The sequence below is a fragment of the Castor canadensis genome, chromosome 1, assembly GCF_047511655.1.
Source record: "Castor canadensis chromosome 1, mCasCan1.hap1v2, whole genome shotgun sequence".
Classification (NCBI taxonomy): domain Eukaryota; kingdom Metazoa; phylum Chordata; class Mammalia; order Rodentia; family Castoridae; genus Castor; species Castor canadensis.
Genome location: NC_133386.1, coordinates 201,954,684 through 202,478,230, shown reverse-complemented (window position 1 = coordinate 202,478,230; position 523,547 = coordinate 201,954,684). Strand labels below are relative to the sequence as shown.

Below are 523,547 nucleotides of genomic sequence, written 5' to 3'. Positions count from 1 at the left end.
GTAGTGCAACCCACCGGACCTTGGCACCATGGTTACCTTTAAGATTACGCATCATGCCCACAAGGATCCAAGCTACTGGCTGCATCGAGGTGAGGGGTGATGGGGCTGTGCTAGGCCAAAGGCAGGGGGTAGCGATGTGGCAGAGAAGTCACTTGTGGGGAGACCTTGTTTTAACAGGCTTCTGGAAAAGCTAGGGAAAACTGGTTGCCCGCTTTCCCTCCCCTCAAGCAACACTTGAGATTTGGGCTTTTAAAAACTGCTATTAAAAGCTTTAAGTATTAGAATAAGCCCAGGGATACTCAAGTATTTTGGGATACTTCACTCCAGATTGAGTCCTCACTGCTAATAAAAATCAGGTTATGAGGCTGATTTTAATGACCTTATTATAATAGCGCTTTGGTGTCTCTTGCCACAGGAAGGCTCCAGTTGTCCTACTTAAGCCTTCAGTGCCTTTAGTGAGGTGAGGGGTACCTGAAAAATCTTAAAAAAAAGGCTTAGCACCCAACCTCACCCCTCCACCCCCCCAAGGCCAGCACAACTTGTTCACATGCTAGTTACTCCAGCATAAAGCTGAAGTCTATTCAAAATTCATTTATCCATAACTGATCTGACTTATGTAAATACAGAAAAAACTTAGTTCACCTGTTGTCCTCATTTTGTCCACTGATGAATTCAACTGGAAGCTCCTTCTATAGTCTGAAGAATACCATCTGAAAGAACTAGTGGCTCCCAATCCCCACATTTAAAATGGAATGTTTGGTTGACTTAAAAGTAAATAGGCTATTTTTTCCTTACTGGGTCTGGCTTCACTGGCCCTTCGCATATGTGTCTGCTGTTCAGTGTTCCTGCATGTAAGAATTAAGACCAAGGGTAGGGGAGAGAGAAACCCACACAAAGACAATGAACTAAAGACCACTGAACTGTTAGAACTTTCCACTTGCCAGTTAAACTCTTGAAGAAATGTTGCTTCTTTGTATTTATTTCTTGTCACTGATTTTAAGGTTGAATCTGGAAAAGACTAAATGCTTCAGTGCCCCCCCTTACCAGAAATTAACAAAAGCTTTTTACCTAAAGAAGCACAGCACAAGGTACTTGGTTTCAATCACAAACACGGATTACTTAAAGCTGCAGAAATTTCCTCAACACTCAGACTTGATATCACTCATGGATTTTTTTCAACAATCACTACTCCAAGCATTGGGGGAACACAACTTTTAATCATTCTCCAGTCGTTTCACAATGCATTCTAATAGCAGCAGATCGGAACAGTACTGCATTATTACTTGCCAAAGGAACAGACAGACCTGAAGTCAAGACAACTGCATTCTGTGTAGTCTGTAAAAAAAAAAGCTAAAACAAGTAAGCCCCATCCCCTCTCCTCCCTTTCCCTCAGAATTTCAGGAAGAAATGAGTATGCTGGTAAAACTCACTGAAAGGTCTCACACACTCACTAGAACAGAAGGTAGAGCCAAGCACTCATAATGCAAGCCAAAATTCTGAGCAGCTTCATGAAGGATGCAATGAAGCTTCTGCAAAGGAAAAAAATTTTAAAGCCCACACTCCCCCATGCTTAGCTCAACATTTGATGAGATGATTATAAGCATTTAAAGTTAACATGCAAACTTTGCAAGTGTGAAAAAAAATTTATCTTATCCTCATTTAGACAGTGTCAGTTTAGAGTCCTAACTTTCTGGAAACAAAATGTGTAGTTACCTTTTACTCTTATTTATCTCCCACCTGTCTAAGAGTATTTAGTGGGCCTCTATTACCATGTGGCTGGAATTATTAAACGCTCATCACTTTATGAAGAATAAAAATTGTTTTTCCTGCCTTAAGTTAAATTCGGTCTTCTGCTCAATTCCTGATCTTGTCCATTAAAGTGTTCGAAGATAAAGTTTCTGAAAGATTAGAGAAGAATCCCCCCCAAGATTGCCCCAACACTAACTACAGACAAAAAATACTTTATTTAAATAAGGAGACAGCTTTCTAAAAGTATACATTCTCTAGTGAATTATTTATTATTAATTTGTATGCTTTAATGGTTTATGCACAATATACAACACATTCAATTTTAGCAAAAGTAACATCTGACTAACAGAACACTATGCTATCCCTTTCATAGGGTCTTCAGATTCAATGATAAAAAAAATTTCCTTAGTTTTATAAGCAATAAGTTACTCAGTAGGCTTTCAAATAATTTATTAGGATGCAAATACCTCCAGGTGTATTTGCTGTCCCATCATGGCAGCCCATAGGCACAAGGCCTACAACTTTTTAATAGGCTGGATGGGAAAACTTCACAATCCTGAAATCCCCCATAAGGAAGGGGTCAGGAAAACTAGAATCAGTACCTCCACAAATCTTACAAGTAAGCAATTAATCCCTAACATGCAATACTGCAGATACAAGTTAAACTTATCTGTTAACAGCTGTCTGTTGTTTTCTGTTCCCAGATGAAATGAAGCAACTCTTCTGATTATGAAGAGAAACCTGTCTGAGGCAAATGAAAGATTGGCACACAGCACAGCCTCCTTTCTCTCAATCCACTTGATCCCACTCAATTATTTCAGCTTCTTTTAACTTCAACATTAATGTATTATCATGTTCATTTTTCACTTTATTCTGCATTTATAAAAGCACTATTGAGATGGACATTTGATCTTTGATCTTCATTATTTCTCAATTTATTTTTGTGGGTATAGCCTTTATAAGCCATTAACTTTCTCATCAATTTCATTTTCTTGTATAGCCTTGGTTAAGCCATAACTTTGTTTCATCAATTCATTTTTGTGGGTACAGCCTTGATAAGCCATAACTTTGTTTCATCAATTCATTTTTGTGGGTACAGCCTCGGTAAGCCATAGCTTTGTTTCATCAATTCATTTTTTTGTGGGTACAGCCTCGATAAGCCATAACTTTGTTTCATCAGTTCATTTTTTTGTGGGTATAGCCTCGATAAGCCATAACTTTGTTTCATCAATTCATTATTTTTGTGGGTACAGCCTTGACAAGCCATAACTTTTTATTTCATCAATTCATTTTTTTGTGGGTACAGCCTTAATAAGCCATAACTTTGTTTCTCGATTCATTTCATATATATAGCTTTTATAAGCCATTAACTTTAAATTGGTAGCTTTCATTTGCTTTTTTCCTTTTTTTTTTTAAAAACAGCAAGACACTCCAATTTTTTTTTTGGCATATGCAGACAACGTTTTCATCAGTAGGTAGGGTCAAGGTTATGCTTATTCCCCAATGAAGTATGACATTATGTTTTCTGCCTTTTACTTATCATTCACCAAGCAGCTGTTCCCTCTGCATTCTAGGCCATCATACTGCCAGGCTGGTTATGACTCAGAAGATGTTATCTGAAAAAAGTCTACAGAAAAAAAAAAGGTTTCCCCTCCCTCATCAACAAAAACCCTCCCTTCTAGAAGACATTCAAGCTGAACTATCAATTCTAAACCAGTTACAATTTACAAATTAATACAAACTTAACATATAATTTACAAAAAAAAGTTAAGCATACCTTTACATCTTGTTTTGCCAGTCATACAAAGGAAAAATATTTTTCCTACACTAGGAAAACACTTTGCTTTCACACAACTGAAAAGAGAATCTTACTTGAGAATATAAAAGCTACCATCAGAAGAAATCCCTTCAGGGTCAATAAGCCACTTCCTTTGTTTTGAAGTTCCTATAGTAGTATTAAGTTACATTAAATCACCTGAAAAAAATTCCAAAAAGAAAACCACACTACCATCTATATCCAAATTTCAGCTCTTTAAAAACTGTCATTCCAGTGGGCCAGACCAACCCCCAGTCCAACACTTTCCTTCCCCAACTCAAAAAAACTTGGGGGGAAAGAAAAAAAAAACTAGGATTGGTTGTTACTTGCCAACTTTGGAAGTTGAGGATTTCCTTAGTTTTTCCATCCTAAGTATTTAAATTCTGTGGCATGAATTATCTGAAATCATAAACTAAACAATTACCTAAACCCACCCACCCCCAATACCAAACAGGCCAGTACCAAGACTAAGTGCCAAAATCTGCCAAAATGAAGCATTTTAAAGTCATAGTATTTGAAAACTTAACTTCAACATTTGGCCTAGTCAAGCGCTTCTGAAGTTCTCCTGAGATGACTGAATATGAAACCAAAGCTGCACTGTGCTGTACTTTTTCAGCTTCAACTGGGAAAACTCTTCCAAGGTCAAAATGCAGCTCCTGAAGGTGCTCGTGCCAACAGCATAGCAGTACACGCTTTCTCTAACCCAGTTTGCCAACAGTACTATAGCCATCTGTGGAAAATCTTAGAAAAAAAACATTTTCTCCCCCACCCTCTCTTCCCTGTTAAGACATTCCCCAAATATTTCAAGTAAAAATACAGCACGTTTAAAAGATTAAACACTTCACAAGTCTGATAAAGGGGATGGGGGAAGAATAACTACCAGCCATTTCTCCAATGGACAGCTCCTCCACAGACTCAAAGTGAGAGCTACTGGTGCTCTAGTTTCTAGAACTGTAAACCTGTGGTGTTCTGATTATCCTGATACTGGATTTTCTTTTCCTGTTACCTTGAGTCATCTGCCTTTAGAGTTCTAGACAGACCTACGAGGAAAAAAACTCAAAACATATTTTGCCCCCATCCCCCCCACACAAAAATAATAACTCCCTCCACCCAGACTCCACATTTATAAAAATTCGTAATTCAAGATGAGGGAAGGAGAATAGGTCATCTAGTCACAAAGTTAAAAAATACTTTATTATCCCAACTAATAAAAACAAGCTGCTTACAAATTTGCTGCAACTGTTGGTCCTACAAACTCATGTTTTCCCTCAAATTGGTTAAAAAAAAACTTGCCATCTACCATTCCTCCGGGCCTTGGAAGGCTGCCCTCAAAAGCTTCGAACAAGATGAGAAACATCAAGCCTGAAAAAGAAAAACCTACAACACCCGGAAATCGGCCTACACCCCCGGTAAGGAACCCCTTCTCACAGACGTACATACGGTTCCCCGTTACCTTTAGAAAAGCGAAAGGGAAAGTTACCACACTAGAGTTACACAAACAGCGCCTCGCACACTGCCATGCTGGTCTAGGATCCGCTAGCTATTCTCCAGAACGCGCCTGCTCGCCACCGGGTTCGCCAAGCCAAGCAGCCTGCTAGCTTCATCACCACAGGGCTCCTCCTTCCTAGCTTCGCCACCAACTCGTTAGGCTCCTTCCTTCTTCCTACACCAAAGCGCACTGGCTCCTGGACTCCTTCCTATCTTCACCACCTGCCGCGCGCTCCTCAGTCCTAGCTTCACCACACTGGCTCCTGGGATCCTGTCTGCTGCTCCTGCTTCCTAGGATCACTGAATCCACTTCTGTGTAGACCTGGGTCAGCTGTCAGTGCTAGTCCTTCGGATTTTAAGAACCATCTTAGCTCATAGTCCAATGCAATAAATGTCGAGTTATTCTTTATCTTGACATTACTTGTTATCAGTCCGGTATTTTTTAAAATTAAAGCTACCGGGTTTAAGGCCTTTTAAATTCTTCTAACTCCTGTAAAAGCATTCTGCCTGGTTTGTTACTTCAGTCCTTTTAGTTGCTTTTTGACGCCTACCCGGTTGCCCTACTAGCTTCAACTTCTAAGTGGCTGTCTACAGTAGCTGCAACACCCTCGTCTTAAGACCTTTATATACTGCACCACCAGAAACTAATCGACGGGCCTTAAACTAGTAATCACGTCATTTTCGGTACTATTTTAGCCAACCTGAGCTTTTTCTGCCTGAAATGCTCTATTTTCAATCATTTTCTATCTTCTAGTGTTCTTCTACGTTCGTATACTCTGCCCTCAGTTGTCTTCCTAGGTTTCTTCTTCCTATCTTGCGGATTTAAACTGTCTTCTAAAGACGTATTGTCTTCTACGTTTCCTATGTTCTCTACGTCTTTTCTTCACCTTCCTGTACTTCTTCGAGTTTTCAACTTCAATTTTCTAATCTTCTCAGAATTGTTTTTATCCTCCCAATTAATCTTCCCTGTTTTCGTTTCAGTAAATGCCTTAAAATTAAGTAGGCTTCAAATGACGCACTTTCCTGCGTCATGAATAGAAGGTTCTTAACCACCTTCAATTTAATCTCTTTTTAACTTAATCTTTTTAACCTTCGCTTTCAAATTACCGACAGCTTTGCTTTTGAAATGATTAGGCCTTTTAATTCGTTTAAATTTTAACCTACAAGACTGACCTCCAACTAAAGGCTGCATTTAAGGCCTCCGTAGCCCTTCCTCTCAGTAACATTTTAAATAAATTTGCTCCGTGAAGAAGCTTCATCTTAACCTCCGTCATATACTAACATTTTTCTCCCAAACTACTCTTCACACAGGCCTTACTTTCTTATTGAAAGTTTTTTTCTTTTTAAGGCTATCAAAGTTACTTTAAGAACTTAACGCCAAACGATTTCTTAGTAAACTACATAAATTTCTCTTTTTAAGCAAGAACTTATCTGCCGCTTCCTCAAGCTGCGCCTCCCGCCTCACCAGCTCTCTGCGCTCGCTGCCTGAATGCCTGCCGCAGCGGCCGGGAGCGGCGTATTTATAGGCCAAGGTCGACTCACACCTCCGGAACGCGGTAACCCTCCGCCGCCTTTGTGAGGGAAGGAAAAATAGTTCCTTAGGAGAGCTAAAAATAGATGGCTTATAAAAATGCCTAGATTTTTCTTAAAAGTTTATGGAACTTGAATGAAAATTAATACCCAGAAGTACATAAGACGTTTAGTAAGTATATATGAGTTGAAAAGTTAGGCCAAAAAAAAAAAAAACCTCGGAGCTATTAAGAATTTTACAAATAACAATCTTAAGACCTTTCGTGCTTTCTTACACGGGTACTAGGTGTTAAGGGATGTGCGACAGCTTGAATTTCCACTTTGTAACTGGGCGTCAGCGTTCCAAATGCAGCTGGTTCAGAAGAAACAAAATGGAGTTTCTTCCCCAACTAATGGGACTCCTGAGAGCTGCCTGAGCCTTCATTTTTATGAGAAACCCGAGCAGCACTGGCGATCTGGGAAGTCGTCAAATGGAAGCATCCACTTTTAGAAAATGTCTCAGGTCGCCACACAAACCCCGCGACCCGAGCAGCTCATCAAACGCTTTGCCCTTCGCAAACGGGAGCTTTCCCTGAAAGTCGCCACGGAAACCGCGCTGCAGGGTCCTCCCGAAACGCCCAAAAAGCCGCCAGACACCCGTCAGGGAACTAACTGTCCTCCCGCGCCTAGAAACCATTGCTCTATAGTTTCTATTTTAGGTTGTTGTTCTAGCTCTCATCTTTAAAGTTTTTTCAGTTACAGCAGGAAGTTGAAAAGTTTTTTTTTTTGGTCATGTTGAGTGCTCTATGTGACGTTAAAAACAAAAACTAGGCGACAGACTAGAGCAGAGTTTTTCTCAGGAAACCGACCGCTTCCAAAAGCCTCTGGGTGCTAAACAGGGGAAGAGGAGAGGAGCGCCTGCAACCCCCGCGAGCGGCAGCCATTCCAGGTAGGGACGGGGACAAAGCCTGGGGGAGGGGCGAGGCACGCACCCACGCGCCGCGCAGGGATACCGGGGCTGTGAGACGCCACCTCTCTTTGTGAGGCACCGCCGGCGGAGCAGGCACCGCTGGTTCTAGCCGGTTCCAGCCGGTCCTGGCCGCCTTCCGGAAGCGGTGGCGGTTGACGCAGCGCTTCACTGCGCAGGCGCACCCCGCCCCCAGCGCCTGGGCCTGTCCGAAGGCGTGGCGTGGGGGCAGGGTGACAGCCGGGACCAGCTGGGGGCTTTCTGGTCGCCACGATTTGCCAATTTGCCACATTTGGGCCTGGTTTTGTTTTCGTGGAGCTGCCCTCCTTCGCTTTTCAGCCTGGTCTTCCTTTCCTTCCCCTCTTCTTGTCATCTGTCATTTTCCTTGTTGTCTCCAAGTCGTCCATTAGTTAAACATTAATACGTGATTCCCGTGTAATTATCAAATGCTGTACGTTTGTGGAGACATGCCACGATGCGTGTTCGTCACTGGATATTATTAGTCTAGCATTGTGGAAGGGAAGAGGATCCCAGGCTGACTTAGCAGCTGCCTTGTTTTTAAGAAAAGAAACAAGCAGTGACACAAAATGGAGCTCTCAGAGCAGGTGTAGCTTGGACCCTGTCCTCCTTTACCCCCAGGATGTTCATTCCAGAACCTGTAAATAAGGCAGGGATTTAGTAACTTCCAAGAGGGAAGATAGAGCTTAGTGACACTACTGGTTGAGATGGCAATCTAAAGATGACATAAGAATTATATGAAGACACTTTGTCGGGGGGAGGGGAGACTGGGATTTGAACTCAGAACTTCGTGCTTGCAAAGCAGACAGTTTACCTCTTGAGCCACACCTCTTGTCTATTTTGCTCTAGTTATTTTGGACTTGGGGTCTCAGGAACTGTTTGCCCAGGCTGGCCTCCCAAGTATAAGCCTCCAGATCGCAGCCTCCCTTGTGGCTAGGATTGCAGCTGTGAGCCATGGGTGCCCAGCTGATACTCTTTATTTTTAAAGCTGCTTTGGTTCCTGTGAATGACAGTGGGTTGTAAAGGGGTGAGGGTGCTGGTAGGGGTGGGGGGGCTCTAGCAAGTCAGGGTGCTGGCTCCTATGTTAGCCCCCAGTCCTCACTTCCCACCCCCAGTAAGACAGGGCCATTTTGCAGCTCTTCTCAGCTGACCTAGCAAAGCTGTTCTCCTATCCTCTTCGTTGTTTCTCAAAAGCCCTTAAGAGTGGAATATGACTGAGATGGAAATGGTTCCCTTCGGACAGTCTTGATACTTGCTCTGGGACTGGAAATTTTTTAAAACAGATTTTAGCTCTGGAAGGAGGAAAGCTGGGTACAGTCACCTCAATTTACAAATGGAGATTTGGGACCCTGGGGAATTTGTCATTTGCCTAAAACTGGGCAGAGTTATAGCAGAAGGTGTTCTCAATGTCACATTTGAGACCTCTGCTGTGTCCCTTCCTCCCAATGCTGGGTTTCCAGGGCTGGGGGAGGGGCCCCGGGAGCTGCTGCCCTGAGGAATGCTTTAGAAAGCTCCCTGCGTGCTGGGGCTTGAACCCAGCGCCTCAGAAATGCTGCCTCGCCCTCTACCATTGAGTCACACCCTCAGCCCCCAACCCCCAAAGTGCTTTAAATAATTGTCAGTGTCTTAAATTGGTCATTTCCATCCCTTTTATAGATGACAGGATTCCTCCTGTTACTGCTAGGATGACTGTGTTATTTGGTTGATTCCCTGGGTTGGGGAAAAGAGCTACAGGACTAAATGAAACCCTGTGCTCTTGTACGAAAGGAAGTGGTGAGACAAAGGCCAAAGAGAAATTCCAACACTCACCACCACCACCAGTCTTCCCTAAGTGAAAACTATCTGTAGAGAACTTTGTGCACATTAGCCCTGTTTTTACTGTTCAGGCCTGCACATTTACTGCCTTCGTCTCTCCTAGCTTTAGCTTCACAAAACAAACTCTGACTGTCTCAAATATTCTATATCTTGCCTTCTCTGTCTAGTGATTCTCTTCCAGAATATCTATGTATGTATTTGGCAGTATTGGAGCTCAAACCCAGCACCGTGAGCAGGCTGGGCATGCACTGTACCTTTAAGCCACACCCCAGCCCTTTTTTTAAATTTTATTTTGAGATAGGGTCACAATAAATTACCTTGGCTGGCCTCGAATTTGCAATCATCCTGCTTCAGCCTCCCAAATAGCTAGGATTATAGGTATAGGTCTGAGCCACCAAGTCCAGCTGGAAGATTCCTTTAAACAAGACAGCCTTGGGCTGGGAGCAAAGCGACTGTAGCTTGGAGCTTGGAGATGAAGCACTTGTGGGGTATGACAAGGCCCGGGGTCTGATCCCTCGCTCCGAGAGAGAGAGAGAGAGAGAGAGAGAGAGAGAGAGAGAGAGAGAGAGAGAGAGAGAGAGAGAGAGAAGTGCATAAAATGGCTGTGTGCTTTGGTGAGGAGACTAATAATACATTTGTTTATGTGCGTTCTCTCACCTCTTGGAACTAAGAACCATTGAAAGTAATGCTGAATTTTTTTTCCAGGCATCTTCTTTTTTTTTTTGGTAGGCTTTCATGTTCCCTTTAACTTAACCTTGTAATGTCCAATTGCAGTGCTCTCACCTCAGTCTCAAACTTAGCCTTCATTTGGGCCTAAGGACACCAGTGTCAGAGGACAAGTGCTTTTTAGCCAGTCATCCCATGCTCCCCTCTAAACAGCCCAGGCTAAAAATAGAAGAATCTCAGTTCTTGTTTCCACTGACAAACATCTGAGCGACGATGGCGTGAACCCAGTAACTTCTCAGTGGCCATTTCCTATGTGTAAAAAGAGAGGAAGGGATGAGCGAATTGATGATACTAAGTCTATAAGATACAGTAAGCAAAGGGAAAAGAATGTGAAGACTTTAGGCCTCCTGGCTGTGCTTCAAGCAGTGACACTTTACTACTCAGGACTCTAGGCCTGCTGTCAGCAAGGCCCTAGCTAAACTCACACAGAAACCTCCAGAGAATGCCAGAATCCATCCCACCCTTCCGGGTTAGGAAGGTAAGTCAAGGGCCCTAAACAAGAGAGAGGCCTCTGTGAGGTCTGTAATCCCAGCCCTAGGGAGGTGAGGCAGGAGGATCACAAGTACCAGGTCAACCTAAACTGCAACAGTGAGACCCTACCTCAATAAAAAGAGAGAGAGAGACATAGCTGGCAGAGTTGCCCAAGTGGTAAAGCACCTACCTAGCAAGTGTGTGACCCTGAGTTCAAATAACAGTATGGTAAAAAAAAAAAAAGAGAGAGACAAACTGAGAGAATTCTGAGACCATTTATAAACTCTAGGGTTCAGATGCTGCCTGAGTCACCTGCATTTTTTTTTTTGATGTGGTAACTTCAGATGCATTAAGAAAGGGCAAATTTTAGCATTTCCAAGACAAATGGCCTCTCACCCTGAAGCATGAAATTACATTTATAAAACCCAATAGAATAGAAAAAACATCCCGCAATGGCACACCCCGCCTCTGGTCAGGTGTCCCCACTATTCTGAATTTTTTCAGCTGCATCCAGGGCGTTGGCAGCTATGTGCAGGGCAACTGTCTCCCTCCATTCTGGTCGTGGGATGAGTCAAACAGCAAGAGCGAGCGAGGCTGCTCTGAGGAAGCCTGGTCAGCACTTGACCCAGCAGTTCTGGTAACTCAGCTGTACAACGTGCTCTGGTGCCAGTGTCCTCCCTGCCGCTCCCTCTTGGAGTTCCCCAGTCCCAGGCAGGTTGGCTGACCTGGATAAGGCAATTTCAGTAAAAGGTGATGAACAGGTGGTGAAGAAGAGACCAGAGTTTGGATCATGGCTTGCTTAATTTCAGTGAGTCTTAGTCTCCTCATCCAGAAAATGGGCACAATAATCCACACATATCTCACAGGATCTTCTTGAAGAGGAAAGAGAAAGAAGACCTTATCTTTATAAAGTGCAAAATTAAATGGATATCCAGCACTCAGGAGTCTGAGGCAGGAAGACTGAATGTTGAAGGCCAGCCTGGCTCACCTGAATTCTTTACAGGCCTCCTTTGATTGTATCCTGTGATTTTTATCTAAAAGGCAAGGTGAGTCCCAAAAAAACAACTTCCTTGTTTTCTCCACCCCCGCCCCCACCCAGTCCCTTCCTTGTTTTCTAAAGACTGAATTCGCAGTTCTCAGCACCTCCTTCCCCAGCTGCCCACCTTCCCAGAGCTGATTTCTGGAAGAATTTGTGGAACAAAAATGATCTTCTAAGGTGGAGGCACAAACATGAGCTCCTCCCACAACAGGAAAAAACCCACAGAGCTGATACAGCTCAGAGTTCTGTCCTCGTTCTCGGAAGAGAGAGCATTGTTTCCTAGGGGGACTTTGGACAGCTAAATGTACTCTGGAGAAAACATGAAGCCCAACCGTTGAAATCCATCAGACATATACACAACCCCACAGAGAGCCCAGGGCAATTCCAGCAAAACAAATTATAGAAAATAGAAATGGCTGTGTCATTGCTCTTCCCCAAAATGAGGTGGGGAAAAGGCAGCCCAGGCCTCTCTGTTACAGGCACTGACGACACCAGGCAGAAGAGCATGGGGTGACAGAGTCTTTTCCTGTCTTCCTAAGAGAAGGAACCACGGTCTTAAATTTACCTACTCTAACATTGTAGGAAAGATGAGAGAGTTGGGGGAGGGTGTCTGTGAGAGAAAGACTATAGCCAAAATACTTTGTATGCATGCATGAAAATATCATATTAGAACCCATTATTTTGCACAATTAATATACACTAATAAAAATAGAGGGAGGGGGTGGGGGCAGGGGGGAGAAATAAACCAAGCCTTGTATGCACATATGAATAATAAAAGAAAAATGAAAAAAAAAAAAAAATAAAAATAAAAATAGAAAAAAATTCTAGGAATGATTCCATGTTGAACAAAATCTCCTTTTCGGGAGGGAGGGGACAAAACATCTAAAAGATGTTTCCCCACTTCCCCGAGAACTCCAAGCTTCTAATTCACTTCTGTAGTTTATTGGCTGCATGATGTCCTTGGCTCTGGGCCTTACAGTCTGTTGTGGATCTTTCTGGAAGGCCTGGTTATGAAAGCTGTAGCATCAAGGGATATGAGAGGAAGACAGATGATAAAGGACAAGAGTTCTGTAGAGAACCTGCTGTGGCCCCATCACTCTGAGCAATGCAAGGCCCTCCAGTGGTTCCATCCCAGCACTTCTAGACTTTCCTTCCTCAGGGTCTTCCCTCCCTTTGGGCCAGCTTTTTTTTTTTTTTTTTGGAGTGCTCAAGTTTGAACTCTGGGCCTATACCTTGAGCCACTCCACCAGCCTTTTTTTGTGATGGGTTTTTTTCGAGATAGGGTCTTGAGAACTATTTACCCATACTGGCTTTGAACCGTGATCCTCCTGATCTCTGCCTTCTGAGTAGCTAGGATTACAGGCGTGAGCTACCAGTACCTGACTTGCTAGTCATGAATGGAGATGTTCTAACTGACCTCTCTCCCAGCTGAACAGTGGACCTGGTTTTCCTTGGTCCCTCTGCATGACCGAATTTCTCCATTGTGCAGCTTTCTGTCTATAATGCCTGTTGAGCCCTGTGCTGAGCACCATCAGTCCTCAGAACAGCCCTGTCAGGGAAATGCTGCTGTTATCCCCTTAGGCAGACCAGGAAACTGAGGCTCAGACGTCTCTGTTGGTGTCTCTAGTGCCTCGCACACAGTAAGAGCTCCATATGTGTCTGTGGAGGAACAACTAACCAAAGAATATGCTAGAACAGTCTCTCTCTGTGGGACTGGAGTTTGAACTTAGGGCTTTGTGCTTGCAAAGCAGGTGCTGTTGCTGCTTTAGCCAAACCTCCAGTCCATTTTGCTCTAGTTATTTTGGAGATGGGGGGGTCACATGAACTGTTTGCCTGGGCTGTTCTCAAACTGTTATGCTCCCAATCTCAACCTTCCAACTATCTAGGATTACAGAGGTGAGCCACTGGAGCCCTGCTCTTTTTTTTTTTTTGACAGCATTGAGGTTTGAACTCAGGGCCTTGCACTTGATAGACAGGCGCTCTACCACTTGAGCCACATCTCCAGCCCTAGTGTATTTTTTGAGATTTAAAGCACACAACCTGGGAGCCTTGGTGCATCCACCCTTAGTCTTAGTCACCTTACTGTGACTGAGGCAGGAAGATCACTTGAGCCTAGGAGTTTGAGACCAGCTTAGTCAACATGGTTAGTCTCTGCCTCAAAAAATAAATAGCCAGGCCAGGCACTGGTGGCTCACCCTGTAATCCTAGCTACTCAGGAGGCAGAGATCAGGAGGATTGTGATTCAAAGCCAACCCAGGCAACTAGTTCATGGGACCCTATCTCAAAAATCACTTCACAAAAATAGGGCTGATGGAGTGGCTCAGGGTGAAGGGCCTGAGTTCAAGCCCCAGTAAATATAAATAAATAAATAGCCAGGCACAGTGGCTCATGCCTGTAATCCTAGCTACTTGGGAGGCTGAGATTGGGAATATCATGGTTGTAGGCCACCAGGGGGACAAAAAGTTTGGGAGACCCTCATGTCAATCAAAAAAAAAAAAGAAAAAACCTGAATGTGGTGGCACATGCCTGTCTTCCCAACTATGCAGGAAGTGTAACTAGAAGGATTGAGGTGGGGTCAGGCGGGGCACAAACTTGAAACTCTATTCAAAAACCAAATTGATCAAGGCTGGAGGCATGGCTCAAGTGGTAGAGCACCTGTCTAGCAAGCACATGACCCTAAGTTCCAAACCCAATACTGCCAAGATAAATAAACACATAAATAAACATACCCAGACATTCCCCCAGAATAGTGAAAAGAGCCTGTGTCAGGAGGTGCCACATATGCCTGGTAAAGCCACATGGTGGGGGGCTGTAACAGAACAATGGGTTCCCTATCCTGAAGTGCCCCACCCAGAGACTCCATGAAAATTGAGTTCAATCATAGTCTGTACCCATGTTTTTGGCAGCTTGTTTTCAGCTGCCGAGTCCTCGGGTATTAGTGAGGAAGAACAAAGTCATGTACTTCCACAGGAACCAAACAACTTGAGATCTGGCACCCATCCAATGGGTGACAGGGCATAGGCTATGTAATAGGAAGGTGGCACTGTTTCACTCTTGGAACAGCTTCCTGGGCCATAGAGGCAGGCGGGCCTTTCCAAGGAGCTCCGCCGGGGAAAGAGAGCCATGCTCAGGCCCTGCTGCCATTCTGCCAGATAGGAGTCACCATGGGAGGCACATGTCCAGTCCTCACCTGTGTGGGGGCCTCTGGTCACTCACCCTCTAGGGCCTACTAAGTAGACCTTTTGAGATAGTGTGAGTGGGTGGCACCCACATTCTTGCATCCCTGATGTGTTCAGGTCTCTGGCGGATGTTTGTGTTGGCTCAGCATGACCAGCAAGACGCTTATTAAACAGTGCATGCCTCTGCATATACATGCACACGTGCACACGCTCACACACTCACAGGAGGCATGTTCATGCTTCCTCCACGTGACTGGCTCAGATCCTGTAGGAGCAGGCTATGGAACAAGGGTTCTAGGATCTTTGCCTGAGGCATGTTTCCCAACACAGCCAGGTGAAAGTAGCAGGGCAGCATGACGGGCCTTTTCCTGAACCTAGGGGAATAGCAGAGCAGAGTTTGAGATGGAGTGGGCCTTGAAGGTCATAGGCAAACTGTTACCACTCCCTCAGGGAAGGCCACAGGAGCCAGGTGACAGCTTCACAGAGTTTGAAGGTTCCCCTGCATGGAAAAGAAGTTGTACAAGAAAATTTGAGCTGGGCAAATAGCTCAAAGGGTAGGGCACCTGCCTAGCAAGTGTGAGGCCCTGAGTTCAAAACCCAGTGCCACCAAAAAAAAAGAAAATTCGACTCTTTTTTTCCTGAATCCTGAAATTATGTAATTCTCATTCACACCCCTATCTTTGGGTCTTTGAGTCAGATCTGTGACTCAAAGAATCACATTCGCATGGTTTTTTTTGGTGGACTGGGGTTTGAACTAGGGCTTCACGCTTACAAAGCAGGCACTCTAACTACCGCTTGAACCACATCTCCAGACCATTTTGCTCTGGTTATTTTGGAAATGGGGTCTTACGAACTACTTCCCCAGGCTGGCCTGGTACCTTGAACCTCTGGATCTCAGCCTCCCAAGTAGCTAAGATTACAGGCTTGTGTGTGTGTGTGTGTGTGTGTGTGTGTGTGTGTGTGTGTGTGTGTGTGTGTGTGTGTTTCTGGGGATTGCCATGCCCCCATACCCACACTGCTTCTCAGACAGATAGCTGACCTGTCCCCTGACAATTCCCTGAGTTAGCAGTAGGCAGGGTCAAAGCTCCCTGAACTTCATCCTGGAAGCTCATCTTACTGAATTCAGTCTAGCCATGAGGGAGACAGGAGATGAATACAGGAGATGCTCTGACAAGAACAACCTCTAGACAGAGACATTCTGGCTGGAAGATTCCAGAAGTGTTAATGATGGTCTTGATCTTCAAGGATGAGCAGGCTGTAGTGAGGGGGCCAGGTTAAGAAGTGTCCTGGACAGAACAGATAAGCAGAGGTCCTGCACCCCCCACAATTTGCAAGCTCTGTTCGGTGAGGAAGGAATAGACTGGTGTGGCTGAGTGTGGGATTGCAGGTATTCGAGGGAGAAGGGGAAGCAGGAAAGGGAGCCTGGAGTGAGGTTTGAGAGGGCTGAGGCTCTTGGACCAGGAGTATGAACACTGCTTCCTGGGTAAAGGAGGACTGCTGAGTGGGAGAGGCGGACTTTAGGAAGAATTGTGTGTAAGGTGGTAGTTGTTGTAAGGTGGTGGAGCTGAAAAACAGGCCAGAGGGGAGAGCACTAGAGTTCATTGTCACAGCCCAGGCTGTGTCATGGAGGCTTGAGCTGAGGAGGGTGGAAGGTTGCTGTGTTTCCACACTGGTCTCCTCTTTCTGTATCTTCAGCACCCCGGCCCCTCCCAACTCAGACTCAGCTTACTCTTGTGTGACCCATCTGCTTGGAACTTGTAGGTGGCAGACTCATTCCCATGTCCTCCCTGTGTCATTCCTCTGACCAGCATCTCCAGCCATCCCTTAGCACCACCCATAATCATGCCTTGTCCTAGCACAGCTATATTTTCCAGAATAACTATGTGTTTATCAATATGGCTCCCTAGGTTCCCTGAGGAACAGGGCTCCTTGATTTGCTGTCCCTTTGAGGGGTGGAAGGGATGTAGCTGTGGAGCCTGAAAGTGGAGATAAGGAAGCCTCAGGTTCACTGCTGAGTGCAGACATTGTAGACAGATGGGTCTGTGCCAATGACACTGAGGGAGAGCCCATTTTCACCTGTGGACAAAGGACGGGGACCCACAGGCGTGTCATTGACTCTGCTTGTGTGACCTGGCTGTATTGCCTTGTGGCCAGAGCTGATTTCAGCTCAGTTTTCTGGCTGCTGCTGCTGCTGGTCAGACAATTCCTAACAAGACCAAGTAGAGCTACCCTCTAGACCAGTGAGCACCTATTATGGCAGAAGCCACTCTGCCACTTGGAAGCTTCTAGATGTAGTCACACAAAATATTTCCCAAGAACACAGAGCACGGGGCAGGTGGAGTGGCTTAAGCGGTAAGAGCACCTGCCTAGTAAGCATGGGGCCCTGAGTTCAAACTCCAGTGATGCCCCCCGCCCCTAAAAAAAGAACACTGAGCACCAAGAAAATTTCTGGGACACACATGCTGTACACCAGAATTGAGGTGCCCCTGTGCTTATTCAGCTCCATAGTTCTGGGCCCTGGGGAGGCCCTGACACAGGGAGCTGGCGGAGGACCGGAGGCTACAGTCCATCGTTCCTCTTCCCCTCCCTGGGCCCCTTCAGCCTGTACCCTATGCTAGTGCTGAAAGAGATCTGGACCCAGCAGGGCTGGAAAGAAGGTGGAGCTGAGAACTGAGGGCTGGGAAGGGAACCAGGTGGAAATTTCCATGACCATTCTGCACAGGCAGAGCCTTTGGCTAAGGCCCCCAGACCTGGGCTAGGGACAGCCTAGATCACAAAGGGTCAGTCACCCTTCCTCCCTTTTCCTCATCTTCAGTGCCTATTGCCCCACCCTGAAGCAGGACCATCCCCCTCCCTCAGTCACCTCCTTCATGTTCCTCCACTCCAGATTTATTCTCTGCCAGAGCTCTGGGTACACTGAACATCCCTCTGCCTCTCCTCCAAGGTCACCCAGTGGGAAACCCCCCATGTTAGGGGCCAGGCCCAGACCCCCGTTCCTCCTCCAGGAAGCTTTTTTCTCCCTGGGTCAGTCCCCGTGGCCATGGCCATCCAGTGCCTTTGCTCCTGCTGGCGCCCTTCACACGGTGACTCATCTGTTATCTTGAGCTATGGCACATGGATTTTATTGTGGTTTGTCACCTTCACTTAACAGCCTTGAAAACAGAGTCCTGGTCTTATAGTCCTGCTTTAGTTTGATGACATAGCTCTAGACGTGACTTATGTGTAGTTTACACAGATGCTTCTGCGTCACCTTGGCTGACTCTGAGGACTCTCAATGGCTCCTAGCCCAAACCAGCCCCGTGGTCAGCAGCTCAAACAGAACTGTTTGCAGTTTTACCCTTTCTCCTGTTCCCAGCCAGGACCCCAGCAGGGCCAGTTCTGTAGGCTGAATGGTGAGGACTTGGCCCTGGCCCGAGCTAAGTCCCTGGAGCCTACCTGGCCACAGCCACCAGCCCCCTGCTCAGGCCTGGTAACTCAGCTGTCTTGGAATCAGTTCTCATTCTTCCAGTCAGCCTAAAAGTCACCCCTTCCACCCTTTGGCACTACCCATCCTGCCCATCCTGGGCATTCCAGAATGCTGCATAAGAGGCCCACACATGGTCCCAGTCTGGTTCCTCCACTTATTGTGGCTGCAGGCAGCAAGCCATGTTACTATTCTGGATAAGTTTATTCCTCACTGAAATGGGAATGGACTGTGTGAGGCTGTCAGAGCTTAGTGCAGACTTGGCTCAAGTGCTGTGCTCCAAAACTCTGGCTACTGTCCCTCCCACTTCTAGATCTAAGTAGTGTGTGCCCCTCAGCAAGAACCAGCAATAGGATATTGAATTGACTGTGACCATGGGGACCCCTCCTAGACCCCATAGCTGAATGGAGCCAGGCATCTGCAGAAGGGGTTAATCTTTCTAGAGGTGACTTCATTCCTGTCTGGGAGCAGGAGGAGGCAAAGAAGGCTTTATAAAAAAAAAAAAAAAAAAATGAAGCCAAAGGCTGGGTGGAATTTTCCAGAGCTCATAAAATAGGACCAGTTGGGGTTGCTAAGGGGAGGTCACCATGGAAACAATCACGTGCACCTGCCTTCTGATTATTCCAGCCTGACTCAGGGTCTATGACACAAGCTCCAGGTCTCTCCATTGGCTGCCACCTTCCTCTCACCACCGAGGTCTGGCAGTGGATTGGTCAAGTGCAGTTGCTGGGCTGGAAGCAGTTGTGAACCAAGGAAGATGTAGATAAGCTGCCAAAGCTGTTGCTATAGGAACTGCTTTTTTCTCTGACCTGCTTGGAAGCCTGCGGGTGAAGTACTTTTCCAAAGGCAGAAGAGGGTGTCGGCCATTTCCCACTGGCCTACTCTTCTTTTGAAGGTGAACTTTCTCATAGTCTAGAGTGGTAAAGGAATTTTGGAGCCCTGGCTTTGGTAACCAACCTGCTCCTGGGGCCTTGGTGTCTTTCTGCAAAATGAGATATTACTCCAGAACTTGGTACCTTCTAGGCTAGAATGAGGCTCTGGCTGGGCCAAGTTTGCAAATGCAAGTTTACAAGTTTGTAAACTATAAAGCTCTGTGCACTTGCTGTGTATCTTTAATTGATCAACATTGGCATTGGCCTAAGGCAGAAGGGGCCCTGTGAAGTGGGGGAGGGAGGCTGCTGACTTGTTCATCAAAATGCAGAACCCCAGGACCAGGGAGTCCTGTTCTGCTACCAACTGCCCTGAGGCCTTCAGGGACTCATTTTCTCCTGCAAAATGATCCTCTCTAGATATTTCAGGAGGCTTGTTCTGTCTCTGACATTCCATGATCCTAACTTAATAGATGTAAATTTTAGTTTTGCTTTTTTGTGTTGCTGGGAATGGAACCCAGGGCCTCATGCATGCTGAGCAAGCACTCTCCCACTGAGCTACATCCCCAGCCCATGAACCTAAGTTAAAGGCCTGCCTGCTTTCCATACTCAATCTGTGAGCTCTTCATTCCTCTGAGGCAAAACTACAGGCAAGCCCCATGCACTGAGTGCATGCCTGCATGCAGGCTCTTCTCATGTGTTAGCTCCATCTACACAGCAAACTTGGGAGAAGACTATTGTTCTAATACCTACCCATTTTATAGATGAGAAATGGAGGCCCAGAGAAGTTAAGTAAACTTGCCCACAGTTGCACAGCCTCCAATGGATAGTTAAATGCTGGGTGAACAAACCCTGAACTACCAACTAAAAGCCCTGGTTCTTGTCTAAACTGCCATAGAGTCTCACTGTGTAACCTCAGGTAGTCACCTGCCCTCTCTTGGCCTCAGTTTTCCCATGTGTAAAAGTGAGAGATGAACCCAGATCTCTGAGGCAGGTTACTGATGTCAGGTTTTACTTGGCATTGTCTTTGAAAAGTGAAGGATCTCAGAGGTTAAATACAATCCATCTTTAAGGAAAACAAACAAACAAAAAACCCAGCCTGCTTGAGCCACAGGGCAAATAGGCACAGCTTCAGGCCCACCAGCTTTGATAAGGACCTTTAAAAGAAGGGAGTTTAGGAAGGTTGTTTGAAGGTGGGGCCCCAGGACCAACACCAGCTATGGTAATAACTGCTGTGATCGTCCCCAAAAACGAAATCTTTATATCTTGTTAGAAACACTTCCCATCTTAAGACTGATTTTAATATCAAAGAAGCAGAAAGGGCTTTGAACAAAAGACAGGTTTTTTTTGAGACAGGGTCTGACTTTGTAGCCCAGGCTGTCTATGACCTGCAGTGTTTGAATTATAGATGTGTGCTACCATGCCCAACAAGTAGCACTTCTTTAATATTAATACACAGGTGGTCTCAATTTTGTTTACAGTTGGTTTGTTCCATCAAAATGTGACTGAATCTATTCATCTCTTTTGACTGATCGATATGTCTCTTAAGATGCTTGCTAAAGAGTCTGTCTGGGTTGTTTGTCCTTGGAATTTTCCACATTCCTTATGGTGTGGTATGACATTCTGTTCCTCTCTCTGTACTTTCTGTAAACAAGTGATTAGATCTGGATCCTTGATCCAATTCAAGTCCCCCACTTGTTTTTCTTTTTTTCCCCTTCATTTTTTTTTTTTTTAGCATTTGATATAAAATGTGTTTTAAAACAAGAATATTTTATAAGGCCAGGCATGGTGGCCTGTGCACAGTCTTAGCACTTGGAAGGCTTAGTTTGAGGCCAACCTTGGCCACTCAATGAGATCTTGTCCCAAGAAGAAAAAACAGTGTCTTATACATAGAGAGAACTATCCGGGTTAAAAATGCAATTAATGGGCTGGGGTGTGGCTCAGCCTTACAGCACTTGCTTAGCGTGTACGAGTCTAGGGGTTCCATACACAGCAACACAAAAATAGCAACACCAAACAATTACTCGCCATGTAATCCAGAAAGTTGGGGTCACACTCTACTGACAGGCCATCAGTGCATCCTCCCTCTTTGATTCTAGGCTTCATCCCTAGCCTAAGCCCCGGGAAAGTTCCTTCTCCTTTTGTAACCCTGCAGGGCCTTGGCGCTGAGTCATCACTGTGCGCCCCCTCTGCTGACTCAGCAAGCTCAGGACAAGGTGTTCTTTAGGAGAGCTGCTGTCAGCCGTGACGACGGCATCCCTGTTTTCTTTTTAACATGTATTTGAGAAGTTTCTTATATAAAACTGCCACCAAAAAGCTGACTTTCCCTGAGGAACTGGGATGCTTTCTCCTTAGAGGCAAGAAAACTCATGTGACTAGTTCTGTTTTCATAGTCTGGCTTGCAGGAAGCTCAAAGCCATAACCTTTAACACAACCTTGACTGTAACACAGGACTATGGCCTTTCTTTGGGTCTTAGTTTTTAAGCCTGCATGAATTTTCTCTCCCTGATTATTATCTGTCTGCTTCAGTCTCAGTGCATACTGATAAAATAACTCCAGTCCTTTGCAAAACAAGGTTTAAAGAAACAGAGAGCCAGCCGGCTCACGCCTATAATCCTAGCTACTCAGGAGGCAGAGATCAGGAGGATCGAAGTTTGAAGCCAGCCCAGGCAAATAGTTCCAGAAACCTGATCTTGAAAAACCCTTCACAAAAAAGGGCTGGTGGACTGGCTCAAGGTGAAGGCCCTGAGTTCAAACCCCAGTACAAACAAAACAAAACAGAAACAAAGAGAGCCAGGTGCACATCCATAATCCTAGCTACTCAGGAGGTAAACTATTCATGGTCCAGGGACTGGGTGAAATCATAAGACCCTATCTGAAAAACAAACTAAAGTGTAAGAAGAGTAAAATTGAAGAGTAGAGAGTGTTAACTTTGGTCTCTCCAGCATCAAGAAAGAGAGAGAGAGAAAGAGAAAGAGAGGGAATGTCAGTTTGAATAACAAGCAGAATGAACAGGCCAGCACACAAGCTGGCTACACCAAAATTTTTCCCTTTCGTAGTCCTGGTTACATTTTCCCCACTGCCAACCTGTTCCTTCCATTTCTATGGAAAAGGGACTTTAAATCACCTAACTGCTTCCTATTTTAGCTAATTCATGGGCCTGGGTAAGGAGTCAGTGCTCCTCAACAAAAGCAGCTTTTAAGCCTCCGTTACTATACAGGACAAGGAAGGTGACTTTGGAACAGAGGGCTGAAATGATAAGAATAAACCAGCTTGGAGAAGAGTGGAGGGAAGTCCAGACTGAGGGAGGAGCAAGGGCAGACAGTCAGGGTCAGGTCACTCCAGGTAGTGGAGTGGAGACATCCCTTTGGAAGGTCTCTAAGGCAAGGAGAAGAGAAGAATGATCCATGATTCCCACCCGCCCCCAACCTCGCCCCAGGAGCTATGGGTGGTGGCACATGCCTGTAATCCCAGCACTTGGGAGACTGAGGCAGAAGGATGGAGTGTTCTAGGTCAGTCTGGGCTACATAGAGAAATCCTGCCTCATAAAACAGGACTGGAGGTGTGGCTCAAGCCTTAGAGTGCCTGCTTTCCAAGCACAAAGCCCTAACTCCTAAATTCAAACCCAGTCTCACCAAAAAACAAAACAACAAACAAACAACAAAGCAACAAAAACAAATTAACCAGGAAGCTTGGGAGTTGGTTTTGTCAAAGGTAAGTCCTATTATATAAACCAGTTCCCAAGTCTCCTAGACATTCTTGGGGTGAATGGGTGAGTCAGGGTAAGGAGGTGTTGTTAATTTAAGACCTTTCTTAACAATGACAGATAATGAGTTCCCTGTCAGTGAGAGGAACCAAAGAGCTGGATTCCCATTTCAGGGCAGGTGAGGGCCTAGAAGAGCCTAAATCCCTTCTGTCCCAGGTCTCTGTAAGGCTAACCCCAGAACAACCAGGAGTAGGGGAATGGCGCCCAAATAAAGCAATCCACGTTCTCTGTGCTGAACTGCATTGTGCCCCAGGCCCCTCTGCTCTCGCGGGCGGCCGCTGGTTTCATCCGTGTGCGCCCCCAGGACCCCCAGGCCTCGCCCAGCTCAGGCTGGTTCACACTGGCACCGGGATGGTGGCCAGAGTGACCACCCGTAGCGTCCCGGCGCCCAAAGAGGCAGGACTGCAGCTGAGGAAGGCGACAGGGGGAAGGGGTCCGGGCTGGGCTGAGCCCCTTCCCTTCCTCCCGACTCCGGATCCTTCCCTTCCAGGCTGAGTGACCTGCGGGAAGACAAATCGTTCCCAGGCCTCCAAGCCGGTCAGCTGCCCTGCCCGTGCCAGCAGGGTCCACACACACACACACACACACACACACACACACACACACACACACACACACCCCACACACACCCCACACACACACCCCAGGGGTCCTACTCTTTGGAGGAGGGAAAGGAAATGGGTTCCAGAGTGGAGCTGGGCGCAGGAGCTGGGCACCGCGCAGGGAACGGCGCTGCTGAGATGCAGAGGCGTGCAGAAGGCGGCCAGGCTGGGAGAGTGCGCTGAGGGTAGAGGGAGACAGTCCAAGGAGGATCCAGGGGCCAGAGAGGGCCTTGGCAGGGCGAGGGAGCGGACTGAGTGCCAGGGAAGGGCCGCTGGGGGAGGGTTGGGACAACGTGGGTGAGTCTGGAGGCCCAGCCAAAACACACCGCAAGGGTATAGGGACCTTGTAGGAAGAGGACAGGGAGTGCAGCCAGTGCCCTCTCCACCTTGGGGTGTTTAATTCTAGGTCTTACCCCAGTGCTGCTCCCAAGCTGTACCCCCTCATTCTCCCCCCAAATCTTGGACATCTCTCTCCTTCCAGTTACTCCTAGCCATCCCCCCCACCATTTGTCCTGGACCCCAGTGAGGAGCCTTCTCTGAGCTTGTCATGTGTATGGTTGGGCCTGGTCTGGTGACCCTGTTACCTGAGATGTCAGCACAACCGAAGATTTCAGGCAAGACTCCAAGCAAAGTAGTAAAAAGTATAGTTTATCAAGAATAGTAAAGTTTAGCCAGGCACTGATGGCTCACACCTGTAATCCTAGCTACTCAGGAGGCAGAGATGAGGAAGATTGTGGTTCAAAGCCAGCCCTGGGCAAATAGTCCAGAAGACTTGGTGGTGGGCTCAAGGCATAGGCCCTGAGTTCAAGCTCCAATACTGCCCCCCCAAAAAGTGAAGTTTACTAGAATAGAAAGGCACCTGTGGCACTTCCAGAGGTGAAAGAGAAGTCTAAAGGGACCACTGCTCACACCTTGCCCGGGGTTTTGTTAAGGTTTAGGGGACTTGGAGTAGTCAAGTCTCTCCCTAAGATCAGCCCACAGGTTGTGTTGACAGGGAAGTTGTGACTAGGACACACTTAAGAGTCACTCTGAGTGAGATTCCCCATGAATACCTAAGATAAACCTGGAGGTGGGGGTAAGTATTTTACAGTGTAATGAGATTATAATGACATGATAATGGGCTGGGGCAAAGGAGCCCGCCTTACCCTGGTTAGACCAGGTGCAGGAGGGATGCAGGTGACTGACATTCTAGAGCAAAGTTAATCTTGAGGCTGACCAGTTTCAGGCCTTCTCGTCAGTTCACCCCAGGCCTCCTCCTATGGGTCATTTTTATAAGGTTTTGGAGCCAGAAGCCAAGAAAAGTTCTAGAACAGTTTAGCTTGCCATGAGAGAGCAGGCAGAAAGAGAGGAAAAAAGACAGGGCTTTCAGAATGTGCTCAGGGAACCAAGGATCCTCTATCTTTGGGTTCCCTTTGCATATCCCCATTGCTCCTGCCTGGGAACTGCTACTTATCAACCCCAGTGTTGCTCCTTCTAGACCCTGTTTCTGCCCTGTGGTCTCCTCTCCTGGGCCTGGAACTGGATTTTCTGATTTGTAAGGCAAGGGTGCTGGGAGGGAGAAGTGGAGCTGAGTGCCTCCCACCCCACCCTGCACTGAGACCAGCAGGACACTGAAACAGCAGGCACCCACCAGAATCCCATGTGATAATCCTCCCTACCCCACCCCATGACTGTTCTGTAGACACAGTGTGTGCGCGCGCGCGCGTGTGTGTGTGTGTGTGTGTGTGTGTGTGTGTGCTTGGGAAGGTCCTTGGCCTCTCCTACCCAGGAGGGCCAGGCAGCCTTTGGCTCTGGCCCCACCAGTGTCCTGAGTCTGGATGGCTTCCATCCAAGACTATTGTGGAGTTGGGATCGCAGGCCATGTTGACCTCAAGCTCTGAGACCCACTTTCCTACAGACCTGGCCCAGGTTGCTTTTTTAATAGCCCTGGTACCATAATGGGGTCCTGCTTCAAAGGCAAGGAAACCAGGTCAGGGATGGCAGGCTTGGGGTGGTGGGGAGGAGCCTGTGTCTGAAAAGGCCCTGTGGACAGAGTGCAGAGTCGAGACAGGCCCCTTTCCTGTCCTTCATCCCCAGCTCCTGCTGATTCTTCTGAGCAATCTCTCCTTGCACCTGCTACAGCACCTCCCCAGGCTGGGCCTCCACATTATCTATGGGCTGTCCCACTTACCTCCTTCACGGGCCCCCACATGGTCTGCCTTCAGGACACTTCTGGAAGGACCCTATCCCTTCCATCCTTCTAGAATAGACCCAGGAGTAGCCTGGAGTTGCCACATCAGGCCTTCAGGACTTGGCTGCCCCACCTTGTCCTCAGGATCCCAGCTCAGCCCCACAGCCTCCTCAGACATGAGCATGAGGCTCCTGCCATCCTCTCCCTGACCTCAGAGAGAGTGGCTTTGTTCTGCTCTTAAGCCCAGGTCTAAATGGGCCCTAGTGTACACCAGACCAAGGGTGTCTCCTCAGAGCTCAGAGTGCTACCACCAAGTGTGGCCAGCCCAGTATTGGTCTGGATCTGCCCAGTAACTCTGAAACCCTAAGGTTCCCAGGTTTCTGAGAGTCATCCCCTCCACCCACCCAGCATTGGGGTTTGAACTCACGCTTGCTCTACCGCTTGAGCCCCACCACCAGCCCTTTTTTGTGATGTTTTTTTTTTTCGAGATAGGGTCTCCCATACTATTTGCCCAGGTTGGCTTTGAACTGTAATCCTCCTGATCTCTGCCTCCTGAGCAGTTAGGATTACAGGCGTGAACCACCAGTGCCTAGCCAGAGAAGCTTCTAAGATTAAATGTTTCTCTACTAAGTAAAAAATATCCAAAATTTGAAAATAGGGCAAAAGGATGACTGACAGGCCCAATGTGGGTCCAAGGATGATCTCTGAGACCCTGGGAAGGCACCTCTCTGGCTTACCATTGATGGGGCTGGCTCCTGGTAAGTGGATTGATGGGATATAATTGGTTGTTAGGTAGGAAAGGTGACCCAAAGTGATGGGTCTGTCACTCTGTAGGACAGTAGCTACTTTTGTATGTATGTCAGCAATCTTTTTTTTTTTAATTTTTTTTTTTTATTATTCATCTGTGCATGCAATGCTTGGGTCATTTCTCCTCCCGGCCCCCACCCCCTCCCTTACCACCCACCCCGCCCCCTCTCTCACCCGCCCCCCATGTCAGCAATCTTATTCTAGCATTTTTTTTTTTTCAGTGCTTCTAAATATTTTTGTCTCTCTGCACTAGCTTTCCAACCATGCTGGTAACTCTAAAGTTTTTGGGAGTAGTGGGGGTTGAACTCAGGGCCTCACAATTGCTAGTCAGGTAGCTGCTCTACCACTTGAGCCACTCTACCAGCCTGTGAAGTCATTCTTGACACGTAGTCACTCTATGTTGAGGAGAGTCTTTTTTTTTTTTTTTTCTTTTCTTTTTGAGGAAGGGTCATACTACGTAGCCCAGGCTAGCCTTGAATTCCTTCTGCTCCTGTGTCAATCACGCCAGTGCTGGAATTACAGGTATACCTCATCATGCCTGGAGAGAGTCATGTTTTTAGCTTTGAACATTTCTATCCTGTGACACATTTGGAGACTGTCTCACCAAGATGTCAAATGGGACAGGTTGCCAGTGCCAGATAAACTTTGTTGCCTGAGACTCATGCTGCGTGGTCTCTCCCTCCTCAGGCTGTCCTGCTGTGTCCTGTGGCTTGTTTGTTGCCCTTATTTACTTAGAAATGCTAAGTTCAAATGCAGACGGTAAAGTTAAAGTCGCTGGACCATCACTTCCCATCCTAGGCCTGTCCAAAAGTTGGCTGCTGTTATCCTGATGCTTACTTTCCAGAATGATGTGTATGTTATATGTGTGTATCTTGAATATCAAGTTTTTGTATGTATATGTGTGTATATGTAATACAATTATCCATGCATTTATGTGTATATATATATATATATAAAAAACACTCAAATATCTGTATATATAATACCTATAAGAAAAATGTATTATCATTTTAGTGGTTGGAGTGTTTTCTTTCATAAAAGGTATTATCTATAATGGAGAAAATTGTTCTGTAAATTGCTTTTTTCCCCATTCAATAAAGGATGGGGAATCAACTTTGGTACATGAGATCTATTTTATTCTTTTTCTTTTCTTTTCTTTTTGTGGCACTGGGGATTGAACACAGGGCCTTGCTCTTGTGTCCTCTACTGAGCTATGTCCCCAGTCCCATACCTTATTCTTTTTTTTTTTTTTTTTTTTTGGTGGGACTGGCGTTTTGAACTCATGCTTACAAGGCAGGGGATCTACCACTTGAGCCACATCTCCAGACCATTTTGCTCTGGTTATTTTGGAGATAGGATCTTGAGAACTATTTGCCTGAGCTGGCCTCAAACCAGAATCCTCCCGATCTTAGTCTCCCAAGTAGCTAGAATTATAGGCATGAGCCACTGGCACCTGGCCTGTACCTTATTCTTTTTAGCCATTAGCATTGCAACACAAACTATAAAATACATAGGAATAAATTTAAGAAATATGTGAGACTTTATGTAGAAAGTTATTAAATCATTTTTTTTTTGAGGCAAGGTCTTAGTCTCTTTTGTTGAGATGGGGGTCTTGCTAACTTTTTGCTTGGACTGGGCTGGTCTTGAACCTAGATCCTCCTGATCTCTGCTTCCTAAATAGTTAGTATTATGGATTCGATTCACCTTGCCCAGTTTGGAATTTATTATTTTCTTTTCTTCTCTCTCTCTTTCTTTCTCTTTTTTTTTTTTTTTTTTTTTGGTGGGATTGGGGTTTGAACTTAGAGCCTCAAGCTTGCAAAGCAGGTGCTCTTACCACTTGGGCCATTTGGAATTTATTTTAAATATTCTTGTATTTACAACCTTGTGACATAGATAAATTTTTTAAACAATGAAATGTATGAAGCAGAAGATAAAACACACACACACACAGCATCAGCGCTGTGTTTTCCAGGCTCCTTTCCCCTATCACGCAGCATATTTCTGGAACCTGCTTTTGAGAGCTGAGTTAAGCTGCTTCCCTGCAGGGAGTCAAGCACATCTATAAATAGCTATGACGCATCAGGCAGCTTGAGCAGTGCTGTGGCTGAGGCGTGTCAAGAACTGCGTCAAGGAGAGTCACAAGCTGAGGGTGGCTTCCGAGGGCAAGTGGGACTTTAATTAGACCGGAAGGATGAGTGAATTGGTGGATGAGTTGGACAGGACATTCTGACTGGAGGTGGGACAATTCTTTGTAAATGGCAGGACCTTGACATGGGTGAGAGTGGGGCTCACAGGGAGGAGCCTGGGACTCAGTGGAGAGGCCCTCCAAGGCTAGGGTCCTGACGGTCTCATGGAGAGCCAGGCTATAAGCCAGGGCCATAACCAGTCCTGGGCTCAAGGTCCAGCCCCAGGAAACAGGAAGGATCCAGGCTGTGGATCTCTGGTGCTGCTGGGGCAGGGGACCATGGAGTGACTCCTCTTTACTGCATGAAGGGGAAGTCTGTACCCTGAAAAAGTCTCTCCCGAATGCTGCATGTGGGAGCACACATGTCCATCTAGGCCTGGGCATCCCATCACTGCCAGACCAGACATGGAGCCCAGAGCGCTGCAGGTGCCACAAGCCACCACAGTGGGAGCTGGTGGCCTCCTCTGCCTTTCTCCCATCTCATAAGCTGGCAAATGAATGTCCAGAGCTGGGATAGCTGGAGTTGCAGGTCCCAGTTCTGACCCTGCAATACCATCGGGTAGCACAGACTGCCACCTGTGGAGCCAGTGCGGTGGTGCAGCCAGAAAGGAGACACCTGCTCCAGCCTTAGGCAGGACCATCACCTCCTCTGCTGCTCCAGAGCCAGGCTGGCAGCATGGTGTTCTTGGAGGGGAACACAGAGGGAGAGCCAGGCCTGGCCCCTCAGTGAAGATGTAAAAGAAGCAGGTCTAGAATTCAGACTTCCTGCCCTTCGCAGTACACCCAGGTCCTTTTCTTTTCCCATCGAAAGACATGCAACAAGCCAAGCAGAGTGGTGTGTGCTAGGAGCACAGGCAGGGGAATCAGGAGTTTGAGGCCAGTTAGGGCTATGTAGTGAGTTCCACGCTAGACCAGGCCACATAGAAAGAAACCCTGTCTCAAAATCCTCCCCCCAAAAAGTCATTTCTTTATTTTCTTGCTCAAAGTCTTCAGAAATGTCAGCATTGTGCACTATGTGTAATACAGGTCTACCAAAGCTACTGTGGCTTCAGGTGAGACCCTGTCCCAGGCTGTAACCCAGACTGGTCTCAAACTCACAATCCTCCTATCTAAGCCTCCCTAGTGTTGGGATTAAACATGTGTGCTACCATGCCTAGCTAAAAAGGAGTATTTGTATCATTTAACTGGAAAACCTGAGATAGCCTTTGCCTGTAGGCACAGCTGGCCCAGGTGTTTTCCTGACTCCATTCTGAGGCTCTGAGACTCTCTGGCTTGGCATCCTTCTCAGACAGGTCTCTCACACCTCTTGGATAAAGTGCTTTGCAATCATAATGTAGTAAACAGGAAATGCTTGCTATCAAGTTCCTTGGAGATTTTTCAAAGTTATCCAAATGCTAGAGTCATCAGGCAAACATCACTAACCTAGAAGGGAGAGGCCAGAATCAGAGTCAAAGAAAAACAGCATTGGACCAGGCTGGAAGAAATATAAAGGCAAAAAATCAAAGAACTAGAGAGAAACCAGGCTCAGGAGGCTGGGTCACTATACACTCAGGAAAAAGATGATCTGCAGGCCAGAAGAGGGAGAGTGGCCAAGCAGGATCTCTGCCCAGCTCAGACCTTACTCAGAGGTGAGCATGGCCATGACCTTGACTCATTTCCTCTTCCTGTAACTGGAGGGCTCGATGAGCATCAGCCTGCAGTGTAGACCTTCCCCTTTTCTGCAGTTTGCCACATGTTTTCGTGGTGTTTCTGCTTCTGGCTCTTCTCTGTTTTCCTGGTAAGTCCTGCAGAGTCCTTCCCATGTCCCCAGATCCTTCTAGTCCCTGTATACTATTGGGAGACAGAGTCACCTATGTGCAGAAATGACCAGAGTTCGGGATGAACTCGGTTCCTTGTACACTTGGTAAGCACTCTGCCACTGAGCTGTACCACTAGCCCAGATGTTGACATTTCTTTCTTTTTTTTCTGATAGTTCTGGGGTTTGAACTCAGGGCCTTGTGCTCACTAGGCACATGCTCTACCACTTGAGCCATGGCCCCAGTCCTGTTTGCTTTTAGTTATTTTGTCAGCTAGGGTCTTGCATTTCTGCCCAGGGCTAGCTTTGGACTAATTCTCCTGCCTCACTTGTAGCTTGGATTACAGGTATGAGCCACCATGCCCAACTTAATATGGCCTCTGTCACTTCAGCTTTCCTATTTGTCCTTCAAGTTTCCCTCCTTCCTTGCACACTAAGATTTTCCAAGCTCATCTTGTCCTCAGAGTCTTTTGCTTCAGTTCTTGTGAAGACTTAAAAACTTTGAAATGTGACATGTTATTTTCCTTAAGCTCTGAATGCAGAGATTTACCATGAGAGAAAAAGGCCAACATCTTTGTTTTTTTTAAATCAACTTTATTGAGATACTGATTTAAATACAATAGAATATACCCATTTTATCTGCGTAGTTCAGTGAGGTTTTTTTATAGAACTGGGATTCAAACTCAGGACTTAACGCTTGTTAGGCAGGTACCCTACCACTTGAGCCATTCCACCAGCTCCTTTTTCTTGTCTGTTCCTCCCACCCCAGGCAGAAAGGGACAGGCCACCCAAGCACCAAGGGGCCTGAAGGCAAGAAGGTGCTGCCCTTCAGCCTCCCCATACCTTCACCTGCACAGATGCTTGCAACTGAAGCCCTGTGGGATGGAGGGTTGCAGTCAGGTTCAGGCTGACTGACCTCACTGACCTAAGGTCAAATCCCACTCTGGGTTGAAATCCCCCATCTTTGCATGATGGCAAAACAATTCAGTTAAAAAAAAAAAAAAAAAAGCCTAGATACTGATTTCCACTTACTAGGATGGCCACACCAATGATAGAGAATCACAGGTGCTGGCAAGTATGTGCAGAGACTGGAACTCTCATACACTGCTGGTGGAGATGCAAAATGGTGCAGCTGTTGTGTAAATTCCTTTAAAGTTAACCACAGGGCTGGGGGTGTAGCTCAGAATTACCATATGACCCAACACTTCCAACTCGTAGGTATTTACCTAAAAAAGAACTGAAAACAAGGATGTGAACAAAGGCTTGCACATGAATGTCTGAGTGTCCAAATGTGGAAACCCACCCAGCGTTCATCGCTGGTGAATGGGTGGACAAGCTATTCATGCATACAAGAGAATGTGCAGCTCGGATGAGTCTTGGGAAGTCATGCTAAGTTAGAGTAGCCAGGCCCAAAGGGATAATTACTGTGGATTCTACTTAAGTGAACTATCTAGAATAGGCGATTCATAGTGACGGATGGAAGATTGGAGGTAGAGGGGCCCTGGGGGGAGGGGGAGTGGCAGCAGTTAGAGCCCAGCCCAGCCCCAGGTAGACCAGGGTGCAGAGGGAGCAGGAGGCCTACCAGAGGCACTGGGCACCCACCAGCACCTCCCTCCTGGGGTAGGGAAGAAGGGCCTGGAGCTGGAGCTGGAAAGAGGCAAGGCTCTGCAGGGACTTGAACCCTGGCCCAGCAGTGTGGGCGTGCCACCACCAGCGCCTTTTGCTTTTTCTTGCTCACATTCTCACAGACGGAAAGGTGAAAAGCAAAACCTGATCGCGGCCATGAGCCGCGGTCAGTAAAAGAAACACCTGCGGCGGCTCCATGCCTCCTCCCCTCCCGGGCTCACTCCTGCCTGCACGGATACCCTTCCAATGATGTGACCAGGGGGACTTGTCCCCAAGCCTCATGGCCCATGTTCCCCGCCACACCAGATGCAGATCCCAGCTGAGAAGCTTGAAGTCAGACCAGCAAACTGAACTACTTGTCCTGGGATGGTGTCAGTTGTGACAAGTTTTTTTTTTTTTTTTCTTTTATGTGACAAGTTTTTGTACCTTTGTTAGGACTTGGATTTCTAACTATGAGGATCACTAATAATTAAAGGCATAAATCTTTTCATTAGAATAGGAAACCTAAGAACTAGAGGGAACTTCCAGTGCTCGGTCTTTCTCGACTGCAGGTGGTCCTCCAGATCTGCTGGGCCCTGGCCACCTGAGTCACACAAACATGCCCACCTGCCTTCCATCCTCTGAACTCTTGGCCATCATCAGTTGTGGAGTCCTTCCTGGAAACAGCCATCATTTGAAAACGATGCCAGAAGCACTGTCCCCATCAGCTCTCTCTGATGGACTCTGACCTGGAGTCTGAGTTCTGGGGAGGATGGGTCCAAATCACCAGGGCTCCAGAGTCAAGAGGTACGCGAGGCCAACCCTGGACCCTTGGTGACCCTGCCAGTCTGCTGCCCAAACACCCATTGCTGCAGCCTGGGTTCTGTCTCTCTTAGGCCCATGGCAAGTCCACATACCATCCAGTGAGTCTTATAGTCCTTGTCGTGGGTGGAGGTTCCCTAGGTCTCCTCCTATGAGTCCGGAAGAACTCCGAATCTTGTCCCCAGAACACACAAGATGAGCATTTGAAACCTTGAGGGCTGTAACCTGCCCAGGGGCATCCAGAAGGTCGGGCCAGGCTGAGAAGTGGCTTCTCTACTCATTCCCAGCACAGGAGTTCAGTCAGCCCCTTCATACACACACACACACACACACACACATGCACGCACGCACGCACGCACACACACGCACGCACGCACACACTCGTTACCTCCATCCTAGCCCTTGTCTGTTGCCCCTCCATCCTCACAGCCTCCCTTCAGCTTCACCCCTCACACCCCACAAAGAGTAGACACTTACTTACAGCAGCAGAGAGGAAATGGTACGGCCATCTAAGTCCCAACCTGACGACAAAGTCACAAAGCCCAGGCTTTACAAGCCCTCGGAAATGGGGGAGTCAAAACACACTCTGTAAGATGAGCAAAGGATTAATTCAACATGTTAAGTGACAGATCCTCAGGTATGCACTGCAGGAACCCCACGAGGGATCTACACAGGGCATCGCACTGGCTGGAAGGTGAGTGTTAAAAATGGCTTCCAGGAACCACCACACTTCAGTCTGTGAGCCAGGTCCGGCAGGAAACAACAGTCTTCACAACAGTCCCTTGGAGCCCTCCAGAGGGCATACGGCAGAGAGCAAGGGGACCCAACACATTCCCTTCCCTTTGGCCCTAGGGGTCACATCATGAATCCTCACAGTGGCCATGAGGCCCCCAGCCCTGCCTGCCCTGCCTTGCACTCTTCCGGCTTCAGCTCAGAGGCTGGGTTTAGGCCCTTCCTTCTCCATAAAATTGCTTTTCCTTCAGGTGAGAGCTTAAGGCATCTCTTTGTGCAGAGGGCTTTGTTCTCACTCACTGCACAGCACTCTTTTGTAGCTGTTAGGCAACTGCCAGCATTCATTCCTGTTTTGTGTCATCTGTGAAGCCTGGGCCCCTTGAGAACAGGGGGGAGAGATGGGGAGTCACCTTGTCTGCCTGCATCCTCTGGCAGGAGCTGTCTGGCTAGGGAGGACGTTGATGGAGTGACCATTCAAAGTTGAAACTGTGCACCGAGGCAGCAGACCTTTCTCTGTTTCCCTTTGCTGGATGTGCTACTTGTTTGTGAAGCCTTTGGGCAGCCTCACCCATTCCCACTGCTTAGTGGCTCCTGTCACATCCTCAGAGACACTTTGCCTGGGCCACAGAGCAGAGCAAGACCCCTGTGCCAGTCTCCACTACTGACCCTTGCTTCTCCATTGTGACAAGTGTGCAGGCCTGGATATGACAGATCAAATGTGCAGTGTAACAAAATGAAATCTAAGGAGAGCATGAGGGAAGAATGAATGAAACTGAAGCAGAACCAAGTTACTAACTGAAAACAGGGCTGCTTGTTTTATCTAAAGCTGCTTCTCTGAAAAGGCCAAGAACACAGATGTCTTGACTGTCTATTCAAGAAAAAGAACAACCAGAAATAAAAAAAAAAGAAAAGAAAAAGTGGGCACCAGTGGCTCACACCTGTAATCTTAGCAACTCAGGAGGCAGAGATCCGAAGAATCACGGTTCGAAGCCAGCTCAGGAAAATAGTTCTAGAGACCCTATCTCAAAAACATCCATCACAAAAAAAAAAGAAAAAAAAAGGCTGGTGGAGTGGCTCAAGGTGTAGGCCCCGAGTTCAAGCCCCAAGTACCGAAACAAAACTATTCTTAAGGACGATGTTAAAAAATAAAAGACAATCTACATTAATACACATGAAAAGTCAATTTTCTTGGAACATAAAACTTTGAAAAATTGACTTTTGATGGCATAGAAATACTGAAGCTGGGCATGACTGTGCACCCCTGTAATTCCAGCACTCAGGAAGCTGAGGCAGGAGGATTGAAAGTTCAAGGTCAGCCTGCGCTATACAGAGAGACCCTGTCTACATTGAGTATCACCATAACCCTGGGAGAACATGGAAAAGCTTTCAGAGAACCATAGCGCCTCCACAAAGGAGTGCCAGCCCTGGCTGGTGTCAGAGGACAATGCAGCTGTGCAGCCTGCAGAATACAGGAAGGCTGGGGACTTGATTAATACATTGCCTGTCACAAAGGGACAGAGGCAGCAGCTCTCCCTGCTCTCCCCTGCCACAGTGCCTGCACTGCACTCCTCTTTCCAGCTTCACACAGATGATACAATACCTTATAACACTGTTTCCACCCGCTTCATTATGGAGGAGACACTTCGAGAGATTAAAAAATGCAGATGGGCCCAGGCATGACCTACAGGCGAGATACTCGGAAGGCTGAGGCAGGAGGATCACTTGAGCCCAGGAGACCAGGCTGGGAAACATAGAAGAAGAAAGAAGAATTTAAGACATCTGGCCAAAGTTATGTGCTACTTAGTGACAAAAGGAGTAGAAACGAAGTCTCCAACTCAAAACTGTGCTCACACAGCCTCTCCTGACGTCCTGATCACAGACCTGTCTGACAGTGTCCTGAAGTCCAAGTGAACCTCTTGTCATTCCTGTGTCATGCCTGGAATCAGAAATCCCATGGCTTAATGTCCTGTTAGTATTAATGGAACCATTAATAGTTTTTTTTTTTGTTTGGTTTGTTTTGTTTTGTTTTTCTTTTTGTAAACTGGAGCAACTTTTTTTTGATGTTGTTTTTGGTAGTACTGGGGCTTGAACTCTGGGCCTCATGCTGTAGTTTTTAATAAAACTAAAATCAGATGATGAGAAGAGGAAAGCCTGAAGCTCATTTCAAAAGATGCAGAAAAGGCATTTGAATAAATCCATTATTTCCACAATTTTTAAAACCAAATCAGAAACTTCTGAGCCATCTAGGAAATGAATTGACAGCCTGGGCCAGGATCCAGCACGAATAAAGGCACCAGGGGCACTTCTCATCCATTCCTATTTAAGGACTGCCCCCTTTTCTCTGCCTCTGATACCTGTGGTGTCACTGGTGACACTCCACCAAGCCTTCACTACAACACCTTGAGATTGTTTTTCTCTTTTGGTTATATCTGAGTTATAACCAATCATTTTCTTTCTCTTTAATTAAATCAACTTTTTTTTTTTTTTGGCAGTGCTGGAGATTGAGCCCTAGGCAAGTATTCTACATGGAGCTACATCCCAATTCCTCAAGTTGCTTTTTATTTATTTATTGGCTGTACTGAGGTTTGAACTCAGGACCTCATGCTTGCTAGGCAGGCATTCTTACCACTTGAACCATTCTTCCAACCCCCTCAAGTTGCTTTTAAAACATAAATTGATGTCAAAGGACACTATCAAGAATGTAAAAACACACAATACTGCCAAAATACAACAAAGTGGGAGAGAGATACACACATGGCTAACAGTACATGATATCTGTCATCAGTGATCACAGGAATGCACATGAAAATACATGAGAAGCCACTTAACTGCCACTAGGATGATTATAACCAAAGTCACAGAATAGCTGGGGTTGGGGAAAACGTGGAGAAATTGGACCTCATATGTTACTGGCAGGAACATAAAACAGTGCAGTGGCCTTGGAAAATAGCTTAGCAGTTCCTCAAAAAAACCTAAATATTGAGTTCCTATATGACACATTAATTCTACTCCTGGGAATAGCAGAGAACTGAAAACATGTCCACGTGAAAACTTACACACAAATCTTCACAGCAGGATTGTTCATCATAGCCAAAAAGCAGAAACAGTCCAAGTACCCAACTGATGACTGTAGAAACAAAACATGGTAGAGTGGAATATTATTCAGCCACTAAAAGGAATGAGATATTGTTATAGGCATGGTAGGATGTGGATGAACCTTGAAAATATTATGCTACATGAAATAAGTCAGACACAGAATACAATTACAAGAAGTACCTACAGTAGTAAATTCATAGACAGAAAGGATAACAAAGGTTAGCAAGAACTAGGGGGAGGGAGATAGGAAGTTGTCATCTTATGAATGTATAGAGCTTCTGTTTAGGATAATGAAAAAGCCAGTGATTGCACAATGTAGTCAATATACCAAAAATCACAGAACTGTACACTTCAAGGCTAAGTAATCCCTGTACACAGAAAGCAGAGGCAGGACTGTCAAGAGTTGAGGCCACTGTGGGCTACAGTTAAGTTCCCGGCCAGAGTGAGCTACATAGTGAGACCTTATCTAAAAAAAACACAAAAAGAAAAAGCATTTTATACTTTAAAGACATGAATTTTATGGAATATATATGATTATTCTTTCTTCATGGGGGAAACTGAGGCAGAAAGATGGTCATGTGGTTAAGTAACAGGCAGCTCCAGGGTGAGCCGGTAGCTAACTGGAAAGACTTCACTCTTAGCCAAATGCTGTTTTGCCTCACATCTGGCCCTAGCGGGGAAGCCCAGCCTATTTATGTTCCGTACAAAGTACACGTGGAAAGCAGGTCTCACCAGGTGCTACCAGAAGCATTCTTTAGTGAACTCAGAGATGAGCCATGCCTGGAAGCCCATTTCAGACATTGTTAACTAAATAGAATAATATATGCAACCATAATACAAAACACTCAGCTTCAAGGAAGAATCTTCACAAATATGCATCATTTAGAGAAAAATGAGTCAGTGAACAATAGCCCAGTTTCTAAGTGGAAAGTGTCAATATGGTAATGTTTATAAATGTAATGAAATTATAATAAAAATCCAAAGTCTTAAAAGAAAGGCAGGGATCTGTATCACTACATATTAAAACAGTATCACGCAAAGAGTTAAAATATTGGGTTAGCACCAGGAAAGACAGCTATCGTGAAACAAACTAAAGTCCAGAAGCAGACTTAATTGCATAATTTAGCTAGTAATTAACAAGCGGCATTTCACATCAGCAGACAAAGTACAATTGTTTAGTAGTTGGTGCTGGGGAAATCAGTCGGCCATTTCGAAGCAACCAAATTAGGGTCTTACCTCATACTGGACAGAAAAGCAACTTCTAAGTGGGTCAAAAGTTTAATGTCAAAGAGGAAATAGAAGAAAATGTGGCATAACAGCCTAATAATGAAAATGGATGGATTTGATTACAAAGTTTAAAGCCATCAGCAAGATCTGGCACTTAAAATTAAACGGACACTTAAAATTCAAAGGCAAACTACAAACTTAAAAAACATCTTGTTACATATATGGGTAAATGTTCTAACTGTGAGGAGTTCTCACATTTCAATGAAAATTCAGGCAAAGCACAGGCTAACGGGCAGATCGGCTAAACACAAAAGTATTCACTCTGCTTCTCAGAATCCAAAAGTGCAAATTAAAACATTAAGACACATGGGAAAGGTCCTGGGTTCCATCCCCAGCACCACAAAACAAAACAAACCCGAAAACACTTAAGATGCTGGTTTTTTTGTCTTAAAACCAGGGAAAGTAAAACAGATGGGGCTTGCAAGTTTGCGGGAGTCACTTACTGGTCATTGGCTGGTTAGAGTGGCCAAACCCTGCCAGTAGGGTGCGCACTTGACAACCAGAGTCCACAGCCTTTCAACTGTTCAGAGCCTCTGGGCCAGAAATGTCACTGCTGGGAAAGAGAAATTCACCCTACCTTATCCCAACAGGATGTCAGGAAAAACAGTGTTTGACTGTTTTCATGTTTAATGAAAAAAAGGGAAAGCCCACCCACATCTTTCTGAAGCAGACACAGACCACTTCAGGGTGGAGAAGCAAGGTAAAAGGCTTATTATGGCACACAAACAGCCCAGTAGAAGGGACAACAGATCCCTAACCAGGACAGTAGTTAGGGAGGGGATCACCAAGGCCCACTTCAGCAGCCCACAAAAGGAACACTATGTGCTACACAGGACGAGTTTATAAGGGTGGCCTTGAGACACTGAAGAAATGGCAAATGCTAGCTTGTATAATCTCTGCGGGAAAGCATGCGAGACATTTTGTCCAAAGTTCTACCAGACTGTGGGCAGGAGAACAAGGTGAACCAAAGGTTGAGCATAGGTATCCAGTGCTGCTCACTAGAATAGAACTCACTTAGACATTCCAGTACACAGAACTTCCGGTGAGAGGAGCCAGCCCTGCAGAAGCAGAGGTTCAGAACCTCCCAGCTGCACTCTCCCTGAATGTGACCTTGGGTGCAGTTTGCTAAGTTTGTATAAATTTATCAGCATTTTTTGTAGGACAGCATGTTAGGAACATTTCAACCGCAAAGACCATAAATTGGATATTGTTGTTGACAGTATGACAACAACAAGCCACCATTAGGCAAAACCAAATATATAAAAGTGCTCTTGGTGGAGACAGTCATTTGTATGAGGAGGGGTCTGCCAGGAGGCAGGTTAAGAAGTCCAGATGTAGAGGCAGACAGACCAAGACCAGAACTGCTGACCACAGCCTTCCATGTAATACAAAGTTGGTTAAACCAATGGGAGAAACAGAAAGACAAACCTGATTTTTTGCATAGGGGAACAATCATGAAAGGGTAAAGTAATCATGCGAGAATAGCCAGGAAAATTCTGGAAAGGTAGAATACTGAGAGTGGGCCATCATTAGTGTACTGAAGCACAGACTGTAATATTTAAAACCACTGGAACTGGCACGTGAATAGACCCACAACTGTATCCATCAGTAAATGTGTAAAGAAAACGGGTTAAGTGTCCTAAAGTCACCCATTATGTCAAAGTCCAGTTCACTCAATAACATAAAAGTAAAACCTTAAAGGAACTAGGACAAAACATGAGATTTACCAAAAAATCTTGAGCTGGATTAGCCTCCCTGAACTACTACTAAAATCCAGAAGCCATTAAATAAAACATTGAACAGCAAAATAATACCATCCAACTCAAGGTCAGTGAGGAATGGGAAAGTATTTGCAGCACAAATGACAAATGGTAATTTCCTTCCTGTATAGAGTTCTTAAAAACGAGTAAGTACACAACCCCACTAAGAATACAAACACAAACCAAAACTACAATTAAATTATGTTTTTCACCTTTCATATTGACAGATCACCAAGTTTAAGGACATGCCATTGGGAAAGGCATGGGAGAATGTCAATTGAATTCCTGGAAGGGCAGCCGGTGGCATGCTGTGCCCGGAATTCCTCCTAAAGAAAACTTTTCTTCTGTAGATACAGTTGCTCACATATGTGAAGACACATGCAAACAGATACTGAATATTCTGTTTTTGTGTGATACTGGGGTTTGAACTCAGGGCTTCCTGCTTGCTAGGCAGGTATTCTACTGCTTGAGCCCTAGACAAATATTTAGAATAGCCTTATGTACATATACAGTCAGAATTTCTAGAAATAACCTACTTGCTCCCTAAAAGGGAAAAGCGTAGTTCAAACATGGCTACAGTTCACATAGATGTTGAAAAGACTAACGTGGCTGTAAGTTCAGATGTGCAGGCTCTTCCAACGTACTGTTAACTGAACCATCCTAAGCCCAAAACAGTGTGTGTGGTGTGCCCAGGCCCCCATGGCTTTGTCTATACCTAGAATTCTCTGGAAACAAAGCTGCCTCTGTGGGAAGGGAAGCTGTGCATTAGATAAAGACATCACTATGTCACATACAGTGTTTGAAGTTTTAACATGAATGTCACTTTGGATACTCTGTGTGCCAGGGAGAAGAGATGGAAGGAAATCAGTGAAGCTTTTGCTTTTGGGGTCAGCACAGAAGCAGAGGCTGTAGCAAAGCTTTGCTGGCACATAGTTGTCACATCATAGAAGAGCAAAGAGAAGGTGTACCGGTCAAGAGGCTGAGGATCTGTGGCACCTCAGCATTTCCTTCTAGAGGTAATAAGGTTGCCAGGCAGAGGCTGGTCTAATAGTACCCACTGGCCAATGTCCAGCTCCCTGTGACACTGCAAGGAGAGGAAGAAGCAGAGTGGGGCTCACACCTGCACTCCTGGCGTTTGGTGGCTTCTCAGAGGAGAGGAAGAGAGCATGTCTTAACTCAGAAAGCAGCCATGCTGTGCTAAGCGAGGGCAGGAGCTGCCCAAAAACAAACAAACCAGACACAATGGAATATCATTTTTACATTGCTGTAGCTGCTTTCTTAGAATAATTTGCTTTTTGTTTTTAACCTGACTAGGGACAGAGCACCAGGAAGCAGACTCCAAGACTGAAGGACCCATTATCGTCAGACACTATCTGACATCAAACTGATAGGGACAAGCAGTGTTAGCTCTTAACCAGCCTTAACTGAATTCCATGGCACATGAAGAAAAGACCAACATTATTCCATTTCTGCAGCTTTAACACCTCACAAAACCCAGACCCAGAAGGGCCAAAGGGGAGAACAGGTGTGAATGCCTGGCGCTGCCCATGGCCTCCTCTGGCACTGCCCTGGGATGGAATAAGAGGTACCTAAACCTGGGCACCCAAGGAATTCAGTGGTGCTTTCCTCAGAGGTCTGTGTGCAATGACTAATAGACCCTAGAAACAGCCTCAAAGCCATCAGATGGAAAAGGGTCAACATATCTGTGCCAACAAGAGTTTAAATAAATACTAGAGAGCCATAAAAATAATAGTATGCATTATAGGATATCATTTTAGAACCGATAATAATAAGATAAACTTTAGTACTTCACGGAGGGGAGATATCTGAAGGAACAGAATGAAGCCATTAGCACTTATCATGGGGTGGGCATTAGGTATCAGGTGTTGGGCTTTCTGTAATTCAAGACTAGAAATGTATAATTGTGCCATGAGCATACACTCCTCAGTCCCATCTATTACCACAGTAGTTGCCATAGAAACATTAGCCATGGACTTAAATCTGCAAGAGAGTCGCTTTGTCGCAAGGACAAGCAGAGAATGAGGCCAGTGTGACATGGATGCATAGCATTAGGGTGGGTGTCCCTGAAAGCCTCATGACATGAGAAATTTTAAAAATTATATGCTCTTATAAAATTACAGATTATTTAGGTTACCACCATTAAGTCCACAAATGTTAAATTCACACTCAGATGACAAGAATCTATTGCACCAATTAAAGTCTCCGTGGGTCACTGTGCATACAGGACAGACCACTGAAGGCAACCAGCAGAAATTTTAAAAGTGTACAAGAAGATATGAAAAAAACAGATACTCTCATACTCAAATATGCATATTTATATATTCATTCTGGAGGGCAACAGGGCGGAATATAGTAAAATGTCTGACCCATGTCTTGTGACCCAGCAAATCCACATTTTGGTACCTACCCCGAGAAACACTCATGATTGAGCACAAGGGGTTGTGTATGAAAATGATCACACAGCAGTGTTTACAAAACCAGAAGATTAGAAAGAGTGTAAATTTCCACCAGTGTACACTAAAGAAATCATGGTATGGTCAGGGTAAGGAATACTATGCAGTAAGCTTTTAAAAACTGAGAATGAATGCTCACATGACTCTTCCTATTCTTAAATGGAAAAAAGCAAGCCAACAGTGATAGGCAGTATGCAATACTGTCTCACCACTTGTAGAAAAGAAAAACAATTCAATACCTCTTGCAAGAAGGATATATGAACATATGAACAGAAAGAGGTCTGGCAGGAAACACAGCAAACAAGTAACACTGGTTACCTCTGGAGAGGGAGGGGACATGTAGTGTCAACCTCTTAGACACATTTTAATTCTGTATAATGGGAAAGCATCACGTATCACTTCTCTAATGACACTTCACAGAAGAGAAGCAACCCAGTCACCATCAGTGGGAGAATCAATTAATTCACTGCACACCAGGCAAGACAGATAAATCTCAACATTTCAGAAGATTGCATGCAATGACATTTTTCTATAAAGTTAAAAACAACCATATATATATTTTGAAAAGCACATTTAGTTAAGATATTTTTTAAAGCAAGTGAAAGATAAACCCAGAAACCAGGATGATGACATTAGTCTGGGAGGCAGGGCGGGGACATATATACCACATGGATTGAAGGAAGCTACTGTACTTGTTTTTATATTGATGAGTGATTCAGAAATGTCATGTTATTAAAAATAAACAAGGAAGCAAATAAAAGAGTCAAATAAATGGAAGCAAATAAATGAGACAAAGATTAAGATTAACCCAGTTCCTGTGTACTCAGCTCCAGCAGGGGAGGGAGAATATTCTTAGAGCGTATCATAGTTCATACTTATATTAAAACAGTTGACAATGACAGTCATTAAGATTTGTTGTATTATACTGAAAACAACAAAAACTATAGCCTGAAATTTCTACAAATAGATTCAGACACATAATTATGAAAGGCCAATATTGGCAAACCTGGAGCAAAGAGTATTTACTGTTATTCCACCAGCATAAATAATTAAGATAAACGAATAATATGTATTATAACTGAGCAAACACCATGTGCCTAGTTACTAAAGAAAAATTGAGAAGTACAAGAGACTTACTAGCTATTAGTAGACTTATTAGACTATCTTAAGTCCTTTAGAGTATATACTTTTCAGATCAACAATAAAAAAAAGGAAAAATAAGTTTAACACCCATAACTGGTCAAAGCTTACCTTCCCACATATACAAAGAATTTATGACCCTTGAGCAATGCCCTGGAGAAAATGGATAAAAACTTCAGACCATGTCACTTCTGAGGCTCAGCCTTTCTGAGACCCCTCCTGTACAAGGACTTTTCTTCCACTCTGCTTAATAAACCTCTGCTCTTTTGCTCAAAGAAAAAGAACTCATGACCCTTACAAAAGTCAATATGGAAATTTCAAGTTAGACGGTCAAAGAGGAAAAACATAGATGGTAGATCAAGTGATAAAACACTCAGACTAACCAATAATTGCAGATTAAAACAATTATAGTAACAACTTTATAATGTTGAATTTGGTGATAATTTCTTGGATATGTCACTGAAAGTACAGGCAACAAAAGAGAAAATAAGGTAAATTAGACTACATTAAAACTAAAAAGTGAACAAAGAAAAAGCAACTTTATGTAGAGAAAGAAAACAAATGACATATCTGATAAGTAGTTAATATCCAGAAATATAGAGAAATCCTATAAGTCAACAATAACAAAACCCTAAGTTTTAAAATAGGCAAAGCACTTGAATAAACATTTTTCAAGAAGATATAAATGTGTTCAGAAAACACATGGAAAAATGCTGATTAGGGCAATGCACCTCAAATCCACAATGAAACATCACCTCACCTCCATCAAGATGGACCTTATAGATCAAAAGAACTGAAACAGGGTGCTGAAAATATATTTGTACATCCATGTCCATAGCAACAACCTAAAAGTGGAAGAAGGACTGGGGTCAGGGGTAGCTCAAGTGAGTAAGGTTGAGGTCCTACGTTCAGTTCAGTCCTCAATACCGCAAAAAGGTGGAAGCAACCCAAGTGTGCATTAGTGGAGCAATGGATACATAAAATGTTACATACTTAAATTACTCAGTTCTTTTATAAAAGGGAAGACATTTCTGCATACACTACAACCTAGGTGTACCATGAGGACATTGTGCTAAGTGAAATAAGCTGGTCAAGACCCAAATCCTATATGACTGCACTTGTACGAGATCCTGGAGCAGTCAAACTCAAGAGACAAAGTAAAAAGAATGATGGTTGCCAGGGACTGGGGAGGGGAGAAACTGTCACGTGAGTTTAATGTTGTTTAAGGGTAAAGAGTCAATTTTAGCAAGACAAGAAAGCTCTGAAGAGTGATTGCACAAGAACATGAATACACTCACTGCTGCTAAACTGTACACTTAAAACGGTTGAGAGTAAATTTCATGCTGTGTATATTTGACCACGAGAATTCAAAGTAGCCATCAATAAGCAAAACTGAAATAACCTGATGAGTTATTTCATCCACTCCCAAGGGGACGGCAGGAGAGTTATAAAACTAGTGCACACACTGACCAGGGGATGCTGCTCTGGAGAACAGTCATGCACACCAGAGTTATGGGGATGCTCGTGCAGCACAATTCTTTTTTTTTTTGGTTCTGGGATCGAACCCATGGCCTCACCCATGCTAGGCAAGTGCTGTACCATGGAGATACATCCCAGCCCTCGTACAGCACAATTCCAAACAGCCAACACCCAGCAACATAAGAGACTGGCTAAATACACCACAGGACAGGCACAGTGGACAAAATGACACAAATGATATGATTGCTCATTTACGATGTTGCTTAGTCACGGACTTCTTTGACACACTGGGGCAAACTATGCCTCCCACAGAAAAATGTACACAGTCAGAGACTTCTAGAAGCCCATTCATAGCATTCTTGTGGAAATATTAACAAACCTGAGGGGGGGAAAACACTTCAAAGATGTTTATGGGTTCTGCTGATACACGGAATTATTCGTGGAAGCACAGTTAATGTAAAAAAACCAGAACAGATTCTCACACAATATTACGTCCAAAGCAGGTGCAAGACAGTGGGGAGAGGGAAGTAGGGGAAAATGGCTGACCCTGATATGCTTGGACTAAGACAGTAAGAGAGGGAAGCACACATGAACACATGTGAACACATGCATTCACTGCCCCCACTTCACACATGAGGCAAACAGGCAGAGTGACCTTAAGAAACTGACTCCAAATCATAAAGGTGCCAAGTGATGGGGTCAGGACTAGAACTTGGCTCTACTGCAACAGAATTAAGCCAGTTGAGGCACCAGCATCTCATTCAGGAGACCCCACCAGTCTTCTCCAATGAGCTGTCCCACTGTGAGAACAATTCTTGGCTCTCTGCTACTCCTCCTGGCCAATGACAGAGAAGACCCACCTCCGACATACACAACTTCCACAAAAAAGCTCCAGTTGGAGCCCAGGTTTAAATATAGAAAATGAAACCACTAAAAAAAAAAAAAATGGAACCATAGTGGGGATGGGTTTAATCAAAGCATGTATGGAAATATCCCAATGAAACCCCTTTGTACAATTAATATACACTAATAAAAAAGAGAAAATGTGAAACCATACAAGTGCCACAAGAAAATATTAACATTTGTATACTCAGGGCAGGAAAGATCTAACACCAAGTGCAGAAACCGTAGAGATTTAACTAAGAAAAATTTACATACAACTTTTGTATGTCCGAAACCCAAAAGCAGCAAAAAGCAGTCTATAAACTGGAAAAATACTTGCATCATATATAACAAAAGATTATTAATATCCTTAATATGTAGATAGCTTTTACAAAAGAACCAACAGAAAATAAAATACTAAGAAGCAGGGGAGTGTAAAGTTACACACTGCAAATGGTCAATCAACACGTATGACAGATGCTCAATTTTAACAGCAGGCAAAACAAGATTCACACCCACAGGGAAAGTGGGCTCCATGTAACCATCATGCTGAGGAAAGGGGAGGTCAACTTTCATTCATACTAAGAAGACAAATTTAGAAAATCCCTCCCTGGAGGGTAGCTTGACAATATGAACCTAAAGAAGTTTGACATAGTAATTTCCTTCTAGAAATGTATTTGCATTATCTCAAAAAAATAGCAACAGATGTGATACAGTTTGGGCTACAAGGAAGGTCATCAACATGTTATTTCCTAAGAGGAAAAGAAATGTTCACCTAAGTGAGATGGTTTAAGTTAATATAGTCATGTCAAAGCTCATTATGTAACCACTAAAAAAGATGCTCAAATGACACGCTTACTATATATTAAGGAAAAAGAACTGCAACACAGAATTTAAGTATAATCCCATTTTTGTGTAAAGATGCATATAGCCAATGCATAGGAAAAGAAAGAAAATTCCAGAAGCAAATAAGTCAATAACACTTGTTAATGGAAGATTACTGAGGACTTTTTTTCAACTTGCTGTTTTTTTTTTTGGAAACTTTACAGTAAACTCTTTGTATGATTCGATGACCAGTTATTTAAAAGTGAGGGAAAGGGTGTAGAGGAATGAGAGTAATGGAGGGGGTGAATTTGATCAAAACACACTATGTGCATTATGGACACATCACAACAGAACTCCTTTAAACAATATACATTAATACAAACAAAAAATAATGAGAAAGAAGGGACAGAGGATGGAGGGCAGAGGCTAGAGGCCTCCAGCAGGCACAGGAGGCAGCCATCCTAAGCAGAGGGTGATACCCCCTACTCAGAGGAAGATCAAGACCACACTCTTTGGGACACACACCTTCATACCTTTCTTACTTTTAGTCATTTGCTATCTTCCCCTTGTCATTCGCAGTCTGCAACCACATATTTGAAGGTTGAATATGAAATCTTAAAATGTACCACAAACATCTGTAAGCCCGTTTTAGCATTTCTTCCTTCAATACCAGCACAAAACCACAAGTATCATGCAAGGCCAGTGGTTAATGCTTCCTTCGAGAGACTTAGCTACACACAAAGAGGTTAGCCTGGCAGTGAAGGTCCTTGCAGTCCCCTGGGGGTCACCATCAGTAAGACTCACTGAAGGCAGCTGACAGGACAGGGGGGCAGTTTCTGTCAATCCCCTTCTTGTTACACAGGCCATATCCAAACTTCTTAGTTACTCCATCCCAGGCACACAGGAATCTCAACCAATACCTGCTCTCGGGTTTTCATTTTAAAAGAACTCCAAATTCAACTTCTGCTATTCTTACCCCCCATTACTTTTAATTTGCACAAGATCACCATAAGCCCATTCACTGGACTCCAGTAGACTGTCCACTGTCTTGGGGGTTCAGGGAAGACTGAATTCAGACCTATGCATGAGCATGCTGACTAGTGACCATCCTGCCATCAACCCCAGACCCATCCTGTTGGCCCGAGGATAACAGCGTTCCCTCAGGGAGGGCAGCTCAGACTTCAGCCACCAGCCTCATCTCTCTGCTCCCCTATTAGGAAGCCCCACTCCACAGCCACTTTCCAGTACCAAATACTTCAACCCCTATGGCAAATTCCTTTTCAGCTATGCAGTGGCTAGGAAACAAGGGTACCATTTACACAGAGGTGAGGGTTGGAAGCAAGGTTTTGTAATCATTGTATAACAAACGAGTTCTGAAAAGAGGACTAAGTAGATGGAGAGGTGTAGGAGAAAGAAGCCAAGAAGAGGGGTGATAGGAAAAGAGTCCCGGAAAGGAGTGACCTGCACACAGCAGGGTTTGCCCTTGGCAGTGCCAGAGCTGAGACAGAAGGCTTGCTGGACTGCGTGCTGTCTTTCTCTTCCCAGTGCATACCTCTATAGTTAGCAGATAGGTGAGGGATCACCAAGGGACAACCAGGGAAGCAAATAAGACACTCAGGATCTGGACAACAGTCAGTCCCACAGCTGTCAGATGTCAGCCCGCACTCTCTGCCCTTTGCTTTGGTCCCCAGTGTCTGTTCCAGTTTAGGATTCATCTCCCCTTGCCAGGCAAGCAGCAGAGCCACAAGCCTCCCTTCTCTGCTCCCTTTCAAACAAAGGTCTCCATTCTTATCAGAGGCCGGCAGTGCTTCTATTCTGAGCCCAGAATCTGTCTCAGGTGAAGCAACACCTTAGTCACTGGTGCCACAGCCATAGAGTCAAGTACAGATCAGCTCCCAGGATGAATCACTGCTGCTGCTTCCCCCGCCTCACCCCCAGGACTCAGATCAGTGATGCACTCTGGATTCCAAGTGCTCCCACCTACATCCTGACACAGCCTTCCCTTGCTTAATAGAGAATTTCCACAAGGAAGCCCAAACTCTTCAGTCACGTACAAAAGAAAAATGAAGCCTAACTCTTCAGTAAGATAAAAACTACTTGCTTATACCCAAATCCCAGGCCCATGGCATAATCCCAAAGACCGCAAATAAGAAAAACACCTCATGCGTCCATTCTGTTCTTGACTGTTTTCCCCAAATCATTTGGAAATAACCAGGTAATGTTCTAGAATATTATGGTCAAAGTACTCCCCCCACTACACTAGCCACTGGATTCAGTCTCACGTTCTACACTACCACCAACTCCCATCAGTGAGCAGTGCCACCCCACCCGCCATTGGCAAGCCAGTCAGGGGACACCAGTTCTATATGAATAAAGGTTCCCGGCTCTAACAACAGCCGTGATTGCTTAGTGAATTCTCTACAAAATAAAGATACATGCGACTTCATTATGAAGATACAACAGGAGTCCAGAAACATAACATAGCAAAACAACAGTTACAGAGCTTAGAACTCAAACCTTTATTTGTCCTGTAAAGGAGAAGAAAAATTAGTATTACGTACAAGATGCAGCAGGCCAGTTCTTGCCTTACAGAGCAACAAATGGGTACTCTGACCACCTGCCTTCAGCTTCGATTCTGCACCAGCACACCGCAAAGTATTTATTTTCCCATAAAAGCACAACTACACCTAAAGTACGCTTTAAGTTCCACTGGCAGTAATTGTATCATTCCCAAGTTACTGGGTAAGAATTAAGTACCACACCAACATACTTTGGCATTTAAAAGGAACCTAGAAGACAGAAAAATCCCAAGGATAAAGAGTACTGGGGGATTAATTTTTTTTACATGCAATTTAAAGGGAAGAGACATAATAAAAAGCCACTGGTATTACTTAACCAACCCAAGAGATGCAGCCCAGAAACCGGCAGGTTCAGACTCAGTATTTACAGAACACACAGTAATGGAGCCCCCCTCTCTCCAGTTTTGCTCTTATTTCCCAAACTGATTGAAGGACAGTTTTCCTCTAGTTATTTAAAAAGCACAACCATTCAAATTAAAAATACAATGGATTACTCAGTCTCAATTTAGCAAATGTACAAAGATTCTGTTTGCAATCAAATTTCACAATCACCACAAAAGGCTATTTGATTCTCTTTGTTACAATGACTGATTTGAAAGATTAGTATACCAGCCAAACTTCTGCAGTTATAATTACCAATCACAGAAAAGGCAGCTGCGTTTTATAAGGCAGGATTTACACAGGAAATTTCTTTAGAAATCATAGCATTGCCACTTTGCTCAGAATTTTCAACCACAAAATATCTCAGTGACAGAATATGAATCACAAACCCAGAAAAGTCCATCTAATCTCAAGTGCACACTTAAACACTGAAAGCCCATGATTTAGGCATTTAGAAGTCTTTCCCAGAGCTTACTGTTCTTGAAAAATCACACCTTCCTAAGCAAAGCAGCTAAGGACTCACATCAGTTGTTAAATCATGTGGATTCGAGTTTGACACCATCTTTCCAATGAGTAATATTTAGATTTTCAGTTTACAATCTTCTCACTTTACAACAAAGCAAAACAATTTTGCTTTTTCCCTTAAATTTAAGGTCCTAAGCATTTTTACAAAGTTTAGAAGCCACTTTCATCTCTTCCAGGCAACAATTTAACCAGAGTTAACAATTTTCTATTATTACTTCTATTATTTTCTTCATTCATGAGTTCTGCACTGTTTTTCCCCTCCAGTGCATTCCCTTTAACCCACATCCGTGGTACCCCCAAACCCTTTTGAGCTGCACCCCTCGCCCACCTTCTTTACCTCCATCCCTCCCAACAGCAGTGAGGAGCTGAGCCCTCCCCCGCCCACAACTCCCGTACTGAATGCCAAGAGCACTCTGACCCAGTAAAATTTAAGTTTAAAAAAAAAAAGGGAGGCATGAGGATCACATCTGAGGTCAGCTTGAGCTACATAGCAATACACTGTCCAGAAAAAAGAAAAGGGTAAAAAATGTGGGCTAGGCTCAGCAGAACACTTGCCTAGCATGCAAGAAGCCTGTGATCCATCCTCAGCACCACCAACAAAAACCCAGGTATGTCCACCCACCATTCCCTTTTTAGTCATCTATGATGTCACCGGAATGCCCAAGCTAGACCTGCCAGCTCCAACACACAGAACGTGAACATGATCTTGTACCCTCCCAGACCCAGAGCAATGTGTGATGCCCCCACCCATTCCCCCACACTCTAAATGCCTAAGGCATTTAAAAACTACACAGCTTTCCAACACCCCAAAGTTCTATCATCACACTAAGAACTCCTCCAGCCAGTGCACGGCAGGCAGCTTGGTGGGAAGGTGAGAGGCCACGAGGCTCCAATTGCAACACCATCTACAGGGTATCATTCTGCGTTGTGGCATCAACATTTAAGTGTTCTACAGCTTAAGAATCTTCATGAAGCACACACAGTTCATACTAGAATGAGCGCAGGCTGGACTTAGAAGATGCAGCATCTGAAAACCTCTACTCCCAGGAAAGGAAGGGTGCCTGGAGAATGTTGCTCCCGGAATAAACATTCACTCAAAGCTGATGGCCCCTCAAGCCGGATGCATCTGTTTTGGACTTTTGGATCACCCCCCAGAAGCTCATCAACACCTTAAGTGGTGGCCTCCTGAATACAGGGCTTCCTGAGCAAGGCCTGGGCAAGGGACTGGAGAACTTCCTCCTCCTCTTCCTAAGCCTCTGGAACTCAATCTGCTGGCATCAATTTAAGCAGGCTGTCTCCTTCAGGGTCTCCCCTCCTGTACTGCTACGACTCACACCTGCAGGGGCTCCATTTCTCCTGGTGCCATCTGCTCGGCCACGATGAACACTACAGTGACAAACCACGTCCATGAGGCATGCGGGCAGCTTTCAGCTGGAACCATGGCTGCGGGCCCACCCAAGGGTGCACATTCAATCCCCACCCTCTGCAAAAGCAACACCAACCCACCCCACCTGGAGTCAACTCAGCAGGGTGTTCGATTCCTCCTCCATCTTTACCAACAATACCGCCTGGACTCCAACAGTGACTCCAGGGACTACCCCAGGCTTACCAGATGACCAAAAGGGTTTTAAATGAAGGGATAACCTCAGAGTTAAGAGGGAGGAGGAGAGAGTAGAGTGAGCTCACAGGAGAAGTTAACACCAAACCTAGGCAAACTCCAGGGGGGCGACTGCCATCTGGAAAATAAAGTGTTGGTCAATGTTGCTCCCAAACACTGAGTCTTGCCTCAGCAGCCCCCGCCTGGCAGGCACATAAGATGCACACGAGTGACAGGCAAGGATGACCCGCTGCCTCCAGTCATTCTTTGGAAGGCCACCCCTCACCTCCGATCCAGGCCTCGCCTCACTCCCAGACCTGGGCTCCACCAGGCCGAGATCCAATTACATACCACCCTGGGCCGGAGCTGCCACCCTAGCGAAGCTAAGTCCAGCTTCCACAAGACCAGGCCTCATCCCCAGGCAGGTTCACAACCCCTTTTCTGGAAAAAAAAGGGGGCTGCTGGTATTGACAAGTTCAAAATCTGCCTCCCTGCCCACCTGCACCCACTGTCTGCATGCCACGTTCGCTTCCATGGCCCTGTTTCCATCTACATCCACCTCTCTTCCCGCTTCCGCCTGCCTTCCTCTGGTCACATATGCCAAGGACACCGGGCCCAGCGAGGCCCAGGTAAGGGCCATGCGGTCCTAAAGGTCAAGTACTCCCCGTCCAGCAGGCAGTGAGGACAGCCTGGAGTGCGCGCTGCTACTGTCCCTGTGAAGGCAGCCTTTCCCCTGACAATCCTCCCCAAACTGACAATCCTCCCCAAACCTAGCCTCCTCTCCAGCCCTCCTTCCGGCCGTCCCCCACCCCGATCTAACACCATTATCTCCCCCAGCTGTGCCCTGAACTAGCCACTTCCGCCCACCACTAGGCCCAGGCGCCAGCCCTCCCTGTCCCTAACTCCTGCGGGCCTGGCCACAACTTTTGCTTTTATAGCACCGGGTCACGTCACCAAGACATTGCTCAACGGCACGATTCCTCCACGGCCACGAGGAAAAAAGAAGTCCCTCGTGACTGCTCTAGCTGCAAACGAAGGGCGCTTCACCGTTTCCCTCGATGGCCACTCCCCCACATTCCCCGACCAGCTTTTTCCCCTTTCCTAAGCCTTCACAGAACTCAGGACAAATCTCAAGGTCACACTTGGGAGGTGGAGGACATGGGGGGACAAGTCCCCTTTTCTTCTGGTGGCGTGTATGTGGGGGTACGAGTCCACGACAGAGGCTGCGAGGGGGCGCGGCTGGGGCGCGCTCCTGTGAAGCGAGGGAGCTGCTGGGGTCTTCTTAGGTCACCGAGCCCCGCGGAGGCCCGAAAGAAGGGCCGGCAGAACGTCTGGAAAATTCCAGGCGGCGGCGGAGGGATCTCTGCGGAGGCGCATCACTCCCGGAGGCAGCCGGGTGGGGGTGGGGCGCGCGCGTGACTCCTCGGGCGGCGCCGCCTCGTGCTCGGCCGGTGACGTCCGTGCCGGGCCCGGAGTGGGTGGGGATGGGGTGATGGCGACTCTCTAGAGAGAAACGCAGTGTCCCTCAGCGCGGAGTGCGACCCTGGGGTGACAGGCTAAGAACCCCGCTTTGTTATTTAACAAATGGCTGGACCGACTGGGGGAGAATGTGAAGCTGGGCCAGGGCCGCCTGCCAGCTGGAGGCGGGGGTCCTGGAGCGTCCGGGTGTTTGCTAAGAGCGGAAAACCTTGCAGCTGGGGTGGAAATGAATTGGGAAAAGGTTTCTTGCGGAAAATAGGTGTAATTGCAGGGCCACAAGGCCAAGTGGGTTAGAGTCTCAACTCATCTTAGTTTTAGACGAGGAATGGTGCGAAAAGTGATTAAAAAGAAAACAAAATCCCCAAAACCTGCATTTGTCGGTGGCAGTTCCAGTTCGTGGCCTGTGATGGGCCTCAGAAAGTGGGCTTAATGACTGCTGGTGGCACCAGGCTGGCTGCCCGCCAGGGGAGGGTCCTGAAGCAACTTGCGGATTTCTTGTCCCCTCTGCCAAGGCTGAGCAGGGCCAAGGCGTTTAGTGAGGATTTTGAAAGGGGTACTTGGCACCCCCTGTGCCAGCGTGGGCTCAGGGTGAGGGGGAAGACAGCCTGAGACCCCATGAGGCGTCTGTCCGGCCTTGCCCCTCCCCCAAGGGAGAAGGTGAAGGACAGTCCAAGTGACCAGAATAGCAAAGGCATCTGGCAGAACTATTGCCTGGAAGTCACCCCCCCAGGGTCACCACCCACACCCCAAACAAAACTCCCTGTGACACCAGGCTCCCTTAGCAACCAGGAGGGAGAAGTATGTGGAAAGATTTGTCCCCGTCTCTTTAAGGTGGCATCTGCAGGCAGGGCTGCACCCAAGCCGCACCCTTCCTGTTTCTCAGAAAACTGGTGACTCGTTCTCATGTGACTGTCAACACAGAGGATGTGGCAAGCCTGGGCTTGTTCGCTGGCGTCTGCCACGTTGACGCCTGTGGCCCACCCTTCTCCAAGATCAGCTCCTGCCAACATTTCCAGGGTGGGGTGACTAGGCCTGAAAGAACAGTGAAAAAAGAGGCAACTCCTGTCAGAATGTTCCAGAAAGATGGAAGGGACAGTACAAAACCCCGCAAGTGCCACCTCCCTGCTGCCTCACAGTGTCAGGGTGTGGAGTCAGTCCTTTGACGGCACAGCTCTCCGGAGAGGTGTGTTGTCACTGCTGTTGCTTTGCCTCCAGAACCCGAAATCTTACTTTCTTTACCTCTGGTCTTAAAAATCTCTCTCATTCACACATTATCATTATCATTCCTGCATCCCAGAAACAGAATTTATTTTCAAGAGTAGGGACAATTGGCATCTCACAAAGCATAGGATTCTATAAGTCACAGGGATAAGGCTCCTTTGTACCATTGTGTCGGTACCAAAGGACAAAGTGGCACTTTCAGAGGCTCTGTGTTTGGAAGTTTGTCTCCAAGTTCCACACAGCTAGTTTTCCCTGGAAAAGGAATGTATTTGAGAAGAGGTAAGAGGAGGCTACAATCACATAGGGTATGCTCTTCTGCCTTGGGGGCCTGGGCTGTGCCCGCCATTCCCTGGATACATACTGGGTTCTGCTTTCTTCCTCTCACAAATAAGGCTAAAAATACCTCCACCCTGGTGGAGGAAGAGGGCAGGGCAGGAGTGCCTGCCTCAGCAAATATCTGTAGATCAAAACAAGCTGTTCCAGAAAACGCAGTAAACAAAACCTTGGGTCCCTGGGTGGGGCTCAGTGTGATGGGCTCACCCTCTGTGGACCTGGGCCACAGCTTCTTCCCAAGGAGCCAGTTCAGGGGCTCTGGGTTGGAGGGTAAAGGACAGGCTAGGGCTGCTTTGACATCAGATTCCAGGGTCAGGGACCTCTCTCCAAGCCCTTTTTCACAACCTCAGACAATCCAGATCACAGCCTTCCCTGTCTTACTCAGAAGTCAGCTCAGCCCTGTGGTTTCCAAACACAGCAGCCCAGGGAAGGACCCCAGGATTTCCCTTAAGAACCTCAGGAAGAGGGAGACAAAAGGGATGAGAAAGGGTGGTGCTCCAGGTTTACCCCCAGGGCAGGCCTGCTGCCATTTGAGAATGTGCCAGAACTCCAGCCCCCATCCTCCACGGGTCCAGTTTGGGAGCTGTGGCCTCCTGGGTCACCTTGGGCTCCTCATGATGCCAGAGACCGTCAGCCTGGGGTCTTTCCCTCAGTCCTGAAGCTCGTGACTCTGACTGGATCAGGAAACTGCACTGTCACCGTGTGCTGGCTTGGAGCCTCCCTGTCCCAGTTGCTTGGCCTCTCAGCTGCCTGAGCTGAAAAACAACCTGGCCCCCGCCCCTGCCCCAGGCTCATTAGCCTCTTACAGGCTCTGGCCTGCACTACCCCCACTTCTCAAGTGGCAAGGACAAGCTGTTGACCTCTCCCAGCTAGCTTTCCCCATTCTGTCCTCCCTCGCCCCCCCCACGCTAACATTTCATAATTTTGACGAATGTTTTTTGCAACACTCTTCACCCAGTGGCCACCTGACCCACTCCACCCTCAGCCCCTAAAAGCCCAAGCTGTGCCCCAAGTTCCCCTCTCAGTGAGCCCCCTGGCCCCAGCTCTTTTAGCACTCCCTCCGTTGAACTTGGTCCTCCTGCGGGGGGAGGGTTTCTGGGGTACTGTATCTCTGTACCCACAGAGTCCCTGGCACACAGTAGATCTCAGTAAGTATGTGTGCCTTCACTGTTCACATTTTATAAAGGTCACTCTGACCACTAGGACTCTTGGTAAATATTTGTGCACTGACTAAAGCAAGCAAGGAAGTGGCTCCCAGGTCTGCTGTGGCCCATAATTTTTATCACAAGCCCAGCTTTGTGCACCCTGGGCCCCATGTCAGGAGAGCCAGGAGCAGCAGCTGCTCCTACCCATGTGGGGCGGGCAGTAGGGACAAAGGGGGGGTGCCTTTGTCGACCAATGCTGGCACCTAGAAGGGGGCTTGGGACACTGTTCTTGTTTACAAAGCAGAATGGATGGAACAGCCCACTTGTCTTTCATGCGCTACATTTTCTTGGCCCATACAGGTCAGAAGGCAGGGAGGAGGAGAGGGGATCCTCAGATAGGAAAGGGGGACTTAGGCATTAGACTCTGTCTCCTCTTGAGATGTGGGGTCTATGTCTCCCCCATCCCTGCCCCTCAGATCTGCCTGGGGGCTTCCTCCTTCCTCAGGCCATGCCTTGTAGGAAGCAACTTTGATGTTGTCACACCCCAAATCTACATCTTGTGCCACTCTGTGTTCCCGGTACAGACCCCTCACTCCCCACACACATTCTTAAACACCTGGCCTTCTTCTGCCCCTTGTCCCAGGTACTTGAGTCCCAGTCCTGAACACACCCCTTCCTAAGCCTTGCCCAAGCTGCTTCCCCATGGAATGCCTTCCTGTCCTCTTTCTCCTAAGTCCTTCACTGGCTCACAGGGTCACCTCCATCTCCTGCAGCCTCAGGTCTGTCACAGCACTCACCAGACCCACCTGTTCCCCTGCTACCCCATGCTGAGTGGCTGTGTCCTCACTCCCCAGGTCCCAGCAGAAGGAAGGCCTATGGAAAGGGGAAACCATTCCTGGATGGGGGGCTACTTCCAGGAGCCCCCAACCTCCTCCACCTGTGCCCACTAAGCAAGTTCCAGCTTTCCTAGACCCCACACATTGTTTGTTGCCTCCCTTCCCAGCCTCCTCCCCAAGCCCACCCACCAGGAGTCCTGGGCAGCTCTTCTGGCCCCATGCTGAAATTCTGCCATCTCCCACTGTAGTTTTGCAGAGTTCCCAAAGAGGCCTTCTTACTTCTCTGCTTCCAGGCCTGTTTCCAACAGGAATGTCCTCAGCCCAGGACTTGCCTGCCCCTTCAGTGACCCCTTAGGAGTACTAGAATGTCCTTGAACCTGTTGGCAGGAGTCTTTTCTGCTTCACCTCCCTCCTCTCCAATTTGGTCTGACTGGGTTCCAACTGTGAGCAAATCCATCTTGGGGCCTGGGCGTTTACTGGGGGACAGAGTAGAAGCCCTCTGGAGGCTGCTGACCTTCATGTTGTGTGGGAGGCCTGTGCTCATTGGCGCAGGGTGTCATGGTCAATGCCACCTTCACCCAAAAATGCCAAGGTTGATGGCAGGGGACACAGAAGTTCTATGGAAGAGTTGGGACTATTATTCTCCCCGTTACAAATTATATTAATAGTCAAATAGTTTAAGATAGGAACTGGTGGTGTGGGTGAGTTATAGAGTGCTTGTCCAGCATCCTCAAGGCCCTGGGTTTGAGCCCCAGCACGAGAGAGAGAGAGAAAGAGAACTTTAAGACAGGTGGAGGGGGTTCCAGGTGTAGTGATATATGGCTGTAATTCCAGCACTCGGGAGGCAGAGGCAGCAGGCAGGGACCTGGGACGGGCAGCTCCTGTGGACACTGGAAGATGACAAGCCTCAGAGGATGCCCACCCCACCTCCAAATTTCTCCAAAGCCAGAGTTCTGGCTTTAAATAGTTTGACTAAGTTGTCATTTTACAGGAAAAAATGTTCCAAAGCAGAACTGGTTTCTAGGATACGTAAGCTGCTCATTGGAAAGCTCAAGTCCCATTGCCAAGCTGGGGAAACCCCCTAGCTGCTGCACTAGGAGTTCCAGAACTCTCATCACAGGCCTAAGTGGCAGGAGTTCCCCGCCTTCAGGAGCCAGAGCACCCACTGTGAGTGGGGGTGAGCAAGTGGGGATGGGCATGCAGCACCAGACTCAAGACCTCCCATTCTGTCTCGGGAGGTGACCATGGTTCCAGGCTGCCCGGACTCAGCCAGGTGGGCGGTGCCCAGTCATGGCGTCCATAGTCAAGCAGGAGGAAAGGGTGGGCTCCGCTGCCCCCTGCTGGTCACAGCTGGACCAGCACCTCCATGCAGGGACTGGCCGCACCCAACCCCCCACACTGAGCCTGATAGGGCAAGAAGAGGTCAGTCACTCCGCACTGGACTTGCTGCCTAAAACTGAAGCCCAGCCCTGCACCCCTGTCCTGGGTGAGAAAGGGTAACCTTCTCACCTTCTTTGAAATGTGGGATTAATTTGGACAGGGAGGAAGTAACAGGTAGCTCTGAGGTCTTCCTGGCCAAGAACTCAAAGGAGCTGTGAGGATCTGTCCAGAGGTCGGCACCATGCAGCGTCAGCGCTGCTCGTGCCCATCAGACTCAAGGTCACAGCCAGGCTTTCCTCATGGCCTCTCACTTTGCTGCATTTTCCTCTGCTCTGCTGAGCCTGGCAGACCCCTTTCCTCCAGGAGGCCTTTATAACACCACACCCCTTCTATCTGTTTCTCCTTGTCTCATGTCGGGTATGGCATCTTCTTCCTTCAGGGCTGCCATGTGTGTGCAGAGTGGCTGCTTTTCCTGGTCATTTGTGTTCTCAAACTCAGTGCCTTTGAAAAGTTGACTGGACGCAGAGGTGACACCCACTAGGACAACACGGTTGCTAATCCCATGACTTCCTATGCAGCTGTTACTGGAAAGCTAGTCCTCTGGGGGTTTTTTGTTTTGTTTTTGGGGGGAGGAGGGTGTTTTGGGGAGGGAGATGTACTAGGGTTTGAACTCAGGGCCTCAAGCTTGCTAGGCAGGCGTTCTACCACTTGAACCACAGAGCAGGGTTTATTATTTGTCAGATGAAGAGGAGGACAGGGAAAGTGAGCCTCTTAAAGCTCTGTCATCCCACTTCTGAGATGGAATGTCTGCTTTTTAAAGGGGAGCTCAGCCAGAACGTGACAGAACATGTGTCCCAAAACTTTGGCTCTATCTCCTGGCTTTCTGGCGCCACATCTCCAAAGCTGTATGTCTTTCTTGACAGAGGTTTACTCCTTGGTGGACAGAGAGAGAGAGAAGAGGGAGAAGATTATTTAGTTTAATTGAAGAGTAAAGATTGTCAACCATGAGCCCTTCATAGAGACAGAAAAACCAAAAATGAAAAATGTCAGTTTGAATAGCAAGCTGGCTACACCAAAAGTTTTTGCCTGTTTTAGTCTCGGTTATGCTTTCCCCACTGTCAACTTGTTCCTTCCATTTCTATGAAAAAGGGAAATTACAGTCATTTGACTGCTTCCTGCTTTTAGTTAATTCTTGGGCCCAAATAAGGAGTCAGTCTTCCTCAGCAAAAGCAGCTTTTAAGTACCAGTCCCACAAGGGGCAGCTGGAACTGCTAGCTGACTCATGTCCCTGGCATGGTCACCTCTGTCCTCTCTTTCCTGGTTTTCTCTGACTGTCCACTGAGCCTTCTTACCGCCACTCTCCCTGGGAGTGGGGTTTGAACTCAGGGCTTCGTGCTTGCAAAGCAGGCTCTCCTGCCACTTGAACCACACCTCTAGTCCATTTTGCTCTGATTATTTTGGAGATGGAATCTCAAGAACTATTTGCCCGAGCTGGCCTCAAACCAAGATCCTACTGATTTCAGCCTCTCATGTAGCTCACAGGTGTGAGCCACTGGCCCTTGGCTGTCTTCGTCTTTCCAGACTGAATGGAACAGCCTCCTGGGCTGCCCTGCCATAGCCTGTGAGAGCCCCTGTCCTCCTGTGGATCTCTCTGTGCCACTGTTGGGTGGTGGCACCATGAAGTCCTCACCAGTAGGTCTAAGCTGACCTCTTGCTGGGCTGAAGTTAGAAGCCACCCGGCCCAGCTAGCCCAGGGTGGGGAAGGGCCATGGGGATTTTCTGGAAGCTGCTGTCAGTGGAGAATGACACAGATCCACCCAAGCCTCAGAAGGGACAAATAGCATTGCCTGTGCTGCTGTTCCAGTCACCTCTGTTTCCAGAGTTCAGAAGTTAGGGGGCGGCAAAGACCTCAGTCTACTGCACTGACCCCCTAAGCAGTCTTGGTAGGTGGGTCCTCTCTTGGCCCCATGGGCCTCTGGGTCCAGGTTCTTAATGGCCCTGGAATATGTGAAGGCTGGCAGAGGGTAAATCACCCATGTGCTCCGTGCAACCCAAGGTAGTGAGTATTTGCAGTGGTCTTTGGTGAAGTAAAAAGTCCCAAACAAAGCTAAGACAGTCAGGCGCTGGTGGCTCTCACCTGTAAATCCTAGGTACTCAGGAGGCAGAGAGCAGATGGATCGTGGTTCAAAGCCAGCTGGGATAAACAGTTTGTGAGACCCTATCTTGAAAACACCCATCACAAAAAAGGGCTGGTGGAGTGGCTTAAGTGGTAGAGCACCTGCCTAGAAAGCACAAGGCCCTGAGTTCAAATGCCAGTACTTCCAAAAACAAACAAACAAAAAGATCCACTGAGACCCAGGCCTCATTCTGTTCCTGTCTTAGTTTGGGAGGCTACCATATGAAGTCCCATTAACTGAGTGGCTTAAAATGACACAGATCTGAACCAGGCACCTGTAATCCTAGCTAGTTCATTTTTCATGAACTATTGCCCAGGCTGGCTTTGAACCATGATCCTCGTAATCTCTGCCTCCCAAGTAACTCAGATTATAGGTATGAGCCACTGGAGCCCGGCTCAGTGGATCTTTGGGATGAGGGTTGGATGAACCACTGCACAAACATGCAGCCATCTTAGGCACATGTGTCATACAATGTCATCCTCAACCTTGAGAAGCAAGAGTGATTGTCCCCATTAGACAGATGAAGGAAACAGGGCTCAGAGAGCTGACCTGTGGCTCCACAATGCTATGACCGCCTCCCCTGCCTCTGGAAGGCCAGGTAGGTGCCTGCTTCTCATTTGCAGAGGGCTACACAGCATTGCTCCCTTGGGGATGAGAACATTTTCTGCCAAGCAGGTTCCATGGCATCCTATCCTATCTCCCCCACAGCCTGCAGTGGCCAGGAAGAGACTCAGAAAGGTGATGTAACTTGCCCGAGGCCACACGAGGGAGGAGGTGGAATAAAGACTAGGGTGCTGGCCCTGCAGGAAAGAAGTCTGGTGGGGGAGGACTGCAATTGACTGATAGCTGGGTGTGGGAGAGCGGGGAGGGACTGTGAGTAGGGGTGTGTTGGGAGCTGGAACAAAGGCCGAGGCAGGAGATGGCAGGTATATTCTAGAAATAATAGGAGCCAGCATGGCTGATGGACAGAGGCCAATCCAGGATTTATGGGGCCTAAAACATATCATTTTAGGGTCCCTCATTTTTTTTTTTTGGGGGGGTGGTGGCTCTGGGGTTTGAACTCAGGGCCTCATACTTGCCAAGCAGGTGCTCTACCACTTGAGCCACCCATCAGCCCAGAAAATACTTGTTTAAATCCTACCATTACAAATGTTCCATAGCCACCGATCATACTGCTAGGCCTTCAGGGCTTTGAAGGGGTCCTGGGAAGGCATCAGCCTTCATCATTCTAGGGGCAGGCAGGTATCTGTGGGGAGGGGGCCTATGAGGAGGGGATGACGGCTGGAGTTTATGTTTTAGTCCTTACTGCCTAGCCAGACATTGCTGACCACTTGCTCTGAGTCTGGGCCTGGACTCGTGTCACCTCATGAAGGTGAGGAAACCAAGGCTTGACCAAAGGGTGCCCACAGGGGAGGCAGTTGAAGCACAATCCTGATGTGTGCAACACGCACTGTGGAAAGTCGAGCAGGTGCTTCACGACCTGGAAGTGGACTCTTGAGAGAACTGGTCCTTCAGGGCCAGGATCTGGCTCCCAGCTGGGCTCCTCTCAGTCCTATTTGGCCATCTCAAGGTACCTGGCCTTGGGGTCTGGGCTCCAGGCCCTCAGAAGGTGAGAGGCTGCCTCTAGAAGCCAGCCTCTCCCGACTCCATCTGCTCGGTCCCCTTGTAGGGCTTGCTGGTTCCTTTATCCTTTTTGATTCTGGAGCACACTCAGTACACTCAGTTTGCAACTCAAAAGGCCGAGCTGGGTGCAGAACAGGGTGGGGGCAGTGCCCTTGCTCATGTCTCATCAGGTGGGCAGAGAGAGAGCACCAAGGTCCTTCTCTGGAGACCCACGGACCCCAGAACGTGTGGAAGACACATTCTGCTGTGACACGACTGGAGACCTGGGCAGCCCCCAGGCAGAGAGATCCAGAGAGCTGGGCTGGAGCTGAAGCACCTCCATGGTCCCGAGGGGCCCCACGTCAGCTGCCAGCCGGAGCCTGCGCTGGCAAGGTCAGGAAGCTGCTCCTCTCACCTGGCTACTGGACCCAGTGCCAGGTCAGCACAGCCCAGTTCAGGGAGTGCCACCAGGCCTGGTCAGATGGAGCAGTGAAGAGAATGAGCGTTGTCCTACAGCACTGTGCAGAGGGCAGAAGACGGAGGGCAGCGTGGTAGGCACAATAGCGACCTTCAGGGGATCTGTCCTAGAGCCTGGCGCTAATGGGCAAGGGCGTTAGCGCTTCTCATCAGCTGGCTCTGAAAGCAACATTGTCTTGGATTATTTAAGTCAGCACATGCGACTGGGTGCGGGAGATAGGAGGGTAGGTCAGAGTGTACAAAGTTCACTCTGTTTGCCTGAAGCTTCATTTTAAGATGAGGAGGGAGCCAGGAGCCAAGTGATGTGTGGCTCCAGAGCTGAGACAGTTAACAGACTGTCCCTAGAACTTCAGTCCAGCCCCGAGGCCATGTGCAGTTCTCAGTGACTTCGGTCCACTGAGACCATGTTGGATTCCCAATCTATAGAACTGCGAGATGCCAAAAATGCTGGTGTGAGCCAGTATTTGTGGCGATTTGTCACAGAAGCAACAGGAAACTTTGGTGGGGGGGCAGAGCGGGTCTGGGTAGGAGGGAGGGGCATCGGGACCCATGCCATCTGTAAGCCTGGGCCACTCATACGGCCTTACCCGCTTTCCTGCTCCTACTGGGAGGTGCTGAGAAGAGCTGCTACCTACTCTGTGCCTGGCCCGCACAGGTGCGGAAGTGGCTAACGACCTTTCAAGGGGCGCCTGCATCACTCCCATCTGAAAGGCTGAGAAATGGAGACCCAAGTCAGTGCCTCACAACAGTGCCCACGGCAGCACTGTGCTGCCCCAGCCAGCAGAAGACCACCCAGAGGACAAGGCACCACTCACTGTTACAGATACTTGTGTCCGTGTATCCCAGGACCACACTGCCATAGGGACATGGGGCTGACTGCTCCCTTCATCTCTGGAAACGTTCACTGTGAGTCCCAATCCCAACTTTTGACACGTCATTGTAATGCCACAGCTTCCTGTGGGGCTTACTGTATTCACAAGCGGACCTAGAGCTGTCCCTGTCCTCTAAACCAGTTTTACAACAGGATCTGTGAGTCCCTGACAAGTCACCAGGACTGGAGCACTTCACTGGGGCCAGAGGGGCAGCCCTGAGGGCTGCATATGTTGTCACAAATAAGCCACCTATAATCCAAGTTTTACGCTGGAATTAGCACACCTCATTGAAACACCCCAAAATTTGCTAGAAACTGATTTTATTAACAAGTCACATGATATAAAAGAAAGAGAACATTCAAAGGACATGTAGTGAAATATTGCTATGTCTCAAAGGGCAGCCAGAGAAGGATAAGGCACAATGGGTATTTAGAAAACACCAGTAGGAGCCTGAAGAGTGGAAGCTCGTCATCTGTGTACACACTCACACACACCCCACGTGCCTATGGCCCATCAGAGAAGAACGTACCAGGAGTCAGCAGTCAGGGATCTGAGATAACCAGTGGGCTGGCAGCTGATATCCCCTGCAGCTCGGACATTCCAAAAGGCTGGGGACACCTCTCAAGCCAATCCTTTCCACTTACTTATGACAACATGGTTCTGGCTGCAGGAGCTCACAAGTTATCAAGGTAAGTGAAGAGCTCTTACATTTGGAGTGTGAAAGGGTTGCACTTCCATGGCTTGCCACCGAGAAGGCCTGCCTTCCTAAGGCAAGTCCCAGGAAGCACCGTAAGAGCCATGTTCCCACCACAGAGAGCCCCAAGAGCCTGGAAAGCCCTCCTCTTGTGCCTGGCTCCTCTGGGGAAGGGCAAGGCCACGCACCCACAAACAAGCCTCCTTTTGAACATCCTTGGGAGATAGAGACAAGCTCAGACAACCTCACAGTGTTGTGCTCTGAGGTTAACAATGGTGTCTCCTTGAGTTGCCAGAGGTCACAGGCTCATCAAGCTAGGACAGTTGAAAAAAGACCAAAGCTAGGCCCCAGACCAAGCACATGGGACAAGGGCAGGTCGGGGTGTACCGGCTGAGGGGAGCCACTTGGGCCAAGAGAGAGAAGGGATTTCCAGGAGCTTTTACCAGTGTGGAGTACTAGGGGGCAGGGAGGGGGGGCTTGGGGGGTAGAGCGTCTGCTGGTCCACAGGACAAACACCTCCAGCACAGGGACATCACCAAAGGCTAACAAAAAGGCACTTTCCTTCTGCTCAGTGTCTCGGGTCTGCAGGAGATCTGGGCAAGGAGCCCTCGCCTGGCTTCCTCCAGTCTCAGTGCTGCCCAGGAGGGATGGTGCCTTTTCTGCATGGCTCAATCCAGGGAAACCCTCCCCACTTCAGAGTGACAGCCTGCCCCAGCAGTGTGGGTGGAATGCCAGCAGAAGGAATGAGATATGTGGTCACCAAAGTCCAGAAGATCAAAGGCTCATGTTGAACCTGCAGAGCCTGGGCTCTGGCCCTCAGCCTCTTGCCACTGGAACTGCTGCTAGCAGTCCCTGCAGAGCAGAGGACACCACTCACCTAGAGATGGGTACGAAGGTGTGTTTTTGGGAAGGAGGGAGCAGCTGGGTTCAGAGTCCAGGGAAGGGTGGTCAGGCTTGAAGACCAGCTCCACACAGTCCAGGCACTGTGTGGAAGTCACTTCTCTGTGGTCTGAAGGATCCACACACCCCACACAGCCAAGGAGGCCCTCTGCCCACAGCATCAAAGACTAATGCAGACTGGCCTGGCCTGGGAAAATGGTGCCCGGTGTGACCAGTCTCAGCCCTGCTCCAGGCTGTCGGTGGGCTGCACCACGGTGTAGCTACCCTGGCCCATGGAGAGCTGCCGGCTGAAGAAGGATGTGCTGCGCTTTGGCTTCACTCGCTTGATCCCCTTGCCTGAGAGGGAGAAAAGAGGAACACGCTGAGAAGAGGCGCTGCGTTGGTAGCCTAGGCCCCAGACGGCTGGGCTCTCACTCAGGTGGGATGGCTCCTTCTGGAGACCGAGTGCCCCCTTCATCTGCCCCCTTCTGAGCCTGTCCTCCACCCCTAACTCTACCACAGATTGCAGAGAGGGGGCCAGTGGCTGGTGCCTGACCAGCTGTGCTATCTGAGGAACTTTTGCCACAACTTGTTCAACTGAGCAAAAGAAACCAAGTACTGATGACACACACGACTAAGGGGAACCCCAGGCAGGTAGAAAGAACTCTCAAAGCTAAGACCATCAAGCAAGGTAGCTAGGGACAGGCCTGCAGTCACAGACCATGCACTGTGCACCTCTGACAAGGTGTGAGAGAACAGCACCTAACCTCTGCTGTCTGCCTCCCCTAAGCCCATAACCCAGCCTAGATGCACAAAAAAATCCAAGTCCACGCTAGGGATGGAGCTCAGTGGTGGGGTGTACAAGGTCCTGGGTTCAATCTGCAGCACCACAAAAAAAAAAAAAACCCTCTAAATTTTTTTTTTGTTAGCATATATAATTGTAAAAATGGCTTCACTACGATATTTCCATACATGCACATAATGTACTTTGATCAAATTCAGCCCCTCTATTACTCTTTCTTATTCCTTCTCCCCTAATTCTAGATTTATAGGGAGGGCCTAGATTTAATCGAGGGCACTGGGTGGTCCTTGTTTCTCAAGTTCTAGAAGATGCTGCAGGACACAACTGTCGAGGCAGCAGGGAGAAGGGAAAGGACCCTGACAACCCAGACCCTGGCTCTCCGTCTCTCAGCTGGACTCTGTGGGGAGAGAGCTGACCCCATCTGAATTGCCCTGGAGTTGGCATGGCACGTGGGTACCATTCGCAGGACAAGTGGCTCACCGTCTTCCACATAGTCGATGGTGGAGAGATGCTGGATCCGGCTGCACACCACGCTGCACTGCCTCCGCAGCTTGGGGCGCTGGGTGGGAGGCAGTGAGGAGTCATGGGCTGAATGGGCGCCAGGGGCTCTGTCCTGGGGGGCGGCGGGCTCTGCAGCCTGGCTCAGCTCAATGCAGTACTCGATGAGGCCGCTCATCAGCTCAGCCTGGGGAGGGACAGGGGCCAGATGAAACCACAGGGTGGCCTGAGCCTTCAATCACACACACAGACCTAAGGCCCGTGCCCTCTGGTAGGGGTGGGAGCAGATTTGGGAACAAACACCTTTTCCGAGGAAAGAAGGAAGAAGAGAGGAAGAGAGAGTCAGGTAATCTGGGGACTAGGGAGCAGGCTGGGTACAGTGGCTCACACCTATAATCCCACCTATTCAGGAACTAGAGATCTGGAGGATTGAGGTTTAAAGCCAGTCCCCGCAAAAGGTAGCAAGACCCCATCTCAACAAACAAGCTGGGTATAGCATTTGTGATCCTAGCTACTTGGGAAGCCTTTAAGTAGGAGGATTTAGACTTGAGGCTGGCCCTAGGCAAAAGCAAGACCCTACCTAAAAAATAACTACAGTGAAAAGGGCTGGGGATGTGGCTCAAGTGGGAGAGGACCTGCCTAGCAAGTGCCTTGAGGTCCTGAGTTCAAATTCCACTACCACCCCCCCACCTCCCCAAAAAAAGGCTGACTGCAGGCTAGAGCAAGTGGAGGAGCCTAGCTGGGCTTCCAGAAAACAGCTGCTGCAGAGAGGGAGGGGGTGGTCTGGCTGAAGAAAGGCGCCTGTGTGGTGGGAGAACCTGCAGGCCTGCGGAGGAGGGTGATGTCACTGGCGGGGTGGCTCCCTCTGAGCACATTCCTCTGACATGATGCCTTCTCCACAGACTGCTAACAGATGTGTTGACACAAAAGGCAACGTGCCAGACATCTGAGGGCACAGCTGGGTACCATGACCAGGGCCTAGGGCTCCAGAGGAGTCATAGAAGCTGCCCCAGGGTGCTGTCCCTTTGTCAGGAAACGTTATTTACTGGGCACCCTGCAGTGTCAGACCCCCGTGCTTCTGAGGGACCTGAGAACTGAATGGCAGAGCTAGGTCCAGTGTCTGGTGGTGGCCCCATGGGCACTGCTCCAGCCCTGTGCGTTTAATGTGGCTGGAGGCCTGGTACTGGCACAGTCCACCCTGGAGGGATGGGAGATTGGGCCGGCAGCCCTCCTGGCCCAGGAGGAAGAGCAGCCACCAAGGCCGAGGTCTCTACGGGTCCTGCCTTTGAGGGACAGTCCACATGGCCCCCTCTCCCACTAAGGGAGCACCATTAGGCAGAGGGGCAGTGAACTAGTGACAGGTGGCAGCTGAAACACACCAGGAAAACCCTCCAAGTACCAAAACCAAAAGCTCATGGCATAGCCCAGTGCTTCCTGGGAGTTGAAATGGCCACTTCCGTTCAAATACCCATTCCTGCAACAGCACTTGGGGGCTGGAAGGGAACTTTCTCAACCTGAGGCAGGACAGCCACCAAGACCCAGGGCAACACCTGACGTCTGTGGGAGGCCCGCGGTCCCTCAGGGAAGGGGCAGGTGGGGAAGGGTGCGCACACCTGCCTCGAGCCAGTGCACACTGTCAGGCAGGATGAGCGTCAGGGCGACAGGCACACAACTGTCACCAATCACAGACAACTTAACTGTCTACACAGAAAACTCCAAAAGCCTTCAGAAAAGCTACTAGAGCTGCAGGCCACAAGATACACAGGTAATAAAATCAATTGCCTTTCTTTCTCTTCTGTTTCTCTCTCTCTGGAACTTGCTATGTAGCCAGGTTGGCCTCGAATTCGTGATCTTCCTGCCTCTGCTCCCGAGTGCTGGGATTAAGCATGTGCACCATCACGCCCGACCTTCAATTGCATTTCTTGTGTGTGTGTGTGCTACTGTAGCTAAGATTACAGGTATGTACCACAGGTATCTCCCATCCTTCCCCTTCCCCTTTTTGAGACAGGGTTTCGCTACATTTCTCAGGCTGGCCTTGAACTCCTGTGCTCGAGGGACCCTCCTACCTCACCTTGGCCTAAGTAGTTAAGACTACAGGTATGCACCATCATGCTTGGCTCCCAAGCACTACAAATAAGGGCCATTCAACCTGTATAAAGCTTCAGTCATGGTTACAATGTGGTTATTAGTGAAAGACAATACACAAGGATCAGCTGAGAATCCAGAGACAGACGCACACACACATGGCCAACCGACTTTGACCAAGCATGCAAGGGCAAAGGCGGAGTACAAACCACATCCATAACTTCATCTTGCCTCACGCTTGCTAGGCACACGCTCTACCACTTGTGCCACTCCGCCAGCCCTGTTTTTTTTCACACTTCAATCCTCCTGTCTCTGCCTCCTGAGTAGCTAGGATTACAGGTGTGAGCCACCAGCCCATCTTTCATAAGCTCAAAAATGAAGCGCACTCACACACCCTCATGTAAAAACTAAGCCTAGAGAGCTACCCATGTATGGCAGTGATGTCACTGCAGTTTTAAGTTGCATTTTCCTAATGACTGATGATGGTATTGCTTACTAATTGCTATTTACAGATCTTTTGGGCAGTGTTGGGTCAAATCATTTGTCCATTGTTTTATTGGTTTTCTTAGGAATTGTGTGAGTTCTGTATGCATTCTACACACTAGTCCTTTAATATCTCTTCTGCAAATGTTTCCTTTCTGTCTACAATTGGACTTTTTGTTTTCTTTGGTGGTACTGGGGTTTAAACTCTGGGCCTTGTACTTGCTGGGTAGGCAGGTGCTCTACTGCTTAAGCCATACCCCCAGCCCTTTTTTTTGCTTTTTAGGGTTTTTTTTTTTTTCCTTTTTTTTCAATAAGATCTTGCATTTTTGCTCAGGCCAGCCTTAGCCTCAGACCGAAATGTAGCTGAGACAGGTGTGAACTAGCACATCCAGCTTATTTTGTTGAGATGGGGTCTTGCTAACTTTTTCTCTAGACTGGCTTTGAACTGCAATCCCCTAATCTCTGCCTTTTTTTTTTTTTTTTTTTTTGATGGCACTTAGGTTCGAACTCGGGGTTTCATGCTTGCTAGGCAGGCACTCTACCATTTGAGCCACTGCACCAGCCATCTCTGCCTCTTTGTAATTTCTGGGCATGAGCCACCAAGAGTTGGCCTCACCTTTTTTTTTTTTTTTTTTTTTGGTGGTACTGGAGTTTATACTCAGGATCTTGTTAGGCAGGCACTCTATCACTTAAGCCACACTTCCAGTCCCTGGGTTTTTACATAAGAAAAGGTCTATGACCATGTAAAAACCTATACACGAACATTTATTCATTTATTTATTTGTGATACTGGGGTTTGAACTCAGGGCCTACATCTTGAACCACTCCACCACCAGCCCTTTCTTTTTTTGTGAGGTTTTTTTTTTTTTTTTTTTTTTTTGGGATAGGGTCTTGCAAACTATTTGCTGGGCTGGTTTGGAACCACAATCCTCCTGATCTCTGCCTCCTGAGTAGCTAGGATTATAGGTGTGAACCACTGGCGCTCAGCTTACTTAAATGTTTAGAAAAGTCAAAACTGGCAACAGCCCCAATGCTCTTCAATGGGTGAACAGGTAAGGGCTGCAAGGCCCTGGGTTCCATCCCCTGAACCTCTCCCCGACCCTCCCCTCCGCCCCCTTCCAAAAATGGTGCCCAGATGAGCAATGGAATGGTGCGTCACCATAAAACGGGAGGAAGTGGGGCTGGAGTGTGGTACAGTGGTAGGGCACTGGCCTAGCACATGTGAGGCCCTGGGTACAATCCCCAAAATCCCCAAAACAGAAACCAAACAAAAAGAAAAAAAAGGGAATGAACTGCACTACCACACAATCTCAAAAGCACGCTGCTAGTGGAGGTACGCCTATCGCACATACTGAAGTTTATCTAGTCGCCAGATGATGCCCATCCCTGCTATTTCCAACTTTTTGGAAGAGCAGAGAGGACATGTGTTTTTAAGGATGGGAGTCCCTAAGACTTGTCTATGTGCCAAGAGAAGGGAGGAGTAACAACAGTCCCCAAAAGAGCTCACTGCAGGGAGGACAATGCTGTGACCAGAGGGAGAAGCAGAGGCAGGAGAGTGGGGAGTAGGTGGAATGAATGGATCCAGACATGGGTCTTGAGGGCCTTCACCCTTCCCCACCAGCTCATCTGAGGGTGCGAATCACCACAGCACCCATCTCTCAGTGGTTCGTGTGACAGGAGACAGCGCTGCTGCTCACGCAACCCTGGGCGGTACTCCAACCTCCTTCCCAGCCAGCCTGGAGCCTCCAAGAGTATGGGGCCTGCTGGGGACCAGCACAGCTTTTCCTCTCCCCAGGGGCAGGTGACGCCACAGCTACCTGCTTGGAGTAGACCCTGAGCAGCTTGTTGACAGGCACGCCCTCGCTGTCCCCATCGAACTCCAGCCACAGGACAGGCTCCTCTTCCTCGGGGGAGGTGTGGTCCCATGACAGCTCCTGGAAGCGCAAGCCCAGCAGGACATGCTGGCCAGCGGGAGAACAGAACAAGGCTTGGAACCCTGGCCAGGGACACCTGGTCAGGGCGCTTGCCTCTCCAGACTGAGTCTAAATTCCTCCACGCTTCTCTAAGGAGAGAGGGCCCAGCTCCCACGGGACCCTTGTGAGGGGCTTGGTCCAGGGAGGTGAGAACCCCTCTTTCTCCGTCCTTCCCTCCAGGGAGTTAAGCCCCTGGCAGCTGGGAGGTCACATGGGGAAAGAGGCAGGTGGGAGGGGGAGGTCTTTGCCATGAGAACAGCTGCTCTTAGCATGCCAGGCACAGCTGCCCAAGAATAGCTCAGTCCCTCTCTGGGGACCAACAGATGTCAGCCGAAACTCTCTTGCCAGCTTGTGAGGGGACTCCAATCAGGTGTGGGGAAACTGCCATACAGGGAGGGCTATTGATACTGCAGTCTATCCCAGCAGATGGAGGTGAGGCAGGGATGAGCATCTGGTGGCTCATCCACCAAATGGACAGCCCAGGAGGGCTCCCAGCTGTGAGGTCTTTCTGGAAAACCATCAATGTAGCAGCCAGATGCTGCCTGATTCCCTCTACTCCCAGGTGCAGCCTCCCACCCCTCCCTGCCTCGGTCACACCTTGCCCAGCAGCAGAGAAAAGCTGACCCAGAGCAGACCGAAGGAAGCCCCCAGGTCCTGCGAACAGGACCCAGGACATCAGAGGAAGGCAGGGCATTCCCAGATAGTCCACTCACACTGCCCTCAGGCCCCCACTCCCTTTTGCCCCACGAAGGGCACCTCAGGTCCCACCCTTTGGAAGCTGGAGGAGGTACCTTCTCCCTGCTGTCAATAACATGCACACCCTCCAGACTGATGGCCACGGTCACCGGCTTGCGCCCACCCCGGTGCAAAAAGCCCTGGGCTGGCTTGTCAATCTCGCCGTGGAAGAAGGCACACCTGGGGAAGGGACTAGCATGAGCCACTCCCTCCAGCACGTGACTCACTCTGGAGGCCTGCTCTGGGCCCCGAGAAGCCTAAGCTGTTTGGGTGGCTGAGGGCTAAACAGAAACCTGTCCCGGGGAGGGAGAAGCTGAAAGGGGGAGAAGCTGGTTTCAAGGGGTGGTGGAATCTGAGTGTTCATGCAGGTCAGGAGGGTTGAGCAGGCGGGAGGAGAAATGGATGGCACAGCACAGGGTGGGCTCTGTGGGCAAAGGGGAGAACACAAACCAGGCAGGGAGAGAGCAAGCTGCATTCAGGGCTGGCCAGGGGCCTCAGGTTAGGGAGTGAGGCTAAGGCTGATGGAGGTGGCCAGGCCATGAAGCCCCAATGCCCACTGTCCAGGCAAAGACCCTGCAGCAGCAGTGACCTGCTGGGACACACAAGAAGGCAAGGGCTGCCCAGGGGAGAACATGCCCTGGGCTCAAGACTCAGAAGACACCCACTTACTGCCTTCCCTCCTGCCAGCCACATTCTCTCCCGTCCTTATGGCTCACCCTCTACCCTTGCACTTGGCTAATCCAAGTCTGAGTTAAGTCACCCTGCAGCATGAGAGGACTAGAGGTGATCACAAACCCCTCTTCTGGAGAATTCTAAAATCCTCCCTTGACCCTACGCTCAGCTAAAGAAGAACTGAAGCAGCCAGCAAGAACATCCCCACCTTCCCCCATCAACGTCTCACTCTCCCTAGGTCACACACATGCGGGTGCTGTCACTTCACTCATCATAAAAATGAGTAAACTCTTTGACTACTCCATTGCTCTACATTTTACAACAAAGTTCCTTGAAAGCTGGGGACACTTACTGTCTCGATCCCCCCTCCACTCATTCCCACCTCCACGGGGCTGAGGCCAATCATGAGCCTCAACAATGAGGAGGAGCTGGACAGGACAAGCTGAACTTGACCTCGAAGCCCCAGCACTGCAGTGCATGGTACTTGGCCTAAAGACAACCTCCTGCCCTCTCAGCCCCGGGTCCTCTCTTGGCCTGGCCACTACTCACCACCCCACATTGGCCATCTCTTGGGGGTTCTTGGCCCCAAACTCCATCTACCTGCCAAGGACTCACTAACCACCCTCTGGGCTCAGACCTCTCTCCCCACTCAACTTGAAACCCAAATGCCCACATGGAGTTACCACTGAGGCATCTATCAGGTGTGTCTAAGTCAGCATGTCTAAAACCAAGTTCCTGGTCTTTCCCTGACCTGTTCCACTGCAGACTTCATCCCAGTTGACAACAACTTTCTCTATAGAGTCTAGTCTCCTCTCCTATTGGGCACCTACCTACCAGACCCTGTCGACTCCACCCTGAGAGGTCTCCAGAACCTTACCAGGCTCCCACTTTTGTCATTACCATCAGGTCTGAGCCATCCTTCTCTGCATTACTGTTACCCTCCTCTGCTCTCCTGGCTGCCACCTGTAGGTGATCCTCTACCTCTGCCTCCCTTCCCCCAATGCCAGCTTCACGAGACAAGGTCAAGGGTCCCTGGCTCACCAAGGGCCCTCCGGTGTGTATGGAGTGTCCAGCACACAGAAGGAATGTATGAGCAAAAGTTGGCTGAAGGACAGACTGCTGGCCAGTGACCAAGTGACCTGGCAGGTGGGATGGAGGAAGAAGTGGATTGGTGGCTAACTTGGGACTGGTGCTGACCCCAAGCTAGCTCTTCACAGAATGGACAGCATACTGGAGCAGAGGTGGGCTAACTGGCATCTCTATCAGTCACACCCAAGGACGGGCTATGGGGCTGGCAGAGGAGGGCAGAAGGGCACTGAACTGGGGTGGGGCACTTACCCATAGAAGGGCAACTCGTGGCACTTGAGGAGGTAGGCACGGTAATGGGAGCCCAGCGTGGCCTCATGCTCGCTGCTGTTACCAATTGTTTCCTTCACCTGGCGGTACGCGTTTAGCAGGCCCTGCTCACCCGTCCCAGCTTTGGCTCCGCGGCCCCGGAGGGCAGCAAAAAGGCCATGGCTCCGCTTGCAGAGGTGGGCTGGGAGGAAGGAGTTTAACTTCTCCCTGTGAAGGAAGGAAGGTGGGTGTTGGAGGCCTGGCCAGAGGTGCCGAGGTCTTCCTAGCATGGGGGCCACCCTCACAGAGGAAGGACAGGGCTCTGTAGGTGGCCTGGCTTAGGGATCCACATGGCATACAAATGTACCAGGGTCTTCCACTGTCCAGTGGAGGCACCAGGCAGTGTCCCCTGCCCTGACATAACTGCAGGGATCCCCACCATCTCCACCCCAGCAGTGGCCTACTCAGCCTGTTCACAGGCCAATCCTACCTGGAGTTTAGGGACTGCTATGTGGGGGCTGGGACATAAATTTCTTCCAATTTAGAGTTTAGGTAAAAGCCCTCGGGGGCAAAGGGGACTAGGGTACCAGACATAGGTAGGGTCAGAGCTCAGCTCTCCTGCTGCCAGTCTCCACTCTCCTGCCACACTTCCATAGGACAGGCTCTGGATTCAGACTGTCTGTCACAACCAGCTGTGTGACTGGCAAGAGGCACCTTCCCTGCTCTGTGCCCACTTCATCTGCAAAATGGGAATGGGATGGTGATGCCACCCCCACCCCCGCCCCCGGTGTTGCTACCTGAACCTAAAACATGACAAGCTCTTTAAGTGTAAGCCTAGGATCAGGGTAGGAGGTCCACAATGATGGTCTGGGCTCACTGTGTAACGCCACACTGTTGCCCAGCTGTCTTGATGGTCCAGATGCCGTACACTGGGCCCAGGAGCCTGGGGCCACCTTCCTGTCTTTTCTACCAGGCCAGCCAATGACCTAGTTCCCTTCAAATTGTGGTCCTCCTGATCTCTACCTCCTGAGTAGCTAGAATTACAGATGTGAGCCACCAGCGCCTGGCATGCTGGGTGCTATGGAATGTCCTTCAACCTGTCCTGCAAGACTGCAGGACTCTGTGACTCTCAAGCTTGAGAGATACCCAGGTTTACAGGAGAGGCCTGAAGGAAAGGCGGTTTGGCCAAGAAAGGAGCCAGAAGCACACCCAGCAGGGATCTGGACGGGTTGCAGGGTAGATCAGTGTGTGTCCTGAGGCAGGACACTTAGGTTTCCTGAGTTAGAGGAACTTTTACAACCAAAACCTGGTGTGAGTGGCCTGACACTCAATGTTCTGTTCTGCCAGACAAAGATGTCAAAACACCAACCCTGATCAACATCTGATCATGAAAAACAGAGCATCCTCCATCATACATGCACCCAGGACAGGAAAGGTTCTCATCATAAATGCAACTACTTTTTGGGCGTCAGTGGCTCACACCTGTAATCCTAGCTACTCAGGAGACAGAGATCAGGAGGATCGCAGTTCAAAGCCAGCCCGGGCAAATAGTTCATGAGACCCTACCTCAAAAAAAAACCTGTCACAAAAAAGGGCTGGTGGAATGGCTCAAGGTGTAGGACCTGAGTTCAAGCCCCAGTGCTGTAAATAAATAAATAAATAACATGTAACTACTGGCTGGGTGCCAGCGGCTCACTCCTGTAATCCTAGCTACCCAAGAGGCAGAGATCAGGTGGATCACGGTTTGAAGCCAGTCAGGGCCAACAGTTCTTGAGACCCTATCTCGAAAAATACCAGCCAAAAAAGGGCTATCAGAGTGGCTAAAGTGGTAGAGCACCTGAGGCCAAGTTCAAACCCCAGTACTGCCAGAAAAAAAAAAATGCAACTACTTTTCCATCTTAGGCCACCCTGGCATCCTACAGGCCGTGGTCAGCCATTCCAATAAGCTACAGCAGAAGATCTCTGTCTGAGGCCTCCAAGGCTCCATCTCCCTGTGTATAACAGGGACATGAATCCTACGCAATAGACAGGGAAAAAGGGTCAGGATGGGCCCAGCCCAAAGTTGGTGCAGGATAAATTCCACTGAGGACATCATTTCTCCAGAGAGGAGGGGTCCCCCTTGGGCTTCTAAAGTCCAAACATCCCAGGCCGTGGGGAGGGGACAGCGCTGCAATAGAAGGGTCAAGGTGAGGAAGGAACTTGGGTCGGCCTGAGAGGCTCAGGCAAAGGGAGGAGGGGATTTTGGGGGGCTGCCCAACTGTCTCAGCGCTGCTGTGCATATGTCATCATCTGTCCCCCAGTCTTCCTGCTCTCGGCTCACAGTGAGACCCATCACAAGACCTGGATGCAGCTACAGTGCTTCCTCTGGGTGAACCTGGGACCAAGCCCTGAGTGAGCACGAGGGCTCTGGTCATGTAAGAGGAAAGGCCCCTCCAACAAGCAGCTGCCTACTGCCACCTGGTCACAAGGCAAGAGCATGCCTGGGTTTGTGCTGGCCAAGAGGAGGAGGGCTGGGTGACATGAGGGAGTACAAGGCCTAGGTCCCAGCTGAAACCTCACACTGATCTCAGTGTGAAGCACCCTGACCATCCAGGCTGCATGGTACTGAAGCTCATGTCAAAATGAGCTTTTATTTTTATTTTTTTTGTCATGTGCCAGGTGAATAGACATGCTCATCGTAAGTGCTAGGACCCCACAGCACCCAGCCTTGAGCCAGCTCTGCTGGGAGCCGTCAGGTGAGTCAGTCCAGAGCCTGACAGGCTTCAGCATGGGGACCTGTCCCTGCCTGTCTCTCCCAACTTACCCACAAGATCAATTTGGGGAGGGGAGGAGCCCTGACTAGGAACAGCCTGCAAATTCATGGTCACAGGAATTACTTCAAAATTGAGAGGCACCCTCCAAGGAGATCAAGACTGGCCTGGTCTGCTGCCAGGGCAGACTAATCCTCACCAATCCCAAGGCCTGCTAATTCACACAGCAATGACAGGTCTCTTCAGAGAGGGGTGAGAAGCGGACAGCAGCTTGCTGAGTGTCTAGGGAGCAGGGCTCCATCCTCAGGGTTTGGAACTCAGCTGCCCTGTTACCGGTCACCAGAGAATCTAACTCCCTCCTGACTTCAGCCAGAGCCTGGGCTCCATCCTTATGCACATCTGGGGCCCCTCCAGGTGGGGACTCATCTCAGGTATCACTTCTGCCGAGTCTTCCAACACTCACAGCACAAGAGGAAAAGAAGGCTCCAAGAGGTGGAGCAACTGCCCAAGGCCACACAGGAAGTCTATGCGAGACCGAGGCCTCTAGACTCCAGGACTGTACCCCACCTTGTAGGTCCTAGGACTACTTGTAAGTAGGATCCCAGGGGCAGCCTCCCCAACCAGGTGCCACTGCCCTCACCTCAGGGTACAGGCCGCAGGCTGGCCAGGCTGGTAGGGCCCAAGCTGCACACGGCACACCAGAGCACCCAGCACCTCGCAGTCCTCCACGTCACATGGGTACCGAGCGGCCAGCACATTGGCCTTAGCCTCCTCATAGAGCAGCCGAAGGACCTCTTCCTCGTGGATCTGTGGGCCGGTGTGGCAGGCGAGGACCACTCAGCTAGGCTGGGACCAGGCATGAGTGTTTATGGGTCTAGGGGCAAGGGAGCTTGGACACAGGACATGAAGGACCTGGGTGGCACTTGCTGCCTTACCTGGAGCTCCTGCCGCCTTGGGAAGAACACGTTCCTTCGGAACTGTAGGGAAGGCTCATCTGGGGATAAACCTTGGGGTCACTGCCTGGCCATCTTCCTCCAATGACCTTGATCCCAGCTCCCAGCCCTCTCCACCCCAACGGCGAAGGCCTTTGTTCTAGAAATGGCTACCCAGAGAGGCACACCAGCAGCTCACCTCTTTCTGCCTCTCCCAGCCCACCCTTCTCTGGGACTCCCTGCAGTCACCCTGTGCTTCCGTGCCCCTCAGCTAGGGCACCTCCGTGAGCCTGCCACATCACTAACCCATGGCCACGTCGTCATCCGGGGCGTCAGTGAAGCGTAGCAGCAGCTCTGGCCACTGGCGGCCCAGCTTGTAGGGCTGGTGCTTGGGCTTCAGCTGCACCTCTGTGGGGAGAAGGGATGTGTCATGCAGTCTCCAAACAGACAATAATGCCCACCCTGCCAGCCCCAGCGAGGGCAGTCACAGCCAACAGTGGCTGAGGAGGACTAAGCATCCAGAGCCATTTCAAGTGGTTTACACACATTTACCCTGCAATATTCCACCCTCCATTTTACCACAGAGAAAATGAGGCTCAGAGAGGTTAGGCTGCTTGGCCAAAATCACAGCAAGTCAAAGGGTGTCTGGCTTTAGGCATAGCCAGGCTCTGTTCAGTACAGCCCCAGGACAAGTTGCAGCTGAGAGGGTGAGGTGGATAGAAGATGCTTGGGGATGTGGCTCAGAGGGACACAGCACTGCCACCAGAAAAAAGTACCTGAGGCTGGTGACTAGGACCCAAAGGCCTAAGGAGCTGCCCTTCCTTTCCCTTGACAAAGCCTGGTCCCACCCCCCTCCCACCAGTCTCCAGGTGACCCTCCATTGTGCAAGCTCTACACCTCCATGGTCCACAAGCACTCCATCATTTGCTTCTGCCCGGCCCTCCCACCTTACTGCCTTCTCTCTCCCTCCTGCCTTGCTCCTACTACACTGCCTTATTAAATGGCACGAGATCTAGAGTGTTTGTGCCTCAGAGTCTTGACACTTGTTTTCCTTCTGCTTCAGGGACCCATCTCACCCATCTTTACTTGCTGGCTGGCTCAGGTCTTAGTTCAAGGACACCTGTCCTGGCCCCCTAACTAAGGCAGCCCTTCCTCAAGACATTCTATCACAAAACTGCACCATTTTTTGCTCACCTTTATGGAGTTCTCCACCCCTGACATTCTTTTACCACCTCTGCCCACACTCAACTGTAAGTGCCACATGGGTAGGAGCCAGCTGAGTCTTGCCCATTGCTAAATCCATGGCACACAGGGGGCCCACACCATGGATTGGCACTCCACTCATAGCCCCTCAACCTCTAGGCTGCCAACACCTTGGGTCAGGAGTGACAGGGAAGTTGGGCTCCTGCACCAGCACCTGCCAGCCAGCTGACAGTGGCCACTGGGGCACTGGCCTTGAGATGTGTGAGGCCATTTCTAAGCTCACCCAGAGATACACTGAGATGTTTGCTGAGGAAGCCTGCCATGTACTCCTGCCCCACACTCCTCCCTCTGCCCTTCCCCCTTCTCTCCTCATGCCGAGCGCATTGTCCTGACAGCCTGATGCCAAGGGTCCTTGTTTCTGTTCTTTGGACTATCTGAACCTTCCTTCTGGAACCCTGATCTTGACCACAAACAGCAACCACAGCCTCCCTACCCCCAGCCTCTTCTGTCTAAGCCCTGCATTCAGCTTCCCTAGATATTTCTTTTTGTTCGGTAGTGAGGTTGAACTCAGAGCCTTCACCTTGAGCCACTCCACCAGCCCTTTTTGTGATGGGTTTTTTCAAGATAGGGTCTTGTGAACTATTTGCCCAGGCTGGCTTCAAACTGCGATCCTCCTGATCTCTGCCTCCTGAGCAGTGAGGATTATAGGTGTGAGCCACTGGTGCCCAACTCCTGGACATTTCTTGTCCCATCATTTCTGAGCCAGATTTCCTAGGGAGCTCAATGGCCAGCATTTTCCCCCTAGACCCCTGGACCCACTCATCTGTCACCCTTCCAGCCTTCCTCTCCCCTTCAGGAAGGGCTTCTTGACATCTTGCGCCCCCCAGCACCCATCATGCTCTAAAGAGCATTGAAGTCATCCACTACACAGATAGAACCTGAAGCCTGAGGGACGGGGACTGCCAGAGGTCAAGGGCAGTGGCTACAAAGAACCACAGCTTTGCTTCCCAAACCCCCTTCACCCCACTTGCGACTGGAAAGAACCCATTACCAATTCCCAGCTCTGTCCCTAGCATCTCTAGCATCCAGTGTGGGGAAAGGTCACTCTGGGAACAGGGAAGTCCTGTCTCCTACCTTTACTATAAGCCCCAGGAGCACAGAGGGTCCTGTCATCAGAACAGGACTAGGCTAACCTCACAGGCCCTGACTACTAGATGGGACCTTCCTGCCTAGTGGCCGTCACCAAAACCAGACTGAGAGTCCCCGAAGCCCTGTTCCATGCAGAATAACAGTGGCATTGAGGAGGCCAAGCACTACCAAAATATGCATCAAGCAGGACATTTCCTGCAGAGGGCACCTTGTCCCCGGCTCATCCTGCCTCTGTACTGCTTCACCCAGTCTGCAATGCGGGAAGGCCAGAGCTTCTGGAGGCCTCAGGAAAAACTGAAGTAGCCATTCAGTCGCCTACAGCAGCCTGGGAACAACGTGGGTGCAAACTGTTCTGTGGCCTGAGCTACCCTCTTCCTGGATGGGCCGTGCCACACAGGAGGCCCATTCAGCTCTTGCCCCAGGGAACAAGAATGTGAGGAGGGTGTGGGGGTGGAGGAAGTGGAAGGGTTGCAAGCTTCCCAGCAGCAGCACTGGGAGCCTCCTGAGGCAGGGTGGGGACCACCTACTAGGACCCACCACCCCAGCTTTCCAAAGACACAGCCAAGGGACTCATAGTCCTGACCAGCAGCTCAGAGGGCAAGGGAGGGGGGTTGCCTGGAGGTGCAGTACCCAGGAGAGCCAGGAGAGCCAGGAGAGCCGGGTCAGCAGGAAGAGGGTGGGTGAGAACCCTAGAGCAGCAGCTGCACAGGAAGCTGGGAGAGGATGGGAAGGGGGGTGCAGGGTGTTCCCTCTCTTCCACCAAGCAGACTTGAGCTCCTCCCTCCAGGGTAAAGACCCAAACCCCAGTGGCCTCAGGAAAGGAGGAAATCACTAGGAAACCCTGCAGCCTGACTCTGGCTGTCCTCCCACCCCTCTGCCCCCATTCTCTACAACAAAGGGAACACTGACGTTCAGAGAACATGCCTAGCTCCACCACCAATTTACTCCCCCAAATGATGACATGGAAAATCCTGTCCCATGGCCCTTTCCTGTCTACACCAGTGGGTTCAGGGACATCATTCACCCAGAGGGTCTGGAGAGCCACTGACCCTATTCCCACCTCCCCTTGGGGCTCCAGTCTGAAAGGGCAGGATGTAGGTGGACATAGAGCCAGAAGCTAGGCAGAGCTGAGGCCCCCATGCACAGAAATTGTGGCCCTCCTCTTCCTGCCCTCCCCACCCTCAACAAAGGCCTCACTTTAGGAGACTGCTTCCTGGGCTGTGTCTCAGCCTCCTCCCTACCCCCACAACAGGATGCAGTCCTGTTGAGTCCTTCTGGTTCTGTTTTGAACCTAACACTCATTGGTTTTATCCCTCCAGATCTCAGATTCTTCACTTCAGGACAGGCCTTGGGGACACAGTGAAGCCATACTCGCAAAGTGTAGCCCAGGTTGTAGCATGAGCTGGCATGCTCAGTGAATATGGGACCCTTTTGCCCTCCCCACATTCCTGTTCCTCCTGATGCCCCAGGCTCAAACACCACTAAGGTGTGTGTGTGTTGGGAGGAGGGAAGGGGAGTTCAGCCCTCCTCTGCCACAAGCACAAAGAAAATGACGAGGGCAGAGAAGCCATGACTCTTCTCAGGGCATCAGGATACACCATGTCACACCTTCCCTTGATGTTTAGTGGCCAGAGGTTCTGGAAGCTGCACCTCCATCCACACTGGTCAGTGCCCTTCCAACCCTCCTGCCTGGGCTTCTCACCGCCAAGCCTTACCCAGCAGAGGGGAGACCAGCCAGAGTGCGAAGGCCTCCAGGGCGATGTCTGGGAGCTGCAGGACCTCACAGATTGAGCGGTGCAGCTCATGGGCACTGAGCGTGGGCAGGTTCTCCACAGCCAGGGGCACTACTGTGTCATCAGCTAGGTATACTAGCACATCAGCTGCTGCAAGGGATGAGAGGGAGGCCAGGCAGGGTCAGTTAAGGCCCACTGCCAGGCTCAGCCAGGCTGACCAGGCCCCTTGGGGTATCCCAGGCTACACTGAAGCAGAACCCCTACATTCCCAAAAGATCATATGAAAAGTGCTGCCTAAGCTGGGCGCCGGTGGCTCACACCTGACATCCTAGCTACTCAGGAGGCAGAGATCAGGAGGATTGTGGTTTGAAACCATCCAGGGCAAATAGTTCTCGAGACCCTATCTTGAAAAAATCTTATCACAAAAAAGGGGGTTGGTGGAGTGGTTCAAGGTGTAGGCCCTGAGTTCAAACTCTAGGACTTCCAAAAAAAAAAAAAAAAAAGAGTGCTGCCTATTAGAATTTCTGTGAGACCCTCAAATCACACAGAAACCCGGTAACTGTGGCCCAGGCACCAGGCTCATTCCACAAGGTTCAAATGAGGGCTATGGCAAACCCCCAACTACTCAGTCCTAAGGAGTCAACTCTGCTGTGCTTCCACCCCAATGGAGAATATTCCACAGGTGGGGAACTAGGGCAGACAGGGAGACCCATCCTTAGGTAGCCTATCAGTAGCTTATCAGGCTGGGAGTGAGGAGAACTGGTGACCCACCATTATCTTTGGGTAACTCTCTCTCTGGCCCAGGCTAAGATGGGAATGAGGGTTCTTATAGCCACCCCAGATCACCTCAGCTTCCTTAGGACTCTTCAAGCCTCAGGAATCAATACTGTGGCCTTTCAGGGCAGCCTTAGCAGGGTAGGAAAATACAACCCAAATAGCCAAGAGTTCCCTGTGAAAAGCTGTAGGATTCCCATTTGGAGCCCAGAGCCAAAGACAGCTAGATTCCAATCTCCTCTCTAGAACCGCAGGCATGGGGAAGGCAGCTAAGCTTGGAGCCCACACACTTGGGCTCCAAAACTTCCTGTCTCCAGGCTCTTGGCTGACACCAGCAAGTTTGTTAGTTGCTTCATGTGTAAAAGTAGAGTTAATATCCCTGCCTCAAAAAGTAGCTGTGAACCAAATGAAGCCTGTGAAAGGCAGGGGACAGTCTAAGTTTATATTAACATAAGTGAAAGTACGTTTTGGCCCCTGCTAAAGTCTCTTCTGCTCCAGCAGTTACTGTGAGCGATCAAAACATCATCTCCAGGAGACTGAAGTTCAGACCAAGTTTATAGGCAGGGAAAATCGGCACTGAAGGCTGAAGTTCATGATTGCCTAGAGGGCCCAGCAGTAGAGCCCAATTTCCTCCCAATAAAACAAAGATAATAATGATCCCTGCTTGAGAGAAAGAAATGGAAAAAAGAAAGTGAAGGTATCACTTTCCATTCTTGTGCCCTCATTTGAATGCTCATTTTACTAAGGAAGAGAGGAGATTCAAGAATATTGACAAGGCCACTAAGCTAGTGACAGAGCCCAGGCCCTCTGACTTCTATGACTTTGCCACAGAATGCACCTCATATCTTAGTTGATACATAAGATTATCTATAGTGAAAAAGACGACGAGACAGTTGCAGGGCTGGGGTCCCAGCACGGTAGGGAGGGTATAAAAAGCCCACCTCGGGCTCCCACGGAGGACACGCTGCTTCGGTGGGACCGCTCAGCAGTGCTGGACTGCCCGGCATTACCTTCTGTCCCGTCCATCTGTAAAGGGAAAGAGCAACAGCAGTTACTGGGGGTCAGGGGTCGGGACGAGAGTCCCCCCAAGCTCTCAACGAGAAAAGGGATAGATCTACAAGGCTGAACAACCTGGAGGGAGGGACCAAGTGTGAGGACTGCAAGTGGGGCGTGTCCCTTGGCCGACTGAACATCGAGACTGAAGGGTCAGGGCCGTGACGGTCAGGAGCGGGCGTCAAAGCTTGCTGGCCAGGATGCCCAGGCAGGGCAGGGCGCACCCCTAGCGGGATCGGACAGGGAGTGACCGCGCTCTCACCTCGCAGGGTCGCAGAGCTCGTCGCCTCGGGTCAGGATCCTGCCCCGACTCCGGTCCCCAATTCGGGCCACGGCGCCGCGCCTGCCAACGCCGAGACTCGGGTTCCAGCTGGGAATCCGGCGGCTGGGGCTAAGCCGCGGAAGCTGCGGCGGGAGGAAGCGCGACTCGCTAAGCCCCGCCTCTCTGGCCTCGGAAGCCAATCGGAGCGCGGAGCCGCACGCGCCACGCCCCCGGGCATTGCGCATGCCCAGGCTCCCGGGGCGGGCCCCTAGGGTGTCTAGCCACGCCCCTGAAAAGGTAGCGTCAAGATTCCGCCTCGCCACCAACCCGGGAGACCGAGGGTCATTTGCGCCCCACACTGGCCCCTTACCTATAATTTATAATAGGATGTGGCGAAGATTTATGAAAAATGGGGATGGGGGCGCGAGACCTACGGCCCATTCTTTGTGTGACTTTGGACCTGTCCCCTGCCTGTGGAATGGAGATGCTTCCTGGGACAAGTCGGGGGTCCACACTGGGTGAAGGTGTTGCAGGCAGCGGCCTCTACTGCCTTGCTCCCCTGGCCTTGAAAGGAGATGGACTCTTGGTTGTGATCAGGAAACAGGGTCCTGGACAAAGCCTTTCCCTTCTTCAGTCTGTAATGTGAGGAGATTGGACTCATTGGTTCTCAAGGACCCTTCCCACCCTCAAATTATGTGTGTCTATGTAAGAAATGCAAGACAGGTGAGCTGGGCTCTCCCAGCACTGGGGAAGCTGAAACAGGTGGATGGAGAGTTGGAGGTCAACCTGAGCTCCATAGGAAAAAAAAAAAGTAAAAGAAAGGAAGAGAGGGAGAAGAGAAGGAAAAGAAAACAGAACGAAACGTAGGTCAGGGATACTTGTCCCACTTTTTCCAGACACAGCCTCCAAGACCTTGAAGTATCCCCAGGCTCAGGAGAGGCATTGGAGCCCCCAGGAGGCAGGTGTGAAACCACCTGTCCTCCAGGTCATGTCACCAACATGTTCTGGCAACACCAGCATGTGTGTGCTTGCAGAGAAAAACAAGTCCATGTGGAAGCCAGAGGACCCAGAGATTGGTCCCAATGACCATAAAGAAAGGACACGGGTTCGCCTTGGCCTAACTCTGGATGGAGAGAAACTCTAGGTTCCTGGCCTGTCCAAGTCTCTTCAGTATTTGAAGCAGGTCACGGCCCATCCTCCCAGGAGCACACTGTGCCCCATTTGAACCCATTGTACTGTCTTCCTCACTGGATGACTCAGGGACTCAACGGAAGCTACCACATAGGTGCACAGAAAGGCGCAGAGGGAGCAAGCATCTCCCTCCAGATTTTCAGCTCTGGGACCCTTACACCAGGACACAGTGGCTCCATGGCCTCCCTAAACAAGCTGGAGCTCAGTGGGGACACTGTTCAGTGTGTACTGGGTACAAGGCCTGTGATAGGCAATGGAGATCAGGTGAGACATCAGGAAGTGTCTGTTGTGGTTTAATTGAGTAGTGAGGAAGAGAGGAGAGAGAAGGAAGCCCAGGTGAATAGCATATTTAAGACTACAGAAGGTGACAGTATTGCCACAGAGCTACAAAATACTATAGGCAAGAAGAGGAAGGCCTTTAATTCCTGCTGGACATGGGGCTAAGCCCTTTTCCATGTGTCTTCTCAGGCCATCCCCACAGGCCCTGTCAGTGGAAATAAGAGTATTATCGCCAGGCATGGTGGCATACACCTGTAATCACAGCTACTCGGGAGGCAAAGGTAGGAAGATTGCAGTCTGAGGCAGGCCCTAAGCAATAGCACGAGACCCTGTCTGAAAAGTAAACTAAAGCAAAGAAGAGCTGGGGGTGTGGCTCAAGTAGTAGAGGACTTACCTAGCAAGTGTGAAGCCTTGAGTTCAGTCTTCAGTGTCATAGGGGAAAAAAGTATTAGCAACAAACATTTATGTGCCACTTTTTTTTTTTTTTCAGTGCTAGGGATCAAACCCAGGGCCTCACATATATAAGGCAAGTGCTCTACCACTGAGCTAAAACCCCAGCCCTGCCAGACACTTATCTAGGTGACTTAATTCTTGTCATACACTAAGCAGTTAGGAAGGAGGAAACGGGATGGGAAAGCGCCAATAAGGTGGCTGACATCCAGTGTGTTTGGTGGCCAGGAGACTGGTCTGGGTCTAACTAAGGAGGAGCATTGGAAGGGTCTGGAAGGCTGGGTGGCATGCTGGCTGACAGAGTAGGGTGGGGAGGGGAGAGGAAGGGAGCAGCATGAAATGACAGGCACACAGGAAAGCCTGGGTCTCTCAGAGCCAGCAAGAGAATCCACCACTGGCGGGGAACCTTGAGTCCTAAGGGGAGGGGAATGGGGGCAGGGGGCAGGCAGTGAGGACACTGTGAACAATGGGCCTGGTGGAATTTGCAGGAAGACCAGAGAAACAGCTCCAGGGTGGGCTTCTTTTGCAAGGCTCCAGGTCAGGAAGAAGAGGCTGTCTCTTGAATTCATCTGTGGGGTTGGAAAAGAGAGTGGGAACCCATCTTCTGAAGTGAACGAAGAGAACTGTGGGCTTGGAGGGTCGAGAGATACTTAAACACAAGCCATTGGGTGGGTTCATGTCCTACTTTGGTAAGCAATGAAGGACTCCAAAGCCCACAGAAGGGCTGCCCAGTGTCACTCGGAGGTAACAGACAGCAGAACTAGGATGGCAGCCCTACCTGCCATGAGAAGACAGTCCTCACAACGGTCTTTGGGGCAGTCCCAGGAGCCCCAGGCAGCTCCAGGGGGAGGAGGTCTGAGATGAGGCCACTGTAGCAGGGTGGGTGGGGTCTGCTCTGACCACAGCAAGAGGGCCAGTCCTTGGGCACCCTCTAGGGAACAAGAGCTACAGGGGGACCTGGAGTGGGAGGGTGGGGTATTGTTTGTTTTTTTGAGGTTGAACCCTGGGCCTTGTGCTAGGCAAGCACTCTACCAGTTGAGCAATGCCCCAGCCCAAACCTTTACATTCTTTTGGTGATAGGGTGAAAGAACCAGAGCCCCAGGTCTGGCTGCTGATTCTTCCATCCATTCAATGATTCACTTAATTGAGATTTCTCGCATACCTGCTCGTGTGCCATGCACTGTTTTGTGGTGAAAACAGTCAGAGATCCTAGTCTGCCCCGACAGACAACCAAGTAGTCAGCTACATTATGTGTGGTTGATAAGTGCAATTGTTAAAAAGGAAAGGAGTCACCTGGGAGGGGCCCCCACAGCTGGGTGGGAGGACAGATCACAAGGATACATGGAATGATTCCAGGAGGCTTCACTGAAGTGACACTTGAGCCCCAGCTTCAAGGAGGCTAGAGGAGAGTGTCCAGAAGAAGGGACACTTGGTGCAAAGGCCTGGAGGCGGGGACCTGTTTGTAGAAAAGTAGGAAGGCCAGGGTGGCAGGAACTGAGGTCAGAGGAGGATGGGCATTGAAAGGATTTAGTCCCCCTCTCTCTTTTAATTTATAAAGAAAAGAAATTTATTTCTTACAGTTTGGAGGCTGGGAAGTCCAACATCTAGGTGGTGACATCTGGTGAGGTCCTTCTTACTCTATCATTCCATAGCAGAAGGCCAGAGGGTAAGAGAAGGGAAGAGAAAACACAGGATTTTGGTTTTGACTGAGAGCAGCATGGAGCCATTGCACACAGACACGCAATCCTTCTCTTTCCCCAGGGGAAGAGGAGGCCAAGGGAGACTGCATTTCTGGCTCACTTGGCTGAGGCATAAACAACTCTGGGGAGAGCAGACAGACAGGCTTCAGGGCCTGGTGAGTTTACTTCTGGGGAGGGCTCCTTTCCTTTCCGGGTGGTTTTTACTGTCCTGTCTCTGGTGGCTGCTGCAGGCCACTGTGGACCGCGGCTGCACCCTGGTGGCCATGCCCTGACTCTACCTGGCCTGTCAGGGTGGGCAAGGCCCAGGGGATGAATGGAGTTTGAGTTGGGCTGGATAGGCAGGCAGGGCCTTGTCCCTTGCTGACTGAGGTAGCTCTCCCAGGATCATCCAGGCCGGGACCCAGTTGCCACCCCTAACCATGAGGCAAGGCTGTCACTGCAGGCCAGGGGCTCAGGCCAACTGGGTCTGTCACCCTGCTCCTTGAGGTTCTCTGCTGTGCACACCTCCTTCAGGCTCAGGGCCACTGAGGCTGCTAGTTGCTCCTAGTTGCCTGAGGTCTAGCACTGGGCCACTTTGTTTAACCTGTATCCATGGTTAAACATTAGTGGGAGGTTATCTGTCCGGAGCAGGGCGGGGAGGTTATACTTTCACCAGTCTCTTCTGTGGAGCCAGAGCCGCCAGTTCCCACCTAAGCTCAGACAATGCCAGTGGAGGAGTTTGTGGCTGGTTGGATCTCTGGTGAGTCATTTTTCTCTTCTTTCCATCACATTACCCCCAAGGGTGGGTCACTTCCCGGGAAAGGTGGGCAACAAGAAGAGCTAAGTCCATCACAGAGCCAGTTGTCCTCAGAGCTCCTGAGAATGGCCAGCAGTATGAAGAGGAGAGAAAGGCAACGGTAGGAGGGGCTACTTCTGCATCGCAAGGCCATTCTGCCTGACACTGCTGAAGGCCTGAGAGCCGAGGAGCACCCTGCAGCATGAGCCCTTCCTCCTCTCCTGGCCCACCCTGTCTCGGCCTTCTGTGAAGCCCAGAAGGAAGTTCACCTTTGAGCTTACCTGCTGTCCTGAGTTCCTCTTTAGGCTTCTGCCCTACCTGGCAATGGGGTGGCGTTCCGGGCCCTGAGGTCCTCTGTGGGTGTGTACCCAGCTCAGCTGCTGGTGATATTCCTCTTAGGAGAAAGAGGGGCATTGTGAGCCTCCCTCAAGGGAAGGAAGACCAGGAAGTGGGGTGCCTCCTCCCCTAGGGTCAGCAGGACTGGAGGAAGGGCCTCCAGCTCTGCACTGCTGACTAAGGGGAGGGCAGGGCAAGGCCTGCTCTGGATCAAGGCCACAACCCTCTGGGATGAAGGAAGGCAGGAATACAGCTGGTAAGGAGAGAACAGTGGAAACTCTTTTCTAAGTCCCACAGTCCATAATCAGGGTTAAGGACAAGGTGTTCATTCTTAGGAGGAGTCCAGGGTCTCACTCCCTTGTCCCAGCACCTTTCTGGCCCAATGCCTGGTGTAGCAGGGACAGCTGGAGTCTCTGGAGTCAGGCATGGAAGGTGGGTGGCAGGTTATGAGAAGGCTGGGCCTCCATCCTCCAGCTTGAATCCCTCTCTTCTCAAGCACAGACTGCCTCCTGCACCTGGTGCAACGCACTCACTCACAGCACCTTCTTGTCCACAGGAGCTCTGGGCCTGGTCCTGGGACACCCCTTTGACACTGTAAAGGTGAGTCTAGGAGAGGTACCAGAGGAACAATGGTCTGGCCTTAACCAAACATCAGGTTCCTAGAGCAAGAACAGGTAAACTCTTCGTGGGAGAACTGGCTGCCTGATGTAGAAGCAGCCCTGGCCTGCCTGCCTGCCCACTTGCCCTGTCCTTCCCATCCAGGTACGGCTGCAGACCCAGAGCACGTACCGGGGCATTATGGACTGCATAGTGAAGACGTACCGCCATGAGTCGGTGGGTGGCCTGCTTTGGGGTCAGGGGCATCTGGGTAGGAGGAGAAGCTTCCTTCTCCTTGCTAACAGTTTTCTGCCCCTGGAAGAGACAAGACCCAAGTCTGGGGCCCTTAGGGGCAGCAGGAGGTAGCTAAGTACTCCAAGCATGGAGCCGAGGCCTAGACAGCCTCACCTGCTCCATGTCTCTGAGCAGGGCTCCTACAGGAGTGGTGTCCAGCCACAGGAGGCCTGACCAGGGCTAGTAAGGGCAGAGGGGAGGCCCTCCATGCCAAACCAGTGCCACCATGTTGTTCTGCAGCTCCTGGGCTTCTTCAAGGGAATGAGCTTCCCTCTGGTCAGCATAGCCGTGGTCAACTCCGTCCTTTTTGGGGTCTACAGCAACGTCCTGTTGGCTCTCACGGCCATGTCCCACCAGGAGCGGCGTACCCAGCTGCCCAGTTACACGCACGTCTTCATAGCAGGCTGCACTGGGGGTGTCATACAGGTGAGAGGGCAGCATGTGGGCACACACACACACAGGTAGCATAGTGATGGCCAGTGGGATCTGTCCCCTCTCGGCCCCCTCTGCTGACCCATAGCTGTGGATGGGCAGCCTTTCTGGCCTGCCAGGCTGCAGGTCATGGAGACCAGAAGAGGCAAAAGGCAGAGAGAGGTGGGGAGAGGAAGTGCTAAGAGAATACCATGAAGAAGCAGTCAATGACTGCTGTCAGATTGACAGGATTAGTCCCCATGGTGACCTTTGACCCCAAGAACTGCCAGCCCTGATAGAGCTCAGAACTTTACCCCTCTAGTGGTCCCAATGTTGTCCTGGCACTTGTCCAGTCTGTTTGACTCAGGGCTTTGCCTGCCTGGGTGGCTGTGAGCCTCACTTGAGGCCTCAGGCCACAGAGCTGCCTGGGAGAGGCCCAGGATATGAATCATTAAGTCACCCCATCATTTGTTTTTGGTTTTTTTTCTCAGCACTGTATGCTGGGAGTCTGAGGGTAGGGGCCGTTAGGCCCCAGAGGGGACCTGAGCTGAATAGAGCCCTGAGCCTCACTGGGCAGAGGAATGGGTGCCTGACTCCATCCTGCACCTCAGCTGGGCACATGGGACACCCTTGACTGGGCACCTGCCCTGATGCCCTTCAGACTTCATGGGACAGAAAGGAAGACCAGAGAACAAAGTCAGGCTACTCACTCAAGAGAATCAATGATTAACAAGGCCACCGAGGTCCTGGCTTGTCTTCTGCCCCTTCTCCTACAGGTGCATGCCTATGTATTTCCTGAGCCCTAGACATGCACCTCACAAAAGCAAGCAAGAGAACTGAGACCCTTGGTGAGATGGCCTGACTTAGGCCCAACCAGGCCCTGCTCCTCAGTCCCCACCCCCTCTGACTCTCAGGAGCCACGGAGAGGAATTGACTCCCAGTCTTGGAGCAACAATGTGTTTCAGTGAGGAGGTGGGAGGAAGAGGCAGCAGCTGACAGCCTCTGATGGGCACTAAAGTTGCTTCTGGCCTGGCTGAGGCCAGCCCTATCAATGGTGAGGCAGTGTACACTCGTCATTGCGTGGGATGCCCCCACCTTCAGCCCAGCCCTTTCCTTAGCCCCAGAAGGGCCTGGATCAGGAGCCCACTCTCTGGAGAAATCCTCAGCTCAGCCCTGCCATTAGGTTCCTGAGGGCAGCATCACAATGGGGGTCCCCTACCCTGCCTGCCAAGATGGAAGTAAGAAGACTGTGGCCTGCACCTGCTAAAGCCCATGGCCAGAATTGGCTACCAGTCCCTCTGCTGCCATGTCAAGGGCTGAGGGACTGATCTCATGGCTGCCATGAAACAGACTGACACCACATATATCCCAGAGACGGGCCAACCTCAGCTTGGACTTCCCAGCAGCTGAACTTCAGCAGCTTCCTTCTCTTACTGGACTTTTTTTTTTTTTTTTTTTTGGCAGTACTGGGGTTTAAACTCAGGTCCTCATGCTTGCTAGGCAGGCTTCTCTTGGCATAGTTACAGCCATGGCCCAAATCTCACCCCGCTACCATCTCCTCAGCCCCACCCTCACCCAGGCCCAGTTCAGTGCTACCCAGATCTGTCCCAAGACAATGGTTAGAGTTCTAGGACCTGCTAAATCCTACCTGTCACCACTGTGCCACCCTCAGAAGTCTGTTTGTACATCAGTGTCTGGGGCTTGATGAGAGGCACTGCCCCTGCTGGGAGGTGTTTTGAAGAAGGTGGGGGAGGGAGACTATAAAGTTGGATCTGGTAATTAGAACAATGCCAACAAGGTGGCCTCCTTCACCCTGGGGAGGTTGGTTCTTTGCTGTCTCATGGTCATAGACTGAATCCTCATTCAGCCCTGGTTGCTACCAATGGGTGTGCATCCCCAGAGTTAGGGAAGCTAGAAACCCACTCCCACTGCTGGAAAAATCATTCGGGTTTGTCCTCTGGGGACTGGTGTCCTCTGTCACACAGGAGGGGGCAGTGCTGAGTGCTGTCAGAGCTTGATGCTAAAGGAGGTGGCCTGTCCTCACTCACTATACTTAATCACCCTGCCCATACCCAGCCATGTGTGCAAAAGACCCAAAGTTGGTGGCAGGAGCTGGCATAGCCCCCACAGGCCATGCAGCCCCTCTGCCTCTCCTCTCTTATTACAAGCAGAAAATCCCCACCCAGGGACTTCTGTGTCCTTCCTGACAGACCTTCTTCCTGGCCCCTTTTGATCTCATCAAAGTCCGTCTACAAAATCAGACAGAACCGAGGGTGCAGCCTGGTGGTCCCCAACCCCGGTACCGGGGGCCTGTGCACTGTGCAGCCACCATCTTCCGGGAGGAGGGGCCCCGGGGATTGTTCCGTGGAGCCTGGGCCCTGATGCTGAGGGACACTCCCACTTTGGGACTCTACTTCGTCACCTATGAAGGGTTCTGTCACCAGAACACGCCGCATGGCCAGAACCCCAGTAAGTGAGGTGGTGGAAGGGCAGGGCTTGCAGGTAAGGAGGGAGAAGAGGGCTGGGAGCATGCTCTGTTCCAATCTGATCCCACCCACACTCCCTCTACCCCAGGCTCAGCCACAGTGCTGGTGGCAGGCGGCTTTGCAGGCATCGCCTCCTGGGTTGCAGCCACGCCTTTGGATGTGATCAAGTCCCGGATGCAGATGGATGGGCTGAGGCGGAGGGAGTACCAGGGAGTGTTGGACTGTGTGGTGAGCAGCTTCCGGCAGGAGGGACTGAGGGTCTTCTTCCGGGGCTTGACCATCAACAGTGCCCGTGGCTTTCCTGTCAACGCTGTCACCTTCCTCAGCTACGAATATCTCCTGCATTCATGGGGATGACCCTGGCCAGTGATGCCAGCTGCTGTGCAGCAGGACCATGGCCAATTGTGGGATTGGAGTCCAAGCTAAAGTACCCAACTCGCAATTCAAAGAGGCTTGGCCCTTCCTGGGTTGGGCACCTCCCCAGTGACTGGACAGGCTGGGAGCCACCTGCACAGGAAGCCAGTGGTCCTGGCCCAGCACGGACTCCAAGGCAGGGTTGAGTCTCCAGCAGGCCTCACCTCAAACCCTTTGCTTCTATGACACTGGGGCACAAGGCACAGATGAACCCAGCAGTGACACTCCAGTCCCCATGCCAGTTTCCCCTCAAAGAGCTGACTTCACCTGCCTCCGTCTCTGCACCCGGCCCCCTTCCAATGACAGTGTGCTTGGTTCCTCCCACCCCCACCAGTGGAGAGTGACCTTTTGTTTCTTCCCTGTCCGGAATCCTCTAGGGACACCCATCACCTTTAGGAAAAGGCCTATGCTCCCAGCCTCTGGCTGTCTCTCCCCTTAAGCTTTCCTCTTTCTTGGTCACTTCATGGCCCTGAACAAGTTGTGCTCACTCGTGACCCAGACCTGGAATGCTTATCCCTGTGGCCAATGAGGACAGGGCCTGGCAGGATGCCTCCAGCTGACCTCACCCTTCTCCAAGACTCAGGTGGAGCACCATCTCCTGGGGTCCCTCCTGCCCTGCCTGGGCTGACTTTGAGGTTCCCAGCACTCCAGCCCACCTCACACCTTGATCAGAGCTGTTGCCTGTGCTGCTTCAGGGGTGTTGATGTGCCAGTTAGCCTGCGAGTGCCTTGTGGTCAGGCTATACATCTACCAGTCTCAGCACCTGCCCAAGGCAGAACAGACATCTGAACAAATGCTCATTAAATACGGTGCTGATTGCATCACTGATCTGTCTTCCCTGCTCCGCCCACCACACCTGCTCCCTTGGTCCGGCCACACACACCTGCCCGCCAACTCCCATCTGCTGCCTGACCCCTTTCCAGATCATCCCCAGTGAGGGGGCAGAAGTTGGGGTGTCTGCCCGGACTACATCCATCCTATAGCACTTGTCTTCTTCCCCATCTCAATTGCTAAGTGGGAATTAAAAACAGGCTAAGAGGGTTCCTTTAATTAACCATAAAACGGAACATAGTCTACACCAGTGTCCCAGTGTGAGACAAGCTGAGTCCACCTCATAGCCACCTGAATTCCTGCCACTTTCTGGGGGCTCCTGTGCCCAATATGATTACCACAGTTTACAGAGAATGTGGCTTTGGCTCAGAGACATGTAATTTGTCCCAGGTCACACAGCTGGTAAGTTGTACAGTGTGCCTGGACATATCTGAGCCTCCAGCTCCAGAGCCCGGTTCCTTTGCTACCCTGTTCTACCTGGCACCATGGCTGTCTCCTACAAGTCACCTCAGTTTCAACTCGCCTGGGCTAGATCTGCCAGGACTGTCCCCCTTCATGTGCCCCTTGGGGCTCTCCTTCATTGCATCACGTCACAGTCTAGGATGGCCATTGCAGATCATTCTCCCATGCTCAGAGTGCGGCAGCTGAGCAGGAGGCCCAGAATGAGGTTCCATTTTCCAGCCTTCCTTGCAGCTAGATGGAGTCTCACTTGTGGTTAGGTTCTTGCTGAAGAATCATGAGCAAGAGGAATGCGTACAAAATGTACCTTACTTGCTTCAAAGGAAAACCCTTAGTTGGGCACTGGTAGCACCTGCCTGTAATCCTAGTTACTTGGGAGGCTGAGAGCGGGAGAATCGAGGTTTGAGGCCAACCTGGGCAAATAGTTTGCAAGACCCCATCTCCCAAATAACCAGAACAAAATGCACTGTTGTTGTGGCTCAAGTGGTAGAGTTCCTGCTTTGCAAGTGTTAAAGCCCTGGGTTCAAACCTCAGTCCCACCAAAACCATTTTTTAAAAAAGAATCATGTTTTGGTGTCCCCCTCCTTTTTTGAGCCCATTGCTGCCCTTTCTGTGCCTCAGTTTCATCTGTAATCTCCTTTGATTGGACAGTGTGCAACACCACTGCAATGCCAGGGTTTCAGGCTGGACATAGCGGCGGGAGCACAGCAGATGCTGGAACACCACTGGGCAATCAGTGCCTTGAAGGTGGTGTCTCTTAACAGGGCAAGGAGAGGACAAATCTGATTGGATCTTTGTAGTTTGCAGTTTTTTACCACGTGACCAGTTAGCAAGCAAGTAAAACCAGAATCCTTTTTTTGGGGTGGGGGCGTTGTTTTAATTAAATCCTTTTGGGGGGAGTAATTATGCCTGTGACCTTGGGCTGCTGATGTCCCTTTGGCTCTACCTAGAGGCATATCTGGTGGGGCTCCCTCCTCTAAACTCCTCAGAGACAGCAGCAGGCCACACACAGGGCTCTGGGTGCCAGACCCGGCTCTTTCATGGCAGTGGCCACTAACTGGGCTAGGAGAACAACCTCGGGGGTGAATTTTAGACAGAGTGGTTGGTGATAAAACCACTCCCCTTGCATGGAGGCTCAAGGGAGAGGATGACACCATAGGAAAGTGTGGGAAGACCAACAGAGATCCTGCAGGAAATGGCTACTGATGTTCCTTTTTCTTTTTTTTTATGCTGGGGATCGAACCCAGAGCCTTGCACATGCTGGGCAAGCACTCTATCACTGAGCCACATCCTCAGCCTGAGGTTGCTGAGAATTTTTTTAGTTAGTTAGTTGGTTAGCCTGTCAGAAATCTTGGCAGTATTAGTGTTTGAACTTAGCGCCTTGTGTGTGCTAAGCCAGCACTCTACCACCAAAGCCATGACCCCAGCCCTTTTTGCTTTAACTCTTTTTCAAATAGAGTCTCACTTCATGCCTGGTCCCACCTGGACCATGACCCTCCTATTTATGCTTCCACGAAACTGGCATTTGCTGGCAGTGACTCAAGCTGTAGAGTTTCTGCCTAGGAAGTGTGAGGCCCTAAGTTCAACCTCTAGTACGACCAATAGAAAAAAATTCTTTCAAATAGCTGGCATGACAGATACGTGCGACCAAGCCCAGCTTTTATTGGCTGAGAAGGGGGTCTCACTATCTTTTGCTGGGCTGGCCTTCCCACTCTCTGCCTCCTGAGTAGCTAGGATTACAGGTGTGAGCCACTGCACCCAGCTGAGAATTCATAAGAGAAGAAATCTCTAAGAAATTGGATGTAGTCAATGGTCCTGGTTTGTGGTTACAAATGGGGCAAATGTTTGAGGGTCATGTGTTTCAAGCTTATAATGGGGACAGACATGTTAAACAGCATCCCATTGGGTTCCTGTTCTCAAATGTCATACTTTCACAGCAATGCACATCGCCAGAGACTAATTTAAGTGTGTAGTGATGTGACAGCCATATGTTCAGGCAAAGGAGGAAATTGCACAACTCTGGGATGACTCAGACTTAAATATTACCAGACTCACTAAGTAGCTGGGCCCATCGTGTGCGGATGAGACTTCACTGGTGTCCCCAGCCTGCCCCGTCCTGAGCACCAGGCTCACTGTTAGCTGTCTCTGGTCATGGATCCTTGGGTACCCCACAGGCACCTTGGATGCCCCAGCCTGGCCCTGCTGCAGTTTCGCAGGTCACAGGTGTGCCGTTGGCTTCCTGCTCAGGCTAGGTATCCCAGATTATCTCTACCCCTCTCCTTCTCACTTTGCAGCCCCAACTCCTGTTAACCCTGCTTCTAAAGGGTTTATGGGACCCACCCCATCTTTTCCAATCCTAATACTACAGCCCTGGTCCTGTCCTAAATTGAACAAATAATTTGACTTTTTTTTTTGTTTGTTTGTTTGTTTTGCTGTGGTGGGGTTGAACACAAGGCCTTGCATATGCTAGGGAAGAGCTCTACCACTGAGCTACATTCCAGCCCCTTCTTTCTTGAAATGCAATTCTGACCAAGTCACCCTTCTCTTCAATGATTTCTCTTTACTCAGAGTGATAAGGACAAGCTCCTTCTCCCAGCCCACAAAGCCCTCAGACATTCACTTGCTCTTGGTTCCCTAAGCATATCTAGTTCCCTCCTACCACAGGACACTTGCACATGCTCTTCCCACTGCTTTTGTGCCTCCCATTCATCTTTCAGTTCCATATTGCTCCCATATGGAGATTTTTAATTTTTTTGCAGTACTGGGGTTTGAACTCAGGATCTTCACCCTGAGCCATCCACCAGCTATTTTTTGTAATGGGTTTTTTTGAAGATAGGATCTTAAGAACTATTTGCCCAGGCTGGCTTCGAACCTTGATCCTCCTAACCTCTGCCTCCTGAATAGCCAGGATTACAGGTGTGAGCCACTGGCACACACCTCCATTGCCACTGGCAATGGAGATCTTCTTTAGTCCCTCTATTTAGGTCAGGTTCCATTGGCTTATGTCAATGGTTCAGAACCACCCGGACGGTTTTCTGAGTCCCACCTCTGAGTTTCTGATTCAGTAGGTTAAGGGAAGAGTCTGGAAATGTGCATTTCACCAAGTTCCTAGAAGCTGCTGCTGCAGCTTTAAGAGCCCCTAGTGTGTGCCTTCTTCTCATCTCTCTTCCTTGATTGTAATTACACACTATCTTTATGCAACTTTTTATTATACCTGCTTCTTCTGCTTGGTTTTTGTCATCATCAAAGTTCTAACTGGCTGGGTGCTGGTGGCTCATACCTGTAATCCTAGCTACTTGAGAGGCAAAGATTAGGATTGTGGTTCAAAGTCAGCAGGGCAAATAGTTTGAGAGACTCTATCTCAAAAATAACCAATGCAAAAAAGGACTGGCAGAGTGGCTCAAGTTGTAAAGCACTTGCCTAGCAAGTGTGAAGCCCTGAGTTCAAACCCCAGTACTAGAAAAAAATATATAAACAAAACAAAACAAAAATCTCTGGGATATAGAAGTGCTCAATAAATAGTTGTTTGCTGGGCTGGTGTTGCATACGTGTAATCCCAGCACTTGGGAGGTTGAAGCAGGAACACTGAGAGTTCAAGACCAGCCTAGGTCTCAAATTCAAGACCATGTGGGGTCCATATAGAGAAACCCTGTCACAAAAAGCCAAAAAAGAAAAATAAATAGTTGTTGAATGAACAAATGAATGAATGAAATAAAACTGGTCTTCCTAACTTCCTCTCTGGCAGGCTGGTGTTCTACATTTTATGTTGAGCCTCCTACTATAAAACAACTAGATTCTATGTCAGTTATACCAAACATAACATTAAAAGCCTTGCTAAGTTTGCAAGAAGTAAGGAAACATTCCAAGAACCCTTTGAAAAGCAGGAGAAGTGAGTGTGAACCCGGGTGGGGGACTGGGCTGCCCTGGGGCCAAACCTGACTCCACAGCCCTGAACCTGGAAGAACCACAAGGCCTTGAGTCCACGTGGAGTGGGAAAGCTGAGTCCAAGACTCAGAAATGAGCCCGCATCCTAAGGGGGCTGCATCTTCAGTGAAAGGGTAGGCCAGACAACCTCTACCCACAAGCAAAGGGGATCTAAAAGAAACCTGCTTCTCTCCCTTGTGCTGGAAACAATTAAAGAATAAGGTCCCTGCAGCCTGCCTCTGAGAAATTAATTTATTGTGTTATAGGGCCCCCTCGTGCACAAAAAGAGTAATTAAAATTTCCCTAAAGACATTTATCCTAAAGTGGGATCTTCAGGAGTTCTTATTGAAGTCCAAACTATAAAAAAACTGCCTCATACAACTCAATAGCAAAAAATCAAATAACTTTATTAAAAATGGGCAAAGGACCTGAAAAGACTTCTTCCTTTCTCCCTCTTTCCCTCCTTCCCTCCTTCCTTCCTTTCCTATCTCCATCTCTCTCTTCCTTCTTCCTTTGTGACAGTCTCACTGTGTAACTGAGCTGGCCTCAAATTCGCTATGTGGCCCAGGCTGGCCTGGGACTCAATTCTCCTTACTCAGTGCTGGGATTACAAGTGTGAACCACCATGCCCAACTTTGAATAGTCTTTTCCCAAAGAAGACACACAAATGGCCAATAGGACCCAGCATGGGAGGGCATGCCTCCCAGCACTTGGGAGGCAAAGGCAGGAAGATCAAGTTCAAGGTCAGCCTGGACTACATAGCAAGACTGTCTCAAACACACACACATACATACACACATTGCTAACAAGTATATGAAAAGGTTTTCAACATCACTAATCATCAGAAAAATGCAAATCAAAATCATAATGAGATGGCTATAATTAAGAAGACAAAACATAACCACATGCCAGTGGCTCACACCTGCAATCCTAGCTACTCAGGTGGCAGATTAGGAGGATCTTGGTTCAAAGACAGCCAGGCAAATAGTTCTGCAAGACTCTATCTTGAAAAAACCCTACATGAAAAAAGGATGGGGAATGGCTCAAAGTGCAGGCCCTGAGTTCAAGCTCCAGTGCAAAAAAAAAAGATAAAACATAACAAGTGTTGTTGAGAGTGTGGAGGAAAAAAAGGGAAAGCTTGTATACTGTTAGTAGAAAGGTAACTTGTTTCATCCACTACAGGAAATATAATGGTTCTTCAAAAAATTTAAGATAGGCTCTATGCCCCTTTGCATAGCTGCCTGCCATTCTATCTCCTTTCAATGGCATCCTAATAAGTCTTTGCTCTCTTCTAAAAAAAAAAAAACAACAACAAAGTTGATGCAGTAGCTCATGCCTGTCATCCTAACCATGAGGGAGACGGAGACCTGATCATGGTTCCGGGCCAGCCTGGGCAAGAAAGTCTGTGAAACCCCATCTCAACAGAAAAAACTGGGTGTGGTGACACATGCCTATCATCCCAGCTATGACAGGAAGAGTAAATAGGATTGGGCTCCAGGCCCTTCCCACTCCTCTACAGGCTGCAGTTCCAGGCTCACCTCCACTGAGAGTCACCCCAGGCTCTCTGGGACAACAGCACTTTCCACAAGGTTTTTTTCTACTCTTAATCACACACCACTGTCATTGTCATTGTCATTTTTTTTTTTTTTTTTTTTTTTTGTGGTACCGGGACTCAGGTCCTTGAGCTTGCTGGGCATGCACTCTTACCACCTGAGTCATGCCTCCAGTCTTTGTTTTACTTTTTGAGACAGGGTCTCATGTTCATGCCCTGGTCAGTCTGGACCACATTGTCCTATTACTCTTCTCAAGTAGCTGGGATGACAGGTGTGTGCCGCCATGCTCAGCTTTTTATTGGTTAAGAGGGAGTATCACAACTTTTTGCCTTTTTTGAATGTTGATCCTCCTAATTGCTGCCTCCCAAGAAGCTAGGATTACAGGCATGAACCATCATACCTAGTTCCACTGTCATTGTCTTCGAGGTCCTGTCTGATAGAGATACCACCTTCTCAATCTTGTCATATAGGAGGCCTTGCTGAAAAGCTGTTGTGAAATGAACAAATGAATGAAAAAAGAATGAATGAATGGCTATTCCAAATTCTGGTTCCTTTTTGTTTCCCTGGCCTGTTTCCCACCCCCACCCCAAACACACACAATCTGAGGTTGAATCGGTCAGAGCTGTAGAATGTCTGGGATAATCCCTGGACATGTCTGTCCTCAAGCTTCACTTCTCATGAGAGTGACCCATGAAGGTATCTATTCTGGAGAGTCCAGACTGCTGGAATTCTGGAGAGTCCAGACTGCTGGAATTCTGGAAGAATGATCTCTATGAGTCATTAACAGCTGCACTGTGGTCAATTTTTCAAGTCTGAATTCAAAGAGTCTCCCTTCTCCCATGAAAATCACACCCTGGCCTTTTTTTTTTTTTTTTTTCTGGTTAAAAACTTTATTTCTGAAAGGAGAATTGTTTTTGACATGGAGTTCAAGGGATAGAGCCACTGTCTGTAAAACCCAAGTCCTATCTTCTTAAGTCCCAGGCTCTCTGACCTAACTCCTTCCTAAGGCTCTAGAACTTTCATGCAGGGTTTGGAAACTTCTTGAAAGGCCCACTTTTTTTTTTTTTTTTTTTTGTGGTGATACTTCGTGTTGAACTCAGGATTCCAGCCCTGAAGGCTCCATCTTTAGAGCCTCTTCTCAGGCTTGAACGACTTTCACTCTGAGCTTAAACTTGGTATACAACTTTCCTCCCTTCTATACCTTCCACATGCTGTATTTCCACAGGAAAGAAAGTACTGGTCTGCCTTCTGGAGAGGCGTTTCCATGGGAAACAGAGCAGAGGGGCTCTGGTGGCAGCCAAGGTGTCTTCACAGGCAGCAGAGCCGCTCCACCTCTGCCTCACAGTCGTAGAATTTCTCAAAGAGCTCTGGTGAGGTGCCATTGCACTCAAACCACCTCCTCAAGGTGCCCAGGGCCTGCAAGGCTTCTGCTTTGGTAGGCAGGGCCTCAAAGTCATCCTCTCTATGCTCTTCCTCATCTTCAGTGCCTGTCTCCTCTTTGCACACTCCAGGCCCTGGCTCCTCACCCTCTAGGTCTACAAAGCAGGAAAACTCCTCCTGACTCAGCCCTCTGGGGATTGGTGGCATCTCAGAGGCTTTGTCCAGGGCCAGGGGCATTTTGCCAGGAGCCAACCCTTCCTGAATGAAACTGCTCCAAATGAGCTGAGGAGGCACCTTAGCCCAGGATGCAGCTGCCATGTGCAGAGCGTCCAGCACTGTGATGCGGGTCCTGGCATCTGCCAGCAGGGTGTCCTCCCTCCTGCTCTGGACAGCGGCCAGCTTGCCCAGCAGACGGTGCCGGTAATGGGCCTTAAAGGCCCAGACCACAGAGCTGGGCAGGGAAGGTGTGGTGCTGGCAGCAGACAGAGGCAAGAGCCTCACATGGTGGAGCCTGGGCAGGCCTGTCAACTCCTCCACCACTCGGGCAGCCAGCAGCAAGGCTACCTGTCGGCCCTGCTGCCCCATGTCCTGGTCGAACTGTGCCAACCATTCTGACCAGGGAATGTCTGGGTCTGGATGGTAGGAAGCAGGCAGCACCTCACTGCAGACCCCAAAGAAGCATCTTGGGGCAGCCTGGAGCCCGCCCACTAATACCCGCCGCTTCTCTGTACCCCTGCTGTTGGCACACAGCAGTACCTTCACCCGATCACATGCAAAAGCTCTGCCAGGCACTGCCCGATACAGCAGGGGCACTTCGGCACAGCCAAAGATGTCCTCTGGGGAGAAGTCTTTAAGGGAAAGAGGTGGCTGGGCCTGAGATGTGAGTCCTGGAGGAGGTGGTTCAGAGGAGAATGAAGGGGCGAGGACATGGTGAGTCCCAAAGCCTACGTTGTTTCGGCGTTTCCAACGGACCAGCCAGCCGATGCTAGGCACAAAATCCTGGCCCATGATATCAGCCAGCTCCTTGGCTTTGTGAAGCAGCATGGGCCCTGTCACCTCCCAGGCCTTGGCCTGGGCGATGTGGTACCAGCAGAGCAGAGCCTCATCGATGCCGCTGTACTTGGACTCCCGTTTGCGCTTGCGCTCCCGGTTGGCTGTGCCACTGCACCAGTCTGCCAGAAGCTTCTCCTTATTCTTGCAGATGCGTGAGATCTGGGGCTGGGAGACCTGGAAGCGCCGGGCCACCTCTGACTGGGACATCTTGGACTCATCCAGGAGTTCCAGCACCTGGATCTTCTCGGCTAATGACAGAGCATGAAGCTTCTTCTTGCTGCTCAGTTCCATGGCTCCTCCAGGTCACCTGCGAGGAGAGGAGAGAGCCAGGTGGGCTGACACCAGGAGCAATAGAAGAGCACAGGAAGGAAGAGGGCAGGAAGACAGAGCAGTGGCTGGAGTGCGGAGGCCACCAGAGATTGGACCAGCTGAAGAAGTAGGGAAATGGCCACTGAGTGGCAGCATCCTCAGGATGCCAGCCCAGACCTGGGAGGGGGCATCTTTGGTCAGAGGGAGAGGGGAGTCTGGGCTGGGGTTTGGCATATTGGGGGAGAAGTATGAATAGAGTTCAGGGGACAGCTCGGAGACAATAAAGAAGTATGGATGGGGGGCTGGGCTGAGAGGGGTAGGTGTAGGGAACAGTCAGGCCTTCTGGGGGGGAGACCCCTAGGAGGAGGGCGGGGATGAGGGCCTGAGCCGGATTTGGATGAAAATGTTGGGGAGTGGGGCGGTGAACTGAACGAACAGAGTTGAGGTGACCAGGTGTCCAAACGACAAAGCCAGAGAATGGGGTCTGAAGGAGTGGCGCTGGGGGAAGAGTGGCAAGGCTGGGCGAGGGTCCGGCCTGGAGGGGGAGTGGGAGGGCAGGTGCACAGGCGACAATGGGCGACAGGAGTGAGGAGGCTGCGGGCAGCTAGAGGGGCGGGGTGTCCCCGGTGGGGAGGGTAGTGGTCTGGGAGGGGTACCAGGGCGCAGGGAGAGCGCCCGCGACCCAGGCAGGCCGGGAGCCAGGTTCTGGCGCCTTGGCCGGCCTCTCCCTGGAGTCCGTCTGCGGGGCTGACCCAGGAGCCGACCCGCCCGCCCGGCCCCGGGTCTCCCGTTCTGCACCCACCTCAGGCGCTCGTCCCGCGGCTCCCGCCCCTGCCCCCAGCCCGGCACCCGAGCCCCTGTCGGGGAGGCGACTGCAGAGCAGGGGAGGGATGGGCACCACGACCCAGAGGGCGGAGCGGGCGGAGGTGCTGCGCGGGTGGCGGGCAGCGGGTGCGCGCTCAGCAGGGCCCCGTGCGCGCCGCCCGCGCCGGGCTCTCTCCGGGCTGGGAAGACCGCGGTGCCGCCCCTCGGCTCCCGCCCACCGCAGCCCCGCCCCGACCCAATCAGATTGGTTCTAGGCGGGCGCCCGTCCCGCCTTCGGCTACGCTCATTGGACGCTGTGGAAGTGGCGGTTCCTCGGGCCCCCCTGGAGGCGGGGCTTCCAGCGAGAAAAGGCAGGAGGCGGAGCCGGGACCCAGCGGGTCTTCCCCCCTCCACCCCCCCACCGCGGGGCTGCTAGGCGCGATAACCGGGCCCTGGGGCCAGACCAGCCCTCCCGACCCCAAGCGGCCGGCGAAGCTGACTCCGCCTTCCTGGAGGTGACCCTAGGTAGCCTCAGCTCTTCCGTCTACAAACAGGGCCAATTGGTCCTCACAGAGCTGTTTTGAGAAAATGATGAAAGAAAATGGATGCAAGCTTTAAGCTACACAAAAGCTAGTTACCATGGACAGTGCTGGCCTCAAGTCTTACCAGGCTCCTTACCAGAACACTACTTGCATGAAGCCAGGCGTGATTTAGGCAAAGATTATTATTATTTTTTTTACTAGTTTTGGCACCTCTGGACAAGAGCCAAGTTCCTAAACTCAAGATCTGATATTTCCTTCTTTGCTAACGTTTGGTCCTGAACTAAATGCAGGCATGTGAACCTGCAGTCCTACTTTCCCTACTGCTCTCACCCAGTGCGGTTCTCACCTGCTTTCTCAGAGGTTTCCTTTCATCCCATTCTAACAGCTGACCCTGTCCATCCCTCCAAGTCCCTCTCCTGTAAACCATCCCAAATCTCCTCTTACTCATGTGAAGTTCATCTTCACATTCCTTTGCTAGCCCTGACTCCTCCGCCGCTGAGGATTTTGGCCTCACTCCCACTCTTGGCCTCTTAGCTGGAGGACCAGCTGTATGCTCAGCAACTCACAACCCAGCCTGCTGCCCTGCTTCTTTACTGAATGCAACAGCCAGGGCTCAGCTTATGAACAGACGCCTGCCATTTCAAGATGTTTCCAAGCTAAGGACACATCAGGAGATCCATAAACACTTGAAATCTTTTTTTCCTTTTTGTGGTACTGGGGTTTGAACTCAGGGCCTACACCTTGAGCCACTCAAGATAAGAGTCTCTGGAACTATTTTCCTGGGCTAGCTTTGAACCACAATTCTGATCTTTGCCTCCTGAATAGCTAGGATTACAGGCGTGAGTCACTGGTGCCTGGCTTAAATTTTTTAAAAGAACTTTGAAACTTTGTCATATGAGACATACAACATCCACTATGAAACAGCAAAAATGTTCCTATTAGCTGGAGGGATCTGCTCTCTTACATATAAACACCCTGGGAAAGAATGGAGACCTGCCCAGTGGGCAGGACTGGCCCCAGTATTCCTGCTCAGGTTCAGGAGTACTGCAGACCACTAACTCTACACCACATGAGCCAGGCTGAGGCCCTCATCTCTGCAAAAGCTTTCTTGGCCTAGCGGGGCCATCACTGGTTTGCTGCCATTAATTGCCGTTTATGTAGTAATCAAGCTTCTAGGCTCATTTTAAGATTGCAGTATCAACTGTTATAAACCTGTCACCACTCTCATCTACTATCCAAGTCTAGCAAAATTTTCCCCAGACAACAAAAGCACAGAAATAAACAGGATGCTAAAGTTGATTTTAACCCAAATTTTGTATTGATCAAAATAGCTTCATTGTTCTTTATAACAAGAAATTGTTATAAACTTGAATTTACATTAACAAATTAAAACTAACAAAATAACCAATTTTATATCTGCATATTGGGGTCCAACAAAAAATCTGATTTTAGGAGAAAATGTTTCAAAATGTATATTAAAAAAAAAAAAAAAAAAAGCCCCACTGTCTTAAAAGAAAGTTTTAGATGAAATGGCCATCTTAAGCAGTAGAGTCAGGAGACAAACCATCCAGCAGAGGGCTCTGTAAAAATGTTTATTTTTACTAATGTTTAGAATACAGGAACTAAAGGGGCAGGGAGAGACACCTTAACTCCAAAGCCACAGTGAGTTAGGGCCTGCCCACAGCCAAGGGGGAAGGCTACTGCAGGGTGTCCTGGCATGTACTGCCCCTCTCCTACTTAATGTCAGTACCACTAAGCAGAAAACCAAGGAATCAGGATGTGAAGACCTTACCAGCTGCTAGCGAGCGTGCAAGGGAAGGGGATGTCTATGCGGCTTTCCTGTGACCTGGGAACCAGGATACACAGGCAGGAGGCAGAGGCTCCCAACTCAGTTAAGGGCAGGAGGCTGAATGCCTAGGTCCAGGAAGAACAAAAAGGGAATTCTGGAGGTAGGCTTTTTTATCGAGATAAAAAACAGGCACATTATCCACCGTCTCCCTGTGGCCCCAAGCTGCTGGCCTGGCACTCTGGCACATCCCCTCTCCTCACAAAACCGAACAGAACAAGGGAGGCAGAAGACGAGGAAGTTCCAAGGACAGGGAACGCTTGGGTTGCCAGAGACCACCCACAGCTGAGCCAGCCAAGCACAGGAAGGAGAGGTGAAGCTGCTAGTCCTGTGTGGGGTAGGGTAGGACAGGGTAGAGCCAGGAGGGTGACCAAGAACATCCTGGCTTAGGCAAGACCCTGTGTAGCAGGACAAAGGGCCACAGAGGGGCACCCTGGAGGGAAGAGGCAAGGTGAAGCAGCACAAGGGGCATGGAAAGCTCCTGGTAAGTACAGCCTCATCTCGCTCAATCCCAGCTGCTCCCAGCAAAGAGGCCTGGCCAGCCTAACCTTTGGGGAAGGAAACCCTGGAGACCAGAGTAGGGGGCCAGGTAGGGCCAAAAAGTGAGCTGCTCTCCCACTCTTTCTCAGAGGATATGATTTGAACCCTGTGATCACCAGGGCCTGGGCCCAAGGCAAGCAGAGTGAATGCACTTCATGGAGAGCAGATAGAAGCTGGGTCCACAGGTCTGTCCTGGGGCAGCGTGCTGCTTGCTCCTTTCTCCCTGAGGGCCTGGGTCCAGAGGTGGTCAGAAGTGCCACCTTCACTTGCTGTTGCCAAAGGCAGGTTGGCACGACCACCCGAGGTTCTGGACTTGTGAAAGAGAGGAGGAAGGGAAGGTGGGTATGAAAATCAAGGTGGAGGAGAGAAACAGCCTTAGATGTGTGGGGGGGACTGGGGTGGTACATCAGGAGGAGTTCTGGTTCTGGTAGATGGAAGCTTTCTCCTTTAGCAGGTCCAGACACAGGTGGCAGCTCCAGCTTCCTGCAGAGAAGCACAGCAGGGTGAGGATGGCCCCACACATTCCCCATCTGTTGTCCTTCCACTCCCCACATTTCATTCCCCAGGAGGATGGGAAAATTCTGCTGTAGTAGCTTCATGGTTATCCTGAGTGAAAGGAGCCAGTTGGTCTTCAAACACTGTGAAAGCTGTTCTCCGTGGAGATGAAGGCAACACTCAGAGAAAGGGCAATTTCAGAACACAGATGCCCAGACCCTCTTGGCCCTGTTATAGAAGCCCAGGGAGTAGCAGGAAGGCCTAGGCAGATACAAAGTTTTAAAGTGTACCAGCTTTAGATTTGTGACTATTGAAGAATCAGACTTGGTTCTCATGGCCACAAAGGTAGAGAAAAGGTCATGAAAAGAGGCTCCAGAGAAAGCAATTCCGACTTGACAATAAAGCCAGGGTTTTTTGTGAAATGCACTGCAGGCTGAGATGAGCTGCCAACATCACTGGTTATCTGAGCAGAGGCCGAGGACCCCGTCAAAGGGAAAGGAGTGAACTCAGATGATCCACCCCCTCATGATCTCAGTCTAATTTCATAGTAAAACAAGAAATTGTTCCCTGTAAGAAAAACAACTGACTCATACCTTGTTATCACTTACTATGACTAGCAACTTTTTCCCAGAAACAAAATTAGTCCTTAATGTTTTGAAATTATAATGGTAATTATGCATATTTGGTTTTGGACTTTATTCTGGGGGGAAGGATCCACAGTTAGCTTTTATCAACTGTTCAAAGATAATGTGACTCAAAAATGCCAACAGGACGGTCCTTTCTAACCTCGAGGTCATTGAGTAGGGGTTGGCAAGCTTTACTGTAAAGAGCCAAAGTGTTACATATTTTAAGCTTTGTGAGCTACATACAGTCTCACTCACATCTTTGTCTTGTTTAAAAAAAAAATCCCTTTAAAAAATGTAAAAACCAGGGCTGGTGGAGTGGCTAAAGTGGTAAGAATACCTGCCTAGCAAGTGTGACGCCCTGAGTTCAAACCCCAATAACATTTAAAAAAAAAAGAAGAAAACTGTAAAAACCACTCTTAGTTTGCAAGCTATGCAAACTGGCTATAGTTGGAAGTGGCCCCCAGACCAGCGTACCAACGCTGACCTAGAGCTACTGGATGATGTCTAGGTGTAGCCCTTAACTGTCTGACGCTCCAGTGAGGGCACTATGCCTGTGGCTCCCCACTACCTTGGTGTTCCACAGAATGTCAATGAGAAAGCCCTTCTGCAGTTAAGGTAAATTTTATATACACTAAGGTGATATTTGATGGCTAAAAAGACAAAAAACAAGATACTATCTCTTTCTAAAACTCATTTGTAGCCTAGATGTGACAGTAGCGGTGTGTTCCCTTGCAGCTAGTAAAGGACTCTCAGACTTTGTTTAATGGCCTCAGTCTCAAATGATCCAAGCCTTGTATGCACATATGAATAATAAAACGATAAAAAAAAAAAAAGGCCTCAGTCTCTACAGGGTGACAGTCTGACCTACATGACAAGTCATATTCCAGCACACAGTGAACATCTCTAGCCTGAACTGCTGGCTCTCATTCTCTGTGCTCAGTTACTGGGCACTTGTGCCCTCCCAGGTAAGCTTCTGAATTCCAGTATGGGAAGGGCACAGTAATCCAGCAGGAAGGGACTGTGGAGAAGCAGCAACTTCTTGGTGCCACCACTGGTTGTGGTGAAGAGCTTCCAAAACTTTAAAGAGTTATCAAAGAATACTACTAGAGAGGTGGAGATCCATTCAGGCTCCAGGATCAACTCCCACACTGGGAAAGGAAAAGGAGAGGAAACAAACACTCAAATCTGTCAAGGTGGGAGGCTGACAGAGAAACTTCATATCAGACAAGTTGCCAACTCAGCTTCCAGACTGGTTAGAGGAAAACAATTCTCTCCTTCTAGGTGACTGTTCCCTGCTCAGCATCTGCTTCTCATGGGCTGTTGCTTTTCCGTGTTTGTAAATGCAGCTGATGACAATGTGCAAATGTTAAGCCCTTCTGGCTGAAATGCTAGGAGCAACCTGAATTGAGCCAAGGCAAAGTATCTTACTCTCTAATTTGGAAGAATATCTGATAATATGAAGAACACCTACTAATATAGGTGATTTTCTAAGTCACTAATAAAATTGTTTTCAGTAAAAGATCTGGGCCACTTACCTTCAGGAGGTTCAGACATGGATGGGGTGAGACAGTACATGTGGTAGCCACGATCACAGTCATCACAGAAGAGCAGCTGGTCCTAGACAAGGCAAGAGGAAGAAGAGGGTGTAATGACTTAGGTACCTTAGTTAGGCCAGTGGGGGGAGGAGGGATAGGAAAAAGGCTTCTGAGAACACTGCTGCTACTTCCAAGAGGGGCACGTGGTAGATAAAATGTAGAACTCAACTACCACTGTCTATCTCTACCCCAGACCAAGTCACTGTCACACCAATCTGGATCCTATCAGAATTCCTAACTGGGGATGGAGGTATGGCTCAAGTGGTAGACCTCCTGCCTAGCAATCTCAAGTTCCTGAGTTTAAACCCAAGTACCACCAAAAACAAAAAACCTCCTAACTGATCTCATGGCCTACTCTTTCCCAATAAACTCTTTTCTACAAAGCAGTCAAAGTTTTTAAAATGTAAGTCAGATCATATCACTCTCTTGATTAAAAGTCTCCAACAAACCAGGCACTGGGGCTCAAACCTATAATCCTAGCAAAATGGGAGGCTGAGATTGGGAGGATAGTTCACGAGACCCCATATCCAAAATAACTGGACCAAAATGGACTGGAGCTGTGGCTCAAGTGTTAGAGACCCAGCTTTTGCAAGTACAAAGCCCTGAGTTCAAACCCCAGACTCATTTAAAAAAAAAAAAAAGGCCTCCAATAGAATTCCACTATACTAGAATAGAACTACTGGAGACCCAGTCACCGGGGATGTGCTTCAGTGGCAGAGTATGTGTTTAGCATGTGCAAGGCCCTGGGGTCAATCCCCAGGACCCCTCATCTGCAAAAGGGACCCTAACATCCCTCAGATTTGGCTGTGTCCACCTCTGATCAATCTCCTTCCACATTTCAGCCAGCCACAATGGCTTGCCCACCTGAAGGCCTCTGCACTGCCTGCTCCTTTCCAGCTCTCCCTCCAGACCTTCTGGGATTGTCGCCTTGATGTTATTTAAATTTCAACACCAACCTTACTTCCTCCAAAAAGCCATCTGACTGTGAATCTAAATCAGTATCCAATTACTCTTTGTCACATCACTGGTTTCCTTTTCTTCAAAACACATCATAAAAAGCTCTCATTTTCTTGCTTACTGCTGTTTCCAGAAGAATGCAAATTCCACGAAAGGAAGAACCTGTCTATCTTGTTAGTGTATTTAGAATCTGTCTGACCTAAAGTTGGTGCTCAAGAAACATATCTGCCAACAAATCCAAGTTCCAAGGGGATGCTAAAGAGAGGCATGTGGGAGGGACCTTGTCCCTTTTAAGAGAACACTGGCTTTGGATGGGGCTGTGGGAACAGCCAGTCTGGGGTGGGTAGGGCACATACGTCATTCTCAGAGGTGCCACAGAGATTGCAGCACTTGCACTCGATGCACTGCCAGCGATAGGTCTTCACAGCCGCCATCATCACAGGGGTGAACTGGAGGCAGGATGGATGCCCTGTGGGAGGAGGAGAGTGAAACAGGTGGGTGGAAATTGGGGTAGGGGTGAGGGAGATGAGCTCTACAGTGCCGAAGTCAGCAGGCCAAAACAGAGCTTTGCACTGGCTAGGCAGGTACTCTACCGCTTAAGCCACACTCCAGCCCTAGTCCTCTCTTTGGGGATGGAGGTACCTGAGCGGCCACAGTCAGAACAGGATACCAGCTCCTCAGGCTGTCCGGTCTTCTTGTTGATCTTTGAATCCCCCAGGCAGAAGTCACAATAATTATTGGGCAGGGCCAATCCATCAGGACCCTTCTTGGCTACAGGGAGAAAGAAGAGTATTTTGATGATACTCATGGGGGTCCCTGGATCACTCAAACATCCCTGCAAGGAGGGGCTTTCATAACCAGGCCAGCCCCTCTCCTGCTTGACCTCCCCGACACCTCAGCTTACATTTCTGCTCTTCAGACCTCTGGGAAACAGGGGTGGGTGGCTGGGAGTCTTCCTTGTCCTCGCCCTCCTCCTCAGCCAGGTGGGAGTGGGCATAGTGGTAACTGAGGCCAGGTCGGTTCTTATAACGTTTTCCACAAACTGGGTGGAAGAAGATTGCAGAGAGAGGTGTTAGGATACAAGGGAACCACATTCCCACCCCTACAACTTGTGGGGCTCCAGTTGAGGAGACAACCACCCCTGCCCCCAGCAGCTCTGTTCTGGGACAGCCCTCCCCTCAGCCAGGAACTTCAGGCCCTAGGGCTCTCTAGCCTCTCTAAACCTTAACCCTGTGGTTACCACTACTCTTCTACATTGGCTTCTGGATGCACTCAGCCCTTGCTACAATCACCATTTGCCCTGGGGAGCTCCAGGTCAGGGAAGGGGAGGAAAGTCCTATGATCTTTTATTATGGTGGGAAGGGGAAAGGTAAGGAACAGACTCCAAACTCTTTTGATCCTCAGTAAATGCAGGAGGCTCATGTTACCCCAAACATACCACGAAGCAGCCAGGGCAGTTGGGCCCCCAAAGAAATTCAAATACTCAATGTCAGTGCCCTGCCCAACCCCCACCCCCACCCCTGCCAACCAGCAAGGAAAGCAGATTCCCGAGAGCACCTTGTAGCCTTGAGCAGTGACAGCAATGAGGGCAAAGGGCCAGCAGAAGGAATGAGGAGGATGGGAGGAGGAGGTGGCAGAATGGTGGGAATATTAACTGACCACCGAGTGCCTGAGTGGAGGAAGGGAGCAGATGTATCTGTTCATAATGGATTCCTTATAATGCTTTTGGAGTGACCCCATGCACTAGGCCGAGTGGCCCTAGGAATGGAACAAGCCTATGGGAGACAAGCAGTGGTAAAGGCAGCTGCTGGGACTCTGAGAAGTGGAGCACAACCACTGTTCTACAGCTCCTACCCCCATGCCATTCCAGAGATTTCAAAACTAGCATCACAGATGAGAAAGGCAGGAGGAGCAAGGGAGGAGGGAAAGGGATAGGAAAATCAAAAGTCTGAAAAGTTGAGAGAGCTACCTCTCTGGGGCGCTTTCGAGGTATGCTTTTGTTTGAAACTATCTGAAAGACAGAAAGAAAAGTCATGAGAAGGAGGCCTTGATACACTTGAGACGGGGCAGCAGCAGCAGGAAAGCGGAGCGAGGGAGAGAACCCCAGCAGCAATGGTGCTCCAGAGTAGAGGCACGGAGGTGGGGCGAGCCAAAGCAAAGGGAAAGAGAACAGACACTGAAAACCTCAGGCCAGCCCCGAGCTCTGGCTCAATGGACCAGCAGACCTGGATGCTGCCCACTGAGACGCCAACTCTGCCTGCTAGGAGACCCCCACTCCCCCCACCCCAGGGGACAGAGAAATCTCTCCCAAAGCATGCAGATCCCACCCCCATCATGAAGCGAAAGCCTGGGCCTCCCAGAGGTCTTAGAGGGAACCAGTCAGCAGGCAGGATGAGAGCCCAGGCTTGTTTTTACCACTCAGGGCAAAAACATGACCCTCCCTCCTCTCACATCCAGAGCAGGAGCTGGGTCCAAGGCAAGGACTACCCACCCACTCTTGAGGCACTCACTGTCACAGGCATACGGCTTGTCCCGGTCCTCCAGGATGGAAGCGTCCAACTTCTTCCGGGCACTGCCCACACCCTTACCCTGCCAAAAAGAGCAACAGACGCCCTTACTAAAGTGTCTGGCCCAGAGGAGCTAACACTCTCCTGGTAGTGGCTGCTAATCTTACTTGAGAAAGGCAACCACAAGAAATAAAACATCAGCATCCCTGAACCACCCTGCTCCATACTGCCAGCCCCATGTGCTGGCCTCTCACCTTGGATTTACCCTTGCCCCGACGCTTGGGAGTATCTTCTTCATAGTCCTCATCATCAAGGTCATCTAGGAAGTCATCTGGTTCAAGGATCCGCTGAGTAGGAAGGAGGATGAGAATGAGCAGGAATCCTGTGCGTCCAAAACTCCCTCATGATGGAATTAGCCAAGGCCACCCAGAACCTCCTCTGGGACCTGGTGCCATCCACACCATCTCATTCCTTACTCTACAATCCCTTCAATGGTTTCCTTCCTATGTGCATCTTCATGCTGTTCCTTTGGCCTAGAACTCTTTTCCTTTATCTCCAAGTGATGAAATAAAATGTTCTGCCTTCCAGAAAGTTTTCCCTGATATTCCCAACAGTCATGTGCTGACCTGCCTGGGAGAACACTATTGGTGGTTCCTTTCAGACGTATCCTGGTATAAACAAGAGCCCTGTTGCTTACTATGTGACCTTATAGGTTTTTACAGTATGGGGGTTTGAAATCAAAACCTTTTGCTTGTTAGGCAGGTGTTCTACAACTTGAACCATATCCCCAGTGTGATGTTTTTAAACTGTTCTGCTTCAGCTTTTCAGCCTGTGAAACGGGGACCACAGGACCTACCTCAAAGGACAGGTTAAAGGGAAGTAGATGGAAAAACACTTAGCACAATACCCAGCACATCTTTAGCTCATCTTATTTTATTTATTTTTTAAATTTATTTAGGTAGTACTGGAGTTTGAACTCAGGGCTTCACACTTGCTAGACAGGCACTCTATCATATGACCTGCACCTCTAGCCCAGCTCTTCTTATTTTTAAATTTAGTGTTAGTCTCCCAGCTGGCAGAGACAAGGGCTGCTTCACTAAGTAACCCCAGGCACCAAAAAACTTGTGTTAAAATTTTTTGTGCAGGGGCTGGTGGGTGGCTGAAGCAATAGAGTGCTTGCCTAGTGAGTGTGAATCCCTGAGTTGAAATCCCAGTACTACCAAAAAAGAGAAAAAGTTTGTGCAAAAGAGGATGAATGAGGGCCAGTACTACCAAAAAAGAGAAAAAGTTTGTGCAAAAGAGGATGAATGAGTGGGAAAGGCTGGGTGGCAGGAGGGAAGCTTATCAGCACTGGAACAGAACTGCAGGGGTTGTGTTGCCTCAGCTTCTGCTTCAGTTATTTTTTTATTTTTATTTTTTTGCAGTGCTGGAATTGGATACAGGACCTCATGAACGCCAGGCAAATGCTCCACTACTGATCTGCTTCAGTTCCGCTGAGTGAGCCCTCCATGAAGAAGAGACTAGTCTCCAGCAAAGCTCCTCCAGACATGGGGATAATCTCATACCTTCCGAGCTCGACTATTGGTCACAGGAAACTCGCCCAGGCTGTCATCATCAACACGGGGATCTGGGGCCCCTCGCTTCTCCAGTGGGTCAGTGCGTAACAGAGCTTCTAAACTGCTGCCATCCTGAGAGATGAGTCCCTCCTTCTTCAGGGTCTGGTCTGTGTCTACAACACAGTCAAGATGAAGCAAGACTCAGTAGGGCTAAAGTCCTGAGTGCACAAAGTGCAAGAGTCAACCAGTCAGCCACTGTCTTCCATTCTCTGGCTGTGCAGGAACCAAGACACCCTAATTCACTTGGCACTAGGAACTCAGCTCTTTACCTGATTCCCCTGAAAAGAGTTCTTTGAAGGAAGGAATATCTAATTCAATTTAGCATCTGTAAAATCTAGCACAGGGTGGTAATAACGAGTATTAAGCAGCCTTCCTGTTATGCAGCAGGCCATGCCCCTGATCAAGGAGGGGTACCTCTTACCTGGTTTAATAGATGGGAAAGAAAGCCGGGGATCCTCGGGTGGGTGGGCTCTCCGCTTTTTCCGCCAGCGCCGGGCAGGGTAGGAATACAACTGTCCAGAGGCCAATCCTGTGGATGGAAGAAAGAGCAGTTAAGCCCTAACCCCAGTCCTAGAAATAATACTGAACACTTTCTAGCCGGGTATGTTCCCTTGAGTTCTAGAACAAGGGAGGAATACTGAGAGCATAGCCCTGAGGGTTGGGTGGAATACTCTGTGGAAAAGAAAAATGGCTGTAAGCTTATGAACACACAGAGTTCTCCAGAAGCTGAATAATGGCCTCAACATGGCAGAAAACAAAAGTGCTGGTACAAAGCTGTCTGCTTCAATCTCCCCAGTTTCTAACTGCGGGGAACATCATATTCACCCACAGGTGAATTCACCCACCAAAGAGGAGGAAGAATGTTCTTCCTCCTTGTGCTCTTGAGTCTCCTTAACCCTAGGCTGTACTCTTACCTGGACCCCGGTGTCGCTTTTCCATCCAGATGTAACAGTTGCTTTGGGCTACTCCAGTCTGTGAGTCCAAGAAAGGCAGGCGCACACTGCGCTCAGCACAGAGGCGGGCATTGTAATTGTGGCACTGCTCCATGGCATCTTTGTAGTACTGCTCCCCAAGGCTGCAAAGCCGACAAAAAGCAGGGGTAATAGGGTGCCAAGGTATCCCTCTCCCCTGCCAACTGCTTCCCTAGAAGGCCCAGAGGACTAGGAGATTGTCTTTTTGGTTCTATGTGCCTCCATTTCTGTCTCATGGGACACGAATGCCCTTCACTAAGCTATCATGAGGAAACGCACTTCACAAATAAATTACCACGAGGAACACATGACTTCATCACATGTCTAATCAGATTTAAGTCTTAACCCACAAAGAGTGGGGTGCAGCTCAATAATAAGGCCCTTGCCTAGCAAGTGCAAGGCCCTGGGCTATCTCCAGTAGGCTCCCTGCACACCTCCCTCCAAAAAAAAAAAAAAGAGGGAGAGAAAACAATGTTCACTCGGTGCTTCTTATGTGCATGTGTCCAGCTCTGTGCTAGTTAACATGTTACTTTTCTTAACCCTCAAGACTGTGAACTGCTAATGTTAGCCCCTCTTACAAATAAGGAAAAGAGTTCACTGAAATCGAGGTGGGGGCTCATCAAAAGTTTTTTTTTTTTTTTTTTTTTTGTGGTACTGGGGATCAAACCCAGGGTCTCATGCATACTAGGCACTCAACAACTGAGTTACATTCCCAGTCCCCTTATCAAAAGGTTTTCAGCAAACCATAGTAGATCCAGCCAACAAAAAGTTATTTAGCCACTAAAAAAAAAAGGAAGTACCCCACATACTCATATCAAGCAACTCTGAAGATAATGAGGAAAAAAAAGTAAGCTACAATACTGAGAAATACCTCAAGATGTTACCATTATGTAACGAAGAAGTTGATAAGATTGTGCAGGCCTCCAAGAACAGAAACTCAAAGCTTATACTGAGTACCATTACTAACAGGAAACCTGTTTGTTCTAAGGCCTATTGCAGGCCTTTCCCTATTCTCACACAATCTGCTTATACAGAAAAGAATTGTCTTGGACTCAAAAGGCTCAATTTGAATGGTGGCGCACACCTGTAATCCCAGCACTGGAGAGGCAGAGGGAGAAGGATCAAAAGTTCCAGGCCAGCCAGGGCCACATAGTCAGATCCTGTCTCAAAAATCAGAAAGCAGAGGTTGGAAGTTCAAGGTCCAAGGTCTTCCTAGGCAAAAAAAGCATGCGAACCCATCTGAAAAACTAAAAGCAAAAGGACTGGAGGCATGGCTTACATGGTAGAGCACTTGCCTAGCAAGCGTTAAAGCCCTGAATTAAATCTCCTAAAAGACTCAATTTGAAATCTGAAGCAACAGTAAACACTTAAGTGCTTTGAAAAGTTGGAAAACTGGAGTCAGAAGTTATGGGGTTCTAAGAAGCACATACAATGAATCAATCTTGTTCTCATCCTTTAAGGTTTAATGAGTACTTTAGTAAGGGAGAAAACTAACTATAACAGTTCTTATTTATATGCAATGGATCTTTTTTGTTGTTCTGGGGATTGAACCCAGGGCCTTTCACATGCTAGGCAAGTGCTCTACCACTGAGCTACACCCAAGCCCAATGTTCAGTCAACCTTCAAATGGACAAACTGGGGGTGGAGGTGATTTCTTTCCCATAGTATCCCCACTACCCATGCTGGATTTAGGAGAATAAAGACCTGGCTTGGAGTTGATGGATTAGTTCAAGTGGCAGAACACTTGCCTAGCAATCGAAGTGAATTCGAATCCCAGTACCACAAAAAAAAAAAAAAGACCTGGCTTCACTGAAAGTCACCACACAAATATGGACATTGAGTGAACCTGTATGGATTTCTACAGATTGGGGAGGTTGAACTAGATAAAGTTTGACATGAGAAATGGAGAGGTCTCTGTAGCTTATATTGGGAACCTGAACTACACCAACAAACCCTGCTCTGGAATCTAACGGAGGTTTTACTGAGCAGCCACAATGGACCACTGCGTAGCTTAGCTTTGTTCCTAGCAAGTGAAACAGACACACACCACACACCGAGTTAGCAACACCACGAGTACACCCGGGTTTGTTCATTCAATGAGCTGTAATGACTGTAATTTGAGGTAGGCACGAATCTTGTGAGGAAGGACAGAGCGCAAAAGAGAGCAGGCTCACATTGGTTCGCCTTTAGGAGGCAGTCACGTCCTCATCACACAGGAAAATGGGATAAACAAGGCTGAGTGCAGCAGCTTCTTTGTTTCTGCTGATGGGAATTGATCCTGACACTGGAAGTCAAACGGAAGGAAGGGCCAGCCCAGCCCAAGCCTGAGCTGTGGGTAAGAGGGCTGGGAATAAGAGGGCTGGGAATGAAACACTGAGAGAGAGAGAAAGAGGGAGGGAGGGAGGGAGGGAGGGAGGGAGAGAGAGAGAAAGAGAGAGAGAGAGTAGAATCTGATGAGAGCAAGAGAGAACAAGAGAGTACTCTTATGAACTTAAGGCTTCTGTAGCAAGAAAGTTCAAGCTAAGCTGGGTGCCTGTAATCCTAGCTACACAGGTGGCAGGAATCAGGAAGATCGAGGTTTGAAGCCAGCCCAGGCAAATAGTTCACAAAACCCCATGTGGAAAAAACCCTTCATAAAAAAGGGCTGGTGAAGTGCCTCAAGGTGTAGGCTGAGTTCAAACCCTAGTACTGCTTAAAAAAAAAAGTTCAAGCTAACAGTATTCTCTACATCTTGTCACCTAACTCACAAAGTTTCCAAGCTAGTCAGCAGCCAAACTGTCACTGTTATTATTATTATTATTATTATTATTATTCTGTGGTACTGAAGTTTGAATTCAGGGACTCCCGCTTACTAGGCAGCGCTCTACCACTCGAGCCACGCCCCAGTCCCAGTCGTTTTAGCTAGTGTCTTACCTTAGTAAGATCCCTTACAGACTGTTTCAATTCTGAAATAATATTTGGGAGGCCCAGAGAATTTACAAACAGAAAAAAATTCTTCTCTCAGGAAAAGACGCAAGTCAGAAAAGAGGAGCTAGTATAGTCCTTCCTGACCTCAATGCATAATCTCTGCTGTCATAAGATTTAGGTAAACTATAATCAAGAGCAGTGCCAGAAAAAGAATGGTACAAGAATACAGGGAAAGTTCTCTAGAGGGATGTGTTAATTGTGGTCCACAGCCCTCTGCAGAAAGCTGTTTCTTACTACTGGTACTCAGGAAACTGGCTGGTGACTCTCAGAATTTTTATAGCTCTTTAAAGAGATGTGAGAAGTCATACTCTATTTAAATGGGCAACCTGTCATTTATAACACTACATCAAAGGCTTGGCAACCCCATTTTCCTGAAGGAAGTCTTTCAACATGAAGAACCTCATTATGTGTAACTCTCAAAACCTAGGCAAGTCCCACATTCCCCCACTACTTAAGATTTCCAGGGTAGAAGATTTGATTTCTTTCATCACCCATGAAACCTGTGTAAAACCTTCCCTTGCAATGGGATAGGGAAAGTCAACAAAGAGAGAGGCAGGAAAACAAAGAACCTCGGAGTCAGGAAGGACAACTATAAAATCAACAGCGTCATTTCTAAATTGAGGAAAATGTCAGCCTGAAGAGAGCTGGGGAAACTGGAGTGGGCAGATCAGAGAAAGATAATAGTGTTGGGAGGAGGGGTGGCAGAAGGCGGCAGCAGGATAGAGCAAAAAGCAAATAAAAGGGGGGGGGGGGGGGAAGGCCACAAGAGGAGAAGGCACTTAGCTTAATGGAAGTGGGAAAGCGTTCTTGAAGAAAAGGGCTCCAGGCAGGGGAGAGAAGCAACTTGACCTTAAAAAGAAATGGCTCTTGGGGAGAGTGGGGCTCAGCCCACGACAAAGACAAATGAGAAGAATAAGTCGCTGAGAACAGATCCCAAACCTTTCCCTTGACATTCGGTCAAAAGCGAAAAGCCCTGACTGGACAGCTCTTAGTTTTCCAGCCCCATACAGCCATTAAAAGGTGCCTGTTCTGTTTGTCCACAGGGCATTACAGCCCCTTTTAAAACTCAGTGGGTCCTTCTTCAAGGAGGATGGAATACATCAAAGTCCCCAAATATCCCTAACTCATAGGAAGCGGTGACCGGCCAGTCCCCTTGTTCCCACGACCTGCTTGCTAGTTTGTATTGCTCTCGACATCGGACCAGCACAATGGGGTCTACAGAGTGCGGAGGAGGCCCACCTACTCGCTTCGGTGCGCTACTTGGCCGTCACGGACTCCTTCAGCCAAGTTCCCGGGTTCTGATGGCGCAAAGACCCACGCCCCTGAAGTTATTTCCCTTCTGTACCAGCACCTCAATCAAGTCTTCCCAAGAATATTTGTAGTCTTGGGCACCTGCTATCCAAGACCCCACCCCATAAAAAACGACGTCACCGGGTTTAGTTCTACACACGCAGGGCCTGCTGAAGCGGGTCGCTCCCGGGCCGGCTGCGGGCAGCGGGTGGGGAGGGGGGCGGCGGCCGCGCGCGGGGACCTCCGGGGGCCGCCCGGGCCTCGGCCCCGCTCTTCCGGACCGACGCGCCTCGGGAGAAGGGCCGGACCGCGAGTCTCTCCCGACACACCCGGGACACGATCGGCCCCGAGCAGCAGAGAGGCTGCGGGTCAGGGGCTCCCGTGTGCCCCCCTCAGGGCCTCCACAAGTTTCCAAAGAAGCGCAACGTCTTCTCCGGAGTCTCCTGCTGCCCTCCCGACTACGAGTCGCAACATCAACTTCCTGGGTATGTCCTTCTCTCCACTTTGTCTCTTCCCGCACCGCCCCTTATTTCCGGGTCCCTAACAAGACCTCACGGCCTGGGAAAGAAAGAAACGACCACTCACAGCTTCACTACATTCTCCACCACAGCCGCCATCTTCCCAGCTCCTCTCCCTCAGGTCGGGAGGCCCCGGAGCCCGCAGTGCGCAGACGCCGAGGCTGCCCAGGGCACCCGCTTCCTTGTCCCTCTGCGCACGCGCAGTTTGGGTGCGCGGGCACGCGCGAGCCCTGCAGAAAGAGCTTCGCGACTATTTGCCGCGGTCTAAAAGGAAAAGCGTGAGGAAGCCTAGGGGAGCCCAGCGCGCAAGCGCGAACGGAGACGCTCGTGCACCCGCTGCTCAGGCTCCAGCCCCGCCTCCATCTAGAAGTACGCGAGGAAAGAGGGCCTGACCTGGTGCAAAAGTGAGAAGGGAAAGGTTGGCGAAAAGTTGGGAGGCTGGGACACGGGCTGAAGGAAGTGCAGGGGTCCTGCCTAGCTGATCTTTAGTCACATTCATAGGTAGGAGGCTGATGGGTAGCTAAAGATAAGAGTGGTGCCCAACGCCTGTAGTTCTAGCTATTTGGGAACTGAGATCAGGAGGATCGAAGTTCGAGCCAGCTGGGGCAAATAGTTCGTGAAATCCCCATCTCCAAACCTGAGCAAAGTGGACTGGACTGGAGGTGTGGCTCAAGTGGTAGAGCACCTGCTTTCATACCCCAACACCACCAAAAAAAAAAAAAAAAGTGGTGCCCAGTCCACTTGTGCTCCCAAATGCGTGCCCGTTTCAGAGAAAGGAAAGTGAACGCCCAAAACTAGGGTGTTCTTTGGCATGATCTGACAAAAGTTACCTTACTTTCTTGCCACTAAACGCAGCCTTCAAACTTCACTGGCACCCCACCTCTTCTGCCTCACTTCCCACTACTGTTTATGGCATTCCCTCCACTTGGGTTCTGAAGAATTTCTCTGGTATAACTATCTCTGTCTTTTCTGTGCCAGTCAGTTCTCCTTCGCTACTGAATCATGCAAATCCATGTGGAAACATGGTTTAATATCCCTTTTTGAAAAATCAAAGTACTTCCTTAAGCCCCTATCTCACCCTTCCCTTGGCACTCCATTTCTTTTCATTCTTTCAAAGCAGACTTTCTGTTTCCAAGTCTCTCTTCCACCCAGCTAAATGAAGATTTTGTTCATTTAGATCAGGTCCTACCAAAGTCACCACAGTCTCCATTTCAACAGATTTAGAGATCTGTCTCATGGGTCCTCATGACACCACTGACCATTACCTCCTGTCCTATGGTACTGGCAGTTCCCTCTGTTCAGCCTTGGTTAGAGTTCTCAGGACTTGCTCCCTGGTCCTTGTCATTTCCCTAGTATACCTTATTTCACCAATTCCAAGTGCACATATTTGCAACCCCCCCATTTTAATATTCCAGAATCAGGACACATCTGACCATCATGTACCTTAAAATTGTTTTGGGCAGGTGAGAGTTGTGAGATACTGGTCATTGCTAACCCTGTACCTATATGAAAACTTGCAACCTGGAAAAAAATCCAGAGACAATATTGGTGCACATTTTTATTCCAGGAAACCAGATGATTGGGGGGAGACCAAAGGTATCAGAGGTGACCGAAGGCAGGAATCAAAAGAATGATAGAGCCAGGCAATGGTGGTTCACGCCTGTAATCCTAGCTACTTGGGAGGAAGAGATCAGGAGGATCATGGTTCAAAGTTAGCCCCAGGCAAATACTTCAGGAGACCCTATACTGAAAATACCCAACACAAAAAAAGGCTGGTGGAGCAGCGCAAGTGGTAGACCGCCTGCTTTGCAAGCATTGAGTCCCTGAGTTCAAACCCCAGTACCGCCAAAAAAAAGAAAAAAAAGTATGATAGGGGCATCTGGAGATATGGCTTGCTCAACACAGGCCCTGAGTTCAAACTGAAGTAAAAAAAAAAAAAAGACAGGTTTTGGGCTGTGTGCCATGGCATGCACCTGTCATCCCAGTTGTGCTTCTGAGAAGAGTCCAGGCTGGGGAACAAAGCAAGACCCTATCTCCAAAATAACCAGAACAAAAAGGGCTGGAGGTGCACTCAAGTGGTAGAGCACTTGCCTAACAAGTATGAGGTCCTGAGTTCAGTTCCAATACTGACCCCCCATTCCCCACCCCAAAAAAAGAGTATGAGCCCAGTGCCAGTGTTTTACACCTGTAACCTCGATACTCAGGAGGCAAAGATCAGGAGGATCATAGTTCAAAACCAGTCCCAGGAAAATAGTTCTCCAGACCCTATCTCAAAGAAGCCTATCACAAATAAGTGCTGGTGGAGTGGCTCAAGAGGTAGAGCATCTGCCTAGCAATCATGAGGCCCTGAGTTCAAACTCTAGTGCTGCCAAAAAACAAAAAGAAAGTATGATAGATCATCTAAGCCAGACACCATGGCACATGCCTGTAATCCCAACTACTCAGGAGTTGGAGGTAGGAGGTTTGAGGTTTCAGGCCAACCTGGGCAAGGTTAGCATGAGACCTTATATGAAAAACAAACTAAAACCAAAAGACCTGGGGCATGGCTCAAATAGTAGAGCACTGGCCTTGTAAGCACAAGGGCCTGAGTTCAAACTCCAGGCCTGAAAAGAAAAAAAAAAAAAAGAAAAACTGGCGTACTGAACATATACCCAACCTCTCAGCAAGTCCGTTCCTGGCATACACACCACAAAGCACTTGCAAGGATGTTCATAGCAGCATTATTTGGCTGCCACCTACTGCCCCTCAAGATTAGGACGTTACAGATCAAGGCCCTGGGTTCCATCCCTAGCACCAAAACCAGCAACATGAGAACAAGCTAGTACTATACAATAGCATGAATGAGTATCAAGAGCTTAATTAGTGAAGATACTTTAAACAAAAGATGCCAAATTCAAAAGAGGACATTGTATGACTCCATTCATGTAAAGTTATCAAAACACACACTAATTCATGAGGACAGAAGCTGGAGAGGGGACATAAAGTGGCTACTGAGGTATAAGGAATGTTCTTTTTCTTTATCTGGAGGTGGCACAGGTTTATTCTCTTGGTGAAAAATTAATGGAGCTACACAAGGATTGTGCAGTTCTCTGTATTTCGGTAGAAAGGTTGAATTTAAAATGTTAGTGATAAGTAGGCTTGTTCTATATAGTTGGAATGGCAGCTAATGAGCCTAGCATGGATAGTTTTCCATTCCTTTAGAATTCTTTTAAGAAATGCAGCCGGGTGTGGTGGCACATGCTGTAATCTCAGTACTCAGGAGGCTGAGGTGGGGGAAGATCACAAATTCAAGACCAGTCTGAGCTACATAGAAAGACCCTGTAGAAGGAAAGGAAGAGGAAGGTAGAGGGGAAAGAGAGAGAGAGAGAGAGAGAGAGAGAGAGAGAGAGAGAGAGAGAGAGAGAAAGAGATGGGAAGAAAGCAAGAAAAAGAAAGAAAAAAAAGAAACCAGCAACCACTATCTACAGTGTGTCTCTTATAGATAGGAACCAAGGAGTGGGAATAGGGGTGCTGCCTCTTGTAATCTCAGCTAATGACTCTATTGACTTTTTTGCAAAATGTTTGTTCTCTCTCTCTCTCTCTCTCTCTCTCTCTCTGGCAGTGTTGGGGTTTGAACTCAAGATCTTGTGCTTGCTAGGCAGGTGCTCTAGCAGTTGAACCATGCCCCGAGCGCACAAAATGTTTTCTGTCTGCGGATTGGGACTGTGGCGGTTTAGAGCCTTTAGGGGCTGAGGGAGCAATGCTTCCACTAGGGGGCACAATGACTACTTCTCTAAATCATGAGCAGAAATTGTCACTGGTCCATTTTGTGCTCCACATGGTACTGAGTAAGAAAGTAAAAAGAGGGTCCCACTGTTGGCTGGGATGATTGATTCCAACTGTCAAGAGGAAATAGGATTGCTGTGACTCATTGCAGGGCAGGAGGAAATAAAATGAAACCCAGTGAATCCCCTAAGATGACCTTTCTTAATATTACATTACCAAGTTAGGGGGATACAGTCTTCCCCCTGAAGGCAAACTAAAAAACAGAGAAAGTGAAAAAGCAACTTAAAAAGCATTGAAAATCCAGTAATACAAGTGAAGTTACTGCACCATCTAGGAAGCTAGAACCTAGAGAGTAAACCCAGCATTCTTTTTAATAAAGAATCCTGGTGTTTGGCCAGGCGTGATGGCTCTCATCTGTAATCACAGCTACTTGGGAGGTGGAGGTTGGGAGAGGGAGATGGGTAGGATTGAGGTTCAAGGTGAGGCCAGGATAGAGTTTGAGAAATTCCATCTCAACCAATAAAAGCTGGCATGGTGGTGTTATCCCAAATAGAGATAACATAAAAAAGAAGCATAAATAGGAGGGTGGAATTCCAGGCTAGCTAGGACATAAATACAAGACACTATTCAAAAAATAACTAAAGCAGGTCTGGGGTGTGACTTAAGTGGTAAACTACCTGCCTAGCAAGCATGAGGCCCTGAGTTCAAGCCCTAGTACCACCAAAAAAACAAAAACAAAACTGACCTTTAATCATTCCCCCTTTTTTTTTTTCTTTTTTGGTGCTAGGGATTGAACCCAGGGCCTTGCACATGCTAGGCAAGTGCTCAACCAATGAGCTACTTCCTCAATGACCTTTCTAAAACCTGGCCTCATGTCATCTTGTCTTTCCTGCTGCAAATCCTTCAGCAGCTTCTTATTGCAAGTAGCAAGATTGTTTTCCACTGACACTAACCTATTTTTCAGCTTCACTGTCCTGAGTCCCAGGTTCTTTTGTTACATGTCATAATCATTTTAAATCTTCCATGTGGAAATGAATCAAAGTTACCTGCAATTTTTTCAGCCATCCTGTAAGGGAGGTATCATTGATTCTGGTTAGAGATGGGGAAACTGAGTCTCATGCAGACTAGGTACAACTCAGAGGTCCATGCTCTTTCTGCTACATGGTGGCTCCTCTCTGCCATTCACTTTGTGCTTCAGTGCCAGTGCCTTTCCTTACACATGAGATCTGTTAACTCAGGTCTGGCTCAGAATCACATCTGGTCACCCAAGTGTGCACTAGACACTCAGGCAATTAGGCACCCCAGTCATTCCAGATCACGTTGTTTTCTTCAATGCTGGATTTAATATCTTTATCCCCACTAGAATGTTAGCTCCAACAGAGCAGGGATCACATCTGCCTTGGATTCCCTGTGCCCGGAGCTATGCAGAGGAGACCGCAGAAGCTTAAACAGACAGCACAGATGGTCAAGTCCACCAACCAGCATTGTTGTGTTATCCCCACCCCCACCCATCTCTACTTTCCTCATGATCCCCTGGTCCTCTGAAGCTAGAGAAGCTGTTGGTCCCTTGCACAAGGCTGTGGTTATTCTTTCACTCTTGGGTCTCCCCTGACAGACCCCAGTCAGCTGGGATTGGGCCCAAGCTTGGCTACTTCTTGCCACACACCTGAATCAACATCCAAATATCCAGGATTGATACTTGATTTGCTCCTCCTTCATTCTCACCATGGGCTCAGAATCAGGTACAGCTCTCCTAAATATAGGGCCTGCCCTGCCCCAAGCCCTCTGAGATGGGTTCTCCCCAACGTAAACCCAGAGCTCCCAAGATGGCTGACCTTTGGTGAAACCTGGGACAAAGGTACAGGATACTCAGCCACCCTCAGCAGCATGTTTTATTGCAACCAGAATCTCCTGGTCATGTGAGGAGGAGGATAGGGGCAGGGCACAAGGCAGGACACTGCTGGTCCCAGTCCGGGACACAAAGCCAGAGGTCCAGAACACCCTGCCTTTTCCCCTGCCTTCCAATTAGGACATCGAGTGGGGCTGAGGCAGAGGGGAGGTGGACAGGGGGGGTCTATTTCAGCAGAGCCTTCCCCCAAGGGACCTGCAGGAAAGGGGGCAGTTGGCAGTGGGAGTCCAGGTGACCGGAGATGCTCAGAGTGCTGTGGGCTGACTTCGGTGGAAACCACTGAGGTACACTGTGCCCGCAGGGAGAGGAGAGGGGAGGGAAACAAAGGCTCAAAGTGAGAATCTCTGGCCAGCACCCACGAATGGGACCTAGAATCCCAACTCCTGGGCCAGGGTTGTGTCCACATCCTGCCTCCCAGTGTCACCCCAGCCCAGGTGCCCCGCCTGGTCAGCCAACTGTCCTATGTGGGAATCTGCACTCGGTCCAGGTCCTGATCCATGATCTGAAGGACGTCATCCAGGATGGAGGGCCCCAGGTCCACATGCAGGGACAGCAGGGAGCTGGCATGGGACAGGAAGGGCTCCTCAGCCCCTGACTCTGGGGTCAGCCCATTGTGGGGTGAGCCAGCCTCTGGAATCCTCCAGATGTCCACATTTCCTGCCTCCTGTGGTGAAGGCTGGGGGGAAGACTGAGGAGTCTCCAGGTGCAGGCGAGGGGGCTTGGGTGGGGCCTGGGCTGTGGGTAAGGTGAGGGCCTGGGGCCCCCCGATGACAGGGAGAGAGATGGCATTCTTGAGCAAAGGCGACAGCCCATCCGGGTGCTCCCGCCCACACATCGTGGCTGTTCGGGTGAACTGGAAGGGGAGATCGAAACTGCCTTCCTCCTCAGACTCCTCCACTGATGTTCCTGGCAGAAGATGGAACTTGCCCTGCAAGAAGGAGATGTCCCCAAACATGTCATCACCGCCCCCACTGCCGATATGAATGGTGTGTCGGAAGTCCCCAAGCGGTGGGCTGATCATGTCCGAGGACAGCAGGTCCCGCAGCTTTTCCTTCTTGCCCTTGCGGTTGCTACGCTTCAGATAGATTGGGACCTTGGTGGACATGGTGACCTCAGCACCCAGGCCTGGCTGCCCAGCCCACGGCTCACACTGCTTCTTTTCAACACCCTCAGCCCAAAACACTGGCTCCACAGGGCGGGTTTTCAGATGCCAAAACTTGCCAAAGGGATAAAGACTAGAGTGTGGGATGTGGTCAGAGTTCGCCCAAGGAATTAGGAAAGGAAGACGAAAGGCCAATGAAATCAGCACTGAGATAACAAAAGTCACTTTCTCTGTAAAGGGTTGAAAATTCTTTTCAGAGAATCGGAGGCAGAAAGGTGGAGACCTTGTCAGCAGCAATGCACTTTAGTCTTGGTCCCAAGATTCTCCCCTGGTCCAGGGCCGAGGAGCTGAAACACAAAGGGGACATGTAAGTCGGGACAAGAGGCTCAGTCACAGGTAGCCATCTCATTTCTGGTTCCCTTGCATCAGCCCTGGGAACCCAGTTGGAGCCACTGTCATTTGCAGGAGGCTGCTGCAAGAAGTTTTTTCTCTCTCTTTTTTTTTTTTTTTTTTGCGGTGCTGGGGTTTGAACTCAGAGGCCTACTCCTTGAGCCACTCCACCAGCCCTTTTTCTGTGATGGGTTTTTTGGAGCTAGGGTCTCATGAACTATTTACTCAGGGCTGGCTTCAAACCGTGATCCTCTTGATCTCTGCCTCCTGAGTAGCTAGGATTATAGGCGTGAGCCACTGGTGCCCGGCAAGAAACGTTTTTCTTTTTGTGGTCCTAGGGTTTGAACCCAAAGCCTTGGGCATGCTAAGCAAGCACTCTACCACCTGAGCCACACTCTACTCCTTGTATTTTGTTTTTGAGACAGAGTCTCACTAATTTTGCTTGGGCTGACCTTGAACTCACAATCCTCCTGTCTCAACCTTCTGAGTAGCTGGCATTACAGATATGCACCATGACACCCAGCTAAGAAGCATGTCTTCATAGACCCACTGAGTCTTACGGAGTAGCCTACCTGCACTCAGCCCCTCCCTGTATATGAGGGGAAACTGAGGTCTGGAATCTGAGTGACAGGCCCGAAGACACCTACAAAGTCCTGCTGTGGTCTGTTGCTCTGGGTTTCTGGCTCTGCACATCATCCCTGTGCAGGTACTCAGTCCCTACCCTGACCTTGGCCAACAGTGCTGAACAGCCGACATCACTCACTGGGTCTAATCACATCCCACATAGAGGTGAGGCCCCCTTCCGAGAGTCTTCCTGTCCTCTCCCGGAGTTAGGAGCCTCCTTATGGGCAGAGTCTGAATCCAATACTATTTCTGACCCTCCTCCCTGCTCCAATACTAAAGGGAAGATAGAATGGGGAGTGCAAATATTTGTAGGGGTGTTCTGTACTTGCATTCTTGAGTCCTTTGCAAACACATCTCAATTAATCTTCCTACTACCATCCTCATTTAAAAATTAGAGGCACCATGCTGGGTGCTAGTGGCTCACGCCTATAATCCTAGCTACTTGGGAGGCTGAGATCAGGAAGATTGAGGTTCGAGGCCAGCCCAGGCAACCAGTTTGTGAAGACCACCCCCATCTCCAAAATAACCAGAGCAAAATGGTCTGGAGGTATGGCTCAAGCGGTAGAATGCCTACTTTGCAAGCACAAAACCCTGAGTTCAAACCCCAATCCCATTAAAAAAATAATAAATAAAAATTTTAAAATTAGCCAGGCACTGGTGGCTCATGCCTGTAACCCTAGCAGAGATCAGGAGGATCATGGTTCGAAGCCAGCCCAGGCAAATAGTTTGCGAGACCCTATCTTGAAAAAAACTTTTCACAAAAAAAAAAAAAAAAAAAAAAAGGACTGGTGGAGTGGCTCAAGTGAAGGTGTGTTTGCTCAAATGCTGATGGTGGTTATCTCAAGGTAGTGGACTTTCAGGTTGACTTTTCTCTTGTTTTTTGAGGTGCTGGGGATTGAATCCAGGGCCCCATGCATGCTAGGCAAGCTTTCTATTACTGAGATTCACCCCAGCCACCAACTTCTAAATACTAATCATGTATTATTTATATGACATATTTATGTAGTCAAAGAAGAACGAAGTTTTTTTTTTTTTTTTTAATTTGGAGATAGGGTCTCTCAAACTATTTGCCCAGGCTGGCCTTGAACCTCTGTCCTCCTGATCTCTGTCTCCAAAGTAGCTAGGATTGCAGGCGTGAGCCACCAGGGCCTGGACAAAGCTATTTTTAATGTGGAAAAAAATAAATGTACTACAAACGGGTGTCATACTGGTCACAGAAAGGAAACGAGCAAATATGCCCTCTGCTTCCTGGGGAGGAGGAGGGAGTGAATGGTGGATCTAACTGGCCTCCTGCAGACACATTCAAGCCCACGTGCAGCATCAGCATGAAAGGCAGAGAGAGAAATCTGTCCAAGGTCATCCAGAAGGTAAAGGCAGGGTCAGGATTCAAGGCAGAGGAGCCCCCTCTCTCCCATTATTCTTACCCCCAACCCCCCGGACAGCTGGGTCTGAGCAAAGGAGGCCTCTGTCAGTTCCTCTGCCTGGGTCTCCATCCCGGGGCAGACCGAGGGTGAGCAGGAAGGGTAGGAAGGGCAGGAAGGAGGATGCAGAGTCCCCCTCCTCCAGCACAGGCCCTCACTCAGGAAACCCCACCCTAGGGCCGGACACCCCAGGTCAGTCATGCTGAGCCACAGTGCCCAGACATCTTGTTTCTCCAGAGCACCTGCAGCTCACAGGAAACAAAGGAAAGACTCTCTAGTGGCAGGTTCCAGCTAAGCCTGGAGGAGCTGCGGGGAGAGGAGGCTGGGAGCTCCCTGAGGTTTTGAAATCCCATCATTCATTCATTCTGTGACCACTGCCAGGTCCAAGGGGGCATGCTGACAATATCCAATCTATCCCCTCCCTCGGGTGAGAAGCACCACGGTAGCTTTTCCTTCCTTTCTGTTCATGGAGAGGAGTGGACTGGTGGGATTTGCCCAGAGCCTGGGCCAGGTCCTCCCCTAACCCCCGCCCCATCACGCTAGAGCGCCAAGACAGCTTGAATGTTTCCACAGCAATTTGGGCGTCCCTGACAGCTGTCTCACTCAGAGCCAGATGTATCCACCCAATCCCAGATGTGGGGAGAACCGAGGCTAAGGGGAAGGGTGGAGCCAGCATCCGCTGCCCAGGAGAGGGCTGGGAATTACAACCAGCAAGCCCCAAAATATTCACATTTGGCAACTGCAAGGACCCCTGAGCTCCAGCCTGCCATGCAGCTTCCTGCAATAATGTTCCCAGCCTACTTGGGGTACATGTCATAACCTCCCTGGACAGAGGCTGCAGCTGAACCTAGGAGATGTTACGGAACTTTGCCAAGGTCATCCAGCTAGCAAGAGCAAGCAGTGGTACCTAGTTTAGACCATGTGGCTGTAAGGCAGTGGGCCTCACCATCCCGGACAGTAGGAAAGAAACCACCCCTATCCCCAGGATGCCTCCATCTAGTCCTAATTCTTGGGTGCCTCTTCCCCCAACTTGCAAGCGTCCAGAGATATGAGAGTGAGCTCTCATTAGGACAAAGCTGTGTTGAGTGGAAAGGGTGGTTTCCCACAATATTGGGAGGAGCAGAGGAGTAGCAGATGGGAGCCATCCCAGCTTTCTGGGCTGCCCTGGACAGAAGCCCTGGGCCTCTCTCAAAAAAAAAATGACTTCTGGAGAAGGGGCAAGGACACTCCCCACTAGGGATGCTCAAGGGACAGCCCCCTGACTTTGAAATCAAGAGAGTGACTTTGAATTCAGCCCCATCTGGAACCCTGTGACCTTGAGCAAGAAAGACACCTCTCCTCTCTAGGTCTCGCCTTCCCCATCTACAAAATGGGCTAACAATAAATTATCCATGGTATACTGTAGTTAAGAGTGCCACTGCACAACAGATGGGGTCAATGGTCACTGTCAGTTCTGTCAAATGAATTCATCAAATATCTGCAAGGCCTGTTCAAGCATTTTGGTTCTCTAGGACAGTGCTCAGAAAAAGAACAAAAACGAACCGTCCCTGACCCCAGGTGTTCGCCTCTTCTTGCCTGCCTGGATGTGGCCAGTGCGGAGTCTCCCGGGGACCTGGTGCTGACCTGCGTCCGGTCCCGCAGCCACTAGGTGACGCGCGCGTCCCCCGCTATCGCCCCGCGTTCCAGAGGAGTCCAGACCAACCCCGGTCTCCAATGTCCTCGGGCTCCAGGCAGGAGCCTTCCCAGGAGCTGCGAGTACCAGATGCAAATGTCCACGGGGTCTTTTTTTCTTTGTCGCACACTCAGACAATCAGAGAGAAAGGGAGCAATTGGGGACCCTGCCCCCGTCTCCAAGCTCTGGGAGGAACCTCCTCCGTGCTTCCTGGCCTGGGCGATGTCCGAGTGTCCGCTCGGCTCGGGGCCAGAGCTCGGACGTGCTGGACCCCGCCCCTCCCTGGGGTCCGGCTCCTCAGTCCGGGCTCGGGTTCCGGCGCCGACCCCTCCCCGTCCCTTGCCCGGGAACAGCTAGTCCAGTCCGGATCCTTTTCAGGACACTGCAGCCACAGCTAAAGATAGGAGAACACCTCACTATCAGCTAAAAATACGGCCCGCAAGCCCGGCGGGGACACTAGGCGGAGGGAGGACGCTCCCTAGTCCCGAGGGTGGGGCGCGGGCTCCTGCACAGAATGGAGCTCTGGGTAGGGTAGCGCAGCACCCGCCGACCGCAAGGGTCACGGGCGGGGCTGTGGGGACCGAGGCGCGGGCGGGAAACCCCACGGAACCCAAGGAGCCCGGGAAACGACCTGCGCGGAGGTGAGGCCGGGGCCCGGGGGCAAGCTGGGACAGGGCGCCACCGCGATGGGCCTTTCAGGGGGCCCAGCGGAGGCGCGGACGAACGGCAAAATCCCGGCTCGAACTCACCGTGAGACGCGCAGGCGGCCGACCCGCGGGCGGCGATAGCTCCGGAGCAGGACTGCGCGGCTATGGGACGCGACCCGGGCCGTGAACTTACTGTGCGGCCCGTGGCCCTGAAGCCCCGCCCCCGGCCCGCGGAGCCAATGACAAGGCCTCCCGGCTCAGGCCCCTCCCACCCGGGAGCTGCCCAGACTCCCCCTTTGCAGAGGCCCGCTGCTGGGGTCCAGCAGCCGAGCGCGCTCGGGAGTCCATCCTACTCCTGGCAGCCTGATTGCACCGGGGTGGACTGCATGGATTCCACCTGTGCCCGTTGGCGTCCCAACCCTCCGCTCTTAGAAGCTCCGGGACGGTGGCAAGCGGAAGACCGAATTCTTCAAAATTCGCTTGAGCGTCCTTGGACCCGTTCCTTCCCTTGAGGGCTCGATCTGGGGAGGCGCCAGCACAAGTATATTCAGTGACTAGTACGGCAGTGAATGGGGCCTTGGAGGCGTCTACGTCAAAAGCTTACAAATTTATAAGCGCTTTGAAGATCTTACCCTTCCCTGGAAGGGGGCGGGGAGATAAGAAGGAGGGCAGGCTCTGCAGCCTGGACACACCTGTATTTGCTGTCCAGCTTGGTGGCTCCAGGAGAAGAGGTGCGGCTCCTACTCAGTCATTCATTCATGCAGTACTACAGTACCGGAAACTTTTATCGAAGGGCAGGCACTGCACAGGATGCTGGAGATAAGCTATGGGGGAATTTTCCTTGCTCCATTCATTGATTCAACTAAGGCTAAGCACCGCTGTTCTTGTCGCTGGGGATTTTCATACTCCTCTGGATTGGGACCCACAGCCCACTGAAGGGAAATGCAAAAATCTAAGGTTCCAGGCGCATCACCACACCCTTTCAGGTGGGTAACTGCTAAACAGTGAGGCAAAGAAAGAGGTGGATAGTGACCAGATGAGGGGAACCTCGTTTTTCAGAAAGTGACAGCCAGAATGTTTGGCTTCCATACTGTAAATGTGGGAAGGGCCCTTAAGGAGATGGGGCCAGGAAGGCATTTTACAAGCGGGAAGGGTGCTGGGGGTGGGGGAGATGTCAGCCAAGATTGGAGGGGAAGATGGAAAGAAGGATCGTTAATGATGCCCCCTAAAGATGTCTGTGTTCTAATCTTGGGAACATAGGAATGCTTTGATACATGGAAAGAGGGAGTTTTGATTGCCAGTGGAATTACAGTTGCTAATCAATAAACTTTTTTTTCATCTTTCTTTTTAGATAGAGCCTTACTATGTTGTCAGGATAATTTTTTTTTTTTTTTGGTGGGAATGGTTTTGAACTAAGGGCTTCACACTTGCAAAGCAGGTGCTCTATTGCTTGAGCCATTTTGCTCTGGTTATTTTGCAGATGGGATCTTGCCCAGGCTGACTTTGAATCTTGATCTTCCTCATCTCAGCCTCCCAAGTAGCTAAGATTACACGTGTGAGCCACCTGCAATTAGCCCAGATGTCAGGCTAATTTTGAGCTCCTGGGGTCAAGCTATCCTCCTGTCTCAGCCTCCCAAAAAGCTGGGATTATAGGTTTAGGTGTGCGTCCAGCATGCCTTGCTCACTTGACGTTAGAGAAATTATCCTGAATCATCTGAGTGGCCCAGTTAAATAATAAGGGCCCTTTAAAAGTAGAAGAGAATACAGAAGGGGAGAATCAAAGAGTCATGGTTATGAAAAAAAGGTCAGCTGTTGTTATGAAACAGGGCTGTGCTGCTGTTTCCAAAGATGGAGGGAAGGGGCCACAAGCCATGGAATTTTGTACCCTCTAGAAGCTGGAAAAGAGAAGGAAATAGCTCCTCCCCTGGAGCCTCCAGAAAGAACACAGCCTTGCTGACACCTTGATTTCAACCCAGTGCAACGTGTGTTGGACTTCTGACTTGTAGAACACAAGATAATGAATTTGTGTTATTTCAAGCCACCAAGGTCATGTTGATTGGTTCTGGCAGCCATGGAAAATAAATACACGGAAGTTTCGGGTTTTATTCTTGAGCCTGCTCTATTCCTTCCTCAGTTATCCAGGGATAGGTCAGGTGGATTCTGCCAGGACTGGTCTGCTGGCTTGGAGGAAAACTGAGGGCTGAACAGTCCAGGAAGAGGGGATGCTGGTCCCGGGCCAACTTGTGGTGTGGGTGGGTGCTGTCGTTTGAATGTGTTCCCCAAAAGGCATGTGTTGGAAATGTAATCCCCACTGCAGGTGTTGGGAGGTGGGGCCTAATGGAAGATGTTTAGGTTGTGAGGGCTCCTCCTTCATGACTGGATTAGTACTGGTTATAAAAAAGCTTAAGCTGTTCAAGGCCAGCCTGGGCAAGTAGTTCACAAGACCCTATCTCCAAAATAACCAGAGCAAAATGAACTGGAGGTGTGGCTCACCATAGAGCACCTGCTTTGCAAGTGCAAAGTACTGAGTTTAAACCCCATCTCAAGCCTGGTGCCGTGGCTCATGCCTGTGATCCTAGACTCAGGAGGCAGAGATCAGGGGGATCATGGTTTGAAGCCAGCCCAGGCAAATAGACCACGAGACCCTATTTTGAAAAAATTCATCACAAAAAGGGCTGGTGAGTGGCTCAAGGTATAGAACCTAAGTTCAAGCCCCAGTACCACAAAAAAAAAAAATCAAACCCAGTCTCATTAATAAAACTAAATAAATGTACTTGAGACTGTGAGTTCAATCTCTTGTACATGTATTTCCCCCTCTGTCTCTGTCTCCCTCTCCTCCCTCGCTCTGCAACCCCATTGCTCTTCTCTCTTCTGCCACCAATGAAGCAACAAAAGACCCTCACTGAATGCCAACACCGTACTCTTAGATATCCCAGCTTCCAACCCTGAGCCAAATACATTTCTGCTCATTATAAATTACTCACCTGAGGCATTGTGTTATAGCAGCAGCGCACAGATTAAGGTTATGGGTAAGAGGTGTTCCTCTCCCTCCTTTTGCCACCAGGCTTTGCTAGGTATCCACCCCCTCCAGACTCACCTGTGCCCTTACCATTTGCCTCTTCTCCCTGAATTCTTGTTGGCCTGGTAAGGTGGTCAGAGCCAGAATCAGTACTCCCATTTTACAGACATGGAAACTAAGATTTCAGGCTGATTTGGTCACCCTGAAAGTGGCAGGACACCCCTCCCCTCAGGTTTCTCAGGGATTGCCACCCCATCTCTCCCTCCCCTAACACCAGAGTCCTGGGAGAGGAGGTACAGCAATGTGCCCTGAGCTATGGCCTTTGAGCCATCACCAGTTTCTGAGCTGGCTCTGACACTGACTGGCTCTGTGGCCATGGGCAAAGGTCCTTTCTGAGACTCCTTGCTTGTAAAATGGGGGTGAGGGTGGAACTCAGATTACATGATCCCAAACAAGCTGAGGAGCCCACTAGAGCTCTGTTGATTGGACAAACCCTATCCTGCAGGCAGGATGATTTCATAAGTACACAGAGAGTTTTGGGGGGCAGCGAGCTGGCCTACCCAGAACAACTATAATGATGGAGCCACCTGAACCAGCAGGAGCGGCTGAGGTGAAGCCAGACCCACTGCCCATCTGCTAAGTGTCCTCCTTCAGAAGTGGGAGCAGGTGGGAAGGGATATGAGCTCCATTCAGAGCTGGCAACAAAGCAGAAAGTTCCGATTTGAGAGGCACAAGCTCTTACCTAAGGCCACACAGCCAGGAACCAACTCAGAGCTCTTTACAGAAGTTCTGGGATAGGTCAGTAATGGGGGCCCCTGGAGGGAAGATAGAGAGCCCTGCAGCCCCCTGTCTGGTCCTGGCTTCTGCTCTCCTCAGCCTGGCTCCAAACCAGGACTGGAGTCACCATCTGTGCTCTGCAGAATGTTTTCAGACCCTCTGGGTGTGACAAGATTCTGCCCGGTGCTGGCTCTGTTTCCCTTAATCCTGGGAGCATTCCTGCCATCATCTGGATCAGGGTGCTGCCCAACTTCACCTCCAGGAGTGGTTTGGTCTGGTTCTGGGTGCTGCCCTTTTCAAGTGCTCAGGGAAGGCACTTCCTTCTTCCTTTCACAGGTGAGGTTGTTGCTTGGCTGGGGCTGCAGAGCCCCAGGACAGGTTCTGCCGAATGCGTGAGATCTTTGTGTACACACCCAGTATCACCATGGAAGCCCTACAATTACACATTTATAATACAGCATTTCAGTTACTAAAACTGGCTTTTTTTACATAACGTCTCAGGTAAGGACCTGGGTGCATGTAGCTGTGAGGCTGGGATAACCTGAGTGTTGGGGTTGGCCAGAGTAGCCTGTATTTCTAACCCAAGAGACACTCAGGCAAGTGCCCTTCCAGCTTGAACCCTGTGTCTAGGACTGAGGGCTCAGCAGAGTCCTGGACCGTCTCCTCTGGGAGGGGGCAGGACCCAGACAGCCACTTGGGAGGGGCAGGACATGTCCTGATGGAGACATTGGAATGGGGTCTTGCTGGTGCTGGTGGCTCATACCTGTAATCCTAGTTACTCAGGATGCAGAGAGCAGGAGGATCATGGTTCGAAGCCAGCCTGGGCAAATAGTTTGCAAGACCCTATCTCGAAAAAATCCTATCACAAAAAATTGGGCTGGTGGAGTGGCTCAAGGTGAAGGCCCTGAGTTCAAGCCCCAGTACCACAAAAACAAGGATGGGGTCTTCAGCTTTCTTCTCATCCCAGAGCCTCTCTGGCCCTAGGATGGGTCCAGCAGGTCCCACACCAGCCCTACAACTGCCTCCCCTACTGTGACAGCCACATGGGGATTGACTCAGCCCTTCTTTCCTCTCCCAGCCATTTCTTCCTGGAAATTGCCCTTGTCAGCAGCCATGGCTGCCATAGCTCTAGGGGACTGAGTCAGAAGCCCCTTCTCCCTAGGTGGACCAGAATAGAGAAACCAGCAGGCTGGAGCCAGCTGTCCACAAGCTGGGGATCGAGGGCCCTGGGAGATAGGTGAGATGATAGGATGGGGACTTGGGAATAAGAGTCACAAAGGAAGGGTAGACACCCTCTTTGGGGTATGTAGGGGGAGGTACTGAGAAGACATAGGGGTCTCAGGGTGGCTGGAGTAGGGAAGGAGTTTGTCCACCCCTGGGAAGTCTCTGGCACCCCTGCCCAAGAACAGTGTACAGAGTCCATGACCTGAATCCACCCCAGGCCTGGACTGGATTTTTCCTTGATTGTTTCTTGTTTCATCCCTCCCCAGGCCTCCTGCCAACTCTAGCCCTGCCTTCCTCCCATTTCACCCCCATTCAGAGAACTTGACCTGTCAGGGGCTGGGATTTGAGTTGAGGAGTCACCCATGGAGTTACCTCAAGTTACCCCAGCCTGTGGCCTCTGCCTTAGACCCCCCTCCTTGGGAGCTGGGTGACAGGGCCTTGCTGGGGGATTTTCCTTTAGGTCTGAATTTTGGTCTCCAGCCCAGTACTATGGGGGTTTCCAGAGTGGTGACAGTCCTATCCTAGCAGGGACCAGCCCAGGCACTTCCTCCCAGAAGCCTCTGGGAGTGTCCCAGCCCCACGGCTATCATTTGGCCTAGGGAATAAACTGTGAGATCAGCAGAGGAAGCCTTCAGTATTTCCCATGCTTGCCTTCAAGGCACCTTGCCATTATTCTGAAAAGCCACATTTGTATCTCTGTGCCTTGGGCTATGCTGGGCTACAGAAGACACAGGTGACCAAAGCCAGGCCCAGACCCTTAGGGGACAGATAGCTCTGGTGAAGCTGTAACCACTTGTAAATCAGTACAAGGAGTGCCATCATGAGGTCCCCAGTAGGCAGCAGGAGGTTCTGAATTACCTCCCAGGAGGCTTGGTCAGTGATGGGGAATTGCACGAAGAACCAAAGAGAACAGCCATGAAAAGAATTTGCTCTGCCAAGGATGGAAAAGCAGCTGGGAGAATTAGAAGGGCTACAAGAAGAAAGTGAGAAGAGTATTGATGGATAAGTAGGAGTTTGCCAGGCAGAGGAAGGGAAGGACATTCCAGGAGGAGTAGGCAGAGGCCTGGTGAAGGCAAAGGCCAGGAGGACCTGAAAAATGTGGGTGACACAGAGATGTCCAGTAGACCAAGGCCTAGGAGAGGAGGACAGTCTAAGAGGGTAAAGGACCAGCACTTTTTCCCTCCCCAGCAACCGTTCCTCTTGTTCTGAAGACTGTCCCCTCGGTTTCCTAGAGTCTCAAACCCACTAAAAGTGGGCCTGGACTTGGCCAATCTGTGCCATAGAGATGGTTCAGGGACAGAAATGTGACAACTGAGAATTAGCCTAGGGGCTTGTTGGGACTGTTAAGGTTACAAATGCCAGAAGGCCAGCTCTGATGGCCAGCTCTACTACCCTGAAGGAAGAGCCTGTTTGAGAATAAGGAAAGGCAAAGCCAAGAGAAGGAATCTCAATGACATTGTGTGTGTTCCTGAATCCAGCCATGCCTGAAGCACTTGCCATTAGATGAGCCAATAAATTCCCATTTTTTGCTTTATTTAGGGTTGGATTTCTGCTACCTGTAACTGATAATTAAACTCTCATTACTGAATAATTAAAGGCATGTGATAGATCAGGATAGTTGCTGAATAAATTGAGAGGGGTGTCAGGACTCTATGTAGAGGTATGACATGGTCAGAATTATCTGTTTTTTCATTTAAATTCCTTTTCGGACAAGTTAATGCTTTCAGTGGCTTAAAATTCAGATGTTGCAGGAGGCAAAAAGTCCTTGCTTCTGTCTCTAAGGCACCCACTTCTCCCAGAGATGACTAGTGTTATCAGTTTCTTGTAAACACTTCTAAAGCTATTCTTTGCATGTATAAGCAAAGCCCCTCTTGTCTTTTTTTTTTTTTTACACAAACAGCAAATATTTAGACAAGTAGAGCCCCATAGTCCTGCAGGTCCTGGTGGGAGTCCAGAGAGGACAGGCCCCATGGTTGGGGCAGTTGGGATGACACTTCAGGGTCACAGGAAGCTAGGGCCTGCACTTCGCTTTTCTCAGTTATGTTATACTTTGGAGAGCAATTATTGTGCTTTGAGTATGGTTTGTTCTGTCTAGAAACTCATGTTGAGGTTTAATTCCCACTGGCAGGGGGATTAAGAGGTTGGAAACTAACCTGGTTATAGGGTCTTGAGATGAGGTCTTTAAGGGGGTGATAATGTCATCAGCCTGGAGTCCCCATGATTAAATCCTGGTGGCTTTACAAAGAGAGAAATAGGGGGCTGGCAGACAGGCCCAAGTGGTAGAGTTTGTGCCTAGCAAGCATGAGGCCCTGAGTTCAAACCCCAGTACTGCCAGAGAGAGAGACAGACAGAGAGAGAGAGAGAGAGAGAGAGAGAGAGAGAGAGAGATCAGAAGAGGCACACTCCTCTTTCCCAAAAGATTATGTCCTGTGCCTCCTCGGACTCTGCTTATAAAAATTGGCTATCACCAGATGTAGCCCTTATCTAGACCTTGGACCCCCCCCAGAACTGAGCCCCAAAGAAGCCTCTTTTCTTTACAACTTGGCCAGTCTGTGGTGGCATGAGATTGTTCCCTCTCCAGCAATATGTGGAGTGTGTCCCCGTTTTCAATTACTGCTGCATGGTTCCCCCACAAGGGCGGTTCACAGAAGCTGCTGGATGTGCAGGTCCTTCCCCACCCTTTCCCCTGTGACAAGCAGTGCCTCCTCGAGTCACCCCCCCATGCTGTCTCACATGTGCCTGAGCACAGCTGAGGAATAAATTCCTGGAAGGGACTCGGGGCAAAGGACGTGTGTAGAGGTCATTTTGCCTACTGTTAGCTTTGCCTTCTCAGAAGGTACCAGGCCTCACAAGGACCTCTGGAGTTTCTCTTAACCTGGTTCTCCACCTACTTGACTTTTGTTGATCTGAAAGGTAAAAACTAAAAAGTAAAAAAGGAACCCAGTTGTAGTTTTACTTTGTGTTACTCTTGTGAGTGGGGTCCGCCATCTTTTTGTAAGTGTTGACACATTTATATTTGGTTTATTTGGTTCAAGGTGAACTGACCACAGAAGTGGGTTTAGGAAAAGAGGTGCTGGTGGTGGTCTTTCTCCCTCCCCTCCCCACCTCCCTTTCATGTCCCTCCCTTATCCTCCCCTCCTCTCCTTCTTCTCCCATGATGCTGGGGATGGAACCCAAGGCCTTGCACACATTAGGCAAACACTGAGCCTAGGCAGAGTTTTTTTTTTTTTTTTTAATGGACCTACTATGTGCCTCACACTCTATTGGGACTGGAGGGATAAGACAATCCTTGTCCTTAGGGAGTCGCTGGTGAATGTTATAAGTGACAGGGTATGGAGCTTTTTAGGAGCTATGTGGCAGGAAAAATTTATATATATTATATGTATAATATATATAAATTTGTATATATATCCTCTGATTTCTTTTAAAGTAATTCATGCACATCGTAAAAGATTTTGAACAGGATGGGCTGGTGGAGTGGCTCAAGTAGGTGAGTGCCTGCATAGCAAGTGTGAGGCCTTGAGTCAAGCCCCAATACTCTCAAAGGAAAAAAACAATTTTTTTTGAGCAGGACACAAGGGTGGATATGACAAATTGCTCTCTGAGCCTCTCGCTCTGACCCCAAGCCCATCAACACCACTCCCCAGAGGCACCTTCTACTACCAGAAATATTCTGGGGGCCTCGAACCCTCAAGGAGACAGTAGGCCTGGTGAGGAGCCTGCTAGGAAACGGGAAGGACTGTGCTGTATCTCCCCACTTGCCCTGCAAAGTATCACCCCAGCCCTGCTCTCCTGGGGAGAGTGGGCAAACGGACCCAGTGCCAACTAAGGGGGGGCAGGGGGAGCCCCTTGTCCAGTGCTCTCCCTGCTGTGCTCCGTGGGAAAGCCACTTCCTCTGAGGAGCGTGGGGGCTGGGGGTTCTCCCACCAGCTTCACCTCTTCCTGTTCCTCTCCAGCCCAGCCTGGCTGCTGATTCAGCTCTGGAGCCCCAGTTCTTTCTCAGCACAGACTGCTTCAGATCTTGGGCAGATCCGGGAGCCATGGGAGTGGATACAGAAGACAGGCTTGGCTGTCAGGGGGCAGCGTGCAGGAACCAGGGTCAGCAGTGTCATGGACAGCAGCTGTCCCTGAGACCTCTGAGGGGCCTCTGGGCCTGGGCAACTGCAGGGCCCAGCTGTCAGGCAGATTCTGGGGTGGGGAGGAGCCTGGAGCCCAAGGAGGAAGAGGAGGTGAAGGAGGAAGAAGGGGAGGAGGAGGGGGGGGAGGGGGAGGCAGGGAATTTGGAGTTGGCATGGGCCCAGCTTGGTCCGAGGGCAGCCCAACCCTAGGCCCCTGGGCATTTCCAGAGTACACTGAGGGGAGTATTGATTGACCTGGCTACTAGCAGACATAGAACCCAGAATGACCAAGGGCAGGGTGACAGGGACCCAAATACCTGAATACAGCTGATTAAGCCCACCATGGACATCCAAGGGGTGTCCTCTGGTCTCCCAGCCAGAGCCTTGCATTTCCTGCATTTTCCCACAGCCTCTCCCACCCTTCTCTTCTCTCCAAGCCAACCCTATTCTTTGCCCTGCTGACTCAAGTGTTGTCCAAAGTTCCCTCCATGGCCTAATCAAGCTCCTCCTCCCCATCCCCACTGGCCCCTATAAATCAGGAGCTTCCCACTGCACCCTCCCCTCTTTCCATAGCCCCCAGCCACCCAGCTGGTCCCTGGAACTCCTCTTCATTCTGACCCTGTTGGGCAGCTGAATTCATTAGCACAGCAAGGCAGGAATACAGAAGTTTGCAGTTTAAATCCAGCCCCATGGCTTACTTAGATGGGAGACCTTGAACCACTCAGAGCCTGCTGGCAGGATTTGTGGGAGTGCTACATGATCTTACAGGTCAAAGTGCACACACAGGTCGTCAGAGATGGTTGCTCCCTTTCCTTCCTGCCCAAGAGGTGTTTTTTATCTGTCTGTTGCCTGACAGTCATCCCAATCCTGCTGTCCTAGTTCAAGCCCTCACCCTTTTGGTTGCAAGTAACAGACAATTCAGCTCAAACTAGTTTAAGAAAAACAAGCCAGTGTGGTTGTAGTAATTCCAGCACTTGGAAGGCCAAGGCAGGAGGATTGAGTTTGAGGTCAGCCTGTACTAAACAATGAAGACCTATCTCAAAAAATAAATGGCCCAATGCCAGTGGCTCACTCCTGTAATCCTACCTGCTTGGGAGGCTGAGTTGGGGAGGATCACAGTTTGAGGCCAGCCTGGGCAAATAGTTTGAGACCCTGGCCCCCAATCTCCACAATAACCAGATCAGAAGGCCCACAGGCACTGCAACCTACAAAAGTAGAATTGGCTAGGTGAGACACTGAACTGATCATGGGTCACGGTTTCTGGATTCATGGATTTTGTTTAAAAAGAAAACAAAACAAAAACCCTTCAGAGTTGGGGGTTGTGGCTCAAGTGGTAGAGTGCCTCTCTAGCAAGCACCAAGCCCTGAATTCAAACCCCAGCACCTCTAAGTAAATAAACACACACATAAATGAGTAAGTACACAAACAAATACTTTTGAAAAATTTAACATTGCTCAGGGGGTTGGGGATGGGGCAGTTGGCCTGGTGCTTATGAGGCCCTGGGTGTTGTTCCCAGCATTGGAGGAAGAGCAAAGCAAAATAAAACAAAACAAAAAAACCAGACCAAAACAGACTGGAGGTTTGGTTCAAACAGTATGAGTACCTGCTTTGCAAGTGCAAAGCCCTGAGTTCAAACTCCAGTCCCACTGAGGATGTGGCTCAACTGGTAGAGTGCCTGCGCAAGGGCCTGAGTTCAAACTCCAGCAACACCAAAAAAAAGAGAAAGTATCAAACTCCAGTCCCACCAAAATAACTCAATAAATAAACAAACAAAAAACAATAGGGGGGAAAGGCCAGACTCAGTGGAAGTTAGACATTGGAACCTGGTGCTGACTCCTTTCTCTTTCCTGGCTGTGTCCTCTGGTTTGGTCCACACATGGGATGCTTTTCCCTCATAGTGGTAAAGATGATTGCAGCAGCTCTGCCTTCACAGCTGTGTCTTTTCTGTCAACTCTAGCAGATTGGAGTAATTGTTTGGAATGTCTTAGGTCACACACATCCCTTGACCAGTCACTGAAGCCAAGAGATGCCATGTGCAGTTGGGAGTGTGAAGGAAGGTGGCTGTCCCAGCAGGGAAATGGGTGCTGTTTTCATGGGGTGCTGAGAGGCTCTGTCCTAAAGTCTTAACGTGTCTTGATCTTTATTCTCCCCCAGTGTCATGTTGCTCTTCCTTACGGGTTGGATATTGTCCCTCCCCTACTCAGAAGCATTCAAAGACGGAATCCAGCCAGAACTCCTTTGCAAGGCGACCTAGACTCCTCCATTTGGCTTCAGGGCACGGTTCCAGGCCAATGTTCTTCCCTTCCGTCTCTCCCTCATTTTCCCACTCTTCATTTTCCCTTGTCCTTCATTCCCTCCTTGCTCCCTTCCTTTCCTCTGTACATTACACGCACCTCCACCATTCCTAGAAATATACCCAAGTGCATGAAAACAGCCAGCAGAGTGGCTCAGGCAGTCATGAGCCTGCCCAGCAAGCATGAGGCCCTGAGTTCAAACCCCAGTGCTGCCAAAAAAAAAAAAAAAAGACAAAAATAGGTGTTCACACAAAAATCTCTATACAGTGAGTATTCACTACTCTCAGCAGTCAACACATGGAGACCAAGCCAGTGCCCATCCATGGATGAATGGGTACACGAAACATGGCCTAGCCAGACCACAGAGCGTCACTCGGTCATCAGAAGGAATGAGGTACTGCCTGGACAAACCTTGCAAACACGCTCGTGAAACCAGACAGGGGAGATTGCATTTATATGAAATGCCCAGAGTAGGGAAATCTATAGAGAATGTGGCTTAGTAGTTGCCAGGAGTTGGGGGGAAGGCTGAGGAGTGACCACTGATGGGAATGGGGTTTCTTTTTGGGATGATGAAAACAGAATTATGTAGGAAGATACTTGCATATTGAACTGTGCACTTGAAAATAGTGAACTTTATATCAATTTTTTCTTTTTTTTTGGGATACTGGTATTTGAACTCAGGGTCTCACACTTGCTAGGCAGGTACTCTACCACTTGAGCCACTTTGCCACCAGCCCCCCTCCCTTTATTTTTTTATGTACTGGGGCTTAAACACAGAGCCTACACCTTTAGGCACTCCACAAACTCTGTTTTGATTTTTTTTTTGAGATAGGATCTTGTAAACTATTTGCCTAGACTGGCTTTGAACTGTGATCCTCCTGATCTCTGCTTCCCGAGTAGCTAGGATTACAGGTGTGAGGCACTGGTACCTGTGGTTTTTTTTTTTGTTTGTTTGGTTTTGTTTTGTTTTTTGGTGGTACTCTATTACTTGAGTACTCTACCACTTGATCCAGGCTCCCAGCCCTTTTTGCTTTTGTTTTTTCAGGTAGGGTCTTGTACTTTTGCTGGAGCTGTCCTCTGACCACAATCCTCCTACCTCTGCCTCCCAAGTAGCTAGGATTAAAGGTGCAAACTACCATGCCTGGCCTCAATATCAATGTTTTAAATGTTAAAAATGCCTCCCCCTACCTGAGTAAGTCAAGATCTCTTGGGCTGAGTTAGATGCTCCAGCCTAGAGGGAGAGGCCATAGGTGTGCAGGCAGGTGGCTCAGCCATGAGCTAGGCCGAGGGTCAGGAGAGAGGAAATGTGTATAGAACAAAGAAGTGAAGAATTAGCTCAAATGGCGACTCCCAGCACCAGAGGAAGTAGCAGGGCTAGGAGAGCTGGGTTGGGTGACCAGGGTCAAGGAAAAGAAACACCACGCTCAAGGTGGCTGCCAAGGTAAGGCAGGATAGAGGGGTCCAAGGACCAGTGGCACAGCCCCACCTGGCCCCTCCTACCCCTGGGTGTCCCTCAAGGCTCTAATTCCACAGCTCTGCTCCTGGCACTACTTGAGTTCCCATGCAGAGCAGCTATGAGGGGCTTTTGCTCCCCTGGGCCCTGTTCCTCCTAGAGAAGGGGCCTGCCTCCTGAAGGGCAGCCACTGGAGATGACAGAGAACGGTGCCAGCTGCCTCAGGGAAGAAGATGCAGGACTTGGTTCCCTGACCTTGGGCTCATGGGTCAAGGGCACAGGCATGACCAGACCTTGGGGAGAAGCTACCAAGGAGGTTATGAAGCAGACAGGGCTCTGCCAGCCTCCACTCCCCACCAATGCCTCCCCTCTAGAGCCTCCCTTCCAAGATTGTGTGTCTAGTGATGACACAGCTGAGGCAGGGCCTAGGAACAGGCAGCCACATCGTTTGGCACTGACTTCCTGACAAGAGCAAAAAGGAACCATCTGGTGGCAGAGGCCCATCTGCCAGACCTGTCTGCTCTTTGGGTTCCTTTTGTTTGAGTCCTAAACGTCTGCTCAACCCTCCCAGACCATTTCCAGCCGGCACACGACTTGTATCCAGGCAACGGCTCTGGGCGCCCATTCATGCCTAACAACAGGGACCCCAGCCTTCTCTTTCCATTGCTTTTTGGCCCCTCCCTTGCACTCTGCCAATCCCCAAGCCTGCCTCCAAGAAGAGGAAAGGGTGTTCTGTATCTTGCCAAAGGGAGACTAAAACATTACCTTTCCTCAAGAGGCTTCTTCAGAAGCAATGTGACAACTGTCAAATGTCACAGCTCTGCAGATGAGCCTCATGTGCTCTGGAGATAAGGGCTGCAGGATGCAGCTTGGATACTTGTTTATCATGACTGGAGGGAGGCTGGGGGTTAATCTTCCCAGGCCTGGGTTTCCACAGCAGGGAGGGGCATGTTGCTGGCTGATGATATTTGGCTGGTTAAGTGCAAGGAGCTGGTGGGAGAGGGACTTGATCTGGTGCCACCCTGAGGGCTGACAAGGTACTGTGCTCCATGGACACTTCCTGAGTGGAGCTTGGGGAGGGAAACCAGCTCAAGTTGGGGCTTGTTTCTAACTCCTTCCTCAGAAGAGGCACCTATGAAACAAAGCAGCTTCTCCTGTGCTCAAAGGTGCTATTTCACTAGGCCCCACCAGAGATGTGGCTTGATGCCATTTCCCCACTGGAGAGGAGGTGGGGAGCAAAGGCTGGAATTGTTAGGTTACCTATTTATCTTTGAGTCAAGCCACAGCCATCAGCAGCTTGCTGCTCTCACACACTTCCTGGGTCCTGATGGCTGGGGTTTTCCAATCTTGGCTCTGGCACACAAGGCAGGGCAGCATGACCACTTAGGGCAGAAACCTAATGCTTAACCTGTGAGGGGCTTTCCCCAGGTGCCATGACATGAAAACCCTGCAGGCCTGACCTTACGAGTGCTCTGGGTTACAGGCAAACTTGAGTTACTGCGTGACTTGGCAGTGGCCACCACCAGCGACTCGAGCTTTGCAATACTTGGGGAGGCTGCCTCCTCCAGATGGAGAGGTCAGACTGGGACCACAGCACGTATACGAGCGGCTGTGCAGGGAGGACCAGGCATGCAGCCAGATGCTCACTCTGCAGCCCAGCTTCTCTGTGTAAGCTCAGGGCCCCTCCTCAGCATAGCAGCCTGGGAGGCCTTGGGAGGATTGGGGTGGGGCTGAGAGTTCCAGGGGGCTGGATGGAACCCCAGTGTGACCAGCCTTCCCTGGACACAGGTCAAGTAGGCAACATTCTTTGGCTGCTACCAGGAAAAAGAAAGTGGAAGACAGATTAAACTCACAAGTTACACTCAGAATTTATTTTTATTTCTCTAAAAGTTGTTTGTGTGCTTGATTCATACAGAAAAATCACAAAGCCTCCTGAATTTTCTGAATTCACTTCTGGACATCCCATATCCCGTTTGGAGTAAGAACTTCCTTCCGAAAAGAAGTTCCACCCAGAGCTGGGCCCAGCTACACAGCCTTGTACTTGTCCTCAGCCGCTCCATCAACGGGTACTCCCAACAGTCTGGCCTCACCAGAGGGCTATGCCTGACCTCTTGGTGTCTTCGAGGGCTGCCCACTGAGGGACTGAAAAGCCGGAAGACTCAGATCCTGACCACCTGCGCAGCCACACTCAGACTCTGCCTCCCCTCTCCGTCCATGGCTGGCTGCCTCCTGAGGTAGAGGCGTCCAAAAGTGCCACCCACCTGCCCTTTAGTGAGGCGCCCAGGATTCACACAGACACAGCCAAAGATGTCCTGGGAAGGAAAGGAGAAGATTGGGTGTAGATGCCTCAACTAATTGGGGACTGATGCAACGAAGTGGGAATGATCAGATGCTTAGACAACAGAGGGCTTTATAAAATGCAAACAAAGGCAACCAAACACATATTTAGTCTAATATGTTAACTTATTACTGGAAAACTGAATTCCTTTTGAATCTCTGGGACAGAATAAAGAATGAGGTGACCTGGCAGGATGACAACCAGTCTCACACTTGGAGTCAAAGCTGATCCAGCTGTTTCTTGTTTTCCCGCATAAAGAATTCACCGCTTGAGATCAGACTGGCTCTGATTTGGAAGAGGGACTGAACCCAAGGTAGGCAGGTCCTTGTGGTGGCAAAGAGTAGAATGACTCGAGAGCTTCTTCAAAGTATTCTCAGCTGACCCCGTGGGGAGGTCCTATCAGAATCCAGGTCAGGTCAGGGCACATGTGCCATGATCCTAGCTCACCTTGACACGACCCAGGTCTGGGAGAACCACTGTTAGGGGCCTGCCTAATTCCCGCTCTCAGAGAGACACTGCTTACTCAAGTTGTATTTGTTGTATCATTCCACCACCTTCCCCAAAGCAATGAGGCTCCAGTGCTGGGTCACAGAGACCACTGTCCCCAGCAGCAGACCAAGGAAGGTGAGTGCTGGATCATCTAAAAGGGAAAGTCAAGAATGATTTTGGTGTTTCTGGAAAAAAGCCAGTTCAAACCTACCTTCACAAAGTACCTCAGCTCTGATGGGATTACGAAGACATCTGGGGTGACCAGCAACTGTGCATAGGCATAGAAGTTCTCATAGTCAATGGCCATATCCTCATGGGGTGGGTAGAGTGGGTAGTAGCTGGAGGGATGAGAGAAGCAGTCAACAGCAGCTGATTCAGGGACCCCCTGCCCAACAGGCTCCTGGCCACTTCTGTGCTACTTGCATTTGGGGGGAAAGAATGCATGCTTGTCAACACAGGGTGAAATTCCCTGGTAGTGACTTGGTGAAGGCTCTGAAAGCAGACCTCCCACAATTCTTGTGATCCCCAAATCACTCTTCCTGGTTAGCTGACTGCAACCTGAGAGCTCACCTCCTTTGTGTCAAGATGTGCTTGAGTATTCGGCTGAATCTATCTGAAGTTCCGGAAGAACTAGGAAAGGAAAGACAGCAAGAAATGGAATGCAGAACATTTTTTCTGCCATTTCTCTTCAGGGAGGACTGGTACCTAATGAGAAGCTAAATGGCCAGCATGTAGCAAGAGCAAACCTTTTGGCTTTGAGAGTCACTGTGAGCAGCTGCTCTGCTCCCCGTGACAGGCAATCAGGGCCCTGAGCTGAGAGGGCAAAAGCAGGAGTCCTGGCGATCACGATCAAGGAAGGCCTCAGTCGGCACCATGTATGCAACAGGATGCCATCTTGGCACCACCACAGGTGACATGCAGCCAGTCGACCCTGAGTCTCAAACCTTAGCCAAAAGCACACACCCATCTCACTGAACTGACTCGCTCCATTCTCCATCCCATCAAGGAAAGTGGAAGAACCAACTGCCAAGCCTCAACCCCACAGACAGGGCTGTGTCTGATTCTCTGAGGCTATACATCCACTGTTCTGGTAAGAGAAAGCTCTCCAGGGTCCACCTGTAGTTCACTCTCCACAAGGAGGAACATCTATTTGCTCAGGTCACAGACTGGGGAGATGAAGAAAAGGGGAGCAAAGAGAAAATACTGATGGATTTCTGTGCCTACATGTTAAGTACCAAGACTCAGAACAGATGTGGTTCTTTGGAGTTGCAAACACTGGGTAGACAACTGACAGAAACAAATTCATTCGACTGCTCCCCTTGGGTACAGAGATTCAAAAGGCTAAACGATTTGGCACAGTGTGGCTACTAGCCCCATCCTGTCTTGGTGACAACAGGGCCAGGACCCGGGAGACAGCCATCCTGCTCAATGGCCTGCAATACACTTCTTACCTACTGATCTCCTCGGCCCCCATATGGAACAGCAGGTCTGTGGATGTCAAGCCAAAGATCACTCCATTTATAGAGAGGCTGCAGGGCTCTGACACGAACTGTACTCGCTACAAGAAGGGGATGACATAAGCATTTGCACAGAATAGTGGAAACTTCTTCCCATGAAATTCAGGTGTGTCTAAGGGCCAGGGAAACCACTGAAAGGGACCAAAACATGTTCAGCAAACTTACAACCACCTTTGTCTGGTAGAAAAAGGAACTTAGGAGTCAGTCAGGCTGTGGGTGTGCCTGAAAAGGCCTCCCCCATATCCCCACTGGGCTGGGCCAGCTGCCTGTGTTTCACTGCAATTTAAAACCTTTTTTTTAGCAGTATTGGAGTTTGAACTCAGAGCCTCTTGCTTGCTTGGCAGGTGCTCTTCCACTTGAGCATTGTCCCCAGCCCTCTGGCTGTATTCTGGATGCCTGCTGGGCCCACTGGTACCTTTCTGTCCTCTCGAGATAGATCAGAGTAGATGAAAGGCGGCTGCGGGTACACGGGCTCATGGTGCACATCCCTCAGGGATGGGACAAAGACAAGGTGGGAGCCAGAGCTGCTTTGTCAAAACACAAGGGGAAGAAGGACAAAGTGAGTGCAGTGGTACACAGCTGGGTTTAAGGCATGAGAACTTCCTTCATAGCAACCCTCCAGAAGGACTTGGAATTGCACTCCATTGATGAGACGAGGCTCCCTAGGATCCTGAGAGGGAAAGGCCATTCGCTTTCATGTACACATGTCCACCTACATTGGCCCACAAAGCTCAGGACACACCATCCCTTGCTCTTTGTGGGTTCCACTGGGGACAACGAAAACTACTGATTGTTAGGAAAAGGAGAGAAGAAACTGAGACCTAGAAAATCTAGACAGCCAGGCCTGGTGGCTCATGTCTGTAATCCTAGCTACTCTGGAGGTGGAGACAGGGAGCCCAGTCCTGGCAAAAAGTATAAGGCCCCCATCTCAACCAATGGCTGGGTGTGTGTGAGTGCCTGTTACCCCAGCTATTGGGAAGTATAAGTAGGAGGTTCTCCTACTCAGGCCGCCCAGGCATAAAGAGAGAGACCCTATCTCAAAAATAACAAAAAACGAGCTGGCGGAATGGCTTGAGACTCCCCTAGCATTTCAAAGATCAAACCAAAACCTCTCAACCAGCCAAGTGCTGCACCATGAAAACAGACACTTTCAGAGGGACAGGGAACATGCTGGGCTTCTCTGTACCAACGTGTCCCTTCCAGCTCATACTGCAAAGGGATGCCCTGCTTGCTCACACTGGGAAAGGATGCCCTGCTTGCTCACACTGGGAAAGGATGCCCTGCTTGCTCACACTGGGAAAGGATGCCCTGTTTCTACTTCTCAGCAGACCAAAGTGAAAGAAATACTTAATAGCAACAGGAGTGGCAGAGAAGATAACAGATGTTTCTTTTGGTGGTGGCAGAAGGAGACTCTCTAGGGTTACAACATGAAGTGAAGGAGAGAGGTGTGGCACTTGGGGCCAACTGTTTATTTTCCCCACCACACAAAAGAGGAAAGGGAAAACCCCATTTCCTTGGTTCTCTCAGCTGTCCTTGGCAGAGGGGCCTATTACAAACCAAACAGGCGTAAACTGTCACTGTGGGGGCATGTTTAAAGCTGCCAACAGTTCTTCTGGCTCTGTCCTCTTGCTTAAAATGTGGCCTTCCCAGGTGCAGAGTGTGAGGTGTTGGTGACTTGTCACTTTGTCACTTGCTTAACATGTCTACTTGAAAGGCAACCCAAGACTGCTGCAACAGACAAATTAGAACCTTCAGACCAAGGGTACTTTGCATATTAATCACAATCCTTTCAATGCTGAGAAGTTCACTGTGATTGTCTATGTTCACTGTTTGGGTGCTGGAGTCTGATGAAGAGGCTGAGGGTAACTTGAATGGGACAATCTGTGTTTAAGGTCCCAAGGGCTTGAAGTGTGTGATGATACAAAGTACCAACATACAGCTGGCTGCTGTCAATGGAGGGAACTGCTCTGTTTCAGTGAAGGCTTCGGAAGAGAAATGGTTAAGAAGGAAACGGCCTTTCCACTCATGGTTATAGGGGAGGGGTCAGGGAGAAAATTCCAACTATGTGCAATATTGCACAACTTCATACATCATGGTGGGAATGTCTCAGCACTGCCCGCTTCAACAGACAGACCAGCACTCGGGCTCTCCTCTGATGTTACAGGGGAGCTGGCATTTTCTCACTGGCTTTGGCTCCTACTGATAAATGAGCTCAGTGCTTTGCATTTCTGACCTCGCAGGAATAAAAAAGAAATTCCCCATCCAGGGACCATTTATATACTGTTTCTGGAAGGGTGGGGCAGCCTTCCAGAAGCCTTTGCCCTGCCCTATGGCACACACTGGCCACAGATGAAAGTGCCTGGTGGTGCTGGGCACCCACCCCCAGGGTAACAAGGCCTGGTCTGTTCTTTGTTTGTCCCACTGCTGTCAATACCACATGGGGCAAGGAACCCAAATCAGCCCTGTTCCTGCTTTTGGGTGGGGGGTTATCTCCTGAGTTTTGAGCACTCTCCAGATCTGATGAACTTGATCAAGGTCATGAGAAATCTGGGGAAGAAGAGGGAAGACACTTGCATCCCCTTCATTTGAGGGAGGGAGAGAGGATACACCCCAAATCTCCCAGTTCCAGGGTGAGCTGGGGCACTCTCTATCTGGCTCCAATGCCTACCACATTGGCCTGTGCTGCCGGTATAAGAAGGTAGTGTTACGACTAATCAACTCTGAGATCAGTTCTCACAGCCAAAAGACGGAACATTATACATCTTGTTTAAAAAACTACCTTTGTTACAGACTTGTTTTTAAAAGCTCAGCCTCAGGAACATTTGATTTTTAATGAGCTCAGTGACAGATGAGTAAATCCCAGGAGGAGCTCTCCCACTATTCCATTTTCTTTCAGACCCTGGCACTGAAGGAAAGGGACAGGAACTGAGGTGTCAGCTTCCTGAGTAACTCTCTGCTTCTAGCTTTAGACTCTTCCTGGAACCGTGACTTCCCCCTCATGTTAGAACCCCACAGGCCTTACATCACTGCTGTGACCTTCATAGTCCCTTTCCTCAGGGCTATGGCAATGATTCAAGATCCCCACCCTCACTAGAGTTCCTCTAACCTTGGAAGTGACCCACCTAACCCAGGGAAGCAATGACTCACACAAGGAGAGGTTTGGGGCCTCTAAGGATTTTGTTTCCAGTCACCAAACACTTCGCTTCTCAAAACCATCCTGGGAAGATTCCCATGGAATGCAAGTTTATACAAAAGGGAGCGAGAAAGGGAAATAAAGAGAAAGAGCAAGGGAAGATGAGTTTATATAGCTTTTCCTTCCAAGAGTTTGTTTTTCCTTGTGATTTACAAAGACGCCTCTTCACTTGGTGTCTACACACTTGAAGTTCAAGGGTTCTAACTGATCTTGTAGTTCAAAAGGACAAAAAGGACAGGAACTACCATTACTTTTAAACAGATTCAGTTTCTACTGGGACACCCTGGAAGAACCTAGAAGTTTCAGGGTCTGTCCAGCATTTGGAATTCTGACCTTCTTGTCCCTTCAATAATTGTTCGCAGACATTGCTTGAAAACATCTTCAAATGGACTTGTCAGTAGACAGTTCTGCAAGAAAGGAGATGGAATTAAAGGGTACCTGTCTGGTTTCATTCACTTATTATATGGCCCTGAGATGTTGTGCTTGGAGTTGAGAGAGATATAAAGATAAAAAGATGTGGTCTCTACCTGTGAGAAGCCGAGTCTAGGTGAGGTCAGGAGAGGAGATGAAGGAAAAATTAATCCTTGAATGCAAGCTGAGAGAGACTAAAAGGATGACTGCTTTGAAATCTTTTCCATAGGAGGTAAAATATCCTGGGACAAAGGTTAGGAGATCCTGGCCCTTGGCCACAAAGCTATCCCGGGGAGGGCCATTTGTGTTTTATGCATCAAAGTACAGCAATATATGGGTTACCAGCTTAGGGTAGTGGCCACATAAGAGACTTTCACAGTCCAGCTCCATATCCCAGGGACACCTGCATTTGTGTTTCTGCTGAGAGTCAAGTACCACAAAGGGACTGATATATTTCTGTATTCTTCCCCAGCTTCCAAACAGCCTTGATTCTGGTGAAACAAAGCCCCCAAATTCAAGAAAGGTATGAAAAATGTCCAGTTATAATGTGCTTCTGATTAGCCACAGGTTTGTTAAATGAAAATAAAAGTGAGGATTTGACTAGATGCAGGTATCCAGGCCTCCTCAGCACTCTATCCCCAGGACTTACCTCCACCTGTTCATGCTTGGCATCCAGGAAAGGACCAAACTGCAGACGAGCCGGAGCCAAGGGGGAGAAATGAAAGTACCGAGAAAACAAATCAGAATCACACATTCTCACAAACACCTTTAGGTAATTTACCTCTTCTCTTCTAGGGCTAGAGGAGTGGCTCAAGCAGTAGAGCACCTGCCTATCAATGAGATCAAACCTCAGTACCCCCCCCCCGCCCCCAAAAAAAAAAAACCAAAAAAGACAACTTCTCTGCCAGGGCCATCTGTCCCTCTAAGACTGCCTGGATAGCCAGGGATAGTTAGCAGATGGGCAGGGGTCACTTAGCCAACTTCACAGGCAGAAGCACCTGAGCCCTGAGGGAGGCTCTGAGCACTCCATAACTCCTATCACTACCCTCTATGCTGCTGGGCTTTTTCTGACTTTCTACACCTAGCAAGAGCAATGGAGCACCATGCTAACAATAGCACTTTGTGTATAAAAAGAGATTAATTCAGAGGTTGGAGAAATCAGACAGTGGCAAGGATACGTTAAAATCAGGGCTGGTACAGTGGCTCAAATAGTAGAGTGCCTGCTTAGCAAGTGTGAGACCCACAGTTCAAACCATAGTACCACATAAAAAAAAAAAAAAAAAAAAAAGAGTATTGTAAAATCAATGATGGGAGGGGCAAAAAAGTTGGGCATTTAGATTCAGAGAAGGCCTATAGATCATGTACACTTCTCCAGAGATACAGATTAAGATCTAAATTTCTTTACTTTTATTTTTTTTGTGGTCCTGGAGTTAGAACCCAAGGCCTCATGCTTGCTAGGCAGGCACTTTACCACTTGAGCCACTCTGCTAACCCAAAATATTTAAGGTCAACTCCTGTTTTCCCATGGTTGTCTACCCACACAAAGCTCCCAGGGGAGTTCCTACCAAGATGCAGACATCCGGCCGGTCATGGTTGATGATGGTGATCAGGTCGAGCAGGGGGTCATATGTTATGCTGTCCGATGTGGTATATGGCCCACAGGCAAGTAGGACCATAGTTTGCTCAAAATCTAAGACAGAAAGGATTGGCAGGGTTATGATTAGAAGACTGATATTGGGATGTTGGGAGAAGGAAGGGCCATTAGAGTAAAATGCCCAGGATTCACTGCATTGAGTCTGTATGCATGCACTCTGGGGGTCCAAGCTGAGGAAGACCTCACCTGTGCCCTCCAAGAACACTGAACTAGATGGAAGACGCAGGCAGGTACCTGGGTAACTAAAGCTGTAGCAGGCACTTTCCTAGCAGTGCACCCGAGTGAAGTGAGGAGAGTGGCAGTCAGGGGAGAATGAACAATTGTGAGAGGGGCTCACACTTTAGAGAACTTTCCAGGAGCAAGGGCAAAGCAGGGTATAGGAGAGCCCTGAGACTTGAGTGTGCCCAGTGTGAGACCATCTGATGGTCTAGTGTGGCTGGAGAATGTGGGGTACTAAAACCCAGACAGGCAGGCTGGGTTGAAAGGCCTGGAGTGGGGGACACCGAGTGCTGGGTACAGGGAATGTACTGTTTTTTATTTTATTGTTTTTACATTTACTTAGAAGTGTGTACACTGTTTGTGCCACCTCCCCCTCTGTACTATTCTCAATCGCTCTTTCTCTACCAGTAGCTGTTCTCCCTTTAGAGTCTAGGTGGGGCTGTAATAGGTGCTCTGTCTGGCCCCAGCCAAGGGACAGGCACACAAGCAGGCTTAGTCCATTTATACCTTCCTCCTGAGGTCTGGAATCTTGAGGAGTGCTGTCAAGTGACAGAAGAAAGGTTGGAGCTGACCAATCCAGCTGAGGTTCCTGGATGACTCAGCTGGGAGATCTCTGCTACCTGGACACTAAAGCTGGCAGGCCATTGTCTAATCCTCTGTCTAGTCCACCAACAACCTGGATTTCCTTGAACAAGTTCTCTTTTTCTTAAGTTAGTCTGAGCCAGTTTCTATGGCTTACAACAAGATCCATACAGTTGCAAAGTTTCCTACTGTTGCTAAAAAAATTATCTAAAACTTAGTGGTTTAAAAGAAATGTCTTATCTTACAGTTCTGGAGATCAAAAGTCCTAAGATCAAGGTATCGGCAGGTCTGTGCTTCTTCTGGGGGCTCTAGGGGAGAACTATTTCCTTGCTTTTCTAGCTTTTAGAGGCCACTTGTGTTACCTGGTTCCTGGCCCCATCCTCCATCTTCAAAGCTAGCAGCCTTTCTACTCACTGGCTCTGATCCTCCTGCCGTCCTTTCTATCGGAGCCTAAGCGATTATATTCAGCGTACCTGGAGAATCCAGGATAATCACCCATTTCAAGATCACAAGCAAAGTACTTTTTACCACACAGGGCAACATGTTCACAGGCTCCAGGGATCAGGAGCATCACTGTCCAGTCCATGAAATGAGCAGCGCTCAAAGAGAAGGGGGAATTCCATGTGATGGTGGGGCAGGGACAAAATTCAGTTTGGTTCTAAGGTGCCTGTAGGAGACGTAAGCCCCACAGGAAGTAGGAAGTGCAGGAAGGGCAAGGTGCTTGTCTCAAATCTCTGTGGGTGACTAGCTTAATTCTTCGTACATAAAAAATGCTTCAATAACTTCCCTGCCACAACTCAGGCTCCTGGCACCTGTCATGTCAATTTCTTTTGATTACTTGAAATTGATTGAATACCCGTGCCACCCTTTCCCCAATACACACATTTCTGATACACTGCACAATGTCATGACCTCCTAAATTTCGTTTGTGATTGTAGGTTGTCTCCAAGAATGACCTTTACACTCTTTACGTGTTCAGGGTTTTGGCAACATGCCAGTACTGGCACGCACCACTAGTCATTAGTGGCATCCTACTTTGCTTACAAAATGCTTAGAAATATTTTGAAGCAAAGTTGGTCACATTTCTTTTTTGCTTTTTCTCATTTATATTAGATGACAGCTTTCTTAGAAATTCTTTTTTGGTAGCCTTTTTTATTTTAGCATAACTTTAGAATTGTAAAAAGTGGCAAAGACAGCACAGAGTTCCTGTGTATCTTTCACCTAGACTCCCAGAACATTAACATCTTACATAAATAAGGCACATTTGTTGGAACTAATGCTGGTGAATTACCATTAACTAAATTCCTAGCTGTATTCAGACGTCACAAGTTTTCCACTACTGCCTTTTTTTCTTCCAGAACCCAATTCAGGATTCCAATAGGTTCTTTTTTAAAGTACATACTTTTTTCCTTTTTAAAGTAGTCTTGAAATTCCTGTTAAACAGTCATCTCTAAAGGACATGCTTTGCTCACACTTGTAATCCTAGCTACTAAGGAGGAAGAGATCAGGAGAAGCTCAGTTTGAGATGAGCCCCAAGTAAATAGTTTGTGAGACCCTATCTTGAAAAAACCCATCACAAAAAAAGGGCTGGCAGAGTGGTTCAAGAGTGGGGCCCAAAGTTCAAACCCCAAAGCCTCCAAATAAATAAATAAATAAACAAAGGGCATGCTTTATGTCATTAGAGGCCCGGTGATAAACACTAACAGGGCTCAGGAAGCTCAGATCCACTTACTCTCTGATGAAGAGTCTATAAGACCACTCAGCATCTGTGTCCTTACTAATTGGCCATGTCACTTTTAAACAGCTTTTACAGCTTCATTGGGTCTGTGAAACTTCATTCCTGGAAGCTTGTCCACCATCCTCACTTTTGGCAAAACGATTTTAACCAAAACTTACCTCCATTTTCTTCGGTGGGCTGGTAAAATGGAAGTGGCACACCCTTAAAACAGGAGAAAGCTCAAGTGAGTCTTGCTCCAGCAATCACTTTGGTGGGAGAGGGGTGGGCTCTGAGCATTTGCAGGTGTGCAGTGGGAGGATGGAGAGGAAGGGAGAGAGAGAGGGGAAGGGTACGCCTTGGTCTTTTCTAAACTGCTCAGAGTGGCAAAGCAGCCCAGGTAAAGGGAAGTCACTGCTAAAACTCTCACACAACACCCAGCAACAAGGGGGAGCAAAGCAGGTACCTAAAACATCAAGTGTGGGAGAAGGTGTCCTGCTACTTTTCCTGGCATTCTACAAAAATCTCTGGAGGACTGTTGCCTAGATCTGGGATTGGTAAATTACAGACTGAGGCCAAATGTGGCTGCAGCCATTTTTGCAAATAGGTTTTATTGAAACTCTGCCACACTCCTTTGTTCAGTTGGCTATGGTGCTTTTGTACTATGTAATGGCAGAATTGACTCACTGACAAAGACCTATGGTCTAAGCCATTTGCCATCTAACTCTTTACAGAAATGATTTGCTAATTTATAACCCAGAGTAGGTTCCCACTCTAGAGGCAGAGTTGACTAATAAATAAACAGGTTCTCCAAAAGGACTGGTTTCTAGGACACAGAACTGCACATACTGTGCCTGGGGCAAACAAGGAAGAGAGGAGGGGGGCCTACCCGTACCTCATAGAGTTTGGTGGCAACAAGTTTTCTACCAGTGGTATTGATTCCTTCCATAATTACAACCTGAAAGACAAGAAACAAAACAGGATTGCTAAACGGGGGAGATAAATAAGAGGTCTGGAATAAATTATTTCGATGTAGTTAAAAGTATGCTGTAACCATAAACTTACAGCATTTTTCTAGAAAAGAAATTAACAGGGCTGCTTAGTAATAATTACACTGTCTGTACACAAATGATCTAATTCTCACAATAATCCCATGAGGTAAGAATTACTACTTGCATTTTATGGATGAAGACACTGTGGCTTACAAGCCACACACCTCGTGCGGTAGAGCTGAGATGTGAACCTGGGCCGTTGGACCAGAGCCAAGGTCAGAGCATACAGGGGAAAAACTGGAATCTCTACAACGGTGTCCTTGGGCTATGCATGGCAGAGAGATGGGAACCAAGATGCAGAGGACCCCCACACACTACTCTTAGGTGTAAATAGCACTTCTACATCCTGGTGCAGGCTCCTCCATCCTCACCTGTCCAGGAAACAGAGAATATTCTTTGAGCTCAGATAAATCCACTGGAACTTGAACACCTGAGGAATGTTCCCGGTCTCCCTCAAGAATTACTGACTTGCTGTTCAGCTTCCCATTGCTGTCACAGCCAATCTGGCCCAGAAGGGTGACAGGCTCCTACCGAAGGAAGGGTGCAATATAAGAATTAGTCTTTGGGACAAGGGCACAACATCTGAAGCCAACAGGCTGAAGAGCAAAACAAACCTCAAATCACACATACTTTTTTTGGAGGGGATCACAGCATTACCACTGATATCAGTGATATCATGGGGCCCACCATGTGAGCCCCTCTAAGAGGCTGACTAAGCGTGGGCATCTCCAGCAAAGGGGGATTTACTGCCATCCCCTGCAGCTCACAGCACCTTTGGAGAGCTACAGCTTAATCATAGTTCACTTTTTTTTTTTTGGCTAGTAAGGAGAAGCTTTATTTGAAAGAATTATTACAAGTGGGGTAAAAGTTACTGCAGTAGGAAGAGGGGCTATTCCCTGACTGTGGGGAAGTGGAATAGTTCATATTTATTGAGCCTACTAAATGCTGGACACTGTTCTAAAAGCTAATATGTATTAACTCATGCAATCCTCACAACCATGTGGTGGATATTATTGTACCATTTTACAGATGAGGAAAATGAGCAGCAGAGGAGTGATAATTTAGCCAAGGTCAAATAGTGGGTAAAACCTGGGTTTGAAGCCCAGAAGTTTGACTCCAGAACCGTATCTTTAGCCATACATCATACTTCCTCTTGATATTTCCTCTCCTCTCCCTTCCTCCCTCCCTCCATTCTTCCCTCCTTCCTACTCATTTATAGAAAGGGTTTCACTATGTAGCCCAGGCTGTCCTTAAACTCAAGATCTTCCTCCTGCCTCAGCCTCCTGAGTACTGGGATTATAGGTATGCCCCACCACATCTGGCTCATTTTGCCCAGTTTTTAAAAGTTGAGTTGTACCCTCATATGTGGACATCAGATCAAGGGCAAACACAACAAGGGGACTGAACTTTGATCACAAGATAAAAGCGAGAGCACACAAGAGAGGGGTGAGGATAGATAAGACACCTAAAAAATTAGCTAGCATTTGTTGCCCTCAACGCAGAGAAACTAAAGCAGATACAAACAACTGAGGCCAATAGGAGAAGGGGACCAGGAACTAGAGAAAAGGTTAGATCAAAAAGAATTAACCTAGAAGGTAACACACACGTACAGGAAATTAATGTGAGTCAACTCCCTGTATAGCTATTCTTATCTCAACTAGCAAAAACCCTTGTTCCTTCCTATTATTGCTTATACTCTCTCTTCAACTAAATTAGAGATAAGGGCAAAATAGTTTCTGCCAGGTATTGATGGGGTGGGGGGGAAAGGGCAGGGGCAGAGTGGGTGGTAAGGGAGGGGCTGGGGGGAGGAGGGAAGAAATGACCCAAGCATTGTACGCACATATGAATAATAAAAAAAAAAAGTTGCATTGTAGCCGGGCACCAGTGGCTCATAGCTGTAATCCTAGCTACTTAGGAGGCAGAGATCAGCAGGATGGAGGTTTGAAAGCTAGCCCAGGCAAATAGTTCTGTGTTATCTCGAAAAAAAACATCACAAAAAAGGGCTGGTGGAGTGGCTCAAGGTGTAGGCCCTGAGTTCAAACCCAGTACCACAAAAATAAATAAATAAATAAATAAATAAATAAATAAATAAGTTGGGTTGTTTGTCTTAATATTGATTTGGAAGAGACCTGCTTATATTAGAAACAGGAACCCTTTATCAGGTATATATTCCTCAATCTTTAAATTTTTCTTTTTGAGACAGGGTCTCGCTATGTGTAGTCCAGGCTAATGTGAAACTTGTGATCCTCCTGCCGCAGGCTCCAGAGGGCTGGGGTGATAGATGTGTACCATCGCACCTGGCTCCATACTGCCTCTTACAGGAAGCTCTTCATGAGACTGAGCTGAAATCTCTTTTCCCTCTGTTTTGTCTCCACTCTTGGGAGCTAACAGGAAGTCTAATCTTTTCCACATAATTGTACATCCCTGCCCAACCCAGTACTTCCTCCCAAGTTCTCTAAAACTTCCTCATAGGACACAGTTTTGTGCATCTCCTTCCCAAACTGCTCACTTTTCCCTGGATGAAAACATATTTATCTTACATACCTCAAAGAATTTTGTAAAATATATCTCCCCTTAGGTTAAAAAAGTTCTAGAGAGAAAATGTAGGCACACATACCAGATTCAAAGCAATGATGTAAAGATAGTATCAGCAGCCACTGATCTATAATGACAGCTATCAAACTAGGGGAGTCACTGTCTAGGCAATGAGACTAGAAATCACATTCTTGCTTCTGTCCTCATCCTGGATACCAAAATGTGTCTGTCTGTGGAAATTTCCAGGGTTACCTGCCCACCACTAAGCAGAATGAAGCCTTAAATCTTTACTTATATACAAGACCCAAATCCAAGTGGGAAAAAAATAACTCTGGTCACAAAACTAGGAAGCACTTATAAGTCTTTCTTACCAAATTCAACCCAGATGGGTATTCTAAATAGAACATTAGATAGTGGAAAAGGCTGTCTTTTCACCATTGACTTAAAAATGTGGTAATTAGAACTCTTAAAACAAGTCTTACTTGAGCTGGGACAACAAGAGGAGTAAAAGCCTCAATCTTGTAATGTTCCTTGAGTTCACTGCCAAGCTCTTCCATCTTACATGTCAGAACTGCAATCCCAAGGTGGAAAAGTGTCATATTTAAAACATTTCACTTGCCAAGAAGAGAAAACACAGCACACTGTAAAATATCACAGTCATTTTATAGGAGCAGGGAAGCACCTTGACATCTGGCCAATTTGAACCTTTTAAAACCCTAACCAAGGGGGTGGGGGCAGGGGGGAGAAATGACCCAAGCATTGTATGCACATATGAATAAAACAACAAAAAATTAAATTAAATTAAATTAAAAAACCGTAGCCAATTTTCTGATATCTGGTTGTTAAATCTGGTCTTCTGCTCAGCCTCAGGAGATCACATGGCAGCACAATCCTGGGACTCAAGAGTGAATCCTTCCCCTACCCCAAGTCTTTCCTTTACTCAGGTCATCAGTGAAGTTTTGGGGAAGTCAAGGTTAACCCTTGAGAGTACTTCAAAGGAAAAAGCCATGAATGTCCTCATAAGTGGAATTCCTTTACAGTTTGAGTTTTCATGCCTGGGAATGGTTATGTGCTTTTTCTGGGACTGGGGAGCATCACCCAATGTCCTTCTGCTAGTAGAGCCCCATGAGGACATGTACCAACTTAAATCTTCAAAGCCAACCTGGGAACTTGTTCTACCAGCTTAGCTGAGGCTTTGTTACTTCTCTAAGCCCTTACAGAAGATTTTATATCCTCCAGAATTTCCAAGAGAAAAACAATCACCTTCTCGAACGTCTTGGAGTTTCTGAAACATGGACTTGTAGCTCCCAGTTAGTGGTTCTGGATACCCAATGACCTTCAGGCTGATGTTTCCAGCGCCTCCTCTTCCAGACCAAGACACCCCCTGGGCTGAACCAAAGGTGGTAACCACTTCTCCTCGGTTACTTCTTGAGCTATATTTCTGGGAAGGAGTAGCACTGATTGGAAATAAAACAGGTTAATGTTACTGTGCTCATAGCTAAAGGGAGAGAGGAATAAAATGAAGTTACCTTCTGGAAATGGAAACTAGAGAAAAATCAAGTTGGTTTTATAAATCTAATCGGTGTAATGGGGTTGAACATACCCAGACCTTTCAGGAATTTCAGGAATGAGGGTCTGAGGAATACCAGGCCTAGGAGGAATACCAAATGTGTTTGGAGAAGTTTAAAGAAAGAAACATATTTTAAAAGGCTGTTTGTTCTTCTGGCATGGAAACTAAACAAAGTCAAACAAAATTCAACTGAAAAGCAAGTTTTGAATATTTTCCTTACTTACAAATTGTCAGCATTTTAGGATATCATCTGAGCCTGGAAGCATGGATAAGTCAAAAATTGCTGAGCATGTATAAAAGCTCACAATATAGTTCAAGGTAGAAATAAAAATAAAATGAAGTTAAACAAAATCAGTCAACTTTCCCAAGCATCTATGGAGGTGGAGACACAATAAATCAAGTCAACTGGTGAGCAAACATTCCCATTCTCCAAAGCTCAGCTGCCACCTTTGCACGTCTACTACCTGGCTGGTAAATTATACCTCCAAGAAAATGTATATGTCCCTCATCTGCTTAGGTGTGTCTAATCCTTTGGCTGTGAAACACTGCCTACAGAGAGGTCTGTAAACAAGGCTTCATTTAATGCACTGAATGAAACTCTGCAGGAATTACTTTCACATGGGGCACCACTGCAATTGGTGCCCTCATTCCTTCTTTCTAGAGGCAACACAAAATGAGCTCAACCAATTATCTCTATCTCCAGTGTTGCCTCTACTTGAATAATTTGTAAGTTACTTTCATAAATTATAAAACCAGTTTTCTGATGTCAGCTTTGTTAGCACATCACCAGCTTCTCAGAGCCCCTCCCTGTGATGCTGCATGGATGCCCATTACAGTGGGCCCTTTTGTGCAATCAGACGCTCACACAGGGCCAGTTGTAAATAAGGGGCTGCATGTTCAGAGAATATAACTGCTGCAGTGGCGCTGGAGCATCTAAGAGAAACATCACGATACACCAGGTTTCCAGGATGCCTTTGCAAGTCTAGAATGCTCGCTTCAGAAAGCAATTTGAGATTTCTCCAAAGCAGTAAGTGGACCACAGTAAAGCCAAATTGTTTTCAAAAAAATCCAATAACTGCACATCCCGAATGACTGCAGTGCTTCTGTCACTGCCTTTCTAAAGCGACAGACCTGAGAAATAGTTCTGGTTAGTGTAGAAGTAATCCAAAGCAGAGGTAGTGATTCCTGGCGGCTAGTATTTCCCTAAATGGTTAACATCACTGCTCCTGAGCCTCATCCTGGCGTGACAGCACCTGTAAACACTTCTACCTAGCAAAGCACTCACCTATGGGATTCTCTAATATAAGACATATCATTTACGGATTCCAAAAAAATCACATATGATCTTTGTGGATTTATATGCAGTGGTGGCAGCACAGATAAAATATCAATTAAGTCAGTGCAGATTCACAGTGACAATAAAACTTCCATAAACTAGTTGTAACCTGAGTGAGGAACAATAAACAGGTTATGCAACATTATGACAAAGCTGTGTACTTTTCCTTTTTAAAAGTAAATAGTTGAGATTAAGAAAAGAAAGAGACCCAACAAAACACAAACTAATAGAACAGGTGAGAGCCTATTTGCCTCTACTGGCAAGACTTCTACGGCTCCCAGGCTTCTGAATAGATGGGTTGTTTTCAATAACATGTATCAGTTCCTGATCTAGGAAATGAGCCCTAGAAAACTGGGTGGAAAGTCGTTTCCTTAATTACTGTAAGAAACAGTAATTTTCCACAAAGGAAGGGAAAGCTGGGAAGGCAGAAAGCAACAGGCTTTTATAGTCAATTCACTACAGACATCCACATTGGTCTGCAGCTAGTAAGTTACTCTGTACTTAGCTTATGTCAGCCACAGGGGGAGAAGGGAGACCTGCTTTTTGGCACCTGAATCAATTACGATGCATACCTTGGAGAGAAACTTGGTGGTGAGAGGAGCTGATGCGGGCTACGAGTAGACGCACTCCTTTTCGTTAGGGGGGTGTCTGGGGTGGTGACAGCTCGCTTTTGAGAACCCTAGAAACAAAATGGAAAACAAAATCCCAGTCACTATGGCCCCAAACTGCTAATTCAGGGTACATTTCTGTATAGTTCCTTAGGAAAAAGGAGACAGTGCCCAAGGGAAGGGAAGGTAGAATGGGTGGGTTCTCTCAAGGACCATCTTCCAAACATAATTCCAGAAAGAAACCTTCAACTGCAACTCAGTCCTGCCATCCCCAGGACACTGTCCCCATTTTGAAGGCAATTATGAAAAAGTGCGAACAACATTTTCCGAAAAGGATCACCAGGTGGACGATCTGTTTTGTCAAGTCTTTCACGTGTTCGCTTTCTGTCCCCACCTCTCTTTGCTCTACAACAGATTTGAGTTTTGCAATGTATACAATTACACTTCTTTTGGCCAAGTCTACCACACATTTTCCAAATTAAACTCAGGAATGATCTAGGCAGATAACACAGTTGAGCTCATACTTGGAGAATAGTTAGCAAACACTTCATTGACGTTCACCTTTTTTTTTTTTTTTTGGCTCATCAACAAGAATTCAAAGATAAGCCCAGAATGGAGCATGAAACCCACAGTGAGAGGACCTATTGCTCCCTACAGTCTAGGATAACTGAGTGCAACAGAGGAAAGAAAACTCTTGCCCAGCCGGCAATCAGGAGGCCGCCTAGCCAGCAGAAGCTTTTCCTACCGGAGGGCTCCTCCTGGCGGTGAGTTTAAGTTATGCCGCCCAGCTGTGGACTGGTGGAGACTGTGCAGGACAGAACGCAAGAATAGATTCAAAACCATCATTAAGTAGCTTCAATGCAAACTAAATTAAAAAAACTGTTATTGCTACTTCTTGTTTACAATAACCATTCTTGAATATTCCTTAATAGTATTTTAATATTTTTTGTTTTAAAAGCATATAAATTATAACTGGGCACCTGTGGCTCATACCTGTAATCCTAGCTACTCAGGAGGCAGAGATCGGGAGGATCGAGGTCCGAAGCCAGCCTGGGAAAGTTCACAAGCTCCTATATCGAAAACACCCTTCACAGTAAAAGGGCTGGCTGGTGGAGTGGCTCAAGGTGTAGGCCCTGAGTTCAAACCTCAGTACTACAAAAAATATACATATAAAGTATAGTGCCGAGGGCCTGGCTTCAGTGGTGGAGCTTCTGCCTGGCAAACCTGAGGCTATGAGTTCAAACCCCAGTACTGCTATAAAATAAAATAAAATAATTAAAAAAAATTACAGTAGTAATAATTTTGGTTTAAATATAAACGCTAGTTTAAGTATTTTACACACTGAAGTTTTCACTCTATTAAGCATTTCCTCAGATCATTACAGTCTTTTTTTGGCAGTACTAGGGTTTGAACTCAGGGCCTCACACTTGCTACGCAGGTGCTCTACCACTTGAGTCACTCCACCAGCCCTTTTTTGTGATGGGTTTTTTCGACATAAGAGTCTCACAAACTATTTGCCTGGGCTGGCTTCAAACTGTAATCCTCCAGATCTCTGCCTCCCACGTAGCTAGGATTACAGATGTGAGCTACATCATTATAGTCTTTATCCTTTTTAGTAGCTGCTATTCACTGAGCGGATGAGAACTTACATGTTTTTAATTTCTGGTGATTATAAACAATGCTGTGATGCACATATTCAAGCACATAGCTTTTCCAATAACTGGATTTTCTCAGGAAAGATTTTTTTTGGGGGGGCGCTGAGGATGTAACTCAGGGCCTTGCACATGCTCAGTATCTACTCTACCACTGAGCCACACTCCCAGGCCCCTCAAGAGAGAGTTCTACTAGGAAGAATTATTGAGACAAAGGATTAAAAAAAACCGACTGTGTGGTTTCAATATTTTTTCTCAAACTATTTCCCCAAAAGATTTTGCTAATACACAGTATTTCAACAATTGTCACGGGCCAGGCACTGAGGAGAGATCAGTGAATGAAGTAGTAGCTATTCTCCAAGTGCTGCCATTCTAAAGGAGGGAGACAGACCAAAACAAAGAATATACAACATGTCTGGTGGTAACAGCCATGTTGTAAGGAATAAAGCAAGACACAGGAGAAGAGATGGATTTGCTGTTTCAGACAGATTTGCCCCCAACAAGAGGACCTGCGGAGTGGACACTTTTGACACGTCTGAAGACCAGCAGGGAAAGCAGTGAGGCAGGAGTAGAGTGAGGAGGGTAGAAGAGAGGACAGAGGGAGGGCCGGCCCAGACAGGCCCTCACTGTTTCAGACTGTGAATGTTAGCAAGGAAGATGGAGACTCATGCAGAGCTGTGAGCAAGAAAAACCTGACATGAACTTTTTTTTGTGCAGTACTGGGTATTGAACACAGGGTTTGAGCATCTTAGGCAAGCATTCTGCCATGGAGCTACACCCCCAAGCCTTTGGTTTTGTATTTTGCTTTTGAGATAGGGTCTTGCCAACTTTGCTCAAGCTGGCCTCCGATTCAAGATCCTCCTGTCTCTACCTCCCAAGTAGCTGGGATTGCAGGGGCAACTGTGTACTACTACACCTGGCTGAATTGTCTTTTGATGGAAGCACTTGGCTGCTGTAAGGAGAATTAGCTAGAGGTGGCCATGGCAGAAAGAAGCAGGGACCAGTTAGGTTCTTTTAATCGTTCAGAAGGAGATGAAGAGGCTGTGGACCTGAGGTGACCAGATCCTGGAAGGAGGGCTGACAGGAGCAGTAGCTAAGTTGGATGTGGGGTATGAGGAATGAAGAAGATTCAAGGAGGTCTCCCAGGTTTCTTGGCCTAAGCAAATGGAAGAAGTATCTTTCACTGGGATATAGACTCTGAAAAGCCCATCTTTAGGAGAAAGACCAAGAGTTGAGTTATGGTCTCTACAATCTTAACAAAGTCTAAATCTCATTATTGCTGTAACATTATATGCTCCTGGCTTGTGTTTGCAACTTTGTAAGGCACAGTTTTTGGTTTTCTTGCTCTCCAGTCAGGTAAACCTAAAGTACTAACCTTTTTTCTTAGAATGTCATTTGGTTTGAAAAATTTGGGCTTATTCCATGCTCATGGATTTCCACAAATTTATTTGATGTGAAGAAAAATGACTATTGCTGAATACTTTGCATAGGATCTGGTACTTAGTCATTTCATCTTCAAGCCATCCAAAAGGGGGCTACTACCGCCTGGGTATCAGCTTCCTGAGTGCAGTGCCCATCCATGTCTGTTATATTTACCCAGTGTCCAGTACAGTACCTAGAACAAAGTAGCTGCTCTGAACGAATGAATCCTGATTTGACAGGCAAGGAAACTGCAGCTTAGAGAGGTAAAGCAACTCATCCAAGCCACCTAGTCTTTTGACTCAGACTTTGAAGCTAATACTTTGCCAGTGCCCTATTCAACTTCTCACACTGGGGTCCAACACAACAGATTGGATTATTCAATTATAGTACTACCAGTTGATACAAAACCATGCAACCATTAAAAAGGGAAATTATAGGGTAGGTGCAGTGGCTCCAGCCTGTAACCCTAGCTACTCAGAAGGCAGAGATAGGGAGGTTTGTGGCTCGAGGCCAGTTGGGCAAAAAGTTGGTGAGACCCCATCTTGATCAATGGCTGTTATCCCCAGCTAAGCCAGGAAACACAAATAGGAGAATCATGGTCCAGACTGGCTGGGCAGAAAGTGAGACCCTATCACAAAAATAACCAATACAAAATGGTCTGGAGAGGTAGCTCAAGTGGTAGAGTGGTTGTCTAGCAAGCATGGGGCCCTGAGTTCAACCCACACTACTGCCCAAAAAAAGAAAGCTAGAGAAATTGTATTTATAGAAATGTTTATGATATGCTAACTGAAAAAGCAGGATAACTATATGCTCCCAAGGATTCCTATTACATCAAAATATGCATTTGACTGGAAAGGAAGATTTATAAGTGGAAATACATAAGGAACCGTAGGAGAGTTTTTAATTTTTTTTCCCCCTTCAGATTTTATATGGTAATGTTTTTAAAAATGAAACTTCTAGAATATAATTTCCAAACACTGTATACTCACCTTAGAGGGTGTGGTATAAGAGTTCAAAAGGATCTCCTCTTCTTCCTCTGCTTCAATTCTAAAAATATTGGCTAAGAAAAACACTAATGAACTTGCACATAAGGCAAGGGCTGATTAAATGAGAAAACTGAGTGTTAGGTATTTTTTACACAGCAACTGCAGACAAATTATGAAACACAAACCCTTGGCTGGGTGTGAAGACCTTCAGCAGAAAAGGATACAGCTCTTGTATAGAAACAATGTCTCTGGCTCCTGCATGCCCACTCTCCTTGGAGGCGCTGTGCCAAGCTTTGGACAATTTTTTGCTCAGAATCTGAGGAATAAAAGATAGTGAATATATTATTCCAAAGTCTGGTTCTAAGGGAAGCATTTTCCATGGGCCTGAGATGATAAAAGGCATTCAAAATGTAACCAAAGATAGAAATTGCTCAAAATAAGAGTTAAAAAGCAGCATGACAGAATGAAAATAAGACTTATCCTGTAATTGTTTCCCTTTAGCACATAACGGTTCTCATAAGGATTATCTGATGAAGACCTACCACCTGCTGGGCAGTTTTAGGTGTTTTACATCCATTTTCATTTAGTTCTTACAACAATCATAAAAAATATAGGTTATTATATTAGAACCCTTGACAGAAGAAGAATCGAGGCTCAGCAATATTAAGTAGTATGCCGAAGTTCACATTGGAATCCAGGTGTGATTCCAAATCCCACACTCCTCTCCACAGAGCAGAACTACACATTAGTTTGCTTCCATACTGTTCTTACCTCATGCTCAAAAGAATTCAGGATCTCAACAGTGAGGCACGCTTTCCCTGAGCTGGTGCAGAAGGCTATCAGCTCACTTACCATTCCCTCCTCATTCTGTCCATACAGAACACAAAACTCTGCCACTGTAGGAAGGGAAAGGAGACAAGAACTTCATTAATTTTTCATAGCTTTCATCGTGAAATGTGAAAAAGAATCCTCAACTTATTCAGTCAATATTTATTCAGCATCTGATAGTACCAGGCACTGTTCTAGGCACTAAGAATACAGCAGTGAACAAAACAGAGAAGAATCCTTGCTCTCATGAAGCTTCTACCTGGGGAAGGGGGGTAGAAAAACAACAACAAACGGACAGAAAAACAAACAAGTAAAATATGTGCAATGGTAGATAGTTAAATGTTCTATGTTGAAAAATAAAGCAGGGAAGCCTGGAGTGGTAATACACATCTGTAATCTCAGCACTGAGAATATGAGGCAGGAGGATCTTGAGTTTGAATCTAGCCTGGACTACATAAAAAGACCCTGTCTCACAAAAAAACAAAAGCTGGGAGAGGGATCAGGAAGCTGGGGAAAAGGGCTGGCAATGCTAAAGTAGAAGCAGGATAAGCAAGGTCACTGTGGCTAGAATACAGTGAGCGAGGAGAAGAAAGACTCAAAAGGGTTAGGGGGTATTGGCCACTGTAATTACTCTCGCAAGTACTCGGAGCAAACTGGGGTACCACTAGAGTTTTGAACAGATGTGACACAATCTGACTTCCATTTAATAAGAGCATTCTGGCTGCTGCATTAGGCATACACTGAAGGCGACAAGGGCAGAATTCAGTGGACCATTTAAGAGGATAATGGCAAAACCTCCGTGAGAGATGAAGGTGGCTTGGATCAAGGTGGCAGCAGGAGAGGCAGTAAGAAGTAGTTGATTCTGGGTAGAACACATCCTGGAGATAAAGCCAGTAGGATCTGCTGAGTGGAGGTGAAGTGTGAGAAAAGAGAGTCAAGGATGATGCTGATGTTTTTAGCCTGCGCAACTGGAAAGGTAGAGTTACTGTTAACTAGGAGGGTCTCCCTCAGCAGGAGCAACTACTCTGAGGAGAGGGGAGAGAAATTAGATGCTTAATTTTAGACATATAGTTTGAGGTGCCAAATTAGACATTCAACTGGAAACATCAAGGGGCAGCTGGACAAACAAGAGGTCTAGGCTGAGATAGAAATTTGGGAACCATTAGCCAGTACATGAAATGGAAAGGCACAAGACTAGGGGAGTCCTCAAGGGAGTAAGTATATCCAGCAAGGAGAAGTGATCCCACACCTGAGCCTTGGGACACTCAGACATTATAGTGAGGATGAATCTTCAAAGCCTGAAAAGTGGACTGGAAGTGTGGCTCAAGGTGTAGAGCACCTGCTTTGCAAGCCTGAGAAGTAGCAAGGTGTGACTACTCACGCCTATAATCCTAGCTACTAGGAAGGCAGAAATTCGGAAGATCATGGTTCCAGGGCAGCCTCGGCACAAAGTTAGCAAGACCCTATCTCAACCAATAAAAAAAACTGGACGTGGTGGCATGCAACTGTCACCCAGCTAGGCAGGAAGCATAAATAGGGAGTTCACAATCCACGCAGGCCCAGGCACAAACGTGAGAACTTATTTGAAGAGTAACTGAAGAGGACTAGGGAAATGGCTCGAGTGGCAGAGTGCTGCTTAGCAAACACGAAGCCCTGAGTTCAAACCCTAGTATGGCCAAAAAAGAAAAATAACTAAAGCAAAAAGAGTTGGGGGTGTGGCTCAGTGGCAGAGTGCTTGCCTAGCAAGTGCAAGACCTTGAGCTGAAGAAAACTGGTAGTGGCAGAGAAGCTAAGACAAAAAAGTGTTTTAAAGAAGAGGAAATGGACTTCAACAAATGCTGCTGCTAATTCAAGATAAAGACTGAGAATTCATCCATGGCTTGGGCAAAGTGAAGGTCACTGTGACCTTGTTAACAATAACTGAATAGGTGGGGGCAAAAAAAGCTTAAAGGGATTTAAGCATAGATAGCAAGCATAGACAACCCTTTTAAAGAGGTCTGCTGTAACTGGGAGGGAGAGAACTCCAGTGGAAAGTGAGGTCAAAGACAGGAGCAAGAACTACATTTCTATGCCATTTAGGCAAAAAACTTTGGAGGGAGTAAAACAGGGACATGTAAGAGGGGAGAATTACTGGAGTGATGTCCATAAGTAGGTGGGAAGCAATGGGATTGGCTTTTGCAAGGAATATGGGCTTTAGTCATCGTAAAAGAAGTCCAGGTTTATGCACAGGCCTGTCATGTAGGTGAGAAGTAATGGTGGTAGTGACAGATTTCTAATACTATCTTTTCAACAAAATAGGAAGTAAGTTCATCAGCTGGGAGTGAGGGTGGACAGAAGGCTGTTAAAGGAGGAAGAGAAAAAAGTCACCTAGCAGATGCTGAGTGAATAGACCAGGGGAACTTGGAATGGCTGTCGGGCAACATTACAGTCCCATTGAGGTTAATAACTATAAATGTCAAGTCTACAATTCCAACATCACTGCCAAGGTAGTGTCTGTGAGATGGAACAGCAGGCCTCTTGTTCTGAAGGCTTTACAAATTCAGTTCATATAACTAATCTCATTTTGATTTCATGCTCACCAAATAAATTTCTGACTATGATCAGGATCCTCTTTTAAGTCTTCTTCTAAGCAAAGATAGTGTCCTTAAGGACTTAAAAGTATTCTGGTCTCTACGAAAGGAAGTTTTCATCAATTAACATGTCTTCATTCTGGTCTTATATTTAAAATAAGTTGTTCAAAGTGCTGATGAGTGGCTAAGGGAGGGCCACATTCAGCCCAATTCTAAAACTGAGAACCTCACATCTCCCAGGACAGTGGACTTCAAATGACTCTCCCAACTGGACCATAAGACCCAGTATGATGGAGTCCTGGACTGGGAGGCAGGAGACCTGGGTTCACACACTGCTCTGGCATCCTTGCCTCTGTTCCAACAATCTCCCTAAAGTTCCTTCCAAAGCTGAAGTTCATTTTCGGGAGCCCACCCCAAGGGGTTCACATTTGCACGACCACCAACAGCCCTGATGAGAAAAGCGATGGTTCAGCAGAAATGTAGGTGTGGACTGGAAATGGAGGTGCCAAGAATGAGAAGCTACTTGTCAAAACCCCCTACATCTCTTGTTTGGTTATCAGGGTTTCAACAATCTCCAACTCAGTGATGCCACAGGGGCCTAGAATGAACCTAGCGTCCCAATTCCCTCTTTCGGAATAAATCGGATTCCATATTCCTGCTTTTTATTTAGGACCCAAGCAGTATAGGCATTTTGAAGTCCCCTAACGCCAAGGCTCAGTTTAATTCTTCCTCTCAGAGCCACAGTGCCCTCCGAGGAGGGCGGTGACACTTGTTTCTGGACGCCTGGGGACGCGGGGCGGGAGTGTGGACCCTATGTGGGGTCCCGGACTCACATTTCTCAATCAGAGCGTCCTCGCAGTCCAGGCCGAATATCTGCAGTTCCTCCGCCAGGTGCTTGGTGGACACGGGCATGGTGACCCAGGAGGGGCCGGGATCCTGGTCCACTCGGCCCCGACCTGAGCCCAAGAAACCCGCGGGCGCGGAGGTGGACGAGCCGGGCTGTGACCAAATGGCCTAAGACGTCAGCCGTCAGTCGCAGAGAAATACTTCTTTTTAAAAATGCGGGGTAGCCCCAACGCGCAGAAATATCGAAAGGTCGCTCTGCAAGGGAAAACTTCTTGCTTCCAAAGAGCTGCAGTCCCACTTTTCAGTGAAGGGACCACGACCCAGCAGCCGAGAAAAACCCGCCAAAGAGTGTGCGCGGCGTGCGCATGCGCGAGGCCCATTAGCCCCGCCCCACGTGCTCTGCCCGCCCCCTCTCCGCTGCGCATGCGCAGCTCTCCCCAGCAGCAAGCCTGCGCCGAAGATCGGTTTGTGTTTTCGCCACGGTCTACCTCTTGTTCCCTGTGTCACCTCCTCCGCGAAGCTCCATGATGCTTGTTTGTCTCCCCCAGCCCTTTGTCTATGCATGAGAGCGCCGTCGTGTACATGTTTCTGAGTGTCTAAAACTTTTGTGTGCAGCGCGGAAGAGGAAGGACGTGTGGTCCCTGCAGGACCTCTTTTCTGTCCCTATAGGCATCTCCGCCTTACTGTGCTCATGCCTTGTCCTAAAAGGGGTCTTCGGTAGAGAATCTTGGTTGCCATGGCTATTATCAGCCACAGGGATGGTTGTGTTTTCTGAAACGAACATTTTGGTGGATAAGGAATGGAAAGGTGAGCAATACTTTAGCTAGGGTGCCTTTGGGCTTTCCAGGTAGAGGCTCCCAGCGGGCGACTGGGAGTTTGGGGGTGGAGGTGGTTCACTAAGCGGAGAGTTTAAGGCTAAGATGAGAAGTGAGTTCTACCTCCGAAATACTTCCTAATTCTTTGAGCCAAAACCTCCATTGGCACGCTTAGACCAAGTAACCACGGGCATCGCGCTCCGCTAAAGGAACAGGTAGAGCCGTTCGAGAAAACGATTTGGCACTGTCAGGAGCCTGAAAAAAATGCCCTTCCTTCTTGACAGCATTTCCTAGCCTAAGGAAACTACCCATAATACAGACTAAGTGTTATGTACAAAGATGTTCATTGTACCCTGTTTACAATACCAAAAAAAAAAATGGAAGTTGTCTGAACACCCAGTGTTAGGGGATTGCTGATTAAGGAGCGGCATTTCTCAAGACTGTGTACCCCAGAGGCCAAGCACTTGTAGAGGGCACGAGATGGTAGATGAGGGGAAGGGGCAGGCACAGTTGGAGGAGTCTTGGCCTCAATCTGGATGGAGCGGGATGTGGTCAGGGGAGGGGTAAAGAGGAAAAATCACATTTATCTCCTTCAGGTCTCCTAACAATAGATATCCACAGAGCAGGGTGGGAGCTGTACTCTGGGTGCAAGAAATACGGGGGATAATGGTGTTCTATGCTACATAGTAGCTTGACACAAACCTTGTGGCTTAAAATAGCACCCCTGCATTAGCTCCCAGGCCTATCTGCAGGTGGGAAGTCTGGGCACAACAGAGCTGGGTTTGCTACTTACTCCAGGTATTGGAGGTCAAGCTGTGTTTCAAAAGATTTCTTCCACCTTCTAGTGAAACTGCTTCTAGTAGGTCTATGTGATGAGGTCAGGCTTACCTGGATAATGTCCCTTGCTTCAGGTCAAATGATTTGGGACTGTAACTACACTTTTTCACCTCCCTTTTTTTTCCGGTAGTAAGGGGTTTGAACTCAGGACCTTATACTTGTTAGGCAGGTGGTCTACCACTTGAGCTGCCCCTCTAGTGAAAAATCCCCTCACAGCAATACCTAGATTAGTGTGGGATGGGACACTGTCCTAGCACAATAAAGAAAAATAAAAAGTCAGGGCTGGGAGCTTGGTTCAGGTGCTAGAGCACCTCTGCAAGTGTGAAGCCCTGAGTTCAAATCGCGCGCACACACACACAGCCAAAGAAGAGGTTATTGAAACAATTTCTGGATATGTTTTGACATGTATAATGGCTTCAACATTGGGGATGGCTTCATTTCATGATAATTACCAAGAATAATGCTGAGTAGAAGAGAAGGAGTTAAAATGACCTGCGCTTGAAGCCAAATAAGCTACGTGTGACACTGGTCCTCAGTCCCTGTTCAGTCATTTTCTGGGTTGCTGGTTGTTTCATCAGAAGCTAGCATGGGAATTGAGTCAAAGGACTGTTGTAGTTTTTTTCTGGAAAGCTTTTGAACCATTCACATTAATTGTCCTAGATTATACTCAGTCAGCAGGAAAAATCTTCCAAGTGCTGTCACTTGGATTTCCCTTTGTGCAACTTGCATGTTTGCATCCTTTGTCCTTTTCTCATCAAGTCGCAGGAATTCTTTATGTACCTGAGACCAAGGCTTACAAACTGTGGCACTCACGCCATGCTCAGCCACGGCACTTGTTGCTGTAAAGCCTGCAAATGCCTTTTTTAAAATGATTACTTTTATCATTTTAAAAGATGATAAAAAAGAAGATTAAAATATTTCAAGGTGTGTGAAAATTATATGCAATCTGAATTTCCGTATCAATAAAGTTTTATTGGAACACAGCCACACCCATTTGTTTAGGCATGGTCTCTGACTGCTTGTGTACTACACAGACAGACTTGAGTAGTTTCAGTAAAGATCTGTGAGCCCTGAAACCTCAGATGCTTGCTGTCTGCCATAGACAGCCTCTGCCTATCAAATGTGCTGCTACAGATTTCCCCCAACCTGTCTTAAAGCTTGCTTATGATTTCTTCTACCACAATTTTGATAATCTGTCTTTTCCTTTATGGTTCTTAGGTTTCCTGCTTTGCTTATTAGCCTGCATTTACGCAAATGTTCTAATTGTCACTTATTAATTTAATTACATTTTCCCTTTAGCGCTCTTGTCTCCCTGGAACTAATTTATGATGTGGAAGGATTTGGCTTTGTTATCAGTATATCAGTGATACCTGGTAAATAAGACATTCCTCTTCAACTGACCTGAGCTGTAATCTTTTCCTTTATCAAGTTTTTGTAAACACATGGATCTATTTCTAGATTTTCTATTTTCTTCCACTCATCTACTTGATGTTTTTTTCCTGTATCAATATGGTTTGATGGCAATAGTGTATCAAGTAGGTTTTGTCCTAAAACAACTGTGACTTGGACAAAACAGAAATTGATTTCTCTGTCAGATAAAAGAATTCCAGATAAGTAGCCCAGGCTACATGTTCATCTTTCTGCTCCTTTGTCCTCCAATTAACCTCTACCATTAGGTTCACCTCATAGCCTCATTATGGCTTCTGGTGTTCCAGCCATCATATTGACATTCCATTCCAGGTAGCAGACCAAAGGAAGAGGAAAAGGGGAGGATATGAGAAGGGACTCTTTGACGAAGTATTTCTAGAAGTCCTTCCCAACAACTTTTGCTTAATATTAGTCACAAAGCCATGTCTTTAAGGGAGGCTGGAAGTGTAAGTTCACAAGTTACAAAGCAACATTATTGGGAAGACTCACTGTTACTCCCATTAAAATTGGTTAATAAGGAAGTGGGTAAGCACCTAGCAGGCTTCGCCTTAACCTTTGTAAGAACTTTAAAAAAAAAATAAAGTCAGCTGGTGGAGTGGCTGAAGTGGTAAGAGTGCCTGCTTAGCCAGCATGAGGCCCTGAGTGCAAAGCCCAGTACCAAAAAAAAAAAAAAAAAGCTATTAGCTAGGCACCAGTAGCTCACATCTATAATCCTGGCTGCTCAGCGATCAGGAGGATTGTGGTTCCACACCAGCCCAAGCAAATAGTTCGAGACCCTATCTCAACAGGAAAATCTGGGTGTGGTGGCCTATACTAGTCACCTCAACTACAGCAGCAAAGATAAAATAGTAAGATCACAGTCCAGGCCGGTGCTGCAAAAAGGAAGACCTCATTGCAAAAACAACCAGCACAAAGACGGCAGGAGATGTGGCTGAAGTGATAGAGCACCTGCCTAACAAGCCTGAAGCCCTGAGTTCAAACCCCAGTATTGCAAAGCACAAAAACAAACAAAAAACTGTTGAAACATTTTAGCCATTTTTAAGTTTTTTTCTGGTGGGACTGGGGTTTGAACTCAGGGCCTCATGCTTGCAAAGCAGGCACTTTACCATTTGAGCCACACCTCCAGTCCACTCTGCTCTGGTTATTTTAGAGATGAGGTTCTGTCTCACAAACCTATTTGCCTGGGCTGGCCTCGAACTGCTATTCTCCCAATCTCAGCCCCTCAAATGGCTAAGATTACATGAACCTTTTACTTTTTATCTTTTTTGTTTTGAGTCAGGGTCTCTCTAGGTAGCCCAGGCTGGCCTCAAATTCACCATCTTCCTGCCTCTGTCTCCCAAGTGCTAGAATTACAGGCATGCGCCACCATGCCTGGAACCATTTTGCACTTTTAAAAAATCATTTTATACAATCCATCACACCCTCATCCACTCTGATAGGAAGTACTTAAAATTTTCATATATTTGGGAAGAATAGATACTTTTGATATTAAGCACTCCAAAAGGATCCTGGTATATCTTATTTTTCCCAGCCTTGATTTTTTGTCTGTCAATACAATATTACCATTTTTTTCCCTTATAAATCCTCACTCGGTAGATTGCTCAATTTACTGATTTAATATTTTTGTTGCTTTTACGAATGAAACATTTCCCCCATTTTATTTCCTATTTGATTATTATCAGTTTCAAGAAAAGCTATTGGTTTTCAGATATATGTCTTACAAGCAGTGACTTTTACCAAATTCTCTTAATTAATTTTAATGTTTTGAGAACTCAGATTTTTCAGATTGTAACATATACAAAGACTTTTTTCAGCTTAAATAATAAAAATACAGTGTAATAAAAATGCACTGAGAATTCTTGGAGTGGCAGATGTGCCCTCCCTTTAGGGAGGGAGTACCACTGCAGAAAATCACCACGAAGTCACACACCATCGCAATCCCACAGCCAATGCAGAGAGGAGATCACCTCCCAGAGAGGGTTGGTCTTCAATCTCCTTAATCTAAGCCTTATTATTTTTGTTTTCTTGTGGTGCTGAGGATGGAACCCAGGGCCTTGCCCATGCTGAGCAAGCACTCTACCATTGAGCTAACTGCCATTCCCTCCCCAGCCTTTTTTTTTTGAGACAGGGTCTAACTGTGTAGCCCAGGCTGGCCTCAAACTTGTGATCCTCCTGCTTCTTCTTCCCACTGCTGGGATCACAAGTATGCACCTCCATGCCTGGCTAACTGATTGAGATATGGTCTCACTAACTTTTTGTCCAGGCTGACCTCAAACCTTGACTGTCCCAAGCTTCACTCCCGAGTAGATGGGATTACAGGCATGAGCCACTGTGCCTAGCCCACCTTCCTGTTTCTGATGGCAATGACTGCACCCTGACTTCATTTGTTTTGATGGTTGCTATTGTTTTTTTAAGAATGTATAGTGAGTTGGGTGCTGGTGGCTCATGCCTGTAATCCTAGCTGCTCAGGAGGCAGAGATCAGGAGGATCCAGGTCTGAAGTCAGCCCAGGCAAAATAGTCTGCGAGACCCTATCTCTAAAAAACCCATCACAAAAAAGGGTTGGTGGAGTGGCTCAAGTTGTAGGCCCTGAGTTCAAACCCCAGTACTGCAAAAAAAAAAAAATGTATAATGAAGTTGGGCGTGGTAGACCACACCTGTAGTCCCCAACACTTGGGAGTCTAAGGCAGAAGAATCAGGAGTCTGATGTGAGTAACAGAGTAAACTGTGGACCCATTCTTTGATATTGCAGCTGCGTGGGCTTAGAAACTGCTGTGGGGGACTCACAGAGAAAGACTCTCAGTGAGACTGACGACCCCCTTGCTGATTTCCTGCCAATATGGACCTCAGGTTTGTAGATTTGTAGTGTGTAGTGATAGAGGAGGCTAATGCCAGGGCCCAATCATGTCCTGTGCTGTCAGGGTAAGCAGGGTAAGCAGGCACCTGTGTTCTGTATTGCAGCCCCAGTGGGCACAAAGTGAAAATCAGATAATGTCGGGTAAGATTAATACACTTGGAAACTGCAAAAGGGCTCAAAGCAGCGGGATATAAAATATGTAACATTAGCCAGGTGTTGGTGGCTCACGCCTATAATCCTAGCTACTCACGAGGCAAAGATCAGGAGGATTGCAGTTCAAGGCCCATCTGGGCAAATAGTTCAGTAGACCCTATCTCAAAAATACCCAACACAAAAAGGGCTGGTGGAGTGGCTCAGGTGGTAGAGCACCTGCTTAGCAAGTGTGAGGCCCTGGGTTCAAGCCCAATACCACAATATATATAAATATATAGATGTATGTATAAATAACATTATACTTTATATCATATTGACAACATACATAGTGCAGAATAGCACATTATCACACACATCAAGGAAACCAAAGAGGAATTTTAAGGGGCTTGGAGGAAAATGCAGAGAGAGTGGGACATAGTGGGGAGTAAAAATAAAGGTGCTATGACATAACCCCAAATAAGCAGCAGTCTGTCCTAAATCAGGCGAGAAAGGACTTATTTTACACTTACTTCATTTATTTTCCACTTTGCTTTATCTATTTTTACCGGGGTTGAAAAGGCAGTATAAAATCCATCTTAATTGTTTTTTAGCATATGGTTCCCTAGTGTTAAAATATCCCTTATTTATTTTTGCAGTACTGAAGAGCGGACTCAGGGCCTGGTGCACAGGAGACAAGCCTCTAACACTGAGCCCCATCCCTCCCTGTTTTCCACCCTGCTGCCTGGAGGTACCACTCTGCGCTGCAGGTTTGTTGCCACCAGGTGGCACCAAGGTAGCAGAATCTTGGGGTCTAGTTCAAGTTACTCCAGGATTGTTCAAACTCTTTTCCAAATTCCCCACACCATTGTTACCTGGATCCAGAGCTTTCTGGATAATGAGAGGTAAGATATTTAAAAACAAAGTTATAAGCCTTGAACCAAGAAACAACCATTTATTGCAGAATAACAAGGAGAGAATGGAAAATATTTCAAAAATGTTTACATTGATTACATACTTAAATGGTACTGTCATTAGGGTAAATTAATTATACAAAGGAGTTTCATTGTAATATTTCTATACATGCATTTAATATACTTTGGTCTGATCTACCTCCTCTATTAATTTTTTTTTCTTTTTTTGTGGTACTGGGGCTTGAACTCAGGTCCTTGAGTCACTCCACCAGCCCTAGTTTTGTGAAGGGTTTTTCAAGATAGGGTCTCAAAAACTATTTGCCTAAGCTGGCTTTGAACCCTGATCCTCCTGATCTCTGCCTCCTGAGCGCTGGGACTATAGGTAGCCACTACCACCCCCAGCTTCCATGTTGTTTCTTAAAAGCAAGAGATAAAATTACCATGTGTTTCCTACACTTCTTATCATCCAGGGCAAGTAGCTGGCACGCAGAGAATTCTGTACAGACCTTTTAAAAATAACTTATCTTTTAAGCCTTCCCACATACTTCAGTTCCTTCGTTGACTGACTGCTTCCGGGGTCTTCATTACAAAAGCTCTCAGGCCACATATTAAAGAAACATGTGTGCTCTCCTCCTGTTCATCTATCTTGTGCCACTTTAATTCTTCTTCTCAGCTGGGACCTAAAGAGGGTGGAGGTGGAGTTCTAGTGCCCCTACAGCGCATTACATAATTTATAATTAGATTAAACTGGTCTGGAAGTCTTGGGATGTAGTGACTCGTTCCTGTAATTCCAGCTACTCGGGAGGCATAGGTTAGGAGGGTGGCAGTCTGAGGCCAGCCTGGGCAAAAGTGCAGTACTCTATCTGCACTAAAAGCAGAAAAGGCTGGGGGTATGGCTCAAGTGGCAGAGTGATTGCCTGAGTTCAATCCTCAGTACTGCCCCAAACCAAACCAAACCAAACCAAAAGATGTAGCAGTCAGCTGTCACCAACCAGGACAGTCAGTGGAAATAGTCACCACAAAAAAGTCTAAAGGAAAGAGCTATTTCTTGTCAAAGAACTTGACTGTGTAATTTCAGTGCAGTGGTTTAAAATGTGTCCACAATGGCCACACAATGTCCCAACCACAGTCCCGTGAGGAAGCACCAGGCGAAGTCACCCTGAATTCCTGACCCACCAACCCCGGGAGGGAATCTGTGTCGGTTGGTTAAGCCGCTCCATCTGGAGGAATTTGTTGTACACCAATGGGTGCTGAGTGGCAGCAAGGTTCCTCAGATTGCTCAGGGCAAGAGCTTCTCTTGAACTCACGTCCTGCAGAACTGGACAACTTCTTGCCATACTTTCAGAGATACAAAAAAAAAAATCCTTAGGAATAGAATTAAAAGTTGAAAATGTTTATTTGGTGAACAAGAAGAGGTAAGCAGGTATGCTTTCTTTTTCGTCACGTTGGGCATTGAAGCCAATGCCTCATACACTAGGCAGCTACTCTCCCACTCAGCTGCACCAGCCCTGCAATTTCTTTCTCTCCTCACTGAGCCACAACCACCGCTTCCGGGCCCCTCTGCACGAATGACATACAGGCTTTTATCTCTGGCCCAGACCTTTCCTCTGAGGCCGGGGTGCAGTAAACTGCTTTCTTGGTGAGACTTTTGAAGAGGAAGCACCCCAAATTCAGTTGGGTCTTCTGTTACAACCTACCCTCTTCCAACATTGCCCATTGCTACAGTTTAGATAAATGTCCCCCAAAGTCCCATGGTCCCAGGGAGTGCTGTTGGGAGGTGGCAGAACCTTTAAGGAGAAAGGTCTTATGGAAAGTCCTTAGGTCACTGAGGATGTGCCCTCAAAGGAAATTGTGGGATCTTGGCCCCTTCCTCTTCCTTTCTCTCTTTTTTGCTTCCTAGCCATGAGGGGAGTGGTTTTTCTCTGCCACTTACTCTGCCTCACCATAAGCCCAAAGCATGGTCTAGAAGTACTAAAACTGTGAGCCGAAATAAAACTTCCTTCTTCATAAGTTGATTGTCTCAGGTACTGTGTCATAGTAAGGGAAAGCTCACTGACATGCCCATCCTAGGGAACAGTGACCATGTCCTGAAGTCTAGGAGTCACTGGATGAAGGTCTTGTCTTCTCCTACCTGCTACCTATCCTGTTTATTTCCCTGCTGTCTCCCTGGTGATCCACTTCTCTCCGCCAGCACCATCCCAGTCAGGCTCCCATCCTGTCTCACCTGGGTGGCTAGAATAATGTCTGCATTAGTCCCATAGCACTAGGACTCCATTTCAATCTATCCTCTACACCATAGCCAAAGCATTGCTTCCCTAAAGCAATATAATCTTGTATACATGCCTCCTCTGTCTCCCCCTTGTATAATACCCATCCTGCATTTCCTATATCCTATTAGGCTGAAAGACTCTCACGTCAGACCCATGAATGGCCCAGCCTTCCTCCAACCTCAGGACCTTTGCATATGCTCTCCTGTCTGCTTGGGTCTCTCCTTACCCCTCTCATTGCCTCATAGCTCCCACTCTTTCTTCAGCTTTCAGACCAATGAGAATCTATTCCTTCTCACCTGACCAGGTCAATCACTGTCGTAACTTTCATCCCAAAGGAAATTTTGTGTTATTTTTTGACTCTGCTCTAGAGGGTAGGGGCCTAGCTGTATATTCACAGCTGTGTTTCAGTACTGGCCTGCAAGAAGTGCTCAGTAAGCCCTGGTTGGGTGAATGAATACCTGACTGTTAGTGCCTTCATTCTTCAGAACCACCTTGCAAGGTACACATTGTTATCCGGAGGGAAAACCTCACCTTGTCCTCTAGGTTCCTTACTTTTATTTACTTATTTAGTTTTTGCAGTGCTGGGGATCAAAGTCACTTGCTCTTGGTTACTTGCTTATATCACCAGTTTTAAAGGCCACACGGCTAAGCTTTGCTATAGACAACGCCTCTGCCCTCTGTGTCACAGTGCTAATGCTGCCTAAGCTGTTTTGCAGGAGCATGGAGGTAGTTCAGACCAAATGCACCACAATCCTTTACTTGGCCTGTGCAAGGTCCAAGAGCTGGACATTCTGACATCAGAGGCTGACTCCACCCTCAGAGCTCTACCAACTCCATTTTCTGCACACGTGTCCTATGAAGTTTGGTTACAAATGCAGAGGCCACGAATTGCTTCACTTTCCTTGCCTCCACCCTTCCCCATGCCTCAGACCACCCTTCTAACTCATCCCATAAATACCCCTGAGCCCCGTCCTCACAGAGGCATATTTGAGGCTAGGATCTCCTGTCTCCTCACACTTGGCAGCCTTGTGATTAAATGCTCTCTCTTTTTGGTGGGACTGGGGTTTGAACTGAGGGCTTTGGGCTTGCAAAGCAGGCTCTCTACTGCTTGAACCACACCTCCAGTCCATTTTACTCTGCTTATTTTGGAGATGGGGTCTCAAGAACTATTTGCCCTGGCTAATCTCAAACCACAACCCTCTGGATCTCTGTCTCCCAAGTAGCTAGGATTAACGGCGTGGGTCACCAGCACCCAGCAAACTTTCTTTTTTGCAAAATTTGCTCTGATATTTAGCACACCATGCAGCAGACAAAACAGGCCTGGTTCAGTAACATTATGAGCTCTATTTCCTAGCTGGGGAAACTGAGGCTAAATGACTTATCCAAGGTCATGGAGCCAAAATCTGAACTAATCTCCCAGTCCCTCTGTATCCTAAATGTCTTGTCTGTTTTCACTTCCTTTTATATAACCTGTAAGTTTTCTGAGCTGCTCTCCACTTAACAAATCTCTGCTTTTATGTTTTTAACATAAAAATAGCCAGGCTCTAGTGGCTCACGTCTGTAATCCTAGCTACTCAGGAGTCAGAGGTCAGGAGGATCACGGTTCAAGTTGGCAAGACCCTATCTCTAAAAAACCCTTCACAAAAATAGGGCTGCTGGAGTGGCTCAAGGTAAAGAGCCTGAGTTCAAGCTCTAGTACAACAAAACAAACAAACAAACAAAAAACCCATAAAAATAATTACCCCTAAATATTTTAAGAATTACCAGTAAACTGTATATGATATAACTAGGTCAGAAAAATGGCTTTCCTCTTACTGTAGAATGTCTTAATATTTTGTGAATAAACAGAACCTCTGAGTCGGACGCCAGTGGCTCACACCTGTAATGCTAACAACTCAGGAGGCAGAGATCAGCAGGGTCTCGGTTCGAATCCAGCCCAGGCAATTAGTTGACAAGACCCTATCTCAAAAATACCCAACACAAAAAGGGCTGGCAGAGTGGTTCAAGTGGTAAGAGTGCCTGCCTAGCAAGTGTGAGGCCCAGTACCGCAAAAAAAAAACAAAACAAAAACCCACAAAAAAACTCAGCAGAACTTCTGAGTGCAGTTGTGCAGGTTGTTTACTGAGCAAAGGCCCCAAGAGGATGTGTCATGTAGGTACTGAGACAAGTTCGTGTTTAAAAACTGTGCACCCTGCTGTAAAGCTGTTGAACTAGGGTTGGAGGTGACACTTTCTAACTTGCACCAAGTTACCACTCACCACGCAGGCTGCCCACACTGCATCTGCCCTGAGGGGCTATGTTTTTCAAGCTCACAGGAGGGTGGTATGTTGGGTGATGTGGCCCTGAATTTATAGTCAGCTGCCCATTTGCACGTTTCAATTGAATTAAGCACTGTTTATTCTAGAAATTTAGGAAAAAAGAAGGGAACCTGTTAATTTTGGGAACGCGGAGTACAGAGGAGAAAAGATGGTGGTGACATTAGTGACTCTTTCCTTTGCTTCTCCAGGCCTGCTCTCAAGACGAATGATTTTGTACCAAGTAGACATTCTCCCATGGGATGCCTGCAGAGTCTGGACCCCCAGTTTTAGTGGCTGGAGATGTAACCAGGAGCTCTAGGCAGAACTCAACTTCAGGGGTTCCTACAGCTTGGATTTGGTCACTCCCTCAATATGACAAACAATGAAGAAGATTTATTTTGTGGCGTGGTCACATCACATGAACAGGCAAAATAAGCCCTTGGTCCATCCTCAGGGTACAGCTATGAGTTTCAGGTTTAACCAGAGGAAGAATTGGGGCAGGGGGAGAGAGGTGTGAAAAATTAAACAGTTCAGCATAGTCAGTCATCCTCTGAGTTCTGGTTCTGTGAGGGTTCTGGAGAAGTCGTCACCGCTGTCATCACTTGAGGGGAGCAATTTGGTTCTCATGAGATGAGTAACTTCTGCTCCAGGGTGTGGGCTCATGATTATAGGAAGTTGTCCTCCTTTGGGGGGTGGTCTGTCCTGTGAGGTTCTGCTGTTTCTTTTCTTGGGGGTAGTTTTGGTTCCTTTTCATAAAGATATTATCAGTCAATCCTGTTCTTCCTGGAACCCTTGGTGACTGCAGGAGAGAACGACTCAGAGAAAAGGAGACAGGTAAAATGGAGGCAGAGAGGCCAAGTTTTTCTCCTGCTTTTAGTTAAATTGTGGGCCTAAGTAAGGTGTCAGTGCTTCTCAGCAAAAGCAGTTGCTATTACAGAGTGAGCTGGCCATGCAAGGTGGGAACTGCTCCTTTCTGTAGCCCTTGAAACTCTCAAAGGCAAGCAGGGCAGCCTGTGCTCACACGTGCTCCCCAGCCTCCACCCCTGCGCCTCATCTACCCTCCACATCCCTACTTCCTTGCTCCTTGGATTCTGCTCACAGATAATACCTTCCATGGAAAAGATCCAGCCTCATGCTGGAACAACATCCAGTTGTTCAAAAATGATTGGGGATTTCAAAATGGCAGCAGTAGTGCCTTAAACTAAATGTTGGGCCTGTTTGAGCACCAGCCCTGGACTGCGCAGGTTACATGCCTGGGATGTCACTATGTCCACAGTCCCAGATAAGGTCAGAAGGTCCAATTCTTCTTTTGTTTTTTTTTTTTTTTTTAGAAGGTCCCATTCTTGACCACTTTTTGTTGTTGTTGTTGTTGTTTTATGGTACTGGAGCTTGAATTCAGGGCCTACACCTTGAGCCACTCCACCAGCCCTTTTTTATTTTAGGTATTTTCAAGATAAGGTCTTGGGGAATTAATTGCCTGGGGCTGGCTTCGAACCATGATCCTCCTGATCTCCGCCTCCTGAGTAGCTAGGATTACAGGCGTGAGTCACCGGTGCCAGGCAAAGGTCCCATTCTTGAGCCAGGACCACTCGGTTGGGCTGCTGCTCTTCTGTGGACCTGGATGGCTCAGGGGACTAAATTCGAATCCTCATGGCATCTTAGAGACCTGTTGCAGGTCTGAGGAACAGGGGAAGGACGAGCCAAGTCAGTCCTGGTTGGGTTCCCTCTCCACAGCTGGGTCTGGACTAGGGTTCTATGACAGCTGACCTTGGGTTGCCCTTGAGCAGTGCAGGGCAAAGGCTGCCTGAGGAGAGAACACGGGGAGCCTTATTTAAACTTGAGTTTTGCTTATTTTGCATAGTCGTGCTCTCTTGGCCAGAATTTCTCTTGCAGCTTCCATCTAGAAGCTGTGGGAAGGCACCTGGAATACTCCTGTTCTTCATTTGCTTGTAAACTTGTGTGCTGAAGGCACTTAGGATTCACTAGGAGGGCCCCCACCACCACCCCAAAATGGACGAGGCTTCACTGCCTCCCCAGCATCCCTGCGTGATGACCATGTTCTCACGCAGCTGGGTGGGAAGCACCTTGACCATGAAAGGAAAGTCCTAGATCTCTACCGATATGGGCTCCTCGAGTCCCACCTAGCTATTGGGCACTTGGAGGGTGACAAGAGAAACTGAGAAGTTGAATTTATTTATTTTAATTTTTTTGTGGTACTGGGCTTGAACTCAGGGCCTACACCTTGAGCCACTCCACCAGCCCTATTTTTGTGATGGGTGTTTTCAAGATAGGGTTTTGTGAACTATTTGCCCAGGCTGACTTTGAACCACGATCCTCCTGATCTCTGCCTCCTGAACAGCTACAGGTGTGAGTCACCAGCATCTGGTTTGAGGAATTGAATTTAAATTTTATTTAATTTTAATTACAATTTCAAAAGTCACACGTGGCTAGTGGCAGCTGGTTGTGTAACATAAAATAAATCTAGAGTCTAAATTCAGACTAGTACAAACCTCAACAACTTGAATTTTTTTGTGTGTGTGCTGGAGATGGAATCCCAGGTTTTATGTATTCTAGGCTCAGCCACTGAGTTATACTGCTAGGCTTCGCCTTAAAATATTTGTGAAATAACCTTTGCCTTAAAATATTTGTGAAATAACACTTATAAAAAAATCCTAGTTGACAAATAATGTCAAAAAGTGACTAGCTGGGTAAGGTGGCGCACGTCTGTAATCCCAGCTACTTGGGAGGCAGAGATCTCGAGGGCTGAGGTTCAAGGGCAACCAGAGCAAAAAAGTTAAAGACCCCATCTCAACAAAAAAACCCAGATTTTCTGGGTTTGTAATCCCAGCTTCTTAGGAGGCTTAGGTAGGAGGATCAGATCTCTGAGGCCAGCCCCAGGTAAAAATTTGACACCCTATCTGAAAAATAACTAAAGCAAAGAAAAGAAAAGGGTTGGGGGCAGGGCTTGAGTGCCTGCCCAGCAAACTCAGGCCCTGGGAAAACACTCAGTGCTTTAGAGCACCCTCCATTCCTGCTCCAGGGCTGGTGGTGACTAAGCTGGGACCTCATGGGTTCAATCGTACGCTGTCTGCTTGTGAATGTCCTATTCCACTTAGCGTAGTGTTTCAAGGGCCACCCGTGAACCCGGGGGCTTTCACCTCATGTTCACAATTATTATCATCAATATCCACAATTACACATATCCACCCAGCAAGCAAAGCAGCGACCAAAGAAGCTGGATTACAGGCGTGCACCACCACACCCACCCACTGTGAACTTTTAATTCAGCTGATCTGCGCACGACCCAGGCCCACACAATTGTTGGTATACTGGAGCATCCAGGCACTTTCGTGAGCTGTCTGCCTACAACCACGAGGCCCAATAATACTAAGGAAGTTAGAGATGTCCGGAAGATATGTCACAGGCACTCTTGAAAATGAAACCCACTAGTTAGTCAGAGCCTTTGGGGTGTAAAAGTAAATAGTCTGAATGCTATTTGTCAGTTACCACAAAGATTTTTGTAATGGGGGAAGGCCAGGCCTGGTGGCTCATGCCTATAATCCTCATTATTCCAGAGGCAGACATCAGGAGGATCTCAGTTCAAAGCCAATCCACAAAAAAGTTCCTGAAACCCCATCTCAATAAAAGCTGGGTGCGGTGGCACACACCTGTCATCCCAGCTACTCTGGAGGGGTAAATAGGAGAATGGTGGTCTGGGCAAAAGGGGCTGGTATGCAATTCAAGTGGTAGACCAAGCACAAGGCCCTGAGTTGAAACCCCAGTACCACCAAAAAATAAAATAAAAAAATATTATTGTAGGGGCACCAGCCGAGCGGAGTCAAACAGCTCAGTGTATGTACCATTGGCAACTTGCCTCCATTGACTGGTTCCTGGGCACTGTTTCTGGCTAGAAAGGGTAAGAGTAGTCAAAGGCTTTATGGTTTTATTCCGTGGACTACAACCTGTAACTTCAACATCATTTATGCCTGTGGTAGGAAGCCTCACGCTCAGAATATTTGTTAAAGAAATCAGATTTCTTCACTTGAAGCTATGTCTTACCTTGACCTGGGAACTCAAACTCACTAACTAACCACATGGCAACTAACCCACTAACTAGGAGGTTTTTATTGTTTTGTTTTGGCAGAACTTGGGGGTGGAGAGGAGATGGGGCAGTGCTGGGGATGGAACTCAGGGCGTTGTGCATGCTAAGAAATGCTGTACCACTGAGTCACACCCTGCTCAACTCCAGAGTCTTGAGGGCACTCCTTGGGGAGTCACATTCAAGCTCTCTTCCAAGGTATAAGTGGCTGGAAGACTTATCTTGGAGAAATGACAGGTTGCAAAGGCTCTTGTCCAAATGGTGACATTCCTACTTCTTTCCCTTGTTGTGCTGCTCTTTGGACTGTAGGGGCTGAGCACTGATGTCATGGGGATTCCAATAGAGAAGGATAAGACAAGAAAATTTGACCAAGGCTACACAATGGGCCAAGATGGAACCCCTGTGAATCTATTCTGACTTCTGAAAGTCAAGGTCAGAGATGCAGGCACACGTTCAAAGTCTGGGATGGACACGGACCTGAGGTCACAGGGGTACTGCGCCATGGCACGGCTTTTCCCCCATAAGACTTCCAAATTCCATTTCTGGAAAGGTCTCTGTTCACTACCCAAGTCTGCTCTCACATTTACTCAACGGTTTATTGTACCATCAGTAAGGTCCACTAGGAGGGGCGGGGCTGCTGGGGCTACAAAGGTAGGCAAGAAGGCACTGCCACCCAGGAGCTGTGGTCCCAAGAGGCCGGGAGGAGTCTTTACTCTTTCCAAATGAGTGGAGCAGAATGGGTTGTGGAAGTTCCTTAGGCTCAAGTGCAGCTGAGCCAGAGACAGCCCTGTGGTAGAGTTGTCGCCCTAGTCCTGGAAAGGACAGAGGGCTCTCAGGTGGAACCAGAGTAAACAGAGACACTTAAGGGGCAGATGTGGGGAACAGGGAAGCGAAGAGTACTTTGATTGCTATGGAGAGCAATCTCTTCAGATCCCTGGGAGGTGGCTCTCTTGTCTTTCTTCACATTTGTAATGAAGATTTTTGGGTTTCCTTCCAAGCAGCACCGCCCTGGCTGGGGGAGAGGGGAGCTCTCTGGCTTAGCCATGATGGCTTTTCTGCTGCCTTTGGCCTGGAGTTCAGCATTCCCCAGTACCCTCAGGAGAAACCTGGGATGAGGACAGTCAGGACACCAGCTGAGCTGCTGTGGGCCTAGTGCCAGGCTCTTGACAGCTTAGATGGTTTCTTTGAGGGGAGAAGCCCCCAGCTGCTGAAGAGAAATTTCTTCACTCTTCTCTTCTGCATCTTTCCTGGAAGGGCCTTCCTTGACTCTAAAAAAGCAAACGGAAAATCTTGTTTTCTTGTTGTAATCATTTACCTATGGTGCACATTTCTCTTGTCTATTTTTAGATGGCTCTATTTTTAGATCTTTGTCCATGTTCCAACATTCTGTCACCAGGAAAGCTTTTGGGACAAGCAGGATCCCTGATGAAAGAGAAAGGGGAGTCCTTGATTCAGCTCCCCAAATTCTATGTGATCACAGGCTCTTGAAATCCATGATGAAAAGTATTTCCCGGGGTTCACAAAAAAGGAAATTTATAAAATGAAAGGTTAGCAAATATTTAGCAAAGCAGTGAGAAATAGAAAGGGAAAGAGGAAAACACAGAGGTTGGGGGGATGCAAAGAGGTTCAAAATGGCGGTCCTCATCCCAGGTGTATCTATACCCTCTAGACTGAACTAGTGAATCAGTTTAAACTCTTCCTAGGTAAGTGGTCATGTCACATGGTAGCTTTTATTCACACTTCTAAGTTCCCAAGCATGGAGTTAAGGTGTAGGATGGGTTTGTTATTACCTTTGTGGGCATTCCTTTCTGGTCAGAGAATTACTTTCTATTTCTATTCTCTTTCTATTACTTTTCAATTCCTTGCTGCTGCAATGATTTTCAGCTTTAGTTCCTAGTATTCTCTCAGTTCCTAAATCTGGCTTGTTTTTTACTTCTTGATTTTTTTCTAATTTCCCTCTCACCTTATCCTATCTATGCTGCCTTAATTTTGCAGAGATTTTTATCCTTACCTTTGAACTTTCTATTTCTATTCCTGTTTAGGGGTTAATTTCATTATGGTTTGTTTTAATTTTATCTTTTTTGGGGTGATTTCTTTTCCTTTTTTTTTTTTTTGCAGTACTGGGGTTTGAATTCAGGGTGTCATGCTTGGTAGGTAGGCACTCTACCACTTGAATCATTCTGCCAGCCCTTTTTTTGTGTGTTGATTATTTTTGAGATAGGGGCTCATGAACTATTTGCCTGGGGCTGGTTTTGAACTCTGCCTCCCTCGTAGCTAGGATTACAGACATGAGCCACCAGCACCTGCCTATATTGAGTATTTTCAAGATGGGGGATCACAAACTATTTTTCTGGTCTGTTCTCAAAGCACAGTTCTCCTGATCTCTGCTTCCCAAGTGGCTGGGATTAGGATTATTATAGGTGTGAGCCACTGGCACTCAGGTATGGTGATTTCCTCACATTGCAGATTCTCTTCCTCTTGTACTGTTTGTGTTTTTGTTCTGTCCTTTAGACCTTCCAGGCTTTGAATTTTGTCCTGAACACAATTGGTCTTGTCAATTGTGAAGGAAGGAAAGCTGATGGAGCTCTGGACACTTCTCTGGCCATGCTGCCTTTTTTTCTGCGTCTTTCCACCATCTGGCAGGCTTTGGGGAACACCATTATCTCTCCCATTCTAGACCTGAAGAGGGCTGCCATGGCTGAGAAACTACCTGATTGATTCTTATAATTTTTTAAAATGGTGGGGTGGGCGGTGTAGCTCAGTGGTGCAGCATTTGCCTAGCATGGGCCTGCTGGGTTCATCCCCAGCAGCACACACACACACACACACACCACACACACCACACACACACACCACACACACACCACACACACCACACACACCACACACCACACACACACACACCACACACCACACACACCACACACCACACACACCACACACACACCACACACACCACACACACACACACACCACACACACCACACACCACACACACCACACACACACACCACACACACACCACACACACCACACACACCACAGACACCACACCACACACACCACACACACCACACCCACCACACACACACACACACACACACCACACACACCACACACCACACACACCACACACCACACACACCACACACCACACACACACACACACACACACACCCACACACCACACACACACACACCACACACACACCACACACACCACACACACACCACACACACACCACACACACACCACACACCACACACACCACACACACCACACACACACACCATACGCACCACACACACATACCACACACACACACCACACACACACACCACACACACCACACACACACCACACACACACACCACACACACCACACACACACACACCACACACACACACCACACACACCACACACACCACACACACACCACACACACCACACACACCACACACAGTGTGCCTTTTCCCTCTCATGGCCAAAGGACACCTGCTCAATATAGGGAATTTGGAGATACTTTTGAAAATGTAAAGCTGTCATGAAAAAGCCCAAAACATTGCCTGTACTTTGAAGCAACCACTGTCACAATGTTAACATATGTCTTCTCTTATTTGATGACATAATTAAGAAAATGTCATAGGTAATTTTAATATAATGCTTAAGAGTATTTGTAAACATTCTCCATGTCATTTAAAACTCTTCATAGCAAAAAGGACTGGAGTTGTGACTCAAGCAGTATAGCACCTGCTTAGTGAGCAAAAAGTCCTGAGTTCAAACCCAAGACCCACAAAAAACAAAAAAACCAAAAACTCTTTAACATAACTTTTAACTACCTCCACAACAGCATTTGTTTAAATTGTTAGATTTTTAGAGAGTCTATTTTTTCCTGGTATCTTAGACACAGTGACAAAATATTTTTATATATAAGCCATGCTCACGTGTTAGTTTATTTTCTCAAGACAAATTCCTGTAAGTATTATTGCTACTTAGAAGAGCAAGAGAATTTTCACCATCATGATCATTAATGACAAAGAAGTTTCCAGGAAGACTACGGGCTCCTCTTTGTCCTCTTATCCACTCATGCCCCTTCACTGACCATTATACCTATGTGGGGGTTTTTTGGCAGTACTGGGGCTTGAACTCAGGGCCTACACCTTGAGCCACTCCACCAGCCCTTTTTTTGGTGATGGGTTTTTTCGAGATAGGGTCTCATGAACTATTTGCCCGGGGCTGGCTTCGAACCTTGATCCTCCTGAGTAGCTAGGATTACAGGCATGAGCCACTGGCACCAGGCTACAACTATGTTTTAAAATCTTTTCTTACTGAATATTTTAAAAATGAAAACTCCATTTCTTTCTTTCCTTTTTTTTTTTTTTTTTTTGCCACGTTGGGATGGAAGCCAGCATCTCATGCATGCTACACAAGTGCTCTACCACTAAGCCACAGCCGCCAGTCCCCAGAGCTCCTTTTAAAGTTTGCATTTCTTTGATTCTGACTGAGGTACATATTTTTGTTCTGCTTACTTCCTATTTTCATTTCCTCCTTTGTGACCGTCCTAGTCTTACATAAAAGACTTTTTTGAATACAGTCAGTCAACTGTTCCTTTGCTGTGTCGCTCCAGATCGCTGACACATAAACCTAACTGAGTTACCTGAAATAAAGAAGCAAACACTGTTTGGTAGCTTAGACCTAGGCGGACCCTATTAGGGCTGAGATTGAACAATGCTAAGGAAAGATCTATGGAAGATGGACTCTGGGGCCTGGATGGAGTTCACTGCTAGAACACTTCTGCTTGCTTGAGGCCTTGGGTTTGATTTTAGCACTGCAAAAAATAAAAACAAAAACACTATAAAAATAAATAAATAAAAGGAAGCCGGGAGCCAGTGGCTCATGCCTGTAATCCTAGCTATTCAGGAGGCAGAGATCAGGAGGATCACGGTTCAAGGCTAGCCTGGGCAAAGCCAGCTGGCAAGACCCTATCTCGAAAAAACAAACATCACAAAAAAGGGCTGGCAGAGTGGCTCAAGGTGTAAACCCTGAGTTCAAGCCCCAGCGCTGCAAAAAAAAGGAGAAAATCTGTAACTGAGACTGTATCAACTCCTTCCTCCATGCCCTGTGATGGATTCTACATTGACTTGACTTAAAACAAGAGCCTAAAATCTCAATGTGCTGGCTGCCGGCTGACACTCAGGGAGTCCCAGTTCTTTAGGACCCGGGGGCTTCCTAGGCTGTTCCTTCCTCCAGGGTGATGCTTTTCCCCTTCTCAGCCTGGAGAACTCCTCTTTCTCCTCTTCCTCAAATCTGGTGTAACCCCAGCCACTCACGTAGTCTCCACATTGCCCCTACTGATTTGTGAGTACTTTTTCCTCTGTGTCTCTGTTACTCTGTGAGCTCCCAAAGGGCAGAGATTACACTGATATCATTCTACATCCCACACTTAGCTCTGAATCTGGCACATAGCAGGAACTATGCGGAGAGTAATTAAAGAAGAGTTCAAAAGGCCTGACTCAAGGCCAGGCATAGTGACTCACAGCTGTATTCTGGGAGGCAGAGAATGAAGTTAGTGAGACCCCATCTCAAACAATAAGCTAGGTGCAATGGCTTGAGTCTGTGGTCCCAGCTGCTTGGGAGGCACAGATCAGGAGGATCAAGGTTCAAGGCCAAATTGGGCAAAAGTTAGCAAGACCCCATCTCAACAAATAAGCTGGTTTGGTAATGTGTACCTGTGATCCCAGCTATGCAGAAAGCATAGGTAGGAGAATCGTTGTCTGAGACTGGCTCCAGGCAGAAATGCAAGACCCTATCTGAAAAATAATTAAAGCAAAAAAGGACTGGTGGAGTAGCTCAAGTGGTAGAGCACCTGCTTAGCAGGTGTGAGGCCCTGAGTTCAAACTCCAGTACTGCAAAAAAAAAAAAAAAAAAAAAAAAAACCTTGATATAAATAAGAAATTGAAGGTATTGAGGATGAAATATTTACCTAGTTTCAAAGTACATTCTTCACAACATATTTATAAATTCCAAAAGGGAAAAAAGTAACTTTACAGTGGCAAAGCGTGGCAGACAGCACTGGAATCAAGGGATAAGGGAGACATCAGAGGCCATGAAACAAATCCAAACCAAGAACGCAACAAGAAGGCTGCAGCAGCATTCCTGTGCCCCTGCCAGAGATGTGTATGTTGAAACCCCCAACCTCAGCAAGCCCCCCCAAGGGGAAATCTGCAAAAGAACTGCTTTATAATCTTCCAAGCTGTCAAGGTCAATCGCTTCTCGGCCTTTTGGCTAAGATCAAGTGTAGTATCTGTTCTTATCAGTTTAATATCTGATACGTCCTCTATCCGAGGACAATATATTAAATGGATTTTTGGAAATAGGAGATGGAACAGGAGCTTGTTCCGTTCACTCCACGCATCGGCCTGGTATTGCAGTACTTCTAGGAACGGTGCACCAAAAAAAGAAAAAAAAAAATCTGTCAAGGTCATTGTTGGTCTGTGGACCTCTGTGCTCATCTCAAGATGCCTGGAGCCAGGACACTGACATAAGTCAAGACAAGGGTGACAAAAATGTGATTTGTAACGTGCTGCCAGGGTCTGAGTCTCCCTGAAGGCAGCTCTGCAGCTTGTCGACATCATTTCTAGAACTATAACAATGGTCTGCGCCTGGTCTACCTGGTCATACAGCCTGCTTTGGGCTGTGACTGATGAGGCAGGAAAAAACAAAAATAAAAAATCCTCAGCAAATGGGTGCCTTGGCTTCCCTGAGCTGGAGATGCCTTCCATCCAGCTTGAGAGTCTGTGGTGGAGTCACAATGCATGCTGGGACCAAGTGGGGCCCCTGGGAGGTGTGGCTGGTGCCCCCCATGGGTGCCTGTGTTCTCTTCCTCTGCTGCATTGTATCCTTTGTCTCATGAGGGATTCATATAAGTGGACTTTGAGGTTTTTGCCGTGATAAAAACCCTGTGAAATGCTGGGCACCTTATGCCTGTAATCCTAGCTACTCAGGAGGCAGAGATCAGAAGATCACAGTTCAAAGCCAGTCCCAGACAAATAGTCCAGGTGACCTTATCTCCAAAAAACCCATCAGTAAAAAGGGCTGGCAGGCTGGCGGGTTGGCTCAAATGGTAGGGCTTCTGCCTAGCAAATGTGAGGCCCTGAGTTCAAACCCTAGTATTGCCAAAACAAAACAAAAAGGCTGGGTGCTGGTGGCTCATGTCTGTAATCCTAGCTACTCAGAAGGTAGAGATCAGGAGGATCTCAGTTCAAAGCCAGCCGGGGCAAACAGTTCATGAGACCCTATCTCAAAAAAATCCATCACAAAAAGGACTGTCAGGGTGGCTCAAGGTGAAGGACCTGAGTTCAAGGCCTAGTACTACAAAAACAAACAAACAAACAAAAACAACCCTATGAAGGCCCAGGGTGGCTCAAGTGGTACAGCTCTTGCCTAGCAAGCTCAAAGCCCTGAGTTCAAATCCCAGTGCCACCAAAAATATAAATAAAATAAATTAAAATACACTTTATTTATAAAAAGAAAAAAACACCTTATGAAACTGTGGGAGTCATAGTCAAAGCACACCTGAGACCCTGGTGTTGCCTGAGGAAAAGGAGACAACTAGAACCACTGTGGCTCCCTTGTTCACAGGACATTGTTGCAGGAAATTGGCTCCTGTATCAATACCAGATTTCTGATTTTGGTGGTTGTACTGTGTTTATGTAGGAGAAAATCTCACGTAGAAGAAATACACTTCATCACACAGCAAAGTGTTTGGAAGAGATGTCAGTAACTTTCTCCCCAAGGGTTAGGAAAACAGCTCATGGCTTGCACTGACATTCCCTCCCCCTCCCCCCCTCCCCTCTCCCCTCCCCCCCGCTCCCGCTCCCAACACTAAGGGTCTTCACCGAGCTCACTGTTGTTGAGAAACGCTGAAGCAAATCACACGCCCTCTTTTTTTTTTTTTTTAACTAATTTTTTTTTCTTTTTTTACTGGGGCTTGAACTCAGAGCTTACACCTTGAGCCACTCCACCAACCCTTTTTTGTGATGGGTTTTTCAAGATAGGGTCTCGTGAACTCTTTGCCTGGGCTGGCTTCAAACCTCATTCCTGCTAGTCTCTGACTCCTGAGTAGCTAGGATTGCAGGCGTGAGCCACCGTAGCCTGGCTCACATTCCCTCCTGAGTTTATTTTAGAACTATCAGCCTGAGCATTGCTGTTGCCTCTCTCAGCAACCTCTCTAAGGAGAGAAACTTCTAGGCTAACAGCTAAGAAAAGCTCCACCTCCCCTAGGGAGCTGGTGTTCCTTTCTCTGTGGGATGAGAACAACGGGATCATCCTTTCTGGTACCAAGATGCTCAGAGCCAAGTTCAAGGCCCTAAAGTAGCCTGTCTTTGCTTCAAGTTGCATGCACCTCTTGCCACATCACCACCAGGATTCACCTCCAGCCCACAGTCCAGGTCTCCTGGTCTTCTTTTCTCTGACCTTCCTTCATTATTGGGGGAGGGAACATCGCTGGGTGTTTTGTGTACAGCCTGTGATGATCGTGCTACTCAGGAGGTGTTTCTCCTTAATTGCAGCCTGTTGCCCCCCTCTTCACCCCAGCCCCCATACCCCACAGTGTGCCAGACACCTCACCTCCTCTCCATCTCAGCGATGGTCTCCACCAGCGGCACATTGCGGGTCTCAGTCAGGAAGCAGGTGATAGCCAGTCCAGCCAGGATTGAGGTGGCACCAAAAACCACAGGTGGCAGGACTGGGCTGAACTCCCCCAGAGTGGTGACCAAGGGTGCTGCCAGGCCTCCCAGGCGGGCGTGGACTGAGACAAAGCCCATCCCCATCTGCCTGTGGGAGATGTGGAGGTTAGCAGCAAGGTCTGGACCCACAGGCCTGGGCACTGGTGTCAGAGGGCAGCGCAGCTGTCATCCAGGCACTACCCCAACCCTGTGTGCCTACCTGATCTCTGTGGGGTACAGTTCACCCGTGAACAGGTACACGCAGATGAAGGAGCTGGCCAGGCAGCCCTTGCCCAGAGCTGCCTGGGCTGTGCGCAGAGTCTGCATTTCTAGAGGGCGGAAAGAGGAAAGGCCAAGCTGTGGGGAGCAGGGGAGCAGGGGTTGGCTGAGGGGTGTGGTGGGAGGCTGGGGGTCCTCAGAAGTGGGGATACAGGGAGGACACAGAGGGTAAAGCTTAGGACAAAAGGGGAGGAGGGAGACCACAAGTGCAAGAACCCTAAGCAGAGAATAGGATTCCCACCACCTCAGCTCCCACCCAGGACCCAGAAGTCCCCAAACTGGGGGGTTAAGAACAAAATGGACTGGAGGTGTGGCTCAAGCAGTGGAGAACCTGCCTAGCAAGTACAATGTCCTGAGTTCAAACCCCAGTACCACCAAAAACAAATCAGGTCCATGAAACAATTGTGACATGAAAAAGTATTATAACATATAACGAAAACAGGATATTATATATGTATGTACCCGTGTACATATACACATATAGACATTCCTATGTACATTGTGTTCAAATATACGCATATATAAAATATTATCTCAATTATGTCAAATACAAAATCTATAAATAGGAAAAATGATTGGAAGAAAATATGCCAAAATACCAGTAACGGGATGAATATGACCAAAAAAATTATTTGCATGTATGGAAATATCACAATAAACTCTGCTGTATAATTTTTTTTTTTAAAGAAAGGCTGGAGGCATGGCTCCAGTGGTAGAGCTTCCACCTAGCAAGTGCAAAGCCCAGAGTTCAAATGTCAGTACGGTGGGGTAAAGAAAAAAGATAAAAAGGAGGATGTTACCAATCTATTAATTTAATAAATATCTTAAAAATTATACCTAAACAATGCCAGTCAGACACTGGTGGCTCACGCCTATAATCCTAGTTGCCTGAGAGGCTGAGATCAGGAGGATCACTGTGCAAGGCCAGCCTCAGCAAAAAGTTCTCAAGACCCCGTCTCAATAGAAAAAAGCTGGGCATAGCCACAGCAGGAAGCATAAAAACAGGAGGATCAAGGTCTAGGCTAACCTGGGCAAAAAGTGAGACCCTATCTCCGAAATGACCAGAGCAAAAAGGTCTGACTTAAATGGTAGAATGCCTGCCTAGCAAGTACAAGGCCCTGAGTTCAAACCCCAATAATAACCTTTACCTATTTTACAGGTGAGGAATCAAAGCCCGGAGAAGTAGGCCAACCCTCTGAAGGCCACGGTGGAGAAGCTGGGGTCCCCTCTGGACATAAGGTTTAGCACATGCCCCAGGACCCTCATGTTCAACCCTGGCTTCTTGCTTGAACAAGAAGGACACTGGACAGTTTTTAAAATGCTGAGGGCTGGAGTGGCTCCCCAAGATTCCATTTTGTCTGCCTGGAGCAACCGGGCACTGGGAGCTTTTGAGGGGATTGAGGGAAGGTAATTTCAGCCAGCCTTAAAAGCCACTGTCCCAAGGCCAGCCTGGCTGAGGCTTCAATCCCAAGATAGGCCACCTGCTCCCAGTGAACACACACCACTATCCATCTGAGCAAGCCAGCACCCTCTAGGGGCTTTGTGTCCTTTGTCGGATCTCCCGACAGGATGGACAGCTCGCTGAGAGCAGACCCAGTCCTTTGTGATGCCCTCCCCCATATGGATACCAGGCAGTAAGTACATAGCAAAAACTAGACTAATCCACAGTCACTTTCTTTCCAGACCCATAAACATGCAACTGAGCCTTATTCCCTTGTGGTGTTTGTTGTTCACCAGAGCCTGGAGGCTCTCAGCTGTCCTGGACCTGAGTTTGTGCTTCCCAGGGGAAGAGGGGGCAGTAAGGACAGAAGCAATGACTCACCTTCAGGCACAAACATATTGGCAATGACCATGAGCCCAGCCAGGATGAGGAAGGAGGCCACAGTGGCCCGGCGGCCCACATAGATCATGGTGGTGGTGGCCACCAACATGGCCGGGATGTCGATTATTCCAAACAGAGCCTGCACCAGGAAGATGCTGAGACTGAACTTCTGCAGGTCCATGGCCAGGCCATAGTAAGCGATGGAGTTGGAGAACCTGGGAAAGGCAGCAGAGTGGCCCTGTTTCATCCCGTGATTCACGGGCCTGGGCTCAGGGCAGGGGATACAGGAAGCATGACACAGGGCTCCTCCCTTAGGGAGCTAAAATTCCCTGACTTTCCACAACATCCCTTCCTGGTCTCCTGAGTCTCTGACTATGGAACCCAGATTTCTCCTTCTACCTCTCTTTCCAACTACACACTCCCCTGAGTCCAGGCTGTGGGCTCTGGGATGTGTTCGGTTTTCCTTTCCATTCAGCCCTGGAATTAAAGCAGTGCTAAAAAATAAAAACTGAGGATGGAGATAAGTTAAAGGACACAGAAGCCAGAGGGGGTGATTATGATCAAAGTACATTATATTTTATGTATGGAAATATCGTGATGAAATCCTTTTTTTTTTTTTTCTGGCAGTACTGGGGTTTGAACTCAGGACTCATGCTTGCTAGGCAGGTGCTCTTATTGCTCGAGCCACTCCACCAGCCCTAGACAGTCTTTAAGACTCCTTTCTGCCAGGTGCTGGTGGCTCACACCTGTAATCCTAGCTACTCAGGAGGCAGAGATCAGGAAGATCGAAGTTTGAAGCCAGCTCAAACAAATAGTTCCATGAGATCCTATCTCGAAAAATCCTTCACAAAAATAGGGCTGGTGGAGTGGCTCAAGGTGAAGGCCCTGAGTTCAAGCTCCAGTATTGCAAAAAAAAAAAAAAAAAGACTTCTTTCCTAGTGGTGGAGTGGCTCAAGTGGTAGAGTGCCTGCCTAATAAGTATGAGGCTCTGAGTTCAAACCCCAAACCCCAGTACCAGAAAATAAATAAATAAATAAAGATTCCTTTCTGTCTTACATTTCTGTGGCTTACAATATTCTAAAACTCCTTTCTTTATTCATTCATTGGTTCACTCAGTTATCAAATATTTATTGCAAAACTACCACATGTCATGAGCTGGGTTCCTGTAATGCTGTAAAGGTATTTACAGATAGGATTAAGGTATAGAAAAGCAAATGACAGAATAGAGAGTATCAGCTCATTTTTGTAAGGACATGTGTGTGTGTGTGTGTGTGTGTGTGTGTGTGTGTGTGTGTGTGGTGTGTGGTGTGTGTGTGTTGTATGGAAAAGGTCTGTAGGATACAAACAGTTTGTTGTTGAAGGAGAGAAGGATGGAGAACACTCATTTTTGTCTTATTCTGGATAACAGAATGTGACAGGTATTGCTCTACCTGCTTTGTTTGTTATTTTTGGTGGGACTGGGGTTTGAACTCAGCTTCATGCTTGCAAAGCAGGCACTCTCTCTACTGCTTGAGCCACACCTCCAGTCTATTTTGCTCTGGTTATTTTGGAAATAGGGTTTCAAGAACTATTTGCTTGGGCTGGCCTCCAACCACTATCCTCCAGATCTCAGCCTTCAAGTAGCTAGGATTGCAGGTGTAGGCCATTGGCACCTGGCTTCTACCTGCTTTACATAGGTGAACTCTTCAGTGTTCGTAGCACCCTGTGTGATAGGTATTATTATGACATCATGTTACTGACGAGCAAATTCAGGAAGGTTAAGTGACTTGTCCAGGATCACACAGATCCTGGCAGAACTGAGATTCAAACCCAAACAATCAGTTTTTGAGTCTTGCTTTTTAACTACTACTACATTGCCTATAAGTTTCTGGATTGTTTGGGATGAGGAAAAATCTTTTTTTTTTTTGGCAGTATTGGGGTTTGAACTCAGGGCCTCAGGCTTGCTAGGCAGGTTCTCTACCACTTGAGCCATTCTGCCGGCCTCCTCCCCACCTTTTTTTTTTTTTTTTTTTACAAGAATGCATTGCTTTTGAATTTGGAAATTAGTTACTGAAGAGAAAACAATCTAAGTTAATGTATGACATCTACAACAGGATTTGGAGGAAGTCTGTGATAGTTTATCAGTTCTAACCTTCCTCTTTCTCCCCCACCCCTTTTTGAGCCCCAGGAATCCCTGCCCCCTCCTCAGCCCAGACACACAGGAAAGGAGGGCAGTAAAGGGGAGCCTACTCTCCCTCTTCCCACTCCACAAAGTGAGGATGGTGCAATTGGACCCTGTGTGGCCCGACTCCCAGCCTGCAGGGAAGTGAAATATTTGGAACCCGCAAAACATTTAGAGCAACTGGGCACTGGTGGCTTACACCTGTTATCTTAGCTCCTACAGAGATTGAGATAAGGAGGATTGAGGTTCGAGGCTAGCACACACAAATACTTCAGGAGACCCCTGTCTCCACAATAACCAGAGTAAAATGGACTGGAGGTATGGCTCAAGTGGTAGAGTGCCAGCTTTGCAAGCACGAAGCCCTGAGTTCAAAACAAAACAAAAAAGCAAAACAAAAACAAACCCATTCAGCACACAGCACACAGTTTATAAGTCTCTAAGTCTGCACAAACCCAGCCAGTTAAGGCCAAGGTACATGCAAGCAGGTCCCGCCGGGTGGGAGAAGCCTGCTCACCTGTAGCAGTCTCGAGCTGCTGCCAAGTTGCTTATTAACAAAAATGGGCCTTTGCTTACTCCTTCTAGAAGGCTCCCAGTGGGCAAAGGAAGATATGAAAGTAGCTGGTGGATAAAAAGCAGACTGGCCACAGGAGGTGGAGGGGACATGGTGAGACCTGCCTCTCCTGGATATGGTCTCTGGAGTCGCCTGGTGCCCACAGCCAGACAGTGCTGCAAGCGACTCCGTGGGGCAGAAGCTCTCCCAGCCTCCAGTGTGGGGACAATCCCTCGTTCTCAGTGCCCAAGGAACACAGCCCCAGACCAAATCAGACAGCAAAGACTCTACCTGAGAACTTTCCAGGGCCAGGTACAGTACAAGTGCTTTACCTGTCTTAATTTTTGCCCATACAGGTACCAGAAACTGAGGCACCAGGAGGCTTAAAGCTTGCTGAAGGTCACATGGGCAGTGTGGCTTCAGAGCCCAGCGAGAAACAACTAACGGAGTATGCCGAGGTCTGCTCCAGAGAATCGATAATAATTCCTTGCCTGCCTCCTGCTTTGTAAATGTCAATTCTGCTTATTTAAATGTCCAGGAATCCGGTAGAAGGAAATTTAGAATTTTTTTTTGTGGTGACTGTGTATGCTATAGGTAAGTGGTCTACCACTGAGCTATATCCTTATCCCTTGATTTTTGAAAAAGGATCCCTCCTCATAGCCCAGGCTGACCCTGGACTCTCAATCCTCCTGCATCTGCTTCTTAAGTGCTGGGATTACAGGCATGCCCAGCCAAGATGGTCATTTTTCCCCTTTTTCTTTTGATGGTATTGGAGTTTGAACTCAGGGCTTCATGTTTGCTCAGCAAGCACTCTACCACTTGAGCCACACCCTACCCCTTTTTGCTATAGTTATTTTTGGGATAAGGTCTTGCATTTTTGCCTAGGCTAACCTGAACCGTGTTGCTCCTATTTACACTTCCCACATAGTGAGGACCACAGGTAGGTCACAAGATGGGGTCTTGCTAAATTTGCCTGGACTGGCCTAGAACCTTCATCCTCCCATCTCCAGAATAGCTGGGATTACAGAGGTGAGCCACTGAGCCTGGCCTAGGATGGTCATTTTTTTTTTTTAATCAGCTCTTTTCTTAGGATTTGTCAGCTTCCAATAAATGTCCTGCCGGGGTGTTGTCGATGCATCTTCACACCTATGTACCTGTTAAAAAGCATCTAAATGCCATGAAGCCGCCAGCAGCCCGAGACAACTGCTGCTAGGCTACTCGTCGTCCCCTATCTATTCCCTTCTGGGCCCAGAAGTGTTTTTTCAGAGTGGACACTTCCCAGAATCCCCTGGAGAGCCCCAAGGGCATATAGGATGAGACAAGGTACATTCTGGAAAAAGCTGCCTGGGTGATTCCAGTAGCCCTGCTGATCCTGTGTCCCCAGGTGAGACCCACTGCCCAGACATGGGCTCCCTGAGTCAGTACAATGTGTCACCTGTCACAGTGTGTCAGCACCCAGCAGAGGGCCATGAACTGAAGGGTGCAGAATGAGATTGAATTCTTAGGCTCACAAGATCATTGCTTTGGGAGCATTTCGGGGCAGAGTTTATCAATGAGGGCAGAAAGCATGTTCCCTCAGGTCAAAGCCTTGGGCAAGAGCCCATCACTTACCAGACAACCATGAGACAGCAGGTGACCTTGCGTATGGCTGGGGTTCGAAAGAGATCCAAGATGGAGCTGGAGGTGTGGACACTTGCAAACTCACTCTGGACGTAGGAGCTCACCACCTGGGTGAGAAATGTCTGATCAGGTACAGCAAGGGGCCTGGGGCCCCATGTCCGGGTGGGAGCACCTTCATTTGTGGGGAGGACAGCCACAGTTGTGCTAGCCGGCAAGATGGCCGGCTCTCTTCTCCTCTTCATTTCGGGACTGATGGCCCTCATAGGGTTGTTTCCAGGACTTTGAGATGCACCCCAACACTACTCAGTTTCTGTCATTTTTGAGAGATCTGCACCCTCTTCCTGGTATTGACTTTGAGATAGTGTCGGACATGGCTAAAAGCCGAGCTCAGGGTGAGTCTGCTACATCCCATTCTGTGTTGTTAAATTACCTGACCCATCCAAACTTCAGTTTCTTGTTGGCCAAAATGAGACATTCGGTGAGATTACGTATGTCAGCGCATAGTGCCTTGCATAGGGATCAGTAAACACTGTGTGTGGTACCAGTCAGCTGGCTGGGATCAGTTTGCTCCTCCGGACAGAAATCACAAGTAAGAGAGGAAACACTCTTGTAGTGCTGGCAGTCCTGGGTCCTCCTGGGTCTTTGATCGTCCAAGTCCTAAGGGCTGGACTGGCGGCCCAGAGCTCACAGCTCCAAGATCGGAGAGCTGGGGACCCACTGCTCCAGGCTTTCGAAGCCAGCTACTTATGGCTGTAAACACTGTGGGTGGGAGGCTTATCGCTCTGGCCTTCAGCACCACCAGCCTGGCACTTGGGCAGCTATTGTAGTCCTTGGCTTCCAGCAGCAGTGAGCGGCAGCAGCCAACAGCAGCAGGCAGCACCTGCTCACGTTACAGCTCCCAGTCAGTCTTGAGTGTGGAGACCCTCAGCCCTATAGCAGCTAATGGCACAGCTCTAAGGCCTAGGGTGTCAGGATCCTTGCTCCTGAGCAGCTAGTGTCACAGCTCTTGAGCCTTGGGTACAGGAGACCCTCCTTGGTTCTGAGGCATGGCAGTTCTCTGAAACCCTTCCAGCAACCAGGGCCCAATCTCCTGATCTTGGCTCCTTACAGCCTCTACCTTAGCAATCTGAGCCCTCTGCTCATTATTTTCACCAACCCTTGTTGTCTTGCATACCACAGCTCTGGTCCCCAATGGCTCTCCTGGGCTCTTCGGGTGCCCAAAAGCTGCCACCACCTCTACCACTATTGCTAGCTCCGCTGCTTCTGTTGCTGCTGCTGCTACCATTCTGCTTCTGACCTCTCTTTGTGTTAGCAGGTCAGCCCACTCTACTACTGATAAAAGTAGGCAAGAAAAGACCAACCAAGAGAAGCCTTTCAATGGACTTAATGTCGTAACGCTAGGGAGCAGCACAGGAGGGTGGGGTCTCCTGGCTGACTTGAAAACTGAGTTGAACAGTCTACTTACTTACAGCCAGAAGGGAAGTGCAGCAGGGTGTTTGTACCAATCACAGTACAGACCTTCATGCAAATGTAGGCTTATGATTTGCACCAATCACAAAGCTTTCTCAAGGACCACCAGGAGAAGTGCTTCCTCTTTAGCTTGGGTGAAAATGGCTGCAGGCTCATCTAACATTCACCAAAGTCTGTCTTGCTTAGAGAGCTGCTGTCCAAGACCAGTGTAGGCTGTCTAGAGTGGTCATGAGTGGAGCATGTCATCAGCTGTGGTTGTACTGATTCTCTGCAGCTACTGGAGTGTCCTCAGTGACTGCAGAGTGTCCTGAACAGTCAGGCTGCCATGAGGGCTGTCCAGCCAGTTGTCAGTAAAGGGGTTACTTGGCTCAGTTTCCTGCCAACGCTGCCAGGCATAAGAGAAGGGCCGGTCAAATGGCCACTCTTGATAGTTTTAATTGTTCACGGAAAGCATTAAAAGGGTGTTTTTCAATAAAAGCTTAACAAAAGCCCTACAGAGAACTAACAACCCTAATTGCATTTAACAGTACTTAATCGTATTTAGTGATGCGTGTTTGACTCCTGCCCAGTGCTTCAGGGAGAAGTGGGTCCCTCTGACCTGTCTCATGTATTTTTTTTAAGTTATAGCAAGAATTTATTTTAGTATAATAGAATGAAGTATGGACAAGGTGTGGGGGAGGGACAAAGAGAGAAAACATTTCCTGTTCCCCATGCAGGAAATGGGAGCAAAGACACCCTGTCTCCCGGTCTTGATAGTTAATAGTAACTATCTGATAATAAATGGTGTTTATAATAGATGGTACTTTGGTACTGATTTTCCAATAATTTTATGCTGTGATTGTTATTTAAAATTTTTCATTTTTATCAGAATTTAGACAGGCTGTCATTGTGAGTGAGGTATTTCTTCCTTGCACAAATCTGGATAAGCTGATGGATGAAGCAGCTAAATCATTTGTCCCAAGTCACACAGTCACTCAGTGCTCACGCATCTGTCCCACACTAGAACTCTGCCTGCACTGTGCTTCCAGACTCTGTTTCTGGATGGCAGGTGAGTCTTGAGAAGCTACGAAACCCTAGAGTTGCTGGAAGCACATTCCTGGCCTTCCTCCCACACACCCCACTTGCCTCCGTGGTCAGCCTTTCCCCTTCCTCCTTTCTTCCATTCATCACAGCCACCTTTCTTAGGTTCTTCAAGGCTTGCTGGGACTTGCCATGAAGGAGGAGCCACCGGGATGACTCTGGCAGCCACCTGGGACCAAGAGAAGGATAAGGAAGGATGAGGGCTGATTCCCTCCCCAAAACCCAACTACACCTTCACACACCTGTCAGACCCTAAAAAATGGCAAAGCGCTCCCCTATTTTTGAATCAGGAAGGATGGGGTATGTGTGCTACCTGCCTGCTTCTTGGAGTACATCATACATAGAATCACTGAAAGGTCTTTATTAATTTATGGTTTCTTGCAGTGCTGGGGCTTGAACTCAGGGCCTTCACCTTGAGCCACTCCAGCAGCCCTTTTTTTGTGATGGGTTTTTTCAAGATAGGGTCTCGAGAACTATTTGCTTGGGCTGGCTTTGAACTGTGATCCTCTTGCTCTCTGCCTCCTGAGTAACTAGGATTATAGGCGTGAGCTACCAGCACCCAGCATGCATTGGCTATTTTTTAGATAGGGTCTTGGTTTATGCCCAGGTTGGTCTGGACTATGACCCTCCTATTTGTGCTTCTCTGCATAGCTGGGATGACAGACTTGCACCACCACACCCAGCCATTGGTTGAAATGGGGTCTTGAGAACTTTTTTACCCAGTCTAGCCTTGAGCTGCCATCTTCCCAACCTCCACTTGAGCCACTGCACCCAGCCTCAAGTTCCCTTCTTATAAAATACAATGGGATTGTTGTGAGGTGCAGAAGAGTTGATGAAGGCAGTCACTCCAGTCTGTTCCAGAACCCATGCTTATGGGAGAGGTTGGTGCAAACTTTCCTAAAGTCCGTCAAGTCCCAGCCACTGCACACACCAGCCTCTCATGGGGCCATGTCAGAGCTCAGCTACATAGGTTTACTCTTCCCCTCCCCGCTCTGCTGGACATACCAAGAACACAGGAAAAAGATCAGGAAAGGAACAGATACGGCAAATTGCAGCCACCGCCAGGAACGGATCAGGTACGCCACACCTGCCAGGATGAGCTGACCAAAGGTGAAGGAGTAGCCCAGCAGGATGCCCGCCACCGTCCTGCCCTGGGTGGGCATCCACTCCACAACTGAGGAAGGAATGGCAATACATTCGGGACTTATAGTTGCTGAATTCACCCTTTGTCATGACTGTGACAACTTAAACCCATTTCAAGATTCACTGAGACACAGGCAAGGCATCCCTTCCTCATTCCTTATACTTAAATGGTATCAATAAAACTACAAAAATGTTACAGCTGAGGGTTAGGGTTTTCTTTTTAAAACAATCTTAGAGTAGGGAAAGGCTTTTCCAAGAATGTGACAAAATATTGAAATGAAAGAAGCGATCAAAGTTCAACAAATTTGAATCATAAAAATAAGAAATGTCACTGGGCACCTGTGGCTCACACCTGTAATCCTAGCTACTCAGGAGGCAGAAATCAGAAGGATCAAGGTTTGAAGCCAGCCTGGGAAAATAGTTTGTGAGACCCTATCTTGAAAATACCCATCACAAAAATAGGGCTGATGGAGTGGCTCAAGTGGTAGAGCGCCTGCCTAGCAAGAGTGAGGCCCTGAGTTCAAACCCTAGTACTGCCAAAAAAAGAGAGAGAGAGAGAGAGAGAGAGAGAGAGAGAGAGAGAGAGAGAGAGATGTCTACATTGGAGATAAAACACCATAAGCAAAGTCATAATGTCAGCAAAACAAAAAAAAATACAGCAAAATATATTTGTGACTCAAGAGATAAAGGACTAACTTCTCTAACACTGGAAGAGGTTTTTACAAATCAAAAGGAAAATGATGAAAAACCGAAGTAAAATGGGCAAGGGATGTTAAGGAGGTGTGGTAGAGGAAGAAATACGATGATTTTAATCCTATGAAAAGCAGCTCAACTTCATGAAAAGACAAAAAAAATGCAAATTTTTGTAAATAGCGAAGCTTGGAACAACCTAACTATCCATCCATCGGGGGCTCATTAAAGAAATGTTGACACATCCTGACAAGGCAGCCATGACAAATTAACAGAGGCCTTTCTTTCCAGTGCACACTGAGCCAATGGGCCTAGTCCATCAGCAAACCTGGTTGCTTCTATCTTCAGAATTTAGTCCCTAACTGTGCCCCTGTCACCTGCTCTGCTGTCCCCCAGCCTCTGCTCTTGCTGGGATGCCAGCAATGGCCTCTTACCTGGCCTTGCTTCTTCTGTTTTGGTGCCATATGGCAGTGGCCAAGGGCAATCTTGTTAATTTTCAATTCCTAAATCAGGTCAGGTCTCCACTAGCTCAGAATCCTCCAGTGCCTCCTGTCTCATTCAGGGTTAGAGTCACAGTCCTTAAAATGGCCGGGGATCTGCTACATCCCTAAGACCTGTCCCCCACCTCCCTGAGCTCACCTGTCACACACACACAACTCTGCTCCAGGTATAGCGAACTGATTCCTCTTGACCCTGGGCCCATGTTCTCCCCTGAGCCCACACTGTGCCCTCAGGGCCTTTGTCCCTGTCCTTCCCTCTGCCTGGGATGTTCTACCCCAGAACTCTGCAGGGCTTGCTCCCCCAGCTCCCTTCAAACTTTTCCTCAAAATGACCTCTTGTCAAGGAGGCCTTACTGGGACCACTGTAATCAAAACTGCACCCTGGCCACTGCCACTCGTAGCCATTTCCTGGGCTTCTAGTTTCTCTCTGTGGCACTGCCTGCCTTCTAATGTATGCTGTGAGTCACTTACTCATGGACTCCAAGGAGTAGGGTCTGCTGTGGTCACTGCTGTGTGTCCAGTGCCTAGAACCATGCCTGACACACAGGAGGCCCTGGAGGCTGGGGATATAGCTTAGAAATAGAGCATGTGCCTAGCATGTTTGCTAAAGTGCTACTGTGTATTCAGCACCCTTCGTTGTCCTAATGCTGGGAGGAAGAGAGAGAGTCAGAGAAGGTCAGGTGCACCAGCCTGGTTCATCCTGATCCTCTCTTCCCAAGATTTCTCCCAGACCCCTGAAATAAAAGACCAACTCTGTCTTTGACTGCTGAGGGTGGTGAAAGTTTCTGAGCCTGGTGGTGTCCCCTGGAGCAAGCTAAGTAGTTTAGGTGAAACACAGGCAGGTGGCAGGCCTGTGTCCAGGGTGGGTTTTCTACTATCCCACAGTGCTCTTGGCCAGGACCACTAGGGAGCTGCCAGCCTGGAGTGAGGACAGACTCTGTCACTTGTCACTTGGGAAATGACACTTCACCTGACATCCTGGAGGCCAGGTCTCTACCATGGAGCCTTTGTGGCCGGAATGAGTCCTAACCTTCTTAGACACATGACTTCAGGGCTGCCTGCAGCCCAGGGGACCACCCTATCTTCTGGGTCCCAGTCACCTCAGGACCCTACCTAAGCCGGGTTACTGATGACTAACTCACAGATGAAACAAACCTAACCCTCTCAGTTTACAGATCAGTGAACTGAAACCCAGAGCAGGCAAAAACTGCCAAGGCCTGCTGCTGGCAAGATCTTGACCTGAGAGCCCGGTCTCCCAAGTCCACGCCTCTGTTGGAAGTTGAGGTCACTAGATGAGAATTCCACCCTCCCTTTCTCTTCTAGTCCCAGCCCCTTCAGACCCTGGCCGGACTCACCCAGCGAGAGGGAGTTGAGGATGATTCCGGAGAAGGTCATGCCCATTAGGAACCGGAAGACACAGTAGGCGCTGAAGGAGCTGACATATGCTGTAGCGGACCCCGAAACTGCCAGCTGTAGGTATGACCAGACCAGGGGGACCTTGCGGCCCAGCCTGAGGCCAGGGAGTGGGCACGGGAGTTAGGGTTACGGGAACCAGCTGCAGCATTCCCAGAGGAACAAAGTGACAGCCCACCTCCCACCCTCCCGCCCTGATGGGGGGTATCAAGGCAACTGAGGGGAAGCTGGGGTGCCTGGTGAAAGCTACCCCTCAAAACAGCATGCACGTCTGCCAAGCCCGAGGCACCGGTGGCCGAGGCGGGTCAGGGAGGGAGGAACATGTGTAGAAGAAAGTTGGAGATGAGGAGGAAAAGGCAGAGATTCTACAAAGACCCAAGGCAGGTGTGGTGGCTGGGAGTGAGTCACCTGAGCACTGTCCTGGGTGGAAAGAGGCCTCAGCCCAGAGCCCACAGTGAGATGAGCGCTTGGCTCCTCCCAGGCTGCAGGACCCACGGGACCAACAGAAGCAGGGAGGCTGAGGTAGGCAGGAGAGGTCCAATGCCAGGCTGGTGGGGTTACCACACTCTGGCTGTGGCACTGCTTCGTTGCAAATGAGACCAGGGCCACAGCTCCGGCTTGGCCAGGACAGCAGCAGGCCAAGGAGGAGACAGGCAGCATTTCCTTCCCACATACCCCGAGACACGTTAACTCGCTTATCACTTTGTTCCTTCATTCACTCACTCACTCATCCTTATACAACTGCTCAGTGATCACCTCTAAGTAACAGGCCAGAGCCAAGGGTTGGTGACATCGGGACACTCTGGATAAGCCACACGCCCATGTGTAGAAAGAAGAGAACATGTTGTGACCCTTGTAATGAAGGCATGACAGCACATTCATAAGGGGGCTGAGGCCTGAAGCACAGAGCTGTCTACACTCCAGGGAGTGGGGTCTAGGGTCCACGAGGCTACCCCTCAATGTGATCAGAGGAAGGGCAGGGGTGAGGTGGAGAGGAAGGAAGAAGAGAAAGGAAGGAAGGAAGAACAGGGAAGGAGATGTGGGAGCGGACTTCATCAACAGCACGTGCCAGAGTGCATCTTGTGGTCGGTCCATCACTGGGGGGGTTGGGTCTGCTGGTGAGTTCTGACCCATTTGCACAGGGGAAGCAGTGTGGACATTAGAGAGGCTCCAAAAGACCACCAACGTGAAGACAAAGGCAGGTGCAGGACCGCATGTGGGATGTGCCAACAATTGTATAAAAATGGGGGACCAAGCAAGCATGTTCATCTGACTGATACCACATGAAATCATAAAATAACTCTGGTAAGAAGAGCTGGAAAGGAGAATTTTGAATGCTCCCACCACAAACAAATGATAGCTGTCCAATGATGGATACACTAATTATCCTGATTTGATCATTGCATGTATGTATGTATGTCACATCGTACCCCACAAATATGCACAATTATGTGTCAGTCAAAAATAAAAGAAAAAGAAAAATATCTCTGGTTTGAGGCAGAAACTTGACTGCCTTCTGCAAATCACTGGAGAGGGTTTCATGGATGTTTCCTTCTGTTTGGAATTTTGGAATGGATATGTGTGATCTGTTAAAAAATACATGAACAGGGCCTTCGGGGGCTGTGACTCAGGTGGTAAAGCACTTGCCTAGCAAGTATGAGGTTCAATTCCCAGAAACTGCAAAAACAAGCAAACAAAATCAAGAAAAGAAACAAACCATTAATGCTGAGGCCTGGGGCTTTCTGGTCCTCACTAGGTGGCTGGGACCCTCATACCCCAAAGGCTCACCTGTCTGCCAGGCTGCCAAACACAGCAGCCCCCACCAGCACTCCAGCCATGTAGAGGGACTGCGCCAGGTCACGGAGGGTGCGTGCCTCACACACCAGATCCCACTGCCAGGGAAGAGGAGATGCTCAGTCTTGGCCTTGGGCAGCAGCCCCCATGCCACCCAGCCCGCTCTGACCTCTGTCACGATGGTGGATGGGAAAATGCTGTGGTCATAAACCCAGCCGTCCTCGCAGCCCTCTGTGGCTGCCCCTGGGACAGAGGTGTTGGGGCTCAGAAGGGCCCACTGAGGCTCCACGTAGCGCTGGCATGGCTCAGGGATCCCATGCTGGTCCAGGGGAATGGTGGCCCTCAGCCAGGCCCCTGAGTCTTTAATGGTTTCCTCTGTTCGGTTGGAGGGGTGCTGGCAGTGGTGCGAGGGTGCAGCAGCTGTGAAGTTTTGTAGGAAGGTGTGGCAGGCTAGCAGGGCACATGGCAGCAGCAACAGGCCAGTGTAGAGGAATTGGAAGCGGCCCACGCCACCCACGGCATCCAGCAGGTCTGTGAAGGCCATGGCCACGGGCCTTTGCCAAGGCCCAGGCTGCCCTGGCCTTATGTAAAGGGGCCGGGGAGGGACCCTGGGAGGTGGAGCATCAGACCAGAGGTTAGGACCAAAGACTGCCCTGTCCAGCAGCTCAGAGGTTTCCAGTTACACCTCACAGGAGGCCTCAAGTGTCCCCACATCTGCAGGGCTCCCCCTCCCAGGCCCCTTCTCCAGGTTTCTCTCTGTCCTGGAGGGCCACCTCACATCCCATTGCCCAAATCTACAAGCCCAGCTGCACTGCCCACTGCCACAGGGGCACAGGAGTAAATGAGGCCTGGCTACCTTCCGTTTCTTCTGGAGGCTACCATGAAGCTCAGGAGCCCTGATTTTGGTTTTTGTATATGGGACACAGTCCCTGTCACCAGGCTCTAAATCACAGTTGGTGCCATTAAGTGCTCAGAGGTCAGAATAACAGATAATGGGGTACTGCCCTTCCCTACTCAATGAGAAGTCAGGTACTTAGCTGCACAGGTGACACTTGGAAAAAGTCCTTTGAAAATATCCGAACAGGACAGCCAAGAGCAAGGCCCTGCTCTCAGCCTTAGACCCGGGGTCTCTGCAGAGTTCAGCCCCCATGGTGTTCTAACCCTCCATCAAATGAAATCAACCCAGAGAACAATGGAGGGCTGGTTAAGCCAGGAGGGGCTGTCTCTCCAGCCCCTCACAAAGCAACCCTCATCCCCCCACCCCAATTCAGCCCACTCTTATCTCTGGTAGGAACAGCTGCCAGGATCGGAGGGGGCTAGTGTAGCTTATATAAGCTGCAGGTGAATGGGTCATAGGGCACTCCCCGCTCCCCCACCACAGAGGAGCTAAAGGAGGCTCTGTGCCCTGGGGAGCTCCCTGGGGGGTCAGGTTTGTGCTAAGAAGGGGTTGGATTTCAGCTGGCACCTTCGATGGCAGATATGTGAAGGGAAGGCAGGAGTCAGACCTCAAGGTGGGTGTGTGGGACCAGCTGCGCCACCTGGACCCTCAGCTGTGGGACCCTGTCCCTGAACACAAGGCCTTCCTGGTACAGAGGTGGCCCTACCCCAATGCCCAACCCCCACCCCTGGGCCAAGGTTTGCCAGTGCCCTCCCAGAAGCAGGTTCAGGAGAATCACACTCCAGAGACAGATGTGGGGCCTTTTCCTTTATTATCTGGGGTTACTCTGCATGGAAATATGGGTCCCCTCCCACCCCACACCCAGTGCCTCTGGTACCCCATCACCAGTACACCAGTCCCCTTTAAAGTCACCAATATAAAAAAGGAGAGGAGGCAGGAGGGAAGGCCTGAGCACCCTCTAGGCTGGGCAGCTCCTGTGGGCAGATGGGGCTGAGGGAGGGCCCGCAGGGCAAGGAGGACATTGGCTTCTGCACAAGAAGGCACAGGTGACCCCAGCCCCAGGGGCTCCCCATTGGGGAAGGGGCTCGCACACCTGGATGCAGACTGTGCTGAGCTAGTGGTTATTAAAGTCTGCAAAAGAGGCCAGGCCGGGAGTGGGGTGGCCTCTGGAGGGAGGGAGGGGAGGCATCAGGATGAGGATGCTGGGAGAGAGTAGGGGTTGTCAGCTCCCTTGGGAGCCCCGAGGCAGGAGTAAGCAGAGAGGTGCCTTCCTGGAGTGGCCATGGGCAGGCCCAGAGGAGTCTATCCTGAGCCCACAGCTGGGGAGGAAGGGAGAGCCACACAGCTCTGCCCAGAGTAGGTAAACAGTGGCGGCTGAGAGGACAGGAGGACGAGGATGCCTTCCTGCTCCAAGGAAGGCACTTGCAGCTGATAGGGCCTGGTGTGGCACGGCAGGAAGTTGTAGCTTGGCAGACGAGGGAGGAGGGGTGCAGTAGGGGGCTGAACCCCCGCCTCATGCAAACATGGTCAGCTGTAACCACTGCAAGGGAGGATAGCAAAGTCAGCTGAGGACAGCAGAGATGGCTGTGTGGCCACCTCAGTCTTCCTTCTCACCCAGACCATGAGTCTAGCTTCTAACCCCACAGCTGAGATGCTACCATCTCTTTCCCTACTTCCAGGGATCCTCAATGGACGGTTGCTTTCTCACCACCTTTGCCCCCAGGAGACAGGCTGCTGGCTCCCACAGGGGATTCCAAAGACCTTGCCTGCCCCCGATCCTTCCCAGAACCCAGCTCCCTTTCCCTCACTCTGGCCTTCCAGGACTCAGGACCCAGCCTTGAGGCTGGTTCTGAGGTCACAGCCTCCCAGCCAGGAAAGGACAAGAGAACCCGAGTCGTTAAGAAAACGCCACCATCTCAAACTATCCCTTTGGGAGGAAGAATCCCACCTTAAACAGGTCAAAGGTCACCACTCCATCCAGGTCTGTATCCAGAGTTTTGAAAAAACCTGTGTGTTCAGGAAAAGATGAACTCAGTGCCATATTCATGTATGGCCAGGACTGCTATTCCCTCTGTCTTTTCCCTACCAGCTTATGGGGACATATTTAAGATTGAGCAGGCAAGCAGAGCCAGCTGGGGACACTCACGGAACATGGTCTCCAGGCGCACAAGGCAGCACACAAAGTTGTCAAAATCAACGGCCAGGTCAGGCTCAGAGTAGCGGGTGATAATGAGTTCGTACAGCTTCTTGTTGAGTTTGAAGCCTGGGTGGAGAGCGAGTGAGGGCTGGGCACGTGCAGCTCGCCCAGGGGACAGGGAGGGAATGGGTCAGACAAGGGGTTTGGGGCTAGTTTTCTCCAAAGAGAAGGGCATTAGGGACTCCTGGGTAGGGCCAGGAGCTGGGGGCAGAGTGGGCAAGTGAGGACCACAGCCCAGGACAGGCCAGGTAATCAGGAGCTGGCTGTAGAGAGCTGAGAGGTCTAGCTGAGTTATTCTAAAGGTCTCAGCCTCATCCTTAGCTGCACTGAGGTGGGTGAAGTCTGCACCTTTCACTGGAGGCTTGAAGCCCGGTTCTCCCTTTCCCTGGCTGCGTGACCCGAAGTCAGTCACCTTCCCTCTCTGAGCCTCACTTTTCTCAAATACACAATGGGGATAATAAAAGATGCCATGTTTGTTAAGCTGCAGCAGGGAGGAAAGAATGCTGATAAAAGCACTTATCTCCATAGCTATGGAAAAAGGTCAAAGATGGCTGTTACCATATGACCCAAGGGACAAGGACCAGTTGGGTGGCCACTGCCCTGGGCAGCAGTCAGGGAGGCAGCTTGGGGCACAAGAGCAGTGGGGACCATGTTCCCTGGGTCCCACATGTGGATCAGCCTGTGGGCCTCACCTGCAGACTCAATGGCCATCCGCATCTCATAGGCGCTCATGCTGCCCGACTTGTCCAGGTCAAACTTCCGGAAGACGGACTGGGGTGAGGAGGAGAGGGTGAGGACCAGGCTTGTTGAAGGTAGAGAGGAGCAGCCCAAAGGGTCTCATTTGCTGGGACATGTGGGCTCAAGGAGGGAAGAGGACCATATGCAGAGAGGCAGAGCTCAGGCGGAGGCCTGACCCCCACTGCCAGCCTGGGGCCTGCCACCTGGCCAGCCGGGCCATAAGGAAAAGGGAAAGAAGACCCAGCCACGGCATCACCTACCAGGTAATTCCGGATGCGATTCCACAGGATGTTGAACTCCACCAGGCCCAGCTTCCCATTACCATCACGCTGGGCAGCCGTTAAGAAGGAAATGCTACAGCTTTGAGTAGGTGTGTGAGGAGGAAGACTGGGGAGGAGGAAGACTGGGGAGGCAGAGAGAGCAAGACAATTGTGGGAGGCGGGGAGCACATGCAGACAGCCATAACCAGTGTTGGGTGGTAACATGGTGGGCTGGCAGGGGGACAGAAGCAGTACCACCCTTAGGGTCCATCAGGGACCTAGGCCTTGTTTAACCTTCCACTTGACACAGGCCTCAGTTTCTCCTCTGAATCTATCAGAAGATGCCCGGGAAGGCATTTGAACTTGGGCCCTGGTGTGTCCACACCCCCCCAAGCTCTGTCCTGTTCTCTGCACGGTTCACCCACTGCCTTTCTAGTGCTCCAAATCCCACTGGAGACCAAAGCAGAGTGCAGGATACGTCCATGAGGTTCACCATGCTGCGGCATGACTCCACGCTGAAGCCCTTGGTCCGCAAGTCCTTGTCTGCAAGAAAAACCAGTTCCAGCACCTCAACCCAATGGGCTTCCTGCACCTGCTTCCCACTGGGAGCAGGCTGAAGTCAGGGAGACCCAAGTCCTTCCTGGGGGCATGGAGTCCAGCAGAGCAAGCGTGTAGTGTAACTTTCATTGTCAGAAGATTCAAAGAATTTCAGTTGTCACACTGCAATTGTGGCAGCCACATCATCACCAGTGGAGCGAGGGCTGAGCAGAAGTGAATGAAATCAGATAGACAGACGGACAGGCAGGGCTTTGCTGCAGGCTTGGAGGGTAAGCAAAGGACAGCGTCATCAGGAGAATGGCTGTGGGCTGAGGGAAGTGTGAGCGTGGAGGTCACAGGCAGCAGCCACTGGGCAGCTCAGGCATACCAGGCTCCATGGCAGCCACAGCCAGGGAAGGGGAAGGTCAAGGGTGCTCATTGCTGTGCATGTTAGGAAGTGAAGCCAGCATGCTCTGCCCCCCAAGTCACTTGGCCTGGCCTGGGGGCTGGCTTTGCCATGAGCCTGCTAGGCCATGTTCCATGTGAGGGCAGAAGCCTTGGAAGAAACCAGGCTTGGGGCAGGACATGATGAAGTGGACAGCAGCCATCTGGGGATCCTCACGTTTGCTAATGATCCTGTTGAGGATGGTCTGTAACTCTTTCACGCTGATCTCCATGTCCTGGGGGAAGAGAGGATGGTACCTGCAGGGCTGTCCCCATCTCACCAGACCTACACCCACCAGGCCCCCGCCTACCTCCCCTGCCAGCTGCCTGAAGAGGGCCTTGAAGGTCTCGTCAATCTCCTCTTCAGAGAGCACTTGCTGCACAGAAAAGAGAGGGGATAGGTGAGAGGTGCCCTGGCCCTGCTCAGGGGCATAGCCACTGGGTGGGTGGGATACTCGTGAGCTATATGTCACTTCACCTCTTTGAGCCTCCCTCTTCCAACCTGGAAAATAGGGATCTGCCCACTGCCCTGGCCTCTGAGGACAGGGCTTTATAGTTCAGTGATGAGGTGAGGGTTTGCTCTGCTGTGCAACCTTAGGCAAGTTCCTCAACCTCTCTGAACTTGTTTCTCACTTAGAGGGGAGGGATATCACAGCAGAACCCGGATGTGGTTGCTACGGGAAGGAAAGGGAGATGCACAGATCTGGCTCAGTGAGAGCATGGGAATGGTACAGCACCGTCATCACAAGTCCTTTGCAAGCTGAAAAGTGTCAGGCCAATGAGGGATAAGTGGCTGCTCTGGCTCCTGTCAGGAGGGAAGCTAGCTAGGAGAAGGGAACGCACCTCGTCAGGAAGGTTGGCCTGGACCTGGTCGTCCAGCTCCCTGCAGAGTGGGGAGAAAGAGGGCCAGTCAGTGGGGTGGGGGCCTACAGGGAGGAGGTGGAAAGCGGGGCAGCCCGTGACTCACTGGGTCCCAGCACTCTTCTCGGAGAAGAAGCGCAGCACGAAGTCACCTTCCTTGTTGGGCTCGAAGGTGGAGGGCACCACTACGTACTCCCCAGGTGGCAGGCGGAAACGGGTGCTGACCTCCCGCAGGTTGATGAACTGCTCTGAGCGTGCCCGGGACGAGTTGGACAGGAAGAAGTCGCGCTTCAGGTGCACAGGCTGGCCCACCAGCTGGTGGGAGGGAGGAGGCAGCGGGGTTGCAGTGAACACTCAGCCCACCCTTGGGAGCCACCCCAGACCCAGGCCCAGACCCCAGGCTCCAAATCATAGCTGAGGGAGTAGAGTGCGGGGTCACAGCTCCATTGCTCACAGCCTATGTGAACCTGACAAGTCATTTTGCCTTGTTTTTTCATCTGGAAACTGTGAGCACCCTAGTGCAGAGGGCAGAGGCAAGCAGCAGCTGAACGAAGTAAGAGATACTTAAAAAACTGTGATGCCAAAGACAAAGGAGGGGGAGGGAGGGGAGAGAGCAGGAGGCGGGTGGGGGGCGGGGAAGAGAAGGAGGAGAAGAAACCTTGTTTCCTGCAGCAGGGCTCTTGACAGGTGGCACCTTGCTGAATGCTCACAATAGCCCTGAGGCTCAGAACTTAACTTGTCCAAGACTGCAGGTCACGCAGCCCAGCCAACACCCAACTCCTAACCCCTGCCCCTGCCCGACAGGGATAGCCTGGTATGTGCAAGTTCGGTGGCACTCTGATGACCAGGATTCAAATCCAGCCCTCACTTTACTACCTTCTCTGAACCTCAGGGGTGCAATGATTGCTCTGTCCGCTGACCAAACATCGGGTAGAGGAGGGGCAGTAAAACAAGGCGATGTCTTGGCACTCTGTGTGGAGGGGGTCTCTGCCACTGTGCTCCAATCCCTCTGGGCCCCATCAGGTCATGTGTATTCAAGGGGCAGGTAAACCAGGTGAGTCAGGAGCCACACCTACCTCCGGGGGGACCTGCAAGAGACAGGAAGGTAGAGACGTGTGTTTGTCAGGGTGCTGGGGCAGGGTGAATGCTGGGCACAGGTTCTTAGACAGGAGGGAGAGAATGAAGAGACAGGAGGCTGGACACACTAGGCCTGGGACCAGTGATGACCCAGACCTGAGGAGGGAGGACCAGGCAAGAGTATTTGTCCCTGGAACATCCGGGGCCTCTGCTCTGAATCAGAGCCTCTAGAACAGCTGCCAGATGGCCAAGCAGTGTCCCAACCACAGGGACATCAAAGGTCCAACCTATCTACCTCCAGGTGATCTGAGTGTGGGCTAAGACAGCGGCCTCCCTTTACCCCAGTCAGGAAGATCCAGAAGTTCTGTCCCTATCTTGGGTGCAGTGTGGGAGGCAGGGCAGACACAGGGCAACACTCAGAGGTATAATCACAGGCCACCCAGCACAGCCTTGTCCCTCCCCCACCTGCTCCTTCAGGGCAGCCTTTGCTCACACTGCTGAGGTGGGGACCTCCTAGCGCCCAGGGTGGCCCACTTGCCCAGGTCCCTGTCTGCAGCACAGGGATCCAGCAGCGCCTCCAGAACCCCCCTCCAGGGCCACCTGCCTCCCAGCCGCTCGGGAGGTGTCCCGGGCGCCCCCTGGCGGCAGTGGGCGGAGGTGCCGCTCAGGGCTCAGCGCCGGGCTCACCTCGTACACCGCGAAGCCGATGGTCTCCATGTCGCGGCCGAAGCGGCGCTCCCGGCGACGGTGCTTCTGCATGAGAGCCAGCACGACGCTGCAGCCTGACTCGCGACTGCCGTACTCGTCTTCGTCGTCCACCTCCTCCAGCCGGATCTTGAACTGAGGGTTCACCCAGAAGGTGGCTGCAGGAGAGGAGGGCGGGGACCAGAGACTGAGCTCCCCAAGCGTCACCCACACACCCTGTGCGTGCCTTCGTTCATTCATTCACTCACTCACTCACTCACTCAACAAATGCTAAATGTTCCTGTGTGCCAGGTGACAGGAAAGCAGCTGGACAACACCTCCCTGCCCTCAAGGGCTTGCATTCCAGAAGGGGAGAGGTAGTACGAGCAAGTCAAGCGAGTTAACAGAATAATTGAAGAACAGGAAGCTGGAGGGGTCTGGAAGGTGGCATGTGAGCTGAAACCTGAAGGAGCAGCCCTGGGAGAGGAAAGCGTGGGAACCAGAGCAAGAGTGAGACAGCCCCACGCATCTGGGATCTGGGCACCCCCAGCCTCTCCTGAGGCTCTGGGAGCACCAGAGATCCTGGCAGGTGGGAGATGTGAGCAGGAGTGTCTGTTGGGGGGTGGTTAAGGTGAGAAGCTTGAATCTGAGAGCAAAGGGACCTTGCCCATGGGACAGACATGGCTGGATTCATTCAAACAGGTGACTCCAGCTCTTGTGTGGACCCAACTTAGAAGAGGGTAAGAGAGAAGGTCCCACAGAAGTCTTGCAGGAGTCCACAGATGGCAAAGATGGTGGCGACTTGCATTTCTGGCAGCTTGGTAATTCAGCTGCCTGAACACAATTTCATGTAAATAACCATGCGCAGATAAGACTCTGCAAAACCACTTTTTCCTAGCACTAAGGAACCACAGCATCCTTTCCTTCCAAGTTGACAATAATCAGAAAAGTAAATAGGGTCTGGAGGTGTGGCTCAAGCTGTAGAGCACCTGCTCTGCAAGCATGAAGCACTGAGTTCAAATTCCAGTTCCTCCAAAAAAAAAATTACCAAAAAAAAAAAGAGTAAATAATAACAAATGCTGGTGAAGATGTGGGGATCAGAACCTCACACACTACTGGTGGAAATGCAAAATGGTTCGCCTGCCTTGGAGATCAATCTAGCTGTTTCCCTAGAGGTTAAACACCTGGTCCTGTATTTCCCCTCCTAGGTGTATACCCAAGAGGATGGAAGCAAATGTCCACATGAAAGCTTGTACACAAAAATCCAGAGCAACACTGTTTATAATAGCCAAATGGATGAAATCATTATTCGTCAACTGATGAGTGGATACAAAAACGTATGCCCAAACAATAGAGTATTATTTGACAAAGTACCAATACTTGATACCATGTGGATGAACCTTGAAAATGTTATGGTAATTGAAACAAGCTAGTTACAAAGAAAGATCAAGTGACATGAAAGAGAAATAAACCCACCAGAGGAAGAAAAATAATCACAAGCCAGTTTTTTTTTTTTTCCAGTACTGGGGATTGAACCCAGGGTTTTGTGCATTTTCAGCAAGCCCTCTACCACTAAGCTACATTCCCAGACCTTCATTTTTCAAGACAAAGTCTCACTTATGAGGCCCTGAGTTCAAACCTCAGGACTATCCCCAACACCAAAAAAAAAAAAGAAAAAGCAAGAAAGAAAAGTAACTAAATAAGTAAAGAAGAAAGGTGAAGATGGTGGATGTACTTTATATACCTGTACAAAAATTGAACAATGAAACCTGTGGAAATTGTTCTAAGAAGAGGGAAGGGAGAATGATGGAGGGTGAATCTAATGAGGAAAAATCCAGGCACCAGTGATTCAGATCTGTAAGCCCAGCTACTTGGGAGGCTGAGATTAGGACGGTGGGTGCAGGTCAGCCTGGGTAAATAGTTCCCAAGACCCCATCTCCAAAATAATCAGAGCAAAATGGACTGGAAGTCTGGCTCAAGGGATAGAGTGCCTGCTTTGCAAGTTTGAAGCCCTGAGTTTAAACTTCAGTCCCACCAAAAAAAAAAAAAAAAAAAAAAAAACGGAAAAGTAACTAAAGGAAAAATGGCTAGAGGCATGGGCTCAAGTGGTAGAGCACCTCCCTAGCAAGTGCAAGACCCTGAGTTCACAGCACAGTACTGCCCCCCCAAATCAAATTAATAAAATAAGCATTTAATTAAAAAATCATAAAGCATCAGGCACTGGTGCCTCCCCACTATAATCCTAGCTACTTAGGAAGCAGAAATCAGGAGGATCACGGTTTGAAGCCAACTTGGGCAAGTAGTTTGTGAGACCCTATCTTGAAAAATACCCAACAGAAAAAAGGGCCGGTGGAGTGGCTCAAGATGTAGAGCACCTGCCTAGCAAGTGTGTGGTTCCTGAGTTCAAATCCCAGCACCACCTAAAAACAAAGTGATAAAGTGAAGTCTAAAATCCAAATAAAGTGAAAGGAATGAGATAATGAACAAAAAGGCAAAGATTAATGATAGAAAAAAATACAAAGAATCGACAACATGAAAAGTCATTTCTTTGTTAAGTTTCACATTGATGCCATGGGTAATGGTGCATTCCTGTAATCTCAACACTCCTGAGGCTGAGGATGGAGGATGGAGAATTTGAGGCCGTCCTGGGCTACATGAGTTCCAAGCTAGCCTGGACCAAATAGTGAGATTCTGTCTCAGAAAAGAAAAGGTTCATGTTGAGGAACCTCACAGGATTAACAAAGAGGAGAGTGTGCAAATACAAAGAAAACCTTACCACAGATGAGGCTTAAGAGTATTTGCGAAGGATAACTTTATGCTAATAACTTTGAAAGCAGATGCGAAGGAGAAATTCTTAGAAAATACAGTTCACCAAAAAAGTCTTAGAGAAAACAAACAAAACCTGAACAATCTGATAACCATTAAAGGTATTTGATATTGAAAGTTCATCTTTACATAAAGAAAAGAACAGGCCTGACGGCTTTACAGACAAGTTTCTCCAAATGGCCCAACAAAGAATCACCCCCACCTTCTGTAAACCCTTCCAGGAAGCAAAAACAAAGAGGCCATTCTCCCATTCCCCCTCAAGACAAACAGTGCCTTACCACCATGGTCAGGATGAGAAAAGAACAGGAAAACCTCACCTGTGAACTAGGATGTTAAAAAAAAAGTTATGCCGGGTTGGGGGCTCAGTGGTGCAACCCTGGCCTCAAATGCATGCAGCCCTGGGCTCCACCCCCAGCACTGCAAAAAACAAACCAAACCAAACACAAGCTAGCCAAAAACCTACGTCAATGACCATGTTATATTGTTTTCATCTCAGGAACATAAGGTTGCATATTAAGTAAATGCAAATTACTATTTTAATAGATAAATGAAAAAACTATTATAATAAATATAAAAATATATTTAAACAAAATATAGTTACACTTTGTTAATCTGTAAAAAGGCATCCACAGCTGGTGGAGTGGCTCAGGTGGTACAGCGCCTGCCTAGCAAGTGTGAGGTCCTGAGTTCAAACCCCAGTATCACCAAAAAAAAAAAAAAAATAGAATCTACAAAAGGAATGTAGTGGTGAAACTTACCATAAACATTTGTTAGTGAAACCCTTCCCTTTAAGAGATGGAAAGACCAAGAAGCCCTGGATGGCCACTGCTGTTTGCTCTACAGTGCTAGCTGGCATATTAAACAAGAAAAAGTAACAGAAGTTGGAAGAATTGAAAAATAAACAAATCTGTCACTAGTTCCAGATTCTATACAGTGAATTAGTATACCCAAAAGAATCTACAGATAAATCAGTAAAAATAATTAAGCATAACAAGTCTGCTAGATACAAAAGATCTACATTTTCAAGATCAACCATCACTTGGGAGATACTATATGTCAAGCATCCCTAATGCAACTCAAAATAGTTTTTTATGGGACTTAGTAAGCAGATCCTAAAATTCATATGGAAAAACCAAGGACAAGAATAATTAAGAGACTGTTTTTTTTTTTTGGTGGCATTGGAATTTGAACTCAGGACCTCATGCTTACTAGGCAAGCACTTTACCACTTGAGCTACACCCCAGGCCTACTAAGAGACTCTTGAAGAAGGAATTCACCCTCTTCTGTGGCAGGACTTTTTATAACAGTGAAGTCAAGTGTCACTGGCAGAAAGAGAAACCCAGGGACAGACAGGGAGCCCTGGAACAGACCCATAAACAGGAGAAAAGGACTGGCCTCTCCACAGGAAACAGTGCTTTTGGGTTTGGGGAAAAACAGAAGTAGGATCCCTCCCAGGAAGAATGTTTCCAAGCAGAGGGTGGTGAGCTGAGCTGAGAACTGCCAGAGGGTGCAGGATAGGAGGACGGAGTAGCTGTCAGGAAGGAAGCAGGCAGTGTGGCAACTCCTTTGAAGAGGAGCAGAGCCAGGGATGGGGAAGTAAGGTCCAGGGAGGGTCATTTGTTTTAAGATAGGGGATTTTTCATAACAACACAGGAGTGAGAGGTGAAGACAAAGGAGCAAAATGGAAGAATGGAATGCAGAGCCCGTGACCAAGGACAGTTCTGCCACTGTCCATCGGGGAGACAGTGTGGGCGGGCACAGATGCACAAGGCAGATTGGAGACAGAGAATTTGGAGGTGAGAATCTGAGGTGTCCTGTGTGACAAGGTCTCTTTCCAATAAAGTGCAAGGTGGGATCCCCAGATGAGAGTAATAGAGAGAGATGAAGGAGAGCGTGGAGTGGCGGGACCGTGTAAAGTGCTCATTAGAGGTTTGTGGCTGTGGATTTACAAGGAAAACACCACCTCTGTTGTGTGATTTCTCCCCAGCCACATTCCGTGGTTCCAAGCCAGCAAAGACTGGCTTCAACGAGGATTGTGGTTGTGCCTGGCAAAGAAGCAAAGGCAGGGAAGGACAAGAAACTGGGTGTTCACAGGGACAAGCTAAAATGATGATTCTAACCTCAGGAAGGAGAGAGGGCAAGACAGGAGATGAAGACAGTGCAAAAGTGGGGGGTTCAACAGATGAACTAGGCTGGATGCTGTTGGCTCACACCTGTAAACCTAACTACTCAGGAGGCAAAGATCAAGAGGATCACAGTTCAAAGCCAGCCCAGGTGGATAGTTCAGAAGACCCCATCTCGAAAATGCCCAACACAAAACAGCTGATTTTGAGTGGCTCAAGTGGAAGTGCGCCTGCTTAGCAAGTATGAAGCCCTAAGTTCAAACCCCACTACAGACAAAAAACCCAGAAGAAACACTTCATGCTGGGAGCTGAAAGGGCTGGAGGTAGAGGGCAGAGCAGATGCTAGCAGAGGTGAATTCTGAGGTAAGGCAAAGCCAGGCGAGCCGTGGTTGGCATGGCAGGGCAGAACTAAATAGAGGAAAAGGTTGCTGCAGGTGAAGAGGGCAAGGAACTGAGAGGTCAGGCTGGATAGTCATCCATGTGGTTCTAGAAGGCTAGGGAAAGGTGAGAGGAGGACCAGAAGGGAAGGACTCAGGGAATGAAGAGGGGCGACCTGAAGGTGGGTAGATGGCAACAAGGTCTTCTCTTTGTCATTAGTACCGGGGCTCAAGGCCCAGGATAGCGAGTCAAGCACAGCTCATTGACTCCTCAAAGCAAATTTGAGAGATCGGCAGACATTGCTGTTTCTCAGTGAGTCAGTGGCCCTCATTTGAGGCCCTGAGCCCATCCTTGTATGCCCCGTGTGCCTGTGGGCTCAGGTCACCTGGGTAGTTCCGGCAGCCCCCTGCAGTGCTTCCCCGTCGCCAGGTGCCCTCGTACAGGGTGGTGTTCCAGTTTCGGATTGACCTGCTCTTGAGTGCATCAGGGGTCAAGTTGCAGATCTCCAGGCGGGTGAATTCACGCATGAAGTCTCGAAATGACATCCTGGGGGTTGAAATGCAGAGCTGAGACACAGTCCCCAACCATGGGCTAGGTTTGTGGGGGTTGGAAGGGAAGAATCGCCCCAAGAAGGACTAGTTGAGCTGGGTGCTCGTGGCTCACACTGTAGTCCTAACTACTTGGAAGGCTGAGATCAGGAGGATTGCACCTTGAAGCCAGTTCTGGCAAATAGTTCAGGAGGCCCCATCTCAAAAATATCCACTAGAAAAAAAGGGCTGGTGGAGTGGCTCAAGTGGTAGGGCACCTGCCTAGCAAGCATGAGGCCCTGAGTTTGAACCCCAGTGCTACCAAGAAAAAAAAAAAGAAGGCGACATGACCAAGATAGGGTAGACAGAATTGGAGAATCATGAGGTGGAGACCTGCCTGGGCTAAGGTGGAGACTCAATTTCAAAAACAAAAAACACAAAAAAAGGCTGGGGGTGTGGCTTAGTGGTAGACAGCTTGCCTAGCCTGCGTGAGGCCCTGGGTTCAATCCACAGTAACACACACACACACACACACACACACACACACACAAAAGGGCCACATGGAGGAAAAAGCAGCTCACCAGAACTCCCCATCTTCCATCTTGACCCGCAGCTGCTCCCGTTCGTAGGGGTCCACATTGTTCCACTCTGAGGAGCTGTGGGGAGCAGGGCACTGCTAGGGTTGGGGAGCACTGGCCTGCCTGGCTTCTGTCCCTGGGGCCTGTGTTTCCACAGCCCAGGTCAGGACAACTCCTCAAAGTCCACCCCAATGTCCCAGTTCCGGGGGCTTTCTTAATCAGGGCTAGGTCAGACACCCCAAGCAGACACAGGCTGGCCCAGGACTGCATGGCCTACACTTTGTTGGGGCAGTGGCCCAAACCTGGTAACCTAAGATGGGACCCTCAATCCTGAGTCTGCCCCGGGCTGGCAGAGCCCTAAGCAGAAATGTCAGGGGCACCTCAGGGCTTTTCCAAGTCTCTCCAGCCAGTGTCCACCTCAATGCCCCTTACCCGTCGCTCCAGGCTCCTGTCCACTCCACCTCGCCCCAGGGGTTCCGCATCCGGATCAGGTTCACCAACTGGCCCCGGTAGTTCACCTGTTCCCCAGAACTCCCATCAGCCCCAGCTTCTCACTTGTGCCGTGACACCCCTTCCTGGTCACCTCCCATACCACCTCGCCCTGCTCAGCACCCAGCAGCACATCAGGGCAGTACAGTCAATATGACTGTAAAGCTTGTCCTGTAAGAATTCACAGCCCAGGGAGGCTGAACTCCAGCCAATCAGAGTAAGCATGGATAAGCATCTCAGGATGGGTGTCCCAGGGGAGAGATAAGGTACTTCAGGGAGGTCACCAGAGCAAGCACCTCCCATCTGGTCAGATGCCAGACAGACAAGGACAGGCAGGGAGGTGGTGACGGCCCAGGCCCCGCCCCAGGCTCCACCCAAGGTAGTACCTGCTTGGCTCCGGTTACAGAGTACGCGTGACCCTTCACCAGCTTCTTAAAGGTGATGGCCTCCATGTCCAGGACACTGGAGATCTGCAGAAAGACACATGCACTGTGGATAGGCGGCTTGCCACCTTAACCCGCCTGAAGCACTCATAGATCTTGGTTACCCCATCCCATACAACAGGTGTTGGCAATGACAGACAGAGACCTAACTCCATCCACTCCATCATCATGTATAGATGCCATCAGCCCAGTGTCAGCCTGACAGTGACAGACTAGGACTGGCCAGCCTGTGTGAACAGTGAATGCGCACACATACAGCCAGCACAGCCCCCAGAAGGACTCAGTGAGGGAGGAAGAAAGAAGGAAAGGATGGAGCCAACTGGGGAGGTTTGGGGGAAGGAGCGGGGACAGGAAGGACACTGGGTGTAGAGGTGGAAGATGGGAGGGAAGTGATGGATGAAGTTGGGGGTGCTTCCAGAGATGGTACTAAGGTGAAGGGGGGTCTGGGGTGAGGGTGAGGCTGGACACACTCACGTCAATGGAGCAGCCCATTAGGGATCCTCGCTCCAGCGCCTTAAGGATGATTTGGTAGAGGTCGCTGGGCGCCTTGCGCAGCTCGTACCACTCAGTGACACCGCCTGTGAAGTCCTCAAAGCCCTCTGAGGTGCTGCCCCCCGACAAGGCCTCATAGCTGCCGTTCACCCTGTGGGCAGCTCCAGGTCAGCGCTGTGGCATCAAGCAGGGCCAGGTAAGAATGCCAGGCACACCCACCCCAGGGGGGCTGAAGCTGTCCCCTGGGTCCCTACTCACTTGGCATAGGCTTTCTCAAGCAGGGCGCTCCAGAACTCATTTCCTTGGGCAGAGTGCACAAACACCAGCTTCCCGTCCTTTGTGGGCAGCAGGTCGTCCACAACCACATCTACCCACTCCCCAAATTGCCACAGCTGTGGGGAAGGGATGCAGTGAGTATGTTCTTTGGGATTCCCCAGGCTTGAACTCCAGCCTCAGCTCTGCACTTACTAGACACATAATTCCTGAGTCAGTCCTCCAACCTACAGGTTCTGCATTCATGGACTCAACCCAAGGCAGATTGAAAATATTTGAAAAGAAAATTGCATGCATACTGAACACGAACACATTTTTTCCTTGTCAATATTGCCTAAGTAATACAGCATAACTATTTACAGGGCGTTCACATTGTATTACAAGTGAACTAGAGATGTAATAAATAGAGGGTGTAGGTGGGTTATAAGCAATTGTTACATTTTTAAAGACACTTTTTTTTTTTTTTTGCCAGTACTGGGGACTGCAACATTTTTATATAAAGGAGTAAAGCATCCAAAGATTTTGGTATCTGTGGGAGTCCTGGAATTCCCTGAGGATACCATGGGACAACTGTACTGAGTACACGATGCTGGGCAAGGAATCCCTGAGCCCCAATTTCCTTACGCATTAAAGGGAGCAGTCGCAGCTTCTTCATATGAAAGGCAAACAAGACCAAGCAGTAAAGCTTTTAGCACAGCTGGAAAACAGACCAAGGTGGCTCCCTCATGTGGCTAAGGTACGGAGCCTTTTGGCCTGGTTTCTCTCCCAAATCCGTTTTTATGGCCATGCCCCTAGGCATGGATGTTGGGTTTGGGAGATACATCGTATGAAGAATGAAAATGTGGCAACCAGACACTTCCACCACAAGATGGGCGGGGCTATTTCCCCGCAATCATGGGATTTGCTTCAGCGATGCCAAGGGGCAGGTTTCTCGGATAGAAGAAGGGGTGGGGGCTCAGGCCCAGGGTTCCTGGGGCCAGATGCTTCCATTGTCCCTGGTAGGAGGGACGCAGGTCAGAACAATGAGGAACAGGGGAGGAGGACCCAAGGAGCTGCAGTTGGGGAGAAGTGTTGAGTGAGCCAATCAGAGGCCGGGAAGAAGTGGATTGGAGGAGTGAGAAGGGGGCGGGGAGAGGGGCGGGGAGGCCACGCCCATGCAGACTACAACAGGGCACCAGGTGCAGAGCTCACCCTACGTGGCTTTGCGCTGTGTAAGGCTGCAAGTTTCCTACAAGAGGCGGGGAGTTTAGAGTGGAGGAAGGGGCTCCTCACAAGGTGGGAGGAGGGGACGCCCAGGACTCCTCTGGGCATGGCTGGGACCACTAGGGCAGGAGAGTCTCAACCAAAGTTGCTGGGGTGTCCCTCTCAGCACCAGCTCATTGAGAATTCACTGGTAGAACAACAACAACAAAGGCTCTGTCACTAACGTCAGGAAAAGCTGGTTTAAACAGACCAAATCCTGGGTCTTTCTTTTCTGTTGGCTCTGCCAGAGGTGCCAAAGTGCAACCGTTGAGAGACAGAAGGGTGACAAATGCAGATGGCCCTATGTTTTCCCCCAGAAAAACACTTCCTCTTCTCAGATGGGGAAACTGAGGCCTGGGTCGGGGAAATGATTTGTCCCTCAGGATGTAACACAGAAGTCTTTCTACCCTTCCACCCCTTTCTCCCTTTATCACCCAGGAAAACTGCCAACTGAAATACCTGCCCCACCATTCACACATGACAGAGCAGAGATGGCACCGAGAGGTCAAATACCTTCCAGAGGGAGGGCTACCCAGCAGGGTGTGGCTACTCTAACTTCAGAGTTCTGTAGGACATCTGTCCGCATCTCCCCCCCAGTGCCTACTACCCTCCTCCCCAGGGGGTGCAGTATCTGTCACCTGAAAATGGAAGATGCCTGCGTAACCATCCTGGAAGCTCTGGCCATGTGGAACTACTCGGTGCAGGAGGGTGTCATTGAGGGTGAGGGAGGCGATGGCAGCCAGGAGCCAGCAGTCCCCTGGAACGGGAAAGACCGTATCAGACCTGCTGTATGGATCTGCCCATAGATGGTGCGTGTGGGTGCTGATGCCAGGGAGAACCTGAGATTCCCTGGGTGCCCCTCTACTCCCCTCAGATCTCAGGAGCCTGGGGGCAGGTCAGAAAAGACCCAGGAATCTGGGCAAACCAGCACCAGTGCTGATAGCCAAAGCCTGCCTAGACTTGCAAGGAGGGAGGAGTTGGGGTAGTGCCCAAAGGAATGGGAATAGGGAACTACAATGGGAAAAACACCCAGAGCCCTGCCCGTGGGCCTACCCAGCGCTCCCTGGCAGATGTCTGTGCGGGTGGCTCCATCCACGATGAACTGGGGGTTTGACAGCAGCTCCTATGACACGCAGAGTCCTGTCCCTGAGCCAGTCCCTCCTAGAAACTGGCACCCAGCCACCAAGACCCCACTTGACACCAGGGGTTGGAGTCCCAGTCCCACTCTTCACCCAGGAATGAGGGTCAGCTGAGTCCCACCCAGGGTGGCCCCTCTCACCATGGGACGCTTCCACTTGATGCCATAGGTCTTGGAGGAGTTGGGACCTAGATCCTTGAAGCCCAGGCTCTGGGGCACTGGGGGGAAGGCTTCATCACGGAATAGGGACCCACTCTGTAGGCACTGTGCCCGCAGCTGCTCATAGTCCTGGCCCAGATACTTGATGGCATTTTCATGGCGGCCCAGGCCCAAATCCTTGGCCCGTTGCTTCTGCACTTGGGCTGACACCCCGGTGCAGTACACGGGTATAATGAACTCCTCTGCCATCCTGTAGACACAAGCATTCTGGGCTCTCAGCCACCTCGTTAGACTTCCAGAATCAGAGAAGGGGCCTCCCCAGTTCCCAGGTACCCTGACCACCACCTCTCCTTTCCCTTACTTCCATTGTCCTCAGCCTGCAATTCTGTGGTCAGTCAGCAGGCCAGGTGGGGTAGGGCGGAGCCCTTCCATAACAACAAGGTTATGTGTGGTATCCCAAGGAAGGTCTCTTGACCCTGTTTGCCTAACTATAATTCCCTCTCCTCAAACTAGTCAAGCTCTGGGCTTAAAGGCCCCTTTTTGCCTTGGGGACTGAAAACTTCAGGCAAGGGCCTGCCCCCAGGCTCCTGAGACAGGCTGAGAGATCAGAGCTTTGGGCTCTAGGCTAGTGCCTGGAGGCAGTGGCGAACGGAGGTTGTGACCAGCACAGGTTGGGCAAGCGCCAGGGCTGTGCCGCTTCTCGACCCCCCCGCCCCTGGCCCAGGCACTCAGAGAGCCCTGAGTAGGGGCCGATCTGGGGCAGCCCCTCAGCCTGGGAGCAGTGGCCCGGATCAGAGAATCGCGGCTCAGCCACCTAACTCCTTACCTGGGGGAGGAGGGTTTGGGGGATCGCTGCGGTCCCCGCGCTGGCTTCCTTGGTGGCAGTTCAGGGCAGGGCCCAACCAGGAAGAGCGCTCCTCCCCGCCCTCCTCCACCGCCCCTCCGCCCTCGTACCTCCCTCCTTCCTTCTCCTCCTCCTCCTCGGGCTCCTACCCCGCTTCCTCTCCGCTCCCTCTTATCTCTCGGGCGCCGTCTTTGACTATCTCTTACTCATGGTGTCTCCCCGTCCCTCCCTCTGCAGGCCCAGGGCCAACTCAGAGAGGACAAATTCGTAAAAGGGAGGGTTGTCCTCGGGGAGGGGCAAGCCGCCTGTCGGGGTGAGGAGGGCAGGGCCTGGACGGAAGGGCACCGCGGGGGAGGGCAGCGGAGGAGAGGGCAGGGCAGGGGGTATTTTTAACTAGGGGCAGCAGCTCGAGTTGCAGGGCGGGCGGCCACACCCCACGCTGTCCTCCCCGCGGGGATTCTCCGCAGCCCCCTGCCCGCCTCCTCCGCCCCCGCGCCCCTCGCTCCACGCTGCGCGGCCGCAGCTGTCCTCATCCTCCCGCCCGCCCCCAGCGCGGGGCTGAGATTACCTCGGGCTGCGACAGCTGCTCGCTGGAGGGACCCGGCTGGCAGCGGGCGGGCCCCTGCCGGACACTAGGCAAACGACAGCCCCACCCCGGCCAGTCCCCGCCGCAGCCCGGCTCGGGAGATGGGCCGGGTCCCCGCCCCCATCCCACCCCCGCGCCCTGGGGCGCAGGCCGGAGAGCCAACACCCTGCCTCAGCGGCTCGGTGCGTCCGGGTGGGGCGCAGGGGGCAGGCCTGGAAGGTCGGGGTTGCTGCGTGACCTTGGGTAAGTCCGTCTGCTCCGCCTTGATTTCCGTGTTACTGCAGCGGATGGGATGGAGAGGAGAAAAGGTGGGAGCCCACCTTGTTCTTTCTTGGGAGGTGGTCGCCCTTGCCCTCTCCCCCAGGGCCCTCGGACCACCCACCTGGGCGCGCCTTTGTGCCCCCTTCCCCAGGAGAGGGCGACAGAGGCCCCAAGCATGATGGCAGCTCCACCAGAGACCCACAGATTCTGCCTAGAGATGGGAAAGCCGGGGAAGGGCGTGGGGGGTGGGGTGCGGAAACTGCGGCGATCCCCCAGCCACCATTATAGGAGGTCCCAGCTCGGCAGCTACTGCAGGCTGTAAAGGATGTAAAGCCAAGCATGCTGCTGGGAAAACAGTGCACAGTGCATAGTTTTCCTGGGATTCTAGGGTCCCTAACCAACCCCCCCCGTTCTCTCCCCCCCCAAAAAAAATAAGAGCTGGCTTCATTTGACTTTCCTGAAATGGGCACTGAAATACACATCTCCTGTATATGCAGGGCAGACACTTGGTCACCTGGTCATAAGATGGTGAAGACCCATTGATCTGGTCCCCTCTGAAGGAGGCAGAGGTGAAACCAGCTTTGCACCCATGGTTAACTGGGATGAAGAGTCAGTGTGGAGGGAGCGCCTCATGGATCTAGTGCAGGTGATAAAGTGGATATCCAGCAGACCCTGAGAGTTATGGCAGGGGTGGGGGAGATACCAGGCAGGGCAATTGCCTGCAAGGTTTTGGCAGGTGGAGGAACTGAAGTATTCTTGGGGCTGCTTAATCAGAGAGAAAGGAAGGAAGGGAGGAAGGGGAGAGTGGCAGAGCTGAGTGGGCCAAGAGTGTAGATTTCATTCTACACTAAGAGAAGAAACTAGGAGGAGTGGGTTTTAACCCATAGGAGTGGGTTAAAGGGGGTGTCAGAGCCCCACAGCTCATCCAGATAAAGGAACGCTGCAAATGTCCAGGGACAGAGAAGAGTGGCTCAGACTAAGGAGGTGGCAAGTTTTGTTTTGTTTTGTTTTGTTTTGAGGGGAGGTCTGCACAGCTTAATTGATGACCAGGTAGGGCTTCCTAAGCCCCTCCCCTTCTTCAGGGGCCTGGGCTGGACACTGTGAGGAGGAGAGATGCTGTGTGTTGAGGGACTGAGTGGGGGTAGGAACTCCCCAGCTGCTAAGGGCCTCTCTCTTCCTCTTGGGTTCTAGCTGAGGCTGGTGGCCCAGGGCTCTGACTCTTTGGTGAACCATAAGGTTCACCGCCCTGTTGCTGCAGTCAAATTCATTGTCATACCAGGAAGAGAGCTTGACAAAGTGGTCATTCAGGACAATGCCAGCCCGTGTAGAAGGTGAAAGAGTGGGTGTCCCCATGAAAGCCACAGGAAATAACATGGCCCTCAGTGTAGCCCAGGGGTCCTCTGATGCTTGCTTCATCACCTTCTTGATGTCATCTTTAGCAACATTTTCCAGATAGCAAGTCAGACCCACAGCTGACACATTGTGGTTGGATACATGGAAGGTTATTTGAATGAACTTCACTTTCAGCTCAGGGGCCTCACACTGACATTGCCACTGGATGCAGTGATGATATTCTGGGAAGTCATCAAGCCACAGTTTCCAAAAGAGGTAATTCACTGTCTTCTGAATGGCAGGGATAGCATAGATTTGTGGTCATGAGTCCTGTCACAATGCCAAAATTGTCATGGATGACCTTGGCCAAAGGGCTAAGCAGTTGGCTAAGAAAGCATTGCTGACAGTCTTAAGGGAGTTGACTTCTCACAGTTCATGCCCATAATACATAGGAGACATCAGCAGAGGGGCAGAGGTGATGGCCTTTCTGGCTCCAGCCTTCTCCAACAAAGTGAAAGTAGCCACAGGTTCTTTAGAGTTGTGATACTATAGTTTCTTTAAAAATCAGTGATAAATTAAAAAAAAATTCAGTGATAAAAGCAGAGTGGTGGTGGATCACACCTGGAATCCGAGCTACTGAAGAGGCAGAGATCAGGAGAATCAGGGTTCAAGGCCAGCCCAGGAACAAAAGTGAGACCATATCTCAAAAATACCAAACACAAAGAAAGAGCTGGCACTGTGACTCAAGTGTTAGAGCACAACCATGAGGCCCTGAGTTCAAACTCAAGTACCACAAAAAAGTAAAAGAAAATTCAGTGCAAGAAAGAAATGAGGAAGTGAGTGCCAGGTGTGGTGATTCATTCATGTAATCTCAGTACAAGGGAGGCTGAGGCAGGAGGATTTCTGGAGTTCAAGGGTAACCTGGGCTACATAGTGAAACCCTGTCAAACACAAAACAAAACAAACAAAAGGAAAGAAATGAGTTATCAAACTTCACAAAAAGGGTGTGACCTTCAATGCATCTTGCTAAGTGAAAGAAGCCAGTTTGAAAAAGCAATATATTTTTTGTGTGATTCCATTCTAGAAGAGGGGAGAGGGATGATTAGGTGGAGCACAGGGCATTTCTAGGGCAGTGAAACCACTCTGTGTTACTGTAATGGTACACACATGACATTCCCCATTTGGCCAGACTCACAGACCATACAACACTAAGAATGGACCCTAATATAAACTTTGGGCTTTAGTTAATAGCATCAACATTACTTCATCAATTGTAACAAATATACTATACTACACAAGATAGTATTTTTTTACCACACTATACAAGATAGGGTTTTTTTGTTTTTTTGTGGTGTTGGGATTTAAACTCAGGTCTTCATGCTTGCTAGGCAGGAACAAGCAGGTGCTCTACCACTTGAGCCACTCCACCGCCATTTTTTTTTTTGTGATGGGTTGTTTTTGAGTTAGGGTCTCTTGAGCTGTTTGCCCTGGGGCTGGCTTCGAACCTCAATCCTGATCTCTGTGGGTTTTTGTTCTTTTTTTTTTTTTTTTTTTCCTGTGGCTCCACCACTTAAGCTACACCTGCAGTCCATTTTGCTGTGGTTTTTTTTAGATTTGTTTATTCACATGTGCACACATTGTTTGGGTCATTTCTTCCCTCCACCCCCCTGCTGTGGTTATTTTGCCTTGGGACTTATTATTTTTCTCTTTTGGCTGTACTGGGGTTTGAACTCAGGGCCTCATGCTTGCTAGGCAGGCACTCTGCCACTTGAGCCACTCCACCAGCACTTTGCTCTGGTTATTTTACTGTTTCCTCTGGCTAGCCTCAAACTGCAATCCTCCCAGTCTCAGCCTTCCAAGTAGCTAGGATTACAGGTATGAGTCACTCGCTTCTAGCTGTTTTCCCCCCCACCCCACAGGACAGGGTCTTACTATGTAGTAGCCCAGGCTGACCTCAAACCCACGATCCTCCTGCCTCTGCCTCTTAAGTGCTTAGGATGTTAATACCAGGATTAACTGCTGGAGGGAGAGAGGGAATAAGGCAACTCTGCCTTTCTTAGCAATTTCCCTGCAAATCTAAAACTAAAAATTAGTCTTTTAAAGAAGAAAATAACAGCTGGGTGCCAGTGGCTTATGCCTGTAATCCTAGTTACTAAGAAGGCAGAGGTCAGGAGGATTGTGGTTCAAAGCCAGCCTGGACACATAGTTTGCAAGTCCTTACCTCAGAAAAAAAGCCCATCACAAAAAAAGTGTGACTCAAGGTGTAGGATGTAAGTTCAAACCTCAGTATGGCAAAAAAAAAAAAAGAGAGAGAGAAAAGAACTTAAACACCTAGGAGTGTTTGTTTAAGAAAAAATAAAAAACAAAGACTCACATTCTCCTTCTAGATGCTCACCAGCTAGAAGGCCTCTGATGCCAGATGTGGAGGACTTCCCCAGGCAGCAGTCGGCTCTGCAGCCAGCACCAGCCTCATGTCCCCAGTTGAATTCAGTTCTGATGCTATCTTCCCAGGACAGCATCAGATCCCTGGGGTTGAGGGCTGAGTCCTGAAGACTGCCTGCACCCCCCCACACCCCACCCTTCCCACCCCCTCCCCCCTGCCACCAGATGCCAGTCACATGCCCCAGGTTGTGATCTGTGCTTCTGATCACTGACTGTCCATCGCTGTTCCTGCAATCCCCTCCTTGGGTTCAACTAATTTACTCAAGCAGCTCCCAGAGCTCAGGGAAAGATGTCTACCAGTTATCAAGGAAATGACAAAGGATTTGAAGAGATGTATCAGGAAAGGCACAGGGGAGAGGGGAAGCCTCCTGGCCCTCCCCAGGAACTCCATGTGTGCAAGTTCTGTCCTTTTGGGGTGTTCTGGAGCCTATGTCAGCATGGTTGAAACATGGACAACTATGCAGAAATATAGCTGGACAGAAAGGGTGTAATCCAATGCTAGCAGACTAAGCCGGGAAACCCAAGGCCTCTCTGCTCAAGCCTCCATTCAGTGAGTGGATCAGGACTCTTCTGAACTGAAGTGGGGGCCTTATGAGCTACTACCAAACAACCTAGGTCAGAGAGTTCCTGTTCAGCCAGCTCCAATATAGAAAGTTAAGCACCTGCCTAGCAAGCATGAGGCCCTGAGTTCAAACCCCAGTACCACAAAAAAAGAAAAAAGAAATTTAAGTATCTAGGCCACTTGGGGAGAAACTTACTTTAGTTTCTGTGGCTTGCCCTGGAGGGAGTTAGGAGCCAGGAACCATGAATGAAAACCAAAAAATATATATATTAAATGATCATGACCTAGTATATGACCCAGCCATTCCACCCCTAAGCCTTTACCAAAGAGAAATGAAAACCTATTAAGATTTGTATACAAGGATTCATAGCAGGTTCACCATAATCATGATAGCCCAAAATTAGAATCAACAATTTTTTTTGTGGTAACAGGACTTGAACTCAGAGTCTTTACCTTGAGCCACTCTGCCAGCCCTTTTTATGAAGGGTTTTTTTGAGAAAGGGTCTTGTGAACTTTTTGCCCAGGCTGGTTTCGAACTGTGATCCTCCTGATCGCTGCCTCCTGAGTAGCTAGGATTATAGGCATGGGCCACCAGCCTGGCTTAGAATAGACAAATGTTTATTGATAGTGATAATTTAAAAACGGTGTGGTATATATACACAATGGAGTACTACTCGGCAGTAAAAAAGGAACAGTATATGAATGTGAAAATACTTTTATTAAAGTGTGAGCCAGACCAAAGTACACACTTTATAATTGTATCATTTATGTGAAAATTCTAGAAAATGCATACTACTGTAGTGACAGAACAGGTCGGTGGTTGGGAGAGGGGAGGCTGGCAGGTGGGAGAAGAGATACCAAGGGGCTTGAGGAAGCTTTGTGGAGAGGACACTGTCCTGACTGTGGTAATGATTTCATAGAAGAGCACATACGTCCAAACAAGATCGCCACTTTAAATATGTGTGGTTTATTGTATGGCAATTCCACCTCAATAAAGTTATTAAAAACAGCAATAGCAACTTAATCACCGGTTAGATATGGCTCTTGGGAGACAGGGAGGGGTCAGAGATAACTCTAGACCCTTGATCTGGAGTAGGCCCTGAGTAGAGTAGAGGAGCAAGTTTGGGGTGTGCTATGGTTTCAATCTGTCCCCCCAAATTTCTTGTTAGCAATTTGATCGTCAAGTTCATATGTCGATGTCATGTGGAGGTAGAACCTTTGGGGTAGATGACGTCCTAAGGGTGGGTGCCATGATGGGGTGTTAGAAGAGGAAGTGAAAGGAGCTGGCATGCTTGCTCTGGCTCACCATGTGATGTCCTCTGCCATATTGTGATGAAGCAAGGCGGCCCTCACCAGATGCCTCTGCTATGACCGGGGTTCCCAGCCTCCAGGACTGTAAGCCAAATAAACCTCTATTCTTTATCAGTTACCCAATTCATTTTTACTAACAAGAAATGTGCTAAGGTGGCAGGTACCTTTGGGTCAGTGCTCAATAGAGGTGCTCCATGGGGGACACTGGTCATTGCTGCCACCTGAAAGTAGAGGCCAGGAGCAGATACCTTACACTGGATATGAAGGTGTTTATAAAGTCAGAAGATTGCATTTCCATGAATACCCAGGCTGCGGGCAGGAGGATCAAGAGTTTGAGTCTAACCTAAGCTACAGAGCAAGTTCCAGGCCAGCCTGGGATTATATACAAAACTCTGTCTCAACAAAACAAAACACAGAATTAAGAAAAAAGAGTAGACAGATGAGGTGGCTCTCACCTTTAATCTCAGCACTCAGGAGACCAAACCAGAAGAATAACAAATTGGAGATCAGCCTGAGCTACACAGCAAGTTCCAGGTATGGGTGGGAATACACAAGAGTTTCAGGGGCCTCCTCCCCTCCCAGCACCTCTGCATGTTTAAACTCTTATCACTCAATCTCCAGCACCCCCCACCCTGGAGTTCCCACCCTCTCCATGGGTCTTCTGATGACTAGCACCCCCTCCACCAGTAGCATAAACTCAGTGTACTCTCCTTAGATATTACTCAGGGACTTGTATGAACAACAGAAGATATTCTACCACTCAGAAAGTTCTATAGGTTTTAGGAGGCCCAGGGGTGGAGGATAAATTATGCCACCTTTGATTATGACTATTTAGACTGTGACCCTAAAAGGACATAAATACTCATTGCTTCCAGCTCAGGGAAAGAGGTGGCTGTGAGGGAAACTCTTGGTTCAAGATGTCCCTGTTAATGTTACCTACTTGAAAAACAAAAATACTTTTCATCTTTATGTTGGCTTCTGACATCTTTGAGCTCCAGGCTGCAGGGTAATCTGACCTTGGTTAGACCCTCCAGCCTTCCCCACCCTCTGTCCCAGCCATCCCCTGAACAAGCCCTCCTTGCCAGCCTCTAAGGCAGCAGTGCCCCCTACTGTCAGCCTGAGTCACCTCCGCTCAGCTCACAGATGCTGTGACATGTTCAAATCTCACAGCACCCATTTTAGTAGAACACAGTAGAGGCCTGGGGAGATTAAACAATTTGAATTCAAACTGTTTGGCTCCAGGGGTTTTTTTTGTTTTTCACCGAGTCTTCCCGTTTTCCCCGGGTTGGCCTGGACCTGGCTTCTCCTAGTGGAGTAGCTGGGACGGCAGGTGGGCACCACCACACCCAGATTATTGGTCGAGATGAAGTCTGGCTAAATTTTTGCCTGACTGGCATTTAACCTCAATCCTGCCACTCTCTACCTCCCAAGTAGCTGGGATTGTAGGTGTCAGCCACAGTGCCCAGCAAGACTGTCTTAATAACTGCTCTAGACTGTATTTCCATGAATACCCAGGCTCAAATGCCACCTCCCCTCCATTAAGAATTTTATTTAATTCTATTTATCTTTTTATTTTATTTTGTGGTACTGAGGAGCTCAGGGGCTTGAATGTGCTCAGCACACTCTTATCACTAAGCTATATCCCAGCCCTAAAATTTACTCTTTTGAGCTGTCATGTGTCTTTTTGGGAGGGAGGGGGTGGTGGTTGTAGTATAATAATCACTACATTATATTTGATTGCAGCCCAGGGAAGGGACCCAGTCTTATTCCTAAATGAACCTGGCCCTGAGGCACTTTCTAGACTGGTTATAGAGCTCTTTGCCATTGGAGCTTTTCCAGTAAGTTCTGGCCTCTCCTGTAAGGGCTGTCTATACCCCAGTCATTTAGTCCCCTCTACACTGTGCAGAACTCATCATTCACAGGTGATAGATGTTACAGTGGGAAACTGAGGCTCAGGATGACAGCAACTGGCCACCAGTAGGAAGGGGCAGACTAGGTACAGAGCCTGTGTTTACAAGTCCTAACCCTGACAGCAACCCCTAGCCTTCTCCACCCACCACCCAAGTCAAGAATTCAGACTAGAGCTGGGTGCTGGTGTCTTATGCCTATAATCCTAGCTACTCAAGAGGCACAGATTGGGAGGATCATGGTTTGAAGCCAGCCCAGGCAAATAATTTGAGACCCTATCTTGAAAAAATCCATCACAAAAAAAAAGGCTGGCAGAGTGGTTCAACGTGTAGTCCCTGAGTTCAAGCTCCTGTACTGTAAAACAATAATCAGGCCAGAGCTGTGCATGCTGGTACACACCTGGAATCCCACTACTTGGGAGGCTGAGGCAGGAGGCTTGTGAGGTCAAGGCCAGCTGAGGCTATGTAGGGAGACCTTGTCTCAAACAAAACAAAACAAATTTGGTGTCTTATGGACACATTTATTAGCAGGGCCAGGCGCAGAGTGGATACATGTTACAGGTCAGGAGGAAGGGGCAGTGCTGCCAGCCTGAGGCCCACAAAGCAGGAGGCCAGGGTGAAGACACCTCTGGTGGTAGAGCACTGGTCAGTTGGCAGACGGGTAGCTCTTCACCCTCTGGAGGTCAGAGCCTAGGACATGGCAGAGGCTTAGAGAAGACTGAGGGTGACAGAGTGAGGCTCACAGGGGAATCTCCTCCCACAGCAGGAGAGCAGAGCTGAACAACCCCCCCACCCACCCACCAAGTCCCTCCCATCCCACTTCTGCCTCCTGGCTGCCAGGCCAACCCCCGGCTCCTGTCCCCAACTCACTGAGGAAGGTGTAGCACCTGGCTCCAGTTGCATCTGGGAGGGCAGGACAATGAGGAAGTCCTCCATCACCACCCCTGCCCCCAGGGGCTCTTGAGCACTGACAGGAAATTTTGGCAGGGAAGGACATGTAGATGACACAGGCAGGGGGTGGTGGTTATGGTGCTGGGGCAAGCCACATAGGGCACAGTATGGGTGTGAGTGGCTGGGGCCCCAGGAGAAGGGGTCAGAGACTTGAGGGAAGTCCCTCTGAACACCACCATGGTGGAGGCACTGCTCCCATGTCCAGGCCCAGTGGGTCAGCTCTTTGGCCATGGCCTGAAAGGAGCAGAGTGGACAGTGTATGGGGTGGTGACCCACCCCACCCCAGGATGCTGGCCCAGCCTCACCTCCTCACAGCACCAGTGGCTCATGGCAGCCCAGAAAGCCCATCCATGCCCACAGGGTGTCCCTCTGATGCAGGGACCTGCCCACCCGGGAACACCAAGCTTCTCCCAGGCCCCATGATAAAATCTCACATTTGGGTTCCTCCAAGTCTTCCTTCATGTCATTTGCAAGGAACCTAGCCACAGGGGAGGGGGGGGGGTCAAGTCTATGGCCTCTGCCCTGACCCATCCTCCCTCCTCCAGTGCCTCAGTGGCTCACCCCGCCACACATAGTGCCAAGAACAGGCTGCTGTACTGGCCAAGTGGCAGGCAGATGTGCTGGAAGTAGACCAACACCGCGGCCAGGAAGTACTGCAGTGGACGTGGGGAGGGAGGCAGACTTGGCCCCTGGGGTGCCAGGCTCACTCACACCCAAGAAGTTTTTGTTTGTTTGTTTTGGTTGTATTTGGGTTTGAACTTAGGGCCTCATGCTTGCTAGGCAGGCACTCTACCACTTGAACCATTCTGCCAGCCCCACACCCAAGAAGTTTTGGTTCAGGGAAGAAAAGTCAGAGTACAATGGGGCAGGGGTCTTCAAAAATAAGTATTTAAGAGGGGAAAATGAGGGGCTCTCCCATCAGACCAGGGGAACCAGCAGCACCCAATCTCCACTAATTGACCTTATGACACCAGTCTCTACCTCCACTGTGCTCCCTCACCTTATCTGAACTGTGGAAGCAGGGGTCTTTGGAGAGGAAACTCTGGAAAAAACTGTCCTCTAGAGGCAGATAAGAGAAACAAGGGACCCAAGGTCACCCCTTCCTAGAGTCAGTGCCATCAGAGCACCAAAGGCCAAGCCATCTTTAAATCTACACGAGATCCTCCCAGCTGCCAAACCTGGGTCAACTGAGAAGGAGAGGGGCCAGGACCCCTCTGTCCTAGCTGGATGGGACAGATCCCATTGATCACATCTGTTTGCACATTTGGCCCACAGTCAGCTCTCTCCCAAGTGAACTCACCCAGAAGGTGGAGGAAGGTCTGGAGTTCCTGGTCCTGGCAGGCATGGAGCAACCCATTGTCCCCACCTTGCCAGCTGCAGTCCCCCAGCTTCACCTGGGTGATAACCACAGGCACACTGGCAGAGTCTTGGTCATCACTCATCTCATAGGGAACAGGGGTGGGGCACCACGGAGTCGGAAGGAATGATCTGTGGAGACACCTTCAGGACTTAGCTCCTTAGCCCCCACAAGTCAAGGAGGGTGGTGAGGCTGGCGGCACAGAGGACCAGGAAGATGGAGGACAGGGTGCAGAGACTCGGGGGCTGGTTCCAAACAGAGGACACATGGCATACATGTGATGGGGAAGCCAGGCAAGGAGTAAGACCTGATGTCAGTTGATGCACCTACAGCCACCTCGTGGCACCCCAGGCAGGCCTGAGAGTAACAGCTACAGCAAGCACACTGAGGACTTCCTAAGTGCCGGGAGCTGTGAGAGAAGGTACGAGAAGCTTCAAGAGCATTTTCTTCTTCCTTCCTGGCAGGAGTTATAACAGAAGACCCATTTTGCAAAGCTCTGAGGGTTCACAGCCAAGTAAAGGTGGAGCCCAAGAGTTTTAACTGTTCCTCTTGCCCCCCAACTTTCAGAACCTCCGGTACCAAAGCAGGAAGTTGAAAGGGCCACCGACCCCCTACATAGAGGGGAAACTGAGGCCCAAAGAGAGAATGAAATCAAATACTTGGGTTTAGAGCAAGTTGAAGTAGAGCTTCTTTCAACATTTCAAGCTGCTCAGAGAGATGCCAACTCAGGGGCTCAGTAGAAGTTGCCGTCCATCAGTCCGGAGCCCTCTACCTAAGCCAGCACAAGCAGCCTCCTCTCGCAAGAAAACCCACTTGAACCCGAGTTACCTTCACGACAACGCGCCACACGCGCTAGAGCCTTTATATACCCCGAGAGTGGCCCCGCCCCGCCCCTCCACCAATCAAGGCCCTCCTGGGAAGAGGGCGGGGCTCGACTCACCTCCCACCTCTCCCAGTGAATCCAGTACCACTCGCCTTGCAGCTGCAGCTACCCTGGGTAGAAGCATCTCAATGCTTCCTCACCTGCAAGAGGGGTGAAGGCAGGCTGGCTGGACCCCCTTCCCCTTTGCAAAAGCGGAGACGCCATGATGCTGAACCAGAAAACGGGGCCTGGGCAGCCAGGGCTGGTGGCACATTTGAATTCACAGGTGTGACTTGCTGGGGCAGGGTCTCAGGAGCTCTCAATCTTTGGGTCTCTAAGGACACCTCTGAATTTCTTGGCGTCTTTGTGTTGTCTTGGATCTCTGAGTCTCTGAGTTTCTTGATGTGTCTGGTTTCTGGATCTCTCTGGATCCCTGGGTCTCTCCGTTCTTTCATCTTGGTGCCCTTGGCCTTGAGGTTTCTTGTTGTCCCTTGGGTCACCTCCCATGCTGAGCTATCAAGGCCTCCCCTAACCACATGATCTCCATGAAATCAACCTGTTTGTGTACATGTGGTGTCCCTGGTATATTTGTCAGTCTCCCCCAGAACGCAGCACCCTGTACCCTAAGTATCTACCTTCCCCAGAAGGATCAGCTCACATATTCCTCATAGCAGCCTCACAAAGTGAACATTAGTAGTAACTCCATTTTAAAAAGGAAAAAAACAACAGCCAGATGTGGTGGTGCACGCCTGTCATCCCAACTACTCAGGAGACAGATTGGGAGGATTGTAGTTTGAGGCCAGTCTGGGCAAAGGGTAGGTATAGTGGTGCATATCTGTGATCCCAGCTATGTGGGAGGCATTGGTAGGAGAGTGGCGGTCTGAGGACACCCAGGCAAAACGCAAGACACTATATAAAAAATAACTATAGTAAAAAAGGGAGGCAGAGATCAGGCCGATTGCTATTCAAAGCCAGCCCCTGACAAATAGTTCAAGAGACACTCTCTTGAAAATATCCAACACAAAACAAGGCCTGGAGAAGCGGTCAAGTGGTAGACACCTACCTAGCAAGTGTGAGGCCCTGAGTTCAAATCCCAGTACCATCAAAAAATAAATAATGAGGGCTGGGAATGTGGTTCAAGGGTATAGCACCCGCCTAGCAACCAAACTCTCATACCTCAAAAAGAAAAAAAAAATACATTTTCAGAAAGAATTTAGACTCACAGGTGTTGCTTTACTAATACAGAAAATGAGACGGAGCTCCGGGGACTCACACCTGTAATCCTAGCAGAGATCAGGAGGATCGCGGTTCGAAGCCAGCCTGGGTGAATAGTTCAAAAGACCCTGTCTCAGAAAAAACCCATCACAAAAAAAGGCCTGGTGGAGTGGCTCAAGGTATAGGCCCTGAGTTCAAGCCCCAGTACCACAAAAAAAAAAAATTATAGAAAATGTTCCCCTTCCCCTGACTTTCTCCAATGTTAGCATCTTACATAAACATAGTACAATTTTTTTTCTTTTTTCCTTTTATCATTTTTACATTTACTTACATGTGTATAGATTGTTTGCGTCTCCCCCTCCCCAATGTAGTACAACTGAAACCAGGAAGCTGACATTGGTAGGACACTACAGACCTTACTCGGAATTCACCAGCTTTTGCTTACACTTGCTTTTGGTTTGGTTTGGCTTTTGGTATCTACTTCTATAACTTTTTGCTTTATTTTATTTATATATTGGTTTGTTTGTTTGTTTATTTATTTTTGAGATTATGTAGCCCAGGCTGGTCTCCAACTCCAGGTCATCCTGCCTCAGCCTCTGGAGTGCTGGTATTACAGGTATGCACCCCAAGTCCAGTTTAGTTCTTTAACTTTTATTACTGCACAGATTCTGGTTATCACCACCTCAATCAGACACAGAACATTCCTTCATCCCTTCATGCTTCCCCACCCCTCCTGCCCCAATAACCATTCATCTGTTCTCCATCGCTATAATTTTGCCATTTGAAGGATGTTATAAATGGACTCAGTGTATTACCTTTGAGACTGACTTTTTCATTCAACATAACAGCCTTGATAGCTAAAGCTGTTGGATTTCAGAACCTTGCAAATGCTAGGGAAGCCTTAACCAGAGCTATACCCCCAGCCCTGTTACTTTTTAGTACTGAATCATAGTTGTGTCCAGCTTAGGACAATTACAGAAGAAGGAGCTGTGCTCACTTGTGTACAGGCTGCTTATAGACGAACGTTTTTCGTTCTCTGGAAGAAACCCTTTTTCAATCCCTAGGAGGGAAATGCAAGTTAAGTACCTGTCAAACTGCTTCTCAGAGTGGCTGTTTGGTGTTCTCAGTACTTTTAAAATTTTAGTCATTGAAATAATCATAATGGCTTTAATTTGATTCCTCTAATGATCTAAGATATTGACACTTTTCCTGTATTTTTTTTTTTTTTGGCGGTACTGGGGTTTGAACTCAGGGCCTCGAATATGCTAGGCAGGCACTCTACCACTTGACCCATTCCACAAGCCCTTTTCCTGTACCTGTTTTCTTCTGTGGGTGGAGGTCCTCATCCTGTTGCCTGTGAGTGTGATGTGATTTGGAAGTAACCCCTGTGCAAATGTAAGCAATTAAGACAAGATCTCATTCAGATTAATTAGAGTGGGTCCTAATTCAGTATGAATAATATCTTCACAAGGGAGGAGTGCTTTACTTCCATTGCCTGTGTGGGGAACAAGAAACGTTTCTCTTTTTTCTCCCCACTCGTCCTACCTTATCCTGCTATACTAAAACAGGAGGAGAAGGAGGAAGAAGTAGTTGTTAAATGGACCAAAGTAAAGCACACCCACAGTGGGCACACATTGAGACACCCCTTTGAACATCAACTTAAATATTAATAATAAAAAACAGAACTCTAAAATGGGTACAGTGTGCGTGGGGGGGTACGTGTGGGACAGGGGAGGGTGAAGGAAGGAGATAAAGGTAACAGTATAAGGTTGATGGGCTTCATATACCTATATGAAATAGAACCAAGAAACCTCCTGGAATTGCTTTAAGTGGAGTGAGGAGGGGGCTGAGGGGAAGAGACGATGGGGGAATGTAACTAATGTACAATGTAAGTCTAATTGGAATTGTCACAATGAATCTCCCCCTGTATAATGAATATAGCCTAATAAAAATTTATTTTAAAAAAAGAAGAGGGAAGGAAAGAGGAAAGAAAGACAGAAAGAAAGAAAATAAAGAGAAAGAGAGAAAGAAAGGAAAGAAGGAGAGAGAAAAAGGAAGGAAGGAAGGAAGAAGGAAAGAAGAAAGAAAAAAAGAGTGCTGGGCATGGTGGTGCATACTATAATCTCAGCACTTGGGAGGTGGGAAGATTATAAATTCAAGAACAGTGTGGGCTACACAGAGAGACCTGTCTCAAAAACAAAACAAGAGAGAGAGAAGTAGACACACACAGAGCAGCTCAGGCAAAGACAACCACCAGAAGCTAGAAGAGAACGTGTGGCCCTGTCAATACCTTTGATTCTGGACTCTGGCCTCCAGATGTGTGAGAGAGAAATGTCTGTCTCTTCAAGCCCCCAGCATTGTAGTGCTTTGTGGTGGCAACCTAGGACCAGTTGCCGGTTCGAATGTCTGCTTGGGCGATGTGTTGCTTTCTTTTGCCATTTGTTCATTGGATTTTTTTCCTCACAGTGGAACTTTACATTTCTTTATGTAATCTGAATACAAGTCCTTTGTTGGATTTGTGATTTGCAAATATTTCTCCCACACTGCAGCTTGTCTTTTCATTCTCTGAGCAATGCCCTTCACAGAGCATAAATTTTTAATTTTGATAAAGTGCAATTTATCAGAGTTTTACAAATTGGATTACGGGAAGGATTTCAAAAGTAGTGATTCTCCCATCCTGGAAGGATCCTTGTACCCTAGGTAAGAAGCCCTTAGAGTGCATCAAAATCAGCAGGGTTGGGGGGAGACATGGAAAGCCAGGCAGAGCAGAAGGGGCCAGAGGGTGTCAATGATGCCAGGCTGGGACAGGACAGGGACAACTGAGCCTGTGTGCATGTGCACACTCCATATCTGTTCTCTGAATTGCCACTCCACTGGCTTTGACCCTTCCAGCCCTGATTACTCCTCCAGGTTCATCCTTGGACCTCCAGCTGCCTCTTTGATATCTCCACTTGGATTCTCCAGAAATCTCCAACTTATTATCTGCCTGCACAAAACTGCTCCTTTTTTCAGTTTTCCCCAACTATTTACCAAAAAAAAAAAAAAAAAAGCCCTGTGGTGGCTCATACCTGTAATACCAGGACTTAAGGACTTAAGAGACTGAGGCAGAAGAAAGATTGAAAGTTCCAAGCCAGCCTGGGCTGCGTATGGAGATTCTGTCTCACAAAAACAAAAGAAAAGGAAAAGCAACAAGGGCTGGGAATGTAGCCTACTGGATTAGTCCTTGCCTAGCATGTGTGAGGCTCTCGGCTCCACTCATAGCACCACAAATAACAAAAACAAAGAAAAAGTGCCAGGTACAGTGGCTCACACCTATAATCCCAACTACTTGGGAGGAAGAGATAAGAGGATTGAGGTTTGAGGGGAAAAAAGTTAGAAAAACCCTATCTCAAAAGAACAAGCTGGACATGGTGGTGCACTTCTGTAATCCCAGCTAGGAAGAAAGCTAGGAGGTATAATCGTCAACTAAGGCTGGCCCAGGCGAAAAGCACAAGGCTCTATCTGAAAAATAACTAAAGCAAAAAAGGGCTGGGGGTGTGACAAGAGGTGGACTAAGAAGCCTTGAGTGCAAACCCTAGTCCTGTCCTCCCCCCAAGCCCCCAAAACGAACAGTCACTCAGAGGCCTGTGTGGCCTGTGTCATTTCCTATTATAGTTTGGATCTTAAATGTCCTCCAAAGGTGATGTGTTGAAGGCTTGGTTGCCAGATGAAAGCTAGGTCGTTGGGGGCGTGCCCTTCAAGGGATACAGTGACCCTGGCCCCCCTCCTCTCCCTCCCTCCCTCTCTCTCTCTCCTCTCTCTCTCCTCTCTCTCTCTCTCTCTCTCATCTCTCATCTCTCGCTCTCTCTTCCTGACCACCACGTGAGCAGCTTTGCCTCATATATGCTCCCCACCATGATGCTCTGCCTTACTACTGGCCCAAATGACAGAACCAAGTGACCATGGACTGAAATCTCTGAAACCATGAGCCAAAATAAACCTTTCCTCTTGTTTGTTTCAGGTATTTTGTCACAGTGACAGAAAGCTAACACTTTCTGACAGTTGGTCATCTCAGTTTTCTTTACTTTTCAGATTGGCCCTGAAAACCTCCATCTTATGATCACTCTCACTTTCTATTTTCCTGTCTTCCAGCCAGAAGCCAAAGCTCTCCAGGGAACCAGAAGGCCCCTAGGGGATGGCAGAGCCCTGAGAAGGGAGAAACCTGGATCCCTGAAGAGCTAGCTGGAAGCCCGCCCTCTGGTTGTGCTTTTCTGTAGCAAAGGCACTTGGTGTATTAGTTTTCTTTTGTGTAAAAATGATCCCTAGACTGGCATAAAAACAGACATGAAGACCAGTGGAACAGAACAAAGACCCAGATATCCACACAGCTACACCCACCTGATTTTTTTTTTTACAAAGGCACCCAAAACATACGATGAAGAAACAGCAGCCTTTTCAACAAATGTTGCTGGGAAAACTGGGTATTTGCATGCAGAAAATTTAAACTAGATCCATGTCTCTCATCCTGTATAAAAAAGTGGATTAAGGACCTTCATATAAGGCCTGAAACTCTGAAGCTGGTGCAGGAAAGAGCAGGGAATACACTGGAATTAATAGCCACAGGCAAGGACTTCCTCAAGAGAACTCCAATGGCTCAGCAACCAAGAGAACGGATTGACAAATGGGACTACTTGAAATTAAAAAGCTTCTGCACAACAAAAGAAATGGTCTCCAGACTGAAGAGACTACCCACAGAATGGGAGAAAAATCTTTGCAGCTATACATCAGACAAGGGATTAATAATAAGAATATACAAGGAGCTCAAACAACTAAACTCCCTAAAAATCAATGAGCCAATGAAGAAATGGGCAAATGAACTGAACAGGACCTTTTCAAGGAAGAAGTCCAAATGGCTAAAAATCACATGAAAAAATGTTCACCATCTCTGGCCACAAAGGAAATGCAAATCAAAACCGCATTAAGATTCCACCTCACCCCTGTTAGAATGGCTACCATCAAGAACACCACCACCAACAAATGTTGGCAAGGACATGGGGAAAAAGGAACCCTCATACACTGCTGGTAGGAATGCAAGCTGGTGCAACCACTTTGGAAAACAGTGTGGAGGCTTCTTAAAGAACTAAACATAGAATTGCCATATGACCCAGCACCACCACTCCTAGGAATATACCCAAAGGAATGTAAGTCAGGTCACAATAAAGACACCATGTTTATTCACAATAGCCAAGTTATGGAAACAGCCAAGATGCCCCACTACTGACAAATGGATTAAGAAAATATGGTATCTATACACTTGAATTTTATTCAGCCATAAAGAAGTACAAAATATTGTCGTTTGCAGGTAAATGGATGGAAATGGAGAACATCATCTTAAGTGAAGTTAGCCAGGTTCAGAAAGTCAAAAGCCACATGTTTTCTCTCATATGCAGCATACAGGACCCATACAAATACAAGCGATGTTATTCTATACACATAGAAATATATACAGAGCATGTATCCAAAAGTGGCACTGGTAGAGGAGACCAAGATAGCAAATAATACTGGAATACATTATGCGTCAGAACAAGACACAAGGAAACTTGCTGAAAACTGTTAAACAACTCAGAACAGGGGCAAAGGGCGAGGAAGTGCAGCGGAGGGGAGTTACGCTGACTTAAGCATAATGCATGAACTGGTTTAATTCCAAGGCAAAAATCCCACTGACCAATGAACAGACACCTAAACACAAAGGGCAAAAAAAACAGGACACGCTAAGGGGAGGGCACTAACGAGAGGGGAAGGGTAAAAGAAGGAAGTAACGAAGGTAAACATGGGTGATGTACTTTCTATATGAGAATGAATATAGAATTTTTAAACCTGTTGAATTTATCATAAGAAGAGGCTACGATAAAAAGGAGAAAAATAGAGGGGATGAACCAACTCGGGATACAATACATACATATATGGAAATGTCACAATCAAACTCTCTGTATAGATATCTTAAATTAACAAAAATGTCAAGAAAATGGCCCCAGTACTTCATGGTTTAAATCCCAAAACAATGTTTTATCTCACAGGCTTTGTGGGTCAGGAATTAGAACAACTTAGCTTGGAGGGTCTGACTCCATCTCTCAGGGGCTTGCCGTCAAGATGTGGGTCAAGGCTACAGTCACTCAGAGGCCTGTGTGGCCTGGAGGGTCTCCTTCCAGGTGGCTAACTCATCTGGCTGTTGACAGAGGCCTCAGTCTGCCACCATGTAGCCTGTCATGGGACTGTTTGTGTGTCTTCATGACACGGCAGCTGGCTTCGCCCAGAGTGACCCACCTGAGAGAGAATGCCAGCAGGAAGTCAAAGGGACTTTTGTGACCAGGTCCCCAAAGTCTCCCACCATCACATTTGCTGAATTCCATTTATCAGAAGTGAGTCACCAAGTCCAGCCCCACCTCTAGAGAATGTGGGGACATTTGTACAACCACCCCACTCAGGAGACTAGCCCCAAACCCATCCAAACACCTGCTTGGTTCCTTGGCCACAGGATTGTTTGCTTTCAACGTGGGGCCACAATGGGCCCTTGACAGCCGCACTGTGGTCCCCCCAGGTAAGCAATGATGGCTTCTCATTGCTCTTCAACCCTCCAACACATTCCATTTTTCTGCTCCTGTGTCTACCTTGATCTGCACCTTACCCTCCTCCTAGTAAGGTAACTTCTCTCCTGTTGGGATGGAATTGCTGTCACTCCTTGATCCTCTTCCAGCTCGGCTTTGCCTGGTCTACCTACTCTAGCCTGTGAATTTCCCAAAGTCCTCACTTCTCCGAGTTTCCTGGTTGTTTTTGTTTTGGTTTGGTTTTTGTCTTTTAGCGACTGTAAGCTCCATGGAGGGAGGAATTTTTGTCTATTTCATTTACGATTGTATTCTTCTAGAACAAGGCCTAGCTTATGACCAGCACTCTCTAAATGCCTGCTGAAAAGACAGATGAGTGAATGGATGGAGGAGGGAAAGTGCCCATTCCAACAGGAAGGAAGGAGGAAGGGGGCAGAGCAGGTGCAGGAGGTAGGAGGAAAGGTGTGTCCTCACATACTTTGCACAGGACATTCATGAGGGTCATTTTGCTCACCCCTGTGTCCCTGGTGCCTTTCACCTGGCACATCCCAGGTCCTGTAAATGTGCATTGATTGGCCAGGCCCTGCACACCCCAGCACCGATCTTTGTGCTGGACTTGGTGACAGTGGCTGGCCCTGGGTCTGTCTTTGTATTCTACTTTCTTTCACAGATATCCAGACAAGCCTCACCAGCTGGCTGACTGTCCCCCACAGAGGGACACCCATTAGCTCGAAGTCCCTACTCTGCCCCCTGACAACACCAGGCTTGATGACTGTCTAGGGTGGCAGCCTGCCCGAGCACCTGAGGTGGCTGCTCCCCGGCCTTGCCCAGAAACTGCTGGGAATGACTCAGCTCCAGCCACTGCCTGAGGTGAGGGAGGTACTCACCCCAGACCCTCCCTGAAGGTACTGGGCAGCATAGAGGACGTGGACAGCGTCCCAGTCCAGCCACTCTGCAGCTGGGTGACTTGGGCTACATTCCTTAGCCTCCCGAATGTCTGTGTTTGCATCAATAAAATGACAAGAGAAAAGAGACCCATTGCCAAGTGTAGAAGTGAAAACAGGGCTTCACTCCTGTTTGGGTTTAAATTCTAACTTTGTCTTTCCCTACCAGCTGTGCAAATCTGGGCAAATTACTTAATCTCTGTGCCTCAGTTTCCTCACCCATGAAACAGGCATGGCAATAGTCAGGCAACCCTGACTCATAAGATTGTCATGAGGATTAAAATTATGGCTGGCATATGGTCTAAGCTCAATGCCCTGGAGAGTACAATTATCCTATTTACAGCAGGTAAGTGGTAGGTATTTTTATTGTTCTGAGCTGTTCCCTAGTGGAGGTCACAGACACAGAAGGGATTATAAGAAATGTCATACAGGGCTGTGTTTGCATTGGGTCAAATGCCATGAGCACCTAGAGGAGGGAGACTCATGGAGGTTCATCTGATTCACTGATGTTGGATATGTTTTTAGGTGAACACAGAGGGTCTCCTGAGCAAGCAGGAGAGGGGCAAGCCTGCTGCTGTAGTTTGAGTAGGGAGGAAGTGAAGATAGCCAGGCTGAAGAGGCAAGTTTGAGGAGCGAGGATGAGTTGAGTTTGACCACAACACAGAGTGTGTGATCAGGCAGGGCGCCGGCGGCTCATGCCTATAATCTTAGCTACTCAGGAGGCAGAGATCAGGAGGAGTGAGGCTCAAAGCCAGCCCAGGCAAATAGTTCAAGACCCTATCTCAACAACAGCCATCACAAAACAGAGCTGGCAAGGTGGCTCAAGTGGTAGAGCTCCTGCCCAGCAAGCAAGAGGCCCTGAGTTCAAACCTCCATGCCACCAAAAGAAAAGAAAAAATTAAAAAAAAAACAATTAATTGTCCTTTCGGACCCACATATTTATTGAGGCAGGAGCAGTCATAAGCTGCTTGGGTTACTTTAACCACTCAACTCGATCAGTTGACTGATTATTGTGGGTTAACTGAGAATCTAAGCCAAAAAAAAAAAAAAAGGAGAAACAAACAAACAAACAAAAATACACAGGATGTGTTAGCTTTTTGATGCTGTGACAAATACCTGAGGGATCTAAATCCTCCGGGGCCCTCCTCCTAGCAGTCATTCAGCTATGACCTCATTAATGGGTTTATCCACTGATTCACTCAACTATCAAAAGCCCATCAGCTGCAACCAAGCCCTTAACCAATGAGCATTTTGGGGGACACTTTATATCAAACACAGAGAGCTACACCTCTCCCCTAATTTTCATTCCCTGTTGATGTCCACGAATAACAATTCTTTTTTTTTTCAGTACTAGGGCTTTAACTTTTTCGTGATGGGTTTTTTTGAGAAATAGGGTCTTTGAAACTATTTTCCTGGGCTGGCTTCAAACCTCACTCCTGATCTCTGCCTCCTGAGTAGCTAGGATTACAGGCGTGAGCCACCAGTGCCCAGCTAAATGGTTCCTTTTCAATAGGCAAATACACGTACACACAAGCTTGCGCACACACTCACACACCCACTTTACTTTTCTTTACATAGATGAGATTATACTTGAAACATTATTCTAGCACTTACTTTTACTACTTAAAAAAAACATCCATCACACCCATCAGGATATATAGCTATACTGCATCAGTTATTTCTCAGATAGGGTCTTAAGTTTATGCCAGGGCAGTCTAGGACTGCAATCCTCCTGCCTATGCCTTCTGCCTAGCTGGAATTGCAGGAATATGCCACCATACCCTGCCCCTTATGGTTTGTGCTTTTTGTGTGTTTTATTTTTTGCAGTGCTCAGGTTCAAAGCCAGGGCCTCATGCATGCTAGAGAAATGCCTCACCACTAGAAACATCTCTAACCCCCTAATTTGCCTTTTTTTTTTTTAAATCATCGTAACCACTTTTAAGTGTGTAGCTTAGGGCATCAAAGACATTCACAATACTGTGCAACCCTTGCCACCACCCATCGCCATATCTCTTCATCTTTAAAAGAGGACACTCTGCATGCCCCCTAGAAACATTCTACTGTCTGTCTCCATGATTTTTGCTAAACTTCCTCATTAGCGGTGGAGACATACAAGTACTTTTTCCTTTAGACTGGTTTATTTCACTAAGTGTACTGTCCTGAAGGGCCATCTATACTGTAACATGTCAGAGTTTCCTTCCTCTTTAAGGCTGAATAATATTCCACTCATGCATGTACTCTGTGCCACATTTGCGTATCCATTCTTCTGCCAGTCTGTATGTCTTTGTCATGGCTTGAATCTTAAATGTCCTCCAAAGGCCCTTGTGCTAAAGGTTTGATTACCAGCCTAAGGCACTATTGGGAGGTAGTGTAACCTTCAGGGGATGGGGCCTAGTGGAAGGAAGTTAGGTCATTGGGGGTGTGCCCTTGTAGAGGATATTGGGACCCTGGATCCTTCTTCTGGCTTTCTTCACTTCCCAGCTGCCATGAAGTAAACAGGTTCCCTCCCCAATTGCTTCCCACTATGATATCCTGCCTCACCACAGGCCCAAAGACAGGACCAAGTAACATGGATTGAAACCTCTGAAAGTGTGAGCTATAAAAATCTTTCTTCCTTTTTTTGGCAGTACTGGGGTTTGAACTCAGGGCCTCCTGCTTACTAAACAGGTGCTCTACACTTAAGCCCCTCTGCCAGCCCTTTTTTGTGATGGGTTTTTTGAGATAGTGTCTCTCCAACTATTTGTCTGGGGTGGCTTTGAACTGTGATCTTCCTGATCTCTGCCTCCTGGGTAGCTAGGATTTACAGGCATGAGACACCAGTGCCCAGCTCTTTCCTCCTTTTAAGTTGTTTACCCCAGATATCTTTGTCACAGCAATGGAGAACAACGGTCTTTTTAAAGAAACCCCTCCCCCACTGCATACCATTAAGATATTCTATTATTTTCTTCTAGAGGCTTTCATTATTATTATTATTATTACTATTTTGCTTTTGCACTTGTAAATGAATCACTTCCCCAGAATTGATTTTCACAGACGATGTGAGGCAGAAACCTAGTTCTTTTCCATATGGACAGCCAGCTGTTCTCATGGCATTTACTGGAGAACCTGTCTTTTCCCCAGGGACCTATACCATCGCTTCTGTCCTGTGTCTGCTTTCCACACAAGACTGGGTCAATGTCTCAATTTTCTATGTTGTTTCATTTTTTCTTTCTTGGTCCCGTTCACGTTACTTTGTCTTGGGCTCAATGGCTATACTTAATACTAGCTATGTAAGAAGCGATTGCCTATCCTGTGCTTTTTCTTAAAAATTCCCCTTGTCCTTTGATCAAATATGGACATTTTAAAATAAATTCTTAAGTGCTATGAAAAACTTTTTTGGTTCAGATTGGTACTTTAGGTTTATTTGGGAATAACTGAGATTTTCTCTTTTTTTTTTGTGGGGCTGGGGTTTGAACTTAGGGCTTTGCACCTGCAAAGTACGTGCTCTACTGCTTGAGTCACAACAATAGTCCATTTTGCTCTGGTTGTTTTGAAAATGGGGGTCTCAAGAACTATTTGCCTTGAAATAGGATCCTCTCCATCTCAGCCTCTCAACAGCTAGGATTATAGGTGTGAGCCACTAGGCATGTGGCTTTTTTTTTTTTTGCCAGTACTGAGGTTTGAACTCAGGACCTCATGCTTCCTAGGCAGGTGCTCTACCACTTGAGCCACTCTGCCAGCCCTGTATTATGTTGGGTGTTTTTGAGATAGGGTCTAATGAACTATTTGCCAGAGCTGACTTCAAACCAAGATCCTCCTGATCTCTGCCCCCTAAGTAGCTGGGATTACAGGCATGAGCCTGGCACCCGGCACTTGGCACCCGGCTCTAATTGAGAATTTTACAATAGTGAGCTTGTTAGCTCTCTGAACCTGATAAAGTCTGGTGTTGTCTGTATTAGGAGGAAGGAGGGGATAGTGAACTGAGTGATGTCTGAAGTGCTTACTGATCTTTTTTTTCTATTGCATCTTGGGTCAGTTTTAACACATCTTTTATTTTTCCAGGAACTTGTCCCTGTCCTCTAATTTTCCACAAATTTGTTGCTATAAAATTACATGTACCCAGCCGAATGCAGAGCCATCCATGCGTCTTTAGTCCCAGCTTCCTGGGAGGCTAAGACAGAAGGATCCCTTTGAATCCAGGAGTTCAGGGTCAGCCTGGGCAACATAGGGAGACCCCATCTTAAGCCAGCCAGCCAAACAAAATTTCTATCTGCTGCATGCTTCCAAGTTATTGCTACTACTGCTATTTGAAGAAGTGGATTTTTGTTTTTTCAGGACTGGACTTGAACTCAGGGCCTACACCTTGAGCCACTCCACCAGCTCTTTTTTGTGATGGGTTTTTTTGAGATAGGATCTCTTGAACTATTTGCCCAGGCTAGCTTCAAACTGTGATCCTCCTGATCTCTGCCTCCTGAGTATCTAGGCTTACAGGTGTGAGCCACAGTGCCTGGCTTGCTTTACTATTTCAAACAATGCTGTAGCAATCATCCTTGGGCTTACATCTTTGGGCTCAGAATACACTCCTGAAAGGGGAAGGTCTAGGTCAAAATGTATATCCACTTAAAACAATTTCTTGGTTTTTTGTTTATTTGTTTGTTTGGCAGTACTGGGCTTTGAACTCAGGGTCCCATTCTTGCTAAGCAGCCACTCTATTACTTGAAGCCCACTTCAGCCCTGATGTGGGTGTTTTGTTTTCTCTTATAACAATTTTTGTGTCAACTTTATCAAGGTATAATTAACATACAATAAAATTTACCAGTTTTAAGTATATAATTTGTCATGCTTTGACAAACTTGTATAAACCATATAATGACCACCCTACCATGATATGGGACATTTCCACTACCCAAAAGCTCGCTTGCATCACTGTACATCTTCTGAGCCCATGGCTGGCAACCCCTGAGATGCTCTCTGTTGCTATATGAAGGAACGTATATTTCATTTCTCTTGGGGAATTTGAGAATGAAAATGCATTTTTAACTTTGTAATACTAACAATTAGTCTGAAGTGGCTGTACCGTCTCACATTCCCATTTGCAGTATAGGAGAGCGTAGTTACTTTGTTTTTTTGTTTTTGGCAGTACTGGGCTTTGAACTCAGGGCCTCATGCTTGCTAGACCAGTGTTTTTAGCACATGAGCCACTCCACCAGCCCTTTTTTGTGTGATGGGTATATTTGAAATAGGGTCTCAAAAACTATTTGCCCAAGAAATGAACCAAGCCTTGTATGCACATATGAATAATAAAAGAAAAATGAAAAAAAAAAAACTATTTGCCTGGGCTGGTTTGAACCACGATCCTCCTCTCTCTGCCTCCTGAGTAGCTAGGATTACAGGCGTGAGCCACTGGCACCCGACTCGCATGAGACCTTAGATACATTTTACAAATGCCTTGTCCCAGAGTGTGGGCTTGCGTTTATACGGATTTACACATCCATCCCCTCTATGCTGCTCTGCGTTCCCCTTACAGCACACATTACCTCCTGACATAGCAGAGAGTTCACTCTACTGTCTGTCAGCTCAGTGTTATGTACTTTACTGTGTGGTCTTCTCCATATCCAAAGCTTAAGCTAATCAGTCCTTTCTGAGAAAAGTTGAGGTATTTTTTGTTTGTGTTTTTTTTTGGCGGCACTGGGATTTGATCTTAGGGCCTCACACTTGCTGAGCTTACAGGCTCTCTTACCATTTGAGCTACTCTGCCAGCCCATTTATTGTTTATCACATATATTAGGACAAAATGTAATTATATTTTATATATACATATCTATATATATATATGTTCTTGAGGGGAGAATACAATGTAGCCCAGGCTGGCTTGAATCTTGTGATTCTCCTGCCTTATCTTCCTCAGTGCTGGGATTACAGGTGTCAGCCACTATGCCTGGCCTTTTTATATTCTTTAAAAAAATTTTTTTTTGGTAGGAGTGGGGTTTGAACTCAAGGCTTCACGCTTGCAAACCAGGTGTCCACAGAGCAGGTGCTCTACCAGTTGGGCTATGCCTCCACACTATTTTGGAACTGGGACTTCTGGAATGTACCATGGTATGGAGGTTATTTTCTTGTTTTACTACCCTGGCCCTGACCTTCAGCATAATGCAGACATTCATCACTATCTTCTAATCTTAGGAGTTGTCTAATGTATTGCCATAAAAATCTTCATAATAGTTCCTTATTATCCCTTCAATGGCTGGAGAATTTATAGTAATGTCACTCCCAATGTTGGTAATTTGACTTTTTTTCTGATCAATCCAGTTTGGGTCGTATCAATTTTATTGATCTTCTCAAAGAACTAGCTTTTGGCTTCATTGATTTTTCTCTATTGTTCTTCTGCTTTCTATCTCATTGGGTTTTTTCCTTTGGATTTTATTACTTCATTTTGTTTACTTTGGGTTGGATTTGCTTGCCTCTTTCTAATTCCTTAAGGTGGAAGGTAAGCTGCACTACACTTTAGACCTTTCTTCTTTTCTAAAATAAGCAACCTCCAAAATTACTTTCTTAGTGGCACCAGAAATTCTTTTTTCTTTTCTTTTCTTTTTTTTTGTGGTGCTGGGGCTTGAACTCAGGGCCTATACCTTGAGCCACTCCAGCCCTTTTTTGTGAAGGGTTTTTCAAGATAGGGTCTCAAGAACTATTTGCCCGGGCTGGCTTTGAACCTCAGTCCTCCTGATCTCTGCCTCTTTAGTAGCTAGGATTACAGGTGTAAGTCACCAGCACCTGGCTACCAGAAATTTCTATTTTCATTTTTATTCAGTTGCAAAAAGTTCCTAATTTCATTTTTAATTTCATCTTTGGCCCATTAGTTATATAGAAGTGAGTTATTTTATTTCCAAACAGTTTAGAATTTTTCCAGGGATTTTTCTCTTACTGATTTCTAATCTTGTAGTCACGGGACCTATTTTATGTGACTTGAATTCTTTTCGGTTTATTGAGTTTTTCTATATTCCAGAACATGATCTGTCTTGGTCAATGTTTTACATTCACTTAAGAAAAATGTGAGCTGGATGTAGTGGCATGTGCCTGTAATCCCAGCTACTCAGGAGGAGATAAGAGGATCGTGATATTGAGTCCAGCCTGGACAAAGTTAATGAGACTCTATTTCTAAATCAAAAGCAAAGGACTGGGGGTGTGGCGTGTGGTAGAGAGCTTCCCTGGCAAGCACGAGTCCCTGGGGTTTGATCCCTGCTACTAAAAAAAAGAAAAAAATAGGAATTCTACTGCTGTTGGATGAAATGTCTATGAAGGTCGTCTGGGTCCAGGTGGTTGATGGTGTTGCTTAGGCTTTCTACATCCTGGTAATTTCTGTCTCCTTTGTTCTATCAATCATTGAGAGACAATTATTGAATTCTTTGACTACTATGGATGTGTCTACTTTTCCTTGTAGTTTAATTAGTTTTTGCTTCTTGCAATTTGAAGCTCTGTTATTAGGTGCGTAAATATTTAAGATCGCTATGTCTTCTTAAGTGACCCTTTATCATTCTAAAATGACCTTGTTTAACAGTGGTAACATTGCTGAGAAATACACTTATCTGTTCTGTGAAGAGAAGAAATAAAGACTCAGGCCCCTATCTTGAGCTCAGGGTCTATGCGAGCTAGATTGGAGTCCAGGGCCAATTCCAACACAGGGCACTAAGTGCCATAGAGCACTGTGGGAACCCAGAAGGGGGCACTCACCCTACCTGAGGAGTTAGGCAATACTGGCTCTGATACTTGAGGAGAAAAACGTTCCTGGGAGGAGGAAATGCCTATGCAAAAGGCATGTACCAGTTGGGCACAGTGGTGCACGCCTGCAATCCCAGCATTTAGGAGGCTGAAGCAGAGGGATTGCAAGTTTGAGGCCAGCGTGGGCTACACTGCAAGCTCCTGAACAAAACAAAACAATAACAACAACAACAACAACAAAAAACAGGTGGTGATGTATCTGCTCAGACCATGGTAGCTGCTATGTTTCAAAGTGCCTCCCCCAATTTTCTGTATTGTAATTTAATTTCCAAGTGATGTGGAGCTTGGTGGCATTTGGACATAGAATCCTTAGGTGGATTAGATAAGGTCATTAGCGTGGACCCCCAAGATAGGACTGGCAGCTTTTTAGGAAGAGAGACCTCAGCTGATTCTTGCTTGCTCTGTCTCACCAGGTGATGCCCTTGAACGTGCTATGATGCAAAAAGAAGGACCTCACCAGATGCCCACAGATGCCTGCACCATGTTCTTGGACTTCCCAGCTTCCAAAACTGAGCCAAATAAACTTCTGTTCTTTATAAATTACCTTGTCTTCGGTATTTTGTTATAGGAGCAGAGAAGGACTAAGGCAGAAGGTGTGATGTAAACAGGACAGAGGGGGGGAAGGGGAGGCAAGCTGTGGTTTGGGTTGTCAGATCTTTCTGGCCACTGTATGGGTAGTAAATTAATAGAGCATAGGAAAGGAGGCTGTTGACATGAGATGACAATGGCAGTAGAGATGGCAAGGAAAGAATGAACTCGACACACAGGAGGCAGACTCAACAGGACTTCCTCTCTTGCCCCATGTATTGTAAGAGTCTTCTAAGTGCTGCCTCTCTGCCTCCCACCCCACCACAGTCTGTTCCGGCACGGGAACCAGAGGGATGCTTTTCCACGTAAGTCAGAGCAGGTCATAATTCTGCTCAACGCCCTCTAGTAGCCACTCATGTCACTCAGAGTGAGAACCCACAATGGCCCCCACCACTTAGCCTGGCTCCCTCTCCTCTTCCTCATCCTGCACTAGTTCCCCCTCTAGCTACACTCCCCTCCTCCAACAAACAAGGACCAGGACACTTGTAGCTGCAGCTCTTTACCCAGACATCCATGGGCCTCCTATCTTCACCTTCTTCAGGTCTTCACTCAAATGTCACCTTCATCATTTTAGTATGTTAGTTTGGTGAATTTTTTTTCTGTGCTGGGGATATAACCCAGGGCCTTTGGCAAGCTAGAAAAGCACTCTACCACTGAGTTATATCTCCAGCCAAATGTCACTTACTCAATGAGGCTTGCCCAATTATCCTCATGATACTGGTCCTCTACTTTGAGCACCCCGATCCCCTCTATGCTGCTGTGTTCCCCTTTACAGTACTTACTACCTTCTAATATATCAGATAATTCTCTCGTTATGTACATTGTTTACTGTCTGTCACTTCTACAAGGGCACCCCACTGTTGGAGCCAGCAGTGGGACCTTGCCTGTGTGAGTTGGCATCTGGCCTTGTGAGAAAGCTCCAAGGAACTAGAGAATTCCAAGGAGAAAAGGAAGGTTCTATATGCTTGTGTTCTAATTGTTTTTGGACTAATTGTTTTAAAGCCTGTAATAGTTCATTATTCAGGGGCCACAATATGAAAATCTTAGGGAATCTACCCAGCATCATTGCTCCATCCTGCCAAATATTCGCTACAAAAAGGAGAAGCAGGACCATAAGTTACACAAGCCTTTTTAAAGCCTTTTATAGGATTCATATCCAATCCATTATAAGTGTTATTGCTATTCATATTAACCATAACAGAAACAACAGTCTCAATTCATGCGGCCGTGGGGGGATGGGAATCCGAGCTGCTAATGAAGGGTCATTCTTTCTTCCCAAGCCCTTGTCGGGTCGAATATGTAAGTAAGTAAGTAACACATTTCCTCATCAATGTTTCCCCTTTCAGGATTGTCAGAGCCAGCAGTGAGACTTTTGCCCCAGTTCCTTGGAGCTTTCTCACCAGGCCAGATGCCGACTCACACAGGCAAGGTCCCACTGCTGGCTCCGACAAAGGCAGAGGTCTTCGTTTTGTTCACTGACATCCTAAATCCTTAGAACAGGAGACATTTGATTCATATTTGTGAACTACTGGAACGAAATTACCAGGTTGGATGTGAGGGCAGAGGAATGCAGTGAGCACGAAACCCAGCTTTCCAGAACTGGGATGCAGGTGGAGACCAGGGATGCTAAATCGTTTGGTTTCTTTCCTTCCTTCCTTTTTTTTTTGGCAGTACTGGATTTTGAACTCAGGGCCTCATGCTTGCTACACAGGTTACACAGGCACTCTCCCACTGAACCACTCCACCAGCTGGCTCTGTTTTTCAAAGCAGAGGAGACCTGAGCTGGAGGCCAGGCATGACAGTCATCAGCTTTTGGGTGGAGGTGATCAAATCCACAAGAGCAGAGGACATCATAAAGGAAAAGTAAATGAGAAGGGGCCCAAGGGACACGAATTTAAATAAAAAGATGGGCAAGGGTTGGGGGCTGGCTTAAGTGGTAGAACCCTTGACTGGTTTGCAAGGCCTTGAGTTCAAGCCCTATTACCGTCTAAATAAATTAATAAACAACAAAAAAAACCATAAAGATGGGAAAGGAAGGGAGGCAGACACATAGCCAGAGAGAAAAAAGTAGGGGGCATATGGCAGAAGTTTAGGAGAATGGGAGAGAAGTTGTGTCAGTACAGATTCAAAGTTGACCACTGGGTATAATCAGTAGAAAGTCAGAGACGACCCCATGGGGGAGCCAACTCAGTGATTGGTTACCAGCTGTACCTCTAAAGTCAACAGGTGGTGAGGAAGTCAGCTGAAACCAACAGCACGACGATTTAGAGGCAGATCTAAGCAATTCTTGGGTAGGTCTTCAACCTCTGAACCCCAGCTGTCCCCCGCGTTTAAAATGGAAAGAGCGCCACCTAGCCGATAAACTTGGCAACGGCTATTTAAATACGATGACGAAGGAAAACCCTAACCCTAAATTCTATTCTGTTGAAAGAACTGAGTTGGCTGCGACCCAGCCCGAAATAGCGGGCAGCCCAGGACCAGTGAGGTCATGGCAATGGCCCAGGAATGAATAAGACAAGGACAGCAAAAGCATAGACACAGATTGGGGTGCGGACAACCCCTTTGCACAGAACACTCCGGTCACAAGATTAGCAGGAATTAAAGTTCTGCCTTTCTCCCAGTCCTGGCACAACTGAATACCCCTCTTTTTTGTGGCGCGGCAAACGTTCCCCGAGGCCAGATAGGGATCACCTGCCCATGGACTGCGCTTTCCCCGCGGCACTCCGCCAGCTGGGGCAGGACCTGGTCCTGGGCAACACTGTCTGCCGCTCCTAGCAACCACTCACCTGTTTTTCTCTTTCTATAGGCCAGAAAATTTCTTTTCTTTTTCTTATTGGTCCGCGTAACTTTATCGCAACCAATCAGTGGTAGCCACGGGACCCAACTCACTCCCACAGAACCTGAGGGGTGACCATGGAGGAGACAAATTTCTGTTTTCTGCATCTTGTTCTCCCAGAGAGCATCTTACTTGTCAAACTGTGTGGCTATACCTGGAACGAGGCGCTGAAAGATTCTATTTCCCTTAGGCCTACCGTAAAACCGTCCCTTGTACACTCCCCCCCCTCTAAGTGGCACGGCCCCCCAAATGCTCCACCTTTCAGGCGCTTTGAGAGCCGGAGTCCGGGCTGTGTAGAGTCCACTCAGCGGTAGAGACCCTACCAACTGAGAGTAGCAAGGAGGGGGCATTCCATCCCTCCTTCGTTGTCCCCTCTCAATCCGATCACCCCTCGCATTCCTGGCTCAGGTTTTCTCCATGGGTACCAACCCCTGAAACGACAGTAACACCACTGTTCTAAGGCGCCACACAGAACGCGCGGAGCGAGCAAAAGTGGGGCGCACTTGGTACGGTCCTCGCCGCGCCCCGCGCCGCCGGAAGTGAGGTGTCTTACCCTCGAAGTTCCGGTTCGCAGGGGGTGGGGAGTGTTGTTAACCGGAGCGGCTGCCGCAGTCGCGGGGATTGAGCGGGCTCGCGGCGCTTGGCTCCTGGTGAGTAGGCGAAGTTGGGCCCTGGTTGGGGTTGGGGTCAGGACCTGGGCCTGGATCTTCCCCTTGTGGTCACCGGGGTCTCTGCGCCCCCATAGTCCAGCCGTCTGCTTTCGGCCTGTCAGATGGCCGCAGACCTCAGGCGCCGGCGCTGCCACTGTCCCTAAGGCTGGGCCCCGCCTTCGACTCTCGCAACTCCTGGCGCACACAGGTGCGCGGCCGCGAGGGCGACCTGGGTCCCGTTTAGCCCTGCCACTGCACCCTGCTGGTCGGCCGTTTCTACGGTGCCCCGAGTTGACACTGACCCGGGGGTTGGGGGACGCCAGGGTTCCAGGCTGACGTACCCCGCCCGCACCCGCGGGGCGCGCGTCCACGCCGACTACCCTGGGACAGCTGTCACCCGCGCTGCGCCTCCCCGGCTGCGCCCGTCTGCGCTTTGGCTTCTCCCGCCTCTGGACCAGATTTTCGCTTTTGCCTCTCACTCGGTGGTCAGGGGTGTCTGTCCCCACCCCCCTGCTTCCAATATTGCCGCTTTTCCTCTTTGCCTCCCTAGAGGAGCTCCTTGGCAGGCAGCGTGGAAAGAGCCCTAGATTTGAATCGAGAACTGACCCAGGTTCCAGGCCTTGCATCAAAGTGATCACTTAACCCCTTTGAGTCGCAGTTTCTCGCGTATGCTGTCCTGGATCTGATGATTGTGAGAGTGAAGTGAGATTCCCCCCTCCCCCGTTGTCCTATTGAGGCTGTTCCAGGCACTGTGCTAGCTTTGCACAGTGTGGTCCTCACTTTCTTTCCCCACGCAGGTCTCCCGGCCAGGGCAATGTTCCGCACCGCAGTGATGATGGCGGCCAGCCTGGCGCTGACCGGGGCCGTGGTGGCTCATGCCTACTACCTCAAACACCAGTTCTACCCCACTGTGGTGTACTTGACCAAGTCCAGCCCCAGCATGGCAGTGAGTTCAGGGCTCAGGGAGGGAGGACGGCCCAGGGAGGGAAGGAGGAGTCGGCCTGGGGTGGAGGCGGGGCTACAGGTCAGGTAAGTAGGGGTGAGGTAACCACTAGCTGCTTAACTTTTGAATAAACTGTGAAGACTTGGGGAAGCTCCTGAATGATGATCCCCAGGCAGAGGAAAGCAGAAAGTGACCTCAAACCATAGGCTTTCTCCACTCCTAGGTCCTGTATATCCAGGCCTTCGTCCTTGTCTTCCTCTTGGGCAAGGTGATGGGCAAAGTGTTCTTTGGGCAGCTGAGGGCAGCAGAGATGGAGGTAAGATGTCAGCAGCCCCGAAGGTGAGGGGCAGGGCACTGGGCAAACAGAATGTCTGGGTTCTTCATCAGCCCCTGCCCAACCCCCAGCACCTTCTGGAGCGTTCCTGGTACGCAGTCACTGAGACTTGTCTGGCCTTCACTGTTTTTCGGGATGACTTCAGCCCCCGCTTTGTTGCGCTCTTCACTCTTCTTCTCTTCCTCAAGTGTTTTCACTGGTTGGCTGAGGACCGTGTAGACTTTGTGAGTTGGGGCTGGGGTAGGCTTGTGGAGCAGTCGGGCAGGGTTGGGGATGGGAGTGGGGGTGAGCCCAGATTTCCTGACGGGCCCCTCTCTGCTCTGCCTCAGATGGAACGCAGCCCCAATATCTCCTGGCTCTTTCACTGCCGAATCGTCTGTGAGTGGGTTTCATGGAGGGCAGGGGAGGTAGCTGGAGGGAGGAGGGGCACGGTGGAGAAGTGGAACATGAAGTCACTAGCGTGGGCCCGTACCCCAGAGCACAGGCCACCCCTTGGCCCACAGCTGTACAGGAAATATAATTTAGGAAGTTAGTTTGCATAGTCTGCCCTGTTCCACTCCAGGGCTTCTCAACTGCCTGATGCTAAGCTCTTTGCCTCCTCCCTCACTTGGAGTTTGGGCTGCACTCATCCCCCGCCCCTAGCAAAACTGGAGTTTCCAGAGGGCTGAATCCAGTGGAGTGTGCCCACCTGACTAGATGACTGGCACCATGGCCATGGTGGGCTTGGAGGGGGGAGGGTTGTCCTAGAGCAGGAAGTGGCTGTCAGGCCTGGACTGACCCCACTCCCCTGATTTGGGGGTTCCTACAGCCCTTATGTTCCTCCTGGGTATCCTGGACTTCCTGTTCGTCAGCCATGCCTATCACAGCATCCTGACCCGTGGGGCTTCTGTGCAGCTGGTGTTTGGCTTTGAGGTAAAACTGGCTTGGGAGTTTGGGGGAGAGCAGAGCCTAAGGTGACACTTCGTCTGCCTTGAGTAACACAACAAACCGAAATTGAGCATCTGCTGCCCCCTCCACCATTCTGGCCATCAGGGAGCAGTAGTCATTTAGACAGGGAGCCCTTATACACTCCTAGGTGATTGCAGGGGGGCACAAAGAGAGGCTGGTGTGCAGGAGCCCCAGCTTGGGGCTCAGAAAGTCTTCCTGGAGGCTGATGCCAGAGCTGGCTCTAGACTGATAGATGGATGGACCATGGGAAGCCATGTCCCAGAAGAGGAGTGGGGAGAGTGTTGAGTGACAAGAGCTCATGTTTGCTGAGTACTCACTACACGTCAGGCCTTGTGGTCAGGCCTTGTGGTGAACTCTTAATCAACAAGACAACGTGGCCATAAGTGAACAGTTCTGCATTTTATACGTGAGCAAACTGAGGTTGAATGAATTGCCTGAAGTCACAGCTAGTGAGTGGAGGGGCTGGGAGGACCCCCCTGGCTGTGTCAAGCCTGTGCTAGTACTGCTGTACTCTGCGATGTTGAGGCCTGGGTGCAGCAGTGTGGGCAGAGCAAGAGAGAACTGGCATTTACATACCCCTCACGTCCCTTTCCCTCCAGTATGCCATCCTGATGACTATGGTGCTCACCATCTTCATCAAGTACGTGCTGCACTCTGTGGACCTCCAGAGCGAGAACCCTTGGGATAATAAGGCCGTATACATGCTCTACACAGAGCTGTTCACAGGTGAGAGGAGACTGGGCCTCTCTGACCCAGACCAGTGCCACGCTGCCTGCCAGAGCCTCTAACCAGCTGTCTATTCCCGCAGGCTTCATCAAGGTTCTGCTGTACATGGCGTTTATGACCATCATGATCAAGGTGCACACCTTCCCGCTCTTTGCCATCCGGCCCATGTACCTGGCCATGAGGTGAGTCCAGCCCTGCCCCTCCACTCTCCTTATCTGATTCCTCCCCTCGTCTCCTTGCATTCACTGACTGCCCTTACAGGCAGTTCAAGAAAGCTGTGACAGATGCCATCATGTCCCGCCGAGCTATCCGTAACATGAACACACTGTAAGTGGGCTTGTCTTGGTCCCTTTCCAAACTCTTTTCCAGATCCCCTTGTCCCCAGCTCTAGCCCTGACACATTCTTTGCCATCAATCAGGTATCCAGATGCCACCCCAGAAGAACTCCAGGCAGTGGACAACGTCTGCATCATCTGCCGTGAAGAGATGGTGACTGGTGCCAAGAGACTGCCCTGCAACCACATCTTCCACACCAGGTGGGAGGGGACCCTGGGAGCCTGCACATCTGGGTGCAGGCCCCTGGGGATCTGCTGACCACTGCCCGGTCTTAACCCCCAGCTGCCTGCGCTCCTGGTTCCAGCGGCAACAGACCTGCCCCACGTGCCGTATGGATGTACTGCGGGCATCGCTGCCAGCTCAGTCACCACCACCCCCTGAGCCTGCAGACCAAGGACCACCCCCTGCTCCCCACCCCCAACCACTCCTGCCCCAGCCCCCTAACTGTGAGTGTCTCTTCATCTGCCCATTCACCACACTATTGGGTACTTAACCTGGGCCCAGGATGAGAAATGCTGGGGAGTGGAGCCTCGGCCCTACAGAAGCTCACATTCTGGGCAGGGAGGTGTGAAAAATGAGAAATAGGTGATTGCAATCACTGTGACCAGTGGTGAGCTCAGAGGTCTTGAGAGCAGAGAACAGAGATCCCAGTAGCTAAGCCCCCTTCCTGGGAGTGGGATCTACTCAATTCAGCCCTCTTCTCACCACCCTTCTCTTTGCAGTCCCCCAGGGCCTCCTGCCTCCTTTTCCTCCAGGCATGTTCCCACTGTGGCCACCAATGGGCCCCTTTCCACCTGTCCCACCTCCCCCAAGCTCTGGAGAGGCTGTGGCCCCTCCGTCCACCAGTGCAGGTGAGCTTTTTGGGTACTGTGGCAGCTGAGAGGGGCCAGGGATGGAGGCAGAGGCCCTGCTGCACTCTGATGTCTCCTTTTCTTAAACAGCCCTTTCTCGGCCCAGTGGAGCAGCCACAACCACAGCTGCTGGCACTAGTACCTCTGCTTCAGCACCTGGCTCTGCCCCCACTCCAGAGACCGGCCCCGCCCCTGGCTTCCCCTTTCCTCCTCCCTGGATGGGTATGCCCCTGCCTCCACCCTTTGGTAAGTTGGGCCATTCTGGGATGTTCTGTGGGGCAGGGGCGTAGGGTCAGTCCTAGGCAGCCCAGGCTGAGCCTCCATCTCCCTCCAGCCTTCCCCCCCATGCCTGTGCCCCCTGCTGGCTTTGCCGGGCTGACCCCAGAGGAGTTGAGGGCTCTGGAGGGCCATGAGCGGCAGCACCTGGAGGCCCGGCTGCAGAGCCTGCGCAACATCCACACGCTGCTGGACGCCGCCATGCTGCAGATCAACCAGTACCTCACTGTGCTGGCCTCCTTAGGGTGCGTCTACATGGGGCACTGAGGGGTGGAGCTGCCAGGAAATGTCCCCCGCAGTTGTTCTTGGCATCTTTCTCCTGCCACCCTGTAACACCTGCACACAGGCCACATTTACAGGTATCTCCAGGGGCTCCAGAAGTTCTTGATCACTCCCTATCTTTCTCTTGCCATTCCAGGAGAGTGAAGTAGGAGTGCTGCTCATTTCGCAAGCTGACCATGAATTGCATTCCTTTTGTTTTTCTAAGCTCCAGTAATTCCTAGTTTCGCTGCTCTGGCCCCTCCCTTAATACCCTCTTGATGTTGGGATTGCCTCTGAATTGTGGAAGCAGATATCACAGTCCCCTGGAACCAGCCTGACCCTAGTGCAAGTGCTAGTCCCATGGCTCACTTGTATTGTGACCTTCACCTTGTTGGAATAGGAGTTCCAGTTCCTACTCACAGGTGACACATACAAAACACTGGTACCCAGCAGACACGGTACAGGCCTGGAGGGACACTGGAGTCCACAAAGTGAATGCAGACATCCATGGGGGGACACTGCAGGGTAGAAGACATTAGCAAACCCTGCCGGCAAGTGGTTTATAGTCCACAACACAGGATCACTTGGCCTGTGAGTGGCCCCATCCAAGAATTCATTCCATACATGTTCATTTGTGTCCCAAAGTGTCCTGCAAGGTTCACCAAGCCAGGAGAATCTGCCCAACCCAGCATGCCAAGGCCAGGCCCCTCTTGTCCCTTCTCTTGCTAGGCCACCCCGACCTGCCACTTCAGTTAACCCCACTGAAGAGACTGCCTCTACAGTGGTCACTGCTCCCTCCTCCACCAGCATCCCCAGCTCTGAGGCCACCACCCCAACCCCAGGAGCCTCCCCACCAGCCTCTGAAACTGAAAAATCTCCAGGTAGGTGTTATCAGTCTCTGGGGGCAGGGCTGGGCCCTTCTCTGGGCTCTACTTTTGACCTCTCTTGTCCCCAGCTCCTGATTCAGTGGGCGCAGAGGAGCTGCCCGAGGATGGAGAGCCTGATGCTGCAGAACTCCGCCGGCGCCGCCTGCAAAAGTTGGAGTCCCCTGTTGCCCACTGACACTGCCCCAGTCCTGACCCTGCCCCCGCTCTCTTGAGCAGCCCTCGCTGGAACACGTCCTGCCACCAAGTGCCAGCTCCCTCCATCTGCACCAGGGAGTAGTAACCCCAGCTCTGAGAAGGAAGTGGCAGCACCCCCGAGGCTGAGTTCCCAGGCGAGAACTTGAGCCCTCAGAGCCCAGGGACTGTGAGGATGTTGGTCAGTTCCAGCCTTCCTCTCCATCTCTTCAGCCTTGTGGTCTGCTAGGGCTCTGAAGGCAGAAAGTTCAACCTCTGAAAAGCCCTCTTCCTTCCCCTCATTTCTGGAAGAAGGGCAGCCCCTCTGAGCCCTACTTGTGTGCTGGGTCATGCTGCGTGCCGAACAGTATTAGCTCCGGTTCCCAAGTGTGGACCCCAGAGGAGCTGGAGTCGAACCAGAACTTTCCCCTGGCTCTCCAGCCACGACTGGTACTGATTTCCTTTTCATACCCCCATCTTCCCAGAAGCCCCTTTGTGATGGTGGCTGTGCCCCCTATGCCCTGTGGCATTTCCAAGTCTTACTGGCAACCATACAACTCAGGGAAAGGAGTGCCTGCGGGTGGGGGTTAGGCGGGCAGCACTGAGGGACCCTGCCCCGCCCCTCCCCCAGACCCTTTCCCCTGCAGCTTCTCAGCTGAGACTAATAGTCTCACCCAGCAGCCACTGCCCAGCCATGGCAGGCTGAGGGCCAGTGTACTGCTCCTTAACCACTGCAACCCTGGAACCCAAGGAAGGGCACTCCTGAGCTGCAGACCTTTCTCCAGTTCAGGATTGTACTACTTCCTACCTAGTGGCTTTTGGCTTAAATTTTGTCTTTTGAATTTGAATGCTTGACCCCAGGAAGGGGAGTAGGAGTGTACTTCTGCTCTTTCAGTTTATAGAATGGGCTCTGGACCAGGCAGGGACCACAGGAACCGAGACCTGCCCACCCTTCTTTCTTCACCTCGGTTTTGTGTTACAAGAGTTGCTGGAGACAGTTTCAGATGATTATTTAATTTGTAAATATTGTACAAATTTTAATAGCTTAAATTGTACATACAGCCGAATAAAAACTTGCATTAACAATTGGCAGGGCTTGTGCTGTAGGGTCTGGGCCAGGCACTTCTCCTTGCCCAGGCCATAGACTTGGGAATGGCCTGCATCTCCTGAAGTGAGGACACTGCTGACTATCAATTAGGAAGACATACCCACTTAATATATGGAGAAACTGAGCCCCAGAGAGCTTCAGTACTCTGCCTTATGTCAAAGATTAGCAGGGCACCCAGAACTTGAACACTGTTAAACTAGTTTGATGATGGGGTGGAGGTGGGAACTCAGGCCTTTGGTCCCTGTGACTCCAAGGGCAACAGTGAAGGCTAGTTGGCTGGAGGTGAGGGGCATAGATAGCAGGGGTGAAGGGCCTGCATCTTTCTGCATGCAAACCCCTGTCCAGCCTGGATTCCCGGTCAGCAGATTGGGCTGGGCTTTGGAATGTCCAGGTACCCCTGTGGCTAGGCCAGCTAAAGCTAATTAATTTAACTTTTGGAGCTGGAAAACCAATCAGGTCAGGTCTGGTTTGGAATGGAGCATGGACCAGCACTGGGCCTCCTGGGGGTTGACGTGGCACTGCACTTGGAACTTAACACCCTCCCAGGATCCATGCCTGGGTCATGTTTTTCAGTTTCCAAGTCAGGTCTAGCCCGGAGCAAGGGCTCCAGAGGGCCAAGGATGTGCCCGGTGGATCTTCATTGTGAAGCTCCTCCTAACTGGGGTTGGGAAATTGCACCCAATGGATGACAGTCCCTAGAATTTGAACAGATAACCCCAAGGAACTCCAAGAAACAGTGAGAGGAAAAACAGCTGATGCCCCATCCCGCACTAGTTGATTATTCTCTGCTGGGCCTTCCACGGTGGACACTTGTGTATGGGGTCTGTTTCCCCCTTTATGCAAGCCAGGTATGAGCCCAAAAGCCCTTCAGCCCTCATACTCTGCCCTGCCCAAGCCATTAGCCCTGGTCTTTGTCCCAAGGGCTCCAATATACATTTCCCCTCCTCCTGAGGTCCCCTGGACTCCACAGTCTGGGGGGGAACACAGTAGTTCTTCAGAAGCCCTTCTCAAGAAGCCAGGCCTTAAGCTGTTCATCAAAATAGCCCTTGATCCGTAGAGTACCTGTCACCTCATTAACCTGGGTGACAGGTGTCTTCCCCAGCAGAGGGCTCAGAAAGTCTTCCACATCCTTCTGCAGAGCCTGGGGAAAGATGAAAAATCAGACCTGGTCTACAGTCATTCCTATCTAACAGAATCCCATCCCTTCAGCCCTGAAATAGGAACAGACCCTGACCCACCTACCCACTTACCCAGATGTCCCCCTCCACCTTCCGGATCACAGTCATCTGGCGGTTGCCATGTGTGATGTCCTTGTAGACTGGGATGTTGTGCATCCGGGAGCGCCGCACAAAGTAAGGCAGGTTGGGTGGGGGATCTGAAACAGGGAGGGTCAAAGATAAGCCAACTTGTCCTAGATCCCACCCCACCTTGGCCAAGGCCCTTCCCTTCACAAAATCTACAGAGGGTTAACTGCATCCAACTGGACCAAGACCATCTACAGTCTTAAGGTCAAGGTATCGCCTCTTTTCTTCCAGTTTAGAATCAGGACCAAACTGTTCACCCTGGTACCCCGAAATCCCACACAGGGCCTGGTACTATTAAGTGTTCAAGAAGAAACAGGGACATAACTCCCTGGATCTTTGGGTTCCCCTCTGGGGTCGATCTTGCCCTTTCCCACTAAGTCAGGGAGGCTGAAAATTTCTGACCAAAGGGATGGGTATTTACAAACACTGAACACCTACCACATGCTGGGCTTTGCAGTAAGAGCTTTGTGTGCTAAGTGGATTATCTTCATTTTCATGAAATTGAAGGTAGAAGAAGTCAAATGACTTAAGATCACACCAACAGTGAGCAACAGAGTCAAATTCAAACCCAGAGTTGCCCAACTCCTGAGCTGTGTTCTCAATTATAGTACATGTTCTGATGAGGGAGAAGGGAGGTCCAAGCACTTGGGTCTTCTCTCTCTGCTTGTCTTTTTCCCATATGGCAAGAGTCCATCCCAATAATATAGATAGATGAGGACCAGTGAAAGAGCAAGCTACTCCTGGGCCATTCCTTGGGCATAAGTCAATGCTAACCCTACAAGATCTCAACATGAGACTCAGCTGGGGCACACTGACCACTAAGAAGGGGACTATTTCCTTGCAGCCTTCAAACTATCCCCATCACCATGCTCACCTCTGGGAGGCTGCCAACCACTAGGGGTAGGATAATGTTCGTGCTCTGGGGGCTTTGGGATGGTGGTGGGGGGTAAGAGGCGCTCCACAAACTGATACTCATCTGCAGACTCCACAAAGTTGCGGTGATCAGGAGGTCCCTGGATCTGGCTCTGAGGGAAAACAAACACACCAACTGTTCGTTAGCCAACATAGAAAAGCTTTGGTAAGGAGACAAAGGAAACAGTTCAAGCAGAGAGAATAGCTAAAGAAAAAGGCTGGAGATGCGAAAGCACAGATGTCAGTTTTCCAGTGTGTGAGGTGCAGGTGGGACGGGAAAAGCGGCTCAAGCACTTTCAACAGCTGAAGTCCCCTCTTAGGAATTATATGGGACTCCAGGAGAAAAATATGTGTATACCTCTGAAAAGGCGATGAATTGGAAAACTGCTCAATGTGCCATTTTTCAGTATTTAAAAGTTTTTTCTGAACGTACTGTTGGAACTTTCTAGTTTCGGATGAGGTACTTGAACCAATCATGGTTAATTCTCCACCCACACTTCGAGCGTCAGAGTACAACTCTCAGCCCTAACTCGGCTGTCCTGCAGCCACATCCCAATCCCCACACTCCCCAAGTGCAGTTCAGGCTCTGCCCCTTTCCCTCTTAACCTTGCGTGTATCACCCTCGAGACAAGTGCCACCGATCAGGTAAGAAAACTAAGGCCCCTGTAATGAGAATTTCAGGGTTACAGTGAGTAACAGCGAGCCTCAACACCCAACCCTCTGCCATCATCTCCAAGTTCCAGCACTCTCACCAGCTGTCGTAGCCCGCCGCTCCACCGAACGCCGACTCCCAAGTTCCGCAGCGCAGCACGGAACACGGCCGCGGCCATCTTGGACTGGCTCCGACGCTAGCTCTCTGCGCGCGCACCCGGCTTGGCCCCGCCCCCGCTGAGCGCACGCCTGCGCGAAGCGTAAAGAGGCGGGGCTAGAACGGCGCGGGGGGGGCGGGGGCGGTATAAATAGGAGAGGCCTGTGCAGTCGCTCCGCAGTGACGTGACACGCAGCAGGCGGTGAGGACGTGCGTGACCCCGTTTCTTCCTCTTTCTCGACTCCATCTTCGCGGTAGCGGCAGCTGAGCTCGCGGTTCAGGTGAGACTTAGACGAGGGCTGGATCTGCAGCGCTCGGTAGCACCCTAGCCGCTGGGTCAAAGGCTGCGGGGGGAAATCAAGGATCCGAGGTTGCTCTGTGGCCCTGCCTGGGGTTCCTGTCCGAACTCCCTAGCTAGCTGGGCCTTCAGCACGTGAGACACCGCCACCCCCTCTACCCCAGCGCGCTCGTCTGTGGGCCGCTTCCGATTCCCTGACCCCCTTCCTCCCGAGGCATTTCTCTCCTTGGCTCACAGCCCTTTCTTTCCTCAGTCGCCAACATGCAGCTCTTTGTCCGCGCCCAGGAGCTACACACCCTCGAGGTGAGCGGCCAGGAGACGGTCGCCCAGATCAAGGTAAGTGCGCAGCGCTCGTCGGACCCCATCCTCTCGGACTCTTCACCGTCGGGCTCTGCGGGAACGCGTGCGGACCTTGTTTGTGCTTGTAGGCTCATGTGGCCTCACTGGAGGGCATCGCCCCGGAAGATCAAGTCGTGCTCCTGGCGGGCACTCCGCTGGAGGAGGAGGCCACCCTCGGCCACTGCGGGGTGGAAGCCCTGACCACTCTGGAGGTGGCTGGCCGCATGCTTGGAGGTGAGTGAGGAAGGGGTGTTTTTGGACTTTGTCGTAGCTCAGTGTGGTGTCCGTGATGATAGATTTAGTGCTTTCCAGCGTCCTCAAGCTAGCCTGATTCTTCTGTTTGTCTTCGTTTTCTCTTTCTTAGTGGAACTGGGGTTTGAATTCAGGGATTCACAATTGCAAAACAGGCACTGTACCTACCGCTTGAGCCACACCTCCAGTCCATTTTGCTCTGTTTTATTTTGGAGGGGGGAATTTTGGGAACTATTTGCCCAGGCTGGTCTTGGACGTCCATCCTCCTGATCTCAGTATCCCAAGTAGCTAGGGTTACAGGCGTGAGCCACCGGTGCCCAGTCTGAATGAACATTTACTGTGAAAGTGAGTGAGAGTGTAGCTCTTTTTCAGTTTCTTCCCAGAAGTTGTCTGGTTCTCAGTTTCCTCCACTGGAATCAGGAGGTTGAATTAGATCCCCCTAGTGCTCAAAAGTTCTTGTTGAAGGTCACCAGCTGGAAAGTCCTGAAGGGAAACTTAACCAGACTTCAGGTCTCTACAACGTTGTTTGATTTTCTGGACTCAAGTTGTCATGAAAAAGTTGAGAAGGAATTATACTGAGTGGTGCCTTTGTGTCTCTTATCTGCCACTGTTCTCCCTTCCCACCACAGGCAAAGTCCATGGGTCCCTGGCCCGTGCTGGAAAAGTGAGAGGTCAGACGCCCAAGGTGAGAGAATTGGTAGTTGTTTGGACTTTGTTTTTTGCTATCACAACTAAGCCAAGATCTTTGACTCCTGTCTGCCTTCTCCACCTGGAGAGGAGTTGGAGGAAAGGATTCCAGGCACGGTCAGCCAGGGCCCAATCAGTCCTCCCTTTTCTCAGGTGGCCAAACAGGAGAAGAAGAAGAAGAAGACTGGCCGGGCCAAGCGGCGGATGCAGTACAACCGTCGCTTCGTCAATGTTGTGCCCACCTTTGGCAAGAAGAAAGGCCCCAATGCCAACTCTTAAGTCCATGTAATCCTGGCTTTCTCTAATAAAGCCACTTCAGCCAGGGGTTGTTGAATCTTCATTTGCAGGGCCTCAGCGGGAGGTATGGCTTCCAGGCTGGTGGTGTATCCTCTAGAACAGTGAGGTCTGGGGGAGGAAATGTGGAACTATGGGAAAGGCTTCCTGTGAATCAGGAGGAATAGATGGCTGGCTTTTAAGATACAGAGTTGGGAAAATTCCCTAATCCAAATAACTTGATAACTACCCCCCAAGTCCCTTTTTACCTTCTGGATATGGAAGGTAGCAGGCGTCCAGAGGCAATTAGCGACAGAAGAGGGAATAGGTTTGGTAAGGAAATCAGGGAATACCAGTCTGCCCCTTCCCTGAACCAGAGTGGCCTTAGTAAAGTTCAGGTACAAAGGAACATGCTTGACTACTGGCACCATGGTGACCAGTGGCCTTCCTAACATAATCATAGTCATGATTGGCAGTTGATTGTTTCATGGATCCTCTACCATATCCCAGCTCCCCTTATTCATTCATCTAATGCTTTTGAACCTGATGGTTCTTTTGAGTTCAGCATACCATGGGGTAAATAAAGTTTGTGGGCTCTGAACTTGGACTGCTGAATTTGGGTTCTGTTTACTGGCTGGCACTGATTAAATCTCTGCATCAGAATTGTGAGGATTAAGGGATGCAAATTACTTAGATCAGCATCTGTAAATACGCTCATTGTAAATATATTACCTTTTGTTTTTTTTCTTTCCCCCCACCACCACCCCGTAGTGGTGTTTGAATTCAGGGCTTCATGCTTGCAGATCAGATGGTCTACCCTTTGAGCCACACCCAGTCCATTTTGCTCTGGCTATTTTGGAAATGGGGTCTTTCAAGCTTATTTCCCTGGGCTGGCCTCAAACCAAGATCTTAATCTCATCCTGCCACAGATAGGATTATAGGCGTGAGCCACGGGATAATACTAATTTTTTGTTTCTATTGTATTAAAAGACATGGCTCCTGCCTTCTAGCGTTTTAATGTTCTTATTGCAGTACTGGGACATCAAATGAAGGATCTCACTTAGCTTCATCCTCAGCTCACAGTTTTAATTATTGTAGGGGAAGTGCAGAAAGTAAAAAGTGTCACTGCCTCAAAGAAATTAAGTGGGGGGGGATGGAGTGGAGTGGACAGACATATTTAAGAGCATCCCTACATAAGGCTACTAGGGATAAGATGTGTGAGACCTGAAGCCAGCCAATCAAATGTTGAGCTGGGGAAAGCACTGCAGAGGCAGGAGTAGAAGTGATGTTTAGGGTGGGTACATGGCCTTGTCAACCATGGGAAGGAGACTTTGTCTCTGTCCATTTCCTGTTGTACAACTGAATACCAACCTGGGTAGTTTATAAAAAGGTTGAGCTGGCCACTGTTGGCTCATGCCTGTAACCCTACCTACCTAGGAGGCAGAGATCAGGAGTATGGAGGTTTAAAGCCATCCCTGGCATATAATTTGAGAGACCCTATGTAGGAAATACCCAGCACAAAACAACTGGTAGAGTGGTTTAAGTGATAAGAGTGCCCTGCCTAACAGGCCCTGAGTTCAAATTCCATACTGCCAGAATAAAAGGGTTAGTTTTTGCCTTACAGTTACATAAAAGGCCTACTCTTCAGACAGCCCATCATTCATGAATGGATCAGTCTATTAAGGCAGTGCCCCCATAACCTAAACATTTCAATACATCTTAATATCTCACAATAGGGTTTAAGTTTCCGTGTGAGAGGGCTTTCTTTTTGTTTGGGGGTTTTGAGGGTTTATTTTTGGAGACAGTCTTACTGTGTAGCCTAGGCTGGCCTGGATCTTAGATAGTCTTGCTAAGCCTCTCATGCTGGAATTATAGATGCATACCACTGTGCCTGGCTCAACATGAGTTTCGCTAGGGACATCCAAACTATAGCAGTTAGAGAGCCATGAAAGGAATGTAAGCAAGAGTTTGGTGTGATACGACTTGTGATCTAATTCGTTGGGATTTTTTGTTTTATTTTCGGTACTAAGAATCCAATCCAGAGCTTCACAGTCTAGTCAAGCACTGCACACTGAGCTGTAGCTCAACCTGTGATCTAGTTTCTCTGGCTGATTTTTTCTGGAGGGCCGGCAAGTAAATTAGGAAACCAGTTTAGGATATTGTTACCCAAGTGAGGGAACTTGCAGCTTAAATCATTAGTACAAAGTCAAAAGTACAAAGAAGATCTTCAAATCCATCCAAATCGTGGTAGGAAAATAAATGACTCATATCAAGATAAATGCAAGTTATTTTGAGCCAGAAGCGGCAGGACACAGGATTGGCTGTGAGGTGAGAGGCACCGAAGAACCAGTTTCCATCACAGGCACCATGGATCAAGACTTCATGGTGCTTGGCACTTTTTGTAGTTCATCCTCCCTGCTGCACCACAAGACTAGGTTTCCGAGAAAGGGACTTCTTTCCTTTGATATTCTGTGTTCTTGACCCTTAATACAGAGTCTGCATTTAACAGATTTGGATGAGCGAAGGTGATGTTTAATGAGAAAGTAATGAAAGAAGAGGGGGAAATCAAACAGGTGATACTTGTTAAAACAGCTTTCTGCTGAGGCTTTCTATTGGTAATGCCCACAACAGTCAGAGCTAGACTAGGTGCCCTCACTTTGGTCTTTCTTCACTGTAGCTGCGCCTTAATTTGTCTGTGTCCCCTAATAAAATGGCTGCTCCTCCAGTGCAGGGATGCATCTCATCTATAGCCTGCCACAATTATGGTCCTGAGTAGGTGTTTAGCATGATGTGACAAAATTCCGTTAGGTGGTTGTACGCAATATGGGGCTATGGTTTGGTACAACCACTAGGGGGCGAGCTGGGGCCGGCGAAGCACTCGCCTAGCGAATTTTCCCCATCTCGGAGCGCCACCGTGGTGGGTGTGTCTCCTACGTCGCGACCGGCTTCTGCGCCTGCCCAAAGCGCTATGGAGAGAGAGGCGGGGCTTGGCTTCGGGGTGTGGGCGGAAATTGCGGAGAGCATCGCGAGCTTTGCGGAGCCTAACGCTCCGTCGGCCCCGCCCAAAGGCGGAAACAGCCTAAGAAGCGCCGGAAGTGGCTGAGCTGCGGCTGGCTTGTGCCCGCGCCTGGGGCCCCGCGCCGGTTGCCATGGAGCCGGCTGGGCCCTGTGGTTTCTGCCCGGTAGGGGAGGCCCAGCCGACTCGCTACACCTGCCCTCGCTGTAATGTGCCCTACTGCTCACTGCGCTGCTACCGGGCGCATGGCACCTGTGCCGAGGATTTCTACCGGGACCAGGTTCTGGGAGAGCTCCGCGGTCGCAGCGCCTCACCTAGCCGCCTGGCAGGCGCCCTACGCCGGCTGCGTGAGCAACGCGAGGCCGAGGACGAGCCCGAGGAAGCTGGCCTCCGCCCTGGCCCTGCCCCCGGCGGCCTTTCAGGACTCTGGGAACGACTTGCGCCGGCCGAAAAGGCGGCCTTCGAGCGACTGCTGAGCCGCGGGGAGGCCGGGCGACTGCTGCCCCCATGGCGGCCTTGGTGGTGGGGCCGCGGGGCCGGGCCGCTGCTTCTGGAGGAGCTGGATGGTGCCCCCGGCAGTACCCCCGCGGAGCTGGAGGCCGCTCCTGCGAGGACCGCGCCGGAATCCGGGAAGGACGCGGCCCCTGGAGACGCCCCGGGGACTGGCCCGCCCGCCGTGCCTCCCCGCATCCCCGCGCTGGCCAGCCTGAGCCGCTGCCCCGTCTCACCACTCGTGCGCTACCAGCTGCCCAACGTGCTGTTCGCTTACGCACACACTCTTGCCCTGTATCACGGCGGGGACGACGCGCTGCTCTCTGACTTCTGTGCCACACTGCTTGACGTTTCTGGAGCACTGGGCGCCCAGCAAGTCTTCTCCTCTACGGAGGAAGCTCTGCAGGCCGCAGCCCACGTGCTGGAAGCCGGCGAGCACCCACCTGGGCCCCTGGGAACACGGGGTGCTATGCAAGAGGCAGCCCGCATCCTGCTGGGACAAGGTCCGACCAACCAGAAAGGCTACACACTGGCAGCGCTAGGGCACCTGGCACAGAGCCTAGGCCGGGCGCGCAAACAGGCTGTGGCTAAGCAAGAGCGAGATCGCTTCTACCGGGCCCGGAAGAAGTGCCAGTTCCTACTGGCCTGGACCAACGAAAATGAGGCTGCCCTCACACCCCTGGCTCTAGACTGCGCCAGTGCCTATCGGGCCCATACTGTGGCAGCTGAAGAAGTGGCAGCCCTCACTGGGGAACTGGAGCGGCTTTGGGGAGGCCCCGTGCCACCTGCCCCAAGGACTCTCATTGAGGAACTCCCTGGCTGAATCGAGGACCCTTATCGTAAATAAAGCTGTGACTGCTCTGCCCAAATGTTGGCAGTGTTCATTTCTGAGTGGCAGCTGTTGCCTCACCCAGCAAAGCCACGGGCCCACACACCACCATTCAGCTTTTCCCTCACCAGAACTAACCAGCCAGTCATAAACATATTGGCCCCAGAATAGGAGAGAGGCACGCCAAGGTTCCAGACATTTATCCAAAAAGGAAAATGTCTCCACTCGAGGCTCTGGCTTCATCTTGCTCCAAACCACCTCTTCTCTGAGGCTGGTCATCCCAGCCTGGCAGAGCTCAGGGTCAGGTGTCCTGGTTGTAGGCCCGCTGCTGGATGGGGGAGCTGCTTCAGTAGAGGTAGGGCAAGATGCGGTAAGGCACACGCCGGCAGTACTCGTGCCAGGCCCGGCCATACTTCTGTAGGCACTGCTGCTCATCCCGGGCCTCCCGGTGCACCAGCAGCATGGTGAAGTAGAGGATGTAGAAGTAGGGCAGCAGGTGAGACACCCCTGTAGGGAAGGAACTGTGTGACCACCCAGCCAGCACCCCAGTTCCAAGGTTTCCACACCTAATGGCTCCCTGGGCATCAAGGTTCAGCATTGAAAGGCCCAGGGTCCATATTGAGGCACCCAGGACTGGGTAGGCACTGGAGTCTGCCCTAGCCACACCGGCTATCTCTAGTTGCCAACTGCTCCCTACAGTGTGGCATACCCAGGCTGGGCCTCTTTCAGTCAGCAGGCCACCCTTGCCCATATCCAACCAGGCCACTCACCGCAGGGCAAGGACCAGGCCAAAGCCATGATGAGGTCTCCAAGGTAGTTGGGGTGGCGGACCATACCCCACCACCCAGACACCAGCAGCTGCCTCCCTGTGGCTGTAGGGATGGTCTCAAGGCCTGGAGAACGATAGGTAGGGTGGGGAACCCCAAAAAATCCTGCTGCCCCACCTCACCCATGGCCCCCAAAAGATCCAGCTCACCAGCCACACTGGGGTCTGAAGGATTCTTTCGGAAAGTATTCTTCTGATTATTAGCCCTTCGGAAGATGTAATAACCAGCAGCTGCAGAGAGAGAGTGAGCATGTGGTCAGGGCCAAAAGTCAGCATTCACCTGACCCTGATCCAGCACCAGCCTGTCCAGAGTCCAGACTGCAGTGCCATCCAGGACCCAGCTCCTAACTTCGGAGCACCCCCTGAGCTGAGCGCTACCCAGTGGAGGCTGAACAGCGTGGGATGTATGATGGGGGAGGGGCAGTGATGCAATTGCTGCCCTTCCTGACTGACCATTGATGAAGCAGATGACCAAGGCCATGGGGAGCCCCAGGGGCTGTGGGTGGTACAGTAGAAACTGGGCCTGTAGGCTGTAGGTGAAGGGGACCCAAGCTAGGTCCCCGAAGGCCAGCATGAAGCCAAATCCATCATGTGTGATGTCCATGGTGGTAAGGATGGCCTCCTGCAGGGACAAGACCCAGACAATACTGGCTTAGTCCTGATGAGGTCCTCAGGTGTCCTCCCTGGCCTCCCCCCTTAGCCCAGCCTTACCTCATTCCAAAGGGCATCACCCACATACAGCAACTGGAAGCCATTGACCAGCCACATGGCCAGTGAGGGACTCCCCCGCTGCTCTGCTTCCTGTACCAGCAGGGCCAGGTTGATGAGCACCTGGGGAGATTGGGGGCTAAGACCATCATCTCCACAGAGGAAGCACCACTTGGATGCTGCCTCTCCCTGTCTCTCAGTCTCTCAGCTGTCACTGTTAGTCACTCTCCACCCCTAGACCCATATCTAGGGACATGGACTACATCTCCAGTTAAAACTCTTATTTTTTTGTTTGTGGTTCTTGGGTTTGAAATCAGGGTCTTGAACTTGCTAGGCAACTGCTCTACCTCTTGAGCTACTCCCCCCTCCCCAGCCCTTTTTGCTTTGGTTATTTTTGAGATGGGTCTTGCTTTATGCCCAGGCTGGCTTGGACCAGAATCTTATATGTACTTCTCTGTAGTGGTGTGTGCACCATGCCCAGTCATTGGTTGAGATAGGATCTCGATTATTTTTTCTCCTGGCTGGCCTTGAATGTCAATCCTCTAGATTGCTGCCTCCTAAGTAGCTTGGATTATAGGCTTGACCACTGCAACTGACCAAAACTTTTTTTTTTTTTTAGTGGTACTGGGACTTACCCTTGAGCCAGTCCACCAGCCCTTTTTTGTGATAGGGTCTTGTGAAGTATTTGTCCAGGCTGGCTTTGAGCTTCAATTCTCCTGATCTCTGCCTCCTGAGTAGCCAGGATTACAGGTGTGAGCCACCGGCGCCTGGCTCAAAACTGGTTTTTGAATCTGAGCTTTGCTGCTGGGGTCAGTGGCTTATCCTCTCCAGCCCACTGTTTCTATGGCCATATGGAAAATGGGGATGGATAATTAGAGCCCCGCCTCACAGCGCTGCTTAAGGACTGTCACTTAGTGGGTGCAAAGAGCTAATGGGCTGGAAGCCAAACTGCACTCAGCACCCTCATTTTAATAGCACTGAGCTCGGTGCTGTCATGGAGATGACCCTTTCTAATCCTCACAATAGTTGAGAGAAAGCTTTTATTCAATCTCATTTCACCAATGAAGAAAGCTTCAGAGGCTGACGTGCCTGTGGGCACACCAGGGTCCAGATCCATGGCCAGGCATGGTGGCAACATCTATAATCCCAACTACTTTGGAGGCAGAGAAGGGAAGATCTCAAGTTTGAAGCCAGCCTGAGCAACACAATGAGACCTCATTTCCCCTTCCTTCCCTCACCCCCAATAAAAATCCAGGTGTGGTGGAGCACAACTGTAATCCCAGCATTTGGGATTACAAATTTGGGAGGATGAGGCAGGAAAATCATAGTTTGAAGCCACCCTGATGACTAAAATTTAAAATTTTTTAAAGATTAAAAACAAACAACAGATCCATAGTGGGTGCTTGGCATTCCTGCCTCAAGGTGAGGTCATATTCAAAGCGAAAAGAGAGACTTTGCCAAAGAGTGCTTTTGGCAGACTTGGCCACCATCCAGTATGGTTGATCATGACCAAAGAACATGGTTGGAATGTTGTCACAGCCACTAGTGACAACAGGTTGCTAACCCTGGAAATCAGTTCTAGGTTCTGCACTGCCTTGACTGTCCAGAACATGGGCACTCTTTGAAATAGATTTTGCACTTGACTGCTGCATTTAAAATAGCATGTGCTCTCCCAGCTCCCTCCCTCCCTGCTTTGTTTTCCTCCACTTGTCATCCCTGGAGCTATTGCTTGTTGTTGGGGCCAGAACCCAGGCCTTGTTCATACCAAGCAAGTGCTCTAGCACTGAACTATACCTCCATCCTACTGTATATCTTTTGTTGATATTTGGTCTCTTTCCCACTAGAATGAAGGCTTCATTAGGCAGAGATTTTTTTTTTCCCCTCTCTGTAACTTTTTCTCTTGTCTCCCAATACTAGAGCAATGCTGAAGGCATGTGATGAATCAACACACTTGTGGAATGAATGAATGATGATGATTTTTGCCTGCACAGTTGTGGCTCTGCCTTACCAGAGCTGTGCTCAACCACCCTGCCCCTGTCCTGGCCTGAGGCCAGCCCAGTCAAGCCCAGCATACCCAGCCGATGAGGCCAGGCCGCAGCTCGCAGAAATATTTGAAGTCAAAGGAACAAATGCGAGGGTTGAGCTCCCGTCCCAGGAAAAAGTCATAAATGGGATTCCCTGGAAAATAACAGAGGGTGAAGGTACAGGCAGGCATTTCCATCTGCCTCCCCCCTACCCACTGGGACCCCTCTCACCTGAGTTTCCCCCAGGTGCCAGAGCCGAGGCAGGGGCTATCAGAGCTTTCATATAGAGAAGGAGGCTGAAGATGAAGGTGGTGAGGGTGGCCGCAAATGCCAAGGGCAGGAGCATTTCTGGGATCACCCCCAGGGGCAGACCCACTGACACCCCCAGCCCTACCAGCAGGGCTGACAGCACCAGGGCCTGGAAGCCTGAACCACAGCACTGGGTGAGCCCCAGAACTCCATCCGACCCCCAACACGCCCACAGTTCAGGGAGATCACAGACCTCACCCCAAGTCACTGGGCTGCCACCTTGGCCTTTAGATGGCCACCCCAGCCACTGGTGCATAAGACTAACAGCAAATGAGGCAGGGGCATGGGGAGATTCCCTGAAGTCTTTCCTTCAGGGAAAGACCTATGTGTGAAGACACACGTAAGGAAGCTTAGGAGTAGGGAGCTAATCTCCATGGACCTTCCCGCTAGATCTGGAACCCCACCCCACTGGGACAACTCCATTGCAAGGGCGGGTCCCCTAGGCACCGTTAATGGGGTAGCGCAGGCGACTCTTATCCTTCAATTCCTGCCCCTCGGCCACCTGTGGGTACAAGAGGGGATGTTCTCACTGGGGTTGGGGGAGCCTTCTCCGTGGCCTCCCCCTGCCTTCCCTGCCATTGGAGCAGAGCCCACACCTTGCGCGCCGGCAGCAGGTAGAGCGCCGCCTGCAGACCGATCCAGGCGAGCAACAGTAGCAGCGCCCGCGGGCTCCACAGCTCCTCCAGCCCTGGCAGGTACGGGGGCGGGCCCAGGAGGCGCGCCGGGCCTGAGCGGACCACCAGGAGCAGGTGGAACACGGTGGCAGGCAGCAGCAACAGCAGCACCGCAGCGCCTGGGGAGGGGGCCACGCATCGGGCGTCCGCTCCGAAGCTCTCCCAACCCCCGACATGTCACCACCAACCTCTGTACGCCGTTCTTAGCCCCGGATTCCCCTCCACCTCGACCCTTCAACCTCAGCCCCCTCCCGAAGATTCTCCTATTGCCTCACCTCCCAATCTTGCAATCCACAACCATCCCCCCCCCCCCGCCCCTCCCAGACACTTCCCCCAACAAACCCCGATCCTTCTGGCTCCCAATGCCTTCCACCCTCAGATCCTGCTCTTTCACCGCTTCTAGCTCGCCCCCGCTCAGTCCCCGCCCCCAGGCCACCCTCTCTGCCCCATTACCCAGGGGTCCCCCGAATTCCAGCCGGGCCTGGGGACCCTGAGTAGGGGCCATGGTTTCGGCTCTGCCGGAGGGGGATCAGGGCTCACAACAGCGGGTCAAGGAAACACCGCCCGTGTCATCCCCTAGATGGACTAAGCGACGGAGAATCCGGCCCCGCTACGACTGCACCTGTCTCGAAATAGCTGGGACAGCGGCTGCTCCTGCCCCCAGATCTTTAAAAGGACGCGCCCCCTGACCATCATGGGCCCAGCACGTCAGCCAATCGGCGCCCAGGGGCGGGCCCTGCACGGTCGCATCAGAAGCCGGCTTCACAGCTCCACCCCCGGCAGGTCCGGCTTTCACAAGCGAGAGGGAGACGCAGGCCACACAGGTTTATTAGGCGGGTCCTGACACCCGCCAGCGGGGAAGGGCCGCCTAAGGGGAGACCAGGGTAAGGGTGGGATAGGACGCCAGAGCAGTGCGGTGTAGGGCCCTGGCTGGGCCTATCCGCGCTCGCAGATGACCTCCACGACACTGGGCTCCATGGGCACTGGGTCTGGACAACGCAGGGCAGCCGAGGCTACCACTTCGTCCAGCAGCAGGTGCACGAGCTCCTCGTCGGCCACAAAGCGCCACAAGTAGAGCTGCAGGAAGTGACAGTCCACCTGCACCTGCTGCAGCCCAAAGCGCCCAAATGTGCGCAGCCGCACACACTCTAGCAGCGTCTTCAGGCTGATCTTAATGATGCCGGTCAGCACCGACACCTGCAGGCGGGGATGTGGGGATGCAGCTCAGTGACTGCAGTGTCAGATTGTGGGGGGGGGGGGGGGGGGCGCTTCCAACTTCTTAGCAAGGGCCAGGGAGACAAGCTGGATAGGACAGAAATGCCCAGGGCCTAGGCAGGAGGAAGGCACAATGCTAGCAGCAGCACCTGAGGGGAGGGGCAGCCAGGCCCCAGCAATCAGAAGCTGAGGGAGGAGCCAGCACTGACTCGGGATAGGGAGAGACACTGCATCACTGAGTGAGAGGAAGAAATCAGACCATGAGACCCTGAGCTTGGGCTGGAGTGGGACAGAGACCAAGGTGTGACTAGGAATCCCTGAGAACCCAGACAACCATGGATAAGGTCAGGGACTCATCCAGGTCAGCACCCTGGCTGGGGCCATGAGGTGGTGGTGGCAGCCCTAGACTAAGGGGTCAGAGGCACCTCCAGGTGGACACAGACAAGGTCTTAGGGCTTCCTAGATGGGTGTGCGGCTGCTCCAGCCAACCTTCCCCGGGTGCCCTGGAGTCTGGATCATGAGGGACTTCAGACCTTGTTGAACTCCACAGGGCTGAACACATCAATACGTTCGGAGAACAGCTTCTGGATATTGCTCAAGAGGTTGGTGTCCATCGGGGCACTGGACGGAGGAGACAAGGAATTAGAGCCGACCTGCACACGTTCCTCTCTTATCCATTTCCCTGAGGCTTCCCTACCTGGGTGTGTAGCTGGGCGCATAACGGCCCTGCTGCCTAGAGCTGCTATACACGGAGAAAGTCCTCTTGCTGGAGTCGCTGCTCTGGGCCTTGCGAACACCTTCTTCATACAGCAACCCCACCTGGTGGTAAGAAGATGGTATTGCAAGGCCAAAGCACGCGGAACCTCCAGCCTATCAGGTGCTCTGGAGCCCCAGCAGAGGATACTGTTACCTACTTGCTTGTTACAAGGATCACATTTCCAAAATGTGATCACCATTTCCAAAATCAGGGTAGGAGGCAAAGGGAAGACAGAAGAGTTGGCCTGAGACCAATCTTCAGCCCAGCCCTGCCTCGCCTTCCTAGATGACCCTAGGTCTCCACTTCCTGGGAGGTGAGATGCAGGCGATGCCATAACCCCCGGGGCTGAGGAGGAACAAGGGCACTACTGGCCCCTTTGGCCTCGATATTCAGAGGGTTGTTCCCCAGCACCCCAACCTGCCTCAGGGCTCCACTGGCAAGCCTGGGGCAGCACCTGCACATCGATAGCCGTTGTGTCCTCCACAACCCGCTTCATAACAGCACGCACATTCCGGGGTTCCAGGGTACTGAGCCAGTCCCGGGTCTCCACACTCTTGCGCAGCATCTGTGATATGACTAGGCCTTGCACCTTCACATAGTGGGTCAGCAACCGCCGTGCAGTCTCCCTGGCCTCTGCACACAGTGTGCTCACAGGTGTCACTGGAGACTGGTCCTGCACCAAGGAGGCAGAGGACAGCAGCTGTAGGTACTGAGGGCAGCTCAGGGGCTCCTGTCAACCAGGACCTAGGCACAGGCTGGGCAAGATTGCCCAGGTTGGGGTGGGCACAGATGGCCGGTCTGGGTCTGGTCACAATACTATCCAGTCTCCTGTGTTCCCAGCCTAGTCCCCTCTGCCCCTCAAATGAGCCAGTTCACCTGCACCAGGAACTGCTCATCAGTGAGGGTGAGGATATAGGAGATGGTGGCTGTCTCGTAGTCCAGGCATAGGCGGGAGAGCAGCAGGAGCAGGGCAGGTGGTGTGGCACCCCCCTTCTCCCCTGGGCTGTCACAGAAGCTCTGGGCCGTCTGGCACACGGAGCGGATGAAGCCCACAATGAGGCCTTCGCGGACTCCCTGGCTGCAGAACTCGCCCTGTGCGGAGGAAGGGCCCAGATAAACAGCCCGTACTCTCTTCCAGGCAGAGGCTGCTCCTTGCCCTCTGCCATAGCCCCTTCCCAAGGCAGCTTTACCCTGCTTCTCTGCTTGGCAGATGGTAGCAGCACTGGGGACCCTTGCACCTCCTGTTCTTACCCCAGCTGTAGATACTCTCAGAGCCTTCCTTGCCCTCCAGACTGTGCCTCCTGAGAACCTAAATCTATACCCAGAGTGCCCGGGACAGGATGGTGTGTGCTCTGATGACCTGTTCCTAGTTCTCCAAGCACTAGTAAAAACGTACTGGTCAGAGTACTGGAAGGCCAACCAGTAGATTGAATAACCAAGAATCCAAGGGCAGACGTACCCGGAAGTAGGGCTTGTTGGAGAAAGACACCTCTTTGGCAGTGAAAAGGTGTACAGCAGCCAGAGAGGCCTTGATGTGGCTCAGGATGGAGCTGGCCACATTGGCCAGTAACTCGGCCAGGCTGGGGCCCTCCTTCCCAGACAGGCGAGGTGCAGCAAGCGCCTGGCGCACATCGGTCAGACAGCCCAGGAAGGCTGCACGCAGGCCCTGTAGGTGGTGGCCCAGGCGCTCCCGGGCCACTCGCTCTACGATCTCTGTGGCAGCCTCTGAGAGGCCAGCAGCAGCCAGCAGGGCCCCTGGTGACCGTAGGCGCCGGTGGAAGCGATCCAGTGCTCGCACAAGGAGGGAGTTGTCACTGCCACCCTGCTCCTGTGCCAGCCGCCGTTCCACCAGTGCAAAGTAACGACCACCCAGCTCCTGGGCGAATGCTGCCAGCTTTTCTGCACCTGCAGGGCCCTGGGCAGCAAACAGATCCTGATAGGCCACGGCCACCTGGCAGAGGCTGCTCACAAAGCCACTGCCACCATGGTCAGTGAACTCTAACACATCAGGTGCAGGAGGAGAGGGCCCGAGCTCGGCTTCAAGGCTTCTCAGCTCTTCCTCCAGCCGCCCACGGGCATGAGCTAGGAATTCCTCACACAGCTCCTCTGCGGGCTCGCCCAGGGCCAGCAGCAGCTCCACACACTCGGCCTGCTCTGGAGCACCTGAGCTACCATCCCTGCAGGGAAGGAGAGGCAGTGAGGGGTGGGGCAGGGTAGTAGCCCTCTGAGGTGGGTGGGAGGCAGGAAAGTGCAGTGTGGGGGCCTTCAGGCCCGACTGGAGGGCAGGAACCAGGGCCAGGACCACACCTGAAACGCTGCCGCAGTTGCTGGGCCAGGCGGGCTGTGATGATCTGGCAGTCATCCTGGATGGCACGGAAAGAGGGCAGGTGCTGGTACTGCTGCAGCACAGCCCGCGCACGGCCCTGGTAACGCACAGCCTGCCCATAGGCGCCCAGCTCCACGCACTTGGTGAGTCGTGAGGGCAGCTCAAAGAGGAACTGTAGCTTCCGCAGCAGTGCGTGCACCCCTGGCAAACAGGGAGGACAAGTCAGACCCAGAGTTGAGGGTGGCCTGCTGTGGGACCCACTCAGACAGAGCTCACCTGCCAGCTTTGTGATACGTTCGTGGCGGTCCTGCAGTGTGGCACTGATGCGGGCACTGAAGTTGGTGATCACCGCCATATTGGTGGCCAGCCGGTCCATCTCATCCTCCATCTTCCGGAAATCGTTCTTCATCTTCCGGATAGTGTCTGGGAGGACAAGGACAGGGAAGAAGGAAAAGGAAATGTTGGGCAGGAGGTGAGGGAGTTGGTGCAGCTCTCAGTTTAAGACTTGGAATGGAAGTGCTCTCACTTACACCAGTGATTCATCGTGCAAGGGTCCTAGTGACATGCATGGGGGGGGGGTCCAAGGTCTTGCAACAGGGTTTCCATTAAAATTGGGGGATTTAAAGCATTGACTGGGCGCTGGTGGCTCACGCCTGTAATCCTAGCTACTCAGGAGACAGAGATCAGGAGGATTGCAGTACAAAGCCAGTTCTGGGCAAATAGTTCTCAAGACCCTATCTCAAAAACACTCAACACAAAAGCAGAGCTGGTAGAGTGGCTCAAGCGATAGCATATTGTCTAGCAAGTGTGAGGCCCTGAGTTCAAACCCCAGTACCACCAAAAAAACAGAAAAAAGTACAGAGGCACTGTCCTGATTGACTCCATTTTGTCCATTTAACCCACTCTGCTTTTCCTTCCCAGCTTCAGGTCATGTTGGGAGTGGAAATTCCTCCCCGCCAGCACCAAGGAACCAGCAGGGCACAGCAGAAACAGACCTGCAACAAGTATGCATACCTGTGGTTCCAGGACCCCTCAGCCTAAGATTGCTACCGACATGCATACGTCTTAGCTCCCTGCTTTTGTCCTCTCCTTATATAATTCTGGGGCTACTATCCTTTTCCTACTTCACCAACATCTCTCTGTTTCTACCTCTCTCTATGTTTACAGAACCTGAGGCCTTGTGAATGCTAGGAACACACTATACCACTGACCTACATCCCCAACCCTAAGAGCTAGCCTCTTATTTGCTAGTGGTACTGCCAACTTATCAAGACTGATGGAGAAGAATCTGGCAATGTGTAACTGCAGACAGACACTCATGAGACATCACACACCCATACCTGCTCTGTGCACAGTCCTGGACTGTGGGAATGTCCTCCCAACAGGAGTGGGGAGCAAACTTACTAGGGGAGACATCTGGAAGGGTGAGGCGAAGAGAAAAACATTAATGACAATGACAAGGAATAAACAACACAAAAATTGCAGGAAAATGAGGTATAGCTCAGGTGCTAGAGTGCCTGCTTTGCAAACACAAAGCCGAGTTCAAACTACAGACCAAAAAAAAAAAAACCTGATGGAAAAAAATCAAAGAGAAAGAACTGCACAAGCCGGGCACTAGTGGCTCATGCTGTAATCTTACTCAGGAGGCAGAGATCACGAGGATCTCCGTTCAAAGTCAGCTGGGACAAGTAGTTTGCAAGACCCTATCTTGAAAATACCCAACAAAAAAATGGCTTGCAGAGTTGCTCAAGTGGTAGAACACCTGCCTTGCAAGCATGAGGCTGAGTTCAAACCCCAGTAAGGCAAAAACAAAAACAAACAAACAAAAAACCTGGGTGCCAGTGGCTTATGCCTATAAATCCTAACTACGCGAGAGGCTGATATCAGGATGATTGACCAGCCCAGGCAAGTAGTTCATCATACACCATCTCCAAAACCAGAGCAAAATGGACTGCAGGAGTGGCTCAAGTGGTAGAGCATTGCTTTCCAAGTGCGAAGCCCTGAGTTCAAACCCCATCCTACAAAAAGAAAAACAAAAATGGTCCTGGAGATGTAGCTTCTTAGTACAGTGCTTGCCTAGCATATACAAGGCCTTGGGTTCCATACCCAGCACCAAAAAAGAAAAAGAGAAAAATTACACAAAGAGGTAGATCATGAATTACAAAGTACACTTTTCTTATTAGCCACACAATCTATGAGTTAAGGCCATTCCCTACTCTTCTTGAGTCTATAATTGCACAGAGAGGAAGGTTACACAAAATAAAACTGCATAATATGAAATGTCTACATTATTCTTTAGGGCCCTTGTTGTACTTGCTAATCTTTTTTGGAAAATGACTACTTCAAGGCCAATTCGGAGACAGCAAAATAATGAACACAGCATGGACAGTGCTCTGCAGTTAAAGAGTGGATAAAAGCAGAGCCAAGGCAGAGGACAGAAGCAGGGTGTCTAGAGAACCACTACGTAATGATCCATCAGGGGACACATACAGGCCATAACACACACAGGCTGTAACACACACAGCTCAGGAGGCACTTATCTTCTCCCAGTGAATTCTTGCTTTTGCTTGCAAATACATGAACTCCTCCTAGGTCTGCCAAATGCTACCATCAGAATAACAGTGGGGCTGGCGTTGATGGCTCACGCCTGTAATCCTAGCTATTCAGGAGGCAGAGACCAGGAGGATTGCAGTTCGAAGCCAGTCTGGGCAAATATTTCTTGGGATCATGTCTCAAAAAAATCCACAAAACAGGGCTGGTAGAGTGGCTCAAGTGGTACAGCACCTGCCTAGCAAGTGTGAGGCCTTAGTTCAAACCCCAGTACCACCAAAAATAAATAAATAAATAAAAAGAAAAAGAAAAATGGCTGTTTTAGCATGTGACGCTTGGGTGCAACTGAAAGGAGATTTGACTCTGCTCTCCAAAGGGCAAAATTCAAAAACTAAAGTTTTCTTTTACTTGAGTAAAAGAAATGCCAACACTGGTGTTCTATCCTTGCTGACTGTATAGTCATGGAGACTTTAGATTGGATATAAAAGCTACACTAAGTCCAAACGAACCAAAAAAATCCACACCATTCAGTAATAAAGATTACACTGAATATGTGTGTGTATGAATGCATGTGTGTGCGCACGTGTGTGTGCATGCACGCGCGCACGCACACATGCATTCTACCACTGAGCTACATTCCTAGCCCTGGTCATGCTGCTGCTGCTGCTACTTCCCCACCCCCACTCCATACTGGGTTTGGAACTCAGGGCCTCATGCTTGCCAGGCAGGCACTCTACCACTTGAGCCGTTTCCATCAGCCTTCATGCTGACTATACGCATGTGTTCCCTTTGTGACATCCATGGAGCTATCCACATATGACTACTTTTTTGTATGTCTCTTAATTTTAAATAACATTTACCATCAAAGATTGCTTCGTTTTCTTGGGGTGAAGAACAGGATGAGGCTTTTCCTGGGATAACCTTCCAGGCCTTTCCAGTTTTACATATATAAATGCATTATTATAGTACTGAACTCAAACTCTAGGTCAGAGGATGATAAATTGCTGCCTACAGGCCAACACTTTTTTTTTTTCTTTTCTTCATAATTGATATACCATATAATTCAGTAGTTTTAAATATGTTTAGTATATTAATAAGGCTATACAACCAACACTACTAAATCCAGAACATTCCAAGAGAATGTATTTCTTAGCAATTGTTTCCTATTCTAGCAACTATTTTTTTTTTCATTTTGGCACTGGGGTTTGAACTCAGGACTTGATGCTTGTTAGGCAGGTGTCTACCACTTAGCCTCACCTCCAGCCCCCTAGCAACTATTAGTCTATTTTTTTCTACAAGGAGTTGCCTGTTGTATTAACTTAACATAGTGGAATCATTTAGCCTTTGTGCCTGGCTTCTTTCACTAAGCATGCTATAGTACCAGTATGTCACATTTTACCATGGCTGAATAATATTCCCTGTACCCATTACACATTTCTTTATCCATTCATCCAGTTGATAGCTGTTTGGATTGCTTCTCCTTTTGGGCTATTTTTTAAAATGCGGCTGATGCTTCTGTTCATCAAAAGAAATGGTCTCTAAACTGAAGAGAACACCCACAGAGTGGGAGAAAATATTTGCCAGCTACACATCAGACAAAGGACTGATAACCAGAATATATAGGGAACTTAAAAAACTAAATTCTCCCAAAATTAGTGAACCAAAAAAGAAATGGGCAAGTGAACTAAACAGAACTTTCTCAAAACAAGAAATTCAAATGGCCAAAAAACACATGAAAAAATGCTCACCATCTCTAGCAATAAAGGAAATCCAAATTAAAACCACACTAAGATTCCACCTCACCCCTGTTAGAATAGCCATCATTAGCAACACCACCACCAACAGATATTGAGGAGGATGCGGGGAAAAAGGAACCCTCTTACACTGTTGGTGGGAATGTAAACTAGTACAACCACTCTGAAAAAAAATTTGGAGGCTACTTAAAAAGCTAAACATTGATCTACCATTTGATCCAGCAATACCACTCTTGGGGATATACCCAAAAGACTGTGACACAGGTTACTCCAGAGGCACCTGCACACCCATGTTTGTTGCAGCACTATTCATAACAGCCAAGTTATGGAAACAGCCAAGATGCCCCACTACTGACGAATGGATCAAGAAAATGTGGTATCTATACACAATGGAATTTTATGCAGCCATGAAGAAGAACGAAATGTTATCATTCGCTGGTAAATGGATGGAATTGGAGAACATCATTCTGAGTGAGGTTAGCTTGGCCCAAAAAACCAAAAATCGTATGTTCTCCCTCATATGCGGACATTAGATCAAGGGCAAACATAACAAGGGGATTGGACTTTGAGCACATGATAAAAGCGAGAGCACACAAGGGAGGGGTGAGGATAGGTAAGACACCTAAAAAATTAGCTAGCATTTGTTGCCCTCAATGCAGAGAAACTAAAGCAGATACCTTAAAAGCAACTGAGACCAATAGGAGAAGGCGACCAGGAACTAGAGAAAAGGTTAGATCAAAAAAAATTAACCTAGAAGGTAACACACATGCACAGGAAATTAATGTGAGTCAACTCCCTGTATAGCTATCCTTATCTCAACTAGCAAAAACCCTTGTTCCTTCCTACTATTGCTTATACTCTATCTTCAACAAAATTAGAGATAAGGGAAAAATAGTTTCTGCCAGGTATCGAGGGGGTGGGGAGGAGAGGGAGGGGGCGGAGTGGGTGGTAAGGGAGGGGGTGGGGGCAGGGGGGAGAAAGACCCAAGCATTATATGCACATATGAATAATAAAATAAAAATTAAAAAAAATGCAGCTGATGAATATTTGTGCTTGTGTTTTTGTGTGAACATATGTTTTCAACTTTTTTTTTTTTTTTGGTGGGAATGGGTTTTGAACTCAGGATCCAGATGTTTTCAATTCTTTTTTGGCATATTGCTAGAACTGCTCAGTCACATGTTAACTGCAAGTAGCCTTTTGAGGAATGGTTAAACTGGTTTCCACATTGGGTGCACCACTTTGCACTCTCACTAGTAATTTATGAAAGTTTCAAATTCTCCACATCCTTACCAACATTTGCTATTTTCCATTTTTTGGTTACAGCAATCCTAGTGGGTATGCAGTGGCATCTGTCTTTTTTTTGGTGGGATGGAGTTTGAACTCAGGGCCTCACGCTTGCCGGGCATGCACCATCTTCATGTGGTTTTGAGTTTGTTTCAATTAAATGAATCCCTTCAGTAGCATTTGTAGAGCAGATCAGCTAGTGATAAAGTCTCTCAGCTTTTGTTTTCCTGGGAATGTTTTAACCTGTCCTTTTTTACATGACAGTTTTATTGAGTATAGAATTTATAGCTGGGGCAGGCACCAGTGACTCACACTTATGATCCTGGCTACTCAGGAAGCAGAGATCAGGAGAATCGAAGTTTGAAGCCAGCCTGGGCAAATGGTTCGTGAAATAGTATCTTGAAAATATCCAACACAAAACAGGGCTGGTGGAGTCGCTAAGTGATGGAGTGCCTGCCTAGCAAGTGTGAGGCCCTATATTCAAACCCCAACATTGCCCAGCCCCCAACAAAAAAAGACCAGATTTAAGTCTATACAGTGATTCCAATGTCTGGGCTTCATCAGAGACAGTTTCTTTTCTTTCTGTCTATGAATGGGCATTTTCTTGTCTCTGTGTGTATCTCATAAATTTCTGCTGAATAACAGCCATTCTAAATAATATAATATGGCTACCTGGAATCAGCTTCTCTCTCCTCCTTAGGTTCATTGTTACTGCTTGTTGTGGTTGCTGTTGTTTGTTTACTAAACCTGAACTAATTCGTTTCTAAACAAATTCTATAAAATCTGCATTCTTTGTTGCGTGTAGCATTTGACATCTTCACTTGATTAGTTTAGTGGTCAGCTAATGGTCAGACAGGGACTTCCTTAAAAACCAGTAACCCATAAATCTCCCAGTCTTTCTGAGGAGCTTTGTGCTTGTGTTGGAGCACCTTAAACACTTAGCCAGGCAGTTTATAAGTTGGCCTTAGCCTTCACTTCTTGCTTTTGTGGAGTCTCAAGATAAGCCAGAGATGATGACTTAGGGTACTCTCAGGTCTTTCCTGAGCATATGTATAGCACTGCAAATGTATGCCACCTTTGAGGTCCCAGGATTATGTCACAGCTGTTGAGGGTCTCCATGGACATTTAATTCCTCAGCTTGTCCTTTTAGGCCTTTTGGTTAGTCTACCCTTTGCTACAATTATTGTCCATCAACTCAGGCAGTCACAATACTCACCTATAATTGTTTTGATAAGCAGTTTGTGGTAAGAACAACCTCCAAGTCTGGTCAAATAAAGACAAGCCTATAGACAGAAGTCTTTCAAGAAACCACCAGACAGGTCAAATAATGACAATTCTTTGGTTGTGAGGTTTTGAAAGAACTCCATCTCTGTTCTGGTCCAGAAATATAGATTGTTATTTTTCAAGGCTATAGCTCAAGTGGAGAGCAAACAATGGAGCTAAGGCAATTTAAAAGATCACAGAGGTCACTGTTCCTACCAAGGTTGGCTATTTTCCTTGCTATCTGGATTGCTGCAAACCTTAGGTAATTTTGGAGTTCCAAAAAAGTTGTTTCTGACTATTTTGGCTAGGTTTGGCTTTTTCTTTTGGTTTGGTTTGGTTTTTTTTTTTGTTTTTGTTTTTTTTTTTGCTTTTATGGAAGAGAGAAATATCAACTGTATTTACTCCACTAGTTTTGCAACTTTAGGACCTTACCACCTGTTTGTGTGATGACATCCTATGGGACCACAGCAAGCTAGTTCATTTACATTGTCCATGGGTGCTTTCAGGCTACAATGGCAGAACTGAGCAGCTGCAATAGAGACCAGAAGGCCTAACACACTATTTCAGAGAACATTTGCCAACTGCTGGCCTATGGCCAGGACCTGCTCCCTCATTCCCAATACTGCTGTCCTCCCTGCACTGGGGAGCTTCCCCAAGGCCTTTGCACAGGTTGTTTCCCTCAATCTGGGTCATTCTGCCCCCAGATCCTCCTGTGGCTGACTCTTCATCATTCCCCTCCTCAGGAAAGTCTTTCTCTGTCACCCTTCATAAGTCAGTCCCTATCACCCACTCTCTAACATACTATCCCGTTTTATTTTCTCCAGAGTTCATATCAAAAGCGAAATGATCTTAATTTCATCTACTATCTGTCTCTTTCTCTAGAATGTACATTCTGTGACAACTGAAAATTACCTCCCTTGCTGCTGTATCTACCATCCAGTGCTTAAGCTGAAACCTAGAGATCTTTACTTCCAATGCTTCTCAACAGCAAGGCTGTTAATAACTGTTCCCAATTCTCTTCATTCTGCCATCATGACTATGCTGGTGCAAGCTCTCAGAATCTCTGTTCTGCACTACTGAAATGGCCTCACTCCTGCCACCTCACCAATCTCTTCCTCTCATTGCAGCTAGAGGCACCTTTTCAAAACACAAGTCTGAGCACAGAATTCATCTGTCTAAATACATTGGCTCAGCACTATGGATAAAGGGGAAATCCCTAACATGCTCTGGAAGGTTCCTAGTTTAAACCCCCCACATCTACCACCTCCTGGTTCTATCCACATTCTTTCCTCATGCTAGAGTAGACGAACTCTTGACACTTTGCCAAGGCCAACCCCTCCATCCGCACATTGCTCCAATTCCTCTCACTTCTCCCCGGGCCCCATCAATAAGCATTTTGTGCTCCACAACTCTCCTCAGTGTCCAGCCCAAGTTTAGCAGTTCTATTTCTTGGAATGTTTTCTCTACTTAGCTTTGAAGACAGCCATGTTCCTGATTGTCTGGAACCTCCTCAAATGTCTATTCCTTTTGTGGGATCTTCCTTGTCTTCATAACTTCTGAATGTCAATATGCCCCCAAGGTTCAGTTCTGAGATCTCTTTTCTCTTCACACAGTCTCCCTAGGTGATCTCTCACCTTGTTCATGTATCTGGAATTCCAGCTTGTCTCCTGAACTCCAGATTCCTCATTTAATAGGCAGTTCAACTTGACAGGGGCAAAACTGAAATCTTGAATTTTGCCCTCTCCCAACTTGCTTCTTCCCAGTGTTCATCTTCAAACACTGGGCCTCAGTGATTCAAGCCCAAAGCCTCGGTCATTGTAATTCTTCTCTTTCTCTTACACATCACATAATTCCATCAATAAATACCCTGAGATTGACCTTCGAAAAAAATCTAGAATCATCTCACCTTTTCTCAGTTACCATCCTGTTGTATGCCACCAGCATCTTGCCTGGACTTCTGCAGTAGCCTACTAACAGGTACTTCTACCACCTTCATTTCCCTGTGGTCCATTCTCAACAAAGTGGACAGAAGTCAGACAACCTTTTAAGATACAAGTCAGATAATTCCATTCCTCTGCTCATTCCATCTCACTTAGAGTACAAAGAAGGATCCTTACAACAATCTTTAAGTCCTTCCTTCACTGGTTCCCACTAGCCCTCTGCCCCCTGGCTTCTTGTTGTACTTGAAAAAACAGATATTCTCTCTCTTCCAAGCCTTTGTCTCTCTTTCCTCAGTCCCTCCTTCCCATGGTTGGTTCTGTCTCTCAGGCCTTCTTCAAATGTCACACCTCAGAGTGGTTTTCCCATAATCATGCATACTAAAAGTGTACCCCACAACATTACTCTTTTCCTCTTACTTTACTTTTTCTTGTAGCATTTACTACCACCTTTATTTGTATATTCATTTATAATCTGTCTCTCCAACTAGAATGCGGGCTCCAAAAAGCAAGGGCTTTGTCTGGTTGGTTCACTGCTATATTCCCAATATACAAAACAGGTCTTGGAAAAAAAAAAAAAAAAGCTCTTGAATGAAAATAAGAACTCAAAGTCCTGGCAGCTTAGTCTCCTAATACACACTTTATCATTTTCTTATTTTTAGAAAAAAATTTAAAGTCAAACCATCTTCATCAAGAAAGCGCTAAGTGTCAAAATGTTATGCATGCTGCAGGATGAGCACCGGTGGCTCAAACCTGATCTAGCAGAGATCAGAAGGATTTATGGTTCAAAGTCAGGCCTAGGCAAATAGTTCACGAGACCCTATCTTGAAAAAATCCATCACAAAAAAGGGTATGGCGGACACAAAATGCAACGTTTGCAATTCCTACAAGAAAATTCTCAGCACATAAATCACTTCTTGTTTTGATGCTGGCATTAGCAAACAGAGGTGCCTACTAACTGAACCTGCTTCAAATCAGATAAAACAACAATGAGGACTGTTACTACACCCACCATTGTGACACATGTAGAAACCCCAACCCAACAGATGCTCACAGAACTTTCCATGGACTGCAGTCAAACCATTTGGATCTGCCTCCTGGACTATGTACATTTGAGTCCAAAATTACTTCACAAGGCTCAAGTCTATGTCCTCAAAACAGGACAGAAGATGTATGGATGACAGCTGAACACCATCTAGTACTAGAGAATAAAGGAAAAAGCCTTTACATGGTCTTTGTGTCCCTTAATGTCATTTTTCTCTCTTCTCTTAATTAGGGAGAAAAGGAAGGAGGACAGGAGGAAGGAGGAAGACAAGAAGGGAGGGACAAGGCCATCCTCAAGACAGATCTAAACCAGAGATGAAAGCTACCACTAATAAGAAAAGTTGGGTCTTATTGTGGCTTCCTTAGTGTCAGCGATTCTTTTAGATGATTAATTTCATATTATCCTTTCTCCCCTATGGTTCTTAAAACAACCCTTTGAGGACACCTATTATCTCCATAATGCTCGGACCACAAAACACTGAGGATAGTACTGTTTAGGTCCCCTTAGAGACAAAGAGTTGATAGTGGATTAGTCAGGGAGGCCTGGCATCTAGGTCTCCTCTCTCAGAATTCCTGCTGGATTTCCCGACACAGTGGGGGAAGAATGAAGCATGTAACAATGTGAGGAATGTGTCCCAGTGGGGATCACCTGTGGCTGAGATGAACTTGTTGTAGTTTTCATAGACTAGTGTCTGCATGTCGCTGTCTAGAGCCCGGATCTGCCGCACCATGTCCGTCTCACTGTCCATCAGCTGGGCCAAGGGGCACTCTCTCCGCAGCTAGAGCAAGGCAGGCAGTGTTCAATGTCAATGCTTGCTCATGTCCCCCAACCTTGCTTAAACAGTGTAAGAAAACACTGATTCTACCAGTCATGAATGGCTGATAATGGAGTCTGCAAGAGGCATACTTCAGGTGTTATTAAGTATGACCCTGTTTCAAATGTTAGCAAGAGACATCCCTAAGCTCAGCCAAAGCCTAGCCCTGCGCCTGTCAGGGCCTGGGCCACACCCCCTAGCCCGGGCCTATCATACATCAGCCTCAAGACCTCAGAGTCCACATCTCCTCAGACCAGTCCAAACCTGCCCCCACTCCCTTACACTCCAGTTCTGTCCCTCCTGACACACCCACCACACCATGCCACACCCACCCCCACCCCCACATAACACATACACACACACACACACAAACACACACAATAACACACCCACCACACCATGCCACACCCACCCCCACCCCCACCCTCACATAACACATACACACACACACAAACACACACACATAACACACACAATAACACACCCACCACACCATGCCACACACCCCCCACCCCCACCCTCACATAACACATACACACACACACACAAACACACACACATAACACACACACAATAACACACACACCACACCCACCCACACCTACACACACACCACACCATGCCACACCCACCCCCACCCCCACCCTCACATAACACATACACACACACACACAAACACACACACAATAACACACACACCACACCCATACCCACACCCACACATACACACACACACACACACTCACCTTGTCCAGATACACTTCCGGGTCGAAGTGCGCCCCATTGAGATCGGTAGGGTCCAGGGGATCCGACCCTGCGGGGCGTCCCGCTGCCTCCCCCTCCGAGAGGCCATAGTAAAGCTTCAGCATCCCATGCGCCTTCCGCCGACGCTCCGCAGCCTCCGCTTCGGGCCCTTCCGGGGAGTCCGCAGGTCCAGACCCTGAGCCAGGCCCAGCGGCAGCCGCTGCCATCGCTCCAACTGCAGCCCACAGGCGTGAGGCTGGGGAGGAGACAAGGAAGCACTTCCGGGAGCCATAAAGTTGTTGTTGAAACGAGGCGGTCCTTCAGGTGAAACGTCTCCCTACAGCTCCCTGTCCTTCGAGACTAGGGTTCCCCCGCACCTGCCCTCCCGGAGTGAAGGGGTTCCGGGGGAGCCCTGAGTTCCTGGGCGAGAGGATTTTGTGGTACTGAGCCTAGGTTGCTGCCCTCCCTGAACGGGGGTGAGTCGTGGCTCCCCAACCCTGCATTTCCACAGGAAGAAGGCCCACGGAATATATGTCCGTGTAGACTGGACAGGCACTAAAACTGGCTTTCATCAAACTGGAGAAGGTACTTCATAGTGGAGGTCTGAGCACAAAGTACAAGTACCACAGCCTCAAGTTGCTTGTAGTGCAGCGTTTCTTCATGCCCGGGCCTCTAACCTGCAGCAGAATTACCTTCAGAAGTACCGGTGATGCATTGGGGTATAAAAGAAGACTTAAAAAAAAAAAAAGACAGTTTCTGTATGTACCCTAGGCTGTTTTTCAACATAACTATGCTCTTGCCTGAGACTCCCGAGTGCTGGGATTATAGCCATGAACCACCGCCCCAGCTCAGACCTACCTTCTTTTGAAAGTCCCCAAGGAGTTCTGGTGCACTCTTCAGTTTGAGAACCCCTCTTCTATGCTACTTACAAAACAAACATGGAAGATCTTAAGTGAACGGTGGAATGTGCGGAGTTCGGGGTTGGATGAGGGACTGAGAATAATGACTAGGTTTCTGCCTGGAACAAAGGTGCAGCCATTCACAGAGAAGTGCTGCAAGAGGAGAAGGGATGACTCCGGAGGAGAGGGGATGACTGGGCATTCAGATTGGGGCACAGTGAATCATAATGGAGGAAAAAAAAACGGTTTTAATCAACATGACCTTAGAAACATCACTTATGAAGGGCTGGTGAGGGCAGTGTGGGAATGGAAGGCCCCACTCATTTAACTACTTTTTACCAGGGCTCCTGCAGACCAAACACAACCCACCATCTGTTTTCATGTCCTGTAAGCTAGAATGTGTTCACATTCATGCCTTTTGTTCCTTTTTTGACGGTACTGAGGTTTGAATTCAGGGCCTCACACTTGCTAAGCAGGTGCTCTAACACTTGAGTCATTCTGTCAGCCATTTTTGTTATGGATAATCTCACGAACTATTTGCCAAGCTGGGACCAGGATCCTCCTGATCTCTGCCTCCAGAGTAGCTAGGATTAGAGTTACCAGCCACCGGTGCCAGGCTAGATGTCATGTCTTTAACTTGTGAAATTACTGGTAACATGTCATGAACTTTTTAAATGTTTTAAAAATTATTCATGAATATGTACTTCTAAATGTATGAAATACGTTTAGAACTCAGAAGATGCTGACTCACCAAATTTGTGAAGGGGTTACCTCTGTAGGAGAGAAGGTGCAGGAGGGAGACTGTCATCCTCTGTGTGCCTGTGCATTATGTCTTTTACAAGAATATATTCATATATTACTTGGACTATATTTAAAATACACTGAGCTAAGAACTTCAATGTATAAAAGTTCATTTGTATTTAAATGAGAACTCAGGTGCAAACACTTGTTGGGACCATGGCTGGACATTGGAGTATCACGCCTTTAATGTATTAACTTTTCATTACTCTAATGAAATACCAAAGCAAACTACTTTATAAAGAAAAAGGTTTATTTTGGATGCTGGAAGTCCAAACAGCATGCCACAGGTGCTGTCAAAGGCCCCCTGGACTGCATTACATCATATGTGCATCTCTGTGTCTGTGTGGCCCTCTGAAGCCATCAATGTTCAATCATAAACGTGCTACCCTTATGCTGTGATCACTTCCCAAAGGCTTCATCTCCAAACACCATAGCCCAATTAAGGTGCACCTTTGTAAGACCATTAACCTAAGACTGGGGATTAAATTCCTGCATGAGTCAGAGGGACAAACCATATATTCAAACCACAGTGGGCTGGGAGATATAGCTTAGTGGTTGAATGCTTGCCTAGCATGCTTAAGACCCTGAGTTCCATCCAGTCCCATAACTAAACTGACTAATCCAGAAGTGTGGTTATGATGGGTTCTGAGGAGCTGTTATGATTGATGGCAGATTGGGGCAGTGAGCATAAAGATGGGTGCAGGTTTAGAGGTCAGAGAGGTCTTGGGCCTGAGCTAGGACCTAACTTCCAGGTAGGAAGTAGTATGGCATGGCAGGACATTGAGCCTCCTCTCCTCTTACTTTAATCCTGGGAGTTTGTATGTCCCTCTACACCATTCCTGGCTATTTTTCTGGCATTTGTTGACAACCCTGGAGTATGAACTTCTTAATGTATAAAGTAAATTGCTTCTTCCTGACTCGCATCTGTCCCTGCTCTGTCACAGCTTCAGGTAGGATGGGTCTTAGCTTCAGAACAGACTCAGCATGGCTCACTGACACAGAAAGCTTGAGTAAAACAATCTCTCTGCATACCTCAGACTCAAGTAAAAAATGCTTGATGGATATGAGAAGGCTTGAGAGTCTAGAAGGTAGAGAGGGAAAAGCTGGTCAGCATCAGCCCTGGAAGAACATCAGTCCTAGGGAGAGGATGGAAAAGCCAGCTGCTGTCTGGACCACACCTGGGAAAGGCATCGGGAAGGTCCCAGGATAGCTGGAGAATTAAGTCCCTTCTTTTCCCTTAGTTCCCCAGCTCGATCCCAGATGGAACCTGGAATGGAGCCCAAGCTTCCCCTTGCTTCAGAATGTCTTTCAGCTCCCATCTGATCCTAACCTCTCATCTGCCCGACTTGCTGTGGACCTGGGACATGCCCCTTAGCATTTCTGAGCCCCAGTACATCTGTCCAATGTGCCCATGCTTCCCTTGTGGGGCTGTTGAGATGCACAGAATGAAAAAAGGGTGGAATGATGTGGGCTGCTGACCCTTCATGAAGGCCACAGGTTCCCGAGCTGGTCTGCATGTTTTGCCTATCCCTCCACCATTCCGAGCATCCCCAGGCACACACTTGTATTTGCTGGAAGAGACTGAGTTCTAGAATCTTGTCTCCTCCAATGCCCTCCTGGCTCTGGAATCCCCGCTATTCCAAATGGGGCACTCTAGAACCACAGAGTTTTGCTGCTTTTCCTGGGAAGTGCCAGCTTGCTCAGCTCTCGGCCAACTTGAGTCCACGCTTGGGCCAGTATGCGGTGGCGGGACCGCATAGTTGTGCTCTATTTCCCCCAAGGCATGATGCTAACCGTGGCGTCACTGCTGCTCTTCTTCATACACCTGGGTGTCTTTGCCAACGATGTGCAAAACTTCTGGTTCACCCACCACTATGACCGTATGAGCTTCCAGTACACAGTTGTCTTGATGGTATGCTGGGGCAGAGGCTCAAGAGCCTGGCTGGGGGGAGGCTGAGGGGCTAATGGAAACCAGCCTGTTGTGTCAAGGAGCCACTCTCCCATTGGATGGGCCTACAGTTCTCCCAGGTGATCAGCATCTGCTGGGCCGCCATGGGGTCACTCTACGCGGAGATGACAGATGAAAAATTTCTCCGGTGGTTTTCCCTGATCATCCTGAGTGAGTAGGGGGAGGCATGCTAAGAGGAGGGGGAGCTTTAGAACCCTGAGAAGCGTCAAGGAGGAAACAAGGGTATTGGGCTGATGAGGGCTCTCTCCTCTGCCCAGTACTTAATGGAATCATGTTCTTCAACCGCCTGTCCCTGGAGTTTCTGGCCATCCAGTACCGGGAGGAGAACTACTGAGTCCTGGGAGACTAGGGACAGGGCTGAGAAGGGAGAAGGAAAAGGCTGCTTCCGGTGTCTTAATAAAGTCTGTTGTTTATTTGCACCTGTTGCTCATTTAAGGGGTGGGTTGGAGGCCGGAGGCTCAGAGGGAAGCAGGTTAAGACAAATACTTGACCTACAGGACTCCAGGCCCAGCCTGCAGCCACTCCAGTGGACCTAGCTTTGGGCCTGGGATCTTAGTGTCTCAGGCTTGGGGGAGATGAGTGGAGAAGAGTCCCAGGCCTCCCCAACCTTCCCATCTCGGGACCCCAGGTCCTAGGCTGACCCAGCCACGAGTAAGGACTCAGGATGGACCCACACGGATGTGAGGGTTCATGAGCGGGTCCAGATTGGGATCACCATCAGCTGCAGCCCGGCCCAGTCGAGACATGAGGGCAAGGAGGGCCAGGAAGCCCAGCAGCCCCAGCAGTAGCAGCAGCCCCGCCCGCTGGAGCAGGGACAGTGGCCGCTTCCGGGACCCAGCCCGGCTCCTAGGGGGAACGAGGGGAAAGCCAGGTCAGGCCCCAAGTCCCTGGTAGCCCCTCATGGCACAGACAGAGACCCTGATCACCATCCCTAGGCTTCAGTTTCCTATCTGTGCAGAGGGATGATCACTCCCACACCTGCCACTGTACAGGGCTACTGTGCAGCTCAAACCAGCTGAAGCACATGACGTTCTGGCATGGGGGAGAGTTATAAACATCAGGCGGTGTCAGGGACAGAAGGGCCTCCAAGAGCCTGAATCCAAACCTCCCATAGGAGGGAAGAACACAGCCCCAGGCAGGGGCACACCAAAGCTTTCCTGCCCAGTCCCTGCACTAGATACCGTTAGTGTGCAGAACAAGCCCTGTTGTCATCAAATCATCTAGCTCAGAGCCTCTGACTCTCACTTCCTCTCCTCCCCTTCCTGGTGTTATACCCTACCTGACCATTTACCTGAGCAGCTGGGCTAACCAGCCCAGGGCAGGCCGGCGGCGGTACTTGTCATCGTCACAATCCCCGTGAAGGCCTGGTGTCCGGTCATCGTCCCGTGTGTCATACACTTTCCTTGGGGCTGCAGGGGTGGAGGTGCAATTATCAGTAAGCTAAGGCCCTCTGAGGTGAGGGGGTTTCCTGCCCACCGTAGCTTGACATTTCAGTATTGTGGGGAGGTGATGGCTGTACTTGGAGTGAGGAAGAGTCAATGAATGGGGCTCTGGATCCTTGAACTCCCTCCACACAAACCACTCACCCCTTTTCTATCCTGATCAGTTCCCTGGCTCACCATGAGTCAAGGGCTCAGGGCTGCCCATATGGATGATCGTGTGCTGCTCGGATCGGCTAGGGGAAGCAGGGGGCCGAGGAGGCTGGCTATAGATGGCTGGGGTGGCAGAAGTGCTGTCTAGTTCCTCCTGTCTGGAGGGTCCAGTGGCTGTAGGCAGGGAGAAAGCTGTCAGTGGAGTAGTGAGAAAAGTGCAGACAACAGGTGGAGACTATAACTTACCATTAAAGCTGGACCAATCAGAGAAGTCAGAGGAATTGAGGGGCTCGGGCTCCAGGCTTGTCACTTCATCAATCTGGAGGTAGGAATTTGGGTCACCAGCCTGCTCAGTTCTGCCCTCACCCACCCATCAGTCTCAGGTGAGGCCCAGGGTCAAAAGAAGGTCAGACAGAGGGACTCTCACCAAAGGGAGGCCCAGTCCTGCCCGGGCCCAGTTGACTGTGGCCAGCTTCTCTCTCAGTGCAGAGGCCACAGGGCCAGCCAGGTTACTTGGGGGGAAGATGGGGCCATTGCAGCTGGGGCACTGGTAACCAGCAGGCGCCGTGTTTTGGGGCAGCTGGGCAGCACGTTCATTGAGGCAGGCCCAGTGGAAGAGATCTTAGGACCCATGAAATAGGGGAGGAGAGATGTGAGGAAGAAGCCTCTTCAGCCCCAAGGCCAGCAATGACCCCAGCCCATTGCAGCAGTGAATAGACACAGATGCTCAGGGCCTCTCCTTCCCTCCTCACCTCAGGTCCATTTCATCAGTGTTCTCTGAGGCTTCACTCTTCTTTTTTTGTTTGTCTTTTTTTTAAAAACAGTACAGAAGATTAAACTCAGGGCCTTATACTTGCTAAGCAAGCACTCTATCACTTGAGCCACACCCCCGTCATTTTGCTTTGAGTTTATTTTTCAGATAGGGTCTCATGCTTTTGCTGGGGCCAACCTTAGTCTGTGATCCTCCTAACTCTGCCTGCCAAGTATCTGAGATAATAGGCATGCACTACCATGCCCAGCTCACTTCAGCCTTCTTGCAATCACCATCTGACTAAGTCAAGCTAGATGCTACCAAGCTGGCCAGCCCATGAGCAGGTGGGTACACTGTGAAGGAAATGGCACCTATCCTTTCAGGGAGTCTCCTCCAGGCCTACATCCTACATTCATCACACTCTTTGGCTTAATGGTTAATCAATGGTCCCTAGACATATGCACAGGCATACATATGCATTTACACATCCATAGGCACAAATGTGCTTACAAACATAGCTGGATGCTGGTGGCTCACGCCTGCAATCCTAGCTACTCAGGAGGCAGAGATCAGGAGGATCATGATTGGAAGTCAGTCCCAGGCAAGTAGTTTGTAAGACCATATCTCAAAAACACCACTCGCAAAAAAAAAAAGAGCTGGCAGAGTGGCTCAAGCAGCTTGAGCGCCTACTGAGCAAGTGTGAGGCCTTAAGTTCAAACCCCAGTACCACAAAAAATAAAAAACAACATCAAACACAAGTGCCATTCCCTAGATCTACAGTAGCTCTCCCACAGGCATGTCTGAACACTTGCATATTTGCTTACACTCAAGCGCACTCACCCTTGTGTTCTTGCACAACACACCTATTCTTACATGTTCACATACACACAATTATTCACTCACACACAAGTACTAATTAACACTCATATAAAGGCACAATGTACGTTAAATTCATGCAGATACACACACATTCTGACATACACATACACGGACCTGCATCTTTTACACCAGTTCCTTTAAAAACTGAAGTTGAGGCTCTTACACTAGCCTCAGGCCAAAGGCTGACATGTGACTGCTGACTTCCTTTAGCTGACTTTAATGTGGGAAATTCCTGTGTAGTGTTGGAGTCAGCAATGGATCCTGAATATCTCAAAGTCCCAAGTTGGTGTGGCTAGCTACTCCTCACAGCCACAGCTATAACCATCCCCACAAGCTTGACTGGCTCTTGCTCATCTCTCCGAGACTGGTAAGACAGGAAGTAGGAGCATAATTTTTAGGAAAGACAGAGGTTTAGAAAGGGAAATGACTTCTCTAGGATTATATAGTAAGGAAATAACCTAGCAGGAATAGTATCTGGGGCTCTGGCCTCCGGGCTAGAGGGACTCAATGTTCTGATGCTTGAAGGAGACTCGGAACCAGTCACCAAGCTGGGCCCTGCTGCCCTGATCCCTTCAGGGTGCCTAGGCCTCACCATAGCAGATGAGGCGGGTCGTCTCGCGGCTGGCCAGTGGTGTGTTGCACAGGCGGCAGTTAGGGTTGTAGTCACTATCTTGAAGCCACTGCAAGTAGGACTGGACGATGCACTGGAGTGGGAGAGAGATGTCACAACTGGGGCCCAGGTTCCCCTACCTACCACTCCAAGGTCCAAAGGCCTCTCTCCTCTCCTGTATCTTTTTGTTTTTTGAGTCAGTAATCATTTACTGAGTACTTATTGTGTACCAGACTCTGTCTTAGGATCTAGGGATACAGCAGTTAGCAAAATTAGCCAAGCTGTTGCCATTATAGAGCTTATATTCTAAGGCAGAGCGCCCTTATGGATTTGGAAGAAGCCAAATTGCCTGCCCACCCAGAACCCTGCTCAGCGGCTTCCCTGAATGTCCCACCTTGCTGTGGTTGGCTACCAGGCAGTGCTCGCAGACGTTCACTCGGTGTTCGAAGCAGAACAAGTTGGTCACCTTCCTCTTAGGGCACTTGCAAAGTCCCATGACCGACCCTGGGCAATGGGCCAGAGTTGGTAGGAAGCTAGGGTCTGGTGGCTGCCACTTCGTTCTCACCAACCAAATTCTTTGCCACTCTTAACTCCCCAAGACACTTCTCACATTCGCCCCTGCTCAAGTCGGACCACGCCCCCTAAATAAAATCCCACTTTCCGGTGACTCCTAATTTCTCCAGGTCAGGCCTCTTCATCAGCATCTCCCCAATACCACCGGCCCCGCCCCTATGGCCCCTCCTGGGCCCCACCCCCTCCTAGCCCCGCCCCTCTACTCTACAGACCCCCACTCTCGGTATTACTGATCCGCCGCGGCACCGGTCCAGACAGGCGCGAGCAGTGGTTCGAAGCGCGGACGGACAGTGACTGTGCTCACTCGTAATCCCAACTCTGGCCAGCTTAGCCCCGACTGCTCTGATTATCCATCCGCTGCCACGTCTCTTCCGGGTGTGGCGCGCACTGATGACGCCACACGCCGCTGGGCCACGCCTCTTCTGACGCTAAGGTGACGCGAGTGGAGAAAGGAGGAGTTCAAACGTAGCGGCCCTCCCGCCTTGCGTCACTTCCGCTTCCTCCTCGGCCAGGCGGGTAATTTGAACGTTTCCAGCGGCAGCAGTAGGCGTCCGTTCCGGTAGGCGCGAGCCCGTGTTGGCTGTGGCGGAGATCTAGACCGACCGTAGATATGTCTGAGAGGCATACGCGTCCCAGAGGGGCCGCTCAGCGCTTTGGTAAGTGGAATGCACGCGGGTGAGGTGGGACCGAGTCGTTTGGGGAACACAGTCCCACCGCCGCCCAAGGAAGACTCGTCTCCCAAGGAAAAGCGCCCTCAAAGGGCTTGTTTGGGAACCTTCTTTTGCTTTCCCCAAAACTCGTCTCTAAGTTCTAGGGCTGAAGTTTTTCTCAGCCTCTGAACATTTTTCTTCTTTTAGGGCCCAAGACTCCGTCTCCTAATTCTCTGCGGAGGTCGCAGCGGAAGTCAGGCTCTGATCTCCCTAGCATCCTTCCTGAGATTTGGCAGAAGGTGAGCCCGGGGTTTCTCGGTTGCTGCCCAGAGTCCACTGAACTAACGTAGAGTTCATGGTCACCCTTCTTTTCCAGACACCCCGTGCGGCTCCAGTCAGAAAGCCCATTGTCTTGAAGAAGATCGTGGCTCACACTGTAGAGGTGAGGGCTAAGAGGGAGTAGTGAGTGGGAAGTCAAAACTGGGGCAGCTACTTGATCAATTGCTGTTGTCCCCACAGATCCCAACTGTCCACTCGCCTCGCAGGAGCCCTAGGGTGAGTTCATTTCGATGTGACAGTATTCTGTAACAGTTTGCTTTTGGACACTCTCATGCATTGCCAGTCTTGAAGTCTCCCTGGAGACCTAATTAGTCTTTAACTCTTTATCCCCCGTGTGTTTCTATTTCCTTAAAAAGTTGAGCCATCTCCTGACTTCTCTGTTATCTTTCTAACCCATTTTGTCCTCAGTTTTTATGTTCAGTTATTATAAAGTTAGTTACGTGTATGGTGCTTTTACAGTTTTAGCAGAAATTGTTAGCGAGGATGGTTCAGCAATAGGAAGATACAATAAATAAGAAATGCTCACTGCCTTTGAAGAACATACGCATTGGTAGAAAATGATTGCAAAGGGCTGCAATAAGAAAATTCTAGATGCTCCGATGGTACTTAACCCAGACCAGGTATCTCGGGATCTTTCACAGAAGAAGAAACATTCCCTGATGAAGTGTTTAAAGACAAGTAAGGGTGTTCTGGGCAAAGGAAGCCATGTTGGCAGAGATCTGAAGTCCAAAGTAAAATCGCAAGGTTTGGGGAATGGCAGTTGTTTGGTGTCTGCAGTAGACCAGGTCAGGGGAGGGAGCACGCTAAACCAGAGCGGATCTGATAAAGCATGAAAGCTATGTTTGGGAACTTGGAGCTTCATCCCTGAGTACATGGGCAGCTTTTGGAAGCATTTGTTGTTTTTGTGTATGGTGCTAGAGATCAAACCAAGGACCTCGTACATACTAAGTAGGTGCTCTGCCACTAAGTACCCAGCCAACCTTTGGGAAGTTTTAAGCAAGGTATTGGTGAAATCAAATCTGAATGTATAGAAAGAGCCCTTTGGGAACTATGTGAATGGCTGCCCTGGGATCCCACGACCAGGTAGGAGGATGTAAAGCCCAAGAAACCAGAAGCAAGATGGTGAGAACCTGACTAAAGTAGCAGCAGAATGGTGTCCTCTCCCTCAACTCTCACGTCTGTTCCATCATATAGGACTGAGCTTAAAGGGAACATCCTCCAAAGTCCTTCCCTGGCCATCCACACCCTATCACTGTCACATTCTCTATAATTCTCCTTAGACCTTATTCGTATTTGATGGTATACCAGCTTGCATGTTTGCTGTCTTTCTCTCTCCTCTGTGACCATATATACCTTGAGAGCAGGGACTTCAGCTTCCCCTGTGGTAGCCATTCATTCTTGTTAGCTGAGATTCATGACACTGAGCGGAATAAAGTTGTCAAGATCTGGGTGACTGCTTGGCTGTAGAGGATGCGGAAGAAGTAGTCAGAGGTGATTCTCTAGAGCTTGCAGCCAAGAAACGTCTCTCTTAATGACCGGCTTACTTCCTTATATTGTATTAGAGCTAAGAGTCATTGGATTTGTCTTGCTTCCACCATGACTTGGCCTCCAGAAAGCTCAAAGCCAGGTTTCTTGTACATTAACTCAGTGAGCACCCACTGGGCATAGGCAGGGTCAGACAGGCAAAGACCCCTGCTCTCAGGAAGCTCCTCTTCTAGTGACTGAGACAACCAGTAAACAAGCCAGCATGAGATGGCAGTGTTGCTGTATCAAAAATAAGAGGTCATGGTGACTGAAAAACTTAGAAGAAGTGAGATGGTGTTGATTTGGATTCCATAAGGGACAGCCTCTCTGAGGAAGTCTTTGAGCTGAGAGTGGAATTATGAGGACCTAGAATGTTTCAGATTAAGCCTTTCCTGTTCACCGTCTTGCCATGGTTCCCTTGGTCTCAGAAAAGAAGCCCTTGTGGTGGCCTACAGAGTACCCTATACCAATACCCCCAACTCTATCACTTTTTTGGGGGGTGTAGTACTGGGATGTGAACTCAGGGACCTCACACTTGCCAGGCAGGCACTCTACCACTTGAGCCACTCCACCAGCCAAGGTTTGTTGTTGTTGTTGTTGTTTTATTCCCTGCTGTACTTGCAGTGCCTAGAACAGTGTCTGGAACAGGACAGCTGGCCAGTAGATACTTACTGACTAAAAATCTTCAGCAGTAGTGTGGCAAATGGACCATCGAGAACGATACTGGAAGCTGGCAGAGCAATTAGGTCACTGAGTTGGTCTAGATGGGGTATTGGGGGCTTGTGTCAGTTAGTGAGAGGGGCTTGGGTATAGGGCACACTTGGAAACAGCAATAGCACCAGCAGACATGTCAAGTCTTGTCTTGCAGTGGACTCAGGAGCAGTGACAGACTATTTTTTAAAAATGTTTGGTGGGGGAGGACTTTCCACCCTCAATATTCTCTGGCCTTTCTGGGAGTGAGTGATCCAGCTGTGTAACTAACACTAACTGTTAGTTAAAGTGTAACTAACTCTTCTGTCTTGGTACAGATTGCTTTTTTCTTGGAGAAAGAGAACAACCCTCCTAAGGAGGCTACTAAGGAGGACCTCTTCAAGACAAACAGTGTCCCCCTCACCCCCACCACCACTCCTGTGCTGTCCTCCCTGAACATCAAGTCCATCTCCAAGGAAGGAGAACTAGATGCCAGAGATGTGGAAATGTCTAAGAAAGTCAGACGCTCCTACAGCCGCCTACAGACCATCAGCTCTGACTCTACCTCCACCCCAGCCCATGGGTCCTGCTCTGGCTTCAAGGGGTCTGAAGAGTTGTCCAGAGTCTCACCTGTGGTGGGTTCAAAACCAGTTGAGGTCCCCAAGGTCCTTGCCAAACCCTTGGCCCCAGATACAACACTCCCTGGAATCTCTCCCCCAGTTGTGAAAGAGAAACGAAAGAAGAAAAAGGCACCAGAGATCTTGGTGAGTAAGAGACAGAACCTTTCCTTTTTTTTTGTAGTATTGGGATTTGAACTCAGGACCTTGTGTTTGTTAGGCAGACACTTTACCACTTCAGCCAAATCCTCAGCCATTTTTGCTTTGTTTATTTTTGACATAGCGTCTCGTGTTTTTAAAATTTTGAGGGTGGGAGGAACCAGGGTTTGAACTTCTGTTTTTTTGTGTTAATAATGGGGTTTGAACTCATGACCTCACAGTTGCTAGGCAGCTGCTCTACCACTCCTTCAGCCAAGGTACCAGTACGGGTTTGAATTCAGGGCTTTGCACTTGCTAGGCAGGCACTCTTAACACTTGAGCCACTCCTCCAGCCCAAAGGTCAAGTGTTTTTGCCCAGACCAACCTGGAACACCATCCTACTTAGGCTTCCTGCGCAGCTGGGATGACGCGTTGCCACACCCAATTTTTGTTGAGTAGGGGTCTTGATAACCTTTTGCCTGGGGCTGGCCTCAAACCATGATCCTCCTGATCTCCACCTCCCAAGTAGCTGGGATTATAGGCATGTGCCACTGTGCATAGTGGGGCAGGGCCGTTTCTGTGGCCATGCCAGGGTTCAAGAGTTTTGGGCTCTTAGGAAGGCAAGAGTTTTCAGGGTGTGGATGACATGCTCCTGCAAATACAGCAACCCTCCCCACTCATCTGCTCCCATTTCTTTTCCCCCAGAAATCAGAGTTGGATGAGTGGGCCGCGGCCATGAATGCTGAGTTTGAAGCTGCTGAGCAGTTTGATCTCCTGGTTGAATGACATGAATTGGGGGTGCATCTGGTCACATTCCCCTCCTCCCTGTACATACCACCCTCTCAGTGGAGAAGGCAACTGGGGTCCCTTCCACTGGCCTCACTTTCTTCGAGTGTGTTGCTCCCCATGAGGCCTGTCTACCTCAGAGGGAAACTGTCTCAGTTTCAGGAAATGGGACCTGCCTGGCCTGGCCATTCTCTTGTGTCCTGAGTAGCCGTCCTCTCCTTCCTACCTCCCCAAAGTGTCAGGGGTGAGAGTCCACTTCTACTCTTCTTGGGAGCTGTGGCTGCTCTGAATCAGATCAGTCCTGACAGAAACAGGCTCCAGAGAGTGTGGCTGGTCTCAGGCTGTCCCTGCAGAGTTGCCCCCTGTTGGTGGCTTGGGTCCCAGCCATGAGCCAATCTATGTAAAGAGACTGCATTCCATGGGTTTCCTGTCCCATTCTATAGACAGTCCAAGAGAGAATTCATGGGCTGGAGACAGTTTCTCTGTTGAGGAAGAAGCTGGACATTGAGCCTGTGGACCGAGTTTTGAAGGGAGCCTTGGCTCAGCTCCATACTGTAAATATTTACTAACAATCTCTGGTATGTCTGTGTTCTGCTGTTGTTATTGAGGCGCTGCTGCTTAGGGGAAGAGGGTATATTTCTGAGTAGCAACCAGGTGCCATGGACTCCAGATGCTGCAGAACCTGAGGCCCTGGATTGGTCACCTTCACAGAATGGGGGTGACCCTCAATCTATTTCTTACAAAATGAGCTTCAGAGTCCTCAGCCCTGGAATATGGGTCGACAGGTCCCGGTGCCACCAGCATTTTGCAACTACATCTATAAAGTTCTAAACTGCTTTTCTTGCATGCCAGAAAACTGGCAGAGGTTGATAGCAGTTTTCTCTTTTAGCTCCTTTATGCTATCACATAAGAACACTGCCAAGGGAGGTGCTGAGAGTGGAAAGGGTAAGGGACACATCTCCTTGTTTTTGGCAAATTTTCACCACCTTTCCCTTTCCTCGGATCAGTAGAAGGTATGGTTTGAAAAGCTGCCCTACCCACCCTGACTCCCACCATAGTCCAGGCTGCTGCACTTTTGATGTATACAAGTTCACAGAAGTAGCAACTGAGAGTAGGGAGGAGCTGGTGGATATGAGAATGCCAGTGAAGATGAGTGCTCAAGTAGGATCCTGGGTGGAGTGGTGTCAGCCTGGTGGGCACAAATGGAGTCCTATGTCCATTCAACACCTCATGCTGTCAGACCCTGACCAGAGTAAACCCAGATAGCCTTGAATGAACCACACCTACAGAGCTCTGGTCCTCATTGGCTGGTAGGGCAGAACTCCAGAAGTGCCTTGTCCTGCAGAATCAGGAGAAGCTGGATGATGATGCTGAGTTGATCTCATCACTGTAAACCTTTCTCTGTCCCTGAGGAGCTGACTGATGTAAAGGAAACTTGGGATTTTGTTTTAAGATAAACCTGATTAAAGAGTTTCTGCCTATCATAGACTGCCTCTCTTCAATTGAATCAAAAGAAGCACGGAGGTTGTGAGGCACTCTTTGGGCTGTGTCACCAGAGCTATCCCTTTGTGCAAGCTAACAGCCTGGCCACCCTCTAGTGGCCCTGTGCTACCACAGGGTGTGTGCTACCTGCCCCTCACAACTGTTCCTTGTGTTCAGTCACCTTTCCTATAGGACTGCCTGGAATAGAGGCCTGGAGGTGAGTCCCATACCCTCCTGTCCCAGGAGGGAAGAAATTGTATCTGTGGCTGTTAAGTGCTTTCCCACCCCAGAGAGGGGTGTGAGACCTCCTGAGTCTAGCCTGTTCCCCTTTGCTTTCAGTCTCCTTTGAGCCTGGCCCTCACCTTGTGGCCCAGTTTGGACATAGCAGTGCAGGAGATGGTGGGGTGCCTGGAGTTGCTGGTTGAAGATGCCGATTCTCAGGCAGCCTCCCACTCGGTCTGATACAAGGCCCAAGGGTCATTCATGCAGAGGCACAACCAGCCTGCCTTCCATCTCATCCTTGCCTCCTAGTTCAAGAAATCAAGGGCACTGCATTCTCCCCGGAGCCATCCATTTTGTTCTCTTGACTCTGAGACCTCTCTCCTTTAAGTCCTAAGTGACTATGTTTGTTTGAAAGCATATCCAGAAAAGTCTTGACCAGCATCTGTTGGCTGCTGCCATTCCTCCCTTCCTTTCAAACCAGGCTCAGGGCTGGTGGAGTAGCTCAAGTGGTAGAATGTCTGCTTAGCAATCGTGAGGCCCTGAGTTCAAACCCCAGTACCACACCAAAAAAAAAAACCAAAAATCAGGCTCCTTAAAGTTGCTCTTTTTGTTTTGGCAGTGCTGGGGTTTGAAATCAGGGCCTCACTCTTGTGAGACAGGCGTTCTACCACTCGAGCCACTCTGCCAGCCCTGTTAAGTTGCTCCTTCCTCCTAATTTATTCCTGGTTCCTTTTGTAGCTTACAGGTAACCAGTGACCCACGGCAGCTCCCACACAGCCTCCTGCCACTGCACTCTGGGTCCTAAGCCCCTGGCCCCCTTAGGAGACTTTGGCCCAAGGCCAGGTGGTCCTCCCAGCATCTGGGCCTAGACAAGGCTTCCTTTCCTATACTCCCACTACGAGACTGACAAGATAAACTCTGACAGTCATCTTGTCCTCCAAGTCTATTTCCAACCATTTGCCAAACTATGGCCCAAACAACCCCATTGACAAACATATCTCCATGTAACTTATCACCCATGGGTCACACTCAGGTCCTTCTGGGGACCCTTTACCCCTCACCCTGTGTCTCAGCAGAAGAGCCCACACTTGAATACACCATCTCCTGCCCTCACCTGCTTTAGTTTCCCTCTCCCCTTTTGGGGTACCCTTTGTTCCCTGGCCAGGATCCCCTATGTGGCTGATATCAGGCAACACGGTACAGTCTCTGGGGCTCTGCAATAGAGTTTGTGGCTCCCTCTTACAGCTCAGGCTTTCTGTGCAGGCCTCTGTGTGACTCATCTCTCTGCACTGGCCATCTGCAAATCTGGGTTGTCTCCAATCCCTAGGAACTTGTGACACAATTGAACTGTGTTTAGAACTTGACCCAAGGCCCACACCAGACTGGCTGGTCAACCAGTTTTACTAGGGACCAGTGAGTATGAGAATTCTAGCCTGCTGTGTTAATAAGTTACCCTTTCTTTGTCTTTTCTTGTATTTAGATCTTTAGGCCACTATAGTTTTTCTTCATGGTGTAAAGCAGCTACTGTGGGCCTCCCTCCATGTGAAGTGTTTTTATGTTTTATGGAGTCGTTTCTTTAGGCCTGGTTTCCAAAGTGAAATCATCAGAGGCAAGGATTTTGCTTAGTTTTGTGGATTTTTTTTTTTTTCTTTTTTTCAGTTCTGGGGTTTGAACTCAGGGCCTTTACCTTGAGCCACTCCACCAGTACTTTTTTGTGAAGGGTTTTTCAAGATAGAGTCTCGAGAACTGTTTGCCCAGGCTGGCATTGAACCTCGATCATCCTGATCTCTGCCTCCTGAGTAGCTAGGATTACAGGTGTGAGCACCTGGCAGTTTTGTGAATCTTGTTTCATGAAGCCAGGGTTTCTGGGACAGTTGAAACCTGGTGCAGAGCTGCCTGCTTCTGAACAGTCACACCACCCCAGAACTTGACATGTCCCTGGGGTAATAGGTGACCAGGCCCTCTACAGAGGCATCTGCTTACATCATGGGCACAGGAACTGTGTGAGTTCCATATAACACAGCACATTATATAGAAGCCACAAGTCTCCCAGAGGCCCAGATAGAGTTCAGGTTGAAGGCCCACATCTGGGGTCACTGCTCGTCCTCAGATTGAGTTGTCCTTGATCACTTGGTCTGTAGATTCACAGGATTTGAAAAATCTGAGGGTATAAAATGGTGACGGTCCTAACTATTAATCATTTTCCATTGAGGTATTTTATTTATCTAAATTACATATAAACATTACTTACATTTAATGATATCTTATAAAATATATTGTGTTAAACACATTTTTTGTGTGTGTTATTGGGATTTGAACTCAGGGCTTTTTGCTAGGCAGGTGCTCTACCACTTGAGCCATGTCTCCAGCTCATATATTGTAATATTAATTTATTTACTTTGGTACATGAGATTGAACTCAGGGCCTTGTATATGCTAGACAAGTTCTCTACCACTTAAGCTACTTCCCTAGCCCTTGTTTACATTTTTATTTTGAGACAAGCTCTCTCTAAGTTGCACAGGCAGGCCTCGAACTTATGATCTTTCCTCAGTCTCTTGAGTAGCTGTGATTACAAGGCATGCAATACATGCCCTGTTATTATATTATCTGTATTATTTATAGGTATAGTGTAATATATATGAAAGAAAAAAGAATCCTAGGATTTTCCCCTCCTGTATGTTTTTGTCTTGCTTCCTTGTGGTCTATGATGCCAGCTGAAGTCATCAGAACCATGAAACAATGAAGGATGATTCTTATTTTCCTACATCTTTGAGTCACATGTGACATCTGGAACTGGTTGCTGCACACTGTTTAACCTGCCTGCGAGGGTCACAACTTTCCCAACTCTGTGACATGACTGATTTTACACATGCCAGTGTGCCTGCGTGTAGTCATCACAGAAACCAGATACTGTGGCTCACAGCTTAGTAAGAAGCTGGCATTTATTTGCCTCTTTTTGACACTGCTGATGCTTCTGAGGGCATCAACATGTTATGATGGCAACACAGAAAGAAGGTAGAAGGAGGACAAGAAGGGTGAGCACGGAGTTACAAGCGACCTCATACTTGTGACTTTGGGAGAAGCTATGTCCAGCCATATTGGTGGAATATCTCACAGCATCTCTAGAGATGGAAATGTCAGACTCAGGCACTGGGACCATCCAGGACCAGTCTGACGGGATCCTGGGAGGAGGAGCATTTGCTCAGCAGGACTGATTGGCAGAGTGGAGGAGCCTTGGGGGCAGGAAGAGTCATTGACCAAGAAGGTGGTGAGAACGAGTAGGGATGGTGTCAGGAAGTAAGGCTCCCTGATGGATTGAGTAGATGCTTGTTTGAAGGCGGGAAGTTAGGTGGGTTAGAAAACAAGTCTCCACCACAGGGTCTCCAGTGCCACACTGATTACTCTGTCCTTTGATTTGCTTCTCAGTGTCCACTGACAGGTGATTTCTATGCTCAAAGTAGGAGGGAGTCTCCACTTTTTTACAAAACTTCTGTAGGATTCCTTTATTTTTTTTCAATTTTTTTTTTCATTTTTTTGAGACAGGGTCTCGCTATGTAGCCCAGCTTATCTTGAACTCACAATCCTCTTGCCTTAGTCCCCCACATACTGGGATTACAGGCATGTGCCATTAATTTTGTAACTATTGTCCTCTTTGCACCTCCCCATATACACACAACTTCCATTTGGAGCGACTCAGTTTATAAGAACTGTTCATGTGTAGTTTTGATTTGATTGCCAGATAAAATACAGAACAGCCAGTAAAATTTTAATTTCAGATACTGAGTAACTCATATGTGTGTGTGTGTGTGTGTGTGTGTGTGTGTGTGTGTGTGGTGCTGGGGATCAAACCCAAGGTCTCATACATGTTACTCAAATACTGTCCCTCTGCTGAGTGCCGGTGGCTCATACCTGTCATCATAGCTACCCAAGTGGCAGAGATTAGGAGGATCAAGGTTCCAAGCCAGCCCCTCCCCAGGCAAATAGTTTGTGAGACCCTATCTTCAAAAAAAACCTATCAAAAGGGGCTGGCAGAGTGGTTCAAGTGGTAAGAGCTCCTGCCTAGCAAGTGTGAGGCCATGAGTTCAAACCCCAATACCACCAAAATAAAAAACATAAACAAAATGCTGTACCTCAGCTAAATCAACAGCCCTGATTAATTTTTTAGGGTAAATATATTCCAAACATTACAAGGTATATACTTATACTAATCAAGTATTCATTATTCACATGAAATGAGGTTTAACTAGCCATCCTGTACCATATCTGCAACTGTCAACTCTCACTTTGAGAGATCTGGCTTGCTAGATGGAGCTGGTAATGGATCCTCCCCAGGCTGAATGTTACCCCAAGAAAACCAGACCAGGCTGGAGAGGGCAGGCAGGTGGGTCACCAACCAGGCTTGTGTCCCTCAGTTTTCCAGGTTCATAGGAAGAGCCTACTCGGAGCAGGACTTGAAACCAGTGGTGCAGCCTGTTGAGCAAAACCCTGAAGAACCTCAGGTCTCCAGGAAGTCAAACACAGAGGTGACAGCAAGCACTGGGGCCTCTCACAACAGAGGGCAAGGGAGGTAGGATGGCTGAAGAAGCTGTTCTTCAGCCTGAATGGAGACCCGAGCTCCCCATTATCACACTTTCTTGTGGCAGGCTTCAGCTGTTAGGGAGACTGGGCCCAGCTTCTAGATCATTCCCAGCTTCAGGGCCTCTTGAGCAGCTCTCACTCATACCTCCTACCACTACTTCCTCCACGGGCTATGCAGAGGACAAGCCTCTGAAAAGCAGGGAGATGGCGGGGCAGGAGGGCAAAGGAGAACCCAAGCTGTTAGGTGAGCAGACTCATGCCACCCCAGTCACCATGGCACCTTCTCTGCAAAGCCACCTTCTCCAGCTCAAAAGTCAGACCTGCATTTGGAACCCACCGTCACGTTCCTGTTTACACTCCTGAACACACCTGAGCCCAAAGATCCTGAATCGTAAGGCTGTGTGAGTGGGTGTGAGTAGGTATGGGAAGGACAGGGGCCAAAAGATGCTTCTTTCTCCACGGGAACATCCAGACCTTGGCCAGGACTCAGCCCTGGGCTGTACAGGAGGGAGGCCCAGACAGGACTGAAGAAGGCTGGGTCTTGGGCTGGGCACCCCCACGCTGTCCCCACACAGTCTCCAGACTCTCTGGTCTGACCCTTGCTCCCCTCCCTCCCAGGGACTCAGAGATCCAGGAGAGCAGGTTCCTTGATCAGGAAGACTGGGGTCCCCATCGGACCTCAGAGGAGATGAGGCATTTGCAAAATGACTGCGTGAGGTGAGCTGGGTGGGGCAGGTGGTGGCAAGCTAAGCGACAAGATGTCCCCCCATTAAGGCTAGGCCTGATTCTTAGTCAGATCTTGGGCTGATGCTGTAGTTTGAGTCTTCACTCATCCTCCTTCCGCTTCCTATCCCTTGTGTCCTCTCCCTTGCCTTCCTACTGTCCCAGCCTGGATGACCTAGCCAGCGGGGCTCTCACCTTCCAAGAAGGCAATATGAGCAAGACCTGCCCAACCAACGTGGGGACCTCAGCCATGGCCATAGCCCTTTCCATTCAATCTGCTGTTGTCCATTGGTGGATTTTCCAGTAGCTGCCTATCAGGAACTCCCACCTTTAAGTTTCTAAGAGCTGGTTCAGTATGTGAGGACAGGGTCTGTTCTCTGATGTCAGGCTCTGGAGCTTGAGTCCATACCATCCTATGGTCATTTGTTCCTCTGGTAAGGCCAAGATCAATCCCTACCTGGCAACAGAGATCTTGGCTCTATGACCATGTGTCTGAATAATGGAAGCTTCCATTCATACACAGCTTACACGGCATGTTCAGACAGGTCTGGTTCCTCTCACTTGCCTGGAACCACACAGAATCCTGTCCCAGCCCTGATATAGCCCACGGGAGTTGCCAGCACTCTGACACCTGTCCCCTTCCAAGGAGGCCTCAGAGGAGTCATAGTCCAGCCCATGTTATGAAGCAGCCTGCCCTTCTCTCACTAAAGAAGAAAAAAAGAAAAAGCATGATTGGGGAAATTATGAAATGGAGACTAAAAAAAAACCAATACAAAGGATCAATGAAACAAAGAGTTGGGTCCTTTGAAAAGATAAACAAGATTGACAAACCCTTAACCAAACCAACCAAAAGAAAGAGAAGACCCAAATAAATAAAATTAGAGCAGAAGAAAAGTGATATTATAATAGATACCACTGAGGGTCATTACAGAATATTTTGAAAAGTTATATACCAATAAATTTGAAAACCTACAAGCAATGATGAAATTTCTAGATACACATGATCTACTAAAATTGAACCAAGAAGATAAGATACAAAAATACCTAAACATCTAGATTGAGTAATGAGGTTGATGCAGTAATAAAGAATTTCCCAGTAAAGAAATTCACTGCTGAATTCTACCAGACCTTTAAAGAAGAACTAACACCAATGCTCCTCAAACTAGTCCATAAAATAGAAAGTTAAGAAAAGCTTCCAAACTTCATTCTATGAAGCCAGTATTACCCTGATAACAAAAGTGGATAAAGACTCACATACACACACATACACACACACATAAAATGTAGACTAACTTCTCTGATGAACACAGACAAAATTCTCAATAAAATACATGCAACCAAGCTGGGCGCTGGTGGCCCATGCCTGTCATCCTAGTTACTTGGGAGGCTGAGATTGGGAGGATTGAGGTTCGAGGCCAGCCCAGGAAATAGTTCTTGAGACCCCCATCTCCAAAATAACCAGAGCAAAATGGACTGGAGGTGTGACTCAAGCAATAGAGTGCCTGTTTTGCAAGTGTGAAGCCCTGAGTTCAAACTGCAGTCCCACCAAAAAAAAAAAAAAACTAAAAATTTTTTAAAAGACACCAAAAAGGAAAAATACCCTAAAATTTTAAAAAAGAAAAAAATGCAGAATTATTCATCTGGGATCCCTATACATCTCAGTGTAATTTGGATTTTCATTTCCCTGATGGCTGAGGGTGACATGGGGAAAACAGTTCCCTCCCCAGTGGTAGTGACAAAAAGACTGGACTTCTAGTGAAACTCTGGTCACAGGTGGCTGACACAGGAGGTGAGTAGAGGGGGCTGCCTGGGAAAAGAGCCTGAGGACTGAGAGAGTCTTTCAACCCTAGGCTTCGGGAGGCACTGAGCACTACCCAAAGAGAAAACCTGGCCCTGAGGGAGAAGCTGCAAAACCTGGTGAGACCCTTGGCCCAGCGGCCTGCCTTAGCTTCACCTACTCCCTGCCGCCCAGCCCAGCCTCTGTGCTATGGGAACGCAGGCAGTCCTGCCACTCAATACCCACCGTGGACCTTGCAACTCTTTGTCCCAGCCTACCTCACTATACCAGAGCCTGAAGGAGGAAGTCTTGGCCTTGCAGGAGGAAACCAAGGTCACCCAGGAGAAGGCCCCTGCTGGGCATGTGCCATCGGTGCTGTTCCAGGTGCATGGGCAGCAGCAGTGAGTGGGGAGGGAGGGCTCCTGCCCAGCAACACTGGAACAAACCTCCCACCCCTCTGCCTGCCACAAGACTCCCCAAGGGCAGCACTGCTGGTCCTGCCACCCGACCTTCCCCTCGCCCACAGAAACCACAGGGAGCCTTGGATGGACCTGAGGCCCCAAGATCCGACACCTCCTGGGGAAGCCTCCACTAGCCTGTGTCTCTCCAGGTGCCGGCAATAAACGTTGCTACTGAGCTGCAGCTCCACCAAGTGTCTATGAGCTGGAGACTCAGGTGGGGAGCAGATGGCCACCAACTCCAAAGTGAGCTTGGTTTCTGGATCACCCTCTGACTTCCTGCCTCCCTCCGTTGTCATAGTCCTGATTCCACCTACCCCCATGGCCTTGCCTGCCCTCAGACACATTCAAGGGTGATGTTCCCTTGATAAGCCCTGGGGTGGGACAGGAAGGGGGACCCACACCCCTTCCCCAGGAGGATCAAGGCACCTGCTGTAACTAACTCCAAAGTACAGGAAGAAGGACTGGGGGCGTGGCTTAGGTGGTAGAGCACCTGCTAGCAAGCATGAGGCTCTGAGTTCAAACCCCAGTACCACCAAAAAAAAAAAAAAAACAGTGCAGCCAAAGTGCAGGTTGAAACTAGGGAGGGGTAGGAAGAGCCACTTGCCACCTGTGACCCTGGCTAAGTTGTGGGGTGGGGAGAAGAGAGGTAGTGGGAACTTCCCAAGGGCCTAGTACCCTTCAGCCTGGAGAGGCAGCTGGATTTGGCCTCAGAGCTTGAGGGCTGGGGCCCATCAGCTTCTCCACCCTCAGGATGTGACCAGCCCCAGGAGCAGCTCCAGGTGTCCCATGATTCCTAAGGTAAGGAGAGACAAAGACAGAATAAGAGTGTAAAGGCAAGGCATAACTTCCTGCAACTTAGAAACAGTTTTTGCACAACTACACAATGGAGCTACTTCAGTTTTTTGCCTTCAGCTCTGTAACAAGGAAAGCGGTACAATGACAAACCCATCTTAAAGGACATAAAAAACTGGATGTATGTATTTAAGGGGAAGAAAAACAAGGAATCCTGGGCTAAGGGTGTACGTAGCTCAGTGGTAGAGCACTTGCCTAGCATGCAAAAGGCCCTGGGTTTGATTCCAGCATCACAAATAAAATAAATTTGTATACAATTTTTAAAGAGAGAGAAGGAATCCTGAAATAAGATTGCTAAATTAGATACAAAATTTAGTATTGGGTGTTGGTGGCTCACACCTGTAATGCTAGCTACTTGGGAGGCTAACATTGGGAGGATTGAGATTTGAGGTCAACCCCAGGCAAATAGTTCGTGAGACCATATCTCCAAAATAGCCAGAGCAAAATGGACTGTTGGTGTGGCTCAAGCAGTAGAGTACTCATTTTGCAAGTGTGAAGTTCTGAGTTCAAACCCTAGACTCACCAAAAAAAAAAAAAAATTAACATCCTATAGGTTATTTTTTCCTATTTCATTTTTTTGGTGGGAAGGGAGGAGATGCTGGGGATGGAACCCTGAACCTCAAACATACTAGCCAAGTGCTCTACCACTTGAGCTATATCCTCAGTCCTATAGGGCAATTTTTAAAGAAGTCCCGCTGGGCCTTGTGGCCATACCTATAATCCCAGCACTCAGTGGTGGCAGGAGGATCACAAGTTCAGGACCAGCCCAGACCACATAGTGAGAATGGCTCAAAACACAAAAGTAAATAAATTCCCACACTCCTAATGTTTCTATTATTTACTGGGCACAAATCCTGCACATGTTCCGGAAGAACCCTCTAACGCTACAGAACCCAGGCCCTAAGTAGTGGTAAAAGGCCAATCAAGCAGAATCCTTCATTAGCCTTCTATGGAAAGTGCCAGGATGGCCTTTGTGCTTTTTGCCCTCTTCTGGGAGACACCAGCCAGGCGCGTGGGGTTTCTGTCTGGCCCTCCCTCTGTTCTGGCTTGGCCTTTGCAGCCTCCTAGCACTAATCTATCCCAGGCAAGACAGCCCAGCATCCACTTAAAGGATGAAGGTTTGGCTTTCAGTTAAAGCATGGGCCCAAGAAAGGAGTCAGTGCTTTTCAGCAAAAGCAGCTCAACCACCTGTGATATAGTGACTTTGTCACTGAGAAAAATGAGCCTTGGAGGGCTGTCAGCAAGGGATGACATGGTGTCCCCAGAAAGTTAGTACAGTTATCTACATCAGTCCTTTTGTCTGGCGAGGGAAGAACTCAGACAAGACACAAAAATACAGCAAAAATGAAGGCGAAGTTTATGGAAAGGAATTCACTTTCAATAGACTGAAAGTGGGTCGTATCGAGTGAAAATGACAATATTATAGTAAAGTGTATTAGAATAGAGATACTTTCAGGGTGGTCTCAGAAAGAGCGGTAAAGAATGACAATTCCTTGGGCCTGCCATTAAACTTTGCTCTATGGACATGAAAAAAAAAAAAAAAAAAGAATGACAATTCTTAGCTGGGCGCTGGTGGCTCATGCCTGTAATCCTAGCTACTCAGGAGGACTGGGGTTCAAAGCCAGCCCTGGGCAAATAGTTCACGAGACCCTATCTCAAAAATACCCAATACGAATAAAGGGCTGGTGGAGTGGCTCAAGCGGTAGAGAAAGTACGTCCTGAGTTTGAACCCGAGTACTGCAAAAAAACAAACAAGCCTTTGTGTGACCTTGACGGGTTATTTTGATCTTCACAGGGTTCTGTTAAGAGTTAGAAGGTTTATTTCTTTAGACTTTCAGTGGTACTGGTGGGTTTGAACTCAGGGCCTTGTGCTTGTTAGGCAGGCGCTCTACCACTCGAGCGCCTCCACCAGACTGGAAAGTTTTAACAGTAGTGTTTTCCTCTCAGAGACCCTGAAGACTGCCCTTTATGTACTTTTGCATATCCCACCCCCATGGCTAGCTGCTACCTACCAGTGGCCCTACTGTTCTGGACATTGCTGTGTGGAGAATGGACAAAAGGGGGTGTTGTGGTCTGAATGTGTCCTCCAAAAGATCCATGGATGGATACCTTACCCCAATGAGGAGGTGTTGGGAGGTTGGGCCTAACAGGGGTGTTTAGGTCACGAGTGTGGAGACCTCATGCACGGATTAAGGCCCATGTCGTGGGAGTGGATTAGTTAGCTTGAAAGCAGACTGAGCCCTTCTTGCTTTGCCTCTTCTCCATGATGTGAGATAACACAGCCAGAAAACCCTCGCCAGATGCTGTCACCTTATTTTTGGATTTCCCAGCGGGGCAGGCTAGTAATGGGGAAAGAAAACAAAACAAAAATCCCTGCCATGGAACTTGACCTGCCTCTGTAAAATGTCACTCCATGCTGAATTCCTCCTTATCCCCACCCAGTACTGTCCTCGGCCATCCCCTCTAGTGGTCATTTTATGGTCAGGATGGCAGCAGTAAACTCCTTTGCAGCTAAAATCTCCCCCAAAAGGCAGGGGAGTCTCTTAGTTGGGTCACCAGAAAATGCCTCAGGCCCAGTAAAGAGGAATCTGTCTTCAATTTGACCTCTCAGGTAAAGCCCTCAACTCAAGACCTCATGAATAGTGGTTGCATCTCCTACATACAATTAAAAACCGGGAAGTCAGCTTAAGTGCATGCACAGAATGCCCCATGTTAGATAATAACACCTGTCAATCAAACCTGTCAATCACCCTAGCCCCTCCTGCAAAGACCATCCAGATTTTCCTGCTGTTTGCTCTTACAACTTATAAATGGCCCTTTGAACAAAGATTGGGGCTTCCGTGCTGTCTACCACAAAAGCTCCTTCTTTTGTGGTGCCTAAACTTTTCTTTCCCTTTCAATAAAACTTCACAACTGCCTTGCAATCTGTGTCTTGGTCCAGTTCTTTGTTCTAGAGACACAAGGACCTGAGAGCTCCACCAGGGTCTTCTGAGACCACCATGGTAACAAGACCAGGATGGATTTTGGATTTCTTCTGAAGGTGCAACCAATGGAAGTGGAGTGTTGGAGAAAGAGAAGTAAAAGCATAGTTCCCCAATTTTTGCCATGAGTGACTAGAAGGATTAAATTGCCATTAATTAAAATGGAGAGGGGGGAAGTCCAGAGCTAAATTTGGGGTGTGTTACATAAGAGAGGCCTCTTGATCACCCAGGTGTGGACATATAGTAGGCAGCTGGAACTGTAAGGGGATCAATGACAGAGGTGACTCCATTTTGGATGAGAGAGGCACTTTAAAAGCAGACATCTGAAGAGGTGTGGGAAACAATGGGCTTCTCAGAGAAATAACAAGCCTGTCACCAAAATAACCAGATGCAGCTGCCCAATGTGGGCAGTGGGCCCCACCACCAGGATGAGCTCACCAAACCCTCCTGGAATGTCCAGATTTAAGGATGGGGGAGGGACAGCAAGAAAATAACTAGACCGCCAATTATAGATGCAGATTTGTGGTAGGTCAGTCGCACCTAAACTAGTCAATCCCCTATATAATCTCATGAACTTGAGTCATCCTTGGGCTTAGCTTTTGCGCTAAGTCCCACACATCAGGGTGCTTTGCTGTCCTTTTAATAAACTCTTAACTCCTGGTCCAGCCATTGTCTAACCAATATCATATCAGAAATACAAAACTAGCGTTCAGAGGACAGGCTCAGATTGGAGACATAAATTTGTGGCTTTTCCCTCTTTATTTGGTCATTTGTATTAGTTATCTATTGCTTTGCTGTAAAATAAATTCCTTCAAAACTTTTGGGTTTAAGCTGGGTGCCTATGGCTCACGTCTGTAATCCTAGCTACTCAGGAGGCAGAGATCAGGAGGATCACCGTTTGAAACCAGCCAGGGAAAATAGTTCATGAGACCTTATCTCGAAAATATCCAACACAGAACAGGGTTGGTGGAGTGACTCAAGGTGAAGGCCCTGAGTTCAAGCACCAGTCCTGGGGAAAAAAGAAAAAAACTTCTGTTGAATTACCTTACAGTTTCAGTGGGTTAGAAGTTTGTTTTTTTTTTATGTAAAGTAGGATTTATTAGAAAGGAAAGGCCACAGCTAGAGAAGTGCAGCGGAGCCTGGAAACTGGTAGCTACAAGTGGGTTAGAAGTTTGAGACGGGCCTGGTTGGGTGGTCTGGCCTTGGGGTCTCCTGTAAGGTTTCAGCTGAGATGTTGATGAGGGCTGTAACATGTTGGCAGTGGAGGACCACTTCCCAGGTGGCTCACATGGTGCTAGCTGATAGGCCTGGGCTCTGCACCATATGTGGCTTGTCTTCAGGGCTGTTTGAGTGGCCTCACAACATGGCACCTGGCAAATGACACCAGAGAGAGCCAGATGGAAGTCTGAAGTCTTTTAGAATCTAACCTTGAAAGTCACTGTCATAGCCACAGTGTCTTCAGGGGCTGTCGTGGGGGCCGGCCAGCACCGTATTTAAAGTCATGATGCTGGGGGAGGTCATCTAGGAAATGGGTGTAGGTAGAGAGCCAAGGCCCGAGCCCTGGGCTCTTCCTCCAAAACCGAGAGGAAAAGAATTCCAATTAAAGGGGCCAAGATGGAACAATCACAAGGGGTTGAAGGACAGCAGGCAAGTATTATCCTAGATGCCAAAAGACCTAGTGTCAAAGGAAGTCAGGGTGATTGGCTCTGACAAATGCTGCCAGGTAGGTGGAGGAGAAGACAGCTCAGTACCTAGAAGAAAGCTGGCCTTCCGAAGAGCAGTCTTTTCTTTTTTTTTTGTGATACTGGGGGCGCTTGAACTAGCTAGGATTATAGGCATGAGCCACTGGCACCCAGCAAGGTCTGTGTTACTTTTTTTTTTTGGTACTGGGGTTTGAACTCGGGGCATTGTGCTTACTAGGCAAGTGCTCTACCACTTGAGCCACGCTCCTAGCTGGACTTCTGAGTTTTATCAGGGGCAGAAAATGGGGCAGTAGCTGGAGGAGCAAGTAGAATTAAGGTTTTTTTCTTTCTTTCTTTTTCTTTCTTTTCTTTCTTTCTTTCTTTTTATTTTTTTTTTGGTAGTACTCATTTGAACTTAGAGCCTCAAGTTTGCTAAGCAGGTGTTCTACCGCTTAAGCCACACTCCCAGCCCCTTTTTGCTTTTTTAGTTAGTTTTCTGATAGGTCCTCATATTTTTTTGCCCAGAGTCAGCCTTGGACCATGATTCCCCAGTTGAGATTAGGTCTCACTAATTTTGTCAGGGTTGGCCTTAAACCTTAATCTTCCTGGTGTCTACTGAGTAGCTGGGATTATAGGTGTGTGCCTCCACACCCAGCCAAGGTATTTTTTTGAAGAGTGGTACTAACCACCATAAATGGGTGTTAGTGGTAGCTGGAAATGACCTAAGGAAAAAGTGAGCCTGGAGTGCTGGGGCACACTTCTAACCCCAACACTGGGAAGGCTGATGCAGGAGGATTGTGAATTTGAGGCCAGGAGGACCCTATTTCAAAAGAAAAAGTGAGTGGAGAGACCATGTTTGAATGGTGAAGGGGTTGGGCTTCAGTGCTCCATGAGTAGAGGCTGGCCTTGCCAACCATTCAGGCATAATAACAGGAAAGGCCTAGGACATGGGCCAGGACTGGGAGCTGGAGAGGGGACCTACCCTCTGGCTGCCTCTAGTCCCAGTGACTGGAGAAACATGGTTAAGAGTGCCGTGGGGAGGTGTCAGACTTGAGAGGAGAGCAGGGGTATCAAATCGTCATCGAGGGGCATGGGAGAGTGAGGGTCCAGCCCAGGTAGTGAGATGACGGCCGGGCGGAATTAAGGGACTGCTGAGGCTGTGCCTACTTTCCAGCTGCAGGCACAGTCAAGGGCAGGGGCGCAGGTGCAGAACCGGTGGAGTTTTGGTGTGGTGGGGAGAGCATTGTTGGGGCTCCAAGGGCTGCAGGCTGGGCCAGGAGGGACAGGAAAGGGTAGAAGAGCAGAGGGGAGGCAGTGGGAAGGGTGACGTTCCCTGGGAGAACTCTTGGGCCAGAGCGGTCACAGGAAGAAGATGGGAAGACAGGTGCTCATACACTTTAGCTACCTAAAGTGATTTCCATCAACACTTACAGTCTAGAAGGTTTAGGGAAGGACCATACTGCCCATCTGGCAAGATGGGGGAAGGGAAGTAGACCAAGGTGCTTATGGCAGTGTAGACACCAACTGACTCCAACAGCCTGGACCAATTTTTTGAGTGTCACCCACACAGACGTTCACACACTCAAATGTCAACCATGTTCACAGCAAAGTCACCCGCTCAGATGTCACACATCTCCAGATGTCCAGGTGTCCTGGCTGACTTCCCATATCCTCTGATTTCTTCTGTGAATGGGTGGAGCTGCTGCCTCAGTATTTTCCTCAGCTGACCTTGGCATAAGGGAGGCTTGTACTCCCTACACCGATGGGCTTCTGATAAGATACAAGGTCACGTTCATCAAAACTGTCTCTCCTTCTGGACTTTGCTTCCCCAGGGCCTGGCATGGACCTGGTATGGAGTTGAGCGAGTGAATGTGTATAAGTGAAGGGAATGCATAAAAAGTGGACAGGTGGAGGGATGGACAGAAGGGAGAGTGAATGGATGGGGATGGAGGAGAAAGTCACCCTGCTGAGGAGGTATGGGCTTCGTGATATATCTTCTCCAAGAGCCTCATCTCCTGCCATAAGCAGGGACCCTTAAGGATAGCAACAAGACATTCTACTAGGGTCCCCTTCTTCCTTTAGCTCCAGGCTTTATATTCTAGGAAGGGGAGGGAGGAGTGGCTGCAATTTACTGAGCCTCCACTGAACACCAGATGCTAGCTATTTCTACAGATTCCATCTTGCTTAATGAGGACAGCACCACAGTAACTTTGTTTTCTTTTTCTGGTGGTACTCAAGGCTAGGCAGGCACTCGTCACAACACCAGAGCTTTGTGAAGTAGATCCTCTACCATCCCCATTTTACAGCTAGGAAAACAAGCTCAGAGAAGCTAAGTGAATTGTGCAAGGTCACATAGCTTCTGTCTAGCAAGATAAAATTTGAATTCAAAGTCTGTTCAAGCAGATAGGGTTCGCTGTGCCAGAGACAGAGCGACACTAAGGAAGACACAGGTGGTGACGTCGGGCAGTCAACAGGGCCCTGCACTAGACACAGGAGCTCTGAGTCCTAGGCTTGGTATGGTGTCTGTCGTAAGGGGAAACCCTGGGTGAGACTGTTCCCTTTCTGGATCTCGATGTTTCTGCGTTGTCTTGGTGCCCTAAGAGGTCATTTCCAGGTGAACCATGCAGAATGGGGTCCATGTGACAACTCCTCGCCCTCACTTCAGGATGTCCCCTCACTTTCCTGCTACTGGGGGCAAAAGGGCAGCACTACCCATGTGGTAATGGTTAACCAGGCCTGACACCCCATCTATAAGGAAGCCCAACCAGGGCTGCCCTGCTGGCTGAGTCTCCACGCCATGCAGTGGGCAAAGGTACTAGGGCTGGTGGTGGGCGCTGCTGCCCTGTTGGGGCTGGGGATCATCCTGGGCCACTTTGCCATACCCAAAGCCCCCAGCACCTCAACTCCCCAGGACCTGGACCTGGAGATCCTTGAGACTGTCATGGGACAGCTGGATGCCAGCAAGATCCGGGAGAACCTTCGGTGAGAGGCGGGTCTGCCGGTGCCCCCTGTTGGCCAAAGGCCCTCCCTGACATGGGTCCTGTCCCCTCCTGTCCACCCTGCAGGGAACTCTCCAAGGAGCCGCACCTGGCCTCCACTCCCCGGGACGAGGAACTGGTGCAGCTGCTGCTGCAGCGCTGGAGGGACCCAGAGTCAGGCCTAGACTCGGCCGTGACCTCTACGTATGAGGTGCTGCTGTCTTTCCCCAGCCAGGAGCAGCCCAACCTCGTGGAAGTTGGTAAGGTCCTGCCCAATCAGGGCAAGCCTGGAGGTGGTGGGGGTCCTGCTGGGTCCAGCCCTGGCTCTGCCTCCCTCCTCAGTGAACTCCGATGGGAACATCCTCTACTCCTTCCAACCGGGTGAGGAGAACGTGACCGGAGAGCAGACAGGGCCCGATGTGGTGCAGCCCTACGCTGCCTATGGTCCTCCTGGAACCCCGCAGGTGGGCTTGGAAACCCCCTCCCCCTGCTCCTCCTGGCTCCAGCCCAGGCTTCTCCCCACTCTGACCCAGGGGCATCTTAAGTGGGGCTCAGCACCCCCCTTCACTGAATTTCCACACTCCCTTGCTATTCATTTCCTCCCTTTGCTAGTCATTCAATAAACTCTAGTGGCCCTTGTTCAAGGTCAGACCAGTTACAGGGTACTTACATCTCTGGGTGAGTTGGAGAAACCAAATCTAAATCCTTCCTCCTGCTACCCAGCCTTCCTATCCCTTCCCCCATTGCCTTTGGCTACACCCAGCTCCAAGGATCTCCCCCTTCTTGGGACTAGGGTCTCCTTGTCTACGCCAATCAAGGCACAGAAGAAGACTTCAAGTTGCTGCAGTCACAGGGCGTCAACCTCACAGGCACCATCGCTCTGACTCGCTATGGGGGTGCTGGGCGCAGGGCCAAGGTGAGGAGCCCCCATCTAGGGGCCTGGGTGGGAGAAGGGCCAGCTGTGGACAGGAAGAAATGAGGGAGGGAAAGGCAGCCAGTGTCTAGTGGTGAGCCAAGCCACAGGCTTGGGACAGATCAGGTCAGCTGTGATCTGTGTTCCTATGAGAACTTTACCCCACAGATGGGCTGTGTGCCCTCAGGTGCCTCCCATAACCTCTCTGAGCCTGAGGAAGTAAAGGGATGGGGAAACCTTTCAGCTTTGGGATTCCGGAACTCCAAGCCTTCCTGAAATATTTCTTTTTATTTTTAAAAAGTTTTCTTTCTTTCTTTCTTTCTTTTTTGTTTTCTGAAATAGTTCTTAATATTCAAAATAAATTCTTTGTGTTGCCCCCATGTGCCTTCCTTTTCCTTTCCTTTTTCTCCCTCCCTCCCTTCCTGCCTTCTTTGTTCTTGTGTGTGTGTGTGTGCTAGGAATTGAACTCAGAGCCTCACGCATAAGCACATGCTCTGCCACTGAGCTGTAGCCTCAGCCCCTGCCATTTTCTTTTCTTTTTTTTTTTTTTTTTTTGGTACTGGAGTTTGAACTCAGGGCCTACACCTTGAGCCACTCCACCAGCCCTTTTTTGTGTTGGTTTTGTTCAAGATAGGGTCTCGAGAACTATTTACCGGGCTGGCTTTGAACCCTGATCCTCTTGATCTCTGCTTCCTGGACAAGCTAGGATTATAGGCGTGAGCCACTGGTACCGGCTACATTCCATTTGCTTGCAATAAAAAATTTTCCAGGCTGGGGGTGTGACTCAAGTAATAGAACTCCTGCCTAGCAAGTGCAAGACCCTAGTGTTATATGTCTATGGTTTAAAAATTTAAAAAAATAAATATAAGAAGGTTCAGAATGAGAGGGAGAATGGGGAGTTAGTGTTCAATGGGACGGTTTCAGATATGCAAGATGACAAGTGTCCCATGGATGGAGGGTGGTGACAATTGCCCAAAAATGTGAATATATTTAATGACACAGAACCAGACACTTGAGATTGTAAGATAGTAGATTTTCTGTTATGTATATTTTATCAGTGTTTTCTTTTTGTTTTTTTTTTTTGTTTGGAAAGTGCCTGTGATAAAAGCTAAGGATAAAAGGAGAAGAGAAGAGCAGGGAGGGAAGAAGAGGGGAAAAAGAAGGAAAAAAATCAGGGAGGGAAGACAAAAAGAAAAATATGGGTAAAAGGAAAAAAGAAGAACAATCATAGTGGAAATAAGATTATAAAATTTCCAGTTTTAAGGGCCAGGCATGGTGGCTCATGCCTGTAATCCCAGCTACCTGGAAGACTTAGGTAAGAAGATTGAAGTCTGAGGCCAACCCTGGGCAATGGCTGGAGACCCTGTCTGAAAGATAACTAAAGCAAAAATGGCTGACAGAGTGGCTCAAGCAGTAGAGTGCCTGCCTAGCAAATGTGAGATCCTGTGTTTAAACCCCAGTACTACCAAAAACATAAAGAGTAAGAAAAATTCCAGTTCTAAAAAGAGAGGGTATTGATTGAAAAAGTTCTCCTCTGGCATCAACCTCCAAACACCTAACCACTCTCCCCACTTAGCTTATAAACCCATCCAGGGTTTTCTTTCAAAAGAAGCATATGTAACACATATTCTTATGCCTCCGAGCCCCACAGAGGCTTTTTCACATAAAAGCAGCCCACTGTTTCCAGCTGGGCTTTTTTCACATCCTGGAAATCAGTGCACAAACTGCTCAGCCTCCAGGGGGCTGGGACTCCAGGTGTGTGGCACCGTGTATGAATCTTTTTTCTTTGTTTTAAGGGCATTGTTTTGTTTTTACTATAATAAAATATGCATGTCATAAAAGTTATCATGTTTACCATTTTGTTTTGTTTGGTTTTGATGTAGTGCTAGGGATCAAACTCAGGACCTTGCTCATGCTAGGCAAGCACTCTCCACTAAGCTGCACCCCCAGCCCAGTTACCTCAACTCTCCTTCCTGACCCTGTAATTCACGTGTGTTCTAAATACCTCCTAAAGTGGAATCACAGCATGTTTGCCTTCTGTGTCTGGTTTATTTCACATAGCCACATGTCACATGTCTTTATGGTTCATTGAAGTGTGTTGGAACTTTATTCCTTTTTAAGGCAGCACAATATTCCATTGTGTGTATATACTACTTTTCATCCATTAATGAATACATGGGTTATTTTCACCTTTTGGCTATTGAGAATAATGCTCCTATGAACATGTGTGTGCCTGTATAACATGTTCTTTTATATAGCTGCATAGCATTCCATCTCCTTTTATTTAATCAGACCCCCTGATAGGCATTGGCTTGGTTATGTCCAACAGTCTTTTGTGGTCAAAGATATTACTGCCATAAAAGTCTTGTGCAAACATTATCTCACCCATGGGAAGATAGAGCAATTCTAGCTTCCATCTGGAGGGGGGTGAAGAGGAAGAAGACATGGTTGTCCCATCCCTGCCTGACACATAGCTTCCTCCGTCTCCCGCAGGCTGTGAATGCGGCCAAGCATGGGGTTGTTGGGGTGCTGGTATACACGGACCCTGGTGACATCAACGACGGGCGGAGCTTGCCCAATGAGACCTTCCCGAACTCCTGGGGCCTGCCTCCCTCGGGAGTGGAGCGAGGCTCCTTCTTTAAGTATTTTGGGGATCCTCTCACCCCCTACCTTCCAGCTTTCCACTCTTCATTCCGCCTAGACCTTAACAACATCTCTGGAACTCCCCCAATTCCTGCCCAGCCCATTGGCTTCCAGGATGCCAAGGACCTGCTCTGGTGAGCCAATGCCTGGGTCCCCTGCCCATTGGGCTGGCCTGCAAAGGCCAACACCAACCCATATGCACTGAAGGGCCTCCTTTTCTTCCCCAGTAACCTCGGTGGTGCCTCTGCCCCAGTTACCTGGCAGGGGGCGCTGGGCTGTGTGTACAAACTGGGACCTGGCTTCCTGTCGGATGGAAACTTCCCAGAAGACAGGTGAGCTGGATCTCCTGCCCCTCTCTCTCCCCTTCCCCAATTCTCCCTTTTGCTTCCCTGGGTTTTCCCTCTTCCCACCTCAAGGACTGGCCTTCTTCTTCCTTCTCTCTCTCAGTCCCTCTCTGGCCCCAAAAAATCTGTGTCCTCTTTGGGGGAAGTCCAAGATCACCTGGGGTATCCCCTATTCCTCTGTCCCTCTCTACTCTCCAGTCATTATTTCCCTTGAACTTGCCAAGATGGGTCCCAAGTCAAGGCTTCATTCACTCCTGGCTGGTGTTAGCCTCCCCACCAGCAGCACCCCTGGCCACCAGGTGTCTCCTCCTCTCAGGCCCTGTTCACTTCCTTGTGGTCTGTTTTGGTAAGGAGATAGAAGCCCCTGGAGAGAGCTGGTCCTGTCTGTGTCTCAGTCATTGTGCAGACTTAGTAAGATGTCCCCAAGAAGTACTTAATAGGGACCAACAAGGGAAAGAGGTCTTAGATTACAAGGGCTGGGCTCTAGCCTTCCCCCTGCCTTTCTTGGTCCTTCTGGGCAAGTTACCTGATCTTGACCCCTTCCCTCTCTGGGCCTGTTTCTCCTGCATTGGGTAGGAGATAATGGACAGAGACAAGCCTCTTGTCATACCCATCGCCTCCCTAGCCAGGTAAAAGTGAGTATCTACAATCACCTGGAGCTGAGGAACTCCTCTAACGTCCTGGGGATCATCCGCGGGGCTGTGGAGCCTGGTGAGTCCCTTTGCACTGGGACTTGTCCCTGCCCTCCCTCCGCAGCCTCCTCAGGCCCTGCCCTGACCACAGCCAGCCTGGCACACCTTGTCCTCCAATCACTTGACTGTTCCTCTTGCCAGACCGCTATGTGCTCTATGGGAACCACCGAGACAGCTGGATCCATGGAGCTGTGGACCCCAGCAGTGGCACTGCTGTCCTCCTGGAAATTTCCCGCGTCCTAGGGACCCTGCTGAAGAAGGGTGAGGTCCCTCTGCTGGTCCAGGGTCTCTGTCTCCTCCTTCCTGAGCTCAGGACACCCTGTTCCACCCCCTCTCCCTCATTCCCAAGGGCCCACCTGGGCTAGGCCCAAGGGTACTGGAAACAGACTCAGGGAAGGAGTCTGGCCCAGCTAAGGAGGCTGAGCAGGCAAGTATAGCCACAGAGCAACGCAGCCCCACTGGGGAGTTTGGAGTTTGCTCATGGGAAGCTGGGGGATTGTTCTCATCCAGACAGCAGCAGGATGGAGAGGCGGGGCGGCTCGTGTGACAGGACCAGTTAGGGGTCTTGTTACCCTTCTCTTCAGGCCTTGGAGTTACTGGAGGTCTTGGGCCAGGATGGGGAGGGAAGAGGCTGCTGGTCTGAGCTCTGTGGGCTACTGAGGGGAGGAAGAGGATGATGAGAGGGCTCTGGTCTGAGCAGAATGGGGCCAGAGGGCAGACCTGGGGAAGAAGGGAATTCAGAGGGGAGCAGGTGGCTCACATCTGTAATCCTAGAACTCAGGAGGCAAAGAACAGGAGGACTGCAGTTTGAAGCCAATCCCAGCAAAGAGCTCTTGAAAACAAACCCATCTCAAAAGAACCCATCACAGAAAAGGGCTGGTGGAGTGTCTCAAAGTGTAGATCCTGAATTCAAACCCCAGTATTGGCAAAAAAAAAAAAAAGAAGGAAATTCACTACATATTGATTCCTTTTTTCTTTTTTTAGCTTTTAAATTATGGCAAGCTGGGCACCATTGACTCACGCCTGTAATCTTAGCTACTCAGGAGGCGGGGATCAGGAGGACCGAGGTTTGAAGCCAGCCCAGGCAAATAATTCATGAGACACTATCTTGAAAAACCCTTCACAAAAATAGGACTGGTGGAGTGGCTCAAGGTGAAGGCCCTGGATTCAAACTCCAGCACCACAAAAAAAAAAAAATTGTGGCAAAATATGCATAACAACAGCATTTACCAGGTTTGCAATTTAAATTTTTATTTTATATTTCATTTATTTATTTTTGTGGTACTGGGCTTGAACTTAGGGCCTACTCCTTGAGCCACTCCACCAGCTCTTTTTTGTGAGTGGTTTTTTCCAGATAGGGTCTCGTGAACTATTCAGCCTACAGTCCTGATCTCTGCATCCTGAGTAGCTAGGATTACTAGCTGGGAGCCACTGGCTCCCAGTCTTGCAATTTATTTATTTTTATTTATGTATTTATTTATGTTTGCAGTACTGGGGCTTGAACTTAGGGCCTTCACCTTGAGACACTCCACCAGCCCTCCCCCCCGACACGCCTTTTTTTGTGAAGGATTTTTTGAGATAGGCTCTCACCAACTATTTCCCTCTCTCTGATCTCTGCCTCCTGAGTAGTTAGGATGACAGGCATGAGCCACAGGCACCCGGCTGCAATTTAAAATTTTATGTGTTCAATCCAGTGGCATTAAGTATATTTAGGGTGCTGGGCAACCATTTCTACCACCCACGCTACAAATTTTCCTTTTTCATTTGGCTTTATTGGTGTTTGAACTCAGAGTCTGGAGCTTGTTAGGCAAGACACTCTACCACTTGAGCCACTCTGATCGCAATAACGATCCGTAAGGCAAAAGGATTTTCTGGTATGATCGACTTCCGAATCAAGCGATTCAGAATCTATATCCGAGTGACATAGCGCGTGTGTCATTTGGCAAATTTCATCTGTAAAAGTTCTTTAGCTGTCCTTTGTCTTTCATGATCCTGACATTATTTTGTCACATGTCAGTCAATTTAGTTTGTCCCATCAGTTTCAGATTTGCTTTTCTGGCAGGATAAAGTGTGGGGACTTGTAATTGCAGGCATGATGGAGGTGGGACATTCTGGCAGAAAAGACCACCTGACCAAGAGGGACTGGTGTTGGGGTGGGTTGTCACAGAGAGGACAGATCCTCTAGAAGGCCAGGTCCTCCTGTCACAGGCTGCCTCGCCTTTTGTAGCTCTTCCCTCCTTCCCATGTCCCCAACCTTTCCCCTAAGCCTCCCCAGGGTCCCGGGGACCCTGTCCTCAACCCTTCATGCCCCTCCGCAGGCACTTGGCGGCCCCGCAGGTCGATCGTGTTTGCCAGCTGGGGGGCAGAGGAATTTGGGCTCATTGGCTCCACGGAATTCACAGAGGTGAGTGAGCCCCACAGGGCTGCGGATGGAAAGGAGCTTCCGGGGCGCGGCAGCGCTGAACTGAGGTCGCCTCGCCCCTGCAGGAGTTCTTCAGCACGCTGCAGGAGCGCGCGGTGGCCTACATCAACGTGGACATCTCGGTGTTTGGTATGGGGCGGGGCTGGCAGGCGCGGGGCTGACCGGCGTGGGTGGGTAAAGGAAGGGGCCAGGGTCCGAAGAGTCCTCTCTCGGTCTCTCCCACAGCCAACGCTACCCTTCGGGCGCAGGGGACGCCCCCTGTACAGAGTGTCATCTTCTCCGCCACCAAAAAGGTTCAGGGAAGGGGAGGGGCTATGGGGTGGGCGGGGCTACGAGGGTGGGCGGGGCCGGGGCGAGTGGTGGGAGAACCAGAGGTCTGGAGAGTGGGTATAGAGGCTGAGCAGGAGCCAGCCCCAGACTGGAGTCCCCTCTGTGCCAGATTGATGCACCAGGTCGCAGTGGCCTCAGTATCTACGACAACTGGATCCAGTACTTCAACCGCAGCAGTCCAGTGTACGGCCTGATCCCCAGGTGAGCCCAGGGACCAGGCAAGGGGACCTGATGCGCAGAGGGCTGAAGCAGGGTCCCCTAGCATGGCCCTTTCCCTTCCTGCAGCCTAGGTTCTCTGGGTGCCGGCAGCGACTACGCCCCCTTCATTCACTTCCTGGGCATCTCCTCCATGGACCTCGCCTACACCTATGACCAGGTGAGCAGGCACCCCGAGCTCCCTCATCCACCCCCCCCGCCACGCCCACCTCCGTACTGCGCTCCACCAGCCCCTCCAATCCTGCGGGCTGCTCTAGTGTGGCCTGAATCCGGCTGTGCATCCTAGATCAAGTTTCTTATCCTCTCTGAGCATGCTTACTTTATCAAATATAAAATATTGATTGTAAGTTGCACACCCATATTATCCATCATTCAGGAAGGAGAGGAAAAAAACACTGCCCATCGGTTTATAGGATGATGTTGACTGGAAGAAGCATTGAGATCTTAAAATGTAGACAGGGGAAATTTATCTCAGCATTGACTAAATAGATTCACAGTGTTGGTGTGAGGGTGCAAGGAGCGCTGTGGAGTGTGTAGCCTGCCCTCCGTGGTTGATGCTCCAAAACCCTTTCCTTGTGGCTTCATGGCCACCATGCTTCTGGGGATGCAGCTGGGATTCAGTCCCCGGGATCTGCCTCCAAAGCCCTAGGCTCCTCCTTCCTGTGAGACTGGAAACCAGAACCAGCTTTGCCTCTTATTAGCTGGGTGATGCCTCAGTTTCCTCCTCTGTAAAGTGGAAATTCTAGAATCCACCTCATGGATGTGCAGAGGACTCAGAGACAATGCCCACACAGCGTGGCTCATTGGAGCTACACCTCCTTCCCACCCCACGCCCAATCCTTCTGCACCTTTTTCCCCAGAGCAAGACCTCAGCCCGGATCTACCCCACTTACCACACGGCCTTTGACACCTTTTCTTATGTGGACAAGTTTGTGGACCCTGGTAAGGAGGGGGTAGGGGGCATTCCAAGACTGACAGGAAGAGGATGGGCTTAAGACCCAGCCCTGGCCTCCCTGCAGGTTTCAGCAGCCACCAAGCAGTGGCCCGGACAGCAGGGAGTGTGCTTCTTCGACTCAGTGACAGCTTTTTCCTGCCACTCAACATCAGTGACTACAGTGAGACCCTCCGAAGCTTCCTGCAAATGGCCGAGCAGGGTCTAAGGGCCCAGTTGGAGGAGCACAACATCAGGCTGGGTATGGATAGCCCCTGACATTGAGGCCCTGGGAGCCCTGCACTCCCAGGACTAAGCCACCAGATGTCCCCCACAGGGCCTCTGGTGACTGCAGTGGAGAAGTTTGAGACAGCAGCTACAGCCTTGAACCAATACATATCAACACTGCAGAATGGCAACCCTGAGTGAGGATTGTGGGCAGGTGTGGGGAGGGCAGGGTACATCCAGGGAAGGATGTCAAGCTGGCAGTGGGACTGCTGGCTGCAGACTGACTGACAGGTCCTGCCTCCTCCAGCCCGCTGCAGGTCCGGGCAGTCAATGACCAGCTGATGCTATTGGAACGGGTGTTCCTGAACCCACGGGCCTTCCCAGAGGAGCGATACTACAGGTGAGCCTGTCCCAAAGCCCTGGGAGGTGCCTCAGGTTGGGCTGGGCAATGAGGCAGAAGTCAATTTCACTGCTTCAGAGTACAACCCAGCCCAAGACAGTGAGGGAACATGAGGGTCACCCCCCACCTCTCCCTTCAGAGACAGGGGCAGGTAGGGGCTTTTGTGTCTGCACAACAGCTGATGTCCAGGCCTAGCCCTGCACTGACTCTCATCCTGCTCCATTTCTTGTCAGCCACGTGCTCTGGGCACCCCGCACCGGCACTGTTGCCACGTTCCCAGGCCTGGCCAATGCCTACTCCAAGGCACAGGACACAAGCCCCGGGTCTGAAGCTTGGGCTGAGGTGCACAGGCAGCTCAGCATTGTGGTGATGGCTGTGGAAGGTGCAGCGGCAACCCTGAGGCCTGTGGCTGACCTCTGACCCCAGCCCTGACTTCAACTCTCCATTCATTCCACCCCTCCCCTACCTGTTTCTCTGAGGTGTGTCCAGCCTTCCCTGAGGCCAGGAGGCACACAACCAGGGGACTCTTTCAAGCTTCTGAGGCTCCAATGGGGGGTCCTGCCAATTATAGACACCTGAGGGCAATGGTATTCTCTGCTTATGGGTTCTTGGTTGGCAGAGTGGGCTATGGGGGGGGAGGAATACTACCAACTGCTTGTAGTAGTGGGTGGGCAAGGATGAGATGCATAAACCTTAGAGACCACCAAGGCCACCCCTTAGGGACCAGAGAGGAAAAGAGGCCCAGAAAGGATAGGGCCCAGTGCAGTCACTCCCCTCCCCATGCTCTTAGTGTCTCATCTTCCCTTCCCACCCCCCCACCCCCAAATAAATGAAATTCAGCAATCTTATAAAACAAATTTATTTTATTGTCTGGGAATCAGGAAATAGAAACCTAAGGGAAGACTGCACCCCCTCATGCTGGGGCCCCGGGTCTGTGCACACCCTCATCTTCCTCCTCTGCCATGACCACCTCCTCCAGGGTGCGTCCTCTTAGTTTGTTTCCCAACAACACGGTGCAGGTACCGGCGGGGGGTGGCCCTTCCTCAGCATAGCGACCCCTCAGAAACACAACTCTTTCTTCTCCATCCAAGGGCAGCCCATGGGCCTGGCACAGGTCCCGGGCTTCGTGGGCTCCATCCAGGGCCAGCAGGTGGACCATGAAGCCCAGAGGCAAGGTCTGCCCCTTGGGGGTGCTCAGGGCACGAGCGAGGCGAGCCAGGGCTTCGCGGCGGGCACGGCCTACGTGGCCCTGCACGGCGCAGCTCTGAAGGTAGGACAGGGTCCGCAGCAGCCGGAACAGGCGGGCGGCGTTGCCCTCACGGAAGGCAGCGTCAACTGCCAGGGCTACGCGCAGGGGCGGGCAGGCGCGCAGGGCGGCGGGCAACTGCAGAACCTCGTGCAGAGCCTCCACGGAGCCTGCGAGGGGGAAGCCGGGATGAGGATGTCCTGGGACCCCGCCCGCCTCACTTCGCATCCCTTTGCCCCCGCCCCGCTCATCTCTGCTCCCATAGGCTGCAGCCCACAGCTACTAACACCTCCTCTGGCCCTATGACAGGTTCATCTCCTGCCCGTGGTCCCGCCCAACCGCCCACTCTGACCACGCCCATCCACGATGGCCACGCCCCTTCACTAGGACTAACCAGGTTCCCACCATCAGGCCCTTTCAAGACCTGTATCTTTTTTTCTTTTCTTTTTCTTTCTTTCTTTCTTTTTTTTTTTTTTGCGGTATTGGGGCCCGAACTCAGGGCTTTCACCTTGAGCCACTCCACCAGCCCTATTTTTGTAAAAGGTTTTTTTTGAGATAGGGTCTCGCGGAAATTTTTGTCCGCGTTAGCTTCGAACCAAGATCCTACTGAGTAGTTACAGTAGATTACAGGTGTGAGCCACCGGCGCTCGGCCAAGACCTACATCTTTATGAGGTGCCACAGATCCCCTTTAGTCTAGATCCTTCTAACACGGAAGCGGACTTCGTTTAACTGATGGGAGACACAGGTCTGGATATTTAAGGACTTGCCTGAGGCTGTTCTAGAGCTCTTATGTAGTACTGCCTGACCCAAATCCAAGTTTTCAGATTTGGGTGTCCCGCTGTCCTGGCTGCCCGTACCCACAATTTTGGGAGGCGGATCTGTCACACCTTCCTCTGGTCACCTGGGAAGGCCATTCTTCAGGAGACTCCACTCCTCTTCCCTTCCAAGAAGTTACAGACACTGGAGTCTTGGGCCACTTCGTAAAACTGACCCATTAGTGAGTTACGAAGTCAACAGCATTTTATTAAATAGAGAGGGACCTAAAGTCTTGGAACATTTTTTTTTTCAGTACTGGGTAATGAACCCAGGTGCCGGAGCATGCTAGGCAAGGGCTCTACCACTTGAGCTATGCCCTCATCCCTTTTGTATTTGTTTTGGGGATAGGATCTCGAAAATTGGCCATCCTCCAGCCTCCACCTCTAGAATAGCGGAGATTACGGGCTTGAGCCACGTCACGCCTGACTCTAAAGTCTTCAAACTTCTGTGTCTGATATGTTTGTGGCTATTTATTATACGTTCGTGTTACTTTGCACCAGTGACTGGGAATGGGAGTTTTAAAAAAATTTGAAAGTCACTATCTAGGCCAACTCTTTCCAATCCCACCCCCTCCACTTTTGTTATTGAGAAAACTGAGCCCAGAAATGGGAAAGGGCAGTCTCAAGGTCCCATAACCGGAATCGGGTGGGTCTGGTGCATTGACTTTCCTGGACGGTTTTCTATTTCGTGGCTGGGGATGCAACCAGGGGCTTAGCGCATACTAAACACTTGCTCTACCGCTAGGCCACACCCTTAGCCCCTAACGGTGAGAAAGCTCCTTCTTTCCTTTTCCTCCACCGTACCCATTAGGGCTCCCCGCCGCGACCCCGACTCACCCAGGTTATAGAGCAGAAAGAGGCCCTGGAAGGTAGCCTGGCGAGGGTGCGGCCCTGCGCTCCGCGCGTAGCAACGCCGGAGGGAGCCGAAGCCCTCCTGCACCTGGGTCTGCAACAGCACCGGGTCCGCGGGCCCGCACGCCTCTTCCGGCCCCAGCCGCGCTACCACGGCCAGCAGCGTGGCCAGCGCGGCCTCCAGCACCACCGCCGCCTGGGCGTCACCCGCGCTCTGCAGGGCCAGATCCAAACGCACAGCGCGCAAACGATCAGCCACGAAGCCGGCCACCTCCGCGCGGGATGCGTCAGCACTGTCGGCCACCTCGCCCGCCAGGTAGCGCACGGTGGACAGCAGCACCGAGGGCGGACGCAGCTGGCTCGGCGGAGGCCGGGACTTGCCAGCAGCCGGTCGGCAGTACTCCTTCACCGCACGCTGAGGATCGGCGCGGGGCGGGTCCCAGCGGCACCCCGGTGCCACCTCGAAGCGGTGCAGGCGGCGTTCCCTTTCACGCTGGGCGCGCTCGGCGGCCGGGCACATATCAGGGCACATGCCCACGGGCAGCTCATAGCCGGACATGTGTGGGCTACGGGGAAAGGGTGGGCGTTCAGCATCGCTGGGACGCCTGCGGCCCGCGGTTGCATTTTGCGGGAAGTCACACCGAAGCCGGCGGAGACTAGGGAGAGACAGGGCGGGGCCAAGCTGGGCTGGGCCCACCTCCTCGCCCGGTCTCCAGTGTTCCCGCCGCCCGTCCGGCAGCCGCCGCTTTCTCACCGCGTCCCGTTGAGCCGGCCTCCCGAGATGCACTGCGTTGTAGTCCGACGTTGCCAGCACGGATCCTCACACTCAGGCTCCGCCTAGTTCTCCCATAATGCTTCACACTCAGCCGCACCAGCACCGCCCCCTCCACGAACTAAAATTGTAGTTCGGTCACTCCCATGATGCACCGGTTTGTAGTCCTTCTGCAACCAATCGCTGGTCTGAGGGGCGTGGCACCGGCGAGGCCACACCTCCCTTCTGGGCTTTAGCAGTCTGAACCATCACTGTTACCCTTTTCACCCAATTAGCTGACTCTGACAGCTCTATTCTGTCATTCTCTATTGTTTCCCTGTAGATATTCTCCCCATTTTCTAGATCGGGGTCAGCAAAGAGTCAGGTAGAAAATGTCCTATGATTTGCCGGACACAACTAAACTCCGCTGGTGCTGAGTGAATATAGCCACAGGCAATATTAAGTGAATGAGCCTGGTCGTGTTCTGATAAATTTTTATTCATAAACACTTAAATTTCATAATTTCCACTTGTCACAGAATCTTGTTCTTTTGATTTTTCTTTCTAGTCATTAAAAAATGTAAAAAAAAGAAAAAAGGCTATGGGCCTGATCTGGCTGCAATCTGCAGTTAACAGACCCTGGTTCCAGATGGGTAAACTGATAGTTTAGTGACCAGATCTGCTGACAGATTAAGATCAGACAGGCAGGATCACAAGTGTGAGTCTGATTCACAGGAGGCAGGCAGGGAGTGAAAAGTCATTATTTTCTTCATCCTTGGTCCAGTTTCATACAGATATGGCCCCTGAGGCTACAAGACCAGGAGACAGGGCCAGACTCTGGGGAAAGGAGAGGGAGGCTGGCAGTGTGGGAGCTGGTATCCCAAGAAGGGCCCACTCCCTCAGGGCGGTATCTGGGTCAGGTGCCCTTGCAGGATCTCCTCTGCCCGTTTCAAGTACTCAGCAGCCTTCCTCTTCACACCTTCCCGCCGGGCGGGCGACGGGTCACCTGTGGAGAAAGGGTGGCCCCTGCTCTAGTCCCCTACAGTTCACAGAGCATCATAATGTGCTTATCGTCGTGTCTCTCCTCTCCCTTTTATAATTACAAAAACTGATGCTATAAGAGGTCAGAAAAAATCCTGCCCACGGATACACAGATGGTCAGTGAGGAGCAAGGGCTCCTGATCGTTTAATTGCTTGTTTTCCACTTTCCCTTCCCTGCTGTACCATCCGGGACCTTGCACCTGAACCTCCGCCCTCCACTCCCTGCTCACCGGGTACTCCCTGGAGCAGGACATGAACGCCATCTCGGTAGCCCTGGAGTGCCGCAGGGTAGGCGCCTGCCTTCTCATCCTGCAGGGCCTGGGTGATGAGCTCTGTGGCTTGGCTCAGATAAGCAGGGGTGGGCCCTTCGTCCTCGTCCTCTTCCTCCTCCTGCCCTCCTGGCTCCCAGGGTTCCTGGTCTAGCCTTTTGGACTCTACCTGCATGGCTGCCAGCTCACCTACATGGGTGGGGCTGGGACCCGCACCTTCTGCAACAGATAGGGAGGACTCAGGCCCGACTGACCTTTTCTTTCCCAGGGCCCACTGCCCACCCCCAGGCCTCTCCTGCCCATTGGGATACCAATCTGTTCCCAGAGGAGGGGAGTAGAGCCTGGACAATCCCGAAGTCATTTGAGTATAGGAAACCAGATATGTCTGTCTGGTTGGTGGGGTTCATGTGCTTTTGTAAAAGTCTTACCTTCCTAATTCTCTCTTTAGGTACACGTAACTTTAGTAAATCCCTGGGTCACAGGTCCTATTTCCCTCCTGACTCCAGTTGATCTAGAAACCCAAGATTTCCCTCCACAAAGTTCCATTGAGGGATGCTACAGCAACTATGTAGGCCAAGGGCAGAAATGCTCCAAGCCTTGGAATAATCTCAGAATGGATTCAGAAGATCTCAGGGCTTTTCAGGGTGAGGAGGGCAGTGCTGGAGATCAAACCTAGAGCCTTGTGCACGCAGGGCGAGCTCTCTACCACTGAGCTATACCCCAAGTTGACTAGAAACTCGGTGAGTCTTTTGTGAAGAGGCCTTGGTCAGGAAGGCAGAGGAGCATGGAGCACTGTGACACCAGTCCTAGAGAGAGAAGGGGTGGCATCACATCCAACTGGGGAGTCCCGTGAGGCCCCATGCGGAGGCTGAGACCTCCTGTGAGAAGGTAGACACCTTTCTCCCAGCTGGGCCTTCAGCCCTCCCTGTGTTGCACAAAGAGCAGAGAGCAGAAAAAATTGGTGGGGCTCCCAAGTACTTGAGTTCAAGGGCCTAGAGTAAGTGATAAAGAGAGACAGTTGCTGGCTGCTGGACTGCAGGAGCTGATGAAGGCTGGCATAGCACAGCAGGGAGATGGGGCAGCTTCTGGGCACACTGTACTGTCAGCAGCTGGGCAACAAGGACTGGGGAGTTTTCTCATGCGCCAAGTGAATGTCTCATGGGCACTGCCCACAAGGGGGCTGGAACAACTCTTCCCAAATACTGTCCACTAGGTGCCTGTCAGTCACTCAGAGTTTGGATATAACAGCCCTGATGACACCTCTACCTTCTTTACTCTCTCCAGCCCTAGAGGGGCGGGGCAGGGAAGGGAGGAAGGAGAACAAGAAAAGCAGCAGGGCACAGAGGTGCATGTCTGTGGTCTCGGCACTGGGGAGGATCGCTTGAGCCCACAAGTTCAAGACCAGCTTGAGCAAAACAGTGCGATCCTGTCTCAGAATAAAAGAAGAGAAGGGAGAAGAGATAAAAACAAGGATATTCCTCACACCCTCACCGCCATGGCCAGGAGCTGCTCAAGGCTGAAAACTAGATGGAGGGCTGGAAATGTGGTTCAGGTGTTAAGAGTACCTGCCTAGCAAGCATGAGGTCCTGAGTTCGAACCCCAGTACTGCCAAAACAAATCGGATGGACACAAGAGGTTCTGATTCGGACTGGCCTAGGCTTTTCCATCACTGAGGGAGAGACCTCAGGTGCCTGGAGTTGATCAGAAAGCCAAGGAGGTCACCAAAGGGCAAAAAAGAGAAGCCAACAAAATGGGCTTAAAAACATTTCTGGGGAATCAGAAAAGGAACTGTTCCCTGATTATGGAGAAGTGACATCAGTCACTTTTAACACCTCCAGTGCAGTTGTAGCATAACCTTGGTGCACTTCAGAATCCAGTTCTCCTTCCTGGGGGACTGTTAGGTCTCTGGTTTCAGAGCAGGAAGGCACTTGGGACCGAGACCTGCATGGGATTGCCTGTCATCTGTTTTTGGTGGACCCAGGGACCCCAGAGGGCCTCTCTGTGGCTGCTGCTCTGTGAGCCCAGCCCTCATCCTTCTGACCCACAGGCCTCTCCTGTCTTCAGGCTTCCAAGGGAGAAGCTAACATGTCACCCGCACACCCCCCCACACTTCCGCCCATCATGGAGCCCAGCTCTACCCAGAGCTTTCTCAGGGGGAAGAGGCATGGTGGGAAATGGCTCAGGTCCTGCCTCACTGTACAGAGCACCCAGCTTGCTGAGCCAGCAGCCTGGATGGGCTGCAGCATGGGTGGCCCCTGTGTTTCTGCTGGTCATAGAGGCTGCCACCTGGCTGCAGGGCAGTGCTCCCAAGGAGCGGGCACCATTCTCAGGTCCACACAGGTGCCATGCATGCTGGCTGGGGGCCCATCCTCCTCTCTGTCCCAGCCCCCTTTCTGTCTGTCCTGCTCCTTACCTTCCTTGGAAAAGGGGTCGAAGAGGGCGAGCTCGGCCTCAGAGAGGGGGCCTCGGGCAGGGGAGCTGGATGCCTCTTCCTCACTGCCACAGCTGAAGAGAAGATCCAGTGCCTCCTGGGCGGGACTGGATGGTGGGGGATCCGCTGAGGAGATCAGAGGGACAATGATGCCTGCCCTTCCCAGCTTTCAAAACGAAATCACCCTCTCACTCAGTCTTTGCAGCAACTATGTGTGCATGTTTTTAGACAAGCCCATTATTAGGCTATGTGGCAATTTTTCAGACAAGGAAAGTTACCTGTCAAAAGTCCTCAGCAGGTGCATGGTGAGCTGGAACCCGCCCCAAGCTTTTTCATTGAGATCACTGAGTATGGACACCACCTCCCTCCTGGACCCCAGTGCTGCCTCCCTCCTCCCCCTGACTTACCTGGAACCTCCAACTCTTCCAGACCCCTCCTTTCCATAGGGAGTGGCTGGGGCAGCCGGGGTTCATCTGAGGGTGGTGTGGGGACCAGAGGGGGTGGCAGGATGTGCAAATCCCTTGATAGCTCCAAGGGCCGAGTCACCTCCCCACCCTTCGGGAGAGAAAGACCAGTAGAGAGTCAGGGGAGCAACATAGCGGGCAGGGGGGCTTCCCAGGGCCTAGGGAGGTGGGGAGAGCAGGTGCGTGTACCCGGAAGAACTCTTTGAGTTGGGGGCTGTTGTTGAGCGCAGGAATATGCACGGTGAAGCGAAGCAAGTCCTCGGCACCCTTCCGCCGCTCCTCGATGACAGAGGCTTCAAACCGGCCTGCGTCAGTGCCCGGGCCAAGCAGAGGGAGCCAGGAGAGCAGCAGTGAGCACAGGGCTCCCGGCTGCAAGGCCTGCTTTTCCTGGTGTTGCCTGAGAGGCTCTGAGCAGCCTGCTGGCCTCCTCCTGATTCTGCCACCCACCCTCCCAAGGCTCCTGGAGGATCAATCTCCCTGCTCATCCTTTCTTTTCCCAATGTTTACTGAGTACCTGGTTTTGTGCTGGCTTCAGAAGGTGAATGAGAAACTAGGCCTCTGCTCTCAAGGATTTCATATCACATAGATGGGGGGAAGTAATCAACAAGAATCAAGTCATTTCAGATGGCTTTGAGATAATGAGGAGGAAAGCAAGGCTCAGAGAGGGGAAGTGACTGGCCCAAGGTCACACACAGCAAAAAGCATTTTCGCTGTTTTGTTCTGAATATCATGCAGCGCTACCTACTATGCCTTAGTTATTGTGTTGTGGGGCACAGCCTGCCATACTCTCCACTGGCCTGGCAAAGCCTGCCAGCAATGACTCTTCACCTTGCTGCGAAAGAGCATCTTGTAAGTCTGGGACTCCTGTGATTAACAGATTTATGGTCTAATGGCTTCTCTCCAGAGTGGGTCGGCTACAAAAGCCAGTTTGCCTGCATCTCTCATTTGCTCCCTATCTCCTGCCACGTGATGCCCTGCAACTCCTCGGGACTCAACAGGGCCACCACCAGGTGTAGCCCCTTGACTACACCTTGGACCAGAACCATGAGCCAAAATAAACCTCTTTTCTTTATAACTTTCCCAGCCTGTGGCACTGAGTCATCAGCAACGGAAAATGAACGAGGACACAGGCTAAGGTCTTTTACCTTGCTGAGCCTCCCTTACTGAGCCTCCCTTCCCCCATCTTGAAAACAGGGCTAAGAGAGATGGAAGTGTTAAAGGCCCCCCCACCCACAATAAGAGCTAGTCTGCTCTGAGCCTCAGTTTCCTCATCTGTCACATGAAACCACCTCAGAGGGCCATCTAGTTCTCCAAATGTGTCTTTCCCAGATGTAGGCCTCCTCTCCCGAGCCCCCACCAGCCCCAGTGTTCTTTGCAAAACTCTCCCTCCACCTTGAGCCTGAGAGTTTTGCTCTGACACTCACCGAACACCTGGGCGCGTGGGAAAGGCGGGAACTCCTCCAGGCGGCGGAAGAGGTTGCGGTGGGTGTAGGCCAGGTCTCCATGCAGCTTGCGGAAGTCGCTGTACCGCTTCCACACCACCACCTATGGGGCACATGAGACTTGACCTTGGCCAGCAAGGGTGAGAAGCCATCCGTATCCAGTCTGTCCCAGGGGCTGTGAGGAGCTGGGGCAGCACCCTGTCCTGCCAGGGTCAGGACAAAGTGGGGGTGGGCTCCTCCCAGTCACCAGCTGCTCCCTTACTGCTCCAGACCTGGAACCAAGGACAGCACCCTCCTTCCCAGTAGTCTTACCTCTTTGACGTCCTCTGGGTCTTTCTTTGAGACGAACTGAGAAAGAAAAGCAAGAAGCAGGTGAGACCAGAGATTGACATCTGCCACCCTGCCACCCTGTAAAAGTTAGGCATGCCTCAGAGACCTCGCATTCCCCTCAAAGTGACAGCGCTCTTTGGCATCAAGGTGTCCTGAGTTTAAGGAGTTGAATGTAACTGTGAACAATTTTTCTTCATCTGTCGATTGGAAGGATCCTCAAAGGCCTGTCCAGACTGCTCTATCCTTGGCTCAACTTGTTTTTGGCAATACTGGGATTTGAACTCAGGGCTTTGTGCTTGCTAGGCAGGCGCTCTACCACCTGTCAATTAAGGCGCTTTTTGCCTTAATTGTTTTTCAGCTAGATCTTGGTTTTTGCAGGGGTTGACCTGGATCTCGATTCTCCTATTTAAGCTTCCTGTATAGCTGGGATGGCAGATGCACACCACCATACCTGGCTTTTTATTGTCAAGATGGGGTCTCAAGAACTTTTTTTTTTGCCTGGGCTGGCAAAAAGCCTAGATCCTCCAAATCTCAGCCTCCAGATTAGCTAGAATTACAGATGTGAGCCACCACTCCCAGCCTCAGCTCAGCTTTTATCCTAGTTCCTTCAAAGGTCCAAGTTCTTGCAATTTTTTTTTAAGTATTGGGGATTAAACCAGGGCCTTGTACTTGCTCTACCACTGAGCCACATCCCCAGTCTTTTTTGCTTTAGTTTATTTTTTTAGATAGGGTCCCATGCTAACTTTTACCCAGTCTAGCCTCCAGCTCCTGAGTGGCTGGGATTAAAAACACGACCCACGAAAAGAACCTCAAGTCTGTAAAGAAATGAGGTTCTAGCAGGGCATCAGTGGTTCACGCCTGTAATCCTAGCATTGGAGATAAAGTTAGTGGTGGTCCATTTTCAAGGCAAAACAACTAACCCTGCATGGAAAACTACTGTTAACTTGCTTGCGGAGGTAACAAAGCTCCTGCACCTGGGAAATCACAAACAGGATTTTGAGAGGGGTCAACTGACAAGGGAGGGGTAAAATGGGGGGGGGGTCAACCATGATGAAATGAGGAAATGGGTAAAAGCTATGTAAGTGGAAATCAGTGTCACAGGGAGGCCTTCCAGCCACAAAGAAACAAAGGAAGGTGGGGACAACTAAAGTCTGCTTCTAAAATTTGACCAATCCAAAAAGAGACATATTTTAAAATAATCCAATAGGAAACAATAAAACGTAGATGACTTCCAGGAAGATTGTACACCCTGTAGTACTCAGCGAATGAGGAACTGGGGGAGGAGCCTGAGCACTAGGGATAAAATACCTGTTGAAACTCCTCTGGGTGTTCCTGCATACCAGACACTCTATCTTGTAAGACCACCATTAAAGTTTGGCTTCTGTTGTGTTTCATGTTTTTGAGTCCATTCTTTGAGTTTGGGCAGGTGAGCATATTTCTCAGACTAGCAATTTGGGAGACAGATTGGGAGATTTGAGGTTGGAGGCCAGCCTGGGCAAACAGTTTGAGAGACCCATCTCCAAAATAACTAGTGCAAAATGAAGTGCAGGTGTAGCTCAAGATGAATCCCTGAGTTCAAACCCCAATCTCATACACACAAAAAAATGTGGTGACATATGCCTGTCATCCCAGCTATGAGAGAGGCCATCAGCAGGAGGATTGTGGTCTGAGGATAGCCCTAGGCAAAAAAGAGACCCTGCCTGGCACTGGTGGCTCAAACCTGTAATCCTAGTGACCCAGGAGGCAGAGATCAGGAGGATCTGTTGGAAGCCAGCTTGAACAAACAGATGAATATCCATCACAAAAAAAGGACTGGTGGGGTGGCTCAGGATGTAGGCCCTGATTTTGAACCCCAGTACCACAAAAAAAAAAAAAAAGAAGAGACCCTATCTGCAAAATAACCAAAAGCAGTAAGGGCTGAAGGTGTGGCCCAAGTGGTATAGCACTTGCCTAGCAAATGCAAGGCCCTGAATTCAAACCCCAGTACTGCAAAAATAAATACATAAATTAAATAAAGTGAAACAAAAATGCATTCAGAAATAAAGTAGACATGTGAAAAAAGCAAGATGCAGAATGCCATCAGGTGTAAACAGTAATGAAGTGGACACATATATTTGCTTGTAAACATAGAGTGTATTTGCAAGGAAAAATAAGAAACCAGTAGCAATGGTTCCTATGAAGAAGAGGTCTGGGGAAGTGAGCAAAATTATTTATAAATTATAAAAATATACCAAACTCGGGCTGGGGGTGTAGCTCAGTGGTATAGCACTTGCCTAACATTTAGGTCCTCAGTTCCAACCCCAACACCAAAAAAAAAAAAGTATATATATATATATATACCATATATATATACTATATATATAATTATTACATATATAAAATTTTTTTTCACACACACACACATAATGCATGTGACTTGCTTTGAAACCAACAGGAAGACATATGAGAAAAGGTCTTCCACATCCTTCCTTCCCTCCAGCTCATTTTCCCAGGGACAATCTTATTCTTTGTAATTTTTTTGGCCTGGGAAAGACATTAAAAAAGATGGGAAAGCACAGCCTTTTAAAACATCCACTTTGGAAGCTTTTTTATCTTTATGTTTTGCTTCACTTTAGTATTTACTAATGTACCAGTTTGGCAGTTGCCCAGTTGAAAAATCTTTTTATTTATTTATTGGCAATACTGGGGTTTAAACTCTGGCTTCACACTTACTAGGCAGTTACTCTACCACTGGAGCCAACCAGCTCTTTGTGCTCTGGTTATTTTGGAGATAGGGTCTGGACCATGATCCTCCTATTTTAGGATAGGATGATAGGTGTAAATCACCATGCTCAACTTTTTTCCATTGAGATGAGGTCTCACAAACTTTCTTGCATGAGCTGGCCTAGAACCTCGATCCTCCCAATCTTAGCCTCCTGTGGAGCTGGGATGACAGGTGTGTACCTCCATGTCCAGCTATCAAATGAGATGGAGTCTGGAGAACTATTTACCCAGACTGACCTAGAACCTCAATTCTTCGGATCTCAGCCTCCCAAGTAGCAAGGATTATGTGAGCCTGGGCTGGCGCCCAGTTGAAAATTATTATTATTATTATTATTATTATTATTATTATTGCGGTACTAGGGTTTGAACTCAGGGTCTACACCTTGAGCCACTACACCAGCCCTTTTTCGTGATGGGTTTTTTTCCAGATAGGGTCTCACCAACTATTTACCCGGGCTGGCTTTTAACCTCGATCCTCCTGATCTCTGCCTCTTGAGTAGCTAGGATTATAGGCGTGAGCAACCAGCGCCCGGCTGCTGAAAATTCTGTAAGAACACAAAATGTACACTAAAAGGTCTTCCCCCAACTGTCCTCAGAGATCTGGTTCCGCTCCCTGGGGCCTCCACTGTTAATCGGTTCTTGAACATCATTCTGATTTTTTAACTATTTTCATGTCTCTATACAATGAGATTATAATGTTATTTCCGCCAACTTCAGTCTTATCTATTGACCTACTGGGGCGACCGTGAAGATGGAGACTTACTCCTAAAGTCCATTTGAACTGTGTGAATTCTTTAAACCACAGACGTGTATTTTTTAATCAAAATATTTAAAACTCTTTAAAGGGTTTTTACTTAAGTATAAAACAAACCAATGAATAAAGCTCCAAGGGACTGGAGAACTAATACTTGGTCTAAATCAGAGTTTTCATGTTAATGAGATGTTAATGACGCCCAGATGACACGCGTTGGGCTTGGACTCACACACCTGGTCAGTTGGGGGGGGAAAAAAAAAAAAAAAAAAATCCTGCCGTCCACGCCCTTTTAAAAAAGACTGAGCCCGCCCTTGGCCCCGCCCCCCAGATAGTGAAATTCGCAAACGAAGGTTCCTCAGACTCCTCTTAAAGGGGAAATCCATTTCTGTCGTCCAAAAAGAGAACTTCATGCACTACCTTGCCTTAAGGTAAAATTAGGACCCTGTCTACTTAAAAGGGTAAGGTCCCCGCTGGTCCCCACCTCACCTGAGCGGTTACTTTGTACTCGGTGTAGCCCTTGGGATGGGTCCTGGGGTCAGAGACTGTGTAGTGCCGCAGGAAGTCATCCTTCGCCTGCCGAGACATGACAGCCAAGCAGGAGCGGAGCTGACAGCCGGCCTCCACTCCCTCCGCGTCGCCCCCACCCCTCGGGTTCGGCCTCTGCCAGCAGCCGCCTGGCCTGGGCCTGCGCGCTTCTCCTTTTGGTCCAGGGAGCTGGTCGCAAGTGACGCCACAGTTTTTGGCCGCGACCTGTGGCCAAGGGAGCGTCTAAAAAGTTCGCTGTCGTTGATAAAGCGTAAACTCAGGTAGCGGGAGAAGTAACTTGGTTTTGGCCCCTCCTCCTCTTTGTGGGCTATTGAGCCCCTCTCTACCTGAGCGTAAACCCACCTCACGGACCTCCCTTCTTCCCTGCTTCCCTTCTTTGATCCATCCGCTCAGCTTTTGAAAAAAAATAATTTTGGGCTGGCTGGGGTCTGGATGTTATCCAGACTGGCCTTGAACTCTTAGGCTCAAGTCTACCTACAGTCACTCACCACCGTGCTCAGCTCATGCAATCCAACTTTTTTGTTTTTCCTTTCGTTTTTTTCTTGCACCCAACTTTTATTGTGTCTAAAATGTGACAGACAGAACCGAATCATTTTCCTGTCTCCCCCAAGGATTTGCTAATTCATCTTGTTTTGAAGAGTTGGGAAAGCAAAAAGAATGCCTGTGAAGTAGGCTGTTAGCGGCCCTAAGTCACAATGCTTACTAGGTGTTTGAATTTCCCTTAACTACCCAAGCCTCAGTTTCTAATCTCTAGAATAGGGTTGCTTATGGTAGAATCCACTCAAGTGGAACCTTTTGGCCGTGGGTTTGGCCTCTAGGTATGTGAAACCTAGCACCATTTCAAAGCCAAAATGGGAAAGGAAGGCATATCAACATCATTGTCACAGAATAACGTATACTGGAGCAATTCTACCACCACCAGCAATCCCATCTACAGTTGTGAGGGGATGGATAAAATAGTCATTGAAAAGTTGGAGGAGGCTGCAGAGATGGGAAAGGAATCCTTCATTGTACCCGGGGCTTGGATAACAGAAAGTGAATGGTGAGCCTGGTATCAATGCTGACACGTCTCTGTGAAAATTTGAGTCCAGCAAATATTATCATTGATGCTCCAGGATGCTGAGACTTTATAAAAACCCTGGTTTAGGCACATCTCGTGCTCACTGCTGTCCTGATTGGTGTTGCTGGAGTTGGTGAATTTGAGACTGGGAAGATAAGTGAGGACACACTCCTGGCTTATGCACTGGTTGTGAAGTAACTGACTGTAGTTGTTAACAGAATGAATTCCACTAAGCCGCCCTACAGAGGATCAGGAGGGAATTGGGTAAGGAACTCAATGTTGCTGGGTGTTCCAGATACTCAAGGAGGTGGTTGGGAGGATGGAAGTCTGAGGCCAGTCTGGACAAAAAGTTCTGGCGATCCCATCTCAACAAATAAAAGCTGGGTGTGTGGTGGTTCTTGCCAGTCATCCCAGCTACATGGAAAATAAAAATAGAAGGATCGTGGTCTAGACCAGCCTGGCATAACGAGAGACCCGAGTAAAAAAAAATAACTAAAGCAAAAAGGACCGGGCATGGCTCAAACAGTAGCTTGCCTAGCAACTGCAAGGCCCTGAGTTCAAAACCCAGTATGGCCAAAAAAGAAAAAAACAAAAGAGAAGGTGTCAGCATTAGAATTTGCTACAACTGGGTTAGAATGGTGACAACACAATACTTCATGTCTTAATTCAAGGGATGGAAAGTCACCTGTAAAGTGAAAGTGCTGTATGGTGCTCTGGAACTCCTCCACACATCTACAAGTGGGTGGTCCTTATGCTATTGTCCCTGTGGGCCAAGTGGGGACCAATGTGACAAACCCAGCATGGTGGTCACATTTGCTACGTTACCACTGATGTAAAAATCTATTGAAAGGGCGGAAGGCTTGGCTCAAGAGGTAGAGCAGCTGCCTAGGAAGGGTGAAGTCCTGAGTTCAAATCCTAATACCTTAAAAAAACACCAAATAAGTAACAGAATTTGTTGAAAAGCACCATGAAGTCACCAGGCTTAAATGCCATAGCATGGGTGACTAGTGTGTGGAGTGGCAGCTCTTGTTCCTGGAATTCAGAGGTCTAAGTGCTGAACTACGGGCTCCAGGAAGAAACAAAGACCCCAGAACCAGACTCTTGAGCTCTGAAATGCAGTAGTTCACCGACTGGCCTCCTCCCAAGACCCCGTCAGCAGCATTTATGCTCTCCAAGGTTAAGGATGCCAGCAGTGCTGTGGGTCCCTCCCTCTTCAAGCCCTTTTGCATCTATAGCAGCGTAGGCCCCGGCTTTCTGTAGGTCTCCAGCTGCAGCAGCCATGTCACAGGAGGAGCCACTAGAAGGTAGGGATGCTGCTGTCTGCCCCATGTCCCCTGGGGCTGCTTGACAGGGCTCTCCACTCACAGAAATCTGTGATGAGCTGTTTTCTTCCTGGTCTCTAACCATGAATAACATACCTTCTCCATCAAAGGCGTGGCTTGCTGAGGACCCAGGAGGACTTGACACTGGGGTGACCAGCTGGGATCAGTGGATTCCTGAGTTCCCATTGGCTGAATTTGCTCAGATAATAATCAGAGTTGACCCTTATACACTGCTTATGATACACAAGAAGCCAACCCATCTGGTCCTCATTTCAACCTCAGGCAGCAGCATTAGCCTTCCCTACATGGGGAAACCAAGGGACAGCCAAGTCAGGTGACATGATCAGCACTAGGGAGTGTGTGGGAGAGCCACCCCCCCCCCAATGGAGAAAAGGCTCTATTCTGCTGCCATCCTGTAAAGCCAACGACCTGGGACACAGTGACAGGAGAAGAGTTTTATTAATATCGAGCCAGCTTGGAGGATGGTGGGTCAGACGCCCTTGCCATTTGCCCTAAGCATGAGCCTCAGATGTGGTTTTTGCAAGGAAAGGAATGCAGCTCCCAGACGTGGGCCCAGGGTTGGTTATTAATCTTGCTTTGGTGAAGGTCAGTGACCATGTCGACCATGTAAATCTAAAAGAAAACATAAATGATCAAAACAAGCCTGTTGATCTGTCTGGTTTGGGTTTTGTTATGGCCGATTCCTGCTCCATGCAAGAGGAACACCAACACTCCAGCGTGACTGTGTATGCCTGGAATCCCAGCACTGGGGAAGCTAAGGCAGGAGGAAGGAAGTTTGAGGACAGCCTGGGCTACATAGTGAGACCCTATTTTCAAAAGCCAAAAAACAAAACAAAAAAAGGAAAAGAAAGCAAAACTTAGTCTTGGGAGACATTTAACTCAAGTTTCTTGGAATGTTCTTCTTTCACCCCTTAGGCAGCCTCACTCAGTCTGTCCTGTAAGGACAGGGTGGGGGTATAGCTTGTTCACACATCTGGTTCCTTCTTCCCCTAGCTGAACTTAAGTCTTGCCCCCTCAGGGAAGGGTCCAAGGGTGGCTGGGAAGTGGGGTGGTTCGCCTGGCAGGGGTGAGGCTGGGCATGGAGGGAAGGGGTCCTATGTGTTCTGCTTTTGCTAACAGCATCCAATTTCCCCTCGGGAAACTGCCCTTCTGCCCTAGGACAGCCCAGCAGGCCTGCAGCAAGCCCTCACCAAGAGGAAAGCAGGGTTCAGGCTGGGCTGGGCAGGCTTCTGACCCTGGCATTTGGAGTGCAGATGACAACTGAAGATGGTTAGGTCCATGTTTTCACAGGAGGCAGCAGGATGGAATGTGCTGGGTTCAAATCCCAGCTCCCTGCTTCCTGGCTGGGAGGGTTGGTGAGGCTCATTTAGCCTCCTGAGAGCTCTGCTGGAATGGATGGGGATGCTGGACAGGGATGCTAAGCATACATTGAGCAGTGCTGTCCTTACCTGCACTGGGCCCCAGGAGTGCGTGCAACAGAACCCTGACCTGCACAGCTAGCAGTCACTAAGGCCCGAAGACACCTGTCAGTCTGACTGCCCGACTGAGGTCCTAGGTGGCCCTGCTTCAGTGCTCTGTAGCCTTCAGGGAAGGCCCCATGTAGCCACCCTCCTCCATCTCCCTGCATGCCCCTCTCCATTTCCCAAGAGCCCTGGCATTTCATTTTTCTGTTGTATGACACTGCCTGAGTCACGGTCTCCTACAGCTGTGCAGGTTGTCCACCGCACAAGGGGTCCCAGCTGCAGTGGCGAATTGGGGGTTGAATTTCAGCCCATGTTCCATTTGATGATCTATGGCCCTGGTCTGGGGCCATGTCCCTTTTTCTAACTCACACCTTTGAGGGCAACAATTACTCTGGTGAACTGGCTCTCCTTCTTCTACCCAGAACCCTTATTTCTACTCATTTCATTTCCAGCTTTGTTGTCACCTCCTTTGGGAAGCCCACCTGGACTCCTGCAGATGGAATCATCTATAGCCCTGTGCTGGGCTGAACTCTCTGCTCCTGTCTGTGCCCTGCTGGATTCTGGGCTCCAGGTGGGTTCTAAAGGTGGTGACAAATGGCTCAGCCAGGAACCGGGCAAGGAGTGCTTTATTCTCACCACTGAGCAGAGGATGCAGCCCTGGGCCTCAGTAGCAGCAGGCAGCCCCTCTGGGCCCAGCTCTGTCCTCTTGGCACAGCTGGGAGCCAGGGTGAAGGCTGGGACAGCCCTCTGCCCGGGAAAGCAGCAGGGGGCAGTGGTAGCAGCAGCAGGTCATAGTGGGTGGGGGCGGGGGAGGAGTGTTAGTCTGGCTAGCTGACAGGTCTGGGGGCCTGGCCTGTGAGCTGGGGGACATCGCAGTGGTTCAATCGATGGTGAAGATGCGACTGGAAATGTCGTCCAGGAGCCAGTCGATGCCGGGCAGCAGGTCCTCCCCCGTGAAGGCGCTGCAGCCCTGGATGCGCCAGTGGTGTGTGCGGATGGAGGCCAGGTCCAGTGCCTGGGGGACAGAAAGCGCTGGTGGGGCTGGTGACCACAGCCCTGGCCCTGGAGAGGGTATATCACCCCGGGGCACCTGGGCTGTCTGTAGCTCTGTGCCAGCAGCACCCCTCAGTGATATAAAAGCAGCATGGGAAGCCAGGTGCTGGAGTCTCACACCTTAATCTCAGCTACCCAGGAGGTAGAGAGCAGAAGTATCTCAGTTCAAAGCCAGCCCAGGCAAACAGTTTACGGGCAAATAGTTCACAAGACCCTGTCTTGGAAAAACTCTCCACAAAAAAGGGCTGGTGGAGTGGCTCCAGGTGTAGATCCTGAGTTCCTACCCCAGTACCGCAAAAAAAAAAAAAAAGCAGCATGGACCCAGGCACTGAGTGGGGACCCCACCTAAGTCATCTCATCTGCTCCTCCCAAGGCCCCGTGAATCAAAGACTGTGTTGGCCATTTACCAAGGAGGAAACCAAAGCTCAGAGAGGTTAAGCAACCTGCCACAGCCAGTAAGTGGCAGAACCAAGAGTCTAACCCTGCTGTTTCTCATTTTGCTATCTGAGGAAGAGAATAACAGTTAAGGTGCAGGCTCCAGGGCCAGATAGGCCTGGGTTTAAATCCTGGCTTCTCTAGCTATTGGCTGGCTGTATGGTGTGGGCAAGTTATCTAAGTTCTCTGAGCCTGCTGCATTGTCTGTACAATGATGGTAGTTCCCACTTCATGAGGTTGACAGAATGAAATGAGTTAGTCTGTGCAAAGAGCAGCACAGTGGGAAGCACTCGCTGCACACTGGCCCTGTGTCCCGTGGAAAATTCTACTGCAGCTCTCCTGTCCCCAAATTGTGGCTCACCACTACCCCTCATTAATTACTGGCTGTCTGGTGCCCCGCATGGGTCCTGCCACACAGCAGGGGTTAATAAATGCTATTAAAATAATTAACAAACATTGCCCTGGGCCCGGACTCACCTCCTGAATGGCACTGGAGGACAGAGCTCCAGGCAGGTCCTGCTTGTTGGCAAAGATGAGGAGGGTTGCTCCAGCCAGGCGCTAGGAGAGAGAAGGTGGAAGGTGGGGCTCAAAAGATAGCTTGACCCTCCCCTGCTGACCCGAAGCATCTGGGGTCCAAAGATCAGCTTGTAGGATCAGGGCAAGGCCTGTGGTGGGAGAGGCCCAGGTGGGACAGGGCACAGGGGACAGAGCCACAGAGGCCTGCCCATCTGAGCTAGGCCTGATTTCAGGTTCCAGCCAGCCACCACCAGTGGGCACCTCTCTCCTCCCTGCTTCCATTTTCTCTTCCATAATCAGGGAAAGAGTGCTGGACAAGATGGTCCCCAAGCCCTCTGTGTGCACAGGGAACGTGAGTGTCCTAGAAGCCTGTCCCGGGGTCTGCTGGGAATGCTGCCCTTCCCTCTTCCAAGTTTACAGAGCCCTTTAATTGTTCACTCCAGGCAGGCTTCACTGTCTGCCTGATTATTCCCTATTTGCAACTAGGATCCCACCATGTGGGTACATGGATCTGACCCTTGGGGCCTCCACACCAGGCCTGGACTCAGCATGACACCCCTGGCAGGGGCTGCTATTATACCAGGTGACACTTGTCCCTGTGTGCCTAGTACAGTCCCATTTAGCCTATGGTCCCTGCATAGTTATTCACAGCACTCAAAAATGTCATGGTTTTCAACTAAATGCAATATTGTAATGTGAACCAAATCCCAGGACAAAGCACATTAGTGAAAAAAAACAGTAAAATCCAAATAAAACTTAAGAATTAAGATAGAAGTAATTCCCCAATGTTAATTTCTTAGGCTGAGGCAGAAGGATTGAGAGTTCAAGGCCAGCCTGGGCTATATAGTAAGACCTTATTTCCAAAAACAAAACAAAACAAAAAATAAAGAGTGTTTTGGCCCAGACAATAAATTGAGATCAGGGCTGCAGGAGTGGCTTAGCAAGCATGAGGCCCTATGTTCAAAAAAAAAAGAGAGAGACCAACCTAATTAATAATCCCCATAATAGGGATGTGGAATGGAGACTCAGAGAGGTTAAGTGCCTTCCTGAGGTCACACAGCAGTCATACCCCAGAGCCAGGTTCCATTGCCTCCCAGAGCTTTGAATACTGGCCTTAGCTCCCTAACGCCAGTGGTCTGTTATTATTTCCATTTCAAGCTGTGCAAACTGAAGCTCAGGATGGCAGAGCAGTGAAACCCAAGGACATGAACACAGGTGCCATTCCATGCCATGTTTTCTGCCTGTGGCACTGTGGCCCAGTGAAGGAACGGACACTGCTCTAGGTGCCCTTGGGTGGGTATCACCCACACATGCGCCAGGTGTCAGGCCCAGCCCCCCACGAGCCCAGTGTACCTCCTCCACCAGCAGGCTCTGGAGTTCCCGTCTGCAGTCCTGCATGCGCTGGCGGTCTGCGCTGTCCACCACCCAGATGAGGCCGTCGGTGCTCTCAAAGTAGTTCCGCCAATAGGAGCGCAGGGACTTCTGGCCGCCCACGTCCCAGATATTCAGCTTGAATCTGGGGGTGTGTGGGAGGCAGTTAAGAGTCAGCTGCCCCATGCCCACTTCTCCACCCCAGGCCAGGCCACTCAGAGACCCCCCTCACCCTCGGTGCTCCAGGGTCTTGATGTTGAAGCCCAGCGTCGGAGAGATGGTGTCTACGTCTTCCCCATTGAACTTTTTGAGGATGGTTGTTTTGCCAGCATTGTCCAGGCCACTGGGGAGCCGGGTTAAGGAGTCCCTGTGCTGTGCTGGTGGTGACTACAGGACGCCTCTCTTAAGGGTAATAATTGCCCACCATGTATTAAAATGAGTTGAGCACATGCTAGGCACATAAAGGCCCCTGATAAACATGGAAAGATCAAAATAATGATTTTATCATCTCTGACAAAGCAACTTAATTCATGAGTGCATATTGGCTGAACATCTACAATGTACCAGCCCTCTTTGGATGCTAAAGGACACAGTTCTTGCCCTTACCAAGCTTATGCTTTTTTGTTTGGGTGTTTTGTTTTTATGGTGAGACTGATAAAGTGCAAACATAAGAAAACATGGTATTGCCAATCATGGAGACAGGGACAAACGCAGGGCAAGGTTCCTAGAGTTGCATCTGTGCGAGGAGGGGCTTTCAGCTCAGGCAGCAGGGAAGGCTCACCAGGTGTCTTGAGCTGAGGCCTAAAACACAAGGACCCTGCTTTTTTTTTTTTGTGGTACTGGGCCTCACACTTGCTAGTCAGGTGCTCTACCACTTGAGTCACTCAACCAGCTCTTTTTTTGTGATGTTTTTTTTCAAGATAGGGTCTCGAGAACTATTTGCCCGAGGTTGGCATCAAACTGCAAACCTCCTAATCTTTGCTTCTTGAGTAGCTAGGATAACAGGTGTGAGCCATTAGTGCCCAGTGTGCTTTTTAAAGGGAAGAGCAAATATCTGGAATTGGCAGCCACTTTCATGCTTCTGTAATGTTCCACACCCTCTGCTGCAGAAAGCAAACCAGTGAGTGAGCGCACCAGTGGGTAAGAAACACCTCTTCTTCCAACACTTAGGGGGCCTGCAGCTTTGTGGAGGGGAGAGGGGCAGGTCCTGCACGTAGTAAGTAGCTTTTTCTGATCACCTGGCCTGGGGCAGTGACTCATACCTGAGATGGGGCAAAGGGAGTACCACTCCTGAGGTCCAAGCCTTAGACCTTGAACACTGGCTGCCACTTATCCTTGCCCCCCTAACACCATCCAACCATGCGGCCTTCTCTCCTGGGTGATCCCCACCAGCTGACAAACTGGTATCCCTCACATGCAGCAACAAACCCTCTCCTGGACCTTCTCCCCCGTCCAAGGATTCATTGCACCTCCTCACAACACTTGTTCACACTCAGTCAAGTCAAAGTTTGTCTTCCTGCTCTTCCTTTGTGGTACTGGGGTTTGAACTCAGGGCCTACACCTTGAGCCACTCCACCAGCCCTTTTTGTGTTGGGTATTTTTGAGATAGGGTGTCCAGAAATATTTGCTCAGGCTGACTTCAAACCACGAACCTCGTGAACTCTGTTTCCTAAGTAGCTAGGATTACAGCGTGAGTCACTGGTGTCCGGCTCCTTTTCACCTTTTTAGGAGTGCCAGGATCAAACCCAGGGCCTTGCTCCTGCTCTTTCATAAACACTCCCATCAGGCCATAGCTCCTGCTGCTTCCCAAGCCTGCTTTTGCCACGGTGAGTCCCTAAAGACCTCCCTCCTACTCTTCAGTGGCCAGGTGACCTTCAGAACTCATCTTCTGCTCCCCCACAGCACCTGCCACACCCTCATCTGGCACTGTTCCTCAACCGATGTGTTTGGACACCTGGGTCTCTTTGCCCATACCACACCCGAAGTTGAGTCCCCCAGGATTGTGGCTTCAACTACCATCTCTGTGGTGGCTGTTGGCTCCCATCCACCCACACCTCAGGATATTGGTCCCTATATCCAACAACCTACATGACATTCCAAGGCAAGGATGTCTTGCAGACACCACACATGCCAAACAGCGCTTAGGGCTGGCATCTTCCCAGGAACCTGCTCCTCCCCATTTCAGCAAGTGGTTCCTGTCCTTCTGATTGCCTTGGCCAGAAACCCAGGTGTCAGGCTTGGTTTTACTCCCTTTATCACCCTCACATTCAATCTTACAGCAATTCCTGATGGCCTACTGTCACAATGTCCCCGTTTCCATGACCTCACTATTTCCATCCTGGTCCACGCCACCAGCCTGTCTCACCTGTTTTAGTACACCAGCCTAACAAGTCTCAACTAAGGGCTGCTCCTCTGCACTTCTCACAGAAAGGGAAAGCCAAGAATTAGAAGTCCTCCTGAGGTGGCTCTGGTCACTAGGGTCACCTCTAACCCCTCTCTACAGCTACACTTCCCTCTTCAACATCCAGTTGCTGTTCTTCCTTCAGGACCTTTGCATCTGCTGCTGTTCCTTTGAAGTTTCCCCCAGACATCTACTGATTCACCCCTCACTTCAATCTCTATCCAAATTTTTTTTTTTTTTTTTTTTGCAGCACTGGGGGGTTTGAACTCAGGGCTTCATGCTTGCTAGGCAGGCACTCTTGAGCTGCCTAGACCCTTTTGTGATGTTTTTTTGAGACTTAAGAACTATTTGCCTGGGGCTGGCTTGGAGCTGCCATCCTTCTGATCTCTTGACTCTTAAATAGCTAGGATTACAGACGTGAGCCACAGGCGCCTGATCAAATGTCACTTTCTTAGTGTGACCTTCTTTGACCACCCTAAACTGTGTTCTTCTGCATCCATACTACTTATTCTACTTATTTGCTTTATCATTTTTCTTTTCCCTTGTATTGCAGACTTTCCATGAAGGCAGAGTATTATTTTGTTGTTTTACTCCAGCCTATAGGGCAGTGCCTAGTACATAGTGGACGCTCAATATTTATCAAGCGAATTATCTGTGCTTTTCTCAGAGCTCTTTAAAACGGACCCCTGGGGGTTGGGGATTTAGCTCAGTGGAAGAGCGCTTGCCTGGCAAGTGCAAGGCCCTGAGTTCGGTCCCCAGCACCAAAACAAACAAAAAAAACGGACCCCTGGGTCTTATTTTTAAGGCATAATTGTCATCTCTCCGATGTCAGGTGGTTGAGGCTGCCCCACCCGCCCAGGCACAAACAGGACGTAGAGTGCCGGCGCCAGGCTAAGGCGCTGGAAGGTCCGCGGGACCCTAAGGCCCACAAGCCTCCAGACACACGGACACGACGGGGCGGGGCAACGGACAGACAGATGGACGCGCAGCTGGCGAGTCCACACCCAACAGCTGGGGACCCAGGTGGGGCCTACACGCCCCCGGGATTCCGACCTCCAGGGCGGGGCCGGGACCCGGCACCCTCAGACAGGGGGAGATCAGAGCTGGGAGGACAGGGACCCACACTCGGGCCAGACCGACGGATGGTGATGTCCGACTGGCTTCTGAACCCCGCCATCCCTTTACAATGGGGACACCATGACCTGCGCAACGCCTCTAGGTTCACATATTTTACGTTTGGAGGGAGTGTCCTCCCCCCCCCCGCCCCAAGAGGTGGTACGGCCTCCTGCGGCCCCCGCTAGAAGGATTGGTAGGGCCGCGTGCGTGACGCACAATGGGCAGTTGGTATGGGCCGGGCACTCGCGCACCCGCGCCCGGCAGGGGGCGTCTCGCACCGCCCACCCGCGGGGGCCCAGCTACCCTCACGACTTTGGAGTCCGGAAGGATACAGCATGAGCAGACGCAGTTCTCGCTCTTTCTGCTTCATCTTCTTCAGAATGGTCAGAAGCCCCATGGTCCCGTTGCCCCCTCCCGGCCGCCGTTTCTTCTAGTCCCGGGACCCCGCTCCCTGTTCCTATTGGCTATCACGCCCACCAACAGTACCTTCTATTGGCCGATCCCTCGCTTGGTCCCGCCTTAGCTGCCACGTGACCCAGAAGTCGCCCCGCGGAGCTGCAACAATGGTCCCTTTAGCGGTCCGCGGCTTTTGCGCGGCCTACTGCGTTAACCTTTCGCTTTCCGAGGACTGAGGCTTGGGGGGACGATGGCAAAATCCTCTTTCCTTCCTCCCTAGGTCCCAAAGACCCTGCAGGAAATGGCAACCTGAAATTTCTGAGTCATATCTTGGCTGGATGGGTTGTACCTGCAAAGGGAATCTGACCCAGGATTCAGAGCCGAGATCCCCAAGCGAATATATGGCCCTGTTCCCGGAAACAGCCAAATCCTGCACATCTCGGGCCTCGGCATCACCCTAAATGATACCTTTCCCTGTAGGAGGTCGATAATGCCCCCTAGGGGCCGTTCCGAAGTATGCGGGGGCGTCTTAGGGTTGTTCCAATGACAGGATAGTCACTGACCTTTGGAGGACTAAGTGCTCTGTAATGCAGATGAACAGACCCAAACTGACCCGTCCAAGATGCCATGTTCATATTGAGAGGCATAATTCCAACCCATGTGGAGGAGGAAACTGAGGCCCAGTGGTGCTTAGCAGTGGCCGGCATATAGTAAGTGCGCAATAAATATTTGTTGTTTAATGGAATTACTCTGCCCAAGAGTTTCATTCTTTTTTTTTTTTTCTTTTTTGAAAGAATTGGGGTTTGAACTCAGGGCTTTGCGCTTGTGAAGCAGGTGCTCTACTACTTGAGCCACATCTCCAGTCCATTTTGTTCTGGTTATTTTGGAGATGGGGGTATCCCGAACTCTTCCTGGGCTGGCCTCCAACCAGGATCCTCCTGATCTCAGCCTCCCAAGGGCTAGGTTTACAGGCATGGGCCACCAGCGCCTGACTTTCTCTACTACAGTGCCCAAATCCAGAGAGAGTGAGGAAAGTGAGACCAGAGACCATCAGACTGTAAAACTCAAAAGAGAGCCTGGTCGTATTGTTAACTGCTTGCCCCAGCTCCCTACAGGTTGAGTAGTGAGCACAGAGTAACCTTTTTCTAAAGCTTGGGGCAGCGGCAACTAGAGGAAACAGCCAACTCCTGTGTAGCTGTTACGTCCTGGTGTGGAGGGTCCTTGTCTTCACAGGCTAGAGAACTGGCTCATGAGGCAGCTGAATGACTTGTGAGCCAAAGCCTGTATACCAAGTAGGATTTATTAGAGAGAAAGGAACGGCTACAGCTAGAACATGCAGCAGAGCCCAGAAACTGGTAGCTTGCTGCTCAGGTGAAGGCTGGGGCTTTTATGGATCCTTTAACTCTGGGTTTGGGTAAGGGTTAGGTGGGCTCTTTTCTTTGGCCATGGATTCAAGGGCTTTCTTAGATGAACTGGTCAGTTTGCTCCTTATTGGGGGAGGGGAAACAATCTTGAGAGCATTTTGCTCATCAGCCCTGTGGCAGATCTGTATCTCTCCTTTAGGATGCAGGATTGCAGGCCTCCATCTCCTCAGGATGCAGGAATCATAGTGCTCTCCATGGGGGATGGGATACTCACTCATTTGCAGACCCAACATAGCCATTTACATCCCACTCAGTTTTACTTCATCATCCTCCTACCTTGAGAGATCCTTTGCTTTTTGTAGATATGCTGATGGAGTCCAGAGAGTTTAAGGAGCTTGGGCAAGATTTGAACTCAGGTCTGGTTGGCAGTAAAGAGCACTGCCTTTCCAGGTGCTACTGTGGAGTTTGACTCCAGCAGAGGTCAGTGAGGACCTGTAGTTGGCCATCCTGCAGAGGGAAGCTGTTGGAAAATTAGGGCTGGAAAGGTCGGGCCCCTGAGTGGTCTCTTTGGGTGGACACCAGTTGAACTCCATGGGGCAGTTGTACACAAGGGAAGAAAGTGAGCATAACTACTGGTCAAACTCAACTAAGATCAAAATGGGGAATGCCCAGACCATAGGAGCCTGCTGCCCTGCCTCTAGGAGGCTATGCTACAGAAATTCTGCCACTGTTGGCAGAGTGGCTCAAGTGGTAGAATTAATGCCTAGCAAGCGTGAGGCCTGGACAAACATCAGTACCACAAAAATAAATTAAAAAAAAATAATAAAATTATCTTTGCCAGGTGCTGGGAGCTCAGGCTTGTAATCCTAGAGGATAATGGAGGATTACTTTGCTTTCAGAGTAGCTAGGATTACAGGCATGAGCCACCTGCATCTGGCTTGTTTCAGATATTTGTATGGATATGGGTACTCACTGTGGGACACAGTCACAAAAGTTTGACAATCACTGCAATTCAAACAACCTTGGGGAGTTAGTTTTGTGGGGAACTTGACATTATTACCTTAAGCACTTCTAGATTGTTTTCCTTTCCTACTGCCACTAGACTGAAGGACCTGTTTAAATGTCAGACTTGAAGTCTTGCCTGTCCAAGCTGTCCAAGCTTCCTAGGGGCCACATGGTAGGCTTTCCATGAATATCAACTAAACAAACCACCTCCACACTCTGTGGAAACAGAAGAGACCAGGAAGTAACTGTTTAACTTTCGGGTAATTGCCTAAAGCTAAAAGCCAGGGGGTAAAGGGGCTTTAAAGGTGAGGGTAGGGATTTATCCAGGCTGCATTTTCCTTGCCTGGTGGAAGAGACTTTCAAAACCCCTGAGAAATACCTTTAAAAGGGGACTGGGAAGAACCTATATAGAGCTGTAGTTATATATAACTGTGAATATATATAAATACAGTTTTTCCCCCTCAAGAAAGATCATGGAATTAAAATAGCCAAATCCTGACAGCTGTGAAACCTGCTTTTGAAAGGAGGACTTCTTCAGGCTAAGTGGATTTAACTTGAGGATAAAGTTCTACACGCCTTGTAAAAAGGTGTGTTTACCCAGCATGAACAATTCAGCACTATAGCTCTAATTTTGCTGGGTATGGTGGCATGTACCTGTAGCCCAGCTACTCAGGAGATTGAGGTAGGAGGAGCTCTTGAGCCAGGAGTTGGAGACCAGCCTGGGCAGCATAGCAAGATCTTGTCTCAAAAATATAAATAATTTTTTTTAGCAGTATTACATTTGAATTCAGAGTCTTATGCTTGCTAGGTAGGTGCTCTACCACTTGAGCTACACCTCCAGCTAAAAAAAATATATATATATAATAAAAACAGTACAGCTATTCCACTTCATGTGTCACCTTTATAATCATAAGGGGAAATAAAGCTTTTTGTTACCAAAAGAAAAAAAACTTAGAAGATCCTTTTAAAATTATGATTGCTAATCATTAAGTGTTAGAAGTTTACCTAAGTATTTTACTCATTTATTTTTATATCTAAATATTTATTTTTATGCTTACTCTAGAAAAATTTTCTATTTGATTCTTTTCAAATTATAATGCTTATATTAGGTTCTTAAAAATAAAGTTACAGGAGCCAGGGATAAGCTAGTTAAGTGATAGAGTGCTTGCCTAGCACAAGGCCTTGGGTTTGATCCCCAGTGCTGCCAAAATACATAAACATACAGGGTTTTTGTTGTTGTTTGCTGTACTGGGGCTTGAACCCAGAGCATTGAGCTTGCTTAAGCAGGTGCTCTACCACTTGAGCCATGACCCCAACTAAAGTTACAGTTTTAATGAGAAGAGAGGAAACCTGCTTCTTTCTCTGGTAAAAACACATCTGTGATGCAAGTCTTATTTTTCAGACCACATTAACCATAACAGAGGCACCAACCAGCACTTGGTGGCAGCATATCCAAGTATAGGTTTTGCAACTTCACACAGATCACAACACTGCCCTGGCCTGCTGTAACACTCCCCACCTTACCCCCTGTCATGTCCCTGAAGGTCTCCAGTAGCCAAGGGCAGCCAGTGCTGCTCACTGTTACGTGGGTGGGGACAACACCCAGGCCCCAGCTTGAGTGCCTTAGGTGACAAGTCAGAGTGTTCAAGCATCTTCATTACAGGTCTTAGCCCAGCTGCCTCACATGGGCGGCAGAGGAGACATCCTATCAAATTTCCAGCTGACAAAAGGAGCTGTTACTCACCCTTTGCCTGCCACCGGAGGGCGTGTGACATCCTTAGGCCTGGCTGGAACCTTAGAAGTTAGGAAGGACATGAAGCAACTTGGCATTTGAAACAGCCACATCTGTGTCCACCTCACCTGTGGCCTGTGACTCCCTCAAGAACCAGGCTGTGCTGGGCGCCTCTGGTCCCTCAGGGCCACACAGGTGACCGCTGCTGCCTCACCCTGCAACCTAAGAGGCTGGATCGCTCTTCTCCCATCCTGTCCCATCCCATCCCATCCCATCTCTCTTCACCCCTCCATAGCAGAGCCTCTGTCTGCTTGCCTGGATGTCTACAGCAGCCTCACTGAGTCTTTGCTGCTCCCCTTCCCAAGATAGAGGGACCTCTTTTTTTTTTTTTTTGGTGGTACTGGGATTTGAACTCAGGGCCTTCACCTTGAGTCACTCCACCAGCCCTATTTTTGTGATGAGTTTTTTTTTTTTTTTGAGATAGGGTCTCTTAAACTATCTGCCCAGGCTGGCTTTGAACCTTGATCCTCCTGATCTCTGCCTCCTGAGTAGCTGGGATTAAAGGTATGCACCACTGGCATCTGGCTGGGACTTCTTTTTTTTCTTCTTGACAGGTCTGAGGTTTGAACTCAGGACCTCACACTTGCTAGGCAGGTGTTCTATTCCTTAGCCACTCTGTCAGCCCTTTTTTGTGGGTATTTTCAAGATAGGAGCTCCCAAAATATTTGCCTGGGCTGGCTTTGAACATAATCCTGGTCTCTGCCTTCTGAGTAGCTAGGATTACAGGTGTGAGCCTCTGGCGCCCAGCTATAAGAACCCTTTTAACCTTTGTGTCAGATCATATCCTTCCTCTGCTCAAAGAGCCCAGGGTTATCCACGGCCTAAGAGGGCTTTCGTGAATGGTCCCCAAGGCTCCCATCCTAATGTCCTGTTCCCCCTGCCTTACCAGTCCCACCTAGGCCTAGAGGAGGCCACAATTTGCCCCCAGCCAGTACTTCCCCCCTCCTCTTCATTTCTTCACACAAATGTCCAATATCTCAAAAAATGTTTTTTATGCAAATACCTCACTGAGGTCCAGCATGATCTTAACATTTAAATATGCAATACAGTCATGCACAGTGATACGTGTCTATAATCCCAGCTACTCAGGAGGCAGAGGCAGGAGAATCATGAGTTTGAGGCCAACCTGAGCAAGGTAGTAAGACCATGTCTAAAAACAAACAAACAAACCAAAAAACTGCCAAGCACAGGTGACTCACACCTATAATTCTAGCTGTTCAGGAGGCAAAGAGCCAGGAGGATGGCAGTTTGAAACCAGCCCCAGACAACTAGTTCATAAGACCCTATCAAAAAAACCATCACAAAAAGACCATCACAAAAAGGGCTGGTGGAATGGCTCAAAGTGTTGGCCCTGAGTTCAAAACCCAGTACTACCAAATAAATAACCACCAGGTGTCAGTGACTCACATCTGTAATTCTAGCTACTTGGGAGGTTGAGATGGGGAGGATCGAGGTTCAAGTCCACCCTGGGCAAACAGCTTGTGATACCCCATTTTCACAATAACCAGAATAAAATGGACTGGACGTGTGGCTCAAGCAGTAGAGCCCCTGCTTTGCAAGCACAAAGCCCTCAGTTCAAACCCTAGTCCTACTAAAAAAAAAGAGCTGATGTAGTTAGTGACAGTGGCAAAGCACTTGGCTAGGAGGCACAAGGGCCTGGGTTCAATCCCCAGTACCACAAACAAACGAATAAAAAGAATTTGTTGCATTTACTATCTCACACATACCCTTAGAATGGAAATTCCACAGAGCAGGGATTTGGATCTTATTTATTAGTGGTTCTGGGGATGGAACCCAGGGCTGCACACATGCTAAGCACCCTCTACCATCATCAGCCTTCACCCTCAGCCTCCTTGGAATTGTTTTGAGACAGTGTTTGGCAGTGTAGCCCAAGCTGGCCTTGAACCCACAATCCTCCTGCCTCTCAATTGCTGGGATTGCAGGTGTGTACCACTACACCCTTGGAACTTTTTAACTTGGTTGTCTCCCAGCACCTTGGACAGGCCCTGCCATGAAGTTAATACTCAAGAAATCTTTGTTGCATGATAGGATGGGGCAGAGGTTTGCTAACTCTTTCTAGCTGCTCCTAAGGCTAGAAAGCAGCAGAGCTTCATCAGACTTGGGTTTATGGTTTTTTTTTTTTTCCTCTGGCACTGAGTTTTGAACTCAGGTCTTCAAGCTTACTAGGCAGATGCTCTAACCGCCTCCAGCCTTGTCAGCTTGTCAGTCTTGTTCTTAACCACCAGATTTCTCTGCTCTCCAGACCAAGACAGACCCAGGTCCTACCCTCTGGGGTCCCAGCTCCTGTATTAGGCCCAACCAGAGGGGGCATCTCCTAGTACTCCCTTTCCACAGGTGTTGGAAGGGCAAACTGAGGCCTGGGGTGGAAGACAAGAAGTGGCAGTGCCAGGAAAGGGGCCTGGGTCTCCTGCCCACAGCACCACCCTTAGTTCCTTATTCTGTCCCTTGTTTTGTAAAGTGCCCCCCTCAAGCTCTGAGGTGTCTGCTTCTCCCAAGAGACCTCAGGCTGGCCCTGTCCCCCAGCACAGCAAGAGAAGGGCCCTGAAAGATTATTGTCAATTTCCTTCATTTTACATATGAGGAAACTGAAGCCTCCATGGGGCACAAGCCTGGTGCTCATGAGCTGTAGGTAAGCCTGATTCTCCTGAGGCCCCTCCCAGCCTTTCTTCTGGATGGGACCCCACACCTGGCTTTGGGGACCCTGCTCTGGCACCTCTTGGAGGTCCCATTATCAACAGTGCACTCCTCAGTCCTTAACCTGCCTTCCTGAGGGGATCCTGTGTCCCTTGTTATCCCTGTGCCAGTGTCCCTAGGTCCTCAGCTCAGTCAATGAAGAATAGGAGCTCACTGAGGCTGCCTTCTCCTTGCACTTGCCCAAGACCTGCTTGTTGAGCCTCAGTTTCCCCAGTTGCATAATTAAGAGACTGGACAAAATCTAGAGTCCTCTGGCCATGACCAACTGCCCACCTGCCTGACCAGAGCTCTCCTGTACCTATCATGTCTGGGCCTTGTCACTGGCCACACTGGGTTGGACTTACTTTTTCTTTACCCTGCTCCAGCCCAGCCCTGATTCCAGGCCCTTGCTCCATGACCCTGGCTGGTCACCTGCTTCCTCTCAATCAGCCTGTATAGAAGCTCACCTGTCTCTAAGGATCACTGGGACACAAAAAGGAGGGGACGTGTCATTTCTGGGCTCATGATTGACCACTTTCCATGTGTGATTTCAGTCATCACAACAGCTCTAGCAAAGTGAGGGGATTGTCATTTAATACACAGGGAAACAGGCCCAGAGAAACAAGGCTAGCACTTGGGAAAATCCAGGAACTGTGGTCATGACTGCCATATCTTGCAGAACATGGGAGTGCTGGCCTTTTATTATTTAAACTCCTTGCCCATCTCAAAAAGTTTCAACTTCCCGGAAATATGTGCATGTAATGGACAGCAGAGCGTCAGAAGCACAGAGCTTCAGTGAGGCACTGCATGCTGGCACCTCCCACTGCAGAGGAATGACCATGGGGTGACTTCATAGAACTCCAAGTGAAGTCACCCAGTTCCTGGGAGGCCCAGCTATTCCCACTCTGACTACACATTAGAGTGCTGAAAGTGAAAGTCTTCCTTCCCCCCAATGCCCTGGGGAACCGCTGAGCTGCCTCAGTCCTGCCCCACATGACCCTTGGGACCTTCCTGTCCAACTTAGGCAGATGGAAAGAAATTAATAGAGTTTGGACGTAGTGTCAGAGACACACTGGGACACAAGTCCACCCCCAACCCAAGGTGACCCTGGGAAGAAATGTCCTTCTGAGCAGCACCTCATATCTGATCTGAGTCCGGGTGGGGATAGCAGCCAGAACCCACTCACCTCTCTTCAACCAGCAGCGGTCTGATGCATTGGGAATCACCTCTTCTTTACCCTGAGTCCCTGTGGTTTGGGGGAAGCTAACCTCATCCCCAGCTGCAAGATAAGCCTGGGTCCCCAGCCTTGCCAATCCAACCTCATCCCCTGGCCACAGTGACTGGTGTTGGGGATAGGCACAGGACCCAAGCCACACCCAAGGAGAGGCAAGCCTTTGTCAGAACTATCTGTAAAGCAGTGGGGGGGGGGGGGAGTTGTCTTCCTTCCTTGGTTAGTCAAGCTGATCTTTCTGGTGGTCATCTTGCTACCAGGAGCAGGCCCTGCCTGATAATATAGCCAGGCCAGAGGAGCTTTTGAGTTCTTTTTCATTAAAGAAGTATTTCGTTAATAATAATAATTAAAAAAAACCCTGAGAATGTCATCTCTTATTTTGTACCCCATTTTTTTTTTTAAGATAGAGAAGGACTGGAGATGTGGCTCAAGTGGAAGAGTGCCTGCCTCCAAATATGAAGCCCTGAGTTCAAATCCCAGTATTGCCAAAAAATAAAAAAAAGAGAAGAGTGATTTATCTCACGCCTGTAATCCTAGCTACTCAAGAGGCAGAGATCAGGAGGATTGAGATTCGAAATAGTTTACGAGACCCTATCTTAAAAAGACCCATCACAAAAAAAGGGCTCAAGGTGTAGGCCCTGAGTTTAAACCCCAGCACCCCTCCCAAAAAAAGAGTGATATATTAGAAAAGTGGAATTATACCTCGAGGGGTGAAGTGGGCAGTTTGACTATTAAGACTTACCTTTTCTCTTTCTTTCTTTGTCTCTCTCTCTCTCTCTCTCTCTCTCTCTCTCTCTCTCTCTCTCTCGTGCGCTCTCTCTCATATTGGAGTTTGAACCCAGGGCTTTGCATTTGCTAGGCAGGCACTGCACCACTACAGCCATGCCCCCAGCCCTTGATTTTATTTTTCCTTAATAAAAATAATGAAATGAACTATAAGCTTGTTGTTATGTGAATAAAAAATTAATCAGATACCTATTGAGTACTTTGTTACAAGTTCAACAAATGTTTACATGACTTACTGTGTGCCAGTCACTGTTCTAAGCTTTTTACATTTATTACTTCATCAAGTCCTTTTATTATTTTACAGAGGCATAAAGAGTTTAGTTAGGTGGTTTGACCAAAAACATCTTCCAGGGCCTGAGATAGAGCCTAACTATCTTTTAATGTCTCTCCCAAAAACCTCTTGCTCAGGAAAACCTTTCCTGACCTCCCTTAGAGGAAGTGACCTTTACAACAGGAAGTGACCTCTCCACCAGGACATGACCTCCCTAACAGGTGTGTCCCATACCCCCTTGAGTTGTAAGCTCCTCCCATCTGAGGCTTAGTTCCCAGCAGGCCCATCCATAGGCATCTCGTACCTAGTCTCAGCCCCACTAGCAGCCACCTGGCCCCTTTTTCTTTGTTACCCCATAGCTTTCTCTGTTGCCCTGAGGATGTACAAAGTGGTAGGACCTAGACCAAGAGGTGCTCACCCTCGGGCAGCTGGAGACCTGAGCATCTATCCAACCCACGGAAGTGTGGGAAGGGCTTGGCCACAGGCATCCATGCATCCTGGCTCTGCACCTCCGTTTTCTCACTGGTAAAACAAAGAGTTGGCTGGGGAGAGTCCCCCAGGACCCCAGGGCATACCCTAAAGGAGTAAGGCAGAAGATTCTTTACTCAGGAAAAACTCGGGGACCCTGGATAACAAACTGCCCGAGCTTTAATTCGTTTCTTCACTAACCTTGCATCAATTATGTGAAGGCAGTGTTTGGCTCACAGGGCTGCTGGACAAACACAGGCCCCTCCAAGCTGGGTGTGGAGAAAGGACTGAGGGCTTGTGAGAGAGAGAGGTTGTGTTTTTACTCCAGCTCTGCTTCCATGTGGAATGACCTTGTATTTCTGGGTATTAGGTTCCTCCTCCTTTGTATGTTTGTGTCCCCACCACCAACCACCTAAACTCCCATGTTCAAGTACCAATCCTCAATTTGATGGTTTGGGTTTTAGAAGGTAAATAGGTTAGATTAAGTCATAAAGTGGGATTCTGATAACTGGATTAGTGTCCTTTTAAGAAGACAAATAGCTACCAAAATTTTCCCTCTCCCTCTCTGCCTTGTGAGGACACAGCCAGAAGGCAGTCATCTGCAAACAAGAGACCCTCACCAGGAACCAAATCTGGCAACACCTTGATCTTGGACTTCCCAGCATCCAGAACTGTGAGAAATAAATGTTTAAGTTGTTCATCTTGTAGCATTGTATTGGAGATGACTTGAACCCTATCTAAATGGGGGGGTCATACTGTATAACCCTGCCAGCCTTCAAAGGTCACCCCCTTCTGAAGGAAGCTTTGCAGGGCTATTCATGGTTAAACATTACTCACCCCCTGCACCCCTCCCTCCCTGCCACTCCCTTTCCTGGCCACCACCTCAGAGAGATCAAGCCATAAATTCTTCTGGTCTTTCTCCAGGGCTATAGCCTCCTGGGAGGAACAACACCTGCTGTCTCCCTCTACTAGAAGCTAGGACCTAGGGGGGTCTGGTTTGGGACTGGAGGCTGGGTTGAGGCACTGGGGCCCTAGCCCCCCACACAATGGGTTTTGTTTTTTTGGGGGGGGTTAACATCACACACTCCACCTCCAGATTGCTCCCTGTGGAGCTTATGGACTGGCTTAATGAGCCCCTCAGGTGCCCACCTCAGGCAAGACACCCAGCACCCCCTGGTGTCTGGGAAACAAAACTAATTCAGAAAAGCAGGCAATCTCATTGTATGGGGTGTCCCACTTCAGCTTCTGCTCCCCAGGCCCCTTAGAAGCAAGGTAGCAGGGCCCAGCTGTCATGCCCAGTCTTACCCACCAGGGCATTTCTAATTATGAAATGATCCTAGAATCCAGAATATGTTGCCACAAATCTCAGGATGGGCAATGCACGTAAGGCAGATAGTCCTTTACAATACAGAAAGAGCTTTTTTCTCATCCTTTCCCCTTTTTAAGAAAACTCCATGAACGTGTATAGATTCCTCATTATCTCTAGCCTAGGTATGAGGGCTCCAGGTGACAAACTTGGTGAGCCTTCCAACCCTACTGCCACCTAGACTGGTTGTAGGCCTAGCTCTGTGGAGGGCAGAGGATTGTAGCACTCCACACCTCTGCTCACGACAGACATCACTAATCACTAGGTATGGCAGACACTGCTAGTCAATTGCTGCACTCTTCTAATCTGCTCACAGGCTGCTGTGGACTCCTCAACATCACACCCCAGGCCACCAGCACCCCGTAGAATATCATACAGAAGATCTACAGTTCTCATCTCACCATCGGGCTTGAGCCCCCAGGATTCAGACACAGCCCCAAGATGTTCTGGCTGCCATACCACAGGACAATAATTACTGGCTTCCCCCTCACCAAGTCTCTCTCAGAGAGACAACAACCACACAAGTTTGCCTGCGGCTTCAGACTTTGCTAGTCTTCAAAAGAAGTTTTTATTAGGGAATGTTTCAGGAATTCCCCAAAGTGTAGGTAGCAATACCACGGAGACCTGTGTTCCCAAACTTAAATACCACAGTCAACTAAAGTTCCTGAGTGTAGCCCTCAGTCCACTCTGCCTGTCCCTCACCACCACTCAATTTTACTTCTCATCCCCATGTACTTTTATACTTACCTATTTACATACCCATATTATTAAACCTCACACACTTTTTTTCAGCACTGGAGTTTGAACTCAGGACCTCAGGTTTGCTAGGCACACACTCTACCACATGAGCCACTCCACTAGCCCTATTTTCGTGAAGGATTTTTTTCAAGATAGGATCGCTCCAACTATTTGCCCAGGCTAGCTTTGAACCACGGTCCTCCTGAACTCTGCCACCTGAGAAGCTAGAATTACATACATGAGCCACTGGTGCCTGGCTAAGCCTTATATTTTATCATATTGTTTGGATCTTGTGGCATCTTGCTATTTCCATATAACGTGTGCTTTGAACTTTTATGCCTGACAGTAAGCACAATCCCATCTTCCACTGCATCATCGTTGCAAGTGTTGGTTGAAGCAACATAAGGAATGAGATAATAATATAATATTACTATATACAATTATATAATATATAATATAATAATGTCTGCATAAGGAATGCTCTCTGGCAACTCACCTGCCTTAACTCACTTAATCTACATAACAAAATGATTTCCATCTTCACTTTAAAGATTTGGAAACAGAAGCACAGAAAGATGAATTTACCTACCCAAGTCAATAGCTTGGAAGTTGGACTCCTTGCCCCTAGACTGCATTCTGCACTGCTGTGTGGTCATAGTATGGAAACAGTGATTCACCTGTTCTGTGTAAGGGCCATGGCTCATGTTTGCCTTGACTTTGGTCTCAGAGAGTTTGGGATGGTTGTAAAGTCTCAGTCCCTGGGAATTTGTACTATCCTTTCCACACGCTTTACAGATGAGGAAACTAAGGTTCAGAGACAGTGAGTTACTTTCTCAAAGTTGCACAGCTCCAATGTGGGTTGTGAACCTGGCCTCCCCCAGAGAACACAGAGGCTCTCCCAAACTCTACATGAAGCAGAGAAGTGAAGGCTTCTCCCCTTAACTCTGTCCCCAGCAGCCTGCCCTCTGTCCCCAGAACACCTCCCTACACCTGGCCTTCCTTGTCTTTCCTCTCCACCCTCCACTGGCCTCCTCCCAGAGAAGGGGCCCAACTGCCCCGGAAGGCCAGTTCATGTTAGGAAGTTCCAGCCACGTGAGCAAGCCTGAGCCAGGGATTCTGGGCAGCTGGTGGCTTTAGGAGAAACTGAAACTGGGCTGGCTGGGGGCGGAGTGGTCACTGGGGATTTAAAGAGCCACCACTTCCTCAGGGACCCCAGAGGGCACTGGGAGGTCACAGCTGCAGAGGGACATCCAGGACCTGCTTGAACATCTACTCCCCCTGCTTAAGCCATGCGCCTCTGTGTGGGGGGTGCACTGCTGACTGGAACAGTGAGTACAGGGGACCAGGGATGGGGAAGGAGAAGGGAAATGAGGCTGAAGGTCTCCAGGGCCGGGCAGTGAGGGATGAAGTTAGGAACATTAGTCTGAGCTCTGTGGCCATGGGCTGTGTGGCCTCTGGCAGAGTCTACCCTCCCCCTCTCTGGGTCTGTTTTCTCTCTGACAAGTGGGGGCATTGGAATAAGGCCTTTCCAGGTGTCGGATTACAAATCACCTTGCAGTTTAGAACTTGAACTCTGTGTACCTGTTGTCTCTTGTTCACCTGTTCTTCCCTTGCTGCCCTTGCGGGAGCCTCTCCCCAAATCTCCCAGGATCCCCTCCCACAACCCCCTGACCCTTATCTTCTCTTACTGGGTCCTTCCCCAGCCTCTAGTCTCTTGGCCCTCCAGGGTCTGAAGTGAGCCTGCTGTGTCCATGATCCCCTAGGAGAACACAGTCAGGGTGCAGAAATGAACTAGGAGCATCCAGAGCCCTTGGCCAGGGTGGCCATGTCCTTACTTCAAGTCACACCCCCAGAGTGACAGGGAGTTGAGTTGTCCCTCTTGCCTTTCTGGAGCTCTGGACCTTTGGATGAAACATTTCATATCTCATCGTACCCCGAGTTGGAGACACTCACCACTGTCAATGTCAGGGGTCACTCTTCTGTCAGATGGATGCTCCATTCATTTGTTCTAGGTTGCTGGCCCACTACAGTGTGAGCCCCTGAGGCAGGGAGCTTTGTCTATTTCATTCGCTGCTATGTCCCTAGGTAAGGCCCTGGCACACAGTAGGTGCTTAGAAGTGTTTGTTGAGTGAGTGAACATCAGCTTTGGCCTGAGCTGGGCATGGGCACACGGAATGGAGTCAGACCCTGGCCATGACCTCACGGAGTTCTCAGATAGGAAAACTGGCACCTGGCCTGTGGAAATGACAGAAGTGCAGTAACAGCGCCAGCCCTGTTAGTCCTGCCTGCCTCTGGCCTGCCTACTCCTCCACTCCTCCCGTATCCTGTGCAGATGAAGTGACTGGGCTCAAAAAAGTGAATGCCTAATCCAGAGAGACTCAGCCTGCGACAGTATGCAGTTTGAGGCCAGTTCTGTCTGGGTTCAAAATCACAGGTTCTGCAGCCTCCCAGCTTGCCCTCACCCTCAGGTGAGCTCTGAGCAGGACACTGGGTGGGGCTGGCATTACAACAAAGGATACAGTGCCTGCAAGGGGACTGTGAGCACCAAGGAAGTAAGAGGGGCTTCTGAAAGAACAGGGGCCCTAGGGGACTTGGCTTTACAAACAGCAGGCCAGGGAAGAGGTGTAAGTTCCTGGTGGGAGCACAGAGTCCTCTGCCTCATGTCCAGCAGGACCCAGAGGAGTATCAAAAGGAGCTGAAGAAGAAACAGAAGAACCGTGTGGCTGCCCAGCGCAGCCGGCAGAAGCACACAGACAAGGCAGATGCCCTGCACCAGGTGGGGACACCCTCTGTCTTAGTTCCTTTTCTATTGCTATAATGGACCACAGACTGGGTAATTTAAAGAAATGAGTCTTATTTAGCTCATGGCTCTGGAGGCTGGGAAGTCAAGGAGCGTGGCACTAGTGTCTGTCCAGCACCCGGTGAGGGCCTCGTGCTGGGTACCACATGGAGAGGCACAGCAAGTGTGCCAGAGAGAGACCTGTTCACAAGGCCACACTCATGATAGCTCAGTAGCCCAGGAATCCATAAGTACATTAACCATCCTCAGTGGTGACCTTCAATTCCATATGGCATCTACATTGCTTGTATCCCTCACCAGACTCCTGATGCCAGGAGGGCCGGCTGAACAGTGCCTTACAGAGAGAAGAGGCTTAACGATTCGCCATCAAGCAAACTATAGAGTCAGGATGAAGGGCTCTGGGAACACGTAGGTGGGGGCTACACATTCATTCACTTGGACCACCATCCAACGCACCACAGACTGGCTTCAATAACACCTCAGCATCTGGCACTCTGCAGGGCAAGAAATCCAAGTCCAAGACCAAGGCGCCCATTGACTCACGTTTTTTAAGGCCTCTTCAGCAGGTCTATATAGTCTATATAGTCCTTCTTTCCCTCCCTCCCGCCTTCCCTCCTTCCTTCCCCTCTTTTTTTTTTTTTTTGTGGTACTGGGGCTTGAACTCAGGCCTTCACCCTGAGCCACCCCACCAGCCCTTTTTTGTGATGGGTTTTTTTGAGATAGGGTCTTGGGAACTATTTGCCCGGGCTGGCTTTGAACCTCAAGCTTCCTGATCTCTGTCTCCTGAGTAGCTAGGATTATAGGCGTGATCCACCGTTGTCCAGCTGATAGTCACTTTCTTACTGAGTGCTCATGGCCTTTCCTCTGTAGGTGTGAGAGGAGTATGATCCTTCTCCCTTCTTCTAATAAGGTCACCAGTCCTGTCAGATTAGAACCCATGTGACCTCTTCAATCTAAATTACCTCCTAAGGGCTGGCAAAGTGACTCAAGTAGTAGAACACCTGCCTAGCAAGTGTGAGGCCCTGAGTTCAAATCCTAGCACCACAAAAAAAAAAGTAGTCTGATGTTAAATTACCTCCTAAAAGCCCTATCTCTAAATACAATCACATTGAGAGCTACAGCTTCAGCATATGAATTTTGGAGGGACACGATTCAGGACATAGGTAGTGGCACCGGGAGATAAGAGAGGAGGTGAGGTCTGAACTGGTCTTAAAGGATGAATAGGAGTTTTCTAAGTGGATGGAAGTAAGAAAGCAAATTGGAGGCAAGTGAAACAGCTGGCACAGGTGTGGGGAGCAGCAGCACCCAGCAGACTGGCGTGCGTCAGGACAGGTGCTCAGGACAGTGCCTGTGTGGCTGAGCATTCATTTATTTGTTCCTTCTGGAAAGGTCTATTGAGTGTCTCCAGTCTGACAGGTCCAGGTCTACACCCTGGAGGATAGCTGTGAATGCATGCGCGCGCGCGCACACACACACACACACACACACACACACACACACACACACACACACACACACACACGAGCTCGTATTCTTTTGTGGAGGCCAGACAAAGAAAGGACCCACAAAGTATTGAGAATGTTAGAATGTTAGATGGTGACAAGTCCTGGAGGGTTAAAGTAGAGAGGAGGGGAGGGAGAAAGAAGACGGGGTAGGGTGATAAGGTTGTAAATTAGAAGCCCTCCCTGAGCAGTCACAATGGGGCAGGCTATAGATGACAAGTGAATGAATAAGAGATGAACAAGTGACTCCATTCCTGGAGGTGAATTGAAGGCTTTGGCGAATCAGGTGAAAGGTGACCACAGGATGTGTTTCAGCTACATCCACTCCACCTGCAGAACCAGTCTGTGAGTGGGGACGCTGGTGGCTCTGAGGCCTTTCAGAACTTGGAGTCCACCTAAGCCACATGTCTATGCAAAACGCCTTGCAAGTTCTCCTTTGAAAGCATCCCCCGTGGGGGACTGAAGGAGGTTGTTCTAGTTATGTGGCCTTACGAGATGTGGAAATAAAATTCTTTCTGCATTCCTACCATTTTTGTCATCATAAATGGTTATTTAGAAGTGCATGCTAATAACTGTCCCTGTGGGTTCTCTGAACTTGGCATTCAGCAGAACAATTTATAGTAAATACTGATCTGGGATACCTGGTAAAATACATCCTGCTGCCAAACTGAATGACAGTATCCTGAAGTCCCTACGTGCAGTGCCCTCAATCAGTCAGAACCTCCTGGGCACTGAAGAGGCCTGGCAGTGGCATTGAGCAGACCCTCAGTGTCCAGGACAGAATGACATTGAACAAGCCACTTCAAGACTGGCATGGGGCATGGTGGGAAATGTCCAGGTGGAGGAGACAGTAATTGTGTGGAGAGAGCAGGTTAATCTCAGGGCTGACATGCTGGCGTCAAGTCCCATGACAGGGAGTTTGGATCCTGGAGTCTCAGGAGTTTTTAAGATTTCGGTCTACAATTAATAATAGATGCCAAATTGCTCCTCTGGGCCAAGAGAATGAGGCAATTTGGAGGCACACTAGTTGGGAGACTGGTGGTGGAGACCCCAGGTAAGAAATGGTGTCAGCTCAAGGGACCAGCAGTGGGCAGTATGGATTTTTTTTTTTTTTTTAATGGGAATGGCGTTTGAATTTGGGGCTTTGTGCTTACAAAGCAGGATCTCTACTGCTTGAGCCACACCTCCAGCCCATTTTTGCTCTGGTTATTTGAAGATGGGGGTCTCACCAACTATTTGTCCAGACTGGTCCCGATCTTAGCCTCCCAAGTAGTGAGGACTATAGGTGTGAGCCACCAGTGCTTGGCAAAAAGGCAGTTCTGAGCCATGAGGACAGGGATAGCAGGGATTTTGTGAGGGGGATGGAGGACTGGTCGGAGAGTAGCCAAGTGATTCCATCCTGGACATTCAGAAGGTGGTGGGTTTTTCCTAGCACTGAGGATTATAGAAGAGGACAGGGCTTGTGCTGGGCCCTACTATGGCTGACATCTTCTCTCCATCCACCTGCTTCTCCCCCAGCAGCATGAGTCCTTGGAGAAACACAACCACACCCTGCGGAAGGAGATCCAGGCCCTGCAGGCTGAGCTAATGTGGTGGAGCCGGACCCTGCACCTGCATGAGAGCCGGTGCCCCATGAAGTGTTCACCCTGCCCTGTTCCACTGCCCACCCCTTGCAGGGGTCAAGCTGAGTGGCTCCAGGGACAACCTGTCCCCTATGGACAACACAACTGCCAGGAGCACCCAGGCCTGGTCCAGAACCCAGGTTCTTCTTCTCCAGTCCAGCAATTCTCTCCAGGTCCACAGGGTCATGATTGTCCTGGCTTCCTGTCCCCCCTGCCCTCACTGCCCCTTGGCTCTGCTGTGGTGACTTTACCTCCTGCCCAGCTGTGCTCCAGCCTTGTCCTGTCTGCCTTGCACACTGGCTCCAGCCTGCTGGGGCATTCTTCCAAGCTCAGTGCCCACCTACCCAGCCCACCAACCCAAGGGCTGGAGCACCCCACCAAGGAAAAACTGGGGTCCTCCCCTGACAACCTGTCAGCTGCTCCAGGGCCTGCTTGTCCACAGAGCTGGGCACACAAGCCTGCATTCTCACTCTCGGCAGAGTGGCAGACACTGGCTGAAGATTCCGGCCCACACCTTCCCCTGGCCTTCCCACTGCTGTCCTCTGCTCAAGTTCACTTTTAACCCACTTGCTGGAGCTGGGCTGTCCCAACCCTGGGTTCTGAAAGCAGCCTCAGCTCCCCCATTGCTGCTGGAGGCTGCCCTTCTTGTCTGACCAGCTGGGCCAGGATTTCACCAGGGAAAAAGGCATCTGTCACTGTGTGCCTACGACTGTGGCCAGCCTACCACTGTGGCCAGCCTGTCATCACCATTATCTTATTTCAATGTCATAGTCAGCCTGCAAAAATGGGGCTATCATGCTACTTTTTTTCAGATAAGGAAATAGAGGCTCAGAGAAGTCAAGTGACACATCCAAGATCACAAAGCCTATTTTTTTTTTTTCAGTGCTGGGGTTTGAACTTAGAGACTACACCTTGAACCACTCCACCAGTCCTTTTTTGTATTGGGTTTTTTTTGAGATTGGGTCTCTCAAACTATTTGTGTGATCCTCCTGATCTCTGTCTCCTGAGTAGCTAGGATTACAGGCGTGAGCCCCCAGTACCCAGCAAGCCTATCTCTTTATTATTATTGTTTTTTTTCATGCAGTCTTTCTTGGGGTCTGAAATGCCACCATTTGCTCCTCTGTATCCTGGGGGGATCCTGGCCCCATACCAAAGGCTGGTGGCAGATTTACTCATAGGAGCAGAGAAAGTTCTCCCCTCTGCTTTGTGATTCCCAGGGCCAGAGCAGGGCAGTTCCAGACACTGTGCCTTAGATGGTGACAATCTGAAGTCCAAACTTGGGTGGGTAGAGACCAAGGAGAAGCCCAGAAGTGGACTCTTTCTTCCTCCTGGTAATGATGCAAGTGTCAAGTACCAACCTGTGGGTCAGAGTCTGGAGGAGCTGGACCAGGACCCTCTGGAATTTTGATGTGCTGCTACCTACAGCCATAGGGTCGATTCAGCTCTCTCCTTATTTCCAGCTTGCTCCCTGCCTGCTCTCCTCCAAGCCTGGTGGGTGGACCTCTGAGGGTCATCCTCTCCATACCAAAGGCAGCAGGAAAGGCCAGGAAGGGTCAGTGGGAAGGGCCAGGTGCAAGTGCTGGCCTTGAACCTGGCAGCAGTGAGGCCTGTGTCTTCCCTGGTAACACCGAGCCCTGGGCAGCCTCAGCCCCCCATTACCATGGGACCCTCTGAAGCAGTTCCCTCACCACGCTTGGGCCTTGGCTAATGGCAGCAGGCAGAACAGGGGATTGTGACCAGGTGGGAGCTCTGCTGGAGTGTCTGCTCCAAGTGAGGCCCTCACTAACACTCTGTGATGGTTCCAGAGGAGCAATGCTACTTGTTTTTTTCAGCAGCACTGGGGTTTGAACTCAGGGCCTCAGGCTTACTAAGCAGGCGCTCTACCACTTGAGCCATGCCACCAGCCCACATGCCCTGCTCTTCTCCCAGGTTTTCACACACGTACTGTGTAGAACTGAACTCACTCCTGGATGTTGGACACAAGGCTCAGAGCATGTGATGTGAATAAATTAAAGTGCTTCCAGTCCTTTTTGCTTTGGATAGTTGTTTAAAGTTCTGTTGAAAACAAAGTCTCTTTGAAAGAAGAGGGAATGTTCCAGAATCTTAGAAAAAGTGGGCAATCCCTCCTGAGCCACCTAAGTAAATCTTTCTGTCATACTACTGATGAAGAAACAGAGGCCCAGAGATGAGATGTACTTACCCAAGTGTATTAGTTGGGGTTCACCAGAGGGACAGAGCCAATAAGATGTGCAATGAGAAAGAAAGAGAGAAACAGATCCAAAATCTGCAGGGTGGGCTGGCAGGCTGGAGACTCAGGAAAGAGCAGATGCTACAGTTTACGACCAAAGACCATCTGCTGCAGAATTCACTCGTTTGTGGGCAGGTTCGTCTTTTTGTTCTATTCATGCCTTCAACTGATTGGATGAGGCCCGCCTACACTGTGGAGGGCAATCTGCTTTTCTCAAAGTTCACCACGTTCCATGTCAATCTCCTCCAATAAGCACACTCACAGAAACATCCAGAATAGTGTTTGAGCATGTATCTGGGTGCATTTGGTATACAGATGATGCAAATTAACCAGCATGCCAAGATCCTGTAGCAAAGGCAGGCGGCAGGGTTGTACATGGCAGCAGAGCAGGAGTTCACCAGTAGGTTCAAGGAGGGCAAACTGGCAGAAGGGAAGCCAAGATGCTGTTGATTGGAGATGGACTGGCGTCTGAGACAAGAGTCACCACCGGGCATTGTGGACTCTGGGGAGGAGGGGCGGGTAAGGTGCCATGGTTTGGTAATCCTGTAAATCCTGATATGTGTTAGGCACCGTGTTGTATTTTACTTGCATTAACTCAGTAACACCTCTAATAACTCTAAGTAAGTGTGTTTATCATCCATTTGGTTCAGAAGGGGAAACTGAGGCTAGGGAAGTAACAAGCCCTGTGCACAGTTAGGAAACTGTATAGGTTTAGTTCAATGATCACGAGCACCTAACCGAAGCTCCTGAGGTTGGCTTTGACCTTCTCTGTTCTCTGGTTGCAGGCCCTGCACAGAGGGGCGGGCACATGACAGATATGGCTGAGGGGGCAAAACTCAACCGTGGGCTCAAAACACGTATGAGAGCGAGCGGTTAGATCATTGTTGGTCTGCTGATCCGACAGACCATAAAGAACCACTAGAAGAAAGCATGCTTTGAAGATTGTTCAATGAGGCGAGAAAATGCTTGCAGCATATTAAGCAGAAAAAATAGAATACAGAACCAGAACTGTCACTATAGTTCATCTTATGTTTGCTCAAAAACATCAACAGAATAAAAGGCTCGGGAGGAAACATTGTAGGCTTATGAGGGGGTAAGTGCTCTGTCTGTGAATTCCCAATTTTGTAAACACAGCCAGCAGGATAGCATAAGACTTCCACAGGCTGAATATATCTTGGAAGTCTGTATCTGGGGATGGTAGTTATTGTTGCTATATAACAAATTACTCCAAAATTTAGTTGCTTGCCAGCTGCAGTGTCGAATGCCTGTAATCCTGGTTAATCAAGAGGCAGAGATTGGGAGGATGGCGGTTCAGAGCCAGCCTGGAGAAAAAGTTAGTGAGATCCCATCTCACCCAGTAAGCCAGGTGTGGTGGCTCACACCTGTGATCTCAGCTACGTGGGAGGCCATAAATAGGAAGAGCATGACTGAGGCCAGCCCCAGGCAAAACACAAAACCCTAACTGAAAAAATAACTAAAGGAAAAAAAAAAGACTGGGGGCATGGCTCAAGTGGAAGAGTGTCTGTCTAGCAAGTGCCAGGCTCTGAGTTCAAACTTCCAAAACAAAACAAATCCAAATACCTTGTTGGCTTAACCAATAACTGGGCTTTGAATTCCAGGCTTCATACTTACAAACAGATAGATGCTCTACCACTTGATCCACACCAATAACCAGAGCCAATTTTGCTATGGCTATTTTGGAGATGGGGGCGGGGATCTCTCCAACTATTTTCCCAGGATGGCCTTGAACCGTGATTCTCCCAGTGTCAGACTTCCAAGAAGCTAGGATTACAGGTGTCAGCCACAGGGCCCAGCAGTACTAGAGTTTGACCTCAGGACCTCACACTTGTTAGGCAGGTGCTACACCATTTGAGCCACTCCGCCAGCCCACAAACATTTCTTCTCTCAGTTTCTATGGATCAGGAATCTGCATATGACTTCGCTGGTGCTTCCGGCTCAGAGTCTCACACAGGGCTGGAACCAAGGTGTTGCTGTTGAAGCGTTAATCACCTCAAGACTCAAAATGGGGACGACCTGCTTCCAAGCTCATTCACAGGGTTGTCTGCAGGTCTTGGAAGATCCACTTCCAAGCTTGCTGTTGACAGGGCATCTCAGCTTCTTGCAGGCTGTGAAGTGGAAGAATTACCATCTTGCCTGTCAGCCTCTCCATAGGGTGGCTCAGAGAAAGCTAACTAGGGAGTGAGAAAAGGTAGACAGTGTGGAGGACACAGTCTTTTTAAATTAATATTTTATTTATCTGTAGTGCTGGGGATGGAACCCAGGGCTTCATGCATGCTAGAGGAGCACTCTACCACTAAACCACACCCCTAGCCCAAGGATGGTCTCTCTCTCTTTTTTTTTTTTCCCCCAGCACTGGGGTTTGAACTTAGGGCCTCAAGCTTGCTAGGCAGGTGCTATACCACTTGAGCCTGTACCCAACCCTTTTTGCTTTCGTTATCTTTTGACTAGTTTCTTGAGTATTTGCCCAGATCAGCCTGGACTGTGATTCTCCTGATCTCTGCCTCCCAAGTAGATGGGATACAAACTCATCCCATGCACATGTGTGTGTGTGTGTGTGTGTGTGTGTGTGTGTGTGTGTGTGTAATAATAAAAATTATACAAGGCTGGCAGAGTGGCTCAAGAGGTAAGAGCACCTGCCTAGCAAGTATGAGGCCCAGTGGCTACAAAAACAAACAAACAAACAAACAAAAAAACATACAATACGGTAAGATTTTGTTAAAACCTATTTAAAAACCCTTTAAAACTAGTGGATCTAAAAGTTTTCACACCATTACTGGTTGAAATGCATACCCCTTTGGGTATTTTGAGGTATTTAATATGAACTAAATTTAGACAGTTTTTAGGATCAGATAAGCACAGTAAACATTACAAACAATGGAAGCAACGGGGTTTCTGTAGATTTGACTTGAGAGGTGGGCATAAGGCAGTTGCAGCTGTTACTGTAACGACAACACTGCTCAAGTACAAATCCACAACAACACAACAGTTTTCAATTTTAAACCGCTGGGTAAACTGCCGTGCTTTTCTCTGTTGTCAACAGCAAACTGCTTTCCCATGAATTCGTGCCTGTCAAGAATTTAAGATCTGACAATATTTACAAGTGTGTGGTTTGGAAGAATTATTTAAATTCTATTTCTTCATTTTCTTTCTTTTCTGGATAGGTTCTTCCAACAAGTAATTTGTACTAATGCCTGTGTTGACTTCAATTTTGGAGTGTAAGTATCTATGTTAAAAAATGAACTATTTGACCCAGTGCCATGCCTGTCATCCTAGCTACTCAGGAGGCAGTGATCAGGAGGATCCAGTTCGAAGCTAGCCCAGGGCAAATAGTTCCCGAGACCCTATCTCAAAATACCCATCACAAAAAATACAAAAAAGGGTTGGTGGAGAGGCTCAAGTGGCAGATTACCTGTCTAGCAAGCATGAGGCCCTGAGTTCAAATCCCAGTGCCACAATAAATAAATAAATAAATAAAATTGTGGAATATATTATACAAGGCAATACTACACAGTAATGAGAATGAACACGTTATAGCTATCAGGAACGACATGAACAACCTCACAGATGTAATGTTGGACTACAGAAAGCAGAAGGGGAAACAACTTGAACCATCCACTGCCTTCCCATTCAAAGTAGAAAACAAAAACCAACAAAAATCTATAATGTTAACAGTCAAGACAGTGGTCACAGCTGTGCCTCTGGGGGGCGGAACACAAGGGCACAGAAATGGAGACCATGTTCTGCTCTTCTAATTAAAAAAATTTTTTTGGTGGTACTGGGGATTGAACTCAGGGCCTTGAGCTGTTAGGTAAGGGCTCTACTATTTGAGCCACACCCTGATCCTTTTAAAAAAAATGTTATATATTATATTATAATTACATTATGTAGGAGTTCTGGGGTTTGAACTCAAGGCCTTCCTTTTAGTTTGTTTTTCAGATAGGGTTTCACATTTTTCCTCAGGCCAGCTTTGAACTAAGATCCTCCTACCTCCAGAAGCTGGGATTATAGGGACTCATCACCATGCCCAGCCCATGTTCTGTTTCTTAATCTTTGTGGTGGTTACATGAATGTACGCATTGTCTGAAAATTCACTGAGGTATACATTTACAATCTGTGCTCTTTTCTGCTGTACTTCAGTAAAAAGGGATTGCAGGTAAAGAGTACATCACAGTTCCTGTCACTTACCAAGTACTCACCCGAGCTCTTAAGAATGAAAGAACCCTTGGTTTGCCCCCAAGTAGAAGCCATTACCAGTCAGAACCATGGACAGATCAGAGCCTATGCTCAGGAATGGCTGGTGAGAAAGGAAGAGATTTCAGGTCCTTACAGGGGACCCAAGGCAGGAAGGAATTGTGAGACTCCTCTTGAGTGACTGGTTCAGTGCCTTCGGGGGCATTTCCATCCTTCCAAAAAGAGACTATTCCTTGGGGACTGGCTGTGTCTGTGTGAGTATTCATGTGGAATTGCACTCCATTTTAAAAGGTCTACAGCCTCTTGTTTTTCGAAGTCAGTGAATGCTGAAGTCTCCCTAGAGAGGCCTGTCCTGGATCTTGTACATCCAACAGCTTGATCCAGTGCTTGCAGGCTTTTCTCCCTGTTAGTCTTGGGCTGTGCTTATCTGATGAGTGGGGGACAAGGCAAAGACTCCAAAATAACCCATAACAGAGCATGGACCCATGTTCCATGGAGGATTCTAGGCACTCCTGAGCCCCAAGGGACTCAGCCTGGGAGGTAGCTCTCTGGCCTGGGAGTGCTCTTCTGAAGGAGTCTGGGGAGGAAGACCCAAGACAGTGGGTTACCTTCCTCTGGGGAATTTCACCTCCTTCCTGGGGTTCTCTGCATCTACCCTGTGCAGGAATCTGTTCCATTAGTAACAATGTGCAAAGGCCTCCAAGGTCTGGGCTGTGCCTGGAAAGGTTTGAAGGCTTCTGAGCAATCTGGTCCCATCCAATCCCCTTCCTCAGTGCCACAGGTGACACCCGAGTGGTCACCATGTTTCACAGCTTCACTGTGACCAGACACCCAACAGGGAGAGGGAGCGATGAGCCTACCAACTGGATGACAGTTAGGGGACCCCCGCCTCCCCCTTGCAGGGCTGCCTTCTGAGCAGTCAGCTCTTCTTCTCCGACCCTGCTAGGCCATTCTCCTCTGGCCTGAACAGAGGGCTGTTGCCTGGCAGCTAATGGGCCCAGCAGAAGCTCAAGGGAATGTTGGTGGGGTTAGAGGGAGAGCTCCAGGTGCTGTAGGAAGAAGAGCTGTTAATTAAGCGGCTTCTGCCTCAGCCCTAGAGACTGTTGAGCTGCACCTCCGAGCAACTCTTAAAGGAGACATGACCTGCTCTGGCCCTCTCAGAAGATTGCACGTCTGTAGGGCATTTTAACAACTGGGGGACAGGGGACCCCGGATCCAGCACTCCACACCTCCTCCCTATATGCCCAGCTTCTCTGGGGCTTCCAGACTAAACTGCTCAATGGGAAGGAAGTCAGTTATGGAGACATGTAAGCAGTCCCTGGGAGAAATGGACCAAGAGAAGGCAAAGAAAACTTCCGCTCCAGGTTAAGGGGGGTAGGACCAGCCAAGGCAAAGGAAACCCCATGAAGGTCAGGTGGTCAGATAGTTGTGATAAACCACAGCAATTGAAGCCCCTGATGTCCCCAGCCCAAAGCTTGGCTCCAAGAAGCACCTGAATGTGACCATAGCCACACCAAACACAGTCACCTAAAGATTATTTGTGGATCCTCAGCAGCAGCAGCAGCACCTGGGAACTTACTTGTTGACCATGCGAGTTCTCAGTCCCTACTCCCAGATCTTCTGAATCAGGTATGTGGGGCCTGGGTCTCTAGGTGATTCTCATGTGCGCTCAAGGTTAAGATTGATTACTGGTGTAATCTGACGGAACTCCAGAACTGGTGGCCCAGGAAACACGGATCAATTGCAAATGATTTACATTCAGCAAATCCTCACTGGCACCTTCTATATGTCAGACCCTGTGTCAAGCCCTGCACAGACAGCAAAGTGGGGTAAATGATTAAATGATCATTCCCAGACTCCAGGCCAACTGATCAGTAAGTTCAGGCAAGGCAAAGAAAGTCCTGGGAAACTATGTGAAGAAAAAGTGTGTGTGTGTGTGGGGGGGTGAACAGAGGGAAGAAGGGAGGGGAGAGAATGAAGAGGAGAGAAAAGGAGAGGAAAGAGAGAGAGAAGGGGTCTTTGAGATGGGCCTTGAAGGATAACTAAGAATCATCAGGCAGCCAGAGGCCTCATGCCTGTAATCCTAGCTGCTTAGGAGTCTGAGATTGAGGACAGCCTGGGCAAATATATTTTGAGACCCCCATCTTCAAAATAACCAGAGCAAAATGGACTGGAGATGTGGCTCAAGTAGTAGAGCACCTGGTTGGCAAGCACAAAACCCTGAGTTCAAACCCCAGTCCCACCCAAAAATAAAAATAACCAACAGGCAGAAAACAAAAAGACTAGGGGAAGGTTTCAGGAATATTTTCCAGAAACCAAAGTTTCATTTCTTCTTTTGTTTTGAGGCAGAGTCTCACTGTGCAACTCATGCTGGCTTAGATTTGCTATGTAGTCCAGACTGGCCTCTAACTTGCTAACCTCCTGCCTCAACTTCCTGAGTGCTAGACTATAGGCACCACCACACATAGTACCCAAAGTCTAATTTTTAAAAGTACCTTATTACTTTGGAGATAAATTCAAGTGCCTTCATGATCTAACCCCTACCTTCCCTATCAACTCCATTCCCTGTAACTCCATATTTTTCATCTTTTTTATTGGGGGGTGTAACAGGGTTTGAACTCAAGGCTTCCTGATTGCTAGGCAGACACTCTACCATTTAAGCCACTCTGCCAGTCCACCAGATTTCTTGTTGTCAGGCCTAAGCTCCTGTTACTCTTTCTGCTTAGAATACCATCCTTCTGCATACTAGCCCAATCTTTGATTGCAGGTGTTTCCTCCTCCAGGGAGCCCTCCTGATTCCTGGTTGGCTGAGCATCATCCTGTAAGTCCCCAGAGGCCTGGAACACTGGTGCTTCAGGACCCTTACTGCACTGAATTTAAGCATCTGTTCAAGGGGATGTGGCTCAGTAGTAGAAAGCGCTTGCTTGGCATGCACAAGGCTCAAGGTTTGATCCCCAGCATCACAAAAGTAAACAAAAAATAAAAATCTGCTTTGTGTTAGTCCCTTGTTAGAATGTGGAGTTCTAGTTCTTCCTCCACTTAATGCCCCAAGGGCCCAGTGACAAGCCTAGCATGCAGTGGGATTTCAATAAGATTTCTATAGCAAAGGAAAGAAGGGAGAATGTCAAGTGCATGTGTGTAGGAGGGAGGGTGTAGGACAGTAGGAATGATGAAGTCTGAAAGCCTCATCCCAAAGGGAAAGGTAACAATTGCTTTCCACCACACAAAACATGGGCCATGCAGCAACCAGGAGCTGCTTGCCCTGAGTTTGCTGGCTCCACAGATCTGTTTTTTTTTAATTTATTTACTTTTCAGTGGTACCGGAGTTTGAACTCAGGGCTTTACCCTTGCTAGGCAGGTGCTCTACCACTTGAGCCACTCCACCAGTCCCACAGATCTGCTTTAAATAGCAGGTCTGTGCTTTGAATTCAGTTGTCATCTGATGAGGTTAGCTGTTAAAATGTCCTGATGTGTTAGGATAAGTCTGAATCCCATATAAGACTCTTTAGTACTGTAAATTGTTTCTGAGTTGGGGTACAGGTTTATTAATTCTCAGGAATCCCAAGAACCTATGAAAAAGTGCTTGGTCTCACTGGTCCTTAGGGAAGTACAAATTAAATCTACCACTAGATATCATTATATATCTATTAGAATGGTGAAAATTAACTGAAAATATCAAGTGCTAGCAGAGATGAAGAGCAACCAAAACTCTCACACTCTACTGGTGGGAATGCGAAATGGTGCAGACACTCTGGGAAAAAAAAAAACAGGTGGTTTCTTAGAAAGTACAATTACTGTCTAACCCACAAATTCCATTTCTAGGTGTTTACTCTAGAAATATGTAAGTGAATGGTTACAGAAGTTCTATTTAGAACTGCCAAAAATTGAAAATAACCCATGTGTCTATCACTAGGCAAACAGAATAACCAAATGATGGTACTGGGGTTTGAACTCAGAGCCTCAGGCTTATTAGGCAGGTGCTCTACACTCGAGCCATTCTGCCAGCCTTTTGTGTTGGGTATTTTCAAGACAGGGTCTCAAGAACTATTTGCCTGCGGCTGGCTTTGAACAGTGATCCTCCTGATCTCTGCCTCCTGAGTACCTAGGATCACAGGTGTGAGCCACCAGTACCCGGCAGAAAGAATGAACTGTTGACACATGCAACCATATGGACGAACCTAAATGCATTACACTCAAAGAAAGAACCTAATTATGAAAGGTTATACACCGTATGGCTCTATTTCTATGACATTCTGGAAAAGGCAAAACTTGAAGTTGCCAAGGGATCAAGGTGGGAAGAGGGTTTGACTACAAAGAGGCAGCTTGAGGAAATTTTCTAGAGGCTTCAAACTGTTCTCTAGCCTTGAATAGGATGTATTAGAAATGCTTGCCGTATGTTAAAAAATCATAGAATTATAGACCAAAATAACATATTTTTTTCTGTACATAATTCTCCTGTGTATGTGGCTGGGGATTGAACCTAGGGCCTCATGCATGCTGAGCATGCATTCTGCTGCTGAGCTGCAGTCCCAGTGTTTCTGACTGTGAAATTTTAAAAGTTTAGTACTAGTTTATAGAAAAAGGAGGCTCAAGGGACAAGGCAGCCTCTGAGTCCAAAAGTGGCACCTCCCACACTATCTTGTCTGTTTTGGTCAGTGTCTGTTCCACTTCTGTCTCTTAAACAGGGTCAGCCAACCCTGGGGGGGTGGCTCATAAATCAATTCTCAAATCTGGCTGATATCCTAAGCAATGTCACAGGATGGAACATGCTACCAAACCATCTCCCCACCTACTTTGACCTCAAGTGTCATCTCCATGATGGCAGCTGACTTTGTTTTCTTCGCTGTGGTATCTCCAAGGGCCAAAAACAGTGCTTGGTAATACTTGCTATTCAATAAATATTTGTTGATTGAGTAAATCTTTCTTTCTTTCCCTCACTGGCTCCAAACTCCAGAATCCCTTCTCTTAAAACTCACCTAGAAGTTAGGTGTGGTGGGACATGCCTGCAATCTCAGTACTTGGGAGGCTGAAGCAGGAAGATTACAAATTTGAGGCCAATCTGGACTATACAGCAAGACCCTGTCTCAAAAAAAAAAAAAAAAAATCACACATCTCCCCCTCTTCTCTAATAATCTCACTCCCTCACTGGCATTTCCGCACCTGATATTCCTGTTCAGGTGCTGGTTGGCTTAGCACCCTCTCTGCTGGAGGCCATCCCGCTGTCTCAGGTGAGACTTCTTCCCTCTAGAAACATCCTGTTACTACCCCTCAGTCACAACCCAGGAAGCACTCTAACCAAAGAAGGGTCTTTCTCTCCATTACCAGGCATTACCCAACAGCGGCTACAAGACTGCCCGGCACTCCAATCCAAGTCCTAACAACTTGGTCAAGTTCTTTTCTGTGCCATGCAGTCAGGCCCAAGAGCTGCACCTGCCCACACTGTGTTAACTTCAGCCTACACGGTGGACCTCCCTTCACTGGGGGACTGGATAGCAGATGCCCCCTTCAGATGAGGCAGGAACCCTCCTGAGATCCAGTTTCCACTCCCTACACACTTATTTTCTTTTTCTGCCTTGATTTCCTTTGTGTGTACTGTCTGCTAGTGGGTGCTCAGTTGTCCTGACTATGAAAAGATGAATAAAGGAGAATTTATTCATCTCATCATTAAGCCTTGAATTTACATCTGGGTATGTGGAGTAAAGCTTTAAAGTGGTGTGGGGGAGGCAGTCCATGCAGAGGCAGGAGAATGCAAGAGGACTATGGGACTCAGATGTGAGGCTCCGGGCATTTCCCAAATGGACAGATCATTATTACCACCCAGCTCTAGCCAGCAGATGTGGAGGCCAATTACCCAATAATTCACAACACAGAACTTGATCAACAGGAAGTGGAAGAGCAGCTCCGTAACCTTTGGGATCACACAGACCCAAGTGTTAGAGCCCATGCCCTTCCATAAGTCACTCCCATTCCCAGGCATCAAAAACAAAACAAAGAAAACAAAACGAAACATGTTATCACAACTTCCTTTGGGCTGGCTGCACCTGTCTAGCAAGCATGAGGCCCTGAGTTCAGGCCCTAGTACTGAAAAAACAAAACAATTGGGGCATCAAAGACTTGCCTTAGGGCAAGGCGGTGAGGATTAAAGGTGGGCAAGCAGGAACAGTACCCTGCACAATGCCTGGCACACTGTAGGGGCCTGCAGTCGCCTGTACATGAAGAGAACACGCCCCACACGTAGCAGGCACGAACTAAACAATAGGTGGACAAACCCGAGAGCTACTGAAAGGCCATCAGCTCTTACCGACGCCAGCGACTAGGTCCTACACGCCAGTCCCTGCCTCAGCCAAGGGCATCCTCGGGCCAGGAACTCAGCGCCGCGCATGCGCAGACCGGCGGGCTAGACCCGGGCGCGCAGCCGCGCATGCGCCCGAGGCCGAGCGGTCGAGCACGCGGCGCGGGCTCTGAAGTGGCGGAAGAGTGGGCGCGGGAACCGCTAGCCCCGCTTGGTGCGAGGTGGGCGCCCGCCCTTTTCAGAGAGCTTTTCTTACCAGTTCTGGCCGTGCCCACTTTTCTGAGGTGCGAAGGACCCCTAAGTCACAGTGTGAGAAAGCCTGGCCAAGCCTCGGAGCTGCTCGGGGCTGAGGTAACGGGCACACGCGGCCTGGTGCTCCCGCAAGGTCGCCTTCTGCGTTTCTTTCGTCGCGGAGGGAAATTACCAAGCCCGACCCCGTCCTCGGCAGCTGCAGTGGCCCAACGTCCCCTGAAGTCACCTTCTTAGCCCTGGTCCCAGGGATGCCCAGCACACCTGCGGGCCAGGCTGGGCCACTGTGGGCCTCAAGGTGGAGGCCGCGGGGCTGGCGAGCAGGTCGCAGGCTGGGGGAGGGGGGGAGCAGGGAGGGAAGTGACAGCTGTGGATGTCTGCCAAGGCTGGGCCAGCGTCACAGGCCATGCCCCCCCACCCCCCACCCCCGGCCAGGCGAGTGACCAGCACAGAAACACTAGAACCCTGTCGTCTAACCCCCAGCGCTCCATGCTGCCTGTGACAGCCATCCAGCGTTCCAGGGCTCTTTCACCTCACCTCTGCACAGAAACTCCCCAATAACGGCAGTGCTCATTTCGATCTATGGTCACCGTGCAACCAGGCTTAGCAGGTGCCATGAAAACAAGGCCTCTTGTATTGAAATGTTTTCTGCCCCATCATGTCTAAATGATCTGAATGAGTTTCTCCCTTTCATCTGACTGTTTTCACCTTGGAAGTAAGTTTTTGAGTCATGGCACTCAGATATTTGTTCAGCTCCCCAGGTCCTAGATTGCATCTTGGTACCTGCAAAGGTGGACAGAAAGATGCAAGCAGGTGTACATGCTGGACACCGTGACTTTTCTGAATTCTAGTTCCTTCATTTGTATATTTGCAGGTGATAAATCCACCACAATATCCAACCGTCTGCCATATCCCATGAGTACCTCAAAGTTGAGCGTGTCCAGATGTAGACTCAATATCTTCCTCTCAAACACTTTGCAAGTCCCTTTTTCCCCCAGGAAGGAGCATCGGATCTCTTCAGTCAGTTGCTCCAGCAATTGGGAGTCATCCTTGATTCTTCCTCTCCCTCCCTCCATCAAATCACTAAGTCGTGACTAGGTATCTTCCACATCTCTTTGTCTCTTCTTTTATCACTGTAGCCCAAGCTCCAATCAGCTTCTGTCTGGAAACAGGAGTCTCCTAGCTGGTCCCCATTCATCTCTTGTTCCATATTGCAACCAGAGGGATTTGAAAACAAGCAAACAGCCATGTGGTCATGTCGTTTTTTAATTATACCCTTTGGGTGCCTTCTGATTTCTTTTAGAATAGACACTATGATCTATTACCTTGCTTATAATGAAGGCCCTCATTCCTTCTCTGTACTTCCTTCTTTGATGATCTCATCAGTTCCAATAGCTTCAAATACCATCTAAACACTGATGACTCAGTTATATATTTCCATCCTGATTTTCAGCCCTTGCTCACCAGGAGACTGTCTTTTCAACATAACCACTTAGACGTCTAAGTCCTCTCAAACTTCCCAAAACAGGTAACATTTCCTGCTATCTCTTTCACCAGAATCCTTCCCCATCTTAGTAAACAGTATGTACTATTATCTATCTAATTGCTAAGAGCCATCCTTGATTTCCACATCTCATCTAATCCATCAGTTAATATAAAATATACCTCAAATCCAGCTATTCACTCACTACTAAACCCCCTAATACAAGTCAGCAGCATCTTTCGTTTGGAATACTGCAGCAGCTTCCTAACTGATCTCTCTACTTCTGCTCTTGTTCCCTTATGATTCATCTTCCTCAGCCACCAGATACTTAGGTATTTCTACAGCATGAGCAATTCCTCTCCCTCTAATAAAACCCTTAGCATAAAATCTAGTCTTTTTACAGTGGCCTACAAGCCTTGCATGAGCTGGACCCTGCCTTACACTCTGACTTCATCTTCTGTTTCTGTACATGAAACTACCCTTCACAGAGCATCTGTGCCTGCTGTGTATTCTGCTTTGAATGCTTTTCCTTCTGATCTTTGCATAATTGTTTCCTTTCCGTTAAGGCCTCAACTCAGTTGCAATCTTCGGAAAATCCTTCACTGGCTACACTAGCTAAAACAGCCTCCTAGGTACTCTGTAGTATAAAATCCTGTTTTATTTTCTTCTAATAAAATCCTATTTTATTTACTTCTTAGAATGCCCCTAAATATATTTAATTATTTATGTGCTTATTGTCACTCTCCATACCGCCTTTAAATCTCCAAAGACAAGAAATCATCTTTCTTGTTAACTATTTTATCAGTGCTGAACAGAGTGGTTCATAATAGGCCCTCCAGATGTATGCTGACTGACTCACTGCATAGCTGTATAGTCTCAAAACTCTGTCTTGCCTACTGCGTTCCAGGTTATTATACTTCAATCTCTCTCCTCTCTCTCTCTCTCTCTCTCTCAGTGGTCCTGGGATTTGAACTTTGGGCCTTAAAGCTTGCTAGGAAGGCACTCTACCTCTTGAGCCACTCCACCAGCCCTATACATCTCTCTTTTGAAAGTGCCATGCTTTCTCCCAACTGAGGACTCTTGCACCTGCTGTGTCCTGTACCCACCCCAAATCCCACACCCACTCTCCATTTGTACCACCCTAGCTCAAGCTCATTGCTCAGAAATGAGTCATTTGGAGTTTGCTTCCCTGACTCCAGTCCGGTTAGGCTTCTCTGTAACATCTTCCTGAATCAGCCCAGTTTTTTTGTTGTAGTCATTACACTTAAAACTATCTGTAAACTATGTGCAGGGAAGATCCAATTTCTTATTGTTTCCCACTGTATCTTCAGCACTTAGTTTCTGGCACACCATAGTATGCATGTATTTGTGAACCAAAAGAGTAAATAATGAGTGAACACAAGATTGAAACAGTCAGCTGGGCACTGGTGGCTCACACCTGTAATCCTAGCTACTCAGGAGGCAGAGATTAGGCGGATCAAGGTTTGAAGCCAGCCTGGGTAAATAGTTTGTGAGATCCTATCTTGAAAAAACTCATTACAAAAAAGGGCTGGTGGAGTGGTTTAAGTTGTAGACCCTGAGTTCAAACCCTAATACTGGAAAAAAAAAAAGATGGAAACAGTTAAGTCAGGTAAAAACTTGAGAAAACAGTATGGAATATAATGTTAGCTAATCTGCCCTGCCTACTTCAATAGAAGTGTTTGGATCATGTGAAATAGATAAGAAGGCATTATATAAACTGAAGTTGCTTTATAAATATGAGATTTTTTTTGTGGGATGGAGTTTTGAACTCAGGGCTTCACACTTGCAAAGATGATGCTTTACTGCTTGAGCCACACCTCCAGTTCATTTTGTTTGGGTTATTTTGGAGATGAGGTCTTGTGAACTGTTTGCTTGAGCTGATCTCAAACTGTGATCTTCCCCATCTCAGTCTCCCAAGTAGCTAGGATTACAGGTGTGAGCCACCCATGCTTGACATGAGATTTTTTTTGGCTAAGGCTTATTCACCATCAGATACTTATGGTCTGATGGCCTTTTATTATTATTGTGTGTGTGTGTGTGTGTGTGTGTGTGTGTGTGTGTGTGTGGTTCTAGGGCTTGAACTCAGGGCCTGCACCATGAGCCACTCCACCAGCCCTTTTTTTATGATAGATTTTTTCAAGATAGGGTCTCTTGAACTATTTGCGCATTGAACAAATAGTTGAGACCTGAACCACAATCCTTCTGACTGCCTCCTGAGTAGCTAGGATTACAGGCATGAGCCACCAGCACCCAGCTTCATGGCCTTTCAGAGTGCATATCTTTCTGTCTCTGAATAATAATTACCCCGATTCTCTTATTTTAGGTGGTAAAATATGAAGAATTGATGCTAATGTTGAATCTAGGTCATTTTTAAGGTAACCTCATTTTTGTTCTTTGTTTTTTTGTTTCATTTTGTGGTGCTGAGGGACAAACCCAGGATCTCACATGCTAGGCAAGTGCTCTACCACTAAGCTACATCCCTAGCCCTGAGGGTTCTATTCTTGACACCTTTCCTTTAACTGGCCTATTTTGCTTTAGCAGTATATCTGAGTTTTAGTCTTGTCCTTGATGTGTGATCTTGGCCATATCAGATGTCCTCATGGCAGGTATATTTTCATAAACCTAGTGAGTACAATTCTGATCTCCCCAGTATCTCACAGAATTAGATTAAAACTAGTAAGATATTTCAGATTTCCTGAGTGAAATTTTCTCTCTTTATGTAAAAAGCTATGTGGTTTTCCTATCAACTTAATTTCTTCAGGATCTGCCATTGTTTCATGCCAAGAGCAAAGCTGTATATTTTGGAAGCTTTTCTTTTTTCACCCTTCCCTGTATCTTGTGTCACTAATACCCTTGAGCTATGCACATCAGAGACTCAGTTTACAGCACCACATTGTACAAGATGCTTCCTTTCTCTTTAGCTGAGGGGTTCTTTCCACCATTTGCCCTTCTGAAACTACTGATGCTGATGCTGCTTTTCCCCTTCCTTTGTAATCATCCCTACATGTACTGTTCAGGGCAGCTCATACAAGGGTATAACCAAAAAATAAAATGTCCCTTGTTGCCTACAGTTTTACTTCCAAATGTTTTTTTGGTTCCTGGGGTTGGTAGAATTTTTAGAGTGCTGCAGCAAAGTCAGCATGATGTGAATGCTAATAAACAGGTTGATGTTCATGTAACAAGCTACAACTATTAGGTAGGGCGGTAGGAGGAGAAGTCATTTCTTGTTTTTACAGAATAAGGAGCACAATTCTGGACCTATCAACCAAAGGTCATTTTTCATTAGCTTTTAGGAAGTGGAGGATGCACTTAAGTGTGCAAAAAGTAACTTAATAGGTTAACTTAGATTCTGTGTTTTTGCGCACACACGTGTGCATGTGGTGCTGGAGAACTTAAATTTTTTTCTGGTTTATTGAGTTGTCCACTAAGGCCTTTTGATTTCACTTCAGGGCATCTTTCTAACTATTAAGTTTAGTTACTTCCCTTCCCTAAACAAAACAAAACCTGACACAGTTCCAAAAGCAAATTTATTCCTGCTCAAATGCCAATGGCATTTTAAAGGTTAAATCATCTGAAAGAGAGGGATGAAACTGATGAAAAAAATAGAATGACGTTAATAAGCATGAAAGTATCCTGAGTACTTGAGTAGTCTTAGGTCATCAATTGCTTCCTGTCTCATTTCTTTTTCTTTTTTTTTTTCTTGTTAAGAATTTTATTTTTCTTTTTGGTAGTAATGGGATTTGAACTCATGGCCTCATACTTGCTAGGCCATGACTCTACCACTTGAGTCACGCCTCTAGCTCTGTTTTTTTTTTTTTTTTTTTTCCTTTTGTGGTTTTGGGGTTTGAACTAAGGACCTTGCACTGCAGGAACTCTACCACTTGTGCCACGCCCCCAGCCTTTTTTGTTTTAGTTATTTTTCAGATAGGGTCTCTTTTTTTTGCTTGGGACTGGCACAGTCCTTGAGACTCCTATTTATGGCTCCCATGTAGCTGGGATGACAGGTGCATGTCACAATGTTCAGCTTATTGATTGAGACGCTGTCTTTCTATTATTTTTTAATTGTTGTTTGGGCTGGCCTCAAACAAAAATTCTCCTGATCCCTGGGTCCCAAGTAGCTGGGATTACAGGCATGAGCCAGCATACTTGCCTCTGTCCCATTTCTTAACACTTTTTTTATAGAATTCTTTATTGGATAATCTATGTGCTAAGTACTACAATAAGCATTTAATCATCCTAATCACCCTTAAGGTGAGGAAACTGAGAATACCTCTTTTGAAAACAGAACTCGAAGACAAACAAATGTGATTTTAATCCTTTGTAGCTCAAATTATAATTCTAAGAACCACTAATCAGAAAAGCTTGTATTTTGGTTTGATGTCTTTGTACCCAGAATGAGTTTGTCAGTAGTCACCTTGAATCATGAAAGTGACCAGGGTTATAATTTAATAACATGACTGACAAGATGACAGTGGAACCATGCGCCAATGGTTCATGCCTATAATCCTAGCTACTCAGGAGGCAGAGATCAGGAGGATCATGGTTTGAAGCCAGCCTGGGGAAATAGTTTGTGAGACTCTATCTCAAAAAAAAAAAAAATCACAAAAAAGGGCTGGTGGATTGGCTCAAGTTCAAACCCCAGTACTACAAGAAAAAAAAAAGACAGTGGAAAATACATTGGCCAAAGGAATCAACAATTTTAGCAACCTGGGCTAATCCTGGTTCCATATGGAATTATTTGACTTTGTGGAAGTCATTTCCCTCTGGTGAAGTCACTTCCCCCTGGACCTCCCTAAAAGGAGGTAGCTTTTATCTGTAGGACTCCATGAATGTCTAGTTGATAATGTAGGCTTTTAAAGATTAGGAAGTGACCTCAACAAAGATGGGCAGATCTCTTGAGACAGCCAAGGACTTTTGAAAGAGGATGGAGAAGATGGTCATCTGTCCTGAGTTTCAATTCTAAAGCATTGTGCTGCTAAATTCATAGCATCAGTTGCATTTCCCACTATGAATGTGAGTTGCCCACATTCATTAGTTAGTGGTCTCAGAGCTTGTAGTGTTAAAAATTGCTCAGTAAATGCATCTTTTTTTTGCCGTACTAGAATTTGAACTCAGGGCATACACCTTGAGCCACTCCACCAGCCTTTTTTATGAAGGTTTTTTTTTTTTTTTGAGATAGAGTCTCATAAACTGGTTTGCCTGGGCTGGCTTCAAAATGCAATCCTCCTGATCTCTGCCTCCTGAGTAGCTAGGATTACAGGTGTGAGCCACCAGCGCCTAGCAGTAAATGCATTTTGAATAAATGCTTATAGAAGTTCTGTTCAACATTGTGGAGATTTTTCCACCAGGTATCACCAGACATGCTCAGAGGCTGCACTTCCTTACTATCATCTTCCACTACAGAGTCAGTACCATTATCCTCACATACATTCAGCCCTGCTGCGGTTCTACGTAGTGACCTATATGTTATGTGAAATGAATTAATAAATCTTTGAGAAATCTTTCTAATCTCAATCCTTACATGTATTTTAAATCTAATACTTGGGTATTTTTAAGGAAAAGTTCTTGGCTTGGATTTGTCAGATTTTGCATTTAAATTAAAGCTAAGCAGTTTTGCTCTCTTGAATTTGCTTTTCTTATAAAGCATTAAGAGAAAAACTCTTCAAATCTGTCATAACAGCTGATGTTTATATAATAGTATGGATTTTATGAAATGGCTGTGTATACCATTATTTCATTTAATCTCACAATTCCTGGAGTGGGTGGAATTGCCATTATGGAAATAAAAACAAAGAAATCAAAAGGCTAAGTGACTTGCTCAGTGTCTGATCAATAAGAAGAGGAAGAAGTAGAACTCAAGCCATGTTCTTCCAATTTCAAATCTTATTTCTTTTGCACTGTCCCATACAGCCTTGTAACTTTTCTCCCTTTGTTTTAAAGCCATCATGGTTTGTGGTCACCTAAAAATGGGTTGAGAATCTGACTTTTCTGGAAGATCATAGCAGCTTGATAACAGTTACTGGGACATAGTGTCACCATGGCTACAGTAGTCAGTGTTGGAAAATAACACTGTGAAATCTTTGAACTAAGACTGCTATGTGGTTGTGTTGGATTATACTGTCTAATCTTTATTTTCAAATGAGGTAATTAGTGTGTGGTCTTTTTTTCTGAAACAGGCAGCCAGCAATTAACAGGCACAGGCCCCAGCTAGAACAGGCTACCCCTCCACCCCCTCTTTGGACAGACAGCTGCTGTGACACAGCACATGAAGTCTTCTCTCTGGACAGTCATTTCCAGCAAATGTCCTGCATTTCTTTTGCTTGGATGCTCCCAGGCCTCAGTATTTGGGGAGGTGACTACATCTTCAAAGACCCTTCTGAGTACTGAGAGCTAAATATCTATGGCAGCAACTTAGGTTTCACCAGGTGGGCTCCCTGCCTACTTAGAAAAGTCATCTGACACATCCAGTTTGAGTTCCTGCCATGCCTTGGACAAGTTTCTTTCTCAGGATATGAACAATATTTCCTCTCTGATGACTTTGCAATTGGCACCAACTATTTTTCACTGTCAACTGCAATTCTAGTCTAAATAGTCTCATAAGCTCTGGCTCCAGCCTCCACTCATTCTAATCCCAAGTAGCGAAATCAGACAATAGGGTACTCCTTACAGACAGCCCCAGATTTGAACTTTGGAAATTGCAAGAAATTCCATTCTCTAGGCATGTGAGTCTTTTGATCCCACCATATAAGAATTTTCCCTGCTGAGTAGAAATAGTATTAAGATAATATGAAGGAAAGAATAATAAAGTCTTTTATGTATGTATGGTATTTTACTACTTACAAAATTATTTTTATTATTTTATTTTTTTCCTTCCTTGTAACCCCAGGTATTAGACTGACAGAGTATATCTATATGTATCTATATTACTTCAGTCTGATTTTTTTTTTGGTAGTACTGACGTTTGAACTCATGTCTTTGTGCTTGCTAGGCAGGTGCTCTACCACTTGAGCCATGCTTTCAGCCCAAGGGCTGATTTTTTTTTATACTCCTTCAATCTGAATTCAAATTCCAATGTTCATAGCTATGAGCAGATTATTTCAACTCTGTGTCCGTTTCCTCATCTATCAAACTGATACTAGTTATCACGTAGGCTTGTGAGGATTAAGTTAGATAATCTGTAGAGATACACAGCATTTAGAACAGGGCATGACAAGGGCCAAGTGTGCTAGTGCATACCTATACTCTTAGCTACTAAGAAGGTAGAGATCAGGGCTGGTGGAGTAACTCAAGTGGTAGAGCACCTGCCTAGCAAGTGTGAGAACCTGAATTCAAACTCCAGAACCATCAAAAAAAAAAAAGAAGAAAAAGAAGGTAAAGATCAGGAGGGTAGCAGTTTGAGGCCAGCCCAGGTAGAAGGTTAGTGAAAACCCATCTCAACAAACAAGCTGGGCATGGTGGTTTGCATCTGTGGTCCCAGCTGTGTAGGAGGAATAGGTAGGCAGGCCATCCCTGGGCAAAAACATAAGCCTCTATCAGAAAAATAACAAAAGTAAAAAAAGTGCTGGAATTATGGCTCAAGTGATGAGCACCTACTTAGCAAGTGTGAGGCCCTGAGTTCAAACTCTGGTATCACCAAAACACACACACACACACACATAAAACAGAATAGGGCATGACAAAAATTGTTAGCTGAGCTCTATGACATATGTCTGTAGTCCTAGCTATTCTGGGGCTGAAGCAGGAAGATAGCTTGAGTTTAGAAATTCTGTCCAGACTGGGATTAAAAAAAAAAAATTGTTATGCAGGGCAACTGGTAGAGTGCCTGCATAGCATGTGTGAGGCCCTGTGTTCAAACCCCAGTACTGCAAAAAAAAAAAAAAAAAGTTGTTATTGGTTGTTACTGTGTACATAGACTAAGTCTCAGAGAAATTACATTGTGGACATTGGAGCTGAGATTCAAACCTAGATTCTTCTCACTTTACTCCACCTCTGCCTTTTAAATTGATACCTTGGGTTGTTTATAGGTAACTTTGATCCTTGGGAACTCTGGACCTCTTTTGGTATTATTATTTAAAATTCCATATGAAGGGCTAGGACCATGTCTCCAGTGGTAGAGTGCTTGCCTAACAAACAAGGCCCTGAGTTCAAGCCCTGGTACTGCCAACAAATAAAATAAGAAAAACTAAAATCCACATGAAGAGAAAAAGAGTAAAAGAGTGCAAGTTTTACTATCTCTACTTTACAAATAAAAGAGGTACAGAAAAGCCCTAGTGACTTAGAAAAAATCACAGTGTGCTTGATTCTTACCTCTGGGCGCATGTCATTTGTCCTCTTGGAAGAGAAGAAACACACCATCCTTTTATTTTATTTTTTTCCTTCTCTCCCTTTTGCTGAGTTCCTCACAGAAAGGAACATAAGAGGACAGAGGTTCTAGAATAGGGAAAATAAAACTTGTAATTGCCAGGGGTATAGTAGGCAATTTTAGGGCTCAGAGAAGCCTCACAAATGGTAGAGAGGATGAGTAGTGGAAAGATAGAGAAAATTATGCCTTCCATACCACCACTGGGAAACATTGACTGCACTGGCCTTGTCAGGGAATTGGCTAATCGCTTAATTTCATTTAAAGTTAATAGCAGAGGTCCTCCAAGTTGGGCTCCTAATGGTGTATTCTTTGGATTGTCTCATTATTTAACTTGAGCTCCCTTCACGTCCATTTAGGTTCCAGGGGCATGGGGAAGGAGAATACATTTAAGAGATGTTTGGGAAAATATCTTTGGGCAGTACTGAGGTTTGAACTCAGGACCTTGCACTTGTAAGGCAAACACTCTATGACTTGAACCACACCTCTAGACCTAGGAGAAACTTTTCATTGTAATGAAAACCCCTTGAATCATCAGGGCAGATGATAATATCATTAGTCTTACAGAAGAGAAATGATTTATACAAATCATAAGATAAACAACAAAACCTGAATTCTGACTTTTTGTTTTCAAACATAGAGATGGTTCCAAAACACCATGTATCTTCCCTGTGCAGGTATAAGAATGGCCCAGGTAATTATTAGCAGAGCTGAACTTAGTATATGGGCAGTGGTACTGAGTGTTGGACATTTGGCCCTTGAAGAGATGGTAGAGATTGGGTAGGGTCCCTTTCCTATATATAAGGAGCCCCATCTTATAGCCTTTTAGTAATTCTCTAACATTTCTACTTTATTTTAGATATCATTGGGAAGCAATGACTTTAAAACCCTTTACCTACCCATTTCCAGAGACGAGATTTCTTCATGCAGGACCCAATGTGTATAAGTTCAAAATCAGATATGGCAACAGCATCAGGTAATTTTAAGGGTTAGGAGGGTAGCCTATGGACCTGGGCTAGTGCATTCCCCAGGTCATCCCTTCTCTGCCTTTATTCAGTTGGGGTCATGGCTTCAGTAGTACCTTGCAGGACTCTTTCCAGATAGTTTATATTCAGTATATTTAGGGATAATATGCCTTTGAGGCAGTGTTTCTCAAAATTTTTCATTTCAGGCCGTCTTAGTACTCTTAAAATTATTAAGGACCCAAAAAAGTTTTAGATTATGTAAATTATACCTAAGAATATTTATCTTATAAAAATCAAAACAGAAAAATGTAAAAATTATGTACTCATTAATTTAAAATACATATCTAGTACTGGAGGCATGGCTCAAGTTGTAGAGCTCCTGCTTGCAATCATGAAGTCCTGAGTTCAAACCATCCAACCAAAAAAAAGGTAGCATATATATATATTTTAATATATATTTATATATATTAAATGATAGCCTATCATATTTTATTAAAGTTACATTTTTAAAAAATAATGAGAAGTCCAGGAGCCAGTGGTTCATGCTTGTAATCCTAGCTACTCAGGAGGCAGAGATAAGGAGGAACGAGGTTTGAAGCCAATCTGGACAAATAGTTTGCAAGATCCTCTCTTGAAAAAACCCATCTCAAAATGGGGCTGGTAGAGTGGCTCACAGTGTAGGCCCTGAGTTCAAACCCAAGTACTGCAAAAATAATAAGAAGAAGGAAGAAGAAGAAGGTTGGCATTGTTTACACTCTTGGGATTTACCCCAAGGATGCAAGTGGTTCAACATACAAAAGCCAGTAAACAATCTGGGAAAGAAACCCACATGATCATCTCAATTAATTACATCTCCAGACCCTATCTCAAAAACAAGACTAGAATGTCTACTTTCACTACCTGTATTCAACATAGTACTGTAGTTCTAGCTGGAGCATTTAAGAAAGAAAAAAATAAAATTTATCCAAATTGGAGAGGAAGAAGTAAAACTACATTTGTAGATGATAAGATCTTATATCTAGAAAATCCTAAAGAATCCACACAAGCTGGGCATGATGGAGCATGCCTGGAATCCCAGCACTCAGGAGACAGAGGCAATAGCATTGTGGGTTCAAGGCCAACCTGGGTTACCTAGCAACACACTGTCTCAAAAAACAAAAAGCAAGCTGTATACACTGGCTCATGTCCATAATCTTAGCTACTAGGGAGGCAGAAATCAGGAAGATCACAGTTCGAGGTTAACCTGGGCAAAAAGTTAATGAGACCCCAATCTCAGTCAATAAAAAGCTGGGTATTATGATGCACACCTGCCATCCCAGCTACATGGGAAGCATAAACAGGAGGAACTTTGTCCAGACTGGCCTGGGCATAAACATGAGCCCTGATTCAAAAATAACTAAAATAAAAAGGGCTGGGGAAGTGGTTCAAGTAGTAGAGCACCTGCCTAGCTAGCGTAAGCTAGTTCAAACCCCAGTACTGCCAAAAAAAAAAAAATCTGCACAAAAAAACTTAAAACTAGTAAATGAATTCTGCAAAGTTGTAAGATGTAAAATCAACACATAAAAATCAGTTATATTTCTATATACTTGTAACAGTCAGAAAAGAAAATTAAGAAAACAATTCCATTTACAAAAGCATCAAAAAGAATAAAATATTTAACAATAAATTTAACCAAGAAGGTATAAAATTTGCACCTGAGAGCTGTTAAGTATTTCTGAAAGAAACTTGCCGGGCATTGTTGTCTCATACTATAATCCTAGCTACTCAGGAGATGGGGATTAGGAGGATCATGGTTCAAAGCCAGCAAATGGTTGTGAGACCCTATCTTGAAAATACTCAACACACAACAAAAAGGCTGGCGAAGTAGCTCAAGTAGGAGAGCACCTGCCTAGCAAATATGAGGCCCTAAGTTCAAACCCCAGTACCACCAAAGGAAAAAACAAAGAAATTAAAGAAGACCTAAATGGGCCAAGGATTTAGCTCACTAGGCAAGGTAGCACACTTGCCTAGTATGTACAAGACCAGGGTTTAGTTCCCAGCAACACACACACACACCCCAAATTAATAAACTTCTTGTGTTTTTTGGATAAGAAGACATAATAACATAATATCAGTAAGATACAATACTATCCAAAGTGACCTACAAACTCAATGTAATCCCTGTCAAAATCCAAATGGTATTTTTCAGAAATGGAAATTCATATGGAATTTTAAGGGAATACAAATAGCCAAAAAAATGTGAAAAAAGAACAGAGTTGGATTCATACTTCCTAATTTTAAAACTTACTACAAAAGTATTGTAATAAAAACAAGGTGGTACTAGTATAAGGACAAACATGTTGATGGAATAGAATTGACAGGCCAGAAATAAACCCTCATGTCTATGGCCAATTGGTTTTCAACTGGTGTAGCAACACTATTTGGTAGAGGAAAGAACAAAATCTTCAGTAAATATTTCTGGGAAAACTGGATGTCCACAGGCAGAAGAATAAAGCTGTACCATTACCCTATACAATATAGACCAGTTAACTAAAAAGAAATCAATGACCCAACTTTAAGTGCTAAAACTGTTGCTCAAAAATTGAAAATAGGACTACCATATGATCTAGCAATCCCCTTGCTGGGTATATAGCTAAAAGAAATTAATTCAGCATGTGGAAAAGGCATATACTGTCTTATTTATCATAAAACCATTCACAATAGCCAAGAAATGGAAACAATCTAAGTGTCCATCAACTGATGGGCAGAAAAGAAAGTGTGGTACATATATACAATGGAATAGTATGCAGCTAGAAAAAGAATGAAATCCTGTCATTTGAACAACATGTATGGCATTGGAGATCATTATGTTCAGTTAAATAAGCCAGGCAGAAAGACAAGTACTGTATGATCTCACTCATTTGTGAAATATAAAAAACTTGATCCTACAGAAATTGAGAGTAGAATGGTAGTAACCATCATCTGGGAGAGTAGGAGGGAAGGAGGGATAGGGCAAGATTTGATTAGTAGGTACTAAGGTATTGTAGGAATAAGAAGTTCTGGTGTGTTGTTGCACAGTAGGGTGATTAGATAACAGTAATATGCTGTATATTTGAAGAAGAAATACCACTTCATACCCACCAGGATGTCTATAGTAATCCTTTTAAAAACCAGAAAGAGGTAGGATTCAAATATATTCACCATAAAGATGATAAATGAGGTCTGGGGCTGTGATTAAAGTGGTGGAGCGCTACCACGAGGCCCTGAGTTCAAGCCTGCCAAAAGAAATGATAAATGAGGCAATAGAGAGTTTGCCTTGATTAAACATTATACCATGTACACGTTTTGAAACATCCTATGAGACCTCATACATATGTACAGTATGTAGGTATTAATACATCTGTTAAAATTAATTTAAAAATTCTAAAAAGAACTGAAATAAAAACTCAAGGAAGAAAGGAGTGAATTTTCATGACTTTGGATTTGGCAATGGTTTCCTAAGTATGGTACTAAAACAACAGACAGCTAAAGAAAAGTAGATAACCCCTAAAATTACAGCTGAATGTGGTGGCTTACACCATAATCCCAGCAATTTAGGAGGATTGAGGTCTGAGGCTTACCCCAGGAAACCCTACCTGAAAAAATAACTAAAAGCAAAAAGGAGCTGGTAGAGTGGCTCAAGTAGTAGAATACTTGCCTAGCGAGCATGAGGCCCTGAGTTCAAACCCCAGTATTGCAAAAAGTAATAATTTAATTAATTAGTTAAAAATTTTCAAAGACTATCTAACAGTTGGGCATGGTAGCACACACAGATAATCCCAGCATTCAGGAAGGTGAAGCAGGAGGATCTCAAATCTGAGGCCATCTTAGGCTACATAGTTAGACCCTGTCTCAAACAAATGAAAAAGCAACCAACAGAATGGGACAAAATATTTGCAAATCATATATCTGACAAGGGTTTAATATTCAAAATCTATAAAGATTTCCATTAGCTTAACAAAAAGATAACAACCTAATTAAAAAATAGACAATGAACCTGAATAGGCATTTCTCAAAAAAAGATATACAATGGCCAACAGCATATGAAAAGACTCAGTAGCATTAGTCACTAGGGATCTGCATGACAAAACCACTTCATACCTACCAGGATGGCTGTAATAATCCTTTTAAAAACCAGAAAGAGGCAGTTGTTGGCAAAGATGCAAAGAAATTGAAAATCTGTACTTTGCTGGTAGGAATGTAAAATAGTACAACTGCTATGGAAAATGGTTTGGTAGTTTTTAAAAAAGCTAAGCAGAGTTACCTATGAGCCAGCAATTCTCCTTCTAGATATATTCCTAAAAGAATTAAAAACAGACTCAGAGATAACTTGTACAACAGTGTTCAGATCAGCATTGTTCATGATAGCCAGAAGATGTAAATAATGCAGTGTCCATCAGCAGAGAATAGGTAAACAAAATACGGTATATATGGGCAATGGAATATTAATCAGCCATAAAAAGAAATTGCAAAAGGAATGGAGTTCTGATACATTTACAACACAGATGAACTTTGACAGCATTATGCTAAGTGAAAAAAGCCATGAAGGACAAATACCATATGATTCCATTTATGTGAAGTATATGGAATAAGAAATTCTTAGAGACAGTAGACTAGAGGACACAAGAGCTGGAAGAGGGGAAAATAGAATGTAATTGCTGAATGAGTATAGTTCTTCTGCTTGAGTGATAAAACTTTTCAAAATAGTGGTGATGGGTTCTACTGCATTGTGAATGTAATGAATACCACCGAATTGTATACTTCAAAGTGGTTAAAATTACCAACTTAATGTTATATTTTATCACATTTAGAAACATACTAATTTAAAAATAATAGGGCTAGAGGCTTGGCTCAAGTGGTAGAGCTCCTGTCTAGTGGGTGCAAAACCGTGAGTTCAAACCCTAATACCACAAAAAAAAAAAAAAAGAAAAGAAAAAAAAATCTCAGTTTTAGCTTGTGCCTGTGGCTCATGCCTGTAACACTAGCCACTTGGGAGGCTGAGATAAGGAGAATTGAGGTTTGAGGCAAGCCTGGGCAAATAGTCTAGGTCATGAGACCACCATCTCCAAAATAACCAGAGCAGCTGGTAGAATGGCTCAAGTGGCAGAGTGCATGCCTAACAAGTACAAGGCCCTGAGTTCAAACCCCAGTGCCTTCAAAAAAATTTTTTCTGGGCACTGGTGGCTCACATCTTTAATCCTAGCTACTCAGGAGGCTGAGATCAAGAGGATCACGGTTTGAAGCCAGCCCAGGCAAAAAGTTTGTGAGATCCTGTCTCGAAAAACCCTTCACAGAAATAGGGCTGGTGGACTGGGTCAAGGTGAAGGCCCTGAGTTCAAGCCCCAGTGTTGCCAAAAAAAAAAAATTATTGTGCCTACCAAGCATGAAGCCCTGAGTTCAAACCCCAGTGCTGCCAAAAAAAAAAAAATTATTCTACACAGTGCTGAGTGCATGGCTCAAATGATAGAGCACCTGTCTACCAAGTATGAGGGCCTGAGTTCAAACCCCAGTACTGTCAAAAAGAAAAAATAGTAATAACCAGAGCAAAATGGACTGGAGGTATGGCCCAAGTGGTAGAGTACCTGCTTTGTAAGTGTAAAGCCTTGAGTTCGAATCCCAGTCCCACCAAGAAAGAAAAGAAAAAAGATATGTAGTCAAGGATTGGGGTTTTATTTAATTATTTTTTTACTCTTTCCTCAAGGATATTACATAAAACTGGATTTCTTTCCCATGTGGCAATAACAACTACCATAACTGCTAGTACAGTTTAGTGCAACTGGCTAGATTTGTACTAAGGCCAACAGTTTTGTCCACCGCTGGGTTTTTTTGTTTGGTTAGTTTTGGGTTTCTTGGTCCTTGCTTAGGGTCTCCTGCTTGCTAGGCAGGCACTCTACCACTTGAGCCATTCCCCCAGTCTTGTTTGCTTTAGTTATTTTTTCTGACAGGGTCTCATATTTTGGCAGGGGGCGTTGGCAGAACTAGGGTTTGAACTCAGGGCCTCATGCTTGCTAGGCAGACGCTCTACCACTTGAGGCACTCTACCAGCCTTTTTTTTTGAGATGGAGTCTTGCCTGGGTTAGCTTTGAACCGTGATCTTCCTGATCTTTGCCTCCTGAGTAGCTAGGATTATAGGCATGAGCCACCTGTGCCTGTCTAGGTCTTGCATTTTTGCCTAGGGCCAGCCTCCTACCTAGGTAGCTAGAATTACAGATGTGAACCACCATGTCCAGCTTATTGGTTGCGATGGGGGGCTCACTATTTGCCTGGGCTGGCCTTAGAATCACAATCTTCCCAGTCACCCCTAAGTAGTTGAGATTATAGGTGAGCCAATTCACCTGGCCCTCACCATTGTTTTTGCACTAATGGTTACACAGAGAAGTGAAAATAGCAAATAATATCTTAGTTTTATTTCAAAAATAGTTTTGCCATTGGAGACCACTTAAAAGGATCTTGAGTACCCCTAAGGATTCCCAGACCACACTGTGAATATAACTAGTCTAAGAAACTGTTAACCTCTGCAGTGGGAATTTCAAGTTTTGGTGGTTAACAGAAAAAAACATTTTGGGACAACCTTGTACTGATGCTCAGACCACACCCTGTGGAATCCCTTCTTCCCCATGAGCCCTACATCAGCTATACAACTGTTATGTATGTCATGTTTCTTTAGCTCCACCAGAGTAGATTCTCAACAGAGCTTTTCTTCTTATCTTACTTGTCATATCTGTTTACCTTCTAGAGGAGAAGAAATAGAAAACAAGGAAGTCATCATCCAGGAGCTAGAGGTAGGGAAAGAAGCAAACAACTTCTGAGAAAATTACTCTTTACACCAAAGATACATCCACACCCAGGCTTGAATTATTTCCTACAAACTGAGTCACAACCTCCACCTGATAACTTGGCTTCTCCCTGCCACATTTCCTGTGCAAAAGAACTTTACTGTTTTTCCAAGGAAATTTAAAAGTGATATCCTTTCTCAATTCTACTTGAAGTGTCAGCACCTTTGAGTCTAAGAGTTATTTTGTTTCCACCAGAGTTCCCAGATAGCTCAGCTCTCTTTTGTGGCAGCTGGCAGGGAGAAAGCTTCCGGAGGACTGCTGCCTTTCAGGGGTCTGGGAGGCCTCACCATCCCAACTACTGCCTGGTACTTGACGTTCAGGAAATTCAACTGTAAATACACAGACCAGGCCACTGTGTCTTCATTTTAATTGGAAACATTTGCAGTTTCTTTTTTCCTACTTTTTTTCATTCCTCATTCCTTGGCTACCCAACTGCTCTAGCTTTAGGCTTTCCCAACAGAAAGAAGATTGAGCAGGTAGACGACTTGGTAAATCGGTGAAAGCAGTGGGTAAACAATTAGAGTTCTGGGGGCTGTCCCTGGATTCCAGTCCTGAATGTCACATTAATGAGCTCTGTGACCTTTGGCAACTCATTTGCCAATCTAGGTCCCAAACGCTTCATCTGTAAAATGAGATGTTTAAACTAGTTTATTGTTTTCTAACTTCACACCCCTCCATGACTTGTGATTAGTAAATTACTAAGACCTATGGCTCCACATTTCAAAGAATTGCTTTGTCATTACTTGTACTTATATTCAAAGCTATGAAGCCAACACTTCAAGTAATAGCTTTAAAAGTACCTGTGGCTCTTTGACAAAGTGTTGAAAGATGCACTAGGATCTTCATGAACTAAAGGGCATCATGATAGATAACAATTGTTTTAATATAGGACCATACATTTTTCTGCCTGTTTTAATCGTGAGCACGGGAGACTTTATTTCATTTTACATGAGCTAATTTGGGCAGATAAAAACTTAAGGCAACATAACATATCAAAGTTTTCAGAAAAAAGCAAAAGCAAAACAAAAAAACCCCAACAGGGTTTCACCATGTAGCCCAGCCTGGTCTGAAACTTGTGATCCTCCTACCTCAGTCCCCCAAGTGCAGGGATTACCAGTGTATATCACCATGCCTGGTCCCATTTTTTTTCTTTTTGCAGTACAGGAGTTTGAACTCAGGGCCTCATGCATGCTAGACAGGTGCTCTTCCATTTGAGCCACTCTGCCAGCCCTTTTTGTGCTGCATATTTTTGAGATAGGGTCTCTCAAACTCTTTGCCTTGAACCTCCATCCTCCTGATCTCTGCTTCCTGAGTAGCTAGGATTGCAGGCTTGAGCCACGGGCACCTGGCCCAGAAAATGTTTTTTATATGTCCTCTTTCACTTATTTGCACAGAGCAGATCTTTATCATTCTCTTCATTCCTTTAGAAAATATTAATTGAAATTATATTTGTTTGCTTTTATTTAGATCCCAATAAAATAGATTGTGGATGACCTGGCAGAAAAAGAAAATGTTAATTATGAGGCAGTCTAGTCTAATGATTAAGAATGTGAGCTCTGGTGAGATGATCCTATACTTAAAAGACCCTAAAGACAAGGCTGGGAGAGATGCTCAAAGTGGTAGAGTTCTTGCCTAGCAAGCATGAGACCTTGAATTCTAAACCCTAGTACTGTTAAAAAAAATTTTTTTAAAGACTCTATAAAGATTCCATCAAAAAACTCCTAGAGCTAATAAACACTTTTGGCAAAGTAGCCTGGGCTTGGGGGCATGGCCGAAATGGTAGAGTGCCTGCCTAGCAAATGTGAGACCCTGAGTTCAAACCCCAGTATACCAAAAAAAAAAATCAGTAGTTTTTTTTATATACCAATAATGAACAGACTGAGAAAGAAATCAGAAAAACAATCCTATTCACAATAGCCTCAAAAAATACCTAGACTTTGAGCTGTGGGAACCCTACTGCCCTACTGCTTGGGTTCAGATCTTAGCTCTACCATTCTTTTTTTTTTTTTTTTTTCCTGTCTTTCTTTTTTGGTAGTGCTAGACAGTCATTCTACCACTGAGCTACAAGTTACAAATTTTTCACCTGTCTTCGGCTCAGTGTCTTCATCAGTAAAATGGAGATTAGGGAGGTGCCTATTTCACAGGAGGTGCATTATTATGCATAGAAAAAAACAAAGACTGAAGTGGTAGTACATGCCTATAATCCCAGTACTCAAGAGGTTGAGGCAGGAGGATCTTGAGTTGTTGGCCCAGCCTGGGCCACATAGAAAGACCCTGTCTCAAAAAAAAAAAAAAAAGACAAAGAAAATCACTTGCCGTTAGTAATTACTTAATAAATATTAACTATTATAATTATAAGCAAGACACCATGAGGAAATTGAGGCTTAGAGAGATGAAATGACAAAGCTGGAACTGAAATTCAAGGGTTTTTCCCATAGAAATCCAGCAGGGTTTTTTGTTTTTTGGTGGTACTAGGTTTTGAACTCAGGGCCTCACAGTTGGTGGGCAGGCCCTCTGCCACTTGATTCACTCCACCAACCCTTTTCTGTGTTGCATATTTTTGTCTTGCTTTTTGCCCCAGCTAGCCTGGAACCTCAATCCTGATCTCTGCTTTCTGAGTAGCTAGGATTATAGGCATGAGCCACTCAGGGCCTCACCTTGAGCCACTTCACCAGTTCTTCTTTGTGTGAAGGGTTTTTCAAGGTAGGGTCTCTGGAACTATTTTCTACTGGTTTTGAACCTTGATCCTCCTGATCTCTACCTCCTGAGTAGCTAGGACTACAGGCATGAACCAGCTGTGCCTGGCTCCAGCAGTCTTTTTATGATACCAAATTGTTTAATTATTTAGACTAATAAATAAAAGTTAATTAGGAACTAGCCAATTAAGATTTAAAAAGAGAAGAACTGGTGGAGTGGCTCAAAGTGGTAGTGTGTCTGCCTAGCAAGCACAAAGCCCTGAGTACAATTGTACCCCACCACTACCCAGTTCCACCAAAAATGCTAAAAATTTAAAAAGAGAAGAGGAAAAGGCTTGACTTGAGCAAGAACAAAATAACAATCAACAAATGCTGATACTATTCATTCATTTGTTCAGTGCCCATTTATTATGGACCTGCTATGCATCACCCACTGTGTTAGATACTGAAGAAAAGATGCTAAGATAAAGCAGGCATATATTGTACAGTAGGTAGATCTCCCAGGAAGGAAAATAAAACACATGTATGTGGAATGTAGTCAAGGCTCCAGGCAAACTAGTGTGAGGTTTGAAAGCATTCATTATAGCTTAGAAAGTTGGTGACAGTTTTCTGGAGGAGATACCTTTGAACTGTACCTTACAAGACAGGTAGGATTTGAACATGTGAAGAGAGCATTTGGCAGAGGGAACAGCAAAATCACAGAAGTGGAGAAGCAGAAGGCATGCTCAGGGAACAGCAAATAGTTCAGTTTTGTTAGAACATAGAGGGTGTGAAAGGCAGGGAAAATGTAAATGGAAAGACTGGCAGAGATTTGACAGTATTAAAGTTATTTCAAATATCTTTTTCAGGATTCTATCCGTGCAATCTTGGGGAACTTGGACAATCTGCAGCCATTTGTTACAGAACACTTCATTGTATTTCCTTGTATCCTTTCTTTCCTGGTGATTAGTGAGCTGTGTCTCACAGGTAGATTCAAATGGAAGCAGTTAAGGCCATAGGAGGATAGTTCTGGGAATCTCATCCTGAAAACAGTTCTCAGGGAGGCATACTGGTCTTCTTCCTCACTCCTTAGCACCATTTCCCAGATAAAAGCACATGGGAGAGAGTCTCCCACCTGAAATTCAAACATGAGGATGTCATCTTGATTCCATACCCATTTGTTTTCACTCTATACGTGGAGATGAAACGGTTTCATGAAAGCCTGTCATGTGGTAAGTAGGATGGGAGTGAGGGTGTTATGAGCTGAATATGGTGAGATAGCCAGCCAGACTGGGCTCCATCCACACAGTTAGGAGCACATAAGGAGCCTGGCGCAATACCTGGTTGCTTTGCTGCTTTGTGACTGTATGACCTTAGATAAATTACTTCATCTTTCTGTGTCTCCTTTGTGAAACGATTAAGAAACATAACTAGTATCTATCTCATTGAGTTTCTTGAAGTATTAAGTATATAGTGCTAAAGACATGGCTCAAGCAATAGAGCAAGCAGGAAGCCCTGAGTTCAAACCTGCCAAAAAAGAAAAGCCTTTGCCAGGCACCAGTGGCTTATGCCTAGAATCCTAAATAGTCAGGAGTCTAGCCCAGACAAACAGTTCACAAGTCCCTACCTCAAAAATACCCAACACAAAAAAGGGCTGATGGAGTGGCTCAAGTGTGAGAGTGCCTGTATAGCAAGCATGAAGCCCTGAGTTCAAATCCCAGTACCACAAAAAAAGCCTTCAAAAAAGTATTAAATATATAAATATTGGCTGGTGGAAAATACAAAACCTGACAGAGTACTACTCAATGAAAGATAATTCCTATTTAAACACTTCCATTTTAGAGAATTCAGTGACTTTCACCTTTGTGGTGTTTGGGGGGTTTTTTTTGGTGGGACTGGGGTTTGAATCCAGGGCTTCACTCTTACAAAGCAGGCACTCTACCACTTGAGTCACGTGTCCAGTCCATTTTTCTCTGGTTATTTTGGAGATGAAGTCTCATGAACTATTTGCCCAGGCTGGCCTCAAACCTCAATCCTGCCAATCTCAGGCTCCCAAATAGCTAAGATTACAGGCATGAGCCACCTTGTTTGTGGTGGTGTAAAGGTATCTCCCAGCCCAAACAGTCACACCAAAAAATAAAATAAAGGTATCTCCTGATTATTAAGCTCCGAAGACCATGGCTGTTTTTACTCATTACTCACTTGCCAATTTGAGTTGAAAAAGAATGCAAAGGCTGTGCCTCAAAATATTTCTGGGGTTACTCGTAATCCCAGCCTTAGGTCATTAGGGAGACTGAGGCAGAAGTATCTCAAGATTGAGGTCAGCTTGGACTACATAGTGAGATCCTATCTTAGATATATGTACTTCATCACTGATGTCTGAAATCCCACTGGTTTTCTTTCTTTCTTTCTTTCTTTCTTTCTTTCTTTCTTTTTTTGCAGCACTGGGATTTGAACTCAGGGACTCACACTTGCTAGGCAGGTGCTTTACTACCTGATCCACTCTGCCAGCCCCACTGGTTTTCTTTGTAGTAAGGTTTATCTGCTTTTAAGTGGCATATTGTTAGAGTATAGTGTGAATCAAACCCATTTCAGTTTATAGGTGACAGTTCTGCAACAGAAGAGGAAAAGAGTTTGAAGACAGTATTTCTAGGGAAGTACCATGCAGAAGGGAGAAGGGCACATGGAACAGTTTTATCTGGGGCCAGTTCCAAGAAATAAATAATAGTCAGAAATCTAGGTAAAACAGTCTTGATCTGCTTTGACATTCAAATTTCCTATTGTAGGGAAACCAGCAAATGACAGTCCTCTTGGGTTGGTAAGTTTGTCTTTTCTATACAAAATGAAAATTGCCTTTATTGCCTCTTGTTTCAAAAGTGTTGTTCTCTCCTCATCTGCCTTTGCCCCTCAGTTGCTAAGTAGGTCCTATCAGAATCTTAAACAAGAAACCATGTTTCGCTTGGCTAGATTTCAGAGACAATGTCTCTAACAGACTATCAGTCCTAAATTGCCGTTGGCAGATTAAAGATCAGGGGTTATCTTCACTGTGCCCTCTTTAACTGTGAGCCACTCTGGAAAAGGAGAGGATCACAGGAGTCTGGTTCCTCCCTGAAGGCCCTAATGGAGAAGAAAGCAGCAGAAGCTGTGATGAAGAAACGAAAATTCATGGAAGAGCCCAGTCCCCCCAGCAGGCCAGGGCTGCGCAGGTCAGTGGTGTGGAGAGGCTGACTCCTGCCTCCAGGTCAGACTTTGCCAGGTGGTTGATTCTGTCCTTGTATAAATCACTTTTCTGGGGGATGGGAGGGACTTCGTGAGTACCTGCCTAGTCCAATAGATGGACCATGGAAAGGAAGCAAATTGGTATTTGCAATGTAATTTGAACATAATCCCTTTCTCACCAAAGTAAGATTGTTCTGTTCATCAAGATGAAGGCTGGCCTGGGGATACAGGTCTGATGTATAGCTCTTGCCTAACTCGTGTGAAGCCTTGGGCTCCGACCGTAGCACAGGAGTGTGAGGTAAGGGAGGCTGAGGGGACTGATAGAGGCAGAGAGGGAATACAATGAGATCTGTAGAAACGATCTCAATACAGCCATCAAATATGTACTATGGTAGCATTTATTATAGAAGACACAGTTGGAGGCTGGAGTTATGACTCCAAAGATAGAGCATTTGCTTACAAAGCACAAGGCCCTGAATGTAAATGCCATACTACAAACATTAATTAATTAATTAATTAATTAATTAAAAAGAGGAGGGCACAGTTGGAAGTGACAAAACTTACAGTCTTAGAATGTTAAACAAAAACAGAGGGAAGGCCAGGTACTGGTAGCTCGTGCCTGTAATCCTAGCTGCTAAGAGACAGAGATCAAGAGGATCACATTTTTGAAGCCAGCCCAAGCAAATATTTTGAGAGACCCTATCTTGGAAAAAAAAAAAAATCACACAAAAAGGCTGGTGGCTCAAGGTGTAGGCCCTGAGTTCAAATTCTATTTTCTCCAGTAACCAGTAACTTTTAAGGTTCTCTGGAACCTTAAGAGCAGTCAGGGTGAAATGTAAGTGTTTGTATGATGGTGCATATCAATTGTCAGATGAGGCATGAATTGTTAGGGGATGTTGAACACAGCTCCTACATATTAAAGTTGCTATTGTGTAGGTGACTTACGTTCTTTCGATTTTCTGTCAGGGATAAAATAAGTAAATGAGCCAAAAAGACAATTTAGCATTTCTTAGCATTTCAGGGGTGTGGTTTGCTCCCTAGGCCAAGGTGCTTTCACCCTATGTTCACAGAAGGCAACTGCTCTTTTCCTGACCATGCAGGCCCCTAGATGCACAAGAGCAGGGAGGGTAGATCATGAAGGAACTGACCTTGTGCCTTTCAGATGTATGTCAGTAACAAGTAGGGAGTTCCATTCCAGACCAGGTAGAATGTGAGGGTACTTGGAGATGTGAAACTGTTATGTCTCATTTAACTGAATTCTCCATGGAAATGAGGCCTTAGGTCTTTTCTCTCTCTGGGTTTTGATGTATAACCAAGTATTTCAAAATCTGATATCTACTGTCACATTTTCCTCTTTCAAAACTCATGTCATTGAGTGTCTCAGATTAGAATTCTACTGTGAATTAAAGCAGCACCCAAAGAAAATTTGGCCACACAATTTTTCCCAACAGCCAGGAGTGGTATAAAAATAGCCAACCTGCTGAAATATTCATTTGGGTCACATGTGCTTGGATGTAGTAATGTTGCCATTGCCACTAACATTTCCTGGGCTTTTTACCACCCTCTCAGGTCCAAGATGAGGACTTCTAGCCAATGCCCCAGCAAAAAGAAACCCCCGAAGAAAACCAAGAGGGTAAGCACCAAAATGGAGGCTTTGAGGCTCTTGGCCATTCCTGTCAGGATTCCTGTTACCTAAACATCTTGGTCCTTGCTGCAGATTGAATTGACTGAACTCATTCTCAGGTTTCACTGTCTGCAGAACAACATTCAACCATTCTGCTTTTGCCACAACTCTTCCTCTTAGTGGCTACTTACATGGACAAATCCTTCTATTAAAAGGACCTCTCCTCTCAGCTTAAAAAGTAATTTCTTGTACTCTACAATTGAAGTAAGAATTTAGGTCTGTGTCGAATGGAGTTAGAATCCAGCATGGAACTTTCAAAGGAAAAAACTTTTGCCTCATCTACACTGGGGTCTGAGTCTGGGTCATCTAGTTTTAACAGGAGCTAAGCATCTATCAGTACTAGAAACTCATGAAAGAAACTTCTAGAGTAATGATGCCCCTGATGATTTGATTTGATTAGACTTATGGAGTTTATTCTACATTTAGATGTTCATATATCTGTTACTCCTTTATTTCAAGGCTTCTTTTTTAATAATAGTCTCTAAAGTAGTGCCTTTTAAAAAAATTTTTCTCCCCTCTCTAATAGCTGTTAGACATGTCTTGTAGGTCTTTCCTCTTTTTTTTCTTATTTATGTCTCTAAAGTAGCTCTGACCCTAAGTCCCAGACACTTTTAATGGCTTGCCTCTTCCACCTCCCAGGACCCACAATGTGGTCAGTTATGGAACAAATACTTAGATATGCATTCTTTCAGTTCATTTCACTGTGACTACTATGTGCCAAGTACATGGGATAACATGCTGTCCCCTGATGATGCTAGCAGTGTCAGGCCAGCAGACAATTACTGATATCCTGCGTGCAGGGACACAGGGAGCACAGGGTACAGAGGAAGCAGGGAGAAGCCAGGGGAAGGGCCTCCAGAGGAGCCAGAGGCAATTAAAGACCTTGGCCACAAGGGAGAGCATGGTGCTTTTCATGACTGCAGACCAGTGCACCCGGAGCCCAGAGTACAGTGCTGAGAGAACAGCATGGATTGGACCTTGAGACCACCTTCAGAATCACTGGAATTCCCTAAAACATTTTAAAATAAGGAATGAAGTGCTTTTCATTTCTAAGCCACTATTCTGTCTCTGTCTGCAAGGCATTGTATTGGGTGCCAGGGCGCACACACACACACAAACACATGTAAAATCTAGCTTCTCTCCAGGAGCTTATAATTCACTTGGGGAAGGAGTGCACCCTTGGGCATCTAAACCTCTGCCTCTGTGAGCAAGTGTAAAAGACAGGATCCCAGTTTTGTGCCATGGCCAAGTGGCCCACTGAGTGATGGAGAACACTAAAGTTACACTGAGTGATGTTGGGCAGAAAGTTGCCTCCTTCTATGCCTCCTGTCCTTTAGAGAGGTAAGAAGAATAGATGAGAAAGTACCAGAGGAGTACATGAAGCTCTGGAGAACAAAGACAACCAGGATAATTGCTATTAAAGGAACATTTCCCTCACTCTCTACCCTTCGTACCTTCCTATTCTTAGTTTGACACATTATCTCCCTCAGGAACAGTACCCACAGCTTCTTATTCAACATAATTACCTTTTCAAACTGATTCTGGGTTTAGAAAAAACTGAGCAAAAGGAGCATGTTTATTGACTTGATTCAAAGCCCAAAGACGGCCTCCATTGCAAACCCTGTTCCCAGAGAGAGATTTCTCCTAAATTAAGGTGATCACAGTGACTCTCAGTGTAAGTCACTTGAGCTGGAAAAAATTGAATTTGTTCTTAGGGTTCAGTGCTTGATATTTTCTCCCCACTTTGTGGGAAGTTAGTTTATAGGGTCACAGCCAGTGTGGATTGTGCATGTCTGAACACATTAAGAGTCTACATGGGAAGAGCTTAAAAGAATACAATACTTGTCTAATAAGAAGTGTTTGGGTGAGAATAAAAAGGAAGGGAAGACTCTTTTCCTTTGTTCCTTTAGGTCCCAGACCTAGAAATTTAGAATTCGGAAAGATAAAAAATGGGAGAGAGAAGATGAATGGCCCAGAAGTGGAACAGACTGACTGCTCACAGCTTGTTTTACCCTGTCTGCTTGAACTCTACTTCTAAATAGATCTGGTGCCAGCCCTACAAAGGTTTTCAGGGTAATATATCCTGCTGGATAGCCCCAGTAGTAACCTCAGTCTTCCTTCAGGCTATGCTTTTCCTCTCTTACAACTTGTGCCTGAAAAGACCTCTCACAGGTTTCAGGAGAACACAAAGTTACACTTCATGTGAAAAGAGTCTCCCCTGGTTCCTGGGTGGGCTACACATCTGCCTTTGGGCCTTTGTCCCCTGTTCCTACTGCCATCTACTCTACTTCAGAGGGCTACTCTCTGCTGCAGAGTTTAAACTCAAAGGCGTGGTTTCATTCAATTTGTTAAGACTCACTCCCCTCAAGCCAGAAACCAGAGCTGGACCTTCTAAGTCCTGTTTGCACTGTGTGGAAGAGGTAAGAATGGCCTCTTCCTCCATAGTACTCTTTTGCTTTTGAAGGAATGTAACTAGGGGCTGCCTTTGTGGTCTGGGATTTGAGGGGTTTTTGAAGAAGCTCCTATCAGGAAGATCTGCCATTCTAACTTGAAGCTTCTGCTTGCATGGGGGCCAAACCTAACTTCTTAGAGGCCTCCTGTGCATCTGCTACCCAAGCCCACCCTGCTACAGAATTCTTCACTAGCAACACAGCCTGAAGAATGTCAGTGCTTCTGGGCAGTCAGGGTGGGGAGAGTAGCCAGCTGGTACAGTCCCAAAGAAAATATATGCACCATGTTTCTGACTGTCAGGGTGTTTACTGGGAAATGTTGTGGGCCTGGAATCAGGTTGTAGAATGTCCTCGTCAGAAATTTCTACCGAGCAGTGGCACACAGAGAAAGAAGATTGTATGTTTTGTGCCTGCTGCTAATGCCCTAGTCATGTTTCCGCTGTGCCTGGCTCTAGCCATTCTGATTGTATTTACTCATTAATGGCAATGGCACTATGCCATTTTCATCATGTCCCTGTCCGAAATGCCCTGCACTCACTGACAAGCTCTTCACTCCCATTATGACAAAATCCCACTCATACATCAAGGGCCCATCCAAATGTTACTTCCCCTGTGACACCTTCCTTTACAACTGCCACTTGCTCTGCTAATGTCCTCCTCAGCTACCACAGCACTACAGAGACTCATAGGGCAGCCTCATCACACTGTCTCGCAGAACATAGTTTATATGCCACTTTTGCCCCATGTATTGTACGTTTCTTCAAGGTGACATTAAGGTCCTCCTGGTTTCTGAAAACTCGATATTCTGTCAGCAATAGTGGGCACTCAGCAATAGGAAACAGGGAGGTAGACCGAGCTTAGCTTGTTCTCTGCTCCTTTGAAGCACATGGTTTTAGAGGGATGGTGGTTAGGAAGTGGAAATAAAGGACAGTCCTATAAAAGGAAATACAGGATGTGCCTGGGTAGCCAGAAGCTGATGTGAAATCAGTTCACCAGAAGATAGCATTCAGATCTCAGGCCATGTAGAAGTAGAGTTTAAGGGTTTTCTTGGACCTCTTTTTTTGTTTTGTTTTGTTTCTTTTCTTTTTCAGAACAAGGAAAGAGAAGCCCAGCAGGAATGGAAGGAGACCTCAGTCTCTGATACCACTGGTGTCCAGGAACAGGGTAGGTGCTAGAGATTCTTGTCTATTCTCCTTTAATAATTGTCCTGCTCCCTGTAGTGCTCTGCTGAGCAGAGCAGCACTGAGTTCTGAGTCTGGGCACACTCCAAAAGTGATTTGCCTGGCTCCTATGAAGGCACCGTTGGCCATCCTCCAGTCTGGGGTCTGTCATAGAGTAAAAGAAGTCCCTCCCAGTTCCCAAAAGGAGTGAAGAGAGGGGGTTACCCTTCCTCTCCTTTTGATAGTAAAATCAGTGCTTCCAAAACACTTCCAAATAAAGTGGGATGTTTCATAGAAAAGTTGGGAATAATTTCTGTGCTGTTGGAGAACCACCCTTAGGAAGCTTCCTCTCCAATTCTCCTGGGGCATGAGCGTTAAGACTGTAGGTGCTGAAAAGTGCTCTGCAAGGCCTGGGAATGCACAGGGAGGCGCTGCCCTTCCTGCTTGCTGACCTTTCACCCAGCATGAGCACTCAGTGTGGACTGCAGGTGTCCAGAGCAGGGTTGTAAACAATTGAGTTCTTGGACAAGTTGTCATTACATGTGAAAACATACCAGCTGTGGTGGATGGCTGGGATTTGAGCTGTGTCAATACCTCATGAGCCTGACTTTGAAAACTCCAAGGTCAGAGTAGTGTCTTACTGAGCTGAGATGAAACTGGAAAGGTCAGAGCAAACACTTTACCTGGCTTTAAATAAATCTTGGTGTGAGGCTGCTCTGCTGTCTCTTCTCAGATGAAAGTAGGCCATGGACCAACCCCTTTTTCCTGCCTGAGTGTTTTCCTTACAGATTTTAAGTGGGGACACAGCCTGCCAGGGCCAATTGTCCCACCACTGCAGCAGAACAAGTTGCCTCAACCTAAAGAGGTAGAAACCAGTGGCTTCTTTGGGTTTCTCAGGTAAGACAAAGTTCTCTCCTTCCATCAAGCTGAGCAGAGCAGCAGTCTAGCTCCAGAGCTTTCTTCACTGAGTCTTTTAGGAAGAGAGAATAGAGAAGAAAGCAGATTACTTGCCAAGGTTTCTCAGTCTTGTTCAGATGATGGAAGTAAGATTGAGAACAAGGGGCGTGATTGTGAGTTTAATAGAAATTGTCTTTTTTGTACAATGCATGTTGTACATGCCAACATAAGGCCTGGTTCCATAAACACTGCTTCAACCGTGGCTATTCCTTTTCTCCTTGAGTTGTTCAGATGATATGGTTCCTGAAGTGTTTTCATTCTCCCTTCTGAATCAAGGTTGTATCTTCACAGACTTTTCTACTGAGGGAAGTTAGCAAGTCCCTTTATCTGTCTAGAGCTCAGTCATCCCACTGCAATTCTTTTCCCTTTATTTTCCCCTCCTGAGTATAATCTAATTTGGGTACCTCTCAATGCTGTTCCAGACTCGAATTTCCACTCAGTGGTTCCCCAGAGCAAAATGCCCTTGTTAATGAGGTGCTAATGGGAAGCTGGGAGAAGGAAAGAGCTCTCAGTCTCAGCCTACTCTGCTCTCATTCCTGCAGCACTCTCTTCCCGTTTCGGTATTTCTTCAGGAAGAGCAGCCGTTAAGCCTTCCAGATGCAGCACAGCGGTGGAAAGAGGGTCTTCTGCAGCATTCCTCCTCCAGCTTCATCCTCTTCTTTTTTGGTGTTTGTTTTGTTTTTAAGGCTGGTTGTGTAGCCCAGACTGGCCTGGAGCTGTCAACTCTCTGGCCTCAGCCTCCTGAGTGCTGGGATTACAGGCTTGTATCACCGTGCACAGCTTTCATCCTTTTCTTGTGACTCCTCTCAGTCATGGAAATGAGGACCCCAGACTGAGTCCTCATAGGGGTTTATCATATCCTTTGCCTTTTTTTGTTTTCCCTATCTAAAATACTAAAGAAGAGACTTTCTAAAATGCTCTAGTCTGAGAATTTCAGTGTCTATAGCACTTAGGATCCCAATGCCAATAAATTACTCATGAAGAGTTAATTGACTCTGGTGATGTAGAGAGTCAGAGAGAACAGAGAAACCATGCATAGGCCTCCTCTTGGTCACCTAGCTGCTGTTTACAGGGTCACTCTGGGTGGAGGAGTCTGCACCTTACCTCAGTTAACTTCACTGCCAGGAGTTCGGGGTCAGGATCATACGAGGCTCAGTGTTGAGCCTTGCTGCTTCACAAGAAACGATCTTTTCCCCCAATTTGGTTTGGCCCCCAAAAGATAGCTTCTCCATAGATAAAATGTTCCCCACCTGATTATCTCTCTGGTTTCTTGATGATAACACAAACTGTTTATCAGATCAACTGGAAGGTAGTGCAGGTTAGGGCCCCTGAAGCAGGCCAAAGCCCCAGAGCTCTGTCTTCAACCAGAGGGGCATCTGAGATAGATACTTACTTAGCCTGTGTATCCTCAGAGAACCAAAATAATTGACAGAAATTTAGAGAAACTCATTTTAGCTCAGAACAAAGGAATCACTTCTTAACTGTTAGAGATGTCCAATATTAGAATGAGCTGCCTTGTGAGGTAATGAGCTTTAAACAGCTAATTATCTGTCATATGCCAGAGGGATCCTAATGAGTGGGAGAGTGGGGCTGGACTGCTGAGGGCCCCTGAGTCTCCTTGCTTGGCTGCTTCTATCTTTGTCAGGGAGAAAAGAAGAGGTGGACTGGGAGGAGAGGGCCTGGTAGGTGAGCACCCAGGGCCTGAGCAGGGAGGCAGGGAAGGGGATGCGCAGAGTGTGGGGATTTGAGGGTTAGCAACATGGGCCACACTAATTCCTTCCAAATTGTGTTTTCTGCCTTTTCCCTACTGTCCCAAACATGGGCTGCTTGATCACACTGCATCTGAAGGGCACAGTCCCAAAGTCTAGAGGTCTGAGCACGTGTTCTGACTCGGCCTGGATAACATTGTGAGTCTCTTTCCTCTGAAGCCTTATTTCCTCATCTGGAAAATGAGGGCTGGGATTTGATGAGCTCTTTAGGAGCTATCTAGCTCTGGCAGGCTGTGGGACTGGCCCTGCTCTTTTTGAGCCAGATGTGTGAGACAGTGGCCTGAGTGGGGGTTGCCTCTTTCTGATCTCTGCCCCCACCCAACCTCCAGCTACTGCTGACTGGAGTTTTTATTTTCTCAGCTTGCCATATTCTTGCCCCAAGTGTAATTCAGCACGATGGATATGCAGCAGGAGATCTGAGTTCTAAATTAGCCTGGACTTAACTAGCTGTGACTTTCAGTAAATAACTTTCCTTCTCTTAGCCTTAGTAGCCTTGCCTGTAAAACCAGAACTGGATTAAACCATCAGATTTGCTGAGGTTGACAGTTTCAGGTTCTTTCAGGAGTCAGGTCCCTGTTATTCCAGGCACCAGGGAAACCCTGTAGCTTCTTGGAGCCTCACTCAATAGCTGACTCACAGGATGAGAAGGCATGCACTTGGCATTGGAAAGGAGGCTCTGAAATGGACTCAGTAACCCCCATCCCTGGTTCACCACTAAACACAGCTAAGGAGCCCCCACTAACAAGATGTCCTTAGTTCCTAAGAATCTCCTCCAATACCTTTCTTCTGCAGTCGGTAAAAGAGACGGACAGGAAGAGTTTAGTAGTTTTAAGACTGGGAATGGCAAGGGTCTTAGCAGGAAAGTGTCCTGTCCAAGGTCTCAGGCAAAGGAGAGAATCCAGATAGCCACAGTTCAGCCCTCTCCCAGCTGCACACACACCGCACACTAGGCCTGCTCCTGGACTCTTCTGTACATCTCACTTCCCCCAGTCCTCCATCATAAGCAATCTTTTGGATAGAGAAAAGTAGCAGAGGCCACTCCCTGAGGACCACACCTCAGATCAGGATCCCCAGGTGGGACTGCTCTGAGGCTTCAGGCTGGGAGGCAGCCTGAAAGCCAATCTCCAGGAGGGCGTGGCCCCAAAACACCAGCAAATAAAAGTCCAGAGAGCCCACACCAGTCTGGAGGCCAGCAGGAGGCATTGGGAGCCTGCAAGGGAGAGCCTGCACCAGTCTGGAGGCCAGCAAGAGGCATTGGGAGTCTGCAAGCTGCTCTGTTCCCACCTGGACTGGTGAGGTTGGAGGGCAGGGATGTGGGCCAGGGCTCTGCAGGCCATGATGAGGCACTTGGAGGGAAGATGTGTGTGGCCCCAATGGTGAGGGAAATTCCAGGGGAGAAACTGTACAAAGGGCTGATGCACACAAGTCCCATCCAGAGATAGCTACTCACCCATCCAGAGTGACCCACGCAGGGAGGCAAATGTGTGCACATGTACACACACACACACACTCCTTCAAAGGCAGACAGCCCCACTCAGGCACACCTCACCTATCACACCCACCAGCCTGGCCCACTCACCAGGAGGCATGCAGTACTTAAAGAACCCTGCCCCTCCATACCTGCATGCCTACTAGAGACACCCACCCACTTGCATTCCAGATGCCATGGAGTCCCCCTCAGCCCTGCTCCTCTGCCTGCTGGTCCTGGCAGTCACTGAAGGCCAAGGTCAGGAGACAGCCATCCCAGGCTGCCACTTGCACCGTGAGTAACTCTAGGGCCAGAGGGCTAGGAGTACGTTGTGGGTGGGAGAAGAGCTGACAGACTGGACTTGCGGGCAGGCAGCATCCTGCATGGACACACAAGAAGGCAAAGACAACAGCAGCCAGGGCAAGCCTTCCCAGACCTTTTGCCTGTCTCCTTCCAGCCTTCAACGTGACAGTGCGAAGTGACCGCCAGGGCACCTGCCAGGGGTCCCATGTGGCACAGGCTTGTGTGGGCCACTGTGAGTCCAGCGCCTTCCCTTCTCGGTACTCTGTGCTGGTGGCTAGTGGCTATCGACACAACATCACCTCTGTCTCTCAGTGCTGCACCATCAGCAGCCTAAAGAAGGTGAGGGGTCCAAGCACAGAGGGAAGATACTGGGGTAGACAGCCAGTGGGCAAGATCCAAGGTAGCCAAGAATGGGACAGAATGTGAGTCCCCTCTCCTACAGGTGAAGGTGTGGCTGCAGTGTGTGGGGAACCGACGGGGGGAGTTGGAGATCTTCACAGCCAGGGCTTGCCAATGTGACATGTGTCGCCTCTCACGCTACTAGTCACTGGAAGGAGCTTCAGTCCTGCCCCGTGACTTAATATGTGGTTTTTACAAATGGGGGGAGGGCTACTCCAGCTCTGACCCTCTTAAGATTTTGTGATGGTCATTTCCTAAAAATGACCTGGTCATGACCTGGTCCTTCTAACCAGTCTTTTATCACTTCACTTTTTTTCTTTGCTCCTACCCCTAAATAAAGCAATCATCTCTTGAGTTTCTCTCTTTATTAAGTCTGCCCACCCAGCCAGGGGAAGGGGGATAGACCATGAGTTCTGTGACCCCCTTACCCCAGGACACTGTAAATCTCTTCCTGCCTGTCCCCTTACCCCTCCCCCTGCCCAATAAATAAAAAGGGGATAAGGAAGTACAGAGTGAGGGAGAGGAGGGAAGGAGGACATCCCAGGGCCAGGACAGTGTCTGTTGAGGGTGAGCTGGGCAGAATAAATAGACCATGGGCCCCATGTTAGGGGTGAGAAAAGTTGTAGACCCAGCCAGAGGCAAGGGCAGCCAGGTGCTAAGGGCCCTTGCCCCAGGTTGGGATCTGGGGTGGGAGCCTGCCTGCAGCTGGAGCCCGGCTTTGCGGGGCAGGGGAAGATCCCTGATGGCAGCTTCCTGGTCAAGTTTGCCCTGGTCAAGTCTTGCCACAAGGGCCTGGGAGTTTTGCTGCCAAGACCACCATCTCGCCTTCTCGTCTCCCCTAGTGAAAGCTGCCCACATGGGGCCAGCAAGGAGTCCTCAGAGCCACTCTGGCAAGGCCAGGGGTAGGTGTGTGCCCCTCTGGGCCCTGGGCAGGAGAAGGGATGGAGGGACTGATGGCTCTGGACTTTGCTTCTCCCCTTCTGGGGGCTCTAGCTCTGACCCCCACTGGCAGCCACCTGCGGTGTAAGCCGTGAGAGGGGGGCCTCCCTGGCCCCTTGGGTCCCCTGTAGCCGGCGTAACCGCAGCTCCTCCAAGCCTTGCCATAGCTCCTGACGCTCCCGAGCCTTCTGCTGCTCCCTGGAGAGAGAGGGTGAGGCAGCTTCTCCCTCCTGGGGCCCCCTCCCTCACCACTACCCCACTGCAAAGAGGGTCAAACAGAGCCATTTTCTGTAGGAACCCTCTGCCTAGGGGAGAACTGAGAAAAGATGGGAAGATGAACCCGCTTGCCTGGGGTGTGCCTCAGGGAGTCAGAGCAGGTCAGTCCCTGGAAGGCAACTGGGGAGGCTGTCGGGAGGATGTGGTGGGCAGTTGGGCATGGGGCCGACACTTGCAGGAACGTGAGGGAGGGACTGAACATCTGAGCACACAGCGCTGGGTCTGTCCTCTATACTCCCTCCTGCCCACTTTTCTCCCCTTCCCCCATGCCCAGCCTCCAGTGCTCACTGCTGCTTCTCCAGCTTGTAGGAGGCTGTGAGCTCATCGAACAGCTTTCCATTCATCTCCATGAAGGTCTTGAGCACATTGTAGATCAGAGATACGATGGTTCTTGGCACAGTGAAGGTAGGGGTGAGGTGAGATTTTTAAAACGCCAGTGTGGCCCCAACTCCCTCTCTGGCATTCTGCTTATCCTTGTCCCCAGATACACAGCATTGCACACTTTCCTGCTCTTCACCACCCCTTGCCATCCTGACACTTTTTCTGACCCTCTTCAGCTAGGAGCAATCCTAGGAGCTGGGTTGGCCCCATCTCCAAGCCTGGACAACTCACTGATTCCAGTGCTCCTTGGAGACTTGGTAGAGGGTCCCAAACACAGCAGGCAGCACAGTGTGGCAGTTGTCCTCAATGAGGCTCAGGATATACTCGTTGTTCCAGAAGTACAGAGCCCGCTCTGCAACCTGGGATAGGCAAGATAGTAGAGTGGGCCTGGAGTAGCAAGGTCTGGTATCCAATCCTACCCCAAAACCCAGACCCCCTAACCTGCGCACACTCTAACCTAAGGGCTTATCTGACCCACGGAGGGAATGACATGAAGAACAAAGAGCTTTGGGTTTGGAATCTAATACAGGGCAAAACCTAATTCCACTACAGCCTCCACTATGGCCCTGTGATCTTGGATGAAGCATTTGATTTCTCAGCCTCAGATGTGTGGTCTGTAAATGGGGCTAGTAATATCTCCTCCAGACTGTCAGGATGAATGAGCTATTGGACTTTAAGATGTTTAATAAAATGAAGTACCAGAATCACGATTAGGAAGAAATGACTTCATAATGGGGAGGCTCTGTGCATGAGCTAACAGACAACTGGGACGGTGTGGGAAGCCAGGCTATGTCCTAAGATGGGACTAATGAAATCTAAGGCCACTAAGAAAAGGAGAAAAAGAACACTCCATCTCATTCTGGTTCAGTTTATCAGACAAGTTTACAGTCATGACCTCTTCAGTCCTCATCACTACTCTGCAAGAGATTGTCATTGGCCCGTTTTACAGATGAAAAAACAGAGTTAGATTCAGAGGGATGAAGTAGTTTGTCTTAGGCCTTTCAGCAGTAGAAGGCAGATGTGAGGACTGACTCTAGGTCTCCTGACTCTAAGCCCAGTGTCTCCCTATTATCAGACTCAGAATGGGACGAAGAACTGAAGAGAGAGGAGCCATGTTAGGTCAACTGAGTAATCTTGCTAAGCTATACCCCTGCTCCCACTGCTGCCTGTCCCTGTCCCATACCTGGAAATGAGGGCTGGAAACACAGCGAGCCACCTGCTTGAAGAGGGGCTCCTGGATCTTCACAAACTGGGAGGGCTCAATGACATCAAGAATCTCTTCCATCTCCCCCAGGAACATGACCTGTGGGGGGGGGAAGGGATAGAGCTCACATCATCTCCAACACATACACACACACACACACACACACACACACACACGCACACATGCACACGCACGCACGCACACACCTGCCTTCTGGAAGCTGAGCCCTCCCAACCTCCCTCTGGTGGGCCTCAAAGCCTTTCTTCATACCTCCTTCTGGGTGCAGGTTTTGGGCCAGTATTTGAGCAACCCTCGGATCACCTGTGGGGTGAGGCAGGAGTCAGGTCTGCAGGTTAAGGGGCCCACTGTCCCTCCCAGGGGTACTCACATGCTCTGTCAAGGTAGCATCCTTCTCCAGGAACTGTACCACACAGTATGCTAACTGCAGGGGGCATAATGGAGAGAAGGAAACTGGGTCAGGAGGGGCTAGGTGCCAAGGACTGGCCACCCCCAGGACAAGGGGTCAGGCATTTGTCACTGTCTATCATTCTCTTGTTCACTGAGCACATACTGGTGCCTGGGACATACAAGGCACCATGCTCTGATACAGGGAATACAGAGGAAATAGCAAACTGCCCTTATCAATTTTGCAAAAGGGTCCATAGATAGATTTCTGTATCGTAATTTTCGGGACTACGGCAGGAGGGAGTTTCATTCTACAGAGGGCAGGTAGAGAGGATGGGGCTGTGGAGGGTAGCATATACTAATTGATGTCTGAGATTAGCCTTAAAGGGCCAGTGGAAATTCTCTAAGGTAGACAGGACACAGTCAGTAAAGATGGGAAGTAGATCCCTGAAGTGTCATGCTGACTTCCTAGCTCTAGTGGCAGCCTTGACTGTCAGAAGCACCTGTCGCAGCAGGACGAGGCCTGGGCCTTACCTGGGCATGAAAGACAGACAGCGACTTGACGGAGTGCAGTGGAATCAAGACACGAACCAGGAACTGCTTGTGCTCGGTCTTCAGGGGCAGCGCAAAGCCATTGATGATGCTTTCGAGGGGGCAGAAGAGAGAAGCAAGGCTCAACTAACTAGGCCCCAGTCTTTCCTCCCAAGCCCGGAGCTCCAGCTGAGGCCCAAAGAGAATCACCTTCCTAAGATCTCCAGCAGCTCAGCCACACCATTGAAGTGCTCCAACTCATAAATGAACCTGGAAAAGAAAGAGAAGAGTGCGGATGGCTGGGAGCAACAGGGTCAGTCCAGCACCCCATGAGCCATTTTGCCTGTCACCTTTCCCAACCTGCGCACTCATTCAACTCTCCCTGGCCATGCTCCTTTCCCAGTGCCCCAAACTGGGCCCCACTGAGTCTGTGCCCACCTGTGAAATGCCCTTCCCAGTGTGGCCACCTCTGCTTCTCTGACTTCCGGCTCAGCCCCTCTCCTATGCAACATTCCAGGTTCTATCTTCCTCCTAGACCCCAGCACACCCTACCTGATGCCCAGGAAGCCAGCAGGCACCTGACCTACAACCTTCACTCTTCATGCAGCCAACCCAGCAGTGACAAACACCTCAGATGTCTACTCTGTACCCTGCAATTCTCAGAATTCTCCTGGGAGGCTGGGCGTATTAAGGCCATTACACAGATGAAGAAGTCAAGACTCAGTGGCTAAAGGCCACTCTCCCCACAGTTAATAGGGAAACTGACGGACTCCGAGCTCCTAGGGACTTGGATCATGTCTTCCCTACTTTGTTGCTAATGACAATAAGAGCTAATGTTTCAGAGTCCCCACCTTGAGCTGGCGGCTATACCCCATGCTTTGGAGGCATTACCTCCTTTCACCTAGAGTTGGTCTCTGAACGGTAACATCCCCATTTCAAAGATGAGGAAACTAAGGGAGGACTTAAGTGGTTTTCCCAACTTCCCCCAAATACTGGTACCAAACTCAAATTCAGGCCCTCTGACTCCACTCTCAACTATAAGACTATGCAGGCCCCCAACACCCAGTGAGTGTTGTGCTCAAAACATGTTTGCAAAAAGAATCACTTTTTGAATGCTTACAGGCCAGTATGGTAAGGATCAGATTTCCACTCCAGGCTACCCGAGACTGCCCTAATCCCTGTAAACTACTCTTTTGGACTCTATTTTCCCATCTATAAAATGTAAATAAATACCCATTCTCTGCTGACTTCGCAGGCTTTGTATAATCAATATCATGTCATAAAAAGAAAACATGGTAAACATGGCGAACCCTCCACAGCCCTGCAGCCTGGGCCTCTGTCTTCCTGTCTTCCTCAACACCGCCCTTCTCCTCCCTCCCCGGCCCTGCCGGGCGGTTGGCAGCCCTCACCGGAGGAAGATGTGGTTGCACTGTTTGCGAATATAGGCCCGGAGACCCAGGAACTTGCCGTAGACCCGATGCAAGATGGTCTTGAGGTACTCACGCTCTCGAGGGTCCTCACTATCAAACAGCTCCAGGAGCTGCGGTACCCAAGATCAGGGGTCAGGTGAGGAGTCAACCCCGGTCACTCCCAACCTATCCCATGCCCCTCAGAGAGCCTGCCCCTGCCCCACCCAGCCTGGACTTCCCACATCACCATCAGGACAAACTTCTGATCCACGTATCTCTTGGCCACAGAGGGCTGGAAGTCTGGGCTCTCTAAGAAACGCAGGAAAAATTCATATACCAGCTGGGAAAGGAGGGCAGAAAGAAAGGTGCGTTCAGTCACCACCTCAACCACTCCGCCCACCCTGCAACCCCTCATCCAACAGTCTAGGGGCTAAGCAGACCCTGTCCCAGCCCCTCAGACCGCCTGCCTCCCCCAGCCCTTCACACCTGCAGGTGTGGCCACGAAGGCTCAAGGTTCGGCTCATCCTCTTCAGGGTCAAATTCAGGGTTCTCACTAGGCGGCAGGGTCCGGAAGATATTCACTGAGATCTGGGGGCAGGGGGGCAGAGTCAGGGTTCTTTAGGATTGTCCCTTGAAGGCAGAAACCCAGGTGCTGGTGCTGGGTCAGCCTCAGCACCTGCTCCAGCAACCAATTCATCACCTGTACACCTAACTGGAGACCTGTCGGTGAATGGGACATACCCCAGCCAGTAGGAATGGTAAGGTTGCAAACAGTGAGGTCCACATGTATTCTGGACAAGAAAAGGGAGACTTCTGGATTGAGCATTGAAACAGGCTTCCTGGCAGAGATAGCACTGAGCCAGGCCGTGGAAGGCAAGTGGTGTGGGGGAAGGGCACCCCCAACCTCAAGTCAAACAAGCAAAGGTACGGAGATGAGGAAATCATGAGTGGGTGCTGGACAGAAGTGGGGCTCGATGGGTTGGAAGACATGAGCCTTGAGGCCAAGCCGAAGAGTACAGTGTATTCTCTGCACAGGGGTCTTGTAGGCAGGTCAGTAGGATTCACGTGTCCCCTAAGCAGTCCCCAGAGGCTGGACCGGTGCTCACCATGCGGATGATGTCCGGATAGACAGGCTCGATGAGGACACCCCGGGTGCTCCCCACACATTCCACCAGCTCATTCAATGCTGCCCGCTTCACCTCCTTCCCCTTTAGGTCAGCCACACAGTCCAAGAAGTCAAACATCACCCCACACTGGGCCAGCTTCCGGCTCAGCAGCTCGTGCAGCTCAGAGGCTGGTACATCTGGGGAAGGGACAGCAGGGCCAAGACTGGGCCACAGCTGCCAAAGCTGTGGGCTGGGGTGAATCTCCCTATCTCTGGGGCTGACTTTCCAGGCAGCCTCTGCCGCCCCCAGGTCCCATGCTCTAGTGCAGAGAGCAAACTCTACACCCCAATCTACCAGCCAGAAATAGAGAAGCGGGTAAGCGGTGAGGGTGAGGGCTATGTGGTGATCAGAGGAAGCCACACCAAGCACCTGCTCCAGGACCCGGGCAGCTGGCTGGGCTGATAGTGGCCTCCAGGAACTCAGGCTGTGGGCCCCACCTTGGCCCTGGCCTGCCCCCAAGGTGGCTCCACCTCCAGATGCCCCACCTCCAGGGATGACAGGCCAGTCAGGCCATGCGTCAGCAGAGGACTGGAGGGCTGTGGGTCAGTTCTGATGGAATTCCCTAGCCTAGAAGGGCATCCATACTCCCTCTGATGGCAGCTGTCAGCTGTGTCTCACTCTCCCATCCCTTGTTGGTCCCCTCCAAGGCTCACTGGTACTAGCAGTGGCTCACCTTTGAGCAGGGGCAGTGGCGTGAGCTCTTGCTGGTTGCTCTGATAGCGGAACTGAGAGGAGCTGTGGGAGCGCCTGGGCCGGGCCCTGCGGAGGGAACGGCGGGAGAAGCCGTCCACCTTGTCAGGTGGTGGCACAGGCGACAGCCCTGGGGAAGAGGGGCTGGTAGGGGTGCTTGCAGGGGGCAGTTTCGTCTCCATGGTGGGCAGGTAGCAGATCAAGTGTTCAGAACTCCTGGGGTTCCCTGTGGGCCTGGAGGAGGCTGGGTGAGGCAGGGCAGACTAACTCGGGCCCATCCTGCCCGGCTTGGGGGGGGGCGGCACAACGACAGTCCTGGCCCCCCCCCAGGACCTTCGGCAACTGCCCAGTCCTGGGGGGCAGGCAAGGTAGAAAGGGGTCAGCTGAGGCCTTAGGTCTTTCCTGGAGTCCAGAAGAGTCCAGTCAAGGTTCCCACGCTGGCTCTTATGAGTCAGGGCAGAAAGGTCAGCAAGAGAGACAGAGAGAGCCATCAGTTCTTTCCAGAGACAAGCCTGTGCAATGCAGCTGGGTGCCTAGTCCCCAAAACAGGGGTGCAGCTCCCTCCCATCATGGGCATGTTCTTCCCTTCTCCCACAGGAAAGGACCCAGGCTCTAAAATAGCCCCTCCCAACATAGGGCCTATCCCCCCAAGCCAGCCCCCTACTCAGAATGGGATCTCTGTTCCTCATCCCTACTTCCTTAGGAAATAGGGCCGTCTTGCTCCACTAACGCCGGCCACAGTGGACTCATCCAAGAACTGGGGCCCTATCTCTGTGCCAACCCCTCCTAGACCCCAGCATCTTCCCCACCTCAGCTTCTTCCTGGCCCCCAAATCTCACGCGGTGGCGAGGGGGGAGTCACTCACTTCTCAGAAACCCAGACTTTGGTCGCAGAACCCTTCGGGGCTGCCTGCGGGGAGGGGACAGCCGTTCAGGGCTCCTTCGCTGCGGATCCACCGCTCGGGGCGCTGGGGCTGGGCGGCGGCGCTCCTGGGTCCTCTCCGGGACTCCGGGGGGGCTGGAGCATGCCCCCAGCTCAGCCCCGGGAGGGGGCCGGGCGCTGGGCGGGCTCTGGGCTGGCCCCGGCGGCGCGCGGGCCTCGGCTGACGTCCCGGGACTCCGGCAGCGCGGCGCAGCGCAGCGGGAGCCCGGGCTCTGTGCGCACCGGCACCCGCCGCCCAGCTGCTTAGGATGACATCAAGTCACCTCCCCCCGCCCGGCCCGCACCTCCCCAAGGCTGGGGGGGGGGGACGCTGCGTCAGGGAGGCCCCGGGGCCTCTGGGAAATGTAGTCCCCGCCTTGTTTAAAGGCAACGACCCAACAGAGCGGGTAACACCGGAGGGTGGACTCCAGACTTCCGAGCCAAGGCTGAGGCGTTCGAAGCCTGAGAGCTGAGAGACACGTGCTCCGGCGGAGGCTGGATTTCTGGATGCTGGAAGGGTGACTGCGTAGGGCAAGAGGAGGACGCCAGAGTCTGCCCCAGGACTGGGGGCGATGCCAGACCCCTGGCAGAAAAGAGGCCCAGCATGCTATCCTGGGCCCACTCATTCGGTGTGAGCCATTTAGCCCCAGGCCATACCCATAGGAACCCCACTTACACAGACACTTCCAAAACCCCTTGACAACCGGCACTCGAGTGGTTAATAGTCTGCAGCGAGTCAGTGCCTGTTGGGAGGGGTGTGGTTCACCAGAGGGTGCTGGGAAATGCAGTCCATTCTCAGGCCTGCAGTCCCCCTCCCCTCCCTGACTGTCTACAGTGACATCATGGTCTGTGGTTTAAAGGGCCAGCCCTGGAGTGGCAAAGCATGAGCAGGTGTTTCGCTGGTGCTGCCCCGACTCAGTCAGCTGAACCCCCTCAGCCCCTTGGCCCCAAGATGTGTTATGGAGGGAGCTCTTGATCAAAATTCTGCTGCTGGGTATCCGAGGTTCTGCTGGGATTCCAGGATTTTGGCATTCTGACCCAAAGGTCCCAACCTGCAGTCCTGGGCCCCCTTGCTAGAATCATGGCTCCAACACCCTAATTCCCCTGAACTGCTGTAAAAAATCCACCCAGAAGTTTTGCCTGAATGATGGCTAGTCCAAGAAGCAGGAGAGGGTATTGAGCCTATATAGTGAAGTCACAGAGGGGGCTAGGGCCCTTTCCAAAGTATGCCCCACACTGCTTTGGACCCTGCAGAAGAAACCTGGGTGCCGGGAAGACTTTACTGAGGGCTGCAGTTGAGCCAGGCTGGGATTCAGAACTGGATCACAGGACCTGGCCACAGCTCCCCTTGCTCTTGAAGTTCAACAGGCCTTGCCCATCTGGCCCTTGGCATTTTCACCTGCCAAATGGGAAACCATAATCTACTTGCCCACCTCCCAGGCTTAGAAGGTGAAGCCTTTCTCAAACCCTGTATACTAAGTTAGGGAGAACAGACCCACATAGCCTCCTATAGCCAGGCCAGGACCAGAGCCCCAGACAGGAGTGCCTTGGCCAAGGTGGCACACCCTGTCATCAAAAGCAGAAATCAGAGACCAGCTGGATCCAATCTCTCTCTACAGGACCCCCTGTGCTCTGGTCTTAAGACCAGACCAACCATGGAGGGTAGATGCTCTATACAATGAAGGTGACCTATGTAAGGACAGGGAGACTGAAAAGCGGAGGAGAGGCATAAGACATCTGGAAAAAGTGGCATTTGTTGTTATTGTTGTTGTTTTATGGGGACGGAAGCCGAGGGTTTGCGTATGTTAGCAAAGCACTCTCCCCCTGGCTCCAGAAGTGGCATTTAAACTAAGTCTCAAAATAGACACAAGGTCAACTGGAGGGAGGGGCACAGGATTCAAAATTCTTTGCTTTTTTATGGCTTCATTGGCATACTATGAACATACCTTAAATTTCACCCATTTTGGAATTAGGAGGATCATGGTTTGAAGCCAGCCTGGGCAAATAGTTTGCAAAACCCTATCACAAAAAGGGCTGGCAGAGTGAGTGACTCAAGGTGAAGGCCCTGGGGCTGGTGGAGTGGCTGAAATGATAGAGTACCTGCCTAGTAAGTAGGAGGTCCTGAGTTCAAACCCCCAGTACCACAAAAAAAAAAAAAAAAGATTAAAAGGTGAAAGCCCTGAGTTCAAGCCCCTGTACCACAAAAAAAAAAAAAAAAAGAAGATGGCAAAAACTACTGGGTACCAGTGGTTCACACCTATAATCCTAGCTACTCAGGAGGATCACTGTTGGAGGGCAGCCTCCAGGCGAATAGTTTGCAAGAAACTATCTAGAAAAACCCATCACAAAAAAGGGCTTGTGGAATGGTTCAAATGGTAGCACACATGTCTAGCAATCGTGAGACCCTGAGTTCAAACCTCAGTATCACCAAGAAAAAATAAAGATGGAAAATGCTTGTCATCGTGACACATACCTGTAACCCCAGCACTTGGGAAGTAGAAGCAGGAGGACTGTGAGTTCAACCCAAGCCTGAGCTACATATTGAGACCCTGTCTCAAACAAAAAACAGCTGGGCACCAGTGTGCGTGCCTGTAATCCTAGCTATTTGAGAGGCTGAGATTGGATCACGGTTTTAGCCCAATCCTGGCAGACAGTTTGAGAGACCCCCATCTCCAAAATAACCAGAGCAAAATGGACTGGAGGTGTGGCTCAAGTATTACAATGCCTGCTTTCCAAGCACAAAACTTGAGTTCAAACCTCAGACCCACCAAAAAACAAACAAGATGGTAAATTTTAGGGTTGGGGATGTATTTTAGTAGTGAAGAATTTGCCTAGCATGAGGCAGCCCCTGATTTTGATACCCAGCACTTGGAAACACAAGATGAGAAACTATGTATTATGTGTGTTTTACCACAATTTAAACAAAATGCATTATTATTGTGATAGAGAAATATACTCAAAACAAAGCAAAAACTAAAAGAAAAAAAAATCAGCCCTTTTAGTTGTACAATTCAACGGTTTTTAGTGTACTCCTGAAAGAAATATCTCTGTTCAGGTGTGTCCAGATCCAGCTGTGTTCCTGACTGCCCCATGCTACTCTGTAGAACTCCTTTGGCCTAGACGCCCTGTTCCTCATCTTCATAGATACCTCCTCCCTACAGCTCCATTCACCATTATGGCAGCCTATCTTCCTCCTGGGAAGCCCTTCCCTCAAATAAAATCCATCCCCTACCAAGGATCAAGTCAAGAGCCGCAGCCCCCAGGCACCAGTGACTCACATCTGTAATCCTAGCTACTAGGGAGGCTGAAATTGGGAGGATTGCAGTTCAAGGCCAGCCCAGGAAATTTTTTTTTTTTTTTTTTTTTTTTGTGGTACTGGGGTTTGAACTCAGGGCTTTCACCTTGAGCCACTCCACCAGCCCTTTTTTGTGATGGGTTTAAGATAGGGTCTCCTGCTCTATTTTCCAGGGCTGGCTTTGAACTACAATCCTCCTGATCTCTGCCTCCTGAGTAGCTAGGATTATAAAAAAGTTCTTGAGGTCTCCAGCACAAGTAGAGTGCCTGCTTTGCAAGTGAAAAGCCCTGAGTTCAAACCTCAGTCCCATTCAAAAAAAAAAAAGCATCCTGATCGGGATCTCACAAAGGAAGATCCTGGAGGGTGGTACCACGCAGGCCATCCTTGGGGGAAGAAACACACTGCTTAGCCCCTGAGGCCTGGAGCAGTTTTCCTGAGGCCTTTCTACCTAATCTAAGGTAACTCCAAGACAAAGCCTGGCCCTCCCCCTGGCCCCATCCTTCAGCACCTGGAATTTATTGGGGTTGCATCCTCCAGTAGAAGTCTTGCAGTGCACTGCCTAGGGCCAGTGTATTTGTTAGGACTGCTGAACTTGAAACGCCCAGTGAAACCAAGGCCCAAAATCCTGAGATTCCATATGCCAGGTCCGGCCAGCTGCCTCTAAATACCAAATAAAGAGGCATGGTGAAAGCAGAGAACGGAGATTTATTTCATGCCTTGGGACATGCTGTGGGAAGAGGCAAAGTAAGCACTCAGCTCATCTTCAGCCATCTTCGTGGTACAGACATGAGCTAAAGGTTTAAGTAGACAAAGAACTGGGGTCAGGGGACAAAGGTATGCATAGTTAAACAGTTCAGTCACAGATGTGTTCTAGTTTTTCCTTATCTCAATTCTTGTTCTGGGAGAGGTTTCAGAGTTGGTATCTGGATTTATTGTCAACTGGCAGGCGGTCCATCCTGAGAAAGGGCTACTGTTGGGATCATTTCTCTCCCTTGTTATGAAGATGTTATCATTCTATCTTTCCTGGAATCCAAGGTGGTTGCAGGGTGACTGCAGAGAGAATGGAAAAACAGAGGACAGATGCCATGCTTTTCTCCTGTTATTAGTTAATTCGTGGGCCCAAGAAAGAATCAGATGTTTTCAGCAAAAGCAGTTTAAGCTCCTCTTACATGAGCGGGGTCCCCAGCACCACATTCCCTCCCAACAGACTGTTGTTCCCTTTACTCTGCCAGTATTTGTTTGTTTGTATTGCTGTGCTGGGGCTTGAACTCGGGGACTTCAGCCACTCCCAACCCTTTTTTTTTTTTTCTTTTGAGTAATGGGTTTTTTTGAGATAGGGTCTCTCAAACTATTTGCTGGGGCTGGCTTCGAACCACAATCATCTGATTTCTGCCTCCAAGTAGCTAGGATTACAGGTATGAGCCATCAGTCCCCGGTATTTTGTATTCACTTGTTAGTTCCTACTCCGAGGCCTGCCTGGGCCCTGTGGTGGATGACCATTCGAAGTTTATTAGTTAGTTAGGTAAGGTCCTGGGGAAGGTGGCAGACTGACCTTGTGTCCCCTTGCAGTCCTGTCTAATGCTGGGCTGGGAGGCACACACTGCACTGGGAATCAGTCTCAGGAATGAACTCACAGCCACCAATCCCTAGAGACAGATGTGAATGCAGCCTGATCCCGGACCAGTGGACTCCGGAAGCAGCCACCTCAGGGAAGGCTAGGGCTCTAGATAAGAGTGACCCTGTGTCCCCAGTCTTTCCACATGGTGCACTCTATTCTCACAGGAGAGGAATGGGATGCCCCTACTAGACTGGGCACTTTCCTGGACACCAGAAGAATGAACCCTTGCACTCCCATTGCCTTTGGAAGAATGGAGTGTATTCATTCACTTGCTCCTTAGATTTTGGGCATATGCCTCCGTTTTCTCTACCATAAAATGGGCCAGTTAATAGTGCCTCCCTTATGAGCTTATGCAGAGAAGAGAAGAGATAATTCACAAAACAACAAGCCTAGGACCTAGGACATCACATGAACTCAATTCATGGTATCTATTATTACTTTATTTTTTATTTCTATTTTTGGTGGTACCAGGGTTTGAAATCAAGGCCTCATGCTTTCTAGGCAGGCACTCAACTACTTGAGCCACTCCACCAGCCCTGTCCTCCTGATCTCTGCCTCCTGAGTAGCTAGGATTATAGGTGTGAGCCACTGCTACCCAACATGTCTATTACTTCTACTATTTTATTTTGGGTTTTTGAGATGGGGTCTTGTTATATAGCCCAGAATAGACTTGAACTTGAGCTCCTCCTGCCTCAGCCTCCCAGGTACTGGGATTATAGATGTGTACCACACACCCAGCCTTATTATTGCTAATTTAATACACAATTAATGAGCACATCACTGTCCCTGGTATGTCAAGGAAGACAGGCAGATCTCTTGTCTCATTACACAAACATTTTCTGAACAGCCATTATACCAGCTTGTCTCCCTGAATGGGGCCTTCCCAGAGTTTCCCAAGTTCTCTTATTTATTTATTTTATTTTTGGCAGTACTGGAGGTTGAACTCAGGGACCTGTACTTGCTAGGAAAGTTCTCTACCACTTGAGCCACTCTGACACCTTCCCCCCCACACCCTGCCCGGGGCTCTTCCTCAATCCCTTCCAGGGAATGAGCTGCCCTGCCTACTGTCCTAATCTAAACTGCAGGGGGTGGGGGGAATGACAGGATGGCTGGTTGCCCATGATTCAAGATGATTTTTGGCATTTGACCCAAATAATGTTCAAATACATAGTAAAGCTAAACTAGAACCATAACTGACCATGAATGTTCCTTAATTCTCCTGTGATGTAAGAAGTCTTGTGGCGCCTGGAGCCAGGGGCTCATGCCTGGAATCCCAGCTACTCAGGAGGCAGAGACCAGGAGGATCGAGGTTCCAAGCCAGCCCCCAGCAAATAGTTTGAGAGACCCTATCTCGAAAAAACCTTTCACAAACAAAAGAGCTAGTGGAGTGGCTCAAGGTGTAGACCCTGAGTTCAAACTTGAGTACCACGAAAAAAAAAAAGAGAGAGAGAAAAAAGAAGTTTTGTGGCCAACACTGTTGGAGGGCAAGTTTTCTCAGTACAAGGTCAGAAAATAAATATTTCAGGCTTTGCAGACCCTACCTCTGCCACCTCCGCCTCAAATATTCAATTTTACCACATAGCAAGAAAGCAGGTCTAGAGGGTGTTTATGATTGTGCTCCATTAAAACTGTATTTGTGGACACTGAAATGTGAATTTCACAGGATTTTCATGTCATGAAGTGTTATTCTTCCTTGGATTTTTTTTCTCCCCAACCATTTAAAAATGTAAAAGGGATTTTAAGCCCAGAGGCGGCAGCAAACAATATATCCCAACTCCAGGGAGGTAGAATCCATTCTTTATTGATTTTAGGATTAGGGCTACGAAAAGCTATTATTATTATTATTATTATTCCAGGGAGGGCCCCAAGGCCTGAGTAGTTGAAGAGGGAAGGGAGAGTGAGTTAATCTGCTGATCATTCCTTAGTGAGGAGTGGAGAAAACCTTTCTGGTGATGGGCTAGGCGACCTTTGTAAACCTGTTTTCTAACCAGTAAAGTGGTGACAGTAATCCCTACTTTAGAGTTTAAAAAAAAAAAAAAATTGAATGAAGCTGGGCATGGTGTTTCACACCTGTAATCTCACTCCTGTAATCTCTGCACTAGGAAGGCTGAAGTAGGAGGATCGTGAGTTCAAGGCCAGCCTGAGCTACATAGTGAACCCTGCCTCGAAATAAGAGTTGAATGGGATAAAAGATGATAAAACGCTTTGTAAAATGCAAATGTGTATTCACGTGTTTCTGAGATGCACGCTGCAGATCTCACACTGACTTTATTCCTCTGGGAAACCTACCGCGAAGTTTGGTGGGTCACTGTCCCTTTAAATTCTTCCCAACTACCTAAAGTAGGCGGACGAGTCTACACATGCGCATTCCTCTGCAGGACTGGTCCCTACCACAACAGCCGTCCCGGAGCTTGTAGCCCGAGGTTAAAGGTCCTCCCACTCAGTACTTATACGCAAGCGTAAATGATGACTGAGAGCGCTGTATCTTGCAGAGAGCCCAGTCCATTTTTCACTCCCGAAGACTCCGCCCCCCGCGGCCAATCAGTGGGCCTCGCCCTTTGCAATAACCAATGGCAGTGAGCGTGGGGGGCGTGGCTGGGCGTCCGGGGGCGCGGCCTGGTGCTGAGAGAAGCGGCGGGGCGAGCCGCGGGCTCTAGTGAACAGCGCAGCCGGACTGGGATCCCCGGCAGGCGGCAAGTGGAGGCGGCCCGGGCCCGGCGGTCTCCGAGATGTCACGATGGCTATGGCCATGGTCGAACTGTGTGAAAGAGCGCGTCTGCCGCTACTTGCTGCACCACTACTTGGGTCACTTCTTCCAGGAGCACCTCAGCTTGGATCAGCTCAGCCTGGATCTGTACAAGGGCAGCGTTGCCCTGCGGGATATCCACCTGGAGAACTGGGTGAGGAGCCGTGCCCGAGCCCGGGAAGGTGCGGAGGGCCGGAGCGCAGCGACTGAGGCTCCGGGCGAAAGGATCGGGCTGGAGGGCCAGGCACCAGGCGTGGAGAGGCCAGGGGAGTCGGGGCCCTGTCCGGGCGTCAGACACCCCGTGGTGGCTTCAGTTCCTAGACTCTGGGAGTGAAGGGGTCCCTGCCTCTTCCTCCTGGGGGAGAAGCAGGCGGGGGAGCGGGATGTCACTTGCCTGGAGTGTCAGTATAATCGCATCCAGTTTGAGGGCTGAAAAGATCAGGGGGTGCCCTGGGGCAGAGGGGGTGGGAGGGAGGAGGGAGCTGGGGACTGGGGGACTGCGATGGAGTGCGGCCAGGCCAGTGACAGAGTTGGGGCCCCGGCAGCTGGTCAAGTACGGCTAGTGGGGGTCTAGAGCCCTGCTGAGGGCACCTGTAGAACATGCGCCCTGACCCCCTGACCCTGTGATCCTGAGCCCGGTGGGTGGGGTTCCCTCCGAGTGTGGATGTCAACAACCGCGTCAGCCTGTGTTGATCAACACCTCGTGTGACTGCAGCTGCTGCCTACTTCCTGATTTTGGAGGAGTGGGACTGACTGAACCCATGTTTGGGGAGGGACTTGGGACCTGCCATCCCTGCCTTCTGGGCAGTCCTCCAGGAAAGGTGTGGAGGTCTGGCCTCAGGCAAGAAGGAGGCTGAGGAAGATGCTGGGGGCCAGGGGTGAGGGGCCCTGACTCACAGCTCAGCTGACCTGGGACACCAATTAGAAGCACCAGCTAGGGCTGGTACTGGATCATCCCTGCAGGTCCAAATCCGGTAGTAGGCATGGGGGCAGGGCCATCTCTATTTCTGGCTGGCCTCAGGGGCCTGCCCCTGAGCAAATTGGGAGCAAATGTGTATTGGGAGTCAGTGGCACTTCCCAGCCTGTTCTCTATGAGGTCTAGTTATGGGAGGCTTCTCTGACCTCAGCCTCTTACTTGGCCTGAAAGATGGCCCACACCTTAAACACTTCCATGCCTCCATGCCCTGCCTTTTTGGGGATCGATGGGGCTTCTAGCTAGGCTGCTTTCCAGCCTGGCCTCTGGTAGGATGCGGGCCCTTTGCTAACCAAACCCTCTTCCCAGCTAATGGGCTTAAAAGTCCCCAAAGCAGCTGTATGCCTGGGCACTCAGGTGGGTTGGGGAGAAAGGCTTGGGTTCCTGCCTTAGGGACCTCATAGTACACAGGGTGCCTATACTAGTTCCTTTCTAGGCCTCAGTTTCCCCAACCATGGCTAGTTTATTGACGGGTCCAGCAAATGTGTACAGAGGCCCTCTCTGGTTATGCCACACAGAGCACCCAGAGTCACCAGGAAAAGGCTGGCAAGGTGCATCCCCAGCACAGCCATTTTTACTGGGGCCTTAGTGCTTCAGAGAGAGGTTTAGCTAGGCTACATGTCTTGGGCTTGGGGGTCCCCTGTGGCTTCAGGTCAGCTCCTCTCTCCTTGAACTCTTCTTGTCCTTGGTGAATGTGGGCTGCTGCCACCCCCTCTGCCAGGCCTGTGCCCCTGTTGTTCCCACGCCTGGAGCACACCACCACTCATTACCGTCCTCTGGCTGTCTCCTCTTCACCCTTCAGCTCTCACCTCCTCCGTGTGCTCAGGTAGGGTTTAGTTCAGGCTCTCCTGCTCAACTCTTGAGTTTTATCCTAGTCTGCTTTGAGTCCCTGTTGCAGCCTAGCTAGGCTGGGGGATGAAGATATTTATTTACCCATGCAGCCTCCATGTCAGCCCATGGAAGGTGCTCAGTAAGTGGCTTTTTGAACTGATGAAGAGGAAAACATTTGAGCTGGCTTGAAGGGTTGAGCACATTCTGATGGTGGGGCGAAGGGTTAAGGAACAGCAGGAGCCCAGTTAGAGCCTTGTAGACTGCACACAGAGGGACAGGGTGCTCTCCAAGGCAGAGTGACTCTACAAGGCTGTGGCAGGCAACTGAACTTGGGGCTTCAGTGAGCTGACTTTGTCCCCTTACTGCTCCCAGTCTGTGAATGAGGTGCTGGAGTCGATGGACTGGCCACTGGAGCTGGCAGAAGGCTTTGTGGGCTCCATCGAGGTGGCTGTGCCCTGGGCTGCACTGCTCACAGACCATTGCACCGTGCGTGTGTCAGGCCTTCAACTCACCCTGCAGCCCCGCCAGGGTCCAGGTGAGGGGTGGGCAAGTGGTGGTGGTAGGTGGGCCTGGGCATCCAGGAGCTGCCTGAACCTGCCTTTCCTGAGACCCTCTTTCTCCCCACAGGGCCAGGGGCTGCTGACTCACAGAGCTGGGGTTCATGCATGACCACAAGCCTGCAGCTGGCTCAGGAGTGTCTGCGGGATGGACTGCCTGAACCCTCTGAGCCACCACAGCCCCTAGAGGGGCTGGAAATGTTCGCCCAGACCATTGAGACTGGTGAGCTGGCCCCTTCTGGCCATCCTGCTCCAGGCCCCTCCGTGGCCTCTAGGACAAGGGCCTCAGACAGCAGCATGGTTCCCTTGCTGCATAGATGGGAGATTACTTCCCTTCTTTCTACTCCACCTGACCTGAGACACCTCCCACAGTGCTGCGGAGGATCAAGGTGACCTTCCTGGACACTGTCGTGAGGGTGGAGCACACGCCGGGTGATGGGGAGCCTGGCATGGCTGTAGAGGTCCATGTGCAAAGGTAGGAGTGCAGAAGCTGGTCACTGGCTCTGCCCCTCCCCCACCCCACTCCTCGCCAGGCTCCTGGGAAGCATCAGGGATTGTGAGTGGGCCTGGGTGAATGGTAGGATAGGAGAACTGGGCTATGTTGGGAACCTGCACTGGTGTCCAGGGACAGAGGATGTATGCCCAGAGTGGCTAGGTCCCCAAGGACCAGGTTAGACACTTAAGGGTCAGAGGGCTGGCTGAGCCTCTAAGCCTGGACATGGCAGTCCATGGTAGCCAGGTTATGGTGGACAGCTCTGCAGGCCCAACTCCGCGGCCCTAGAACATAGCATTGTGTGGAAAAAGGGCTCTGGGTCTGGTGTGGCCCAGAGAAAGGTTGACCTTCCTCTCTACAGACTGGAGTATTGTGATGAAGCAGTGCGGGACCCAAGCCAGGCACCACCTGTGGACGTGCACCAGCCACCTGCCTTCCTGCACAAATTGCTGCAGCTGGCAGGGGTCCGTCTGCACTTTGAGGAGTTCCCCTCACAGGTGGGTTGACTGATTTCCCTCATCCTTGAGGCTCCGGACAGCCCTCCCATCCCTCTGACTGTCTCTGACTCTATCTTCTCAACTCCCTACCTCTCAGGTAAAACTGCCAGAGCCCCCCTTACAGATTGGCAGCTGCTCAGGGTACATGGAGCTGATGGTGAAGATAAAACAGAATGAGGCCTTCCCAGGCCCCAAGGTGGGTCCTCAGGCCCCCGGGAGGAGTGTGTGCACTCGATCTTAGACCCATCCTCAGCAGTGCTGATCATTCCCAGGCCAGAGAGGGAGTGTCAAGGAAATTATGACCTTGGTAACTGAGGCTTAGAGCAGTCAGGTTGTGGCCAGATTCATACAGCTAGTTGGTAACAGAGTTTAGCCTGACAACTGGCATTGCACTTACCCAGAGTGAGGGCAATTGGATAACAGCTCTCAGGGACTAAGTGGTAAGCATAACCATGGCTGTCTCTCTGCCCCCAGCTGGAAGTGGCAGGACAGCTGGGCTCCCTGCACCTGCTCCTGACCCCATGGCAGCTCCAACAGCTTCAGGTACTGCTCAGTGCTGTCAGCCTTGCAGGTGAGGCTTCTGGGCAGACCGGGAGTGTTGGGGGTGGGAATGGTCAGCCAGCCTGGACTGAAATGTCATCCTTCCTACAGATCCCAAAGATCTAGCTGACAAGCTGAACAAGAGCCGCCCACTAGGTGCTGAAGACCTGTGGCTGATTGAGCAGGATCTGAACCAGCAGCTACAGGCGGGCGCTGTGGTAGAGCCCATCAGCCCAGACCCTCTGACCAACCCCCTCTTCAACCTGGACAGCACTGGTGGGTACAGGGCCAACGCAGGTTGGAGGGGCAGCTTGTGTGAGTGCAAGAGCCTGGACCTAGCCTGTCTGTCCCTGACGTCTTTTGGTTCACCTCCAGACCTCTTCTTCTCCATGGCTGGTCTTACAAGCAGCGTGGCCTCAGCCGTCTCTGAGCTCTCCCTCTCTGATGTAGACCTGGGCTCCTCTGTGCACAGCAACATGGCCTCCCGTCGACTCTCTGCCCTGGCTCACACAACAGGTGAGTCAGGCACCTTGGGAAGTCTCCAGGGGAAAGGAGAGCTGGAAGAGACTTTTACACAGTGGGATGTCAGATGCATGCAAGAAGTCCCAAGAATGCCTGGAGACCCACCATCAGTGATCTCAGTTCCCCAGGACCTAACTCAGGAAGCTGGTGATACAAAGCATGGGGCCTAGCTTCCTGAGTCACTACTCTTGACCAAGCACTTAACTTTTTGAGACTCAGTTTCCCTTTCTACAAAAGGATACAGTTAGATCAGGCTATATGCTTTAATCAATATTTTTGAGAGCTTATTGTGGATCAGGTGCTGGTCTGGTGCCTTATCCCATCAGTCAGTTCTTCTAGTGCCTTGATTTTTTTTTTTTTTTTTTTTGGCAGTACTGGGGTTTGAACTCAGGGCCTCACACTTGCTAGGCAGGCGCTCTATCACTAGAGTTGCTAAGCAGCACTCCGCCAGCCCTCTTCTAGTGCCTTGAGAGGGTTAAATTGAGCCTGAGCAAAAGGTCTGGCCTCTGCTAGGAGGCAGGAGGAATTTGGTATGACCCCTGCCTAACTAAGTTCCCTTCCAGACCACACAATGAGACAGATTTGGCCTCCCACAGTCCAGCTTAGCCAGAGTTTTCCCAGCCCCCAGCTCCATGACCAACTGTCACTCCACCTAGAGTACCCACGAGTTCCCAGGAACACTTGTGAAATCTCTGTTCCCTCAGGCAAGGCAGCCCCCACTCCCCTTCCGGGCACCATGCGCCCTGACTCGCTGCTGAAGATGACCTTGGGTGGTGTGACCCTGACCTTGCTTCAGACATCTGCCCCATCTTCCGGACCACCTGACCTCGCTACTCACTTTTTTGCTGAGTTTGATGCCTCCAAGGATGGGCCTTTTGGGTCTCGAGACTTCCACCACCTTCGGCCACGTTTCCAGAGAGCCTGCCCCTGCAGTCATGTCCGGTATGATCCCCAGCCCAAGGCAAGGATCTGTAGAGACTCTCAGAGTCCCCACACTCACCCTCTGACACCCACTTCCTTTCTTATAGACTCACAGGCATGGCCGTGCAGCTGTCCTGGGAGCTGCGGGCAGGCAGCCGGGGCCGGCGGACAACCAGCACAGAAGTGCACTTTGGGCAGCTGGAGGTGCTGGAGTGTCTGTGGCCCAGGGGCTCTTCAGAGCCTGAGTACACAGAGGTGAGGGCTGAGGTGGGACCTGGGGAGATAGAGAAGGGTTGGGGGGCAGAAGAGCCAGCCTGACCCTGCTCACCTCCCATGTCCCCATTCCAGATCCTAAGTTTCTCTAGTAACCTGGGTTCCCAGGCCTCAGCTCGGCCCTGTGCTCACCTGCGCCATACACAGATCCTGCGCCGGGTGCCCAAGGTAACCCCCACCCTACTCCAGGCTGAGAGGAGCTGATTGCTTCCCACAGTGTGTTGATGCCACCCTGGCCTCTGCCAGTGTCTCCCCTGTTCCGGTCCTGGCCCTCCTTGGCCTGTGCTTCAGTCAGCAACCCCTTGTCATCCCCCCCAGGGCCCCTTGCATATCTCTGTGCTCTGACCATGCCATTTTCAAAGCCTGGGTTTCCCTTCCCTGTCTCAATGTGGCAGCCCTCCGCTGGGCCTCTGAGGCTGGGAGGGGCAAGTGTTTGGTGATTTCTGTTAAGTAAATGATAGGATGTTAAAAATTCCCCCCACCCAGTTCCCTCCTGGGTCCCCTGCCTAAGCTCTTCTCCCACCACTGAGTGGGCTTAAGGATTTGTTTTTGCTTGAGGGAGCCCCTTCCTATCCTGCCCTCACCCATCCCATAGCCCTTACTGATCTGAACACCCTTACCCCCAAATAGAGCCGGTCCCGACGCTCAGCTACCTGCCATTGCCACTCAGAACTGGCCCTGGATCTGGCTGACTTCCAAGCAGACGTGGATCTGGGGACCCTGAACCGGCTTGCTGCCCTGCTGCACCTGGCCACCACACCCCCTGAGCCACCTGCCACTGGTCTGCTGGTAAGATGTCCTGCTGGGCCGTGCTGGGGTGTGGAGCAGGACTTGACCACATTGGTTGGGGTTTTGGTGGAGTTCTGATCTCTAACCCTTCCACAGACAGAACCCCTGCCAGTCACTGAGCAGCAGACAGTGTTTCGGCTCTCAGCACCCCGGGCTACCCTGAGGCTGCGCTTCCCCATTGCTGACCTGAGGCCTGAGCGGGACCCTTGGGCAGGCCGGGCTGTACGGGCTGAGCAGCTGCGGCTGGAGCTGAGTGAGCCCCAGTTCCGGTCAGAGCTTAGCAGTGGGCCTGGACCCCCAGGCTCCACTCGCCTGGAACTTATCTGCTCTGACCTGCATGGTAAGAGCCCCCTGGGGATACCTGGAATGAGCTGGGTCATAGTTGGAGCAGGCCCTGGCACAGGCCCCTACCTTCTCTTTGGGGCAGTGGGCAAAGTGAACTCTTTACCCTTGAGCCACTGAAAACCACACGTGACGACCTGACCTGCAGTGGGGAAGAAAAGTAAAGGGGCAGCAGTGACACCCCACCCTCCCATCCCCCCAGGAATCTACGAAGATGGGGAGAAGCCACCCGTCCCCTGCCTGCGGGTCTCCAAAGCCCCAGACCCCAAGAGTACTGGACACAAGTACTTCCTGCCCCAGTAAGTAGGGAAGGGATAGCTGGGGAGGTAGGGTCTGCTTCTTGGGGGTGGCAGGAAGCCAGCTGAGGCCCAGGTGCCAGGAGCTCTGCAGCCAGTGACAATCTATGCCTGGCAGGGTAGTGGTGACCTTGAACCCCCAGTCCAATGGCACACAGTGGGAGACAGCCACAGAGAAAGGCGAGGAGCTGGAGATGTCCACTGAAAGTCCATGCGAGCTGCGGGAGCCTGAGCCCTCGCCCTTCTCCTCCAAGAGGACCATGTATGAGACGGAGGAGGTAAGCCCTGGACCCACCTCTTCCTGGGGCCTCCCTACCTCTTTTGCCCCCTGGACTCTGCTCTGGAAGCCACCTATGTGACTGTGTGTCAGGATGACAGGAACACCTGGGGTGGGCATGATGTGAGGATTTTACTTCTACCATTATTTCTGATGAGGGAATATGAAGTACCCAGCCCTGCTCAGAGGTCGGGAGGAAATGCACTGGTCAGGAAGATCAGAACCTGGCCACCTCATCTGTCTATCACCAGTGAACACGTGGGCCTCAGTATCCCCTTCTCTGAAATTGATGAGGGCTGTGAGGCAGTTAAGCTCTTGGCCTGCAGGGCTAAACTGCCTAGGTTCAAATGCAGGCTCTGCCACTCAGTGACTGGGTCACCTTGGGGAGGTGCCTACAGATGAGTTTCTTCCTCTGAGAAGTGGACACAAGGGCTTCTGCCTGGTAGGCCATTGTGAAGATTAGAGGGGTTCACATTTGGTTTTTTGGGTTTTTTTGGTGGCACTAGGGTTTGAACTCAGGGCCTGATGCTTGCTAGACATGCGCTCTTACCACTTGAGCCACTCTGCCAGCCCTTACATTTGTGAAGCTCTTAAAGGAGGACTGGCAAACCACAGGCACTGTATCCTACACAGGAATCACACATCCCTGGCAGGGAAGGGCTCCTAGGAATTAGTGGATGGATGGATGGATGGATGGGTGAATAGATTTTTATGTATTATGTATGTATGTGTGTATGAATGAACTAATGAATGATTGGAGGTCAAGGCGCAGATTCTGGAGCTAGAAACAGGCTTTTTTCTGCTGAGGTCTCTTTGCCCACCCTCTGTCCAGATGGTAATCCCTGGAGACCCTGAAGAGATGAGGACTTTCCAGAGCCGGACCCTGGCGCTGTCCCGCTGCAGCCTGGAATTGATCCTGCCCAATGCCCACATCTTCCTACCCAGCAAAGAGGTCTACGAAAGCATCTACAACAGGTGGAGACACGGGGTAGACAGGGCTGGGTGAGAGTCTGGGCCCTGTCGTCTCTCACCTCTGCTATCCATCCTCCTGTGACAGGATCAACAACGACTTGCTCATGTGGGAGCCCGCGGACCTGCTTCCCACCCCTGGCTCCACCACTCACCCCACTGACTTCCCTGGCTCCTCAGGTTTCTGGCATGACAGCTTCAAGATGTGCAAGTCAGCCTTTAAGCTGGGTAAGAGGGGTGCGCTACCTGGGCTGGAGTGAGGACTAATGGTGTGAGCAGGGCTGGGCCAGTCCTCCCGGTCTACTTCCCACCCAGCCACCTTAATCTCACCCCAGACTCGGACTCAGATGAGGAAGATGCCCAGTTCTTCTCAGTGGGGACATCAGGTGCTCCCCAGGCTCCCGTCCCTGAGCCCCCAAGTCGTCACTCACAGAGTACCTTCTCTACCCTGGTGACAGTGCTAAAAGGTCGGATCACAGCCTTCTGTGAGGCCAAGGTGAGGCATCCCTGGGTCAGGAATGTGGCAAGCAGGAGACACAGGTGGCCAGCAGTGCCCACCACCACCCCCTGACCCACACCTGCCAGCCCCCTTGCCCTGTCACACTCACTACCCCTCCTCCATGTAAAGCCCCAGTCCCAGGGCAGAATGGGGACCATTTGGTCCCCAGGAGGCTGATGGGGTGGAATTCTTCTCCTTGGGCAAGAGGCAAGTGCTGTGGGCCTACAGGAGCCGGAGTAGCCCCACAGGCCAGGGCTCCTGAAGATGCCTGTTCTCAGTTGTGGCAGCTGCTGGGCATAGCAGTGAAGTCAGGCACACATTCTGTCCGCAGGATGAGGCTGGGAAGCGCCTGGAGGCCACACACGGGGAGCTGGTGCTGGATATAGAACATGGCACCATCTTCAGTGTCTCCCAGTACCACAGTCAGCCGGGGCTTGGCTACTTCTGCCTGGAAGCCGAAAAGGCAACACTTTACCACCGAGGTGTGAGGGCTGGGGGCTGGGTGCCACTGCATATCTAGGGCCAGGGTAGGGGGCTTTCAGGAGGGACAGGCCCTGAGCGGAGGGGTCAGCTAGCTCACAAGATTCCTCTTCAGCGGCCGTGGACAACTATCTGCAGCCCAGTCACCTGGAACCATCTAGCTTTGCTCCCCCGGCCCAGCTGGCCCCAACCATCTACCCATCAGAGGAAGGGGTGACTGAGCGGGGAGCCTCAGGCCGCAAGGGCCAGGGTCAGGGCTCCCCCATGCTGTCTGCTGCTGTGCGCATCCACCTGGACCCTCACAAGAATATCAAGGTACAGCTTTCCTACTTGTCCTTCAGCTACTTGGCCAGGTACCTGCTTCTTGGTGCCTACTGGGCCTGGGCTCCCCACTGTCCTGAATGAACCTCTACCCTCAGGAGTTCCTGGTGACACTGCGGTTGCACAAAGCTACCCTGCGTCATTACATGGCCCTGCCTGAACAGAGCTGGCATTCCCAGGTGAGCAAGGTAGCCTGAGAAGGCACATGGCCCACTGACTGTGGACTTCTGGTTTGGGTGAGCAAGTCAAACAGAGCCGGGTGGCCCAAGTGTGGACCATGGGCTGGACTGGAGCTGACTTTGGCTGGAGTCCCCCTCAAGAGACATGGTGGACAACTGATAGGCAGCAAATGGGGTACCAGACTGGACCAAGCCAGGAGGGGTACTAAATGAGGGAGAAAGCTGCCTTTCCTCACTGTCCCCTTCTTTCCTGGTCTCTGAAGCTGTTGGAGTTCTTAGACGTGCTCGATGACCCTGTGCTGGGCTACCTGCCCCCAACGGTCATCACTGTCCTGCACACACACCTGTTTTCCTGCGCCGTGGACTACAGGTACCCAGGCTGGACAGGTAGTGGGGGAGAGGGGTAGCAGGGATAGGCATCAGGTATAAGGAGCCTGCTTCAGCCCAAATGTGACGCCCCCTCCCCCCCCAGGCCCCTCTACCTCCCTGTGCGCGTCCTTGTCACTGCTGAGACCTTCACCCTCTCCAGCAACATTGTCATGGACACGTCGACCTTCCTGCTCAGGTATGCAGGCTGCCCCGCGCACCCAGGCCCTCTCACCCCCAGCTGGGCTGCAGCTACCTACCTGCTGTGTGTGCTCCTAGGGCTTCTCTAAACCTGTCCACGCTTGGGGCGATGGCCCGCCATGTACTCACGTGCATCCTCAGGAATGTGAGTTTCCTCCGCTTTCCTGGAGAGGAGCTAGGCCCCTCAAATGAGAGCCTGAACTGCATTAGTGTTCTCTGACCTGGTAATCTCACTTCTGGGCTCACCCCGTAGGGATAAGAGAGATGGACTACAATGTCTCTGTAGTTTGATTTAAAACAGTCCAGGCTGGGGTACAGCTCAATGATAGAGTGTTTGAATGCGGGAGGCCCTGGGTTCCATTCCCTGGTACCACAATCCAGCCCAAACTTATAAATTTTTTTTTTCTTCTTTTGTGGTACTGGGGCTTGAACTCAGGACGTATACCTCAATCCACTCCAGCAGTGCTTTTCTGTGATAGGCCAGACTGTTTGCCCAGGCTGGCTTCGAACCACGAACCTGAGTAGCTAGGGTTACAGGCGTGAGCCACTAGCGCCCAGCTTATAAACAATATAAATGTCCCCAAATCATGATCTGAATAAAGATGTAGAATAATATTAAAAAATAGAACAAAATGCCATACTACAATGCTTACCAGGGAAAATTAGATAAAAAAACTACATGTTCCAAAGAATATGTTATGAAAGCATATTTATATAAGTATTACGTCTATATACATATACACTCACATATATTTATCTGTGTAACTGCATAGAAAAGACTAGGAGGTGCGTATAGTGGTTTTCTCAGAATTTGGGGTTAGATTTGAGTGACTTCAGTTTTCTTATTTGTTTATTTATTTTGTGGAACTGGGGTTTGAACTCAGGACTTCGGCACATGCAAAGCAGGCACTCTACCGCTTGAGCCACACCTCCAGTCCATTTTGCTCTCATTTCGTTGGAGATGGAGTCTCATGAACTGTTTGCCTGGGGCTGGCTTTGAACCTCAGTCTTCCTGATCTCTGCCTCCTGAGTAGCTAGGATTACAGGCGTGAGCCACTGGCACTGCTATTACTGTATTCTAAAGCATCTTGAAGAAGCTTATGTTATGTTGCAATAAAATAAGGACTTATTTTATTTATCTTCACAGTGATGGAACACATGGCTTTGCACTTTAGACAAGTCTTGTACCACTGAGCTACACTCCCAGCCCCAATGACTTACTTATTTTTTGCAGTACTGGGGATTGAACCCAGGGTCTCAAGCATGCCAGGCAAGCATTTTACTACTTGAGCCACACCCCAGCCCTTTTGTTTGCAGTTTTTGTTTTTGAAATAGGATCTCCATAACTTAGCCTGGGCTGGTCTTGAACTTGTAATCTTCCTGCCTCCACCTCCCGAGTAGCTGGGATTACAGGCATGTACCACCATGCCTGGCTTCCAAGGACTTATTTTAAAAGAACAGTAGTACTGAAGGTATAAGTCACTTTACACTTGCCTAGCATGTGTAAAGCCCTGAATTATATCCCCAACACCAAAAAAATAATCAAATAAATGAAAGTAAAAGCTAGGCGGAACATACACCTGTAATCCTGGTACTTGGGAGGCTGAGGCACCCTGTGCTATGTAGTAAAACCCTGTCTCAAATAAATAAATAAAAAGAAAAGAACAATAAATGCTATAGGGGGAGGATATCCCCGACATGTGAGGACCAAAATGAGGTGATAGAGTTGGCAGTTCTTTAAGAATGAGGGCCTGCAGTCCTGGTCTGCAACTCAGGAGCCTGGGCCCACTCTGCACGTCGTACAGACAAGAGTGCTGAGGCTGGAAAGGGCAACATCTGGGGACTGGGGCTCACTGCTGCTCTGCAGGAGCCCCATCCCTGCCTGGCTGCCACCGAGCTGCCACCTGCAGTGGCTCCTGGGCCCTTCTCAGCCCTGTTCCCCACCAGGTTCATCCTCGATGACTCTGCCTTGTACCTGTCCGACAAGTGTGAGGTGGAGACCCTGGATCTGCGGCGAGGTGGGCAGGGTCTGGGCTGGCCTCCCCCATTCTAAGGGAAAAAGCCCCTGTCACATGGAATAGCCAATGTCCCCACCCATGTTGGTTGGTTCTCAGTTTCCCCCAACCCTCCAAGTACACACGGGGCAGCACCAAGATACACCTGGTTCTCCTTGTTGTGGGAGGGGGCTGTGTAGAAGGAGGAAATGAGAACCTTCTTCTGCCTTCTGTCCCAGACTATGTGTGTGTCCTGGATGTTGACCTCCTAGAGCTTGTGATCAAAACCTGGAAGGGGAGCACTGAGGGCAGACTGGTGAGTACAGCTGTCACCGGTGGCTGAGGGAGCCTGTAGGAGGTCTCTTCTCTTCCTGGGCTGCAGTCACATACCCTCCTGAGGGGCCAGGCCTCTGTAGTGTCCCTTGATGTACATTGACTGGATAGGGGGTTTCGGCCCCATTACCAAAGGGCAGCTGTAGACAAGGTGGAAGTGGGGCCTCTGGAGTCTGAAGGCTTCTGTGAGGCCCCAGTTTCCTCTTCTGTATAGTGAGATAGCAGGCCCCACGTCCCTGGGCTGAGGGGAGGGGCAGAGAAGACTTCTCAGGGTGTAGAGGGGTGCATGAGTGGGTTGGTTCACTACCACTCCCATGAGCAGCCCTGGGTCAAGGCCCTGTCATTCTTTGGGCTCAGTTTGCCTATGTGTGAGGTGGAGTTTGCCCAACCGGTTGGTGGGTTACCTCGCAGGCTGACTACCACAGAACTGGGGTACCCTCCCTGCACAGGGGACTTGGTGGGCAGTGGGGTCTACGCTGATACCGCCGCCCTCCTGTAGAGCCAGCCGCTGTTTGAGCTGCGCTGCTCCACCAATGTGGTGCATATGCACAGCTGTGCCGACTCCTGTGCCCTGCTGGCCAACCTGCTCCAGTATGTAACCAGCGCGGGTGACCTGCACCCCCCACCCCGGCCCGCCAGCCCCACGGAGATCGCCGGTCAGAAGGTACAGGTGAGGCCTGGCCACACAGACTACCAGAGCTTGGCCAGGCCCCTCCCCTGCACAGCCTCAGAACCTGGGTTGGGGGAGTCTTGGGCTGGCCCTCTCTCCTGGTACTCACTCATCGCGCCTCCCCTGCCTGGTCCAGCTCTCCGAGAGCCCTGCCTCCCTGTCCTCCTTCCCCCCAGTGGAGACGGCCCTCATCAACCAGCGTGACCTGACTGACGCCCTCCTGGACACTGAGCGTAGCCTGCGAGAGCGGGCCCAGCCCTCAGGTGGGGTGGGGAAGCTCTGGGGACCACAGACCCAAGCAGATACCCCCAGCGGCATCTTCCCACACTGGCCTCTCTCCCACAGGTGGTCCACTCCCTCAAGCCTCACCCATCTCAGTCTACCTGTTCCCAGGTGAACGGAGTGGGGCCCAGGCTCCTTCATCCTCTCCTGGGGTCTCCACTGGCACCTTAGGGTCCTGCTCTGAGGCTAAGACAGAGGAAAAGGAGGAGGAAGGGGATGGAGACACTCTGGACAGTGATGAGTTCTGCATCCTTGACGCCCCTGGCCTGGGCATCCCGGTGTGTGGGAAGGGGGTAACACGGTTGTTACCCATCCATCAGGCAGCTGGCCATTTGGCCTGGGATCGGGGATGTTCAGGTGGTTGCTTAGTTCTTCTAGAGCTTTGGATGAGAGAAGCAGACTGGAGGCAATCTTGGCTGTGGGCTTGAAGGAGCGGGTGGATTTCCAGAGGCAGAGAAGGCCTGATGACTGGGACATCTAAGAGGGGGTGGAGCAAGAGGGACAGTTACGAAGAGGAGAGGGGACATGTGGCTGTAAGGGCCTGTGGGAATGTTCAAACTCATCAAGGTGTCAGGGAGACAGGTAGCAGGGGCAAGGATCTTTCAGGCCATCCTGGGCAGACCACTCGGGATAGTAGCCTAGGAGGGCCATTTTTTGTCAAAAAGGGAGTAGAAGGAGAGGGAGATGTAATGATGGTGGGGGGAGCCTAGAAACAGACAGGAGCTGGGGTTGGGGGACTGGCTGGGGGAACCACCTCTGTGCTACACATCTTTGCTTGTCCTCTTCCTGGCAGCCACGAGATGGGGAGCCTGTGGTGACACAGCTGCATCCAGGCCCCATCGTTGTGCAGGATGGATACTTCTCACGGCCATTGGGCAGCACAGACCTGCTGCGGGCTCCTGCCCACTTCCCAGTGCCCAGCAGTCGTGTGGTGCTACGGGAGGTTTCTCTTATCTGGCACCTCTATGGGGGCCGAGACTTTGGCCCCCACCCTGGACACAGGTGAGGAGGAGGGTTGCAAATGGCAGCTGGTGGGATTGGAGCCTGCAGCCCAGCTCTGACTCCTAACAGATGGAAACCTTGAGTACCATGTCCTCTGTGGCCTCAGTTTTTCCTGTTGGCCTGCCTCCAGTCTGAGAGTAAAGAAGGTGTCTTGCCTCAGACTGAAAGGCTGTGCTGAGGTGGAGGGGGCAGGGCTTCCTTTGAGTCAGCTTGTCCCCTATTCCTCTTCCCAGGGCAAGAGTTGGCCTCACAGGCCACAGGGGCTCCCCTTCCCGCTGCTCTGGCCCCAACCGACCCCAGAACTCCTGGCGCACACAGGGAGGCAGTGGGCGGCAGCACCAGGTCCTCATGGAGATCCAGCTCAGCAAGGTGAGCACAGGGCCACCTGCATCACCACCACCATGGTGCACACTGGCCTTTGTCAGCACACCCCTGGGGCATTGTTCTAGAGGCTGCCTGTACTGTAGCAAGGAGCAAAGCAGGCTAATCCTGCCTTCACAGGGAAACCCCTTCGCCAGTCAAAACCAGAGAAAGGTGGCCCTAGTGTGGCCCATGGTGGAAAAAGGTCAGGGGAGAACTGAAGGTGGGAGGGGAAGGAGAGCCATCTTGAACAAAAACCCAAAGAAGTACACAGGGAGCAGTGACTCAGAATGGCGTGCGCGTGGCAAGCTGGGAGCATCACTGATCTTCCAGGAGCCATCAGGTCATCCTAGGACCGAAGCCAAGTTGGGGGAGAGATCCACAACATAAGGGACAGCTTATGGCAGGTTCTGTGGAGCACAGAAATGGCTGGATGCTTGCTAGAGTAAGGTGGGGGTGTTGGAGGCAAGATGGCAGCGGTGAGTGCAGGACAGGGGTAGTGAGGATGGGCAGACTCTGGAGGGACTGGATGGTAGAGAGATCCATAGGGTTCCTGTTAGAGAAATTGCTGGGAGGTCCCACTTCCTGAGAGGGTAGTAGGCTGGTTTGGGCTTCATAAGGAATTGTAGGGCAGATGACAGAGCCCATGGCTGTTGGGATCAGTGGGCTATGTTGCAGGAGGGCTCAGGAGATAACTTCTGAGCAGTGGCCTAAGACCTGGTGGAAACCACCAGCTTCCAGAAAGAGAAGGAAAACTCTCCCTGGAATGGGGCCCAGGGCAAGAGCCCAAGATAAGATGAGCCAGGACCTGGAAGAGGCTGGTCTGTGGCTCGCTGAGCAAGAGTGAGGGGGAGGCAGGTCTGGAGGAGGCAAGGCCAGGCTGGGGCACAGAACCCACGGGGCATGCACAGCACCTTACAAAGTCCCCTGTGTATTTGGAGAATGGGTTGGAGAGGGAGGGCAGGGACTGCCCAGAGGAGGGGGACACTTGGAGACCAGGTGGCAGCAATGGAGACCAGTGAGACACAGAGGAGAGCAAAGATGCTGCCAAAGTTTGTGCTCTGGTGACAGGGTTGGCCAGTGCCACTTGGGTTAAACAGAGTCTGTGGGAACAGGAGGTTAAGTTTAATGTATCCGTGAAGCACTCAGTGCTTGTGGGGCAGTCATCTGGAGCTGTCAGGCTGCAGCCAGGGATGGGGCTGAGGTAGGGATGGGGACAGGAAGGGTTGCTGGGAGAGAAGGGGCCTGAGCCAGACCTTCTCTCCCTCTGGCCCTTGCTGGCCCTACTCAGGCCTCATCCACCCACAGGTGAGCTTTCAGCACGAGGTGTACCCGGAGGAGACAGCCACGGACACAGCCCCTGGCCAGGAGCTGGAAGAGCGGCCACTGTCCCGCCAGGTGCTCATCGTGCAGGAGCTGGAGATCCGAGACCGGCTTGCCTCCTCCCAGATCAACAAGTTCCTGCACCTACACACAAGCGAGAGGCTGCCACGGCGCACACACTCGAACATGGTGCGCGGGGCATGGGCAGCACACGTCCACCTCCATGCCCTCACCCAGACTGTGTGTGTGCCTGGGGGGGATCCAGTGGGGGGAACAGTGTGGGCAAAGGCAGGGCAGTAGGATTAGGAGCCCTCAAGGCCCAGCAGACAACCAGAGTTTGTTTTCCACCCTCAGCTCACCATCAAAGCGCTGCATGTGGCTCCAACCACTAGCCTAGGTGGGCCTGAGTGCTGTCTCCGTGTCTCACTGATGCCTCTGCGGCTCAACGTGGACCAGGTGAGCAGGCAGGTGAGGGCAGAGCCTGGCATGACCCCACCTTCTATAGGCCTCTGGGTCTGACCCGTTCCCTGAATTCTTCCTGGTAGGATGCCCTCTTCTTCCTCAAGGACTTCTTCACCAGCCTAGCAGCTGGTATCAACCCCATGGTCCCAGGAGAGACCTCTGATGGTAAGAGGCTGGACCCGTGGAGGGAGAGTCCAGGCCCTACCTCCCAGGGCAGCCAGCCACACGGCATCCCTACCCTGTCCCTGGTCTGTGACTTCTTCCCTAGCTCACCCTGAGACCCGAGGCCGGCCTAGCAGCCCCCAGGAAGGGCAACCTGAGGATGTGGAGATGAGTGGCTCCCAGGAGGCCCCAGGCAGTGGCCACAGCTCTGCTGCCGAGCAGCAGCCCATCTATTTCAGGTAGGGCTGGGGGCTGGGAGACCCTGGCCCAGGCTGCAGGGGATGCAGTCAGTGACCAGAGGTCCCCCTTCTCTTTGTTCCCTGCCCAGGGAGTTCCGCTTCACATCTGAGGTGCCCATCTGGCTGGATTACCATGGCAAGCATGTCACCATGGACCAGGTGGTGAGTAGGGCCAGCATGCAAGGTGACAGTGTGGGCCAGGCTCTCTGGCTCCTAGTTCTCTTCAGCTGTGCCTGAGCGTTAGACCAGGGCCAGCCAATTCCCTTTCCTGTCACATAGCCAGACCCCCACTCCCTCCCCTACAGGGCACTTTTGCTGGCCTCCTCATCGGCCTGGCCCAGCTCAACTGCTCCGAGCTGAAGCTCAAGCGACTCTGTTGCCGGCATGGGTGAGCCCTAGCACCCCAGCCTCTCTCTGGGATTCTCAGTCTTTCTCTTGTCGTGTTCCTCACTGGTTTCGTGGCCTTGGCCAAGTCATCACCCCTCTCAGGGCCTCAGTTTCTCCTCTGTAAAATGGGCACAGACATCATTTCACACATGGCTGCTGGGTGGGACTGTTTATAGGGTTGGAGTGCCCACAGGACGTGCCTTGCAGTACTAGGGCCTTCTGGCCCCCTGGTCTCAATGAATGGTCTCCTCCCTCACGCACCTCACCCTTCTCACCTCTCCCTTCCAGGCTCCTGGGTGTAGACAAGGTGCTGGGCTATGCTCTCAATGAGTGGCTGCAGGACATCCGCAAGAACCAGCTGCCTGGCCTGCTGGGAGGTGTGGGCCCCATGCACTCGGTTGTCCAGCTCTGTGAGTGTCTGGGTTTGAGGTCTCAAAACTGCTGTTACTCTTGGGCAGCTTAGACACTGCCGTTGGAAAGGAGGAGGGGTCCTCAGGCAGGCCAGATGGGGGCATGCAGCCTGGGGCCTCTCTGATAACCCGGTCCTCTCAGTCCAAGGGTTCCGGGACCTGCTGTGGCTGCCCATTGAGCAGTACCGGAAGGATGGACGCCTCATGCGGGGACTGCAGCGTGGGGCTGCCTCCTTTGGCTCATCCACGGCCTCTGCTGCCCTAGAACTGAGCAACCGACTGGTGCAGGCCATCCAGGTGAGTGTGGGCTGTCCAGGTGAAGGTGAGCTCTCCACACACTGTGTAGGACAGGGAGGCGTTAGAAGCTCCCAGTTCTGTCCTCAAAACTCTGCTAAGGGTTGGGGCCATGGCTCAAGTGGTAGAGTGCCTACCCAGCAAACATGAGGCCCTGAGTTCAAACTCCAGTACCACCAAAAAAAAGAACAAAAACAGCTAACCAGTAAGCTGGGCACCAGTGGCTCATGCCTGTAATCCTAGTTACTCAGGAGGCAAAGATCAGGAGGATCGTAATTTGAAGCCAGCCCAGGCAAATTGTTCATGAGACCCTATCTTGAAAAAAATCCATCTCACACACACACACACAAAAGGGCTGGTAGAGTGACTCGAGGTGTAGGCCCTGAGTTCTAACTCTGGTACCAAAAAAAAAAAAAAACCAAACTCTGCTAAGAGGCCAGTGCTGGTAGCTCACATCTGTAATCCAAGCTACTTGGGAGGTGGAGATTGGGAGGATCACAATTCGAGGCCAGATGGGGCAAAAAAATTCTTGGGTCTCCCCCCACCCCCAATCTCAACAGAAAAAGCTGGGCATGGTGGCATGGGCCTGTCATCAGACTTCTTCAGGGAACATAAATAGGAGGACTGTGGCCCAGGCAAAAAGCAGGACCCTATCAACAATAACCAGGGCTGGAGGCATGGATAAAGTGGCAGTTCAAACCCCAGTACCACTAGGGGCGAGGGGGAAACTCCACTAAGAGCCAGCAGGCTAGGTAGTACAGCCTCTTTTCCTAAAGAAACAGTCCTGGAGAGGACAGACCAGGTGATGTGCCTGGGGCCCACAGCCTAGACTTAAGTGGCTTCTGTGGGTGGGATAAGAGCACCCTCCAGGCTGTCTGAGCCCACCCTGTCTCTGTGTTCATGACCACGTGGAAGGAGGGGAGAGGCACTGGTGTTTATAGAGAAATGGGCACAGAAACTAGCCCTGGTTCATTCAGTCCATGCTCTTTGCTAAGCCCAGGGGGCTCCCCAGGGACCCTGGGGAGCAGTCCTGTAAGGGAGTGGATGAGTTCTGATGTATGTCCTGTGGAGAGCATGATGCATTCTGGGACTTGTGAGCTCACATCCCAGGGGGTGGGGGACAGGGACTCAAAACAGGAGGCTGGAGGGGTAAGCACATAGAGCCCCAGAGTGACAAGTTGGGTGGGAAACAGTGACATGGTGTGGTAGGGAATGTGAGGGAGAGCTGAGGCTTCTGTAGCAGAGGAAGGTCAGGCTCAGTGGTGGGCTCACTCATGGCCCATGGGATCTTCACTGGGGCCGCCCCTCTAGCTGGGGAAGCCAGGCAAGGAGCCCTCCCAGGTGTACAGTCAGCAGGCTTTGTGTTGGAGGAGACATTCAGAAAGTCCTGATGTGCCTTGAGCTGGGCAGTGGGAGCCATGGGTGGGAGGAGGAGGTAGGGGTGGGGAGACAAGGCTGAGTAGGAGCCCAGGGACCTCACAACTGAGGTGTGGGAGAAGCTGTGGGAAGCCAAGTTCCCCGGGCTACCACTCAGGGACTAGGGGCCAATATGTCTGCCTAACCAGCTGCCCTCATCCAACTCTCTGTGTTCTTCAGGCCACAGCCGAGACGGTCTATGACATCCTGTCTCCTGCAGCGCCCATCTCCCGCTCCCTGCAGGACAAGCGCTCTGCCCAAAGGCTGCGTAGAGGCCAGCAGCCAGCTGACCTCCGGGAGGGCGTGGCCAAGGCTTATGACACGGTTCGAGAGGTGAGGAGGCCCCAGCCCTGTTCCCTCTCAGCACAGGCACCCAACCCCTCACTCAGACCCCTGCACTGACCTCTGACCTCCACAGGGCATCCTGGATACAGCTCAGACCATCTGTGATGTGGCATCAAGGGGCCACGAGCAGAAGGGGCTGACAGGCGCTGTGGGGGGCGTGATCCGCCAGCTGCCCCCAACGGTGGTGAAACCAATCATCGTTGCCACAGAGGCCACCTCCAACGTGCTCGGGGGCATGCGTAACCAGATCCTGCCTGATGCCCACAAGGACCATGCTCTCAAGTGGCGTTCTGAGGAGGCCCAGGACTGAGCCACGGGCACCAGGACCCAGTGGGGCACTGCCCACTGTGCCCAGCCAGCTCCCCAGCCTCCTGAGAGCTGTGACCCACAGCAGGGCCAAGCCTAGGCCCTTCAGGGGTAGGCCACTGTGAAGGACACCTGCCTGGCCTGCCCGTTGCCAATCTGCTGTGAGTGGGGCCTCCCTGCCTTGGGGCCTCGGCCCTGTCTGCACTTTTCCTCTGGGGAGAAAGGATACGGACCCTCCCCACCACATGGGCCCACACTGCTGTCTTGTCCTGGGATGAAGGTGGACCCTCAACCCCAACCCCACTCAGCCAAGTGTCTTTCCATGTCTCATGGGAAAGTGAGGGACAGACACCGTGTGGGTCAGTGTATTATTTTTAAGCTCCCTGAGCGTGTGGGTCAGTGTCTGCATGAAGTGGAATAAACTTGCCCACCGCCAGCCCCTCTCCCAGGTCCTCTGTGCCTGTGGGCCCCACCTGGCTTGGCTCTGCCAGGCCCCACCTCTGCACGCAGTACCTCTCTGTCGCCACCAGGAGGCACCACATCCTCCCAGTCTTCCGCTCACACTGGGCTCCTTCCTTCTTCTCTGAGCTGCACCTAGCTAACCCTTCCAGGGCCTGTCACCCTAGCCCCACTGCTGAGTAGCAGGAGCTGAATGAAGCTGGGAGGAGCCTCCTCGGGACCCAGGGACGGAGGAATGGCCCCGGGATACTACCTCACACGGCCATGTTTCTTGGCTCTGTCAGGGCAGGATCCCCAGGGTTCAGCTTTTCCCTGGGGCCAGAGCAAGGCAGGGTTGTGGCCAGAGGGACTGAGGCCTGATGTATAGACTGACTCTGCCCTGGAGCACTGAGCCTCAGGCTGTTCCTGTCCCCTGCCCACTGCACCAGGGTCTAGGATTGCCCTGTGAGGTCATTCTTGAAGGCTGAGTCTCAGGCCTCTGGAGGCTGCTCTCACTATTTCTTAACAGACTCTTGGGATGACTAGTTTTGGAGTGGGGGGCGTGCTGGAGGGGTCACAGATGTTCCATGGGATTAGAAAGATGCCTGTTAGCTACGCATGCCTTGTTTCCTGTGACCCAAAGGGAGACGCTCCTGACTCCTTCCCAAACCCCTCTCCAAGTCTCAGGTGAAGAGTCAGGTCCCTCACCTAGCTGGGTGCCCCGAAGACCTCTCTGAGGTTAGCCAAGGTCCCCAGGTCTCCCTCTGTGGCCCATGTGGGAGAACTGGGCACCGGGAATAGGGCAGAAGCTTTGTCCTGAGGGCCCTGAGGTCCTGCCTGTTCATGGTCACCTGGGGCTTTGGACTAAAGAGGTCAAGGTGGGTAAAGCCCGTAGGGAGTTGACTGTGGACGCTAGGGTCCGACACCACTACTGGGAGGGGCAGATGGGGCCCGGCGGGTGCTTCCTGCCCGGGCACAGTCCAGGTTTTCTGCCCTTCGAACCGCACTTGGGATCAGTATTGATGGTAGTAGGGTAATCATTAACCACCATCAGGGGCTGGGCCAACAGCTCAAAAGGCCCTGAGCCCAGGGCGTCCCCACTTCCTCCTTGTGCCCCGAGGGCCAGCCAGGCACCCAGGTAAGACACTTCCCAGGCCATCTTCCTACATCCCCCTATGTCCCTGCAGGCTCTTGTGCTCAGGCTTCTTTCTTCAGGGCCACCAGCCCTTCTGAGCAAGGAAGAAAAGGATTGGGACAGCTCCTTCCCACTCTGTGCCTCAGTTTCCACCTTGGGATTAGGGGACTGTAGCAACTACTCTGGGAGTTAACTAGCATTGTGGAGCCAGGATTCCCCATCATGGTCTGCGTCTACCAGACTGGGGTCCTTGGGCCCACTCAACAGGAGGCTAGGCTGGCCCAGGCCACTGAGGGAGAGGGCTGTGGGCTCTGTGGATGGTTAGTCACCATTAGCAAGCCCTTCTAGGCAGAAGGACTCCTGTCCAGAGCTCCTTCTCACCTTAACTGCACCTCAAAAGGATGATGCCACCCACAGGGGGTGGGTGGCCTGCCAGGGGGCAATGCCCACTCTAAAGCCCTGCTCTGTGAGCTTAGGCACCCTCCTCCGCCTCTCCAGGCCTTTCCCACCTGGCAAAGGAGAGCACAACCCAAGCTCACACTAGAAGTTACTTTTTCCCTCTGGAATGCCTGCTGGGTCCTGGCAAGACAGGCACCCACACTTGTCACAGAAACCTCTTGGTCAGAGCCTGTGTGGAGAGGATGAGAGTACAGAAGCTCTGGTCCCACAGCCAGCTCAGAAGGCGGCTTTCACCAGGCTAGGCCGGGGTGCAGGATGGCCTGGAGGAGCCAGCAGTGGTTCAGAGAGGTTAAGCTACTTTCTTGAGGTCATCCCAGCTCCCCGCCCTCTACTGGCTCAGGCTGCTAAAGTATGAAGTGTTCTTCCAGATGGGTGGCTCCTCACAACCCTGCTCTTTGCATTCGCTAATAGACTTCGTTGGCTATCAGCATCTTTCTTTCTTCCTTCCATTTTTTTTTTCCTTCCTGCAGCAGTGCTGGGAATTGAACCCAAGGCCTTGAGCATACTGGGCAAATGTTCTACCACTGAGCTACATCCCCAGCCCACAAATCTCCTGTGTCCTCTCTTTCTCCTCCACCTTGCCTGCTCTCTGTCCCCATTTTCTGCCTGTTCTTCTCATCTTCTCTTGGTCTTTCTCTCTCTCTCTCTCTCTCTCTCTCTCTCTCTCTCTCTCTCTCTCTCTCTCTCTTTCTCTCTCTCTCCCCCTGCTTCCTGTCATTCAGCTGTCTCCAGCTTCCTGGACTGGCCCATCTTCAAGAAAGTGGGTATTTAGAGGGCCCTGAAGACTGACAGATGCCCAGCCTGTCTCATGGCTGTGGCAGGAAGGGTGGGCAAAGGGCAGAGGGTGGAGGTCACAGTAGCCAGACTTGAAACTGGGACTCAGCTCTAGTTGGGGAAGAAACAAGGAAACAAAAGAGCTTGGACAGAAGGTGTGTGCTGTCAGAGTGGGCGAAGGCTACCCAGAGTTGTAAACTGGAACCACTCCCCGCTTTATGAGGCAGCTCTGGGGTTGAACCTGGACTTCGCCCAGAAAGGAGGGTTGGCACCCCACGGGATGCCAGGTGTGGGCCCCAGATGATAAGGAGCCTCAATAAAAAGACCATGGATCTGGAGCCAAGAGAACCCAGGGGCCCAGGTGGGCAGCCATAGGGTTCTCCCAGGAACCTTCCTATGGTGGATGCCAGGCAAGCAGAGCTCCAGCCTCCCAAGGACTCCCACCCCCTGTAACAGCAACTCCATGTGGAAGTGCCCACTGGTTCCAGTGGGGCTGCTGTTATCTGGGGTGGGGGCCAGTACCCACAGAGGAGGAGCAGCATACGCCATCCAGCAGGCCAGCAGGGACCTCCATGGCAATGCTGTGGGCCGGGATGGCAAAGGGTGGTGGGCTGCCGGCAGGCTGCCAAGACCGAGTGCACAGGGCTCTGACCTATGAATTGACAGCCAGTGCACTGTCTCCCCCTGGCTGTCAATTCCGTAGGTCACAGGTATGTTCGCCTCAATGCCAGCCACCAGGACCTGCAAGGGCAGAGGCAGGGTGGGATGTCCAGGGGTTGAAGAGGACCTTGCCACACCAGCAAAGCACCCAAGGCCCCATCTCCCCTGCCCTGTGGCTTGCCTCTGGGCTTGCCCATGCTCTTCCCTCTCCCCGACACTCTTCCCAGCTTTTTTTTTTTTTCTTGGTAGGCAGCATTTGCTGCTTTCAGGAAGCCTCCCCCCTCCCCCGACACCCCCAGCCAGGAAGAAGACTTGAAGTACTTGATCCTAAATGTTACTGTCGCCGATTTGTGCTTGTATGCCCATCCTCCCCATGACCCGTGAGCTCAGCCCCAGCCCTGCGAGCCCAGGTATGAGTTCAATGAGCATCTGTGGAATAGAACCTGAGCCTTCATCTTGTACCCCAAGGAAGTACCCAGGGATGTTCCTTGTGGCCTGGGTGGTGGGGCACCAAGGACAGGGACCCTGAGCCAACCTCCACTTCCACTTGTCCCTCTGTCCTCTTGCCAGTCTCACTTACCTAAGGCACAGTCTAGACCCAAGTTCCCCCAGTCCCAAGTGTCCTAAAAAGGGTCAAGGGCTCCCCCTGGTGGTGGTGGTCAGAACTGCCTACCTAGCCTCCTTGCCACAGCTGTGCTCCCAATCTTTTGTGTTGGGGCTCTGGGGGGCATTTCCACTGGAGTGGGGAGAGGTTTCTGCTGATAAAAAATAGAATTTTAAAAATTGGAAACAGACATAGGAATAAAGTCCAGTTGTTTAATAACAGGAATCAGCGACTGTGCTCTTTCTGGGTACTGCACACTTGCACACACCACCTGGAATTATTTTGGCAACCTCTCGAGGTACCTTGTGAGCCCGTTAGGGAGATGAGGACGCAGACTCTGAGCAACCATTGGCTAAAAGTCACAGAGCAAGCTGGACCTTGTCCCTCTGAGGACTGATGTAGCAACAAATGTCTGACCCCCTGCTCTGGTCCCTCACCCCTTTCTATGACTGAATTCATGCCTACTGTCCTGTCCTCTCTGAATCCCTGGACCCCCCAGCTACCCCTATGAGGCCCAGCTCAGATGCTCTGCCCCAGACCCTCCTGGGATCCTGCAGGACCAGCCTCTTCCACTGCCCTTATCTCAGCTAAGGAGTGTTGGGTGCTTATCTTATTCTTGTGCTGGTCCCAGACTCCTCCAGAGCAAAGTCCACAACTTACTCATTCTCCCGGTCTGGTTCCACCCTCCCACCCACACAGTATGTGTTCAAGATTCATTGACTGAATGGTGGGATACCAGCCTCTGAGCCTCTGGAGACTATTAGGGCCCCAGGTGCTGGCTTGGGCTAGAAGGGGGTGGCAGGCATCCCTGGCCTGGGTTTCCTGTTCCATCCGCCCCTACAGAGCCCACAAAATCCTCCCACAGCTCTAGGAGACCATGTCCCTACGCAGAAGCAGGACAGACCCAGCTCCCTCTGGCCTGGTGCCGTGACCCCCACTGACCTGCAATCTTTTCCTGGAGGGCCCAGGCCCCTGCACATCTTCTCTTTACTGGTCTCCTGGAAACCTGTCCAAGGCCCCCCAGGATACCCCCTGAGCTCCTGGAGACTTCCCCGCCTGCCCGACCCATTGGCTCCCAGCCTCTGGTAGGGCCCCCATCACATCCCATCACCAGCACCTGGCTGTTTCTCTTTCCAGCCTGTGGACCCTGGGAGTGACAGTCACTGGCTTTATTTCCTGTAGCCAGGAAGACTGTCTTAGTAAACGCACACCACACTTAGGGAGGGGTATCAGCCTCCGGAGAGCGGGCAGCATACGCGGGTAGGAAGCGCTCATTACGTGCCGGTGGTTGTGTCCTTCCCGTCCCATCACCACACGTAGGTCGAACATGAATGCTAACAAGACAACCTGAGTATGTAAAAAAGTTGTGATCCCACCACGAAGAAAGGGTCGGTAGGGGAAGAGGTGTCAGAGTTGGGCGCCCTTGCTCAAGAAACTCCCGAGAGAGGTGAATTTGAGTTCAGTTTTTGCTGCAGGAATAGAGAGGAAACACAAAGATGCAAAAAGGGGAACGAGGACAGCGGAGCCGGCTTGCTCTTCTGCAAGCCTCACTCCCTGCGGCCACCGGCAGGGGGCGCCTTGACTGAGTTGGGCGGGGCTCTGCGCTGGCAGGACCGGCAGGACCTCCAGCGGCTCAGCGACTTGCACTGCCTCCCCGGCTTTGGGGAGCAGTTCCCAGCGCCCCTTCAGGCCGTACTTCTAGACCGCCGACCGGACTGATCGCTAGACCGGGCCAGGATTCTGTCTTCTATGGAGAGCGCGCCTAGGTGCTAGAGGTGTGAGATTGAGGGACTGACTGATCGCAAGCCTCACCCAAAGCGGGCACCTGATGGGACTCTCAGCGCTGTTGAAATATAAATGCCTACCCGTAAATGCCTCTGCGATGCATCCCTGTGTAACAGCTACTCTAGTCAAGAAAGAGAACATTCGGCCGTGCTTGGTGCCTCACACCTGTAATCCTAGCTACTTGGGAGGCTGAGATCTCTTTTGAGTCCAGCCTGGACAAATAGTTTAGATCCGAAGTGTGTTGTGTGTACAATCAACATCCATATACCCTTTACTCGGATTCATCCACAATTAATATTTCGCCATAATATTTGCTTCCTGCTCTCTTGCTCTTTCTCTTACACACAATTTTTTTTCAGAACCATTGGAGAGTAAGTTACATAGGTCATGACCCTTCACCCTTAAATATTTCAACACATATCTCCTAAGAGAAATGACACCCCTTACACAACCACAAAAGTTGCCAAATTTAGGCCTGCACAGTGCTGTAATGCTGGGCTTTGATATAAAGGTGACTTTTAAATATCACTGACAGTCCTTTGGTTTTCAACACCTTTGTATTTTTACTTTTTTTTTTTTCTTTTTTGGTGTTGGGGAGAATTTGTTCATCTTGTTTTCTCCCCAGTTAAAAATTTTAACTAGCCAGGTGCCAGTGGCTCACACCTGTAATCCTAGCTCCTAGGAGGCAGAGATTGGTTCAAAGTCAGTCAGAGCAAATAGTTCATAATACCCTATCTCAAAAAAAACTCACAAAAAAGGGCTGGTGGAGTGACTCACGAAGTAGAGTGCCTGCCTAGCAAGTGTGAGGCCCTGAGTACTGCCAAAAAAAAAAAAGGCAAACTATGTCTATTTGTGGACAAGAACGCCACTTGCCTAGCGAGCCCTGAGATGAAACCTCAGTATCACCAAAAAAATTTTTTTTTGGACAATATAGGAAAGTAAATAAAAACTGGCAGGACAGGCATGGTGGTACACACCTGTAATCCAGCCCTTGGAAGGCAAGAGGTTTTCAAGTCTGAGACCAGCCTGAGCTACATAGCAAGCTCAAGGCCAGCCTGAGTGAGATCTTGTCTCAAATAAAACATGTAGCCAGCTCTTACAACACAGGGACAGCCCTGTCTTCACTTCCTGTCATCCCTCAGGAGGCTGGCTTTGCTACCCTGTGCCCATTGACTCACTGAGCCTATGAAGAAGGTGCCTTTGGCATCTCTCATGTTAAACCTGGCCTCAGAGACCTTGAGTGACTTGCTAAGTATAAGAGGACTTGCCATTCAACAGTTTGCTCCAGAGTCCTGTTCTTGGCTCTTCTGCTAGACTGCCTCTTCTCCAAAGCACTGGCAGTGTGGGGGGGGCGGGTGCAGGTGGTTCCCTGTTGTGGAGTGCTGCCCGTGCACTGCAGGGTGGTTGGCAACATGGCTGGCCTATATCCACTGGATGTCTGCAGCAGTCCCCAGTTATGACAACCAAGAATGTTTCCAAACATTGCTAAACGTCCCGAGGAGCAAGCCACTCCCATCTGAGAACCACCATTCGTGCCTCTGTGTGCACATGCGTGTGCACAAGAAGCCAGGTCACACTGTAGTCACTTTTACAATCTTTCCTGGCTACTGGTACCCCATGGTCACCAGGATCCTTCCATGTTCTTGTCTAGACCCGTCTGTAGTGGCTGCCAGTGTTGCCTACCAAGTGACTCACGAGCTGTGCGCCTGTAATCCTCACTATTCAGGAGGATCATGATTTGAAGCCAGCCCAGGGAAACAGTTCCTGAGACCCTATCTTGACAAAAACCATCACAAAAAAGGGTTGTGGAATGTGGAAGGTTCCAGCTGGACCAAAAGGGGAGTAGGAGAGATTGGCTATTGGCAGCACAGGTGGGCTGGGGCAGTCAATGGGTCATTCATGAGCCACGCTAAACCACCTATGCAGAGGTATTCAGAGGCTTGGAATTGGACGGATGGGGGAAGGGTGTTAGGTTACAGGAGGGGCCTGGAGGGTGGCCTTGGATGTCTGGCCCCTACTAAGGTGTAAAGCATGGGGTCACAGGCCAGAGGAGCTGGGCTCTGGTGCTGAATGGGACACGTGGTTGGGGACAGAATTTCTGTCTAGCCCCTAGCCTGTGAGGCTCACAAGGAGGCTCATATTAACCCCCAGCCATGGGAGAACCAGGATGGAAAAGCCAAGGTGAGGGAGAGACAGCTGCAACAGGACAGGGGCAGACTCATTCTTATCCCCTACAAGACACACCCCAGAGCTGCCCCGGAAGTGCCTGGAGGGGACATGAGGAGGGCAGTCCCCTCACACGGAATGGACTCAGATAACTGCCACCCACGTGGCACATTCTGGGCACCTCATCTGTGCTCTCAGGATGCTGAGGATAGGGGACACCAGGATTATTGTCACCATTTCACCAATGTCAGCTAAGGGGGACTCCAGGACCCTGCCATCCCATAATGTTACCCTGTTGAAGGCAGAACGCTCATGTATCATGAAATAAACCACTTCCTGTGGAGTCCCCGGAGGCCATCTGGCTACAACAAAAGCCTAGAGCCTGAGACAGGGCCAGGAGGGTATTTGGGCTCTCTGATGAGTTTAGAGTGACATTCGATGCCCTGTGCTTCTGGTTCAGTAGCCTTGCAAGGCAGGGTCAGAGGTCGCAGGCACTGAGATGCACGTGGAAGCCCGGCAGCAGGTGGCCCGTGGCCCAGCAGTTGAGCTATATATAGTTTCACCTAAGTGCTCAGAGGTGTCTACATCTCAGCTCTGCAAAATGCTCTGCGGTTGCATGTGCACACTGCCTGGTAGGCACAAATGTCATTCCGGTACACATGAGCTCCTGCTGCTTAGGGTGCAGAGGAACAAAGGGGCTCGCTCAGGGCAAAGCCCCCTGTAACCTGTGCTGAGAGAGGCTCTGAAACTCTGCTTTCCCACCTGCCCGACCTTGCAGCTGGGATGGTCAGACCCTGAAGAGGGCACAGTGTTCAGATTCCTAAAGCCCAACTTCTCATTTAACTTGGCTTTTTTCCTGAAAGTCACTGAACGCACTGGGGCCACACGAGAAAAAAGCAGGGAGGGTCCTGGTCAGTGCTGGGACTCCAGATGCAAAGGAACATACCTCCTCCATTCTTTACCTTGTTTTGGCAAAACCATTCTGGTTGCCAAATCACCTTATGACTGCATGAGCGAAAGTCTGCACTATACGAACACTTCTCAGTAGAAAGCATGGAACCACTGCTCAGCCCAGGGACAAACCTACGTGTTTTGGCCTTTTCTCAGCCGATTCTTCTGCTATATTTAGACTAAAACTTTTTTTTTTTTAAGTTGTCTTTAGGGACTTTGCAGACACTTCCCTAGACCAAGCCATTAGGAGATGAAGCAGACAGCTACAGGGAAGGGCAAGGCAGCAGAGCCACTTCTGCTGGCACAGGGAATCTCTGGTCTTCTGATTTGCAGGTGTGTGTTTGTAAGTTGAAGAGGAAATCACTGCAAGTGGGGGATGGGTGTAGATTCTGAGATAAAAGGACAATATTCTACATGGACCCAGGCAGACAGGCAGAAAGTGAAACAGCAGAGAAACCAAAAGTGAAATGGCTTATTCAAATTTCACAAAACTCCCACCAAGCTGAAGTGCTCTATTCAAAAACACAAAGAAAATGAGGGCAGTTTCACAATCTGGGACATTATAAGGAAACCACCCAGAACCTGAGCACCAACTTTGAGGGATTGACCGAACTCATTCTGGGCCCCTTGAGCTTCCTGGGGAGGGAGGAAATGGGGAGAGAGACCCCCTCTTCCAGTCCTTTGAGCTCTTTGGAGAAAGTCTAGTGGACATCCACAACAGGGCCTGGGTTTCATTTATAAATAACTCAGAACATTTTGTTTTCAATTTTCTGGGGCTGGGTTTTCCCAGTACACAGGGCTCTGGGGAGATGTGAAAACCATGGCGGGTCAGTGAGTATTGCTGGGGACAGAGCTCGAATAGCTATTCAGACCACTGAACAACCACCTCATTTAGGATCCTCTGCCTCAGGCCCTTTCCTGGACCAGCCCAAAATCTACATCTCCGGGGTGGACCCCTCATTACTGCCACGTAGGAGGCAGATCATTTGGCTTCTAAGGCTGACTGAGGAAGTCTGGACTGGGCCCGCCCGAGGCGCCTGCTCACCAATTGGCACCAGCCTCTGATGACAGCCTCTGCCCAGGAGCATCAATACCCTCTTTTGACAGTACCCCACACACACACACAAAAAAAAGTTTTATGGCTTCTGTATTTAAGTGTGATGGCCAAAAGGAATGCTAATGAGCCAGGCTCAGGTGGCTCACGCCTATAATCCTAGCTACTCAGGAGGCAGAGATCGGGAGGATCTCCTTTCAAAGCCAGCCCAGGCAAGTAGTTCTGGAGACCCTATCTCGAAAAAAACCCATTACAAAAAAAGGACTGGTGGAGTGGCTCAAGGTATAGGCCCTGAGTTCAAACCACAGTACCATACACACACAAAAAAAATGCTAATGAAATCTCTGATGAAAACAGTAAGTTAGGAACCTGTCTCTAGTGTTTAGGGAGTGATAAGGCAACAATTACTTTCTCAGAAGGTACAGAAGCCCACCAGAGGCGGGCCACCAAACCTCTATCTTGCCCCCACAAGACTGGGATCCCCCAATATACATATCACTTGTTTTTAGATTTGATTTCCTGACTGTCTTCTTAGCCTGCCAGCCTTTCTTCCCTGACATAGGCACCTGGCCCTCCAAGCTTCCAAGTCTCTTAGAAGCCAGAAAGCCGGACAGGAGGCTTTCAAGTTCCCAGGTTCATGTGTGTGTGTGTGTGTGGTGTCAGGGATTGTGTGTGTGTGTGTGTGTGTGTGTGTGTGTGTTGTGTCAGGGATTGAACCCAGAGCCTCAGACATGCTAGGCAAGCATTCTACCACTTGAGGTACACTCCTAGTCCACTTTTTTCATTTTCTTTTCTTTCTTTCTTTTTTTTTTTTTTGGTGGAGGTTCTGGGGATTGAACCCAGGACCTCGTGTTCTTTTTCTTTTTGAGACAGGGTTTCACTACATTCTATTTTGCCAAGGCTGCTTTGAAACTCCTAGGCTCCAGTGATCCTCCTGTCCCGGCCTCCAAGTAGCTGGAACTACATATATGTGTGTACCACCAGGACCTGCTCCCCAGGTTCACTTTAGACCTCTCAAACAGCTCCCAGGTCTCCCTCCCACTTAGGTGACCTGACACTGGTTACCTAACAATCACAGACCTCAAAGCTCCGACATCACCCACTGAAGATTCTCAGTAGCCTGCACAGCCAAGGGGGCCTAGGTGTGGCAGGGATGATGGTGGGGATTGAGCCCAGTGGAACGCCAGGAACTGATTAAGTGGGGGTTGGGGTCCAGATCGGTACAAAAGATGGTTAACTGGTGGTGTCCCTGACAGGAAAGCGGAAGTATTTGGGCTTCTTAATTTCCCCTAAATTCCCACAAGATTTTATTGTTGCCCCACATTTCCCCTCTTCCTCACATAGGGAATTTCCGATTTCACTTCTTCAAAACTAGTGGCCAGAGGACTTCAACTTCCTCTTTATCTCCGCCCGCCCCGCCAGTTGCAGTCTCTCTGGGGAGACCTCATCAGGACACATCATTTATGTTTTTCTGCACTGCTGTGTCCATTTCCCAATCCCAGCCCCTAATCCCAGACGGAAGGTCAGGCTTCTTTCTTGCTGTGTGACTTTCCCCATCGCACTCCTCCCAATTTTTCTCTCCCAGGTCAGTCCCCGCCCTGGATTCTCTACTTCCTCAGCTTCCTCTACTACCTTTCACCCGTCTCTCTCTCCCCCGAACAGATAAAAGACGAGGGTAGAAGAGGGAGTTGTATGTCAGGGAAGCCGGCATGAAGAGGCGGCGCCCGGGCTCCCAAGGTCCTCCGGTGCTTCTGGGGATTCTGAGCCGGTGGGAGGAGTAGGGCAGCTCGTGGGAAGCACTGTGGTTGGGGCCCGTAGATGGGGCGCTAGGGTATCCAACTGGAGTCCTCCGGCGGGGTGTAGAGGGCCTCAGATAATGTGAGCAGCTTCGACATGTCCCGGCCCCAGCACTTCCCAACCACAGCACTTCCGCGAACCTCCCGTGAGGGGCGGGGCGAAACAGGTGCAGTTGCCACGGCACCCCGGCCATGGGCTCGCGAGATTTGAAATCAGCCAATGGGAGGCGGGGGAGGGGAGGACGTGGCACGCAGTTGGGGGCAGGACCAGGAGGGGCACCTCCCTCCCACTCCAATTCCCCGGCTGGCCCCGCGGCGGCGGCGCGCATCGCCGGGCTTGACCCTATAAAGGGCGCTCGGCGAGGCTCGAGCTCCATTCGGCAGAGGGCGCGTCTGCGAGCCTTGCGCTTGCGCAGTGCGGGCCGTTCCCCGCCCCACCCCCCTGCCCCGCCGCCGCCGCCGTAGCCAGCCGCTCTCCGCCGGCCGGCCGGCCCGCCCCTCCTCTGCCGAGTGTTCTCACCCTCCTTTCAGCCGCTGGTCTGTCCCTCAGTAGCCAGTCCCGTCTCCGGCAGCATGTTCAGCTGGGTCAGCAAGGATGCCCGCCGCAAGAAGGAGCCGGAGCTCTTCCAGACTGTGGCCGAGGGGCTGCGGCAGCTGTACGCGCAGAAGCTGCTGCCCCTGGAGGAGCACTACCGCTTCCACGAGTTCCACTCGCCCGCGCTGGAGGACGCTGACTTCGACAACAAGCCTATGGTGCTCCTAGTGGGTCAGTACAGCACGGGTAAGACCACCTTTATCCGGCACCTGATCGAGCAGGACTTCCCGGGGATGCGCATCGGGCCCGAGCCCACCACCGATTCCTTCATCGCGGTCATGCACGGCCCCACCGAGGGCGTGGTGCCGGGCAACGCGCTCGTCGTGGATCCGCGGCGCCCCTTCCGCAAGCTCAACGCCTTCGGCAACGCCTTCCTCAACAGGTACCCACCCCTTACCCCGGGGCGCGAGGGGCGGCCGGGGCCAGGACCCCGAACTTTCGGCCCTGGCCTTCCGTGGCCATCGTCCTCGCCATCCTTTGTCTCCCAGGCCCCGGCCAGACTCTGGGCGACCACTCCCAGGAGCAGCGGCCCTGCCGTGTCACACAGAAACCTATCCAAACCCACCTGGGGGGCTGGGAGTGGGCATCGCCCACTGTTCTGGTTTCCGTCACCCCCAGAATCCTTGAGGTCATCAGTTTAACTCTCAAACTCTCCCGCAGACCCCAGCCCCACTTCTCGCAGAGCCAGGGACAGGCTGTAGGAAGATGAGCCTATGCTGTCTTCCCTTTCTTGGTCTCCACCTCCTTTCTGGGACTGGACTCACCTAATTCATTCAAATCAATGTCTCCCCTCCAGGGTCTGTTTCTTAAGTGTCATGGGAAACCCATGAGACTTTTGGCTGTTCTCTTTGGTGGTATGTATGTGTTTTACCTCCCCTGGGACCAATGGTTTTGTGTAGGGGAGGCAAGAAAGATACCCTATGGCCTGCAGATTTGGGGCAACCCCTTGGAGGCAGGGGACAGATGGTGTCTGAACACCTTTCCCAAAGGCAGCTATTAATGGGTCAGTGTTGCCTCCAGGGACTTCGAAGGTGGTGGCTCTGAGAGCCCTGAAATGAGATCTGGACCCTCTGTTCCTCTGTAGAGTCCGTAGACGTTTCCCTTAACCTGCTCTGCTCTTGATTTCCTTAGTTAAAGGGGTGAGGTCTGCCTCTTCGTAAGGAGAGTAGTGCTCCAAGATTCTACCTTCGCCATACTGTGAATGAGACAATGCCGTTCCCTCCTCTCTAGGGAGTTGCACAGCCTGGGCTCACTTTTCTCTAAAGGAACTCAAGGCATTCCCCCACCACCCCCAGCCAGACTGCAGAACCTCATGGACCCTGCCCTCTCTGTTCCCTGTCAAGGAGTGACTCCACATGCCTTTCGAACTCAGCAGCCTGCGTCAGGGGACGAGCCTAGGAAAGAATCTGAATCCTGCTTTCCAGGTCTCCACCCTCCATGACCACATTCCTTTCCAGACGCTGTCCAGCTGCACAGGGCGAGCCAGCTTGTCCCAGAGCCCAGCCTGTGGCCAGGCCTGCCTCCTGCCTTCCTGCCTCCTGCCTCCTCTCACAAGCTGACCTTTAATGTTGTCTTTTTGTCCCTTCCAGGCATTTCAGCCCTTCTGTTTTATGCTAATGCTGTTTGCTGGCAGGCCCAGGGTTGAATAAAGCCCTTTGGGCCAAGGCTCCTGAAGTTCTGGTTCTCTAACCTGGAGCCTTTCTCTGAAGATGCTTGTCCTATTTAGCCATGGACTCAACCATGGTTGCTGGGAGCTTTGGGGCTTGTAGGAAGTTTGATGGCTCTGCTTCCACAAAAGGACTTCGGAGTTGACAGGAAGGGTCCTTATGTGTTCCTGTGGTTGTGAGGGGAGATCTTTTGGAAAGGAGCATCTGGGCACATGACTAGTTTTCTGCCTTTGGAAACCTAGAGTTTCAGAACTGGGAAGATCTTAGACATCATCTCAGTAGCCCCTACCTGGGTTCAGAGAATCTCAGAGACTCAGAGGACCCAGCAATTTGTCATGGTTAAGGCAGCACCTACTGCCTGTCCTTCCTGCACTCACCCCTGACACTACCTGACAAAGGAGCAACTCGGGAGCACTTGGTCAGACAGTCCCTTTGATGATATGGGTCCCTCTAGATCTGAGAACCACACTTTTATTTCCTTCTTGCCACTGCCCCATCTCTAGAGGGTCCCTGAATGCTTGCACCATGCTCGGGGGGCCTTATCAGCAGGGCTGAGGCCCCAGCTGGGTCAGGATTTATGGAACACAGGTGCTGCCTGCCAGGGAGAGTACAACAAAGGGGGCTTTTCTCTGGCTGATACAGCCCCTTCCCACACTCTTCAAGGGACCCATTGAGTCACGAACTTGACTTTCCAGCCTCTTTCTCCTGAGTGACTGTTCTGAGATGCAATTAGATGGAGCAGACTGAGGCGGGGTGTAATCAGGGAGTCTTGAGAGTGGTTCCTGAAGACTCATTGCCTAACTGGGGCTGTCCACTTGTGAGATGAAATCTATATCCTTGTTGGGATCTGAGGCATCTTCACTGCTGCCTGCCTTTCTTGCTTCTCAGTTTACCCTGGACTCAGCAGATGCTCCATCAGCTCCTTCACAGGGTGTTTTTAATTTTTTTAATTTTAATTTTTTGGTAGGATGAGATTTGAACTCGGGCTTTGTGCTTGCAAAGCAGATGTTCTACCATTTGAGCCACACCTCCAGTCCTTCACTGGGTATTTTTATGGTGCTTCTCAGGGCCACTTCTGTTTCCTTCCTTTACTTCTGTCACCCTCTCTGCAGCGAGCCCCAGGTCTCTCACCCAGTGACTTGGAACATTTGTGCTCTAGGCTGACCTAGTGAGGATGAGGTTCAGGCTTTGCTCTCTCTGAGGGTCAGCTGGGTTTTGCTTTGTTGCACTTGGAGACAGGGCACCTCTCACCCTGGCCACCTGCCCCCAGCCTGTGGGCCACAGAAAAAGCTGAGAAGCCCTAGTTCTCCCCACTGCTAGAAGAACAGCTTTGAGCTGTGTCCTACAGACAGTGGGTTTGCATTTTCTTTGCTCAGAGAGGTTTTTAAAGGAGCCTTTTCCGTGTCCAGTAAAGAATCCTGCTATTGGCGGAGACAGCCTTGCTCTTTTGGGCTCTTCTGGGCTCTGAGCTCTGCATGGAATTCAGGCACGTAGCTAAATCTTTCCCTAGGGGTCTCCCATCTCCCCTGTGCCTTGAGTCTTCCTAGGCCAGCTTTGACTTCCTAGGAAGGGTTTGTCTTGTCTGTACTTCCGTCCCCACTACTAGCTAGCCTGTGCAGTCCCTTAGCTTCTACTGGTGGCCTCTTGCAGTCCCTTCACCAGGGTAAAAGGGGAGGGCTGGTCCCAGCAGCAATAGAAAGTGACCATCTCTCTGTGGTGTGTGGGAATTCAGCCAAATGATAGAAAACCTTAATATGAAATTGCAATGTCCCAGTGTCATGCTTCTGTCTCCCTCTGGAACCGAATGGTGATCTAGGCTCACACAGCTTTCACCAACAGGTCAGCAACTGGGAAGTTGAACTCTTGAACTCTGGGGGGGAAGGGCTGGGGCAGTGGGGCCTCTGTTTGCATTTCTGGTTAAGAAAGTACATCCTGGGGGCTGGTGAAGTGGCTCAAGTGGTAGAGCAGGCGTGAGCCCTGAGTTAAAGCCTCAGGGCCGCAAAAAAAAAAAGCAAGAATGTCCAGGAACTGAGGGCGGTTCAGTGATAGAACATTTGCCTAGCATGTATGAGGCCCTGGGTTCCAGCACTGCAAAGAAAGAGAAAAAGGGGAAAGGGAAGAAAGAAGGAGGGAAGGAGGAAAAGAAAAGAAAGTTCAATTTGCCAGTCACCCTCAAAGTAAGCTACTAGGAAGGCTCTAGCAAGTTCCATGCTTCTCAGAAGGAAGCTGGGGTGGAGACAGGAGCAACAGCCCCTCCTGATGGCTCCACTTGGCTTTGTTCTCCTGTAGGTTCATGTGCGCCCAGCTGCCCAACCCGGTCCTGGACAGCATCAGCATCATTGACACTCCCGGGATCCTGTCCGGAGAGAAGCAGCGCATCAGCCGAGGTAAACAGGCGCCCAGGCCATCGTACTCCATTGGATGTGGGTGGCCAGGCCCCATGCTGCCTACAGGCTCCATCCAGCATGAGGCTTTCTAAATCATGTGTCCTGGTGAGAAGCATCTTAATGTAAGCCTCCCACTTCCATAGTGCTGGCTGGAGCTGCTTTCTTCTCTCCTCCCTGTGCTCAGGTGACAAGGGCAGCTGAGGCAGGGCACAGTCCATTCTGTGTGGCCACTGTTTTTGAACCTGAGGACCATGCTGGAAACAGCAGATGTGGCCTTGGGCCATGCAGTGAGGTGGCAGGGAATTGCTGCTGGTGTCCACCACTGCTGACTTGAAGAGCCCCTGGCCACTTGTGGCTACTTAGCCTGGTTTACATTTAAAAGTGTTCCCTCTGAGAGCCAGTAAGTTCCTAGCAGAGAATAAGAACCAGCTAGGCAAACAGAGAAACCAGCAGGGTTGTGAACTACTTTCAGCTAATGCAAATGTGCTATGTTAACTCAGCTTTTGCTGGTCCCCAGCCTCCCTGGAGGCCTTGCAATGGGGCAGGAGGTTCCCTGCTGGGCATTTGTGCCTGGGCCCCTTGCCCTTGTGCCAGGTACCATCTAGGTTTTGCCATGCTGTTTTTTTCTTTTTAGACTTTTTTAAATTTTGTTGTAGGACATGGAACTTTATTTCCTTAAACATAGGCATAATACCTCTTGGTATTGCCTTTGGGTGGTTAAATCCCTGCACTGATCCTAAAGACTGGGGGACCTCAAACCTGCTTGCCTGGAGGATGTTGTTCAGGATGAGCCTGGCTTGGGTCTTGTTTCTGACCCTGCTCCTTTTGTGTAGCAGAGTGGGTGCCTACTGCAGGGCAGTAAGGGCCTTCTAAGGGGAGCACAAGGGCCTCAGTAAGTGGAATCTGCAGCTGCAAAGTGGAAAATGAAGAAGCCTGAGACTCAAGGAGGGTGTGAGGCCCAGTGGCTGGGTTTGTCATTAACTAGCACATCTTTCCTGTGGCCCTTGCCCTCTGGGCTGTCCCGGGTGAGAGCCTTGCAATTGAAGCCAGCAGCCTGGGATTTGGGGTGTGTGGGGATGTCCGCTGTGGCTTTGAGGGGTGGGGGCCCTGGCCAACATAGTGTTGCAACAGTGCAGTGAAGCAGGCTGTCTCTAAATGCATCAAGATGCCACTTAAGCTTTGGGCTCCCTGCCCCAGGGAGAGGCTGATGCTCCTAGGAGTTGTAGAGGACAGATTTGGGGACCGCTTTTGAAAAGCCAGGGCCAGATTTCTTCTTTCTTACTGCAGTTATTATTCCAACCTGGTTTTAAGAAAATGCCTGATAAGCCAAAGCCCTATTGCTTTCCAGAGCAAAGGCCAGAAACTCTGAATAAGTTACTCTTAAAGAGAAAGACCTGCCTGGGGTTTTATCTCAAGTGAGATAAGGCACCCTCCTAGCAATACTGTACTGGCAGAATGGCACTTGTGGTAGAGTGCCTATCTAGCAAATGTGAGGCCCTGAGTTCAAATTCCAGTCCTGCAAAAAAAAAAAAAAAAAAAAGAAAAGAGAAAGAGCCATAAAGGGAGTTCATTCTCCACCTGCCTCATTGTTGCAGCATCTTGGTCTTTGTCTGGGGCCTATAACGTTATCTTTTGGCTGGCCTGAGGCTCCAGCTGGTTTCTAGGTATACACAGCTCTGATAGCTCACTGGAATGCCATTGCTAGTGTAAGTCCTCATTGCCTGAGGTAAGATATAGGAGGGGAAGAATTTGGGGTTCTTGTGGCCCTTGTCTTCTGAAAAAGATGCTTTAGCAAGATCCTGTCTCAATAAACAAGCCAGGTGTGGTGATACACCCCTCTATTCCCAGCTGTGTGGAAGACCAGCCCCAGGCAGAAATGCAAAACCCTATCTTAAAAATACCTAAAGCAGCTAGGCCCTGGTGGCTTACGCCTATAATTCTAGCTACTCAGGAGGCAGAGATCAGGAGGATGGCAGTTCAAAGCCAGCCCGGGCAAATAGTTCATGAGACCCTATCTTGAAAAAACTCTTCACAAAAAAGGGTTGGTGAAGTGGCTCAAGGTGTAGATCCTGAGTTCAAGCCCCAGTATAGCAAAAGAAAAAAAAATCTTAAAGCAAAAGGACTGGGACCATGGCTCAAGTGGTAGAGCACTATCTAGCAAGCTGCAAGGTCCTGAGTTCAACCCCCAGTACCACCAAAAACAAAGAAGGAAAAGGAGCTCAGATGAAGCTCACCTGTGCCACTGTGTGACCCTTTGCTCCGCTGTCTTTGGTGCTTCAGCCTTGTGTCTTCAGAGCTTAGTTTAGTAGCTTGGACTGCCTTGGTTTTCCTGGTCTGTACACTGGGCGTGACATGACAGGGTCTAAACTTGCTATTTCTTGGGCATCAGAGTGATGCTTAAGTAGCCTTGGCAATGGGGAGATGGTGGTTTTGGTTTGAGTTTTTTGATGATGGAGTTAGAACCTGGTGCATGCCGAGCAAGTACCCTACCTCTGGGCCACACCCTCAGCTCCAGTAACACCTGTGGCTGGACCAGAAAGACCCTGGAGTCCCTGGCAAACCCAGTCCTTGAGTAGCCGGTGCAGGTGACACATGGGGTGCAAGCTTGTAAGAGACAAGTGGCCCGCCTGCCTAGTGGGCCTCATGCTTGGCCCTGCTCTGCCTTGTGTGGGGCCTTTTGTGCCCTCCAGGTCGCAGATGAGGCCCTCTGGATCTCTGCAGCCAGGATTCCCTGTATCCACAGAAGGCTCCCCAGCTGCGTCCTGGGAGGAAAGAGAAAGGCACTGTGATTGGAGGAGGGCTTTCACTGGGAAATGGCAAGATCAAACCAGTTTTTTTGTAGAAAATTCCTTTCCCTACATAGTCCTGGAGGTTTGGTTTAAATATGTATTATTAAACATTACTCAGTTAGGAATTGATGTAGGGTGTTTTGTGGTACCTTTTAGAGGTGCTGAGTGTGGACTTCAGAATTACCCCACCAGGTGAACACAGAAGGGGGTGGGCTTTTCCTCAGAGACTCTGCCCAGAAGTCACGCAAAGGCCCCATATGCCCTGTGTGCAGAGGAAGTCAGAACAGGCCAGTGCATTCCAGGCTCCTTTTGCTGGCAATGTGGAAAGCAGGTGTTTCCCTCTCAGAAAGATAGATCAGCCCAATGGGGTCTGGCAAGTGGGACACATTGCTGCAGGCTTCCACCCCTTCTCTGAAAAACAACATCCCTGTGGAAGGGGTCACTTGTACTTTCTTGTACTTTAGTGTCACTGATTACATTTGCTTTCATTCTACCCGTCTGCTGGCCCCTCCTGGCTCCTTTCCCTTTCCCCTTCCCCTGTGGTCCCTAATATGTGTAAGAAGTATGGATGGAGGAGAAGGTGGGGCCATGGGGACCAGAGCAGTCAGGATGCTGCCCAGGCTCTGCCAGGGACCCCTGAGAATTGCTTCAGGGAAGGGAAGGGGTCCCTTTTGGGGTCTCAGGCTGCTCTTGTCTGTTGTGTTAATCTTCTGAATGACTTTAAAGATAACATTCTCCTCTGTCAGCAGAGAAAGGTGACTGTGGGGACAGCAGTTCATTCCTGAGTGCTGTCCATGTGACTGATAAGGGACTTTCAGAGGGTGGGGCTGGTGTTCTGGGGTCATGACCACCTGCATAATCACATGGTGCCTGGAAGCAGGGTCTTCTCCTCCAGCAGTGGCAGGAAGTGTACTCAGGCCAGACCAGTGTACTCCCTACATTGTCACTGTGTGAGTAAGCTGAGGTGTAACTTTTCTGCCTCAGTTTACCCCTCAAAAGTTGTGTCCTCAGAGGCACTGTGGCCTCAGATTGTATTAGGAGATGGAGACCTGGCCAGCCTGGTGCCCACCTTCCTGTTAGCACTGCCCTGTCCACACGCCACTCCCAACCCCCACACCTTAGTTATCATCCAAGCAGCTGTGTCTGTCAGGAAGCCCAGCCCTTCAGATGAGGAAGCAGCTGAGGAACATTCATTGATGGCCCAGATGACACAACAGCCTGCAAGTGTCAGTGAAAATTTTGAACCCAGCAAGGGTTGTGTTACACAGAAAGGCCACCTCTGGGTGGAGTTCTGAGAGCTGAGGCCCAATGGCTCTTTGATCCTTTTGGATGGTTCCTATACTGGGCTGAGCTCTCTAAATGCAGAGGATGTCCTCTGCTACTGCCCCACCAAGGTTAGATGCCAACTCCAGAATGGACTGGGGCTTGCACAGCAATGCTGGCATCTCTTCCTCGTCCCTGTCCCCTGCCTCCAGCCGGAGAATACCGCTGGGCCATCTGTGGAGGGCACATGGAACCCTGACCCACACTGGCTGTTCCCTGACTTCTCACTTGTGTTTTGCCAACTGTCATGGTCTCCAGGCTCCATCCAAGTTGTCCTGATCCAATAGTAAGTTTGGGCCTACCCATCTGAGACTCCTGTCCATTCAGCTTAGAGTCCAGTGACCCAGAATGGGGCTGTGCCATGAGCTGCCCTCCTGTCCTTTGACTAGCTCCTGACCTGTCCACCACTGACTGCAGGCCGGTTTCACCAGGTGCTTTGCAGACCATAGGATGCTCCAAGGGGTTGCTCAAAGCCTGGGGCAAGGCCCAGTGCTGTGTCCCTCTTGGGTTCAGGGTGTCCACAGTGCAGATAATGCCAGAAGGGCAAGGTCACTATTGCAGGAGTTGAGGGGTCCCAAGAGTGCTGTCGCCCCACATCACCAGCCCAGGAACAACAAAGCGGCCTCTCTTGGGTCATCGAGATCAGTTGTAGGAGTTTATCCCACACCGGGCTCTTATCCTAGTTCCTGGTGTGTAGTTAAGTGTTCAACAAATGTCAGACAATTCATAATAAGGAGACTGAAAACTCCAGGGATTCCCAGACTTGGCTATTTTTCTGAGGATCATGAGGGCAGCCCCACCTCAGCTGGGGTTCCCCTTCAGATTCCAGAGCGCCCTGAGGGCTGCCCAGGCCCAGGTTCGCACATCCAGCCTCCCCAAGCCTTTGACCCCCACCTACTACTCCCACTGCTTTGGCTGCACTCTGTTTGGGGCGCGCCAGCTCTGCCTGTGGAGGCGTCGTACCAGGCTGTGCTGGCCTTGGCACCTGTTCCCTAGGCTGTGAGTGGCGGCAGGCTGGGGAGCAGCTGGCCCGAGCGCCTGCAAATGCTCGGTTTATATTTGGGGTACGAGGCATTCTTCACGCCTTAGATGCCATCACAATCTGAGCTTCTTGGGCCCGAAATATAAATCCTGTGCCAGTAAATAAGAGCAAACATTTACGAAGTGCTCATGGTGTGCCAGGCATTCACTCCGCCTTCCCAGCAGCCCGAGGTGGAAACTTCTGTCTCCATGTTACAGACAGGAAACAGGCAACCCCGAGAGGCAAGTGCCTCCTAGGAGTAGGGGTTCAGAGTCCACTTGTGGGCTCGATGCTCTTTTCCCCACTGTCTGCATGCTTACCTAGAGGCTGGACTTACTGAGATCTGCATTACATGTAGCAAGATCCACTCTTTTGGCTTTTTTTGCTGTTGGTGGTGGTTTTCTTTTTCTGGACTGGGGGTTTGAACTCAGGGCCTCACACTTACTAGGCAGGTATTCTACCCCTTGAGCCACTTCTCCAGCCCTTTTTTGTGATGGGTATTTTCGAGATAGGATCTCATGAACTGTTTGCCCCGGTTGGCTTCAAACCGTGATCCTCCTGATCTCTGCCTCCTGAGTAGCTAGGATGACAGGTGTGAGCCACTGGCGCCTAGCTGTCCCTTGCATTTTTTACCAGGACTGGCCTCAGACTGCAGTCTTCTCCCTATGTCTTCTGCGTAGCTGGGATGGCAGCCATGTCTTGTTTGTTGAGATGGGGGGAGTCTCACTAACTTTTCGCCCTAACTGACCATGAACCTTAATCCTTCTGATCTCTACCTCCTGTGTAGCTGGAATTACAGGTGGGAGCCACTGTGCCTGTCAAGATCAGCCATTTTTGAAGTACCACCGCCACCACCAGGATAGAGAGCATTCCCCTCCATACTCTTTGCAGTCACTCACCCCTAGTCCCAGGCAACATGTGACATTTGTCCTAAAGCTTTCCTTTTTCAGAATGTCACATAAACAGAAACATGGAGTACAGTATGGAGACTTTTGTGTCTGTCTTATTTCATTGAGCCTGATGCTTTTGAGATTTATCTGTGCATTTAAAAGTGTCAAGGGTTTGGGCTGGAGATGTGGCTCAAGCAGTAGAGTACTTGCCTAGCATGCTCAAAACCCTGAGTTCAATCTCCAGTACCACCACCACCCAAAAAAAAAAAAAAAAAAGAAAAAAAATTGTGGTGCTGGGGATAGAACCCAGAACTCAGGAGTGGACACTAGTCAGATGCTCTGCTGCTGGGCTGCATCCCCAGCTAAGGGGGGCTCCTTTCTGTGGCTGGGTTGCACCCCTTTGTGTGAACTTGCATGGTTATTGCTCACCTCTCCGAGGGCATTGTTCTCTAGTTTGGGACAGTTGAATAAAATCTGCTGTAAGCACCTGTGTATAGCACTTGGTGCAGACATAGGCTTTCATTCTCTGGGGTAAATGCTTAGGGGTAAGTTGGCCCCTTCGTTTAACTTCTGTGCTACTTGGAGAAGTCAGTCCCTTAAGTTCAGCATGGGGAGATTCGGAGCAAGTCCTCCCAGTGCCATTTGTTCCCAGCTCCCTAGTCTCTGCTCTCCTGTGCTCTTGTCTCCAGGCCAGTGCGGGGTAGAAGCGTGTGTGGTGGGGCGTTTTGGTGAGAAATAGCGAGGCCCACACAGTTTGAATGGCAGGAAACAAGAGTCTGTTGGAGACAAACCCTCCATTGTTCTGTGTTCTAGAAACTTTTGGAATGTGTGAAGCAGCTTTCCCCCGCTTCTGGAACTACCTGTGTCTGGAGGGTGTCAGGGTAGGACGTGCACATCAAAGCAGCTCTGCTTGCCGCTGCTTGTGCTCATGCCTGTAATCCTAGCTACTTGGGAGACTGAGATTTAGAGGATCGTGGCTTGAGGCCAACCCCAGGCAGTAGTTCTTGAGACCCCATCTCCAAAATAACCAGAGCAAAATGGACTGGAGGTGTGGCTCAAGCAGTAGAGCCCCTGCTTTGCAAGTGTAAACCTCTGAGTTCAAAGCCCAGTCCCACCACCTCTGGGCTGGTGTCAGGAAGCATGGTCCCTCTCTTGTCAGGAGGGCCAACCTGTGGGTGGCCAGCAGTACCTGGTGAGAGTCGGACTCCTGAGTGTAGGCAGGTGGGGAAGGCTTGGTGGAAATGGCCACAGCTCCTGATAGTGTCACCCATAGTCACACTTCCCAAGTGGCTCTTCCTGGCTACCCAGGGCAGGTCTGGTTTTCCTCTGTTCCCCATTCTTCTCCCCTCTTCCCTACTCCCAGGATGTTTTCTCCCTTTCTTTCTTTTTTTGAGGGGCTGGGGAGCTGCACTGGGGTTTGAACTCGGGGCCTCACGCTTGCCTAGGCAGGTGCTCTACCACTTGAGCCCCTCCACCAGCCCTTTCTTTTGTGTTGGGTATTTTCATGATAGGGGCTTATGAACTGTTTACCCAAACTGGAAGAAGCTTCCCTTTCTTTTTTAATTGTGGTAAAATAGAAGATTTATTATTTTAACCCACTTTTTTTTTTAGTTATTGGGCTTTGAACTTAGGATTTCATATTTTCTAGGCAGGTGCTCTACCACTTGAGCCATGTTCTCAGATATTTTTGCTCTGCTTATTTTGGAGATGAGGGTCTCACTTTTTTTCCCTGTGCTGGTCTGGACCACAATCCTCTTATTTATGCTTTTCACACTAGCTGGGATGAGAAATGTACCCAGCGAGCCCAGCTTTTGGTTGAGATGGGGTCATGTGAACTTTTTGTCCACTTCGAACCACAATCCTCCTGATATTTGCCTCCCAAGTACCACTGGTGCCTGGCTGCCTCGACAGTTTACAACTCTTTTTTTTTTTTTTTTTTTGGTGGTACTGGAGTTTGAATTCAGGGCTTTGCCTTGCAAAGCAGGCACACTACTGCTTGAACCAAGGCCTCCAGTCCATTTTGCTTTAGTTATTTTGGAGATGGGGTCTTGTGAACTTGCCCAGACTGGCCTAAAATTGGCGATCCTTCTAATCTCAGCCTTCCAAGTAGCTAGGATTACAGGCAGGAGCCACAGTGCCCAGCTACAACCATTCTTAAGTATTCTGTTCAGTGGCAGTAGGCACATTCATAGTGCTGTGCAACCATCACCATCTTCCATCTACAGGACTTTCCCATCTCCCCAAACTGAAAGCCTCCGTGTTAATCACTAGCCCCTGCTCCACCCTCCCACTTTCTGTCTTTACATTTGACTGTCCTCCACACCCCGATTGTGCAGGTGGAGTCATCATGTTTGCTCTTCTGTGACTGCCATATTTCACTTAGCACATAGCTTCCAGGTCCAGGATTTTCTGGGCCGAAGCTTCTCCTGCTGGCTCATGGTCCCTATCAGAGGTGGCTCTGGCTTTTGTTCACTAAAATCCCTCACTCTGCACATTGGCCTTTTCTTTCCAGCCCTCCACCTTGGGCCATTTCCTTGGTGGCTCTGTCATTCCTGCCCAGGTCTGAGCCAGACAAAGCTAACCACATAGAACCATCTTTTTTTCTCTCATAAAGCACCACAACTTTCCTGGTGTGCTGCAGAATTGCTATTGGCTTGGGTGACATTGACACCTGCTGTACCCTAAAGCCTGAAGGCTTGTCGCCTCGGGCAGTGCTGGGGTGCTAGCCATCCTCGCCCTGGTCTTGTCACCTACCCAAATCATGCTCAGTGGTGTGTGTGTGTTCCTTGATCACTCTTGCCATGTGTGTGGACCTGACATTCTCCCTACTGTCACTGTAGGACAGTGTCTCTGGAAAGTGGCATCTTGTCACATGAGCCACAATGAGGGATGGTGCGCTGAGGGGCACCGATTTGTAGCCACATGGTTACACACCCATGATGACCTGATATAGTCCTGAGTGCTGGGACCCTTTAGGTTTACTGTGGGTGTACTTGGCCAGCCACTATGTCTCCCGCCCATCAAAAGTGTGAATATTTTCCATAATAAACAGGAAATTTCATTCACCTGTAAAAAATGAAGTTTGCTCCTTTTTTTTTTTGGACCCCAGCTTGAGATGTTGGCTAGGAACTAGACTTGTGGGTGGGGTAGGGCTTGGGGTCAGGGACTATGAGTCACAGTCTCCTCTAACTCCTTGCTCATTCCCATGGTCCCCCAACACTCAAGAGCAGAGGGAATGAGGCTTCATGGATAAGGCTTGGGAGGGTGACTTCAGCTTCCCAGGCCAAAGCCAACACAGCCAAACAAAGCCCACTGGGGCGCCCCTGTTCCCAGAAACTCAGTTTTGGCCTAGCTGCTGCTCCAGCTGTGCAGATTAGTTTCAACTTGAGGCCAGGCAGTTTGGGGAGGGGAGAAGTTGGGCCTCACTTTGCTGAGCGAGGAGCCTCGGAATCCCTGAGTCAGCATTCAGTGTTCTTTGAGGCTCACAGGGGCAGCCTGGCCCCAGCAGGCTCGGGGAACAGCTCCCTCATCCCTGCTTCCCTCCTGCTGCTCTCTTCCCCTTACTGGGTTCTGCTTACTTTTAACTCTGTGACCGTCTCCTCCCTGCTTTGAGCCAGCCATGTGGAGCCAGGGTGCCTCAGGGCCTTGTACTTTGGAACTGCAGCTGTGATGGTGGCTGTAAGCTGGCACGGGGTGACCTGGCACTTGCTTGGGGTGTTCCCACACCTGAGCACAGGGAGCCTCGGAGCTGCTACACTGCCCAACCAACCTTTGGCCGAAGTCCCAGGAGGCAAATGGGGGTTTCCCTACCCGACTGTAGCCCGAGGCCGTGTTTACAGCACACCCCCACCTGTGAAGACTCCTGACTTTCCAATCCAAACCCTGTCTCACTGCTGGACAGGAATGCTTTGCAGACTACAGTCCCTGTGCGAAGCCAGTGGAGTGGTGGGCACAGGATTTGCCTTGAATGTTGGTGACCTCTGAACCAGGCCGAATGTTTGTTATTCTTAGTACCTGACTAGTGATAGAGTTCCAGGCCACTCGGCCACTTGTTCCCATGGAGCCCTGTCATCCTCCTCACCTGGGCCATTCCATGCCATGACCTGTGCGGGCCTTTGCCTCATTTCATCCTGCCTGCAATGCTAGGAGGAGGAGTTGTTAGAATTGGATAGAGGGAGAAGGAAGAGAATTTGAGGTCACTGAGTCCGTGGCTAGAACTGGGAGTTGAGTGCAGAGCCATTTTATTTCAAAGCCTGTGTACTTTCTGGATGCTCTAGGTGAGGAGGGACCAGGCACTCTTGACTTCATCTGCCACCCACTGTGAAGCATGCTTGGCCCCCAAGGGCTGGCGGTGGAAAGGCTGTCTGACCAACCAGAGCTTCGCTTCTTGTCACCTGTTCTGCCTACTACCTTGGGAGCGTGGCTGGGGACTTGCTGTCAGCCTTAGAGGGCTTTGCATACATGCTGGGGAACAGCAAACGCCACCAGTTCAGTGGCCAGTGCTGCCCTTGCACACAACAGTGTGTTCAGGAGGCCTTCAGGAGAGGGCGGAGAGGACCATACTTCCCCAGTAATGGGGTGCTCTGGGCGCAGCATCTGGTCTTGTCCTTTGAGCTCCTCTCCCCCTACCACCTTTCTGTACCCTGCAGGGTGAAGAATGCTTGTCAGCCCGTCGTCGGGGTGCTGAGTGGCTTTCACGGGATGCTTGAGCAGACCATGGGAGCAAGAGTGCGCCTGGGCGGGCCAGCAGCTCCTTCTCAGAAGCTCCACAGCTTTCTGGGAAGAAGTTAGTGGTTCTTGAAGGACTGGCCTATATTTAGAATGGTCTAGACCCATGGATATTAGGTGGAAGACAAGGAGACGGAACCTGGGGACAAGGAGGCCTGCCCAGGTTCACCCAGAGATGAAATGGCACCTGAAGGGCTGCTCCTTACGCTCCCCAAAGACTCTAGGCTGTGCTTGCACATAGTTTTCCTATCTCTCCTTAGGACTCCTGAAAGGAATAGAGAATTTTCACTTCTGAGAACAGTGGAAGCATTTTGAAGAGGCACAGTTGTCACACAAATTAAAGCACTGTTACCAAGACCCCCAAATCATTGGCTTGAGTGAGAGAGCTGATAGTTTATTTGGAAAATAGCAGTCCTGGGCCATATCACATGGGCAGCCTCCTTTTTATTTTCTTTTATTTATTTGGCAGGACTGGGGTTTGAACTCAGGGCTTTGTACTTGCAAAGCAGGCACTCTACTGGGCCTTACCTGGGATAGGTTGAGCCACGCCTCGAGTCCATTTTGGTCTGGTTATTTTGGAGATGAGATCTTGTGAACTATTTACCTGGTCTGGCCTCAAATCTCAATCCTCTGATCTTAGCCTCCCAAGTAGGTAGGATTACAGGTGGGAGCCACCGGCACTCAGAGGGGCAACCATAACCTCTTTTCCCACCCTCTACCCTTAATGGAGTTTAAACTTAGGGCTTCACACTTGCTAGGTGAAGCTATACCACTTGAGCCATACCTCCAGCCCATGCAGCCTTCATCTTTGAACCCAAAGTGGCTTCTCCAGCTCCTACAATTACATCTGCATCCCAGTCCTCATGAAGAAAACCACCTTTTCTTATTCATATTGCAAAGGAGACAGAAAAGTGGTCTTAAGCTGAAAGCTATGAATCCAGCTAAAGCTAGATAGTTCTATTATTAGTGGAGCAAATTCCAGTTAGTCTCTGTCACAGATGGCACAGATCACTGTAATTGGTTAGTCTTGATTGGGCCTTACCTGAGATGGGAAGCAGGATAGAATAGGGGTGAGGGATAGAGTCTGTCCAGTTCAGCTACTGCATTTTGTAGAAGCATTTAACACTTACAAAGGAGAAGTGGTTTTGTGGTACTCTGAGGGCTCGTTGTAGAGCAGAGGTCAGCAGACCCTTTCTGGAAGGCTTTGCAGACCTTAGGGTTTCTGTTGCAGCAACTGAACTCTGCTGTTAGGAACAAAAAGAGTGGCCATAGACATACAAATGATTGTGACAGTGTTTCAATAAAACTTTATTCACATAAGTGGTTGGTGGGCCAGCTTAGGTCCCCAAGCTGTAGTTTACCAACCCCTGTTGTAGCAAATGGATGAGCCTCTTGCACAGGAAACCAGGCCTGTAAGCCCTAGACAGACAGGTGGCACCTGCAGTTATGAGTACTGTTATTTACTGTCACCGCTTCCAAGGTACACAGCTGGCAGGTGACAGCACCCAAGTCCATCTCTGCCTGCCTTACTGTGCTGAGCCATGTCACTGGGTCTCTACATCTTGCTGTCCTGTGGTCTGGGTCAGAATGTGAGCTTAGCGCTTGCTTTACATGAGTGACTGCATGCCCTTCTCCGAGTGGTGTAGAAATGGAGACTCTGTGATCCTGCCTTATGCTGCTGTGCTGTTGAGATGAGAGCATTCTGGGAATTTAAAAACCCACCGCAGACACAGAAATTCCAGGCCAAGTTAGAGGTAAGAGCTACCAGAGCGGCCTGGGCCTTGGTGTCCTGAGCTCACCCTCTCTTCCTCCTCAGGTTACGACTTTGCAGCTGTCCTCGAGTGGTTCGCCGAGCGGGTGGACCGCATCATCCTGCTCTTCGATGCCCACAAGCTGGACATCTCCGATGAGTTCTCAGAAGTCATCAAAGCCCTGAAGAACCACGAGGACAAGATCCGCGTGGTGCTGAACAAGGCTGACCAGATTGAGACGCAGCAGCTGATGCGGGTGTATGGGGCGCTCATGTGGTCTCTGGGGAAGATCATCAACACCCCAGAGGTGGTCCGCGTCTACATTGGCTCCTTCTGGTCCCACCCACTGCTCATCCCCGACAACCGGAAGCTCTTTGAGGCCGAGGAGCAGGACCTCTTCAAAGACATCCAGTCTCTCCCCCGAAATGCCGCCCTTAGGAAGCTAAACGACCTTATCAAGCGGGCCAGGCTGGCCAAGGTAGACCCCGGGAGGGGATCAGCTGCTGCTGGGCCGGGCCCACGGGCTCTGAGACTGGCACCTGGGACTGGGCTGGACAAGACTCTCCCCTGCCTCTGTTGCTTTGTGCGTGATTGGAAACCACACTCCATGTGCCCCACACTGCAGCCTACTCTTACCCAGAGTTCTTCACCTGGCTACCCGGGGCTTGTGCCCTACCTAGGTCAGAGGAGGCTCTAAATGAGCGTACTGTTTAGAAATGCAACTCAGGAAGTTAGCACAGAAAAAAGGAGGCAGCCCCGGAAGTGGGGCACTTGACTTCCCCTCTGAGGTTTATTGTGCACAGAAGTAATGCTCAGCACAGTGCTGGATGCTGGGGACATGGAGGGGTAGGTGCCACACCAGTCCCCATTCCAGCACTGCTCAGCCTTTGTGGAGAAAACTTAAGCATCAGTATAGATTATTTGGTGTTGTGGGACAGGCATAGGTGCTGCGGGAGCCAAGAGCTAGGAAATGAAGGCCAGTGCCACCAGTGGGCCCTGGGAGTGTGTGTCCCTTAGGATATCGACTGCATAGCCGTATCCTATGCTGACCCAGTTAAGCCGTTGGGAGGAATCAACCTAGTACTGGCTGAGGTGGACACTTTCACCAGGGGGCTTGACGCAGACTGAATGACTGAGTGATGGTCAAGTCCAGATGCTTGTGTGCTAGCAGGGTGCCCAGCTGCTCCTTCAGACACTTGCCACAGGGTTCACTTGTTTCAAAAACAGGCTCTGACAAAAAAGTAAAGAAAAGAAAAACAGGGTCTAAGCCAAGTGCTGGTGGCTTACGTCTGTAGTCCTAGCTACTCAGGAGGCAGAGATCAGGAGGATCATGGTTCAAAGTCAGCCCAGGCAGATAGTTTGAGACCCTGTCTCAAAAATACCCAACACAGGTAGCAAGCACAAAGCCCTGAGTTCAAATCCTGATACCACCAAAATAAAAATAAAATGTTAGCAAATCAAACCCAAGGTTAAAAAAAAAAAATACCCAACACAAAACAGGGCTAATGGAGCTGCTCAAGCGGTAGTGTGCCTGCCTAGCAAGTGTGAGGCTCTGAGTTCAAACCCCAGTACTGCTCTCGTTTGCTATTTGGGAGGCTGAGGCTGAGGCAGAAGGATTTCTTGAGCTATGGTTCCAGACTCACCTGGGCAGTATAGCAAGACCCCCATCTCAAAACACAAAACAAAAAAAATAGGTGCTGACCACAGCTCCCCCTTAGATAGGTCAGAGGTCTGCGTGAGAATCGCCCTGTGAACTGAGCTCAGGCCCAGGCCAGGCCTTGTGTCACCTGTTCGCCTGTGAGATGGTGCAAAGGGCTGGGTGTTCACAGCTGCCTGGGGCATACCAAGGAGGCAGCGCAGGCACTGTGCAGGTGTCATAGCTGTCCCTGTGGCCAGAGCTCCCATGTTACCCTGAGGACTGAGGGAGGCCCTTCCTGAAGAGCCTGCTCCTAGTGGCCAGACAGCAAGGCCCCAGGCACCCCATGCTGCCTCAAGGCTCAGGCAACAAGAGCTGACCTCCCATCCTTTGCACTGCTGAGGCTCTATCCTTGTCCCTGAGTGCTCGCGACTGACAGCTTGTTGGAACTGCAGGGTCTTAGCACTTCCCACCAAGCCCTGTGGTGTACCAGAGGGTCAGACTGCTGCTCCACAGGCGCAGGGCAGTGCCTTCTAGATTTCTAGGATGACCTGCAAGTGGAGGCAGTTCTGAAAAAGGGATCATGAGAAAGCCCACGTGACTGGCCAAGGGCCTCAAAGGACTGGAACAGCTTCTGCAAAGGGGCTGCCTGGACTCTGTGCCACTCAGTCTCCTTCCAGGAGGGGCCGAACACAGGGCAGTCTCGGACTCCCTTCTGTCAGAGATCGTGTAAAACTGTCTGGGCCTCTGGCACATTGAGTCACCACTCCTGGAAAGCCCTGTGGTCTCCAGTTTTGCCCCACATCTACTGTTTTGCAGCTGCCTTTGTCCTTTTCCTGGAGTGAGTGACACACACTGGCCTGTGCCATACAGAGCAGCAACTGTGGCTCTCTGACCTGTCTGCCACAGCATCCCTGGGAAATCTAGATGGGAGCTGGGGTGGGGGCGAGGGGAACAGGGACTACTCACTCCCCTCTGGCAGTTTAGGGTCAGGCTGTCACCTGGGCTGAATAGGGGACATTAGATGGGTGGGCCTGGCTGTGGGGAGGAGGAGGGGAGGCTGGCTGGCAGCCTTCTGAGGCTGTATATGACTTGGCAGGACAGAGGGATTTGAGGGTTGGGCTACTTCTAAATGTCAGTGTTACCTGCCTGCTGAGGGAAAATGAAGGGTGTGCACCCTTGATGAGAAATGTCTAAGGGCACTGAAGCTCGTGTAGATCCCTTTGTGGGATGATCTAACCCTGTCACCTGAGGCTGTCCTGGTGATGTGTGGAGCATAGCTCAGGTCGGGTCTGGAGCCTGGGGACGTGCTGAGCACTCTGCAGATCTGTGTCTGCAGGAAGCGTGTTGCCTGCCTGTGGGAGGAAGGGTCTGGGAGGGGGCCACAGAAACAGAGCGGGCTGCGGAGCTGGCAGTCCCCAGTGCATCCAGGCCCCTGTGCTTTGTTGCTGAGTCCCTGGGCAGCCTTTGGCTTTCCCCAGGCCAGGCTGAGTTCTACTTGTAGCTAGAGCAGGTGAGGACTTTGTGTGGGGGGGGAGGCGGTGCTCAGCAAGTAGTCTTCTCTTGTAGACAGTCTGGGTTTGCTATCTACATCATCTGCATGACTTGTGCAAGGACATTGCCTGTCTTCTGTTTCAAGTATGCTTGCCTTTTCTCCATCCCCGGGTCAGTGAAGTGTTGCACCCATTGCCAGAATTGTGTGTCACTCTTAGGCCAGTGCTATCCTGTGATGGCAGCAGCAGCTTTGAGCTTGACCCTGGCCCTTCTGCTTCCCTGTGCCTAGGCAATAAGCCTCAGATACCTGGCAGCATCCTTGAAGGCCCTGGGGCAGCCAGGATGCATGCCAAGCAGACTTGACACCCACCTCTCCTTTCCCCACAGGTCCATGCCTACATCATCAGCTCCCTCAAGAAGGAGATGCCCAATGTGTTTGGTAAAGAGAGCAAAAAGAAAGAGCTGGTGAACAACCTGGGCGAGATCTACCAGAAGATCGAGCGGGAGCATCAGATCTCCCCAGGTGACTTCCCAAGCCTCCGCAAGATGCAGGTACGGCCACCCTGGGTCCTTGCTGAGTCCTCCATGTGGATCTCTGGCCCTTGGGGAGTAAGAAAGACCCCAGGCACAAGGACAGTGGTTCTGGAGGGAATCCCAGCTCTTAGGGGGGTAGGGGCTTCCCAAACGGAAACAGCTGGATGAGTCACCAGCACCCCACCCAAATCAGAGTTGACCCAGTCTGTGACAACAAGAAGGAGAATGTGGTGACTCAGTTGGGGGTCGGGAGATGGGGCAGGGCTGGGCCAGGCCCTCTGCCTGTCCTGTTGGTGAATCCTTGCCCATAGTCTTGCAAGGAAGGTGATTTTGTGGCTCCCTGAGCACAGGGGGAGGAGCTTAGGCCCCTGGGGCTAACTCTCTGCCTGTGCAGCTTGGTTTGCCCACTGGGCCTGGGTAGGCCACTCCAGCCAGGCCTCTCCTTCTCCACCCACAGGAACTCCTGCAGACCCAAGATTTCAGCAAGTTCCAGGCCTTGAAGCCCAAGCTGCTGGACACAGTGGATGACATGCTGGCCAACGACATTGCCCGCCTGATGGTGATGGTGCGCCAGGAGGAGTCCCTGATGCCCTCACAGGCCGTGAAGGGCGGTGCCTTCGATGGCACCATGAATGGGCCCTTCGGGCATGGCTACGGTGAGGGGGCTGGCGAGGGCATCGATGATGTCGAGTGGGTAGTAGGCAAGGACAAGCCCACCTACGATGAGATCTTCTACACACTGTCACCTGTCAATGGCAAGATCACAGGCGCCAATGCCAAAAAAGAGATGGTGAAGTCCAAACTGCCCAACACAGTGCTGGGGAAGATCTGGAAGCTAGCCGATGTGGACAAGGATGGGCTGCTGGATGATGAGGAGTTCGCCTTGGCCAATCACCTCATCAAGGTCAAACTGGAGGGCCATGAGCTTCCTGCCGACCTGCCCCCACACCTCATCCCGCCCTCCAAGCGGAGGCATGAGTGACAGCCATGTCCCAACCACCCAGGGCCACCCATACTTCCCACCTGCCATTTCCATGCCTGCCCAGGTGCACCAGGGCCTGGGAGGCAGAAATTGGGGGTGGGGAAAGGGTCACCACTTTTCAAGGTCCATAAAGACTGAGCAGTGTTTCCTCAGCTCTCGAATAGGAAAACCACCATCTTTCTTTTAAGGCTGTTCCGGGGCCCAGTGGGAGGCAGGGGTGCTGCTTAGATGTGAATGATGGAATTTTATGCACAAGAACTATGGATATTTTTAATATATTACGTTAGAGGCAACTTTCCTTTCTTGCCTCCTCTGTCCGACAGCCCCATGCACACATAGCCTGTCTCCTGTCCTAGCCTTTCTTCCTGCCTGGCCAGGCACATGGAGTGAATGTGACCCCAGGGATCCAGCTCTGCTGGCCCACTCTGCCTCGCCCCTCCTGGCAGCTACCACTCACAGAGCGACTGTAGAGAGGAGGAGAGCTTCTAGTCTATTTCCAAACCGAGGCTCACTTCATGGGGCATTGGCTTCCTTCCCACCACCTCTGCCCCCCGTGTTCCAGGGGGCCAGTTCTGTGCCTCCACTTGCTGTCCAGGCCCCCGGTACACGCACCCTTTTCCTCCCACACCTCCAACTCCCAACACCTCACCCTGTGGCAGTCACAGGCACAAGACCTGGCCACTGTTGTCCTTTTGGAGGGCTATAGGAAGGTGTGAGAGAACATCTTCCACAAAAATATATAAGCTAGGTCTTGTTCGGTAAAGTGGCACTTTTCATACTTGACTGAATTTTCCAGTAACTCAGACCACTGTTCAAAAGCTGTGATTCTTGTCTCGCTTTCCCCACACACGAGCCTGGGGGCAGCTCTTCCCAGGAACTGTTAGATGGGACAGGCAGGGAGTACATCCCTTGGCCTAGGTGAGGCAGGGCCTGGCTCCTGCCTGAAGGTATCTGAACTGTACCCCACACTTCATCCTCTCACTTCACCGCAGCTTCCTGGTGGTGCTCCTGCCTTGGGGAGGGGGTGTTTTCCATGACCTGGGGTGTTTTGGTGCTGGGAAGGGGAAGCCTGAGGCTCTGGCCTGGGCCTAGTATCTAAACAGCAGGGGCAGGGAAAAACCCAGCCTCTTCCCTCTTCTCCCCCCATTTCCTTCCTTCCCTCTTGTCACCTGCACAGAACCTGGATGTCCTTAGATCTGCCCCTCACCCCCAGACTGGGCAATTAAAAGCCAGAGCCAATGAGTGGCTACTGCACAGCCTCGGGGGTTTAGGGACCTGAATATACTCACTGGCCAGTGGTCAACTGTCAGGGAAGGTACTGGGCACTCTGGGTGGACATCAGGGAGCTTACCGGCCCGCCCCCAGTGCTGCTTTCCACATTGCTGGGGTTCAGTGCTGAGCTCTCCCTCCCCAGCAGTGTTAGGGACGATGGGGGAGTGCAGCCTCATCAGTTCACTGATGAAGGTGTGAAGGTGTAGCAGCAGCTTGCTCATACTCACCTGTGGGGAAGTGACCGAGACTGAGGACTGTTGCTTATATTAAAGAGTTTTAATTGTGCTGAAGCTGGCTCCTGGTGCTCCGTTGTCTTTTCCAGGGCCAAGACCCCAGATCCTACCCCGGGGAGCTCGTGAGGTATTGGCACAGAATTTGGGGGGACCAAGATGCCAGCATGGCAGAGTGGCTGCCCCTGCCCAGTCACATTCAGCTGCACAGCACCTGCAGATGGGGGCAGGGAGAAGCGGTTCCCTGGGGAGCTGATGACCCCTTATGCTAGGTGGGGAGCTAAGCAAGAGTAAATATGGGCAGCTGAGCATGCTGGTATACTTCTGTGACCTCAGCTGCTCTGGAGGCAGGAGGATCATGAATAGGAGGAAAAGGTAGTGACACCCTATCTCAAAAACAAAATGTAGGTTGTTCTCGACCTCCCTTTTTGAAACCACCCACTTTCACCCCTGAAGGTGTCTCTGTTCTAATAAACTTTACTAGTGTGTTCTTGCCCTAGACATGGCCTGCTTTCAGTCCATTGAAAGTGTATTCCTTTCCTAATAAACTTTGCTGTCACTTTCGCTACAAAAAAAAATTAAAATACTCAAAAGACAAAAGATCAGTAGGATCTCCATTTGAAGCCAGCCCGGGCAAATACTTAAGAGTCCCTATCTCAAAAAATACCCAACACAATACAGGGCTGGTAAGTGGCTCAAGTGGCACCTGCTTTGCAAGTGTGAGGCCCTGAGTTCAAAGTGATAGAGTGCTTGCCTATCATGCTTGAGGCCCTGGGTTCAATCTCTAGTACCCTAATCAGGAGAAAAAAAAAAAAATGGGGTTGGAGGGAGGCAGTGGCAGGAGAAGCTCTGATAAACATGACTGACTGGGCAGGCACCCCTGCCATCTCAGCATCACCTCCACCCCAGGCCCCACCTTGGCCATGGACAGACAAGGGGGCGCCCGCAGAGGAGTTTCATAAACACTGGGTCTGGGCTCCAGAGCCAGCCAGGCTCCACACTTGCCCAGAGGGGGGAGTTGAAGACAGACAAGGCAGATGCTGGTGACAAAATCCAGTTATTGGGTGGGGCCGGTCAAGGCCAGCTGAGATAGGGAACCTGTTTACACAGCAGAGGGAAGGGTGACAAATTGGGAGTGCAGACTGGAGGTGCAACAGGAGAGACTGCCCCAAGCAAATGTAGCAGAAGACAGGGTGTAAACAAGTACTTTATCTCAAGGGTTTGGTGACCCTGTGCTGTGCTCTGGGGCCCAGCAGCTGTGGCCGTGTTCGGCCTGTTGGGCAGTATCTGCTGAGTCAAAGCGCTGCAAGCTTGCCTCTGCCTCCTGTGTGGGTTCACCTTGTGCCAGATTTGCCTGAGCCCTCAGGCCCAGTTTAGGGCTGCGTTTACCCCATTTCACAGTGGAAGAGTCTGTTGCAAATAGCAATGGTAGCAAACCAGATTCAAACATGGGTCTATCTACCTTGTCTAATCTCCACAGCGTTTCTCATCAAAAGCACCTTTTAAGAGGAAAACAAATACCTGTAATCCTAGCTACTCAGGAGACAGAAATCAGGATCTCAGAGCCTGAGGAAATAATTTGACCCAAGATGTATGTAGGCCCTGAGCTAAAAAAAAAAAAAAAAAAAAGTTCCAATCCTGTCACTCTTTCCTATGGCCTTGGAAACTTGTGGGGCTACCCATCGGCTTGCAGGGTCACCAAAACAGCTATCCTGTACATGCTCAAGCTGTCAGAGAACCAAAGACGACAGACCCAAGAAGCCACCTTCAGTGGGGGCGTTCTACCCGTGGGGCCCTGAGGCACACTGTCCACTCTGAGCACGTACCCCTAGTGGGGGTAAGCTCCCAGCGACTACCCAGGCAGTGCCTGCTGAATAAGAGGTTTGAAGGAAAGACAAAGCAGGCGTCTGCCCCCCACCTCACTGCTATCCCCCTGGCTGGACTCAGATAGCTGGTTTAGGTTTCACATTTTTGGGCCATGATGGAGGATTGAGGAGTGCTAGTGGAGGTGGATAAAGGTGGCTGCCCGCTTGGAGGACTAGCTGCTGCCCCTTGCCTCCTTCCCAATTACTGTAAGAAAATCCTCTCCACCCTACTCCCAGAACCCTGGAATAAAAGAGGCCTTCAGGGCCATCTGTCCATCCCCCTCCCCACTCCACCCCCATCTTACCACAGCATCTCACAGCCCAGGCCGAGGAGGAGGCAAAGCCCCTTCCCACCGCCTCAGCCCACATGCCCGCCGTTTGCTAAAGGTTTCTTGTACAATCTCCACTCAGAACAAATATTTCTCCTGCTCCTTGGAACACAAAGAAGCTAACATCCACCTCAGGGCCCGTTCTTATCACAATCAGGCTAGTCATAGGACTTGCCCAAGGCCAGCAGGCTGGTGAGAGGACAGCCAGCCACCACTCCCGCCCTCTGCCTTCAAAGTCACCAGCTTGGGGCTGGGGGTGTAGCACAGTGGTACAGCGCTTGCCTAGCGAGTTCCCTGGGTCGCCAGCTGGAGCAGCCTACAAGGGCAGCGCTGAGCAGACAGTCCCCCAGAGTCTCAGCTCCACGACTTGCTGGCATCCAGCCAGGGCTTTCACCCCTGAGCCTGTGTCCTCAAGCCCCAAAGCCTTCCAGAGGTAGGTCCCCAAGGATGTCCACCTTCACTGACCTCCTTTGGTAAGCACCTGGGGGTGGCCAGACAGAGAAGGGGGTAAAGGACGGGGAGTAAGGAGCTCAGCGCCCCACCCAACCCCCAGAACAAAGCAGGGGGATCCACCCTTCCCTGAAGCAGCTCACAGACTTGGTGGCGCCCAGGGGCCGGAGGGGTGGTGGCTGAGGGGGGCTCAGCCCAGCTTCCTCTGCACTCAGAGGGACTAATTGATTGCAAAACCACATGGAGCTAAAGCTGAGCAGAGCAGAGCATAAAAGCCCCTATGGTGAACTGGAGCGGCACAGGGGAGGTTTTTGGAAGAAAACCCCGATGACGAATCCACCATCTGTCCACCCATTTGGAGCGTTGGAAGTTTCAAAGGACACACTCGTGGTGGGCTTGTGTGTGTGTGTGGGGGTGAACAGTGGCAGGGGTGGGGGTCTGGCAAAGGCTAGGGTGTGGAGGGGTCCTTAACCTGGACCTCTCTATCAGCCCCTCCCCCAAACACCCTTAAACCAAATCCAGGGTCCTGGGCAGCAACCACATGGTCACCTACTCTTCCTAAAAAGAAGGGCTGGTGGAATGGCTCAAGAAGTAGAATGCCTGCCTAGCAAGCACACGTGAGACCCTGAGTTCAAACCCCAGTGCCGCCAAAAAACAAAAACACTCTTCCTAGAAAGAAATGTTAGGAGGGCCAGTGATAGCAACACCGTGTACCTGATCTTTCCCTCATACCTGAGCAGGTACAGAGCTTCCTTATACACAAAAAAGTAGTATCCAGAGAGACAGGAAGGGACCTGCCCAAGGCCACACACCTGGGCCACAGCAGGCAGGCCTGTAGCGTCCCTGCAGCCAGCCTCCTGTTTCCTGACTCCCAGGGGTAGAATTTAGCTCAGGGCAGGGCAGTCATTCTTGTTAGCGGGGCAGTGATTAGAGATGCTTCTGAGGCCAGGGCTGGAACACTCACCCAGCCACCCACTGGAAGCCAAGTCTCTGAACCTTAGAAGGAGAAGCCCAGACCTGGGTGGGCTCAGGAAGCCTAAGATGTGGCGATGGAGGTTATGGACCCCGAAACCCATCTGGCATCTGGGCTCTCAGCTGCTCCCTGCCCCAAGTACTCTCCCCCTCTCTGGGTTTCTCCCATCTTCTGAATCTTCGCTGCCTCTCCTGCTAGGCCTGGGGCTCCGACTTGACAACTTCTTCTCCATCCAAGGCCCTTCACAGAAGCCTATGCCAAGTTCACTGAAGTCCGGCCTTTCCTTGTCCTCAGTCCCCAGCATCTGGGTGCCGCATGGTACCCTACTGCTGCCAGATACTGACGTGGTCCAGGAGCCCAGGGACTCAAGCAGGGTATAGACTAAGGGAGGTGTCAGAGCTGGCACCCCACTGCCTCCCCACCTCCTGTATTGATCTGCAAAGGAAGGGTAGCAATAACCGTCCCAGCAGGGCTCTTGTGGAGATAAGCAATCTGGAGTCACTTTGAAATGCCAAGAAACACCTAAGAATGCAAAGTGTTCATCATGGCCTCTTGCCCAGCACTGGTGTCAGCACCCCTTACCAAAGGGCTTGGGAGATGAGCTGGGATTTGGGCGGTAGCAGGTCCCTCCTGCAGACCTGGGTGAACCTCCGAGAAGCAGTGACCCGGGGAGGCCTTCAAATGGTGCTGTGGGAAGAGCGAAGAGAAAGGCAGTGGTGCCTGGTGCCAGTTACTGGTGGCTCACACCTGTAATCCTAGCTACTCGGGAGGCAGAGATCAGGAGGTTTGGGGATTGAGGCCATCCAGGGCAAATAGTTTGTGAGACCCTATTTCAAAAGTACTTACATGTAGGGCATGGGTGGCACATGCCTGTAATCCTAGCGACTCAGGAAGCAGAGATCAAGAGGATTGTAGGTTCGAAGCCAGCCTGAAGCAAATAGTTCACAAGACCATATCCTGAAAAAAACCAAGACAAAACAGGCTGTTGGAGTGGCTCAAATGACTGTGCACCTACCTAGCAAGCCTAGCAAGCATGAGGCCCCGACTTCAAACCCCAGAACCACCTGGTGCTGGTGGCTCACACCTGTAATCCTAGCTAGTCAGGAGGCAGAGATCAGGAGGATAGTGATTTGCAGTCAGCCCCTGGCATTGTTCATGAGCCCCTATCTCAAAAATACCCATCATTAAAAAGGGCTGGAGGAATGGCTCCTAGCAAGCATAAGCCCCCAAGTTCAAACTCCAGTACTGCCAAAAAGAAAGAAAACAGAGCTGCTAGGACAAATAACAAATGCAGACCATATTTAGGAACTGGAGGCCTGGCCACATGAAGTTGGAACAGCGTCAGCAGGAAGCTTGAACCCCTTTTACAGGCAAGGAAAGAGGCTTGCAAAAATGACAGGAAAAAAACTGACCAAAAAGAATTGAGTGAGTGCCTGCGTCTCCTCCGGTCTCTGGCGCCCTCCTGTGGCTCCTTCTTGCCTCGTGAGCCCCACCATGGTCCCGCCTCGCCAAGAAGGGACCAAACTCCCTCAGGTGAGAGCCAGGAGGCCCTCATCAGACCCTTCAAACTCCTGCCTCTCGCCCTCCCGGCAGAACCAGAGGGAGTGACGAGAATCCTCACTTTTGGGTTTGAATCCTTCCCGGTCGGCGACGAGAAATACACACCACTCTCTCCCCATTTCGGATTGTGAGCGCTACTGGGCCGGGTCTCCACGGAGCTCAAATGGGAGACCCTGACCCTGTCCCAGCTCGAGGAATTCTTCGTCTGAGCCGGGAGGCAAACCTCCAAATAGATCTTATAACGAAAGTATGTGTAGTCTGAAGCCATTAAAATGCCCCTCCCTGCCGGCGCCGGTGGCTCCCGCCTGTAATCCTAGCTCCTTGGGAGGTAGAGATCAGGAAGGTCGCAGTTCGAAGCCAGCCCGGGCAAATAGTTTGCGAGACCCTGTCTCGAAAAATCCATCCCAAAAAGTGGCTGACAGAGTAACTCAAGTTGTAAGAGCTACTGCGCAGCAAGTGCGAGGCCCTGAGTTCAAACCCCCGTTCCGTCAAAAAAAAAAAAAAAAAAGCCCCTCCCTTTCATCTCTTGTTTTTTGGATGGACAAACAGTCCTATGGCGTCGGGTCCAGCCCAGCTGGACACAGCCGGGCAGAAACCAGAAATACCCGTGCACAGTTTAGTCTCTCCCCTCCTCTAGCATTCTCCAGATCATCTCATACCTCTCAAATCTTAAAAGTCTGTGATGAGTACCAGCCCAGCTCGCTTCAATTCACTTTTGTCCTCTCAAGCCTCAGTGTGCCTATCTGCTAAATGGGTGTGCCCATCCCTACCCCACCTGTCTCCCACATTAGCACTAACGATACAAAAACCGAAATCAGAAACTTTTTTAAGGGGGGGCGGGCGGTAATGCTGCCAAGCGCGGCGGGCCGACGAGGGAGAAAGCAAACTACAATTCCCATCCGGCTCCGGGGCCGCGGTCGTCCCCAGCCCCTCTCCCTGGTCCAAGGGACTAGCGGACGCGGGAGAGTTATAGTTCCCTGGGCTTGCCTACCTAGGTTAGGGCTAGGTGAGGGCCCGGGCAGGGCTGGAACTGGGGCTGCGCAGATCTGGCCAGTCTTTTGCAATCCCAAAGGAATCCCACCCCCCCCACCCAACCCTGGCCCGCCCCGCCCCGCCCCGCCCCGCCCCGCCCCGCCCCGCCCAGGAGTTACTCTTTGCGGCCCGCCCACCCACTTCCTGGCCGGGAGTTGGCCCCGCCCCCGCGCGCCTCCGCCCTCCCACCTTCACCTCCAACCGCGGCTCCTATTGGCTAGCGCGCACCTGCCCGTCCGTCGGGGGGCGGGGTGGAGGGCGGGGCGCGGCGTCCAGGTGAGGGCGCGCAGGCGGCGGCGGAGGAAGGTGACAGCGGGGAGGGCGGGAGGGTGGGGGGAGGCTACACGAACGACACCGCGGAATCACGGACGGTCGGAAGGACAGACCGACAGGAGGGCATGCAGGCGGCCAGGCTCTAGCCCGGGCGTGGGGCTCCGGCCGCAGCCATGGAGCAGCGGCTACGCGCGCTGGAGCAGCTGGTGCGGAGTGAGGCCGGCGGTGGCCCGGGACTCGACGGCCTCTTGGATCTGCTGCTGGGGCTGTACCACGAACTCAGCAGCGCCCCCCTGCGCCGGGAGCGCAACGTGGCGCAGTTTCTGAGCTGGGGTGAGTGGAGTGGGGCCCTAGGGACACCGCGCCGGGACCCCTGCGCGCCCCCTCCCAGACCTTCCTACAAGGACGCGCATCCCAGAGACTTCCCTCAAAGACACCCTCCATCCCTTGGCTTTAACACGTGCCACCGGACCCCTCAACCCGCTCACTTACCTGCAGTCTCACACTCATACTCGCTCCTTCCCCCTCCCAGACCCCAGGACACGTACACAACTTAAAACTCACACAGACACACACAAACTTGTACCCAATACACGTCCTCTACATCACATACAGGATTTCTTCGTCAAATCCCATGCCCCATGCAGGGCACAGTCACACACAGACTCTCATGCCATCGCACAAACACAGGCTTTCTCAGTCTCCTTCATTCCTCATGGACACACAGAGACACATAGCTCAAGAAGGGACTCAGGGAGCCCTCCACTTTGCCCTGAAGACCACAGGACCCCTCCAGCTCTGATACTCAGATCCATCGGTACTGCACAATTCATTTGCAGACACCCCCAACCCCTTGCCCAAATCCACTGCAGCTGGAACTCAGAGCCAACTTCAGCCTCTTTGTAAAGCTGTTGGTGGGCTGTTCCCCCAGGGCCAGGGAGGGGGACTTGGCTAGAGGTGGGTCTGCACCCTTTCCTGGTTGACTCATCTGAATCATTGGGAGTGGCTGGTCCCGGGTGACCCTGAACCTGGTGTGGGCACTGGCACCAGTCTGAGGGTTCCCTGGTCACACCTGAACAGGCCGTGGGGGGAGGGCATGGAGATTGGGCCTGGAGGGTGGGGTGAGGTGGGGTGTTTGCCCAGTGGGCGACTAGCGTTCCTGACGCTCCTGAGCTGAGCTGTGGGCAGGCACACGCTCAGTCTGGCACAGATGGGGGCCTGCCACGCACGCGTGTTAACTTCTGTTTGGGCACTGCCCCTGCTGTCTGTTTCCCTTGGACTCCTGCATGTTACTTGTGCATGTCTGGCTGTGTTGTCATCACCCCCGTGACACCCACACCCACGTGTGTGTGTTTGCACACATATATGTGCTCCTCCCTGCCTGCCTCTGGCACCTCTACCTGGGACCCCAGCATTGGGGCCATCTGTTGACATCTCCCGAGGTAACTCCAAGGGCGTGACTCACTACTTTCCTGCCCAAACTTGTCCCTGCTCCTGCTGAGAGCCCCCATCCCCTGTGGCAAGCCAGGGGGACTGGGCATCCTGTTCTGAGGGCCTGGATCCTCTTGATTCTTTGGCCCATCTGGCTGGTGGGTCACTGCTCTGGCCTCAGTTCCCTCTTGGAGGCCTGTGGCTGCTCCTCCCCAGCTCCATATGCAGACCTGGGAAAGAGACAATTAATTTCTGTAACGAGGTTTCCACACCACCCCCGCTGCGGGGGTTCTGCCTGATAAACCTGTGGAGCAGCTCTCTGTCCCACCCACAGGCCCGCCCAGCTGGCAAGGAGGTTACCTCCTGGCAGGGGGAAACTGAGGCAAAGAGCCAGACCACAGCTGCCCCCAATCCTGACTGGTCACTACTGCATCCCTCAGTTCCCAAGACCTGACTCCGTCCCCCTTGCCTGTGGCTACTCCAAGCCTGGAGAGAGCCCAGGAGTGGCTGGGGATGCCCCTTGTGGAGGAATGGGGACTGTGACACAGGAGGCTCTTGGCCAGAGAGGGAGGCAGGGCTCAGGGTGGCAGGACTGTCACCCTAGAGAGGATCCTGAGTGCTCAGCCCTCAGGTTCTGGCACTGGGCACCAGGTAGAGGATTTGGTTCTGTTTTTGAGTCTTGTGAGCACTTGGACAGACTGGTATCTATGCCTTCAGACCCAGGGGCCCCACCTGAAGAGCACAGAGCCCAGAGCACTGCAGAATCACTGTCCTCCTGGGCTGCCTCAGGCCTCACCTCCAGCCAGGTTCTTCTGTGCCTACAGGGTCCCCCAGACCCAGGCCCACAGCTCCTGAATGGCAGAGAAGCCTCTCTGGGGACAAGGAATGTCACCCGTCCAGTTTCCCAGGACAGGCCCTGGCCTGACCCCGTTAGGGACCAAGAATTGTGAACTGGGGGTGAGAATGGTATCCTCACAGTCCCCAGCCCCAGACTGTGGAAGACTACAAGTCCCATCAGCCCCTGGGATGGAGGTGGCGCAGAGTCTAGGGGTAGGGGTCCAAGGAAGCCTGGGGATCAGGTCCTGACTTTCCATACCTCCTGCTGATGGCCAAATGGGCTTTGGGTCTTTTTTTTTTTTTTTTTTTTGCAGTCTTGGGGCTTGAACTCAGGCCCTTCAGCTTGAGTCACTCCACCAGCCCTATTTTTGTGAAGGGTTTTTTGAGATGGGGTCTTGAGGAACTATTTGCCTAGGCTGGCTTTGAACTGTGATCCTCCTGATCTCTGCCTCCTGAGTAGCTAGGATTACAGGCGTGAGCCACTGGCACCCAGGTCTTTTTTTATTTTTTAATTTTTTTTTGTGGTACTTGGGTGGCTCTGGCTCTTATCAGCCCTTTAGCTGTTCCTGGGGACATCATCCTCGCCCTTCACCGCGCTTTCCAAAGGAGAGGGAGTTGAGTTCTCCTGAGAGCTCGCTGAGCCCTGCTCTGTCCCCTTAGCCAGTCCCTTCGTTACAAAAGTGAAGGAGCTGCGGCTACAGAGAGATGACTTTGAGATCTTGAAGGTCATCGGCCGAGGTGCCTTTGGGGAGGTGAGCAAAGAGCTTGGGGTAGCAGGGGGGAGAGGGATTTGCACCTGGCCTGGGCTAATCCCAGTTCTTTATGTGGCTTCAGGTCGCTGTGGTGAGGCAGAGGGACAGTGGGCAGATTTTTGCCATGAAAATGCTGCACAAGTGGGAGATGCTGAAGAGGGCTGAGGTCAGTTTGGGGTTTGGTGGGATTTGGTCACCATGCAAATGGGCAAGGGAAGATATGTGCTGCCAGCTAGGCCTAGCAGACATCTGGGGAAGGGATGGAGCATGGTTGCTGAGCAGCATAGGATGCCACTCTTAATTGCCACCCATCCCTTTCTCACAAAAACCAAAGAGCAAGCAAGGTTGTAGCCATTTTCTCTGTGGTAACACTGAGGCCCAGAGCCATAAAACATGAGCTTGGATTCATCCAAGGCCAGCCCAGGGTAGAGGTGAGCCGCACGCTTGATTTAAGCCCCTAAGCTTATGAGTTCTTCTCCATCCCCTGAGCTGGAGAGGGGGTTTCCTGGGTTCTGATCCCACCCTACCCCTGATCCCCAAACCTGCTGCAGACAGCCTGTTTCCGGGAGGAGCGAGATGTTCTGGTGAAGGGGGACAGCCGTTGGGTGACTGCTCTACACTATGCCTTCCAAGATGAGGAGTACTTGGTAAGGATACCCAAGTCAGGGGGTCGCCTGGTGACAAAGGAGAAAACCCTTGAGGGCACTGGGTCCTACTAGGTTCCTACTTCCCACCAGATCCTGGGCCTGGAGTCTACTCCCTGAGCTCTGGCTGGGAGCTGTTCACCCCAGAACTGTCAGGAACTATGGCCTTGCCTTCCCAGAGCCTTGCAGGACTGGTGTGAGGTGTGTAGATACCCACTTCCCCAGTCTGATTCTTGGCCCCACCCACTGCCCTTCAGTACCTAGTGATGGACTATTATGCTGGAGGGGACCTCCTCACACTGCTGAGCCGCTTTGAGGACCGTCTCCCACCAGAGCTGGCCCAGTTCTACCTGGCTGAGATGGTGTTGGCCATCCATTCGCTGCATCAGCTGGGCTATGTCCACAGGTGGGACCCTCAGCTCTGCTGTCTGGCCAGTCCTGCAGCTGCCCTGGGGATGGCTGGTGCTCATTGGGTGCTCGCCATGTGCCTGTGTGCTTCAGATGTGTCCTTCCCTTGACTCTTCCTTCCAAAAGTCCTGTGTGGTGGGGGCTGCCTGTGGGCCCATTTTACAGTTGAGGAAGTCAGAGCTTAGCACAGGTAAGCCCTTGGTTCAAGGCGACCCAGGTAGCAGGTGGCCAAGCTGTGGTCTGCATGTGGTCTGCATGGGGCAAGTCTGACTCCTGGATCCCCACAGCACACTCCAGGCCCTCAGTGTCATCCTTACGGGTCCTTTCCCTGGTGTATAGGTCCTCTTTCTGCTGGCCACCAGCCTTCACTCACTCCTATGCACATGCACATACACGAGTGGCACGTACACACAGGAACACATGCAAGCACACATGTGTCCCCACACATAGGTCAAGCCCTTCCCTCTCCCTGCCCTCCTCCAGGGATGTCAAGCCAGACAATGTCCTGCTGGACACGAACGGGCACATCCGCCTGGCTGACTTTGGCTCCTGTCTGCGTCTCAACGACAGTGGCATGGTAAAGACTCACCCAGAGGGGGGAGCAAGGGACATCAGGCAGGCGAGCTCTCAGGGGGATGGGAGGCATCAGCCTACTGTCAGGGACATCAGGTCTCAGGGGGCACTGGGATAGCCCTGTTCCTAGGGAGTGGGTGCCAGGCTCAGACCTGGGCCATGGTGAGGGCCCAGCAGGCCCAGTCAAGCCTGAAGTTATCCTCATGGTGTTCCCCACAGGTGGATTCATCAGTAGCAGTAGGGACACCGGACTACATCTCCCCTGAGATCCTGCAGGCCATGGAAGAGGGCAAGGGCCACTATGGTCCACAGTGCGACTGGTGGTCTCTGGGAGTCTGTGCCTATGAGCTGCTCTTCGGTGAAACGCCCTTCTATGCTGAATCCCTGGTGGAAACCTATGGCAAGATCATGAACCATGAGGTCTGGCTGCCAGGCTCTGGGACTCTAGAGAGGCCAATGGGACCCCTGCATCCATGTGGTTGGAGGTGCCTGCAGGCTATGGTGGGCTCTCACCCTGACCCACCTGCCCCTTCCCCTGGCCCACAGGACCACCTGCAGTTCCCCTCAGATGTGCCTGACGTGCCAGCTAGTGCCCAGGACCTGATCCGTCATCTGCTATGCCGCCAAGAGGAGCGGCTGGGCCGTGGTGGGCTGGACGACTTTCGGAACCATCCCTTCTTTGAAGGTGTGGATTGGGAGCGGCTAGCAACCAGCACAGCCCCCTATATTCCTGAGCTACGTGGACCCATGGACACCTCCAACTTTGACGTGGATGATGACACCCTCAACCATCCAGTGAGTGGTGGATGCCATTGTTGAAGGGTACTGCCTGCCCCGCCAGGGCTATTCAGAAGTTCCCTAGAGCAGGTGCTGGGTGGGGGTGAGGCCTTTGGACCCCAGAAGCTCATGAGAGTTGTGATTCACCTGTGCTAGCTCACCTGTACTGAGGTGGATTGCACCAAGTGAAGGCCCTTTGACCCCACGTGTTATCCTATTAACCAGAATGCATAGGGGGAGAACTCCCAGCACTCTTTGGGACACCATGACCTCAAGAACTTATGGGAGTTGTGGTCCATACTGGTAGGGACTGTGTTGTACCTCTACATTCAAGTCTGAGCAGGAAGAGATTGTCATACTTGGTCCCTGAGGGTCTTCTGGTTCTTGAGCCTTGGCCTAGAGCTGTGCCTGCTTTTTCTGATTCTTCTCCCCTTTTCTGTAGGAGACCCTGCCTCCACCCTCCCATGGGGCTTTCTCAGGCCACCACCTGCCATTTGTGGGCTTCACCTATACCTCAGGCAGGTGAGTCTACCCCTCACGTACCTGACAGGATGTTTATGTAACCCGTAGGTTCCTATGGGAAAGGAGACAGAATGGCTTCCAGGCACCAGCATATGACAGGTGCTCTAAGCCTTCCTGTCCTCAGGGTCCAGGTGAAGTCATGGCCATGCCCTAGGGCCACATTCTGGCATGTGCCACAGTGCACCTCAGTTCAAATACATTGAACTTGTAGCAGAGGTCTGGAATATGAAGGGCTCTTACTAGCTATCCTTACTTTGTACCTCTGTCAAATGGGTGGGAGGATCAAATCACCTGGTCCCATTTGAGGGACAGGACTGAAATGGAAAGTGGGGGCCCCCGAAAGGAGTGCTCCAGATGGATGGAGTGCTCTGAGCAGCCCTCACTGAGGGAAACTGTGTGCCGGTTGTGGACCAGCAGGCCTGTCTTACCAAAGCCTCTCTACAGCCCTTGGATGAAGCCGAGTGGTCACCTCCATTTTCCTGTAAGAAAATTGGGGTTCAGATATGACTGTCTAAGATCAGACAGCTTACAAGGGCCAAGATAGCCTGGGGTCTCCTGAAACGGTCTAGTCTGGTGTTTCTCTCTCAGGCACAGAGCCGAGCTTGGGGCATGGAGCTAGTGTGCACTGGGTGTTTCTTGGCTGAGTGAATGAATGGATGCAGGAGGATGGCAGAAGCTTTAGAGTGTGAGGTTTCTGCCAACTTTTGTTGCCCCTGTCCTCCCCCAGTCCTGGTCCTGAAAGCAGCTCTGAGCCAGCAGCTGCCCTGGAACAGAAGCAGGAGAAGGTGGAGCTGAGCTGGAAGCACCAAGGTACAGGGGGAGTAGGGCCAGGGCTGGACATTTGGGCTCTGGGGCTGTTGCAAGCCTGGCCACTCACCTGTGGGGCTTTCCCCTGCCAGAGGCCCTGAACAGCCCCTCAGAGCCCCAGGAGCTGTTGCAGCTGCAGAAGGAAGTACAGAGTCTGCACAAGAGGCTGGCAGGTATCCCTCCCATTCCCAGCACACCCCAAATCTCTGGCTACCAGTACTGTCCCTATGATGTATATGCTGTGTGACCTTAAGCAAGTGTCTTAAACACTTTGAGCCTACGTGTAGAAATTGGGCCAGGGAGACCCATCCTGACTGGTGGTAAGGTTCTGTGAAGTCCTGCACATAGAGTAACTGAGACAGGCTGGGCTGGTCTCAGTACATCCAGGTCTTAGTGACTATTCTTGGCAGAGACTCTGAGGGACAGTGAGGTCCCCTTGTCACAGACTGATGGGTTTCCTGCTGCTAGTCCTGGCCAAGACAGTGACTTAAAGCTCGAGAAGGACCGCCTTCAGCAGGTGAGGGCCTCATGAGGTGGGTGAGTGGCCCAGGGCTTTTTGTTACAGAGGCAGGTGCCCTGATGGACCTTGTTGTGTCCCATTCCCCCATCTACCCACCCTTTACCCCCTACCCCGACTCTCCAGGAGTTAGCTGAAGCTCGGGCAGGGCTGCAGGTGCAGGCACAGGAGCTGATCAGAGCCCAGGCCCAGCAGGAGGAGCTGATGCAAAGGCTGCAGGAGGCCCAGGACAGAGAGGCAGCCGCAGCCAGCCAGACTCAGGCCCTGAGCTCTCAGCTGGAAGAAGCCAGGGATGCACACAGGGAGGTGGGTGATGGGAGTGGGAGGGGCAGCAGCTGGCACTTGCTCTGAGGCCCCCAGCATGGCTGGAGGAAGACTGAGGAGCCTGGTTTGAGGTGCTGTGAACACCATGTTTCTCTGAACCCCACATGGCTGGCTGAAGCCAAGCCAGGGCTTAAGGGCTGGGACAAGGCTCCTGGGAGCCTATTGCCTCCTCACGCCCACAGGGGCTGCAGAGCTTATGAATCCATGGCAAGGTTGGGCAGAAGGGTTGCACTGGACTAGGTCAACGTTAGCCTGCCTCTGCACTCAATCATAGCTGGAGGGCCAAGTGGCTGCCCTGAACCAGGAGGTGACACGGCTTCAGGGACAATGTGAGCGAAGTCTTGAGAAGGAGTCTTCCCTGACCCAGGTAGTGAGATCTCACCCCTTAGCCTGACCCCTGCTCAGGGCCAGGTCCGTGTCCCAGGGTGGGGTGGGCCATGTTCTCTGAACCCCAATCTGATCCTCTTCACATCCTCAAGCCCATCCACATAGCCTCTGAGACCAACGGCACAGGATTACCCGAGGCGGGACCTCAAGAGGCCCAACTGAGGAAAGAGGTGGCTGCTCTGAGGGAACAGTTGGAGCAGGCCTGCAGCATTGGGTGAGCCGGCAGCTGAGGTGGCAGAAAGGGGTCAGTGCATAGCTAGGCTGGGCTTTACCACCCCCTCCTCGGCGTTTCCTTCCCCAGGAGCATTGGGCAGGAGGAAGTCCTGTGCCAGCTGCAGGAGGAGAACCAGCGGCTGAGCCGGGAGCAGGAGCGGGTGAGCAGGGCGGGTAGCAGAGGGCTGGACGGCACACGGACAAGGGGACAACAGGTTGGGTTGCCATCATGGTAGGTGGGCAAAGCTCCAGGGTCCCAGCTGTTGGGTACAGGGTAGCAGAAGAGAAGGGGGGCAGAGAAAGGTACTAGATCTCTGGGGGGATTAACAGAGATCAGGGAGCTGGCATGTGACCGGGGGGGGGGGGGGGGGAGAGGGCTACTGGGGTCCCTGGGGACTGAGCCTACCTTCTGCATGGTCTCCAGCTAGCGGAAGAACTGGAGCAGGAGCTTCAGAGCAAGCGGCGATTGGAGGGCGAACGGCGGGAGACTGAGAGCAACTGGGAGGCTCAGATTGCCGACATCCTCAACTGGTGCTTGTTGCTGGGTGGGGTGGGGTGGGGGTCCAGGCAAGCTAGGGGTCCAGCCCATGACCCTGAGCCCCTTCCCAACCAGGGTGAATGATGAGAAGGTCTCCAGAGGCTACCTGCAGGCCCTGGCCACGAAGATGGCTGAGGAACTGGAGTCCTTACGGAACGTAGGCACCCAGACACTCCCTACCCGACCTCTGGTGAGTGCCAGATTTATGCTGGGGTTGGGGATAGCAGATATGCTGGGGTTGGGGTTGGCCAGTGGTGTGGGCAGCAGTGTGTTCTGGTAGGAGGGAGTATCTGAGGCTGCCAGGCCCAGAGGGTGTCTTCTGGGGGTCTCCTTTGCCACCAGGACCACCAGTGGAAGGCACGGCGGCTGCAGAAGATGGAGGCGTCGGCCCGGCTGGAGCTGCAGTCAGCGCTGGAGGCTGAGATCCGTGCCAAGCAGGGTCTGCAAGAGCGGCTGACGCAGGTTCAGGAGGCCCAGCTGCAGGCTGAGCGGTGAGGTCAGGGGCAGGTGATGCTGTGGAATCAGGCCCATGCAGAGGCCTGTGGTGAGCCATTGTCCCCTTCCCCCAGCCGCCTGCAAGAGGCCGAGAAGCAGAGCCAGGCCCTTCATCAGGAGGTAGCTGAATTACGGGAGGAGCTGCGGGCCCGAGGACCAGGAGGTGAGTGGCCAGAGCTCTGCTCCAGCCTCATCGTTACTAAGGAACTCCTGTAACAACCCCGAGAAGAGAGAAGTCTGTTCTCCGAGAACTGCTTACCCCAGCACCTGTCTCTCAGCTCTTACTGAGCATTTCTGTGTGCCAGTGGCTGCCCTCCCCCCACCTCCCAACTGTGGTCATTTCCCCATCTTACCAAGGTGGAAAATGAAGCCCCTCACTGGCCCCTGGTTTCTCAGCCCAGGGACCAAACCCTCAGTGACCTACACCCTCTGTTTTCAGACGCCAAACCTTCAAGCTCCCTCATCCCCTTCCTGTCCTTCTGGAACACAGAGGTAAGGATCATGTACAGGGTTTGGTGGGGGAGGAGTCCTGGGGAGGTTACTGGGCTGGGGGGCGGGACTTGACTTTGCCCTGCCCTTGCCCATCCCCAGAAGGATTCCGCCAAGGACTCTGGCATCTCAGGAGAGGCCTCCAGGCCTGGAGCAGAGCCAGAGCTGAGGCCGGAAGGCCGTCGCAGCCTGCGAATGGGGGTGAGGACAGGCGGGAGTCCTAAGGGTACAGGGCCTCGCCATTACCCCATACCCTTCTCACTGGGTCACTTGCCCTTCTGCAGGCTGTGTTCCCTAGAGTACCTGTGGCCACCACTACCCCTGCAGAAAGTCCTCCTGCTAAGGTCAGCTGAGAGCAGCCCAGAGGGGTGGGGCACCAAGCCATTCATTCCATTTCCAAAGACCTCACTGGGACCCCCACGGGCAGCTGCCTTTGGGGAGGGGGTGGCAGCAATGAATTTTTTGTTTGTTTATAATACTGGGGATTAAACCTAGGGCCTCTACCACTTGAGCTACACCCTGAGCCTGGTGGCAATGACTTTAGTCAGATCGCTGCCCTGGGCTCACTAGGGCTGAGTCAGTGCTGCTGCCTGGCTCAGCCCCCTTGTCCATGTGACTTCCCTGGGATGGGGTGTGGGGCCCTGGGAGGCCATGGCAGGCTTGGGTGATTGTGTGGTGCCCCTCTGCAGCCTGGCTTACACACACTGCGCCCCCGGAGTTTCCCGTCGCCCACCAAGTGTCTCTGCTGCACTTCTCTGATGCTGGGCCTGGGCCGCCAGGGCCTGGGCTGTGATGGTGAGAACCCCCCACATACACTGCCTCCTGTGGTCCAGCCACAGCCCCTAAGGTGTGACCCTGACGCCCCCAGGCTGTTCTTCTCAACCCAGGATTACTAGTACACCTTGGTCAGATTTCTCAACTTTCAGTTTTCTTTTCTAACTTAATGGGTAATGGGTTCAGGTACTACTGGCCTCCAGGAAACAGGCTGGGAAGGCTCAAGTCCTCATCCTGGGCTGCCCTCATTTGGTCTCACTCCACCCAATTTTTCTGTTCTTCCCACAGCTTGTGGCTACCTCTGTCACTCAGCCTGTGCCCCACAGGCCCCGCCCTGCCCCGTACCCCCTGACCTCCTCCGAACGGCCCTGGGAGTGCACCCTGAAACTGGCACTGGTACTGCCTATGAAGGCTTCCTGTCGGTGAGCTGGGGCTGGGGGACCAGGAGGATGGATGTGGGAGCCAAGGACCTGTGCAGCTCTCCATGCCCACCTTCCCTCAGGTACCACGGCCCTCAGGCGTCCGGCGGGGCTGGCAGCGGGTCTATGCAGCCCTCAGTGACTCACGGCTACTGCTGTTTGATGCCCCTGACCCACGGGCCAGCCCAGCCAGTGGGGCCCTTCTGCAGGCCTTGGATCTGAGGTGGGTGCTGGACAGTGGCACAGGGCAAGTGAATCGTGGGTGAGGGGGCATCCAGGGATAATGCAATCTCAGACGTGCTCCGTGCATCTCCAGGGATCCCCAGTTCTCGGCCTCCCCCGTCCTGGCCTCAGATGTTATCCATGCTCAATCCAGGGACCTGCCACGAATCTTTAGGGTGAGTGTGCTCAGGGCAGGACAAACCCAGCCACCATCTGTCTCTGCATGCTGGCCCCACTCTGGGCACTGCTCCATGGCTGCCCCTTGGCCAGGCCCCTTGCCTCCACATGGACTATAGTAGCCTTCATCCTGCAGCCACCATGGGCTTACCACATGGGAATCTGGCCCTGTCCTACCTTGTTTAGGGCCCTTGTGTGGTTTCCCAGTGCCCTCAGGGGCTTTTGAGTCCCCACAGATCTGACCACACAGGCCTTCTCAGCCCTCTATCCTGGCTCCTCTCTCTGCTCTGGCCTCACCATGTCTTTTCCAATTCCCAGAATGCCTGGCGCCTCCTTCTCAGTCCTTCATGTTCTCTTTCCTCTGCAGAGAGTTGTCAGTTCTTTGCCAGGCCCCACCCTCCCACCCATGTTGACTAACTCCTGGGTAGTGTGCTTGTCCCCTGGGCAGTTGTTCTTTGACTTCTTGGCCTGGGTTAGGGGCCCTACTGCATTCCCACAATGCTTGTCATTCCTCTATTGTGCTGCTGATCACAGGGCTCTGGAATTGCCCATGTGTTTGTCTGGGCACCATCTATCTTATTCCTTGCTGTAGACTACACCTAGTCCTGCACCTGGCAGGCACATGGTCAATGCTACAGACATCAGTTGGTAGGGGAGGGAAGGGAGGAAGGAAGAATGGCTCTTGGCCAGCAGCCCTCCATCCTGACTCCCTGCCCACAGGTGACGGCCTCCCAGCTAACAGTGCCACCAACCACATGCACTGTGCTGCTCTTGGCCGAGAACGAGGAGGAGCAGGAGCGCTGGCTGCAGGTGTTGGGTGAGCTGCAGCGGCTGCTGCTGGACACACGGCCAAGGCCCCGGCCCGTGTACACACTCAAGGAGGCCTATGACAACGGGCTGCCGCTGCTGCCCCACACACTCTGTGCTGCCATCATTGGTGAGCCTCACACTGAAGGGATGTTGCTCTGAGCAGGCTGGGGGAGATGTGCAGGTCTGCAGTGAGGAGATGGCCCAGGCCAGTCATGAAGGTGCTCTTAGGGCCCATTCCCTCAGCTACAAGCTGTGCATTCCACCTTGCATGCCTGCATGCCTGTCCTCTCAGCCCACTTCTGTGTGTAACTATGTGAAGAGCCAGGGGCCAGGCAACCCAACTTCTGGCCACTCTACTTCTCTGAGCCTCAGGTTCTGGTTTTTGTAAAAGAGTCTCAAGGGAGTGGAAAAGAAAAGGCCTCAGGAGAGACAAACAAGAGTTCTGGTTCTGGCTGTCTTACTAGTAGCTGGATGACCACAGGGGTACTACACATCTACCTGGAGCCTCAGAACATCTGTGTGGAGTTGGATGGGGTTCACTGTGCAGGCCAGGAGCCTGGGCCTCAGCAGGGCCCTCCCATCTGACAGCTGTGAAAGACAGGAGTGAGTGAAGCAGAGCTCCCTGGCTTCCCCTGGCAGCTGAGGCCCTGAGCCAGTGGCAGCCTGCAGTCAACTTGGGGCTGAAGCCACTGGAGAGACTGGGCATCCCCTTGATTGCTCAGGAGCCAGAAGAGATAAGGGTGCTTGCTGAACAAGGGACTCTGCTTGGCACTTGCCCTGCACCACTTCATCTGTCTACATAGCAGTTCTCTCTGCGTAAGGGGAAACTGAGGCTCCAGGAGGTGACATGACTTACCCAGAATCCACAGCTCTGGTGGTGGGCCTTTCACCCTTACCCCTGCCAGCAAGGTCCTTCCCCACTAGAGTCAGTGAAAACTATGGGAGAGAAGGGTCAGTGATGGGGAACAATATGTGAGATCACCACCTCTACTGCTTCAAGAGAAACTGAGGCTCAGCAAGGACAGGCAATGCTGGAGTGGCTCTCTGATGTTTGACCCTTTCCCTCCCTCTACCAGACCAGGAGCGGCTTGCCCTGGGCACCGAAGAGGGGCTGTTTGTGATCCATCTGCACAGCAACGGTACACACAGGGTGGGTGGGTCGGGCCAGCCCCAGGGGACTCTAGAGGATGGGAACTGAGCTGATTCTCAACTACATGCTCCCTCTCCTCACCAACTTCACAGATATCTTCCAGGTGGGGGAGTGCCGGCGGGTGCAGCGGCTGGCTGCGAGCCCTGCAGCAGGCCTTCTGGTTGTGCTGTGCGGCCGTGGCCCCAGCGTGCGCCTCTTTGCCTTGGCGGAGCTAGAGAGCTCAGAGGTGGCAGGCACCAAGATCCCTGAGTCCCGAGGCTGCCAGGCATTGGTAACTGGGCGCATCCTGCAGGCCCGCACCCCTGTGCTCTGTGTGGCCGTTAAACGCCAAGTGCTCTGCTACCAGCTGGGCCCAGGACCAGGACCCTGGCAACGCCGCATCCGGGAGCTGCAGGCACCTGCACATGTGCAGAGCCTGGTGCTGCTAGGTGACCGGCTCTGTGTTGGTGCTGCTGGAACCTTCGCACTCTACCCGCTGCTCAACGAGGCTACGCCCTTAGCGCTGGGGGCTGGCCTGGTGCCTGAGGAATTGCCACCATCCCGCGGGGGCCTAGGTGAAGCACTAGGTGCTGTGGAGCTCAGCCTCAGTGAGTTCCTGCTGCTCTTCGCCACTGCTGGTGTCTACGTAGATGGCGCTGGCCGCAAGTCTCGTGGCCATGAGCTGCTGTGGCCAGTGGCCCCCACGGGCTGGGGTAAGGCTGGTGAAGGACCCATATGGGTAGGGCAGGGTACCTGGGGTGCATCAAAAGAAGAAAGGGTCCTGCCCATACTCCTGAGCTTGGCACTGGAGACTCTTGCCACCCTGGTGTGCCTTGGGAAGCTCGCCTGGGTTCTTCCTCTTCTGGGCCTTTCAATTCTGCTCTTCCCCTGCTTGTGCTGCCCTCCTTCCTCTCCTACCCGGCCAGCTCTGATGAGACCAGCTCTGGGGGCAGCTCAGCTGGAGCTAGAAGGCATTCCACAAATGACCATCGTGATTGTTGTCATGGTCACTACTGTCTTCATGCTCTCTACCCCGACCTCCCCCATAATTGCTTCTTTGCTTCTCCTCTCCCCCACATTTTTGTTCAGCCTTGTGCTGGCTCTTATCATTTATTTCATGACTGGTTTGGTGCACCAGGAACATGCAGAATGGGGTGGGCTGGTTTCTTTATCCACATCCAGCACCAGAAAGCACACTGTAGGAGCTATGGCTGGAGAAATGAATGAGTGGGACAAGGGTCAGTCTGGTGCACTTACAAGTAACTGGTGATGGAGCAAGGGCTGGAAGAGAGGGGCAGATCTTTATGAGCAGTGGCCCTTCTGGGGTAGGGCCTGTGGGTTGGATGTAGCACAGACAGACTGTCAGCCTTGCAAGTAGGTGTTGGACCCAAACTGCCCAGGGCCAAATGCCAGCTCTCCCTCACCAGCTGGGCAATCTTGGCTATTACTTGGCTCTGGGTTTCCATCCCTCATCTTTAAGTTAGGGGTGATACCTGCTCCAGGTTGTTGGAGAATTAAGGGAGAACACGCCAAGTGTTTAGAACCGTGGGGGTGCACAGTGAGCACTTGGCAGTTTTGCCTCATTTGTTATGAAGTTAAGTGTCAACTGGCAGAATCTTCAGAAGAAGGACCTTTGGTGTATGGATGTCACTATGTTGTGGCAGAGCACAGGGTGTTCCCCCTGGAACAGAAGAAGTAAGCCTAGAGAAGTACCTGGCTTGCCTGGGGCTGAACAGTACAGGCAGTTTCCCCACCTGCAGGGTACACAGCCCCCTACCTGACAGTGTTCAGCGAGAGCTCCATTGATGTGTTTGACGTGAGGAGAGCAGAATGGGTCCAGACTGTGCCGCTCAAGAAGGTGAAGGCCTGCCCAGACCCGGGGGCTGCACTGGGGTCCACGTAAGTAACCCAACCTGACTCACGTCTGCCTCCGCTGCCTCAGGTGCGGCCCCTGAATCCAGAGGGCTCCCTGTTCCTTTATGGCACCGAGAAGGTCCGTCTGACCTACCTCAGGAATCCGCTGGCAGGTGAGGGAGTCTGCGCACAGGCGTGACTGTGTGCACATTCATCTGTGCACATGTGTGGGTGTGTGATCCTAAGCACCAGCTAACTGGGGCTTTGGGGACTTGTGAGCATCCCCAAGCTCCCTGCTTCTTTCACAGAGAAGGACGATTTTGACATCCCCGATCTCACCGACAACAGCCGGCGCCAGCTATTCCGCACCAAAAGCAAGCGCCACTTCTTCTTCCGCGTGTCCGACGAGCAGCGGCAACAGCAGCGCAGGTGCGTGATGGCAGTGTGGTGGCCGCGGCCAGGCAGGCCTTTCTGCTCTGGGGGATAGCGCAAGCTTCCAGAGAGGGCAAGGAGGCATGAGAGCTGCTGTCCTACTACTTACACACCCTCTGCCTGTAGGGAGATGCTAAAGGACCCTTATGTGCGCTCCAAGCTCATCTCACCGCCCACCAACTTCAACCACCTCGTTCACGTGGGCCCTACTGATGGGAGGCCCAGTGCCAGGGACCTACCCAGGGTGAGTCCTCCAGAACCCTTCATAAGCCTCCCAGGTGTGACTGAGCCAATCACAGGCCTCTGTGGTTACCTGGCCTTCACCTGTGGTTGCCTGTGAGGCCCGTGAATCAAGCCTGCTATAACTGGACCTAAGCTGTCCAGGCTTCTGGAGTTTATTTGTCCTGGTGTGTCCTGCTCTGTGGTCCCAGCCCCTCTCATTGTCCCTACAGGTTCTGGAACAGAAGGGGCGAGGTGCCCGCAGCTCTGGCTCACAACGGCCGCACAGCTTCTCAGAGGCATCCCGGCGCCCAGGGTCCATGGGCAGTGATGGCCTTCCTGGAGATGCAGACCCCAGTAAGGGCAGCCCCACACCCGTCCCGTTTCCACCTGCTTTGGACCCCCCAAATCTGACCTAGGTATTTTTGTTCCCCCATCCCATCCTGAAGCAGTGAAGAGGAAACCTTGGACCTCTCTGTCCAGCGAATCAGTGTCCTGCCCCCAGGGGTCACTGAGCCCTGCGGGCTCCCTGATACAGGTGAGCCAGCGGGAGGGGCAGTTCTGCTCAATGCTAAGTTTGCACTGGGACATGAGGCCAGAGAACCAGCTGAGCCTTTAAGACATGCAGACTTATTTGCCTTTCCCCCTAGAAGTGAGGCCTATGTAGACTGCCTAGCTATGTGTGTGTGTTGGGGGGGGGAGCTGTCCAACCTTCCTGAGCTTGTCTGTCCTATAAAATGAGGTGAGTACTTTGAAACCTGTGTAAGGTGATGGTACCTAGCATAGCACTGGGACATGGGTGGAGGGCCCCAGAATGAAGCACTTAGAAGTTTTATCATTTATTATTCTATTTATGTTTGGCAGTACTGGGGCTTGAACTCAGGACCTCGAGCTTGACAAGTATTCTACCACTTTTAGCTTGCTTTTCAGACAGGGCCTTGGACTTCAGCTCTGGCCAGGGTTGCGGGCACGCATCATGGCCAGCCTGATTTTTTTATTTTTATTTTTTTATTTGGTGGGACTAGGGTTTGAACTTAGGGCTTTGCACTTGAAAAGCAGTGCTCTGCCACTTGAATCTGGCTCTCAGCCCCTATTTTTAATTTCTTGTGGGGATCAAACTCAGCACCTTGCACATGCTAGACAAGCAGTCTACCACTGGGCTTTCTTGTTGTTGTTGCAGTGCTGGGGTTTGAACTCAGGGCCTACACCTTAAGCCACTCCACCAGCCCTTGTTTTGTGAAGGATTTTTTCCACATAGGGTCTCACCAACTGTTTGCTCTGCCTGTTTTGTATCAGAGGCCAAGCCTATAGGTTGGGGTAGAAGTGAGGAGCGGGTATGCATGCTGGCTGGGGACAGAGGAGGAGCTGGGTAGGCTCCCACTCATGCTCCCTCCATGTCTCTGCTGCACAGGCACACTGAGCTCACTCAGCCACAGCCTGACATGTTCTTTCATGCCTTCAAGCTCTTCCCCTTCCTTTGTTTTTGTTTTTTGGCCCACTGGGGTTTGAACTCAGGGCCTCACACTTGCTAGGCAGATGCTCTTAACCACTACTTGAGCCACTCCACCAGCCCTTTTTTTGTAAAGGGTTTTTTCAAGATAGGGTCTCTGGAACTATTTGCCTGGGGCTGTCTTCAAACCACAATCCTCCTGATTTCTGCCTCCTGAATAGCTAGGATTACAGGCGTGTGCCACTAGCACCTGATTCTTGCCCTTCCTTTGAATGTTCCCTATTCTCCACCTGATTCACCCAGGCTGCCCTCCCCCCCCCCCCAACTACACTATCACCTTCAAGGAAGTGTTCCTCGATACCTGGCTACTCCTCTACCCCTTCCTTGTGACTCCTGTGCTGTGGTTTCCTTCCTATCTTTTTTTTTTACTTTGTTTTTTTCTTTTTTTATGAGACTGAGCTTTGAACTCAGGGCTTCCCACTTAGAAATCAGGCGCTTTACTGCTTGGGCCACACCTCCAGCCCATTTTGCTCTGGTTAATTTGGAGATGAGATCTCATGAACTATTTGCCTGGGCTGGCCTTAAGCCTCAATCCTCCAGCTCTCAGCCTCCTAAATAGCAAGAATTATAAGCTTGAGCTACCAGTGCCCAGTGACGGGCACCTATTTTCTTTACTTAACTGTGAGAGTTTTCATTCTTCTGCCCAGAGGAAAGCATGTTTGCTGACTGTGGAATGGAGTGAATGAGCAACGAACTTTGATTCATTCAGGAATGAGTAGGAATTACCCAGGTTCTTCCAGTGACTCAGTTACTCTCCACCCCATCTCACTTCTGGTTTCTTTCAGGGCCTGCCTGACTTCTTTTTCTCTCCCGCAGGTCTCAGAGCGACCCCGAAGCCTCCCACCAGCCCCGGAGTCAGAGGGCTCCAGTTGATGCCCTGTGGCAGGGCCCACCCCAGTCCCAGGACAGAAAGACTTGAGGGAGCAAAGAGCTCATGGGATACCATACTCCGGCTGGTCCCGGATGCATGGAAACTTGCGTCAGAGAGAGCCTGGGCAGGGCAGTGACCAGGAGGCTTGCCTGGGTTCCCAGGACTGGGGGACCCGACTTCCCACCCTCATCCCGCCTTTGCCCTCAGCTCCCAGCCCTAGCCTGTGCTGGTCACTGGGAATTCAATGGCCCTTGGGCCCAGCGGGGATTGTGCTAAAGTTCTTTCCAGTGTCAAGCCCTCAGAAGCTTGTAGGAGTCAGAATGAGGGATGGAAGACAGGATTCCTGGGAGCAGGTCAGGGGTTTTGTCTGCACAGTCTGACTCCCAGCTGAGGCCAGGATGGGGCATGTCAGGGTCTGTTCAGGGTCAGGGAGGGAGGACAGGATCTGAACCAGAGAACAGGACAGGAAAGAAGGAGGAAGGATGTAGGTGAAGGAGATGAGAGAGAGGCAAGGGAGGCAAAGGAAGTGGAGAAGGAGGTGGTAGTAATTGAAGGAGATAGGAGCCATACAGAGAAGGAGAGAGGGGTGAAAGGGCATCATTGAAGAAGAGCAAGTGGAGAGACTCAGGAGAGTGGTGGAGGGAGGGAAGCTGTGGAGAGCTCAGGCCCAGGGCCTTTCTGTGGGGAGGCTTGGTGGGATGGGAACAGGATGGGCACTGTGAGCTAATCCGCCCAGGGGGAAGGGAATTCCTAGGCAGAGGTAGGATGGGGAGGGTATTTATGAAGGCTTCTTGGTGGGAGATGGATCCCCAGCAGTGGCCACTGGAGGGTCTCCAGGCACATTTTGGTTCTTCCCAGAAAGGGGGGTCCTTTTTCTCAAAGCTTCAACCAACTGTATTAGGGGAACATAGGGAGCATTTTATTATTGATTACAGTCTTTATTATTGTTATTATATTACTATTTTTATTAAACCTCCCCCTACTAAGACGTGGGGGGCAAAATAAGTATTTATCTCTTCAAATGCTACATTCCCAAGAGGGAAAGTCCCTGATGCTCTGTGATGGAGCAAGAAACCAATAAAGACAACTTTGTAAGCTGCTAGCCTCCCTACGGGTCTGTTGTGGGGTTCAGAAAGTGGAGAGGGGAGTGGGAGATGGAGGGAAAAGTACAGAGGATATCGTGGACAGATAAAAGAGTGGGTCTCAGGCTGCCAGCGTGGCTCAGGCAGTAAGAGTGTCTGCTTTGCAAGCATGAGGACCTGAGTTCAAACCCCAGTGTTGTCCAAAACAAAAAAAGGAAAAAGAGTGGGTCCCCTTCCGCTATATTTTCAGGAACCAGGTGACACCCTCAAACAGGGTAAGTGAAGACAGCATGCTAAGAAAGGGACAGTTTACAAAAGCATGAACAGTGTTTAGGGAACCCACCAAGGAGCAATGGTGCCTGTGACCTGGCAGCCATGATGGGCAGGAAGACAGTGGTGCTGCCTGACAGGAGCTATGGCTTGCAGTAGAAGACCTTGGCCATGGCTGAGCAGGAAGGCAGCCTCACTCTGCTCCCATCCTTCCCTCTCCTGCCCCCCTTAGTGCAAGCACAGTTAACAGCCAGAGGCCCCAAGGGCTCAGGTACTGCCTATGGTAGAGGGGCAGTCTTGGGC

The 523,547-nt window shown here is 49.6% G+C and overlaps 29 protein-coding genes, 5 long non-coding RNA genes and 2 other non-coding genes across 82 annotated transcripts; 17 read left to right on the top strand and 19 right to left on the bottom strand.

Annotated features, from left to right (window-relative positions):
• Positions 1–49,031: 49,031 nt before the first annotated feature.
• Positions 49,032–55,808, bottom strand: LOC109687092 (uncharacterized). Of its 4 annotated transcripts, none has more exons than XR_012439574.1 (3): positions 55,159–55,550; positions 52,573–54,129; positions 49,032–52,059 (listed from the first exon to the last, which is right to left on the bottom strand). It is a non-coding gene; the product is annotated as an uncharacterized lncRNA (long non-coding RNA). The 4 variants fall into 4 exon arrangements; XR_012439575.1 differs by having other exon boundaries at positions 55,254–55,550; XR_012439572.1 differs by having other exon boundaries at positions 52,573–55,808.
• A 7,635-nt stretch (positions 55,809–63,443) lies between these two features.
• Positions 63,444–83,323, bottom strand: Frmd8 (FERM domain containing 8). The gene is made up of 11 exons (XM_020164906.2): positions 83,153–83,323; positions 82,779–82,863; positions 81,046–81,213; positions 77,285–77,386; positions 76,982–77,040; positions 76,687–76,853; positions 73,300–73,524; positions 71,346–71,469; positions 70,399–70,542; positions 65,996–66,200; positions 63,444–65,070 (listed from the first exon to the last, which is right to left on the bottom strand). Exons 2-11 carry the CDS (start codon positions 82,861–82,863, stop codon positions 64,952–64,954), a joined length of 1,398 nt encoding a protein of 465 aa, XP_020020495.1. The 5' UTR covers positions 83,153–83,323; the 3' UTR covers positions 63,444–64,951.
• Positions 83,324–86,583: 3,260 nt separating this feature from the next.
• Positions 86,584–92,175, top strand: Slc25a45 (solute carrier family 25 member 45). Of its 9 annotated transcripts, XM_020164771.2 has the most exons (8): positions 86,584–86,738; positions 86,834–86,927; positions 87,379–87,511; positions 88,440–88,483; positions 88,646–88,717; positions 89,015–89,200; positions 91,396–91,654; positions 91,760–92,175. In XM_020164771.2, exons 3-8 carry the CDS (start codon positions 87,475–87,477, stop codon positions 92,026–92,028), a joined length of 867 nt encoding a protein of 288 aa, XP_020020360.1. In that variant the 5' UTR covers positions 86,584–86,738; positions 86,834–86,927; positions 87,379–87,474; the 3' UTR covers positions 92,029–92,175. The 9 variants fall into 9 exon arrangements, with proteins under 9 accessions (XP_020020360.1, XP_073905100.1, XP_073905098.1 ...); XM_074048999.1 differs by lacking the exon at positions 87,379–87,511; XM_074048997.1 differs by lacking the exon at positions 87,379–87,511 and having other exon boundaries at positions 88,440–88,557.
• Positions 92,176–99,735: 7,560 nt separating this feature from the next.
• Positions 99,736–101,726, bottom strand: Tigd3 (tigger transposable element derived 3). The gene has a single exon (XM_020164772.2). The coding sequence runs from the start codon at positions 101,574–101,576 to the stop codon at positions 100,161–100,163; it is 1,416 nt and encodes a 471-aa protein (XP_020020361.2). The 5' UTR covers positions 101,577–101,726; the 3' UTR covers positions 99,736–100,160.
• Positions 101,727–104,513: 2,787 nt separating this feature from the next.
• Dpf2 (double PHD fingers 2) lies at positions 104,514–119,091 on the bottom strand. Of its 2 annotated transcripts, XM_020164909.2 has the most exons (12): positions 118,936–119,091; positions 114,037–114,197; positions 113,544–113,651; positions 113,072–113,235; positions 111,761–111,853; positions 111,510–111,588; positions 110,969–111,010; positions 109,904–110,041; positions 109,642–109,770; positions 109,356–109,468; positions 107,983–108,064; positions 104,514–105,809 (listed from the first exon to the last, which is right to left on the bottom strand). In XM_020164909.2, the coding sequence occupies exons 1-12, from the start codon at positions 118,965–118,967 to the stop codon at positions 105,733–105,735; spliced, it is 1,218 nt and encodes a 405-aa protein (XP_020020498.1). In that variant the 5' UTR covers positions 118,968–119,091; the 3' UTR covers positions 104,514–105,732. The 2 variants fall into 2 exon arrangements, with proteins under 2 accessions (XP_020020498.1, XP_020020499.1); XM_020164910.2 differs by lacking the exon at positions 110,969–111,010.
• A 5,411-nt stretch (positions 119,092–124,502) lies between these two features.
• Positions 124,503–133,684, bottom strand: Cdc42ep2 (CDC42 effector protein 2). Of its 4 annotated transcripts, XM_020164912.2 has the most exons (3): positions 130,501–130,606; positions 129,703–129,828; positions 124,503–125,991 (listed from the first exon to the last, which is right to left on the bottom strand). In XM_020164912.2, the coding sequence occupies exon 3, from the start codon at positions 125,645–125,647 to the stop codon at positions 125,003–125,005; it is 645 nt and encodes a 214-aa protein (XP_020020501.1). In that variant the 5' UTR covers positions 125,648–125,991; positions 129,703–129,828; positions 130,501–130,606; the 3' UTR covers positions 124,503–125,002. The 4 variants fall into 4 exon arrangements, with proteins under 4 accessions (XP_020020501.1, XP_073905093.1, XP_020020500.1 ...); XM_074048992.1 differs by lacking the exons at positions 129,703–129,828; positions 130,501–130,606 and adding an exon at positions 133,496–133,684; XM_020164911.2 differs by lacking the exon at positions 129,703–129,828 and having other exon boundaries at positions 130,501–130,649.
• On the top strand, positions 130,687–132,503 carry LOC141414531 (uncharacterized). Its single transcript, XR_012439552.1, has 2 exons — positions 130,687–131,384; positions 131,879–132,503. It is a non-coding gene; the product is annotated as an uncharacterized lncRNA (long non-coding RNA).
• Positions 133,685–145,139: 11,455 nt separating the features above from the next.
• Pola2 (DNA polymerase alpha 2, accessory subunit) lies at positions 145,140–171,171 on the bottom strand. 2 transcript variants are annotated; one of them, XM_020164908.2, is made up of 18 exons: positions 170,793–171,171; positions 167,333–167,457; positions 166,786–166,877; positions 166,565–166,622; positions 162,466–162,572; positions 160,251–160,444; positions 159,470–159,558; positions 156,824–156,979; positions 156,296–156,358; positions 155,583–155,625; positions 152,797–152,921; positions 151,881–151,919; positions 151,154–151,227; positions 148,043–148,151; positions 147,562–147,668; positions 146,681–146,740; positions 146,322–146,448; positions 145,140–145,595 (listed from the first exon to the last, which is right to left on the bottom strand). In XM_020164908.2, the coding sequence occupies exons 1-18, from the start codon at positions 170,869–170,871 to the stop codon at positions 145,443–145,445; spliced, it is 1,800 nt and encodes a 599-aa protein (XP_020020497.1). In that variant the 5' UTR covers positions 170,872–171,171; the 3' UTR covers positions 145,140–145,442. The 2 variants fall into 2 exon arrangements, with proteins under 2 accessions (XP_020020497.1, XP_073905092.1); XM_074048991.1 differs by having other exon boundaries at positions 167,414–167,457.
• Positions 171,172–187,032: 15,861 nt separating this feature from the next.
• LOC109687096 (solute carrier family 22 member 20) lies at positions 187,033–211,324 on the bottom strand. The gene is made up of 10 exons (XM_020164774.2): positions 209,870–211,324; positions 209,695–209,798; positions 207,849–208,003; positions 205,166–205,334; positions 204,206–204,329; positions 201,602–201,717; positions 197,280–197,494; positions 195,399–195,507; positions 195,081–195,287; positions 187,033–187,718 (listed from the first exon to the last, which is right to left on the bottom strand). Exons 1-10 carry the CDS (start codon positions 210,242–210,244, stop codon positions 187,622–187,624), a joined length of 1,671 nt encoding a protein of 556 aa, XP_020020363.2. The 5' UTR covers positions 210,245–211,324; the 3' UTR covers positions 187,033–187,621.
• On the top strand, positions 192,718–192,908 carry LOC141415784 (U2 spliceosomal RNA). The gene has a single exon (XR_012440736.1). It is a non-coding gene; the product is annotated as a U2 spliceosomal RNA (small nuclear RNA).
• Positions 199,985–205,878, top strand: LOC141414450 (uncharacterized). Its single transcript, XR_012439483.1, has 3 exons — positions 199,985–200,104; positions 200,347–200,584; positions 204,266–205,878. It is a non-coding gene; the product is annotated as an uncharacterized lncRNA (long non-coding RNA).
• Positions 211,325–211,392: 68 nt separating the features above from the next.
• Positions 211,393–229,609, bottom strand: Capn1 (calpain 1). Of its 4 annotated transcripts, none has more exons than XM_074048986.1 (22): positions 229,477–229,609; positions 228,047–228,314; positions 227,821–227,890; positions 227,406–227,524; positions 225,511–225,644; positions 225,235–225,403; positions 224,704–224,787; positions 224,261–224,346; positions 223,832–223,906; positions 223,109–223,269; positions 217,400–217,575; positions 216,712–216,723; positions 215,742–215,950; positions 215,618–215,657; positions 215,086–215,151; positions 214,953–215,010; positions 214,272–214,336; positions 213,794–213,862; positions 213,488–213,566; positions 212,745–212,861; positions 212,547–212,605; positions 211,393–212,138 (listed from the first exon to the last, which is right to left on the bottom strand). In XM_074048986.1, the coding sequence occupies exons 2-22, from the start codon at positions 228,311–228,313 to the stop codon at positions 212,112–212,114; spliced, it is 2,142 nt and encodes a 713-aa protein (XP_073905087.1). In that variant the 5' UTR covers position 228,314; positions 229,477–229,609; the 3' UTR covers positions 211,393–212,111. The 4 variants fall into 4 exon arrangements, with proteins under 4 accessions (XP_073905087.1, XP_073905088.1, XP_020020505.2 ...); XM_074048987.1 differs by lacking the exon at positions 229,477–229,609 and adding an exon at positions 229,058–229,164; XM_020164916.2 differs by lacking the exon at positions 229,477–229,609 and adding an exon at positions 228,891–229,041.
• Positions 229,607–257,511, top strand: LOC109687156 (uncharacterized). 3 transcript variants are annotated; one of them, XR_012439468.1, is made up of 5 exons: positions 229,628–229,737; positions 230,253–230,401; positions 231,283–231,363; positions 245,826–249,145; positions 257,388–257,511. It is a non-coding gene; the product is annotated as an uncharacterized lncRNA (long non-coding RNA). The 3 variants fall into 3 exon arrangements; XR_012439473.1 differs by lacking the exons at positions 230,253–230,401; positions 231,283–231,363 and having other exon boundaries at positions 229,607–229,737; positions 245,826–248,271; positions 248,946–249,145; XR_012439463.1 differs by lacking the exons at positions 230,253–230,401; positions 231,283–231,363 and having other exon boundaries at positions 229,607–229,737.
• Spdyc (speedy/RINGO cell cycle regulator family member C) lies at positions 237,956–240,363 on the bottom strand. The gene is given in 7 exon segments (XM_074052757.1): positions 237,956–238,027; positions 238,111–238,494; positions 238,566–238,595; positions 238,597–238,738; positions 238,822–238,913; positions 239,261–239,319; positions 239,471–240,363. Coding segments are annotated over 7 exon segments (1,011 nt in total). The 5' UTR covers positions 239,703–240,363.
• Positions 252,864–252,936, bottom strand: Trnap-agg (transfer RNA proline (anticodon AGG)). The gene has a single exon. It is a non-coding gene; the product is annotated as a tRNA-Pro (tRNA).
• A 3,395-nt stretch (positions 257,512–260,906) lies between the features above and the next one.
• Positions 260,907–267,867, top strand: Syvn1 (synoviolin 1). 4 transcript variants are annotated; one of them, XM_074048990.1, is made up of 17 exons: positions 260,961–261,048; positions 261,599–261,739; positions 261,817–261,994; positions 262,215–262,307; positions 262,397–262,549; positions 262,655–262,703; positions 263,134–263,237; positions 263,873–263,999; positions 264,082–264,181; positions 264,261–264,326; positions 264,419–264,535; positions 264,618–264,781; positions 265,058–265,186; positions 265,277–265,432; positions 265,521–265,707; positions 266,453–266,604; positions 266,679–267,867. In XM_074048990.1, exons 3-17 carry the CDS (start codon positions 261,863–261,865, stop codon positions 266,783–266,785), a joined length of 1,836 nt encoding a protein of 611 aa, XP_073905091.1. In that variant the 5' UTR covers positions 260,961–261,048; positions 261,599–261,739; positions 261,817–261,862; the 3' UTR covers positions 266,786–267,867. The 4 variants fall into 4 exon arrangements, with proteins under 4 accessions (XP_020020508.2, XP_073905091.1, XP_073905090.1 ...); XM_074048989.1 differs by having other exon boundaries at positions 261,599–261,750; positions 261,846–261,994; XM_020164918.2 differs by having other exon boundaries at positions 261,599–261,750.
• Positions 267,777–271,009, bottom strand: Mrpl49 (mitochondrial ribosomal protein L49). Its single transcript, XM_020164922.2, has 4 exons — positions 270,858–271,009; positions 270,068–270,218; positions 269,140–269,264; positions 267,777–269,030 (listed from the first exon to the last, which is right to left on the bottom strand). The coding sequence occupies exons 1-4, from the start codon at positions 270,933–270,935 to the stop codon at positions 268,884–268,886; spliced, it is 501 nt and encodes a 166-aa protein (XP_020020511.2). The 5' UTR covers positions 270,936–271,009; the 3' UTR covers positions 267,777–268,883.
• Positions 271,010–271,043: 34 nt separating this feature from the next.
• Positions 271,044–272,814, top strand: Fau (FAU ubiquitin like and ribosomal protein S30 fusion). The gene is made up of 5 exons (XM_020164775.2): positions 271,044–271,194; positions 271,465–271,547; positions 271,640–271,784; positions 272,432–272,487; positions 272,643–272,814. Exons 2-5 carry the CDS (start codon positions 271,473–271,475, stop codon positions 272,766–272,768), a joined length of 402 nt encoding a protein of 133 aa, XP_020020364.1. The 5' UTR covers positions 271,044–271,194; positions 271,465–271,472; the 3' UTR covers positions 272,769–272,814.
• A 3,010-nt stretch (positions 272,815–275,824) lies between these two features.
• Znhit2 (zinc finger HIT-type containing 2) lies at positions 275,825–277,139 on the top strand. Its single transcript, XM_020164930.2, has one exon. It carries the CDS (start codon positions 275,912–275,914, stop codon positions 277,091–277,093), a length of 1,182 nt encoding a protein of 393 aa, XP_020020519.1. The 5' UTR covers positions 275,825–275,911; the 3' UTR covers positions 277,094–277,139.
• Positions 277,140–277,284: 145 nt separating this feature from the next.
• Positions 277,285–282,313, bottom strand: Tm7sf2 (transmembrane 7 superfamily member 2). Of its 2 annotated transcripts, none has more exons than XM_020164926.2 (10): positions 282,094–282,313; positions 281,563–281,759; positions 281,414–281,468; positions 280,889–281,083; positions 280,708–280,811; positions 278,637–278,756; positions 278,379–278,547; positions 278,076–278,156; positions 277,870–277,992; positions 277,285–277,606 (listed from the first exon to the last, which is right to left on the bottom strand). In XM_020164926.2, exons 1-10 carry the CDS (start codon positions 282,143–282,145, stop codon positions 277,446–277,448), a joined length of 1,257 nt encoding a protein of 418 aa, XP_020020515.1. In that variant the 5' UTR covers positions 282,146–282,313; the 3' UTR covers positions 277,285–277,445. The 2 variants fall into 2 exon arrangements, with proteins under 2 accessions (XP_020020515.1, XP_020020517.1); XM_020164928.2 differs by having other exon boundaries at positions 280,889–280,933.
• A 137-nt stretch (positions 282,314–282,450) lies between these two features.
• Positions 282,451–297,632, bottom strand: Vps51 (VPS51 subunit of GARP complex). 3 transcript variants are annotated; one of them, XM_074048985.1, is made up of 10 exons: positions 297,332–297,632; positions 296,420–296,549; positions 286,215–286,361; positions 285,920–286,139; positions 285,072–285,789; positions 284,489–284,704; positions 284,034–284,285; positions 283,553–283,674; positions 283,389–283,476; positions 282,451–282,837 (listed from the first exon to the last, which is right to left on the bottom strand). In XM_074048985.1, the coding sequence occupies exons 1-10, from the start codon at positions 297,554–297,556 to the stop codon at positions 282,577–282,579; spliced, it is 2,379 nt and encodes a 792-aa protein (XP_073905086.1). In that variant the 5' UTR covers positions 297,557–297,632; the 3' UTR covers positions 282,451–282,576. The 3 variants fall into 3 exon arrangements, with proteins under 3 accessions (XP_073905086.1, XP_020020513.1, XP_020020512.1); XM_020164924.2 differs by having other exon boundaries at positions 284,121–284,285; XM_020164923.2 differs by having other exon boundaries at positions 284,067–284,285; positions 297,332–297,630.
• A 25-nt stretch (positions 297,633–297,657) lies between these two features.
• On the top strand, positions 297,658–301,332 carry Tmem262 (transmembrane protein 262). Its single transcript, XM_020164780.2, has 3 exons — positions 297,658–300,941; positions 301,049–301,148; positions 301,256–301,332. Exons 1-3 carry the CDS (start codon positions 300,768–300,770, stop codon positions 301,330–301,332), a joined length of 351 nt encoding a protein of 116 aa, XP_020020369.1. The 5' UTR covers positions 297,658–300,767.
• Positions 301,333–301,387: 55 nt separating this feature from the next.
• Positions 301,388–305,816, bottom strand: Zfpl1 (zinc finger protein like 1). Of its 3 annotated transcripts, none has more exons than XM_020164779.2 (8): positions 305,708–305,816; positions 305,225–305,334; positions 304,813–304,924; positions 303,018–303,211; positions 302,837–302,909; positions 302,618–302,764; positions 302,290–302,407; positions 301,388–301,844 (listed from the first exon to the last, which is right to left on the bottom strand). In XM_020164779.2, exons 2-8 carry the CDS (start codon positions 305,324–305,326, stop codon positions 301,658–301,660), a joined length of 933 nt encoding a protein of 310 aa, XP_020020368.1. In that variant the 5' UTR covers positions 305,327–305,334; positions 305,708–305,816; the 3' UTR covers positions 301,388–301,657. The 3 variants fall into 3 exon arrangements, with proteins under 3 accessions (XP_020020368.1, XP_020020367.1, XP_020020365.1); XM_020164778.2 differs by having other exon boundaries at positions 305,634–305,775; XM_020164776.2 differs by having other exon boundaries at positions 305,616–305,757.
• A 99-nt stretch (positions 305,817–305,915) lies between these two features.
• Cdca5 (cell division cycle associated 5) lies at positions 305,916–323,154 on the top strand. Of its 3 annotated transcripts, XM_074048984.1 has the most exons (11): positions 305,916–306,059; positions 306,261–306,352; positions 306,430–306,495; positions 306,573–306,608; positions 308,945–309,370; positions 316,264–316,374; positions 316,723–316,820; positions 317,048–317,146; positions 319,003–319,069; positions 319,203–319,313; positions 319,456–323,154. In XM_074048984.1, the coding sequence occupies exons 1-11, from the start codon at positions 306,014–306,016 to the stop codon at positions 319,522–319,524; spliced, it is 1,221 nt and encodes a 406-aa protein (XP_073905085.1). In that variant the 5' UTR covers positions 305,916–306,013; the 3' UTR covers positions 319,525–323,154. The 3 variants fall into 3 exon arrangements, with proteins under 3 accessions (XP_073905085.1, XP_073905084.1, XP_020020370.1); XM_074048983.1 differs by having other exon boundaries at positions 319,003–323,154; XM_020164781.2 differs by lacking the exons at positions 316,264–316,374; positions 316,723–316,820; positions 317,048–317,146; ... (1 more) ...; positions 319,203–319,313; positions 319,456–323,154 and adding an exon at positions 310,067–311,633.
• A 4,011-nt stretch (positions 323,155–327,165) lies between these two features.
• Positions 327,166–337,811, top strand: Naaladl1 (N-acetylated alpha-linked acidic dipeptidase like 1). Its single transcript, XM_020164783.2, has 18 exons — positions 327,166–327,887; positions 327,971–328,143; positions 328,226–328,347; positions 328,677–328,799; positions 331,290–331,573; positions 331,667–331,771; positions 332,409–332,494; positions 332,617–332,736; positions 334,794–334,879; positions 334,963–335,026; positions 335,123–335,190; positions 335,337–335,428; positions 335,513–335,603; positions 336,304–336,385; positions 336,463–336,636; positions 336,712–336,799; positions 336,910–337,002; positions 337,236–337,811. The coding sequence occupies exons 1-18, from the start codon at positions 327,703–327,705 to the stop codon at positions 337,420–337,422; spliced, it is 2,223 nt and encodes a 740-aa protein (XP_020020372.1). The 5' UTR covers positions 327,166–327,702; the 3' UTR covers positions 337,423–337,811.
• Positions 337,812–337,845: 34 nt separating this feature from the next.
• Positions 337,846–340,770, bottom strand: Sac3d1 (SAC3 domain containing 1). Of its 2 annotated transcripts, XM_074048960.1 has the most exons (3): positions 340,671–340,770; positions 339,902–340,482; positions 337,846–338,418 (listed from the first exon to the last, which is right to left on the bottom strand). In XM_074048960.1, exons 2-3 carry the CDS (start codon positions 340,473–340,475, stop codon positions 337,916–337,918), a joined length of 1,077 nt encoding a protein of 358 aa, XP_073905061.1. In that variant the 5' UTR covers positions 340,476–340,482; positions 340,671–340,770; the 3' UTR covers positions 337,846–337,915. The 2 variants fall into 2 exon arrangements, with proteins under 2 accessions (XP_073905061.1, XP_020020374.1); XM_020164785.2 differs by having other exon boundaries at positions 339,902–340,716.
• Positions 340,771–341,147: 377 nt separating this feature from the next.
• On the bottom strand, positions 341,148–350,895 carry Snx15 (sorting nexin 15). 2 transcript variants are annotated; one of them, XM_020164786.2, is made up of 8 exons: positions 350,647–350,887; positions 346,626–346,661; positions 346,296–346,416; positions 345,061–345,176; positions 344,815–344,962; positions 344,390–344,533; positions 341,938–342,195; positions 341,148–341,672 (listed from the first exon to the last, which is right to left on the bottom strand). In XM_020164786.2, the coding sequence occupies exons 1-8, from the start codon at positions 350,743–350,745 to the stop codon at positions 341,566–341,568; spliced, it is 1,029 nt and encodes a 342-aa protein (XP_020020375.1). In that variant the 5' UTR covers positions 350,746–350,887; the 3' UTR covers positions 341,148–341,565. The 2 variants fall into 2 exon arrangements, with proteins under 2 accessions (XP_020020375.1, XP_020020377.1); XM_020164788.2 differs by lacking the exon at positions 341,938–342,195 and having other exon boundaries at positions 350,647–350,895.
• Positions 350,896–353,528: 2,633 nt separating this feature from the next.
• On the bottom strand, positions 353,529–392,329 carry Arl2 (ARF like GTPase 2). 2 transcript variants are annotated; one of them, XM_020164931.2, is made up of 6 exons: positions 392,261–392,329; positions 361,797–362,152; positions 358,180–358,290; positions 357,930–358,092; positions 356,538–356,618; positions 353,529–355,587 (listed from the first exon to the last, which is right to left on the bottom strand). In XM_020164931.2, exons 2-6 carry the CDS (start codon positions 361,859–361,861, stop codon positions 355,453–355,455), a joined length of 555 nt encoding a protein of 184 aa, XP_020020520.2. In that variant the 5' UTR covers positions 361,862–362,152; positions 392,261–392,329; the 3' UTR covers positions 353,529–355,452. The 2 variants fall into 2 exon arrangements, with proteins under 2 accessions (XP_020020520.2, XP_073905083.1); XM_074048982.1 differs by lacking the exon at positions 392,261–392,329 and adding an exon at positions 362,210–362,226 and having other exon boundaries at positions 361,797–362,019.
• On the top strand, positions 374,650–381,518 carry Batf2 (basic leucine zipper ATF-like transcription factor 2). 7 transcript variants are annotated; one of them, XM_074048971.1, is made up of 3 exons: positions 374,651–374,903; positions 376,247–376,351; positions 379,399–381,518. In XM_074048971.1, the coding sequence occupies exons 1-3, from the start codon at positions 374,865–374,867 to the stop codon at positions 380,059–380,061; spliced, it is 807 nt and encodes a 268-aa protein (XP_073905072.1). In that variant the 5' UTR covers positions 374,651–374,864; the 3' UTR covers positions 380,062–381,518. The 7 variants fall into 7 exon arrangements, with proteins under 7 accessions (XP_073905076.1, XP_073905074.1, XP_073905072.1 ...); XM_074048968.1 differs by having other exon boundaries at positions 374,652–374,903; positions 379,396–381,518; XM_020164932.2 differs by having other exon boundaries at positions 374,652–374,903; positions 376,244–376,351; positions 379,396–381,518.
• A 10,909-nt stretch (positions 392,330–403,238) lies between the features above and the next one.
• Majin (membrane anchored junction protein) lies at positions 403,239–422,984 on the top strand. 2 transcript variants are annotated; one of them, XM_020164937.2, is made up of 10 exons: positions 403,239–403,339; positions 410,083–410,128; positions 413,727–413,802; positions 413,964–414,089; positions 415,644–415,675; positions 415,972–416,063; positions 417,646–417,709; positions 421,302–421,374; positions 422,159–422,267; positions 422,870–422,984. In XM_020164937.2, the coding sequence occupies exons 1-10, from the start codon at positions 403,239–403,241 to the stop codon at positions 422,913–422,915; spliced, it is 765 nt and encodes a 254-aa protein (XP_020020526.1). In that variant the 3' UTR covers positions 422,916–422,984. The 2 variants fall into 2 exon arrangements, with proteins under 2 accessions (XP_020020526.1, XP_020020528.1); XM_020164939.2 differs by lacking the exons at positions 413,727–413,802; positions 413,964–414,089; positions 415,644–415,675.
• A 2,270-nt stretch (positions 422,985–425,254) lies between these two features.
• On the top strand, positions 425,255–426,620 carry Gpha2 (glycoprotein hormone subunit alpha 2). Its single transcript, XM_074048958.1, has 4 exons — positions 425,255–425,388; positions 425,757–425,858; positions 426,022–426,206; positions 426,310–426,620. The coding sequence occupies exons 2-4, from the start codon at positions 425,762–425,764 to the stop codon at positions 426,409–426,411; spliced, it is 384 nt and encodes a 127-aa protein (XP_073905059.1). The 5' UTR covers positions 425,255–425,388; positions 425,757–425,761; the 3' UTR covers positions 426,412–426,620.
• Positions 426,617–434,456, bottom strand: Ppp2r5b (protein phosphatase 2 regulatory subunit B'beta). Of its 2 annotated transcripts, none has more exons than XM_020164933.2 (14): positions 434,133–434,456; positions 433,251–433,710; positions 432,518–432,714; positions 431,898–431,999; positions 431,659–431,751; positions 431,412–431,542; positions 430,213–430,272; positions 430,006–430,114; positions 429,455–429,508; positions 429,337–429,387; positions 429,046–429,165; positions 428,094–428,221; positions 427,770–427,871; positions 426,617–427,403 (listed from the first exon to the last, which is right to left on the bottom strand). In XM_020164933.2, exons 2-14 carry the CDS (start codon positions 433,447–433,449, stop codon positions 427,256–427,258), a joined length of 1,494 nt encoding a protein of 497 aa, XP_020020522.1. In that variant the 5' UTR covers positions 433,450–433,710; positions 434,133–434,456; the 3' UTR covers positions 426,617–427,255. The 2 variants fall into 2 exon arrangements, with proteins under 2 accessions (XP_020020522.1, XP_020020525.1); XM_020164936.2 differs by having other exon boundaries at positions 433,251–433,336; positions 434,133–434,452.
• Positions 434,457–441,523: 7,067 nt separating this feature from the next.
• On the top strand, positions 441,524–462,594 carry Atg2a (autophagy related 2A). Of its 2 annotated transcripts, none has more exons than XM_020164943.2 (41): positions 441,524–442,001; positions 444,024–444,186; positions 444,279–444,431; positions 444,581–444,683; positions 445,063–445,198; positions 445,296–445,394; positions 445,673–445,769; positions 445,850–446,014; positions 446,114–446,254; positions 446,965–447,202; positions 447,289–447,436; positions 447,530–447,622; positions 448,085–448,243; positions 448,340–448,583; positions 448,788–448,884; positions 449,000–449,159; positions 449,991–450,133; positions 450,216–450,355; positions 450,463–450,623; positions 450,958–451,108; positions 451,222–451,421; positions 451,526–451,606; positions 451,870–451,976; positions 452,079–452,171; positions 454,121–454,191; positions 454,407–454,483; positions 455,000–455,170; positions 455,307–455,433; positions 455,516–455,730; positions 456,246–456,454; positions 456,688–456,823; positions 458,123–458,326; positions 458,492–458,593; positions 458,683–458,764; positions 458,868–459,000; positions 459,090–459,162; positions 459,306–459,388; positions 459,676–459,797; positions 459,940–460,094; positions 461,688–461,840; positions 461,926–462,594. In XM_020164943.2, the coding sequence occupies exons 1-41, from the start codon at positions 441,831–441,833 to the stop codon at positions 462,160–462,162; spliced, it is 5,793 nt and encodes a 1,930-aa protein (XP_020020532.2). In that variant the 5' UTR covers positions 441,524–441,830; the 3' UTR covers positions 462,163–462,594. The 2 variants fall into 2 exon arrangements, with proteins under 2 accessions (XP_020020532.2, XP_020020533.2); XM_020164944.2 differs by having other exon boundaries at positions 441,526–442,001; positions 455,000–455,164.
• An 11,829-nt stretch (positions 462,595–474,423) lies between these two features.
• Ehd1 (EH domain containing 1) lies at positions 474,424–497,339 on the top strand. Its single transcript, XM_020164945.2, has 5 exons — positions 474,424–474,957; positions 478,532–478,629; positions 491,197–491,609; positions 494,649–494,813; positions 495,253–497,339. Exons 1-5 carry the CDS (start codon positions 474,554–474,556, stop codon positions 495,775–495,777), a joined length of 1,605 nt encoding a protein of 534 aa, XP_020020534.1. The 5' UTR covers positions 474,424–474,553; the 3' UTR covers positions 495,778–497,339.
• On the bottom strand, positions 496,817–503,529 carry LOC141414075 (uncharacterized). Its single transcript, XR_012439173.1, has 3 exons — positions 503,448–503,529; positions 501,743–501,853; positions 496,817–501,583 (listed from the first exon to the last, which is right to left on the bottom strand). It is a non-coding gene; the product is annotated as an uncharacterized lncRNA (long non-coding RNA).
• A 263-nt stretch (positions 503,530–503,792) lies between these two features.
• Cdc42bpg (CDC42 binding protein kinase gamma) lies at positions 503,793–522,989 on the top strand. Of its 4 annotated transcripts, none has more exons than XM_074048937.1 (37): positions 503,793–504,094; positions 506,690–506,781; positions 506,864–506,947; positions 507,333–507,428; positions 507,683–507,831; positions 508,317–508,410; positions 508,626–508,826; positions 508,953–509,201; positions 509,626–509,705; positions 510,433–510,515; positions 510,605–510,685; positions 510,923–511,029; positions 511,156–511,335; positions 511,628–511,720; positions 511,833–511,954; positions 512,042–512,114; positions 512,378–512,484; positions 512,567–512,681; positions 512,834–512,982; positions 513,061–513,149; positions 513,426–513,478; positions 513,578–513,676; positions 513,760–513,819; positions 514,165–514,270; positions 514,538–514,671; positions 514,752–514,891; positions 514,985–515,066; positions 515,788–516,004; positions 516,954–517,016; positions 517,120–517,719; positions 518,767–518,864; positions 518,949–519,033; positions 519,169–519,289; positions 519,419–519,536; positions 519,745–519,868; positions 519,964–520,049; positions 521,838–522,989. In XM_074048937.1, exons 1-37 carry the CDS (start codon positions 503,935–503,937, stop codon positions 521,892–521,894), a joined length of 4,647 nt encoding a protein of 1,548 aa, XP_073905038.1. In that variant the 5' UTR covers positions 503,793–503,934; the 3' UTR covers positions 521,895–522,989. The 4 variants fall into 4 exon arrangements, with proteins under 4 accessions (XP_073905038.1, XP_020020576.2, XP_073905042.1 ...); XM_020164987.2 differs by having other exon boundaries at positions 519,961–520,049; XM_074048941.1 differs by lacking the exons at positions 506,690–506,781; positions 506,864–506,947; positions 507,333–507,428; positions 507,683–507,831 and having other exon boundaries at positions 503,963–504,094; positions 519,961–520,049.
• Positions 522,990–523,547: the final 558 nt, after the last annotated feature.

Coding starts and splice junctions, on each gene's coding strand:
- Gpha2 (XM_074048958.1), top strand. CDS start 425,762: ATGGAGTCCCCCTCAGCCCTGCTCCTCTGCCTGCTGGTCCTGGCAGTC. Junction 425,859..426,021: donor CCCAGGCTGCCACTTGCACC/GTGAGTAACTCT, acceptor GTCTCCTTCCAG/CCTTCAACGTGACAGTGCGA. Junction 426,207..426,309: donor CCATCAGCAGCCTAAAGAAG/GTGAGGGGTCCA, acceptor CCTCTCCTACAG/GTGAAGGTGTGGCTGCAGTG.
- Tmem262 (XM_020164780.2), top strand. CDS start 300,768: ATGCGGTGGCGGGACCGCATAGTTGTGCTCTATTTCCCCCAAGGCATG. Junction 300,942..301,048: donor AGTACACAGTTGTCTTGATG/GTATGCTGGGGC, acceptor ATGGGCCTACAG/TTCTCCCAGGTGATCAGCAT. Junction 301,149..301,255: donor GTTTTCCCTGATCATCCTGA/GTGAGTAGGGGG, acceptor TCCTCTGCCCAG/TACTTAATGGAATCATGTTC.
- Cdca5 (XM_074048983.1), top strand. CDS start 306,014: ATGTCTGAGAGGCATACGCGTCCCAGAGGGGCCGCTCAGCGCTTTG. Junction 306,353..306,429: donor TTCCTGAGATTTGGCAGAAG/GTGAGCCCGGGG, acceptor CTTCTTTTCCAG/ACACCCCGTGCGGCTCCAGT. Junction 306,609..308,944: donor CGCCTCGCAGGAGCCCTAGG/GTGAGTTCATTT, acceptor GTCTTGGTACAG/ATTGCTTTTTTCTTGGAGAA.
- Cdc42bpg (XM_020164987.2), top strand. CDS start 503,935: ATGGAGCAGCGGCTACGCGCGCTGGAGCAGCTGGTGCGGAGTGAGGCC. Junction 510,686..510,922: donor TCTGCACAAGAGGCTGGCAG/GTATCCCTCCCA, acceptor TATTCTTGGCAG/AGACTCTGAGGGACAGTGAG. Junction 512,682..512,833: donor CACTCCCTACCCGACCTCTG/GTGAGTGCCAGA, acceptor CTTTGCCACCAG/GACCACCAGTGGAAGGCACG.
- Zfpl1 (XM_020164779.2), bottom strand. CDS start 305,326: ATGGGACTTTGCAAGTGCCCTAAGAGGAAGGTGACCAACTTGTTCTGC. Junction 303,212..304,812: donor GACCCGCCTCATCTGCTATG/GTGAGGCCTAGG, acceptor ATGGGTCCTAAG/ATCTCTTCCACTGGGCCTGC. Junction 302,765..302,836: donor TGATTGGTCCAGCTTTAATG/GTAAGTTATAGT, acceptor CCCTGCCTACAG/CCACTGGACCCTCCAGACAG.
- Tm7sf2 (XM_020164926.2), bottom strand. CDS start 282,145: ATGGCCCCTACTCAGGGTCCCCAGGCCCGGCTGGAATTCGGGGGACCC. Junction 281,084..281,413: donor CCTGCGCTACCCCATTAACG/GTGCCTAGGGGA, acceptor GCTGTGGTTCAG/GCTTCCAGGCCCTGGTGCTG. Junction 280,812..280,888: donor GGCACCTGGGGGAAACTCAG/GTGAGAGGGGTC, acceptor GTTATTTTCCAG/GGAATCCCATTTATGACTTT.
- Batf2 (XM_074048961.1), top strand. CDS start 375,969: ATGCAGTTTGAGGCCAGTTCTGTCTGGGTTCAAAATCACAGGTTCTGC. Junction 376,044..376,246: donor CAGCTTGCCCTCACCCTCAG/GTGAGCTCTGAG, acceptor CATGTCCAGCAG/GACCCAGAGGAGTATCAAAA. Junction 376,352..379,395: donor AGGCAGATGCCCTGCACCAG/GTGGGGACACCC, acceptor CTTCTCCCCCAG/CAGCATGAGTCCTTGGAGAA.
- Capn1 (XM_074048986.1), bottom strand. CDS start 228,313: ATGGCAGAGGAGTTCATTATACCCGTGTACTGCACCGGGGTGTCAGCC. Junction 225,404..225,510: donor CTTGAGAAAGCCTATGCCAA/GTGAGTAGGGAC, acceptor AGCTGCCCACAG/GGTGAACGGCAGCTATGAGG. Junction 224,347..224,703: donor CTGTAACCGGAGCCAAGCAG/GTACTACCTTGG, acceptor TCTGGGGAACAG/GTGAACTACCGGGGCCAGTT.
- Mrpl49 (XM_020164922.2), bottom strand. CDS start 270,935: ATGGCCGCGGCCGTGTTCCGTGCTGCGCTGCGGAACTTGGGAGTCGGC. Junction 269,265..270,067: donor TGGTTGGCAGCCTCCCAGAG/GTGAGCATGGTG, acceptor TCCCTGTTTCAG/ATCCCCCACCCAACCTGCCT. Junction 269,031..269,139: donor AGGTGGAGGGGGACATCTGG/GTAAGTGGGTAG, acceptor ATCTTTCCCCAG/GCTCTGCAGAAGGATGTGGA.
- Cdc42ep2 (XM_074048992.1), bottom strand. CDS start 125,647: ATGTCCACCAAGGTCCCAATCTATCTGAAGCGTAGCAACCGCAAGGGC.
- Dpf2 (XM_020164909.2), bottom strand. CDS start 118,967: ATGGCGGCTGTGGTGGAGAATGTAGTGAAGCT. Junction 114,198..118,935: donor GTGGAGAATGTAGTGAAGCT/GTGAGTGGTCGT, acceptor TCGGCTTTGCAG/CCTTGGGGAGCAGTACTACA. Junction 105,810..107,982: donor CATGTCTGAACCTCCTGAAG/GTAAGTGGCCCA, acceptor GCTTCTCTGCAG/GAAGCTGGAGCTGCCACCTG.
- Naaladl1 (XM_020164783.2), top strand. CDS start 327,703: ATGCAGTGGGCAAAGGTACTAGGGCTGGTGGTGGGCGCTGCTGCCCTG. Junction 331,772..332,408: donor GGAAACTTCCCAGAAGACAG/GTGAGCTGGATC, acceptor TCGCCTCCCTAG/CCAGGTAAAAGTGAGTATCT. Junction 335,191..335,336: donor TCTTCTCCGCCACCAAAAAG/GTTCAGGGAAGG, acceptor CCTCTGTGCCAG/ATTGATGCACCAGGTCGCAG.
- Syvn1 (XM_020164918.2), top strand. Junction 264,536..264,617: donor AACCACATCTTCCACACCAG/GTGGGAGGGGAC, acceptor CTTAACCCCCAG/CTGCCTGCGCTCCTGGTTCC. Junction 266,605..266,678: donor TGAAACTGAAAAATCTCCAG/GTAGGTGTTATC, acceptor TCTTGTCCCCAG/CTCCTGATTCAGTGGGCGCA.
- LOC109687096 (XM_020164774.2), bottom strand. CDS start 210,244: ATGGCCTTCACAGACCTGCTGGATGCCGTGGGTGGCGTGGGCCGCTTC. Junction 205,335..207,848: donor CCTCAACTCCCTCTCGCTGG/GTGAGTCCGGCC, acceptor TTCCTTCCTCAG/TTGTGGAGTGGATGCCCACC. Junction 195,508..197,279: donor CAATATGTTTGTGCCTGAAG/GTGAGTCATTGC, acceptor TCCGCCCTCTAG/AAATGCAGACTCTGCGCACA.
- Frmd8 (XM_020164906.2), bottom strand. CDS start 82,863: ATGGACGGGACAGAAGGTAATGCCGGGCAGTCCAGCACTGCTGAGCGG. Junction 76,854..76,981: donor CAAGGCGGCAGGAGCTCCAG/GTAAGGCAGCAA, acceptor ACCGGCCCACAG/ATCCACGAGGAAGAGGTCCT. Junction 66,201..70,398: donor TCAGGGTCTACTCCAAGCAG/GTAGCTGTGGCG, acceptor GTCCCTCCCCAG/GCTGAGCTGATGAGCGGCCT.
- Tigd3 (XM_020164772.2), bottom strand. CDS start 101,576: ATGGAACTGAGCAGCAAGAAGAAGCTTCATGCTCTGTCATTAGCCGAG.
- Fau (XM_020164775.2), top strand. CDS start 271,473: ATGCAGCTCTTTGTCCGCGCCCAGGAGCTACACACCCTCGAGGTGAGC. Junction 271,548..271,639: donor AGACGGTCGCCCAGATCAAG/GTAAGTGCGCAG, acceptor TTGTGCTTGTAG/GCTCATGTGGCCTCACTGGA. Junction 271,785..272,431: donor GGCTGGCCGCATGCTTGGAG/GTGAGTGAGGAA, acceptor TTCCCACCACAG/GCAAAGTCCATGGGTCCCTG.
- Atg2a (XM_020164943.2), top strand. CDS start 441,831: ATGTCACGATGGCTATGGCCATGGTCGAACTGTGTGAAAGAGCGCGTC. Junction 455,171..455,306: donor TCGCCGGTCAGAAGGTACAG/GTGAGGCCTGGC, acceptor TGCCTGGTCCAG/CTCTCCGAGAGCCCTGCCTC. Junction 460,095..461,687: donor GACTGGTGCAGGCCATCCAG/GTGAGTGTGGGC, acceptor TGTGTTCTTCAG/GCCACAGCCGAGACGGTCTA.
- Pola2 (XM_020164908.2), bottom strand. CDS start 170,871: ATGCCCGTGTCCACCAAGCACCTGGCGGAGGAACTGCAGATATTCGGC. Junction 160,445..162,465: donor CCACCAAGTTTCTCTCCAAG/GTATGCATCGTA, acceptor ATTTCCAATCAG/TGCTACTCCTTCCCAGAAAT. Junction 159,559..160,250: donor ACTCCAAGACGTTCGAGAAG/GTGATTGTTTTT, acceptor TTGGGATTGCAG/TTCTGACATGTAAGATGGAA.
- Majin (XM_020164937.2), top strand. CDS start 403,239: ATGACTTTAAAACCCTTTACCTACCCATTTCCAGAGACGAGATTTCTT. Junction 416,064..417,645: donor AGCAGGCCAGGGCTGCGCAG/GTCAGTGGTGTG, acceptor CCACCCTCTCAG/GTCCAAGATGAGGACTTCTA. Junction 417,710..421,301: donor CCCCGAAGAAAACCAAGAGG/GTAAGCACCAAA, acceptor TTTCTTTTTCAG/AACAAGGAAAGAGAAGCCCA.
- Slc25a45 (XM_020164771.2), top strand. CDS start 87,475: ATGCCAGTGGAGGAGTTTGTGGCTGGTTGGATCTCTG. Junction 88,718..89,014: donor AGACGTACCGCCATGAGTCG/GTGGGTGGCCTG, acceptor GTTGTTCTGCAG/CTCCTGGGCTTCTTCAAGGG. Junction 89,201..91,395: donor GCACTGGGGGTGTCATACAG/GTGAGAGGGCAG, acceptor CCTTCCTGACAG/ACCTTCTTCCTGGCCCCTTT.
- Snx15 (XM_020164786.2), bottom strand. CDS start 350,745: ATGTCTCGGCAGGCGAAGGATGACTTCCTGCGGCACTACACAGTCTCT. Junction 344,534..344,814: donor GGAAGAGTTGGAGGTTCCAG/GTAAGTCAGGGG, acceptor TGATCTCCTCAG/CGGATCCCCCACCATCCAGT. Junction 342,196..344,389: donor CGACCCCTTTTCCAAGGAAG/GTAAGGAGCAGG, acceptor TATCTGTTGCAG/AAGGTGCGGGTCCCAGCCCC.
- Ppp2r5b (XM_020164933.2), bottom strand. CDS start 433,449: ATGGAGACGAAACTGCCCCCTGCAAGCACCCCTACCAGCCCCTCTTCC. Junction 430,273..431,411: donor TGCAACCACATCTTCCTCCG/GTGAGGGCTGCC, acceptor TTTCTTTTCCAG/GTTCATTTATGAGTTGGAGC. Junction 429,388..429,454: donor ATGCTACCTTGACAGAGCAT/GTGAGTACCCCT, acceptor CTCACCCCACAG/GTGATCCGAGGGTTGCTCAA.
- Ehd1 (XM_020164945.2), top strand. CDS start 474,554: ATGTTCAGCTGGGTCAGCAAGGATGCCCGCCGCAAGAAGGAGCCGGAG. Junction 474,958..478,531: donor GGCAACGCCTTCCTCAACAG/GTACCCACCCCT, acceptor GTTCTCCTGTAG/GTTCATGTGCGCCCAGCTGC. Junction 491,610..494,648: donor AGCGGGCCAGGCTGGCCAAG/GTAGACCCCGGG, acceptor CTTTCCCCACAG/GTCCATGCCTACATCATCAG.
- Sac3d1 (XM_074048960.1), bottom strand. CDS start 340,475: ATGTCCGGCTATGAGCTGCCCGTGGGCATGTGCCCTGATATGTGCCCG. Junction 338,419..339,901: donor CTTTCTGCTCTATAACCTGG/GTGAGTCGGGGT, acceptor TCCCCCTCGCAG/GCTCCGTGGAGGCTCTGCAC.
- Znhit2 (XM_020164930.2), top strand. CDS start 275,912: ATGGAGCCGGCTGGGCCCTGTGGTTTCTGCCCGGTAGGGGAGGCCCAG.
- Vps51 (XM_074048985.1), bottom strand. CDS start 297,556: ATGGCAGCGGCTGCCGCTGGGCCTGGCTCAGGGTCTGGACCTGCGGAC. Junction 286,140..286,214: donor ACGTATCACAAAGCTGGCAG/GTGAGCTCTGTC, acceptor CCTGTTTGCCAG/GGGTGCACGCACTGCTGCGG. Junction 283,675..284,033: donor CTTGCCAGTGGAGCCCTGAG/GCAGGTTGGGGT, acceptor TCTTACCACCAG/GTGGGGTTGCTGTATGAAGA.
- Arl2 (XM_020164931.2), bottom strand. CDS start 361,861: ATGGGGCTTCTGACCATTCTGAAGAAGATGAAGCAGAAAGAGCGAGAA. Junction 358,093..358,179: donor AAGACCCTGGAGCACCGAGG/GTGAGGGGGGTC, acceptor ACACACCCCCAG/ATTCAAGCTGAATATCTGGG. Junction 356,619..357,929: donor AGAGCCTGCTGGTGGAGGAG/GTACACTGGGCT, acceptor TCTCTCTCCTAG/CGCCTGGCTGGAGCAACCCT.